Here is a 569,360-nt window from a genome sequence, read left to right as displayed (position 1 = left end):
CAGGAGAACAATCACATCCCTACAAACAGACATTAGAAATAGAATGAAAAGAAGAAACAGAAAAACAAACAAACAAAAAAATACGGGGCACCTAGGTGGAACAGTGGATAAAGTACTGGTACTGGATTTGGGAGGACCTGAGCTCAAATCCAACCTCAGACACTTGAAACTTACTAGCTGTGTGACTCTGGACAAGTCTCTTAACCCTCATTGCCCTGAAAGAAAAAAACAAACAAAATAGAATGATAAATAGAAAAAAAGTGGATTAATGAACTGAATCTTTTTTTTGTTAGGAAACCAAAAAAAAATTTTTTTAAAGATATAAAAACTGGAAACAAAAAAAAATGATAAAGAAATGATAAATAAAATTAAAAGGGGGTTCTTTAGAAAGACTAAACCTTTAGGCAATTTGTTTTTTAAAAAGAGGGCAGAAAAAATAAATAAAATAGCAAATGAGTAAAGTGAAATAATAAAACCAGAATTGATATTGAATTCTCTGGTGTGCATACAAACCATTTTGGGAGGAGTGTTACCCGTTTCTTCCTCATTCACATAGCAATATTGAAACTTATTGCTTGATTTATCAATGAACGTATTGAATATTGAGTCTTGCTGATTGAAGTTTTATTTCTTTTTGATAAATTGATTATCACTTTAAGTATCTGTTATCTTCATACTAGATAGAGAATTCATGTATAAGATGGTGTATTTATTTGCTCAAAGAAGATTATGTAATACTGTCTAATATATCAACCATTTACATTCATTTATCATTTATATGTCATTATACTCTGGTTATGGTTTGGAATTATTGTATATATTACTAGTATATCCTCAGTTATGCAGCATAACATGCATTTTTACCATCATTTTGTTTTGGGTGAAATTAATATGAGATTTATGAATTATGGAAACTTATTTCAGAGACTAATTGTTCTTACAATGAGTTTGATGCAGGCCCTGGAGAGAATGTATGTACAACAGGAGGAGAGACAGGTACACGTAAGTCCATGGTTTGCTTAGGATGGCAACTATGTAGACTACAATTGCTGGACACAGTCCAGTTTCTTCCTCTCTCCCTCCTAAAAATTTTCTTTTTCTTTCACTCAGTCTGATGGCATGGTTAGAATCCATCCAGCTGTGGCCTAGCACAATTACTGGATGTCTCAGAACCATGAGATGTGGTATGGTAACCTTTCCATAACATTTTCAGGTATCATGAACACATTACTAAATTTGGCTTTGATCCAGACACATGGTGGTGAGAGGTGTTATAGATTGCATAACTACCTCAACCCTGTATTATATAAAGGAGGGGAATGGAATGGAATTATTAATTTGATCCTTGACAGTGCTATGCTATGATTTAGTAAAAATCTAGCAGTTCAACAGCTAAAGAAGTGAATCCAGCTTTCCAGGCCAGAGTCCAGACCAGAGTCCACTTCTCCTGATTACATTTTACCACTCCAAGAAGACAAAAGCTCAGACACTTTAAATGAACAGTTTTGTTTTGTTGTTTTTTTCCTTCAGTTATTATATACAGCATCTGTAACATGTACTCTCTGCAGAGGCCCTTCCTCTGCAAGGCCAATGTAAAAGCGTTGCTTTATGAGGGACTGCCACTCTGGGCAAAACTTTTCTCTCTCCCTTTTCTATATTGATATTAACATATTGTATATTTTTGCCTGTTTCACTGGCAACCCCATAGTGTTTTCCAAAGAAACAAAGGGGGGGAATGTGGTAAAAATTATTTGTGGTTTAGGCAGCTTTTGAAGGACCTCCCCTTTGGGGGGAGAAAAGATTGAATGCTCCCTGAAGGGAGGTTAGAGGGCACTTCTGGAATGCTAGCTCTGGAGTCACTTCCAGAACACTAACTCTCAAGTCACTTCTGGAATGCGAGTTTGCCCTCTCGGTCTGGGGACTGCTGTCCTGGTAGTGCATGAGCAACCTTAGACTGGCGGGCTGTTCAGGTGTTGGGTGAGTTAATTACTGAAAACCCTAATAGGCTAAGTTTACATTTAAGAGCATTTCTCTGTATTTCTATTTTCCTATTTCCTTATCTTTGATATTTATTAGTTTCACCTTTGTTGTTTAATTAATTCCCAAGTAATAAAATCTGATCCTTTTGTGAACTAAAGCTTAGAGGCTCCTTTCATATTGGCCTGGGAGAAATATCTAAAAAAGGACAGTTTGGAGGGGAGGGTTAAACCTAAAAGGTCCCTCATATTTCCAGGACCCCAATATTAAGGCAAGTCACCCAAATAACACTCCATATACCAAATTTTGGCCCTCACAGACGTGACTTTTCCACTGGACCCCATGTTATTTTCCCTTGTGTTTCAGAGGAATCAAGAACTAACTTCAGTGTTTTCTTCTGCATTCTAACTCCTGCCATCACAGTTTGGGACTTCCCCATATACATCTATTTTTCTTCAACTCCCATTACCTGCACGTTTAGTCTATCTCCATTGCAAGTATAGTCTGTATCCTTCATCTCATCATTGTTATCAAACACCTCATTCCTACCATTTAGAATTTAATTCTGTAACCTGTTTTAGAAAAAAAAAACCTACCTTCTGATTGTTTTGCAAGAACTATTGATTTACATCAGGGAAAATAGAAATTTATCAGCTGGACTTCAACAAAAACTTATATACAGTTTCTAGATGGGGCTGAAAAATGAGTATAATGATTTAGTATGCACAAAAGTATGCCTTCCTTCCATTTGGATCTATGTATCAATACTATATATCCCTGTGAAGTATTTTTGCTTCAACTATGACAATCTTTAAAGAGAAATATCAAAATAAACTTAAAATCAGATATTTGCATTGTTATATCCAAAAGAATGTTAATATCAGAATTTAAAAAAATAGTCCTATCCAATTAAACTGTTCTCACTAAGATATTCATAATAATTTAAGTAATATCCAAATATCTTGTTTCATTAATAATACAATTTAAAGATATTTCTCATTTAATTTTTATTTTATCCCTTATTATTTCTACCTACATTTTAATGCATAATATATTAATAAGGCAGTATTTACAAACATAATTTGTAAGTGAATATATGTATACAGGGATAATTGATTAAAAATATCTTTGCCGGGGGGCGGCTAGGCAGCGCAGTGGATAAAGCACCGGCCCTGGATTCAGGAGTACCTGAGTTCAAATCCAGCCTCAGACACTTGACACTTGCTAGCTGTGTGACCCTGGGCAAGTCACTTAAGCCCCATTGCCCCGCAAAAAAAAAAAAAATCTTTGCTAAAGATAATATATGATGAACAAAAATTTGGAGAGCCCTACAATAAATAACTTTTCCCAAGGTAGCCTTCTACTCTGAATCATACATAGGGGCTAGGAGAAGAGAAGTATCTGTCGGTCTTTCTACAGCAAATTCTATTGTATTGTCAGATAAAATGATCATCAGCTTCTGCCTAAGAGATTATTTGGATTTCTTGCCCTGGACCCTCAGGTAGGACTTGAAATATGGGAGAAAGGAAGAGGTTGAGGTGCTAGATCTAATCTGTTATAAGTTGTCAGGACACCTGGTCTAGAGTTTTTGTGTGATGTTTATAGAGTTCACATATGTCCCCCACCATCTCCATCGAGACAGTTCTATCAGAGATTCCAGCTTGGTTGTCAATTAAATTAACATTCCATAGGCAAACTGTGGATCTATCTGAGTTTCTAATCCAGGGCCAGGGGTTAGCATTAAGAGTTTGTCTCTGAATGCCAGATGGTTGCTGAGTAAAGTGTCAATTGATTTATTCAACCCTTACCACCAATGAAAGCAAGGATCAAGAGAACATCCTTGATTAATTCCCCAATTTTTATAAAGTTTTAAAGACATGTAAATGAAAAGCCAGTCTTAAGGGCCTATGATCCAATTTTTTGGATATTACTACATGCTATGATCCATTCCCACTTAGAATTGGTCCTTTTAAAATGTGATTTGAAACTCCTTTAAAAAGGAGGTAGTGACAATGCTTTCTAGTTAGACAAGATCCCTATTCTAAGGAGATTTTTAGAAAGATATGTCTACAATAACCACATGTATATAAACTCACCAACCCCTGTATATAAAGAATGTCTTGGGGCAGCTAGGTGGCGCAGTGGATAGAGCACCGGCCGAGGAGTCAGGAGTACCTGAGTTCAAATCCGGCCTCAGACACTTAACACTTACTAGCTGTGTGACCCTGGGCAAGTCACTTAACCCCAATTGCCTCACTAAAAAAAAAAAAAAAAAAAAAAAAAAAAAAAAAAAAGAATGTCTTGTTTTCCAAGGTGACTATTTACCCTAGATTGATGTTTTTCTTAAGCATTTTTAGTTCTCTTTTCCTCAAGCTTAAGCCCTAGAATCAGCCTACATGATAGAATAATATGGCTCCATGTTTACATTTTTTGTGACTACCACCAATAAGAACATAATATTATCTATAAACCATATTTGTCAGATTAATTAAGACATTGCCTGTAGTTTTTGAAATATAGAACCAGGATAGTAGAATTGGTTTTTTGGTCCAGGATTAAGATCTATTTTATCGATTAATTATATTATAACAGGCTTTTATAATACGTAACATGAGAGCTTTCAACACTTTTCTTAAAAAATGCATTTTGACAGCTAAGACTCAAATGTCCCAATGTTGCATTGGCCTCAATGTAAATGAATAGGAGTTCAGTACCTTGCTTTGTTCTAAAACTAAAACAGGAATCTGCATGGAGAAAATATTTCCTTATAAATGTAAACCATATCAAAGAAAGACAGAAAACCTACAGTCATTCAAGGCATTTATTTGACTTCCAAAATCTTCATAACCATCATCAATGCATCAAGTCCATTAAGGTTCCATTACAGTCTTTGTCCAAGAAAGGGTTCTTCTCTTTCAGTAAATGTTCTACACAAGGAAATCCTTCCTGCCAATTAAGGAAAAGGGAAAAGTCTTAATTGGGCCCAAAATAGTCAAAATTGGAACACTCTAAGCCTTTTGTAATGTACTAAATTCAACAACAAAAAATCTCTTGATGAAATACAATCTTGCCAACTGAATGGCATCTCATCACAATTGATTTACCTCATATAAACATTGGACAATCATTGATTAATCAGGACAAATTGAAAATGTACTCCAAAAATATTGGAAGTGTTCCATACTCTCCTCCTTTGTAGGATGAATTTTATACACGACATTGATGTTTCTTCTTCCAATTGAAATGAAATATTGAGTTTCATGTCAATTACTTTATTCAAGCCTGAATCTGTTGAACCTTCTAAGAAAGGGTTCTTTAACACACATGCACACACGCATACATAATAGCTATGGTTCTGTTTGGTACAGGATCATGAACTTCCATCTGAAGATCTCCTTGCTTTTTTGTAATGACCAGAATAAATTGAATGGAGGTGAATCATAAGCAATATATACTGAACCATGAGGACTATAATAAATTGTATTTTGTCAAGGAATATTTCAAGGTACTGAAAAAGTTTTATAATTCCAGTAGATTACATAGAAATCTTCTTGAAAGATTTCCAATGTTGTTTTTAAAGACTTTGGATTCCATGTAAAGAATAGGAGTTCAGTATCTTACTTTCCTCTAAAGTTAGGCCAGGGATTAACAGGCCAACAATGGTTTCTTATATATGGAAACCCTGATAGAACATTTACTGAAAGAGAAAAAGCACATCCCAACTTGTTTTAGGACCTTTTCAACTGGTGTTGGTGAATCAAAGAGTATCTACAGCTGCTCTGAGAAAAACCCTAAACTATTGAATAGGAAAGATTGTATTGATGCATTGATGATTGTATTTCATCAAGACTTGTTTTGTTTCGCTGAATTCAATACATTTCAATAGCCTCTAGACTATGGAGTGTCTAGCCTTTGGTTTCTGTTAAGACTTTTCTCTTTCCCTCAATTGTCAGAAAGGATTGTGTCTCGGAGAACATTTACTGAAAGAGAAGAACCCTTTTTGAGCAAACAAAATGAAATGCAGCTTTAATATACTTAATACAATGAGAATAACAGTGAGGATATATTTATTTCTCAATGTACTGGTGGGAGACTCTGTTGCGGGGGGCAGATGTATTGGGTTTGAGAAATAAAAGAAACAGGTCATATACACAGAATTTTGTGTAGTCTAATGAGGTTTATTGAAGGCTATAGATATTCTTTTTGACCAGTAGAGGTCTCAGAAGGTCTGTAGATAAGACAAGATGTTCCTCGGATCCATGTTCTTATTTCCAGTATCTTGGATTTCCAGTATCTCGGTAGTTGCATAGGTAAGCAGAATAAATGATCAGTAAAAATTAAATTCCTAACAGAATTTTGTTTTGTTTTTAACTTCTAAGTAACTTGACCACTTCTAAGGAGGACAGCAAGTTCTTTTGGAGAAATTACAGCAGAGCTTTTAGTCTAAGTATTTGAACCTTTCCCTTAATATAATTCTATGAAACCATGTCAATTTATTCACTAAAAGGACAGTTGGAATTTGTAGATTAAAAAGTTCCTAATATATGTCTTTATGGGGGGAATAATATCCTAATCACCTGCCTTCATGCACAGTAAATTGAGTTTTCCTTAAAAGATATTGAAATTGTCGTTGAAATTTGATTAGCTCAGGGAACTAAAGGCTCATATTTCCTTTTGATATTTCTTGGTCATGAATGCAAAATAACCTAAAGGTACTTCAATTCCACTCTAAGGGTTAACTGGTGTAGTATGATGTATAACTTAGAAGCCAGAGAGCTTTGTCCTTGATGAATATATTTTTTGAGTATCCTTCCTTTGTTATAGGAAGTAAATCTTTTGTTAATTGTTGAATGACCTACCAAATGTCTCATTTTGTATCACTGTGGAACCTAAACTACCAGACAATTGGCCCAGAACACTCTCTATATCCATACATGTATATGTGTACATGATATATACGTATATGTGTACACATGTGTATATTAATATATCATATATCCATTCATATATGCATGAATGCACTTGTATATATGCATATATTATGTGTGTTGTGAATGTATGCATATATATACATGTATATGTATATACATATATAATACATATATATACACATATATGTGTGTGTATATACATATATATAATAACATAAAAATGATTCTACAACCAAACATGAAATGTACTCATCAGTTAACTGGCACTAACACATATGTCTAAAATAAAAAGAAGAACTGATGAATCGGAAAAATATTTGTATCAACATGCTATTATAGCTAAAGAATCGACACAAATATATAAGACCAAAAGCTACTCCCCAACAGAAAAGTGGATCAAAGTACATGGAAAAACTCAAGAAATTACAAACTGTGAACAAAACACATGGAAGATTACTTCAAATTATTAATAATAAACATACAAATTAAAGAGCTATGGTTCAAAATCATACCTATCAAGTTTGCAAAGATTATAAAAGCCAATAATAGTCAATGATGGAATGGCTCCATGAAAAGAGGCATGCTCATACAATATTGATGAAGCTGTGACTTGATTCAAACATCCTGGAAAATAATTTGGAATTGTATGATAAAAGGCACTGAATTTTTCATACATTTTGATCAAGTAGTATTATTACTAGTCATATATCCCAAAGAAATCAGACAGGTACAAAGAAAGGCCACATATGTACCATAACATATTCATAACAATACTTTTTTGGGAGCAAAAACCTGGAAGCCGTTGCTTCCCATCAATTTGGAGAATGACTGGAAAAATTGTGGCATGAACATGGGAAATAGAGTTTTGTATGTGTGTCAAGAATGCAAATTTGGTTGGTAGAGTAGGTAAATAGAATTATGCATAAGGACCTGGGACTCCAGGAACCAGGTTGCATTATGAAACTCAATACCATTAGTTTATCAACTTGCATTTCAATCTACATTTCAGGAAAGTTCACAACTTTATTCACAAGATGATAGATTTAGAACTAGAAGAGACTTTAAAGGCTATATAATCCAACCCCTTCATTTTACAGATGAAAAACTAAGCATAATATCTTAAGGGACTTGCCTAGGATCACAAAGCAGTCCCTGTCTCTACTGGTCTTATAAAATCTGGATAGCACTTGATCTTTCTTTATAAGAAACTACAGAGTATAGAAACTATTTTGTTCCCAGATGGTTTGGAAAAATTCAACTGCAAATCCCTCTATACTCTATGTGTATATCTCTGTGTGTGCACATGTCTGAATGCATGCTAAGCTGGAGGAAAATTTATTGGTGAATTGTCTTATTTCTCCCTCTAGAATTAGTCCATGTATGTTATTTATTTCTTGTTTCACCAGTCAATTTACATTTTTGCAAATAGTCATTAATTTAATCTAATTTCTCAAATTTATTAGTACATTAATGGGTGCTATATTTTCTGATGATTTTCTAAATTTCTCTTGTCTGTTGTGATCTCTTTTTTCTAATTTCTAATTTGGGGGACTTATGTTATCTCACTCTTGTATTAAATTTGTCAGTGATTTATCAGCTTTATTGGTCTTAAAGTTCTGATTTTTGTATAATAATTCATTTTTTCATCTTACAAGGTAATATGTCTTTGATACTTTAATGGATCTGTAATGGTATTAAAGCCAATACTTCAAGAAGTGCAGATCCCAACCCAACCACACATTTATATTCTATGGATTAATTGTACGTGTCATCTCATAAATCCTTCACATGCTGGAGGCCTTCCAGCTTTCTTGATAGTGTGTAGATACCAGTGGAAAAATGTCTACCCATTATTTATTGCTTCATGACCCACCTGCTTCCTTTTTTGGTGGTACATCTTTTAGACCTTTTCTCATGGGTAATTCTTCACTGATAACATGCCACAACCTGTTAACTACAAACCAAGTATCTCTTTGTTGCACTTTGGTTGACCGAACTTTACTTCAAGGCATTTGATAAAATATCTTATTAATATTCTCATGGAAAGGATGGAAAGGTGCAGGCTGGAGAGGCTGAACATATAAACAGTTTTTGGATTTGGATAAATGAGCAGTGTCAAAGAATAGTCATCTTGGCAGGAGGTCAACATTTAAGTGTCCCAGGGATTTATGTTCTTTCTTATGTTTATTGAATTTTCAAATATCACAAAGTTGATGAGTGAGTCTGAATCCAAAATGACTTTGACAGACTAAAGCATTGGGTGAAACCTAATGATATGAAATTTAATAGGTCTAATGTAACATCTTATACTTGGGCTAGAAAATCTGCTTCACAAGTACAAGACAAGGGAGACATGTTTAGATAGCAGTTTTCGCAAAAAAGAGTGGGGGTGTTTAATGAATTACAAACACAATATGAGTCTACAGTTATAGAAGCCAAAAAAGCTAATCAACCAATCAACATGCATTTTAAGCATCTACTATGTGCCAAGTGGTGCCAAGCACTAAGAATACAAATTTAAAAGTCAGTTCGTGCTTTCAGAGAGTTTACTTGGATTGCATCAAGAGAGCTATAGCCTGCATCTCCAACTTCATACTGTACATTTCAAACTGGATGTCATTTATTCATAAAGATAAATATCTATCTATTCATTCAGTATCATTCAATTTATAATTCATATCCATTCATTTTTCATTCAGCATTCATATATCCAAACTAAACATGTCCAAAATCAAACTCAGCTTTTCCCCAATACCTCCCTCCCTCCAAACTCCCAGTTAAGAGTACCATCATCGGGACAGCTATGTGATGCAGTGGATAGAGCACCAGCCCTGGAGTCAGGAGGACCTGAGTTCAAATCCAGCCTCAGACACTTGACACTAGCTGTGTGACCCTGGGCAAGTCACTTAACCCTAATTGCCTCACCAAAAAAAAAGAGTGCCATCATCATTTCAGTAACCCAAGTACATAACCTCGGCATTATTCTTGACTCCTCATTCTTCCTAGACCTATGGTCCTCCACCATTTGCCAAATCTTGTCATTTCTATCTCCATGATATCTTTTGCATCTAAATTCTCTCTATTCATATGGCCACCACCATAGTTCAAGCTATTCTAATTGGGCTTCCTGCCCAAGTCTGTCCCCTCTCCAATCCATCTTCCACTCAGCTGCCAAAGCAGTTTCCCTGAAGTGCAAGCCTGACCATGTACTCTCTATTCAATAAACTCTGGGGTGCTTAGGATCAAGCATAAATTCCTCTGGCTTTTAAAACCCCTTAAAACCAAGCACCAATCTACTTTTCCACCATATTGTGCATTACTTCCCTTGCTACATTCTGAAGATATGCATATGTTGTCTCACCTAATAAAATGTAAGCACTCTGTGAGCAGGGGCTATTTTGTTTGCATCTTCCTATACCCAGTACCTAGCCCAACACCTAGAAAATAGTAGGTCTTAAATAAATGTTTGATGGATGATTGATAGCTTCCATTTCAATTCCAATTCATCAAGAATTTACTAAAGGCCTACCACTTGCCAGGTATACTACCATTTGATAGGAATTCAAAAGGCAAAAAACCCAAAACAGTTCTTGGCCTCAAGGAGCTTAAATTTGGGGAAAGAAGAAAGACAATATATAGCCAGATAAATAAATATAGAACATGTACAAAGTACATACAAGATAGTCAATGAAAAGGAGAGCACTAGAAACTTGGAAGGGGAGGGAAATCAGGATAGACTTTCTGTAGAAAGTGGCATTGGGCTGGGCTATAAAGGAAACTAGAGGCTCTATATGGTAGAGATGGACAAAGAGGGCATTATAGAGATGGGAGACTGCCTACAAAAAGGCATGAAGATGAGAGATGAAATGCCCTGGACATGGATCCCAAGTAGGCCCACCATTGAAACATAGACTAGAAGGAAGAAGAGGAGGAAAGAAGAAGAAGGAAGAGGAGGAGGAGAAAAAAATTGATTATGATGATGATGATGATATCAAATCTAAAAACCATGTTGGAACTAGATTATGAAGAGCATTAAAAACCAAATAGAGCAATCTGAATTGAGGCAAGAGGGATCCTCTGGAGCTTCCTGAAAATGAGAATGATTTGGTCAGGCCTAGGCTTTCAGAATTTAGAGTAAGGTGACTGAAACCAGGGAGAATAATTAGGAGACTATTTAAGTACTCCAGATGGTAGGGAATGAGAGCCTGCACCTGGATTGTTGCCATGGGAGTAGAGAGGAAACAAATGTGACATACACTATAGAGTTAGAATCCTTAAGACTTAGTTACTGATTGGAATGAGGAGTGAAGAAGAGTCAAGGAAGAGTTGAGGATAACTCCAAGGTTGTGAACTTGGGTGCCTAGAAAGTTGATTAGAAATAGGAAGAAAGGTTTGAGGAAAAGATTTTGAGTTGTATTTTGGACATGTTGAGTTTGAAATATCTATCAGACATACAGTTGTAGATATCCAATAGGCAATTGGTTATATGGGAATGAAAATCTATAGACAGTTTAGAGTTAGTTGTATATAACTGTCATCTGCATTACTTTATTCATGCAGGCTAATGAAATTAACAACAAACATTATATATAGAGAGAAGAGCACACCAGGGCATGGTCACATACAGAGATGAAAGAAAGAAAAGTGTGAAAATCCTGCTTTACTTTGCCCTGGTTAGAGAACATATTGATTATTATATTCAATCCTAGATACCACTTTAGTTCCAAAACAAACCAACAAAAAATGAAATCCAAAAGCCAATACAGGCATTATATTTAGAATATATACATGTATGGAAAGAGAGACAGAGAGACAGAGAGACAGAGAGAGACAGAGAATGTAAAGCAAATGATAAACTTCAAAATTTTATTAGATACCATTTTGGGGGGGTTAAATACATGTGAAGGAAAATGTTATTGAAGAAAAATGTTTTCAAGGACCCCCTGGATACAGATTATGACATTATCTTAAATTCCCCAAGTAGCTTTTGATTCTTAGATGAATGAGCTACTTCCCCTCCCATTTCTGCTACATGTACACACTTTAACATGGTCAAGTTTAAGACCTGCTCTGTAAATTGGGGGGGAAGGGGGTCATTAATAATCTAGAGAAAGTTGGGAGGTAGACAAGATGGTGGAGGAAAGGTAGGGATTCAACTGAGCTCTCCCCAAAACCCTCCCGAAGGCCTTTAAATTTGCCTTCCTAAGGCAAATTCTGGAGTGGCAAAACCCACAAAAGCATGATGTGAAATAATTTAATTTGCAAGGTCAGCAGGAAAGGTCTGTCACACCAGGGTGAGAATGGAACAAAATCTAGTACAGGTCGTGCCAGCACAGACCAGGACCCAGCAAACCAGGAGCAGGCCTTGGGAGCCACTGAATCAGAAGCTGCAGCAGCAACTTCTGCCCCTTCCAGAGCTCTCAACCCACAGAAAGTAAGGAGGTTGAATAATTGATCAGAAAAAGATTACAAGGGTCTCTGTTCTGGCACTGAGGACAGGACTCTTGCTTTGCCCATACTGAGATCCAGGTTGCTGTCTTGGGAGAAAATCCTAGGGAAGGAGAAAAACTAATACAGCAGAGCTTGTGGATAAAGTGGAGTGGGGACCCTCATCACAGCTCCAGGTTAGAAAAGAGTGCTTGTGGTTGCTCACAGACCAGAGCACAGGCCAGGAGAGTAGTAAATACACCTCACTTAGATCATACTACCTTGGAGGAACTGAAAATTTCCAGGTCCCTAGAAGCATCTCTGAAAATAGTGAGGTATCAACTCACACCTATCAGAATGGCAAATATAACAAAAACAGAAAATGGATGTTGGTGGAGATGTGAGAAAGCCGGGATGCTAGTACACTGTTGGAGTTGTGAAAAGATCCAATCATTCTGGAGAGCAATTTGGAACTATGCCAAAAGGGCTATAGAACTGTGCATACCCTTTGATCGAACAATACCACTGCTAGGTTTATATCCCAAAAACATCACCAAAAAAAGAAAAAGACCTAATTGTACAAAAATAAATATAGCAGCTCTTTTTTGTGGTGGCTAAGAATTGAAAATCAAGGGAATGCCCATCAATTGGGAAATGGCTAAACAAACTGTGGTATATTATGGTGATGGAATATTATTGTGCTATAAGAAATGACAAGCAGGATGACTTCAGAAAGGCTTGGAAAGATATGTATGAAATGATGTATTGCAAAGTGAGCAGAATCAAGAGAACATTGTACACAAAGACAACAATATTCTTTAATGAAGAACTGTGAATGACTTGAATATTCTCAACAATTGAATGATCCAAGACAATCCCAAAAGACTATTGATGAAACATACTATACACCTCCAAAGAAAGAACTGTAACGATTGGAATGATGCCACCTGCTGGAGACCTACTGTAGAAGAGTTCCACCCATGAAGCGAAGGTTTTTGAGGGCAAGACCAGGAGTTTTTTCTTTGGTGTCAGGAAGTGACGCGGGCGAGTGGGAGGAGGAAGGAAGAGACTGGCGCTCGCTCTCAGGCTCTTTCCTTTGGACTCTGGTGGAGAGCGGAGCTAGAAATGTGCTCTCCCTTTAATAGATAGGAATTTAGGCCTTTCTCTCTCTCTTTACCAAATTCTTGTTTTCCTTAATAAATGCTTAAAAGCCTAACTCTTGCTAAAGCTTATAATTTATTGGAGACCACTCATTAGATATTTTAGACAGACTAGCTAGAATTTTAACCCTTAACAGAACTGATATTGATAGAAGATACTGAAGCATGCTATTTTTCACTTTCATTCTTTTTTCTTTTAATCAAGTTTTCTTGTACAAAATGACAAATTTGGTAATAATTTGCATAATCATACATGTATAACCCATATCTGATTGCTTTCTGCCTCAGGAAGGGGGGAGGGGAAGGAGGGAAAGATAGATAAAAATTGTAACCCAAAACTATAAATAAAAGCGATTATTGCAAAAAAAGAAAGAAAGAAAATAGCTGTATATAACCCCTGAAGGTTGGGATAGTGTGCTCTCCACCATGGAAGCAGAGCCCCATTTTGGCAGAGTGAAAAGTCAAGAAATAGGCTAAAAAGTGAGAAAACAACAGAAAAAAAAATCTTTCTTTAGAAAGTTACATGGGACAGCTAGGTGGTGCAGTGGATAAAGCACTGGCCTTGGATTCAGGAGGACCCAAATTCAAATCCAGACTCAGACACTTGACAATTACTAGCTGTGTGACCCTGGGCAAGTCACTTAACCCCCATTGCCCCAACCAAAAAAAATTTTAAAAAGAAAGTTACTATGGTGACAAGGAAGACAAAAACACACACTCAGAAAAAGACAGAAAAGTCCAAATTCCTATATCCTAAGCCTCAAAGGAAAATATGAATTGGCCTCAGGCTATAGAAGAGCTCAAAAAGAATTTTTTAAAAATCAAATAAGAAAAACAGAGGAGAAAATGGGAAGAGAAATGAGAGTGATGTAGGAAAAGCATTTTTAAGAGTCAACAGCTTGATAAAAGAGGTTTAAAAAAATCCAATGAGAAGACTACTTTGAAAAGCAGAATTGGCCAAATGGAAAAGGAAGGAAAAAACATCACTGAAAACAATAATTTCATAAAAAGTAGAATTGAGCAACTGGAAGTTAATGACTCTATGAGACATCAAGAAACAATCAAACAAAGTCAAAAGAATGAAAACAATAGATAACAGCGTGAAATATCTCCTTAGAAAAACAACTGACCTGGAAAATAGATCCAGGTATGGGAACACTGGGACATTAATGCATTGTTGGTGGAGTTGTGAACAGATTCAAACATTCTGGAAAACAATTGGAACTGTACCCAAAGGGATATAAAACTACATAACCTTTGACCCAGAAATAACAATGCTAGGTTTATATCCCAAAGACATCCCCAAAAAAGAGAAAAAGACCTATTTGTACAAAAATAATTATAGCAGCTCTTTTTGTGGTGGCTAAGAATTGGAAATGAAAGGAATGCCCACCAATTGGGGAATGGCTAAACAAGCTGTCATATATTATTGTAACTGAATATTATTGTACTATAAGAAATGGCAAGCAGGATGATTTCAGAGAGGCCTGTAAAGACAAGTATGAACTGAAATATAGTGAAGTGAGAAGAACCAGGAGAACATTGTGCATAGTGACAGCAACATTGTTTGATGAAAAACTGTAAATGACCTAACTATTCTCTGCAATACAACGATCCAAGACAATCCCAATGGACTAATAATGAAGCATACTATCCACCTCCAAAGAAATAACTGATATTGATTTAATACAGACTGAAGTGTGCTATTTTTCACTTTCTTTTTTTACTTTTCTTATCCAAAATGATTAACATGAAATGTTTTATATAATTGCACATATAACCTGATATAATAATATATATAATATATTATTATTATTATATTATATAATATAATCTGATTGCTTACCACCTCAGGGGGTGGTTAGGGGAGGGAAGGAAGGAGGGATAGAATTTGGAACTCAAAACTTTAAATAAAAATGTTTGTTATGTAAAAAAAAAAAAGAAAAAGAAAATAGATACAAGAAAAATAATTTTAAAATTATTGGACTCCCTGAAAGCCATGATTAAAAAAAGAGTCTAGACATCATCTTTCAAGAAATTATTAAGGAAAACTGCCCTTCTATTCTAGAACCAAAGGGTAAAATAAAAATTTAAAGAAGCAATCACCTCCTGAAAGAGATCCCAAAATGAAAATTCCCAGGAATATTATAGCCAAATTCCAGAGCTCCATGGTCAAGGAGAAAATAATGCAAGCAGCCAGAAACAAAAACAATTCAAGTACTGTGGAGCCATACTCAAGAGAACATAAGATTTAGCAGCTTCTACATTAAAGAATCAGAGGGCTTGGTATATGACATTCTGGAGGGTAAAGAAACTAGGATCACAACCAAGAAATACCTACCCAGAAAAACTTCGTATAATCCTTCAGGAGGAAAATTGGATATTCAATGAAATACAGGACTTTTAAGCATTTGTCATGAAAAGACCAGAGCTGAAGAGAAAATTTGACTTTCCATAATAAGATTCAAGAGAAGTATAAAAAGTTAAACAGGAAAGGGAAATAATAAGGGACTTAATAATGTTAAACTGCTTAATTCCTACCTGGGAAAATAGTACTTGTAACTCCTGAGAACTTTGTCATTAGTAGGGCAATCAGAAGGAGTATGTATAGAAAGCACAGACGTGAGTTGAATTTGATGAGATACTATGTAAAATTAAATTAAATTAAGGGGTGAGAAAGATGAATGCATTTGGAGAAAGGGAAAAGGTGAGGTAGAATAGGATAAATTATCTCATAAAAGAGGCAAGAAAGAGCTTTTATACTGGATGGGGAAGATGGAGGAGGTTATGGGGAATTCTTGACTCATTCTCATTTGGAATTAACTCATAGAGAGCAAAGCATACACACTCAATTGGGTATAGAATTCTATCTTATCTTATAGGAAAGTTGGAGGGGAAAGAGATAAGAGAAGGGATAGGGTGCTTATAGAAAGGAGGATTAATTGAGGGAGGCCATGGTCAGAGGCAAAACACTTTTTAGGAGGGAGAGGATGAAAGGAGAGAAAGAATAGAATAAACAAGGGGAGAAATAGGATGGAGGGAAATACAGTTATCAATCAAAGCTGTGAAAAAAATGTTGAAGCACGTTTCTCTGATAAAGGCCTCATCTCTCAAATGTGTAGAGGAATTAGTCAAATTTATAAAAATAATATCCATTTCCCAATTGACAAATGATGAAAAATATGAACAGTTAATTATCAGATATAGTAAGCAAAGCTATCTATAGCCATATGAAAAAAATGTTCTAAATTACTGTTGATTGGAGAAATGCAAATTAAAACAATTCTGAGGTACTATCTCACACTTATTAAATTAGCTAATAGGATAGAAAAGGAAAATGACAAATGTTGAAGAATATGTGGAAAAAATGCATTGTTGGTGAAGTTGTGAACTAATTCAAATATTCTGTAGAGCAATTTGGAACTATGCTCAAATATTTATTTTACCTCTTTTCTGATTGCAAGGAATTGGAAATTGAAGGGAGGCCTATCAATTGGGGAAAAGCTGAACAAGTTGTAGTATATATTTGTGATGGAATACTATTGTGCTATAAGAAACGATGAACTACATCCTCTCAGAAAAAACTGGAAAAGACTTACATGCACTAGGGCAAAGTGAAATAAGTAGAACCAGGAAAACATTGTACACAGTAATATCAATACTGTGCAATGATCAACTGTAAATGACTTAGCTATTCTCAGCAATATAATGATCCAAGATAACTCTGAAGGACTTATGGTGAAAAATGCTATCCATCTCCAGAGAAAGGACTGATGGAGTCAGAATACAAATCAAAGTATACCTTTTCTTTACTTTCTTTATTTTTTTTAATTTTGTGGTTTAGGTTTTCTTTTACAATGTGATTAATATGAAAACATTTTTGCATGACTACACATCAATAACCTATATAAAATCGCTTGCCTTCTTAATGAGGGGAGGAGAGAGAGAGAGAGAGAGAGAGAGAGAGAGAGAGAGAGAGAGAGAGAGAATTTGGATTCAATTTTAAAAGCAAATTCTGAAAACTGCTTTTTCATGTAATTAGGGAAAAATAAAATACTAAATTAAAATGTTTAAGAAATTTTTGAGGAGGGCAACCATGAGAGTGAAGCAACATGAATCTATCACATTGAATAGTCCATTGATTGAAAGAACTGGGGGTGTTTAGCTTAGAGAAGTTTCAAAGAAGTTGTTACAGCCATCTTAAAGTATCTGAAGATCTATCATGAGAAAGACCAATTAGATTTGTTCTATTTGGCCCCAGAGAACAGAACCAAGAATAATGGATGGGAATTACAGAGAAGAAAATTTAGATTCAATAACAAGAAAAACTTGCCAACAATTAGAGCGAGCAGGAGTTCCCAACTCGTCTACACGTACCCCACGTACATGTACAAGAAGCTCGTGTAGTGATTGTGAGGGATATTTGACAAATATTATCCTATGGAAATTGATTAATGTCATTATTTTATTTCCTTGGGGGGGGGCAGGGAAATGAGGGTTAAGTGACTTGTTCAGGGTCACACAGTTAATAAGTGTCAAGTGTCTGAGGTCAGATTTGAACTCAGGTCCTCCTGAATCCAAGACTGGTGTTTTATCCACTGTGCCACCTAGCTGCCCCCAATTGTTTTATTTCTTATGTGCATATGCATGGTAAATTCTAGAGTATATTTCTCTTCATATTGAATATATGGCATGGGAAAGCTAATCTATTTTATTTCTTATGTGCATATAGGATACATGACAAACTCCAGAATTAATTTCCTTTCTAATTGATTTAGGGGTACAGAAAGCTTTACTCAAAGCCAAGGAGAAAAAGCTGGGAACCACTGAATTAGAACTATCCATAAATATTATGGGCTGCCTGAGGTGGTAGTACATTCCTCTTCATGGGAGGTCTTCAAGCAGAGGCCATTTTTAGGTATGCTGTACTGGGCATTCTTTTTTCAGGTATGGATTGGACCAGATGGCCACCAAGATTCTGCCTAACTGAAATTTTATGATTCCTTCCAAGTTAACTTCAAACTATAAAAGTCTACCCTTTGGGTCCAGTCATCCAACAAATTCCCCACCAACTATATAGTCATCTAATTCATCTCATTTTCCATAAGAATAGGCCAGAAGAGTTACTCAAGTGATTCCCTAAAGTTATGTAAATTCTTATCTACAGCATTCCCCTTATTTATCAATTTAGTCATACTATTTTTTTAAAAAAAGGAAATGAGGTTAGTTTGGTATGAACTATTCTTAATTAGGCAGCTAGTGGTATAATGGACTAAAAGCTAGGCCTTCAAACATGACTCAGACACTAGCTGTGTGACCCTAGACAAGTCACAACCTCTGTTTCCTCAACTGCAAAATTGCAAAGTTTATGCGAAGGTCAAATGAGATATTTTTTTTAATATAAAAAGTGCTTATTACAGTGCCTGGCCCATAATAGGTGCTATATAAAGTTTATACTTTTCCTCTAATGAAATCATGCTAGCTCTTTGTGAACACTGTTTTCTTTAAAAAAAAAAAAGTTTTGTGGATGCCTTTTGGGGTTTTTTTGTTTTGCGGGGCAATGAGGGTTAAGTGACTTGCCCAGGGTCACACAGCTAGTAAGTGTCAAGTGTCTGAGGACATATTTGAATTCAGGTCCTCCTGAATCCAGGGCCAATGCTTTATCCACTGAGCCACCTAGCTGCCCCTATGCCTTTTGTTTTTACAACAAAGTCATTCCTAGCTAGAGGTCCTCCCTCTTGCTAAATTGAACTCTCCCTTGTAACAAAAGTAAATAGTTAAGCAAAAGCAATAACATTTTTAAAAAATACAGAGACCATTCTTGACTGTATGCAATATTTTGTACCTGTAAACTCCCATGTCTGAACATAAACACAGCAAGAAACAGAAACAATATCATTTTGTAAATGTACTACAGGCTGTCCAGCCAAATGGAAGATATGGGTGTTGCTTCTCTAATACATATCACAAGATCAATATGAAGGTAAAATAATTCCCAACCAAAATCTTTCTCAATCTTACTCTTTCACGATCTAGATACTTTCAGGAAATCTGATTTCACTAGAAGCAGAATATTGGATAAAATCTTGACTGTCCTTGCTTACAATTTCATCTCTCAGATGACAGAAGCAGCACAAGGGAGTCTATTCAAGTATAGTAAGAGTATATGCTTTTATCATACAAATTCTAAAAAACAAAATCTTCCTCTAAACTGTGGAAGGCTCAATGAATTGGGCAGACAGTGGTAACACTAGCACTTTATTTTAGCACATATCTGTCCATTGAACATTGTTACTGAACTGCCTGTCACTGTCCCTCTGTATTGATGTAATCCTTGGAATTGGAGCCTACTGTGGATGCATCAATAGACAATTCCAAAGTAATCTTATAACAGCATGCTTTATGGAGTCAGTTCAGTAGCATAAAACAATGACTTCCTTAAATCCTGATTTATATACTTGGCATTTTATTTTGTCTTCTCCTACAGATGTTGAGTTGTAGCCAGGTTCTGTGTTGGCTTTCATTCTTCAAGTCAATTACTTATTAACTGGTTTTAGCTAACCCTTTTATCAACAGACTGAATCACTACAAATGGACTTTAACACATAACACCATATAATTTTCCAGCATATAGCCCTTATCCTCCTTGACCCTGTAGTTACCAAGCTATCTGCCAAATTTTATATTTCTGCTGCTAGTACAGTGCCCAACTCCTTGGCACAATCTGTATTGTAGCCAAATAGACCTATTTAAAATTCACTTGAAAAATTCTCCTTTTATTCTCATAAAGACAATATGCAAACCCTGTCCCTGACAGTCCATGTTAGAGATTCTGTATACATATACTTTATTTTTGATTAAATAATATTAGTAAGCCTCAAACTGGATTGATTATAGTGGATTTTTTTAGACTTGGAAGAAGTTCCTTCTATTGAACAAGAGTATCAGTAAATGCTACAGTATAGGCAGCCTTTTATAAATGAGGGATCCTTATAACCACCCCCACACTTACTGAGGAGTTGGGTTCTTAGAACAAGATACTTTTCTCTTAATCTTTTATGGTTACTCTTAAGGGTGTGGGAGTCTCTTCTACAATGCCAAATACTTGTTGACAGATTGACTGGCTGACTATAAACCTGGTGAGTTTAAGCAGAATGATATCCTAGAAATTTTAGATAAAATACAAGCCTCACACATTTCTTATTGCCCAACCATGCACATCTTATCACCCTGAAGGATGTAGTGCAGCTTACTTGTAGCTGAGTGCTCTCTGCATGAGGTTCTATATTTAATGGCCTTTCAGAAAGAGTATATGGCATCTCAGCATCACTAAAGGAAAAAAATAAAAGTTCCATGTACAAGACTTACATGTTCAAAAATAATAAATGTTGGAGAAGGTATGGGAAAATTGGAACACTAATGCATTGTTGGTGTTGTGAACTGATCCAACCATTCTGGAGAGCAATTTGGAACTAAGCCCAAAGGACTATAAAACTGTACATACCCTTTGACCCAACAATACCACCTTTAGGTCTATATCCCAAAGAGATCATAAAAAAGGGAAAAGGACCCACATGTACAAAAATATTTATAGCTGCTCTTTTTGTGGTGGCAAAAAATTGGAAACTGAGGGAATGCCTATCAATTGGGGAATGGCTAAACAAGTTGTGGTACATGAATGTAATGGAATACTATTATGCTGTAAGAAATGATAAGCAGGCAGATTTCAGAAAAACCTAGAAAGACTTACATGAATTGATGCTGAGTGAAATGAGCAGAACCAGGAGAACATTGTACACAGTATCAAAAACATTGTGTGAGGGGTGGCTAGGTGGCGCAGTGGATAAAGCATCGGCCCTGGATTCAGGAGTTCCTGAGTTCAAATCTGGCCTCAGACACTTGACACTTACAAGCCATGTGACCCTGGGCAAGTCACTTAACCCCATTGCCCCGTTTAAAAAAAACAAAAACAAAAACAAAAAAACATTGTGTGATGATTAACTGTGACAGACTTAACGCTTCTCAGCAATACAATGATCCAAGATAACTCCAAAGGACTCATGATGGAAAATATTCACCACATCCAGAAAAAAAGAAGCATGGAACCTAGATGCAGATCGAGCCATGCTGTTTCTACTTTTTTTATCTTTTTTGAAGTTTTTCCCTTTTGTTCTGATTCTTCTTTCACAACATGACTAATACAGAAATATGTTTAATGTGATTGTACATATATAACTTATATCAGATTGCTTACTGTCTTGGGGAGGGGGGAGGGAAGGGAGTGAGGGAGAAAAATTTGAAACTAGAAATATTATTTAAAAAAATGTTGAAAACTATCTCTACATGTAACTGGAAAAAATAAAATACTTTTATGATTAAAAAAAGATTTACATGTCCAAAAAAGATTTATTAAAGGATATTCTCTACAGTGAACCAAAGCCTCAGGAGGATTTCAGACAGAAGTTGTTTGCCCTTTGTTTTTAAAGAGAACAAATTGGATTCAAATGAGGGAGGGTTGTACAAGGTCACCAACCTCACTCTCTCTTCCAGAGTCATCTGGGTCCAGTGGCAAGATATACATCAGGATGGCTGTATCACACAGCTAGTAAGTGTTTGAGGTGAGATTTGAACTCAGATCCTCCCAACTTCAGGGCCAGTGCTCTATCCACTGCACCACCTAGCTGTTCCTAGATGGAAATGGAATGTTGCTAGAGGTGTGCTGGTAAATGTTTAACAACGAGTTCTTTCTGGAAAAAACATAGTATATTGGACACATCAAGTTTAATCTGCATTATTAAATTTTCTCCATCACTTTCTTAAGTCTAGACAGTCAACAAAACAATAAATCAAACCAAGAGTTGTAGCATTTGCTCATTTCTGATGTGCAGATGCTCATACTAAAAATTTAATAATCTCTGTTGAGCCAGTTCAAGCAAAACCCTTCATGCTGCAATCCTCCTAACACTGAATTGGAGTCATTCCAAAGATGGATTCCCAGCCTTCTTTTTTGCACTGGGGGAAAAAACTATCTCTGACTTATGTAGAAATACTCTCTCCTTTCCCAGGAGTTAGTTCCAACATGGTGATCAGTGGGAAGTTAAATGTTTTCTGCTGTCTCTACTTCCAGAGCTACACTTGGGATCTTTGACCATAGTAATTGGTTGAGAGGAATGAGAATAGGAAAGTGGAGTGCTCCCTAATTTTCTTAAAGTTGGTCAACAAGGGGATATGGAGGGCATTATCTATGATGCTAAGTGGGATACATTTATTTGGTTTAGATGGACACTTAATTTATAAGATTATAATTGGAAAAATAGGGTGAAAATAGGTATGAAAGCAAAAAGGAAAGGACAATTCATTCTTACAAGGTACATATCAAGTGATTGGGGCATATATAATCTCAGGGAGTTCTGTCTCTGATATTATCTGCCAAAGGTAATTTAAAGAATAGCCTTGGGTTATTCTCTCAAGTAAGAAATCAAAGGTCTTTTAAAGGTGAATAGGAAAATACCTTAAAAGCTATCAAGCCCATCCCCCTCATTTTAGAGATAAAAAAACTGAGTCTGAAAGAGGTTAAGTGACTTCTCCAGAATCACATAGCTACTAAGGTCTAAGGCAGGATTTGAACTCTCAGATCTTCCTGAATCAAAGCCCAATATTCTTTGAATTGCTCCACCTCACGTTTTTTTTCTCTTATAACTCAAGTGGGATTTTACAATGTGAAATGCTCACCAATATTCCAAAGGGGAAAGGGAAAAAAACTTCCAATACCTAAAAATCTCAATGGAGAAATAAAGACCTTACATACTAATATAGATATGCATAAGACTGTGTCTGTAGGTATATATCCTTTAGCAAGTAATTACAACACTCCTCAGAGTAAGAAAGGAAAATACTTACAATTACAAAATGCTAAGAAATAAATAACCCCATCTCCATATCCTTATATGGGTAGATAGATGGTATAGTTGATAGAGTGCAGGGCCTGGAGTCAGGAAAATCTTGCCTCTGGTGCTAATTGAATGATCCTGGGCAAGTCACATCTTCTGTCTGCCTCAGTTTCCTCAATAAAATAAAATAAAATGGGGATAATAATAGTACCTGCCTCCCAGGGTTGTTGTGAGGATCAAATGAAAATATTTGTAAAGCATTTAGCACAGTGTCTGACACATAGTAAGTGCTACGTGAATGTTGGCTATTATTATTATACACATAACAAGAAGGGTAGTGAATAGCTGCAATCACAACTTAAACAGGTCCTACAACATACCTGGTAGAAGTATATCCTAATTATGAGGTTAAGTTTCTCTAGAAGTGATCAATGAACACCTTGAAAGTAGAACCTGCCAACATAGAAAGTAGTAAAATAATATTATCTTTAAAGTCTTTAACCAAAAAACTTATAGATATGATGAAAGAACTACTGGAAATCACTTTTGCAAACCTTAAAGTGATATGCAAATGTGGCATACTTATCACAATTATGAACACACAAAAACTTTAAATACTTAAACACATACACATGTGTATATCTATATATGTGTGTGTATATATACATATATATGAATTACTACAAGGAACTCTGGGAGAAATATACTATTTATATGGTATATAAATACTATACATATATAGCATATATACTGTGTATATAGTATAGTACATGCACATATATAGTAATATATACAGGTATTATATATACACATATAGATACTGTATAGATAATCAGTGTGTATATAGTACGTATATGTCATACTCATATATTTACACTATATAAATAATGTGTGATACTCTGTGTGTATATGTGTCTGTGTGGTATGTATATAGTTTCCTGTATATGTACACTATATTTACACACAGTATTAAAGTGTGTCCTGCTACACATTTTTTAAAAGAGATGTGATAAAGCTTTGTTTTTCAATTGTTTCTGACTCTGTGACTACATTTGGGGTTTTCTTGGCCAAGATACTGGAGTAGTTTGTCATTTCCTTCTCCAACTTATTTTATAGATTAGGAAAGTGAGGCAAGCAGGGTTGAGTGACTTGCCCAGGGTCACACAGCTAGTAAGTGTCTGAGGCCAAATTTGAACTTATTAACATTTTCTCCATCACTTTTAAAAGTATAGACAATCTACAAAACAATAAATCAAACCCTTATTTATAGTTTTTGCTCATTTCTGGAGTGTAAATTCCCCACTGAAAATTTTACAATCTATTCTCCCAGGCCTAGAACTTGATCTAGTATACCTCGGGTCCTATGCTTCTCTATCACCCAGGTAGTATATATTAAAAAAAAAAAAAAAGAGGAATGTGAGCATTAATGATGTCACATGTAGATAGATTTAACCCAAGGCTGCATACTTGACCCTCAGCAAATGTGCTCAATGTCTTACACCTAGACAAAGGATGCCTGGTGATAATCACCAAGACTTGACACAGCCTGTGTCCCTCCAAAAATGGTTGAATATTGAGCCCTAAGTCTCGAGCTACCCTGAATTACCAGCTATCTGGTACACCAAGTGTCTCTAAAATTTGATCTTGGAGTTCCAGAGCCTTCAGTTCCTTTGAACCCTGAGAGGGCTGGGAATTAAGTACAGGAATGGAAGCAGGAAGGACTCTCCAGCATTCTGGCAATTCTTGTATATAGGAGGAAAGAGCAAAAAGGTGGGAACTGCGGGGGCAGGGTTTTACAAATCCCAGACCAATAGCAGGGAAAGGGGAATCATGGGAATGATTGTATGTAAAGATTCTTGGTAAATTGGAGCCCACTTGTATAACTGTGCCATAAAGCAAAGTGCACATGGAGGGCTACTCCTGTAACTCTTTGAGTGTGTGAGGTATTTTATGTTTGTCATTACATCTATCCATAGCACAGTGCTGTGAAATGTTATCCTTAGAGTTCCTGTTTCCTGAAGTGTCTGCCTGTTTGTTCTTTCTGGAATCTCCACAGTTTCCCAAACTGAGAATCATACCAGATGGTCTCTGATCATTAGACTCTTCTCCAGAGAGCAAAGCTCTTCCCTCCCTTGATTCTTGGAATAATTGTCTCAATTCACATTTGATGTGTAACACTTTGAAACAGTAGGTCAAACAATCTGTCTAGATCTGTCCACATTTTTATCTGGCAGCTTTGTATTATTTTTAAAATCTTTCCCAAGTGGTTGTTTTGATGATGATCCATCCAAAACTTCTGGAACAGGGAGAGGCAAAAATAAATAAGGCAGCTTCACTGAAAACATTTTTCTTTTTGCCCATTAGATTAATGGTCCCCTTCTAGGAGTGCATTATCATTAGAAACAAATTATACCACCACCCCATTTCTCTGGCTCTCTCTGAAGCCCTTTCAAATTTTTTATACATGGAGTCATAACTCATGTTTTGTGTTTCTATAACACTTTTGATCCAAAAGGTCAAACCACTTTACTAATTCCACAGTAACATTAGTGGCTTATTCCCCTCCACCACCACCACCACCATGGGGAGAGGAGGATATGGACCAAAAATATTCGGGAAAGGAAATAAATCAGTTTGTTTTAGTATCTCTTAACATTTATGTTTCTGCCTTACAAAATATTTGATTAAAACTCTTGTCTTAGATTCCTGATTATTTTCAATGCATCTACCAATAATAGCTAACATTTTTGTAGAGGTTTAATGATTGCAAAGCAATTTACATAACATTATCTCATTTGCTCCTCACAATAACCCTGTCAGATATATACTAGGGTGTGCTGGCAAATATATAACAACTGGCTTTTGGGGGTGAGAAAAAGTAAGCATACATATATTTCAGTTGAACAGTTGACTCTCAATGGTTTGAGCTGGTTCAAGCACATCCCTGTATGTACCCTATTATTCCAATTTAACAAATGAGGAAGCTAAGGCCCCCAAAAGTTGAATGATTTTCCTAGGTTCACAGGTATAGTAAGTGTCTGAGGCAGGATTTGAATCCACATTTCCTTGACTCCAAGTCCAACAGTATATGCACATTGTCACAAAGCTCTTTTAAAGACTCCTCTGACTCAGAGAAGAGGGATAAGTAAGCTATTATGGCTCTAATGTTAGTGATGGACTCAGTAAGTCAAATGCTAATAGGACTTAAGCAATCTGTCATAGGGGCCACTTTCTTTTTAAAATTTTGTTTTAAAACTTTTATTATTTTTAGCATTATTTCTTTTTAAAATTTTGAATTCTAAATTTTCTCCCTCCTTCACCCCTACCCACTGAGATGGCAAACAATATAGCAATTATACATGTGAAATCATGTAAAACATATTTCCATATTAGTCATATTGCAAAAAAAGCCAGAAAAATGAAGTGAGAAAATTATATTTCAATTTGCACTCAGAGGTAATCAGTTCTCTCTCTGGAAGTGGATAGAATTTTTTTCATAATGAGCCCTTTGGAATTATCTTGGATCACTGTATTGGTCAGAGTAGCCAACCCTTTCACAATTGATCATCATTTACAACATTGCTGTTACTGTGCACAATGAATCCTGGTCCTTCTCACTTCACCTTGTATCACTTTATATGGGTCTTGCCATGCTTTTCAGAAAATACCCCCTCCTCATCATTTCTTATAGCACTCTAGTACTCCATCACAATCATATGCCACAACTTCTTTAGCCATTCTCTAAATGATGAACATCTTCTCAATTTCCAATTATTTGCTACCACAAAGGAGCTGCTATAAATATTTTTGCATAAATAAATCCTTTTCCTTTATCTTTTATTTCTTTGGGATACAGGCCTAGTACTGGTATTGCTGGATCAAAGGGTATACACAGTTTTATAGCTCTTTGTGCATAATTCCAAATTGTTTTTCCAGAATAATTGAACCAGTTCACAACTCCACCAACAATTCATTAATATACTTTTTCCCTCATTCCCTCCAACATTTGTTATTTCTAATAGGTATGACGTGGTACCTCAGAGTTACTTTAATTTGCATTTCTCTATTCAGTGGTGATTTAGAGCATGTTTTTCATATGATTATAGATAACTTTGATTTCTTCTGAAAACCACCTTTTCATACCATTGACTATTTATCAACTGGGGAATAGCTCTTATTTTTATAAATCTGATTCAATACTATACTCAATATTTATTTGAGAAATGAGGTCTTTATCAGAGACATCCTACCAAAAAATGATATTACCTCATTGTCTTTGATACCTTTTAGCAAAATGTAGTTTTCCTGATTATCTCTTTTAATTAGGTCTATTTTTACTTTATCTGGGATCATGATTGCTAACTCTGCCTTTTTTACTTTGGCTGAAACTTATTAGCTTATATTCCAGTCTTTTATTTTAATCTCTGTCTTTCTGTTTCAAGTATGTCTCTTGCAAACAACATGTTGTTGGATTCTGGTTTCTAATACATTCTCTTATCAGCTTCTGTTTTATAGGTGAGCTCATCCCATTCGCATTCACAGTTATGATTACTAACTCTGTATTTCCATCCATTCTGTTATCTTCCATTTCCCTCTGTCTCTCTGTCTCTCTGCCTGTCTCTGTCTTTGTCTGTCTTGCTCTGTTTCTGTCTCTCTCTCTCCTCTCTCTGTCACTGTGTGTCTTATCCTGTCCTTCATCAAAAGTCTATTTTACTTCTAAACACTGCCTCCCTTAATCCAGCCTCCCCTTTAACATCCCCCTTTTCTTTTATCCCCTTCCCCTCCTATTTCCCTAAGTTACATTTCTAAACACAACTAAATGTGTCTACATATTCTTCCTTCCTTGAACCAATCCTGATGAGAATGAAGTTCCAGCACTGCCTGCCACCTGCCCATTTCCCCCTCCATTGTAAAAGCTCTTCCTTATATACATTTTTTATGTGAGAGAATTTTCTCCATTCTATTTCTCCCTTTTCTCTTCCCCCTGTGCATCCCTCTTTCTCCCCCCCCCTTTCATTTTTCTTTTTGGAGATCATTCTGACATAATCTCCTTGCACCCATTCCCTCTGTCTATTAAATTCCTTTCAATTGCCCTAATACCGATAAAGTTTTTAGAAGATTATATATGCATAAAATATGTATAAATAAAGTATGTACAAAATCTTCCCACATAGAAAGGTAAACAATTTAACCTTAGTGAGCCTATTATGATTACTCTTTTATGATTACCTTTTTTATGCTTCTTGAGTCTTCTGTTTGAATGTCAAATTTTCTCTTCAGGTCTGGCCTTTTCATCAAGAATGCTTGAAAGCCCTCTATTTCATTATATATGCCTTTTTTCACTGAAGGATTATACTCAGATTTGGTGGGTAGGTAATTCTTGGTTGTAATCCTAGCTTCTTTACCTTTTAAAATATCATATTCCATACCCTCCACGCCTTTAATGTGGAAGCAGCCAAATCCTATGTGATCCTGACTGTGGTTCCATTATATATGAATTGTTTCTTTCTGGCTTCTTGAAATATTTTCACTTTGATGTGGGAGTTCTAGAATTTGGCTATGATATTCCTGGGAGTTATCACTTTGTAATCTCTTTCAGAAGGTGATCAGTAGATTCTTTCAATTTCTATTTTACCCTCTAAATCTATGATATCAGTTTTCCTTGTTAATTTCTTGAAATAGTATGTCTAGGCTCTTTCTTTGATCATGGGTTTTAGGTAGTTTAATAATTCTTAAATTATCTCTCCCCAATCTATTTTCCAGGTAAGTTGTTTCTCCAAAGAGATATTTCATATTTTTTCTTTTTTCCATTCTTTTGATTTTATTGTATTTTCTCTTTATGTTTCATGGAGTCGTTAGCTTACACTTGACTAATTCTAATTTTTAAGGAATTATTTTTTTCAGTGAGCTTTTGTATCTCTCTTTCCTTTTGACCAATTTTACTTTTTAAGGAGTTCTTTTATTCAGTGACTTTATATACTTCCTTTTACATTTGATCTATTCTGCCTTATAAGGATGCTTTTCCTTAGTGAATTTTGTGCCTCTTTTACCATTAGGCCAATTTGTTTTTTATGTTATTATTTTCTTCACTATGTTTTGTGCCTCTTTTACTACACTGTTAATTCTCTTTTCATAATTTTCTTGAATCACTCTCATCCTCCACCACCCCCGGCATTTTTTCCTCTACCAATCATATCTCTTTCTTTAACTCTTCCAGAAATTCTTCTTGGGCTTGGATTTAATTTACATTTTTCTTTGGGGGTTTTTGTTGTAGCTGTTTTCATATTGCTTTCTTCTTCTGAGTTTGTATCTTGGTCTTCCCTGCCACAATAATAACTTTATGTGGTCAAATTTTTGTTGTTATGGTTGCTATTGTTATTATTGTTATTGTTGTTTGTTTGCTTGTTCATTTTTCCAGCAATTTTTTTTGCTTTGAATTTTATGTTAAAGTTGGGCTTTGCTCCCCTTGCAGTGGGGGACCACTGTCCCAAGCTTCAGGATTTTTGTATTGCTATTTTCAGAGCTATTTGGGGGGACTCTGTGAGTTTGATCTTCCAAAGTGGTTTGATCCTGGGAGAGGTATACGGTCACTACTCTCCTGGTCTGTACTCTGGTCTTTACCTAGGAAGGGTCTCTGGTCCCTGGAGCTAATTGCTAGCATTCCTTTTTGCTTTTGTACTATGACCAGGGTCCCTGATCCCTTGTGACTGACCACCAGCACTCCTCTCCTCCCTGGAACTGTAACCCAGAATTGTGTATGGGCAATAGAGTTGCCAGACAGCACCAGTTACACCAAGTGCCAGCAAAAGATCCCCTGTAATCTCTTTCTGACTGGTTGTCCTACTCCCTCACCATGTCTGGACTGAACACTTTTGGAACTGCTGTTGCTGCTGCATCAGCTGTTGCTACCATCATCTGTGTGGGCTGTGGTCAGACTTCCATCAGACCTTCGCCCCAATGTTACAGGTTTCTCCTGCCAATCTCTTAAGATTTGTTTAGACAGGAAAAAATATCTCATCCCGACTTTTTCTGGCCTCAGCTACTTTAAAATTTTATTTGAGGCATTACTTTAAAGTTGTTTAGAGAGGAATGGTGGGAGAATCAGTTAGGTGGCTGCCCCTAATCCACCATCTTGGCTCCCTGGGACTTTTCTCTAGCTCTGTCTCTAGCTTATGTGATCATTAGCAAGACACTTAATTTCATTTTCTTCTCACCATGACATGGATGTAATTCACCTCCTGCTTCTACTTTTTACTTTGTCTTTTTCTATTAGAATGCAAACTCCTTGAGGGTATGGACTATCTTGCTTTTTTTTTATTTCTACCCCTGTACCTACCATAGTACCTGGCACTAATTAGCCATTAATAAATATTCTATTTATCTGTCTGTCTACCTACCAGAAGAATAGTCATCTTCAAAAGATGATTTTGTTTCATGAAGAAAATTGGGGTTACTAAAAGCAATGTGCAATCACCCAGAAGCAATACAGACAATTTGTTTCCATTTCTATTCAATTCTGAGTGCAGGTAATAGTCTATTCTCAATATCTGTTCAATACATACATGCATATATATATATATATATATATATGTGTGTGTGTGTGTGTGTATGTGTGTGTGTATATTTACATATATACATTGACTAACCATAGACTATACATCCATCCATAAATTATAGATTGAATAGTAAGTATTCATCCACTGGTTTTTCCCTGTGTTGATACTTGGGTTGAACTATTTTTAGTGATTATGAATCTCATTTAGCAGACTCAGCAATGTTGCTGGGCTTGGTACAATCAGTGCAAAATAATCTGCAAGAAAGAATTTTTGGAAATTTCATTATCTATGAGAAATCCCTCCTCCATTTGGACATAATCCATGGCAGTAGCAAACACCCTTTCTTAGCATATATTTTCCTATTTTGAGTCCTGCTTGATAATGATAATTCAAAGATATCTCTGTTGTTACAGTATAACCATCAAGGAATCTTTTATAAGCTTAATATATAAGTGAGAAATGCCTCATCAAAGGAGAGCCTTAAAAGATACATTTTGCTTTGCCAAGTCAAATTATTTTTATAATCAATAAATAAACACAGAGGGATCTTGTGATCTATAATACCTAATTGTGTAACCAGAAAGATTCAGTCTGTTATAGAATATTGTTTATAAAAACTTGCCCAATTCCATCTGATATTTTCAACAAGGGTGCCTTTGATATGTGGGTAAATTATTCTTTTAAATATTTTGGAGAGATGAGAAAGTAAGCTAACATACCAGTAGCTATTGATATTTTCTTGATTAGCTTTTTCAGCCATCAATTATTTACATTTATTCAGTGTCTTCCCATTTCAGATATTATGAGAATTGATTTCACAACACCAACAGAATGATATTTTCTCCAACATGAACCTTTGTTGTCTATACTTGGTCTGCTACAGATGTTCTTGCAATTTTTGTTCCCTTTAGAGCTATGATTTTTCTTAATGCCACTCATCAAGGATTGTGATGTCAAGTCCAAAGATGCTATGCTATGAATGATGAAAAAAATAATGTGTTGTAGAAATCTTGACATTTTTTTTCCATTATTTGTTTGTTTCTTATATTCCTTCCTGTTTCACTTTTAAGTGACCCAGAAATAATTTTGCTTAGTTAGGTCTCTCTCCAAACTTTCTGTAAACTGTCTCTTCATTGTTTCCTCATTGTTCCACAAGACAATACTAATGATCTCTCCCATTATCTTTCATAAGATTTATTTTAGTTAGTTTTTTTTTAAACAAAGATTCACCTTCTCTCCATTCTGTCTCTTTGTCCCTCTTGATTAAGAAAACAAGAAGAGGGGGCGGCTAGGTGGCGCAGTGGATAAAGCACCGGCCCTGGATTCAGGAGTACCTGAGTTCAAATCCAGCCTCAGACACTTGACACTTAACTAGCTGTGTGACCCTGGGCAAGTCACTTAACCCCCATTGCCCTGCAAAAAAAAAAAAAGAAAACAAGAAGAAAGAAAAATAAAAACCCCTCTTACAAACATGTACAGTCAATCAAAACAAATTCCCAGGGCGGCTAGGTGGTGCAGTGGATAAAGCACTGGCCTTGGATTCAGGAGGACCTGAGTTAAAATCCAGCCTCAGACAATTGACACTTACTAGCTGTTTGACCCTGGACAAGTCACTTAACCCCCATTGCCCTGCAAAAACAAACAAACAAAAACAAACAAACAAACAAAAATTCCCATAATGGCCATGTCAAAAAAAAAAAGTCTCTGTCTGCACCAAGATTATCATCTCCTTATTAAGAGGTAAAAAAGGCTTTTTTTATCATATAACTTCTATAATCATGGTCAATTATTGTGTTGATTACAGTTCCTAAGACTATCAAAGTTATTTGTCTTTACCATATTGTTGTTCTTGTATAAATAATCAGTTTTATTGGCATATATTTGGATTTAAAAGTTTCTAACTTCTTTTATTTGAATAGGTTGTTAATTTTTATTGAATATTGAATAAGTTGTTAATTTGCCTTCTTCATTTTTTTATATTGGAGATTTGATTTTCTTCTTAATTTTTTAAAAATCAAGTTACCTAATTATGTATATGCCTTATTGGCTTTTAAAAAGCATCTCTTAGTTTTATTTGATAATGAAATGGGTTTAGGTATTTTGTTGTTTTTTGCTTTCAATGTTGTCAAACTCTTCTTTGATTTTCAGGATTTCTATTTTGTTGTTTGAAAGGGGGTTTAAAATTTGTTGGTAATTTTTTATAACTGATGCTTAATTCATTTATCTGACCTTTCTTTTGTGGGTGAAAAAGTTCCCTTTATATACTTTTCCCAAAGGACTGCTTTGGCTGAATCCCAAAATTTTTGGCATATTATCTCATTGTTGTCATTATCTTTAATGACATTATTGATTGTTCCCATGATTTTTTCATCAAATTACTCATTGTTTAGGATTAGGTTATTTAGTCGCCAATTAATTTTTTTAAAAATTTTTTGTGAGGCAATTGGGGTTAAGTGACTTGCCCAGGGTCACACAGCTAGTAAGTGTTAAGTGTCTGAGGCTGTATTTGAACTCAGGTCCTCCTGAATCCAGGGCTGGTGCTCTATCCACTCTGCCACCTAGCTGCCCCTCCAATTAATTTTTAATCTTTGCTTCTAAGTCTGTTTATTGACTATAATTGTTATTGCATTGTGACCTGCAAAAAACACATTTGATATTTCTACTTTTCTGCATTTGTTTGTGAGGAATTTTATGTATGCTCTTTTCCATTCACATTCAATATTTTCCAGACTTGTATGCTATCTAACTTTTGTAAAATTCTATTCAAATCCACCACTTCTTTTTTGGTTTTGGTTAAATTTGTCTAGGCCTGAGAAGGGTAAATTGAGGTTCCCTCACTATTGTAGTTTTACTGTTTTTTAAAGTATTTAGATACAATGCCATTGGTATATTTGTGTTTAATATTGATATTAATTAATTGTCTGTGATGCCTTTCAGCAAAATTCATTTTCCCTTTTTATTTGTTTTAATTAAGTATATTTTTGCTCTTGATTTTTCTGAGATCATAATTGCTATCCTGCTTTTTTTTTTACTTCAGATGAAACATAATAGACTTTATTCTAGTGACTTATTTTGACTCTTATGCACATCTTTCTGTTTCAAGTGTTTCTTGCAAAATATTGTTGGATTCTGCTAATTCATTCTACTATCTTCTTCCATTTTGAGGTGAGTTTAATCCACTCACATTCATAGTTATGACTGTTATTTGTGTGAATGTGACCTTGGCTAGAAATATAACTCTCTGAATTATTTTTTCTGGGTGTGATATTTTTTAAATAAATTTATTATTACTGTTACTTTGTGTAATTATCTCCTCATTCTGTTCACTTTACTTTGCATCAGTCCATATAGGCCCTCTCAGGTTTTTCTGAAACCAGTAACCTTGTCATTTCTTATAGCATGACAGAATTCCATCACAATTATATACCACAACTTGTTCTGCTCAATTGATGGTCATTCTCCCAATTTCCAATTCTTTGCCACCACAAAAAAGAGCTGCTATAAATATTTTTGTATATATAGATTGTTTTTATTTTTTAAAAATCTCTTTGGGATACATATCTAGTAGGGGTATTGCTGCATCAAAAGGTATGCAGTTTTATTATACTTTGAGCATAGTTTGAAATTTATTTTGCTTTTTGTATTATAACAAAGAAAACTCAGCAAACATAAACACCATGAAACAAAAGGTCCAAAGCAATACAATGATTATCACCAATATTAAGTATCATTGTTTGTTTTTATCTTAGTAATCCAATGTCCATTTAATCATTGTGTTTTTTTCTTGAATCCCAGATGCCTCATATAAGTCATCTGGCCCTTGGAAATATCTTCTTTTGGTTATTCTGGAAGAGACCTCATTCTCAGGATAGCTCTAAAAGGGGCTCTTCTTCATTCATGAAGTGAAAAATCAGTTTCCAAGTCTTATGGTTCTGATCCTTTTAACAATAGAACTATAAGAACACCAAATTAGAAATCCATAATTCACCTGTCACTAGAAAATTTCACTTTTTATATACCATTTGCTGTTTTTATCTTTACATAAAGGCTGTACCTGGTCTAAGAATTATTTGGGTTTTTTTTTAAAATCATGAGAGTCTAATGTGTAAAATTAATCTTTTAAAATTGTCAGGCCTACACTTTAAAATGGGAAAATAATTTCACATTTTTTACAATTTTCAATGCAGTTTTATAAGTAAAATATTTAATCCAATTTTGAGAACATGTTACTAAAAGAATGAAAGTCTTAATTTCTATACTAGAGACATTTGGAAACTAATCATATACCTATGTGTATACTTCTTAGAGAATGCAGTCTAATCCCGCTGCTTTCTCAAAATGTACTATTCCATTTAATTAGAAAATTTTTACAGCTTTGTCTTATTACTTTGTCTAATCCTATCCCCTAGAAGGATATCATTCCTATATTATAATTTGACCACAAATACAGATTAATATTTCAAGATTTTAATAACTTAAAGATGTTCCGGTATCAATCTATTAATTAATAGATCTTGAATTACACTAATAAAACTTCTACTGTTCACTTGCCCTGATTAGAAAAGCTTGTTATGAAGGGAAAAGGAAGGATATAGTTATAACACTGTCAAGACTCATCCCCTAAAGGAAACAGACTGACCTGACATATATTATAATAGAGAAAAAATTCCCTTAGCTCTGTTTAATTCCAATCATAAAGTCATATCTGACAACCTTTCATGTAGTAAAACTCCACATTATTCACAGGATATCAAAAGCTAGGCTCGGAATTAACCAAATGGGGAAATTTGTTCAGGAAAGAAATAGCACAATGAGGATACTGAGTTAAAAGACCATGCCACAGGGGGCAGCTAGATGGCACAGTGGATAAAGCACTGGTCCTGGATTCAGGAGTACCTGAGTTCAAATCCAGCCTCAGACATTTAACACTTACTAGCTGTGTGACCCTGGGCAAGTCACTTAACCCCAATTGCCTCACCAAAAAAATAAAAATTAAAAAAAAAAAAGACCATGCCACAGTGGTCTCTTCAACTTTTCCAAGGGACAGACTGTTGCAGTTCTCAAACTGTAGCAATGTCATTTTCTACTATTGACTTCATGACAATTACATCCATTCAGTAGGGCTGATAAGATCTTATGAACTTGCCTAAATAGAAAATTTCAAGGGACCTCACAGATAAGCATATCTTAAAAGGTCTGTGAAACTTTTTCCCCAAACAGTATATCATTATCATCATCACCACAACCATCACCATCATCATCAAGTGTTTCAAAACAAAATATGTCCCATTAAATATTTAACAATATTTAATATTTAGCAGCCTCCCACATTCTTTTAACAATTATATTCATAATCTAATACTGTACAGATTAAAAGAAAAGTTATTTGTCTAACATCATTTCTGATAATAGTTTCTCAAATTTTATAATATAAGAATTTTTTAAGAAACATAATCATATACACAATACCATGTATTTAAAACATGAAATAAAACATACTATATCAGATGACGTCAGTTCAGCTGAATGCTTTTCCAAATTATCTTACATAGAACATCATTCACTTTATAACCTTTGGTATTTTATAATAATCATATCTGAAACCCAATATAAGATTACATTCAATTAAAGAAATGTTATGGAGTTAGGACATGGGTATGAGGTAACTTTCCTTGAGAAGACAGACACACCTTGAAACAAGAGAGATCAGCCCCATTAGGCATGGCTTTTGCCTGAGTGGTGCCAGGGGGACGGAGATGGTTTAAGAGATTGGAACTGCCTCTTGCCCAACTTCTCCATGCCCACCACCAGTGGGGGATGTTCCACCCTTGGGTAATCACCCCCAATAAGGAAACTTTCCACAGTCAGATGATCACCCCATTGGTCCCTCCACTATCCATCCTCTATAAAAGTTTTTACCTTTCTTTTGTTCAAGGAGATAGGTATCTTAGAGAACAGAGTCTCTGACTCCTCTCACCATGAGAAAAGTCCAAGGACTTCTCTCTTGGTTTCCTTTCTCTAGAGCCTAGATAAAATATTATTTTATTCTAATTGGATTTGTGTGTGAGTGGGTGTAATTATTTAAAGAGGAATTCCTAAGGACCCCTACACCAACCCATTTCCCCATGACAGAAATAATAATTATAATAATAACTAGCATCTATATAATGCTTACCATATTCCAGTCATTCTGTTTAGCACTTGACAATCATTATATAATTTGATCCTCACAACAGGGAGGTGGGTACAATTATTATTTTCCTCTTTATAGATCCAGAAACTGAGGTAAACAGAGATAAGACAACATGCTTAAGATCACATAGCTAATACATTTCTGAGACTGGAGTAAAACTAAGGTTTCCTTGAATTTTTCCAGCATTTTAAGAGTTTACAAATGCATGGTTTCTTTCCTATATTCTTTGGTGACCTTGTTTCTAATTTACCTAAATAATTAATTCTGTTATATAAAGCTTTGAAAGTTCTATTTCAGTCTTCCCAAAAGAAATTCCTACTTCCTGGTCACCTTCACCTTTCCTGTTATTGTGAATATCTATCCTCATTCAGAATAGCATCTGGACACAGGTGAAGGCAGGGAGTCCCTCCTCAAGAGGCTTCTTTTTAGTTTAAATCATCCTTTCCATTCAGTTACTAAATTTTACTCATTTGTAAATTGTTTCCTGATTTAAACAAGCTTTTCTCTTTTCGTGGTCAAGAAAGGGTTAATGAGAGGCAGTTATTTAAGTTTCAGATGAATTTAAAATGCAAATCAGATACCTATTTTCTTCTTCACTTTGGGATTGCTTTAAATTAGTTGCCCTCCTTCATTACACTAAAACAATAGCTCTATCAACCTTTAGGGAAAAAGTAATCTAATACCCCCAAAAAAAACTTTCACAGAATTAAATTCTTATTTTTCCTTAAAACAAATTCTACAGAATAGTACTTCAAAGCTCATCAAGATATGTTAAGCTTCCACTAAGTACCTTATCAGATAGGACAAAGAGAAAGGGGTGAGCCTTACTCTCATCAAGAATTGGCACAAAGAGGGAAAAACATGAACATTCCTAAAAACCAGGAAAAAAAAAGGTTTTCTTTCTTTGATTATCTGACTTTATTTCTGTAATCCCAATGCAGCCAGGATTGAAATTATAGAAAGTATTTTGCAGCTTTTTTTTTCTTTTTAACCTAGTCTCCCACTGGAAGTTTAAAGTGTTTTATTCCTGCTTACTGTGACAGAGTTTGGGATCACCCTTTCAAGTATGAAACTATAAAACTTATTAATATTCCTCAGCATATTAAACTCTTTGGTTACAGCTTTTTTTCAATGTTAAATTAAAATTTTTATTTATTTAGAATTTTCCCCAAGTTACATATAAATACGAATTTTTACATTGATTTTTTAAAACTTTGTGTTCCAAATTCTCTTCCTCCCTCCCTCCCCACCCCTCCTTAAGAACTAAAGCAATTCAGTATAAGTTATACTAGTGCAGTCATGCAAAACATTTCCACATTAGAACTAACAAAAAAATTATGCTTCAATCTGTATTCATACCATCAATTCTTTCTCTGTAGATGGATTGCATTTTTATAAGTCCTTCTGATAGCATCCTGCTAATCATTTCTTACAGCACAATAGTGTTCCATACTAATCTCATCCCACAATTTATTGAGCCATTCTCCAATTGATGGGCATCATCCCAATTTTGAATTCAACTTTTAAAAAAAATCTCTTTTAGGGTATCAACCTAGTAGTGGTATTGCTATAGCCCTTTGGCCATAGTTCCAAATTGCTCTACAGAATGTTTGAATCAGTTTACAACTTTACCAAGAGTATATTAATGTCTTGTTTTCCCCATATCCCCAAAACATTTGTCATTTTCCTCTGCTTTCCTATTATCCAATCCAATAGGTATAAGGTAGTACCCAGAATAGTTTTGACCTGAATTTCTCCAATCCTTAGTGAGTTAAGAGGTATTTTTTAATATGGTTATTGGTGGCTTTGATTATTTCATCTGAAAATTTCATGTCTTTTGATCATCTATCAATTGGGGAATGGCTCTCTTTTTAACAAATTGGACTCAGTTCTCTGTGTTTGAAGAATGAGGTCTATAAGACAAACTTGCTTCAAATATGTTTTTTCCCAGTTACTATTACTAACTATATTTCCCTTCATCCTATTCCCTCCCCATGACATTTACTCTATTTTCCATCTGCTTTCACCTTATCCCTTATCAAAAGTGTTTTGCTTCTTAAAGCCCCTTCCCCCAATCTGCTCTCCTTTCCTTCACCCTTCCCCCCTTATCTCCTTCCCCTCCCACTTTCTCGCAGGGCAAGATATATTACCCTACAAATTTGAATGTGCATGTTATTCCCTCTTTGTGCCAATTCTGATGAGAGTAAGGCTCACTCACTCACTCCCCCACTCCTCCCCCATCTTTCCCTCTACTCCATAAGCTCTTTCTTGTTTCTTTTATGTGAGATACTTTACCCCATTCCATCTCTCTCTTTCCCTTTCTCCCAGTGCATTCCTCTCACCCTTTAATTTTATTTTAAATATGTCATCATGGGGCAGCTACGTGACACAGTAGACACAGGACCAATCCTGGACCCAGGAGTACCCGAGCCCAATTCCAGCCTCAGACATAAGACACCCACCAGCTATACAACCCTGTGCATACCAACCAACCCTGACTACCCCACAAAAAAAACCAAACCTATAAACAAAAACTAAATGCTTTACAGATTTCATCCCTTCATATTCAATTCACACTTGTGCCTTCCGTCTAAATATATTACATTCAGCTGCCCTAATACTGAGAAAGTTATTATGAGTTAAAAGTATCATCTTTCCATGTAGGAATGTAAACAGTTTAACCTTTGAACATCCCTAATGATTTCTTTTTCCTGTTTACCTTTTTATGCTTATCTAGGGTCTTGCATTTGAAAGTCAACTTTTCTGTTCAGTTCAGGTCTTTTCATCACAAATGCCTGAAAATCCTCTTTTTCGTTGAAGTCCCATTTTTTTACCCTGAAGGATTATAAACAGTTTTGCTGGGTAGGTGATTCTTGGTTGCAATCCCAGTTCCTTTGCCCTCTGGAATATCATATTCCATGCCTTCTAATCCTTTACTATAGAAGCTGCTAGATCTTGTGTTATCCTGACTGTACTTGAATTGTTTCTTTCTGGCTGCTTGCAATATTTTCCCCTTGACCTGGGAGTTCTGGAATTGGGCTATAATATTCCTGAAAGTTTTTATTTTAGGATTTCTTTCAGGAGGTAATCAGTGGATTCTTTCAATATCTATTTTACCTTCTGCTTCTAGAATATCAGGGCAATTTTCCCTGACAATTTCTTGGAAGATTATGCCTAAGCTCTTTTTTGGATCATGGTTTTCAGGCAGTTCAATAATTTTCAAATTATCTCTCCTGGATCTATTTTCCAGGTCAGCTGTTTTTCCTAGAAGATATTTCACATTGCCCTCTATTTTTTCATTCATTTGGATTTGCTTTATTGTGTCTTGATTTCTCATAAAATCACTAGCTTCCATTTGTGCAATCCTAATTCTTAAGCAATTATTTTCTTCACAGAGCTTTTGTATCTCCTTTTCCATTTGGCTTTTCAAGCTGTTGAATTTTTTTTCATGACTTTCCTACATCAAACTCATTTGTCTTTCTATTTTTTCCTCTACCTGTCTTACTTTATCTTCAAAGTCCTTTTTGAGCACTTCTATGGCCTGAGGCCAATTCATATTTTTCTTGGAAGCTTTGGATGTAGGAGCTTTGGCTTTGTTATCTTATTCTGAGGATATATTTTGATCTTCCTTGTCACCAAAGAAACTTTCTATGGTACACATTATTTTCTATCTGTTCATTTTCCTAACCTATTTCTTGACTTTTAAGTCCTTCTTAAAGTAGCACTGCTTCCAGGATGTGCTGTCCCAAGCTTCAGGGGGTCCCACGTGGTATGGTTTAAGGAGAGGCATATTCTCCACTGGCTTGGACTGTGCTCTGGTGTTTAAATAACCTCAGGCTTGCTTTCTATTTAACCCAGGAACATAAATCTGGTTCACTGTGGTTGCAAGCTCTGTGTGTTTGTGTCCCTCCTGACCTGGACCACAGCCACTTAAGACTGCTTCCTGGTTCTGAGCATGGGCAACCCAACAGAGCTCTGCCTCAACTCCAGCAGAGACCCCTGCTATCTCCCCTGGACAACTACTTAACCTCTTCACCAGTCCATGATCTGAGTTCCAGAAGTAGCTGCCACTGCCTCTAGCAAGGCATAGCCTATGGCTGGATCTACAGTCGTGGCCGTAGGGCTGGATCTTGGTTACAGCTTTTAGCAGTCTTCCTGGCTGCCTGCATCTTCCCTATAGAAATTTTTCAAGGTAGCAAAATCTACAAAGAGCACTAAACAAGACACAAGACAAAGATTTTCCTGCATTTTGCAAGGAAACAAAAACACAGAAAAAACAATAAATTAAAAACACATACTTGATGAGCTCCTTATCTCCTACTTAAAGTCTAATCTCATAGCCTTTAAATTGCTGCCAAATTTGAGAGCCATTTGGATTTTTCTATATGTTAGCATAATTTAAATGTTCTATCTTTTAGTCACTCCCACCATCCCTTCATGGAAAGTTTCAGGCCAATAAGAACTTCCCCAAGAGAGTGTCAATTTAACAATATGCCCTTCCCCTGGTTTCATGCAAAAGAAATTTAATCCATCCAATGAGGAATTCTTTGGTATTTTACTGTAACCAGAATTCATTGTTCCCTTAAACGGAGTATTTTTTCTACAGCAGGGTCGGGGCAAACTTTGCCTTAGCTCAGAAGTTGAAATTGAGGGGGAAGTCTGACCGCTGGGAACAACCTTCTGAAAAACAGTCACATGGAGAAAAGTAGGGAGTGGTCAAGGGAGTTTTTCTGAAAGGCTATCATGCCAGGGGGTGGAGTCCTGATCCCTCCTAGCTGGCTTGCCAAAAACTGTGATGAGTGAAATCTGAAATAAATGAGTAAACAAAGTCCAAAGTTCCAAGTTTATTGATTTATTAAGTAATCCATTCCAAATTCATAACAAATAGGGACCAAGTTTCATCAGTTTGAAATTAGACCCCAAATACAGGAGCAAACAGATTTGTATTCATTAAAGGAAAACAATAGGATATAAACCAGGATGCAAGATTAGGTAATGTGACTTTTAATTGGAGGAAACATTAAGGACTTTCTGAGTTGGGAAGGAAGGAATGAACAGATGCCAGTCTCTGAAATCGGGGGGGGGGGGGGAAGGTGTCCCATCTATCCCCAAAAGTGGCTGGGTTCAATCAAAAGAACAATGGAACGATAATTGATTGACCAGTACTGGGCCACTTTTCAGAGAAAATACATGGGTTGCTTGAAATGTATAATTGTGAGAAGAGTCTTTGCATCAGTCTTTGGATCTGAATTGGTTTCTTTTTTTTCCCCAGGGCAATGAGGGTTAAGTGACTTGCCCAAGGTCACACAGCTAGTAAGTGTCAAGTGTCTGAGGCTGGATTTGAACTCAGGTCCTCCTGAATCCAAGGCCAGTGCTTTATCCACTGCACCACCTAACTGCCCCTACTTAGGTTCTTTATTAAGGGTCCCAAAGCAACAAGTAGATGATCCAGCTTCTCAGCCATGCAAAACTAGGTTCAAATAATGCAATAATATTTTTTCACAATTCCCAGAATTGAATATAGTTTTCTCCCAAGACAGAAATTGGACTAGACCCATAATTGAATAGAAAAGAAACTGAGCTAGATCCAGAATAAAGTCACAAAATGGAGTCTGTGTGTTTCATTCAATTCCCACAATTCCTACAAATTCACTTACCAGTAGGTTGATCCCTAGTTGACTTACTCTTTAGCCACTTAGCCTATGAAACGAATGAAATGGAACATACATCAGCAGTTTTATAGTAAATTTTTTTTTCCATATATATTGTTAGGGAAGTCAGAATGACATGGCACTTGGAGATTGACAGTACTTGAGGCAGTGACCTAATCATAGTTAATCTCCTCCAAAGAGAATAGCAAACTAAAACTGGGTTCAAGGAGAAAGCTAGGAGCTGGAAAAGAATAAGACCTGCTGCCTCTGGAGGGGTCACAGAAGCTGAATAAATTAGAGGATTAGAAGGTCTCTGTATATATTCTGGTGATTCTCATGCTTCTTTGATCAGATCCTTTATATTATTAATAATAATAATAATAATTCATCAGACTTCTTGTATTTATACACTGCCACAGCTATTTTGAAAATGGGCAGATTGCCTAGTCTTTCAACTACAAGTTAAGGGTGCCTCTCACAATTTTAGTGCGACAACTTCTAACAATTTACTTTTCTTTAGCATTTCTGTAAGTGCTACTTTTGAGAGAGATTGTGGAGTCCTTGGCCCCCTTTTGAGTTTTCATTTTGTCATGTTCCAAGAAGTCAGCAATCTCTAATTTCTTCACCAATGGCAACACAAAGCACTGAAAGGAATGATAAATTGTGGGCAAATTGTGAACTCATAAGAGTAAGAATTGAAGAATATATTAACAGTTGGGGTTTTCATTTCCTTTAAGATAATAGTTATGAACTTAGTTTCTGTTTTTATTTCAAATGGTACCAAATCAGAGCTTCTAGAGGATAAGGTAATAATGGATAATAAAAGAATTGTATTTCATCATCAGTTTTTGAAGCCTTATACTATAGAAGTTTTTGCTTTCGTGCATTGATTTATCTACAGTAATGATTCTCCTAATGATAAAGATGCATCCCAGTGATATAACTTATTAAAAACTTGATTATCAAAGGTAGAAATAATGTAGCAAGAAAAGGGATTTTCCAGGACAGAGATTCTGTTTCCATTGTACCTCAGTAATATAATATTCTTTCGTCCCTTCTGGTGAGGTAGACTGAGATTCCTTATTCCTTTTCTGGGGAAAGAATGTGTTTTCCAAACTTTGATGAGAAAGTCACAACAATGAGAAAGTAAAGACAACTGATCTATGGGGCAGGAAGATAACATCTTTTGCCAATTACTCTGATGAAGACATTAGCTCCTTGCCCTAGAGGCTGACTATATGCAGTTTATGGAAGCAGAGCTAGCCATTACTTCTTGATTGGCATTACTAACCTGACCCTTATTATATTATAATGTTGTACCTGTATTTACAGAATTGAAATCAAAAGAGCCAAATGTTGTATCTGCATTTGGGTTCTTCTGTTTTATGTGGCCTTGGAGGGCACATAAAACACTGAACTTGCACCAAAAAGTTAGGGAGTGATGACTGTATGTCTATTGTTGGATTTAGATGTGTCCTTAACACCTTCTGAGCTCTTCCCTATTTTCTTAAGCATACATGTTTTAGAATCATGGTACTTGTGTAGTCAGAGGTCATAAAAGCCTAATAGTCCATAGAGGCTGTACTGAATCAAAGGAGAGTACTTCAAAATACTAAATCCAGAGGGCATGGTAATAGATAAGAAACAGGTTCATTGTAAGTAATTCCAAAGTCAAAGAGTCAGCATTGAGTCTGTAAGTACAAGTTGCTGCTGTTCAATTGTTGAGTCATATCTGACTCTTTATGACCCCATAGATCTTAGCACACCAGGCCCTTCTGTCCTCCACTATCTCCTGAAAGCAGTCCAAGCTCATGTTCATTGCTTTCATGATACTATCTATCCATCTTCTCCCATCCCTTTCTCCTCTTGCCTTCAATCTTTCCCAACATCAGGTTTTATTCCAATGAATCCTGTATTCTCATTATGTAGCCAGAGTATTTAATCTTCAGTTTCAGTATATGACCTTCCAATGAATAGTCTAACTTTATTTCTTTAAGTATTGGCTAATTTCATCTCCTTGCTATTCAAGAACCCCTCAAAAGTCTTCCACAGCATCACATTCAAAAGCATCAATTCTGTTGAACTCAGCTTTCCGCATAGGCCTCATTTCTCAAATATATACAGAACTAAGTCAAATTTATAAGACTCCAGGCCATTTCCCAACTGATAAATGGTCAAGGGATATGAACAGGCAGTTCTCAGATGAAGAAATCAAAACTATCTATAGGCATATGAAGAGATGCTCTAAATCACTTTTGTTTTTGTTTTGTTTTGTTGTTGTTGTTTTTTTAGTGAGGCAATTGGGGTTAAGTGACTTGCCCAGGGTCACATAGCTAGTAAGTGTTAAGTGTCTGAGGCCAGATTTGAACTCAGGTACTCCTGAGCACCAAGCCGGTGCTCTATCCACTGCACCACCTAGCTGCCCCTAAATCACTTTTGATTAGAGAAACACAAATTAAAACAACTCTGAGGTACCACCTCATACCTATCAGATTGGCTAATATGACAAAAAAGGAAAAATACAAATGTTGGAGAGGATGTGGGAAAATTGGGATACTAATTCCCTGCTGGTGGAGTTGTGAACTGATCCAACCATTCTGGAGAGCAATTTGGAACTATTCGCAAAAGGCAACTGCACTGTGTATGACCTTTAATCCAGAAATTTCACTACTAAGTCTGTATCCCAAAGAGATCATTAAAAAGGGAAAAGAACCTACATATGCCAAAATATTTAGAGCAGCCCTTTTCATGCCCTTAAACTAGGGAATGGCTAAACAAGTTGTGGTACATGAATGTAATGAAATACAGTATGCAACAAGAAGCAATGAAAATGCACATTTCAGAAAAACCTGGAAAGACTTGTACGAAGTGATGCAAAGTGAAATGAGCAGAACCATGAAAACATTGTACACAGTATTATAAACATTGTGTGATGGGGGCAGCTAGGTGGCACAGTGGATAAAACACCAGGCCTGAATTCAGGAGGACCTGAGTTCAAATCCGGCCTCAAACACTTGACACTTACTAGCTAGGTGATCCTGGGCAAGTCACTTAACCTTCATTGTCCCACAAAAAAAGAAAAAAAAAAGAAAAAAAGAAACATCGTATGATGAACAACCGTATATGACTCAGCTTTTCTCAGCAACACAATGATCCAAAACAAATACAAGCCAACACTCACAAAGGAAAATGCTATCCACATCCAGATAAAAATCTGATGGATTCTGAATGCAGATTGAAGCATATTTTTTTTTCACTTTGTTCATTTTCATGTTTTTTTTCCTTTTGATCTGTTTCTTCTTTCACAACTGTGACTTAAAAGGAAATATGCTTGGGGTAGCTAGGTGGCACAGTAGATAGAGCACCGGCCCTGGAGTCAGGAGGACCTGAGTTCCAATCTGGCCTCAGATACTTGACACTTACTAGCTGTGTGACCCTGGGCAAGTCACTTAACCCCAATTGCCTCACCAAAAATATGTATATATGCTTTACATGATAGCACATGTATAACCTAAGTCAAATTGTTTACCATTTTCAGAAAAGAAGGGAGGAAAAAAATTTAGAATTCCAAATCTTGTAAAAATGAATGCTAAAAATTGTCTTTAGAGGGGGCAGCTAGGTGGCGCAGTGGATAAAGCACTGGCCTTGGATTCAGGAGGACCTGAGTTCAAATCCAGCCTCAGACACTTGACACTTACTAGCTGTGTGACCCTGGGCAAGTCACTTAACCCCCATAGCCCCACAAAAAAAATTGTCTTTACATATAATTAGGAAAAAGTACAATTTTAAAAAGTTGTATTTTTCACAAAATACTAAGAGAAGGCTTCCCTATTTGACAGGAACATCTGGAAAACTGGAAAGCACTTTGGGAGAAAAAATGTTTAGAACAGAATCATATGTCATATATCATAATAAGCTCCAAAATTATATATGATAGAAAAGTTAAAGGTTATATTATAAAAACATTAGAAGGGAATGAAAGGAGGCAGGGACTGTTTCACTATTGTCTTTATATCCTTGGTACCTAGAGTGCTCTTTAGCTTATTGTAGATTTTTAATAAATTATTATTGATTTATTGATTAAGCTACTTCTATAATTAGGAGGAAAACTAATAACAAAACAAGGGCTGTGGAGAACACTAAAGATAAAATAGATCATTTTGATTAAATGAAAATTTTAAACATTTGCACAAACAAAACCAATGCAGCTAGAATAACGAGAGGCTATCAAATGGGAAACATCTTTGCATTAAACAGAATCATAGAACTATAGATAGAAGGAACTTTTGAAGACATTGAATACTACTCAGTCATTTTACAGATGAGAAAACACTAAGAGGTTAAGTGACTTTCCTGGGGTCTCCAATAAAATCTGACATTCAAGATGAATATGGAATTAATACAGATTTATAAAAATAAGAGCCATTTACTATTAGATAATTAGACAAGGAATATGAACAGTTTTCAAATGAAGAAATGAAAATATCAAGAAACATCTACAGTGGTCGAAGTCACTAACAATAGAAATGTAGATTCTATTCTAAGGTTTCAACTCATACTTATAAAATTTGTGAAGATGATAAATGGAAATAATCAGTGTTCAAATAGCCATGGTGAGTCAAACACACTATTTTACTTATAGTGAAGATATGAGTTGATTCAAACTTTCTTGGAAAAGTTTAGTACAATATGAGAAAGTTCACCAAACTATCAAATTATTTTGACCACTTCATTTCTCTATTCAGCACACATTCCCCAAGATCAATTATAGAAAGATAGGTCCTATCTATTTTTTAAAATGTCTGTGTGTGTGTGTATCAGCATTCTTTGTAGTAGCTTTAAAAAAAAAAGAAACAAATTGGGTGTCAATACATAAGAAAAATGTCTGACAAGTTACAGTATAAGAATATGATAGAATTTTATTTTGCAATACTAAATGATGAATTGATGTTGTTTGTCTTGCTTTCTTGAAGATCATGACATCAGGGTGATGTCATGACTTGCAGTGAGTTCGATTTCTTAGGAAGGGCTGTGCAAAGTCACCAGCCTCACTCTCTCCTTCAGAGTCATCTGAGTCCAGTGGCAAGATATACATCAGGACAACTACAGATAGCCCCAGATGTTTTAAGGCAATTGATTTTAAGCAACTTGCCCAGGGTCACACAGCTAGTAAGTGTCTGAGGTGAGATTTGAACTCAGGTCCTCCCAACTTCAGGGCCAGTGCTATATCAACTGCTCCACCTCTGTATGATGAATATAAAAAAAGTCAGAGGAACATAAGAAAATATTCATGTAGAGGAATGATATAGTGTAATAAAATGTTTGTAACAGCTCTTTTTGTGGTGACAACAGGAAACTCAGAGTGCCCATTAATTGGAGAATGGCTGAACAAATGATGGCATAATAATATAATGGAAAACTCTTATGACATAAGAAATTATGAAAGGGATAATTTCAGAGATACCTAGGAAGAATTGTAAGAACTGATTTAGAGTAAGGAAGGAAAACCAATAGAACAATATATACAGTAACAACCACATTGGAAAGGCAAACAATTTTAAAGGACCTAAGAATTCTGACTTGTTATGGCAGGAAGTAGAAAAGAGAGAAGACTTTAATCAATAGCAGTCCTCTGTAGCTGGGTTCCCCCAATGTGTCAGTCCTATCTCTGGAATAAATCTTAGATCTCTTTATTCTTCTCTCTTCTCACCACAACCTCCTCCCCTGCTATAGATCAAAATTACCACTTACTTGTCCAGACTACCATGGTATCTTCCTTACAGTTATTCCCATCTTTAAGTCCTCCCACTCCCAATCCGTATTTCATATAATACCAGAATAATTCTCCTTATTATTTCTACATATGGTCATGCTGCCACTCTGAAACTCAGAGGGATTTGAGTGATTTAGCAAAAGTCATACAGCTAGTAACTACTGGAGCTGGTATTTGAATCCAAGCCCCTTTCCTGACTGTAAGTTCAACATTCTTTCTATTATAACACACTGACTCTCAAGCTACAGACATAAATTTCTCCAAATTAATGAATCAAAATCATATCTTACAATAACATAATGTTGTAATCTTACAACAGTACCCTAAAAATATTAACTTCAAATCTGGTCTCAGACACTTACTTGCTGTGTGACCTTAGGAAGAGACTCAACCTTTATCTGCCTTAGTTTTCATAACTGTAAAATGGGAATAATTATGGCACTTTCCTCCCAGGACTGTTGCAAGGATAAAATGAGATATCTATAAAGCATTTGGCACATAGTATGCACTTAAATACTTGTTTCCTTCTGGTGCTTTGTACATAGTAAATGCTTAATAAATGCTTTTTTCATTCATCTAAGATTCTTTCCATCTCCAAAATTAGAGGGCAGCTAGGTGGCGCAGTGGATAGAGCACTGGCCCTGGAGCCAGGAGGACCTGAGTTCAAACCTGGACTCAGACACTTGACACTTACTAGCTGTGTGACCCTGGGCAAGTCACTTAACCCCAATTGCCTCACAAAAAAAAAAAATTCAAAATTAGATGGTCCCATAGTTTCTCAAGAATCAACAGCATTTCCATATAATGACAACAAAAATCGAAATATAAATAATTGATTATTAATTAATGTTTATTATTTAGCATATTTGTTGATTTCTAACAACAAATTCATTTGTTGAAATTAATAATAAATAATGATTCAAAGGGAAATACATAAAAGGAAATTCAATGCCAAGCAACTGCAAAATTCATAAAATACTTGGGAGCCCACTTACCAAAGTACACCTAATATTTGTATAGATTCAGTTACAAAGTACTCAGTAAAAAAATAACTTTAATAGCCCCTATTTGTAGTCAGAACCCTGAAGGGTTTACTGTAAACAGTTCCACTTCTATAATTACCCCCTGCAATCTCCATATATTGCCTCTGGGTGGCAGTAGAGATTGCATAGTTGGAGCTGCCCTGAACTAAGCCTTGAAATGGTGATTTCATGGGCCAGCTACCACGGCTTCTTTTAGTTAAAAAACAACACTATAATAAAAGTTTAATTTTACGTGATAATATTTAAATAGCAACTTTAATACCATTAATTGAATCCAATAAGCATTTATCAAGTCCTTCTATTTGCCAAAGACTATGCTGGCTTCTGGACATTCAAAGACAGTTCTGGCTTTCAGAAACACTAGAACATGTATGTATGTATATATGTGTGTGTGTGTGTGTGTGTGTGTGTGTGTGTGTGTGTGCGCGCGCGCTTGTATGTATATTTGTGTGTTTGTACGCATATATAAGTATATGTAACAACCCTGGCAAAAGGCTAGCTAGTTACAAAACCTCCTGGGATTTGTAGTTCTTCCAAGTTTGGGAAAAGACAAAACTAACATGACATTAGCCCTTGGACTAGGCTGAGGAAGAGGTTGGTCTTCATGTAGGAGATCTGGGGGACTCTCGAGAACAAGGAAAGAAAAAGGGAGAGTTGGCTGTAGTCTCATACACCTGGTCAGGTCAACTGGAGCAACAGTCAAGTGCCTGACACATCTACAGTTCCCTTCTATAAGACCATGACAGATGATTTCTATCTGAATGGACAATCTGGGAGGTTCATGTGATTCGGTGTGTTTTTCTAAGAGCAGGTCCTCACCCAGGAGCAAGAGCTCAGAGAGAAACAATTGAGCTGAGAGGAAGGGTGAGTGGGGGTGAGGGGATTGGGGAACACTACCCAGCCCCTGCCTGACTTCTGTTTGTATCTTCTTAAATGTATTCTGTTGAATACATTTGCTGGATTTAATATTCATTCTCATAAATACCTGTGGTCAATCACATCTTTATGTTGCTGCATGTCCCTTTACTTGTAGTGTGAGGGCACAATGTAGCTATGCAGGATAGAAGGATCTTTCTTAGCTCAGGACTGGGAGTGCCACACTCACCATTAAAGTCATACTTTCTAAGGGAGGTTACAAACATGAGGCATTTCATAACTACCCTTACAACTGTAGATTTACTGTAATTCTGGGTTGAATTTTATAAATCTACCTTATCAAGACAAACAAGTTTACATATATACAAAACATACAAAACTTTATGTAACAGAGAGGGATGCTAATCCTATTCAAAAGTAAGGACTAGGGGCAGCTAGGTGGGACAGTGGATAAGCACCAGCCCTGGGTTCAGGGGGACCTGAATTCAAATCCCACCTCAGACACTTGACACTTACTAATTGTGTGACCCTGAGCGAGTCACTTAACCCTCATTGCCCTGCAAAAAAACAAAAACAAAAAACAAAAAAACAAGTAAGGACTAGAGGATCAACCAATGGATTAATCAATAAGTATTTATTAAGTACCTACTTTGTGCTAGGCACTGTGTTAGGAATTGTGGATACATTTAAACTTTAGTCTTGGCCTTGTAGTTTACAACCTAATAAGAGGACACAAAATGTTCATTACAACCATACACAAAAGAGAAACACATCATTTTCTTTTTTTAAATAGTATTTTATTTTATTTAAATTACATGCAAAGATAGTTTTCAGCATTCATTTTTTTAAGATTTTGAGTTTCAAAGTTTTCTCCTTCCTTCCCTTTCATCCCCCTTCCCAAAGCCAGTAAGCAAGCTGATATAGGTAATACATTACAATCATGTTATATTTCCACATTAGTCATGTTGTAAGAAAAAGGGAAAAACACAAGAAAGAAGGAACAACAACAAAAGTGAAAACAGTATGGTTCGATCTGCATTCAGACTTCATAGTTGTTTTTTTTCTGAATGTGGAAAGCATTTTCCATCTTTTGGAAGTCTTGGAGTCTTTTGGTATTGTCTTGGATCATTGTATTGCTGAGAAGATCTAAATCTATTACAGTTGATTATCACACAATGTTGTTGATAATGTGTACAATGTTCTCTTGGCTCTGCTCATTTGATTTAGCATCAATTCATGAAAGTCTTTCCAAGTTTTTCTGAAATCTGCCTGCTCATCATTTCTTACAGCATGGTAGTGTTTCATTACAGTCATTTACCAAAACTTGAAACAAGCCATTTTCAAGGTGAAGTTACTGGTTTCTGGGAAATTGGGGAAGACTTCATGTAGGTGGTGGCACCTTACCTGAGCTTTGAAAGAAACTAGAGATTTTAAGAGGCAGAAATAAGAAAGGATTGTTGTTGATTATTCTGCCTACAATGGGCACCACCTAACATGGTCTTGTTGTATTGATTTTGTTTCTGTAAAAACCTTTCCAATTTCATGTAACTAAAATGATCTATTTTATGTTTTGCGATCTCCTTTATCTCTTATTTAAATAAGTGCTCTCCCACTAGCCACATCTGTGAAAGATACCTTATGTCATCCTCTTCTGCATTTTTTAAATGGCATAACAACTAATATTCAGTTCAGGTAAGAGCTAGGACCTTGATGATTCAAAAAGGAAGCCAGAAGATCTTTGATTTAGCTTATTATGTGGTTATCCAACCAGATCATAGCTCAGCTCTCATCATATTTAAGGAGATGCCTGCTCTTTGCCTGAATCCCAACTGTGTTTCCTTTAAGATTGGCACACAGACATAAATATATGCAATTTCTTTAATTAGATTATTAGAAATTAATAAAAGCAAATATTATCAATGTGCCCAGTATGTTCCCTCACCTACAAAATCTTCTTCAGAGCAAGCATCAACCCTACAGGATCAGGTCAAAAACCTAGAAGTTCAGTCCTCCCTAGTCCCTTCTTATGGGGAGTTGGCAAGGACATTTGCTCCCTTTTTTAAATTCATTGGAAAAAACCCACAGTTGACCAATGTCAACATTACTGACTACTAGTCTGTTGCCTTAATGTAAGAACCAGAGACTTTTAGTAGCTGGGGAATTTTTCCCAAGACCAGCACTCAAGCAGGACAGCATCTGCAGCTGCCTCCACTCTTGGTCTCCAGCTCTATCAGATGCATATTGTTAATTGTATCTCTGTTATTTTTATAATGAAATGGGTCTCCCCCTATGAAGAATAAACTGAATAAATAAATAAATAGATAAATAAGTGGATGAATGAATGGATGGATGGATGGATAGATAGATAGATAGATAGATAGATAGATAGATAGATAAATTTTTTAAAAGAATAAATAGTCCTGCTTAGGCAGCTGAAAAAGATAAGAATCCATTAACAGCAGGTCATTTATTCTTATTCAAAACTCATCCTTTGAAAATTCTCCATGATTTTTTTACCATTTTCATGCCTTAAGAGGTTTGTATGAGCAGACAAAGATATTACATCTAAAGTCATAATATAATAAAAAGTAGAAGTCTCCAAAAAATATTTCTTCTAACTAATACTTTGCAATCATCTCATATAACCCTCACAACAGCTCTTTGAGGTATTGTGAGAATTATTATTTACATTTTACAGAAATTGAGACTGAGAGAAATTAAGTGGTGCTTTGATCACAGAGCAACTAAGTGTCAGATGGGATTTGAACCTGTCTCTATATGACTTCAGATGCAAGACTCTTCCTACTATTAATATAGAGTTTTAAAATGGGTCTGTGAATAACTTCAGGGAGTCTGAACTTGTATGGGGGAAAATACATCCTTATTTTCACTGATTTCTAAATGAAATTCAACATTTCCTTCAATTATGAATTGCAAAAATTCTGAGAAAAATATTATTCCAGAGGTTCCCCAAACTGCCAAATGAGGTCCATGACACAAACAAGATTACCAACCCCTATATTACATCATACTGTCTCATGACTTTTCTTTATTGACTCAACTGTTTCTAATCTTAACCTTTTCCCTTTTAAAAAAATTGACACCTAATATTAGTTAAAGTGTTTTTTCTTTTCTTTCTACACCTAATTTTAGTTAAAGCAGATTTTTTTTCTTCTCTTAGTACTAACTTATGGTCATTTGGCATTAATCTATCTCTTTTATATCTGTTTTTTGTTTTTTTCCCTTATTTAGATAATTATTGTAGATTGCCCTGAGGTAGTTATACTGGTGGGATCTACTCCAACTAAGGTAGAGATTTTGAAAGCAAATTACCTAAAGAAATGGAAGCTTTGTCAAATATAGCAGAAAAACAGAATGCAGAAAAATGCCTTTGACAAAGTAAAACACGCATTTATGTTTTAAAAAACTAAAGTTAAAGGTATAGAGGAATGTTTCTTATAATATCATGAAAAGTATCTATCGAAAAATAAAAAGGAAGCATTACATGCAACAAGGATACATTAGAAGCTTTTCCAATAAATACAAGAATAAAGTAAGGGTTCCCACTCTCCCTACTATTATTTGATATTGTTCTAGAAACAAAATAAGACAAGAAGAAATTAAAAGCCTAAAAGCAGGCAAAGAAGAGATTAAAAAACTGTTCCTATTTTCTGATAACTTGATGGTTTATTTGTAAAATCTTAGGGAATCAGCAAAGGTATTAATTGAGACAATTGATAGCTTTACCAAAGTTGTAGGCTAAAAAAGAAACTTTCAAAATCAATAGCATTTTTATATAACAATAACAAAATCCAAAAGGAAACAATAGAAAGGAAACCCCCATGCCAAATAACTACAAAATGCATAAAATACCTGGGAGCTAGTTTACCAAATAATATCCAATACTTGGGAAAATTTGATCACAAAAGTGCTTACTAAAGAATTTATAAAGACCAACTTAAATAACTAAAGGAAGATTCAGTGTTCATATTTGGATGATGCCTGCATAATAAAAATAACAATACTACCAAAATTAATTTATAGTTTTAATGCAATATAAAACTATCAAGAGGGTATTTTATAAAATTTGATATAATAATAAAACTTGTTAGGAGAAATGAAATATATAGAATATCAAGGGAAAATAATAAAAAGGTAGGAATTAAGAGATAATGGTATTTCCAGATGTCAAACCATATTATTAGATAGCAATCATTGAAAACCATTTGGTTTTAATAGTAAAGAAATAGAAAAGTAGATTAATAGAACAGACCAGACCAGGGAGAATTAGGAATAATGACAATCAATAACACAGTGTTCAATAAACTCTAAAACATGTATTATTTAGAAAACAACTTCCTATTTGATAAAAGAAAATACTGGGGCCAGCTAGGTGACACAGTGGATAAAGCACCAGCCCTGGAGTCAGGAGTACCTGAGTTCAAATCTAGCCTCAGACACTTGACACTTACTAGCTGTGTGACCCTGGGCAATTCACTTAACCCCAATTGCTTCACAAAAAAAAGAAAGAAAGAAAGAAAGAAAGAAAGAAAGAAAGAAAGAAAGAAAGAAAGAAAGAAAGAAAGAAAGAAAGAAAGAAAGGAGGAAAGAAAGAAATTAGTCTTAGACTAACATATTAGACCATATTCTGCAATAAATTCAAAATGGATATAGGACTTGAATATTAGAGATTATAACATTTTTAAAAATTGAAGAGGTGTAGATCCCATACTTTTTGCAACTATGGGTAGATGTATACTAACCAAACTAGAGATAAAAGAAATTGGAAAATATTTAAATAAATAATTTTGATTACATGAAATGGAAAATCTTCTGTACAAATAAAATGAATGCATTTAGGATAAGAATGGAAGAAGCTGATGGGGGAGGGCAGGCAGAAAGGTGTCAAATTTCTTAGATAAAGTTTTGGTATCCAAGATCCAAGACAACTAAAAAATATATAGAATTAAAGTTATTGCCCAATGGGTAAAGTAGTCAAAGTAGATGCCAGAACAATTGTCAAAGAAGAATTATAAACTATTAAACCCATATGAAAGAATGCTACAGACCACTAATAATACAAAGATACAACTTAAATCAACCCTGAAATTTTACCTCACACACAGTAAATTGGCAAAGATAACAGAATATAGGAATAGTCATTGTTGGAGATATCTATTCATTGTTGATGGAGCTATGAATTAGCACCACCATTTTGAAAAACGATTTGAAATTATGAAAATAAAATAACTAAATTGCCCATACTTTTGACTCAGAGATTTTACTACTAGCTAAGGAAGGAAGGAAGTCACTAATAAAGTCACTAATAAAAAGAAGACCTATATATACCAAAAAGCCAAGGAAGTCAATAATGAAAAGGAAGGCCTTTATATACCAAAATATTTATAGGAGCATTTTATGTTGTAGCAAAGAACTGGAAACAAAGTAGATGCCAATCAACTGGGCAATGGTTAAACAATTTGTGGTACATTAATATAATTTAATATTATTATGCCACAATAAATAACATATATGATGAATACAGAAAAGCTTGGGAAGAATTATGTGAACAGATACCAAATGAAGGAAGCAGAGCCAGGAAAATAACATTCAATGACTATGACAGTGTAAATTTAAGGAACAACCAAAAATAATTTAAAATGGATATGCCAATATTATAAATAACAAGGGCCCCCAAAAGGACTCCTTTCCCTTTTATTTTGCTGAGTTGGGCATCTATGAGTGTGGAATATACTATACATATGTGTGTGTGAAATAATTTCTATCTCCTGAATTGACATTTTGCAAATAATCATGTTTACTGAGTTTACATATCCCTAGCCAGTTTTCCTCAGCAACTGCTTTCACATTCAAATATGATTTTTTTTTTAAGTCACAGAATCTCTTGGAACAGGACAGCAAATTTAATTTTAATTTTAACTGGTTTCTTCACAACGGCTGTCTAAACAACACAAATGCAAACACTTTTCCTGAGTTTCTTGAAACTATTTTTAATGATATTAAGAGTATTACAGCTGCCCCACTCTCAGCTGTGTCGAGTTGCAACAGTGTTGAGCTGCCCACTGAGTCAACCTATGCTGACACCTTATACTAAAATAAGTTCAAAATGGATACATGATTTATACATAAGAGGCGATACCATAGGTATATTAGAAGAAGGAATAGTCTACCTTTCAGATGTTTGGAAAGGAGAGCAATTTATGACCAAACAAGAGATAGAGAATATTATGAAATGCAAAATGGATGATTTTGATTACATTAAATTTAAAAGGTTTTGTACAAACAGAAGCAATGCATCCAAAATTAGAAGGGATGCAGAAAGCTGGGAAACAATTTTATGGCCAGTACTTCTGATAAAGGCCTCATTTCTTTTTTTTTGTTTGTTTTTTGTTTTTGTTTTTTGGGGGGGTTTGCGGGGTAATGGGGGTTAAGTGACTTGCCCAGGGTCACACAGCTAGTAAGTGTCAAGTGTCTGAGGCTGGATTTGAACTCAGGTACTCCTGAATCCAGGGACAGTGTTTTATCCACTGCACCACCTAGCCACCCCCCAAAGGCCTCATTTCTAAAATATATAGGGAACTAAATCAAATTTATAAGAATCCAAGTCATTCACAAGTTGAGAAATGGTCAAATGATATGAACAGGCAGTTTTCTGATGAATAAATCAAAGCTATCTATTCCCATATGAAAAACTGCCCTAAATCACTAATGATTAGAGAGATGCAAATTAAAACAACTCTGAGGTACCACCTGACACCTATCAGATTGGCTAATATGACAAAAAAGGAAAATAATAAATGTTGGAGAAGCTGTGGGAAAATTGGAACACTAATGCATTGTTGGTGGAGCTGTGAACTGATCCAACCATTCTGGAGAGCAATTTGGAATTATGTCCAAAGGGCTATAAAGCTGTGCATATCCTTTGACCCAGCAATACCACTCTTGGGTCTTTTTCCCAAAGAGATCATAAAAAAAGGGGAAAGGACCCACATGTACAAAGATATTTATAGCTACTCTTTTTGTGGTGGCAAGGAATTGGAAATTGAGGGGATGTCCATCAATTGGGGAATGACTGAACAAGTTGTGGTATATGAATATAATGGAATTCTATTGTGCTGTAAGAAATGATGAGCAGGAGGAGTTCAGAGAAACCTGGAAGGACTTGCATGAGCTGATGATGAGTGAGATGAGCAGAACCAGAAGAACATTATACACAGTATCATCAGTGTTGTGTGTTGATCAACTGTGATGGACTAGATTCTTCTGACCAATCAAATGATATAGGAGGGTTCCAGGGAACTTGTGATGGAAAGGGCTCTCCAAATCCAGGGGAAAAAAGGAACTGTGGAATATGGATGCCGAATGGACCATACTGTTTATTTTGTTTTTGGTGCTGTTGGTTTTCTGTTTTGAGGTTTTTCCTTTTTGCTCTGATTCTTCTCTTCTAACATGACTAGTGCAGAAATATGTTTAATATTATCATGTATATATAACCTATATCAGATTACCTGCTCTCTAGGGAAGGAGGGGAGGGAGGAAAGGGAGGGAGAAAATTTGAAATTGGAAATCTTATATAAACAAATGTTGAAAACCATCTCTACATGTAGCTGGAAAATAATAAAATACTTTCATTTAATAAATAAATAAATAAATAAAACAAGACAAAAAGAAGAGTATTAAAACCTCTGAACATCAAGGGTTCTGTTACCTACTCTTTACCTTATGTAATTTTCATTTTTTCCCCAAATTTTCTTTTGATATGAATTTGACAAACAACAAAAAATATGAACATTTCCATATGCAAAGAATAAATAAAGAGGATTGTACATAAAGCTGTAAATTTCTTACAGCTTATTTTCAAATATAGACATATATATATATAAGTATTATATATAACATACATTATATATAATGTATATATTATGTCTAGTAGTGTAACAATTGGAATGACGCCACCTGCTGGAGACTTACTGTAGAAAAGCTCCGCCATGAAGTGAATGTCTCTGAGGGCAAGACCATGAGTCTTTTTCTTTGGCATCAGGAAGTGATGTTTGCTGGTGGGAGGAAGAAGGGGGAGCCTGGCGCTCTGACTCGGGCTCTTTCCTGGGGACTCTGGTGGAGAGCAGAGCTAGGAATTCTCTCTCCCTTTAATAGATAGATGAATATAGGCCTTTCTTTCTCTCTTTACCAAATTCTTATTCTCCTTAATAAATGCTTAAAAGTCTAACTCTTGCTAAAGCTTATAATTTATTAGCGACCACTCATTAGATATTTTAGACAGTATAGCTAGAATTTAAGCCTTAACAGTAGCATTAAATTTAGTAGTATTAATACTTTCCTGCTTGGCTGTGTCCATTTCTGAACTTCCTTCTGATTCCTTCTGTGATTTTTAAAATGTTTCATTAATATGCTTTTCTTTTCTTAAATGCACCTCTAATATTTTTCTCCCAGTCACAATAAAAGCTTTTCCTTGTAAGAAATATAGTCAACCAGGGGCAGGTAAGTGGCACAGTGGATAAAGCACTGGCCCCGGATTCAGGATTACCTGAGTTCAAATCTGGCCTCAGACACTTGATACTTACTATCTGTGTGACCCTGGGCAAGTTACTTAACCCTTATTGCCCTGAAAAAAAAAAGTCAACCAAAACAAAATCACACAGTGACCATATCTGAAAATTCTGTTTCATTTTTCACCTTCAGTCCATAACATTTCTGCCAAGAAGGGGGAAGCATGCTGCAATCAGCTTTCTAGAGTTTTGATTGGTCATTGCATTTTTCAGGGTTTCTTAAGTCTTCAAAACTGTTTCCCTTTATATTGTTTGTTGTTGTTGTTGTTCAGTCATTTCAGTCATGTCCAACTATTTGTGACTCCATTTGGGGTTTTCTTGGCAAAGATACTGGAGTGGTTTGCCGTTTCTTTCTCCAGCTCATTTTATAGATGAGGAAACTGAGGCAAACAGGGTGAATTGGCTTGCCTAGGTCACAAAGCTAGTAAGTTCACAAAGCCAGATTTGAAATCAAGATTAGTCTTCCTGATTTCAGGCCCTCCACTCTATCCACTGAACCACCTAGCTGCCCTTATAACATTGTACTGCTTTTTAAAATTGTTTTCCTGGTTTTGTTCACATTACTTTTTATCACTTCATATATGTTCTCAGGTATCACTGAATCTCTTTTATCAAGTCTTACAGCTCAACAATATTACATTATATTCACAAACCATAACTTATTCAGCCATCCCCAAATAATGTGTAACTTGTTTCCAGTTCTTTGCTACAACAAAAGGTGCTATTACAAATATTATTTTATATATAAGTCCTTTTCCTCTATCTTTGATCTCACTGGGGTCTCCTACAAATTTCTAAAAAAGTTTTATAGATGTCATTTATTTTTATATCACAGTCATTTTTGAATATACCTTTTCCCCTCCACTTGCTACAATTAAATCCTCCTTTGTAGCCAAGAAAAGAAGTTCATCAAAACTAATTGACATAGTGAATGACCATGTCTGAGATCCAGTGCAACCTTTGGTACCTGCAGTCCCTCACTTCTGAATGGGAAGGAGAGCAATGTGTTTCATAATCTATTACCTGGGATCAAGATTATTGACCTTGAACATAAACTTAGTCCTGAGCTAAAGAACAAATGTTTGAAGGAGGTAACATGGCATAATGAATTAGGCACTGAACTTGAACTCAGAAGATCTACATTTAAGTCCTAACTCAGACTCACTGCCTGTGTGACCCTGGGCAAGTCATTTAATATTTCTGTGTCTTAGGTACTTCTTTCATAAAGTGAGTTGATTGGACTAGATGGGGAGAGGTCAAGAGTAGAGAAGCAATAAACATTTACATAGAACTTACTATGTGTCAGGCATTAGGATAAATGCTTTACAAATATCATCTCATTTGATCCTCAAAACAACCCTGGGAGATATATACTATTACTATTCCCATTTTATATTTGAGAAAACTTGAGGGGAGGAGGAGGTTTAGTGCCTTGCCCAAGGCCGTGCAGCTAGTAAGTATCTGAAGATGATTTTAATTCATTTCTTCTTGACTCCAAGTCCAGGGCTCTTATTTACTGTATCCACTGTGCTAGTTAACTGCCTATGTGGATTCAGTTGTCAATGTGTGAAGTCATATAGAACATTGTAATATTAGTTTTCCTTCAAATACAATATATCAAATAAGATGCTTAATTTATGCTACCACGACAGATTGATGCTTTATTTTTCACGGGGTGTCAATAAACCAAATTGGTCCTTAATGTTTTCTATTCCTTTTTTAAGGTTCTGTCACTATAAATTGGGGTTATGTAACTTTACTGCCTAAAGGACTCATTCGTGAGATTGAGCCATTACCAGAGAATTGCTAGGAGAAACTTCAGCTCAGAATTAGAATGTCACTCTTTGAAAATAAGGTATTGATCAAAAGGGAGGGGATGAATTAGAGTGCTTCCCAAAAAGAAAGTGTAGCTGTGAGGAAGTGAGATGGAACAAATAATATTTAATAGCACCTAGTTATAAGTTTTAGTCATTTGACCTAGGGAAACTGGACAGTGGCTTCCTTCCCCCACCCCCACCTCTTCTGCCTTTAGACACTTGGAAAAAACACAGGAACTCAAGACTTGAAAGGATGGTTGGAAGTTCTAAACATTCTGAGCGAATGCCTTCTCTTTGATTAGGCTGGAAGAAATGAGGGGACTCGTTTTTGTTTTTTTTTTTTAGTGAGGCAACTGGGGTTAAGTGACTTGCCCAGGGTCACACAGCTAGTGTTAAGTGTCTGAGGCCGGATTTGAACTCAGGTACTCCTGACTCCAGGGCTGGTGCTCTATCCATTTTGCCACCTAGCTGCCCCAAAGGGACTCTTGTTATCACAGTTAGACTCATTTAGAACAAGGGTTCTTAACCTGGGATAGATTTCAGGACTGAGAAAAGAAATTACATATTTATTTTCCTTATCCTTTGGTTTCCTTTTTAATCCCACAGATTTTATTTTATGCATATGTATGTGTATTTTATGTAAAACACTATTCTGAGAAGTGGTCCAAGGTGTCCATGACACAGGAAAAGGTTAAAAACCCTCAACTTGGAGATAGTTGCTTAGAGGGACTTTCATATCCATGGCCTGAAGTTCTGAAGCAGTTCAAATATCCCAGAAGGGTTTGGATTTCATATTAAGAAAATTTAGGGGCAGCTAGGTGGCTCAGTGGATAGAGCACCAGCCCTGGAGTCAGGAGTACCTAGGTTCAAATCCGGCCTCAGATACTTAACACTTACTAGCTGTGTGACCCTGGGCAAGTCACTTAACCCCAATTGCCCCACTAAAAAAAAAAAAGAAAAGAAAAGAAAAAGAAAATTTAGTAAGTTAGAAAGAAGAATCCTCATTGAAATCTATATATGTTCAGTTAGGAACAAATGGATTGAGCAGGTAAGGATCAATGAGAATGAATATTGGGGGCAGCTAGGTGGCACAGTGGACAAAGCATCAGCCCTGGATTCAGGAGGGCCTGAATTCAAGTCCAACCTCAGACACTTGACACTTACTAGCTATGTGACCCTGGGCAAATCACTTAACCCTCATTGCCCCTCGAAGAAGAAGAAGAAGAAGAAGAAGAAGAAGAAGAAGAAGAAGGAGAAGGAGAAGGAGAAGGAGAAGGAGAAGGAGAAGGAGAAGGAGAAGGAGAAGGAGAAGGAGAAGGAGAAGGAGAAGGAGAAGGAGAAGGAGAAGGAGAAGGAGAAGGAGAAGGAGAAGGAGAAGGAGAAGGAGAAGGAGAAGGAGAAGGAGAAGAAGACGACTGTGGCTTTGGTGTTCTTGCTTGCTGGAAGCATCTTCAATGTACTTCAAGTTCTCTAGAACTGTCCCCTGCTGGCTGTGGTGTTTCCTACTGTTCTAGCAACAATGCTACAAAGCACAGTGGCCAGGAGGGAGATGAGAAGTGAGGGGGGAGGTCCCTTTCTCTCCCACAATGGGTAAAAGAGAAATTACATTCCAGAGGCTAGTTTCTTCCACAGTAGGTTGCTCCTTCCTGTACTGACAGCAGATAATATAGCAAGCCCCAGTTTGTGGTGTTTACTGATTTCCAAATCATAAAGGTTCACACTGAAAATTTAACACTGAGCACTCTTGAGCTAGTATACACTGACTCAGAGCACAGGCCAGGTTGAAATTGTAAACAAAATATGGTAAGTTTTGTTGGACTGTTAAAAATAGCAAATATTTTGAATGCTATTTTCCAACCACAAACATTAAATTAACTTTTGAAAATATGAATCGATCTAGCTTCATCAAGTCATATATGTTATACAAAAATCAAACTCCTCCAGATAGTTCACAGTTGAGAGAAACAATTTATTAATATTCCATTTGGGGATAATGATAGAAAAGACTGCTCTATTTGGAGTAACCAGAAATCCAGGGGCAGCTAGATAGTGCAGTGAATAAAGCACCGGCCCTGGATTCAGGAGGACCTGAGTTCAAAACCAGCTTCAGACACTTGACACTTACTAGCTATGTGACCCTGGGCAAGTCACTTAGTCCTCATTGGCCTGCCCCGCCAAAAAATCCAGACCATTTAATGCTAAATTAGTATTAACAAAGGAATAACCAGTATATATTTTGTTATAATTATGGTTTGGATGGACACAGGAGTGATGTATATGATAAGAAAAATACATTTTGAGTATGTGAGAAGGTGAATCAAAATATTTTCAATAAACAAAAAATGTCACTGGGGAGGAAGTTTGTCTCAGGATATAAATATGAATATGAAAATGAACACTGATATATGTGGGTTCATTGTGACAATTCATAGGATTTCATGCTGAAGTGGCATTAACCTTGGAAATGTAAAATTCACTTCTATTTTATACTATAGATCTCAAGTAACCATTGAGTTTCAGTCCTTTGATCTGAGGGAATTCTATTAAATGCTATGAAAAATTTAGTGCTATATGTACTGAGTGATTAAGATCATCCTTACTTGAGTTATACTAAAATAAGTCTAAATTTTGCTAATGAAGAAATAATTTTTTGGTTTTTAAGTAGACAATTGAACATTTTTTTAATTTTTTATTATTTTTCTTACAATTGAGCATTAATATGTTCAGGTCTTGGAGATATTTTTGGTGCAACAGCTTCAATTGGGACCAATTCCAGTTTATATAAATTTTATTCACAGCAGCAAGTTAGAACCCATTATACAAATATTTTAACCATTCATGCTAAAGAAATGACAGGATGTAGGTGGGTCTTCAAACTTAAAGTTTCACACCTCATTATCTTCCTCCTACTTTCTGTGATTACAATCTGGGCTAAGGGTCCATCAGTTTTTCTTCTATTATTTACTCTTTATCCTATTTCCCACAGTGGCTGTTTCTGAATTTTTTATTTTCTCCTTAAGTAATCTATTTTGCATCCTGCCCTCTTCCTTTTAGGAAAGGACCTCATTTCATCTTTCACTAAAAAAATTTAGGTCATCCTTTCTGAGCTCCCTGTCCTTCCCAATTCCAAACTTTTTTTTTCCTTCTCTTAGCCTTTACTCTCATCTCACAGGATGAGGAAGCCCTTCTCTATTTGTTTCCTTGATCTCTTCCTTTTCCTTCTCCCCCAGCATCATGTCCTTTTGATCATTCTCTATGTATCCCTAATTTTCAGCCTCCTCTAACATTGCTGCCTACTAAACATACCCACATTTCTCCCATCCTTTAAACACATACAAACAAACAATATTCATTTGGCCTTAACAAACCCTTCAGGCTTTCATTCCCATATCTCTGTTAAACTCTTCTTAAAGAACCACCTATTTTTATTGCCCCCATTTTTCATTTTCTACTCACTTCTTAACTCTTGCAGTGTGGCTTCCACCCCTACTATTGATGCAAACTGTTGTCTCCAAGGTTATTAATGATCTCTTTAATAATAGATTCAATGGCTTTTTCCCCCAATCCCCAATCTTCTTGACCTCTCTGCAGCATTTGACACTATTAAAAAAATGCCTGCTTCTAGGTACTTTCTCCTTTGTGGATTTTTGTAGCGCTGTTCTGTCCTGGTTCACTTCCTACCCCTGTGACCTATCCTCAATTTCCTTTTCATTATCACCATCCATGTATTGTCCACTAATTGTGGGTGTACCCTAGTGTACTATCTTGGGGTCTTTTCCCTTTCCACACTGTTTCTTTGTGATCTCATGAACTCCAGTGCCCCTGACATCCAATCTTACTATTATACAAGTCCTTGATAATGTTTTTCATGTTGCAACCTGCTCATATCCACCACACTCTTCTACATTACCCTATTTTGTAACTCATTTTTGATTTTTCAGAAATACTTGTATTCCACATCTCACTACTAGCAATACTAGCAAATTTCAGTATTAAAAATATTGGCCTTTGCTTTCATGGAAAACTTAAGGTCAGAAAAGGAAAAGAGCTTGCAATTTCCTGAAAATCTTTTCATCCTGTTCAACTTTGGGTCTACCTTTTTGTCCATCTGTTGTTTTTATCCCTAATATACATACTGATCAGCTAGCTTCATAGGGAATTCATCCAACAGACATTTTTCATTCATTTGGTCTTTCCCATGTGACAGATGGTGCAAACTCCTCTGAATAATGATAGATCACTTCTGGAAGGTTCTGCAACATTCTGGGACTTGACGCAATTGTCACAATACCATCTACAAATGAGTACATCTGGAGGACCTCATCATCCACAGAGAATCCTTCAACCTCTCCATATCCCTCTGTTCTGCCACACCTGATGTTTATTATCAGCTGTCATTAAACAAGGTTATTTCTGTTGTTATATCTTCCAAGAAATATTTCTTTGGTGTAGATGGGAGACAACTTAATGTAAAAGAGCCATAAGATAGCAAAACCTATTTATTCCCTGCTAATATTGAGGTTCCTTGCTAATATCATCCTTACCAAGGATGACCTTGATTCATGTACAGATAGAAATTTTGTATATATAGGGAATAAGGACATAGGCAAATAGTTACTGGTTTTTTAAGTTACTATTTTTGGTATTGGGGTCATAGAACCATGAGATCATAGAACCAGGGGATCATAACTCTAAAGCTTAGAGGGACCTCAGAGGACATCATGTTAAACTCCCTTCGTTTTACAGAAGAGGAAATTGATAAGGTTCAAAATGTTTCCATACCTTTGGTATTTTCTCCTCCTTCAAACATCTTAAATAATAATAGTCTCTCAACACTCTAATAATAGTATAATCTCCAACACAAGTCTCCTCATATAGTTTCCCATCTTTGGTTTTTTGTGTGACATTTCTCTCTTTTCTATAAGCACATGCAGGAGGACTGTGATGTTAGAGACTGTGTGTTTACACTGTCTTTGTTGAGGAAAACAGTTTATTAAAAACAATTTTTACAAGGAATAATGTATTTAGTATTTATGTGCTGATTTTCTAATTTTAAAATGCATATTCAGTTCTTTAATCTTCTATTTTCTCTATTGTTAATATATGATTGCAAGAATATGATTTTCCCTTGATGACTCTTTTAGCTTCATCTCAGAAGTTGTGGCATTTTGTACCATCATTATAATTTTCTTTTACATGGTTATTGTTTCTATGATTTGTTCTTTGACCTACTAATTATTTAAGATTTCATTGTAAGGGCAGCTAGGTGGCACAGTGAATAAAGCACTGGCCCTGGATTCAGGAGAACCTGAGTTCAAATCCGGCCTCAGACACTTGACACTTACTAGTTGTGTGACCCTGAGCAAGTAACTTAACCCTCATTGCCCTGAAAAAAAAAAAGATTTCATTGTTAAGTCTCCATTTGGGTCTATAATCTTTTGTTTGTGGTCCCCGAACCAGTTTCTACTTTTATTGCATTATGGTCTATAAAGGACATATTGACTATTTCTTCCATTTTACATTTTACATTTTCATTTTACATTTTCCCCAATACATGGTCACTTTTTGCAAAAGGTTCATGTTGGTTCAGAGAAATATGTATATTCTTTGCTGTCCCATTTAGAAAATGCCATAAGTTTGTCCAGAAATTTGTTCAGTTCCATTTTTTTCCTTTTATCTATGTTAGATTTATCCAAAATTGAGAGAGGGATATTGAAGTCTCCTGCCACTACTGTATTACAGTCTACGTGTTTTTGAAGTTCAGATAATTTTTTTCCTTTATGAACCTGGATGCTAAGGCATTTGGAACATATAACTTAATTACTAATATTGGTTTCCAGTATATAGTTCCTTTCAGCATAATATAGTTTCCCTGTTTATCTCTTTTTATCTTCTGAATTTTTGTTTTTGCTCTGATAGCATGACAGCAACTCCTAATTTTTTTATTCACTTGATGCATAGTAAATTTCTTTCTACCCCCTCGGTTTTATTTTGTGTATATCTTTGTTTTTCAAATGTGTTTCTCTTATGAAACAGATTGTAGGGCTTTGTTTTCCTATCCAATCTGTCACTTTTTCATTTTGTTGTATTATTTAATCCACTCACATTTAAAATTATTGCTTAAGTTCATATTTTTCTCCATCTGTCTCTAAAGTTGTTTTTAAGTTATGATTTTTCCCCAGTCTTCTGCTATTACTTCAATTATTTTACTTTAATTTTTTAAGGTGTCCCTATTCCCACTGGCTCTCTTGCCTTCTCCCTGATCCCTTTTTCTCATTTGTTACTCTTTCCCCTTTAGGATTTTGTTTGTTTGTTCCCCTCTCCTGCTTTTATCTAATTATATATTTCTCCCACCTCTTTTTTCCTCTCAGTCATATATATTCCCCCTTCTCCTCCTCTTTAGCTAGCTTTGTACATTAGGGTGGGTTTTTTTATTATTTCATTTGTGTGTCCCTTTCCAAAAAGAATTTCTCATTCACTTTATTATTTTCTCTTTCTGTTTACTCTAGACCCTCATTCTCTGATTCATGATCCCTATAATATAAAAGTCTTTGTCCTTTCTCTGTACTCTTTATACAATCAAAGTTTCCAAGGTATCCATTCTAGGTTTTGTACTCTAAGCACTTTCTGCCACTACCTTGTAGGGCTTACTTTCCCAGTGGATTCCCCTTTTCTATTGTGCCACAGCTCTCAGAACAGTGACAACTATTGCTGGTGTCAGAGTAGACATTGTCCATGGTAAACCCCACTCTCCCCCTACATTTGCCTAGAAATCTCCTACCTGTGCCCATGCTCTTCTGCTCCTCTATGTGCCAGTTGTCCCCAGGGATTCCACCTCCCTTCTCCCAGGACAAGTAGCCTTTTCAGGCACCAAATCCCCCATACCTTATCCAATATAAAGTCTTCATCTTCCTTCACCCATAGGAGCATTCATCAGTGGAAGCTTTTCCCACTTCCAAAGTAAGGAGCTCTCCCCTTTGCAATCCCCACCTTGTCCTCTCCCACTCCCTTTTCTCTTTCTGAGACCATAGAAATCACCATCCCCTCATTGTAAGCTCTTGATTCAACTGTAGTACTTCACTCAACCCACTCTATCCCCTTGCTTCACCCCCAATCTCATCCCGTTTTTCATAAACTCTCCCATGTTGTAATGTATTACTATGAAAGAAGTATTCACCCATAGTCAGAATGTTGCCTGATTCTGTCCATAATGCCCTCTATCCACCTATTCCTGTTACTTTTACCAAATTTCTGCCTTCATCCATCTCTTTGTGGACCTTTAGAAAGAAGTCTCTAAAAAATTTTAAAAATTAAAGAAAGAAGTCTCTTCCAGATCTCTCTATTGTCATTCTGTTGCTGTTGCCATCTACATTTATGCACTCCTCTTGTGTATTTACTGTTTTAATATTTGGTTTCAAAAATACTGTGTATAAGAATGCAGTTTCATTTGAGTCCACTTGAGGGCAGTTTCTCCAGTTGAAAGATTTTTAAGAAGCAACAGGTGAAATGTTTCTTTTTCCTCCTAAAAATATGTCTATATTAATGAATTAAGATTCATTATATACAATGAATTAAGATTCCGTTTTCTAGAAGACAGATGACAAAATAAAATCTAGTCAAATTTCCTTTAGATAATAATGATCTAATTGATACTTGTATGCAGTGATATCACTTGGAGCAGATAGGTGACATAACACATAGACAATTTGACTTGGAGTCAGGAAGACCTGAGTTCAAGTCCCACTTTAGATAACTTACTAGCTGTGGGACTATGAATGAATTTCTTTACCTTTCTCAGTTTCATTTTCTTCCTCTGTAAAATGGGAATAATGTCTCACAGCACTGTTTTGAGAATCAGATGAGATAATATATGCAAAGTGCTTTGCAAATTCTAAAGCACTACCTAAATGCAGGCTATTAATATATTGTTCCTTAATGGTTTAATCTTACTGGTGGTCCAGCCAGACACAGAAGACATCTCCCCTAGGGTTCAGAGAAGACCTCTTTGATAATTATAAAATAGCTCACCAGCTTCAGTGTACCAGAAAAACAACCAACAAACACCACCTACAAGAGAAAAAGTAGGCAGCTGGCAGGGGCCAGATCCCTTCTCTGACTTAATTGTTTTTCTTGCTTCTCTCCCAGACTAGAGTCCTGGGCTAATTAATCCTCACCTGTCTGAGTGATCTTTTACCAAAGATACTACCCACAAATTTGAAGCATTTAACTGAATGTGGGAATTGATTGAAAACATACGTTGAGTGAGAATTTTCTAAGCGAGTCACAGAATGTTAGGACTAAAAGGAACCTAACAACATCCTAGAAAGGATATTGACAAAGTGAAATTGATCCAGAGGATTACCATAATATTGAAGGGCCTTTAGTCCATGCCATAAATGGAATGGAGGAAGCTAATGGGAATGTTTAGCCTGCTGGAGAAAAGACAAAGAGATTCAATCGCTTTTGTCAAACATTTGATGGGTTGTTTTGTGGAACAAGAATTAGATTTATTCTGTTTGGCCCATTAGGGTATTTAGTTACTTTTAGTGATATTGGACTCCTTGAGACCCTTTTGGGGATTTGGGGGACAAAGATACAGGAAGTTATTACTAGGAGTTAAGGGTCTAACTAGCAAAGAAGCAAATTTTTGACTCTATGAAATGAAAATCTTTCTAACAATTACAGCTATCCAAAAATAGAAAGGCTGCCTTGTAAGCTAGTGAATTCCCCATCACTAGACATCCTGAATGATTGGTTGATTGATTGATTGTTCATCTGGGGTTCTTTCTGCCTCCAGGCTGGGAAGCTTGGGCAATAACTATCCATATATCTCTCTCTCAAAGACAATTTCCCTTACTATTGAAACATTATGCAGGTCACTTGATATAATCATATTTTACAAACATTCATTAATCTCCTTCTGGTACAGAGTACTTTACTGGATGTTGGGGGTGGGAAGAGGAGATACGAAGTTTAGATATGATCTGGTCCTTGCTTTCATTTAGCCCACAGTCCAGTAAGTAATGAAATCCAAGAAATCTGGGGTTCATGGCACTCAAAAGCAGTTCAGAGGATATTAACTACTTCTTCTCAAAGATAGCATACACTTTCAGTTTGGCCATGTATAATTCACATAACGTGTTGGATAATTCACTTACAAAGAAAAGAGATCTGGTTTGCTAATAACTTTTGTTTAAGAGTAAGGGTTTGGGGGGAAAGTGCCAGTTCTTCATTTATTCATGCCTTCAAAGGAATGAAGAGTTGTGTCAATACCCCCCTGCAAGTAGTTTATAGCAGACCATTATCCCTAACACCTGAATAATCAGGTTAACACTTTAGGAGGGCTTAGTGCAAACAAAGAAGTATGAAAGACAAGGCAGCCTTTGGAGTGTTTGCTGTAGGTTGAAAGGGGATTCTAAGAGGATTACTTTACAATCCAGACTCAGGCCCAAATCATCTCTCACATCATCTTTGGTTGGTATGACAAGGGTTATTGACCCTGTCACAGCCCCAAAATGGAATGTAGTATGACTTGGTCACTTGGTTAAATAGTTGTTTCAGTAGTAACTGACCAAACTGGTTTTCACCTTTTGGGCCATAATGTCCCAACTTTGGGCAATTAGGTGGCTCAGTGGATAGAGTGCAGTGCCCAGAGTAAGGAAGAATCATTTTTGTGAGTTCAAATCCATCCTTAAACACTAACTACCTGGGTGACCCCAGTCAAGACACAACCCTGTTTGACTCAGTTCTTCATCTCTAAAATGAGCTGGACAAGGAAATGGCAAGCCATTCCAGTATCTTTGCCAAGAAAATCATAAATAGGGTCATGAAGAGTTGGATGCAATTGAACAACAAAATCCCAACTTTAGATTTCAAGGCTATGTATTTTTGGTAAAATTTCCTAGGATCACACTTTTCTAGTGAATCTCAAATAGGCATGGTCTTCTTTTTTTCAGCCTCTTTCTTGACTTAAGCATTCTTCTGCTTTCTCTTTAAAAATAATGATAGGGGGCAGCTAGGTGGCGCAGTGGATAGAGCACCAGCCCTGGATTCAGGAGTACCTGAGTTCAAATCAGGCCTCAGACACTTGACACTTACTGGCTGTGTGATGTTGGGCAAGTCACTTAAGCCCCATTGCCTCACCAAAATAATAATGATAGGGGGCAGCTAGGTGGCATAGTGAATAAAGCACCAGCCCTGGATTCAGTAGGACATGAGTTCAAATACAGCCTCAGACACTTGACACTAGCTGTGTGACACCCTAGACAAATTATTCAACCCTCATTGTCTAGCAAAAATAAATAAATAGATAAAGGAAGAAAGGAACAGAGAAAGAAAGAAGGAAGGAAGGAAGGAATAATAATAATAACTTATATTACAAACTTAATAACCATAAACAGAAATATTCAGTTGAACAAAAAATAAAATAAAATCATTCATAAGCATCATAATTATTTGTATTTTAAGAAGAAGGCTCATAGTTCCTTGATTTGTAGTTGAAATGGCTCTTAGAGGTCATTTAAGGGACTTGTCAGAGTCCAACCCTTTTAATTTACAAAGAGGAAATTGAGTCTCAAAGAGATTCCATTGCTTGCTTAGTATCACACGGGCACCAAGTACTGGAGTTGTAATTTGAAACTGATCTTCTGAATACGAGTACAGCATTTTCCCCACTAATAGCCATAGTCTCTTAAATGTTCCTTTGTGTCTTTCCAAAATATTCTCTGCATGTTTATCAAATTTTGTTTCTATTTTAAAAAATAAAATAAAATTCGAGTTAATGTAAGTTGTTGCTCTAGTTCTGTTTTTTTTCACTCTTCATGATTTCATGAAAATATTTCCATATTCTTTGGTCTTCCTCATATTTAACACTTTATGGTACAGTAATATTTTATTATGTTAGTATACCATGATTTATTTAGCTGTTTACCAATTGTTTTATTTATAGGTCATTAAAATTTCTTTTCTCTTTCACTAATAAAGTAGCAATGGAAGTTTTTATGAAGATAGGTCTTTCTTCTCTTTTAATAACTTCTTTTATATGATCTGAAGAGAAATCAGAGCATTCTTTTAATAACTTCTTTAAGGAAAACCCTAGTAGCAGGATCATTGGATCAAACAACGAATTCAATTACTGGATTGCTTTTGAAAAAAAATTGTACCATTTGGCAGTTCCACAAAGGACTAATAGTGTGCCTATTTCTCCACAACCCTACCAACAGTGAATTTTAAGATTTACTATCTGTTCTTCACTAGTTTGTTGTTGTCATCGTCATTGACGTTGTTGTTGTATGCCCACTGTTGTTCCATTTTTCTCTATAGGTCTTACTTAATGTTAAAAGATTTTAATACATTTTAATGGAACATAAAAGCCATAATGTAAGTTTAAAAGTATGTTATTGATTTTTCATGTAAAATATCACAGTGAGTCTTCCCATAGTTATTGATGTAGTTAGAATGCACAGCACATATTCTCTCTTTGTAGGTTAACCACACTGGAGTTTATTTTTCTTTTCTGGGGAGAAAAATGAAATTAGCTTTAGTATTAATTTCAATAAAAATTACATTAAGGAGCCTCTCAAATGACTAGTTTTAATGTATGCCTTTCACAAATGAAATAACTTAAAAAGCATATATAGATATATGGCGTGCATTCATAGATATATGATATATTCTAAATGTTTCTCTGTCTTTATGAATATATAGTCTGTCCCAAAGGGAAAATGTGTCTCCACTCTAAGGAATAGTCTGTCTATTCCTGTATAAAAGTTCATTGCCAGCAGGTTGGACACTAGGTAATGGATTTTTTGGCTATGGTAACTGACAAAAGAGATTTTTAAAAAATTAAATGTTGGAAAATACAGTTTGGGTTTAAGAAATAAAAGAGACCACCTATTAATGGACTATTTAGAAACCTTAAACTTTTACATCATGAATACTTTCTTTACAACTAAAGTAGGAAAATGCTAAACATGGAAAATATCAAACTGTCACAAAAATGGAACTATGATCTCAAAAGAAATACTTAATGTGAGGCATTTTATTTTTTTTTAATAATAAACATTTTGGGGGCAGCTAGGTGGCACAGTGGATAAAGCACTGGCCCTGGATTCAGAATTACCTGAGTTCAAATCTGGCCTCAGACACTTGACACTTACTAGCTGTGTGACCCTGGGCAAGTCACTTAACCCCCACTACCTTGCAAAAATAAGAAATAAATTTTTTTAATTAAAAATAAATGAATAAATAATAAACATTTTTATTTATGGTTTGGAGTTACAAGCTTTATCCCTCTTTCCCTCCCTCCCTTCCCCCTTCCCTGAGGTGGCAAACAATCACAGATGGGTTATACATGTATGATTATGTAAAACATTACCATATTTGTCATTTTATACAAGAAAACTTAATTAAAATTTAAGAAAGTAAAGAAAGTAAAAATAGCATGCTTCAGTATGTTCCATTAATATCAGTTCTTTCTTTGGAGGTGGATAGTATGTTTCATCAATAGTCCTTTGGGGTTATCTTGGATCGTTGTAATTGTTGAGACTGGTCAAGTCATTCACAATTCTTCATCAAACAATATTGCTGTCTGTGTACAATGTGCTCTTGGTTCTGCTCACTTCACAGTATATCATTTCATACATGTCTTTCCAGGCCTTTCTGAAGTCATCCTGCTTGTCATTTCTTATAGCGCAATAATATTCCATCACCATCATAGACCACAGTTTGTTTAGACATTCCCCAATTGATGGGCATTTCTTTGATGTCCCGTTCCTAGCCACCACAAAAAGAGCTACTATAAATATTTTTGTACAAGTAGATCTTTTTCTCTTTTGGGAAATGTCTTTGGGATATAAACCTAGCAATTGTATTGCTGGATCAAAGGGTATGCACAGTTCTGTAGCCCTTTGGGCACAGTTCCAAATTGCAATGTGAGGCATTTTAGAATCAGCTGTCTCTCTGCCATCATATCATCAACTAGTTGAAAGTCAAAATTAACTCCGAGTTAAAAGAAAGAAAGAATGCTTAAAAAACACCACATGTGGGGCACCTAGGTAGCACAGTGGATAGAGCACTGGCCCTGGATTCAAGAGGACCTGAGTTCAAATCTGGCCTCAGACACTTGGCACTTACTAGCTGAGTGACCCTGGGCAAGTCACTTAATCCCAATTGCCTCACCAAAAAAAAAAAAAAAAAAAAAACCCACCACATGCAATTACAGTAGCTGTAGTATGATTAACTTAAAGAAGTTGTTGGTTCTGAAAAAAAATGAAAAATTGATAAAAAGTAAAACCACTAACCCTGAGTACTTTACATAGCACAAGGCACAGGGTCAGCATTTAACAAATATTTATTGACTATGACCAAGATGATGATTACCATCTTTTTCTTAGAGAAGTTTAAGTGAAAGGGGTAAGGGCAGGACCCATGATTTCAATGATAAAGGGAACCTTCAGATAAGGAAATTCACTCTAATAAAGCAGGTCAGCATCTTCCCTGAAACTTAAAATATTAGAGTTAGCATTGGCCTAGAGCAGTGAGAGATTAAATGTTTTACCCAAAGTTTCATCCTAATCAGTTTATATCAGAGATGCAATTCTCAACCAGGTCTTCCTGAAGCCAAGGGAAGCTCTCTTATTGCTACATCATATTGCCTTCCTAAAGAGAAGTTGAGTTGACATAAAGCTGTTGTCATAATTCATAAGATTAAAGAGCCCAGAAACCAGTTGTCAAATATTTGATTTAATGAACTGAAGAGATTTTACAAACTGGACCTTCAAGGACAATGCACATTTTGAATACAAACTTATAGAGGAAAATGGAAAATTACAAGCAATATCATCTCATGATGCTGCAAAAAAAAAAAATAGTGTCAGGGAGACTAAATCTATTGGAACAAGTGCAATTTTGAACCAACTATCATGGCAGTCTCTTACCAGTACATAAGTAGTCCAGATAAAAAGTAAGCTAGAGAGTACATGATAAATGGATAACTCAAAGCTCACAGTAATGCTTTTGTTAGAATTCTTTAAGATTTTCCCCTTAGATATAGCGTAGGTTTTCTGCTGGACTCTTTGGAGAGCCTTGAATCTGTCTTTCCTCACTAAATCTGTCTTTGGGCTCCATTACAAACATTGCCACCTAAGGCGGTTATCCTAAGGACACAGCTAGGACAACAAAGAAAAAGTTTAAATCTTCCAGTCCTTTGAGATTTTTAAATCCTGCCCTGGTCAAGGGGGTGGAGAGAGAAGAACAGGTTAAGCCTAAGGCACTCTTTTTCTCCTCATTCTTCCCCCAACCCCACTCCCACCTCCCACCTGCTCCATTTTTTTTTCCTCAGGGGCTTGGTTGTAGGCTTCTCTCCAATGCCAGATGCTCCAATCTGATTCCAAACTAGCCCACTGATTTTATATAAGCCCTAAAAGGCATGGCCAATTCCCTGAACTAATCAGAACAGACTTCCTGTCATACCTACACATGTGCAGTTCTGCCTCTTTAAATCCAGTTCACATACAAGTCAAGACATCACCCTCATGATGTCATTGGTCCTGTTCTAAAACAAAACAACAACAACAACAAAGGTGTTGTTCACACCTCATGAACGATAGAGATCTATTCTCTGTGGTTAAGGTATGAGAGGATAGGATAGCATCTTGTCATCTACTTTAAGTGGGGTGGGGGTAGTTGTCTAGGCTGAGCACTCCTTCAAAGATCATTTACTTTTTAAGTAAGTAAGAAGGAAGATGCATATAACAGAGACTTATGATTTCATGTATGATCATTTTTTTCTGTTCTTCTGTGTATATGGAAATGCTCATGTTTGTAGATGTTTGCCAAGTTAAGAATTCATGAAATAGATTTTTAAAGAAAGACATCAGCAAGTTGGCCATAGATTGAATTTTTTGAGCTACTCCTAACTCAAAAAGACCATCTAGTAAAGTGTAGGGGGCTGTAGGCTGTGTCATTTGAAAATGGATCCTGAAGGTATTTAAATAATGTAGCATATGGTATTGAGTTATCAAGATACAAATGCTTCACTGACTTCTGGTCAAAGTTATGAAAATCTCTAGCCTTTCTGGTTACATAATGGGAAGATCTCTCAGGTAATGTAGCTCTCTTCTCATCAAAGTCAGGGACAGAGGCCTGATGCATGAAATACTCAGGTCCCAGGCAGACACTGGGAGCAAGTCACCTTGAGCCTCACCCATAAAATTTATTTTTTGACATTACTCTCAAGCACTATTTTCTGTATGAGGCCTTTTCTGGTCTGCTCAACTACTGATGCCTTTCCCTCCAAGATTACCTTGTATCTACTTTGAATATATATTCTATGTTGTTTAGTCATTTTTCAGTCGTGTCCAACTCTTAATGACCCCATTTGGGGTTTTCTTGGCAAAGATACTGGAGTGGTTTGCCATTTCCTTCTCCTGCTCATCTTACAGATGAGGAAACTGAGGCAAACAGGGTGAAGTGACCTACCAAAGGTCACACAGCTAGTAAGTATCTAAAGGTAAACTTGAACTCACAAAGATGATCCTTCCTGAGGATCTCTATCCACTGTGCCACCTAGCTGCCTACATATCTTATATATGTTTTTGTTTTAATGTAAGCTCACTGAGAGCTAAGTCAAGTCAACCAGCATTTATTAAGTGCCTACTATGTACCAGGAAATGTACTAAGTTCTAAGTATAAAAATAAAGGGGAAAAACACAGCCCTGAACCTTCTTTTTAGGAATTCATAGCCTAATGGAGGAGACATTAGTATTAGCAAGCTATATTATACAAGTTAAACTGTCGAAATAATCTCAGAGGGAAGGCACTAAGATTAAAGAGAACTAGGAAAGTCTTCTTGCAGAAGGTAGGATTTTAATTGAGACTTGAGGGAAACCAGATAAGGTACAAAAGGGAGGAAAGAATTCCAGGTCTATGGGACAGTTAGTGAAAAATGACTGGAAATGGAAAATAGCATGTTTTATAAGGGACAGCAAGGAGGCCAGTGTCATTATGTATCCCCAACACCCAGCTCAGTGTCTTACCTATAGTAGGGGTTTAATATACCTTTTTGATTAATTGATTGATTGCCTTATCTACCTTGCAGGATTATTATGAGGAAAAAACTTTGTAAGAGTTAAAACAGAATACTAGTGCAAGTTATATCAGTACTTCTATTTATTCGTTATTATACGTCATTCACCACAATAGAAGGGTTTCTTTTATGAAAGATTTGCCAAAACATGGGCAGCCTTTGTACTATACTGTAAATCTTCAGAGCCACAGGTGCTGTCAAAACCATAAAAAACTTTATTTGACTTTATTTTTCAATTACTAATAAGCATTTATTTTCTCTCCTTCCCCAATTGAAAAAAAGAAAATGGTTGGAAGAAATATACAATAGTTAAGCAAAACAAATTCCTACATTGGCCATATTTTATATATGTATATATATTTATATTATATATAATATACACATATACACAAGCACATTGTATATGTGAGCATATACATTATACAGGTAAATATATACACGTGTGTCTTTGTATACATATGCATATATATACATGGATGTATATATGTGAATGTAAATCTTTTTTCTCATTCTATCCTCTAAGTTCAGTTGGTAAGTGGCCTAAATCAGTGGTGTCAAAATAAAATAGAAACTGGACAACTAAACCATACATGGGGATCCCTGTAGGCATATACTGACATAGAAAACTACATGTTAACATTATCTATCTTTTATTGTATTTTTATCTTGATAAATATTTCCTAAATACATTTTAATTTGGTTCAGGTCTCAACCAGGCTGGAGAATTGGGACGCATATCTCTGGCCGAAATCATCATTAGTCCTCTAGAATGGTAGTTGCATATTAGTATGCCTTGATCAGAATTCTTAAATTTAATTAAGTTACTTATCATCATAATTTTGTTGTTATCCTATAAATTGTACTCCTGGTAAATCAGTGAAAAATTAAATGGGTCTTTTCAAGGAGGGAGGGGAGAGGCCTCTGACTCATGTTAGCCATATGACTGTGGGCATGCTGCTTAAACTCAATGCTCTAGACAACTTTCTAAGACTATAGGTTCCTAGTAAGACACCCATCTGCAATGTTTTGATGACATTTCCACACCAGGAGTTCATTATGCTGTTGAAATCACAAATTAGAACCATTTTTTTAAGTCAAGATTCCTTGTATATAAAGATCTAGCCAGAGTCAGATTTCATGCCTTGACTCTAATGTTTCTTCTTTAACTAACTGATCTGACCCAAAGTCATGTCATCACATATTAGTTGCTCAGTAAATACTTGTTGATAAATTGACCTGCAGAGAACAAACTCACTGACTAGGCTGAGTGCCGCCAGCCAATATTAGTCCTAATAGTTGATGGACATATTTGATAAAGAGTCTCGATAAAAGTCTAAGACTGCTCTTGGGATGGGGTGTGAAGCTCAAAAGAGACAGATATTTTCCATTAGCCTGCATTTGACGAGGATAATTTCAGCTAAATCATTAAAAGTTAATGACTAACTGCAAATGTCTTTTTATATAACATTTCTTCTGTGAGTGGTAGTGGTGGTGGTAGGGAGGGGTGGGCATGAAAGCATAGCTTCACTGAGAATCTGAATGAAGTATTAGGTAAGCATAGGCAGTAAAATATTTAGTCCTTCAGCTTGATGACAAAAATTAGGAATGGGAATCTTAAAAGAGGACTAATGTGTGAGAGCTATCCCTAAAACTCCTTAGTGGCAGGAGGTAGGAGGGGAGAGCAGGCTTTAGGGCCAAAATAAATCCAAGACAGCTAAGAAAACAAAGACTCAACATTTCTCCTTCTGTTCCCTGTAAGCTCACATAGCAAGAGAAATCAACTGACTGCATTGTTTTGGTCTGGAGAGTTGGCTAGCCTCTGAGGTTCCTTCTATCTCTTATTCTAAATTCCTATAATCCCATGATCTAACAAGAGTACTATTTGTCTGTCCATCTTGCTGCTCTCTACACAGGCTGGCCCAGTTCTTTTACTTCATGGTACCCCTCCCATCTCTAGCCAACAAAGCATTTTCCCAGAGAGAGGTTTCAGCAGGTAGAGATTGTGTTTCAGAGTAGGGTAAGGAAAGAATATGTGTAACCTTGGGCACGATGCTTCATATCCTTGAGTCACTTGAGGAAGTTGGACTAGATGGCCTCGAAGATTTTTCTAGATGGCGATTTTAGGACTCATTTTTAAAAATCTACTAAATGATTTTTAACATTGGAAAGCTCAGAATGATGCTTTCGTTGCATTGCTTGGCATAGCACATCTCCTTCAAGTGAAAGGAGAGCCTCTGTTCAGTGGAATGTTTGTTTGCTTTCTTTCTGAACCCCCACCCCAGCCCCGCATGTTACTGTTTTTTCTCTGCCTATTTATCATACATGGGCACTGATCAAACTGATTATGGATCAAATCCAATACTCACTCAGGGAACAAAGTCCAAAAAGCAGTTTCGCATCCCACTGACTTCTGTATCTTATCACATATGAAAAATGACCTTGAGTTCGAGGGGAAAGATCATTCTATGTGTGAGTAAGTGGAAGGGAATTTCCAATATGTGGAGAGACATAAACCTGAAAGTCACAGGTATGCAAAAGTGAAAATATTTTCTTTTCTTTTCTGACTGGAGCTAATATTTGCCCACTATGTTTCTTTTGATATGGTCTCCTTAGATAATCCAGATGGCATATTTCTTTTCTTCCATGGGATCTAGCTCCACCCAGCTTCTTAATAGTTATCCTCCCTAGAAACAAAAAAGATTTGTTACATAGTTTTGGTTGCCATGAATTTCTCTACTTATCTCCTCCTACAGAATGTCTTCAGATATCATTGGCCATTGATCCTAATTCTCATTTCAGAAAGGCAGATCATTTTGGTGAAGTACAAAATGCAATGAGCTTTGGAATCAAAAAGACTTGGATGGGGACTAATTCAGGCTATTTTTTTATTAGCTGTGTGAGCTTGGTCAAGCCATTCAATTTCTTCAAGCCTCAGTTTCCTTGTCAGTAAAATGACTATAATATAATAATATATTATATAATGTAATACAATTCAATACAATACAATATCATATCATATCATGGTTGTTATGAGGATAAAAGAGAATGTATATAAAGGACTTTGTTGGTATAAATCATTATGTGAATCATTATGTCATTGGCAGACTATGTCTAAGAGACAGAGTGTGTAGACCAATATTGTAATTTTTTCTATGTTCTTACTTTACCCTTACTTCCCCTTGTTTGTGATTCCTTTTGGGAAAGAGACTTCCACCAAGCAAATTATTCATTTCCTTTTTTTCTGGCTTCTGTATTTTGATCTAATGCAACTAGAACCTCTGAAAATGATATTTGGGAAAAGAGTCCCAGATTCCCTCAGTGGTAGCAGCAGAAAGTTATCTATTCAATAGTGAAATCTGTGGTAAACTCTTCCATGTGGGGACTGTCCTGGGTTCCATCTTGTTAGAGGATCTGTTTAGTCCTTCCTTCTCCAAGACTCCCTTAGAATTTCCCATAACTCCCTCACTACAGACCTTCAAGTACAGACCCTCACTTAGAGAAATGCTGGACTAGTGCTAAACTCTGTCATCTTTTTAACTCTGTCCCAGAAAAGATTTTGGGTGATGTAGATTAATCCCCTCATTTTTCTCCCTTGTGCACAAGGCCAGTCTTACCAAAGACCAACAGAATTGGTCTTTGACTACTTAAACAAAACTTTAAAATATACCCCATGCTTAAGCAACACAGTATTTGAAATTTCATGATGACATACTTCTTTCTTCAGGTTAGTCCTAGACTGCTTCTGTGTGGTCCATTTCTTATAATGTAAAGATTCCCCAAAATAACAATACATTAAATCCTTAATACCTTTACCTCTCTGTGTCCCACTTCCTCACTAAAATGAAGAGTTTGGATTCAATAAGATTCTATGTCCTAGTGGGAAACTACTGGCTACTGGGGGTAGAAGAAATACCGAAAGGAGGAAAGAGGTCACAAAGGAAAGGTGAATGGCAAACTTTATGGCCTTTTGCTACTTTGTAGTTCTTAGGAGCAGTTAGGTGGCACGCTAGATAGAGCAATAGGCCTGGCAACAGGAAGGCCAGAATTCAGATCTGGCTTCAGACTCTGTTATGCTGATGCTTCTGTTTCCTCATCTGTAAACCGAGCTGGAGAAGAAAATGGCAAGCTATTCCATTATCTTTGCCAAGAAAAGCCCCAAATGGGGTCAAAACAATAAGTTCTTAGAATTTATTTTAAGTTGGCCCTGTCTGTTCAGTTCTGGTTTACGGTATCTGAAAAAAACATAATAGGTAGGTGAGAAGGAAAATAAAGAGAAAAATCAAGACATAGATAATGAAACATTAACTTTATCTAAGACCAATATTAATGATATAATAAGTTGTCTTTTTTTCTACATTTGGGAATGGTCCTCAGGAAAAATAGGAGAGCATGTGTTTCATTCAACCTTGGACTCCAATGAACAAAAACTTTAAATATTTATTCTTATAGCAACAAATGACTTCCAAACTAACTCCTAAAGTATTTATTTTGGAATTCTCTGCTTACTTTCCTGTCTGCAGAACCATAACTAGAGTAGAACAATTAGAAGAATGCCCCAGAGCAGAAATTTAATTTAATGTATACTTCTACAGCTTGAAGTGACTATATTGAGTAAATTTCTCCCTACCACCTCTCCTCCTTAACTGAATTTGCCTTACTGACTTCTTGTATTATTTTCACATAAAGAATTATGAATTTGATTTGGGTTTTTTTGTTGTTTTTTAGTGAGGCAATTGGGGTTAAGTGACTTGCCCAGGGTCACACAGCTAGTAAGTGTTAAGTGTCTGAGACCGGATTTGAACTCAGGTACTCCTGACTCCAGGGCCGGTGCTCTATCCACTGTGCCACCTAGCTGCCCCTATGAATTTGATTTGAAGAGCATTTTATGCCATTTGCCCCAGGAATCAAAATTGCTAGTTATAGCTCTGCCTGTCTAGTCTCTACAACATTTGAGATATGCCATTATCGGCTTTGGGATTTTGGTGACTTGGGCAATATACTATAATGGGTAAAGGTTATGTCACAACTATATATCATTATAAAATTGTAGAATATTTAGGTACAAGGTAACATTTTGGTCTATTATAGATTATATAAGAGTGGCCAAGTAGGCTAAAATACCTTGCATGTATAGTTAACTCTATTTATAAACTAAGTGATTCTAATACCAATTTTTTATAGTCAGTTTTAAATTACAGAGGGGGCTAATTGTTTAATTTAGGTGATTTTACATTGCTCACTTTCATTTTACCTTTTATTTCATCTATACACAGAAGCAGAAAAAAGGGAAGGAGATGAAAGTTATGCCAGTATTATTCCTTGTCAAGAGCTCTAGAAATGGGTTAGTTGATGAGGAGGTTAATATTGATTTAGCTGAGTTTTATAGATTTCCTGTGGATTTTATTTACCAGATTATCTCTTTCCTCCATTAATGGGACTTGAGCCTTAGATGTCATCAATATCATTTCTGTGTAAAATTGTGAAGTTCATCTTTCTATGCCTCTTTGTTTTTCTCTTAGGGCCATAGAGAGAGCACCCCCTCCTCTTGCCTCCTACATCCCATGCCCTCACATCAAAGCTATTCTAATCTTAACATATTCCAGCTCTGAGATTCCATTATTCTTCAATGCCATCCTTCTATTAGGAACTCTTCATTGAAGAGGTTTTCCTAGCAAAGAAAAATAATAGGCATGATTGAATTTATGTCTCATAAATTCTACTGAGTACAGTAACTGCCTATTAGAGGGTTTGCTTATAAGTGCAAAATATGTTGTTCTGTCCTCCCTCCTTCCCTGGATCTGAGCATTATTTCAGTGCAACATATATTCTACTGCTTCTTCTCTCACAACTAGCTGAGACAATCCCCTTCCAATTCAATTCATCAAATATTCTATTAAACACCTGGGCAGCTATGTGGCAGTGGATAGAGCACTGGCCCTGAAGTTGGAAGGACCTAAGTTTAAATTTCACCTCGGACACTTAATAGCTGTGTGACCTTGGGCAAGTCACTTAACCCCAAATGCCTTAAACATCCGGGGACATCTCCAGTCATTCTGATATATTTCTTGCCACTGGATCCAGATAACTCTAGAGGAGAGAGTGCAGTTTGGTGATCTTCCACAGCTCTCCCTCATTTAAATCCAATTCATTGTAAGTCATGATGTCACCCCAATGTCATGGTCCTCTTCAAGAACAAAGGATAAACAACAACAAATTAAGCACCTATTATGTGCTACTGATACAACAAAAAATTAAACAGCCCACTACCCTAATGAGTTCACATTCTACTTGTGGTAGTGGAGAAATCACCCATATAGAGATAGGTAAATACAAGGTAATGAGAAGAAATCTAAATTAATATCTGGGAAAATTAGAAAAAAGTGGGCCTAAACTGAGCATGAGAGGAAGATAAAGATAGCAAATAGACTTGTGATGAGGAACTTTCTTCTACCAGTGCAGATTGACACTTTCTCTGCAATTTATAGTCTTAGAGAATTGCTTAGCTCACTGAGGTTGAGTGAGTTGTCCAGTGTCATAGAGCCAATATGTGTCAGGAGTAAGACTTGAACCCACACCTTCCTAACTTCAAGGACAACTCTCTAAACACTGTGACATCCTGAATAGTATCTAGAAAGTTGTACCCCCAAAAAGGTGGCAGCTACTACTCTCAGTATTCTAGAGGGTAATTCTGTGGACAGTTATCTTCTTAAACATTAGCATAAGAGCCCCTACCATTGTTCTCCACTTTAACAGTTTGTAAGTCCATACTTTAGCAAATGAAGTTACAAAGCATTTTCTCCAACACCAGGGGCACAATCTGCCAAAAAATATTCACAGCATCCAGAAGTGGAGAAGAGTGGGCACAGTCAGTCAACAAGCATTTATCAAATGTCTACTATGTGCTAAGCACTGCTGATAAAAATAAAGGTAAGAGATTGTCCACATTCTAATAGATGAGAAAACATGCAAACAACCATGTACAAACAAGATATATACTGGGTAAGTGAGAGGTAATCAACACAAGGAAAGCACTAAGATTAATGAGAGTTGGGAAAGGCTAACTGTAGAAGGTGGGATTTTAGCTGGAACTTGAAAGAAGTCAAGGAATCCAGGACTAGAGATGAGGAAAGAAATCATGCCAGGAAAGCCAGTGAAAATGCTGAGAGTCAGGAGATGGAAAATCTTCTTTGAGGAAGAGAAAGGAGGCCAGTGTGACTGTATTAAAGAGAACATGGAGGGGGTATATCAAGTGTAGGAAAACTGTCACTTTCTAAAGGACTATGAACACCAAAGGATTTTATATGATCCTGTAGATGATTAGTGAATAAGGTTATTGATTCCAAGCCCAGTGCTCTATCCATTGTACCACCTAGCTACCCTCTCTTCCACATTACAGAATTTCAAATATTTGAAGATAGCTATCATAGTCTTCTCTTCCCATATGACATGGACTCAAGGCCCTTCACCATCCTCTTCTCAACACTTTCCCTCTTGTCTTTAATCCCTAAGGCTTACTACCAAGGATAAAGGCCTTCTTAAGAATAGAGAGGGGAGCAGCTAGGTGGCGCAGAGGATAGAGCACTGGCCCTGGAGTCATGAGTACCTGAGTTCAAATCCAGCCTCAGACACTTAACACTCACTAGCTGTGTGACCCTGGGCAAGTCACTTAACCCCAATTGCCTCACTAAAAAAAAAAAAAAAAAAAAAAAAAAAAAAAAAAAAAAGAATAGAGAGGAAGACTGTTGAGCTGAGTACTGAATTCGTTAAGAAAGGAAAGAGGCTTCCAAAAGACCCATGATGGAAAATGTTCTCCACATCCAGAAAAAGAACTTTGGAGTCTGAATGAAGATTGGAGAATACTATTTTCACTTTTTTGTTGTTTCTTCTTTCTTGTGGTTTTCCCCTTTTGTTCTGATTTTTTTTGCAGGGCAATGAGGGTTCAGTGACTTGCCGGGGTCACACAGCTGATAAGTGTCAGGTATCTGAGGCTGGCTTTGAACTCAGGTCCTCCTGAATCCAGGGCTGGTGCTTTACCTACTGCACCACCTAGCTGCTTCCTTGTTTTGATTCTTCTCTCACAACATGACTAATGTGGAAATGTTTCACATGATTGTAATGTATAGCCTATATCAGATTTCTTGCTGTCTTTGGGAGGGGGGAAGGAAGGGAGGGAGGGAGAAAAATTTGGAACTCAAAATCTTACAAAAATGAATGTTGAAAATAATCTTTACATGTAATTGGGAAAAGTAAAATAAAATACTACTAATAAATAAAAAATAAAGGAGAGAGGTTGACATGAAGGCTAGGGTATTATGGGGAATGGTTTGTCCTCCTTTGGACCTTCTCCAGCTTATTAATCAAAACTATGATCATTCCCTGTGGGTGACTGAATTGGAGTGAAGATGCAAGTCATGGGAATTGAGGAGGTTGTTGAAATAGAATATGAAGTTTTTCTGTAAAATAGCAACAGCATGCATATTAAAAATAAAGGCCAATGAGGCAGCTGGTGGCACAGTGGATAAAGCACCGGCCCTGGATTCAGGAGGACTTGAGTTCAAATCCATCCTCAGACACTTGACACTTACTAGCTGTGTGACCCTGGGCAAGTCACTGAACCCTCATTGCCCCACCAGAAAAAAAGAAAGGGAGTTTGTTAACAAAAGAGTTGGGGTTCTAGAGGCCTCAGTGGAAAGGGAGGAAAGTGGAGAAGGATGTTGGAAGAACAGGATTAACAGAGATGGGTATAAAAGTGTTAGGAGAGGTAACAGAAGAAAAGGACTTTCTCAGCTCAGCAAGTAAGAAGTGGGGGTATACTAGTCCTTGGGTGGCAAAAGAGCCATTTGATTGGAATTCCCACTCATAAGGTTCTTTGATGAATGTGTGAGAGAGTAGACTGTGGCAGTAGGGAGTTCTAGCCTGGAGTCTGTATCTGGATTAAATTTGAACCAGATGCCAGCTCTATAGCCTTATTCCAAAACAGTGGGAGAGGAAGAACACCTCAAAAATACCCTGCATAGGGAAAAAGCACTTAGCTCTTGATCTCTGAGTCCCCAGAAGTATAATTATTTTAAAGAGCCTAAATAAATAAACAAACAAATGAACGGATAGATGGATGGATGGTTGAATAAATAAATGAATGGATGAGTGAGTAAATACATAAATAAATGGGTGCTTGAGTTAATGGATGAATGAATGGATGGATGGATGGATACATGGATGAATGGATGGATAGGTAGGTAGATAAATAATTAAAGGGGTAGCTAGGTGGCGCAGTGGTTAGAGCACTGGCCCTGGATTCAGGAGGACCTGAGTTCAAATCTGGACTCAAATCCTTAACACTTACTATCTGTGTGACCCTGGGCAAGTCACTTAACCCTAAATGCCTCACCAAAAGAAAGAAAGAAAGAAAGAAAGAAAGAAAGAAAGAAAGAAAGAAAGAAAGAAAGAAAGAAAGAAAGAAAGAAAGGAAGGAAGGAAGGAAGGAAGGAAGAAAGGAAGGAAGAAAATAATTAAAGAAATTAATGAATAGATGAATAAACAAATGCATGAATGAATTAATATAAATAAATAGATGAATGAATGAATAGATAAAGTAAATAAATGGATGGATAAAAGAATGAATAAATGGATGAGTGAATAAATAAATAAATAAATGGATAGATGGTTAGATAAATAAATGAATAAATTGTAGTGTACTGCCTGACATATAAGTGCTATATAAATTATCATGATGATGATGACGATGACAATGACAATGATGATCCCATACTCCTAATGTTCTTTGACTTGTTATGCCCCTGCCCACAGATGTCTCCAGGAAATACTAAAATATAGCTCACGTCTAGGTCTCCAAAAGTGTGGGTAAAAGGATCCTCTAGTTACAGAATGGCTTTAATCCTATCCCATAGAAAATGCAAAAACACTTAAAAGGACTCACAGTGTGTTAGTAAAAAAAAAATGATGATGATGATGATGCAGTTATCTTTCTCCTCTGATAAATCTTCCTTTCTACTCAGTCCTAAGTTTCTTCACCCCGTGGGAATTCTTGCCATCCTGTAGTCTGATGAACTTGAATTTCTAGAAAGGCAACTCTGTTTCTCATCAGACCCCTAACATCCAAATAACTCACAGTAAAGGGGGAGTACAATGTTTCAATCCCTTTCACCCCATATTTTAATCCCTTATTATTCTTCCAATTTTCAGGCCTGGTGTGGTACTTCCTCCTGTAAAGAATTAATTAGGACTAAGGAAGGATCAACAATTCTCCAGAAAGCTGGGGTCAAGGAATTCTTGTTCAGTGTATGTAGTTGCTGTCTCCAAGGCTGCCATGCAGTTAAGAAGTTATCTGGTTGAGCAGGAGGAGTTCAGAGAAACCTGGAGGGTCTTGTGTGGGCTGATGATGAGTGAGATGAGCAGAATCAGAAGAACATTGTACACATTATCATCAACATTGAGTGTTGACCTACTGTGATGGACTAGATTCTTCTCACCAATGCAATGGTACACAAGAGTTCCAGGGGACTCATGATGGAAGAGGATCTCCAAATCCAGGAAAAAAAAGAACTGTGGAGTAGATATACTGAATGAACTGTACTACTTCTTTTGTTTTTGGTGCTGATGTTTATCTATTTTGAGGTTTGTCATCATTGCTCTGATTTTTCTTTTATAACATGACTAATGCAGAAATATGTTTAATGGTATATATATGTATATATATGTATGTGTGTGTGTGTGTGTGTGTGTGTGTGTGTGTGTATATATATATATATAACCTATATCAGATTGCCTGCTGTCTAGGGGAGGGGGGAGGGAGGGGAGGGAGGAAGAAAAAATCTGAAATTGGAGAGCTTGTATAAACAAAAGTTGAGAACTATCTTTACATGTAATGGGGAAAAAAATAAAATACTTTATTAATTTTTTAAAAAGTTATCTGGTTGCTCTTCTAAGACAAAACTCTTCTCTTAGGCATCATTGCTAAGAGCATGTCTGTCTCCCTCATACATATGCATTTGCCCCCAGGTAACCATTCATGACTACTGAAGAATGGTGGGATTCCCCACCCACCCACCCAACCCCAGCAGAATCAAGTCTACTCTTAGCTCTCTTTATGCAAGATCTTTCTATAGGGAAGGTAGAAAAGAGAAAATGGTTGAGCAAATCTGTCAATTCCCTTCTAAAGGCCAGCTAAAAGATGTGACTCCTCCTACAATCTATCCCATTAGAATAGGAATCAACTAACTTGGCCAGCATCAGTGAAACCCACATTCCAGTAGATGCCATGGGGCATATCCATACCTTCTCTAGGAAAACACAACGAAAATCCCAGAGGCTTACCACCTTGGAACTCATCAGTTGACTCAGTAATTCCCTTGATCAGCTCCTATACAAACAGGGTATGTTCTTCCACAAATTACTATATCACCAGTGGTGGAAGAATAAATACCAGATAATACATTTGACCAACGAACATGCATGGAGGGTACTTATATGAGAAACACATGGCCTGGGAAGATATGTATAGAGGCATATGTCAGGACCATGCAGCTAGGGCAGACATTTGTCCAAGGCAACTTCCATCTCAGAAGCTGTTGATTTACCAATGTCACTCAATCAACAAGCATTTATTAAGTTTTTACAATGTGCTAAGTACTGTGTTATGAATTCTTGGAGATACAAAGATAAAAATGATAGTCATCAAATTCAAGAAGCTTATAATTTCTCAGAGGAAGTGACATGTTTACACAAAAGAAAATATAAAATATCTTTGCAGTAAAAATAAAGTAATTTGGGGGGCAGCTAGGTGGCATAGTAGATAAAGCACTGGCCTTGGATTCAGGAGGACCTGAGTTCAAATCTGGCCTCAGACACGTGACACTTACTAGCTGTATGACCCTGGGCAAGTCACTTAACCCTCATTGCCCCGCTAATAATAATAATAATAATAATAATAATAATAATAATAATTTGGTAACAAGTATGGGCATACAGAAAGGTTGGTTTCTTGTAGGCACTGACACTTGAACTGAACCTTGAGGGGAGCTAGGGATTCTCCACAACAGAGGTGAGAAGAGAATATATTCCAAGCAAGGAAACTTTGTGCAAAGGAATAGAAGGAGTCATTGTGTACAAGAAACAGCAAGTAGTCCAGTTTAGCCAGAAGGTAGAGTGTATGGAAGAGGACTAATGTGTACCAATCCTGGAAAGGTAGAGTAGAGACATATTGTGAAAGGCTTTAAAAGCCAAACAGGAATTTCCCTTCCATCTTATAGGTATTAAGGAGTTTCTCCTTCGCTCCCACTGACCAGGTGCCAAAAAGAGCTGGAGTAGGTCTCACAACTGTGCCGATTAAGTATGCTACAAACTCTCACACACTACAAACAAATTATTCAACCTCAACTGGACCTTCATGGCACTAAGACCGTCTTTTTCCTCCCTAATCGATTCCTTATCACATTCCCCCCAGAAGCTATTAAAAATCTTCTCTTCCCTTCTCAAACCACCCCTTCACAGCTCCTCCTCCCCACTTCTTCTCAGCCAAGTACCTTACCTCTTATTTTAATGAAAAAAAAAAAGAGATGAGGTCACTCAACATAAGCATTTTCTTCCATTTTCTTCATCTCAAAACCCTTTGACATCATTTCCCACTTTCTCATTCTTTCTCCCACTCTCTAACAAAGAGACAGCCCCTCTTCTTGCCAAAGATAAATTGTCTATGTTTGCACTTGATCTCATTCTTCTGTTGTCTCCAAGAAATTGCATCCTCAATAATCCCTCCCCCCATGAATCCTCAACCTCTTTCTATCAGTTGGTTGTTTCCCTATTGCCTTTGACAAGCCCAAGTTTCCCCTATCCTTATCAAATCTTCACTGGACTCTATTATCCCTTCAAACTCTCATCCTATATCTTTCTACCTTCTTTCAGCTAAACTCCTTGAAATAGGTGTCTACACTTGCTGCCTCCACTGCTCTTATCATTTCATTCTTCAATCCTTTGCTATCTAGATTTCATCCCCATCTCTCAACTAGAAGTATATTCTCCAAAGTTACCAATGTTCTCTTACTTGCCAAACTTGATAGTATTTTCACAATCCTAACTCTTCTCAACCAATCAACTATTTTTGACACTATCAACCACTCTCTCATCCTAGATGTTCTTTGTTCTCTGTGTTTTCATGACATTTTTTTTCTCGGTTCACTTCCTACTTGTCTGACTGCTCCTTCTCAGTCTCCTTTGCTACATCATGCCCCATAAATACAGTTATTACCCAAGATTCTCATAGACCATCTTTTCTTCCTCTTTCCTTTGGTCAACTTGTCAATTCCCATGGGTTTAATGATTATTTCTATGAAGATAACTCTTAGATCTACATTTTCAGTCCCATTCTTCTCTCCCCCCCCAACCTTCAGTCTCACATCACCACTGACCTTTTGAATAATTGAAACTTCATGTCCAAGAGACATCTTAAATTTGACATGTCTAAAAATGAACTCATCATTTCCCTGCCTCTTCCAAACTTCTTTATTTTCCATCAAAGGTATTATCATCCTTCCAGTGTCTCTGGTTCACAATATGGACATTATCTTTGACTTTTCACTCTCTCTCACCCCACATATCCAGTCAACTAATAAAGCTTGCCATTTCTACATCTCTTGCATCTGATCCCTTTGATTCATGTAGTTACCACCTTAGTTGAGCTCCTTTTACCTCACTTATTGCAATAGCTTCTTACCTGATTTCCCTGACTCAAATCTCACCAATCTAGCCAACCTTCCACATTGCTTCCAAAGTAATTTTCCTCAAACAAAGATCTGAGTTATTTCCCTATTCAAACATCTCCAGTGGCTCCCTATTGCCTCTAGAATAAAATATAAATTCTTTCATTTAGCTTCTAAAATCCTACACAACTTGACCCTATCCTATATTTCTTACCTCATTCAACAATAATCTCCTACACTCTGCAATCCAGGGAAACTGGCCTTCTCTCAGTTCTTCACTCAGGATACTCTATCTCATATTTCTGTACCTTTACACTAGTTGTGCCCCATGCCTGAAATTAACTTCTTCCTCACCTCTGTCTTATAGAATCCTCTTCTTTTAAGATGCATTTCAGGCACCATCTTCTACGTGAAGGCTTTCATCACTTCCTCCTACAGATAATACTCTTTCTCCCAAATTGTCTCATATTTAACTACTTTGTATATGTATAATTTGTATTTATTAACCTTATATTTATGCAATATACATTTTGCTATGTGCTTTCTATCTCCTCCATAAGAATGTAAGATCACTGTATACATGGTTTCTTTTATTATTTGAACTTATATATTCAGCACCTAATATAATACCTGTAATAATTGCTTAATAAATACTTGCTGAGGGCAGCTAGGTGACACAGTGGATAGAGCACCCGCCCTGGATTTAGGAGGACCTGAGTTCAAATCAGGCCTCAGACACTTAACAATTACTAACTGCGTGACCCTAGGCAAGTCACTTAACCCCAATTGCCTGACCAAATAAATAAATAAATAAATACTTGCTGGTTGATTTTTGAGTAAGGACAGTGACATGATTAAACCTGTACTTTAGGAAAAATTACTTTGGCAGATGTGTGGATGATGGATTGGAGAAGGGAAAAATGAGACAAAGAGTGACCAAGTGGGAAGTCATGGCAATTCAGGAAAGAAGTGATAAAGACCTGATCTAGGGTAGCTGTGTGACTGGAAAGTAAATGAATGAGGCAAAAGATGTGGTAGACATAGAATTGACAAAATTATGATGATATTCTCGTTACTCTCTGTTTGTCATTGCATTTATACTCTCTATTCAGTGATTTTTGCTGAATGTCTCGGTTGGTCTCCTCATGAGCTTTATGCTACCTTATGGTGTACCTCTACTATTTGGTTTCTTCAAAGCTATCTGCCACTATCTCTGCTATTATCTCCTTATATAAAGTCTTTCCTTGTCAGGAAGAACTAGTACTTTTAATGCTTGAATGATATAACCTTTTATACCCAGCCATATTGCTTCCCATTCTCCACTCCAAAAAAAAAAAAAAAAAAGCTAGCAGAATGCCCCAGATTATGGCTATTCTTTAAATTCCTTTCCTTTGACACAAACTTGAATTCCTTAGTCCCAAACAATCAACTGAGGTTAGAAAATTCTTTTTAACTCTAGCTCAATACTCAATCATAAGTCTGCACCTCTAACATCTATTTGTAAACTCAGTTCCTCTCCTTCCCAAAATCTATAGGAGCTAAATGAGAAGTTGGGATGATTTGGATCCCCTTGATCCAACATTCTCCCTAATTATCATACAAATGAAGCTAATGCAAAAACTGGATGAAGCAGGAAGATCATTTGGTCCCCATCACTGGTGCATTTTTCTAACTTTGTTATGAATATCTATCCGAAACAAAACTTCCAGTTCCTTGTGTTACAAGTTAGCAATAACATGGCCTTCCTACACATGCATATTTGAGTCTCACAACAACCCTGTGGAGCAGATAATAGAGATATTATATATTTTACAGATGACCAGCCCATGTTCACCCAATAAAATTTTAAATTAAAGTTTCAAATTTGTGATTCAAATTGTGTCTTCCTGACATAAAACTCAATACTCTAGCCCCTAGATCATACAATACCTCCTGATTGTGTATCTTTGGGCATTCCCAATAATGTTCAATAATGGGGTCATACTAGAAGGTCTCTCAGTTTCCTTGGAGTTCTGAGCAATTTTTTTCTGGTAATTAGGACAAGATCTTCTTAAAAGTCAACTGTAGTCTCAAGTGTTCCCAGCAAGCAAATGAATATAGCCTTTGTCCTAGAGCCTGAACAGATCCATGATTTAAAATGGCTACTGTAAGGCAAAATGAAGAGTTTTCTTATCCATTATCCAACTACCTATGACTCATATGGAATGACTTTACTTTCATTTTGAAGTAAACAAATACATTCCATAATAGTAATCCTCACAGGATGAACTTTGCTCTTGTTGTTGTTTGTCCTTTGTTCTCAAAGAGGACCATGACATCAGGGTGATGTCATGACTTGCAGTGAATTGGATTTAAGTGAGGGAGAGCTGTGCAAGATCACCAACCTCACTCTTTCCTCCAGAGTCATCTGGGTCCAGTAATAAGATATACATCAGGATGACTGGAGATGGCCCCGGATGTTTAAGACAATTGGGGTTAAGTGACTTGCCCAGAATTACACAGCTAATAACTGTCTAAGGTTAGATTTGAACTCATGTCCTCCCAACTTCATGGCCAGTGCCTCTATCCACTATGCCACCTAGCTGCCCCATCCATCTTTTTTTTTTTTTAGTGAGGCAATTGGGGTTAAGTGACTTGCCCAGGGTCACACAGCTAGTGAGTGTTGTGTCTGAGGTCGGATTTGAACTCAGGTCCTCCTGACTCCAGGGCCGGTTCTCTATCCACTGCGCCACCTAGCTGCCCCCTGACCCATCCATCTTACAAAAATATTTATAGCATCTCCTTTTGTGGTGGCAAAGAATTAGAAACTGAGGAGATGCCCATTAATTAAGGAATGGCTAAACAAGTTATGGTATATGAATATTATGTTAATAGCATTAAACTGTAAGAAATGATGAAACAATTCTGAGGTACCACCTCAGATCAGATTGGCTAATATGACAAAAAAGGAAAATAATAAATGTTGGAGAAGTTGTGGAAAAATTAGAACATTAATGCATTGTTGGTGGAGCTATGAACTGATCCAACTATTCTGGAGAGCAGTTTGGAACTATGCCCAAAGAGATATAAAGCTGTGCATACCCTTTGATCCAGCAATACTACTATTAGGTCTTTTCCCCAGAGAGATCATGAAAAAGGGAAAAGGAACTACATGTACAAAAATATTTATAGCTGCTCTTTTTGTGGTGGCAAGGAATTGGAAATTGAGGGGGTGCCCATCAATTGGGGAATGGCTGAACAAGTTGTGGTATATGAATGTAATGGAATACTATTGTGATATAAGAAACAATGAGCAGGTGAATTTCAGAGAAACCTGGAAGGACTTACATGGACTGATGATGAGTGAGAGGAGCAGAACCAGGAGAACATTGTACACAGTATCAACAACATTATGTGTTGATCGACTGTGATGGACTTCATTCTTCTCAGCAATGCAGTGATCCAACATGGTTCTGAGGGACTCATGATGGAAAATGTTCTCCAAATCCAGAAAAAAAAAGCACTGTGAAATCTAGATGTAGATAGAACCACACCATCTCTATTCCTTTTTGTTGTTGTTTTTCTTTTTTGATTCTTCTCTCATAACATGACTAATGCAGAAATATGTTTAATGTGATTGTACATATATAAGCTATATCAGATTACTTGCTGTCTTGTGGAGGAGGGAGGGAGGGAGAAAAATTTGAAACTAGAAATTTTATAAAGACAAATGTTGAAAACTATCTCTAAATGTAACTGGAAAATAATAAAATATTTATATGGAAAAAAAAGAAATGATGAAGGGGAGGGTTTCAAAAAAACCTGGGAAGACACATGAATTGATGCAAAGTAAAGTGAGCAGAACCAGGAGAACAATGTACATAGTAACAGTAATATTGTAATGATAATCAACCATGAAAGACTTAGCAACTCTAATCAATATGATCTACAACTATTCCAAAGGAGTCATGATATAAGATGGACTCAGACCACAGATTAAAGTATATTTTTCCTTTTTTCCTTGCTTTTCCCCCCTAGAACATGACTAATAAAGGAATGTTTTGTATGACTTCATATGTATAATGTATACCATATTTCTTTCTTTTTCAATGGATGGGTGAGGGGCTGAAGGGAGAAAGATAATTTGAAACTGAAGATAAAAATATTTTTTAAAGTAAAATAGAAAATAGGAATCCTTACCACCCCTGCATCATGTAGACAATAAATTTGATGAACTTTCTGGAATAATTATAAGCAAACCAATATGTTACATTGTATTCTATACTAAATCCCAAAAGAATATATAACTTAAATATAAAAGGCCTTATAAAGAAATTAGAGGAAACTGGAAAGTAATGCCTTTCACAACTATGTCTCAGAGGAAAAATCTTAACCAATGGAGATCATAAAAGAACAATTAGACAATTGTGACTACATTAAATTAAAAGACTTTTGTAAGATAAAATCATGTATCTAGCAAAAGAAGGGAAATTCTAACTTGGGAGGAAAACTTTGTATCAAATATTTTAATAAAGGTATGATGTCCAAGATTTATAGAGAATTAAAATAAGTATATAAAACCAAGAGCTATTCCCCAAGAGATAATTGTTCAAAGGCTATGAATAGTTTTTAAAAGAAGAATTTCTATCAACAGGAATTTGAAAGATTCCTCTAAGTCACTCATAAGAAAAAATGCAAATTAAAACAACTCTCAGATTTTACTTCACATCCAGTAAAGTGAAAAAGATGAGAAGAGAGAAAAATAGTTAGTATTGGAGGAGTTGTGGAAAAATAGGCTCACTAATACATGGCCGATTGAATTCTGAATTGATACAGACATTTTGGAATTATGTGAGAACATCACCAAGTTGTTGATACCCTTAGATTCAGAGATCCTACTAGTGGGCATGTACCAATTGCCATTCTCACTTGGGCTTTGAAAGTTACATCAACACTGTGTAGATTAGGAATCTAAAATGCAAAAAGGGAACCCAGTTTCTAGGAGGTGCTTAATTAATATTTACTGAACCTTAATGTGCCCTTCAAAATCCAACAAAATGACAATTGACAGCAGTACCATCACTTAGCATCAGGTGATCTTCATAATCCATGGCAGTAAAATCATAAATGGCAGTAAAATCCAATTTTCCCTCTTCTTCTTATTCAATTCTGGTCCCAGATCATCATCCATCTGTAGCACCTATCAAAGATAGATATGTTGGTGGGCTAACTCAATGGACTGCCCATCGAGCTATATGCCATAGTCTAGGCAATAGTCATTCTTCTTCCATTTCTTCCCTATATCTTTTGTGAGGAGTCAAGATTTCACTGACGAGATCTTTTAAAAAAAAATACTCTGGGGCTTGATGCCATCAGTATATTATCAGGTATAAATAGGCACAGCTGGAGAACATCAACATCCACAGAGAATCCCTGGATCCTTTCAATCATCATAGCAAAATCTTTGGTGAGCATATATCTCTCCATTTTATGCCTCGTGTCATGACTATAATTTGAGGGTGATTGAATGATTGCTGGGAACAGAAAAACAAAAAAGAGACAGTCCCCAAGGAACTTCTCCTTGGGGGAGGGAGGAAGAAAGCAGGGGAGATACAACATGTTCATATTTAAATAAATGAATAATATAAAAAAATACAAAGTGGTTTATGACATGAACAATGAGAGGAATCTGGAAAGGAATCTTAAAGGAAGGTAACATTTGAGCTGAACCTTGAAGGTGTCTAGAGGTTCTCAGAGGTGGAGGTAAAGAGAGAATTCTAGATATAGGGGATCAGTTTATGCAAAAACAGATGTAGGAGATGGAATATTGTATGTGGGGAGCAGCAGATAGGCCAGTTGGGGAGGGGAGAGGGAGAAAAGGAAAGGGAGAGAGGGGAGGAAAGAAAGAGGGGCATCAGCCTGGAAAGGCAGGCTGGTGCCAAATTGCTAAGAACTTTAACTACAAAGCTGAAGAATTTGTATGTTGTTCTACAGGCAACAGGGACCCACAGGAGTTTCTTGAGGAAAGGGGTGACATGGTCAGACCTTAGGAATAACAATTTGGCAAATGTGAGGAAGATGCATGGAGAAGAGGCTGGAGGGAGGAGGACAATTACATAATCTAAACAAGAGGTGACTAATTTAAGGAGGTTGTAGTGTGAGTGGATAGACAGGGACAGATGCCAAAAATGTTGGGGCAGTAAAATCTACAGGAATTTGTATCTGATTGGTTAAGGGTGGTAGTGAGGAAGAATGAAGAGTTAGGAATGTCTCCCTGAGGGGTCAAATACCTTTGGTGAATATGAAGCTCCCCGTAGTATGTTTTGCTTGACATCAATAATCAAAGGAGCTTGCTCCCCTTGTCTCCCAGGTAAGCAACAATTATAAGATAGTCTAGTAATGAAGAAAGCCCATCCTCTTTTTTATCTCTTTCTCCCTTCCCCTCTCTCCTTACACTTCAACCTCAGGAAGTGAAAAATAGAATAAATTTCTCATCCTCCACCCTACAAACAATCTCCATCCATTTAAAATAAAAATATTAAATTATATTTTGGATTGTTTAATCTTGAACACTCCCACCCATGGATTCTGGGAAAGCATTGCTATGTGTAAGAAGACAGCTATGCATCATTCCCCTTCTGCTTCCCTGTCCCCTTCACCTACAGTAAAATGGCAACAGCAACTCTTCCCACCTTTGTAGCCCAAGGACTTTGTGACCATAAAACACTATGGGCCTTGGCGTCAAGTTGTTTCCCACCCGCAGGTTGCCAATCTGGACACAAACCAGTCTTACAAAGCAATTAGTTTGATGGGCTCCAACCTTGGATCCTCTTCCCAGAAGTCACCACCAGTGTAAAAAATAACCACTTGGGTTCAGAGATAAGCAAAACTTGGGAAACAACTCAGCAAAAGAAACTTGCTTAAGGCTAAATAGTACAAGTTCTTTGACCCAAGTGCAGCCCCTCTCAGCCCTTTAGAATAATGTTGGCTATTTTAAATTGTTCTGCAAAAGTCCTAGTTGAGAAGCTCACTCTGAATTTAAATGGAATACAATATAAGCATCTGCTGCAGCTCAAAGATGCTTCCAAAGCTAACTAAAGGAACTTTTCAAAGTTTTATCTTTTTATCTGACACTAAAAACATCTAACTGAGAAGATCATCTAATGTTGTGAGGAGAGGTATCTGTTATTTCTCCCCTTCTCTTTTCAAAAGAAACAAAAGGGTTTTAAAGCAAGGAAGTAATTTAAAATAGAGAATGGCTCAATTAGAGATTTTTTAATCATTCCTTTTACCCTACTGGTCCCTTATGGACCTGCAAAGTTTATCAGTTGCATTGATTGCAGCATCATGATCCTTTGCTGTACTGAAAAGTGCTGGACATTGGTCAGAAGGCTTTATTCCCCTTCTTTTTCCTTCTCTGGTGCTTCTTCTTGCATCTTTTTCTTCTTGCTCCCCTCCAGTCACACTTTACTGAAGGAAGAGAGTCTGGCTCCATGCCCAGGCTACAAAGCTATTAACAGAGGGGATTTTTTAAAGGAGCTGTAAACTACAGTAAATGCACTTATATTGAACTTCCTCCTACCCCCAAGGACCTCCAAGTACAAACTTGCCAAACAAGAGTGTGCAAACATTCTTCTCATAAATCCAGAGTTGGGGAAATCCTACCAGAGATTAGATGGAAAATTGGCCTACCTTGTGTTAAAGACTCAGTCCATTCTTTGACCAGCAGGAGAATATCTAGACTACTCACTCACCATGTTGATATCCCTTAAGAGACAACTCTCAGAAACTAGGGTTTATTTAAAAAAATTTAAAAACCAGTATTATTGATGATTGCTTTTCACATCATAGCCATTTCTTTGATAGATTCTGTATGCATCTCATCTATACCTATCTACTTCTGTTAGAATGCAAGCTCCTTCAGGGCAAGGACTGGGTTTACCTCTTTTTGTATACCCAGTGCTTAGCACAATGCCTAGAACATAGTAGGACTTAATAAATGTGTACTGGTTGATTTCTAGATATAAACCCCTTCCTTACTTGAACCCTTCCTTGTGACAAAGGAAAATAGTTAAGTAAAAATAGTTTACTAAGGGGCAGCTAGGTGGCGCAGTGGATAGAGCACCGGCCCTGGAGTCAGGAGGACCTGAGTTCAAATCCGGCCTCAGACACTTAACACTTACTAGCTGTGTGACCCTGGGCAAGTCACTTAACCCCAATTGCCTCACTAAAAAAAATAAAATAAAATAGTTTACTCAGTGACAGGGTCTGAAAATGTATGCCACTTTCTGGTCTTCTCTCCCAAGAGGAAAAAGGGGTTTTTTTGTTATCTACTAGGATGGCTTTTGGTTTTTTCAATCACTGTTTCAATTCCTTTTAGTGATCTTTTCATTTACATTATTGCAGCCATTGTGTATAATATCCTGGGTCTGCTTTTTTTCCACTCTATAGCAGTTTATGCTAATCTTCTCACATTCCTCTGAATTCCTCATATTCCTCATTTCTTATGAAACAATAGTATTCCATTATATCCATAGAACAAAGTTTGTTCAACCATTGAATGCCTGCTTTGTTTCCAGTTATTTGCCTCCACAAAAAGTGTTGCTGTGAATATTTGATAATATGTTAGATCTCTCTGTTTTCAACCTCTCGGAGGTATGTGCCTAATATTGGGATCTCTGGGTCAAAAGAAGTGAAGCAGTGTGATGGTAAATAGTTAACAGCCGTGACACATCACCATTTTCTCTATCACTTTCTTAAGTCTAGACAATCAACAAAATAATAGACCAAGTCCTGATTTGTAGCATTTGCTGATTTCTGGGCTGTAAATGCTCACATTGAAAATTTAACAATCAGTTTTCTTGAGCCAGTATGGGCTTGCTCCAGTACAACACCTTTGACACTGTGGTTCCTCAACTCAATAGTCTATACTCCCAACAAGTTTGTAACCAACATATAGGAGAATTCTGGAATATCTACAGTCACCTGCATATTCTCAGATAAGTTCTCTTTGAAGGAACTAACTGGAATGTGGCCGAGCAGGGAGATGTCACAGTTATGTTCTGATTGGCTTCACTCTCAGTATGCCCAAAGTCTAGGGATGAACTAGCTCTGAGTGTCATAAGTGTAGCCTTCATGTCACAGTATCCTTCTTGACAAGAGGACTCAAGTATAAAAAAATTTTGGCAGAGAGACCTATGACAACATTTTTCTGGTTTATATTTTACTTTCAATCATGGAAATTTTGGAAATTTCACAGTCTGGCTTATTTTGCTTCCCTAGACAAGCCTTTCATATTGATAAAACATCAAACATAGAACAAGTTTTATTTAATAGAATTTTAAAATATAGACAGACTCATACCCCAATCTAGAGAAAATAAACAAATACAACCCCTTCTCCTTTCTGGTCCCCCATCTCCAGCATTACTGCTTCCTACAAGGACCTATATTTGGCATTAACTTCTCTCCCAGGGCTTATATAGTGCACATGATTCATGGTACTAGTCAAAAAGATACAGTCCAAGTTTTCTTTTCTACATGGTTCTATGTCTCAGTGTTCCTTCATCCCAGTCTCTTTTCTAATTCTCAGTTCTATGGTTCTCTGCCATGCCAATCTTTGGCACAGTATTGCTTTGTTGCCTACAATTCTATATGCTCTGTCTCTGTCTCTGTCTCTGTCTCTCTGATTGTCTCTGTCTCTCTTTCTCCTATTTATTTTTTAGTCTCTCCATCCTATTGCTGCTTCATAATACACATTGCCACTACTAATGTCTTTGGTTTTTACTGCTGCTATTGGCTTCCTATCATTTGTTCTCTTCCTCAAGGAACTGTTATAATTCTTTTAGGATGAGGGAGCCAGGTGAGGATTTATTTTGCTTTACTATACATATTTTGTCATAAGGGTTTTCTTTTTCTTTCCCAATGAGGGGAGAAGAAAAAGAACAAAATATATATGCTTGATAATTGAAAAAAAATAATTAAAAAAGAGATAGTGCCAATATATATCTGGACTATTTGGCACCATGTTGGTTCTTTCTTTCAGGACCAAGTTGGAACATTTTCAAAGTATTTAACCCAATTCTACTATTTTCCCCTCAAGCTCCATAACCCCATCCTCTACAGAGATTGACTTGGATAATTAGGTGATTGAAGCATGATTAGATGTGACTACCTTTCAATTCGGGGTTCTCGACCAAAAAACAGAGCCCTTGACCCCATTCCCTACTAGTGGGAGAAACAGCAAAACTCATGGCTGATGGGGCATCCTTGCCACAACGGCAATGATTTGCATCTTCTTATATGAAGCAATTGATTTATAGTCTGAGAGGCAATGTGCAGTTTTTTGTTTTTTAAAAGGGGAATTCAACTACTCTTAGAGAGTCCAACAAGTAGCTTTGCATCATGAGAAATTAACCAGTCTATTACATTTTAGTGATGGAGTCACTGTCAGAAATATGCCTTGATCCCTGTCTGAAAGTAATATAATTTTGTTTTCTTCAGCAAAAATAGTATTTAATGTTTGTAATGAATTTTACCTACCTCCTAGGCTTTCTAGTGCTGTCTGAATTTCCTAAAACATCCTGAGCATTCTGAAATAAAATACCATGTGTCTTTTTATGTCTATGTGCATCACACATATTTATTTTACTATTTCAAGGATTTATGAATTAATAAATGCAGATACTTTCTCTACCAACACAGATCCATTAGAATATAAGCTCCTTAAAATATATATATATATATATATATATATATATATATGTTTCTTGAGGGAATAATCTCTTTATTTTGTATCTTTGTGTCTTAAGAACCCAATTAAAGGTGTTCACCATATATCCAAGGTATTGCAGAGGCCTACTGATTTCATCTTTGAAACTTCTCTCAAATATGCCCCCTTCTCTCTTCTGACACTGCTACCACTCTAGTGCAGGTCCTCATCACTTCATACCTTAATTGTTGCAATAGCCTGCTGGTGGGTCTGTCTACCTCTCGTCTCTCCCCATGACCGTCCAGCTTCCTAAAGGTCAATCATGTCGTGTCACTCCCCTACTCAATAATCTTCAGTGGCTTCCTATTGCCTCCAGGATCAAATAAGAAATTATCTGTTTGTCATTCACAACCTAGCTTCCTCCTACCTTTCTAATCTTTTTATATCTTACTACCCAACACCTGCTCTTCAATCTAGTGATACTGGCTGCCTGGTTGTTCCATGAAAAAGACACCCCATCTCTCGGTTCTGGTTGTCCCTCATGCTTGGGACTCTCTCTCTCTCTCTCTCTCTCTCTCTCTCTCTCTCTCTCTCTCAGTCTCTCTCTCGGTCTCTTTCTCGGTCTCTCTCTCAATATCTCTCTAGGTCTCTCTAAGTCTCTCTCTAGGTCTCTCTCAGTCTCTCTGTCTCTCTGCTTCTATCTATCTTTCTATCTATCTATCTTTTCTTCTTAGTCTCCTGACTTCTCTGGCTTCATTTAATTTTCTTTCTTTCTTTCTTTCTTTCTTTCTTTCTTTCTTTCTTTCTTTCTTTCTTTCTTTCTTTCTTTCTTTCTTTCTTTTTGCGAGGCAATGAAGGTTAAGTGACTTGTCCAGAGTCACACAGCTAGTAAGGGTCAAGTGTCTGAGGCCGGATTTGAATTCAGGTCCTCCTGAATCCAAGGCAAGTGCTTTATCCACTGCACCACCTAGCTGCCCCCTAATTTTAAATTATAACCCCACCTTCTATAGGAAGTCTTCCCTAACCTCTCTAAATTCCAGTGCTTTCCCTCTTGTATTTTTCGTCCCCTGTGCCAACACATCTCAAGGTGGTCTAAATACTGCTTCAGAAAAAAAAAACTAGCTTAGTTTGCATAAGGGCAGGGTTTAGGGTATTGCTCCAGTCACAGGTGGTCTTTGTCAAGTTAAGGATAACAAAAAAAATTTTTTAATCTGTTCTCTCTCCATCCACCCCCCCCCCCCAAATAGAACAACACTAACACTAACACCAACACCATCTCCTGGTGGCCAATTTTGTGTTGATGAAGCACTTCAAATTTACCTAGTCTGGTCCTCAGATGATAAGCACACACTCTGTCACTGAACTCATACTTAGTCTTTGATTCCACACTTAAAAAGCTTTAGTTATATACATACACACATATACATATACATTTTGTCTTGTTCAAATTTCTTCCCTAAGAATTAACAGTCATACCTCTGACAGATAACAAACAAGCTATTATATCCCTCAGTCTGGGATTCATTATCCAAAAATACATTTAATGAGGTATTAACCAATTTTTTGAAGGTCTGAATAGGACGATGACTTATGACTATACGCTTTTTTAAATGGAATTTCCTTCTTTAGTCAAAAAACAAAGACGCAGTCACTGCGAGATGAATGTCCTTGCACTTAAGTCTCTTCCTTTACAACATTCTAAATAAACATCAAGAAGCCAACTGCAAGCCTCTTACAGTCTCTATTTCAATGATAAGTACTATCTGTTATGCAGATAAAAGTCATGCACATGACAAAAAGTCATTTTATTGGGCACTTCACTGAAATATTTTATAGGAGACCAAAAATTTTATCTATGATTTTGTCATTCTCAAGTTGTTGAATTTCTCCTCCCTAGCCTTTCTTTTCTTTTTTTTTCCCTTGAGCCAAAGATATTTATTCTAAAAGAATATGTGATTTTCACCCATGCTGGCACTCCTTTTGCTGATGCAAATTAAAATCCCTCCCAAAGACAGACTTTGTAAATTGCTGAGGCTGAAAAAAATCCATCATCCAGTTGTCGTTCTCTCAGCAAATAGCTTCTCTGAACCAGCTAAGCTAGGTTGGTCCTTCCATAATAGACAAATGGATGTGACTTGTCCTTGAAACTTTTCCAGCATGGTTGGACCTGACAGAGCCTATACTGTGGTATCATAGACTTTGAGAGCCAGGGATCACCTCTACACCATGAGAACACATTGGGGTAGTATTTTATTGGAAGAAGTGAAAGATTTAAAAATTATACCATTTGAGGAGAATGTTGCCAGTGTCCAGAATGTTGTGAGGTTGGGGGAAGTAGGAACATCTTTGTGCACAGGGCTTTGGAACAAGCAGACTATTTCCTGGGCCTGTTTATGCATATTAGGAAGTAGATTCTTTGCTTTGTTAGTTTTCTGGAGGTAGGAAACTGACATGAGAGTACTGAAGGAAGGAGAAGGAATGAAGAGTTAATGTTGGGTTCACTGCTTAGGAGATCAGAAGCTGGAGGGCAATAGTTACGGAGGAGTAGGTTTTCAGTGTGTAGCACATCATTGCAGATGCTTGTAATGAATAAGTAGAAAATTAAGGATAAGAGGATTCAGTAAGTATGTATGAAAGAGAGTGAAGAGTCAATAAGATTGAGTGATATGGCAGGTGCAGAGTTGGTGAGTCCTGGCCATGCACAATTCCAAGAGGAATTGTGTGCTTTGATAACAGGGTGCTAGTAAAGGAGCACTATATGAGTAGGAGGAAGTCGAAAGGAGAGGCCATTAATAAGATTATCTGGCATCAAGGACATGGCTCTTTTAAGGCAACTGAGAGTGACTGGATCATGACAGAGAGGTGTCAGTAGAGTGTGAAAGGAGATTACAGTATTTTTTGTGGACAAAATGTATCTCAGGGAAGAAACCTTGAAAAGGAAGCTTCTGAGGAAAAGAGAAGAGAAAGTATGTGTCTTTGAGAGAGTGCCTGTGGCTGGTAGATCTTGCGCAGAAAATGGTGTCTTAAGAGGTGGGGGAGGCAGTGCTTCTGGGAGCCAAGATGGTGGAATAAGCAGTAAATCACTGAAACTCTCCCATATTTACCTCTAAACAGCCATAAAATAGCTCTCCAAAACAAATCCTAGGAAAGCAGAACCAACAAAAAGATAGGGTGAAATTATCTTTAAGCCCAAGAAACTTTGAAGATCAGCAGGAAAGGTTTGTCTTGCTCCAGTAAAAGGGGAACACAGTTCAGGACAGGAAGTGTCCCAGCAAGCCATCAGCAAGTCCCATCTCAGCAAATCAGCCAGAGATCCTAAGCCCCAGTGTGGTAGAGCAGGCAAACACCAAAACCAGGCCTTCCCATGTGCCTCAGCATAGCTATGGGAATGAGTAGACTCCAACTCTGGAAGCCATGTGTTTCACCATAGCCCTAGGCAAACAGGTAGAATCCAATACTACAGGTGCCTAAGAAAACAAGCAGACTCCAGCAGCCAGACCACCATGTGCTTCAGTGTAGCCCAGGGGAAATGCAGAAACAGCTTAGTGGCCTCAGCACATTCCAAACACCAGCACTAGGACCTGGCTTAACACCAGGTAAGCTGCCAGACCCCCTATGGCCTCCAGAAGCACCAGCCATGCTACACTCCACCCCCTACACTCCACCATCTCAGTGCAGCACCAGACACAAGGATCCCCCATGGGCCTCAGGGCAACAGCAGTGAAGCACCAGGTAAACAGCCAGGGCATAAAGTCCCTGACAAAAGAAGCCTGAGACTATGCCTCTTCCACCACTGGAGCAGAGTTAAAATTTAAAGTAAGAAAAAAATGCCCAAAAAGATAAGCAAGAAACCACCACCACAACAACAACAACAAAGAATCTCATCACAGAAAGTTATTCTGGTGACAGGGAATATCAAGACACAAACTCAAAAGAGGACAACGATGTCAAAATACCTGGGGCAAAACCCAAAAGAAAAATGAGAAGTGGTCTCAAGCCCAAAAAGAACTCGTGGAAAATCTCAAAAAAGGAACTTAAAAATCATATAAGAGGGGCAGCTAGGTGGCGCAGTGGATAGAGCACCGGCCCTGGAGTCAGGAGTACCTGAGTTCAAATCTGGCCTCAGACACTTAACACTTACTAGCTGTGTGACCCTGGGCAAGTCACTTAACCCCAATTGCCTCACTAAAAAAAAAAAACCATATAAGAGAGATAGAAGAAAAATTGGGAAAATGAATGAGTGATTCAAGAGAATTTTTATTGTTTTTATTTTATTTTAAACTTAAAGGTATTTTATTGTTTTCCTGTTACATGTAAAGATAGGTTTCAACATTTGTTTTTATAAAATTTTGAGTTCCAAATTTTTCTCCTTCCCTCTTCCCTTCCCTCCTCCCTCTCCAAGACAGAAAACAATCTAATATAGGTTAACAATCACATTAAAATTTTCTGCATTAGTCATGTTGTGAAAGAAGAATCAGAACAAAGGGAGAAAACCTCAAAAAAGAAAACAACAACAAAAAATTAGAAACAGTATGGTTCAATCTGCATTCAAATTCCACTGTTACTTTTTCTGGACATGGAGAGCATTTTCCATCATGAGCCCTTTGGAATTGTCTTGGATCATTGTATTGCTGAGAAGAACTAAGTCTGTCACAGTTGATCATCACCCAATGTTGCTGTTACTGTGTACAATGTTCTCCTGGTTCTGCTCACTTCACTCGGCATCAGTCCACTTAAGTCTTTCCAAGTTTCTCTGAAATCTGCCTGTTCATCATTTCTTACAGCACAATAGTATTCCATTACATTCATATACCAAAACTTGTTCAGTCATTCCCCAATTTCCCCCAATTTACAATTCTTTGTCACTACAAAGAGAGCTGTTAAAAATGTTTTTGTACTTGTGGGTCCTTTTTTATGATCTCTTTGGATACGGACCTAGTAGTGATATTACTGAGTCAAAGGGTAGATGCAAGAGAATTATGAAAAAAAGAGTCAACAGCTAGGAAAAAGAAAACAACTCTTTAAAAAATAGAATTGGTCAAATAGAAAAGGAGATTCAAAAATCCAGTAAAGAAAACAATTCCTTAAAAAGTACAATTGGCCAAATGGAAAACAAAGTACAAAAGCTAACTGAGGAAAACAACTCTTAAAACTTAGAATTGGGTAAGCAGAAGCTAATGATTCCATGAGACATTAAAAATCAAACAAATTCAAAAGAATGAAAAACTAGAAAATGTTATATACCTCACTGAAAAAACAAGTGACCTAGAAAATAGATCCAGGAGAGACAATGTCAGAATCACTCCACTACCTGAAAGCCATAATTGACCTGCACAGTATCTTTCAGGAAATTATCAAGAAAAACTGCCCTTATATCTTGGAATCAGAGGTCAAAATAGGCATGAAAGGAAGATAATTTTATTATATTAAATTAAAAACTTTTGCACAAAAAACCATTGCAACTAAGATTAGAAGGAAAGCAAAAAGCTGAGAAATAATCTTTATGGCAAGTGTCTCTGATAAAGCCCTCAGTTCTCATAGAGAACTGAGTCAAATTTATAAGAATGAAAGCTATTCCCCAACTGAAAAAATGTCAAAGGATATGAACAGGCAGTTTTCAGATGAAGAAATCAAAGATACCTTTAGGCATATGAGAAATGCTCTAAATCACTTTTGATTAGAAAAATGCAAATTAAAACAATTCTGAGGTACCACCTATCAGATTGGCTAATATGACAAAAAGTAAAAATGATAAATGTTGGAGAAGATGTAGAAAAATTAGGACACTAATGCACTGCTGGTGCACTGATCCAATCATTCTGGAAAGCAATTTGGAACTATGTACAAAGGGCAACCAAACTGTGTATACCCGTTGATTCAGCAAATACCACTACAAAATCTGCATCCCAAAGAGATTATTAAAAAGGAAAAAGATCCTACATGCAAAAATATTTAGAACAGCCTTTTCATGGCAGCAAAATATTAGAAATTGAGAGGATGCCAATCAACTGGGGAATAGGTGAACAACCTGTGATATATGAATGTAATGTAATACTATCGTACAATAAAAAATGATGAATAGGCAGATTTCAGAAAAACCTGGAAAGACTTGTATGAACTGATGCAAAGTGAAATGAGCAGAACCAGAAAGGCTTTGTACATAATATCAGCAACACTGTGTGATGATCAACTATGAATGACTCAGTTCTTCTCAACAACACAATGATCCAAGACAAGTACAAAGGACCAACGAAAGAAAATGCTATCCACATTGAAATAAAGAACTGATGGACTCTGAATGCAGACAGAAGCATACTTTTTTCACTTGCTTTATTCTTTTTCATGGTTTTCTTCCTTTTGATCTGTTTCTTCTTTCACAACTGTGAATAATAAGGAAATATGTTTTATATGATAGCACATGTATAACCTATATCAAATTACCTATCATTTTAGGAAGAGGAGAGGGGAGGGAAAGATGGAGAAAAATTTGGAACTTAAAATCTTGTAAAAATGAATGCTAAAAATTATCTTGACACGTAATTAGGAAAAAATAAAATACTATTTAAAAAAGAGAGGTGGGGCTTTTCCCTGGGATAGTGTGTCATACCTCAACAAAAAGCCAATTTAATTGTTGTTCTGTTGGTCATCATGACCAACTCTTTGTGATCCCATTTTGGGTCTTCTTGGCAAAGATACGGGAGTGGTTTGCCATTTCCTTCTCCAGCTGATTTTACATATGAGGAAACTAAGGCAAACAGCATTAAGTAACTTGGCCAGGATCAATTTGCACAGTTTTGCCTCACTTAAATCCAATTCACAAACAAGTCCTCATGATATCATTGGTACTCTTTGAGGATGAAGTATTATCAACAGCAACAAAAAACGTGTCTGAGGCCAGATTTGAACTCAGGAAGAATTTTACCCTATCTACTATACCACCTAACTGCCAATTCAGCTAATCACATGTATTATTTTGTCTACATCACTCTAAGTGATAGGTTTGCTTGAATAAATATTTGCCTTTCTTAGTTAAATGTTTTATTGGATTGATCCAGATGTTTTGGCATGAATTATCTTCTGTGCCTATATTTGTGTGATTAGTCTGACATGTATTTCAATACATCAGCATGGGGAAGATGTTTAAAGATAGGGTGATGTTCAGGAATTTGGGTTTTCTGAGCATCAAAAGTTTCTTGGCATGTATATATGTATGTGTTTCCTAGAAGAGTTAGAGATTTTTATTTAGAGCTAGGGAGCATTTTTCTACCAAAGGGGTGTGAGTACCCTAGGAAAGGGGAAAAGAGTGTTCTTGAGGATCCATTTAGTTTCCTCACTCCTTTTCTATCTTCTTTTTTATGCAATAATATAATTGAATATAGTGTTGTTGTTGTTGTTTTAAGATGATAACCAGATCTCCCCTGCTTCTTTTTTTAAAAGTGTTTCCCATTCTTTTCTCCTATTTAATCCCATACAGGAGTAGGATTTGAAATCCCATGAGATCATTGATTTAAACTGCATAAAGAAAACCCAGATAAATTAGTACACTATTACTCATGAATAGTTGGAAGAAAGATAGATGCAAGATCCCTGCCTAACTTTCACTATCTATGGAGAGAAAATGAAAGCAAACTCTCAAAATATTTTTTAACTTCAATAATATTGAAAAACCTTTTGCTAATTGAGTTTTTCTAATGAAGCATTGGTTCCTAATGCTTACCTAATGACTTAACATCTCCAGGTTCTCTATCACCTTTTGAAAGGTTGGCAATTGGATTGATAATTCTTTACCGATAGGAAAGAAAATCATCACTTCTCAAGCTATAAACAACAGTGGCATGTGGGTATAATACTGTGATATTGAGAAAGAAATTGATTTTACTCTCTCTTTCCACTCTCCCTTTTTCCTTTCCCTTAGGAAATTACCTTATACATGCAGAGCCCAGTAATTTCCCCAGCCTTCTCTTTAAACTATAAATCTCAAAGGGCTAAATTGGATGGAAACTCATAGGATTTCAAATCTGGTGGCTTTTTTCCTCATCCTTTAAGCTGAATTAAATTTATCCATTGAACAATGTTCCAATCATTCAACATTTATTGAGCACAGATTATATTCAGGGTGCTGTGCTGAACACTGAAGTTTAATTAATTTTTTACTAAAAATAAGGGCATGGGTTTTACCATAGCAACAATCCAAAATCTAACCTTTCACAAAGCAATAAACTTCCATAAAGATGGTTTATAAGGATTAAAGGAATGAAAATTGAATCAATTTTACAACTTCTTAGTAGACCTAATTTTTTAATGTCTAGAGAGAAAATCAAACCATTAGCCAAAAATGAGATTTGGGGGCTATTGACATATTTCATATTTTTAAGTTATCTCTAGAATGTATAATAAAGGGTTAGTTTTAAAATCATAACTACAGATGGTATTTTTAAGATCTATTATCTCAACTGATCTTCATAACAACCCTAGGAAATAGGCACTACCATTATTATTATTGTATTTATCTTGCAGATAAAGAGAAAGACTTAGAAAGGGTTAAGTGAGTTGCCCATGGTCACACAGCTAGGCAGTGTTGGAGAGAGTATTTGAACCCTGTGGTCTCCTCTGACCTGACCAATGTCTTTCTACCTTATCACATTTCCTTCTCCACAATGAAAATAATAAAGTCTTAAATATTTTGTGAGCATTTTATGCTTTGACTACAAAAGTGTTCCTTAATAGATATACTAAAATAATAACATATTACATATTATAGATAAAATGTAAAGTGACATTTTACATATTTAATTTTTAAAACTTTTATTAATGATTTTTATTTCATTTTTTATGTTATAGCAACTTCCCCTCAAAGAAAATATTTAAGCACAAGTGCCAATAGTGACATGGTCTGATAGTGAAGGGAAGGGAAAGATATAAAAATCTAACCCTTTAGTTGCCCATCCCTCTACTAAGGATGTGAAATTATGTGTTCAAGATTGATCACTACAGTTAACCATTTTGGCTGTCTTTTAATTTTGTTTTTATTTACATTATTATAGTTATTATGTAAGTTATTCTGGTTCTGCTTACTTTGCTCTGCATCAGTGTATATAAGACTTCTAATGTTTTTCTAAATTCCTCATAATTATTTTTATGGCACTGCTCAGCATATTTTAAAAGTCTTATTCTGGGCAGCTAGGTGGTGCAGTGGATAGAGCACCGGCCCTGGAGTCAGGAGTACCTGAGTTCAAATACGGCCTCAGACACTTAACATTTACTAGCTGCGTGACCCTGGGCAAGTCACTTAACCCTGATTGCCTCACTTAAAAAAAAGTCATATTCTGCATTTGGATTTGAGGAAGTGAAGTCTATCTCATTGTATTTTGTGTGTATTATTCCTAGTCTTGTCCTCCAGGTCTAAGCATTACAAGTGCAATCCATCTTCCATATAAGCTACTCCTCCTTACTGCTTCTGTCAGACTTTTCTGATGTCAGTTCTTCATTTGGTGTCCTTTTCATTTGCCATAGGACTACCCTGATGAAGCCCAAACAGGTGGATGGTCAGTCTCCTATTACCTTTTGCCGAGAGCTCTTCTGACCCAGCAATCTATGTCTGATTTCTAAGTCCCAGCAATTTCTGGTTGGAATGATTCCAGTGCTGAACAGTCTTCAGGCTTGGTACCTCTTGACAAGGGAAAATAATTTCTCTGGCAGCTAGAGCATCTGTTCTCTGCAATCAGTGGAAGTGCTTTGCCTACCTTGAAAATAGAATAGCTATGCCCCAGAAGTATGTTGTCTGATACCTTTTCAACCATGTGGTTGTGATGTGCCTTAGGGCGCAATCAGACTGGATAAGCTGATGCCATCCTGATTTGTGTATCTATCCAGAAAATGCTATGATCTCATATCAGTGTTTAACCTCACAGAGCCAGAGAGAACCTTTTATTTTATTTGTTGTCTTTGTCTTTAAAATATCCTCATAGAACGTATAATTTTGAAGTGGCTAAAAGATTAAATACAATTTTTCAGGTTAAGATCAAGGAAAATTAGAATAAGATTTCCCCCTCTTTATTAGCAGTATGATTTCAAACATGTACTCATTCAATGCAACAAGCATTTATTAAGTACCTACTATATGCAAGACAGAAAGGCAATGTGATGTAGTGAAAGAATGTTGGACTTGGGGGAAACCTGGGTTCAAATCTGACACTGACTAGCTAAGTAACCAGATGACTTGCTCTTCGTCATTGTTCGATTGGAGTCTTGTCTGATGCTTCATGACTCCATTTGGGGTTTTCTTAGCAAAAACACTGGAGTGGTTTGCCATTTCCTTCTAAAGCTCATTTTACAGATGAGGAAACTGAGACAAACAGCATTAAGTGACTTGCCCAGGGTCATGCAGAGATTTGAACTTAGATTTTCCTGACTCCAGTCCTGTAGCTCTATACACTGTGTCATCCAGCTGCCTAGGAAATACTAGTGAATATTTTAAATTGATTGTGAAATTGATTTTTCTTTATTTAAGGTGATAGAAAATGTGATATAATGGAAAGACCACTGTTCTTGGAGCTAGGATACCTGGGTTCCAGTCCTGACTCTGACACTCACTACCTATATTAGGCTTGGGCAAGTCATTTTTTACCCCTCTGACTATTTCTTAATCTGTAAAATGGGATAACAATAATTATATTACCTACTTCACTGGGTTGTTTCAAGGAAAACAATTTATAAACTTGAAAAATACAGTGTAAATTTGATAATGTTGATTATGAAAATAATATATAAAATAATAAGCTATACACTTTAGAAACTAGAGCAGTATATATAGTATTTTGTGAGGTGTTTCTCACAAACACAGTAAAATGTTATTCTGGCATAAAGCATGATTTTGTATTTTAAAATGTCTGAGTTAGTAGTTTTGACATTTATTTTCCCCTTAGTGCTGCCTTGCTTTATGACCAAATTACTTAATCTGAGAAGCAAAGAAACTATGAGTTGTAATAGGACTGAGGGACTATCTGATCCAGTTTTCCACCCATTGCAAGAATTCCCTTTGTAACATCTCTGATAGATAATTATCTATTATGACCTCTACTCAAAAATTTCCATTGTCGGGGAGCCAAATGTTTTTCAGATTATCTATTACATTTCATTTATGGACTGCTTTAATTGTTAGAAACTTCTTAAATTGAGCTAAAATCTGCCTTCCTATAGCTTTCACCCATCAATCTTAGCTATGCCCTCTGGAGTTTCCTTTTCCACACCACAGTGTAATACTATAAAGAGGATTTGGAGTCAGAGGTCCTGGGTTCAAATCCTGATTCTGCTATTTACTATCTGTGAAACCGTAGGAAGTCCATTATTATAATCTTTTTGGGGCCTCAGTTTCCATATCTTTAAAATGAAGGAGTTGAACTAGAAAATCTTTGTGCTAAAATCAAAGGAGTAGGGGAGAGTTAGCCTAAAGAAGGAAAGATATGTGTCTCTTCTGATAAGTTTTTTTCCCCCCTAAGGCTAATTATCCCCACCTGTTTCATCTATTCTTCATATAACAAATTCTATATCCCATGCTATACTGTTTGGCATCCTCTGTACTTACTCTAGTTTTCAATAACATTTAAAAAATATTGTACCCATCACTGAACACAGATATGATATGACCATATCAGAGTGCAATAAATAGGAATATTGCATCCTTTGATTCAGATACTTTACTTATGTTACTATAGCCTCAACTTGAATTAGCATTTTTAGAAGTTGCATCATTCTTCCAGGACATACTTACTTTGGAGTTCATCAAACTCTGCAGGTATTTTTTACACAAACTTTCCCCCTACCTTGTACTTGTATATTTAATTTTAAATGTAAAAGTAAAAATTATAATTTCATGTGTATATATGTGCACAAATATGTACACCTATGCATAAATATGTGTACATGTACATATTCACATACACAATCAAGTATCATAACTGTCATGAGTAAAATTCAACAAAGGTAGACTTTTCTCCAAGTAAGATAACAGTTTATTGGTAAGGCAAGTATCTGTTAATAAAATGGGTCTGACTGCCTCAGTGAGCCAAAGACCCCAAAATAAAGATGTTACTTCTTTTTATAAACACAGAACAAGTAGGTGAGGAAGTAATATAATTGGTTATAGGGTTGGCAGCATCAAAAGGGTGAGAGATCATGATTGGTTACATTAAGAAAAATAGGCTTACACATATGTGGAGCCAAGACCACCCATCTCTGACTTAGAAAAATGTTTTCTGGATTTATGGTATCCAGCTGTACTTCAAGGCTATTAATAGTGGACCAGGGGTAGTAGACTCACTGGTGCCAGAGAATGAGATAAGACCCCTTTTTAATTGGCAAGGATGAGGCTAAGATGGAACAAGGTCAGCCTTTCTTCTCTCAAGGATAGTAAACAGATGTCATAGAATTTCTCAGGAGACAAAATTATGAGGGATAACAAGTTTCTTTGGTGCAAAGTGACTTGCAAGTGGTGCTGAAATAACAATTCTCTTAGTATCAGAACGTTTTGTGAGAGTATTGGACCTCTAAACTTAGCTGAGTTTTTCTTTAATTAAAAGTGATTGATAAACTTTGCCATATAACTAGGAGGGGGAAGACGATTTTCAAAATCATAAGCTTCTTCACCCAGAGAAAAAGAAAAGACTTAGGTTTGTTTTACAATACAGAGTAAGGTTACAGAATAGAATCAATTACAGAGTGAAATAAATCCAGGACCAATATTTAATTTTAATAAATTTATAACACATTACTTACATGTTATACATATTTACATCTATTTTTACATCTATTTGCATATACATAATGCATAAAACAAATGTATATAAATAGAAAGATAAACTTGACCTGTGATTTTATTTATTTAAAGAATTCTCCTTGTGCAAACACCTTAACTAATGCAGACTGACAACTTGTTTATAATTCATAGTCTTGGAGAGGTCTGAAATGCTAAAAAGATATCAAATAACTTGTCCATGGTCACATAATTAGTACGTGTCCTAAATAGGACTTGAACACAAGTCTTCATTACTTCCAGTCCAGTGTTTTATCCAACATGTCACCCAAGTTCTAATCATAGTTCTTTTACTGTGTGACCATGCTTGTGTCACCCTGGACAAGTCCTTGACCTCTATTGCCCCAGGTTTCTTTATCCACAAAATGAGGGGGTTGGATTTAGATAGTTTCTATCTTCTCCATCATGACTATCATGACTCTATGATTCTCCATCTATTCCTATTAAATTTCACCATGCTTGGGTTCATAGACATAGAGCTGCAAGAAACCTCAGAGATTATCTAGTTCAACTACTTGATATTATGAATGAGGAATCTGAGACCCAGAAGGTTTAAGTGACTTTCCCAAGATCACCTTCTTAGTAATTATCAGGCCTAGGACTCAAAGCCTCTGACTCTAAGTCCAATGGTCTCTTCCACTATATTTTATATCCTTCTAGCCTATTGAAATGTTTCTAAATTTTATTCTATCATCCAGTGTTAATGATTCCTCCTAGCTTTGCAGCATCTTCAGATTTGATAACATAATTCATTTGACTTCATCTAAATTACTGTTAAAATTTTATGTAACACCGATAGGTCCAAGGAAAAAGCCCTGTAGTAGCTTGCTACTGGAAACATTTCCCTATGTTGACATTACTCACTCTTCTTTGAATATGGTTTAAAGAGTAGTAGTGGGTGGGGCAGCAAGATGGCATAGTGGATAGAGCATGGGCCCTGGATTCAGGACGACCTGAGTTCAAATCTGGCCTCAGATACTTAACACTTACTAGCTGTGTGACCCTGGGCAAGTCACTTAACCCCAATTGCCCCGCAAAAAAAAAAGAGTAGTAGTGGGTCAGACCTGACTCAGGCTGCTCTGGTAGTTCATTCAATTTTAGAATGAAATAAGACATTTGTAGACCATCTGACGGTTAACTGTAACACCTAGCTGTGGTGTGACCTAGTGTGGATCCCTACATTTACTCTATGGTGTAGCTCACTCAACCTCACCCTGTCCTCTCACTGTCAGCTTTAAGTTCCCAGAGGAGAACCACTGCTGGTCTGGTAAACTCAAACACTCTCAAGGTACTAGAGGTAACTCTATTATGGGGAGGTAGGGAGCGGGGAGGAGGAAAGGGAATAAACATTTATATAGTGCCCTCAAGCCCTTGGCGATGGGATAACCATTTACACTAAGCCATCTACTCACAATGATGACACAATTAGATCTTGAAAATAAATACTTAATATGGCAAAATCTAGAATAATGAAAACATCACAGGTATTCAATATAAAGCAAATTCAGAAATAATCAATACATCATCATAGACTGAACTTAAACCTAGATCATACTCTCCCATCAGTACACTCAGTATATAGGGGGAAGAGTGGTCACATGTTTACAGAAATTTGGCAGGGAAGCACATGAAATAGAAAAACCCCTCTTATGCTCTAGACAACCCACAACTCTGGCCTGCAAGCTTTGAGGTCATTGGCCCATTAAGAAATAGCCATATCATACAACAGCTTTTCTACTAGCTGTTCTTTTCTCTCTTTTTTTCACTCTCCTGCTGTACAAATCCTCTTCTACTCTTGACTTGATGAAATAGTGACAAGGTCTTTTAACTAACAATCACACTTAAAATCATGCTGAGAAAGTGTTACACTGTATTGGCTAGTGGTTCCCTTTATGCGAGAAAATTGCAAAACTCATCACATTGGATCTCTTTGTACAATATAGAGAAGCCCTGATCATTCTTAATTCACTAGTACTCCAAGTCAGTCAATTGAACAAGTCAACTGCAATGCCCCACTTCTCCTTTTTTGCTTTCCTTTGTCAAATGAATGGGGGGGGGGTGAGACAGCAGAGAATAATAATCACCTATAATAGGCTTCAGCTCTCTTAAAACTATAGATAACACTGAAGAATAAGAGCTAAAACTATGACAGAGTTCAACTCTCCTCCAATGGGAATCAGCCTTTATCTAACCAATCAGGAACTAGCAGTTGAAGTGTCTTCTCTTGTTGGTTTCTTTTCTCTTTTAAAAAAATTCAATTTTATTTTATATCCAAGTTCTGAATTATTTCCCTCCCACCTTCCCCTCATGCCCTTATTGAGAAATCAAGAAAAAAATTACAAATTGTATAGTCAAATGAAAAACATTCCTGTCTTGACCTTGGGAAGGAAGGAAAGAAGGAAGGAAGGAAGGAAGGAAGGAAGGAAGGAAGGAAGGAAGGAAGGAAGGAAGGAAGGAAGGAAGGAAGGAAGGAAGGAAGGAAGGAAGGAAGGAAGGAAGGAAGGAGGGAGGGAGAGAATGGAAGAAAAGGAAAAAGAACATATTCTTCAATGTGCATACTGAGTCTACCAGTTCCCTATCTGAAGGTGGAGAGCTTGTTGCATCATGAATCCTCTGTAATTATTGTTGGTCACTGTATTGATGTTAGAGTTCCTAAGTCTTTCAGAGTTGTTTAGATTTATAGCATTATTACAGTATAAATTATAGTATAAATCAAACAACTCATTATGTTTCCCCCAGAAACACTTATCTTTACCTACCTTATCCTCCTGGCTTTTTTATACAGTTCTTTCTAAGCTGGTTTTTCTACCCCATTCTGGGTTCTTGTCCTATTCTCTATATTGTACTTGGTTATTCACCATTTGCCTAATTCCTTACTACTCTCAGTGGCTCAATTCAGAGCCTCCTGTACTCAGTGAATCACTTTTTCTTAATTAATAAAAACTCATGAATTCCCCTTTCTGTTTATTATAAAAACTAATAATCCTTATCTAATCACCCTAGAGCATCCAGACAGTTACTTGATTTATCATTTTTGTGATAAGCCTTAGAAATAATTACATTCAAATGAGGTAAGGGACCAAAATGCCCTGTAGTTGCAGCCATTTCTCTGTCTTCAAACTGGTCCTCTTACCATTGTGTCTCTGAAAACTATTTCTTCATACTTGATTTTATAACTTTTTAGTACTTTATCTGTTCTAGTTCTAGTTCTTTATCTGAACTATTCATTTATGAAAGGGGTATCTCCTTATGTCCTTTACAAGATCATTCGAGTCTTTTTTATTTGTTCAGAGTTTATTTTTCTTTCCCCTTTGTCAACCAAACTGCTTGTATTTTATCTGACAACTATAAGTCTTTTAACATGGATTTTAGCAGGTATTTTTTATTAAACAAGATGATTTTTGCCTCTTTAAACACCAAACTATTTATCTATTAAGAGGGTATTACCTTACATTCTTCTCAAGTTGATTCATTCCTTTTTTAAAAACTTGCCCCTTTAGCAACTAAACTGCTCACATATTAAGGGGTCAGTATGCTATATCTCAAAAGGAGGTTTACTTAGTCCTATCCGGGGAAGGACAAGAAGAGCAAGAAAAGGACATTCATAGAGTATACTGCCTTGATTCACTTCAGCACAGCTCCTTTCTGGCAGCGGCACCCATGGTGGTCTTTTGGTCAAGGCAGAGGGAGCAGTTGGAGTTCCTCATGTCCTGGCTTTTATGTTCTTGGGTAACCAGAATATTTTAGCATTGTAAGCTTATTAAATCTCAAAGAAGACTTTAGCATCTTTTCAGGAAGAAGAACTAGCCATGGAAGGGGAAACTTGGTAGAAATATTCCTACTTCCAGAAACATGAATACAGCTAATTTTGCTATCATCCATGTCATGTCTTGCCACTGGTTAGATAAAGGTAGAAGATAAATAACTGACTACAGGTTCCTGGAATGAGATGGGACTGCCATATGTGTTACCTTCATTTTCAAGCAATCCAGTGACAAGGAAAGAGAACCAGGATGCTAAAGGTAGAAAGAGTAATCAGAAATGAATACTTGGTAGCAATGGAAAACTAGATTGAATGGTTAGGTAAAGCAGCCAGAAATGTAGATAGGGCAAGGTATGGATATAATACAAATTAACATTTTTACATTGAACTTCTTTTGTGGGGCAGTGAGGGTTAAGTGACTTTCCCAAGGTCACACAGCTAGTAAATGTCAAGTGTCTGAGGCCGGATTTAAACTCAGGTTGTCCTGAATCCAGGGCTGCTGTTTTATCCACTGTGCCACCTAGCTGCCCCCTGAACTTTTTTTCTATTAAAAAGTGCTTATTTTTTCTCACACACACTAATGTCCAAATCAAAATTTTAAAACAACCCTTGCAACAAATATGCCAAGCAAACAAAACAAATCCCTGTATTGGTCTCATCCAAAGATGTAAATCTCATCCTATATCTTGAGCCCACTTTGGTCAGGAGGTAAGTAACATGCTATAAAACTGGTCCTCTCAAATTGTGATTCATACCACCCAGTTCCCAACACTATACTTCCTGGAATGAAATTTTGCAAGCACATGAACAAGAGCCACATAAAATGGGCAGTCATGAATGGATTTTTATCTATATCAAGGAAAAGAACATCAATCATATTGAGATCACAGATCCATCAGAGTATTGGAGATGGAGATTTCCAAACCATTAAGTATTAAAGATTTTGAGTCCTCTTGTGCTTCCCTACCCCACCCTTGCCATGCTGCCTTTATGTACTGCATTGTAGACTACAAAATGAAAAGGTGGTTGTTGGGACTTGATTGTTAAATAAACACTGGAGCTCTATTTCTTAGGGAACATTGATTATTGTTACATGGTGCCTCCATTTATACCAGAAGTATTGGCACCTGTAATTCTCTCCCTTCTCACCTCTGCCTTCTGGTTTTGTTTGGTTTTTGTTTGTTTTTTTGGCTTCCTCAAGACAGTTCAAATCCCACCTTTTTCAAGAGGCCTTTCTCAAGTTCTGTCCCCTTTCCTGCTTGTACAGTGAGATTACTAATTACCCTATATATTTCTTGTATGTGGATCATTGTGAACTTCTGAGTCAGATGATAAACAAGATTGCGGGACTAGATTGGTTTTTTTCTTCCTGTGATCCTGTTTACTTCTCAAACCTCTCCAAAACACTAATTATGCACCAGAGGTAAAGAAACTTCAGTTGTCTCCATGGTTTAGGGCACCCAGAATCCAAAAGAAGGTTAAAAACAAACCAAAAACCATGAACTGATGTCTGCATAGCACCCCCTTTCCTCCACCCAATGGTACTGGTAGCAAGGCTGCACTGGCCAACCCACACAGGCTAGCAACAAAACCCAACCCTATATAATCCAGTCTCTCCTCCCTCTCTTTACTGCTTCAGAGATCCTGGCTCCAGATTTTATAAGTCCGTTCAGACTAAGACAGATCATATGTGTACTTCTGCAGCCCTCCAGATTACAAAAGCTCATTGGGTCCACACAGTCATCACCAGGGGGAGCTGTAAAAGATCTCTTCAGGAGAGCCAGGAATAGACAGGAAGGGGCAGGGTTTGTGACTAGGCTTGAAGTAGAATTCAATACCACATACCCTCCTCCCACAGCCTCAGCGACCCAAACTACAAAAATCAGTATTTCAGCATCAGAACCACAGTTCTCTAAACTGTCAGTCCTGGTTGGCAAAGTTGTATACTGATTAAACCATTCTGTAGAGCAACTTGGAACTATACCCAAAGAGCTATAAGACCATGCTCACCCTTTGACCAAACAATACCACTACTAGGTCTGTATCCCAAAGAGATTTTAAAAAAAGGAAATGGACTTTTGTGTGCAAAAATATTTATAGCAGCTTTTTTTAGTAGCAGCAAAAAATTGGAAAATATGGGGATATCCATCAACTGGGGAATGGTATATAATTGTGATGGAATACTATTATGCTATAAGAAATGATGAGCAGGATGCTCTCAGAAAAACCTGAAAGAACTTACATGAACTGATGCAAAGTGAAATGAGCAGAACCAGGAGAACAATGTACACAGTAATAGCAGTATTGTATGGTGATCAATTCTGAACAGCTCAGCTATTTTTAGTAATATAATGATCCAAGACAGTTCTGAAGGACTTAACTATGAAAAATGCTATCCACCTCCAGAGAAAGAACTGATGTAATATGAATGCAGATCAAAGAATGCTTTTGCTTTATTTTCTTGTGTTTTTCTTTTGGTCTATATTTTCTTTCACAACATTATCTCACATGGAAATATGACTACACACATATAATCTATATCAAATTGCTTGCATTATCTTTGGAGGCCAGGGAAGGAAGGGAAGAAGAGAATTTGTAACTCAAGACTTTATTTAAATGAATGTTAAAATTGTTTTCACATGTAATTGGAGGAATAAAATATAATTAAAAAAAATAAACTGTTAGTGCTGGGCCAGAGATCTGAGGAACAGAGATAATGGGACAAGACACCAGGACAGGACAGTATAGTCCTATGGGTGGAGTGTGGATCCACTAAGCTTGAGAGAAAGTACTCAGCATACAGTTGTCCTTGCAAAAGTCAGATGGGGCAGAGTCCTAGGCTTGTGTACCATGATTCATCCATGTGGAAGAAAACTGCCTAACATCGAACATAAGAAGATAAATCAATAAGAAAAACATTAACAACAGAAGGAAATCTATATGGCCTCTAGATCTAGTAACTGAATACAGGTATCTATGAATAAATACTGCAAATTAAAGGAAAATGATTCGACACTTCTTAAAAAAAAAGGACCCTCTGGAATGTGAAGAGAACCTAGAAGCATAATATGCTGTCCCCAAGGGATTCAAATGAGAAGTGAGAATCATGAGAACAGAGTCTATGTCCTGCAGAGAAAAAATAATGGGGGAAATGGAAAAACTGGAAATTACAATGTCAAGTTTCACCAAAGAAACAAAAAAGAGGGGGAGCTAGATGGCGCAGTGGATAGAGCACCAGCCCTGGATCCAGGAGAACCTGAGTTTAAATCCGGCCTCAGACACTTAACACTTACTAGCTGTGTGACCCTGGGCAAGTCGCTTAACCACAACTGCCTCACCAAAAAAAAAAAAGAGAGAGAACAATAATAGATTGAGAATTTGAACATATAGAAAAGATGAAAAATCTAGAAGCAAAAAAAAAAACCCATTAAAATCAAATATTCTCACTATGTAAGCAAAATTGACTGATCTCAAAGACAAGATGCACAGAGACAACCCAAGGATCATAGGTCTCCCAGAAGAAGACAACAGGACAAAAAACCCTAACACCAAATACAGAAAATAATGGAAGACAATTGTTCAGAACTTCTGAATACAGAAAATGAAATGCCAATTGAAAATATTCATAGATTGCCTCCAAAAAAAAATTCTAGCATATGACCCCCATGGCACATAATGATTAGATTTAACAATACAATTCAGAAACAAGTTCTAGAAGACATGGGGAGAAATACCTTCAAATACAAAGGGAAGGAAATTCAAATGATACAAGACTATTCTGCACCATCAGAAAAAGTAGAAAGGAATGGAATAAAGTGTCCAAATAGCAATGGGGCTTAGGAGACAGCCCACATAGATGTATCCTACAAATCTGAGCTTAACCATAAATGTTTTTAAGATGGGCATTAAATAATAAAGAATCATTAAAACATTCTTAGAAAGATGAGACCTTAAAAGATTATTTGCTTCTTGAACATCCCAAAACAAGAGAAATGCAAAATGAGTGAATAAAAGCAGCAGCCAAGAACAAGAGTGACAACAGATAAACCAGTAAGAGACCTCTTTCTTTCTAAATAAACACAAGTTGATGGATGAAAGCAGAAGTCTGGTGGAGGTAACAGTAAAGAGGTAAGCCTGGGAAATTGTGTACAGAATCTGGCGACACCCTGGCTACAGGTAATTGTTTTTTGTAGGACTATATTACAACATGAGAGAGTACATGAAAAAGGAATGGGAACAAGGTGATAAAGAGGAATGCATGATGTGCCCAAGCTACCAATTAGGGGATAGTTACCCTTGTGGTCTCAGTGAAAGAACCACCTTCATGGAAGTGGATGGGGGGAGAAAAGGAGGTTTGAAAAGGAAGTGAAGCGTGTAGGCCTTGTTCTAGTTGTGGGAGGTGGTTCCACTGTTGAATAGTCCTGTGGGTGAAGAAAGATGATCTGTGAAGGAAGATAGGGACCTTGTGCTAGATGTGGTCTGAGGGATTTGGTGCCTGAAAAATCTGCTCTTCTTACCTCGAGTGGGGGAAGTTGGAATTCTTGGGGTCAACTGATTCATACGGGAGTGGAAGAGCATAGATCAAAGGAGGAGATTTTGAGACAAACAGGGAAAAACTGTGAGGGAGAGAGTAATGATTAATGGTCTGTTGCATAATCAGGGACATGGTGGGGGAAGGGAACTACCATCCAGCAATGCCCTCTTTGACACCTTCAATAATTGGCACTGTTCTGGAAGTGAGGCACAATAAAAAGGAGGCATTTGTAGGGCAAGCTCTTCAAGGCAGTAGAAGAAACTGCCTACAGGGGAGAGCCTAGAATAGATACTTGGAAGTATTGATTGGATGAGGAATACAGAAAATAGAAAGAGACTAGGTAATTATATGTATCTTGAATCAGAGAATGAGGGGCTAGAAGTAACAGAATTAGAGGATGAATAATGAAGAAGGTGGGAGAAATCCTTTTTGGAAAAGGAGATAAAAATGAATTTAAAATCTAATGAACAGGACTAGTTGAAGGAAAGGAGAAGGGGGAATCTACTTGACTGATGGAAGAATTATATAGCCAGATAAAAGCAGGAGAGGAAAAGTAATAAGCAAAATTCCAAATGAAAATGGGTAACAAAGAAGAGGAGGGGATCAGGGATGAGGTGAAGAGAAACCAGGGCCACCTTAAAAAAAAAAGGTGAAAGTAAAGTAATTGAAGGAACATAGTACTGTGTTTACATTAGAAAAGAAAAAACTCATATCTTGAAAAAAAAAAACAATGTTAGACACACATGGAGGAAAAAAATAAACCTAACCTTCACAACTTTAAATGTTTGCAGATAGTATTTGCATGTTGTCTCCATCCTAAGAATGTGAGGTTCTTTAGGGAAGGAACTGTTTTTGTCTTTCTTTGTATCTTCAGTGCTTAGTAGTGTTTAGTATTGCTTTGCACAGTGAGTACTTGATAAATATTTGTTTCTGACTAACTCGAAAAAGGAAAAAACTAAACCCTGAGCCTATCCCTTACCTCCCATCACCCCCATTAGAGAAAAAAAAAACCCTTGTAAGAAATAGTCACTGTCAAGCAAAACAAATGACCATGTTAGCTGTGACTAAAAATGTATTTCTTATTCATCTTGAGTGGTCCATGACATCTCTCTCAGGAGGTGGGGAGCTTCATCATTGGTTCTCTGAAACTGTGGTTGGTTCATGCATTGATCAGGGTTCTTAAGTATTTCAAAGTGTCTTCAATATATTGTTTCTGTATAAATTGTTCTCCTGGTTCTTATTTCACTCTCTTTAATTCATATAAGTCTTCCAGTTCCACTGAAATCACCCGCTTTCATAATTTTTATGGCTCAATAATATTCCATTATATTAGACTGTGAGCTCCTTCAAGGCAGGAACTGTATTTTGCCTCTTTTTTGTAGCCCTAGTAATATGTAGAATGCCTAACACTTAATAGGTGCTTAATACATGCTTACTGACAGGAAGTACACTAAACAGCCTGGAGCCTGAACCATGTTAGTGACACTGCTTTATCTTCAGTGGAGGTAATGGTAGTTTCAGGGGTGTCAGAGAAAGTTGGGAACCTACTGTCACCCTCCCCCTCTGCTCCCCACCCCCCAGCTTTACCTGAAGTTAACCAGTCTTTGAATTCCCCTCTGAATATCCTTCTATCCCTATTTCCCCATCTAGGCAGTAGAAAGGCTGAGCAAGAGAGGTCAAGTGGGAGGATGTCATTGCCCAGTTCTGTTTTTGTTCTTAATTTCAACTATATTGATTTTGTTTGTGCAAAAATTGTAAAACTATATGTAATCAAAATTGTCCATTTTATTTTTTGTAATATTCTATAGCTCTTGTTTGGTCATAATAGATCTGAAGATAATTTTTCCTTGCTTTTTTTTTTATGAAATTGCCCTTTTTTTCTAAGTCATTAGAGTAGCTATTTCAAACTTAGCTTGTTATATGATATAATATACAGTTCCATCGCTTTCCAGTTTTCCCAGTATTTTTTTAAATAATGGATGCAGGACAAGTTAGAATTAGGAATTGAGGAACAAAAGAATAGCAGCTGGGTGGCTCAGTAGATTGCCACTGGACCTGGAGTCAATAAGACCTGAGGTCAAATCCAGCCTCAGACACATAGTAGCTTGGTGACCTTGGGCGAGTCACTTAACTTTTTTTTGCCTCAGTTTTCTCAACTATAAAATGGGGCTAATGACACCACCTACCTGGTGATTAGCACAATACCTGGCACATACATACTAGGCACTATTTAAATGCTCATTCTTTTCTCCCCATCCCCTTCCTTTGGACAAAGGATAATAAAACAAATATCCATGCATTCATTAGTGCTCCCCTTTGTACATATCAGCCCCATATCTTCTAGGTTCATAAAGGGATCATCCTGAAATTCATGAACAAGATAATTTGGTTCCCCTCTTAAAGATACAGGAAACTTTGTCAAATGTTTTCCTGAAATAAAAATATACTTTGAGACCCCATTAGAATATAAGCTTTTTGGAAATAGGGACTATTTTTGCCTTTCCTTGAATTTCTAGTGCATAATGCAGTACCTGGTGATAAATGTTTGTTGACTGATTGATTAATCAGTCTGGTAGTCCTGTGGGGGAGAAAGAAATTAGGTGGATTTTCATGACTTTACAATTACTTTTATTGTATATAATAATTTTCAATTATCAGAACCTTTTCAAATATATTTATTTTCTCATTTGAACTTCATAATGACCTTGTAAAGTAGGCATTCTTTCTGCCCTCAAAGTACATTTCCTTTGCCAGCCCCCTTGTTGAGAAATTCATAGGATCACTGATGTAGAGCCGGACAGGATCAGAAGTCATCTATCTAGTCTAACACTTTAACTTCACAAATGAAGGATCTGAATCCCAGAGAGTTTCATTTGTTTCGTCCAATGTCACACAGGCAGCAAGGAGGGAACGCTGTTTCATTTTCTCTTGTTTGGGACCATAATAAGATTTTTCAATTATTCAAAGTTGGACTTCCTTAAGTGATCTTTTCATTTGCATTATTATAGTTGGGTATATATTGTTTTTCTGATTCTGTTATTTTGCTCTGCATCAGTTCATATAAATCTTCTTGGGCTCTTACATTTCTTTGGAATTCTTAGGTATATGACATTAATATATAATGGCAATGATTTAGTTTCTCTTTCTTATTGATGTTATCATTGACATTTGCTATAATTTTATCCAGTACCTCTTGATTTTTCATTTTCCCTTCAAAGGACAATATGATTGAAGGATAAAGAATTTTTTACCATCTTTCTCATTAAAGAAGGATCACCAAATTAATTTTCTGTTGTTATTTTCTTATCATTCTTGATGATTCTGCTCTCTTTTCTGCCCTCCTCCCCACTCTCTGATCAACTTCTTTGACTTTAAAAAAATTAAGGAATCTTTTTTTATTTGACTTTGGTTCCTCAAAATGTATTCCTAGAATTTGTTTTTATCCACTTAATTTCTTTCTTGCCCAGCCCATAAAACTATATGGACTTTCCTTTTAAAAAAATAATCCTACTTAGAAAGTCTTTCCATTTTTGAGACCTCTTTCCCTCTGCAATACTTCCTACTTTGCTAGTTTTGTTATTTAAAGTTATGTTTGAGTATCTGACCCCTATTAATTCTTGGAAATGTTTCAATAAGATATTTTCAACTATTTTCCAGGGACTTTCTATGATTTGTTTTCTTTAATTATTTCTTTCAGTGTTTTCCTAAACTTTCCTAAATACTTTTATCTAAACTTGAGCAAGGCAACATTCTTTATTAGCATCCTTGAAATGTAAGGAGAAAATGAGGAAGGTCTCCTGTATTTTGGGTAGACCTCCCCCTGACAAGTTAAACTCATAGGAGAACATGGACAAAGTCACATCTCCAACTGCCTATTAGACACCTCAAACTGGATATTCCACATCTTAAAGTCAACATGTCCTAAATTGAACTCATTATCTTTCCCTCTAAACTCCCCACTCTTCCTAATTTCCCTATTACTGTAGAGGACACTAATATATTCCCAGTCACCAAAGCTCAAAACCTAGGTGTCATTCTCAACTCTTCTCTCTCACCCCCTACTTTGGATCACTTGTTAAGTCCTGTCATTTCTATGTTCATAACAACTCTAGTATGCATCCTTCCCTCCTCTGATGCTGCCACCACTTGGCGGGGGTGGGGGGGGGGGAAGGGGGGTTGAGAAGGTTATGGTTCTCATTACCTCATACCTTGACTGTTTCAATAGCCTGTTATTTGGTCTTCCTGCCCAAGTTCCCCCTTGCTCCCCACCCCCCAAATCTATCTTCCATTTAGCTATCAAATGTATCTTCTTAAAATTCAGGCCTTACCATGCCACCTTTCCCTCCATTCAATGAAATCCACTGACTCCCTATTTCCTCCAAAATAAATTGTAAAATTCTCTGTTTTTTTAAACCCTTCAAAATCTGGCCATTTCACACCTTTCCAATATTCTTATGTCTTACTCCCATTTGTGTACTCTTTGATCCATTCTCCTCCTTACTTTTCCTTGAACATGACACCCCATCTACTAACTTTTGGTGTTTTCACTATCCCCCATGCCTGAAATACTCTCCTTTCTCATCTCTGCCTTCCAACTTCCCTGGCTTCCTTCAAGGCTCAGCTAAAGTCCTACCTTCTGTTAAGAGTCCTTTCCTGCTCCTATTTAATCTTAGGGGTTTCCCTCTGAGACTACTCCCAACTGTAAAAAAATTATTATTAACTATATCTAACCTGGAAAATTACATAATTGGACTTATGAAAAATTATGATTATATGAAAAATTATAAACTTAGAGAAATTATAATTGGGCTTTAAGTCCTGCTGCAGTCGCCATTCAAAATGTTGAATATTTTTGAATTGACTAGCCTAAATTTGGGGGGATAAAGCTGACTGGAGGACTAATCTGGGGACCTTTGACTGTTTGGCTAACTGACTGCTATTAATTTAGTATGGGCCATTTCTAAAGTTCCACCACACTGCTCCCAAATTGATAAACTAAAGATTAATAAGGCTCTTAACTAACTAATCAAAGTTTATTTATGAGATACTATTTAAAATTAAGAATACAGGGAAATAAAATGTACAACCTGACTACTTTCCTGCGGTCTCTTTCCACTGCTTCTCTTTGGAACTTCTTGAATACAATAAGGGCCTTAGCCGCTGCCTGCTTAGGGCACTCAGTCCTTTATTCTAACTCCAAGCCCCTTTCACTTTGTAAATCCCCCTGCTTCTAACTTTCCTTTCCTTACTGCCACCGCTGAACCTCTGTGTTTCTCTCTCACCAACCTTCTGTCTGTCTGCTCTGTCAGTCTGCCCTTCGGCCTCTCTTTTCCGCTGCTCCTAGTCCTTCTCGTCTTCTCCTGTGTCCTTGTAGCCCTGTCTGTCTTCTCCAACCTCTGCCGTCTCCTCAGCAGCCTCTTGACCTCTTCTTGTCTGTCTGAACCTCTTCTCAGCCTCTCTCGTCCATCCGACCCCCTAATCTTGTCCGCTGGCCTTTCCTCCTTGCTCCTAGTCCTGCGTTACTGTTCGTCTCATCTCCCTGCTCAGCTCCCTTCTAATCTAACTTCCAGGTCTATATATACCTTTTCTTCTCTCCACTCAAATCTCCGGCTTCCTGTGCCCCCACAGACCAAGCTAATCTGCCAGTCAGGGCTACAGCTGGAGGTGGGGTTGCTCAAGCCTCACATGCCTCAGCACAGGCTATGCCAGAGCCCAGCATCTCTGAGATACCTCCTTTCAGGGCAGAGGGGGAGGGGAAGAGACCCTGAGGGCATAAGGCTTTCTAATCTCAGCCTAAAGGTAGGGTCCCCAAATCAAAATAAATTTCCACACAACTTAGTTTTGGTTTTGTTTTGTTTGTTTGTTTTTGAGGAATCAGGGTTAAGTGGTTTGCCCAGGGTCACACAGCTAGTGAGTATTTGAGGCTGGATTTGAACTCAGCTCTTCCTACCTCCAGGGCCTGTGCTCTATCCACTGAGCCACCTGGCTATTCCCATTTTATTCTTTATATTTCTTGTTTGTGCATATATATTTGCATGTTGTCTCTTTTATTAGGATGTGAGCTCCTTGAGACCAGAGACTGTTTTGTTTTGTACTTTTGCCTTTCTTTGTAGCCACCAATGCTTAGAACAGTGCCTGGTACATAGTAGATACTTAATAAATGCTAATTGACTGACTGCAAGGTCCTTAGTCATGGATAACCTGTGATCTACATCATTGGAGGGAACATCTAAATTAATGTGATCCATTTGATTATTTACATTCCAGAAACATTTATGAAGCATTTTTGATTTATAAGACACTCTGGTGTTGGAGGTTACAAAGGTGAAAAGGATAAAGTCTGTGCCCTCAGGAAGTTACAATCTAATAGGGAAGATAGCACATTTACATGTAACACTATTTAGTCTACTGCCTTCCCTGTCTCTGTGCTCAAAGCAGGGAAGAATGGGGCTTTAGAGAAGGGGGAGAACAGATACTCATAGGAAATGACCCAGCTGCCTCAGAGGAATGTCATGATCAAGGTTAAGAACACACACACACACACACACACACACACACACACACACACACACACTCTGATAGTGCTTGACTGTTAACTTCTTACTATATTTTCACCCTGCCCTGTGACAGGCTAGGCAAAGCCAGAGGTGATCAGAGCTCCAAGCTGGGACCAGACAGCTGAGTCTGGGGAAAGAAAAAAGCCATCATTTATCCCTATGTGCACTGGATCCCAAGTTCCATCCTCTTCCTGAATTGAAGGTATGAGTCCAGTGATTCTGCTTTTCCATTTGATCTCCCCAGTTTCATTTAAAATCAATGTTCTTTATACTCCTGCTCAAGAGAGAGCTAGAACTGTCTATTTCCCAGAATACTTGAGTTCAGATTGAGCCTAAGAACTTTTAGGCAGATACACTCTTGGTAAAATTGTAAACTGATTCAAACATTCTGTAGAGCAATTTGGAACTATGCCCAAAGGGTTATAAAACCATGCATACTTGTCAACTTAGCAATACCACTACTAGGTTGGTATCCTAAAGGAGATTTTAAAAAGTTGAATTCGAAATTGGGGTGTTGCCTATCAATTGAAGAATGGCTGAACAAATTGTGAGATGAGATTAAGATGGAACACTATTGTACTATAAGAAATGGTGAGCAGGATGCTATCAGAAGGACTTATGAAAAATGCAATTCATCTACAGAGAAAGAAATGATGGTATCTGAATACAGATTGAAGTATTTTGTTTTTTGTTAGTTCTTCTTTCTAAAGCTTTTTTGTCTGTTTTCTTTTACAACCTGACTAATGTGGAAATGTTTTGCATGACTGCACATGTATAACTTATATTGAATTGCTTGAGTTCTTAAGGAGGAGTGGGGAGGGAGGGAGGAAGAGAATTTGGAACACAAAGTTTTAAAAATCAATGTGAAAATGTGATTATACATGTAACTTGGGGGAAATTCTAAATAAATTAATTTAAAAAAATAATTGTCAGGCAGTATGGTAGAGTGGATAGACTACCAGACTTGGAGTCAAGAAGGCCAGCATTCAAATACTATCTCAAATACTAGTGATGTGACTTTGGGAAAATCATTGAACTTCTTGGGGTTTCAGTTTCCACATTTTGTGGGTGACATTGACAAGCTTGACTCAACCACTAGGATCTCTTCCAGCTCTAAATCTATGGTCTGGTGTCTTAAAGAAATAGGACCCTTCCAGGGTTAGGAAAATGATGGTCTTATAAACTACTTCATAGATATTTTGTTATTTGTTGTTGTTTTGACAACATGGTATATAGTTTTTTGGGTGGGTTTGGCTGACAGTATCCTGTAGTGAAGAAGTATCACTGTTGGCAACAATCATGAGTGTAGCCCAAACCAGATTAAAATGCAATTGGAAAACATTTAACAAAATTAATAAAAACACAATATAACATAAATAATATTACTTTAAAAAATTAGGTTCCCACAAAAAAAACAACAACAAAATTAGGTCAATATGCAATCCGCAGGGATCTTTTTGTATGGTTTAGTGGCCTCATATTTATTGGGGTTGACACCATTGGTAAAGTGTATAGAGAGCTAAGAAGACCCAAATTCAAATCCTGCATCTAACACAGCTCTGCTTGCCTCAGTTTCCTCATATCTAAAATGGAGGGGGGGGGTTGAGGTAATAATAGCACCTACCTCCCAGTATACTATCCAAAAAAAAAAAAAGAAAGAAAGATTAAAAAGGCAAAGTTAGTTCCAGCATCGCTCTCATTTCCCTTTCCATTCTTTCCTCCTTTTCTCTACATCTTCTTTCTATTTCTCCTACTTTCTCTTCAAAGTCCCTTTTGAGAGCCTCCATGGCCTGAGACCAGTTCATATTTTTCTTGGAAGCTTAGGATGTTGGAGCTTTGACCCTGTATAACTTATTTTGAATTGCTTGAGTTCTTGTGGGTGGAGGGTGGGAATGGAGGGGGGAAGAGAAGTTGGAACACAAAGTTTTAAAAAAAATTAATGTTAAAATGTTGTTTTTACATATATTTTGGAAAATAAAATTCTATTCAATAAAAAAAATACTGAAAAAAGGGCAAAGTTTCAGACAGAGTGCTATAAGAAACTTGAGAAGGGATTACTTTCATTTGAGGTGGGGAACACTTCATTTAAGAGGTATTATTTGAGTGGAACCTTGAAGGAAGTTAAATTCAACTGGCCTGGAATTGTAAGAGAAAAGGTGTTCCAGATATATAGGATGGGCTACCCAAAAACATGAAGTCACAGCTATTTTCAGCAATACAATTATCCAAGACAAGGACTTATGATGAAAATATTCTCCATTCCCAGAGAAAGAACTGATGGTGTCTGGATACAGATTGAAGCATACTTTTTAAACTTTCTTTTTTTTTCTTGAGTTTTTTTTTTGTCTATGTTTTATTTCACAACATGACTAATATGGAAATGTTTTGCATGACTACACATGTAGAACCTATATCCAATTGATTGCCTTTGCAGTGGGGGGGGGAGGCAGGAGAGGAAAGAATTTGGAACTCAAAGTTATAAAAAATGAATGTTAAAAATAGCTTTACATGTAATTGAAGAAAAATAAAATACTAAATAAATTCCAAAAAAAAAGAAAAGAAAAACAAATACATGAAGTCAGAAGACCAATCATGATCAAGTAACAGCTACTAATCCAGTCAGGCTGAAGCAAAAAGAATATGAAAGATGTGGTGAGAGAAGGCTGTAGGTTGTAGCCAGATCATGAAGGGTTTAATAGGCATTTATTCTTTCCTCTCTGCTCAGTGCAATCCTGTTTTGGTACTGCCTGTGGCACAAAACCTTTTATGCTTTGGAGAATTTTTTTCTTTACCTAAGTCCCCACTCAGAAACCTAATCTGGAAATATTTTTTGCTGGATAATCTAGGAGCCTGGTACTGCCTTCTTTAATTAAATTCAAGAAATGTGTATATGCCAGGTTTTGCAGGCCCTGGGGATACAACAATAACATAGTAGTCCCTGCCTTAAAAATGCTTACATTCTTATGGGACTGGGTTTGATGACATGTCCACAAAGTAGTATTCACAATTAAAGTATGCTGGCTTATATATGAAAATATTTTATTAGGTATTAACTGCAGTATTCTACAGAAAATAAAATCCTTAAACATCTTATAATATCCCCAAACTTATACATGTTTCTGCTCTATGTTCTCTAGAATCACAGTCTCAGAACTTGAAATACTTAGTATAGTTGTTTTCTCTTATTCCAATAAGTAGGCTGGAATCATCAGTGTATTTTATATATTGGTATCAGCTAGGTGTCCAAATGGATAGAGTGCCTGGTCTGGAGTCAGGAAGACTCATATTCCCAAATTAAACTCCAGTCTCATGCAATGATTAGCTGTGTGACCCTGGCCAAGTCACTTCACCATAATTGCCTCCGTTTCCTCATCTATAAAAACAACAACAAATCATGCCGATACTGGTTTGGGAGAATAACATTCTTTTATCTCATGCTTCTTAGTTTCAGATAAAGACTCACCACAAAATGGTACAACCAATGATCTCCTGAGGTTTGTTTCTGTTTTTTGTTTTTTGAGGGCTTTCCTCCAAAGTGCTCCAGCAATGATGGATGGGAAGATGGACAGGAAAGTGGAAATGGGAAAACAGTCTGACAAAGATTCTGTTTCTTTCACATATGCTTTGTTTTATAACTCTCAAATTCACTTATGATGCAATATTCCCTTTGTGATGTTAGCTTTCCCCAATTAGACTCCTTAAAAACAGAGACCACATCCTATCTCTCCATGGGCAACAGAGCCAATTCAGTCGAGCCTCAGTTTACTAGAGTATTTTATGCAAACTGAGCACATATATCACAAAGAGTGCCTGACAATTATCCTAGGTTACCCCTAAAACGTTGGAATGAATTGTCATGGCACATAGCACAGCCACTGGGAACCACCTCCTACGTAAGTATTTTCTAGGACTCAGAACGAAGTTCAGCACATTGACCTTCCTGATGGATCCTAAAGCGATTCTTTTTTTTTGTTTGGTTTGGTTTGGTTTTGAATCAGTCATTTGCTTTCTCTAAAATCCTTACGTTACTTCAACGTCTCCTCTGGATAATTAAATTGCCGAATTTTCACTACTTGGACTAATTCTATTAAGTACTTCCGATTTCCTTGCACAATTCCAGCTGCGTTTCATTTTCCAGATCATCTGGTCTCCTGTTGGGCCCCATTACCCCCATTATTGTGTATGGAACTTACACCCTCAGAGATTTCACATTTCCTTGCTTTTCTCGCTAAGATTTTCATCCTGTTATTGTTTATAATGTTCCTCTCCTAAACCCCTCCTTCAGCTCTTTCCCAAATTAGTCTTGGTAACTTATTGGAAGGAAGTCCAAGAAAAAGGTTCCCCAAGTGTCCCCCCCTCAAAAAATCTGAAAACAATTCCATAATTTATATCTTTTCTAAATGTCACGTCCGTTCCTTAACCTCTGTATAAGAATTTAGTTGGGGTTTCTAGTGATATGCATTTTTTTTAACCTCCCCAGACAAAGACCCTAGGTTGGAAAATCCTTGCAACTGGGAGAGAAGGACGCAATTCTCCAGTATGCCTCCCCGAGGACTTAGGGATGTCTGGGAAGGATATTTCAGGTGGTCCAAGCGGGCTGATCCACCCGCTGTGCGGAGGGTTTCCCTGAAGTCTGCATCCCACCCCTCACCCTCGCCGCGGGAAGGAGCAGGGAACGCGGAGGGAGGGATGGGAAAAGGCGGAGGGACTTAGGAGCTGGGACTGGACTTCCTCTCCCGATTCCGGAACTGTGCGCTGGGGAGAGACAGAAACACGGAAACCCAACCTGCTCCTACGGTTGAAGCTGCCTTTGGCTGGCGACGCCTCCAAGCCGACAGCTGGGAGGAGCTCAGGCTGGGAGCGCAGCCCAGGGAAGCGCGCTGGGCTCCGAGCTGCAGCTGCCGGTGCCTCTGCTACTTGGGCGCTGTTGCACCCCCTTTCTCTTTCTCTTTCCCTGCTCCTTTGAGAAAGCAGACCGCTGCTCCCCGGGAGGCGTAGCTTCCAGTCCGAGCCCCAGCCTCAGCCCCAGCTGCGCTCCTTTCTCCCTAGTGAGCGGGGACCGACGCGGGGCTGCGGTCCGGGAGCCAACCCGCACTCCGCCTTCTCCCGGAGCCGGCTGCAGTAGACGGGACGAAGGGGGTGGGAGTGAGGGTTGTAGGGGGCGGGCCAGGGCCAGGCCCGGCGGGGGACGATGTGACCAGCGGGGCCGCTGGCGGGCGGGCAGGGGGCGGAGCCGCAGGGACCCGCGGGACCCGGGCGAAGGGACAGAAGCAGCAGCCCCGACGGGACAGAGGGGACGGCGGCGGCGGCTGCGGCCGCAGCGGGAGGCGCGAAAGATGTGGCTGAAGCCCGAGGAGGTGCTGCTGAAGAACGCCCTGAAGCTCTGGGTCACCCAGAAGAGCAGCTGCTACTTCATCCTGCAGCGCCGGAGGGGCCACGGGGAAGGCAGCGGCCGCTTCACGGGTAAGCGGCGCGAGCCCAGGTGCCTCTCGAGGCTCCCCGCGAAGAAGGCACGGACCTCCAGGGCAGGGCCACTGGATAGGGTCGGGGGAGGGGGAGCCCCACGGCCGGACTGAGCCTCGGGTTGGGGGACAAAAGAAGGAGGGGGTGGCTTTGGACGTCAGGACCCTGGGCAGACGGCGGAGCCCAGCGCGTTCGTAGCTAAAAGGGACGACCCCCTGGACGCTTCCCCCCGCCCCCGCCATGGGCTGCTGGGCAAAGCCGGGGAGGGGGATGTCGAACCTCTTAAGCTGGCACTGGCCAGCTGCCTCCTCGTAGCGAGTTGTTGGGTTGGAGGTGAAGGAGTCACTGGTTGGCTCTTAGGATTTGGGATTTCCTTTCGAACTGCACTTGTAAAAATCCCTCTTGGCTATGGAGTGAGAGGTCCAGCATTGGCCGGTGGAAGGCTGCGGGGTTAGAGCCAGGCGGCCCAACTTCTATACAGAACTGCTGGAGGGAAACTGCCTTTCGGGTAAACAAGAGTTTGGTTGAGGGCCTGAGTTAGAGAGATAGACTTTGTGTAGAAAGAAGCAGGAAATTCTGTTTCCACCTGTGCAGGTGCGCGGCGATAACCCTCAGGGATGGAGCGTGTGCAGTCGGCCCTGGGGCCATCCTTCAAGGAAGCTTGAGTTAGTGTCTGGGAAAGGGTAACCCGAGTTCCAGGCGGGTGCTTAAGAGGAGGGAGGATCCTATCTGGTTCAGGCCAGCCAAGAAAACAGAGAAATTGGGCTCACCTAAGAGGATTGCTAAACTTGTGTGTGGGTGGCCCTTGGGGGGAGTGGGTAGTTCCAGACTTTCAGCTCGTTATGCCTCTATAGGAGAGGTACTTGTGGGGTTATCACAATAGCGAAGGAGGGGAATCTGGAGGAGCTACCGTACTGTCATTTCTAAAGCTAATCTTCCTGATTGCAAAATGAAACGGTTTAACTTTTTTTTTTTCGCTTCAGTTTCCCCTAAGGAATGGTCTGAGACAGAATTCTGGATTGCTAAAGGGGGGTGAGGGTGGGGAATCCTAAATTAATATAATAGAAAGTAAACTCTTTGAGAACGATTGGATCCCCCCTCCCCCCATCTTCAGCACCTAGCACAAAGCCTTGAATTCAGGAGGTGATTACTGAATGTTTGTTGGATGAAGAGACAGAGGTGTGTTAAGAAATGCCATATAAAACCAAGGGGATTGGTCAACAAGTTTCAACAGCTGGGTATAACTGTAGGCACAGCTTTCTACCAGGTGCAGTACGGAATGTAGAAGTAGCATGAGGACTATAAAATATTTAGGGAAATGAGATGAAAAAACTATGGTTGGAAAGTTTTGTGATACAGGTTTTCAGAGAAAGAAGTCAGCATTATGAGTCAGAGTACTTGTAGGGATGTGACTTAAACTGGGCCTCTAAAAATGAGTAGGAGTTGGATAGGTGGAAAGGATGAAAGATAACATTCTAAATGGGGGAAAGGGATACTTTCCTTGTCATTGCTCATGCTATAGGTGTGGGAGTGGGCAGTGAGAAGAATGATCTGTCTGAAGGAAGGAGATCAGGCTATTTGTGTTGGGAGATAAAGTTGGATGCTCTAAATGCTAGAAACAGAAGTTTAGACTTAATTTTAAAAAAAAGCTGTGGGCAGGTAGGTGGAGAAGTGGATAGAGTGCATGTCCTTGAGTCAGGAAGACTCCGCTTCCAAAGTTCAAATCTGGCCTCAACCACTTACTAGCTGTGTGACCTTAGTCAAGTCACATAACTTTGCCTCAGTTTCCTCATTTGTAAAATGAGCTGGAGAAGGAAATGGCAAACCATTCCAGTATCTTTATCAAGAAAACCCCAAATGAGATCATGAAGAGTCAGACGATTAAAAAATGATTAAACAACAAGAAAAATGAAACATTGCAGGGTCTTGAAGAGAAGAGTTCAGGATAGATTTTAGGGGACAGGAAAGATTAGATTTGGGAATATTTAGTCTTTTTAGCATATGTACTTGAATATCTGCTTGGAGTTAAGCATGATAGCTAGTCTTTAAGATTGGTGGGATGCTCAGGATTTGAGTCAGATGGAAAGTTGAAAGTATTTGTTCAAACAAGAACTATGGGGGGGGGGAGCTAAGAGACTCCCTGATGATTTATCAAGCTGTATAGCATTGAGCACATTATAGGTTGTCCAATAATAATTTATGATAGACTCAAAGCAATTTTGAAACATTGAGACTCTATTACATTCAATGTCCTTGAGTCCATTTTAGTGTTTTGCCAGACCTGGGTCCTAATTGTTTCTTGATTATAATTGGGAGAGCAGTCCTGTGAACCTCTTAACAAGTATAAGTAGTAGTATCCTCATAGGATCATAGATTTGGAGCTGGAAGGGACCTAGAAGTCATTGAGTTTAACTTTCTCATTTTACAAATGAGAAAACTGGAGTCCAGAGATATTGAGTGACTTTTCAAGGGTCATACAGCTAGTATGTGTCAGAGGAAGGATTTGAACACATGTCTTCCTGATTCTAAGTCCAGCACTCTATCCATATCTCACATGTCCAAAACAAACATTCATACACACACAAACCCAATCCAAAAAAAAAAAAAATCAGAAGCAGAGGGTGTTGAGGGTGTTGGCTCCAAGAATTGAAAGAACTCAGGTTTCCTGACTGTTTAATTTCCTAGGGACACAGTGTACCATGTTGACCTTAATGATGGCACAGTTCTGTGTAGTTTTATGCCTTTCACTTTTAGATATGATACCACAAGACAAGTTGCATTTGTTTTGTAGTTGGAGAGACCCTGAGTTATCAGGTCAGATTGTCCTTAAAGGGAAACTTAAGCTGTTAGCATAGAGTAAGAGAAACATCACTGTTGTGAAGGTTTGGGAAAGTATAAGAGTTTAATCTGGTAACATTAGAGATCTCAGAAAGTAAAGAATACTCTGGGCAAGTTCTGAGTTAAATTCATTCTTTTAAATACTAAAAATTTGGTGTCAGATATTTAGAAAAATGAAATTTGGGAAATTCCTTGACTTCCCCTGAAAGTCAAGAGAGAAATAGAGACAATTCAATTTGCTCTATGGATAAAATATAAGTAATTATGAAGAAAAAAAACCCTGTACTATAGGTACTATAAGACTAGGGGCAGCTAGGTAGCCTGGAGTCAGGAAACCCTGGGTTCAAATATGACCTAGGACACTTATTAGCTGTGTGACCCTTCACCCTTTTGCCTCAGTTTCCTCATCTGCAAAAATGAGCTGGAGAAAGGAATCAAAAGCTACCACAGTATCTTTGCCAAGAAAGCCCCAAATGGGAGTCAGACACGACTGAAACAACTGAACAACATAGAACCGGGAGTCAGAAGCCCTGCATTTTAACACTGATTCTGCCACTAACTTTGTGTGACCTTGGACAAAGCAAGCTTCTGGAAGCTTCAGTTTCTCATTTTTAAAATGAGAGGAATGGATGAGATAGCCTTTAAGGTCCCTTTTAGGCCAGTCCTGTGAATCTGAATTTTTATATGATGCTGAACTTTACTAAGGGATTATGATGGGAGAGGAGAGTGTAGTAAGAGCAGGAGTGCTGGTCTGGAATGGTAATGAAAGATGGTGGGATTGGAGATCAGAGAAAAAAAGAAGAATGAGTTTAGGAGGAATAAGGCTTAGGGAGAAATAGAGAAAAGATTATGATCATATTAGAGTTCTTGAACCTGGAAGCAGAACACTTGTGGGGGATGGCCTAGGGATGATCTTCCCATTCTTTTTATAACCTTTACTTTTTTAAAAAGAAAAAAATGGCAAGGGCTCGGGTAGGTGAAGAGATAATAAATTTCATCCTTGTGCTGCTGTTTCTTAGGCAACAGAATAGGAAAACTCATCTTTACCCTCCAGGGTTTACACTTCCTTATTCCTAAATTTGAGCAATTCAGAGAGGTCAATGACAGTCTTCATTTGTTCTTCCACCTTGGCACTCACCTTTGTGGACAGGAGTGCTATAGACTCCCTGGGTGTCAATGAAAGTTTAGAAACACTTACCCCCACCTCACTAAAAGTAAAAGCAGTAGGTTTAGTATAAAAAAGAAGCTGCTACCCTCTCGGTCAATGTGTAAGCCAGCCCAGATGGACTCTATGATTCTCACTTGTACTGACCATGCAAGTTGTAGGTCAGACTTTATTGCTAAGTGTGTCACTGTAGGAAGTTTTCAGGGTGCCAACATTAGTGATGTTGGTGCCATGGTGCCAAGCACCCTAGTTGGATCCCTAAATAAGTTTATTTATTTATCTACTTATTTATTTATCTATCTATTTATCTACCTGTCCATTCATTCATTTGTTTATTTATCTGTTTATCTATTTGTTTATTTCTTTATTTTGCAGGGCAATAAGGGTTAAGTGACTTGCCCAGGTTCACACAGCTAGTAAGTGTCAAGTGCCTGAGGTCAGATTTGAACTCAGGTCCTCCTGAATCCAGGGCTGATGCTTTATCCCCCTGCACCACCTAGCTGTACCCTTAAATAAGTTTAAAATTCAGAATGCCCTGGGATTATAAAATGTGCAAAGAATGAGCATTTGGGAGAAAATAGAGAAATTAGTACACCATTATTTTCCCCTACCCACCCTTCTGGTTTAGAACAACTATTTGAGGGGCAGCTAGGTGGCACAGTGGATAGAGCACTGGCCCTGGAGTCAGGAGTACCTGAGTTCATATCTGGCCTCAGACATTTAACACTTACTAGCTATGTGACCTTGGGCAAGTCACTTAACCCCAATTGCCTCACTAAAAAAAAGAAAGAAAGAAAGAAAAAAGAACAACTATTTGAAATGTCTTTTCAAATGAAGGAGCTCTATGCTCATCTATCAGATTTCAGATCTGCCCTTTTGAGGACTTGCTTGCTTTTATTCTCTAGTGTTTTCAATATCTGCATTTCTGTTCCTTCCTATAGCTTGAAGATATGCCTTGATCTTTGGGCAATTATCATTGTGTTCTTCAGAATGCTTGTACTAATGCTTTGTGCCTGATCTTGGATTTGACCATACTCAAATGGGTCTGTGATCTCTTCAATCTAGGTATTCCCTCCAGCTGTATAGAATATAACCCATCTATGCCTGCCCATCATGTGTGAATCTGGTCCATGCCTTCCATATATTTTTCATATGGTATCCACTCCATATTTTGGTTGCTGTCCTCAACTTGTTTTGGTTTTGTGAAGATACCAGTGAAGCACCACTGGTTGGTCATTAGCTCTGTACAACCCCCTTGTCTATTCTTGATATTATACTTTTCTTTGATTATATTTTGTATGTTTCTCCTTTATAATTTCTTGTTTTAAGAAGTCATGGTCCTCTCCACCATGCTTAACTCAATACTTTCATTACTCTAGTATTCCAAACAGCTTCACTGGAAAAAAATTTTTATTAAGATGATGAGGGGGCAGCTAGGTGGCACAGTGGATAAAGCACCGGCCCTGGATTCAGGGAGACCTGAGTTCAAATCCAGACTCAGACACTTGACACTTACTAGCTGTGTGATCTTGGGCAAGTCACAACTCTCATTGCGCCACAATAAAAAGAAGGAGGAGGAGGAGAAAGAAAAAGAAGAAGATGATGAAGATGATGATGATGAAGATGATGATGATGATGATGCTAGAGGGAAGAAGAAGAAGAAGAAGAAGAAGAAGGGACCCCAACCCAGTATGTGGATTTATTTTGCTTGACTATGCTTATTGCCCACAAATTCCAAATGAAGTAGAAACAAGTGCAAGAAATTCTCTCCATTGATTATTTAAATCACAGGTCTTTCTGGACTAATCAAATGGTCCCTGGGCCCTACCATAGTGCTTTCTTACACTTTACATACTGCATTTCATTTGAATGTAGTAAGAATAATGCATTTATAATTATCTAATAAAATACTTCACTCACTGATTTTCTGTCAATCTTCTAGCATTTAACATGGTTGACCCTACTTTCCTAACTATATACAGCTCTTAGGGTTTTCCTGATGCTGCTTTCTCTTGGTTCTCCTCATGTTTTTCTGACTGTTCCTCAGTCTCTTTTGTCCTTACTCTCTATGCGGGTGGACTCTCATGTTCTGTCCTGGGCTCTCTCCTATTCTCAATATTCCTTCAGTGACCTTGTCAGTTCTCTGCAAAGAACTTTGAAATACAGAAAGCTATCCCTAGTCTCTCTCTTTAGGATATTTTAATTGTATGTCCCATTGGTGTCAGTAGGAAAACTCAATACATCCAAAACAGAACTCTTTTCTCCTCTCCCGTCCTCCAATCTACCCTATTCCATACTTCTCTGTTTCTATGAGGGAAAAGATCATGCTTCCAGTCACTCATACTTGGCTCTTCTCTTTCCTTTAGCCCAATATCCAATCAGTTGCCAAGTCTCATTGATTCTATCTCCACAACATTTTCTCACATGTTTCCTTTCCTCCACTTACATGGCAACCATCTTTGTTTTGGTCCTCATTACATCTCCTGTATTATTAAAATAGGTTCTTAATTGGTCTCCTTTTTTGCAGTTTCTCTTTTCTTCAATCCTTCTCTCCCTACAGTTTCCAAATATTCCTAAAGCACAGGTCTTACCGAGTCACTTCCCTGATCAATAAGCTCTAGTGATTTCCTGTTGTCTCCTGAGTAAAATACCTGGGAAAGACCTTAGCTTAAAAAGTCCAAGGTCTCTCCATTGCATCTGGGGCTGTCTCTAGTTGTCCTAGTGTATATCTTGCCACTGGACCCAGATGGCTCAGGAGGAGAGAGTGAGGCTGGTGACCTTGCACAGCCCTCTCTCACTTATGTCAAATTCATTGCAAGCCTTGACATCACCTCCCAATGTCATGGTCCTCTTCAAGAATGAAGGACAAACAACAGGGGTAAAATGCAAACTCCTCATTTTGTCATTAAAAGTCTTTTATCTGTCTCCAGCCTACTTTTCCAGATTCTTTATACAGTATTCCCCTTGACATACTCTTAACTTCCAGCCAAACTGGACATCTTGCTGTTGCTCACAGATGACATTCCAACTTTTATTGCTCTTTTGCACTGCCTGGAATGCATTCCCTCCTCATTTGTACCTTTTAGAATACCTTGGGGTTTTTTCTCTCAAAACTCAGCTCAGACTCAGCCTCCTATGTGAGAATTTTGCTGACTCTTCTCCCCCGCTCTAGGTGCTAGTGCTTCCTTCTGTAATGATTGGAATGACGCCACCTACTGGAGACTTGCTGTGGAGAGCTCCACCATGAGGAAAATGCCTCAGAGGCATTGTGGCTTTTCCTTGGCGTCAGGAAATGATGCTTGCTCATGGGTGCTGTCTATCAAGTCTACCAGCCAATCAACTGGAGGAGCCTCCTATGGTCTGGGAGGAGACAGGAAGGAGGAAAGGGAGCCTGCGCAGGGAGCGCAGGCCCTTTTTGGCTTCCGGACTTGATGGTGGTGGCGGCAGAGGACTTCACAGGAGATTTGAGGAAAGATAGGAATGCCAGACTGTTAGAATTCTGTTCTCAATCTTTTTCTTTCTATTTTCCAATAAACCCTTAAAACCCTAAACTCGTTTTATCAGTGATTTTTAGTCAGTTTCCCCCAAACTGGGGGAACACATTAGAATCCACATTTAGAATCTTAAATTACACACTTCTTAATAGTACTTTGTATTTACTTGTTTAATGTTCTTCATTATCAGTGAACATGGAATCCCCTTCACTCCAATAGAATGTACATTTGTTGAGGGCAAGGGCTATTTTAATTTTATCTTTGTTTCCCCACCTACAGTAGTACTTATGATAGAGATTTTTGTTGTTTGTCCACATCTAACTATGTGCCTTTATATCATATAGGTACATATTAAATAGGCATTTTTAAATTGCTTGTTTGTTTGATCAACATATGCCACAATAATAACCCAATTCTAGATTTTGAGCTGGAAGGAATTTTAGAGGTTATCTAGCCAGACCTCATTTCCTTGATGATGAAACTGAGACCAGAGATATTGAAGTAACTTCTCTGAGATATGTATTGTGTGTGTGTATATGTATTTATGTGTATACATAGAAAACTTCTCTAAGATATATACATACCTATATTAAAAACTTCTCTAAGATACACACACACACACACCTCATTCAACACTCTTTCTACTGTACCACATGCTAAGTTGATGGTGTTGATTTCATTGTGTGCCCTAAGGCACATAATGTTTCCAAAGAGAAATACTGGTTGATCAGGCTTATTTGCTATGCTATGCTTGTGATAATCATAAGCTAACAGACCACAATGAAGCTAATTCCAGCTTGATAATTGGCATTTATGCACCATCTATTGCAAAGGATGAAGTAGAGAAATTGACTGAAGAGTAGCTTGGAACAAAGACCTTTATAGATATCCCTTACTTTGATGGATCTGTGGTCCTTATGATAAGGGTAAGGGTACTCCCATAGTGTCGGGAATGGCTACCTAGTCACTCATCCTGTAGGGCTTTTGCCCATGTTTTCCCATAATTCCTCCATAGAGTCTCCATCAAATGTGCTGGGGGCCTTCCTCTAGATCTCTTGATGTAAATCTACCAGAGGATCACTCAGACTGTCTATCACTTATTTATCCTTTAGTCTGGAAGGGAAATTGGGAGAGTTCAGGTGAGTTCCTGCCACTACTCTTCCAACTTGGCTCCTCCCTTTGCCCTTATCCCTTAGTCTTACTACAGTTCTTTCTCATCACCTTTTGCATTTACATATCCTTCTGGTAGAATTTTTACTAATTTTTCTGTGCCACTCTTCATTAGTTATATGCGTCAGCCTGCTCATTCTTCTCCAGTGACTTTTGGGAGACCTACAACTTTAAATCTTTGGTGACTATGATATTCCATTACTCAATTACTCATAGCCACCCAGCAAAAACCAGAAGACTATTGATGTTTAAAAAGTGGGCCTTTGTACCATACAATTTCCCAAAGGCAATCCAGCCCCCTCTCTTCCTCTTATTCAATTCTGGATCCATTGTCTGTAAAAGGCAGATACATTGATATATCTTCTCTGTGGTTTGTCTGTCCAATTGCAATATCATAGTCTAGGCAAGTAGGTACTCTTCATTAACTTTTTCTTTGTAGATAATTAATGTGAACTCTTTTATGTGATTATGGCTCTCAATGTTCCAGGGCTAGATTTAATCAGTGCAATGTTATCTGCAGAAAGAAGCATCTGGATTGCCTCAGCATCTGTAGGAAATCCTTCTTTTGGACTGTTCTGGACAGCCTCCATGATGGTGGCAAATACCTTTTGGCAAACATGTTTCTCCTTTGTTTTATACCTGGTTCTATATTAAAAAATCAGAGGGTTATTGAATAAATTTATCTCTATTATATCTTTCAGGGAATGTCATATGATTTTACCATGTGCATGGGTGATGAGCAGGGTGGTAATGTGTAAGATTTTAAAGATATATAGAGGAGACCTCTATCCTTTTAAATTCTAAAGCCTATTAGGGAGCAATGGATGAACAGAGAAAGCTCCATTTAGCATTGCTAACTTAGGGGTGCTTCTGGTTTTGTATTCCAGTAGTGGCCAAAGGACCATTTTTAACAAAATAAAACTGATGACTCTTCCACTCCTGGTGCAAACATTTCCCATAACCATTTTTGTACATTTACCAAACAAAAAAAAAATTAAATAGCATTCTGCATATTTGAGTGACTCCTCAAATTGGAGATCTATAGTTGCAGAATAAGCATTATTACAATAATAGGTCATATTTATATAACACTTAAAGAGTTAATTGACATAGGCGATTTCATTTTATCCTTGCAACAACCCTGTAAGGTAGAGTAGCTCAAATGCTACTAACCCCATTTTACAGATGAGGAAACGAAGGATGTCATAAGGAAGTTGACTGTCCAAAGTCACAAAACTGTTAAATGGTAGACCTAGGATATGAACCAAGGTCCTCTGACTGAATCCAGATTTTTTATTTCTTTATGTGTCCTATAAGGAAAGTTCACAGCCATGGAGTTAGAATTGAGAAAGGGTTTTTTTTGTTTGTTTGTTTGTTTGTTTTTAATGTATTGAATTATGACAGCACAGTGTGTGCAGGAACTGGTTGTGTCTGTAACTGGGAGATGCCCCATTCTAGCTCTGCTTGACTCCATTTAACATCAGGGTAAAAATAATAATTCTTAATAATAAAAGAGACATTTACATAGTACCTAAAAGTTTACAAAGCACAAATGTACATTATCTCATTTGAATTTCCCAACAACCTTATGAAGCTAATTACCAAGGGTACAAGTAGGATCATTCCCATTTTATAACTGAGGAAAGTGAGGCTCAAAGAGGTTAAGAAATTTGCCCATGGTTGCACAGCTTATAAATGTGTGAAGAAAAATACATGTCCCCATCTTCTTAGCTCTAGGTCTAGCTTTCTATCCCTTATGCCAACTGCTCCTCATAAGGTAATTTGTGTTCTGAGCCAATAGACACACAGTCTTCTAGCTAACTGGTGGTAAATTAATGCCAGTAATTTCAAAGAAAACCAGAATCATTTCCCCAGTAGATAAGTTTTGTTTATTACCTATCACCAGTTCAACCTGAAATTTATCTATTCTTGTCTCTTCCTCTTGTGCTATGGGAGGTATGCAGTGCATGAAAACAAAACAAATACCCTTTTAAAATATAATCTCCTCCAGGGTCTATTCTGGCTGTTCTAGACAAAGAGTGACTAATACATTGTGGGCACTCAATAAATATTGATGAAAAACAATTTTAAGCCCAGGCTTGTTTTGTTTTAAAATCAAATTCCTCAGTATTTCTTTCACCTTCTTGTTTTAAAATCTTCTTGCCACTAGGAAAAATTACCTGTGGAGAGCTTGAATTGACAAATAGTAGAAAATTCACTAGCCATTCAGAAGGAAAGTATACTTACCTTAGTAAACTGTGACACTTAATGCATTTTATTTTTTAGTACAAAGTACTTATTTTCTATTGATCAACCTGGTAGTGAAAAAAAAATGGATTTGAGCAGTTAGTTCAACTGCTCCTTCCAAAGTCCAGCTTAGCTTTTGGAGTAGGAAGGTATTTTTGTAACAAACAGGGCACATTGAAGGAATAAGACAAAGTAGTCCAGTAAGCTTGTTTGATGCAAATGAAGAAACCAAATTAGGAAATATGATTTGAGAGGAGGTAGTTGGATGCATGAGGGCCTCGGTTTACAAATTATTCTTTAAAACATTTGGTGGTTTTTTCATCTGCAATGAAAGGGTAATTTAGTCAGTCAGAAGATGAGTTTATATTCTTCACTCTATTGATATGCTACTGGATTGTGTGTGTATATGTGGCGTGCACGCCAAGATATTTTTCCTCTTTGTACCTATTAATATTCAGTGAGATAAACATTGTGTGGAAGACAAGGGCACATTATAATTATTTAGAGGATTTTGTCCTACTGCTCCTGTGGAAAATGCTCTTCAGAAAAGATAGTATATCTTAAAAAAAAAAACTTTTAATATGCAATATGTCCTCCCTCTGCTACACCATTTGTTTTATACAATTTGGCATTGAGTTCACAAGATTTTTGACACATATTCTTTAATTTTTTCTCATGAAACTACATTTTTATCACATTAGATAAGTACACTTTTGACAAAATCCATTTTCCAAAGACTAACCTTAATTATAGTCCATTGGCTTATGAAATTTTAATTACTTTTTAAGAAACAAGTATTTACTTTCTCTCCAACCCTCCCACCTTGAAAAACAATAGAAAAAGAAACCCTTCTAACAAATATATGTAGCCAGACAAAACAGATTCCTTCATTGGCCATGTCCAAAAATGTGTGTCTCACTTTGCTTATTGAATCCATCACCTTTCTGTCAAGAGGTGCATGACATTCTTTATCATTGGTCTTTTGGAACTGTGTTTCATGCCACCCATTTCTCAACATTAGAAGCCCCTGTGTGTATTTCTGTAAGGACTTGGATGAGAGTCACACAGGATGAGCAGGCATGAATGGGTTTTGATCTATATCACTGGAACACCCTCGTTGTAGTTGGACTCTCTTCCAGGCCTCCAGGTACTGAAGGCTTTTTTTGAATCCATTTGTGATTCCCTTCCATGCTGCCTTTTTGTACCATACTACTTGCTGTGGAATAGGGAAAGATGTTAGGAACTTAATTGTTAGATGAAAGTCGAAGCTCCAATGCCTATTATTTCTATGATCCAATCCAATCATCATAAATAGTCATCTATTATTATTGCCACATGATGACTTTATTTATACCAGGAATGCTAGCACCATCATGAAAAGCATTCCTCCCCTCCTTTCCTTTCCCCTTTCCTCTTTTCCCCTCCCCTCTTTTCCCTTTCCCATCCCCTCCTTTCCATTTCTTCCCCTCCTCTCTTTTACCATTCCCTTCTTTCCCCTCCTTTTCTCCCCCTTCTCTCCCCTCCTTTCCCTTTCCCTCCCTCCCTCGCTCCTTTCCCATTCCTTCTCCTCTTTTCCCTTTTGATCCCCTCCACTCCTTTCCCTTTCCTTCCCTTTCTCTTCCCCTTTCCTTCTCTCCCTTCGCCTCCTCTTTCTTTTTTTCCACTCTTCCCATTCACTATGGGGAAATCTGTTCCTTGTTATTTTTAAACTTTCTGTGCTAATACTTATCACCTGGTATCTCCTGACTTCTTCATGATTTATAATGATACACAAGCTTCTGGGGGATATAGTTTTCAAATAGAATATGCCCCCTTTATGTCTGTTTAGTATTTTTTAAAATTGGATTGTAGTTTTCAGGCATATTCTTTCTGATAGATTTATAGTAATTCCATTAATAATTATTATTATTTTAATATAATTTATGCACCTTCCCTCATTACTAAACTAGCAACAACATTTTTCCTATTATTCTGGGTTTGGTACTATATTTAGGATGGTTGAGATTGCAAGGAGTTTGAGGGATAGAATAGGATGGCAGCTACAAATATGTATGAGACAAAACTGAAGATGATGAGGATGGATCCTATCAGGATGGCAGTGCTAGCTCATTGGAGTTGGTTGGCTGCCAGAGTCCACACGTGGGCTGATTATCCATGGAGTTGTTGCTTGCTGCCATGTTTCCTGCATTATCATTTTCTTTTTGATAGTTAACTGCTACAGGAGTCAGTGGAATGCTCCTCTTCCTTGAGGTACTTTATTTCTTTTCACTGAAACCCACCCCACCCCACCCAATGCACGGTATACCAGAAGGAAAGAGGTTGGAGCTCTCATGACCTTCATGGAAGATCTCACTGTTTTTTAGAATCAGTACCATTCCCCCTCCATTTTGAGCTTTATTCTTTTAAATTATTTTCCTTACATGATTCTTATCACACCAAGTGTATAACACTATTATTATTTGAGGCAGTCTCTCCCAAGTCATGGGAGAAAACACGATACATGAACTCAGGGGTTAGGTGAGAATTTCAATGCTAATAATTATTTTCCCCCTTTAAAATATCAAGTATGAAATTGTATAGATAGCAAAAAATACTAGTATAGTATTTGAGGTTTAATTTCCTCTTTTGCTCTAAAATTTCTCTTACTTTCCCCCATATCCCAGGGGTAGGCTGCTGGGAGAAGTATTTCATTTTTTTGTATTGGTATCCCCAGCACCAAGTACAGTGCATTGCACATAGTAGACACTTAAGAAATGCCGGTTGATTAATGGAATATACCCGGGCCAGTATTTATGAGTTCCATTTTTGTATTTAAAATCTAAAAATATTATGTGGCTGAACTAGACTGTGTAGTAATTGAAAAAGGAAAATCTGTTATGTATCTGTGTGTATAAAATACATATATGTGTATAGGTGTATGTGGGGTAGCTAGGTGGCACTGCAGTGGATAGAGTGCTGAGCCTGCTGTTGTGAATACTCATCTTCTTGGATTCTAATCTGGCCTCAGCCACTTGTTAACTGTGTGACCCTGGGCAAGTCACTTTACCTTGTTTGCCTCAATTTCTTCATCTGTAAAATGAGCTGGAGAAGGAAATGGCAAACCACTCCAGTATCTTTGCCAAGAAAACCCAAATGGAGTCATGAAGAGTCAGACATGGATGAAAACAACCAAAGAGCATATGTGTGTGCACATATTGTACATATATAGATATGCATATATATGTATGCACACATACACATGCACCCAGTTTTAAGAAAATCTATAAAAAGTTCTGTGCAACGTTCCTTTAAAAGGTGAGCTTTTCTGGTGCTTATAAAGTTATTTATTTACAAAAATTCAGTGGCCTGCTTTGGGTTGACTGAGGTACTGTTGTATTGTTTAGGTTCATGAAAGGGGGCAAGAAAGATGGGACATGGGGATGAGTAGCCAGAAAACAAAGTGTAAGGATTCTTGTTCTGCATGCAGGGAATACAGAAGCTGAGAAAGCAAATTTTTGATACTGTGATATTATCGAGATTAACAGAAAGGACTGAACTAGCTTGGCTGTGAGTAGCAACAGTTAAAATAGTGTGCCTCTGTTGCATCACAGACTGTTTCTGCTTTTTATCTTTTTGTCTTCTCACCACTCCATATTTAGCATTCATAATGTCTAGCACACGTGGGGTGTGTTGTCTTTACAGAGGCTTCAAATCTATTTCCAGAAATGCCTCTAATGTCACATATTTTTATTTACTCCTAATTCCAAAGCATCTTCATTGAGAGGCATTATACTTCTTGTTTGCTGGGAAAAGAACCTTTTTTTCCCCTGATAGAGGAGCTAGTTTTAGAGACATAATAATAATTTTTGTCCTCCCCCCTTTTTTTTCATAGTAGATACTTAATAAATGCTTCTTGACTTCTTGTTGATCCCACATCCATTTGTGACTTATCTTCACAGATTGTAGTAATGAAAAAGTAACATTTAGCCTGTTCTTTAAATATATATATATATATATATATATATATATATATATATATAGAGAGAGAGAGAGAGAGAGAGAGAGAGAGAGAGAGAGAGTCTTCAGTACTATTGCATTCTTTTTTTTTTTGCAGGGCAATTGGGGTTAAGTGACTTGCCCAGGGTCACACAGCTAGTAAGTGTCTGAGGCCGGATTTGAACTCAGGTACTCCTGACTCCAGGGCCAGTGCTCTATCCACTCCGCCATCTAGCTGCCCCAGTACTATTGCATTCTTAATCTTCACTCTGAAAGCTTTTTTCCCCAAAAATATTTAAACATAACCATTTACAGTACTTTAGCTACTCCTTTTAACTTTGGTTTTTAGCTATTTGGAATTATGCTCCCAAACTCACTAACTTGTGCATACCCTTTGACCCAATGATAGCACTACTGGGCTTATATCCTAAAGAGATCAAAGACAGAGGAAAAGAACTTATGTGTACAAATATGTTTATAGTGATTCTTTTTGTTATAGCCAAAAACTAGAAACAAAGATGCCCATCATTTGGGGAATGGCTAAAAAAAAATTGGTATAGGAATGTAATAGAATAGTATCATTCTGTAAGATATTATTGAAGGGCTTCATTTCCAAAACACCTGGAAAGGCTAGTATGAATTGTTTGAGTGAAGTAAGCAAAACCAGGCAGAAAATGCATAGGGCAACATTGTAAAGAAAAGCAACATTGAAAATTTAAGAACTCTATCAGTGGAATGACCAACCATGATTTCAGAGAACTAAGGATGAAGCATGCTATGTACGTGCTGACAGGTGAGGGATTTAAGATGCATTTTTTTTTCAGGCACAGCTATTGTGGAAATTTATTTGCTTGTCTACGTATATTTGTTGCTAGGAATTTTTCTTCCAATAGGTGAGATGGGAGGGAAAAGAGAGAATAGGGATGGAATAGCCAAGCCAATTGAAAACAAACATTTATTAAGTGCTTACTATGTGTGTGTGAAGCTCTGTGCTAAGTAAGCTCTGTGCTAAGTAAGCCCTGGGCTAAGTAAGCCCTGGGAGTATGAAGAAAAGTCAAAACTAGCCCCTGCCCTCAAGGAGATCACAGTCTAATAGAAGAGACAACAGGCAAACAACTTATGTACATTCCCATTCTCTCCCTCTCCCGGATTCTTTATATAAAACATTTACATGCATATGTATATTCCCTTATATTATTTATATTATACCATATATACACCATACTGTGTATTTAGAAATGCCCATTTCAAAAAAATTAGATAGCGCCCCACACAAGTTTTAGACTTTTAAATTCACAATTTCTGGCACTTCTTTCTTTTGTCCAAGAACACAAATAATGTAAATCTTTATGGAAGGAGTCTTTGTACCTGCGTATCATAACTTATGTAAATTTTTGTTGCCAAAATGCATTTTAGATATTTGTTTATGTCTTTCCTTCCTTTTCCTTAATCATATTCCTTTAAAGTTGAAGTTGATTAGAAATATATGATATTCAGTCAGTAAATAGCCTGTGTGTTTAGCACTGAAGAAGGCACAATTGGACTGTACAAAAGTATTGTTATAAAATAGTCCCTGTCCTTGAGGAGGTTTTAATCTCAATGAGAAAACGTGTATAAAAAAGCATGATAAAAGGTACTAAACATTTTAGCTAAATATCAGATGCTATGGGAGGTCATGGAAATCAGAGAAACATATAGGCTAGAGTAGACTGGAAAGACTTTGGTGTTTGTTTGTTTTTCCATGATGATGGCAAAGGCTCTTTTATATAATCAGACGTTATACAGAGCTCGCTCGCTCTCTCTCTCTCTCTCTCTCTCTCTCTCTCTCTCTCTCTCTCTCTCTCTCTTCCCCTCTCTCTCTCTCCCCCCCTCCCTCCCAATTCAAATTCTTGTGAAAGCCTTCCCAGTTCTTCCCAAGCCATGCCCTGAAGATGTGATAATTATAGTACATTAGTATATCCCAACTTCAACTCCACCCTGGAACCAACCCTTGTGAGCCATATGCTTGGGGAGGGTGGTATACTTCTGCACTCCTCATCCTCTGCTTTCCTACTGAGAAGTGTTTCATAGTCTATTCTTTGCATCTAAGATTCATCGTTGCATTTAATCTGAAATTCACTGGTGTTTTCATTTGAATGATTATAGTCTCCATATTTCTTTTTATTCCTCTCTGCATCAGTTCATAGAAGTTTTCCTGTGTTTTTCTGAATTCTTCAGATCTGTCATTTATTACAATATGATTACATGCTTGTGCCACATTTTGTTCAGCTGTCCCCAGCCAATGTGTAGCTACTTTGTTTCTGAATTTGGTTGGTTTGGGTTGATGTTGTTGTAGTTGTTTGCTTCCACCAAAAATATGGGTAGGAATATTTTAGTAATGTGGTACAGTGCAGAGAACACAGGTTTGAAAAGCAAGTAATTCAGTTCAAATCCTCACTCTGCCATTTCCTACTTGTACGATATAGGGCAAGTCAGTCAGTTATATGGGCTTCACTTTCATTATCTGTAAAATGAAGGAGCTGGATTAGATGACCTGTAAAAATCTCTTCCAGCTCTAAATCTATAATCTTTTGTCCAGGGAATTTTTCAAATGCACAAATCTTCATTATCTTATGTATAAGGTATAATTTAAAATAAGGGCACTAAAACATATGTGCATAATTTTACTGCTATGGACCTCATGAATTAGTAAAGGGAGCTGCATCAGTTTCCACAAATCTTTTTGCATATGCACTAGATTTCTTTCTCGCTTAACATTTAACTGTACAATCTAGTAGAGACTTCTTATATTCTCATTGAGGATAGTATTCTGGAGCCCATGACATATTGAAAAGCCTAAAAACACAACCTGAAGGAAATTATTGAATGTTGTAACTCTTCAGTTGGCCCCAGAGATATATTGAAATGTCAAACTTCTTCCAAACTTGTCGTTAGTTAAGGAGGTAGCATTGTCTGTATTTTTCATTTTGGATATCTGGCTTTTCTTCCTCATTTCTTCCCCTTTATGTAGAATCTTAGTAACCAGCCCTTGGTTGATTGGAATGAGGGGGATTCATTTTCACATTTAAAAATAGATGCACCAGCTGCTGGTTTCAAGCCCTTTAGTCCTGTGGGAGGAGCCTTTCCTGGCTGGGAGCTGTTAGCATGAAGTCCAGTTGCCAATAAGCCCAGTGCATCATTGTGTCTCTGTAAGGAATCATGGTATCACAGAATTTTAGAGCTGAAAGGAACTTTAGAAATAATATAATCCAACCCCCTTAGGAAATTGTGGCCCAGAGAACTTTAGCCAGTTGCCCAAGACCAGACAACTGCTTACATTTTTGACCTGTTATGTAACGGAGTTATGTGAATGTAGAAATAACAATAGCTGTAACTAGGTTGAGGTTAAAGGAGCTTTGATCCAAGGTGTTGACATTCATGATGGTAATGGTGATGGTGATTGAAATGGTGGGGTGTGTGTGTGTGTGTGTGTGTGTGTGTGTGTGTGTGTAGGGGGTGATAGGGAAAATTTTGTACTACTATCCTTGAACTTTTAATTGGCATTTAGGTGGCTCACTGGATAGTGCCAGGCCTAAAGTCAGAAAGACTCACATTGCTGAGTTCAAATATGAGTATTTGAGGATACTCAGACACTTAATAGCTGTGTGACCCTGAGCAAGCCACTTTACCCTGTTTGCCTCAGTTTCCTCAACTGTCAAACAAACTGGAGAAGGAAATGGTGCTCCAGCATCTTTGCCAAGAAAACCCCAGATGGGGTCATGAAGAGTCAGATATGACTGAAAATGACTGAACAACAACAACAACAACAACAACAACAAAATTGTGCCTCTATAGGCTTGGGCTGGACCCTCCAGGATCCAATTATAGACATACCCTTCTTCTAAGGTCTTCTTTACCAGAATGGGCTACCCTTTCTCTAGTTATAACTCCATGGCCAAACTGGTCTGTGCAACCATCAATGATATCAAACTCAAATAGACATGAGCCCCTGTGCCATCCATAAGCCTCCCTGAGAAAGGCATATTGATTTAGAAAACCACGTATTAGCATTATCTATGTTTTACTGTATTTTTATTTATTTTGTTAAATATTTCCCAATTACATTTTAATCTGGTTCCGACTACACTGGGAAGAGGGTTGCAGGCCATATATTTAACACCTCTGCTTTACAACTGTGGGGTCAAACTCATATCGAAACAGATTCCTGGGTCCACATAGCACCTGTTTGTTATTGTTATTCAGTCATTTTTCAGTCATGTACAATTCTGTGACTCCATTTGGGATTTTCATGGCAAAGATACTGGAGTGGTTTGCCATTTCCTTCTCCAGCTCATTTTACAGGTGAGAAAACTGAGGCAAATAGGGTGAAATGACTTGCCCAGGGTCACACAGCTAGTAAGTGTCTAAGGTCAGATTTGAACTCAGGAAGAGGAATCTTCCTGACTTCAAGTTCAGTTCTCTATCCACCGTGCCAGCTAGCTGACCCTAGCACACAGTAGGCACTATATACATGCTGGCTATGATGATGATAATGTTAGAGACTATTCCTGCCCTTTAAAAATTTACAACTTAATGGTATGAGAAGGGACAGATCAATTTCAGATATGTTTCTTATTAGTTGATTTAGTAATAAAAATGTCTGATGGGAGGAGCAGGACCTATCTGTTAAAGCAAGGTCTGGAACTTATTTGTGAATTTAATTAGGCATATATTTGCCCCCTGTGTTGCAACATTACCTTTGGATTACTAAGGATTGCCTATTTTTTTAAAAAATCTAGTGTTTTGTACTAGAAAGACTTAATTAGTCCATCTTTTTTGTAGTTTTATTCTTCCTCATGTAGAATGATTTACCGTGTTCATGTATTTGCGAGCCAGAAACCCTGAAATGACCCTTGACTCTTCTGCATCTCTCACTCTACCTACAATCCACCATTTAAACAGTTGCTTAATCTTATCAATTCTAACTCCACATCCCTTTTCATGTCCAGTTCCTTTTCAAATTTAGGCAAGCAATCTTAAATGTAGTCCCTCATCAACTTTTGCCAGGGCTTCTGTAGTAAATACCTAACTGTTCTAATTTCTTCCTATCATAAACCTCCAGTCTTACAACTGCTGAAGTAATTTTTCTAACGAACAGGTCATACCATATCATTCCCCTGCTTTAAAACTCATCAGTGGCTCCCTTTTGCCTTGGGGATAAATATAAACTTCTTAGCTTGACATTTGAAAGCCTTTCACAATTTAACTCCAACTTACTTTTTCCTGGATCATTTATTTCATGCTCATCACCTTGACACAGTCTTATGTTCCAGACAGATTGGACAACTAGTTGTTTCCCGAACTAGATATGCTCCATGCCTGGAACATATCTCCACCTTCCCTCCTCTTCTAAGACTCAAGTCAGGTGCCTCCCTGATTTTTCAGTTCTTATTCTTGAGAAGATAAGCTTTCCAAAAACAGGGATTTTGCAGGGTTTGCATGCTTGCTTGTTCCTAGTGCATGCAGGTACTTAATAAATCTGGAGGAATGTTTTTCAGATTTTTGAGGCACAAGATCTGGAAAATGCAGCTCTTTTCACACTTAATTTTCCTTAATTGTTTGTCTTACATATTTCTGGTGGAAAGGAGTGGCAGTGAATAGTAAGTTAGGAATGTATGGTACTAATGTTTTCAGAAATCTTAATTCTGACATTAGGTGGCCTGATGAGCCCTGAAGGCAATGGTTTGCCAGATAAAACTTGTAGGTTAGAAGATCTGTTGGGCAAAGGAGAGGCCAGAAGATTGTTAGGATGATGAATGCATTTATCATATACTTGGTGGTTTTTTTAATGTTCACAAAATATCATTCACATACAAAGGATATGAGGATACTTCCCATGAATTGTGTATGTTTCTTTTATTTCTTTTTCAGGCAATCTGCATTTTGGTACTCACATGAGGATTCATAGGTTGATATAGGATGGGAAGATGATTAGAGGGACTCCTTAAGCCATGTGTTGGGGAAATTCCAGACTCCTTACCTTAGCACCATGTGAGAGACTCAGCATGTCTTCAGTTCCCCTTGACTCCCAATCTCATCACATGAAACTCTGATTGGTTTAGAGCAGGGGTTCTTAAACTTTTTTTTTTTTTGGTTATCTAGTGAAGCCTATGCACCCCTTGTCAGAATGTTTTTTAAATACATAAAATAAAATATATAGGATTTCCAAGGAAGTAAAAAATTAAAGAAAATAAAGATTCAATTTTTTCCCATCCTAGTTCATGGATTCCCTAGAATTTATTCATAAATTCCTTGGGTGTCCACGGTCCCCTGCTTTAGAATGATAGCAAGAGACTATTGAAACTCTACCCAAAGGTACACTAAGAAAGCTGGAAGGGAATTATATGAAATAATGAAAAGCTAAATAAGAATGAGAAGAATAGAGGATATATGAAGTACCTCCATAGAACAGGGAAAGTGATTGACAGTTGAGTCCTGATTAGGAATATGGGTGGAATGATTAAAAAGTGATTATGATATCTTATCAATCAAAATGAATTCATTTGAATGTAAACATCTAAAACTTAGTTGGCTGTATTGATATCTGACTTTTAATCTTTGAATAAAATCTTTTTAAAAGTCCTCTAAGGGGGCAGCTAGGTGGCACAGTGGATAGAGCACCGGCCCTGGAGTCAGGAGTACCTGAGTTCAAATCCGGCCTCAGACACTTAACATTTACTAGTTGTGTGACCCTGGGCAAGTCACTTAACCCCAATTGCCTCACTAAAAAAAAAAAAAGTCCTCTAAGGTAGGGCTTCTTAAATTTGTCTGCTCCTGACCCCTTTTCACTTGAGAAATTTTGACCCATGTAAGGGGCTAAAATTCTAGCTAGACTGTCTAAAATCTAATCAGAGGTCACCAATAAATTATATGTTTTATCAAGTTAGAATTTTAAGCATTTATTAAGGAGAATAAGAATTTGGTAAAGAGAAAGAGAAAGGCCTAAATTCATCTATTAAAGGGAGAGCGCATTCCTAGCTCCGCTCTCCGCCAGAGTCCACATGAAAGAGAGAGAGTCAGAGCGCCAGCCTCCCCCTTCTTCCTCCCACAAGCAAACGTCACTTCCTGACGTCAAAGAAAAGACGCATGGTCCTGCCCTCAGAGACCTTCTCCTCATGGTGGAGCTTTCCTACAGTAAGTCTCCAAAAGGTGGCGTCATTCCAATCGTTACACCCCAGGTATGTAGGCATATAAAATAGGTTTACATAACTTTTTACTGTTGCCAAATTTTTGTGACCCCCACATTCAGTTGTTCAACCTCATGTGGGGTCATGACCCACAGTTTAGGAAGCTAGGGCCTAGGGTACCACTAGTCTCCTCCTAGTGCTGGAGAAGACAGTATCAGTGTATAACAGAGTTTAGAGTCAGAAGGGAGCTTAGAGGTTATCTAGTCCAATTTTTTCATTTTGCAAATGAGCAGTTATAAATAATAACAATGATGATAGTTGATATTTATACAGCATTGTGTTCTTTCTATGTGAGATAAAGGACCAAATCTTTAGAATCTAAGAATGACCAATCCAGACCATTGGTTTATCCAGCCTAGTGTTCAGTAATGGACAGTGGCACTGAAGAATGGCTTGTTAGGAGGGTCTGGTATGGCACTTTTGAGGTTAGAGATGTATCTTTGAACATCCTTAATCTATCTACCCTTTAGAAACCATGGATATTTCATTTATTAGTTTACCGAAACCTTTCTCAGAGTTCTTTGGGTTTTTTGTTTGTTTGTTTTCCAATTAGTGGAAGCCGATTACATATATTTTCTATCTGTTGGAAAGAAAAGAGTTTCTCTCTGTCTCTCTCTGTCACTCTCTGTCTCTGTCTGTCTGTGTCTCTCTCCCCCTCCCCCTCCCTCCCTAACTTCCTCCCCCCCCCCCTCTCTCTCTCTCTCTCTTCCCCCCACCTCCTTCCCTCTCATTGGGCAGCTAGGTGGTACAGTGGATAGAGTGCTGGGCCTGGAATAAGGAAGACTCATCTTTCTGAGTTCAAATCTGGCCTCAGACACTTATGTCTGTCTATATGATCCTGAGCAAGTCACTTCACCCTGTTAGCCTCAGTTTTCTCATTTATAAAATGAGCTGGAGAAGAAAGTGGCAAACCACTTCGGCATCTTTGCCAAGGAAATCCCAAAAGGGATCATAAAAAGTCAGATGCGACTGAAAATGACTTAGCAAAAGATAGAAAGAAAGAGGTGGGGTATATAATCTAAAAGTACTTCTTTCAAGTTGAATGTCCCTTAGAAATCAGTATTCTATGATTTAGTGAGCAGTTTCATAATTAATTTTATTCTGGTTAGTCTATAAATAAGAAATTCTAAGACCTGGAATTTATAAATGTCAGGGTATAAAGAACTGACCTCAAAACCAGGAGGACCTAGGTTCAAGTCTAGCCTTGGACATTCTAGTGTTTTGTTTTGTGTGGTTTTTTGGGCAGGGCAATGAGGGTTAAGTGACTTGCCCAGGGTCACACAGCTAGTAAGTGTCAAGTGTCTGAGGCTGGATTTGAACTCAGGTCCTCCTGAATCCAGGACTCATGCTTTATCCACTGTGCCACCTAGCTGTACCTAGCCTTGGACATTCTGATTATTTGACCCTTAGCAAATTGTTTAGCCTCTCAGAACTCTGGGTAACTCTCCAAAATTATAATTTTCAGAGAAAGAGTGCAGCCCTGCATTTGCAGAGGAAGGATCCTCACTTCTATTGTTCTCTATAACAATAAGTCATAGATCCAGTTCATCCCTATCCCCTATGAAAATGTGTTGTCCTTTTATGCCAAAATGATTAGTAATGACTGCTGGTAAGCATAGACTTTGAATTATTTTTCAAGTAATGAAAAGAAGTGTGTCCTCAGCCATCCACATTCTCTTTGCCAGTCTTCCCCATGATTAGTGTTACATATTTGTGAGATAGCAGATTGTGAATATGGGGCTGTAGAACAACGTGTTTCTCTATGCAGAGCTGTAATTGGAAAGTAGTTCAGGCCTGGAGTCAGGAAGACTCATCCTAACCCTGTTTTCCTCAGTTTCCTCCTCTGTAAAATGAACCTGAGAAGGAAATGGCAAATCACTCCAGTTTCCTTTGCCAAGAAAATCCCAAATTGGATCAGAGTCAGACATGATTAAAACAACTTAACAAAGAAATAAACCTACAACTTTAGTCTTACTATTAAGATTTCTCTTATGTGCTCTTTTCCCTCTCCCTTTTAAAAAGAAAAGCTACAACATCTCTTCATTAGACTTTAGGACATTGTGTTCCACATTATGAAATGATTCATTATGTGAGAATAGTAAGGATAGTATTCTTGGGGTTTTCAGTTCTTTGGTGGACCAGGGATGCCCACAGAAGGTCTTTGTGAATATTGCCAGTAGGGGAATAAAGGAAGATCATTGGAGAAAAAAGTTTTAAGAGCCATACATAGTATTATATGAATACAATTCAGGAATGAGGTGTGGGGACCAATTTTTAATTGGGGAGTGTTAGCTAAGTGGCTCACCGCAATATTGGGGCAAGGAAGGAGACAGACAGCCTCCCTCAAAATGGAGCAGGATTTATTTAACAAGAACAAACTTAAAAAAACACAAATAGGATCAGTAGGATCAAGGGAAAGGAAATAAAATGGGGAAAGGGAAATTATACAACCTGAACAACACCACTGCCTAGGAATCAGCTGAGAACACACAGCAGCATCCTGTCGCCTTCCAGCTTCAAGCTAGAATGGCGAACAAACCTCCCTTCTTCCCAGCAGACCCCAGGCTGACCACACACAGTCCCCAGCCAATTGGCTGGCCACTCTGACAGTCACATGACTGCCCTCACTGGGTTTCCAATCATTATAATTTTGCCACGTCTATGTAGGCGTGGGCAAGAGGCGATGATGTGAGGTGCCAGTGCCATGGCAATGGCTACAACCAGTGGGTGGAGCACCATGCCATTTGCAGAGCCCTAGAGGCCAGTGTGCGCACCAAGGTTCTCCTTTTAAAAATTCTAGCCAAAAAACAAAGAAAGAAAGGGGGCGGCTAGGTGGCACAGTGGATAAAGCACCAGCCCTGGATTCAGGAGGACCTGAGTTCAAATCTGGCCTCAGACACTTGACACTTACTAGCTGTGTGACCCTGGGCAAGTCACTTAAACCCCATTGCCCCGCAAAAAAAATATCTAGCCAAAAGATGGGGTCATAAAAACCTCAAATAACAATTAATTCTTTACAGAGGGAATCCATAAAATGCCTAGACAATGTGAGGTAGTGCTTCTAATTACAAGTAGAACATACCTAATGAATAAGGAAGAACATAATTCAAGATTCAGAAATGAGTAAACTTTATTTTTACTATTTATTTTTATTTAGGGAAATATTGCCATTCATTAGGTGAACCTTTAAGCCATAATTGAATTTGTTTCCTATGGGCCTATTTTCTGCATTCTAGTCACTTTTAGATTTCTTAGGAACCCTTTACAATGCCATATTTTGTTTGTTGCCTGTAATATAGACGAGTAGTTGTTTATTAAGTTAACTAAGCAAAGTAGCCATGGTTCTGGATTTTGAGAGAAATTTGGCTTGGTCTAAAAGAAATCCTGTGGTGGGCAAATAAAATGGGAAAATATGAATCAGCCTTACCACTGTTTCTTTGGGTTCATTAATATTAGATGTAGGACATTGCTAAGTGACAACTGAATAGAATGTTTTGAATAGAGTATTAAATTGGTTTCATTTTGAAGTCATATTGTTTTACATTATCTTATTGTGTTTGTTTTTAGTATTTAAAGCATGCCTTATACTGTGGCCAGAAAAAAGTATTTAAGATGTAATACCTCTTGGAGATGGTATCTAGTGGAAATACTTCTGATGTGTTTTATAGTCTGCAAAAATTTAGAGATAATAGTTTTTTGTTATTCTTCCAAATAGCCTTTTGAAATCAACCTGTTGAATGATAGCATGGCTCTTTGTGTGCTGCCTTCTTTAGACCTACAGAAAGGCAGTGTGTCACTATATTAATTATCCAGAGAGAAAGTGTGATCTCTTGAGTTGTGCACTAGGTGGGTTCTATACTTAACCACTCTATGGCTATTTAGTTTCCTAAACATACTTAAGAAACTGGTTAAATGCTCCTCCATAGAGCGCTGACTGATTTTCTTTAAAAATTTCTCCGGGGCAGCTAGGTAGTGTAGTGGATAGAGCACCGGCCCTGGAGTCAGGAGTACCTGAGTTTAAATCTGGTCTCAGACACCTAACACTTACTAGCTGTGTGACCCTGGGCAAGTCACTTAACCCCAATTGCCTCACTTAAAAAACAAACAAACAAAAATTTCTCCTACTCTCAGATTTCTGGGAAAGGCTCTGAAGTTTCCTTTACTACAGGTGGCTTAATATATGGACTAAAATCTCCCAGAAAAAATGTCAGATGCTAGCTGCCAGGAAAACGGATTCTCTGTTAAGCAATTAATGCTTTTTCTATTTTGCACAGCAGAGGGTAGAACATTCACTTAACTGCCTGAGAACTACCAGTAGGTGAATTGTTGGCATTTTTAAAAACTTGACTGTACTTGCATAATATATTGCCTAAAACTGAAGGGTCAAAATAAAATGCAAGGAAATAAATGGTTATCCTATCTGAACTCCTGTCACTTGCCCAGCTTGGAGTGTGGCTTCAGACCAGTACTGCCTGCATCTTTTCTGTGCAGGTGTGTTCTTTCTCAGTGGTTGAAGTTTTTGGACTGAATCCAGAAGAATCTTTAGTTCTGAAAATTCTGGGGAGATAGAATTACTCATATTTTCTATCCTTCTCCCTCCTTCCCATCCCAGACAAGCAGTCACTTAACCTCTGAGATTAATTTGTCCTATCTTGCAAATGGAGGAAATACATGCCCTATCCACTTAAAAGATTTTGGGTTTTGTTTGTTTTGGTTTTGGTGAGGAAAGTGCTTTAGAAACCTTAAAATACTATAAAAACATGTGTTAGTAATTATTAATTGTGAAACACCTTGGTACCTCTTTGTTCTGCCTAGCAAATATAAAATTAAACTCCTTGAGGGCAGGGAGTGTTTTGTTTGTATCTTTGTACAGTATCTAGTACAGTGCTTGGTACATTGTAGATGTTTGATAAATGTTGAATTGAATTTAGAAAATGGTGCTTCAGAGGCAGAAAGATCCTATCAGCAGAGTGGAAAACCTTCAGGGTTGATTTTTTTTTAAAGTTGTATTAATGTGTTTTGTTTTTATACTGTACTTCCAAATAACTTCTACTTTGTGAGACCTATCTTACAACAAAACAAAAGCTAAATAAAATTAATTATACAGTGACCTTGTCTCAAAGTGCATGCAACAGTTCATAGGTATAATGTGGGTATGCATGCACACACACACACACACACACACACACACACACACCTCTCTATTTTTTCAATGCATAGAAATCTGTTTCCTCTCCCTCCTACACTGACCCCTCATAGGGGAAAAAAGAAAAGAAAAACAAATTTCTTATACACATAATCAAGCAAAACAAATTCCCTCAATGCAAAGATATAGACTGCATAGATTAGTTGACATTAATGTTCAAATTGATATAAAGGATCTGAAAGTTTTAAAGTCTTTTTAATATTTTAAATACCTTTCCCTTTCTTCTTTTGTTCATATATGTGTGTGACTTCAAAAGTTTCCTAAATTGTTTTGTCACAAAAATGGAAATTTTTATAGCCTTTGATAAGAATAAGTTACTAAATCTGGTAGCCTATTGTGTACTTATATGACATGACTAGTGTTGAAGTTCTTCAGCTGTAACGGCTTATTCCACAGTTTACAGTGGTGAGGCATTTGCCACAGTCACATAATTTGTGAGCTCAAGGATTCTAGTCTGCTGAGTTTCAGAAGGATTAACAAGCTTTCTTTGATGTAGAAAACTGTTGATTTCCACATGACTCTAATAATAAAAACTCTGGAGATTTAAGCTGTGATTGTATATGCATCGATAATAAATGCTTTGCTGTTGGTGAATGCTTCTTGTTTTAGGTTACTTTTCTTGTTGCTTTTCTGTGGTAGTTTTATATGTCAAAACTTGTTTTTTGTTTTTCTTCAAATGTCCTCTGCAATCTCCCCATCTCAAACTGTTTTATTGTACTAAATGCTTTTTTATTACTGGTAAGATAAAATAGGAACTAATTGCCCGTTGGGTGATTGGGACCTGCTCATCGTTACTTGCAGTTTTAAAAGAGCCATATTTTTGTGTAGTCCTATCTAAGCAGTAATAGTGAGGGTAGGATTATAGATTTAGAAAAGGAAGGGACCTCATTTAAAAGATCTAAGCCCCTCATTTAACATAAGGAAACTGAGGACCAGAGAAGATAGGACTTGGACATATAGGTAATAAGTGAAATAGTCAGCATCTGAATGCTGGCCCACTGATCCCAAAGCCAGTGTTTTTTTCTGCTGTACCATCAGTATTCTTGCCTCTCTATATCATTATTTTGGTAGTTTGATCACTGAATAGATTCATTGCAATGGCATGAGCCACACTGAGTCCAGGTTAGTTCCTTCTTGCTGAGATTTCTATGATCTTGAGCAAATTATAGAGGGAAGCCCCCTTAAACCGAAGGAGCTTATGCCAGAATTGAAGATGACAGAAATGGACAGTAACTTGGAGATCGTAATCTAGCTCTTTCATTTTACAGATGAAAAAATTCAGGTTCAGAATACGTTAAGTGATGTGTTCATGGTCTTATAGCTAGTAAAGAGAAGAAGCAAGACTAGAACCCACATGTCCTGACTTCAAGTCTTCCAATTTTTTAGGCAAGGCTATGCTGCCTCTCATTATACTGTGCTTCCAGCTGTGTAAATAATAGAATCACCCATAATTCTTTCTTAAATGTGTCTACATAGGAACTCTAGTACTGCATGACTGATATGACTGATATGACTAATATAGTCAATTAATTATATTAGGAGGCAGGAATGCTCATGCATTGAATTTTTAAAAGAAATTATTTGTTTCAGGAATTGAAATTCTCTAGCCTCTCTTTTCTCCAGTCCATTTTACTACTACCAGATAGATATTCCTAAAATACAGATCTGACCATATCATGAATATTTCCCCCTCCCCCTCAAAAAACTTTGTTGCCCCTAATACAGAATCCTCAGATTGTCATACAATCATACCTTCCTTCTTGCAGCCTTATTTATTTCTTGTTACTCCCTCCATTCACCTCCATGTGTTTGAGTTAAACTAGTCTGCTAGTTTTTCTTCATACATGTAATACTACCTGCCTCCAAGACTTTTCCAATGTCTCCTATGCTTATATAAAACTCCCTCCTCACCTACACCTTCTAAAATCCCCATCTTCCTCAGGATAATTAGTTGCCTTCTATTTGAGGGCAGTCCTTTTATTCCTGATTCTTAGTGCCCTCTCCCTCTTGAAATTACTTTTTTTTTTTTGGTGAGACAATTCGAGTTAAGTGACTTGCCCAGGGTCACACAGCTAGTAAGTATCAAGTGTCCGAGGTCAAATTTGAACTCAGGTCCTCCTGAATCCAGGGCCAGAGCTTCATCCACTGTGCCACCTAGCTGCCCCTTGAAATTACTCCTTGTTATGTTGTATATACTTATCTGTGTGTGTGTTGGGTCTCTAGTCCCCACCCCACCCCCCAATTATAAAGTCTTTGCAAGTAGGAACTGTTATGTTAGTCTTTGTACAATACCTGGCACAGTACCGAGTATGTTGTTGTTGTTGTTGTTGCTGTTGTTGTTTGTCCTTCCTTTTCGAAGAGTACCAATGACATCATGGTGATGTCTTGACTTACGTGTGAACTGGATTTAACTGAGGCAAAGTTGTCCACCTCACTCTCTTTTCGAGAGTCATCAAAGTCCAGTGGCAGGACAAAAGACAAGATGATTGGCTATGGCCCAAGATGCAGTGGGTGACTGGTGTCTTCAATGTCTGACCAAGCTCTGAGCACTGCCTAGCCCCTGCTTCAGCCACTTTCATAGCTATTGCTTATTCTGCTGAGGGATGTCATCACATGCTTGGGGAAGACATTACAGATATTCTCCCTGTGTGAGAGGTGTCCTGTTATAAAGTAAAACAGTTAAATAAAATGAATAGGGGGCGGCTAGGTGGCACAGTGGATAAAGCACCGGCCCTGGATTCAGGAGTACCTGAGTTCAAATCCGGCCTCGGACACTTGACACTTACTAGCTGTGTGACCCTGGGCAAGTCACTTAACCCCCATTGCCCTGCAAAAAAAACAACAAAACAAAACAAAAAAAACAAAAATAAAATAAAATAAAATGAATAACAGTGACCTCATCTGAGAGTCCATGCAACATTTTATATTTATAGCACTCTTCCCCACCATTTGTTTTTTTCAATGAACAGAAATCTATTTTCTCTCCCTCTTACTCCTACCTCATTAAGAAAAGAAAAACAAATTTCTTATAACATACACATAGTCAAGAAAATTGACTATACACATAGTTAAACTAATTCCCTCAATGAATGCATAAAATATGTGTGTATGTATGTGTGCGTATGTCTCATTCTATGTCTTAAATCTCTTGTGTCTCTATAATGGATAGAATGTTTCTACATCAGTCATGAATAGTCATTGTATCAATCATAGTTTTTTCTAGATTTTGAAGTTTTCTTTTTACACTGTTGTTTATTTCTCTATAAAGTATTGTCCTGGTTCTGCTTATTTCATTCTTTATCAGTTTATAAAAGTTTATAAAATTGCCCATTTTGAAAATATTGATGGTAGGACAAAATTACTGATTTTGTTTCCTTCACTTTGCATCTGTTCATATAAGTCTTTTTGAAATCATCTTTTTCCTCATTTCTGCATAATAATGCACAATAGCATTCCATCACATCGATATATTGCAACTTATTTAACCATTCCTCAAAGGATAGGCATCTCTTTCATGTTCAGTTTTTTGTCACCACAAAAAGAGCTGCTATAAATATTTTTATACATAAATGACCTTTTCCTCTTTTTGTTCCGAGAGTAAAGTTTTATAAATAGTCCCCCAAAAATGATGGGGAAAACTCATGACTTATTTCAGACAGGTTTTGCCTGTTTTATAGAGAAAGAACAAATGTCAGTGCTAAAACAAATTTAACTAGATGTGATCTATTATAAATATGTAGAGGTCCAATGATCCATGTTTTTTAACTCCTCCCCAGCTAAAAGGTATGATGTTTAGATCTGTGATCTCCAAACTCTTTTGATTATGAACCCCTAGCAATCAAACATTTTTGAGCATGTACCCCTCACTATGTATATATTTACCCAGATAACAAGGATCTACAACATTTACAAAAATAAATGTACAACTCTTCTAGTGACTGTAACTTTTGAAGCTTTTGACTATTCTGCCTACATCCTAAAATAATCACTTACTTAAGTGATTTAACAAATAGTCATAGACTAGAGTTGGAAAGGAGCCTGAGGGTCATCTAATCCAACTGACTCATTTTACCAATGATGAAATTTGGGCCTAAGGAGGTTAGGTGATTTTCCCAGGCCTACGCAGGTAGAAAACAGAAATGGGACATGAACCCAGGCATTCTGAGTCCAGAGCCAGTAATCTTTCTTCCTCCCTTCAATGGACAAACAAAACAGTTATGATAAATAGAAAAGTATTCTCTCACCTCAGAAAAATAATTTCAAGGACCAAAGTTCTGGATTAACAGAGTTCATTCTTGGGGATTACTCTTAGGAAATCTCTAGCTCATGCCCCTGCCCAGGGGTTTCCCCTGAAAAGATCAGAATTTGGTTTGAGATCTCTATTTAAAAAAAAAAAAGATAAAGGGTCCACAGCTCTTTAAGAAGCCCTCAGACTAATAAGACATTACATCTAGCACAAGCTTTATCTATCTAAACAACAATACAAAGAACTTGTGTCCAAGCCTATGAAGAATTGAGAGAATTAATTCTCTTCAGTGAAGTATGAGACCTGCCTTTATTCCTCCATATTTTGGCTTTCTTCCTTGCTGCTCCTTATCAGAACCAAAAAAGGGAAGGGGGGTGGGGGGTGGCAGGAAAGATTATTCTTTGATTCTTTCCTCAAAATCAATAAGGGAAAAAATTTTTATTTTTGTTTAAGACAGAATTTACCCTAAGCTGGCTCTTAAGTTTAAGGAATGGCTATGTGTCATAGAGAATAGGGTGCTAGGCCTGGAGCCAGGAAGACCTGAATTCAAATCTAGCTTCAGACATTTACTAGCTATGGAACTGGTCAAGTCACCTAACCTCTATCTACCCCAGTTTCTTCAATTGTAAAAAGAGGCTAAAAATAGCACCTACCTTATAGGATTGTTCTGAGGATCAATGAGATAACATTTGTAAATCACTTAGCACAGTGCCTGCCACATAGTAGTTGTTTAATAAATACTTGTTCTCTTTCTTACTCTTCCCTTCCCTTTCCCTCGTCCCCTTTGTCCAGAAATGCTCCACTTTGTCTTCTTCACCTTGTGCAGTTTCCTTAGTGTATGCAGTTCCCTGGAGGGCAGTATGGTTACCCCTCTCCTGTGTGTGTGTGTGTGTGTGTGTGTGTGTGTGTGTACACATGTACCTAGAGGAACCTTCGGGATGTACAACCCTCCAGAGCTCTGTTTGTATCCCTTTCTCCTCTATATTCAGTTCAGTATCTGGCTAGACTAGTCTCTGCAGAGCCCCCTTTTCAAACCACAGTCTACAAGTGTCACTCAGTTATAGGAGCTACCTTGGAATCAGATTATCAAGTTTTCTTCAATATTTTGTCAACACATTTGGCCACAAGTGCTCAGGACAAGACAAGTGTATACACCATGTCAAAGAGAACAAAGGCCTCATGAGTGGAGCAGGAAAGATGGTTCACCTACCAGAGCACTACCTTGTCAAGGAGACATCTTGGGTACAGAACAGAGACCTCGGCAGTGGAGAAACAGGAGTTGGAGGAATGCCATGCATACCTAGTACAAATAGAACAGCGGAACCTGACAGAGGTGTCCCCCAGAATTAAAAAAAAAAAAAGATAACCCTTTTGCTTGTGCTGCTCTGCCTTTTTTCTTGGTGCTATAATTGTTGTTGTTCTTTGTCTTTTGTTCTTGAAGAGGACTGTGACATCGGGGTGATGTCATGAATTGCAGTGAATTGGATTTAAGGGAGGGAGGTCTGTGCAAGGTCACCAACCTCACTCTCTCCTCCAGAGCCAAATGGATTCCTTCTGGAGAGTGCAGCTGGAAAAGTAGAGTGGTCTCTGACTGAGATGAACAAGTGTATCTGGAGTCCTAATGAGAGGGGCATGACGGTTTCCTTCAGTGTGAAGAATGCTTAAGGGCCAGCATTCTCCAAACTGCTCGTGGCTTTAAAAAAACAAACAAACAAATTGATGTTATTCTAGCACAAGATCATCAATACTAGCATTTTTCTGCATTCGCATTTGTTGTTGTTCACTCATATCTGACTCTGTATCCTTGTGGATCATACAGTCCATGGAGTTTTCTTGGCAAAGATAATTGGAGTAGTTTGTCATTTCATTCTCCAGTGGATTAAGGCCAAAAGAGGTTAAATGACTTACCCAAGGTCACACCGCTAATATGTGTCTGGGCTGGATCTGAACTCAGGTCTTCCTGACTCTAGGCCTAGCACTTTATCCACTGAGCCACCTAGCTGCCCCATGCATTCTCATAACATAAAGCAATAATTGGTCTGGGATGGTCATACTTTCAGTTTTATTTAAATAACTTCTTATTGTACTTAAATTTCCATTTTGTTTCTGTTCCAATCATTGGTCTGCATTTATTTCTCTATTACTCTTTTTTTTTGTGGGGCAGTTGGGGTTAAGTGACTTGCCCAGGGTCACACAGCTAGTAAGTGTTAAGTGTCTGAGGCCAGATTTGAACTCAGGTCCTCCTGAATCCAGGGCTGGTGCTCTCTCCATTGCACCACCTAGCTGCATATCTATTACTCTTTACCACACATGTATCTTTCATTTCCTTTCATGTCATTCTCTTAACTTCACTTTCCTCCTCCCTCTCTTCTGCTCATGGGTTAGGCCAGACCTCATGATTTAGGGTAGTCAGCTCCCCAGGGTGCAGCATGCTAGGAAACATGGGAGACACATATTCAAGTCACTTTATTTATGCCAGCAAATCCCATAGCATGTAGTCATATTGTGACCAGTAAAATGTATTCCTATGAATATATGTATCTCCCAGCCTCAGAAACAGTGAAGAAATGTTCAGATCTCACCTAGAGTACACAGCCACTGTGTTCTGGATTTAGGCTTCCCAGGATCACTGTAATCTCACCTCTTTCTAATGCTTTTCTGAAGCTCCTTTGCTACTTTATAAATCCTTGACTATATCTCTCTCACCTTTGTATTCTTAGCACTTTAGTCAGTGCTTAGGAAAAATTTTAAAATCCAACTGAGCCCTTAAGACAGTAGTGAGATGCCCTGTAAAGACCAACCTGAGGAAAATAGGCACCAAGTCCAAGGGAACAGTGTTGTCACATTACCAGGAAATCTCCTATAGAGAGACAATGGGAGACCTGAGTGAATGCTCTTCCTTATTTCCATAGGATATGACGCTGACTCTAGAGAAAAAGATGGGCTTTCCCTGACCCTTCTCCCTCCTTGTTACTGTTTCTTTTGCCAGCTTGTTACTGTGGCTAGTTACAATATTTCTTCTATTGAGACCTTGTGGAGAGACAGGGCAATCTGTACTTCAGAATAACACAGTTGATACAAACATTAAATGACTGCTCAGTGTAATCTTAAAACAAAACAAAACAAAAAAACAAACTTCAAAACTTTGGCCCCAGGACAAACTTGTTTCATGAAATGTTTGCATTGTGTCAGGATCCAGGAACACAAAGCTGGCAGAGGGTTGTCTTAGCCATTTATATGCTGAAATATGGGTGGCAGACAGCAGACTTTGAGCAATAATATTTCAAGATCAGAATCCACACCAGAGAGCTGTAGTTACTGGAATTATATAGAAATTGTTGTCCTCAGGCCTAAAGATACTTGTTTTCAAATTTCATTTTCCTTTATAATGCAATTATACTAATAATTAGGACTCTGATGAACGTATTTAATTTTATGTTTGAAAGAATTTAACTTAAAAAAAAAAAGTCCTGCTCAATAGCTATAACATATGAAAGCAGAAATAGGGAAGAAACCTTTCATTGATAACGGTAAACTCCTTCTACCAGTGCAAGTTGGCTCCTTCATTGCAGTCTTAGAGAATTGCCATAATTGGCCCAGGTGGGGCTTAAGCACAGGTCTTCTTAAGGTCCAGAGGCCAGCCCTCTGTCTAGTCTACAACACTGCCTCACCAGTAGTGGTGAAGATATAGAAGTTCAGGATGAAAAAAAGAAGTGGTTAACTTTGTCTTTTGTATGGCAGAAGGAATGGAAGATGGTGTACACAGTTGTGCCAAAGCCCTTATGAGAAGTTTTGACCGGCTCTGAAGTTCTTTAAAAACATGTTACGTGTCAAGTCAACATGTATGTATTTATTAAGTACCTACTGTGTAACAGAAACTGTGCTAAGCATTGGGGATACAAAGACAGACCAAAAACCAACCTCCTACTCTCAAGGAGCTCACAGTCTAGTGGAAAACACAGCATACACAAAACAAAGTACAAATAAGATATATTCAGGATAAACCAGAAATTATCGATATATGGGAGGCACTAAAATTAAGAGGGATTGGGAAAGGCTTCTTATGGAAAGTGGAATTTTTGCTAGTTCTTGAAGGAAGCCAGGAGATAGTAATAAGGAGGAAGAAAAAGCCAGGTATCCAGGACAGCCACTGAAAAAGCCCAGAGATGGGAGAAGGGAGTGTCTTGTTTAAGGACTGAAAGGAGGCCAATGGGGGCAGCTAGGTGTCACAGTGGATAAAGCACAGGCCCTGGATTCAGGAGGACCTGAGTTCAAATCTGATCTCCGACACTTGACACTAGCGTGTGACCTGGGCAAGTCACATAACCATCATTACCCTGCAAAAGAAAGAAAGAAGGAAGGAAGGGAGGGAGGGAGGAAAGAAAGAAAGGAAAGAAAGAAGATCAATGTCATTTGATCACAGAAAGTTGTCAATACCCAAAATACATTGTGTTATTGTACAAGGGGTGACATAGTAGTTAGACTGCTGGTACTTGTAGTCAGAAAGACTTGGGCTCTATTCCTATCTCTGACACTAGCTGTGTGACTCTGGGCAAGTCACTTGTCCTCTCTGATTTTATTTCTTCATCTGAAAAATAGGTATAGTAATAGCACCTATATCACAGGGTTGCTGTGAGGCTCAAGTGAGCTAATGTAGGTAAAGTCCTTCACAAACCATTAAGTGCTATATGAATGTCAACTACTGGTTGAATTTGATCTTGTTTGGCTAGCCTGAATATTAGATTATATATGTCATAGAATTTAGAGACAAAAGAGAACTTGGAGCTCCTCTGGTCCAACTCCCTTGTTTTACAAGTGAAAAAAATAAATAAAGCCTAGGGAGGGAAACTCACTTGCCTAAGATTGCACAGATAAATCAAGTAGCAGAGTGGGGATTCTAACCCAGGTCTTCTGTCCCCATAGGGGTTGAAAAACAGAACCCTGTGCTTCAAATTTCTTTAAAAAAAAAAAAAGAAATCTTTTACATTTGCAGTCTTAACTCTGTCCCTGTGGAAATCTCTTTCTATTTAAGTAGCAAATGACTATTGTACCAGTGTCTTTCATTCTGAACTTGAACAGATGGAAGTGTCCTGCTTCACTGGCTCCTTCTGACTCGGTACATTGATTACCATCTTGCAAGAATAGAGCATAGCCTCCTTTTCTTTTCCCCTCTCTGCTCCCCAATGCTACCTTGCTCCATTTCCTGCCTTTAATTAGGTACAGTTTTTCATGCAAAGGTGTGCTGTGCAAGGTAGAGGGAACACCGGGTCTCTAGCATGGGTTTAATGTGAACCATGTGCTAAATTTATGATTGAATTTGGCTTCCAAACCCATTTACATAGGCTGCCTGCTGGCAGTCCTGTTGAACAAGTCTAGCGACCTTTCTTCTCCCAGGCTCTGAGACCTGAAAGAGAAGGCTTTGTTTTTTCTTTCTTGTTTGGTCCTGTTCTTTATTTCCTGGCCTCTTTGCCCCTGAACCTGACAGTTGAAAGATCCTAAATTTGTAGCCAGGTCTCAATTTGTTAGAGGCAGGCTTTGAGAGAGAAGATGGTAAACTCCCAATCTGTTTGAGGAATGCAGGTCAATACCTGTTAAGCTCATTAAAGCGCTACCTCAGAAACTACTTTGTTATAATGGAACCTATTGCCCTTGCAAACAAAGCAAGGAGTATAAGATTCTGGTTTGTTGGTTTGTTTTCTTTCATATAAAGCAGATAATCTGCGTACGTTTTATTTGCAAACAAAAACAAATGGACAGGAGAGGGATTTTATGTAGGCATTTTTTTATTCTTTTAAATTGAAGATTCCTGGTAGGGTAAATATGGTCTAATAACCTACTTAATAGAATTTTAAAAGGCTTTTCTAAACATTTTGTCAATGGAAGGGTGGGAGTGTGTGTGTGTGTGTGTGTGTGTGTGTGTGTGTGTGTGTGTGTGTGTGTGTGTGAGAGAGAGAGAGAGAGAGAGAGAGAGAGAGAGAGAGAGAGAGAGAGAGAGAAACAGACAGACAGACAGATATATCCCCTTATATCCAAGGGGATATAAGGTCAAAGAGATGGTTAGATAGAGGTGCGGGTAGTGAATTAGTAATGCCACTTAGTCTGGGATAAAGATTTCAAATTGTGCAAAGTAGTAGAGCAGAGAGTTGTCAGGAGCAGGATAGTCTAATCAGCAAAGATCATGTGACTGGGGCATTTGGAGGGGCCAGGGAAGAGGCCTCAGGCTCCATGGGAGAGGGACAGGTGATTCTTTATCCTGTAAAGGGAATTGGAAGGGGGGAGGGGGAAGGGAGGAGAGGTGTGTTGAAGTGTGCATTACAGCTCTCTCTGCTCAATCGCCCAGTGTTTTATTAAGGGAATGTATCAGATTAAAAAGCCTAACTTTTTGCTAAGTCTTGGGTTCCACATATCCAGTCCCTATAATTTCTTCTTAGTCTTTCTCCCTGCCTTGGGACAAACACCCCTTCATTTTACTTCAATATATTTTAAGCTTCTCTTTACCTTATGACTAAAAGTATAAAGTTAGTTGTTGTCCTTAAATATTATGGGGAAAGGCCACCACTTTTACTAAATAGGTTGACTGCTAAATGGATGTGAACATGCAAAAACATCAAGTATATGAAATTTTCATGATATAAAATTACTTGTATCCACATCAGCAAGCAGCATTAATATAGCTTGTCTGTATAACATGGAAATAACTTCATTTATATTGAACAGGATGTAATGGTGGCATTTGCTAAAGCCTAATTCATCTTACAGTGGTATTTTGAGCATTTGTGCATTTACCCTGGAGCCTTACTATAGAACATGATCGCATGGATCAGTATGAAGTATTAAGGCTCTTTTCAAAGGAGTCTTATTCCTGGAAGCACTAAAAGGAATTTGTAATAACAGGAGCCCACCATCTCTTCCCCACCCCCAGCCCCCATACACACATTTATAGTGACTCCATTGTAATTATAATTAAATACATATGAGTGTAGTTGTGGGGTGGGTCAGAGAAAGGAAAAAAATCCTTGTATATTTAATTTAGGTGTCCAACTGGGGATACCTTTGGCTTTTTGAGTTGAGTTTTGAGGGAAGGGGGAAGAAAAAAAGGAAATACAACAAACTCTCCCTTAATAGTAAGGTGATGTAATTCCCACATGATGAATCAAGGTCTCTGTGTGGTCATGATTCAAGATGACAGACTTTACCAGTCTTTTCTCCATCTGGACTACAGATGAGAATTTGTGTCATACTGAGGAATAATAATAATGAGAAGAAGGAGCAAGAGGAGGAGGAGGAGGAATGTATATGTGTGTATATAATACAGATTATATCTTGTATATACTTATATGTGTACAAATTGTCTCCTCTGATAAGCTGCTGGAGGCCAGGAAATGTTTTGGTTTTGTCTTTTTATGTCTAACACTGGGACCTGCATAGAGCAATCCCTTTGTAAATCCTTGTTCATTCATTGCTAGCACTTTAAAGTGCTGTATGTATGTGTGTGTATGTGTATAATCTCACTTAATCCTGACATCTACCCTGAAAGGTAGGTGCTAATGTTATTCACATTTTATAGGTGAGGAAATTAAGGTTTAGGAAGATTAAATAATGTGCCCAGAGTCATACCATGTGTAAGTGTCTGAGCAGGATTAGAAACCAGGCCTCCCTAGAGGAAATGAAAGGTCACCTTCTAAAAGATATTGATCCATACCTGTGATATGGATTACAGGTGGCAGCCAAGTGCCTGAGTCAGAAAGCCATATCCATAATGTATCTCAAAGGTGTCAGATATCCTTGACATAATGTGCTTTTTCCCACCTTTTTTGTTTTTTAAACTTTGACCTTGTGGCCAGTATAGCATAGAGAATGAATTAGGTAGAAAAAGCAATCAGGTAGCTGTTTTTGCCTACTTCCTGGTTGATTTGGTTATCTTATAGCCTTCACCTACTATTTCTGTTGCAGTATCTGAAAATAGCCCCGTAGTTTCTTGGTTTATGATGGGGCTTTCTAAAAACTGAATAATTTCTAATGAAAACGTTGTTCAATTTTTTTTGGGGGGGGGGCATCTGGACTGACAAAACCCATTAGAATTTAGGAGGAGGTCTGTTCCTGTTGAAAGAGCAAATAGATACATAATCTGACATAAAGATTGTAATTGTTTTCTCTCATCAAATATTTGGTTGTGAGGGATGTTCAGTATGGTCTCTGTCAGAAGTATTATTTATGACTTCAGAGTTCTTTTCTTACTTCCACTTACCCCCCCTCCCTAAATCTCACACAGACCATGCTGAATGGATGAATAGTATCCTGACAGACTGCTGCTCCTAATGCAGACCCAGAATGGTGTCATCCCTGTCTCTGTTTGTGTTTGATCACATTTGGGGATCTTGGACAAAATCATGACAAGCTCTTGGCTCGTGTGGTAGAATTTTCTGTCATGTGTCTGAACTGATTTATTGTTTCTGGAGCATAAAGCCAGGCAGGAAAACCTGTGACTATGGTTTCATGTGGCAAAAACATTTGCCTTTTGGCTTTTCTCTGAAATCCTTGCATGTTCATTTTCTAACCTTTTTTAAAAAGCATTTTTGTTTGTCATGGAATTACCTTTGTAAAAATTATTTTATTGGACTGTTACCAGGAAGAGTACATGTAGCATTCAGCAGCTGTTGTCTTTAAACATTGTGTTGGGTCTGAAGGATGGAGAATCAAAAATAATTGAGCAATAATAACTCAATTTCTACAAGGGCTTTATTTTTCTTTTTCAATATAGGGGGAGGTGAAAGAGAGAGAGAGAGAGAGAGAGAGAGAGAGAGAGAGAGAGAGAGAGAGAGAGAGAGAGAGAGAGAGAGAGGATGGATTTTCCTTCCTTGAAACAATAATAAAATGAAACTAATTGTGAAAACTAATAACTCACCTTTTCTTAACAATTTCCTCAGCACTTCCTTCACAACAGTCTTGTGTCTAGGTAGTACAATTATTAATATAACTGTTACGAAATGGGAAAACTGTAACTCAGGTATCTAAAGTGAGATGCTTTGTTCAGTGTTGTTTCCAAGTTATCAGGGGTAAGAGCCAGGATTAGAACTGAGGCCAATGGTGCCTTCTGCTGTACTACACTGCCCCATCTTCGTGGATGTTAACATCGGGTATAGTGGTGGGGTGCAATAAAATATATACATGGCATGATTCAATGAAACATTTATTAAGGGTTTACTATGTGTCAAACACTGTGCTAAGTGCTGGAGATACAAATAAGAAAAAGAGACAGCCTCTTATGCCAAGTAACTTAGACTCTATGGAAAACAACACACACACACACGTGCGCGCGCGCATGCACACACAAGCTTTAAAGTGGGGAAAGAGCAAAGGAGAGAAGGTATCCAGTATGGGAGCATGATGATAATGGTGGTGTTGATGAATCCAGGAGTGCAGCTGTTGGGAAATGGTATGTGTAATTACATAGAATAACTATTGTGCAGAATAGGATACGACAATAAGGTAGATACAGAATTTTTTGAGTTTGGAGGAAGGATGACAAACTGCAAACTATAGGGCTTATACTGCCATCATTCAGAAACAAACTATTTCTAAGCCCCCTCTTCCCTATTTTCTAGCCTAATTACAGAAATTATTGTTTGAAATCATGCCTCCTCTATTGTTACTCAGATGGCTTAAAAATAGAAGTGTTATGAGACATCCTTCTCTGGGTTTTCCTTGAACAGCAAAAGATCCTAGGATTGTGGATCCCTATCAAACCACCATGTGCAGTAGTGCAGAATTCAGTAGCTGATGAGCTCCTTACAGGGAGGTTTATTGCTGGAAGCTTAGTTTTTTGTCCAACATGAACTGAAGGCTTACCCAGATTTGAGAAGAGTTTTAAATGCTAAAACATTGATACTTTAAAACAAACACAGAGACCCCCTGATTGGACTAACAACATGTTTGATAGAAAACTTTTAAAGGTTATTACCCTACCATTACTACTTTTATATTTAAAACTATCAAGCAAAACAAAGAAACATACAAAAAAACTGCCACTACCGTATGTCATTGGGAAGTGAGGGAGGGAATAAGCATTTATATAGTACCTACTATGTGCTAGGCACTGTGCTATGCACTTTAAAAATATTACCTTATTTGATCCTCAACAAACCTGAGAGGTAGGTGCTATTGAGGGAGCTAGTGGGCCTGGAGTCAGGAAGACCTAAATTCAGGAAGACTTCTGATTGCCTGACAAAAGGATCTATTGGATCCACTGAAGTCAAGGAAATGACAACCCCCTCCAATCCGAAATGGGTCACAAAGAGTTGGACACGATTGAAATGACTGAAGGACAACTGCAACAACACAAAGGTACTATTCTTATTCCTGTTTTATAGGGAAGGAAATTCACAGTGCCTGGCATGTAGTAGGAACTTAATAAATGTTTATTGATTGAGGCAAACAGAGATTAAGTGACATGCCAGGGTCGCACAACTAGTAAAATGTCTGAGGCTGGATTTGAAGTAGCATCTTCCTGATTCCAGGCCCAGTGCTCTATCTGCTATGCCAGCTAACTGCTGTGTCAGTGAAACAATGTGCCTTATTGGTAGGAGTGATACGGATGATCATTGACATCAGAAATCAGTTGATAATTTTCACATCTTCCATCTTTGATGTTTTTCCTGCTTTCATCTTAAAATTACTTTTTGCTATTTCCTCTCTAATGTATGTATATCGGCACCTTTGTCCGGTCCCTCATCCATTTTTATATCTTCAGTCCTATTTTTTGCCTTTCTATGATTCTCATGGCTTTGCGTTTTGTTTTATTGACTAGCGATCCAACCACACTGGCTACCCTTTGTGAATTTTAAAGCTGCTTCTCCTACAGTTATTGCCAGTTTAAGGTCATCTGTGTATACCCTGACTGGGAACTGCCTTTTTTCCTTTTTACACACTTCATTTTCAAGTTATAGGTCTGCTTCCTTATGAAGAGGCCAAACAATGGCATATATAGCTAGGGATTATTCAGGCAACCTTATCTCTCCGCTCTTCTCACTTTTCTCTACTCTACCATATATGCATGGTGCATAAGGATTGTGGGATTTAGAACTGCAAAGAATCTTAGAAATCATTTAGTCCAAAATCTCATTTTACAGATGAGGAAACAGACCTAAAGAAGGTAGCCGGCTTACTCAAATTCACACTAGTAACAAGTAGCAGAGCCAGGATTTGAAAAGAGGTTCCCTGCTTCTAGATTATCTACATATAGCACACTGTCTCAATAGGGACTGGTCATATTGGTACTATGGTGGAAAGAACTCTGGGTTTGGGTTTTGGTCCTAGCTTTACATTCAACAATCCAACAATTATTAAGATGCTGCTGTGTAATTGCACCACAATATGTTATGTATTGCCTTAGAAATACAGAGTTCTGGGGCAGCTAGATGACACAGTGGATAGAGCACCAGCCCTGGATTCAGGAGTATCTGAGTTCAAATCCAGCCTCAGACACTTAACACTTACTAGCTGTGTGACCCTGGGCAAGTCACTTAACCCCAATTGCCCCGCAAAAAAAAAAAAGAAAGAAAGAAAGAAAGAAAGAAATACAGAGTTCCGGTAAGACAGTCCCTGTCCTTATTTTGTTCCTATGTCCAGTAAGGGGATAAGATCAACACAAATAGTGGTAGTACTCAGCACCATATAAGTATAGTACAGAAAGGGCTCACAGAGTACCACATGATGACCTTGGAGGGAATGGAGGCAAAACTAGGAGGATCAGATAAGGCTTCCTAGAAAAGTTGGTGTTTGACTTGGACTTTAAAAGATAAATAAGAAATTCAGCAGGTAGAGGAAGGAAAGGTAGGTATCATACCAGCCATCAGGAAAAAAAGCATAAAAATAGGTATGGGCATAATGATTAGTTCATGGTAGTTGAAGCACAGAGCATGTGGGTGGAAATGACAAATGAGGATAGAAATGTAGGTTGTGGCAGATTATAAAGGGGCTTAAATGCCAGGTAAGGGAATTTGAACCTTACCTTTTATTAGCCTATGGTTAGGAGAAAATCATCTGAACTTTCTGAACTTCTGTGAAATAGGAATATTAATAAATAATAGTAATAACTAGCACTTGTAGACTACATTAAGATTCACAAAGTACAAATATTATGTCACTGATCCTCATGACAACCCTGGGAGGTAGGTGCTATTATTATCCCCATTTTACAGATGAGGAAACTGACGTAAACTGATTTTTTTTAAGCGACTTGCTCAGGATCACACAGCTAGTTAGGGTTTGAGTCTAGATTTTGAACTCAAGTCAAACTCCTGACTTAAGGTCCAGTGCTCTATTCATTAAGCCCCCTTAAAATACTACCTACTGGGGGCAGCTAGGTGGCACAGTGGATAGAGCACCAACCCTGGATTCAGAAGGACCTGAGTTCAAATCCAGCCTCAGACACTTAACACTTACTAGCTGTGTGACCCTGGGCAAGTCACTTAACCCCAATTGCCTCACCAAAAAACAATTGGGGAATGGCTAAACAAGCTGTGGTGTATGATGATGGACTATTATTATGCTATAAGAAATGAAAAGTCGAATGATTTCAGAAAGGTCTGGAAAGACTTATATGAACTGATGTATAGTGAAGTGAGCAGGACCAAGAGAACATTGTGCACAGAAGTTGCAATATTGTTTGATGAAGAACTGTGAATGACTTAAATATTCTCAACATACATTGATCAAAGACAATCCTAAAGGACTATTGATGAAACATACTAGCCATTTCCAAAGAAAAAACTGATATTGATGGAACACAGACTGAAGCATGCTATTTTTCACTTTCTTTTTTTCCCCTTTTATTCAAGTTTTCTTATACAAAATGACTAATAGGGTAATATTTTGCATAATCATACATGTATAACCTATATCTTATTGCTTACTGCCTCAGGGAGGGAGTCGGGAAGGGAGAGAAGAAGGGATAAAAATTGGAACCCAAAACTTTAAATAAAAATGTTTATTACTAAAAAAATACTATCTACCTGAAAGGACTGTGAATAATTTTCCATAATTAATAGGAGTAATGGTACTGCTTTCAAAATAATAGTAGAAATGGAGGTGTCATGCCTGCAAAGAGTCAGAAGTTGGGCATGGAGCCATATGGTATAGCACTGAGATAAGAGAATGTATTTACCAAGGCAGAAAGAAGATAAGAGGACAGTTGGCATGGTAAAAGGGGAAGTGGTCCATAAAGAATAGCAGGTGGAACAGAAGTAGGGTCCTTAATAGCAGCAAAGAGGGGAAGCCTCTGAAAAGGCAACATCCCTTTTCCTCGTCAGGACCATAAAACGTGGGGTAATGAAGAAGGTAGATTGTCACCTGGAGACAGATGCTAGGATGCAGGGACAGCAGGGGCTGGCCAGGCACTTGAAAGCACCTGTTCTTGCTTCTCAGCATCATGAGGAGAATGTCTGTTGAAGGCAGTTTCAAAGCCAGGTTTGATGCTGCTGGTCATCATTAAACTGGCCTAATTAGTTCTAGAGATGTCAGTGATTTCTGTTGTGTCAGCAGCAGATTATAGCTCAGAAGATTGGGACAGGGTCATGTATGCAGGGGAGAATCTCTACAGCTGAAATGTTGGACTTCCAGAGCTCAGGGAAGCAGGGGGCCCTTTCTATTTTAGTTGCTTGTAGATTGTGAAAGCAAGTTGGAACATGATCTGGACTCAGGTTATAGCAGAGAAAGCCTTTGAAATGAAACAATACTGGGATGTTCTAGTTGGTACAACCTTGAAATTATAAAACTGAGACTTTTCTTGCTGTTAACACAAGAAAACAGCATTGGGTTGGGAAAGAAAACTTTGTGCTGAAGGTAGGCAATATACAAAGTATATTTAGGTAAAATATAGTCTCTGCCTTCAAAGAGCTTACCATTTAGTAGAGAAATAAGGTACCAACATAGGTGGTTCATAGGATTTGAAGCTGGAAGGGACCTTAGATTTCATCTAATCTAGCGATTCTCAAAGTATGGTGCAAGGATCCCTGGCAGATTCTAGATGCTTTCAGGAAGTCCACAAGGTCAAAACGATTTTCATCATCATAATAAAATGTTTTAATTTCTATTTTGGTAAATATTGATAGCTATTCAGAGGTGTCTTGGAGCCAGCTTGAACTGGCTCTTGAGCTGATTGTTAAATTTTCAGTGTGAGCAATAATTTGGGGGGGGCAGGGCAACGAGGGTTAAGTGACTTGCCCAGGGTCACACAGCTAGTCAGTGTCAAGTTTCTGAGGCCAATTTGAACTCAGGTCTTCCTGAACCCGTGGCCCACCTACCTGCCCCCTGTAGGCAATAATTTTTAAGAGTGGGTTGGGGAAAGCTGGGAATGGGGTCCTGAGGCCAAAAATTTGAGAACTACTGATCTAATCCAACATTTTTGTTTTAGAAGTGACAAAGCCATGGCCCAGGAAAGTGAATTGATTTGTCGAAAGCCAGAATTGGAACTCAAATCTTGTGATTCCAAATCACTGCTATGATATACAATAGATAATATGTGAGCACATCAGAGAGGTGCAAAACAAAATACTATGTGAGGTCTGAGGAGAAAAGTTGTTCCCAACCCAGGAAACCAGTTAAGCTTTCCTGGAGGGAGGGGGCTTTCAAATTGTGCTTTAAACGACAGGTAGGAATTTGGAAGGCAAATATGGAAACAAAGGAAATAGGAAATAGTGTGAATTGAGGCACAGAGCATGTTCAGTGGGGAAATAATATACTTTTCATTCCTTTCAAGAACAAAAGAATTTAAATGCAAGAGAACAGCTTGTAGAGAGAACCAGAGGACAATCAGACCATCCAGCTGTCCATGGACAATGGTTTGGGAGCCAGTGAATTAATAGAAAGTTATAACAGTAGTTAGAAGATCCAGGTTCACATTCCAGCCGCATCTAACTCTGTCAGGGAGATGGTAGCAAGTGTCCTAATGCAATATTTGTATTTTGTCATTTTTAACTTTGTTGAAATTATTACTGTTTTGAATTAGATATTCATTTCTTTTTCTGGGAAGTACATATAAATTTTTCTATGTGTTGTTTAGTAATCTGAGATAGTAGTGACTTCTTTAAAAACTTTTTTTCCTTTTATGTACTCATATGTAAACAGTTCATTCTACAAAAAAGAAAATGATTGTATATGAAATGATGAACTTATTTCACTTAGTTTGCCTTTTTAAATATTAAATTCAACATAATAGTACCAAAACTACATCATTTATGTCTCCTTCTGAACTTTCATTTGCTTTCTTTGTATTTTTGTTAATGCTTCATTGATTCTTTTTCTTTCTTTTCTCTTTTTATATAACTAACTCCAACCCTCCCCTTCCTGATAGAATCCCTCCCTTGTGACACTTACTCAGGCAAAACAAAATCCACACATTAGCTATGATTGAAAATGTATGATTAGTTCTCATTGATGTTCTTCATCATTTTTGGAGTTCAATTTTAGAAGATTTTTTTAGCCTTAAATATTTTACACATTTATAAAATACAGGTTCCACATTCCACAAATTCTGGATGAAGAAAGCTGCTGAGAGGGAATATATTTTATAATTTGTATTGCATGATATTATGAATTAACTAGACAATTATTTGGCAAAATGAGTAGAGAAAAGGACAAGTTAGCATCAAAAGCAGCAGGTACCATCATAAATAAGGAGTACCTGACTAGGAATCAAGAGACCTCAGTTCTAGTCCCAGCAGTGACGGGTTTGGTTTTTTTTTTTTGGTGAGGCTACTGGGGTTAAGTGACTTGCCCAGGGTCACACAGCCAGTAAGTATCAAATGTCTGAGGCCGGATTTGAACTCAGGTCCTCCTGAATCCAGGGCCGGTGCTCTATCCATTGTGCCACCTAGCTGCCCTGCAGTGACACTTTTTAGCTGGGTGAGCTTGGATGAATCACTTAAGCTTTCTAAGTCTCGGTATATAATACTATATAATACCTCAGTCTAATAATACTTTCAATGTTATATGGTAAGCAAACAGTGCCAGAATGCAGTGAAATAACTTATATAAGTACTTTGTCATGGTAAAGTGCTATATTCATGTTGAATTTTTCTCATGAGACGTGTGAACCACTAGGAGGGCTCATGTTGGGGGTAAGTGGTTTAGGCCCCTCTGCCTGTGTGATGTGGTTATCCTTCCTTCAAGAGTCTTTTCCATCCAGTCTATGCTATCTGACATGAAATTTTCACCATAAGAAATTCCTCTGGGCATACTTCCAGAAGTTCCCCATGTTAGAAATACCAGTGGAAATATAACACTCATTTTTACTAGCCCTTCATATCTTTATCAAACAATTAGCCATTATCTTACAAAGTATCAGAACTCTGACATAATAAGATCTAAAACAGGTGACTTCTGATGAAGGGAAAAAAAACCCAACAGTTCTAGCTAGACCTAGTATGGGTATTGAGTGAAGCAGGCCCTATACAACCAGAAAGAATTATGCTCTAGTGGAAAGACACTCCTCAAAAGAATGCCAGATCTCCCTCCCGCTAGATTCTGACCCCTGCCTGAGGTAAGACACAACCATACTTATAATCCATCCTGTCTCCCAAAGCTACTACCCCTTATCACCCATCATTTGGGGGGGACACCTTTGTGCTGCTATTGTTTCCCAAGCTATAATCCTACTGCAGAAATCTCCAATATCATTTCCCATAAGAAATTATTACGGCATGTTAAATAGAATTATAGGGTGCTTCATTATAAAAAAGCTGAAATAACCACAAATCCCCCAAACAAGTCTTAAGTAGTTATGGTAATATTAAATTCTGACCAATCCAAGAGTTAAAAAAAGAGTTCCTACCTACTGCATAGTTCAGTTTTTCATTTTTTTAAGATAAATGTTCTTTCGCAAACAAAAAAAATAAATAAAACATAGTAGTAGTTTATGCTCTTTTGATGGGTCACACAATTCGCTTTGCCCTTTGGACCCTTAGGCATTGGAATCTGACCTGCAACTCTAGTTTAAGTACCACCTGGCCTTTTCATTTGCCCTGAACATGAACACTACTATATGTGTTGTCGACCTCAGTTTTCTATTTGAATCACTAGAGCTTAGCACAGTGCTTGGCACATAGACATAGCGCATTCAATAAATACTTTTTCTATTCCATTGCATCTAATATAAACCATACCTGAAAGGAATTTCCTCAACCACATAATTGCAACAATAATAATAACTAGCATATACATATATACATATGTAAGTATATGTGTCTATACACATATACATACACACATACAGAACTGAGAAGGTGCAATAGTGTTTGGGTTTTGGAGGCAGTTGGGGTTAAGTGACTTGCCCAGGGTCACACAGCTAGTTAAGGTGTGAGGTCAAATTTGAACTCAGGTCCTCCTGACTCCAGGGCTGGCAACACTATCTACTGTCACCTAGCTACTCCCACAGTAGTATTATAAGGTTTGCAAAGCAGTTTTACTAGGTTATCTCATTTGATCCTTATAACAACCCAGTAAGGTAGATGTTGATCACTTTAATTCCATCCCACATCAAGAGAGTAACTGATAGGGGCAGCTAGGTGGCACAGTGGATAGAGCACTGACCCTGGAGTCAGGAGTACCTGAGTTCAAATCTGGCCTCAGACACTTAACACTTACTAGCTGTATGACCCTGGGCAAGATACTTAACCCCAATTGCCTCATCAAAAAGAGAGAGAGAGAGAGAGAGAGAGAGAGAGAGAGAGAGAGAGAGAGAGAGAGAAACTGATTCACCCAGATTCACAAAGCTAGTAAAGATCTGAGGCAGAATTTGAACTCGGGTCATCCTATCTTAAAAACCAGCACTCTCCTTAGTATACCACCTAACTGCCTAAGAATTAGCCTTTAGCCTCTGTTTAAGGAATTCTGAAGGAAAGCCACACAGACACACACACAGACACACACACACACCTTCTTTTTCACTTTTGGGTCAATATGATATTTTAAAATGTCTTTGTTAAGGTAATGACCCATTTAAGGTTGTTGATTTAAAACTGAAAGCAACCTCTGAGGCCGTCTAGTCTAATTTCCTTATTCTGTAGTTGAGGAAACTAAATCGCAGAAAGGTTGTGAGTTTTTTTCAATATCACAGACATTCCAGCGAGCCAGGTCTGGACTCCAGGACTCCAAATACAGTGGTTTTTCCTTTATTCAGTAGTCAGACTTCTGACAATTGTCTGGAGCACCTCAGCAAAGCAAGAGAAAAACAGATTTCTAAGCAGAAAGACAATAGTTGTGACAAGCACAGTATTTGTTGCAATGGTAATGGTTATTCACAATTCACATTTATGCAGCAGTATAAGGGTAACAAAGCCCTTTTTGTACAATAACCAGTGAAATGGGTAGCTTCACAATGTCAAACAAGACTTAGCCCTTTAAGCAGAGTGCATGGACTTGGAATTATGTGTAAAAGTATGGTTACCAGTTTAATATGCTTGATTAATTTGAATTCCTAATCAGCAATATGGAGGAAGCAAGGAAAATACTGCTGGAGGCAGACAGTAACATCAATAAGAAGAAATTTAAAAAAAATAAGAGATAGATGGTGGCAAGTAAGAGAGGAAATAACATTGCAAAAGCACACCAGTTTGGGGTCATTTCATGTATTGAAAAGTAGTCCTAAGTAGCTCCAGAGGCCACAAAGGCATTACTGTATTTACCATACTATACAACAATGGATGCTCCTAAGAAGATGGTAAATCATCAAGAATAGGTTAAATTGTGATTGGGATACTAAAAAAAATCTTTATGAAAGTCTTTCTTTAAGGCCTTATCAGGTTATGGAAAAGACCCTGTTTTTTAAAAAAATCTAAGGCGGCAAGAGTGCAGAATGACAGGTCTAACCAAGCTTAAAATGCTTCTTTTCTGGATCAAGTTATGTCCTGTGCATCTTTCTGCCCTGAGAAAAGCAGCCTGGCAGAGGTCAGAAAGACTCATCCCCATGCTTGCTACGAGGTGATGAATATTTTCAGCCTCAGCAACTCTTGAAGACTAGCTACAAAATTATGGATGGGCCATGATCTGTATTTAGTGGAGGGAGTGCCCCTGCTGATAAAATTATATATCTTTGGAGTATGACAAGGCAAGGAGGCTTGTGATGTCATTTTAGAAATAGTATTAACCGGGGCAGCACAGAACACCGGCCCTGGATTCAGGAGGACCTGAGTTCAAATCTGGCCTCAGACACTTGACACTTACTAGCTGTGTGACCCTGGACAAGTCACTTAACCCCCATTGCCCCACCAAAAAAAAAAAAAAAGAAATAGTATTAACCAACATGGTTCCCATTTAAATCACAGAATCATAGATCTACAGATGGGCACCTCAAAGTTCCTTTAAATCTCAACTGAAATCCCATCTTGTACTGGAAGCCTTCCCCTTTAAATGATTACTTCCTGTATATTGATTGCTTTGTATATGTTTGTTTGCATGTTGTCCCAACCATTAGATTATAAACTCCTTGAGGGCAGGGACTGTTTTTTGCCTCTTTTTGTATCCCATGCACTTAGCAAAGTACTTGGCACATAGTAGGTGCTTAATAAATGTTCATCATTTGATTGATTGCTCTAGCCTGACCTTTGGATGAAGATGAAGATGATAGATACAAATGAGGAAACAGAGGCCCAGGTCCTTTGACTCCAGGGCCTACTTTTCAATGGATTTGAGGAAATTTGTATACCATCATGTGAAAGGGTAAATTGTCATTTTGATCTGTTTACAAATGCATCGCTTTGCTCAAAGATGCCCCTTTTGTCATTTCTGTTTAAGGTCGCTTGGTAGGCGCACTGGATGCAGTCCTGGATTCCAATGCACGTGTTGCCCCTTTTCGAATTTTGCTACAAGTTCCTGGATCACAGGTTTACTCTCCCATAGCATGTGGTGAGTTATTGAATGGATCAGAAGTTTACTGGGCCATAGCCATTGGTGAGTTACATACCAAAAATAAATTACAAAAGCTAATGTCTGAGCATGCTAAGTATGCATGTCCAAGAAGCTAAAGGTAACCCCCTTTTAGAAACTGATTAATGGGTATAAGCATATTGGCTGGATTTTTTGAGGGCGGGGGTGACTTTTGTGTGCTTTAACCATCAAAATATCTACAAGCCATAACTCAGGGGCATCTTAGCTTTGCTTAATGGTTCTTAGGCGTGTTGCATTTCATTGGTTCAATGAGCTTGTCTAGAGTGTCTGAGTAGGATGTAAGATGTTTGCTATCCTAACCCTATTTTATACTCACTTGTGTGTATACACTTATTTTTTTAAAATAAAAGTATTTTATTATTTTCCAGTTACATGTAGAGATAGTTTTTCAGCATTTGTTTATATAAGATTTTCAATTTCAAATTTTTCTCCCTACCTCCCCTCCCCCCTCCCCTAGACAGCAGGTAATCCAATATAGGTTATATGTGTGTGTGTGTCTGTGTACACACACACATTGTGTATAGACTTATAAATTTCTTTGGCATAGGAAGAGATTTCTTTTAGTTCTCCCCAATTCCAAAGCAGACCTTGATATTGTTTTGCACTGGACTTCCACAATTTTACTGAACCATTTGATGTGGTGTCTCTGGGAATGATTGGCAATCATTTCATAGTAATTCCTTTCAGAGCAGTATGTCTCAAAAAACATTTGCAGAGGCAAAAGATAAATTCCTTGAGGTCAAAGATTATTTTTGTTTTGTTTTGCCTTTGTATTCTCTGTGCCTTGCACACAGGAGGTGCTTAATAAATGAATGCCAGATTGAATTGAATTTTCTGGTGCAATTCTTGATTTATGTGGTGGTATAAAGTAGCTAAGAATGGAGAGGATCATTATACCCTAGGACCAATGGTGCTGATTAAAATATTGTACTTCCTTCCCCTATTGGTAGGTGACAATATTTTTAAAAACCTATTTCTCAGATTTTATTGTCCCCTGGGCACAATAATAGGAATTATTTGATTCTAGCATTTCAAGCTGCAGGTAAATCATAGGAAGAGAACGAGAAACCAGAAGGAAATGTGGGTGGTAACTAGAGCAGTAGTCTTCAAAGAAGTAAGCAGAACCAGTCTACAATAACAAATATACTGTAAAAACAAATAATTTCAAAAGCTGTAAGAAGTCTGATGAGTGTAATTACCAATTATGATCACAGAAGATTGATGATAAAATATGCTACCAGAGCTTCTACTAACAGAGAGGTGATGGACACATGGGGTGCAGAATGAGACATGTTTTTTGAATGTGATTGATACCAGAATTTATTTTACTTTTTCTTTGCATATTTGTTATAGGAATTTTGTTTTTCTTTTATTTTTCCCAATAGGAACATATGAAAGGGAAGAAAAAATCTATTTTTGTTGTTAAAAAAATAATATTTCAGTTAAAAATTGACGAAGGGGGCAGGCAGCCAGGTGGCACAGTAGATAGCACTGGCCCTGGAATCAGGAGGACCTGAGTTCAAATTTGGCCCCGGACATTTGATACTTATTAGCTGTGTGAATCTAGGCAAGTCACTTAACCCAGATTGCCTTACAAAACAAACAAACAGAAACAGAACAGGGGATATATCTCTATCCATACACATATACACATTTATTGTTGTTTGGTTGTTTTTCAGTCATGTCTGACTCTATGTGACCCCATATGGGGTTTTCTCAACAAAGACACTGGAGTAGTTTGCCATTTCCTTCTCCAGCTCGTTTTACAGATGAGGAAACTGAGGCAAACAGCATGAAATGACTTGCCCAGGGTAACACAGCTAATAAATGCCTGAGTCTAGATTTGAGCACAGGAAGTAGATGTCCCTGATTCCAGACCTGGCACTCTATCCACTGCAACACCTAGCTCTGTGTGTGTACATATATATGTGTGTGTGTGTGTGTGTATGTGTGTGCACAAATGTGTGTACATATGTATGTGTATATATGCATTGCCAAACACACATATGGATATCTTAATTCAGAATTAAATTCTAGCTCTACCATTTAGTAGTAGAGGGCAATTGTCTTTTTCAACCCTGCAACTTGCAAAGGCAAAGACAGAAATCTTTTTTGTTTGTTTGTTTGTTTGTTTGTTTGGCAGGGGCAATGAGGGTTAAGTGACTTGCCCAAGGTCACACAGCTAGTAAGTGTCAAGTGTCTGAGACTGGATTTGAACTCAGGTCCTCCTGAATCCAGGGCTGGTGCTTTATCCACTGCACCACCTAGCTGGCCCCCGGAAATCTTTTTTTGTTGTTGTTTTATTTTGTTTGGATTTTCCCCCCAGGATATCAGGGTTAAGTGACTTGCCCAGGGTCACATCAAAAATCTTTTTGAAAGGAATGTTTCCCCAATTTTATACTCATCTGGAATGGACGTGACTGGAGTCAAGATAGATTATGAATGACAAGCCAACAAGCCTATTAGAATTCATGGAAAACTTGAGCAAATTATCAAAATTCCTTGTCCCTTAGGTTTCTCATCTCTAAAAGGAAAGAGTTGACAAGGTTACTCTGAGGTCCCTTTTAGCTCCAAATCTATGAGCATGTATCATCCTGTGTGCAGAAACTTATTTAGTAGTCCTCTGTACAGTTTGTGAGCATGTATACATATATGTACATGTGTGTTATATGTATATGTGTACACACACATCTATACACAAATATATATCTAGATATAGGTACACATACATGTTTTATATATGTATATACACATACAAACACACATGTACACCTATACATAGATATATACGTATTTAGTCAAATTTGATGGCCTCCAAGGTCCCTTCTAATTCTACGTCTGTGAGCCCATGATGATATTCCATATAAATATATGTACATTTATATTTATACAAAACAGGTATATCTAAGTATACAAATACACCAATGTATATTTATATACACATGCATACATATATACATGCATGCTTGTGTAGGAACTGGACCTGTGATTTCATTAGTATAAGGAACTCCAGGATGAGAAAACTCCCGTAACCAAGGCAGGTCTCTGAGTGTATAGTCTTGGAGAACTGTCTTGAGCACTGGGAGATGAAGTGATTTGCCTGGGGTATTCATGCATGCATGTATGTGTGTATGCATGTATGTGTGTATGTGTGTATGTATGTATGTATGCATGCATCCATCTAGCTACTTAATCTGTCTAATCTATGGAGACATCCAGGTAGGGAGCTGGCTTCCAAGACAAGAAGACCAGGGTCCAAGTCCTATCTCTGACACACACTGGTTAGGTGGTTCTGGGCAGGTTATTTAACCTCTCAGGGCTCTAGGCAACTGTCTAAAATGATAAAGTTGTGGGAGGGGCAGCTAGGTGGCACAGTAGATAGAGCACCAGCCCTGGAATCAGGAGGATCTGAGTTCAAATCCTGCCTCAGACACTTGACACTAGCTTTGTGACCCTGGGCAAGTCACTTAACCCCAATTGCCTCACCCCCCCAAAAAAATTTTTAGTTGTGGGGAGGTACCTACCTGCCCCAGTGATGTCATAGATGTCAGTCCTAACCCCTGCCTATCTGTGTAGATAGATATCTATCCCTCCATCTATCTTTCTATCTCTACCCACAAATAAGAACTCTATAGCCCTGAGCCAGTTGAGTGAATTATTTACCATTTTCGATTGTCTTTGAAATTGCTCCCCTCCATTAGTGCAGAGATTGAGACTGGATTGTATTACTTCTACCTTTCTTGAATACAAGAGAAGGGGAAAGGGAGGGAAGAGGGGAGAAAGGAAGAGATTGAGTTTATGAGCCTGTGTATGTGTTGGTGTGTAAGTGTGTTGCTAGATTCTGGATTCCATCAGAGAAGAGTAATTCTATCATTTCTGTGTTTCATGTTATCCTAGTTGTTGTCAGCCTACAAGTATATCGGAAGTTGAATAAATCGGAAAAGTCTTCAAAACTTCATATATCACCTTTTCTTTGCCTTTCTCCTGGGCCCCAAGTGCTTTATATTTACTGGATTTGGGTTTTTGTTTGTTTGTTTTTTTGAGGCAGTTGGGGTTAAGTGACTTGCCCAGGGTCACACAGCTAGTAATTACTAGTGTCTTAGGCTGCATTTGAACTCCTGAATCCAGGGCTGGTGCTCTATCCACTGCCCCACCTAGCTGCCCTGGATTTGGGTTTTTAACAAATGTTATGTTATTAATACAACATTAATATATTATCAGTATCAGTCAGTTTAAGTTCTGGTACGCTCTGGTCCATTTTCTAAGACAGCTCTCTTGATGTACCTGATAAAATAGAGAGAGAGAGCAGAGTCCAGAGGAGCATGGCACCATGGCAGAGGTCATGAACTTTTTTTTTTGGTGGGGCAATGAGGGTTAAGTGACTTGCCCAAGGTCACACAGCTAGTAAGTGTCAAGGGTCTGAGGCTGGATTTGAACTCATGTCCTCCTGAATCTAAGGCCAGGGCTTTATCCACTGCACCACCTAGCTGCCCTCTGTAACGAACTTTTCATGGAAGCCCTGGCCCACCGTCCTTTTCCTGCCTGTGTGTATACCCCCTTTTCCACTGTACACCTCTAATGTCGAGGAACGAGGTTGATATTAAAATAGGGATGAGCAGTGTTATTAAGAAAGCTGAGAGAAAGCAAGAACACGCCTAGAGGGAAGAACAAAAACCCTTCATATTCAGAATTGCCATGGAAGAGAGAGCACAGCACAGGTGATACAGACATACAACACTGTTTGTGGTCCTCCCTCACTTGTATCTATTCCCTGAATCTGTTTGTAGCCTTCAGGGAAATTTTGTTGGGGAAACCGTGGGTACAAACTTGCATATCACAAGACCACATTGGCAAAGGCAGGATTAATATGTTTTCATGGACTTGGGTCACGTAGTGGAAAGAACATCAGATTTGGCATCAGACAACTTAGAATCTAACCCTGATTCTACTACCTGTGAAATTATCAGCAAATTACTTAATATCTCTCTGGTCGTCAGTTTCTTCATCTTTAAAATAAAGAAGTTGGACTGAATAACATCTGAGGTCCCTTTAGTTCTGAATCTATGATCCTGTCATCTTATGTATAGAAACTTACCACGCTTCCAATTCTCTCTCTTACTCTTACCTTATTTCTTGACCTTCCCCATGACTAACAGTTTCTTATTTCCTTAATTGTTGTTTGCTTCCTCATTAAAAGAGGAAATGATCTAGTGTGGATCACACTTGGGGATGGACTCTGGGCTGGTGTATCTACCCTGTGCCAAAGTCATGAAGGCAATGCCAGCTTGATAATTTTTTCAGATACAGAACTCACTGTACAATCAATTCAAAGAAACTGCAGGGAGGTTGGCTAGCAAGATATAAGTGAGAGGGGTAAACACTTTGTCTAAGGTCACAGAGTATGTGTTGTCATGCATATTTTCAGTTCTTCATGATTTCCTTAGGACAATTTTTTTTTGGCTGAAATTTTCCATGTGGCGGGTAAGAGGGGGGGAGATCCAAACTGAGAAAAATATTATCAGGAAGCTACGCCCTGGACTTAATTTCCATTTTGGTATTACTGAGCACATTAAATAAGCACTTTTGGCCTCAAATAATGAAACTGGTATAAGTCAAGGCTCATGGAGGACTCCCGTGAGTGTTTCTCAAAATTGCTTCTAAAATATTATAAATTCTATATCTTAAAATAACCCATTTTAAAGGGTCATTTTCTCTCTTCCTATGCCCCTCCCTCTTTTCTTACCTTCCTTTCCTGCATAGAGTCATAGCTTTTCAGCTGGAAGAGACACCAAAAAACATCATGGAAAACTTTGTTCAGTTTTAGGCAAATCATTTAGACTCTATGAGCCTTACTTAATTTCTTCTATAAAATGAGATAATCATCTTTGTATAATGTTGTTATAAACATAAAATGAGAGATAACATGAATTAATTTACTACATAAGCCTAAATATAGGAATAGTTGAGGTGAAGAAAATGGGCGTATGGGCATTGACACAAAAACAATATATAGAAACATTGTTTAATCTGATCTTTGTAATATTACCGCGAGGTAGGTAATGCAAGATGGGGAGAAGGTGATAATTCCATTTTGCAGATTGAGAAAGTGATGCTTATGCTGCTTAAGTGATTTCCTTCATAGTTGTGTGATAAGTGGCAGTGTTAGCATGTGAACCCAAACTAGCCTGAAAGGGTTTTTTAAAAACCTAACTTATTCCCATTGGAGCCACTTATACAGAATCATAGAACTGAAAGTTGGAAGGAACCTCAGAGTCTATGTAGTTAAACCCTGACCTGAAAAGGAATCTCTACTATAACACATTTGACAAGTGGCCATTTGGCCTCTCCTTGAAGAACTCTAAGGAAAGGGAAACCAGTGCCTCTTCAGGCAGTTTTACTCTACTTTTGGATGGCTCTAATTGTCAGATAATTTTCCTGAGCCTTATGGGTTCTTGTTTAATAGGATTGTTGGACTGGCATATCAGAAAATTCTGTAGATATGGTATATCTTTTGTTGTTGTTCTGTCATTTCAGTTGTGTCTGACTCTTTGTGACTCCATTTGGACTTTTCTTGGCAAAGATACTGGAGTAGTTTGCTATTTACTTCTCCAGCTCATTTTACAGAAGAGGAAACTGAGGCAAACAGGCTGAAATGACTTGCCCAGGGTCACACAGTTATTAAGTGTCTGAAGCCAGATGTGAACTCAGGTCCTCCTGACTCCAGGCCTGATGCTCCATCCACTGTGCCACCTAGCTATATACCAATAGTATACTTAGATTTCTGCAGAGCATTTGGCACAGTTTCTCATATTATGCTGGTGGGTAATAATAACAACAATATGCTGCCATTCTCTGCCCAAGCTAGTATCTTTAAGTTACTTTTGACTTTTCTCTCTCCCACACATTCTTTCAGTTGCCCAATTCTATAGTTTTTCTACCTCCCTAATCTTTCTTGTACCTGGCCTTTCCTTTCCATCTGCCACCCCCTCATTTCTTCTTGCCCAAGAAAATTTTATATAGGTATATAAAATAGGTATACAAATTAAACATTTACTGTCATATTTTTGTGACCCCCACATTTAGTTATATTACCCCATGTGGGGTCACAACCCACAGTTTAAGAAGCTTTGACCTAGATGACTTTAATAACCTCCTGACTGATTTTTTCTGTCTTCAGACTATCCTTTTTCTAACTGATCATTTATATCAGTGGTATCAAACTCAAATAGAAGTTGGGGCTACTGTCTGTAAGGATCCCAGGGGGCCACGTGTTGACTTAGAAAACCACATCCTATTTCTAGCTATGCTTTATTATATTATTTACTTTATTAAATATTTCCCAATTACATTTTGATCTGGTTCTGCTTCACTGGGGAGTGTTGCTGCCCATATGTGACACCTCTGATTTTTGCTGTTGCCCAAGCAATCTTCCTAGTGTATTACTGTGATGATTTTATTTTTCTAATCAGAAATTTTCAGTGATTTTTCACTGCCTAATTAATGGCCATGTCACTCATGGCTTTCCATAATTTGTCTCCAACCTATCCATGCAGTGTATTATGAGTGCTGGCAATACAAGAGTGCTCTCTAGTCTTATTCTTTTATCTTCTCTGTGTATTTGTTCATATAGCTCTCCCCCTGCTCAATGACTAGAATTGACTTATCCCCATCACAGTCTTCATCTATTGGTGACCTTTTCTGCCTCTATTTTTGCATCTCAGTGCCTGGCACTTTTGTGTAGTGAGAGCTTAATATAGCTGTTGAATTTTCTTCATTCAATGTACATTCATTATGCACCTACTGTGTACACAATATTTTGTTAGGTGCTAGGGGAGATAAAAAGTTTGGATAAGTTCCTCTGCCCTCTTCTGTTAGGGCTATTAGAACGCAAACAAATACTAATGATGCACATAAGTTGCAAAAGACACCATGTAATAGTAGATAAAGCAGTGGCCTCAGTGTCAGGAAGACGTGGATTCTGTCATTCCTCTGTGGTCCAACACAAGTCACTCGACCTATCAGTGCCCCTGTGACAGTTTCAGATCTGGGGGGCTGCTAGAACAGGTTCAGCACTGCTACAGGTAAGATGTTAAGTAAAAAAGACACAGAGACATTGGATGGGATTGGAAGGGCCCCATGCACTCAGGTGGAAGCAAAAGGCAAAGTTTATTCGGACAGTATGACATATTTATACTTGACGTGAGCAAAAGGAATGTCTTTGTTTGAAGTTCACGCCAAAAGAATAGGATGAGGGGATTGGATCATAGACCTTGGGCCATGTCAGCCTTATCTATGATGAGGAGCATGTTTCTGTCCTTTGAAGTTTCCTTGGTGCCTATGCAAATGTATCATCCTTGGTGCCCAGCAAATGCATCTTCATCCAGAAAGGATCATTGTGGTTTACAGCCCTCTTATTAAGGGCTAACTAAGAATCAGCACATATTTTCTGGAAGGGGGTGGGGGAGCCCTGTCTGTGAGCTTTGCTCAAACAGTGAAAGGGGAACTTCGTTAGCCCCTAACACCCCAGGTCTGTAAGTTACAGAAAAAGTGATGATCTGCATGAGTGGGGACATGAAATCAGTGCAAATGAAATCAGTCCAAAAACAAAAAACAGTTCCAAACCAAGTACAATGCACAGCGTGAGGAAGAAGGCCACATCTGCCTGGGAGGATTGGGCAATGCTTTATGGGGCAGATGGCATTCATGTTGGGCTCTAAATAAAGCGGATTAGAAGGAATTCAATAGAAGATGAGGCAAAGGAGGTATATTTTTAAAAAACAGCATAAGCAATGGCCCTGGGGTTCAAGAGTGAAGAGGGTGTGGGGAGTGGGCAGAAAGTAGGATAGTTTGTATACCAACTAGACTATGGAGAGTAGGGGGTTCCTTAAATACAGGGGTCAGTGCACTTGTTTTTTCTTGTTTTTTTTTCCATAATTGTACTTGAATGGGTTTCCTTTGCTGTCAGTCAATAACCAGTAAACATTCATTGAGTACCTATTGTGTGCCAGGTACTGCACTGCATTAGACATACAAAGAAAGACAAAAGGTACTCCCTGCCCTCTAGGAACTAACAATCTAATGAAGGAGAGAATCCTGTGAATTTTATTTTAATGCATTTAAAGACATTATCAGCAACTGAGTGGCACAGTAGATAGAGTGCTGGGGTCTGGAGTCAGGAAAACTTATCTTCCTGAGTTCAAATCTGGCCTCAGACACTTAGTAGCTGTATGACCCTGGGTAAGTCACATAACTCTCTGCCTCAGTTCCTGATCTGTAAAATGAGCTGGAGAAGGAAATGGCAAATCATTTTGCCAATAAAACCCCAAATGATGTCAAGAAGAGTCAGGTGCAACTGAAATGACTCAACAATGAGAACAAGAAGACATTATTCGGAGAAGTACTCTATAGGATTTTATAGATTGTGAAAGAGGGCTACCACACATGAAAAAGTTAAGAATTCCTGATGTGGAGGGAAATGGTTTGAGAAGAGAAAAAAGGGCAAAGAGTGATTTAGAGAACTTTAGATGCCAAGTAAAGAAAGGAGTTGGAACTTTATTTTGTAGGCTGTGAATCCCCTGACAATATTTGGTAGAAGAATGACATGACCAGACTAAATTTATCAGAAGAATTAGTTATGGTAGTCATATGAGTTTAATATAAGCATCAGCATGGGGAAAGTCATAACCTCTCAGAATTTCAGTTCCCTACTTTGTAAAATGAAGGGGTTTGGTTACGTTGAGGGTTAGTAGTGAATAAATTTCAAAAGCATTTATTAAACACTTACTATGTACTAAAATCTTTGTGCTAAGTGCTGGAGATACAAATAAAAAAGTTGGGCCCTGCTCTCAAGGAGCTCACATTCTAATAGGGGAGACAAGACCACTGGGAAGTTTCAGCTGCAAGTCAGATAGAAATGTCCTATGATCCTTAGGGTGCAAATGGCAAAGCAGATGGGAATACTTTGTCATTAATTTCCTTTTCAAATCATGCGATTTTAGATCATATCAGTGGTGAATCTGGATTCAGAAACTGAATAACCCTACTACCTTCATGACCTTGGGGAAGTTACTTAACATCTCTTCACCTCATTTTTCTCATCTATAAAAGAAGGGGGGTGGATCCATGGCATCATAGATTTTGAGATTGAAGAGACCTTAGATACCACATAGTCTGACTGTCTTATTTTACACATGAGGAAACTGAGGTCCAAATATATAAAATAATTTGCCCAAGGTCACACAGGAGTAAGCAGCAAGCTTCCCGGCATTTGAACCCAGGTCCTTTGATTCCAAATGCAAAGTTTTTTGTATATCATAATCCTGCCTTCCCAAAATTCCAGGGCATTTTCAGCTCTAATATTCTATGATACTGCAACTCTTTACAGTAGAGGTTCTACTAGATATATGAATTGCTTGGGACTGGAAGTATAATTGATAATATCTTAGTTTGCAAAGGTACTTTTACATACAGGATCTCATGTGATCCTTACAACAACCCAGTGAGGTAGATATTACTGTTATCCTCATTTTATTGTTGTTATCAGTCATTTTTTTCCATCATATCCAACTCTTTGTGACCCCATTTGGGGTTTTCCCCACAAAGATCCTGGAGTGGTTTGCCATTTCCTTCTCCACCTCATGTTGCAGATGAGGAAAACTGAAGCAAACAGGGTTGTGACTTGCTCAGTCACACAGCTACTAAGTGTCTAAGACAGGATTTGAACTCAAGAAGATGAGTCATCCTGATTTCAGGCCTGGCGATCTGTCCACTGCACCATGATGAGGAAATGAAAATTTAAAGAGATTAAGTAATTTGCTTTTGGTCCAACAATTAGTAAGAGTCAGAGGCAGGATTTAAACATGGTTCTTTCTTAACTCCAAATTCAGAAGTTTTTTGATATAAAGTGCTACCTCCCTAGGTTTTGTTGGAAACCATTATCATCAGTGTAGATATTATGCTTTAAACTTTGTAAGGCATTTTATACACACACACACACACACACACACACACACACACACACACACACACTCACAGAGGGAGACAGACAGACAGACAGAGACAGTGAGCCATCAATCTCTTTCAATCCTTACACAATAACCCTGGAGTATAATTTTACAGAGGAGAAAATGAATGTGAGAGAAACTAAATGTCTTGTCCAGGGTCCTAGAGTATAAGGTATGATTTGGATCTAGGGCATTTTTATTCCAAATCTAGCACCTTATCAAGTAATGTCATAGTATCTTTCTTAAAATGGAGATCCAAATAGGTGAATTTCATCTTTCTTGAGATAAAAAGTAAGCAAATATTAAGAACAAAATATTAAGAACAAAATTCCCTATTAAGTTAAAAATACTTAATAGGGGCAGCTAGGTGGTGCAGTGGATAGAGCACCGACCCTGGAGTCAGGAGTACCTGAGTTCAAATCCGGCCTCAGACACTTAACACTTACTAGCTGTGTGACCCTGGGCAAGTCACTTAACCCCAATTGCCTCACTTAAAAAAAAAATTAAAAAATAAATACTTAATAAAAGCAAATGTCTTCTCCCCCACACCCCAAAAGGGTCACTGATGTTGGATTTGGTCGAATCTTTCCACTCTTTGAAAATGTTTATAGTAACTTATGAATAAATACTTAATGTGTTGGATTATAACTAGATTTTTTAATGTATGAGGTTTGTTTGCCTTTTTTTTAATGAGGGTGTTTAGATTGGATAGGAAGAGAAGCAAGAAGGTTGTCAAGGATTTGAAAGTGTACCTGTTTTAACCTGATTGCTTATGCTATACAGTCGGATCACATGACTCTAAATGGATTTCAACCAAGGTCCATGTAGGGACTTTTAAAACTAGTTCCCTGAAATTCTAGGTCTGGCTATAAGGGTATGTGTTTTCCTGGCAGTGGCCATTACAAAGCTATAATTTTCACTTAGTCATCTGTGTTAATACCAGCTAGAAAGTGTTATTAATTGGTTGAATGTGTCAGGCAAAGATCAGATTGATCTGAAAGCTCCAAAATATTTTTCCCCAGCTTTCCCTCAAAGATTTCTGTACTTAAGATGCCTGTTAGGTGGAATAGGGTTCTTCTTGGCATATTAACATGATAGCTCCTTTTTTCATCCTCACTGTGTCACAATTCAAACTTGCATGTGATTAAATGGCAGATCTTTGCTCCAGTGCCATCTTCTTGGTGAAGAAAAGAACTGGTAAAACAGCACTTGAAATGAGACTGCACAGATTAAATTCTGTGTGCTGAAAACTGTTTGGAGAGACATTTCTTTTACCATTGTTTGTTTGTAAAAGGTTACTTCCTCAGACTCTTATCCTCTCTACTAATACAGAAGTCCAGACCTGTCTAGTTTCAGTGTAATTTTCCAGAGTTTATAATGACATGGTTCTATCAAAACGTACCCCCACTGTTCCCTTTTTTAAAAAACTGATTTGATCTTACTGAATCCAAACCAGGATATTTACCCACTGAGCACTAGGCAAGATTTCTTTCTGACACAGCTCATCTCTTGAAGTAGCAAGCAAATAATGACTAGGAAAGTAACATGGGGCATACTGAGAGAGAAATGCCATGATGTTTATGGATTAAACCCCCTAGCACTTTTATAGAAAACACAAAAGTTGAATTGTTCCTTTCTTTTCTGTATTCTCTATATTACTATATTTTTTAAATACAGATGAATTCAAGCCAAATAATCCACTGGGACTTAATGACAATAGTGTCAGCTTTGCCAAGACCAGTTGATTAAGGTGTCATTAGAAAGAGCTCTTTGCAGTGGTCAGTCCCTTAAACCAATCAGCACTGTTTCCAGCCACACTGTGTATACTAAGTGGTTAGCCATTGAAAGCGGCTGGGGGTAGGAGGTGGGGGGGGGGGGTAGAATGACCTCCTATTTCCCTTACAGCTAGAATAACCTTGTATTTCCCTTACAGGCATGGCAAAGAATCACTTAGAAATCCTAGAACAGTAATTTTCTCTGTGTGTGTGTGTGTGTGTGTGTGTGTGTTTTAAAACTTCCATTATGTTTGAAAGTCTCCTAGAAGTGCTTTGTATGATATGCATTTTTTAAAATATTTAAACAAATTTTATTTTGAGGTTTGTTTTTAAATAGATTTTGCATCATCCTTCAAGTGATCAGAGGCACCTGATGGTGCTGAAAAGTACTGAAAAGAACGAGTAACCCTGGATCTGGAGCCACTTTTGGCTTTCAGACAGTCTTCACTCCTACTTGACTTTTGACTGCTTTGCTGCATTTGTTCCCTTTGGGTCCAGGTTTCTCCATAGATAGGCCCTGAGAAGGAAAGGGTACCTGCTTCAGATCTCCAGAAATTTACCTCATTTCTAGAGGAATTAGTTCTTCAAATTTTTGAACAAATGCCATTTGGAAAAAAAGAGACTTGAGATGGCTGTGTGTCTTCTGGGAAATTAACATAAATCATTAAGTGATAGCATTTACAGTTAGGTTTTCTTAGCCTTTAAAGTTTGTGGGTTTGTAGCTAAGCCACCTTTTAATTCATTCCTGTAGCTCCATCTCATTCCCCATTTCTCCATAAAGTTGAAAGTGCATTCGGGATATAATTACCCTTCAGTTTTACAGACCAATTGAGGTAGAAGGGGAAAAAGATAAGGAAGGGAAAGAAAGGCATCTGAAGAGGGATTAGAAGAGTGAGTACTGATACAATTCATTCTTCTCTTTTGCAGAGAAGTGGAGGACAATGGTAGCTAGAAGGTGCAGTGGATAGAGAACCAGACCTAACGTCAGAAAGATCTGAGTTCAAATCCAGGCTCAGGCATCTTCTAGCTCTGTGATCCTGGGCAAGTCACTTAAACTGTGTGTGCCTCAATTTCCTTATCTGTAAACTTGAGATAATAATGGCACTTACTTCTCAGGGTAGTTGTGAGGATTAAATGAGGTAATAACTATAAAGCCCTTAGCACAGTGCTAGCACATAGTAAACTGTATATAAATGTGAGCTGCTGTTGTTGTTGTATATACAAGGTTGCCTAAAATGATCAGATGTGGTCATTGTATTGGTTGTTTTTTTTTGGGGGGGGGGGGTGCTTAACTTTTTTTTCTTTTGTAACAAAGAAGTATTTAATTCTGAGGCACTTGGAAGGAGAGGTATATATAAATAAATGACTAATGTAAAAAACAAAAGGTATCAATAAAATCTATTTTAAATTATTTAGTCTTTTATATTGATAAGAACAAAGTAGATTCTACTTTTAAAAGAATTGGTCATTTCTAAGTTGGAAGCAACCCAAATCTAATAGGTACTCAGTAAATGTTTGTTGAATGGATTGATTGAAATGTGGGAATTATGTGGGTAAACATTTTTAGTTATTTTCTCACAACACGTGCACTTCAGAAATGCACAAAGGATGAAAATCTTTAGGTAAGTATGGCATTAGCATGCTGAAATTCTGTGTGATCTTGGAAAGATTACTTTGGTTTTAGAGCTTAGGTGTTATTTCTGAAAAATAGAACTTTGGTATATATACTGTTGAGATTGATTTCAACACTTCTCCTTAGTTTTACGTCATTGACTATAGTTCCATCTTTCTTAAATTACTACATGTAAGGCTAAGCTTACATATGATATTGAAGTGTGTTTAAAATGTTGGGACCTTAAATAATGCTTCTATTCAAATGGCTGCATGTTGCCTTAGACCTAGTATTTGCACAGTAGTAGATTGAAAAGCCTGACTTTTGACTGCCTGCTTTGTAATTTTAAACAGTCTGACTTATTCAATCTGCTTACAGACTATTCAGTTTCATGGTACGTTTAGGCATTTTGGTTGCTAAGAGAAAACACATAATTTGTTTTATTGGCGGAGGAAAACAGTTTCTCTTTAACCTAAGAGTACAACTCTGTGTGACTTGTGTTCCTGTTCAAGTTAGAACTCTAGACAGGGATATTTCACTTATTTCACTTCCTGAAATATCTCCAGGGAATATAGGTGTATTTCACAGTATAATGGGCTACTTCAAACTACCGTTTTTTATGGTCCAACAACTTGAAATAGATGAAATAGAAAATTTCATGGCCAGTTTGTCAATATAGAATGACTGATCAAGGTGACCTCTATTACTTATTTATTGGCTGGCATTCATTCACACCTTGTAGATGCCATCTTCCATAAGTCTAACTGAGTTTTCTGGGGTGTTTTTTCCAGTTTTTGAGAGTTCATAAATTGACTACAGTGCTTTTATCCTCGGAATCTGAAACTTAGTGCTGGACTAGGGATTTAGGGGGAGGGCAAGTCTCTTTCTACAACACAAAAGATGATACAAAAATATCAACATTTTGCTAATTGGATTTCCAATTAGTTCTAATCTAAAGTCTTTATATAACTTTTTATTTTAGATTTTCCTGTATTGAAAACTGATAGCATAACTATCTTTGAAAGTAATTTCTTCATAATCTATTTCAATAATAGAACTTAAATTTTTAAAATCCGTTTAGAATGTTTTGAATAGCCAATTAAAGGAAGAACAGAAAAAAATTCAACTGCTTTGATTATTTTTTATTCAAGGAGGAATGGAAATAAAAAGAGGGAACTTAAGGGCCCTAGATTTGTGTTCCCTAATGACTAGCATGGTGTATTGCATCTAGTTGTTATTGTTATTGAGTTGTTTTTCAGTCATGTCTGACTCTTAGTGACCCCATTTGGAGTTTCCTTGGTAAAGATACTGGAGTGGTTTGCCATTTCCTTCTCCAGCTCATTTTACAGGAGAGGAAACTGAGGCAAACAGGGTGAAGTGACTTGCCCAGGATCACATAGCTAGTAAATATCTAGTAGTATCTAGTAGCCAGATTTGAACTCAGGAAGGATGAGTCTTCCTGACTCCAGACCTGGCACTCTATTGCATCATCAAGCTGCCCTTGCACATAGTAAGTATTTTCTTTTCAGTCTGGTTTTGTGGATCTACATCCTGCCCTTAAACCTGAGTATACCCAAAGGCCCTCTTCTCTCTCTAACCTCTCAGTCATTTTATCTACTCCCATGAATTCACTTAGCTCTATGCAGAAGATTTCCTGATCCATATATCCCACCCTACTTTCTGTCCTGAGGTCTAGTCCTCCATCTCAGACCACCTATTAGACATTTTTAACTAAATGACCCATAAGCATCTCAAACTCAACATGTTCAAAACAAAACTCATGATCTTTCCCCTTCCAAACTCACGTATCCTCTTCCTAACTTTATCGTATGTGTCCCAGCCTCCCTATTTTTCCTTGATTTCACCCTGCTAAGCCTTAGCCTTGAACCACTCCCACCATTTATTTGTTGCCTTCGCTCCTACACATGTGATGCTGAGTGAAAATGAAGAAAATTACATAACCATTCTGACTGGGTCCACTACAAATTTATGTTATACAGTCTCAACTGGGCCCTCACTACTACTAGGGAATCCTACTATGCCTGCCTTATCAGTTCTCGATTCTACTTTCCATGGCAACTATTCTTAACCTTTTCATTCCTCCTCAAACCTCCCATGGCTCCTTATCAACCCTCCCCTCTCAGCTGCGAGCTTTATCTCATATTTTATAGAAAAAAATGAGGCCATTTGCCCTGAGCTCTCTCGATTCCCTCTTTCCTTATCTCGTCACTCAGGTGCCCTCAGCCACTCTCATATCCTTCACCCCTGTCTCACATGATAAAGTGGGTTTACACCTTCCCAAGTCTAACCCCTCTACATGTTCAAGCAATCCCATTTCATCTTGTCTCTTCTAACAGGTTGTCCCCTCTATTATTCCCACTTTATCCCTTATTTTCAATCTCTCCCTCTCTACTAGCTTATCATTCTCTACTGCCGATAAACATGCCCCCTAGAATCAAATACAAAATCCTCTGTTTAGCAGAGCCATTTAGAACCTAGCCCCCCATTACCTTTGCCATCTCCTTTACTCTGCCTGCCACGCACTCTTTGATCCAGTGGCGCTAGCTTTCTTGCTGTTCCACAAACAAGACTCCATCTCTTGTTTCCAGGCATTTTCTCTGGCTGTACCCTATGTGTGGAAAGTTCTCTCACCTCATTACTACCTCCTAGTTTCCCTGGCTTTTAAATCCCATCTACAAGAAGTCTTTCCCAAGCCCTCTTAATTCTTTCCTGTTTATCCTGTGTACAGCTTGTTTGTACATATCTGTTGGCTTGTTGTGGCTCCCCCTCCCCCCACCTTTGGTTTTGAGCTCCTTAGGGGCAAGAACTGTGTTTTGCTATTTTTTTTTAATATTCCCAGCACTTAGGGCAGTGCCTGAAACATAGAAGGCACTTAATAACTGTTTATTGACTATTATTGACTACTCCATTTAAAACTGTTGTGCTATTTATTGGAGAGGAAAGCTGGGCCTTTAGCAGAGCAGATTTCAAAGGGTTTACAGAAAAGATAGGGGTATGCTATAGGCTAAAATTCTAGAGGGGAAGTCAGCCCAGAAGGATGGGAAGATCTTAAGAATGAAATTCTGAAGACACAAAGAGAAATAACTCCATTTAAAAGGGGAAAGTGTAGTGGTTTAAAAGCAAACTGATGAAGAATCCACAAACTTGGATTTTTAAAAAAGCATGAACAGACATACCAGGAGTAAAGATGGAAGTAAAGCAGATGATGAAGGATGAATATAAAGTAATGGCATAGTCCTGTAGAAAAGAAGCTGGAGAGCTAACTTTCATAATGAGCTCAAGGCTGGTGAGGCATGAAAAGGGTGTTTTTAAGACTATATCAAAGGAAAGAGAAACCTAAGAGATAGTCCTGGTAGTAGATGGGATAATGATAATTAAGAATGGAGAAAAGATGGGGGCCTCTAGGTGGCACAGTGGATAAAGCACTGGCCCTGGATTCAGGAGGACCAGAGTTCAAATCTAGAACCAGACACTTGATACTTACTAGCTATGTGACCTTGGGAAAGTCACTTAACCCTCATTGCCCCGCCCCCCCCCCAAAAGAAGAATGGAGAAAAGATGGAGTTCATTTCTTATTTTGCTTGTCATCTGTGACAAAGAAGATGATCTTTGACCTGGAAAGCACTGAACAAAAATGGCTTAATACAGAATTGATACTGAAAATAAGTATAAGGAAATAGCAATTGATCACTTAGCTTTGTCTTTGTGTTCTCAGTGCCTAACATAGTGCCCATATTAAGCTCCTGGTTTACTTTCAGATTCTTGCTTGGCCTTCTTTATAATTAATAGCCACATGTTTATAAGTCAGCTAGATGGAATTAAGAATACATTATTTCGGGGCAGCTAGATGGCGCAGTGGATAGAACGTGGGCTCTGGATTCAGGAGGACCTGAGTTCAAATCCGGCCTCAGACACTTGACACTTGCTAGCTGTGTGACCCTGGGCAAGTCACTTAACCCCAATTGCCTCAACAACAACAAAAAAATACATTATTTCATTAAATGAAGAAAAAAGTAAGTGGTTAACATGGAGACCAGACCTAAGCTTGATATTATTGTTCTAATGCACAAAGCTAGCCAGTTAAAGATCTCAAAAAAATAGAGGATGGTGCATAGTAAGCCTGAAGTGGTGAAAGGCTAGAAGCTTCACAGTCTTGGTATCCTTTGGTGAACCTGAAAGGATTTAAGAAAAATAGAAGGGTTAGGGGACCTGCAAGAATAAAGGGTTTTGGGGGCAGCTAGATGGAGCAGTGGATAGAGCACCGGCCCTGGAGTCAGGAGTACCTGAGTTCAAATCCGGCCTCAGACACTTAACACTTACTAGCTGTGTGACCCTGGGCAAGTCACTTAACCCTCATTGCCCCCCCCCCCAAAAGAATTTTATATATATATGAGAATCAAGGATTTCCAAGTGCTGAAGAGGAAGGAAACAAGGAAAGGATTGGAGGAGAATGCTAGGATCAGAACTACCCATAACTAGATGGCAGGGCTAGGACTAGAAACAGAAAGAAGTTAGATTTTATCTGCTGAACCAAAAGACAAAGTTTAAAAATCATCCTTAAAACCAAAGAAGCTAAGATTGTCAGGTCCTTAGACCTTGAGAAGGAAAGAAATAGCCGATCAATGACTATAAAGTGCTTCCCAAATAAAGAGCTATATAAATGCTAAGTAAGAAGAGAAGAAAATTGATTTTAGTGGAGAGTAGAAGGACAACCTTTTTTGTAGGATCTTACTTTGTAGCTTGAAAGTCAATATTTAAAACTGGATGCAGTGGACATTCAGAATAGTGTAGAAATTGTATCATTTTCCCTTATTCTCAGTTTTGTTGTTGAGTTGTGTCTGACCTTCTGTGATCTCATTTGGGATTTTCTTGGCAAAAATATTGGAATAGTTTCCGTTTCCTTTTCCAGCTCATTTTAGAGATGAGGGAACTGAGGCAAACAGGGTGAAGTGACTGGTCCAGGGTCACACTAGTAAATATTTGGGGCCAGATTTAAACTCAGGAAGATGAATCTTCCTAACTCCAGTCCTGGCACTTTATCCACTGTACCACCTAGCTGCCTTGAAACACATACACATTCTCATATTCGCTCTCTCTCTTGCTCTCTCTCCCTCCCTCCCCCCCCCCCACATACACAAGTACACATGTATATTCATATGCATTTCTGTTCACATATACCCACATACATGTACCATATTTACATGTGTATGCCTATTTGTGTGTTCATGTGTATGTATAAATGCCAATAAATAACATATGCTACTAATCAGACAGTAGTACAAATGGAGTTTTAAATTATTTTATGGGATAAAGATAGGAAGTAGATCTTTGATTTCATTAGTATAAGCATCTCCTGGTTTAGTAAACTCCCTCTACTAACAAAGGTCAGTGTCTTCTTTGCAGTTTAGAGTTGTCCAGAGCACTGTGTCCAGGGTCACATAGCCAGGGTATGTCAGACTTAAACCCAGGCTTTTCTGACAAGAAGTTAGTTGTCTATCAAATATATTATGCTAATTTACAAAGAATTTCCTGCTGCATTCTGTAAAAATCAACTTAAAAAATATTGGGATACTTTATATAAGGATTAAAAACATCTTCATTCAAATTTATATTTTGGATAAAGACAAAATGCAAATGACATGGCAAAACATGTCTCTTTGCGGAATACAACCGACTTGGTACACAACCAAAGGCATACTATTTTGTTGGTTCTCAAAAAACTTTGGTGGGGGTGGGCGGTGTTTTTTGGCCCCCTAAAGTATCTTTGAAATGTTACTATGTACTCTATTTCCCATTAGGAAAATCTGGCCTTTCTAGCCTAATATAGATTGGCCAGCTTCCTTTGCCAGGTGCCTTGGGAGTGCTTATTACCTCTGAATTTCAGTTATGCTTACTTTGAGATTACTTGGAACCCAATCTAAAGAACTAAAAATACTAAGGTTTTTTTTCTTTAATAAGGGTGTGTTGCTTTGCACTTATAAAGTTATTTCTGTAATTAAATTGTTTAAATTATTATAAATTTTATTTGTTTTCAAATGTGTATAGTAAAACAACTACCACCACCAATTCTTATACATTTTCCTTTGAAATGTTGAGGGCATTATCAGTGAGCCAACTAGCATTTATTAAGTGCTTACTGTATCTCAAGCACTATGGTAAACACAAGAAATGCAATGTAAGGCAAAAATGTGATTCCTCCCCTCCGGGAGTTCACAAGCTCACATTTGTATGTGTGTGTGTGTGTGTGTGTGTGTGTGTGTGTGAGAGAGAGAAAGAGAGAGTGTGTGTGTGTGTGAGAGAGAGAGAGAGCACATGTGTGTGCAAGCATGCACATACATGCGTGGGGGGATGTAAAAATTGAACATAAAAGACAGTGTAAATAGAAGGTAATCTCAGAGGTACACAAGGGGGAGGGGGAAAGGGAGGGAGAAGGAACCAGGAAAGGATTTCAGAAGTTGGAATTAGAGTTGAATGGTAGCCATAGAAGCCAGGACACAGAGATCAATCAGTCAGCTAGCTTTCATTAAGCATGTTAGTATGCATGTTGTGTGTGTATTTATGATGTGTTTGTATATATAGATATGTATATATGTTTTCATACACGTGTATGTATATGTTTGTGCGTATGATGAATTGGGAATGACCTCAGAGGGAATGCAGCCAGTGAAAAGGCATAGCATCTGGAAAATGGAGTGTCACATGCAGGGAACAAGAAGACCAAAATCACTGGATAATACATTACATGGAGGAGAATAAAGTATAAGATGACTAGAAAGGTAGGAAAGGACTAGGTTGTAAAGGGATTTAAATGCCAAATGATTTTATATTTTACATATTAATCCTTGAAGAATAGGGAGCCACTGGTGTTTTTGAGTAAAGGGCGATGATATGTATTCAAATTTAGCATTCCCAATCTCCCCCAAAACTCTAATGAAGTACATATAAGATATACGGGTGTGTGCGTGTGTGTGTGTGTGTGTGTGTGTGTGTGTGTGTGTGTAGTTCAGTTATTTCAGTCATTTCCAACTCTTTGTGACCCCATTTTAGGTTTTTTCTTGGCAAAGTTACTGGAGTTGTCTTCCGTTTCTTTCTCCAGCTCATTTTACAGTTGAGAAACTGAGGCAAATAGGGTTGTGACTTGTCCAGAGTCACACAGCTAGTAAGAGGCCAGATTTGAATTCGGGAAGATGAGTCTTCATGATTCCAGAGCATTCTAGTCACAGTAGACAGACAGTGCAGTCACAGATTTGGGAAATGGAGGGCAGTGTTTAAGGGGAGAGCAAGAGAAGTCTTATACATTATAGAATGAATGGAGAGGGTGTGGGGAGTAAAACCTAAGAAGACTGGAAAGGTAGAAAGGGGGCAGGTTATGAAGGACTTTAAATGGAATCCTAGAGGAGCCACTAGAGGTCATTGAGCATGGTCAGACCTATGCTTTAGAAAATTTGAGCTTGGTGTAAGGAATTTTTTTTTTAAATAGAGCTGTCCCCAAGTGGAATGGGATGCCTCATGAGGTAGAAGTTTTTGCCTGAAGGTAGATGATAACTTGTTAGGGATGTTGCAGAGGAGGATTCGTGTACAGATATTGTTAGACTGGATGACTTCCTAACTCCCTGAGCCTTTGAGTCTGTGTTTAAATAAAGTGTAGCTAGAAGCAATGGAAAACATGGGTTCCACTGCATTTGAAAACATACTTCATCTGTGTATGAGTTGGTTTTTTTATTCTTCACATCTTGTTTCTTATTCCAGGTGCAACTTTAGAAGAGATTAATCAGCATTGGGAGTGGTTAGAACAAAATCTGCTGCATACATTGTCTGTATTTGATAATAAAGAAGATATTGCTAGTTTTGTGAAGGGGAAAATAAAGGTAGGTTTCCTTTCCTTAGCTTTATTCCTGTGGTTTCTTATTTCTATTGCTTCTTCTTTCCTAACATGAATGTTACTGTTACATCTGTAACCAGCATAATTTGAACATACAACATTCCTGGACAAGCATTTACTATAGAGTTACTGTAATTTTGACATAATATACAACAACTTGCTGACTTTCTGTCCCTGCAGAGATTAATAATCCAGTAAGATTGGCTTTAAGTATTGAATGTCTTAATTGCGAATTTGACATTACGCCACTCAGGGTACCTTTCTTATCATTTATTTGATTACAGGACACCCATCCTTCTGCCTTCTAAAAATTCTATAAAATATATATTTGTTTCTAAAATAAATGAATTCAGGGGCGGCTAGGTGGCACAGCGGATAAAAAAAGATTGGGTAGCTAGGTGGCGCAGTGGATAGAGCACCGGCCCTGGACTCAGGAGGACCTGAGTTCAAATCCGTCCTCAGACCCTTGACACTTACTAGCTGTGTGACCCTGGGCAAGTCACTTAACCCTCATTGCCCTGCACAAAACAAAACAAAATAAAATCCATGAATTCATTCAGTCACATTGATGTGAACTTAACTTAGAATAGGGGGAAAGTTTCATGACCCTTCTCTACTTCCACTGAAAGAAAGTGATAGGGGGCAGCTAAGTGGCACAGTGGATAGAGCACTGCTCCTGGAGTCAGGAGGACCTGACTTCAAATCCGGCCTCAGACACTTCATACTTACTAGCTGTGTGACCCTGGGAAAGTCACTTAACCCCAGTTGCCTCACAAAAGAGAAAGAAAAAGAAGAGGAAGGAAGGAAGGGAGAGAGGGAGGAAGGAAGGAAGGAAGGAAGGAAGGAAGGAAGGAAGGAAGGAAGGAAGGAAGGAAGGAAGGAAGGAAGGAAGGAAGGAAGGAAGGAAGGAAGGAAGGAAGGAAGGAAGGGAGGGAGGGAGGGAGGGAGGGAGGGAGGGAGGGAAGAAAGGAATCATATGCTCTTAGGGTTGGAAGGGACCTTACAGGACATGTAGTTCACTCTCTCCTCATGTAAGAATCTTCTTTTATAACAGTCCTCGCAAATGATCATTCATTGTCTTCAACACTTCAAGTGATGGAATTGTGGGTGTCTTGGGTATTTTGCAAATCTAAGTTTTGGAATCACTGAATTAAAGGCTTTGGAAAAAAGAAAAAAACATTGCATTTTTCTAATACTTTGTGCTATCCTATCTAATTAAACATTTACATGCCACCATCTACAATTCTGCCTTGTTTTCTTTTAAATGAAGTGCCTGACCTTGATTTTTTTCTTTGACAGAATAGTTAATTCTCAGTCTTGGTTTTGCAGCCTTCAAAGGTTGTTGTGGAATCCTTGGATTTTCAAGAAAAAATTGTTTTTATTCATGTAAATTTAATACATTTCATGCAACATTTAGTATGCCAGAGGAGTGGTTGGGATGCTGTGATACATTACTTCTCTTCAGTGGTTTCAAGATATCCTTAGTTCAGAAAGTCTGACAGTCATTACCATAGTCTAAACCAGAGTTCTTAATTTGGGGTATAAGAACAGATTTTAGGGAATTTGTAAACTGTTGATGGAGGGTGAGTAATTACATCTCTTTTTTTACTAACTTGTAACCACAGTTTGGCATTTCCAGGTCCATAGGCTTCATGTGACTGCCAAAGGGATCCCTGACTCAAAAATAAAAAAAAAAAGCAGGTTAAGAGCCAGCCTTGGTTTAGACAACTCAGAAGCGATGACCACCTTACAGGTGGCAAAAAACTATGTGGTATAGTGGAAGGACTGGCAGCTTTGGAACCGGAGGATCTGACTGTCACTTACTACCTGTGTGACTTTGGACAAGCCACTTAAATTTCTCAGGGACAGTTTCCTCTCCTCTGTAAAGTAGGGGATTGAATTAGATGACTTCTTAGGTCCTGTCTAGCTCTAAAGCTATGATTTTACAAATCTATTCTATTCAAGAATGTTATATGTTACCTGGGAAAGGCCTAGTTAAATACCAAGGACCTAGAGTGCAGCTGGCAATAGAGACCGACCATGGAAGCCAGTACCATTGGCTCCTCAGCCCTGACTTGACCTGCATTACCATTTTCTCCCCTTCTCCCTCAGTACTCCTGTCTTCTCACTAGGTACCAAATGGCACCTATTTAAGCTCCACTTTTGGAAACACACATTTCATAGGTTTTATGATGTTTAGGTAAGTCATCTCCTTAAGGGAATAAGCCCACTATGTGTCAGGCACTGTGCTAAGTGCTTTACAAATATTATCTCATTTGATCCTTACAAACAACCCTGGGAGGAAGGTGATCTAATTATCCTCATTTTACATTTGAGGAAACTGAGGCAAATAGAGGTTAAGTGTTTATTTTATTTTAATTTTTTTGGTGGAGCAGTGAGGGTTAAGTGACTTGCCCAGGGTCACACAGCTAGTAAGTTTCAAGTGTCTGAGGCCTGGTTTGAACTCAGGTCCTCCTGAATCCAGGGCTGCTGCTTTATTCACTGTGTCACCTAACTGCCCAATGTTAAGTGTTTAACCTAGGGTCATTGTCTGAGGGCTGACTTGAACTCTGATCTTGCTGATTCTAGGTTTAGTTCTTTATTCACTTTACCACCTAGCAATCACTGTTACACCTTTTGAGCCCTTATGATCTCCTTCTCTTAGTTGAAAGAAAGATGAAATTGTTCACACTTGAAACAATCTTGGAAGGACTCTGAAATGAAAAGCCTTTAGATAAAGGCTACAAGAGATCTGCTGACTGTGTAGTTTTATAAGCCAGAGGTTAAAAAGGGAAGGGCTCTACCCATTCTAAAGCTGTTGGCTACAATTGCTGAACTGCACCTTATGGAAAGAGAACAGTAATGTTTGTTTTCCTATTGCTTCTTCTGCCAGAAGTCCTAGGGAATGAAGTATTTCCTATTCACACCCTGAACTTCCAACAGTCTTACAAAGCTTTAAAAGAAAAAAAGAAAAACTCCCTTCCTATGAGAGATTCCTGGGTCCCAACTTGGAGTTCCAGACTTGGAGTTCAAATACTAAGTTTGTCTCTCCATCATGTTCTAACCTCATCTAAATCATGTAGCTAGTTTCCCCATCTGTAAAATGGTGATGATCCCTATGCTGCCTGCCTCTCTGGGTTATTGTGAGGATCAAATAAGCTCATTAATATAAAGTACTCTGCAAAACACTCTATAAATGCAAGGGTTATACTCGTAGTTCTTCAGATTCCTTTTATTGTTTCATCCTTTCTGCTTGTGCTGTTGAGTATCTCGATGGGCTATCGTCACTATTCTGTCTTGTTACTTGATTGCTAAGAGAACTACACATTAATTTCATGTTTCTTTGTCAAAGTAATAATGATAGCTAACACTTCTATAGCACTTCTAAGTTTTGCAAAGTATTGTGTTTACAGGCATTTTCTTTTCTGATCCTCACAACTCTGTGAAGTGGGTGCTATTGTTTTGTCACCATTTTTACACATGTTGAAGATAAGGCTGAGAGAAATTAAGTGACTTGTCTCAAATCAGACAGGACAGGATTCAAATGAAGGTCGTCCAAACCCCCATGACAGCATTCCCTTCTGAAATTTAATGAACACCAAAAAAAAAAAATTATGTAGGATAGAGAGACCATATTTGAAACCACAAATTTCCATTATGTTCAGCTTTTTTTTTTTTAAGTATATCATAAATTTAACATGATACTTTCAAATCAGTCCTGCTTGTGGCTCTTTCTGAGCTTCCTCTGTTCTCTTCAGTGCATTTTAAAAGATTCTTTACTAACTCTCTTTTCTTTCTTTTCTCTTTTGGGGCAATATTATTACTAGGTTCCTTCTTAAAGATACATTTTTTTAAAGTCTTTTTATAAAAGCAACAAAGTTTTGTTTTGTTTTGTTTTGTAAAGATATTCTTGCTCAAGTCTTTTCATTGAAAAGGTGTATCTTAGTTTCCAGAAAGGTTTTGTAGCATACTGGAAAGAATATTGGACCAGGAAGCAAGAGTTCTGGGTTCAAGTTCTTATGCTATCATGCACTGTTTCTGCTCCTTTCCTGCTATTATGATCTTGAGTAACTGACTTCCTCTCTCTGGGCCTGTTTCCTCATCTATGCTCTTGGCATTGTTAATTTGAATTCTGAGCCCTGAAGTACAAATTTAAGAAAGGCCAGTCTGTGTGTTATTAAGTGTAAAATAGAAGTGGAAACAGGGCCCCTCCCCTTTGCTTCCTCCCTGTGATCTAGGTGTTTCCTGGATGATATTTATGATTATTCTTGGGAGGCTTAAGTAAAGTAAGGATCTTTTTGCCTAATTGCAAAGTGTAAATGAAGCCTGTCATGTGTTATAAATCTTGAGAACTTGTTACTATATATTAACACTTTAAAACCTTTTAAAGGAATTATATTTAAAATGTGTATATGGTGGTTCTTTTTGTCTCTGGATCCCTTTAATTAGCTCCCAACAACACAATCTACCTCCCCATTTCCTTTCTTAATTAGAAAAGAATCTTTTTTTGTTTCCAACAGGCCCTGATTGCAGAAGAGACTAGCAGTAAATTAGCAGAACAAGAGGAAGAGCCAGAGAAGTTTCGAGAGGCACTTGTGAAATTCGAAGCCAGATTCAATTTTCCTGAAGCGGAGAAGTTGATAACCTATTATTCTTGCTGCTGTTGGAAGGGCCGGGTCCCTCGTCAGGGTTGGCTCTACCTGAGCATTAACCACCTCTGCTTTTATTCTTTCTTCCTGGGCAAGGAACGTAAGTGAAGAATCATAAGTCATAAGTGATCATAAATCATGTCAATCAGTATTAATTGAATGTCTATTCTGAGAAAGACATTGTGCTATAGTGGATGCAATGATGAATAAATCATCTGATCCCCTGCCTTCTAGAAGCTTATAGTCTAGTTGGGGGGCTAAGACTTAGAAATTTATTCAAATATTGTACTATTATTTAATAGTTCAAGTCAACAATAGGAGAGATGTCAAAGACAGTATGTGATTAACTGCTAAATGAATTATAAGGATGCTTATGTAATTATGTTAGCTTAGGTCTTGGTTCTAGGGAACTAGGTGCTATTTTTACTGCTCTAAAATAATTTCTCTGGCAGCAAGCTTGGTTATAGATATGCAAGTCATTTTTTACTACAATATTTCACTCATTAATATCAGGGAAACATTTACAAAGTTCCCAATATTCTAGCCCTGTTGTTTGTAAGAGTTACTGGGTAAGGAGTGCTCTAGAAAGGGAATTATTCACCCTGGTTCACCTCAGATTCTATTAAACATAAAGCTTTTGCCTTCATTACAAAGGACGAATGATGTCAGTTGTGTATTTCACTTCCTGTCATCCCCCTCAAAGCCTCTTCTGTGGCCATGATGCACTTTCAGATGGTAAAACTCAAGAAGTAAAAATGATGCTAATGGAACTCAATGTTTGTTGAAATAATTAAGTTTTCAAAGTTGATCTATTTTGGGCAGAAATAGGTTAGTGTGTATGTGGGGAGACAGGGGGAAAGAACGTCTATAATTAAACACCTTTCAGAGATCTCCACCAGCCAGTTGTTACCTCCCTCACCTTCACTCCTCCCATCTTTCCAACCTCATTTCTTGTTATTCCCTAGTTGTGCCTCCCTATTCTGGACTAGCTAATCTGCTTTTGTCTTTTCATTAGTCTCATCTTCATGCCACTACTCTCATTTAGAATGTGCTGTGAAATTTGAAAACTGATATTCAGTGATTATTGATTGAGAATTATCTAATCAGAATCAATATTTATAAATCAGATTCAGACTTGCTTATATAGGCCTTGTTGGATAGATATAAATCTGTTTCTGGTAGTAAAATTAGTAAGAGTCTAATTGAAATCTTCTTATGGGCTGAAGTCCAACCACAAAATTTCTATTCCATGAAGTTTGATTGAAAGTCATGGAGCTTTCCAGAGACTTTATTTACCTAGTTGCCCAGAGTTATGGAAATATACCCTTCTTTGAATCAGACCAATCATAGCCCACATTCTACCCACCTCTGTTCTGCTTTTAATTTTTATCATGGTCTATTATTTTGCTATATAATATTTGTACTACTTTGCTTTCCAGTACTACAAAAGAGCTGCTCTATCAGATGTATTCTTCACTACTGAGGAGCCTTAGATCCCATTTATTGGCAATTGCTACCTTTGCTAATAAATTGATCATGCTTAGAACTTTGTGCCTTGGTTTCTCTTTAATCACAGATTTTTTTTTATTACAACTATTATCTTCCTTCCCTTCTTCCAGTCCACATTCCTCCTTTCCTTTCAAACCTTCCTCAGAAATCTCCTTTAGAAAGATTTCTCTAATAATTCTCTCATAAGAGCTTTATAGGCTTTAGAGCCAGAAAGAATCTTAGATATCATCAATTCTTTCATTTTACAGATAAGGTAACTATGGTTCAGAAAGTGACTTGCTTACAGTTAGGATTAGAACCTGAGTTTTGACTATAATAAGCCCACTGTTTTCCCCCCTACTTAGTATAACATTACTTTACATCAGAGTATTTATTTCTTTATTTGGTCAGAATTTCCTTTTATTTATTGTTTTGTGTGTGTATTATATCATTCTATAATTACTGACGTTATTTTTCTAAATGTTCCTAAGCAATGTCATGTATTGTGAGGTGATAAACCAACTGGATTATAAGGATTAAATGAAATGATTCATGTAAGCCATAAATTCTGGCTGTCATCTGCATTCCAAGTTCTTGGACGATCCATGGTAGTTTTTGTTGTGTGTTTTTGTGGGGGTGGGGGGGAGGGGGGAGATGAACTGTTTTTTATTCAACCACAGCATTTATCACAGTGCGTTGAACAGAGTTCTCAACCCTTGATTTTGGTTACTTTAATTGACTCTAATTAATCAATATTAATTGAATTTTTTCAATCATTTTGCACTTTGCAAAAAGATTGCTTTTCTTTAATTATAAAATAATTCATGTAATAAGTAAAATAGACATACACATATCTATCTTCATTATTGAATATATGTAAAGATAAAGTTATCTAACCTTCTTCCTAGAACTTAACATATTATTGTTATGCTAATGACAATGAAGAAATGAATATAAAGTAGTAAATGAAAATATTGTTTTGCACACCACAGAGGGTAGGTATTAAAATAGAAAGAAAAGAGTAGTAAATAAACCTAGCTCTTGATTTTCACTTATCCAAAGCCTCTATCAAGACAGTGTGCTACAGGGGGCAGCTAGGTGGCACAGTGGATAGAGCACCAGCCCTGGATTCAGGAGGACCTGAGTTCAAATCCGGCCTCAGACCCTTGACACTTACTGGCTGTGTGACCCTGGGCAAGTCATTTAATCCCAATTGCCTCATAAAAAAAAAAAAAAAGACAGTGTGCTACAATGAAAAGAACAATGATGGAGGCACAGAACCTGAATTTGAATCCTGGTGCTGCCACTTCTTACCTGTATGACCTTGGGCAAATCACATAATCTCTGTGGACCTCAGTTTACCCCAAATGTAAAATGAGGACTAAATAACCTCTAAGGTACTTTCCAGTCAAGATATATATAATCCTAAATCACTTGAATCCTCTGCACATGTGAACAAATTACAAAATTATTAAAACCCTCTTGCTCTTGTAATCAAGCAAGATCAGGCATATGGCCATCCTAAACTAAGGCTTAATTTTAATGAGGTATTAAAATCCATTAGTTCTTAAATTTCTATTTTATTTAGACTTTTTATTGAGGAATAAGTGAGAGATAATATGAATGCTAATAACTTGTGTGGCACTTAAAGGTTATATTGCCCTTTTAAATACCTTTGTAGGCTCATTTGATGCTGGACTTGGAGTCAGGAAGAGCAATTCAAATCCTGTCTCAGATACTTAGTAGCTGTATGTGTCCCTGGGCAAGTCTTTCAATCTCTCTCAGCCTGCAAAATGAATGCAATAATAGCACCCACTTCTCAGGGTTGTTGTGATGATCACACTAGATAATCTTCATACAGAAATGCTAGCTATTTTTGTTTGTTTGTTTGTTTTGGTGAGGCAATTGGGGTTAAGTGACTTGCCCAGGGTCACATAGCTATTAAGTGCCAAGTGTCTGAGGCTGGATTTGAACTCAGGTCCACCTGACTCCAGGGACGGTACCCTATCCACTGTGCCACCTAGCTGCCCCTGCTAGCTGTTTTTTATTAGCTATTATCATTATCCTTGTTTTACAGATGGAGAAATGGGCTTGGAGAGGTTGTTATTTTTCCAAGGTTCATTAGCTTCTTCTTTTTTTTTTGGTCAATAGCTTTCAAAGTGGTTGAACTACAACTCAAGCATAGGATATCTTACTCTAAGTCCATTACAACATGCTGTCCAGTGGATAGATGATGGATGCATATGATACTGTAAATTTATTACATAATTTAAAAATTATAGAACCAGATGCCTGATTCTATTTCAATGGTATAATTCCATTTAAACAGCAACTGGTCCTGATGCTTATTTCCTGTTGTTCCAGAAATGGCCTGACTTGATTAGTTTCAGCAAAAGGAACAAGTCTAGTATAGGACTCTAGTGTTTTTAATTTATGTGTATTTTTATATTCCTGTTTATACTGAGCTTGCCTTCCTTTTCCTGTTCTTTTCCTAAACTTTGGTTAGTCTTGAATTGAGTCCTATAAACTATAAACTTTATAGTTTAGGAGCATGAATATGAAATTCTACCCTTCAAGACCTGCTCACATGCCACCCTGACCATGCTGGAAGTGATCTTTCCTTCCTCAGACCTTACATAATAGTGGACACCTTTTATGTTCAGAGAAAGAATTCCCTTGTTTTTCAGTCATGTCTGACTTTATGACACCATTTGGAGTTTTCTTGGCAGAGATACTGGATTGGTTTGCCATTTCCTTCTCCAGCTCATTTTACACATGAGGAGAGAGAAGCAAACAGAGTGAAGTAACTTGCCCAGGGTCACACAGCTAGTAAATGTATGAGAACAGATTTGAACTCAGGAAGATGTCTTCCTGACTCCAAACTCGGTACTGTATTCACTGCGCCACCTAGCTCACACATGTGTATGTACATGTGTGTGTATCATTAGATCTATATACTATTAGATCTAAATCTGTCTATCCATCCATCCATCCATCTATCTAGATATATCATTAGCTATATGTGTAGATAGCATGGACAGGAGCCTAATGAGCTGAGTTTGAGATTCTTTGCATCTGAGTTGCTGTTGAACACTGGGCAAGTCAATTCATTACTTTGAGCCTTAGTCAGGGGGTAAGCTAGGTGGTGCAGTGGATAAAGCACTGGCCTTGGATTCAGGAGGACCTCAGTTCAAATCCAGCCTCTGACACTTGGCACTAGCTGTGTGACCCTGGGCAAGTCACTTAACCCTCATTGCCCTGTAAAAACAAAACAAAACAAAACTTTGAGCCTTAGTCCTCTGATCTGTTAGAAGGTTGGACTAGAGGAAACTAAAGTTCCTTCTAGCTCCAAACATTCTGTAAAGTTCATTCTTTTTTTCTCTCAAACTCTTAAAAACCCAAAGACAGGTATGCTTGTTATTACAAAAAAAAATAACGGAAATAAAATAACTCATTTGGTCATCTGTTTTGTTTTCAAAGAGAAAATAGCCCTTGCCAACAGTTCCTGTTCAGAGATCCACTGTCTTGTTCCCATGATATTATAAGACTTGAGGAACTGAGCCATTTTCTCATTACTGCTAAAAATAGTTGCTGGTTGCTCAGTTTTCTTTCATTTTGGTTTAAATGCATGTTGCATTTTATGGTTTATAGGGTGCTTTCCTCACCATACTTGAAAGACTGGTACTTGTAGATAAAGATTTGTGTAATGACGGCCCCAAGAATTTAAATAACTTGCTCAGTGTTATACAGCTAAGCTATCATTTGACCCTGGGACTCCTACCCAGGTTTCCTGACTTGAAGTCCAGCTTGATTTCCACTCTACCCTATTGCCTCCTTGTAACTGACATTGATTGAAAAGTTTTATTTTTCCTAGCAGCAAGATATAGCGGAAGGTTAGTTTGGAATTCTGAGAGGCTGATTCCAAATCTTGACTGTCTCTGCCACTGGCTTCTTGAGTGACGATAATCACTTCAGTTTTCTGCATCTCACATTCTTCTTCTAGAAAATGATGGGGATAGAAGCCCCTCTCCCCCTGGTCTCTTCCAGTTCTGATTCTCTGATATACAATCACTTTTTCTCCTCAGCATTAGCTGGCAAGCTTACAGGAGAATACATAATTTATATCCATAAAGGACAACACAAACAGTAGGTTTTTTCTTATAATAAAATAACCGCATAAAAACTGTTTGTACCCAAATTTGTAAGTCTCTAACACTGTTCTTTGACGCAACCTAAATGTTAGGCCTATTTGGAAAAACTTTGGCTGTGAATAACCTTTTAACTTAAAACAATCCCTTTTCATAGTTCCTTTTTTATATTAGATGAATGTTGCCCTTGAAACTAGAATCTCACAGTTGGTGGTTTAAAAAAAAATATATTGACTGACTATACTTGTGGTTCTAAATATTCAAAAACTTTACACAGGATGATTGTTAATGGTATGCTTCAGAATGATCTTCTTTATACTTACATTTATTGACCACTTTACTGGATAAATCTTGTGACTTTAGAAAATGGTGCCAAAGAGAAAACTGGCATATGTACTGTTTTTATACACTATGCTCCACCTCTCATCTCTATCCTTTACACCGGTCATTTCCCACACTTGGAATATTCTCTCTCTTGTAAACTTGGACTCTGAGAATCTCAGGCCTCCTTTAAGACTCGAAGAAAGAAAAAAATTTAATTAAAAATAAAAAAGACAACTTACATGCCATCTACTTTAGGAGGCCTTTCCTGGTTTCCATTCTGTCCCCACGTGCATTTACTATAAGGTTGTCTTCCATCTACTTCCTATTTATCTTATATATTCTGATTTATGTATGGTGTAGCCCCAGTTAGAATGTCAGCTTCTTGAAGGCAGGAATTATTTTTGCTTTTTCTTTGTATCCCTAGCATTTAAGACACTGTTTGGCACATAGTAAGTGGTTAATAAACGCTTGTTGAATGATCAAAAATCATTTTCATTTTGAAATACAACTGCTGACCGGTCTTTTTCTTTAAAAAACAAACAAACATTTAAAATGATGTTTTGAGATCTGCATTTTTAAAGAACAAGAAAACAGGACTGTTGTTTTATAAAGTATCTCGGTTTACTTTGTAAAGGAACATGTTAAGATAAAGATGCCCATTTCACTCTCTTCTATTGCAGTCAAACTCATCATCCCCTGGGTTGATGTTCAGAAGCTAGAAAGAACATGCAATGTCTTCATGACAGACACTATCCGCATTACCACGCAGAATAAAGAGCGAGATTTTTCCATGTTTCTTAATCTTGATGAAGTATTTAAGATAATGGAGCAACTGGCAGATGTGACACTCCGAAGGCTACTAGATAATGAAATCTTTGAACTGGATCCAGACTTACAGGAGCCAACCCAGATTACCAAGAGGTAAAGGCTTAAATTGCTCTCTGGGAGGAACACATGTAAATATGTGTCTTTATTTTCATTAATTATGCCAAGTTTTTAAAATGTAGGCTTGAGGATTATATCTTGTTTGCATAACCTAAATGTTTCAATGCTTGCAATCCAGAGAGCTCCATTCTTAGAAAATGACTGTAATTTCAGACATGTGTTAGATTCTTGTACTCCATGTTGCTTCCCTTATATTTTCATATATGTATATATATGTATGTGTGTGTGTGTGTAGGTGAGGCAATTAGGGTTAAGTGACTTGCCCACGGTCACACAGCTAGTAAGTATCAAGTGTCTGAGGTTGGATTTGAACTCAGGTCCTCCTGAATCCAGGGCCAGTGCTCTATCCACTGCGCCACCTAGCTGCCCCGATATTTTCATATATTTTTTTAAAAGGGTTGCCATAAAATACAATTTGGGTGGCCTGTGAAAGGACCTTGAAGCTCTGTTCTCTCAGGGAGTAGCTGGAAGTAAGTCAGAAAAATCTGTTTTTCAGAACTATTTTGTAGAAGAGATTTTGGTTGGGCTGGTATCTCTTCATTTTTGTGCCAGGTTGACCTTTCTCACAGCCCTGTAGCTCACCATTAATAAAAATTAGCATTCTTCATTTGTGCCCTGAATACATATAGTTCCAAGACATAATAATAAGGATGATAACAAATCAAATGAGTTACCTCATGCTCTGCTTGTGCCTTTAAGGAAACCAAGTTCAAATTTCTGGTCTGAAGTTCAAACCAGGGTTTGAACTTGACTGTGGTTTATTACAGACAGCTGGATAGCTACAAGGCTATTTCTCTAACACAGTTTGAAAAACTGTTTAATCTGCTATTTTGACTATGCTTTTTTTTAAGTTACAGAATTAACCACAGTTTGAATGCTTGTAGTTTTGGGAAGTTCTTTGTTTTAATTTCCTCTTTTTTAAATTTCAGTGAATTTTCTTGAAAATAAGGAGATCCAAAGAACATACAACTTTTGCTTTTGGGTAGTAGCCAGGTCCTAGAATAAAGGATTTTTAAGTCCCTCCTCGCCGCCCCGCTCCCGCCCCGCCATTGGTAAATGACATCAGTTGTGAGCCTATAGCTCATAAGAACTATAGCAAGACCAGGAAATATTAATATAGTTGTATCTCAGAAATATTACAGGTTCAATTCCAGACCACCACAATAAAGCAAATATCACAATAAAATGAGTCACATGAATTTTTTGGTTTTCAGTGCATATGAAAGCTATGTTAACATTATACTGTAGTCTATTAAATGTGTAGTAGTATCATGTCTAAAAAAATATACATACTTTAATTAAAATAATTTGCTAAAAGTTGCTAACCATCATCTGAGCCTTCACAAAGTCAGTATTTTTGCTGGTGGAAGTTCTTGCCTCAATGTTGATGGCTGCTGACTGATCAATTTGGGGTGGCTGTGGCAATTTCTTAAAATAAGACAACAATGAAGTTTGCACACCAATTGACTCTTCCTTTCACTTGAGCACTTAAAGGCCATTAAAGGGTTGCTAATTGGCCCATTTTCAAAATTGTTGCGTCTCAGAATAGGAAGGCCCAATCAGTGGAGCAATCAGAACATACCCAACATTTACCTATTAAGTTCACCATCTTATATATGGGCACAGTTTGTGGTGCCCCAAAACAATTACAACAGTACCACTAAAGATCATCATAACAGGTATAATAATAATGAACAAGTTTGAAATATTGTGAGAAATCACCAAAGTGTTACACAGAAATACAATATAAGCACATGCTGTTGGGAAAATGGTGCCAATAAACTTGTTGAATGCAGGGTTGCCAAAAAACTTCAATTTGTTTAAAAAAAAAATGTTAAAGTCTGCGAAGGGCAATAAAGTGAAGCACTATAAAACAAGGTATCCTGGTAATAAATACCCATGATATCACATCATCTCTCCTGTTTTCACCATTGCTCTGTGAGATAGAGAAAGCCAAATATGCCCATAACAGATGAGAGAAATAAGACAAGTTATGACCTGGCTCCAACAATACATTTAGTTAGTACTAGGAGCAGGATAAGAATTCAGGTGCTCTGACTTCCAGCCCACTTCTCTTTCTGCTTGCTCATCAGGCTGGGGTTTTCCATTACATCCTAATTTTAAAGGGAACATGTTTTCGAAGGAGATCAGTCCCCTAATACAGCAAGATTCTCCTTTCTCCATGGTCTCCTCAGGTAGCTGTGGTCCATGCAGCCACCTACCTTTTGCTTCTTTAAGACTAAAGAAAGTCAAACAAAATGTGTCATTTCTATCCTTGTGTATTGATCCACTTTTAATAGTGTGGGTGAAGTAGAAATATTTTCTTGTCATATTAACCACTAAGTCCAACATTGTCAAAATGAGGTTAGATAACTCCTGAGAAATAGATGTTGCCTAATTCTTTTTTTTTTTTTGAGAGGCAATGGGGTTTAAGTGATTTGCCCAGGGTCACACAGCCAGTAAGTGTCAAGTGTCTGAGGCTGGCTTTGAATTGTACAAAAAATTAATTATTAATAACTATAACTAAACTGGGAAAATTATACATAATTGGATTTATGAAAAATTATGATATGAAAAATGATAAATTTAGAAAAATTATAAGTGGGCCGTAAGTCCCTTCGTGGTCGCCATTAAAATGTGAAAATATTTTTGGTGACTAACCTAATTTGGGGGGCTAATCTGACTGGGGTACTAATTCTGAGACTGTTGACTATTTGGCTGACTTCGTTAATTTAATATGGGCCATTTATAAAGTTTCACCACACTGCTCCCAAACTGATAGACTAAAGATTAAGAAGCCTCTTAACCAAATAATCAAAGCAGAGTTCATTTATGAGATACTATTTCAAATTAAGAATATAGGGAAATAAAGTACAACCTGACTGCTTTCCTGTGGTCTCTTTCCACTGTCTCTTTCCCACCTGCTTCAGTTCGAACTTCTTGAATACAATAAGGGCCTTAGCTGCCTCCAGCCTCAGGGCATGTTACACTTTCCCTGGTTTGTATTAAGGACTGTAACTTTGTCAGCCCCATCTCTCCTTTTCCCAACTGAACTCTCCTCCGTCCTTGTCTGAGCTCCCTCTAGTCAGCCCCTCCTCCTAATCTTGTCTATCTAGTCCATCCTCCTCTAGTCAGCCCCCCTCCTCTAACTCCCAGGTCGATATATACACCTTTTCTTCTCTCCACTCAAATCTCGGGGCTTCCTTCGCCCCCACAGACCAAGCTAATCCGCCAGCCAGAGCTGCAGCTGGTGGGGGGGAAGGGGGGGTGCTCTCGAGCCTCATGCCTCAGCACAGGCTATCTGGGATCTTTCAGATAGCTCAGGTCGGAGGGAGCTGGGGCTTTTTTTTTTCCCCCAGCTGTCTGACCTGGCATCTTGTATAGCCCACGGGGCTTTTTCACTCAGCTGAAGCTGAGGAGGGGGGGGAGAGACCCTGAGGGCCTAAGGCTTTCTAATCTCAGCCTAAAGGTAGGGTCCCCAAATCACACAGAACTCGGGTCCTCCCAAATCCAGGGCCAGTACTCTCTACACTGCGCCACCTAGCTGCCCCGATGTTGCCTAATTCTAAAGGTTTACCACCACAGTCAAATTTGGCATATCCTTCCAGCTTACACATTTGGGACACAAATTTATTTCTCTGGCCTTATTGGGAAATAATATAATAAAAAAATTTATTGTTCATTCATTTCCAGTTCTTTGTGAGCCCATTTGGGGTTTTCTTGGCAAAAATAGTGGGGCAGTTTGCCATTTTCTTCTTAAGGTCATTTTATAGATGAGAAAACTGAGGCAAATAGCACTAAGTGACTTGCCTAGGATCACAAAGCTAGTAAGTTGTCTGAGGCCAAATTTGAACTTAGGTCTTCTAGACTCTGGGCCCAGAGCTTAGCTGCCCCAATTAAAATTTTGCCAAAGAACTATTTGGGGATTTCTGTAAGATAAACTTTATTTTCCATTTTTAGCAGTACAAAGGAGTACAACAACACCTCATCTATCCAAAACTCAACTGTCTAACAGACTTATCTTCAACATAGCCAAGAACCAAGAGATAGACAGAGGAGGCCTTTAAACAGCCCAAATACTTGTAACTAGTTTGCAGACATTGCTTTGTAACCAAGAATGTCCTTGTTATACCTGATAAAATAATAATAACGGCTTACATTTATGGAGTAATTTGAGCTTTATGGTTAGACCTTATAAGAATTGAGAAAACCACAAACCCCTTCCTAATGCTCAGTGACTTACTTGTCAGTAAGTCAGTATTTATAAAGTGCTTACTATGTAGTAGGCTCCGTGTTACACCTTGGATATACAAAGATAGGCACTAACAGCCCTTGCCTTCAAGGAAGTCACAGTCTAATGGGGGAGACAATATGTAAACAGCATAAACAAATGAGGAATATGCGCAGGATAAATTAGAGATAATCTCAATTTTAAATGTTTTGAATCACAGTCTTGGAGCTAGAAAGGGACTTTTTGCTGGCTTTATTTTTGGACAGAAACAGAAGAAAAACAGAAGAAAAGTCAAGACTGTAGCTTCTAGAAAACTTTGAGTAAAATTATTAGTTCTGAAAGTCAGGGAAAAATTTAATACTTGTATATTATGCAAGTTCTTATTCTTGACATTCCATGTGCAGGTACACCAGGATTATACAGATAAATGTTTCGTTGTTGTTGTTTTTATTGTTTTTCGTTTTTTGTTTTGGGGGCAATGAGGGTTAAGTGACTTGCCCAGGGTCACACAGCTAGTACATGTCAAGTGTCTAAGGCCGAATTTGAATTCAGGTCCTCCTGAATCCAGAGCCAGTGCTTTAACCACTGTGCCACCTACCTGCCCCCACCCCAGATAAATATTTCACAAATGACTCTCCAGAAAAAAAAGTCACACTTTTCAATTTAATCTACATTATTTAATTTTGCTCCAAATACCTTCTTAAGTGTAGATAATCAACAAAACAATAAATCAAATCTGGTTTTGTAGCATTTGCCAGTTTTCTAGATGTTCACAATGAAAATGTAATAATCAGCTCTTTCAAATTGGTAACTGTTGGCTCCAGCACACCCAGAGGAGCAAGAAATAAGGGCAAAAGGGGGCAGCTAGATGGCGCAGTGGATAGAGCACTGGCCCTGGATTCAGGAGTACCTGAGTTCAATTCTGGCCTCAGACACTTAACACTTACTAGCTGGGCAAGTCACTTAACCCCAATTGCCCCGCAAAAAAAAAAAAAGAAAAAAAAGAAAAAAAGAAATGAGGGCAAAGAAAGGCGAGGGGTAAATAGTTCAAATAGAAAGCAATAGTAGAAGTGTCACCTAGAGTTGCTGAAAATTTGTATGAAACATCTCATGTAAAGACCATATTTGATACAATGAGGGGAGAAATGTACTCTGCTTAGGGAAATGTATGTATGTATGTATGTGTTTCCTATCATTTTCCCTAAAAGTGAAAGGTCATCTTACTACCTGACAAATATCTATTCTTATTTTTATTAATTTAAAATAAATACATGTGTATATTTTATATATATAATACCAGTATATACCTTTGTGTGTATATATGTATACATATATGCATATTATATATAATACCAATATATACATATATGGAAATATGTAGGACAGCTTCTAGTGTTCTTGACTTCAAAACTAGCCCTTTAGCACCTACACCAAGCCTTTCATTAAATACTTGTTCATTGGGTGGTTGATTTTGTTCTCTGATTGGGGGTGGGGAGGGAATCAGAATTAAGTGACTTGCCCAGGGTCACACAGCTAGTAAGTATCTGGGGCCATATTTGAACTCCGGTCCTCCTCACTCCAGGGCCAGTACTCTATCTACTGCGCCACCTAGCTGTCCCCTTGTTCTCTGCTTTTAATGGTAGAATAGATGTCCAGAGGGTGAGGGCAAAAACTCTTTTTCTCCTCCTACATATCTTTTTGTAGTTTAGTTCCTAGTATGGCATGGGTGCTCTGGATGTGTTGATTTCTCAGATTGCTTGGGAAACATGAAGTAGATTTAATTTATATTCTTTTGCTTACATCTACAGCTGCTTTACTCAGTTCCATAAGCACACACTTGGGAACATGTAAGACTGAAGTCTGAGTGCATGTGTGTGTGTGTGTGTGTGTGTGTGTGTGTGTGTGTGTGTGTGTGTGTGTGTGTGTGTATACAAGCTGCTGACTAGAAACTCCATTCTTCCATGATAGAGGAAAGACATTTTGTGTAAACACAAGTTTCAGAAATGAAACGTGCGGGATGTTTTCATTTTATACTTGGGCCTAAAGAGAAAGCCAATAAATAGTATTTCTGCATTTCTTCCAGATTATCAATGCCCAACAGGTTAATCTTTCTTAAGATGCAAATAAATATCTTTTTAAAATTATATTCTGTAGCTTTATACACAGAGACGCCTCATAGGCAGACACATTCTTAGCTAACAGAACTGGAGAACTCTGGATCTTCTTAATGAGATGAAACTGATAACAGAATTAGTGAGCCTGCCCTGTCTCTATAAACATCTTTAGTCTAAAAGGCCACTAGAGGTTGTGTGAGGCATTCATTTTTTCATTATGCAAATGGAAAATATTTTCATGCTGAGGTAACCGAGACATATCCTGATTCTGCCTAGTCACAATGGCAGATCCCTTTACCAGCTTATCTGACAGCCTTGTGTTTTGGGAAATGATTAGATATTCAGCAGGTTTTATGCTTTTCTCACAAAAGAAAGACTTTTTCATGGGCTTTAATAATACATTTATCTGATCAGCCTTCCCACCTAAAATGTTAAACCCAGTGTTAGTCGTTAATCAGCTGTGTAAAGCGGCTTCCTCAGCTTCTTCTGGGTTAAGGCTTTCATTGTCTGTGGTATTATGTGTGGAGAAAATTTTTCTAATGATATTCATCACTTTCTTCCATAAAATCTGACTCTGATCCTTTACTGTGGTGTAGAAGTGACCCTGTGTTCTCTAAGGCTAGGCTATTAGAGCAAAAAGTGTTCTGGGAAGGCTTCAGGAATAGCCCCAACAGCTGTTTGAGCCTGTATTCTAAGAAGTAACCCAGCTAATTACAGAGAGGTTCATGGCCAGCCACTTGGTGACATTTTAGGGCCATTGCAATTTGTGAAACAAAGAAAAATATAAAATGGCTATTAGTTCTGTTCATACTCCTGATTCCACAATGGTGTTGACAGAATGGCAGAAAAGGAGTTGGCTTTTCCACTGTCTGTAAACTTGAAGTTGACTATTGACACTGTAAATGTAAGATATTCCTCCAGTGGCCAGTAATGAGTGTATATATTGCTGGGGAAAACCCTGGTGTTCTTGCTCTAAATGAAACCAGAAGAAAGAAAGAAGTGGAAGATAAATGGAAAGATGGCTTATAGTGACTCCTTGGAGGACAATCAAAGAAGGGTGTTAGTAAAATTGGTATTTGTCCTATGTACAAAGGCAACAAGGGGCAGCCAGGGGGAGCAGTAGATTGAGTGCCAGATGTGAACTCAGGAAGACTCATTTTCCTGAGTTCAAATCTGGTGTCAGACACTTACTAGCTGTGTGACCCTGGGCAAGTCACTTTACCCTGATTGCCTCAGTTTCCTCATCTGTAAAGGAAATCGCAAACCACTCCAGTATCTCTGCCAAGAAAACCCAAGTGGGGTCATGAAGAATTAGACCCAACTAAACAACAACAACAAAAAAGTAACAAAGGCAACAAGAAACATTATTTAATGAGATATCAGCTTTACATGTTAATAAGTATTTAACAAATGCTTTTTCTTGATGAATGAAGCACAGCTTCTTTTAGGGGGGGGAGGCAGTGAGGGTTAAGTGACTTGCCCAGGGTCACACAGCTAGTAAGTGTCAAGTGTTTCAGGCTGGATTTGAACTCAGGTCCTCCTGACTCCAGGGCCGGTGTTTTATCCACTGCACCACCTAGCTGCCCCCCTAATAAATGCTTTTTTCATTCATCCATTCATTCACCTGTCTTATGCTACAATACTGATGATAAATATTTGCAAAAAGACAAACATGCAAATATTTGCTGATTATGCAACATCAGTTAAGAGGTAGAAATTTTCTAGTAAGATATGGATAGTGCTCTTTTCTCTCTCCTCTCAAATTATCCAACAGTACTTTGTCTCTATTTTGCTTCCATAATACTATACCCATATAAATATAAGTATAAATATTTATGTCTATATAACTATAAATATAAAAGGCATGGTGGCCAATGTGGCTTCTATACTCTTCATTTCTCCTTCTGGGCTACTTAACTCACCTTACCATGCAACCATGATGGTAGGATGGTTTTTTTTTTTCCCAGGGGTAGGGGGATAACAGTAGTCACCATGTGGCTACAACTTACTCTCAAGGTGCTAAGGATAACCATCATATGGGAGAAACACATGTATACTCTCACAGCTGCAGCTCCTGAGTCCCCACCATCATCCTCCTTATTTACACATATTGGTCAAAATGAAAACATTAATTCTTAAACATGAGATATTTTACTGAAAAGTGAAAAGTAAGAATAATCATGACATAAATTTTATTCAATAGAAGGCAGGAGTAATCAAAACATACCACCACCCTTTAACTTGGGTCACACTCATTTACTAGGGTTCATAGGGTGAAGAGAAAGAGCATATACTTAGAGAAATCTAGCTGTGAGGCACACAAGTAGGAAAACTGGGGTGCCCAAGGCACCTTATGACTCTGAATGTAGCCTTGGAGATGTACCTCTTCTTCTTAGGGAACATTCTACGCCATATATCACCTGTTTTTCTTAAGAGCCTTTCCCATTCTCCTGTTGGCCAAAGCCTTTTTCTGCTATCTAAGGTCTATGAAGCAATGTTAAGCTCTTTTTGCTAGCAGAACTCTTAATCCTAATATCTTCAGAGCTTGCCAGGTTTACAACCTTGGCTAGATGTTGAAGCAGCCAGATAATTTTTCAGGGAAAAACACTTTGCTTTAATTATGAGACCTGTAAAGTTATTCAGGGCTTGCTTTCTATAGGCTTTAAGAGGTCTTCCCCTCTCAAGTCATAGATGGAAGGAAGGGGTAATGGAGGCAGCAAGCCTTTGAGGGGGTTCACTTCTTCAAAGCTATGGATGGCACTAGAAAACAAATCAATCTTTCCCCCAGCTACTTCTTCACCCACAGAATAGGATTCTGTTCTCATCAATTATCATTTTAGCACTGAAACTTTTCTTCAATGAGATCAGCTCCCCACATTAGCTGCGGAACCTGCCTGTGAGTTGTATTCTCCTTCTGGCCGTTTTTTGGCTCCTTGTCTTCTTGGTTCTGTAGACTTCTTGTTCAGGCTTTTGATTTCTGTAAGCAGCTTCTCTCTTCATCTTTTCTCATTTCTGTCTTGCTTCCATCTTCTTTTTGGTCATTGGCTTCTAGTCTTATGTGCCTCAAATCATGGTCTCTTCCTTAGTTATGTAACCCATCTGTAACTTAGGGTAAGAAACCAAAATCTACATTTTGTGTCAGAATTGATACCAATAATGATTATGTAACAGTTCCATAGTCCCCAAGGAATTATTTAATGAAGTTTCCCCCCAGTAAACTTTAAAATCTAGAGAATTTATATGAGTAACTGCAGAACAATGCATGGTAGACATCTCTACTACATGTCAATACCTTTCTCTTGTGATACTTTAAAAGTTTGAGACATAGTTTATGGGTAATTTAGTAATTTTATTAATAAGGCCATCAGGTTATTAATAAAAGGATAGTCATTTGGACATCTCTCTTAGGCCAAAGACCCCTAATGGCAGTGGGGTCACAGTTTATATGCCCTTCGAAGAGGAGGTGTTCCCAACTCTCATTGATCAATCAAATGGGAGGTAGGCTATCTTGAGGTCCATGTTGTAAGTTACTCAAATCTTGGTCAAAGAAACATCAATTTCCATATCACCTGTCTTGATAATAGAAAGAATCAACATTTTCCCAGGACCTGTCTGAGCAAATAGAATGAGCAGGAAATACACCCATTAGCCCATACTTAGAATTTCTTTTACTGTCTGATTAGATCCTGACCTGGGTAAATCTCTAAGAGAGATTTCCCACACTGGTTGATTTCTGGATGAGGAAGTAGAAAAGGGGAAAAACCTTGGTCATAATACAATAATTAGTTATTAAATATAAGAAAGAAATATTTATTTCTCATACTCCAAGGAACTGTTTTCTCTCAAGTCCTTTCAGAATCTTAACTGAGTTGCTTTTCTTTCAAATTCTCTTAACATAGCTGCTTTTATCTGTGAGTCAATGAAATAGCATTTTTCTTCCCCTTTCAATAAATAGAAGTCCACATGTGCATAAGGCATTTTTCATACAACTCTCTTGAAGGAACAGACATGTCATTTTTAATCTCTCTACATCCCTTATACCTATCACAATGCCTTGGACACATACTAGGTACTTAAACATTTATGGAGTTATTTAATTGAATCTTTGTTGATGGAAGGAGGGTCTTCAGTAAAAGATGGGTCCTTAAAAGATTTTGTGGTAAGAAAGATGCCTTAGGTACTCCAAAGCTTTGTGAATATGCAAAGGAACAAAAACACTATTCTTTTTCTTTTCTTTTTTTTGGGGGGGTGGGGGTGGGTGGGACAATGAGGGTTAAGTGACTTGTCCAAGATCACAAAGCTAGTAAGTGTCAAGTGTCTGAGGTTGGATTTGAACTCAGGTCCTCCTGAATCTAGGGCCAGTGCTTTACCCACTGCACCACCTAGTTGCCCCACAAAAACACTATTGACCCCTAAATACCCCAAGTCTCTTGTAATTTTTAGTGTTGAGATATAATTCTTTGAATCTTCACATATTTTTTAAAAATTTTATACTCTGAATAATTTTTTTAATAAAGTCATTTTTATAGCAAAATCTCCCACCCTCCGTAATCGTGACATTTGTTTTATGTGACTGAATGTACTTTTGATTGACACTTGTACACTTTGTATATAATTACACCTGCCTAAGATGGCATACTTTTTAAGGCGGGAGAAAGCTGTTGGCCTACCTGGTTGCCTCTTTAACCTAGCAGCAGTAACTAAATACTGAAGACAGAAGATATCAGAAAACACGATGGAGGGGGTTGGGGGTAGGGGTGTACATAATGAAAGAGAATATGAGTATATGGACTGAGAGTCATGGGCACCAACTAAGAGGCCGATGCAGTATTCCAGGAGAGAGGCAATGGGATCTTGAACTAAGACAAAAGGAAGTAGGAACCAAAAAGAGCACATGGAGGCAAAAGACACCGTGGTAGTAGAATTGATAAGCCTTGGCAACTGGTCATGGAGCTATGGTTTTGAGCTTAATCAGCTGAGAAAATAACTGATCATTAATGGACATAGAGAAGCCAGAAGCATGAATGCATATGGAGGATAGAGTATGTTCTTCAAGATGTTGTTAGAAGGGGCAGCTAGGTGGCGCAGTGGATAAAGCACCAGCCCTGGATTCAGGAGTACCTGAGTTCAAATGTGGCCTCAGATACTTGATATGTACTAGCTGCATGACCCTGGGCAAGTCACTTAACCCCCATTGCCCTGAAAAAAAAAAGATGTTGTTAGAAGTAATGGTGGGACATCCAGTGGAATTTATCATGCAGATGAAAGTGCTTACTTGAAGCTCAGGATCACATGGAGAACTGGATGGAGGCAAATCTTCCAGAGGAAGTGGACAGTAAAATTCATGGGAATGATAAACAAAGGAGAATCTGGAAACAGAGAAGAAAAGAGTGCCAAAGACTCTAAGACTGTAAGGCTTTACATTGTAGAGGGTAGGTAGGAGGAAAAGAAGCTGATAAGAGGTTATGGGATTTAGGATTATACTCTGTGGAAGCAAAAACAGCAGGAGGCCCCTGAAGAAAAAACATTAGCCAAAAAAAAGGTAAATACAAATATGAGTAACATACGTTTACCCTTTTTTTGTGTGTCAGGGACTCTGTTGGCAATCTGGTAAAGCCTACGGATTCTTTCTCAGAATGAATAAAAATACAAGGAATTACAAAGGAAATAATTATATTGAAATAAAGATATAGGGTTTTTTCCCTCAATTCTTGAAACACCTGAAATCTATCCACAGATCCTTTGGGGTAACCCCATGATAAGAACCTTTGATATAGAGAGCCCAAAATCTCTTAAAGAAGTTGGTTGATTAAATAGAACTTTGATTAAACAGAACTTAGAATAGAAATAGATTAAATAGAATTGAAGACTGAGTCAATAGCTGAAGTAGTAGGTGCGTGAACCAAAAAATTTAAATATGCTACAGGTTATGGAAAAAACTAATCACAAGCGTGTGTGTGTGTGTGTGTGTGTGTGTGTGTGTATGTATGTGTGTGTGTTTGTAGGGGGGGGGGAGAGACAGAGAGGAGAGGAGTAGGGGAGGAGAGAGAAAGAGAAGACAGAGAGAGAAAGAATGTATGTTAGGGAGTGGGCAAATATGAATCCTCCCACCCTTCCTGTGCTTTGGTAATATTCATCTGTGATTCATCACACCCCCATATGTTCACCTCTGCCTCACCCATCTCCTAAGGGGAGAGTGACATCTTCCAGGAGGAAGAAGAAAATATTTGGCTTGTAGAAAATAGGTTTGTAAGATACACAGGTTAATAAATGTTGGGATTGCTTAGCATACATTTTGGTAATTAGGAAATATTGACTAATACAAAATTTCTAAAACAACATGTTTAATTTAGCATTTTCTGTTTCTGGCCCTCTTTTGCTCACACCTCCCAATAATGATCTGAAGGATTTAGCATATTTTGCCATATATACATATATACATACATGTGTTGCCCCATTGCCCCACAAAAAGAAGAAGAAGAAAGAAGAAAGAAGAAAACCTCACTATTAAAAATGACTGGGGGCAGCTAGGTGGTGCAGTGGATTAAAGCACCGGCCCTGGAATCAGGAGTACCTGAATCCAGCCTCAGACACTTGACACTTACTAGCTATGTGACCCTGGGCAAGTCACTTAACCCTCATTGCCTTGCCCCCCACCCCCCAAAATGGTTAAGAACCCCAAAGATACTTTATGTGAGCCATAGTTATCAATATTTATAATATTCTAAAAATTCAAACTGATACATCCTTAAAAAATATTTATTTTCATTTTAAAATGAAAACATTACACATCCACATAACTAAAACATTTTAATGAAAATAGCTATATTTTCCAAAGCCAAAAGAAAATTAGTGAGAAGTGTCATTGTTTATATATATATATATATATATAATATATATATATATAATATATATATATATATAATATATATATATATATATAATTTGGGGGGGGGTTGAGGCACTTGGGGTTAAGTGACTTGCCCAGGGTCACAGCTAGTGTTAAATGTCTGAGGCTGGATTTGAACTCAGGTCTTCCTGATTCCAGGGCTGGTGCTCTATCCACTGCGCCACCTAGCTGCCCCTGTTTTATTTCATTTTACAAATCACTTTAATGTCTGGCTTAATCTAAGATAATTGGACTTTCATATCTGCTTCTGTATCCAATGTGTTGTAATATGTTGTTTTGGTTGGAGTATAATGAGGAAAATCTGGCCAAGCAAACAATGTCCTAGTATTATTATGAAAATGGCTTTGACCTTATTGATACCCTGCAGAGGTCTCAGGGACCTCACCCCTTCCGCCCTCCAAGGAGTTTTCAGATCATACTTTGAGAATTGCTTTCCTAGAGCATATGGATTGGATATCTTAGTATGATGCCTTACTATGGAATGAGAATGGGCTTTGTCCTCTGAGGATCAATTTAGCCAGATTCAGAGATCTTCTTCACCAAAGACCTGGGTACAAAGTGATAAATTTTTTTCCAATCATAATAATTTACATAGACCATTCACCAAGGTATGTAGAAATTTGCATTGTCCTGAGAATAATGATTACTTAAATGTGTTGAAAAATCCATAATTTCATCAAATGAGACAAACTTTGGTGTACTGAATTATGGGTCAAATAATCTATATAGTAAATAGATGATTTTTACTAATAGCTGGGCACAAAAAGGAGAAGTTAAATTTAATTTTCCACCTAGCCCTATGGTTTTTAGTTCAAAACCCAAATTAAAGAACATTCTAATTCACTATGTATACAGTTTAAATATCTGATCTTTAAAAATCGACAAATATTTTAATTTGAATGTTTTGATTAAAATTTTAAAAGTAATTTTTTTATTGCTATCTTTTATAATGTTGTAGACAAGGGCTGGGCTGTCACTATTACACTTTTGATTATACATTAACTGTGTTATCACTTATATCCCTTCTTCTACTCCCTCTCAGAGAACCATTCCTTATAATAAAGAAGAAAAAAAAGGGAAGAAAAAAAGCTTAGCAAAACTAACCAATATATTAAAAAAGTCTCACATGTGCAGTGTTTTATATCCATGGTCCTCCACCTCTGCAAAGTAGTAGAAGAGGTCTTATTATATCTCCTCTTTATCTTGGCCATTATAGTTTCACAGTATTTAGTTTTGATTTAAACCAACAACTTTAAAAAAAAAAACACCCTTTTATTACCTTGGAGGCCTGCTTTTAGCTGAGAGAAACTTAAAACAAAAACAAACTAATTTCTCATAGTGTCTAGAACTCTATTTTCCTAATTCTGGATTGTAGACACTGGAGGAGGCTGCATTGGTATTGCAGAGAGTCCATAAGTTCATATGTTCACTGAAGAAAATAATTACTTAAAAATTAGAATTGGGCAAATGAAAGCTAATGACTTCATGAGGCATTAAGAAACAATAAAGCAAAGTCAAAAGAATGAAAAAAATAGAAGTATGAAATATCTTATAGGAAAAACAACTGACATGGAAAATAGATCGAGGAGAAATAATTTAAGAATTATTGAATTACCTGAAAGCTATGATGATAGAATGAGCATAGATATCTAATTTCAAGAAATTATCAAGAAAAATTGCCTCAATATCCTAGAACTATAAGATAAAATAGAGGTGGAAAGAATCCACTGATTACCTCCTGAAAGAGATGCCAAAATGAAAATTCCCAGGAATATTATAACCAAATTCAAGAGTTCCCAGATCAAAGTGAAAATACTTCAAGCAACCAGAAACCATTTAAATCTTTTGGAGCCATAGTTAGGATCACAGAAGATCTAGTAGCTACCACATTAAAGGAAGAGAGGGGGTGCAGCTAGGTGGCGCAGTAGATAGAGCACCGGTCCTGGATTCAGGAGGACCTGAGTTCAAATCTGGACTCAAACACTTAACACTTACTAGCTGTGTGACCCTGGGCAAGTCACTTAACCCCAATTGCCTTACCAAAAACAAAACAAAACAAAACCAAAAAAAAGGAAGAGAGGGCTTGGAATATGATATTCTGAAAGGCAAAAGAGTAGGAATACAACAAAGAATAACCTAACCAGAAAAATTGAGCATAAAAAAATCCATCAAGGGGAAAAAATGGACATATAATGAAATAGAAAACTTTCAAGCATCCCTAATGAAAAGACTTATGACAATTAAAAATTTAAGAGACATTTTCTGGGCAAATTAATCATTTTATTAATAAGGCTGCCAGGTTATTAATAAAAGGATATTATTTGGCTGTCTCTCTCTGACCAAAGACCATCATGGTGGTGAGGCATGGAGCTTATATACCCTTAAAACAGTAGGTGGTCAATGGGGCCAAGAATAGACCCCTGCTGGAGATTATCCCCAGCCTTGGGCTATCAATTTAAAGAAGGTCCTCCTCTTGGGGGTGGGGGGAGTAACCCCTCCCTAGACTGAGAGTCCTTATCTAGACAAAATGGATCTGTCTCCACCCAAGCTTGCTTATTAGAACAGGATGAGCTTCCCCACCCTAAATTCCTTGCAAGCTTGGAATGGGTCTGACCAATATGAAGATATTCAATGCAATCTTATTATGAAGCAGAAACTGAACCTCAAGAGTCAGTGGTCAGAAGCAGGACAGATTTTAGAGGAGAAATAGGATAAATAGAATGGCAAACAGAATAGGATGGTGGGAAATGGATGGTTAGTAATCATAACTGTGAATGGGAAGAACTCACCCATAAAATGGAAGCATATAGCAGAGTCCAACAATATTGTTTACAAGAGACACTAGAAACATAAATACAGAGTTCAAATAAGGGATTGGAGCAGAAACTGTTATGCTTCAGGTAAACTTAAAAAGGCAGGGGTAGCAATTATGATCTCAGACAAAGCAAAAGCAAAAATAGACCTAATTAAAAGGGATAAGCAGAGAAACCACATCTTGCTAAAAGGCACCATTGACAAAGAATTGATATCAATACAAAACATAACTGCACCAAAAGGCATAGCATCCAGATTCTTAAAGGAAAAGTTAAATGAATTACAGAAGGAAATAGTAAAACTATACTTGTGGGACGGACATCTCAGTTTTCCCCTCTGAGATAAATAAATCCTACCATAAAATAAGAAAGAAGTCAAGGAGATTAATAGAATCTTAGAAAAGTTAGATATGATAGACCTCTGGAGAAAACTGAATAGGAATAGAAAGGAGTATATATTTTTCTCATCTGTACCTTCACCTTCACAAAAACTAACCACGTAATAGGGTATAAAAACCTCACAAATACAGAAAAGCATATTAGAGGTACCCTTTTTAGATCATAATGCAATAAAAATTACGCTTAATAAAGGACTGTGAAAACAGATTAAAAGATAATCAGAAAATAAATAATCTAATCCTAAAGAACAAGTGGGTCAAAGAAAAACAATTATAGCAATAATGAATAATTTTGTTAAAGAGAATGACAGCAGGGGATAGCTAGGTGATGCAGTGAATAAAGAACCAGCCCTGGATTCAGGAGGACCTGAGTTCAAATCTGACTTCAGACTCTTGACACTTACTAGCTGTGTAACCCTGAGCAAGTCACTTAACCCTCATTACCCCACCAAAAAGAGAGAGAGAGAGAGAGAGAGAGAGAATATGAATGACAGCAATGAGACAACATTCTAAAATTTATGGGCTGCAGCCAAATCAATACTTAGGGGGAAATGCATATCTCTAAATGCATATATCAATAAAATAAAAAGAGAAGATCCACAAATTGGACAGTCAAATAAAAAAAAAACAGAAAAAAGCTAATTAAAAATCCCCAATTAAACAACAAAATGAAAATCAAAGGAGAAATGAATAAAATTGGAAATAAAAAATTGAATTCATAAATAAAACTAGGAACTGGTTTTATAGAAAAACAATAAAATAGATAAACTATTGGTTAATTTGATAAAAGAAAAAGAGAAGAAAGAAAATCAAATTACTAGTATCCAAAATGAAAAGGGTAAATATACCACCAATGAAGATAAAATTAAAGCAATTATTGGGAAGTTATTTTGCCCAATTATATGCCAGTAAAAGTGATGATCTAAGTGAGATGAATATTTACAAAAGTATAAATCTCCCAGATTAACAGAAGAGGAAATAGAATACTTAACCCAATCTTTGAAAAAGAAATTGAACAAGTCATCAATGAGCTCCCAATTTTTAAAATTTCAAGGAATAAAAATCCCCAGGAAAATATCACTTCATAAGTGAATTCTACCAAATATTTAAGGAATAATTAATCCTTATATTGTATAAACTATTTGAAAAAGTAGGTAAAGGAGTCATACCAAATTCCTTTTGTGACACAAAAATGGTTTTGATACCTACACCAGGGAGAACAAAAACTATAGACCAATTTCTTTAATGACTATCAATGCAAAATTTTAAAATACTAGCAAGATAACAGCAATATATCACAAAGATCATACACTATGACCAGGTAGGATTATACCAGGAATGCAGGTCTGTTTCAATATTAGGAAAACTACCAGCATCATTGACTATATCAGTAATAATAAAAAAGTTAATATGATTATGCCAATACATGAAGAAAAAGCCTTTGACAAAATACAACACTCATTTCTATTAAAAACACTAGAAAGCAGGGGCAGCTAGATGGCGCAGTAGATAAGGCACCGGCCCTGGATTCAGGAGTACCTGAGTTCAAATCCGGCCTCCGACACTTAACACTTACTAGCTGTGTGACCCTGGGCAAGTCACTTAACCCCAACTGCCTCACCAAAAACAAACAAACAAAAAACAAAAACACTAGAAAGCAAAGGAATCAGTGAGGGCTTTTTTCTTAAAATGATAAGTAGTATCTATCCGAAACCAAGAGCAACCATTATTTGTTTTTTTTGTTTGTTTTTTATTTATTTATTTTTATTTTTTTAGTGAGGCAATTGGGGTTAAGTGACTTGCCCAGGGTCACACACCTAGTAAGTGTTAAGTGCCTGAGGCCGGATCTGAACTCAGGCACTCCTGACTCCAGGGCCGGTACTCTATCCACTGCGCCACCTAGCTGCCCCCGCAACCATTATTTGTAACACAGATAAACTGGAAGTATTCCCAGTAAGATCAGAAGTAAAGCAAGAATATCCACTATCACTACTTTATTCATTATTGTATTTTAAATGCTAGCTATAGCAATAAAAGAAAAAGAAAATGAAGGAATAAAAGCAGGAAGTAAGAAGACAAAAATATCTGCCTTTGCAGATTATATAATGGTATTGCTTAGAGAACTTTAGAGAATCAACTAAAAAACTAGTTGAAACAATTAACTTCAGCAAAGTTGCAGGATATACAATAAATCCAAATAAACCACTAGCATTTCTATATACTGCAAACAAAATCCAGGAGCAAGAGATAGAGAAATTACATTTAAAACAAATGTAGGTAATATAAAATATTTGGGAGTCTACCTGCCAAGACAAAACTAGATATTATATAAATACAACTAAAAAGCATTTTTCACACAAAGACAGATTTAAACAAATGGAGAAATATTAATTGCTCATGGATAGGCTGAGCCAATATAATAAAAATGACAATCCTTCTGTTAAGTTAATTTATGTATTCAGTGTCATATCAATCAAATGATCATAGAATTATTTTATAGAGCTAGAAAAAATAGTAACTAAATTCATCTGGAAGAATAAAAGGTCAAGAATATCATGGAAACCAACAGAAAAAAAAATGTTAAGGAAAGTAGCCTAGCAGTCCAGATTTCAAACTATATTACAGAGTACAAATCATGAAAACAGCCTGGTTCTAGCTAAGAAATAGAGTGGTGGATCAGTGGAGTAGATTAGGTGTACAATGTATAGTAGTAAATCACCATAGTAATCTAGTGTTTGATAAACCCAAAGATCCAAGCTTTGGGGATAAGAATTTGACATTTGACAAAAATTGCTGGCACAACTGGAAAGCAATTTGGCAGAAAGTAGTCATAGACCAACATCTCACACCATATACAAAGGTAAGGTCAAAATAGAGAAATGATTTAGATAAAAAGGGTGTCACAAGTAAATTAGGGGAGCATGGAAAAATGAGCCTGTCAGATCCATGGATAAGGGAAGAGTTTATCCCAAAACAAGTGATAGAAGGGATTATGGGAAGTAAAATATATAATATTAATTATGTGAAATTAAAAAGCTTTTGCAGAAACAAAATTAATGCAGCCAAAATTAGAAGGAAAACAGGAAACTGGGGGAAATGTTTGTAGGAAGTTTGTACAACAGCATAAGTTTCTTCAATGAAGGCCTCATTTCTCAAATATATAAAGAATTGAGCCAAATTTGTAAAAATAAGAGCCATACCACAGTTGATAAATGGTCAATGGATATGGACAGGCATTTTTCAGAAGAAGTCAAAGCTATCTATAGTCATTAAAAAAATGCTATCAGATTGGCTAATATGACAGAAAAGGAAAATGACATGCTAGAGAAGAGGTAGGAACATTGATGTTTGAATGCTGATAAAGTACAGATAGAAGCATACTTTTTTGAATCTTTTTGTAGTTGTTTGGATTTTCTTTTGTAACATGGCTAGTATAGAAATGTTTTGCTTGACCTCACATGTATAATCAAAATAAAATTGCTTGCCTTCTCAAGAAGAGGGAGGAACAAGAGGAAGAGAATTTGGATTAAAAAAAAATTTTAATTATTGTTAAAATTTTTATTTACATGTTTATAACCAATATCAGATTGTTTGCTGGCTTTGCAAGAGGGAAGGGAAAGGAGGAAGGAAGAAAAATTTCGAATTCCAAATCTTACATAAATGAATAATGAAAACTATCTTTACATTTGATTGGAAAACATCAAAATAAAATACTATCCCAAAAAGAAGAAAAAAATTATTTACATGTAATTAAGAAATATTTAATGAAATTTTTTAAACAGAATGGTTACTTTGTCCAGAGATCAGTTCTGAGACTTTTGCTTCATTAAATAAAGTTCAGTGTAGAGGGAAAAATAATAATTCTTTCCAAGATCATCTTACAAATTGGGTATCTATAGTTTGATGTGTCTAATTCAAAGTCCACATGATCTATTTATTTTAACTTAGAAATATCAGTTTTAGAAGAGTGAGGTTGGTTTTTTTTTTTAATCTCCCTTTCCCATCTAACTTTCCCCCCCTTTTTTTTTTCTTTTTCCCTCCCTTACAAGGGATCTGGAAGCCCGAGCACAAAATGAGTTCTTCCGGGCCTTCTTCAGGTTGCCAAGAAAGGAGAAGCTACATGAAGTTGTAGACTGTTCTCTTTGGACACCATTTAGCCGCTGTCACACAGTGGGACGGATGTTTGCTTCTGATAGCTATGTCTGTTTTGCCAGCAAAGAAGATGGCTGTTGCAATGTCGTCCTTCCGCTTAGAGAGGTAGAATCTGTCTCTGGATTTCTCTGTTTGTTGTTTTTCTGTTTCCTGGGAATGTGTTCTTTTTGCACATCGCTGAAACTATGTCAAGGCAAGACATAGAGAAGAATCAACTTCCCCACCCAGGTCAGAAATGAGATTCTAAGATGTGTGGACCTTTCCCTCACACGTATAGTAGGAATCAAAACCTTGGGTATTTTTTTCCTTTCTCCACTCTTTTCTATTGAGAACTGAAAATTCTGAAGCAAAGTGACTTGTAAAAGCAGCCTACCATGACTTCTACAGTATTGATAAAGCTATTATTAAGAATACACATGTAGCAATTAAAGCTTTTCTATGAACTGTCAGTGGAGGGAGGAAAAAAAAAAACTTTCTCCTTTGCAGTTCCCTTCACCAATCCTCTTTCTCTCCTAGCCCCTAAAAAACAAAACAAAACCATTTTTATTTTGAAATTTAAAAAAAAAATAGTAAGCAGTGTGGGCTTTATGGTCTCTTGGTATTTCATTTTAAAATAAAAAATTAATAATTCCTTGGAATAGTAAGAGATATATAAGTGAGTTTAAAATATTCAGATTTTTTAAAAAAAGAATTCTTAGAACTAATAATCCTTCCTTGTGGAAAGAATAAAGATAATGTTATTTTAATTTTTTGCAGGGCAATGAGGTTTAAGTGACTTGCCCAGGGTCATACAGCTAATAAGTGTCAAGTGTCTGAGGCCAGATTTGAACTCAGGTCCTCCTGAATCCAGGGCTGGTGCTTTATCCACTGCACCACCTAACTGCCCCCAAGAGGAGAATTTTAAAACCTAGGTTTACTGACAGATCTAAAGCAGTTTGTGACCTCAGGGAAGTTAGTTAATCCCTGTCTCAGTTTTACTATCTATAAATTGAAGGTGATACCTACTGTTCAGGTAGAAAATACAAGGTCAAAGGAAGGAGAGAGTAAGCTTGAAATATGTCCTAGCAACAATGGAAACAGTGACTAACACATCAGGGACATCTTACCAAGACCAGATGTTTCCTGAGTGATGATGTAAGAATATGGAAGATAGATATGTATGTGTGTATGAGCAGCCGAATGAGCTTTTCTAAAAATAGTGCTAAACGTGATAATAAGGATGTGGTAGTAATTATTTCTTATTCATAGCAACAGTGAGAACACTCAAAATAATCAAAGAGGTTAAGATTTGGCTGAGAGGCAGCATGGAATAGTGAACAGAGGGTACTGGTCCCAGCTGAATGATCTAGGTTTATGTACTGCCTCTGATTCATAATGGCTCAATACCAGGCCCATCATCTAATTTCTCAGTGCCCTAAGCAACTCTAAGGCTATAATTTGCAAAATAGCAACTGATCTGCATTGGTGGAGGGATTTTCCTTACTGGGAGTACCCTATTCTAATTAAATCACAGGTCTCAACAAGGTGAAAAAATACAAATAAAAAAGGATTTGATGGGCAGCTAGGTGGCACAGTGAATAAAGCACTGGCCCTGGATCCAGGAGGACCTGAGTTCAAATCTAGCCTTAGACACTTGATACTTACTAGCTGTGTGACCCTGGGCAAGTCACTAAACCCTCATTGCCTTGGGGGGGAAAAAAGGATTTGACAAGTCAACACTAGCATATCATCTTGCATTCTCCAAAGAATTGTTTAAATTCACCTCAGTTTTTGGATGATTTCTATCGAACCGTCTTACTAAATTAATATGGGTTCTGGTTTTGAGTTGAAATGCAGTAATGAAATGGTCAGCATCTGGAGACAGGAAGACAGAAAAAACCTTTATACTCAGACACTTTTGCTTGCAGTTACCTTTTTTGTTTAAGTTCTTCTGAATATTCAATGAAACTACTTTCTTTCCCCTCATATTTTGGCATGTGTTGATTTGTTTTTCTTTTAAACAGGTAGTGAGCATAGAAAAAATGGAAGACACAAGTCTACTTCCTAATCCCATCATTATCAGTATAAGGAGCAAGATGGCCTTTCAGTTCATTGAACTCAAGGATAGAGAGAGCTTGGTGGAGAACCTGCTCATGAGGCTGAAGCAGGTTCATGCTAACTGTCCAGTGCATTACGACACCTTGAAAAATGAAGATGTGGTAGGATGCTTCAAATATATATATTGCTATGTGTGTGTGTGTGTGTGTGTGTGTGTATATATATATATATATGTGTGTGTGTGTGTGCATATGTCTCAGGCTTATATATCTAGGCTCAAATATATGTACATATGTACACATGCATGTATAAATTTATACATACACATGCTGTGTATATTACATGTACTCAGTGTTAAGGGCTAAAATTCTAGCTAAACTGTCTAAAATATCTAATGAGTGGTCACCAATAAATTATAAGCTTTAGCAAGAGTTAGACTTTTAAGCATTTATTAAGGAGAATAAGAATTTGATAAAGAGAGAGAGAAAGGCCTAGATTCCTATCTATTAAAGGGAGAGCGCATTTCTAGCTGCCTTCTCCACCAGCGTCCCCAGGAAAGAGAGCGAGACTGAGCGCCAGTCTCTTCCTTCCTCCTCCCATTAGCCTGTGTCACTTCCTGACGCCAAAGAAAAGACTCCTGGTCTTGCCTTCAAAGACCTTCGCTTCATGGGCGGAACTCTTCTACAGTAAGTCTCCAGCAGGTGGCATCATTCCAATCGTTACATCAGGAATCACAGTTATTCATATTCTCCCAAGTACTTTTTGTTTAAAAGTTGATTCTGGCCCTATAAAAACTAAGATCTTCTTGAAATTCCATGTAATGTAAAAAACATAAAAGGGCATTTCATCTATTGGGGTTGAGGGTGCCGCTGAGGATACTTATTCGATTATACAGTAGGATGTACCCAACAAGCTACTAGGTTTGTTTTCCCCCGGTACCCACAGAAGCTGTCATGAGATTTCTTTGTACAGATTCAGAAATGATTGTCACTTGACTCCAAAGCCAAGAATATTGGTGCCTTATAATTACTTAGACCTGTTGATAAATCAAGAATGCAGAGAAATTATAGTGCCGCTGTTGAATAGCACTCCTGATTTATTTATTGCCAGGCATGGGAAAGAAGGCTTGACAGTTGTTAAATTCTCATCTGATAGGACTGAGAAACACAATGCATTTCCCAGAACAGAATTGCGGGGAAGAGAAGTAGATGTTATGGAAATAACTAACATGGTAATTGGTGGGAGGTGGGTTTATTATTCCTTCCCCATTCATCTTCTCTCTATATAAATTTAGACTCCTAATAACTTATCTTCTTTTATTCTCCACTCTATTCTACTCCTTCAGCCCACCCAATATATGCCACCAGCCAGGCCACAAGTTAGCAAACAAGTTTGTCTACAATTCTCATGCAGTTATTTCAAGAATTTGAAGCTAAAAATCTGAGCAAGATAAGGTTGAACTTGCAAAACTCAATGCATTATAGGGTTTCAGTTTCAGGTTTGGGGTGGGTGGTTGATGGACTATATAAGCACTGGATATTTGTCTTATTTCTCCTTCTTGTCCCCCATTCCTACCCCTCCACACACACACACACAAACTGCTTTCCAAATTTTCATATTAGGATTTCACATAGACTTTAGGAAAAGGAATCATTGTATATTAGAATTGAGCTGAAGTGATAGACAGTTTCCTATAACCTCTAGGCTCAAATACAAACTCCATGGTTAGGTATTTAAAGCCATTTATAACTTGGCTCCAAACATTTACAGGCATCACACACACTATGTGTGGTCCAGCCAGACTGGTCTTGCTTTTCTCACACATGATATTGTATCTCCTATCTCTTGTGTTTTTGCACAGGCTGTCCCCAGATTTAAAATGCATTCCCTCCTGACCTTTATCTCCCCTCATTTCCTTCAAAGCTCAACTCAAATGCCATCTTCTATAGGTCTGACATCCCTAGCTGCTAGTACCACACACCTGAAATGACATAGTATTTATTTTGATTATGTTTATAGGACTAGCAGTGAATAGACAAGATTAGTAGAACAAACCTTTCAAACCCTATCCTTGAGATTTTTTTCCTTCAAAGAAGCACATGTCCAATTTTGTAGAATGCAAAGGAATAGAAAAAATAGGGCTGACATGTGAATTTCCCTTTTATGAATAATGTTGGGGGATATATCTACAAATGCACAGTTACCTGCTTTCTCCTATTTTTAAAGAAAAGCGATGAAATTGTTGGGTTTAGTGTTCTGGGACTTCTGCCTTGTGTGTTCTCATATTCAGGGACAAAGTAAAAACCTCAGTGTAGACAATTCCATTGTAAAGGTAAAGCCTTATGGGATTTAATGTCTTGGTGTATTTGTCTCTTCTCTCAAGCCACAATTAGATAGATTTTTAAAATATAGTTGTCCATTAGGGGTTGATGTGGAAACTCAAACAAATTCCACAATGCTGAAAAAGTAAAAGCAAAAACAAATACCTCCATTTTTGTTTTTTTTAGACGTCCTCTCTATTTCAGTCAAATAACGTTTGTGGTGACCAAAAGTTTGGGACTCTCAAACTGTCTCAGAATGGTAACAAGATTGACAAAGAAACTAGCCCTCTGCCAAATTCTGAGGCACTCATAGCCATCTTCCACCAGTCGGGAACTCAGAGCCCTGATTCCAGAATGGTAGGTAGAACTCACCTTATTTTTCTGTCCCCCACCCCCACCCCACTCCCCTAACTCCATTGCCTTTTTAACACAGACCCAGCTGGTCTAACTGTGGGATTTGGCTTAGAGAGCAGTGAGCCCAAGAAGTGTCATTCTGTGGTTCTGCAATAACTTATTATGGACTTAATACCTGCTCAGTACCTCTGTATGCCAGCCACAAAAAGGCCAGGGGTCTACCATCCAAATAGCTGCATGCGTGGAGCCAATTTCACAACTCTTTCACCTTGTTTACTCTGTGTTCAAACACTGAAGCTGCCCTGGTGCATGCTTTAAGCTCCCTAAGCTGTGATAAGAGAAAGTGCTGGTATCGGTCTATGTTCTCAAAGAGGATGGCATTGCTATCCACTTTTCCTAAAAACCTTTGCATTAGTTGCCCTTGTTGCCTCCGTGACCTTGGGCAATTCACTCAATCTCTCTAGGCTTCAGTGCCCCATCTTAAAGCAGACTAGGTGACCTTTTGAAGTCCCTTCATATGCCTCATATGCTCGGTTTGCAGAATTAGGTATTTTTTACCTCAGCTCTGCATTATTTGGAGGGATGGAAATGTGGGGTGGGCCTTATCACGTCCATGTTGTATTCTCAGGGAAAATGGAACTCAATTTTTTAGTTTCAGATTGGACTAAAAAGATTTGAAAGCCTTCTCTGAATGGAATCAATTGTTTCCATTCAAAGTATGAAAGTTCAACTGGGGCTTTATAATCTTCAGTAAAGATCAGTTATAGATATTAGCAACCTTTTGTTTGGCTGTGACCAATTTGCCTCCCAACGGGGTCATAAAGAAGAAAATATCATCTAAGCTTTCTAACGTCCTTGACCTTAACAATGCCCTTTTCTCTTGAGCACGTGTTAAGAAGAGCTATTATTTTACTGATAGGCAGCATTCTAATTTCAGTTCAAATTTTTTTGCAACTGAAATAAAGAGTAAATATAAGGCAGCTAGGTGGCACAGTGGATAAAGCACGGGTCCTGGATTCAGGAGGACCTGAGTTCAAAACCAGCCTCAGACCCTTGACACTTACTAGCTGTGTGACCCTGGGCAAGTCACTTAACCCTCACTGCCCCTCAAAATAAATAAATAGAAGAGTAAATATGAGTATCCTTCTGTTGATTCTCTGCATAGCTAAAACATAGATCTTTATAGCAATAGCTTTGTTGGTGCCAAATATGAACACCTGTAATGTGTGAGCCCTATAGTTATGAGGCTTGAAATAGTAACAGCCAGTCCTTAATTGCACAAATATTCCCCAAATTTCATTTCGGTAACTGGCTTCAACTTTAACCCCCACCACAACTTTAATTAGGATTGATGAAAAGTAGCGAGTGAATTTTCTTCCTTCCCTTTTCCTCCCCTCACCAACCCACTCCATAAACTATTCTTGGTGATGCGCAACAGACAGTATGAAATGTCCTGAAGGTTAACAGACAAGAGAAAGACATGAAAGGAGGTGTAAAATATTAGTCCCCTGAATAAGGAAGTTAATTTCTATCTGATTTCTGTTGTATCTTGTTTCAGATAATGGAAGTAGAAAATTTCTTGAGTTCATTTTGTTTCCTTTCTTCCTGCCTCTCCTCCAAATCCTAGAACAAAAAAGCAAGTGGGAGAGGGTCTCTCTTTCCTGCCCACCCATTAACTAGAGCAGAGAAAAGGGAGACTCCTGTGCTCTTATATTGTCAGAGGAGATTGCAATAGTCTCTTGGTAGCTGTTGCAGCATTTAGTCCTCAGCCTGCAATCATGGTCACGAGGTACTTTTGTGGGAGATCTTGTTCCTCTTGTTAAGCTTTGCTACTGAGGTTTAATTGCCTATAATTGTTGACTTCTCAATGAACTTCTTCTTCTATTATACCTTGTGGTCTAAGAAAACATGGTGGGAACATGTGGATGATATATGCCACACCTGAAATGTGCATATTATGGTTTCTAGTCAAGAGAACAGATAAAAGCAAGCCTATGGAATGACCATTTTGTGGAATATGGCAGAACAGTGTGTATGTTTCGTACGGAGAAGATCCGCAAGCTTGTTGCCATGGGAATCCCCGAATCTCTGCGGGGTAAACTCTGGCTCCTGTTTTCAGGTAAAAACTTAATTTCGCTTTTTCTCTTATATCCTTGACCAAATGTTAGTTTGAGACATTACTTACAAATAAGAGGATGAGGGGGCAGCTAGGTGGCGCAGTGGATAAAGCACCAGCCCTGGATTCAGGAGGACCAGAGTTCAAATTCAGCCTCAGACACTTGACACTTACTGGCTGTGTGACCCTCAGCAAGTCACTTAACCCCCCGTTGCTCCACAAAAACAACCAAAAACCAAAAAAACCCAAAACAAATAAGAGGACGAGGTCAGAGGGATTGTTCTGGGTTCCAGTTGAGTTAGCCATATTTATTTTTCACTGTGGAATCTCAAACACAGGGCTTCTTAAGTCTAAATATTTTAATTTCTGACTTCAAGACAGTCACTAAACCACTTGGGGTGTGTTTCCTCCTCTATAAGGTCATCTGAGACAGTTCTGTAATTAGAAGATTTTTTTTTTTTTGGTGAGGCAGTTGGGGTTAAGTGACTTGTCCAGGGTCACACAGCTAGTGTCAAGTGTCTGAGGTCAGATTTGAACTCAGGTCCTCCTGGCTTCAGGGCCAGTGTACCACTTAGCTGCCCCAGAAGATTTTCTGTATATTATAGTGATACCACTATTAACAAATCCCCTAGGAATGGAGTGGCTTCAATTAACTCTGACTTTTGAGATCACTTAGTGCAACCACTTAATTATATAGATGAGGAAACTGAGGCTCAGAAAGGTTGTTATTTGTCCCAAGTCATATAGCAAGTAAATGGCAGAGTTGTGTAGAATCTAGGTCTCTGGATTCTTATGCTAATGTTGTTTGGCCTCAATGAAGTAAGTCCTATTAAAATGAACAAATAAGCAAAATATATCCTTGTATGAACTATAGTGAACAGAGCTGTTGCTCTTTGCAACTGTATGACAAAAAGACTTCCATATGCTGTTTCTTCCCACTTGAAGGCATCCAGGATCCACCCTGGATAGAACTGTGAAGTCTTGGAAGCTTGTCTTCTGCCCACAGTTTTCTTTTTCTGTGCTCTCACTGGCTCAGCAGTGACCCCTTCTACTGCTTCAGATGCCCAAAGCCTTCTTGTTTGCTTTTGCTTTTCCTAACAAAAGAGAAGAATTAAGAACTCATAACACTTGAATGCCCAAATCACTGTATTCTGTGAAAATGCATTCACATCAAAATGTTGCCTTATTTTAAAAAATTATAAAATAATTAAATGTTGCCTTATTTAGCCATTTTCAACCACATCTGTAAGGTGAAGAAGATTTCTTACCATCTGATTTAGTATGAATATTGGGATTATCCCTCTAGAGCAGAGCTTCTTAAACTTTTTCCGCCTTTTTCGCCTTAGAAATTTTTACGTGTCCCTGGGTATATAGGTGTATAAAATAGGTATACAAATAAAACATTTACTGCCAAAGTTTTCACAAACCGCCCCCCCCCCACACACACACACATTCAGTTACACAACTCTATGTGGGATCTTGAACCCACAGCTTAAGAAGCTTCACTTTAGAGACTCCATAGTGATTTATGGACAGAACTAGAGACAGATGAAAGGTTACGAGAGATATACCGTATATTTAATACTGTTCAAAACATAAATGAATCTTTTAGTTCTGTGAGGTTTTGCTGGGCCTGGGATTTAGAAGAGTAAGTGGGAAAGGACATGTCCCCAGCCCATTGGCCTATTTATTTCCTCCAGACCCTCAGCACTGCTTCCCATGGTACCTGCTGCTGCTTTGCAAAAAACCTACAGATGCTTCTGACAAATTCAGAAGTCATCATGGTCACAGTATGTTTATCCTGTGCACACAGACTCACACTTGGTGTGAGGCATCTGATATGGCAAATTAAAAAGTTCTAGGTTCCCCTCTTTAATAGTCAGAGATACCTTTTCTTGGTTTCAAATTGGAAGCAACGTGGTATAATGGAAATACCACTGGAGTGAAAGACCTGGGATCTAGTCCTGGCAATGATTCTTGCTAGATATGAGATCCTGTCACTTAATCTCTCTGAGCCTCAGTTTCCTCATCTGTAAAATGAAAGTCTTAGGGGGCAGCTAGGTGGCACAGTGGATAAAGAACCAGCCCAGGATTCAGGAGAACCTGAATTCAAATCTGGCCTCAGACACTTAACATTTACTAGCTATGTGACCCTGGGAAAGTCACTTAACCCTCATTGCCCTACCCAAAAAAAAAAAAAAAGTCTTGAACTAGATGAATTCTAAGGTGGAAGTTTTAATGTATGTGGGGTCCATGGACAGATTTTGGAAGGGAGGTGCTTGAACTTGGATTAGGAAAAAAATATCTTCTTCTCACATAAACCTATTATTTCCTTTTTTCTATATATTATATTTATGCAGTTAAAATTGTTTACTCTAAAAAGGGGTCCATGGGCTTCACCAGGCTGCTAAAAGGGTCCATGAAACACAAAAAAGTTAAGCAGCACTGACCTAATGTGTTTTATGCCCATGTGTTCCTTTCATTCTATGAGGAAGAGTCTGTTGCCCTTCTTAAATCATTAAGGCAGTCTTTAATGCTTCGTGTGGGCCATTTTCAGGCTCTTTTATGATTACTGAATGAATGAATGTAGAGCAAACATTTATTAAGTACCTGTTGTGTGCAGAGCAGTTTGATAGAAGAGATACCAAGTTGAGAAAAGACATGGTATCTGCCCGCACAGAGCTAACATTCTAGGGTGGTCACTTACACTCATATATTATTTTAAGATTTACAAAGGATTTTGCTTGTGGCTCCCTTTAGAAATAGGTTGCGTTGTTAGTAATGTTATCTTGACACTTGTAAATCAGCACTTACTTAGCAAAGCACCTGCAAATAGCAGGTGCTCAATAACTATTACAGGAATTAAAGCAATGATTCTTCAACTTTTTGGCCTCTTCAAAATAACTAAGGACCCCCCCACACCCAAAGAGTTTTCATGTGGGTTGTATCTATTGATATTTACTGTATTAGGAATAAAAATATCTTAGTATTATCATGAAGATGGTTTTGACTTGGAGGTCCCCAAAACCATATCAAAGGATCTGTGAGGCCAAAACTGTTTTCACAATAATACTAAGATGTTTAATTCCTAATACAGTTTTAATTTCTAAAACTGCTGAATTAAAGAAAACTACATCTATACTTGTGCATAATCCTGGCCATGAGAAAATGTATACTTGTTAAAAGTGATTTTTTTAAAAGTTGTTAATAAGTGCTATTTATTTTTTTTAGTGCTATTTATTTTCAATATGAACTATATTATTTTCCCTCCAACTGAGTATCCATCTTATAAAAGAATGTTAATAATTCTTCTGGATCAAGGCTATGTGAGAAAAGCTCAAACTCAGTTGTGCACAGTTTTTAAGTACTTTATGTTCCCCATCATACCAGATAACACGGATGTTCTTTGACAAATATAACTCCCAGAGTTATACTGGAAATCATCCTTAATTCCCTTTGCATGTGTATTGTTTAAAAACCCCTCAGATGCTGTAACTGATCTTGCCTCTCATCCTGGTTACTATGGGAATCTGGTAGAGGAGTCGATGGGCAAGTGTTGCCTAGTAACGGAGGAGATAGAGCGGGATTTGCACCGCTCTCTACCAGAGCACCCTGCCTTCCAAAATGAAACCGGAATTGCCGCCTTGAGGAGAGTACTGACAGCCTATGCTCACCGAAACCCCAAGATTGGATACTGCCAGGTGAAGTCATCATAATGGGTTTTCTACCTAGCATCCTTAGCTCTCCATTGGAAACCATATTTTCTTTTTCCCAAAACTTGAAATTTTGAAAATGAATAGTGATTCATTTATAATATATCTATATCTATATCTATCTATCTATCTATACATATATATCTCAAATTACTTGCCTTCTCACTGATGGAGCACAGGAGGGAGGTAGAATTCGGAACTCAATTTTTTTAAAAAAATGATCATTAAAAATTTTATATATAATTGGGGAAAAATAAAATATGAAATAAATATTTTAAAAATGAATACTGATTGGAATGAAGAGCATCATGAGTTGACTAACTTACTATCTGACCCCTGGGGGATTAATATCTTCCTCCTCTGCTTCAATTTTAGTGTCTACAAAATGGGGTTGATAATTGCCTTGCATAGCATTATATGCCTAACAGTATCTGTAATGGTTGAATATGTGTGAAAAAGAAAGTAGACTCGGGACAGCTAGGTGATGCAGTGGATAAAGCACCAGCCCTGAATTCAGGAGGACATGAGTTCAAATCTGGTCTCAGACACTTGACAATTTACTAGCTATATGACTCTGGGCAAGTCACTTAACCCTCATTGCCCTGCCAAAAAAAAAAAAAAAAGGTAAGTAGACTCAGAGGGCAGACTGTTGTTTTAATAGAAGCATATGGAGGTACAGAAATTCCCTATTTGAACTGCTCTAGATTTTATGTGATTTCATGAGTGATCTGCACAATACTAAAAAGTAAGGGCAGTTAGGTAGTGCAGTACTTAGAGGACCAGTCATGAAGACCCATCTTCCTTGAATTCAAATCTGGCCTCAGACATTTCCTAGCAGTGTGACCCTGGGCAAGTCACTTCACTGTGTTTGCCTCATTTTCCTCACCTGTAAAATAAGCTGGAGAAAGAAATGGCAAACCACTGTAGTATCTTAGTCAAAAAAACTCCAAACGGGGTCACAAAGAGTTGTACACAACTGAAAAATAACTAAACAACAAACAAGAGTAAGATAAAACTGAGTAGCAAAACCAGCTCCAATTTAAATTGTAGAAGTTTGTGGCATTAAAAAATTGAAAATGTTAAACTTTACTTTCCAGGGAATAATCAGGGTTAAGGTAAACTAAAAGCTGTACATGTTTGTGTGTGGACACTGAATGGTTTGGGGTAGATTGCAGTTGTCCTTGGACTTTTGATTATCTACATAGTTAATATGGATCACTGTAGCCAGACTTGTCGTACAGTGATCTACTCTGATTTGATGCAATAAATTTGCTGTATGAGATTTTGTCTATTTTGTATGCATCAGTGTGACTAGGGTTTCTTTTGGTATTTTCTAACCCTGTCATCTAACATCTGAAAACTAACCAATAATACCATTAACAAGCATTCATTCAGCTTCTCCTTGGTGTGCCTAATGTGTGGTAGGCACGGGGATACATGAACAAAAATGAAATAGGCCCTTCTTTTGTTCTGCCTCTCTCCTTTTGTGTTATAATGGCGATCTGTTCTTGTCTCCTCAGGCAATGAATCTTTCATCTTGTGCTTTGATCTGATCATATCTCTCCTCTGCTCAGAAATCTTCAATGGCTCCCAATTGTGTGGCTCATAAAGTTTAAATTCTTTTTCTTGGCATTCAGGGGCCTTTGTAGTTTGGAATCATCTAAAGCTTTCGACCTTATTTCATTTTACTCCCTTCCATGCATATTATACTCAACCAAAATTGACTTTCTGCCCCAAATGAAGCCTGTTATTTCCCACAGGCGGCTACTAGGTGGTACAGTGGACAAAGCATTGGGCCTGAAGTCAGGCTAGATAGTTCAGTCCATTTCCAGTAATGTCTGACTCCTTGTGATCCCATTTGGGGTTTTCTGGACAAAGATACTGGAGTGGTTTGCCATTTCTTTCTCGAGCTTATTTTATAGATGAGGAAATTGAGGCAAACAGTGTTAAGTGACTTGCCTAGGGTCATACAGCTAGTAAATATCTGAGCTCAGATTTGAACTCAGGAAAATTAGTCTTCTTGACTCCAAGCCCAGCACTCTGTCTACCCACTGTGCCACCAGCTACTCCATGATAGATAAGACATGAATTCAAATAGGGTGTTTTTGCCCCTGGGAAAATCACTTAACCTCTACCTGCCTCAAACTCCAAATCTACAAAGTGGAGATAATAATAGTACCTACCTCATAGTGCTGTGGAGATCAAAGGGGAAAAGATATGTAAAGTGCTTTGTACAGTCCCTGGCACATACTAGGTGTTTAATAAATGTTGGTTGACTAGTACATACTAGGAGCTTAATAAATGCATGCCCCCTTTATATTTCCCCACTACCATCATATCTTTGCTAATACCATTCTTTGTGCCTAGAATATCCTCTTTCAACTTCATTTGAATTCCTACCCATCCTTTAAAAGCAAACCCAGATGCCGCCTTTTCCATGAAGGCCCATTGGTAACAACCTTCCCTTTTTACATGGCACTTTGTTTTTCAACTCTCTAATGTCATATATTATAGGTATACGTTCATGTTTTGTACTCCATGAGCCAGGTGCTGTCTTATTTAAACATTGTTTCTCTCTCATTGCCTCATGAGATGTCTGGTCTACAGCAGATTACAGTATAATTTCTTGAATGAATGAACTAAAAAGAGTGGTCAGTAACCTCTTCCTTCCTTGTGAATTCTGTGCAGTCAATGAACATTCTGACATCTGTGTTACTTCTATATGCCAAAGAGGAAGAAGCCTTTTGGCTGCTGGTTGCTGTGTGTGAACGGATGTTACCAGATTACTTCAATCATCGAGTAATAGGTAAATGAATTCCATTTGTGCTACCTCTGTACCTAGGAATAAATACAGTACTAGTGGTAAAGTCAGTATATATAGACTAGATAAAGCGTTTTATCTTTTAGAACAAAAGTATCAAACTTAGACATCTGCAAAACTCTCTTTACAGCTGGAACAAGATTAAAATGTAACCAGGCCATGTTTAACAAAATAATTAAAAATATGAAATTACATAGATAATGTTAATCTGTGGTTTTCTAAGTCAGTATGTGGCCTGCAGGGATTCATTTCTGTTTGAGTTTGATGCCCCTCATTCAGACAATTAAGTAAGCATCTTTTTCTGTATTAGAGCTAAGGCACCTAGGTGGATAGTGCAGAACCAGTCAGGAGTCAGGAAGACTCCTCTTCCTGAGTTCAAATCTGGCCTCAGCTACTTACTATCTATGTGACCCTGGGTAAATCACTTAAACCTGTTTGCTCCAGTTTCCTCATCTGTAAAATGAGCTGGAAAGGGAGATGACAAACTACTCTAGTATCTTTGCCCAAAAAACCACAAGTGGAGTCACAAAGAGTTGAACACGACTAAATAACAAGAACTACATTAGGGACTTCCCAAAAATTAGACAGCGTGTGTCTTGCCTTCTTCTATTCACAGTAATAATTCCTATATACATGTTTTTAAATTATTTTCTTAAGGAAAATTCACTTTTTCATCATCCTATCTCCTTCCCCCTCCAAAAAAACAAAAACAAAAACAAAAAAACAAACCTCAAAACCCATGTAATGATTATCCATTGTCAAGTAAACAGATTCCTGAATTTAGCAATGCTCCACCCCACCCCCCAAAAAGAAAAAAAAAATGCTTCAATCTGCACTCTAGAGCATCATCTTTCTGCCAGGTAGACATTGCATTGATTAGAGTTCTATCATAATTGTTTCTCTTTACAAGGTTGTGTATAAATTGTCCTCCTGGTTCTCCTCAATTCAGGTTTTTTAAACAACTCAATTTGAAGATCTAGACTGAAATCTTGATTGAATGTCATCAGTGACTGTAGACAAGTTAGATAATTTACACTTCAGGGTAAACTTTTATTTATGCATTAACTCTATCTCGTTTGGCATTCTTTGTTGATCAAAATAATATGATTGGCAGCTCTTCATTTCATATTACACTGAGTTGAGGTTGCAGTCACAGATAACAAAGAGGTAGGCAGGACTCTGTCTCCCTCCATATACATACACACCTATATATATATGTATATATATATATGTATATATATATACATATATACATATATGTACACACACACACACACACACACACACACAACTTCTTGTTCCATTGTTAAGTCATGTCTGACTCTTTGTGACCCCATTCAGGTTTTTCTTGGCAAAGATGCTGGAGTGATTTTTGCTATTTCCTTCTCCAGCTTATTTTATAGACAAGGAAACTGAGGCAAACAGGGTTAACTGACTTGCCCAGGGTCATACAGGATGTGTGTGAGGTTGGATTTGAACTCGGGTGGATGAGTTTTCCTGACACCAGGCTTGGCACTCTGCACTACAGCGCCACCTAGCAAATACTACAATCATGTAAACAGAAACCCTGAAAGGCATGTTTCAGGTCTAATGCAATGGCTTTCTTTGTCCTTCAGGACAGATAATGAAACATCCCTACTTCTTTCCTCAGTAGAGAGATGGGAAACTATGAATATGAAGTCTATGGCACCACATGTAGTGGCTGCATCAGTTCTGCTTGGGTTTTTTTTAGTTACAAAGGAGGATTCTGTGGTAAGAATTATGTTGAGAAACGACATTTAAAAAATCTAAGAATCTGGTAGAAATTTGAATTCTGGGTTTTACAGTTAAGTAAAGTAGTTAAGATGGCTAGAGTTAGCCTTAGAATCAGAAAACCTGGGGTCAAGTAAGTTCTGGCTATGTCATATATATGTCATAGCAAGGCTTTGTGGGCCCTGGACAACCCAGTTAACCTCTTAGCACCCCAGGCACCGATCCAAGACAACAAATTGTAGAGCTGGCACATAAATAAGCAATGGTGAAGGGAATGACTCACTAAACCCATGAAGTCAAAAGTTGTTTTAAAAAATACTTGCTATAAATTGCTGACTATTAATTGCTGATATGTGGTGAATATCACCACATCCTCCATGATGGGAAGAAAATTATTTGTTTGCTTGCTTAGGGGATTTCAAGACTTTGGGGTTCTTCTTTTTGGATGGTTCAAGCAGAGGATGTGGGAGATTCAGGAATGAAAAGCCATTGGCTATATAGTGGAGTCTAGAGGTTGGTTTATGACTGAAGACGTGGACTAGCCAGGAGGGAAATCCCTAATGTCTTCATAGGGACTTACCAGCCCTGGTTACTACTTAATTTGTGGGCAGTAGAATGAGATGGAGAAAAATAAGCCTAGCTGCTTCTTTTTCTTATGAAAAGCAACCGGGTGGTACAGTAGATAGAACACTGAAGTTAGGAAGACCTCAGTTCAAATCTGGCCTCAGATACTTCCTAGCTTTGTCTTTGGATTAGTCACTTAACCTGTTTGCTTCAGTTTCCTCAACTATAAAATTGGAGATAATAGTAGCACCTAACTCAAAGAGGTATGGTGAGAATCAGATGAGGTTTTTGTAAAACACTTTGCACAATATCTGGCATGTAGTGGGCACTATATAAATGCTTATTCTCTTCCCTTTCTTATGATTGTTACCCCCAATGTTTGTTCTAGGAGCCCAAGTAGACCAGTCAGTCTTTGAGGAACTGATAAAAGAGAGACTTCCAGAACTGGCTGAACACATGAAGGATCTATCCACTCTGGCTTCCATTTCCCTTTCATGGTTCCTGACCTTGTTCCTCAGCATCATGCCTTTAGAAAGTGCTGTGAATGTCGTAGACTGTTTCTTCTATGATGGTATCAAAGCCATCTTCCAGCTGGGGTTAGCTGTGCTAGAAGCAAATGCAGTGGAGCTGTGTAGCAGCAAAGATGATGGCCAAGCCTTGATGATCCTTAGCAGGTTGGTGACCATCCCATCAGACCATGGGTTTTATAGCTTGTCTTAAAACAAACTGTCAGGGGCAGGTAAAGTTACATGGAAGCTGTTGTATTAGAAAGGTGCTTAAGGAAATACCACTACAGGTATGCTGGTGGCACTGTAACAGCGATGGCAGCTTCCTGCTTTCATCCTGCCACTCCACTGCCTTGTTTTCTGCATTTGGATTCAGTAGGAGTCCCGCTGCTTTTTATGACTGTTTATGTGGAGGGGCATTCCTACTTTGGGGTGATACAAACAACTACTCACCTACTTCTGCAAGTCTAGTTATGGGAGCTCCCCCTTCCTTTGCCTCACTCATTGTGAAGAAAGGTCTCAGGTCAAAGGCTTTATGTGCTTTCTAATAGAGTTCAAGCATCTAGTTCTGCACTGACATATCTAGCCCTTTGTCCTGATCAAGAGCATTTTAGAACCATGTAAAACAAAGGGGCGGTGGGGGGGAGAAGGCCTACCAACATTTGAATGCAGGCACTAAGGTGTGCTATTTATGTGTAGGAAACAATGTGGTAGTTAGTAATTTGATTGCTAAACCACAGAATCTAAAGAGCAGTGTTCTAGTCCTGACCATTTCACTTGAACAAATCATTTAACCACTCTGTATCTGCTGTATCAAATGGGAACGACATGAAAGCACTTTGGAAAAATAGAAAGCATTTTAACTGTTGCTTCCTTCTTTAAAGGTGGGCTCAGTGGGGTAAGGGATATTTTAAAAATCATGATACCTAAAATAGAAGGAACCAAAAAACATTTTATTACTAATGTATTACCATATGAATATTAATTCTATGTAACTGACCTTTCACACATGCCATGCCTCAATTCAGCTTGAAAGAATTCACTGAAGGGATATTCATCTTTATTGAATTAGGATCACAAGAGTTTAACATTTTCCTTTCTCTTCTTTTAAAATGTACAATGAGCTGTTGAAGTGAGCTTCCACTCAGAACTACATTTGGCTATATTTCTGTTCACATTAAAAGAATAAAATTCTCTGTAGGTTTGCCCTTTAAGTAGTCTTTACTCATTTTAAAATCTGCAAGATACATTATCTCTTTGAAAGTTGAAAGCTATCTTTTTTTTTGTTTATCATTAGGTTTGTAATAATGATGTGCTTTTATTTTTAAAAGGATTTATCTCAACATTAAAAAGTTGTATCTTTACCATTAAAAAGACTTTATAAAAGGTAGTGATACCATGCTGTGTGGGTGACAGCATGTCTTTGAATGGGTTGGTGGTTCTATTTAGGTTCCTGGATCATGTTAAAAATGAAGAAAGCCCTAGACCACCAATTGGAAATCATCATACCTTTTTCTCTGATGATCAGGAACCCTACCCTGTGACAGACATAGCAGATCTAATTCGGGACTCCTATGAGGTAAGAAGGGCCACCTCTGGTCTACCCAGAAATTTTCTTTTTAAAGGAAGAATGGATTTTGTATTCAGAATCCACTGAGAATTGTTTGCATTTGCTGTTTCTATATGTGAAGGTATTTTTCAAATATGTCTTGCTGCAGAAATTTGGAGACCAGTCAGTAGAACTGATTGAGCATATGCGCTGCAAACACAGGATTCGAGTTCTCCAAGGTCACGAGGACACAACAAAACAGAATGTTGTAAGTGAAGTGCTGCCCAAAATGGCTGCTACGGAGCAAAGCCGGGCACAGGGTGGGAAAGTTTTGTGACCTTACACGTGTACTTTCTAGAAATATTGGCTCACTCTACCACCACCAGCCACATGAGTGATTTTGGTGAAAAGGAAGTTTGCAATTCAACCTTTTATGCATCACTGAATCCAACTTTTCAGATTTCCCAAGTCACCTATTACACTCTCCCATACACAGAAGCAGGTATTAACTCCAAATTATTCTTTCCTTAAGCTCCGGGTTGTTATTCCAGAAGTATCAATTCTCCCTGAAGATTTGGAGGAACTCTATGACTTATTCAAGGTATGAATGTGTAGGAGTTAAAGTAAAACTGAAGGTTGTTTTATGATAAAGATACATCATTCATAGCTGCCTTTTAAAAATATCTGTTCTATAATCATGCTAAGACTGTTGACTGAGGTCTTTGTGGTTCCTTTGCTATCTCCATTTAGTGTTTGTTTTTTTTTAATATTTGTTGTTCAGTCATTTCAGTGGTATCCAACTCTTCATAACCCCATTTGGGTAAGGATACTGGAGTGGTTTGCCATTTCCTTCTCCAGCTCATTTTACAGATGCAGAACTAAAGCCAACAGGGTTGTGATTTGCCCAGGGTCACATGCTAGACCAGGAATGAATGCTGGTCTTCTGGACTCCAGGCTTGGCACTCTATGCACTATGGTGCCACCTAGCTGCCCTTTGTTATAACCAAATTCTTGGTTATGTGCTTTGTTATGTATGCTTTTTGCAGACAACCAAATTATGCAACTCTGAACTTGGGACCATCAGTAGGATTTTAACTGGAACTGTTTTAGGTATAGTGACTCACTTACCTGGGAACCCCTAGATTCTAGAACATAGCTGTAAACTCCGTAGTAAAAGGCCTGAGTAGACAAAAGAAGTTTATGTGCTCCATTCAAATTTTGGCAGCTCTAATATTAGGCACAATTTCAATAGGTTTGGTTGTCTGGCTTTTCAGCACCTAGGTGAAAAGCAGCAAAGTAATAAGAGACTGGCATAAGGATAGCAAGAGATAATCTGACAGATTTGGCGGGGAATTCATAAAAAGATAAACAAAATTTTTAAAAAACCACAGCATCTGTTATCATTTAGTGTAGGGGCAAACATCCTGACACACCTCAGTTTAGTTGTGGGCCAGTGATTCAGCAAAGTAATGAATGGTTATGACTTCGAAAGGTTTGACTATGCAATATACTGTGCATTGTAAGCCAAGGAAGTGTGGGATATTTTAGGGACATTTCTATCAAAAGGTTGCTGGGGCTTTTTTGTTTTGTTTTTAAAACTTTGATTTCCACCTAAATGTTAACTGGGAGATTCACTCCGGAGTACTCTATTTCACACCTGCGTTAAGTAAATGAGGTGCTATACTTACTTTGTGCCAGATTGTATTTTGTATTTGGGAAATGGGCACTTATTTCATAGGGAATAAGCCAAAACTCCTCTTTAAAGCACTTTAACTGAGGCCCAGAAGGGTATTGCAATAGCTCAGGGTGGTGCCATTGTCAAAGGAGAGAAGGGAGGCAAGATATTACAAAGGCAAAATGGATAGCATATGGCAACAGCCTGGATTTGTGTGGCATGTGAGAGAAAAAAATGAGTTGAGGATGCTATCTACCTAAGTTATGAGCTAGGATGGCAGTGCCCTTGACATTAAGAGGTTAGTGTGGAAGTAGGGAGGGTTTGGGGAAAAAAGATGATTTCGTTTTTGGACATATTGAATTTAAGATGGCTACAGGATATTTATTCAAGATACCCAATAGGCAGTTGGAGATGCAAGACTGGAGGAAGGCAAAGGTTAGGGCTGTGTATGAAAATTTAAGAAGTATCAGCACAGATGATGAGATCCTAGGGAGCTGATGATAACCAAGTGAAATAGTACAGAGGAAGAAGAGGGTCCATAGGTTACCCACATTAGCTGGCAGGATCTGGAGGAAGATCTAGGAAAGACTAAGAGGTGGTCACAGGAGGAAAACCGAAAGACTGCTGTCACAAATACCAACAGAAAAGTGATCAAGAGTGTCAGAGGTTGTACAGGGATCCAGAAAGATGAAAACTGAGAACAGACTATTAGATTTGTCAATGAAGAAATGAATGGTTAGTAACTTGAGACATTTTGGTTGAACAGTGACCTCAAAGGCCAGTAGACTTAAAGTTGAGAGGGAAAAAAAGGGCGGGAGGCAGCTAGGTGGTGCAGTGGATAGAGCACCAGTCCTAGAGTCAGGAGGACCTGAGTTCAAATCCAGACTCAGACACTTGACACTAGCTGTGTGACCCTGGGCAAGTCACTTAACCCAATTGCCTCACCCCACCCCCCCCCAAAAAAAAGTTGAGAGGGAAGTGGAGACAGCCACAAAAGGGAGAGATATGATACAACCGTTGGGATGCATGGTCAAATGAGGTTATTTTTAAGGATGGGGGAAACATGGATATATTTGTAGGTAATAGGTAAACAGCTAGCTGATAGAGATTGAAGAGTTGGATGACAGAATGGATCACCTGAGCTTGTAGAGAAGTTTGCCTTGGCAAAAATTGGGTCACCTCTTCATGGGAGACTGGGACAAGTCAACAAGGATTTACTATGTGCCAGGCACTGTTCTAAGTGCTGAAGGTAGCTTAAAGGGGAAGGTAGCAGAAGGCATGGGTGACACATGAGAAGGGGGCAGGGGGAGAGGAAGCTTTTGACAAATGGACTCAATTTTTTGAGGAAGGAATATTTGGGAAAGCCACTATAGTGAGTGGGATAGTATAGTAAGTTGATTTGGGAGGCATAAAAGGACTTTTCCAGCACTGGCGACCTAGTTGAAATCCGGTCAGGAGAGTTTTGTGGTTTTCTCTTGCTTCTTTCAGTAGCCTGTGTAGAGGAAGAACAGGCAGCACAAATAGTGGGATTATTCCAAGGCTGAGGCTTGGCAGAACACAATTGGTGAAAGAAAGCAAGAGACTAGAGAGGACAGTGTGTAGCTAAATTGTTTCAGCAAGAAAGGGTCAAGATGAGGAAGTGTAGCTAGTATAGGGATGATGACAGACTGACATTCACGGTATAAGCCAAGAACAGGGCTTGGGACTGTAAGGCAAAGGTGAATAATGGAATTTCAGAATTCATCCAAGTTGTACCTTGGCAAGATCACCATGATCATCTTTGTATATGACTGGTACTGTGCAGGTCATGGGAAATGTCTAAGTTTAGTGACAGGGAGGTTAGGACATTTGAGGGAGCACTGATTATATAGAAGGCCCCTAAGACACTCAATTTTCTATAGCAACAGACTGCAAAGTTACTCGAGAATTATTGTGAAGTGCTGGATTTTGAATAAAGTGGCCTAACCTTGATTTAAATTTTTTTTGCTCCTTAATACCAATGTGACCATAGGCAAGTCACTTCCCTTTTTTGTAAAATTAAGTTGGTCAAGACTCAAGTTCTTTCTGGTTCTGCATCTTATGCCTTTCAAATGGTCACAAAGCTGCTAAGTGGCACAGTGGAATTGGCCCTCAAGAACTGTTTCCATTATGCCACCCTTCTCCACCTCATCCCTTAACATTACCATGAACATAAAATTAGACCAGCTGTGAATGATTCCCCTCTCCCCTGGCTCCTAGAAGCCTCTACTCTAGTGGCTAATCTTTACATTTAACTTTTAAGAGAGAACATATGATAAGCTGTTACTGGGAGCAGACAAGTCCTGCATTTCAGCGCCACGATCCCAACAGACCATATGCTGAACAGTATCTGATTGATGCTCAACAGTTCACCAACCTTTACAAGCTTGTCTCTCCATGGACATGTGGTGCCCACACTGAGATCCTGGCTGAAAGGACCTTTCGCCTCCTGGATGAAAACATGGATCATCTCATTGCATTCAAAGGATTTGCTATCTGCCTAGGTAATACTATATAGGGGATGCTTTAACATTAATTCTAGTCTTCTTTTCAAAAAAAAATTTGTGAAGACAACCAAGTTGTTCACTCCTTACTGTCTTGGTTAGTTTGAAAATAACTTTTAAAGTTCGAATTTTGTTAATAAAGACCATGGGAATGGGGGGGTGGGGGAAGGAGATGGGGTACAGGTATGGAAAGCATCCACATTTCTAGCCTCATGTGTTACTGATGAAAATGAGTTTGTTAAACGCTGTTTCCATTTAACAGGATTTCATTCTAGCCCCTTTTGCCTAAAAAAGGTCAGAAAGCTAATAACTACTTTGCTTTGTTCAAAGCTCATATTTGCTAAAACTTGTATTGAAAATTTTAAATGTGAAGTTGTCCAAGTAGTGCACATAAAGTGAACTGTTTTCATCTCTATGGTGGGATTATATAACACATTTTCACTTCTCATTTGCAGATATTATGTATAATGGAGAAATGAATGAAAAAATAAAACTACTATATCGGCTCCATCTCCCCCCTGGTAAGATAGAGCAAGATATCTGTCTTTAGTCTACCCATTAAATACATTTCACATTTCTGTTTTACGTGACATATTCCAAATTTCAGGGTTGCTATTCAACAAAGACATGAAGGACTCTACTGAATATAGACCACAGTCGATTCTTTTGAAGTCTTGAAAAAACAAATTTAGACATGTTTTCTTAGTTTTGCAAAGCTTACTTAGACCAAATGGGGTTTGGGGGCCAACCTGCTGACATATTGCTTTTCTTCCCCAAGCTAGCCTGTTGTTTAGTTCTTTGTGGTGGCTAGAGGAAAGGACAGTCTTTTGACCAAACTTCAAAAGTAAAAACAGTAAAAATAAGGGACATACTTTTATTTAAAAAGGAGGAAACTGCCAAGTAGTGAGGAACAAAGCTAGGAGTTTAACTTGGGTGTTTTAACTCCAGGCAGGTGTGCATTCTGAAAAGCCAGTCTTTATCAGTCAGTAGTTAGCTTGGCTTGGCTCCATGGACACTGTGTACTACTGAGCCCAAGGGAAGCCGAGTGGACATTTCAAGCATTATGCAGCAGTTTTTCACCTAACAGTTTAACATAGGAACTAAGATTTACAAAGGATCACAGCAATCCTGAGAGGTATATCCCAATACTGACCTCATTTTACAGGAAATTTAAAGCCAGGCAGGCCCAAGGTCAAGCTGGGTCAGCTGTAGCACTAGTTTAGTTTTCTCTAGGTGTTTTGCAAAACACACAAAACATAAACCTTTAGGATAAAACAAATGTATTTTAATTCCCTTAGGGCAGGGATACACTGCCAAGAATTTGTTTCTCAAAATATTTTGATAATTATTTCAATAATTAGTTTTATTTGTAATTCTATGTATTTTATCCATTTAAAAATACTATTTTGAGAAGCCTATGACACAAGGTTGAGAATTCCTGTTTGGGGGCCAGAAGTGCTATCTATGGTTTGTTCTTCACTTTTGGTAATGCCTAAAGCCTAATCTACTTTGTATTAGTTAAGAACATGGCTTAGTACCTTTAGAGGGAAGAAGAATGACCTGGAATTATAGGACCAAAATGTAAAACCAAACTGTTACTATCTTTAAAGCAAGCCATCTATGCTCTCTACCTTCATTTCCTCATCTGAAAAAGAGACTGGACTATTTGACCTCTCAGGATCTGTATCCAGATCTAGACCTAAGATTCCCTGATACTTTAGATACATTATGCCAATATGCAGAAAGCTGATTAATTTAGGCTTCAGTGCCACCTTGTGGAGATTTGACCAATTACATCAGACTGAAAAATTACAAAGAGAATTTAACCTGATTTACAAACTGAGAAAATGGGACTTAGTATAAAGACAAAAGTATTACTTATTCAGGGTCACATTAATCAAAACCGAAACTAGGCCCCAGGTGTCCTTTACAGCATTAAGTTGTAATTAAGAAAATTTAAATGTTTTTTTTTTTTAAGCTCTCACTGAAAATGACAAGGATAGTCAATCACCATTAAAGAATCCACTACTGTCAACTTCAAGACCCCTGGTCTTTGGGAAATCAAACGGCATGTATTGGTTTTAATCTTTTAAAATGTTTGCTTTAAACATGATACTCTAAGTTGCTGGAATGACTTTTATCTAAGGCCTTTCCACCTGACCTGGTTATCCCCTTCTTCTCAAAACCCCTAGGAGGTACAGACAGATTCCATAAGTCAGCTGTACTGATTAATGGCTGTCTCTTCCTTACTATCACGCCACCTCTCCTTGCTCCAATAAAATACAAAGATTGTTGTCCTTAATCAACTTCAGGCCCTTGTCTATACAACTATGTAGGGAGAAATTAAAAGCTATTAGTCATAGCATTATGTGGATACAGAACAGTATAGCTATCAAGTCCTCAAATTCCATTGTTTCGTTTAACACTGCACTGTTTTCCTATTCCTCCCTTTTCCCTCTGGGATTTTTGCTGGGACCAGTCTTAAGTGACTGGTATATATTTGGAAATCCCAAGGGTATTAGTATTAGAAAGTCCTTGGAATAAAACTGAAAAAGTTATCTTTACGGTTCCCATGCTCTTAGTCATTATGTTCCTTCTTGCTTTTACTGAACTGATTTTTTTTATCACTTTGTTTTCCCTTTGTCTAAAGGTGATGCAATTGATTATCAGAAGCAGTTGAAACAAATGCTGAAGGATTTAGCTAAAGAAAAAGACAAAACTGAAAAAGAATTGCCCAAAATGAGCCAGGTAATAATGAACTATTCAAATATACATACTAAGATTCTACCTTTCAGCTCTATATTTAGAACTGTCATTTAGTTGGACATATATGGCACCTTCACTTAGCTCAAAAAGTCCTCAGATGACGGTCAAGGCCAGACTAGAGCTAGAAATCTTTCCAGCTCTATAGGTCATGCCTAGACTCTACTTCTGCTGACCTAGGCTTCAAGAGCCCAGGGTCACTTTCAACTGAGGAATTGGAAGGACCACAAAACTTCTTTACTACTTCTTGTAGACTAGCAGGTCACACCACTGTGGGAAAGGTTTGAAATACAAGGATCTGTGATATAAAGAAATCAAACACGGTTCCAGAGGACTGAAAGTTGGAACACACTTGCTTTCATGAGAGGGAAATGCTACATACTTGGCATCATGGTGTGACTTCTGAATAACTACTGGCAATAAGGGTGGCAAGGGATTGTGGTATAAAAAGCAAAATACAATATGTACCAATTTTTTTTTTTTCAAGTCAAACCTCAATTTATCAGTGAGGCTCTTGAAGGACACACTTGTTTTCAAAAGGAATTAAGAATTAAATGTAGAAATTTCACAGCCTTTAGAACCCAAGTACAAATTCAGATTAGAAACACCTTTAACTTTAGGAGCAAAGTTTGAGGTACACAGTAAATGTCAAGAATAACTGCACAATGAGTTTTAAAGGTGACATCTTGGTGAACCTGCTGAATGAATCAAACTAGCTAAACTCTGACAACTATTTTGGGGGGGGGAGGGACCCACAAGAACTCAAGTTTTGAAAGGGGATCCATTTTTGCAGGTCTTCTAAAAATCGAAACATTAAATGTCTACTCAATGCTGGAGTCTTAAAACTGCAACTGTTAAGACTGCTTGTGACTGAAAAACACTTCAGTCTTGTATCTTGTGTAACATGGCCACATAATATAAATTTTCAATCTGAATTTGCCTGTGATTTATTTCACTAGGCTGATATTCCTCCCTTTTAAAAATATAAGACTATTTACCGGAAAGTGTACTAATTACTTGCCCTTTTCTTTTCAGAGAGAATTTATCCAGTTCTGTAAAACTTTATATAGTATGTTTCATGAAGATCCAGAGGAAAACGACCTCTATCAAGCTATTGCCACAGTGACTACTTTGTTACTCCAGATAGGAGAAGTGGGACAAAGAAGCAGCAGCTCAGGAAGCTGCTCTGATGAGTATATGGACGATGTACAGACAGAAGTGTCCGCTTCCACCTCTGACCAGGACTCAGTTTTCACCGACATGGGGAAGATGCCTCAGAGATATTCCCAAGCATTATCTATGACAGAAGGGGATTGGACTGTCTCCCTTGAACATATTTTAGCATCACTTTTGACTGAACAGTCATTAGTAAACTTCTTTGAAAAGCCACTAGACATAAAATCTAAACTTGAAAATGCCAAGATCAATCAGTATAGTCTCAAAACCAATGAAATGAGCCGCCAGTCTGAGTAAAGGACAGCACAGCCCACTGTAGCACAGCACCCCTGTTCTGCTGAGTACACTGGAAGAGGCTATACCAAAGCACATGTTGCAAAACAAAGCTGCTTCTCAGTTTCTTAGCATACTATTTAGAAGTGAGATCTGTCCAAATGTCAGCTTGAGTAAGTCTTACAAACTTGAGGGGTTACAACAAAGGTATCATGATAGCAACCAAATGAAACTGGAGACAAAAAACCCAAACCCTTAAAAGCTTTACTTACAGGACTTGGACAGAAGCCATTCCTTTATCAAATCTCTCACCAATTCTAGCTGAGGACTCTGGAGCAGACAGAGCAGAACAGCTATGCTCCTGGCTATTCCTAATTTGTCTCCATGTTTAAGCTACGGTTTTGTTTCAGAGTTTGCTGCTGCTTACCTCTTGTATAGAGGGATTTCTATTTTTTAGAGCTTTCCCCCCCACCAATGAACGTAAAAGATGTTACTCAGTAAAATTTGGGGTGATTGGGGGAAAGACTAATTTATGTCCAGGTTTAAAAGCTACTGTTTGCAATTGGCTTTTTTTTTTCCTTTTGCACTAATCCTGAAAACCTGTTTCAATGCTGGTAATTGAAACTGTTTTAATATTTTTGGTTGTATTCAATTTCTATGTCTTGCAAAAAAAAAGTGTACAAATCATGCTTTTGATGTTGTTGGTCCCCAAAAGCAGTTTTTAATAATATTCTTTTGTATTGACTTGCTGGTTTTCTTTAAGTTACTTAAACACTTTTCATAAAGAAAAAAAAAAACACCAATACTAGAATTTGGGAACTAAAAGACCTTGGCTAAAACTTAGTCCATCCTACTCACTGTACAAATATGTCAATCATATTTGGAAAACACCTCCTTAGGGTATACTCTAAAACACATCTTATTTCATCTCCATTATAAGGCAGATAAAGAACCTTACCCTTTCAATGCAATGGAATTTTACCTATCATTTTTATGATTAGCTATAGAGGTATCAACCCCTAAAATAACAAAGACCCTAAGCTCCTTTCTTGTGTGTGAAATGGGAAAAGGCAGTCATCCCTATTACATGACAAGGAGCCATGAACACTAGTTATTTTGGGATTTTAGAATAAGCAATGTCAAAAACCAAATGCTAACAGATGTCCACCACAACCAGATGGAACAAATCATTAACAATGCCTCATCAAAACACACACACCTGAATCCCAACAACCTATACTCTTTCTGGTGCCCTGCCCACTGAATAGGCATGCTCTGCTATGACCAAACAGTAAGCTTTCCTCAAAGTGCGTACAGAGTGGGTTGCAAAAATCTTGGTTCAACTCCTAGGATATAAAGGGTAAAACATAGCTCTTGACCTTTTTTGGTTTCCCCATACATGAAGAGAAATGATTAAGTTACTACTAACACAATCCTACTTGTGTTAAATCTCACCATTAAGAATTTAAGAGGTTTACCTGTGGTACTCAAGAGCCTACTTTAAAATAGTTTCTTATATAAATAAACCCCCAAGAGTCACGTGAGTAACTTACACAGTCAAAAACAGGCTAGCAGCTGACATTTTATAATTTTATTTAAACGAAGTTCAATTTAGTTTTCATCCACATTGACTGTCTGTAAGCCTGCAAAGCAAGAGAAAACAACCTGAGTGAATTTGAATTTTGATGTAAGCTTTTCATAATCAGGCATAGTTTATAAAAAATGGAATAAAAGTCAAATTAAGTCATAAGAGGTGAAACTTATGAGTTGTATAACTTACTTTTGAAAGTGGTGACAGGCACATAAGTAACCAAGGTATACAGTTTGTTTGGTGAATCTTCATCCTCATTGCGTTTCCTGGACAAACGCACTCGGATACGGTATGGAACATTCCTGGTTGAAAATAGGTTTCATAAAGTGTTTTGCAAAAGTAAATGCATCCTTCACATGAAAAACAAAACCGCAGGGTTGCATACAACCACTTAAGATTTAATAGAAATAAAACGTAACCTAAGCTTTGCTTGTGACACACACACTGCTTTCCTATGTCTTCACAATTGTCTACTACCTATGTTTGAACCAATTCTGTTCAAAACGGCTTTGAAAGACAGGGTGAATTTTTTTTGTGGGGAGGACAAGGGGGGAAAATACAAGTGTTGGTTTGGGATTCACAGTTCAGTGTATCTTTACTAATAACCACCTAAGCCCTGAAGGGCAAGGAGCTAACACTAGCATATTTTTAAAAATAGTGTCCATCGTCAATAACTTTGGTGGAGTTCTCTTGTTTAAAGACTAAGGGGCCAACTTATTTTTTAACAATTAAGCACCTTATTCCTTTGGCCCAAACAGCTTTGTTGAGTCTGGTGTCAATGCGTACATCTGGAGTTCCCATTTCTTTCATGGCAAATTTGCGGATTTCCTTGAGAGCACGAGGAGCTCGCTTTTTGAAGCCTCTAAAATTCAAAAGGAAAAAAGTTTAACACAAACTTACTAAAATCCCACCTTCTGTAGCACCTCCCCCATCTATTCTGTACATGCTTTATATGTGTATCTCTTTATTCACATCTCCTCCGTTAAAATGTACACTTTAGGGGCAGATAGGTGGCGCAGTGGATAGAGCACCAGCCCTGGATTCAAGAGGACCTGAGTTCCCTGAGTTCAAATCTGTCCCCAGACACTTAACATTTACTAGCTGTGTGACCCTGGGCAAGTCACTTAACCCCAATTGCCTTAGCCAAAAAAAAAAAAAAAAGGTACACTTGAGGGCAAAGGCAAGTTTTTGCCCTTCTTCAGCATCCCTGCCCACACTCAGCTCACAATGCTTGTTGAGTAAATAAAACACATTGTCCGTGATGAGTTAAGTGATGTTTAACGTTCAAAAGAAACAATGATAGCACTTTCCCTTGTAAGTAGTTCTAGTGTCCAATACCCTTTGCAGATCTAGAATTTCAATAAATGTCTAGTCACACACCAAGAATGTGCAATAAAGGCAGGAATCAACCAAACAGAAAAAACCCAGGCTGGGTACTTAACAGACAACAAAGTGATAAAGGATTTAATAATGCATTGTTTTCTCTATTTTATAAAGAGGGTGGGGTTCACCCAGAGAAACTAAAGGGATTAAGTGACTAGAGTGACACTCAGCCAGTAGTCAGGACTGGAACTCATAGGTTTTGGTACCAAACAGGTCCCCCCCCCCCCTGCACTGATTCTTATGGTCAGAATCTAACACTTCTGAAAAAGTACTGCATGAATCTATGTCCAAGCATAGATTTACTTTAAAAATTGAAGGCAAATTTCACAAATCATTAATACCACAGCCTACCAGTTTAGCTGCTTTTGGAAGTAGGTAGGGTTGCCTTCAAACAACCTTAAAATCCGCATAGAGATGTGCAATAAGTTATTAATGAAAATGTTTGGTGCAAACTACTACTTTAGAATAAGCATGGGTATACTATCATCAAATTAATGGAGTACATACAGTAGAAAATAAAAAAAAAATCACATTGTGGTCCCTGCCCTTAAGAAACTTCCAATCTACTTGTAGAGAAAATAAGCACTCATTCATCTGCTGTTTCACTCAAATGCATTTTGAAGTGGGATTTCCTATCTTATTACTATTTTAATTTACAGGTGAAGCTTGTGAGATCTTAAAGAGCTGAACCTTAGAGATCATCTAATGCAAGTCTCATTCCACATGAGGAAACTAAGACTCAGAGAGGTAGGGCCCTAGCCCAAACTCACAGATAAGCAGAGACAGGATTTGAACCCAAGACCTCAGACTTTTCAAAGCCTGTGTTCCCACTGTACCAGTCTCCCAAATCAGGTTTCAAATCTAGTTCAACCACCTAATACCTATGTAAACTTAAGCAGGATATGCAACCCTAGAATTCCAGTTTCTTCATCTGTAAAATAAAGATATTTTTATTATTCTATTTCATGAGGTTGTGCTGAGGGGCTCAAAAGTCCAGGTTTTCTAAACAGTCTTCCCTTGAGGTGATCTTGTTCACTTACAGTGACTTACCTTTTTAATGTAAGCCAAAACTTTTCTAAAGTGTGGAACTCCCAGAGTGAAAGTCAAAAATTACAGACAATAGAAAAGACTAAATCACCAAGTAATTTCTAGTACCAATCCATATAATCAATACTTCATAACGTGAATATAAAGAAATCATTTTTACCGAATAATTTCTTTAGGCCCACAATTGCCTCTGTCCAAATATGTAAACAAATATGCAATATAAACAAGCTCCACAGAAGATAAAATTTAAACACAAATGTTACTGGCCATTTAGGAATACTTTCCCCCGAGCAGATCATTTAAAGCACAAGAAAACTACTTTAAGTAGAAGAATCTGGCATACTTCACAGAATGAATAAGCCAATTTCACATGCTTCTCTGTATACTGTTTTACTAAGTAGGTAAACATAATAAATAAAGTAGAAATAGTCTTATAAAACCCAGCTTTTCCTTCTTTCTGCTGCACCTGACTTCTGTCTTCCTATGGTTCCAAACACTACTTAATTCAAATAACACTGGACAACAACAATGCTTAAGCTGCAGCAGAATTTTAAATTTTTCCTAAAATAACCCCAGACACTCATGCCACTCCACCAACTAAACTTTTGGCTATACTGCAAGCAAAACAACCCTCAAACATCAGATTCACGCCTAGTCCTTCCTGCTAAACGAAAAGCAAGGAAAACTCATCAATACTCCTGGCAGCAGGCTAGCTATGTTCAACTACTTCCTTCTAAAACATGCAACTCAGAATTTAAAGCTTCCCTCAGACCTTCAACTATTCAATAAAACCTTCTAGAAACACTCCCCAAATCCAATTGAAAAAGCATTTCTTTTGCCTCTGAAATTTTAATATGCACTTCCATGCTCACAAAACAGAAAATGATCTGTTCAATTGTGAATCCGTGACTCCCAACTTGCATTTTTAAGAGAATTCAACATTTTAGTTTCCAAGCAGTCCTTATGATCCATTTACAATTACCTACCACCTGAAAACATAAAAAGTAATTTTAAAAAAGGGGGTTATTCCCAACAAACCCCATCCTGGACGGAACAAACCAAAATCTTGCAGATGGTGACCCCCCCCCCAAGATTCGCGGAAAAACGAACTCCATACTTACACTCCATGAATCCGCTTGTGAATGTTGATGGTGTATTCTCTGGTCACCACCTCATTGATGGCAGAGCGTCCCTTCTTTTTCTCTCCACCTTTCTTTGCGGGAGCCATCTACATGGACAGCAAAGATAAAGAATCTACAAAGATGGCTAATGACAAATGAGACCCCCACACACACACACACACCCTTTCTTCTGCTCCCCCTCTCGCCCCCTTCCTCCATTCAGCACGCTCCCCATTTCCGGGAGGGACCCGACTCCGTGACCCTGGTTCCCGGCGTCCTTCCCGAGACCTCCCCCCCCCCCCCCCCCCGGTACTAAACTCTTGCAGGCGTTAATCTCCCCGAATCTCCACACGTGCGGCCCCTTAAGCCTCAGTTTCTCCCACAACTCCCTGAGCTGCAGGAGCCCCCTTCCCCCGCCTTCCCTTCTGCCCCAGGCCCGGCTGTCCGCGTTCTGCCCGCCCTCCGAGCCCAGGCCCCGTGAGGACGTAAAGCTGTATTAAGTCTCTTAGCAGCCCCCGCGCCGCGAATTCCCGCTCCGGGGGAAAGAGGAGCCTCTGACTATGTAGGGAGGGAGTCCCCTGTGCAGGTCAGCCAGACCCCCGAGAAGGATGGAGCTGGATTCCCAAAGGTTCGAACGCTGAGTACACACTCACCCTGCCCGGGACCAGGTTGGAAAGGAAGAACGAAGAGGATTGTGGGAGAACCTAATACCCCCAGACCCGGTACTACTTCCGGGTCGCGCGTGCGCAGGACGGACAGTGAATGGCGGCGGCGTGGGAATGCTGGGAAGGAGGTGGGGGCGGGGGGGGAGAGAAGGGGAGGAGCGGGAGCGGGGAGGAGGCGGAGTTTCTACCAGCTCAGCGTCGTACGTCACACGGGGGGCGGGGCAGAAGAAAAAAAAATTCCTCTCCCGGTACCAGCCACCTTTCTAAAGTAATTTTACTTCACGCCCCTTAAGCCAAACTGATTTTACAGAAGGGGCCAGCATACGCGGAGAAAGCGCTGGACCAGGAGTTGGTGCCTTGTTGTTGTTGCCCAATTCGCCATTTCATCACCCACCTCCGCACCTTTGCATGATCCCCCATACTTAGAAAACACTTAGTCTTTCCTTCCTCCTAGAATTCTTACCGTGTATCAAAGCTTGGCTCAGGAAGTGGGCCCTGGTTTCCTCTCATTGTTTGAACTATCTCCCTCATTAAATAAACAAGTATTCAATTACCTGTTTATGTAATGGAGTCTCTTCTCCCTCTCCATCCCTCCCCTCCCGCCATTAGGAGGCAAGTTTCTTGAGGGCAGCCACTGTCTTTCTATCCTCAACTCTCTACTTTGCGGTGGGAGGAGAGAGGACGGCAGGGAGAGGGGGAAAGAGAGACAGAGAGGCAGACAGAGAGAAACAGAGCCACAGAGAGACAGAGACAGTGGGAGGGACGGACAGACACAGACTGACTTCTGATTGGAAATGCATGGACCCAGGTGGCTTTAACCTTAACCTTTTCTTCTTTACCCTCAAGGTCTCTTGCAAACTTTAAAGCCCCTACTAAATGGCTGTGCCTCCATGAATAAGGGGATTCCATCCCTATAGTATCTGACCTCTCAGGTCACTTTCCCCCTCATTACTACCCCTCTATTTGACCCTGATGCTGTCCCTTTGCTCCTCTCCCTCCCTTCTTTGTGTGGAAATTTATTTTGATTTGGGGACCCTACCTTTAGGCTGAGATTAGAAAGCCTTAGGCCCTCAGGGTCTTCCCCCTCCCCCTCAGCTTCAACTGAGTCAAAAAAAGCCCCGTGGGCTATACAAGACGCGAGGTCAGACAGCTGGGGGAAAAAAAAGCCCCCAGCTCCCTCTGACCTGAGCGGAGCTATCCAAAAGATCTGGGATAGCCTGTGCTGAGGCTCAGGATGCTTGAGCGTGCCCCCACTCCCCCACCAGCCGCAGCCCTGGCTGGTGGATTAGCTTGGTCTGTGGGGGCGCAGGAAGCCCCCAGATTTGAGTGGAGAGAAGAAAAGGTATATATAGACCTGGAAGTTAGACTCAAGGGATGGGACTAGAGTCGGGGCTACAAGGACGCAGGAGAAGACGAGAAGGACTAGGAGCAGCGGAAAAGAGAGGCCGAAGGGCAGACTGATGGAGCAGACAGACAGAAGGTCAGTGAGAGAGAAACACAGGGGTTCAGCGTGGCAGTAAGGAGAGGAAAGTTAGAAGCAGGGGGATTTACAAAGTGAAAGGGGCTTGGAGTTAGAATAAAGGACCTGAGTGCCCTGAGGCGGGGCGTGGCTAAGGCCCTTATTGTATTAAAAAGGTTACAGGCCTTATTACAAACAAGGGAAAGTGTAACGTGTCCTGAGGCAGGAGGCGGCTAAGGCCCTTATTGTATTAAAAAAGTTCGAAGCACAGCAGGTGGGAAAGAGACCGCAGTCAGGTTGTACATTTTATTTCCCTGTATTCTTAATTTTAAATAGTATCTCATAAATAAACTCTGCTTTGATTATTTAGCTAAGAGGCTTCTTAATCTTTAGCTTATTAATTTGGGAGCAGTGTGGTGGAACTTTATAAACGGCCCATATTAAATTAAACGCAGGCAGATAGCCAAATAGTCTACAGTCCCCAGATTAGTCCTCCATAGTTTAGCCTCCCAAAATTAGTGCTAGTCATCAAAAATATTTTTACATTTGTACCCTGTTATGTTGTAATGTAGTCCCTCAAAAGAAGCATTTACCTCTAGGCAGTGTTGTCAGGTTCCGTCCCTGTTACCTCTACCAGATTTCTTTCCTCATCCTGGTTTCCTTGTATGTATTTAGAAAGAAATCTTTTATTGATCTCTCTTTTGTCACTCTTCTTGTTGTTACTGTGTTCTCCTGGTATATTTATTCAGTCCTCCTGCATTTCTTTTGTTTAGAGCTATTGGAGAAGCAAATTATCTATTCTTTTCTGGTTGTTGTTGTTTTAATGTTTAAAATCTTTATCATCAGAAGTACATCTTTTGTTTTGTATAGTTAAGCTCAGATTTTCAGGCTGCATCCTGAGCTCCATTGCTCTGAGTAACACATGTCATTCTGTCCCCCTTTTTCTAATGGGCATGAAATAGTCTGGAATTATTTGAATGTCTTTTCCTTTGTATTTGAATGTCTTTCTTCTTTTGGCTTACAGAACCTATTATTTCTTGATCTAATTGTTAAATTTAACCACTATGTATCTTCTTGGAGTTTGCATCCTTGGGTTTTTTTCTGGAGGCAATCTATGAATTCTTTGAATTGGATTTTCATTTTCTATATCCTGCGCACTTCTTCTCTTCTACTATTTCCTTCATTATAATGTTAAGGTTTTTGGACTGTTGTGTTCTTCTGGGAGACTGATGATCCTTAGGTTGGCTCTCTGTGTCCTGCCATCGAGTTCAGTATGTCTTGCTTGCATTGTGAGCATGTTTTTTTTTGTTTGTTTGTTTGTTTGTTTTGCGGGGTGATTTGCCCAGGGTCACACAGCTAGTAAGTGTCCAGTGTCTGATGCTGCATTTGAACTCAGGTACTCCTGAATCCAAGGCCAGTGCTTTATCCACTGCGCCACCTAGCTGCCTAGATGTTTTCTTTTAATGTTACTGGTTTTTGCTTCTCTTCTTCTAGGTTGTCTTTCACTTCTGCATGGGGCAGCAAGGTGGCAGAGTGGATAAAGCACTGGCCCTGAAGTTGAGAGGAAGACCTGAGTTTAAATTTCACCTCAGACACTAGCTGTGACTCCAATTGCCCTAAAACATCCTTTTTTACACCTCTCGAAGTAGACATGAAATGTTTGTCTTCTATCTCTCTACTATTCACTCTGCTCCCATGGATTCAATTATCACCTATGATGTTGGTTATCAAATTTACTTCTCCAGCCCTAACCTTTCTGTTGACCTCCAGCCTCACATCTTCAACTGCCTATTGCTCACCATGAACTGGATGTCCCAGTAGATCTTAAACTCAATACTTCTTTATCTTATATTATCTTTTCACTCAGATTTTCCCCCTCTTCCTGTCTTCCTTATTACTATTGAGGTTACTAACATATTCCCAGTCACCCAGACTCAAATCCTATGTGTCATCCTCAACTCCTTATTCTCACTCCCATATCAAAACTGTTGCCAAGGTCTGTCCATTTTACCTTTGTGTACCCCACTTTTCTCCTCTCACGCTGCCACCACTTTGGCACAGAACATCATCCCTCCTGCATAGACTATTGAAAGTCTGTTGGTCGATCAGTTTACCACAAGTTTCTCACCACTCAAGTTCATCCTTCATTTTAGCTTGTGATTTTTTTTGGGGGGGGGGCAGTGAGGGTTAAGTGACTTGCCCAGGGTCACACAGCTAGTGTCAAGTGTCTGAAACTGGATTTGAACTCAGGTACTCCTGAATCCAAGGCCAGTGCTTTATCCACTGTGCCACCTAGCTGCCCCACTTGTGATTTTTAAAAAATAATTATTTTCCCCAAACCCAAATCTGACCATGTCACCCCTCATTCAATAAACTCCAGTGTCTCTCTACCAGGCCCAGGAACAAATATAAAATATTCTGGCATTCAAAACATTTCATATTACCCTCCCAACCTTGTCTTCTAACATTCCTACAGATGTTTATGACCCAGTGGCACTTGGCTGTTCCTCAAACAAAACAGTCTATCTTCAAATCTGGGCATTTTCACTGGCTGTCCCCCACACCTGGGATACTCTTCCTCTTTATCTTCAGCTTCTGGCCTCCCTGGCTTCCTTCATATCCCAGCTAACACCCAACCTTCTACAGGAAGCCTTTCCTGAACCCTCTTAATTCTAGTGCCTTCCCTCTATTGATTATTTTCTGTATATAGATTGTTTATACAATTGTTTATATGTTGTCTCCCTCATGAGACTGTGATCTCCTTGGGAGCAGGGACTGTCTTTTACCTTTTTTTGTATCTTGAGCACTTAGCCCAGTGCCTGATACATAGTAGATATTTAATAAATGTTTACTAATGAAATGACTAATCTTGTGTTAGCCTCACTGCTAGACTTTGAGGACATGGACTCATGTACTGCATCTTACCTAAACTTCATAAGACCCTTAGTGTCAAGCACAGTGATTTGAATGCTTAAACTATGTTTATTGACTAAATGAGAAACCCTAGTATTTACTCAGGAACAATACATAGAATTCCCTTCCTGTAACCCCCAAATAATAATAATGCTTTCAAAACCTTTCTCATAGGGTTATTATGGTGCTTCAGCTCCTTTTCCATAAAATGGTCAATGATACTTATAATGCCTACCTCACAGAGTTAGGTGGAAAGTGTTACTCTTGTTTCCAATTAAACAGAGTTTAAAAATATTGCAAAAGATTGGTACTACAAATATAAACAGAATGTAGTTCTTGACCTTAAAGATTTTATAATCTGACAGATGAGATAAGGCATTTACAAGCAGAATATATTAGATGCTTAGAAGAAACAACAATTACTTTAATTACACACATTTCTATAGCACTCTCATGTCCAATCAATAGCCAGATCCTGTTCATTCCATATTTTACAGAGCATCTTTCTCCACCAGGTGGAGTTTGGGGAAGGCTTCCTTTGGAAAGCAGTACCAGAACTCAGCCTTGAATTTAAAAAAAAAAGGATTCAGAGAGCCTGGAGTGAGGAAGAAGTGTGTTCCTTTGACAACACTCTGGACTCAAACTGGACAATGCTCTGAACTCTTTTTTTCCCTCCCCCAAATACACTGTGTTGTTCAGTTGTTTTTCAGTTGTGTTCCATTCTTTGTGACCCCACTTGGGTTTTTCTTAGCAGAAATACTAGAGTGGTTTTGCCATTTCATTCTCCAGCTCATTTTACAGGTAAGGAAACTGAGACAGACAGGCTGAAGTGACTTGCCCAGAGTCACACAGCTGGTAAGTGTCCGAGGCCAGATTTGAACTCAGGAAGTCAAGTCTTCCTGACTCCAGGTACTGTGCTCTATCCACTGCACCACCCAGCTGCCCCCCAAACACAGTGCCCCTTAGCTTTGCTTAGACTTCTCTGTGCTTTGAATGCTTCCTGTCACCATCTTTGCCAGTCGCCTCAAGTCTCTTGAGCCAGCTAGGTAATTCAGTCATGAAGACTGAACAACAACATCTCTTCCAGGCTATGTTTCCTGATAACCTGGATTGGTAACAATTTTCTCCTCAGGCTTCATATAGCAATTAATCAACAAGCATTTATTAAGCACTTACAATGTAGCAGGAGGCACTGTGTAAAATGCAATTGATAAAAAGACACAAATGTAAGCTCTCTCTAGGAGTTTATGTTCTAAAACTAATGCTTTGTTTTATACCTTTCAAATGAATGTATTTTGTCGTGTGAGATTGTCTATTATAGTTATAGATGTTGGTATCTCTAGCAGTCCAGGGATAAAGAGTCCCACCAAAATACACACACACACACACACACACACACACACACACACACACACACACTTGTTGGGAGGGGGGAGGAAGGGGGGAAGATAGTCTACTCAATTTTAAATTTTGGAATGAGTACAGTTCACAGGCCTGAGGTTATTCTCAAACCTCCACACCTCAAACCTGCCTCACCCCCTCAATAACTAGCCTGTCACCAAGACTTTATATCCATTCCTGCCTTGCAAATAGGGTGAAGTGACTTGCCAGGGTCACAGTGTCTGAGGCCAGATTTGAACTCATAAAGATGGATCCTCTTGACTCTAAGCCTGGCACTCTATCCACAGTGCCATCTCAATGCCTTGACCCTCTAGGCTACCACACATTTATCAGGGTTTAATAATCAAATCAATTTTACCTTTGATATTGTGAAGGGAGAGGAGGATAATCTACTGTCCTAGGGCTCAAGCTCCCTTCCCAGACCACCACTCCCAGATCTCTCACACCCACCCCAAGAGACCAATCCTTCCAGTGTCCCTAAGCCACCCTTCCCTGCCCTTCCACTGTCCATTGTTAAAAACAAACCCCCTTCCCTATTAGACCTGTGCCTTGGAGGCTACTTTATTTTCTGTTTATACTTACATATGGTCCCACTGTTTCCACCTTAAACATGTTGTTTAAGGCTGCTAGGTGGCGCCATAGTGCACAGAGTTCTGGAACTGGAGCCCTCAAGACTTGAATTCAAATTCCCATCAGGTACTAACTCTGTGCCCCAGGGAAAATCACTTAAACTCAATTCGACTCACTTTCCTTATCTACAAACAGGGACAATAATAGCGCCTACCTCAGAGGATCATTGTGAGGATCAAATGAGATAATATTTGTAAAGCACTTAGCAGAGTGCCATGCACATAGTAAACACTATTATAAATGCTTGTTGTTCAGTCATGTCCTATTCTTTGTGACCCCGTGGACAAAGTCCATGAGATTTTCTTGGCAAAGATACTGTAGTGGTTTGCCTTTTCCTTCTCCAGCATATGCCCATTTTACAAATGAGGAATTGAGGCAAATAAGGGTTAATCAACTTGCCCAGGGTCACATAGCTGAGGATGGATTTGAACTTAGATCTTCCTAACTCTAGATGGTGTGCTCTATCCACTGTACCACAGAGCTGCCCATATAAATGCTAGTCATCATCAATCGATCCTCCTCCTCCTCTTCCTCCTTAGCCCACCTTGAGGGCAGGTACTATTTTGTTGGCTTGTTTCAGGTTCTTGTGCACTTAATAAATACTTGTTGAATTAAATTGAAAACCAATTACTGGATTGTAAAAATCCATGAGATTATCAAAAGATATGTATTTTAGAACACTCAGCAAATTTCAAAACACAATAAATGTCAATTATTATTGTGAAGGCAGAAATTGTATCTCACTTGAACTTCTCTCTCTCTCTCTCTCTCTCTCTCTCTCTGTCATTCAAAGCCTAGCACAGGATGCTGAATGCAGTAGATTCTTAATAATTTTTTGCAGGGGGGAGGTGAAGTCAGATGGGGAACCAGACCTCATTTAATTTGTCAGAAGCTCCTAGTGAGGGATTTTCTCTAATAATACAGGCAAGTACCTTCTACAATTTAAAGTCTGAGTTGGGGCACTGAGGGTTTAAGTGGCTTACTCAAGGTTACTCAGTAAATATCAGAGATCATGATTTGAACCCAAGATTTCCTGACTCTGTGAGGCCAGCTCTTTTTCCCAGACATTATGCCACTCTGCCTCTTGTGTTTATTGTTAATTTTGGAAGTCTGGCTGTGGTGTGCAAGATTAGATTTGAATAAAAAGAGACTGGAGTAGTCAGAAAGGCTACTACAGAAGCGATTCAGCAAGGAGAGGTTGTAGGACTAGACTGGGGTAGGTGTGGAAAAGAAGGGCAGACACATTTCAAGGAATGACAGCTAAAACTGACAATAGCCTAAACACGTGGGAATGAGAGAGAATAGTGAATCTAAAATGCCTAAATTTTCCAGCCTGCATGATTGAGAGAAGGGTGGTAGTACTGAAAGGGAAACTGAGCAAGGGAGCTAATTTGAGGTGGGGGGAGGGATGACAGGAGATGATGAGTTTAGACTGGAATATAATGAGTTTGAAATAATCTGCTAAAACATAGAGTAATATGGCAATCGTACGGAAGCATTTTTAAGGTGGAAAGATAACTTTGAATATCAACCAGCTAGGCACAAATACTAAAAGGAGATAATAAACTTTTTTTGAGTTTTATTCAGGGAAAAAAAAAACTGTTTTGCATGTGCCAGAAGGCTAGATATTTCAGCTCCATGTTTAATGAACCATGTTAGGCTGATGAAAGCCTACTTTCATCATCGTGCCCATATGCAGGGGGAGGAATAAACATCATGCACGTCTGTCCAAAAAAATCACCTGCTCTTTCTATACCCAAGATCTGGTCTATTTTTTTAGATCTATTTCTTTATTTTACTGTTGTCTGAATCTAAAGCCTTCAGGCTAAGCCTACACAGACAAAATAGAGCAAAAGGGACAACAGAGGCAGTTTTTGAATGATTCAGGCCAACTCCCCCTTTGCCAGATGATCATGGCAAAAAGGCTTTTAAAAAAACCCAAAAAACTAATATTGTCCAGATGCTTGCAGTAGTCCTTCATTTTGTATGTTTAAGCAGGCCCTTACATTACCTTTCACTTAATGAACTACAGTTGTCATTAGTGAGAGAAGAGAGGAGATTTTGTGTCTAAACCCTCTGAAATTCACTGTGTTCCAGAGCTTATTCTCTATTCATGCCTGGGTGAGCCAAGACAAACAAGACAGGTCATAGTTTTTCCCTGGAAAAAAGATAATGCTGTGAAATAGTATTTTAACAAGCAAAATGCCAATTAATCATAAGCTGTAGAGCTAAAATCTCTTACTAAGTATATGGGTTTAAAGAGTGAACAAAGGAAATATGTTTTCCAAATTTCTCCAGATTCTGAATATTTACAAGGCAGCACTCTGAGAAAAGACAAATCAATAGCGTGGTATGCCCTTCCCTAACACTTTTATGTCTTCTAGGTATAAAGAACTAGAAATAAAACTAGGTTATGTCTCCATTAATTAGCTTTTTCTGCTAAGAAATGGAGATTCTGAACATTTGCTGATTAAATAAAGCGATTTCTTAAAGAGACCCTGATAGATGACATTTTGCATTTAATGAAAATAATATTTTAGGTGTTGATTACTCCCTCTGTGCTTTATTTTAAAGTAGAACTCTCTTTAAGGTGTTGTGGGTTTTTTTTAAGTAGTGAACTATCCTAATATAGCTAATGTGTTTTAAATGTCTCGACTGACCAAAAAAAAGCTACTTTTCAGAAACACACCTGCATGTTATGTAGTGTTTTGCTTTTCCCCCTGTGTTCTCACATTGGCTCATAGCTCTGTAAAGACATGAATGACAACCATTTGACAAATGCTGAAGCTAAAGCAGAGAGATTATGTGATCTCCCCAACTGTTACATGGCTATTTGGTGAAAGAGAGAGAGAGTTATAACCCAGGACTCCTGTGGGAAGAAAAGAAAGCATTTAATGAAGCACCTACTATGTAGTTAGGCACCATGGTAAGTGCTTTACAAATATTAATCTCATGTGATTCTCTGGACAAACCTGAAAGGGAAGGTGCTATTAATATCCCCATTTTATAGATGAGGAAATTGAGGTAGACAGGTGGTGACTTGCCCAGGGTCACATAATGCCTAAGGCTGGATTTGAACTCAGGTTCTCCTGATTGAAGGCCCTCTTATCCACTGTACCACCTAGCTGTACATCATGCTCAGGGACCCCAGGAAAGAGTATTGAAGGATATCATCTGTCTGATCCTGTTATTTCCAGGTTGCTAAATCAAGTAGATTCAACTCATCCGTGTTTGGGGGAGGATTCTGAGTAGTAGTAGTTGGGAATTTCTGTGAGTTATTTATTTATATGTGATAGGCTGATATTTCTCTCTCTCTCTCTCTCTCTCTCTCTCTCTCTCTCTCTCTCTCTAGGGCAATGAGGGTTAAGTGACTTGCCCAGGGTCACACGGCTAGTAAGTGTCAAGTGTCTGAGGCCAGATTTGAAATCAGGTCCTCCTGAATCCAGGGCCAATTCTTCATCCACTGCACCACCTAGCTGCTCCCTTGGTATTTTTCTAGAGAAAAGATTTGTGGATTTTGTTGCTACCTTTCCAGTGAATTACATTCACCCGATTTCTTAATTGGAACTATAATGATTTCTCAGATGAGAAATCTAGTTAGGGCAGGCTAACATGTTCTTGGCATCTCATTCAAACTAGCACTTTGCTCCGAAGTTAAAAAGTGGAGACATTTACTGTTAAAGTGAATCTGAGGTTTCTTTCAAGGCTGTCTGAACAAGCCGTCCATTGTGGATGGTTGAAGCTCACAACCACAGGATACTCTCAATTTCGTGGTTGATCCAAAGGCAAATACTTTCAATCTGTGTAGTGCTTGTCATCACTTGATGCTACAGAATAAGAACTGTAGGGTTAGAGCTGGAAGGAGTCATGGAAACCAACCTTTTTATCATACAAATGAGGACATCAGGTGTAGAAAAACGAAGGAACTGCTTCAGGGAAACACAGGAAGTATTTGAGCTGGGATTTGAACTCAGGTATTCCATGGGGCAGTGGAGGGAGGGCTGACCCAGAAAACCAATATTTAAGTCCTCACTGCTAGGACATATTGGTTGTGCGACCCTGGGGAAAGCCTTCAACTTCTCACTGTGTGCATTGCAAACTTTACAAGCTGCAGAGAAGGTACCAGCCTGCTTTGGCAGGAATTTCCTCAGGTGGCCACGGGTGCAGTCCTTCTACCTTTCCTGATTCGAAGACCAGTGATCTATTATTCACTATGCCATGCTTCCTCTTAATGTCAGAACTGGAACATACATCAGATACCATTTAGCTCAACTTTATTAAATCACCAATAGAGAAACTGAGGCCCAGAGTGATGAGGTGACTTACCTATGGTCTTATAGGGAGTTAGTGAGCAAACAGATTTGGATCCCAGTCTGCTGTCTTCTTAGGTTTTTCTGAGAGCTTTCTTGAGAGAGGATGCTTGTTTTCTCTTTTTCTTCAGACTAAGTTATATTGAATGATGACTAGATCATGATTTCATTCCTAAAATATAGAAGAGGGGGAAGGTAGGTGGCACAATGGATAAAGAACCGGCCCTGGATTCAGGAGGAACTGAGTTCAAATCTGGCCTCAGACACTTGACATGTACTACATGTGTGACCCTGGGCAAGTCACTTAACCCCCATTGCCCCACCAAAAAAACCCTCAAAACACAAACACTGGTATGAAGGCCTTGTCTATCACTGGAGAAATCCATAAAGTATAGAAGAGAACTTTTTCTAAAAGTTGTTTAAAATGACCTACAACCCTGACAGGTAAATGACTTACCTAGGGGTCACATGGCTAATATGTGTGTGAGGCAGAATATGAACCTTGGTCTTCCCACCTTTGAGGCCAGCTCTATCCATTGTGCCACACTGCCTCTCAGTTTTATTTCATTTACTATAAATGCATGCGGCAGTAAAGACAAATAGGTGTTTCCTCAGAAATACATATACGTACATGTCCACATATGTATATACATATACATATATATATACCATATATATGTAAATATATAAATATACCAAGAGACAGAAATTGCCTCCATAGGAAATTGTACAAATTTGTTAATTTATTACAAAATGTCCACTCACAGAAAAGCACAAGAAAACTTTTATACTTGTGAAATGAACTGGTGTTTCAGATACAAAATAATTTACACATAATTCCATACAATTTTATTTTTTATAGAAATAGGTCATTATTACAACAGCTGTACAGTACACTATGTTTTATAATTACATAAAATCTTTTTCTTTAGAAACATCTCAACATAACAAAACATACAAAAAAAGCAAAAAGTGCATTTTTAAAGGAAAATTCAATCCTAGGTATTTATCATGAAAGATATGTAATAAGATGCAGCATCCCCATTCAATGGGCCAAAACACAGTGCATTTTCCTCAGTGACCTGTAGTCCCAAACAGAGGTGATTGGCTGTTTGGGAGGCAGAAATGTATCCTCTTTGTGTTCTTAAGTGTCTCAACAGAATTCCAGAACATCAGCTGCATGATTGTGCTTACAGTTTGAGTCCTCCTTTGTAGTTGTAATTAATAAAGTAAACAGGTATAGTCCAGTGTTATTTTCTTAAGAAAGAAACCAAACCCAAACCAACCACTAGAACAGGAAGGGTTAAAGGGTCTGTTCTGTTAGTTTTAGGTTGGAGAGTATGACCAGCTCTGCCTGCTGCTTTTGTAGTTGTGGTCACGACATGAAGTAAATAGACTTTTATTTGTTTTTTTTTAATTTTATACAGAAAGTGCCTAAGTTATTTCTTCTGTGCAGTTGTGCAAAAAAAATATTAACAATAATAAAAATAATCTCTTGTTCTTTCTCTCTTCAACAGATCTTTGACCCAGTGCTTCTCGAATGCAAAGGAAAGAAGATTGAAAGAATAAAGGCCAAATATTTCATCTAGACAGTCCACAGTCAGCTGGAGTAACATGGATGTGCTCACAAGGATGTAGCAAAAAAAAGTGCTTTCTCCAAGTGTTTTACCCGATAAGGATGGCGTTCACGTTGAATACTGTTCATTTCCAGTCTGAGTGGTCATATATGGCTGTAGAATACATCAGAGATCCACTGAGCCGGGGGGAACCAAGGACAACCAGATCTTGATCATGTTTTGTTTTTTTTTTAATCCACTGCAACCTGCACTCTGAGATTTGTTATGATCTAGGACTTCTGAAATGTATTCTGCAGTGTGCAAAAGCCAAGAGTTTAGATCCAGAATCCTTTTCTCCCCTGCCCCGTCCCTCTCTTGTCCATTGGTTAAAGCTAATTGTGTACTGACATTCTGTTGGCGTCCTATCGTGGAGGCTGCTGGAGGCTTGAGGACTCTGATAGACTGTTGGGCCTTCGGGACGGATGTGGCGGTGGTGGTGGCGGTGGTGGTGGCTGTGGGGGTGTGGGGTGATATCCCATGGTCCCTTGCTGTTGTGAGTAGGCGGGCAGAAGCAGAGAGTCTTGCTGTTCATTGTGCAAAGAGGTTGGTGTCTGTACCTAGCAAGGAAAAACAAATAAATAAACTTAATTTTACATTAGTTGTACATTTATTGCCCACAACTAGAGAATCAGTGCTACCTTCAGAGGAAAAGGGATGCAGATAACATCCACACTGAGTGGAAGCCATGGGCATGGTGCTCTGCAATACCCTGGAGACATGCAGCATAAGAGCTTGCCTCTCCTTTCCAACAATGCTACTTACTACTGCTTCCCACCTGATTCAGTGAGCAGAGGGAATGCTAGGCCAGCGAGAACTGCGCCACAACAGAGGAATAAAGGGCATCGAAACAGGGTATATATTATTTCTCCTATTAGATTGTGAACTACTTGTAGGTAGAGTCTGTGGCTTATTTCATTTTTGTATCCCCAATGCCTATCAAAGTGAATAGCTACTTAATAATTTTTAGTTGAATTGAATTGTGTTTGTTATTTTTCCACAGTTTTTTTTTTTTAATAAGATAATTTCCTTTATTATAGTGGCTTTACGTACTCCAGCACAGCATTCAAGAAATGCTACCAAATACCAAACCTCTTCAGGGACCATCTTTAACAAGGACATCTCTACCTCTAGACCCTAGAGGGGGTCTTTAAACAAGTAGGTTTTTTTGTTTGTTTTTGTTGTTGTTTTTTTTTCAGTGAGGCAATTGGGGTTAAGTGACTTGCCCAGGGTCACACAGCTAGTTAAGTATTAAGTGTCTGAGGCCGTATTTGAACTCAGGTACTCCTGACTCCAGGGCCGGTGCTCTATCCACTGCGCCATCTAGCTGCCCCCTTAAACAAGTAGTTCTTAACCATTTTTGTGTATGCCATGGACCCCTTTGGCAGTCTGGTAAAATCTATGGATCTCTTCTCAGTATAATGTTTTTAAGTACATAAAACCAAGTATATAGCATTACCAAAGAACACTGAATTATACTTATCAAAATATTACCCAAAAGGCCAAGTTCACAGATCCAGGTTAAGAACTCTTCCTCTAAACCAAGAGCTGAAACGGGTTTTGGCAACTCTTAATGTCTTCTTGGTGTGGTCCATTCCTACAAAAGTCTCTTGTTTCTAATGTCTCTGCCCATCGCCTACCTGCAGATAGTGTGGCGGCTGCTGGGGTTGCAGAGGCTGCAGGGGGGATGGCTGTGTGGTAGAGAAGCCAGGGTGCAGCACAGCTTGTCCCATCAACAGGATAGGGGTCGAGGTGCTGCTGCTAGAGGTTTGCACTTCCAGACTTGGAAATCCAGATGGGCTCTGAGGGTATCTGTTTGGTTTTGTGGGGGAGAAAAAAGAAATAGCTTTAAGGAGAGATTCAAAGTTGCCGGAAAGACATGGAGAGAAAACGAGGGAAATGCTGGGAGGGTCTCAAAAAGTTCTAGGTATTTGAAAAGGCTGTCATTTTTTTTTTATAGGGAAGAAATGAATCTGCTCAAGATCATCTTCAATGAGTTTTCTCTGAAACCCTACCTATCTGTATGTATTTCACAGGTGGCTCCAGACACGGGACTAGGAATTTGGAGGAGCCAGATTCTGGATGACTGAGAAAAAAAGATTCTGGCATTAACGTGTTGACTTATTGTCCTATAGAAATTTAGGAGGGAGAGGAAAGAAAAACATAATCAAGAGCATCAGAATTCTCTTGGCTACAAATAACAACATCAGAAAAACCAAACGAACCCAAAGTCAGAAAAAGGCAGTGTTGCATATTGGATAGAATGATGGATCTGGAGTCAGGCCACAGCTAGTTTCAGATCCATTTCTGACTCTTATTAGCTGTGTGATCATGAGTAAGCCACTTAATCACTCAGTTTCTTCATATATAAAATGGGGATAATAATACCTGTAATATTTATCTCACAAGTCTGTGAGGAGCAAATGAGATAAATTGCTATAGGAATGTCAGTTACTGTTATTTTTTTTAAATAGCTAACATTTCCATAATGCTTACTGTGCCAGGTACCATGCTAAGTACTTTATAATTATTGTCTCATTTGGTCCTCTCAACAATCCTGGGAGAAAGATGCTATTGTTAGTCCCATTTTAGAAATGAGGAAACTGAGGCAGAAAGAGGTTACGTGACTTGCCCAGGTTCACACAGCTACTAAGTGTTTGAGGCCTAATTTGAACTCAGGCCTACCCAGCTCAACACTCATTCCAATGTGTCACCTAGTTAGCCCTTTTTTAAAATTGAAATTAAATTTTTTTGTGTGTGTGAGGCAATTGGGGTTAAGTGACTTGCCTAGGGTCACACATCTAGTAAGTGTTAAGTGTCTGAGGCTGGATTTGAACTCAGGTCCTCCTGACTCCAGGGCCGGTGCTTTATCCACTGCGCCACCTAGTTGCCCCTAGTTAGCCCTTTTTTAAAAAAGAAAAAAATAAAAATTCACAGAATAAAGAACTTCTATACCCACTGACTTGATTTTATGCCTCACTAGAAACAAACACTTGGAATAAGAAACAATTAAGTTCAAATCCTGCCTCAGACAGTTTTTTAATGGTGTGATCCTGGGCTTAGTTTCAGCCTCAGTTTCTTCACTTATAAAATGGAGAGAGAAATAGCATCTACACCTCAGGGTTGTGAAGTTCAAATGAGATAACATAAGTAAAGAATGAGAACTCTATATGGGAACTGTTGTTACTATTATTATTATTATTATAACCAGAAAGATTTTATCTCCAATTACTTGGACCACTTGGGCAGGACAGGCTAAAAACTTGACGTAATTAGGAACACTGACTGGATCTTTGGGGCTAGGGAGTGTGTCTAAGAGGAGACTCCAAGAAATTGGGTGACAGGGGTTTGATGTTATTCAGGACTACCATGAAATGGGTCCTTCTATATGTCCCCTGGAAAGGAACCAAGGATGGTTCTCTGCAGAACTGTGAGGTGGAAGGAAATCGCCAGTGACATTGCTCCAAAGGGAAGTTTCAAGTTGGAGAAAGCAGAAGCCTGGGAGGGGCGCCTATGGAGGGTTTAAGGGAAGCTGTCTAAGGCAAGTAGGTGGCTTCCAGAAGCTCTGTGTGCTTCTTTGTAGAGTGGTGGCCTTCCTACAAAAACGAAGCCAGAATTTTACTGAAAGGCCATCATCTTCCACCTATTTATTTCTATTTCAGTCTCACTTACGAGACATGGAAACACTTTTAGTTTTCCAAGAGCTTTTCAAATATTCAACTTCATATTTCCAGTAATACTGACCCTGCTAATTAGGAAATAGTCAATGGTGCTGTAAAACAGTTCTTTCTGATCTCAGGCCTAATGGTATAGGCTAAGGAGGTTTGGGGAGGGGAGAATATTTTTGTAGATGGAAGGTGGAAATAAAGTTTACAAGTCTCTTAATATCCTATGGGTACATCACCAGTGCCACAGGTTGGCAGAGAATTAGAGCTATTATCACTGGGGTTTTTTGACTGACAGTAGGACTTTTTTTTGGCAGGGGGAGCTACTTTTGGGGGGAGGACTTGAGGGTCTAAATCTGTGATTTCATTTTTGTCCTCTAAGGAGCTCCCAGTAAAAAAATTCCTTCCACCAAAGCAGAGCAGCAACTCTTCCTTAAAGTCTTAAAGAATTCCTTCAACAGAAATCTCAATCTCTGGTATGTGAGAGGAGGTAGATTGGAGAGCTATTATTCCAGGTTGCTTCTCAATATCAATGTTAGAAACCATAAAAAGGGTCCTTCAGGGTTAGTATAGCTAGATTGGGCCCACTGGAGTTTATGCCCTGAGGGTGCAGGCTCTTCAGAATTGAGAAGTCTAAGTAGTAAACCACATGATGTAATCAGTGTCACATTTTATTAATTTAAATAACACGAGGTAAAGGGTATATATTGTTGTTATGGAAGGAGACTGCAAAACAGGCCTTTTAAGAAACCCTCAATAATATCTAAATACAGAATCAAAAAGATTACTTCTGATTCGAGTAGGAGAAAGATATGATTCCAATCCAGTTTTCTACTCTATTTCCATCCTCCTTCCTCCCACCCTCGGCCACCTACTTTACTTGTCGTCCGGTGCCACCAGGGTCTGATGACCTCCTTGCATCACATGACCCAGGCATCATTGGCTGGATTGGTTGGCTAAGCAGCAGTCTTTGAAAGGAGAGAGAGAATAATTTCATCACCCTCTTTGTAATGCCTGGCCCACTATAGTGTTTACTAATCCTCTGTATGTTTGCTCTTAATTCAGATGCCTCCTGTTTCAACTTAAATTTACTTTTCTTGGCTTCCTACTTAGGAGGGACCTAGGAAAGGAGCTCTGTCCATTGGGGCTTCTGTGCTTTCTTTGTCATGCAGCTCAGAAACTACCTTGTTGTTTCATAAGAATGTCAGGATTTCCCTTACCTGCCTTCATCTTCCGCAATGGAAAGGAAATCTAAGGGACCACTTTAAGACAGATTAACAGTTACTTTTCAAAGAAAGGCATTAATTCCAGATGACTGAAGGTGAAGCACACTACTCACTTCCTGTCAGAGAGGTGATGAAGAATATGTAGAAAGAGACAGACATTTTTGGATGTGGCCAATGTAGGGATTTGTTTTGCTTGGTTACATATATTTGTTACAAAGGCTTTATTTTTGTCCCCTGACCCTCAACCCAATGTGGAGAGATGGAAGGGAGAGAAAATAAAATACTTGTTAATTGAAAACTAATTTAATTAAAAATAAAAACAAACAAAAAACAAAGAAAAGCACAGTTCATACCTGAGTTGCCTATCATGGCTGAAGTCTGGGCTGGGGTGACACTGTCCGGTGTCCTGAGTGACAGAACCAGGCGTCGTCAGGCTCAGCGCTTGTGGGAGTAAGGCTGTGCTGCTGAACTGTGAGGTTAAGCTGCTCACAGAGTGGCCATTCCCCTGCATGACTTGTGTGCTTCTCATTGGCTTTTGACCCTGGAGCATGGTTTTAAGGAGGAGGACATGTCTCAATAAAAGAGGGGTAAAAGGTACTTCTCATCCTGCTCTGTTTCTGCTGGGTCTCATCTGCCTGTTTTGCCATCATCTAGGAGTGGGACAAGATTAGGCCTTCTCTAGAAGGGAAGCCCAAGGGTGGTTTGGATGGTGCCTTTGCAAGGGGGGCAGGGATCTGAGAAAGACAAGTTTGGCAGATAATTCTCAGAGCACAAGCAGTGTCAGGAAGCAGGACAATGATGAGAGCTGACCTGCACCAACTCATGTCTATAAAATCATGAATGTGGATAGCAATTAAGATTCAGATGCTAACACAAAGTGACCTTGGGGGAGATGGGCCTTAGAGTACAACCTGTACTTGAACAAGAATCCCCCTTATAAACATACTCAATGAGTGGTCATCCAGCCTTTGTGTGAAGGCCTCCAATGGGAGGGAACAAACAACCAGCAGAGGTCATACATTCTACTTCCACTTTTAGGAGGCCCTAATTGTTAGAAACTATTCCTTTACATCAAACCTATATCTGACTCTGCAAATGTAGAAGGATGCTCTTCTCTTTCCTTTTTAGCCATCTCAATTTAGGAGCAAGGCTGAAAAGGCTAGTTCTAGGATACCTTTCTTTCTTTCTTTTTTTTTTTTTTTTTGGTGAGGCAGTTGGGATTAAGTGACTTGCCCAGGGTCACACAGCTAGTAAGTGTCAAGTGTCTGAGGCCAGATTTGAACTCAGGTCCTCCTGACTCCAAGGCCAGTGCTCTATCCACTGCACCATCTAGCTGCCCCTCTAGGATAAATAAGGATAAAAAGGGGGAGGGGAAGAGGTTATTAAGATATGGACCAAATGAAACTTAGAACTTATTATTTTTTTCTTTTTTTAGTGAGAACTTATTGAAAAAAGAAATCATTTCTTTTGACTCAGTTTCAAATGATCTTCCATCCCTCAGCTTTATCCCTTGCCTCATCAATAATAAGACAAGCCTTTACTCAATGGTGTCCACCCATCACTGTTGTGATAATGGAATCTGCAAGAAAAGCATAGTTACCTGGCTTGCTATCACACTAGATTCCCGTAGCAGCTGCTGATTTGTTATTTGGGAAGTTGCAATTTGCCCTGGAAGTTGAGGACTAGGAACAAGCTGTGACTGGGAAACAACCCCCGACCTCTGCTGTAGCTGCTGTTGCTGCTGAGACTCTGGCCGCTGTATGCTGCTAAAACTTAGGGATACAGCTGACTGCTGTAAAAACATCTGGAAAGAGAAAACCATGAAGAAAACACATCTTAACCAGGCCTGCTAGATGGTAATCCCTTGGAGAGTAGGGACAGTACTTTACTTAATCTTTTAATCTCCTCCAGTACTTAGCACATAAAAGAGATTTTAAAACTTTAACTGAAAATTGAATCCTCTCTGCTTTACAATTCTTTGTCCTTTCCCGAAGAGGGCTATGACATCAGGGTGATGTCATGACTTGCACTGAATTGGATTTTTCTGTGAGGCAGGGCTGTGCGAGGTCACCAACCTCACTCTCTCCTCAAGAGCCATCTTGGTCAAGTGGCAAGATGCACATCAGGACAACTGGAGATGGCCCTGGATGTTTAAGGCAATTGGGGTTGTGAGTTTCCCAGCTAGTAAGTGTCTGACATGAGACTCAGGTCGTCCTGACTTCATGGCCGGTGCTCTATCCACTGTTCCACCTAGCTGCTCCGATCTTTACGGTTCTAATATATGCTAAGCTACCAATGTCCCATTTTACTGAGAACATCCCAGGAACAGTCCGTATTTGGAAGCAGATAAATGGTATGGGGTATCTAGTGTCAAATTAGGGGTGAGGAAGACCTGGATTTGAATCCTGCTTGCTAGCTGTATGATACTTAACACAATGTGTCTCAGCTTCAGTTTCCTCATCTATTAAATGGGGATGTTAATAGCATTTAGTTCACTGGGTTATTATGAGAATCAAACGAGATAACATATAAAGTGCTCTGCAAACCTTAAAGCACTGTGCAAATGCTAGTTATTGATTGATAGAATGCCCACAGTCTCCTAAGACCTAAATTTGACTTTCAAGTTGTTTTTATACTCATGTAGGAAATATGCATTGGCTTCTAAGTTTCTTGGTAGATGAAATAATGATATTTTTATCATTATCTTAGCTGGGGACATTTCAAACACTTAGTAAAAGAAATATATGAAGGCCCCCAAATGATCTTATGGAATAGCCCAAAAGAACCTAGGGGTGTTTTAAGCTGCCCTGTATATGGTTTCCTTTATAAATGAAAACAACTGTGGATGTGGCTGAAAATAATAAAGGAGTTTAAAACTAGAAGAAATCTCACAGGCCAACTAATCCAGTCCCTGCCACTACAACAGACTCAGCAGCAGCAGCAACAACAGGAGAATTTAGGTTTACAAAGCACTTTCTTTCTTTTTTTTTAATTTAACAATCTTTTTTTTTTTTTTGGTGAGGCAATTAGAGTTAAGTGACTTGCCCAGGGTCACACAGCTAGTAAGTGTTAAGTGTCTGAGGCCAGATTTGAACTCAGGTTCTCCTGAATCCAGGGCCAGTGCTCTATCCACTGCACCACCTAGCTGCCCCACAGCTTTGATTTTTTATTTAATTTTGTTTCTTTTGCTCTTCTGCATTTCTAGACTGTCTGCTATTAAGCCATTCATGCTTCAATTTCTCTGCACCAGCATATTTGTGTGTGTGTGTGTGTGTGTGTGTGTGTGTGTGTGTGTAATGACATTTAAGGTAATATTTGTGAAAGCACATTGGATCTTGTTTGAAAAGTATTCCATAGGTACCAAATACTTTTTAAAATATGCCATCTAAAAGGAAACAAAATCTGCCAGATTGAACAGTGTAAAAAAAAAATCACATTTTTTTACTTCTGATTTTCTGAGGGGATGGAGAAAATAACCCTATGTTCAAAGCAACTTCCCTAAAGCATACTCATTACATATTATTGTCTTTTTAATTTTACAGTCATATAATGTGGAAAAGTAATTTTATTTTTTTTGGTCAAGCATTTGGTAATGTATTTTTTTGTAACATGAAAATTTTAAAACTTGCAATCTGAAAAAAAAACACAACACATGAGAAAATATTCCCTAGTGTGGGTCTATTCTTTGGAAAATTCCAGCATAAAGTCAATTGGGAGAAAACATGAGAGAATACAGTTTCAATCCTTTCTACTTTCGGCACTAATAGTAATCAATACTGCAGAAGTCAGATGTCTGGGTTTCATGAGGTGAGCCCAGTATAATCAGCCTTGGTTATAAAGACAAAAAGTAATGAGTCCTAGTAATGAGGGATGAAAGGGAACACCTTATGGTCATTTGATATTTTAAAAACCGGTTTTATTATTGAAATACATTTTTAAAAGCCAGGAAATTCAGAATTTAGTGTTACTATCTCTGCCTTGCTTTTAGCATCTTCTGGACCAATTTTCTTCTTGTGTGTGAAAATCCTATTGAAATTTGAGTTAAGTAAGTTCTGGGAAGAGTGACATGGGCCATCAATCAGGCACTGGATCAATGGGGATATACTATACTTTAAAATACCACAGTATAGTAAAATAAAGGCATAAAAAATGGACAGTGACTTTTTTTTGGGGGGGGGGACAGGGCAATAAAGGTTAAGTGACTTGCCCAGGGTCATACAGCTAGTATGTGTCAAGTGTCTGGGGCCGGATTTGAACTCAGGTCCTCCCAAATCTAGGGCCGGTGCTCTATCCACCTAGCTGCCACAACACTGCCTTTTTTTTTTTTTTTTTTTAGTGAGGCAATTGCTGTTAAGTGACTTGCCCAGGGTCACACAGCTAGTAAGTGTTAAGTGTCTGAGGCCGGATTTGAACTCAGGTCCTCCTGAATCCAGGGCCGATGCTCTATCCACTGCGCCACCTAGCTGCCCCTAACGCTGACTTTTTAATGTACCCATTGCCTTTGAAATTTAAAATTTGCAACCTCAATAGTGCATCACTACTTAGGCCCCTTGCTCCTTTTAATTTCCTGGGTTCAGTGCAAGTCAGAGAAATGGAGTTAAAAAAAAACAAAAAACACCTTTTCCCCCTTGATATCCTAACTATTCTACCAATTCTTTATAGTTTACCTGAATACTGCACCTATGTATCTCGCCAATTTTACACATTGGACCCATTTTCTACAAGGTTAAGAGGGTACTATGTGCCCTCCTGGATCTAGAGAAGGGGGAAAGCTCTTTTAGTGCATTAAAGGAGAGAAGAGAGTGTCTAGAATTAATAGAATATAAAAGTGTGTATACACATACATATGTGTTTACTCACATACACATATATTATATATACATATATACAAAATAAGTTTGAGTATGTATTTATGTGTGTATACATGCATTTATATATGTATATATACTATATATTATAAATATAATATGTGAATATATATAGATATACACACAAATGCCTGCTGATTATGTGTATATATAATACTTATATATGCTATATATACATATATACAAAAATGTTTGTTGAATGTGTGTGTGTGTATACCCAAAGGGGTCCAAGATGCAAAAAAGGTTAAGAACCCCTGCCTCATATACTTATTCTCCTCTCCCTATAAGTAGCCCTCACCCCTACCAGTCTGTGCTATTTTGAGAAGGAAAGGGAAAGAGGAACTACTAGCCATTGATCCATATGAAAATCAGTTAAGATCGTATTTATTTATGTTTTTCTCACTATCAAAAGGTCCTTAGTTAATTGTGCTACCATATCATACAGAAGAAATTCTGATAGACACTGGGAATTCATAGCCTCAAAGTAATAACAGTAAAGCAGACAGAAAGACAGGACAAGGAGAAAAAAGCAAACTCTGAACAAGAACATAAATAAAGGAATAAATGATGTACTAGTATCATGTACATGTTGAAGCGTAACAGTATATCATGGGGTGCTGACTGAAAAGGAAGTCATGGAAATTTCATGCTTAGCCCGAGTGAAGACCAGGCAGAATTGACTTCTTTTGTACTATACCCAGTGTGCTCTGGCTACTTGATGAATAGGACTAATTAAGATTGTATGGAGTTGAAATGTGGATGTTATTGGGGAAGTTCACTCATCAAAACTTCTCAGGGGGTTTCCTGTAAAGTAAATCCACATCTCCTGTGGGAGGCAGGGGGATGGGGGTGGCCATGGGCAGTCATAGTTTTTCTAGCAGTCCTGGGCCTCAGACCCTTACCTGGAGGTTGGAGTCCTGGACCATGCACAGCTGTTCCTGGATTTTATGTAGCTCTTCTTGTTGCCACCGAATATTGGCCTGCAAGATCCGAGTCCGCTGCTCCAGTTGGTCTTTGATGGTTTGAAACATGCTGAATTGTGCTGAGAACTTGAAGGGAAAAAGCAGGAAAAAAAATCCCACCCATATTAAATGTTCATTTTCATCATTCAGATAGATTTCAGTGATGAGCCCACCATATTTATCTTTTGCAGACCTTTGCCCCTTCCCACCAGTGTCAGTCCAGGGATCCCAATTCAGCCTAGAAGAGAGTAGCACCAATGTCCATGAAGGTGTTAAGTGACATATTTGAATCTGATGGAAATTATTCATTGCCCATAGCCTGCTTTCTTTTAGGTGCCACATGGCCCATGGAATGAACACTGGACTTGGAGTCAAAGTAGCTGAGATCAAGTCCTAACTCTGTGAATCATAATAGCTAATATTTATAGAGCACTTTAAGGTTTGCAAAGCACTTTACATGGTTTATTTTATTTTATTTTATTTTATTTTATTTTATTTTATTTTGGTGAGGCAATTGGGGTTAAGTGACTTGCCCAGGGTCACACAGCTAGTAAGTGTCTGAGGCCGGATTTGAACTCAGGTATTCCTGAATCCAGGGCCGGTGCTTATCCACTGCACCATCTAGCTGCCCCAAAGCACTTTACATGTTAAAAAAAAAAAACAACATTTATATAGTACCTTAAAGTTTACAAAGTGCTTTATATATACAATCTCATCTGAGCCTTGCAGCAGTTCTGTGAGGTAGGTACTAAAGAGATTATTAAACCCATTTTATGGATGAGAAAACTGAAGTTTTAAAGGGGGTAAAGGAGGACATATTGCTATTAAGTGCCAGAGGCAGTCAGTGTGTGACCAGTTAATCTCTTTGGCCTTTAGTTCCCTCATCTGTAAAATGGGGTGTTGGACTAGAAGATCACTAAGGTTCTTTCCAGCTCTTAATCTATAATCCCCTGACACTATTTGTTTCTAGGTCAGTGGAGCTCATTCTAAATTTGTATGGGAAATTTATCTCACTGCAGTCTGGAATACTGAGTTATTGCTTGATTTTGTAAGTACTGATTGCATATTCATTTTCCAAATTCGGAGAGAGAGAGAGAGAGAGAGAGAGAGAGAGAGAGAGAGAGAGAGAATTTTTGGAAAGAATGTCAAAAGCAGGACAGCAAAAGAACTCTCTCCCCACCTCCACCCACTCCCAGTGAGGGCATGGCAGCTTGCATGTGATGGATTCACAGACATTTTTAGGTTCTATAATTATCCTGAATGTGATCCTGGACAGCACTGGCCTGTTATGTAATGGATCACGAATGAGCTTTAATTTGATGGTACATTACACTGAAGCAGTGTTCTCTAAACTGGCCTTAAGGGCCTTTAGCTGGCTGGCAAAGATTTGGGGTTATCTCAATAACCTTCCCCAACTTTCCCCAGCTTCTTGATGTCTCCCACCTCAAGGGAATCTGGGTTAGTGATAGCACACCAACAAACAAAAACCCCCCAGAAAAGTCAAATAAGTTCATAGATAACATTCTTGTGTGTTTTGCAGTGACAGAATTTTAACTTGAAGTTCTCTTGGGAACAAACTCAAGGTTTGCTGTAGGCCTGCATAAAAAAAAGGTTGTAAGAATGTTCACATTTCTTCCTAGCTATTCATTCTGTATACCTCAAGGTGGTCCTGGGGAAAACCTCAAGGGGAAATCCAAGTGTCACCTGCTCTTTAATGAGGGAGCAATGCAGTACCATAGCATCAGATGGACACCACATAAGCAGCCCTAGAGGTTTCAGTGAAGACGCAAAGGTTACAAGCAGATGTCAAGTGGATCAGAGTGTGACCTGACTAGTGACCTCTGCCCAAGATCAGGAGGCCATGCTAATGGTCTCTGGTAATGACAACTTTGCTACCTGGATATGTATTATCTTTGTGTTTTCTCTTGCTTGCTTCCTCCCCCATAAAATGGAGATAATGATGTGTACTACTTGCTTCCTTTAGAAGGATGCTATGTGTGGGCTAATGGCTTTCTGCTAAAGTGTTTTGAGATGGCAAAATGTTAGGAAGATGTGTATAATGGATGGCATGGGTGAGGGTTGTGGACTATGGCTAAATTTTTTTTAAGGTTAGTTCACCGACATTCCCTTTATCCCTGTTAAAAAACTCTGCAGTATTCCTGTTCTTTTATTTTACAAATGTGTCTTCTAGTCTTCTCTTTTCATTTGGTCTTTTTATGAAAAGATGACTTTTTTGGAGGTGGGTTTGTGGGGAGGAGAGCAAAAGAATAGAACTATTAAATGATGCCTCTTTGGAGTAACTGACAAAGGTTAGATGATGAAAACCTCAATTAACCAGAATCAAAATAATGAAAATCCTAGATTAACTGGAATTTTGGAAGATGCATCCAAATTTTAGGAGTGAGCAAAAGGAAACAAGCACATGACCTATTTTGTTAGAAAAAAATAAAATCCAACTTCCTATACACCAGTAATGTCAAAATCAAATAGAAATGGGTCCCTGCAGGCTGCATATTGACTTAGAAAACCACAAATTACATTCTCTATATTGTATTGTATTTTTATTTATTTTGTTAAACATTTTCCAATTACATTTTAATATGCTAGGGGCAAGGCTGGGAGTTTGACACTTCTGTACACAATCAGCCCAATATCCCATAGACATAGGTAAATATGTACAGTGTTAGACAGGGACAGAAAAATAGCCCTAAGGAATCGTAGGATTTCAAGAACAGGAAGGGACCTCAGAGACCAACTAATCCGATACATGTTTGAACAAAACCCTGCCCTACAAATATTTATCCAACTTCTGCTTGGAAATCTCCAGTGACTGGAAACCCACTACTTCCTCAGACAGCCCTTTCTCCTTTTTGGATTGCTCTCAGTGTTAAGATTTCTCTTCCATGAAACTTAGAAGTGGTACTCTCTGCCACAGTCATGTCCTCCCTAAATTTCCTGTTCTCTTGTCTAAAGATCCCTAATCAAATCCTTCAAACAAACCTCAGAGGAAATGATCTACGATAACCTCACTACCTGGTCATGCTCCTTTAAAGTGTTCCAGTTTGTCAATGTCCATCCTAAAGTGTGGCATCCAATAGTGAACATGATACTCCAAGAGTGGTGTCATTGGGGCAGCCCAGGGTGGGGGGTGGGGGGGGGAGACTATCACCTTCCTCATCTCTGAATACATTCTAAGATCAAGTAATCTTTTCTTGGCTGTCATTTACGGATACCCCCATATCTTTTCCACATGTTATCAGGCTAAAATATTTTCTCTACTCTGAACTTAATGTGGTTAAGTTTTTTGATCCCAAGGGCAGGATTTTCAGTTTATCACCATTAAATTTCACCTTAATATATTCGGTTCACCATTCTGAACATATACTGAGACATTTTTAGATCTTGAGTCTATCACTTATTGTTAGCTCCCAGCTTGGTGTTATTTGCAAACTGGACATTTTATCTATATCTTCATCTAAGTCACTGATAAAAATATTAAAAGGCAAAAGACTCAAAGGTAGATTCTTGGAGCATTCCACTAGACATTTCCCTCCAAGGTAACGTGGACCCATTAGTTTCTATTCTTCTGAATCTATCATTCAACCTGCTCTCAATTGGTCCTTACATGAAAAATATCTAAAAAAACCCCAAACCCTATGTAGTTATACTAAAAATAATACTGATTATAGTACATACTTGGGCTTTATGAAGGCCAGATCTGAGAGGAAAGTATGGCCTATATTCAGAACAACATGATATATTCTGTTAATCTAATACCATAGGATACAATCAGAAGTATTCATGGCTAGAAAATATAAATATGTTTGACTGTTATCTGCAAAGCTGATTTGCTATTTGCTATATTTAAAGTATTTAGTGTAAGTACTTTCAGATAACTCAGCATCATTTATGAAGTTTCATCCAAACTTCACAAAGAAACTTTCTTCCTGACAAGTGCCTACCACAAAAGAGAAATGGGTACTTGTTACAATTTTCATTTAATATCTGATTTAGCATTAGTAATAAAGCCTCATCAATCCAGTGGTGGAAGAAGAGAGTGAAAAGTCCTTCTGAAGGAACATTTTAAAAGGAATACAGTTCCATTATTTCCAAGGATGGTGCCTATTATGAATTAAGCTATAACTGGATACTAATAAGTAAAATTAAATGCAATTGGAAAAAAGGCCTACATCACAAAATTACATACTATAAAACACAAAAATCCTTTATCCTGCAAAAATTGATTTCTAAATCTGGAAGCTGTAAGAGCTTTTAATTTCCTGAATGCTTAGTTTGAAAAAAGTATAGCTTTTACATGGGGGCTGGTTCCACTGTGGGTAAAACCCTAAAAATCTGCAGAGAAGGAAATTATTCTGTATGGTTTCCTCAATAAGGATCACATATAGCATGTCTCAGTTACCACAGGTTCTGCATAAGTAGGCTCTAAATGAATGAGGTTTTACTGTTAACAGGAAAGGTTGTCAGCATGGCTTGTCAAATTTGTTACGTGCGCTATGATGCTAGCCCGTTTCAGAGATAATGCTCTAGGATGTACATGCCAGTAGAGGATGGGGCCTAAATCATCTTTCCAGTAGAGGGGTGGATTTGCACTAACTTGCCCAAATATTCTGGCCCAGTTCCTCTTGTCAAACCCATTTGTGAGATGCCTTGCTGTGGTTGTGGTGGGTTGAGCAAAGCTGACTGACTGGTTCACAAGGGGATAAAATGCAGAGTCTTGGCCTCATTAGCATGGTGCATAGTCCAGTGAACTGTGGTGTGTAAATTCTGCATTCAAGGATTTAACTGACCAAAAATTGAATCAGCTATGTAGTGATTAAAAAAAAATAACATGACACTTCCTAGATCTATAAGGTAATCCATAAGGTAATCTTCTGGTGAGAGACCTTTGTAAGACTATTATATCCAATTTAGCATAGTGTTAAATGCTAAATTGGAAACGAAGGAAAGAGGCATAGAAAACTTGGGACATCAGGAAGAGAGATCCATGAAGATAATCAAAGAATTAGAAAACAAGACTAGGATGGAGGACTCGTTGTATAATTTATTTTGGCAGAAGAACTGAAAGAGGTGATATCATCTAGAAGAATGTGAACACTACCTTGCCTGTAATATGTGAAATACCTCAAAATGACCATAGGAGGGACAAGAATAGGGATTGGACCTAGATTAGATTAGTTTTAGATTGTGAACCCCTAGAGGGCAGGGACTGTCTTTTGCCTGGTACACAGTAGGCATTATGTAAATGCTTACAATTATTTGATATAATTGATAAATTATTTTATAAATCTAGGGAACTCCTGGGTGAAGAAAATCCCTCTTCTCATATGGGTCAGCACCTTTTCTGCAGCTTACCATCTTAAAAGGTTGCCCAGAGTGGTAAAAGGTTCCTCAGTAGGTGTCACAGAGGCTGGATTTGAATTCAGCTCGTATTGGCTTCGGGGTCAGTTCTGTATCCACTGTGCCATTAAGGGGAATATCCCCTGATTGGAACTTTGCTTTTGTGTCTTAATATGCAGGTCAGCAAGTGTGCATACCCATGCCTATGCATACTCAGAGATGCCTTCTCCAATGTGGGAGGGAAAGGGCTTGATTCTAAGATTGTTTGCCCCCTTCCCTTATCTCTACCAAGTCCTCAACTTACCTGTGTCATGGGTGTAGGTGGGCTTTGCAAAACAGCCTGAGGCAGCAAATGCTGTGTAAGAAGATCACAGGATGACTGAGAAGGCAGAGAAGCCTGGAAAGAGGGGAAGGGAGGAGGGAGAGAGAGAGAGAGAAAAGAACCCTGCTTTGTTAACTAATACGTTTTCCAGGGCATTCTATAAATTCATAGTTGTAAAACCTATGACACCCTCCCTCGTGCCCAACAGCTATCTGGACAGAATATATGGAAAGAGGCACAATTTCTTCTCCAATAATGATAGCTGGAAAACCTGCAGGGTTTTATTAGGTGAAGCGGCACTTTTAACTCTGAAGAAATGGTGGGAGCAAACTGTATTGATACTGAGGGCTAAGATAATTAGGCCTATGGAACCAGATAACATTTCTGTCAAATAGCTACTTTATGATTATTCCCTTTTTACAGATTGAGGCAAACTGAGGCTTAAGTTGACACTTGCTCCTGGTTACACAATTAGTCAAGTGAAATTTGAACCCAGGTCTTTCTTGCTCTAAGTTCAATGCTTCCCCCACCCCCTATTTTACCAAGTTCCAAGAATTATTCAAAGGGATGTTATTCCAGCCTGTCAACACAACAGAAATAGCTGCTGCTTGCCTGGCCTTGGCAGCTCGGTTCTACTCTATCTTTGCAAGCCCTAATCCTTAATATGTGTGGTGTTGAAAAAGACAAGTGTTCACCACAAACTAAGTGGGCACAGACCTGTACTAGATGCTATTAGTGCCCTGGTGCTAGGCAGACATCTTGGGATTTCCTATCGTTTTTCTTCAACTTGAGTGAGATGGAATATGTATTATGTGAGATTTTACTTTGGAATCTTTGGAGGGAGTCTTCTGGGAGTTTAGTAATGACTTTTTGTCCCTGATTCCATTCAGCAAATGGAGGCAGACTATGGAAGATGGAACCCAAAATGTCATAGGTACTTTGAAAAAGTTAAAATTTAAATTAAATCAAATTTTTAAATTTAAATTAAAAATTAAATTCTTATAATTTAAATTTAAAATGAAATTCTAATTAACTTTAAATTTTAATTTTAAATGAAATTTTAGTTAAATTAAGATTTAAAATTTTTAAAAAGGTAAAAAGCCTAATTTCTAAAAACATAAGCAGTAGCCAGAGGACAACATATTGGGAAATGAGAGTCATCATAGTGGATGAGCAAACGATATCCATTTTATTTGAAAATAAAGGCTTGCTCGATATATGCTATATATGACTAATGCAAGGAATAGTGTATTCTTTTACAATTTCCAAAATTCTAAGTTGTGGGGTGTGTGTGTGTGTGGTGTTTAGTGTATTAGCTGACTGACTCCTGGAAAGTATCAAAACATTGTTTCTTTGTAATACAGTCAGTGTAATCTCTAAAAAGACTTTCCCAGGTATTTTAGAGGGAACCAGAAATAGATTCCAGTACTCTGTCCATGGTAGATTTCCATCATTTTTTATGTGCTGTGTACTCACAGTCATTGTACTTAGCTAAGTAACTCAGTGGTTAGAGTGCTGGGCCTGGAATCAGGAAGACCTCCAGCCTCAGACACTTATGACCTGGGCAAATCACTTAACTCCTCTTCAGTTTCCTCTTCTGTTGTTGTTGTTGTTGTTGTTGTTGTTGTTGTTGTTGTTGTTGTTTTGGAGGCAAGGGGGGTTAAGTGACTTGCCCAGGGTCACAAAGCTAGTAAGTGTCAAGTGTCTGAGGAACTCAGGTACTCCTGAATCCAGGACTGGTACTTTAACCACTGCGCCATCTAGCTGCCCAGTTTCTTCTTCTGTAAAACGAACCAGACAAAGAAATGGCAAACCACTCCAGTGTCTTTGCCAAGTAACCCCATGGCCAGTATTGGCATGCTATGGCCCACGGGGTCATGAAGAGTCAGACTCAAGTGAACAACAACACTCACAGGCATTGTAGCAGGCTGGCTGAGCCCTTGCATGGGTAACTCCTGTGGTAGACTGGAGGTCCTTGACAAGGAAGGGGTGCTGGATTCTGTGATCAGTTTGGTTGGAGTGGCTGTAAAAAAGCAATGAGTGTTCTTAATGACTCACATATACCTTTGAAGCAGGCTCTCTAAAATAAGAGGAGAAAGATAAGGAAAATAGTCAAGAGTCACAGAAGAGTCAAGAATTCCCAAAACAGTTATAGTAGGAATCACTGTGGAAGGAAGGTCATCTCAGCTTGGGTGAATACATATGACTGATTGAACATCTGTTCAACTTTTAATTTTTTTCACTTTAATGGGGACAGAAATAGCACATAGCAGAACTACACAGATGATCCTTGAGCTTCATTTTACCCATTAGCTTCAAAGTCTTCCCAGTAATACCTAAGCTCCTTGGGGAAGACCCTTTCATTATTTTATCTTTGCATTCTCAAAAACCCAGTACAGCAACTTGTATATAATCTCAGATAATAAATGTTTATCTAATCAAATTGAACAGAATAACCGGGAAGTAGCCAAAAATTACCAATTCGTGTTTTGTCTATTTTAACGCTTCTATTCCCGATCTCCCTTAATTCTATTGGTTATCTCCAATTTATCCCATATCTATCTTGCTTGTGCATGGTTGTTTGCATGTGGTCTCCTCTATCACACTGTGAGCTCCCTGAGAGCAGGGACTGTCTTTCACCTTTATATTCCTAGTGCTTAGCACAATTCTAGCACTGAAGGGCTACTTGAGTAACTTACTAATATCCTGTGGTAGAGATGTGAATAAGTGATAAAGTGACCACTATGGGATAAGAAACACAAGTCCTGGATACCAATCTCCTTTGTAACAAGGGGTGACTTTTTACTCAGTTTGAAGAATACCAATAACATATCTCCCTGTTCAGACAAATAGTAACCTTCCCCTGCCCCAAACTATTGGACTGTAGATTGCAAAAGAATCTGATTGTTGGTTATCAGTAGTCTAGAGATGTCATACTCACAGGCGGTCTCAGACATGGGTGTATGGGAGGATTTGTGAGAACTTCTTGAAGATGCCGATGGTGACTGGCTAGTGTTAAGGACAGAGGCACCCGCTTCAAGTGCGCTAAAGTGTTGCTGAGGATCCAAGCTTGCCCCCTTGTCCTTGAAATACAAATGAATAAAGATGTTTTAATTGTCTTTGTGAAAATAATATGGATGAATTCTGTTATCTTATAATGTTGAATTTATAGCTTTGATAATAACAGTAATTTTGAGATGATTATTCCAAACATATTGATGCCATCACTGAAAGGGTATTGGATTTTTCTGTCACATATCTTGTTTTCATAATTGGACTTTTTAATTCAGTATCTCTTAATCCATTTTAAAAGAGAAACTTATATCTATGGAAGACTGGCCATCCAGCTTTCCGCAGGCTAGGATCCATGAAGATTAAGAACAGAGCCACCCTTTGACCCAGCAATTCCACTTTTAGGTCTTTTTCCCAAAGAAATCATGGAAGGGGGAAAGGGACCCACATGTACAAAAATATTTATAGCTGCTCTTTACGTGGTAGCAAGGAATTGGAAGTTGAGGGGGTGCCCATCAATTGGGGAATGGCTGGACAAGTTGTGGTATATGAATACAATGGAATACTATTGTGCTGTAAGAAATGATGAGCAGGAAGAGTTCAGAGAAACCTGGAGGGTCTTACATGAGCTGATGATGAGTGAGATGAGCAGAACCAGAAGAACATTGTGCACAGTATCATCAACATTGAGTGTTGACCTACTGTGATGGACTATATTCTTCTCACCAATGCAATGGTACAGAAGAGTTCCAGGGAACTCATGATAGAAGAGGATCTCCAAATCCAAGAAAAAAAAAAAAAAGAACTGTGGAGTATAGATGCTGATTGAACCATACTATTTCTTTTGTTTTGGGTGCTGTTGTTTTTTGTTTTTTTTCTATTTTGAGGTTTTGCATTACTGCCCTGATTTTTTCTCTTATAACAGGATTAATGCAGAAATAGGATTAATGTTATTATGGATATATATATATGTGTGTATAGATATATATATGTATATGTATATAGATATAACCTATATCAGATTACCTGCTGTCTAGGGGAGGGGGGAGGGAGGGAGAAAAATCTGAAATTGTAAAGCTTGTATAAACAAAAGTTGAGAACTATCTTTACATGTAACAGAAAAAATAAAATACCTTATATGTAAAAAAAAAAAAAGAACAGAGCCAAAGAATTATAGGATGTTAGTGCCAGAAGGGACCTTCGAAGTTATCTAGTTTAACCCCTTCATTTCACAGATTAGGAAACTTGAGGGGATTTGACCAAAGCCTTACAATGACTTAGTCACAGAACCATCCCTACAACCCAAGCCTCTTGATTCCAAGGCCCGTGGTATTTCCACAGCACCATCAAGTAGGCAGTAATATGGACTTAAGGCTTGAAAAAAGCAAAAATCAATATATTGAATCATTAGATTTTTATTTGGCTCCTATCCATACCCATTTTCAACTTTCTTGACATGACTACTAGAACCCAAGTAACTCCCTGAAGAGGGGAGGTATGGAAAGAGTATCAGTCTATTTTCTTCTGATCCCTATCTACTCATTGTCCAGGTTACCTGAATCAAAAGGACTGCACAGGTGGTATGATGAGAAACGTATTATGTATTTCTTGCTCATACAAACTAACTTCACATCTCCTATGGCTTAATTTTGGACATGTGGGTCAAGTTTGAGTTATAATATTTTTTCAAGCTAAAGAGAAAAAAATATATAATGATTATATATAGCCATATTATCACTAGAACAACTATGGAAGTTACTGCACTGAACCATGTAGGACACAATTGTGTAATTTAGCCCAATGACAGGTGTGTGTATGTGCACACGTTGCTGTTTTTTCTATAAAAAATTGCCATAGGGGCAGCTAGGTGGTGCAGTGGATAGAGCATTGGCCCTGGATTCAGGAGGACCTGAGTTCAAATTTGGCCTCAGACACTTAACACTTACTAGCTGTGTGACCCTGGGTAAGTCACTTAACCCCAATTGCCTCACACACACTCACACACACACACAAAAGAGTTGCCATATCTAAGGATTATCTATGTCTGAAGCTTCCTAATTGATCTCCCTACTTCAAATTTCTTCCCAATCTGGTCAGTCCTACATATTGCTGCCAAAGTAATTTTCCTTCAGTGTAGATCTGACAATGACACTCCCCTGGTCTATGAACTCCAATGGTTCCCTATTGCTTCTGTTTTATTTTATTTTTTAAAATTAGCATTAATAACTCCATTTTGTTTTTATCCACCATTTTGTGAAGTTTCAACTCTATGTGAGTCACCTGATTTAGGAGGTTTCCCAAGCATACTTTCCCTTCCCACTGTCACTTGACTTAAAGAATGTCACAAGAATACCCCTTTATCTCTCACCTCAGTGTCTCCTGACTACCATCCCCCTCCACCAATGAGAAACCAGATGTCTAAATACCTACAATCCTATGTTTCCTGTTTTTTACTCCTTTCAAATTGTATATTAACTGTGAGAAATCAAGCTTCTAGGTTCTTGACTACTGAGAGCATTGGATCCAGTTTGTTTTGCAACCACATGCATCACCAAATACATTTTTGCCTGGATGTATATAATTATTTGGGTTCTTTATTCCACTGTTAAAACTTCTAGGATAAAATATAATTTCATAATCAAATCATATGTAATGTAATATGATATGATATGGTATATGATATGATATCGGACCTTTCACTACCAAGTCCCAACTAAATTTTCCAGCCACAATGAACATGATCCCCTCTTGCACTTTGTGATAGAGCCAAACTGACTTTCTCTCTGTCCCTTACACATGGTACTCCATTCTCTGTTTCTGTACCTTTGTATTAGTCACTTTCCCTATAACCTTTTCCCATTCCCTGTACCCCACCCTTGGCTTGGAAAAGCACTTTCTCCTTATATCTTCCTAACAGAATCCCTCTCTTCCTTCAGGATGCATCACCTTCTACCTCAAGTCTTTCTTAATCCTCCCTCTGCCAATATTCTCCCTTTCAAACTGTCTTGCATTTATTCTCTTTCTGCTTCTATATGTGCTTACTTTCTCCCCGTTAGAATGGATACACTGAGTCTAGGCAGGGGTGTGTTGGTGAGTGTTTAATAACCAGCTCTCCAAGAAAAAAGATGTGTATAGGACACACTTTCAAATTTAATCTACATTATTAACATTTTCCACTTCATTTTCTTAAGCCTAAACAATTAACAAAGCAATTCATCAAGCCCTATTTTTTAGCATTTGTTGATTTCCTGGGTGTAACAAATGGTTTTCCTGAGACCACCTGGAGCTGGGTCTATCACATACCCAAGTGTAGGTATGATTTTATTCCTCACATTTGTATCTCTAGTGCCTAGCACAGTGCCTGGCATATTTTGTTGTTGGTCAGTTGTTTCAGTTGTATCTAACTCTTTGTGACCCCATTTGGGGTTTTCCTGGCAGAGATACTGGAGTGGTTTGCCATTTTTTTCTTCAGCCCAGGGTCACACAGCTAGTGTCTGAGGCCAGATTTGAACTCAGGTCCTCATGACTTCAAGGCTGACACTCTATCCACTGTACTTCCTGGCATATAGTAGGAGCTTAATTGATTGACAGATTGAATTATGGCCTTAAAAACCAATGTCCACATGTGATTGTATAGTTTTGGGACTGGTTTTTGATTTGAGCTGCTAACATTTTGATTTTTTTTTTCCTTCTGGGATTTGAAGCCAGCAGAAAATCTTTGCTTAAGAAAAGATACCTATTGCAAATTCATGTTCTAAACATTATGCTATCCTTCAACCATGATGTATTGCCTCTAACACCTGCCTATTAACAGCTTAATATTACACTCTGACATGATTCACGATGTATTATGTGGCAGGCCTGGATATTAAACACTTCAATAAACAAAGACAAGATGTACCCTATCACTATGCTGAAGATTAATAACTGTGTTGTGCATTAGCATAAATCATGCCAGCAGAGGATACTCTGAAAGGAAACTAAACTCCTCTCTCATCTTTAAAGGTGATTTTTTTCTTTTGCCCATCTCAGTCAGTGATGGATTCAGACATTCCTTCTCCAGTAGAGTATAACAGAATTTATACAGTGCTTTAAGGTTTACAAAGCACTTTACACATGTTATCACATTTAATCCTCACAACAATCCTGGGAGGTAGGTGTTATTATTACCTCCATTTTACAAATAAGGGAATTGAGGCAGACAGAGGTTAAGTGACTTGTCCAGGGTGACACAGTAAGTGTCTGAGGCAAGATTTGAGCTTGGGTTTTTCTCACTCCAAATCTAGAGCTCTAAGCACTGCATCCCCTAGCTGCTTCTCAATAGAGAGAAGACACCATTATAGTGGGGCATAGGGGGTTGGGGGTTGGGGGTTGGGGGTTGGGAGGGAAGTCTGAGATACGTGATGATTGGATTTTAGTCCTGGCCCTGAGACCAACAAATTAAGAAAATTGAGGCAGGGCATTTCACTTTAACTTTTGTAGGTATGAAATGAGGGGCTTTAGACTCTATTTATGAGTTCATTCCCAAATCTAATATGGAAAGGGCAGTACAGTTTCTGTGCAGATTCTAGGTTAGCCTGGAATCAAGGACCTTTTAAGGGGGTGAGGAACAGCAACAGATGTCCTTTCAATAATGATTTTTATGGAGTACAATTTTTAGTTGAAGGGTGAATAGACAACATGTAGGTTCATAAGACCATAATTCTAACTTTGGGAACTATCCCCAAGACCATCCAATGCAACCCTCTCATTTTATAGATGAAGAAATTGAGACTTAGGGAAATTAAATGACTTGTCCAAGGTCACACACATTGTAAGTATAAGAGGTAGGATCAGGATTCAGGTCCTCTGACTCTTTAGCTAATGAGTTTCCCTCTGCCTCTTCCCATAATGTTTCATTGCCCCAACATAGTTTCTAACAATCATAGAACAGGAAAGGAAGAATATTGTCAATAGACCAGATGAAAGATGAATGGTGAGCTAGCCCGGCTGTGGCATTAAAGATGGGGAAGAAAGGGATAGATTTGAAGCATATCATGAAGGGAAAAAGCAACAAGACAGTAAAAGTTCATTATAAAGTAGCTCTGCATACTATGAATTTACATATATTCAACTCAACACACACACACACACACAGAGTAAAATCCTGCCTCAATTAAATTCAATCAACATGTATTGAGTACCTGTTAAGTACAGGGTAGCATGCTAGATGCTAGAGATGGAATGATGAAATCAGACACAGTCCCTTATCTTCAAGGAACTTGTGATGGAGTAGCAAGACAAGAAACATGAATAGTTAAATTAGACCAGAATAACGGGAGTGCCATAAGAAATCTGAATAGGAGGAGATCACTGGGGAAATCAGAGACTGCTTCATGGAGAATGGAGGACCTGATTTAGGCCTCAAAGGAAGTGAAAGGGAGCATACCATCCTGTGCTTGAGGGCGTTGGGGCCAATGGAACTTTAACTGTTGCACTGCTTTCCATAATAGCTGGTTTTTCCTCATTATGTTGATAAGGATATAGTTATAAGGATATATTACTGCTTAGAAATTTGTAACTGCAAGTGCTATTGCTCCTTATTCTGAAGACTTGCAAATGAATCGTTATTGCTTGCTCTAGAATAAAAAAACATGCATATACATATTTGCACACAGCTATGTTAATAAGTAATGTCTTGCTAGGATCTTTGTGAATTAAAAGCTTATTCTTCCTTCTCTGTGGAATCTGAATTGGCATTTCATAGTTCAATAATGAGGGGAGGTGGGGGGGAACATAAGAATCTCTATAAAGCCTTTGATATTTCACTCAAGAGAATAACACAAAGCCATTTTCCTTGAACTTGCCAGATAACAGGCATTTATCCTGAAAAGTGTTCATTGTCTCTTGCCTTCACCTCTAAAATAAGCCAGTGAGGTCTCTCCTTCTTTTCTCTATAATAACAATAGATAAAATGTTCACCTGAGACCAGATGGCCCCATATCACCTGCCATCATAGATAGTAAGACCCACTCTTTCTCTCATTGGTTAACCTTGAGTAAAACAAGGGAAACTGCAGTCCATAATCTTATCTCCTCAATCAATATCTGTGCTCGTCCCTAGTCACCATGTTAGAGAACTCCAAAATGGAGGAAGTATCTCTAACACTTATCCTAAACAGAAAGACAAAGCTGGGGAGCCATCTTTGGAATGGCCACACCAATCCAATGTAAAGAACTCTACTGTCTCACCCCAATCTGGATGTACACTTGGAAGCCTGGAGCAACCTGCTTCTGTCTTGAATCTGTTGTAAAGAATGCCCTTCAATAAATTTCATTTGGATGTGTAATATCCAGCATTTAGCCTGGAGGTGTTTAATGCAATGTCTGATGCATTGGTGCCCCCTTTCCCCTCTCTAGTGGGGATACTTAGGTTAGTACATCATTCATTTGAAAAAGCGTTTTCTAACAAATGAAGTCATGGAAATGGAAAAGAGAAACTGATCAATTATCCTTCTCCTTATGAAATTCCTTGAACCTAGAGAATCCTTTTCCAGCTGTTATCCTTATTCCAATTCCAATGAGTTGACCTAATTTTTTTGGTGTCTTTTATCTTTACATTGCCTACATTTACATCCCCACCCCCACTTTCCATACCCTTCCCTTCTTATTTTCCTCCTGGAGGGAAAAAAAAAGAAAAAGAGAAAAAACAATTCAGCAAAGTTGATCTACACACACACACACATATACATACATATAGAGATGCATGTGTGTGTATATATATGTATATATACATGCATACACACAACTCTTGTTTGCCTTGTTATGTGTAATGTTCCACACCCATGGACCCCCAACCTCAGAAAAGGAGTAGGGGGAAGCATCATCTCATAGCTCTTTTTATGAGCTATAGTTTTTTATAATTTTTTTAAAAGTTAATTTCAATAGCTATTTGGTTATTGTTTTTTCCCTTTAATATACATTGTTCTAGTCCTTGTGTATATTATTTCCCTGGCTTTGCTTATTTCACTTTGCATCAGTTCATGTAAGTCTTTCTATATCCTTTTGTATCTACCATGATTATTGTTTCCTACAACACAATAGTATTCTATTACATCCATGAACCACAATTTATTTAGCCATTCTTCAATTGATGGCATCTACTTTGTTTCTAGTTTTTTGCTACCACAAAAATTGCTGCTATAAAGATTTTGGTGTACATGGAGTCCTTCTTTTTGTCAGTGACCTCACTGGAACATATCCTAGCAGTGGAATCTCTGGGTCAGAGGGTATGGACATTTTAGTCACTTTATTTACATCATTCCAAATTGCTTTCCAGGATGACTGTACCAATTCACAGTTCCACCAACAGTGTATTATTGTAGTATGGCCCTAATTTAATGGAAGAATGACATCAGGAAAGACAGAGAGGAAGGACAGGGCAGTAAGAGAAAAGAGGATGCCAAATAATGCAGTTTTGTTGGAAAAGAGTATGTGAAGGCAAATATTCTAAGATAAGGTGGTAAAAAGTGGTCAGGAGCCAGACTATGGAGGATCTGAAATGTCAGGTCAAGGAGTTTATACTGGATTTCATTGGCAAGGGAGAATGACTGGAAGTTCTTAATCTGTGGCTCAAATACTTTTCCCTTTATTGAGAATAACACATATTGCACCCCTCTCACAAGATAATATGGAATGAGTGTAAAATAGATCTTCTCCCAATACCAAAGTTATCATGGAAACTTATCTGCTGCATTCAGCCTTGAGGTATTTAATGCAGGACAATGACAAACGGAAAATGATCGCTAAGATGACTCTGCCTCTCCTTTTTCTATCTTTTAAATGAAAGTTTAAAAAAGGACTCCTTTTTCACTGATGCCATGAGAAGATAGAGAAATTAATGGGCATAAGGTACTTTAAAGTGGAAAGAGTCCTTAGAAAATATTGAGTTCAACATCCTCATTTTGCAGATGAGGAAACAGTTCCAGGGATAATTCAACCAAGTTGACATGGTAACGGTCATAAGATCACATGTGTAATAAATAAAAGAATGAGGATCCCAGGATGCAGCAGAGTGGCAGCTAGGTGGCACAGTCGATAGTGCAACAGGCCTGGAGGCAGGAAGACTCCAAGAGTTCAAATCTGACTTCAGACACTTACTAGCTGTGTGACCCTGGGCAGGTCACTTACCCCTGTTTGCCTCAGTTTCTGTAAAATGAGCTGGAGAAGGAAATGGCAAACCACTCCAGTATCTTTGCCAAGAAAATCCCAAATACAGTCACAAAGAATCGGACATGACGGAAATGACTGAACAATAAAAGCAGCAGTTATAGTCTATCTCAGTATCATAAAACTAGCAATGTATCTTTCAATTCCACACACAACTTGTCTAAATATACTTAGACAGTACATTCAATCAGTTAACAAGTATTTATTTATAAAACATACCAAGAGGCATGGTACCTTTAGTGTTGAAGAGTCGACAACCTCAGATGCTGAATCTTCCAGAGCTAGTTCTTGCCTCCTTTCCACTCGAACATCTGCATAGCTAATGAGAGTTGGGGAGGGTGGGGAAGGGGAACAAAATGTCACAGTTATAGAAGTGAGGTAGCACAAAATAATGGATAGAGATATGGTCTTGAAGTTAAGAAGACCTGGGCTCAAGTCTGTCTACAACATATATTAGCTTTGTCACCAGGGACAAGTAATTTAATCTATCTCAGGTAACTTTCTAAAACTAAAAGTTAGGTGCCAGGAGAGGGAACATTTCCACATACCAATGAAATCACCAGTCTAGACCAGAAAGGGGTGGGGGGGGGAAGGAAGTAGCAGCAAATGTTTTTTGTAAAAAACCCAGAGGGAGAGAAAGAGTTGCCACATATTAACTACTCCCAGAGTAATCAATAAAAATCAACTCAAGTAATGTTATTTGTTTGAAAGACTGCATATTATCCTACCTTCTAAATTCTATTATAAGAACTTTAACAGAGTGTTTTCCATGATAAATTTAATATAGTGTTGTCCTGGGATAATTTCCCCCTTCCATTTACTAATAAAACCATCAGAGAATTAAAAACAACCCCCCCCCAAATAGCACATTACAAAAAGCCTCCAAACTAACTTTTTTTGGGGGGGGAGGGGGACTATGAGGGGTAAGTGACTTGCCCAGGGTCACATAGCTAGTAAGTGTCAAGTGTCTGAGGCTGGATTTGAACTCAGGTCCTCCTGAATCGAGGGCCAGTGCTTTATCCACTGTGCTACCTAGCTGCCCCCCAAACTAACTTTATTTTTTAAAAAGGTGCTTTCTATTTTTATTAAAACCAATCATTTCTCAATATAGTATACCCCTGTCTTAAAAATCTATTTATTTATTTATTTAAAAAAAATTTTTTTTTTTTTTTGGTTGTGACTTGCCTAGGGTCACACAGCTAGTAATTGTTAAATGTCCCAGAGCAGATTTGAACTCAGGTCCTCCTGAATCCAGGGCTGGTGCTCTATCCACTGTGCCACCTAGCTGCCCCTTAGTTATTTATTTTTAATTTATGGAATGCAACAAGCAATTCTATAACATAGTACAATAAGATGATTGCACATGAAACCACAAATCTATTCTGTACAATTAATAAAGTTATCTTACATGTTTCTTTTTTTCCTTTTTTTCTTTCTTCCCTCCAACCTGTCTTCAATCCCTTTCTTCTATGGGTAGGCCAAAAGTAGTGATGTTTTAATAACTTTTTGAAAACTATTTTTCTTTATTTTTTGCCATTTATGAGACTTGATTTTACATGCATAATATAAATTCATTTCATGTATATGATGCTATGGTATTATAAGTTAAAATGAAAAATCAAGGAGTTATTAAATATTGAAACCCCTTCATGACTTTTGGCCCACCCTGTACTAACTTAAGAAAATAAAATAAAGATAACTTCTGGTTAATGAAGGCTCAGAGCTGTAAACCTCTGAACTTCACATATCTATTTCAGTCTGGATTATGTAGGTGGGACAGCTTTCTATTGTACTGTTTACTTGAATGCAGCTTCAAAAGACATATTATATGTGTGTGTATGTATGTGTGTGTATTTTGTAATTAAATTCCTTACAGAAGTCCATCTCCAAATAATATTAGAGTTATCAAGGCACAAGTACAGTTCTTTCCTTCATCTATTGACCTGTTCTCCAAATAAGCCACTATTTCAGGATCACCAGAAAGAGTAATTCATTCATTTTCACTCTCTTAATGGTTGGTGTAGATCGATTCGACTATGACAATGGGTAACGATTTTGCAGAGGACTGAAATGAACAGATCGAATGAGCTGTAGGCTTTTTACCTAGTGTGCATAGATGCACCCTAAGTTAGGCCATGGAGTTGCCATTTTCTCTGTTGATTTATACAATCCACCCTCTGTTTTCTTGATAAAATTTTCAATCTAGAACTATAGAGGAGAAAAGGATAGGAGAAAGGACAGGATATATGAGCACTTCATCACTGATAAGGACCAAGAACCGTCAGCCATTTATAAAATCTGACATTTAAAAAAAAATTCTTACCCCATTTACTAAAGAATAGGAAGCTGCTCATAGTCTCACAATAATCAGTGACAAATTAATTATAAGTTTTCCCTAATCCTTCTTCCTTTTCCCCTCTTCTCAGGCAAGTGTTCTTTTCTAGATTTATGAAACCAATTTATATTCTTAAAGGATTTCTGTAAGTTGAGTGAAAAAAAAAGAATGGTACTTCACCTTTACCTATTATAGCTGTGTTCTAGTGTATGATGTTTTTAAATAGCTCTGAATGCATGAGGCCACCTCTAAACTAAAGGAAGAAAAGAATGCATTCTGACAACCCAGGCCTAAGGACTACTGAAATGGGAGCCTCTTCTGTAGAAGCTTTCAAGGGCAGTGTCATTCGGTTGTCAGCATGAGTCTCAAAACATAATAATGTAGGTGTGTATGTGCATTATTTATGGAAGACAATGTTCAGTTTCCTTCTCTAAATGTGGACTAGGGTGGGCAGTGGATGGATAACAGAAGCATATAGCAAAAAGAGAAAATATACACATGCACATAATAGATCTGTGAAGCAGTAACTTACTACATAATGCCCTATGATGGCCCAAAAGCCTAAACAGTTTTCAAAGAGTTCGGCTGAAAACTCAGGGAAAAACAAGAGATAGAGAAGAAAGTAAAATGGATAATTCTGATTACATTAAATTTTAAAAAGGGCTTTGCACAAATAAAACCAATGTAGCCAAGAATAGAAGGAAAGCAGGAAATGGGGAAAAATTTTTTAATAGCAAGTTTCCCTGATATAGGCTTCATTTCTCACATATATAGATAACTGAGCTAAATTTTATAAAGATTCAAGTCATCTCCCAGTTGACATATGATCAAGGAATATGAACAGGCAGTTTTCAGAAGAAGAAATCCAATCTATCTGTAGTCATATGAAACAATGCTCTAAATCACTATTGATTAGAGAAATGCAAATTAAAACAACTCTGAGGTACCACCTCAAACCAATCAGATTGGCTAACATGACAGAAAGAAAAAAGACAAATACTGGAGGGGATGCAGAAAAATCGGGAGGCTAATGCACTATTGGTGGAGTTGTGAACTGATCCAACATTCTGGAGAACAATTTGGAATTATGCTCAAAGAGCTATAAAACTTGGCATACCCCTTAACCCAGCCATATAGGACTACTAGCTCTGTATCTCAAAGAAATCAAAGAACAGGGAAAGGACCTATATGTACAAAAATATTTATAGCTGCTCTTTGCAGTGGCAAAAAATTAGAAATTGAGGAGATGCTCATCAATTGGGGAATGACTGAACAAGTTGTGGTCCATGATTGTGATAGAATACTATTTTGCTATAAGAAATGGTGAACAAGATGGTTTCAGAAAAATTTGGGAAGGCTTATATGAACTCATGCAAAGTGAAATAAGTAGAACCAGGAGAAATAGTACATAGTAACAGCAATATTGTAATGATGATCAACTGTGGATAACTTAGCTATTCTGATCAATACAATGATCCAAGACAATTCCAAAGGACTTATGATGAAGAAGGCTATCCACCTCCAGAAAGAACTGATTAACTCTTAGTACAGACAGAAGCATAATATTTTCACTTTGTTTTTTTGCATTTTTTTGCAACATGGCTATTATGTTTTGCATGATCTCACATGTATAACTGATATCACATTTCTTGACTTCTTAATAGGTGGGGGAGAGATGAAAGGGAGGGAGAGAATTCAGAACTCAAAATCTGAAGAAAAAAGGAATGTTAAAAATAAATAATAATTTAATTTTTTAAAAAGAAAAATCAGGGAGGATTTCAGGCATCTGGAGTAAAGGAATTAATGTATAAAGGGAAGGTAACTTTGGAAATAATCATATTATCTGAATCACTCAAACTAGAGCTATATGGGAATCATGTAAACAAACCTATATTTGATCAAGAATGTCCCCTGCAAAGGGAAAAGGACCCACATGTACAAAAATATTTATAGCTGCTCTTTTTGTGGTGGCAAGGAATTGGAAATTGAGGGGCTGCCCATCAATTGGGGAATGGCTGAAAAAGTTGTGGTATATGAATGTAATGGAATTCTATTGTGCTGTAAGAAACGATGAGCAGGAGGAGTTCAGAGAAACCTGGAAGGACTTGCATGAACTGATGATGAGTGAGATGAGCAGAACCAGAAGAACATTATACACGGTATCATCAACATTATGTGTTGATCGATTGCGATAGACTAGATTCTTCTCACCAATCCAACAGTACGAGAAAGTTCCAAAGGACTCATGATGGAAAAGGCTCTCCAAATCCAGGGGGAAAAAAAAGGAACTGTGGAATTTGTTTTTGGTGCTGTTGTTTTTCTGTTTTGAGGTTTTTCCTTTTTGCTCTTATTCTTCTCTTATAACATGACTAATGCAGAAATATGTTTAATGTTATTATGTATATATAACCTACATCAGATTACCTGCTGTCTAGGGGAGTGGGGGAGAGAGGGGAGGGAGGGAGAAAAATTTGAAATTGGAAATCATATATAAACAAATGTTGAAAACTATCTCTACATGTAACTAGAAAATAATAAAATACTTTTATTTTTTAAAAAAAGAATGTCTCCTACAACATCCTCAATGATTTACCATTTAGCCTTTGCTGAAAGATTCTCAATAGGGATGTGTATCAACAAGCATTTATTGTCTACTCTTTGCTAGGAACGGTACGAAGTGCTAGAGAAACCACTAGTTTCAGAGGCAGTACAGTCTAATTTTGTACAGAACTAAATATAAGGAAATTTTTCTTTACTCAAATATGTCTGTGATCTCACTGATTTTGGAGCTTTCTTCAATAATGCTGATTACAATCTATCTATACCTGCCCATCCTATGTAACTTTCATCCATGTCCTCCAGGAATTTTGTCATAGGTTGTCCCCCAAATATGGTGGAGACTTTCCTTGCTTCCTCCTGACATTGTGAGACTATCAGTAGAGCACTCTGGCTACCATTTTTTATCACATGATCAGCCCATCTTTTCTTTCTGTTACAGAATTCTATGATGTCATTTTTTTACTTCTGTTCTTCGGAGTTCTTTGTTGGTTATATGTTGTAACTTGCTCAGACACACCATGCTCCTTTCCACTGACCTGGATGTGATGCTCATTTTTAGTTCTTCAGGGTAGTTGTGTTCAGGTGTTGCTGCTACATAATAATAATAATGGTAAAATATTTATATTGAAAAGATGGGTCTTTGCTGTTGTGGGAAGCTTGGGGTCAGTAAAAGTACTTTAAAGTTTCCTGAAAGCAATCTAGCAGGATCTCCTCTTCCTTTTTAATACTGGGCTTACTTGTAATTGTTCATCTCTATTATTCATCCCATCTCTGAGAGAGAGAGAGAGAGAGAGAGAGAGAGAGAGAGAGAGAGAGAGAGAGAGAGAGAGAGAGAGAGAAGAAGAAGAAGAAGAAGAAGAAGAAGAAGAAGAAGAAGAAGAAGAAGGAGGAGGAGGAGGAGGAGGAGGAGGAGGAGGAGGAGGAGGAGGAGGAGGAGGAGGAGGAGGAGGAGGAGGAGGAGGAGATGGAGGAGAAGGAGAAGGAGAAGAAGGAGAAGAAGAAGAAGAAGAAGGAGAAGAAGAAGAAGAAGAAGAAGAAGAAGGAGAAGAAGAAGAAGAAGAAGAAGGAGGAGGAGGAGGAGGAGGAGGAGGAGGAGGAGGAGGAGGAGGAGGAGGAGGAGGAGGAGGAGGAGATGGAGGAGAAGGAGAAGGAGAAGGAGAAGGAGAAGAAGAAGAAGAAGAAGAAGAAGAAGAAGAAGAAGAAGAAGAAGAAGAAGAAGAAGGAGAAGAAGGAGAAGAAGACAACAGACATTCGTTATCCATTTGGTCTTTCCTATATGGATGGACAGGCCAAATTTGAGTGTTTATATGCCTCTTGGTGGGGGTAGGGTGAAGAAGAATGCAGTGTCTCATGTTTTGACAATCAGCCTAATGTCATCTTATCCTTGCAACTGCCACAAATTGTTCCTAGTTCTGGGGCCAACGAGAAGAATTCTTCATCTCTCTTCCACATGAGAACCCTTCAGATGTCTATAGGCAGCTTCCATGTCTCCTCTGTGTCTTCTTTTTTGTAGGCTACCCGCTCACACCAGTTTTTTCATCCAATCCTTTCTGATATGTCTTCCAGTCAGTTCTTCAGCTGGGTTGTCCTCTTCAAGCAATGTTTCAGTTTTGTGCATTTTTCCTGAAACATGGTACCTGGAATTCAACAGGACTCAGGATGCAACCTAACAAAGGCAGAATTTAATCCCTCCTTCTGAATACTATGCTTTTCTTAATGTACTCAAGGACAGCATGAGCTATTTTTATTTTGGCTGTTGTCACATTGTTGAATCACATTTAGCTGGCAATCCACTAAAACCCTTGTATCTTTTTCTTTCTTGTTTCCCTGCATCTTTTTCTGAAAGAAACTGCTGTCTAGTCACTTTATCCCCAGACCCATCTTCTATTTGTGAAGCTGATATTTAGACCTGCATGTGTGTGCGTGTTTGTATGTGTGTGTGTACATGTGTACACGGGACCCCTGGAATGGGATGAAAAAGTTGGTTTGGGCCATTTAGGCTTATTTGATTAGCCTAATTGGCAAAGCTCCATTTTTCTCTGTGAAGTCTTTCTTAACCCATCTTAATTCTAGTGCCTTCCCTTTGTTAATTATTCCTATTTATCCTATATATAGCTTGTTTGGTACATATTTGCTTGCATGGTAGAAACTGTCTTTTGCCTCTTTTGGTATCCCCAGCACATGGTGCCTGGCACATAGGCACTTAATAAAAGTTGATCAATTGATTGATTGGTTGGTTGTGTCATAGACAGCTAGAGACACATTGATTCATCAGCTGTAACCCAAGGAAGAAAGGCATTTACTGTACCTGACTACAGTGTGTGTGCAGACAATGAACTCTGGCTTGGAATTCCACTGATGGTAGGTGATGTAGTAATGGGTCTGAAGCCATATCCACTGCTGTCCTTTGGTCAGAAACCGATAACAACAAGACTTTCCTTTGCCAAACTGCATCACTGTTAGTAGAAAATGTACACTGCATATAACAAATTTTAAAAAATGTGAAAATGATCTCTTTTAAAGTATATTATAAAAATATAATTAATGATTTAAAAAATAATATCAAATGTGGCTTCTGTCTCTAATCTCATTCCCCCAAAATTTTAGGCGGAGAGCATTATGATTATAGACGTAAGAAGCAGAAATACTAAAATCGGAATTTTCTACAGCTCAAAAACTTAAAGATGCTCCTCAACTATAGGCAGATACTGCTACAGTTTAAAAATAAGTTTTAATTAAAAACAGCCCCAGATTTTTTGTAACATAATCTTGCAATCTTTATAGAGTCATCTTTGAAGACACTGGGGCCTGGTAAAGGATTCTTTGCAGCCCTGGAAGAACTAGACCCAAAAATAGAACTGACAGCTATCAACCTTTGGACTAATTTTGTGGCTGTCAGTCAGCAGTTTATACTTAGTCAATGTGGCTCTAAAATAAAGTTTGATGTAGAATTCTTCTCCCCTCCTCCCAGCCCTGCATTACAACTTTGATCTGTCCATCCTGTCATCCCATTTGCTAATAAGAATTCTCAGGGTGTCTATGGGTATTCTCCAAATAGAGAAGCCCACAATGCTAGATTGAACAGGGGAGAAAGTTTGATCCTGGGGCCAGGTAACAGAGATTTAATAATTCTTAAATGAGCAGATAAGAATAAATCAGAACTAGAAATTTTAAATCACTTAAATCCTAGGCAGTCTTTTGGAGAATGTGATATTTGTTTAGATGAGAAGGATAAAAAACTGAAAAGTAGGTCAAAGAGAGCAAGAACGCCTAATCTATGCTTATACAGAGGCTTCCCTATCCACCAAAAATAACAACAATGGAGCAACTCAATAAGACAAGCAAACAAAACCACCCCCAAAATCCTTTAGAAATCAAAAAGAATTCTTCAAGGAGCAAGGGATTGTGAGGTCAGCAAAGTCAAAGGCAACTAAATGGTTTACAGCTTTAAAGATTAGCATAATACTCTAATAGCTAATCTTGATAGATACCCAAGGGTATACTTCCCTCCACAAACATTAAATTTGAGAGGTTATAGTGGTTTCTATAAACAAGTGCTATAAACTGATTGTCATGTTCCTCTATTTAGCATTAATCTCCAGACTGTTACTTTTTCAAAGCTCACAAATAATGGGTCAAATAACCAGTGGATTGCAAATAAATTTATTAACAATGGAAAAGAGTCATAATATTGACACTCAAAAGTAGTGAATGATGTCAATCAGTCTGGCTCTGAAACATATACTATGTGATCTTCTTCTCCCCCACAGCCCACTCCTCTAAATGTTACCTTCTGGATTAATCTTACATTAATTTGTGTTCTCTAAGCACAGTCAAGATGGGCAACGGGGAAGGGAATTGAAGTATGGTAGGTGGCAGGAAGAAGCCACTTCAGAGTTGGAAATTCAACATGAATTATTCCTGTATAACTGATACTTATAGAGCTGCCACAGTCAACTAGGTTCTCCAATTATAACCATCTTTCCAAGGACTACTCCAAAGGAAGCATATCCTTTAATTGCTCTAAATCAAACCAGTAAGTGCATTGACTTGCAAAGATGCAGAATTCCAATTCTTCTGCTAGAGCACAGGGAGTCCCCATACCTGCCCCTAACTTTAAATGGTGTCATACTTACAGTGTTCATGGCACCGGGCTAGGAGTTCTAAATCATCTATGTGATAATAATCATAGCCAGAAGTACCCAGTACTTCAAAAGGCAAATATCCTATGATTGGTGGAGCTCTGCAGAAGGATGATAAGAAAACAAACACATAGAGTCTCTTTTAGAAACTGATTGTTGCTAGGTCCTTTATTTAACTCAAGATATTAATGATACTTTATGTTCAGAAGAAAGGCTGAAGTCTTATGATCTTTAAGGGCATTTCCCGAAGATACATGGTGTTAATATGATTGTATAGATCACCTGGATTTTATGGAGGTGCCTTATTATCCAAAAGTATTTTTAATGAAACTCTGGGTTACTAGGAGCAAAATGTCCTTCAACTGAACTCCAAAGTAAACCCAGATAGCTAGCAGATAAGTCTGTAACTAGTGACTTCTTTCCTCAGGATAGTAAGTCCCTATCTTATGGGGACATCTGGGCATCTTCATCCTTGCCAAACTCCTTTTTGGAATCCTGTCATCTTATCATGGTGCTTCTATATTTCCTTCATACTTGTTATAACTGAAATTGTTAAAACTGCTTTGCATGACATCCATTCTTGTTATAGTATTTGCTTTTGGGTTGATTTGTATCATGCTAATGAAACTGACAACACCCTATGACCAGTGAATAAAAAAACCTTATATACCCTCAGAAAGAGGGAGTCTCTGAGCCCCTTTTGGAGGGGGTCTCCACATGATCATGTTTCTTTCTTCTTGGGACAAATGGAACTATGTTTTTTCCCGTCTGTCTCTGATCTGGTTTTTAGACATGTTCTCTGATCTGGTTTTTTTTTGGTAGGAAGACAGGTATGGAAACAAATTGTAGGAGATATTATAAAATTAATTTCTTGGATCTGTATTATTTTTTATAGGAGACAGGCAAATAAAAACTATATTTAATTTTTAACAATAGGAATATCCTATAAATGAGTAAAACTTTCCTTGGGTCTATTCTGGACCAAATCATATAGAGTATAATCTCTAGATAACATTTAAAAAATTAGAGAGTGGATCAGCCAGCAACCAAGATTTCAAAACAAACAAACAAGCAAAAACAACAAACTAACCCAACCACAAAACAAAATGGGGAAGGGGGGGGGGATGTCTAGTACTTTGTACTAAATTAATTAAATTGATGAAAAAAATCAAGATGGGCCTTAAAAGGCACCTGAAAGAAATGTGATCAGAGGTCTCCCTGCTGCCCCTTAACTTTTATAGAGAACCCAAAAAGAAGAACCACTAGGCTTGAAAGTCTCTCTCCTCTGCAAAGATACTTCACTAGGCAAATGCTCTATTTCCCTCTGGGGCTGCCTGACCTGGAATACAACAAAGGCCGCCAAGTTGGGGCTAATGAAGTCAAAGTGAAACTTAGTATAATACTTGGGTGGGAATGTGTGTTCTTACAGCCAGGATTTCATTCTCCTTCAAAAGAGCCTACCCTACTTTCTACTTCCAGGGAGAGAATGGTACAGACAAACATCATTGAAAAGGGACCCAATCAAAATATATTTTGATTTTTCACAAACCTGTGATCCAGAAATAAAAATTTCCATTCCAGGCTATGTCTTGAAGTGAATTCCTCTAAAGGTTCTTCAACTATGCACATCTCCTGTAGCAGGAGGAGAAATGTTCATTACTGAAGTGTGCCAGATGCTCAATCCTGCTTTGTCAGCTTCTGCTTCAGAAGGATGCAGAGCAGGTGATAGGAATAAAGAAATGAGAAACTTCCTAAAGCTCTAAGTTGGGTTGCAATGAAATATATAATCTGAACCTAATTTCAGTATGCCTTGACACTAAATTTATTTCACAGAATGAAGAAAAATAATCAGGTGTCAAAATGTCATTCTATTCCCTTCTCATGTACTGTCTATAAGGGTCAACTTTTGGGAAATGGCCTTTAGTCTGGGCCCCCCTAATACTAATCTCATGCAACATGAACATTAATATGAAAAAAATAACTCCCTAAGAGCCAAAGATCTCAATTTTTCCAGCCTGACACAATTACTGCTCTTAAAGATATTAATATTAAATTTTGACTTGGGATGTGGAAGACAAGTTCAAATCCAGCCTCAGACATGTTTTAGCTGAGTGACCTTGGGCAAATCACTTAATCCCCTGCCAACTTCAGTTTCCTCATCTATAAAATGAGGATAATATGACAGCAGCTACCTCCCAGAGTTGTAGGGAGGAGAGTGTGAGAGATTATTTAGAAAATGCTTTGCAAACCTCAAAGTACTATATAAATGCTTGAAATTAATATTGCCATGGTTGGGATTAGGGCCCACAAGACTGATAAAAGCACATTTGTATACTTTGACCTTCAGTCAATTGCTGTCTTAAAATATGATTTCAGCTATGGAATGAGAATTAGGTAAAGGTGAAGGTGAATATTTGACTGTTCTAAGTTATAAGTGAAAAGAAGACTTGGAAGCAAAAATTCAATATAGTTGGATCATGGATTTATCTTTGTTTCCTTATTCTCCCATCATCCATCATTTCTTTTTCTCTCCTCCCTGCCATTCTTCCTGCTCCTTTCCCACCCCTCCTGCCCCCAAGGAGAATAGATGTCAAATGGAAGAGGCAAAATGAGATACATCTTTTTTAAAATGGGAATTCATCAGGTTGGTCAGTCAGTTAAGATGCATACACTGAGCACTCAATATGCTTCAGGCACTGTGCTAAGTATTAGGGGATACAAGGCAAACAAAACCAAAACAAACCAAAACAACCAGTTGCCAGGTTCTCTGCAGCAGCAGCAGTAGCAGCAGCAAGGCACATTACCCTCTATTCTGGCCGTGGAGTCCCACAGTGATTTGTAACTCACATATCTCTCTAAATCTCCCATCCTTTGCTTGGATTATCTAGAGTATGACCAAAGTGGTGAACGATAGTGAATAGCCCTGATGTGGGAAGTTCAAGATGACTGACATCTCACACGGGGTACTTGCCTTTAGAAACTGAGGTGTGGCCAGACGAACAGTTGCGATGAAGCAGATTTGCTTTCCTAGTGGTGAGCGGTAAGCCCTTGTCACTGCATTGTCAAAGCCATTACAAGAGGGGCTAGGCACTGGAGAGAGAGAGAGAGAGAGAGAGAAAGCAAGCCAAAGGTTTAGCAAACCTACCTTGCCTGGAGATTTCTTGGTCATATAAAAATCAGAATGGTGGGAGTATGCCTGACTGCTGTAGTTAAAATTTCCACCATCTTGTATTGGGGAGAGGCCTCTCAGCTTATTTTTTTTTTAATATGAGAAATGATAGTAACCTCATTACCAAAGCTCAACTGGCATTTATTTACAAATTAAGCACCTACTATGTGATAAGTACTACTAGATGTCAGAGATGAAAATTTAAAAAGTAATGGTATGTGCTGCCCTCAAAAAGCTTTTATTCTTCTAGAATAGTAGGGTTAGGATGATTTCAACGTGATTGCACTGATGTTGTTGTTTGTCCTTCATTCTCAAAAAGGACCATGGTATTGGGGTAACATCATGACTTGCAGTGAATTGGATTTAAGTGAGGGAGGGATGTGCAGTCACCAACCTCACTCTGTCCTCCAGAGTCATCTGGGTCCAATGGCAAGATAAATATCAGAAAGGACTGGAGATAACCCCAGACATTTAAGGCATTTGGGGTTAAGTGACTTGCCAAGTATCACAGGGCTAAGTGTGTGAGGTGAGATCTGAACTCAGGTCCTCCCAACTTCAGGGGCAGTGCTCTATCCACTGAGCCACCTAGCTGCTAAATATTATTTATATAGAGAAATCCTGGATGGTGAAAGAAGCTCTTCTAAAGCACATCAACACCTTTTTCCAATGTATAGTCTTAGAGAATAGCTTAGAGCACTTAGAGTTTAAGTAACTTGCCTGGGATCACATAGCTGCATATGTCTAAGAAGTGAGATTTGAACCCAGATTGAACTTAGATTCAAGGCAAGCTCTCTGTCCACTATATATGCACACACAAAGGACAGTATATTATTTTGTTTTATGGGTTACCATGGCCAAAAACTTTTATTGCTGAGTGGCCAGCCTAATTCTGATGAGCTTATCTGTACTTATCTATGTTGGTCCTTGAAAAACAGACTCAGACTATTGCTGGGGCCATATTCAAAGTCTTTCCAGCATAATAAAATCTACCAGAGTTTATACTGGCCTCATAAACAAGGAAGATCTGGGTTCAAATACTGACTCTGACACATGCTTTGTGTGACCCAGGATAAGTCACTTAGCCTCTAAGTGTTCTAGGTGACTTTTTCTTTTGTTTTGTTTTTGGTGAGGCAGTTGGGGTTAAGTGACTTGCCCAGGGTCACACAGTCAGTAAGTGTTAAGTGTCTGAGGCCAGATGTGAACTCAGGTCCTCCTGACTCCAGGACTGGTGCTCTATCCACTGTGCCACCTAGCTGCACCTCTAGGTGACTTTTTTGTTTTGTTTTGAATAGAATTTTTTTCCCAAAATATATGTAAAAACAAATTTTAACATCAATTTTTAAAAACTTTGTGTTCCAACTTCTCTTCCTCCCTCCATTCTCCCTCCCCCCCCCCAAGAACTCAAGCAAGGCAATGATCCAATATAAGCCTCTAGGTGACTTTTAAAGATTTCTAAATTGCAAAGTAGGTGGCAACCTACATGAGTAGGGGGGACGGGGTTCTTCTAGCCACTCCCTATACCAGTGAAAACACAAATCTAGCTCCTAGTCCTATCCTAAACATGTTTATTTTTGTCCCCTATTTCCATCCTTAAATTTATGATTTTATGGAATAACAACAAATACGTATTGTCTATTATATGAGAGTGAGGCACATTTTTGAGATTGTCTCCAAGCCCCTCTTTGTACTTTAAGCTTTCCAGGAATTTTTATTTTATGCATTTGCTGCTGTTGTTAGTTAATGTTTTCTAAATGGCTTTGTAATGTGGGCTTCTGTTCACTAACATGAGTAAAGCCAATTTATTACAGACGTTTTCAGGATTCATTCAAACCGGCACCAATAAATGTTTCAAAACAAGAATAACGAAATGTGTGAGAGATAAAAAATAAGTAAAATAAATGGCCTGTAGAGAATTCACATCTGTCATTAATCAGTTTAGACCATTGTAGATCCTTTTATAGAGTGAGCCAAGAAGCCATTGGGGGGGGGGGGAGTCCGCATTAGGAAACATACTGCAGATGTGAACATCTGCATTTTTTTTGGTATAAAAATTCTTTAAAAAATTCCCAGATGTGAAACATTTCCTCCTAAAGGGACAGAATTAGTCAAATAATGGCATAGTAACTGAAATCCTGTACCTCTGCACCCCTCCATTTTTGGGGTGCAAAGACTGAGTGTCAACCCAAAGACTTTAAGTAAAAGCTTCCTAAACTCTGTCTGGCTTGAATAGGAGTTGGGATGCTGGGTTTACCTGCTCAGTCAGCAAGGGCTTTCTTCTGAAATGTGATGTGGGTGAGGAAAGAAGGAAAGAAAAAGGAAATAGGAAACACCTGTCCTGGCTAGTCGTTTCCTTTTATTATAAATGCCACTTCATATAAGGATGTGAATTTGGGCAGTGGAAATAAAGCAGATGTAGGCATGATTTTATTCTGGTCTTGCTGTCCCTCTCCCTACTCTATTCTTACCAGTCTTTTCATCCAATGGGAGTTTTAAAATCCTGGGGTTTTGGGCGGGGGGCGGGGGGGGGGGTGACAGTCCAAGTCCAATTAGGGAAGTTTCATGATCTATGCATAGCTATGGATCTGATAAAGTTATTTTATTAATGGAAATGACAAAATGCAACTTCTTTAAATAAGATTTTGCCTTGGCAATTTAAACTTGATCAGGAATGATAGTAAATCAGCAATGAAACTTAACTGAGGCCAAAGGGAAATACTTCAAACATTTTGCAAATTGCCTTTGAAATGTTTTTACTCACAGTCAGAATCTTCTTATATATCCTACAGATAAGCACAGGAATAATCTGTACACTGAGATTTAATCATATTTATCACTTAAAAAAAAACTTCTCTAGCATTCCTCTTTATCCCTAAATTACCTTAGGAGTATTAATTAGAGATTTAATTAATTAATTGTCTAACTTGGAGTAAAATCTGGTTTTCTTTGATTGGGGGGAAAAGATATCTGGCTTTCCTGAGCCTTTGATGGAATTAGCCAACAAATGAAAAAGGTGCTTGGTTTGATCAGACTTTTGACTACTGTCAAAAGCTGGGTGAAGAATTCAGGCAATTGTCTGAATAATTCAGCAATTGCTTGTGATCATTAGCTGGGTAGTTAACATTAAAAAAATTGTTTTTCCTCCTATAAATAAGATAGTTACTCCAATTCCTGCTTACTTCAAAATGTGGGTGTTTTCCCATCTGTCCATGACAATTGCTTACGTCAAAAACAATTCACCCCATGATTAACCTTGTAATGGTCTTCAGAAGACAGTCTGTGACTAGGCCTGTATTTGGGAGCTTTCTAGTTTTCATGGTTATTACTGGAGGTTGTGTTTTTGGTATAGCCTTTGAGCACAGTAGTTCTGATAGCAGTACTATACATGAAGTAAGCTACTCTACTCCAGTCTGATGATCAAACCTTCCAAAGAATCTATAATGCTCCATCTTTCCTGCTATGCCTTCTATCACTGTTCATTTGCTTAAAAACAATCCTCTTTCTTTGGACCAGGGGCCTCCCTGGGCACCTTAATTAAAGGAAGAAGCCTAACTAGCTCCATCACCAGCTGACTGAAGCAACCCAAAAGGTCAGGAAGGATCTCCTAAGAACAGAAAAGACCAGATTCGTCATCTGCATGAACCAAACAATGGAAAACCCCCAAATTAGCAATGGTGGGAAGTGGAGAGGTGGGGGGCTAGAGAGCTCAGGTAGGAGAAGTTTTAGGTGGTCTGGGGATTTGTTGCAAAAATAATAAAAGGTGGAACCTGAGGGCAAAAGAAATGGGAATGGGGGTATTTTAAAACTGCTTAAGAGCGTGTGAAGAGAAATGGGGATTTTCTGGCTTCCTTCCATTTTTATTGTATCTGACATTAAGGCTAAACCATTATGTATTCTGATCAGAGATGGCCTGCATGAGATAAATTGGCTACAACAGCTGTAGGGTAACAGCTAATAGCCTATAAGGATAAAGACAAATAGCTTTATCAGCACTTTCCAGAATAAACAAAAAAAACCAAAGCAGGTGTATTTCTATGAAAGACTTAGTTTGGATAAAATGACTGGAAACAATAGTGTACTTTTTTTTTTTTGCTAAAGGAAGAACAAAAGCCCCAAATTCCCATTTGTGACAAACGTTCGAACAGTTCAGGCCACTGTTATGAAATTTTCACGGAAAAGTAATCTTCTGTGCATTCATGAGGAATCATCTCCTACTAATTAAACACAATTTTCTGTCTTGTCTTTTCTCTCTTCACAATGTGCTTAGTTGAATGCATTATGAATAGCTAGGTTATTGGGCTTTTTGGAGGACATCAGCAAAATAACACAGCCCATTTCTGGCTGATGGGGACTGTCTGTCTTGCCAAGGTAACTTTTGTTCTCTCCTTTCCCACACTTCTTTAGCATAGAGAGGACAGACAAGGGGATGATGGGTGAGGGGTGAGAAACTGAAAATTGTGTTAGTGGAATCAATTTTGGCTAATGCTATTGCTCTTAATTATTTCTCATAAGGAATTTTAGGCACATTTAAACCTGTCACTCCCCATACTTTCTGGATTTTTGCTATTACGTGGCCAAATAGGCCAGTTTAGTTGGACTACAGATTGTGAGGGAGAGTCATCTGTAATTCAGGATGACAAGAAAGAATGTAGGCAGGTGGTGAAGGGTTTTAAATGCCAAACAGAAGAGTAAGTATTTTATCCTAGAAACAACAGGGATGCCGCTTATACAATGGGTCCATTATCTAGGCAGGAAAACAGGAAGATACTTGGATGAGCAATATAAATGTCCTTCTAATTTTAATTTGTTCAGTTTTCATAGCATCTTTTTTATGTAAAGAGCTTTGGATATTTTAGGATCATGTAAAGCAAGATAGTAACTTTTGATCACAGTCTATTCTGGATGATGATATTAACTCTTCAAATAACAAATCTTGCAGAGTATGCATTTTACAGAAAAAGGAAAAGAAACTTCTCCAGAAAGTTAGAGGGCGCTCTTTACTTCTCATTTCTAGGAACACTGTAATAAATGGGTTGGAAACACCAATAAAGATAGTTCTACCAGTTGCCAAATTTAAATCTTCAACCTCAGAGAGGTCAGGCACAATGGCCAACTTGTTCTTTTACCTAAGACATCTCAATAAATACAACTCAGTTAAGGAAAAAAAAAAAAAGACAGAGGTTATCCACAACCATAAAATGAGGCAACCTCAGTCAAGTTATTTATTTCTATTAATAAATCCCATGAAACATATGAAACTGAAACATATGAAACCCGAGTGTTGTGTAAGTTGAAAAGCCTAAATTTCACCAGATGTGAATTTCAACTCTGGGTGTGTGGTTAGAGACTGGTAGGTAAAATGAGGGCAGGGAAACTTTTATACTGTGGTGTGTGGTTTCTGGAAAGCCTGGAGGGGAATGTTTACTGAGGTTGACCTATTTGGAACCACACCAGCCACTTTTGAAAAACTGCTTTCTGGATCTCAGACAGACAAATATTTGATTCCAATTCTGAGGGAGGAGTATTAGAGAAATAAGGAAAGAGCGCCTTCTTTTTGGCATAAAGTTGTCATTTGACAATTTTTGTCAACTTGTTAGGGCATGTTAAATCAAAATTTGCTTATCGCTTCTTTATAATGAATCCAATCATTTCTATCCAATTTAAGTGGAACAAGGTTGGCTGGAGGGGCAAGATGGGTAAAAGGGTTCTGGTATGGAATGAAAAACTTCACCAATTATGATTCAGAAGACATTGCGGGGAGTAAGAAAGGATAAGTTTCTTCAATAGATGTAGTATTTCCTCTGTTGGGCAATGGAATTATGCAGCCCAAGCCAAGATGATTTTATTTCAAACCTATTTCAGGAAGACAGAACAAAAAAAAGCACTTGTCCAGGCAAGTGGTTAATGTTCACCTCTATAACACAGATGTTATGAAGAATAAAGATAATTTTTATAAATGAAGATGATAGAAGATGTGGCTACAAATCCAGCTCCGGTTTTTCTAAGAAGCTTTATACTGACTGGCTTGACTTGAAATTTTACAAAAATGGAAAATCTTTAATTAGATGAATTTCTCTTCACATTTCCAGATAAACAAAAAAAATCATTTCTCATATTTATTAAAAATCTTGGTTAAAATAAAATAGAGGCTTAACCCCAATTGCCTCACTAAAAACAACAACAACAAAACCAAAAACAAAACAAAACAAAAAATAAAATAAAATAGAGGTTTCCTCCTGACCTTTCTCTTTGAGAAGCTGTGGCAGATGACGAAGTGCTTTTCCTAAGGAATGACCAAAATGTGCAAATATTGGGGTAAGAAAAAGCTCTATTTTGCTAAAGTGTTTGAGCAGTGGCTGCTGTGTTGATACAGCTAGAAGTAAAACAGAGCTGGGTGGGTGGAAGAGTTGCACGATTACCTGCTGAATTTGGAACTGTCCAAAGGGATAAATCAATCTGGGTAACTCAAGCAAAGGTGCTTTCCTCTCCTGACTCCTGGCTTCAATTCATATTAAGTGTGCACTTCTAGGTACATGGCATCCTGCTGGATATCCTGAATGCTAATAAAAGAAAGCCCTGGATTGTCAGGGAAGCCCTGGCAAGGAGATAGAGAACTGTCTTTACGGTGATTTCTGAGTCATGTGAGGGCCTTCCTTATCCCAAATTTCTTTCACTGGTGCTACCAAAGTATTGGAAGTTACTTTGAGTTAAGATCTCTTTTAAACTTAAAATGTTATCTGGGAGAAGTAACATAATAAATCACAATCACCCATTAATATTTTAAGTCACACTGATTTAAAAAAACAAATTTCCTCCCAGGTCATCTCAAAGAGATCACAGAGTAATAGATTTAGATCTGTAAGTACCATCAGAGATCATCTAGTCCAAACTCCTCATTTTACCAATGAGGAAACGAAGGCCTAGCAAAGGGATGGGATTTGTCCAAGGTTGCACTGCTAATAAGCAGCAGAGGCAAAACTAGAGTTGAGATGCATTGTCTATAAATCTAGAGCTCTTTCCATTGGATCACATTACTCCCAGAGAGATGATCTGTTATGGAGAGATGGGTATGAAAAGAGAATGTGGTCCTTTCAGAGAAGAGAGGCCTGAGAAGGGGCACTTAGGTAAAGAAAGAGCATAAAGACATTAGGTGCTTAAGAGGAGGATACCAAGGTGGAAGGAAGGGAAAGGAAAGACCTAAAAAAAGACTACAGGAATATTCTATATCAAGGGTTCCTGACCTTTCCTGTATCACGAACCCATTTGTCAGACTGGTGAAGTCTATGGAAGACTTCTCAGGCTAATATATTTAATGCATAAAATGAAACACTTTGGATTTTGTATTGAAAAATAATTAAAAAAAAAAACAACCTAAGCTCATGGACCCCAGGATGAGAAACCTTATTCTAAGGTACTGTTCTTTCTCTGCTGTATATTTCAGGATCATCCTGGGATGACATGCAGGGTGAAGAATATGCTTTTCCTAGTCCAAAGAAAGCCATTCTGTTTTTGGTTTGTAAAATCAGCTCTAACAAACTTAATTCTTTCATTTTTAAGCTTCCCACTTCCAATGTTCACAACAGTAGCACTCTTCCCACACCCCCTCCAAAAAAAATCACACATAATTCAACACATTTTTTAGGCAAACACAGTCTCAACTTGAGAAAAGAGTAAATGAAACTCAGCCAATGAAATATGTTTCAGGTATCCAAAATTAAGTCTATGTATTTCCCTGAAAACCTCTACAACATGATAAATGGCAGCAAACTCCAAAGTGAAATTCAGCATCATCTTAATGAGATTTTGGAAATGTAATTTCACAAAGGATTCAATCTCTATAGCTTATCAGCCACTTATAAAGTAGGTAGGTTTTCTTTAATTATACAGGTACACACACACACACACCAGGGTCCATTAAGCCTTTCCCATCAATTTGTGGTAGCATCTAGGATATACTATGATGTTTCAAAGGCTATAATATGATTATAGTAAGAGACAGTGTGGTATAGTGGAGAGAAAGCCGCAGAGGAGGCAAGAAAACCTAGATTCAATTGCTGCCTCAGAGGATACTGGCCATGTGACCCCCCAGGGCAACTCCTTTAACCTCTCAATGCCCCAGGCAACTCCCTAAGTCATTAAGTTGTAGGACTATGGACGATCTGCACTGGTGAAGGGAGTTTCCTCACTGGGAGTTCTCTATTTGGATGAAATCAGAGGTTTTCTCCCCTCAACCCCCGAAATGTAGCCATTATTCAAGGACCTTTAGAAAAAAAACTTTCAAAAACTGTTTCTATTAGTCCAGATACAAGGTAAATTTGAAAGGGTCACTAAAAACATGTTTGTGTTATAATGTAAATCAGTATTCCGTGATTATTATAGGATTTCCTTTGCTGTCACGAGGGGTTCCCTAAGAGGCATGGGAAATCAGAAACTCTACAGAGGGGTTTTTACAGATAGAGAGCTTAAATAATAACTATTGAATTCCTTTCTTGGTTCAATAAAATATTCATTGGATGCACAGTGACCAAGACTCTCAGCCACTTCCAACTAAGGGCTGGTCAGTCTCTAATTTCTCTCTATGTTTAATTTAAGGAATAGCAAAGGGATGCTGATTTCTTATCATTTGGACAAATACTAGGAGGGAGAGGCAAGGTGGAGTTTCCCTTCAATTTCTCTGAACTCTGGATGGGGCTATTTACCCCGTTGTCTCCAGTCACAGTTTCATTTCATCAATCTGAAAACTGGACAGGGGAGGGCCAGGAAGGGTTAGCACTATATGGCACTTGGCATCTCATACAGCCAGGCATTGACTTAAGTCTACATAGTTTTACTTAGTTAATGTTATCCTTTGTTCCTATTTTTCTCTCTGTTACTAACCTATTGCTTTGTACTTTGACATTGGTTTGGTCCAAGCCATACTCAGAAAATTATTTCCTACCACTAAGGTGGATCTAAATGCATGTTAGCCTAGTGTAGAAATCCTTTCCCTTGCTTCTAGAGAATATTGGTTAGTCTTTTCCTTTTTTTTGCAGGGCAATGAGGGTTAAGTGACTTGCCCAGGGTCATACAGCTAGTAAGTATCAAGTGTCTGAGGCTGGATTTGAACTCAGGTCCTCCTGAATCCAGGGTCGGTGCTCTAGCCACTGTGCCACCTAGCTGCCCCCTGGTTAGTCTTGCTAAAGGACAAGTGTGACTATGTCACTGCCCAGATAAAGTACCTTTTCTTTAAATTTAGCATTCTATCTCTTATCTCCAAGAAAACCCACAAAAGGGGCCAGAAAGAGTCAGACACGACAGAGAACTGAAAAACAAGAAGGAAGGTCTTCAGTTCATGTCTTTGCATAGCTTCCTGCATAAGTGAAATGTTCTCCCTCCTCATCTCTCTACCTCTCAGAATCCCTAATTCCCTTCAAAGCTCAGCTCATGCTTTTTCCTTCCCTTAGTGGATGGTCCTGTATCTATACTCAAATGATCATATAAAAATTAAGTAGATTGTTATTAGAGAATAAATGGTATTGGAAAAAGGGCCACTTTAAGTTAATCTACATAAAACTTGGACCAACATTTCATAGGAAACAGTGGAAAGGGGGTCAAACTGGAAATTTAGTTTGAAAAAGAAACTAAAATTAAGCTTATTTTATATTTAACAAAGTTTACTTTTGAAGTGAAACTGTGTGGTGTTAATTCTTGGACCGAACCAAAACTGAATCAAGTGTTGGTTTTGTTGGAAAATTTTTTCCAACAAAGTTTTATGATAAGATATAGCCTCCTTCATTTCAAAATTGCTTTTCACAGCACCAATCAAAGAAGGTCAGTGTTGCAAAATTATTCAGACTTTTATAAATTTTTCAAGGTCCTCTCTAAATTCTTTGATATTCAAATCATCGTCTTCGAAGCTTTTTACCAACAATTAGTGAGACAATCCAACAAAGATGTTAACCTAATGAGAAGGGATAGATGCTAGTGTTAAGGCAGGTTGTGTTTCAATCCAGACTGATTTTCCAAAGGGTCTGTTTGTTGCTGAACATTTTCCTTTTGTCACAACTGGTGGAGAGGCACCATGGTGCCTTTAATAGATTTTGCTTTGGAGTCAAGGAAAGTCAAGGGTTCAGGGGCTGCCTCTGTCATATGTGGCTAGATTAAATCACTGGAGAAGCAAGGCCGAATTTCCCTAAACTTAGTGGGTAAGAAACCAGGATTGGGTTCAAATTCTGCCTCTGACATATATTGGCTGGATGACATTTGGTAAATCCCTTCACCTCTAAATATCCCAGGCAACCTTCTAAGATGATAAGGTGCAGAATAGCTGCTGAGCTGCTTTGGATTTCCTCATTGGGAACTCCCTATACCACTGAATCACATCTGAAATAAAATAGATCACAACTGTTGTCATGGTGAGGACTCAAGTAACAAACACTGAGATAACAACTGGACCTTCTATCTATCTATCATCCATCCATCTATCTATCCATTATACAACAGAATGAATATGAGTTCTCTGAAGGTAGGACTGTTTTTCATTTAGCTTTGTAAGCCCAGAACCTAGCACATTGCTTTGCATACAGCAGGTGCTTAATAATGCTTGCTGGATTACATTGGTTGATTAGTCAATTTTGGCTCCTGGTTCTTTGTACTGACAAGTCAGGTCTTTACTGTCTTCAGATAGGTTTTAGTTGATAGTTTGCTGCTTCTTTCTTCGAAACATCTGATGCTAAATGAGTAGGAGGGCTCTATTCTGGACTGGTACTGCCTCTGACCCCATTTGGTAGCAAAGGCTACCAGGAAAAGTCAGGAATAGAGCTTTCATAGCAATCTTCCTATTACTATATTTAAACTATAGTTGCAAAGTTCAAATGTATGTACCAAGCCCTGAATACTGCTTTTGAAAATAGTTGCAGGAGACTTGTGTATGTGTGTGTGTGTGTGTGTGTGTGTGTGTGTGTATGTATTTTCATTTGGGACTTTTAGCACACAAATACATGCAAATACTATGTAAAATAGAAGATAGTGGTATTGACTGATGAAATTGGACAATCTGAACTTTAGGATTCAATGGCATTAGTGTGACTCTGGTCCAACAGAATCATAGTTGGTTAGTTTAGTTGACTTTTATAAGCTGTGACAAGAAGTTCAGAAGTTAACTAAGGCAGAAGCAGCAAAAATCATGACCAAAGTCATCGTCTGTGTGCTATTTTGTGCCCATCTTTCTCTGCTTTCCTCTTCTTACCTCCTCCCTTCCTTCCCAATCTCTTTGCTCCAAGATAAAGATCCCTATTTTTTCTTCTTTTTTGGTGTCATAGGAAAAAAACACTGCAAGTTTCTTATTTGATGGTGAGATTTATGGAAGAGTTAATATACTGATAGAATGTAAGTTACTTCAGGGCATGGACTGTCTTTCATTTTTATCAGTATCCTGAGAACATAGAACAGTGCCCAGCATATAAAAGGCACAAATGTTTGTTGACTGATCGATAAAGAAAGCTCCTCCACTTCCCAAATTGGTCAGAGAATAAACCTTTCTAACTAGGGAAATGTAATATTTGATGGGAAAGAAGAATAAAATAGTGGGAAGAATATAATTTCTGAAGTCAGAGGACCTAGGTTCAAATCCTGAAACTGATACTTATTACCTGTGTGACTTTGGGCATGTCACAAACTCTGTGGCCTCATTTTCTTTTTTTTCTTTTTCTTTTTTTTTAAAGTCCTCTTTTTTTAAAAAAAATATTTATTTATTTATTTTTGTGGGGCAATGAGGGTTAAGTGACTTGCCCAGGGTCACACAGCTAGTAAGTGTCAAATGTCTGAGGCTGGATTTGAACTCAGGTCTTCCTGAATCCAGGGCCAGTGCTTTATCCACTGTGCCACCTAGCTGCCCCGCCTCACTTTCTTAATTGGTTAAATGAAGGAGTTGAACTAGTAGCCTCTGAGGCCCCATTCAACTCTAGATCTGTCATCCAACGGCATTTTAGATTGCTTGCAAGAATCCTGGGTTCAAATTTTACTTGGGACAAAAATGAAAGTAAATTTGGGAGTTTATAAGCCTATTTTGAAGATTCACATTATCCAGATAAACTGAAGTGTACAGCTGAAGCAATTAAGTAGGTAATTCAGGCAAATAGCCTGCTTTTCAGAAATTAAAGTTTCTTGATCTAGATTATTAAGGTTATCTACATGGTATACATTAGGAGATAACTGTCAAAACACTACATTTCCCTCTACCTGTTTAAAAAGAAATGCAGTCTGTCTTCTAAATCTACTGTCATTTCTACAATACTCTATCACCTCTTCAATGACCATTTGGTGCCTTATATTTTCAGTTAGGTTTTTAAGTGTATATAAATTATCTATTCAAGGAGATAATATGTACCATGAAGATACATGCCATGCCACAGTCTTTGGCATCTTCTGGAATGGAGAACATAGTGTTCAAATAAATGTTCAGTGGTTGTTCCCAAGAAAAAGGAAGAAAGAAGGAAGGAAAGGCAGAGAGGAAGGAAGGAAGGAAGGAAGGAAGGAAGGAAGGAAGGAAGGAAGGAAGGAAGGAAGGAAGGAAGGAAGGAAGGAAGGAAGGAAGGAAGGAGCTTAGTTAACTCAGTCTATGTTGCAAAGTCATCAGGATTGAAACATTTCACCAGATATATATATATATAACCTATATCAGATTGCCTGCTGTCTAGGGGAGGGGAGGAAGGAGGGAGAAAAATTTGAAATTGGAAATCTTATATAAACAAATGCTGAAAACTATCTCTACATGTAACTGGAAAATAATAAAATACTTTTATTTAAAAAAAAAAAGAAACATCTTACCAGTAGACTAGTTGTAAGAAGGATAGAAGAGGGAGAATCCAAGTTTGTGGATATCTGAGTTAGGGAAAAAGGGCTATTTAAACCCAAGTGTGTATGCAGGCTAAGAGCCTGTTCCTTATTAACCATAAGTTGTTTCTATTAAAGTGCATGCTTATTTTATCAACCAAAAAATAAATAAATGAATAACCTGAATTTCAGTGGGACCCTGGCACTGGTCCAAACTGATGTGGGGGCATGTTCCTGTCAAGCTTCTGGGACTTTTTATGAATATAAAAATGTATTTCAAGAACTCTAAAATTCAAGACAAAAAATGAAAAACACATTCTCCCTCCTCTGAACTCTGCTATTCCTTTACCCCAATATGCATGTTTGCATGATAAAAGGAACCAAAACATGGATATAACAATTTAAGCTTACCATTGTTGTAGGACCGAAAATTTCCTACAAATTTTATGTATTCATATGTTGGAAATTCCTTTGGGTTCAAACTGCCTCTGAGAAGATGACAATAAAACTCTAAATCGTTGTCAGCTGGATCATTAAAAAGAAAAGGAAGGGAGAGAGGAGATATAAGCATTACACAGAAACTAGACTAAACAAGTGGTGTCTTTGTGAAAACTCCTACGTGAATTTAGTCTGTTCAGATACTGCCAGGATATTTCTCTCATTATGACTGACTAGTAGGCCCTGTTTATAACCTTTGCTGTATAGGTTTTTCTTTCTAAACTTCATAGACCTTTCATATCCCACATTTGGACACAATTAGTCTTGATTTGCTCACAAATGTCTGTGGTTGATTATGTCAGCATAGATTAGCTGTGGCTGCTTTTGTATAGTATATTAAAAGTAAACTCCTCACATAAGCCTCTTTTTCTCTTTTATTTTTTTCCTGCTTTGAAGTACAGAGGGATGACAGAATAAATTGTCATGGAAAATGGGTTAAAACTTGAAAACATGAGCAGAGAATCATTGCTACCCTCATAAATGTAATTTTATATGCTTCATTAAATAATAGACATTTCACTAAGTATTAAGGTCTTGCCCTCTGTGTCTTTATGGGGACAAAACCCCTTCTAAATGGGAAGTCTGGCCTGAAAAAATATCAGGATATCTATCATCTTCTATCTACATGCTGCCAGACATCTGGATTACAAACAAACAAAAAAATAATCAGTAAAAAATCCGGATGTATTTCAATATTCAGATGTTTGGCATCGTGTAGACAAAGCATCTGGAGTTTTGATAGAACTTTTCAGTTTTTCATCCAGATGTTTCACATGTAGACACAGCAATTGTTTGGCCTTGCAAGATGAATAGAGAGTTCAAGGATTCTAGAGTTCATTATCATCAGTAGAATCTCTGCCTCACATCACAGATTCTTTTGTTAAACATGAAAAGTGTGTTGTCATTTTTCTAAGCCCAATTCTTTCATATTTCCAATGTAAAAAAGACAATTTATTTATTTACTTAGTCCTCCCTCCATTCCTTCCTTCCTTCCTTCCTTCCTTCCTTCCTTCCTTCATCTCTTTTGGAAGTGCAGTGGCTACTCATGAGCTGCATCCCAATAGATTAACAGAGAAACCTGCTCTAACCTGCTCTGGTTTTCCCAGTCTGGACAAGTTTGCCCTTCCTAGGCAGCTTGGTGGCCCTCCAGATAGCCAGGGGCTCACATCAGTGCCAAACTATGAGAACACCTATTAGCCCAACTGAGTCTTAAATTAACCATCTTCAGGTTTACCAGTAGCAGGGACTCCAGGTCTGCACCATTAGACCCTGCTAAACTAAAAAGCACACACACACACACACACATATATATATATATATATTTGTCCTTATAATTGATCAAATGGCAGCTTTTGCTTTAAATTTGAGCTATATCTCTAAGGGCCACAGAAAATTTGTTATGTAGAAAAATTATGCTTGCAATCAGTTTATCTTTCGGAAACTACTCTTTAGATATCCCTATTTAAAAAAAAATTAAAATCCTATTCCAATAGTAAAGCCAAACTTACATTTTAAGTAATCCGGAGAGGAAGAGTCAGTCACAAGCATATGAGAAGAAAGCATCTTATAAACTTCTGAATGTTCCTGTTCTGGTAGGAAATTTAACAAATTCTGATCCATGACATCTGACTGAAAAAGAAAAAAGAAAAAGAAAAAGAAATGGAAGGAAAGGTTTATGCAAAGAATGGAAAAAAATCAAGCATATTTCTACATAATGACTGCATGACAAATATAGTACCTGTTCTTGGGGTAACAAATCAAGGACCTAGTTTTCATTCCTATGAAAATTCTCAATGCAACATTACAAAATCTTGAATATATGGAATATCTAAAAGGTTTTACTTAGTACTAATAGAAATTACTATATGTAGCACTGGAAGGTTTGCAAAACACTTTGCATATCTTAACACATTTGATCCTTACAACAGCCCTGTGAGGTGGGCACTGTTATTCCAATTTTACAGTTAAAGAAACTGAGACACATAGATGTTAAGTGACTTTCCCAGAATCACACAGTGTTTGGAGCAGAATTTGAATTCAGGTCTCCTTGACTCTGAGACCTACACTCTTTCCATTGTGCCAGCTAGCTGAAGTTTTTCAGCTGGTAGACTTGTTAATGCCCATGTAGAAAAGAAATGTTGCAGTAAGTCAAGGATATACATCAAGAATACAGTCTTGCCCAAGTGGGCAACAGTATAGACATCCAGAAGTTAAGCCACTAAACCTTAAAAGACAGATTATATAGATTGAGAGAGAAAAAAGACCAAAGGTCATCTAGTCCTTCATTTTACAAATGAGGAAATTGAGGCCTTTCAAAAAGGTCCAAAGAATTGTTACAGGTGATAAACAGTGGAGTCAAGATTCAAATCTAGGGTTTTCAATTCCAAACTGAACATTTTTTTCCATTGCACTACAAGAAAACTGCATGGAATCTCAAGAAATCACAAAACCAATAGACCATTAGTTCTGGAAAGGAACTTGGAAATGGCCTAGTTTTTTGTCTTTAGGTCAATGAATGTCTAAACCCGATAAGGGGTTCTTAATCTGAGGTCTGCAGACAGGTTTCAGGGGTTTATGAACTTGGATGGGGGGAAAAGATTCATTTTCAGTAATTTCTAAGTGAGATTTAGCATTTCCTTCAATTATTTAAAGATATTATTCTGAAAAGAGGTGCATAGGCTTCACCAGCTTAGCAAAGAGGTCCAAGGAACAGAAAAAATTAAGAATCCCTGCCAATGAGTTCTTTAATACAGCCAGCTGAAATCTCTCTGACATGATTTTAAATGCATTTTCCTCAGTATAAGAAAGAGGCACTATGGCATGGTGGAGAAAGTACTGGGCTTCGGTGCCAAGCAAATCTGGGTTCAAATCCTGCTTCTGACCCTTAGAATGTATCTCCAGTACTTATTAGCTGTGAAACTGGGCCACAGTGGCTTCATCTATGTAATGAGAGGGGCTGAACTAAACTACCCCTCTCAGCTCTAAATCTATGATCTTATGATGACCCTGACAACTCACTTAACCTCTATAGGCCTCAGGGAACTCCCTGGGATGTCTCTACTAAATCATAGATTGGTGGGTGGCTCACCCACCATGATTTCTCCATTCGGATTGGATCACATGTACTTATACTTGGTATTCACTGTAGAGTAGAGATGAATATTAGCCTCCAAACACGTTTAACATACTTAAATATAGTAATTAAGTGGTCCCTTGGTCCTCTCATGTACTGCTCTGACTGAAACTCAATGTAGATATGTCCAAGAAAAAGGGCTTCTGTAGCCCAAACTAGTCCCAGGATATTCAACTAATTAATCAGTTGTTGCTATTGAGTGTTTTTCAGTCATGTCTAATTCTTGGTGACCTCATTTGGGGTTTTCTTGACAAGGGTACTGGAATAGCTTGTCATTTCCTTTTACAGCCCATTTTACAAATGAGGAAGTGAGGCAAACAGGGTTAATGACTTGCCCAGGGTCACACAGCCAATAAGTGCCTGAGGCTCATAAAGATGAGTCTTCCTAAAATGTTCTCACCATCCAGAAAAAAGAACTGTGGATCCTGAATGCAGATTGAACCATACGGTTTCTACTTTTTGACTGTTTTTTTTTTCTTTTTTGAGGTTTTTCCCTTGTGTTCTGATTCTTCTTTCACAGCATGACTAATGCAGAAATATGTTTAATGTGATTGTACATATATAACCTATATCAGATTGCTTTTCATCTTGAGATGGGGGAGGGGGGAAGGGAAGGTGGGAGAAAAATTTGGAACTAGAAATCCTATGAAAATAAATGTTGAAAATTATCTTTACATGTAACTGGAAAATAATAAAATACTTTTAAAAAATGAGTCTTCCTGATTCCAAGTCCAGTGTTCTATCCACCGAACCACCTAGCATACAATTATTAAGCACCTATGATGTACCAGCACTGCCCTAGGGCTATGATGAACAGAAGTGCAATAGCCCTTACTCTCCAAATCCTACTTTCTACTGGATATGCCTGATCTGACAGAAGTTGGCAGTCGGGGCTGATTCTTGTTACCATCTACAATGGCACAAAATATAGAGGTGGAAAGAAAAAACATAATTTTGGTAGCTTAAGAAATTCAAACACATAGAACATGAAAGAAAAAAACAGAATTTTAAAAGAATTTTTTTTTCCTTATAAAAGTCTCAAGTCACAATGTAACACCTATGTGGAACTTGCTGATCTTTTGCTCATTAAAGCAATTTGATAAAAAATAAATATTCTTCTTCCACTAAACTGGCTGGAACTCTCCCAGTCTCCATTCAAGAGGAAAAGCAAATGTGTCAGCAGGCACTGCTTTCACCAAAGTGTTAGGTTATCACTACTATCACTTATCAATCGAAGGTACAAGGCTCTTTCCCCTGATTGAGTGATAAGCTGAATATACTTGGCTGCTTTATCTGGGCCTCTTCTGATCTCATAAGATAGGTCTGGAGCTGGAATTCCAAATCGAACCTTTCCCCCTTTTTTTTCCCCCATGAAGGAGTGTTTGAGCATAGTCAGAAGAGGAAGCTTTGACTTTTACATATTAGAATGAAGGTGTTGTGCAGGCAGCAGTTTCCTCTCTGACTTTTGTACTGTAGCACCATCTGGTTTCTCTTTGGCTGAAGGAAATAAGCTGTCATTTACAATAAGGGCTTTATGACTTTGGAGTGGAGAAAACAGGCAAAGTTCACAGAGGTGGTCATGTATTCTCTGACGCCTGCTTCCCCACCTCTGGGGAAGCCTCCTCCTGCATAGTGCAGATAAGGACAGACTTCAGATGGACTTAGGATTTTATTGATCTAGGAAATTACCAGGTGAGGACACTCCTTCTACTAATTCGGGTCAGGACCTTTTCTACAACCTAGAAGTCTCAGTGAGTCGCCTATGGTTCCCAAAGGTTTTGGTCTCAGGACCCCTTTACACTTTTACAATCATTGAAGACTCCAAATAGTTTTTGTTTATATGGATTATATTTATTGACATTGTACAAACATTAAAACATCTTAGAATTATTGTAAAAATAGTTTTGACTTCAAGGATTCCCTGAAAAGACCCCTAAGGGTTCCCAGACCACACTAGCTTAGAGCACTGAGAGGTTAAGGTCACAAAGCCAGTATGTGTTAGAAGTAGGACTTGAACTCAGAACTATCTGTCTTCTAGGATAGTTATTTATCTACCATTCCATGATGCCTCTCCTGATATGGATAAATCTAGAATTGGGGTGATGTGCTATCTAGACAGCTAGGTGGTACAGCAGATAGAGTGCTGGGCATGGAGTCAGGAAGACCTGAGTTCAGACCCAACCTCAGACACTTACTACCATGGTGACCCTGGGCAAGTCATCTTACTTCTGTTTGCCTCAGTTTCCTCATCTGTAAAATGGGGATAATAATAGCTTTTCCCTTGCATGGTTATTGTGAGGCTCAAATGAGATAATATTTGTAAAGTGCTTAGCAGAGTGCCTGGCACATAGTAAGTTCTATATAAAAATATTTCTACATTATTACTATATATCACCATATATTATATATTATTATAAAGAATGTTTTATTTATATTATATAATAATGTGATATATTTTATATTATGTTTATATTATAATATTATTTATATTATTGCTCAAGGAAAAGCCCAACCTTTGGTTTTCCCTATCTGATGAAAATTCCTATTCCCTTGTAGGCTAAGGCAAAGTAGAGGTAAATATGGGAGCTTAGGTCTAGAACCCAAATGGTTACCCATAATAACCACAACAATTCAAACTGATATGATGCTATATAGTTTTAAAAAAGAATTCTTCTTACAATCCTGCAATAGTGATAGTGTTGCTACTTAATTTTACAGATGAGTAAATTATCTCAAAGAGGTTCACAGAATTATAGATATAGATCTGGAAGGAACCTTAGATATTAGCTATTCTGACCCTATAGATCTACAGAACTCCAAGATAACCTTGTAGTGTTGCAGATGATGAAACTGGGGCCCCAAGAAGTGAAGATGTTTGGCCAGAGACACGAAGATCAAATGTGGCATAACCAAGACCTAAATTCACATGTTCTAACTTCTGTCTAGGGATCCTTCCATCATCTCTATGAGGACCTATGTAGCTAAAAAAACAAGAATCGATCCAGGACTCCAGCAAAACTTGCTGTGGCTATTTCTGAATAAAGCAAATCATCAGATTTGACCTCATCTGAAGTTACAACTGCAGGCTGCCTAATATCTACCCATGTAGATACATGCTGGCTCCCTATTACTTCTAAAATCAAATACAAATGCCTCTGTTTGAAGTCTTTTACAACCTGGCTACAACCTACTTTTTTTGCTTTATTATACATTATCCTTCATCAGGTACTCTATAGTGTATCTGAAGTGGAAAAAAGGAAGAAAAGAAGGAATAAAGGAGGGAGAGGGGAAGGATAGAAGGAAGTGGAAAAGGAAGGAGAGAAGAAAAAAAAGGAAGGAAGAAGGAAGCTGTTTCTGACTTATGGTGCTATCTCCTACATCTTTCCTTTGCCCAGGCTTCATGCCTGGAATACACATTCTCTGCTTCCTAGAATCCCTGGTTTCTTTGAAATCGAGTGCTACTTTTGGTTCCTAACTGGGAGTCTGTGAATTAACAAAAAAAAAGTTGGTATTTCAACAGAATTAGTTTAGAATTAAAATTAGAATTAGTTTACTTTGTATTTTATTTTATGCATTTAAAAACATTATTCTGAGAAGGGGTCCATAGACTTCACCTGACTGCCAGTGGGGTCCATGACACCAAAGTTTAAGAACTTCTTGATCTAGAAGAAACCTTTCCTGATTCCACCCTCCACTCACTCAGTTGCCAGCACTTCCTTACCCACCTTCTCCCCCATCCCCGAAAAATTTGCCCTTTATTTTCTGCATATATTTTGTGAATATTGTATGCTCAGTTTTAGCAGAATGTGTTGGAAGTTGACTTGGCCTATGAGGCCATCTCAGGGAACATATTCACAGAGTTCCCCTGAAAACTTGCATGGATTCTGTCGATAGTATGCCTCAGCATCTGGTAACACCCTGTATGACAAACTCTGGTCTTTTTTTCCGTCCCTCAATGAAAGTCTCCAAGTTATATGATACTACCTGGAGCATCAAAGGAAGAGAGAGCCAGCCAAAAGGTGTCTCTTCTTTTTTTGTCTTTGTTTTTTTGTTTGTTTGTTTTTGCAGGGCAATGGGGGTTAAGTGACTTGCCCAGGGTCACACAGCTAGTAAGTATCAAGTGTCTGAGGCCGAATTTGAACTCAGGTACTCCTGAATCCAGGACCGGTGCTTTATCCACTGTGCCACCTAGCTGCCCCCTTCTTTTCTTTTTTTTTAATTATTAAATCTTATTTTTAATTTGTGGAATAAAACAAGCATTTCCATAACAGTACAATAAAAAAGTGTGCACATGAAACTGCAGACCTACTATGTACAACTTGCTATCCCTTTCAAAAATACAACAAAATTATCACGTAAATTTTTTCCTCCCCACCCTCCTAGAGATGGCTACCATAAGATACAAATAAGTATAAATATGTAAAATTATTCTGTGTACACTTCTATTTATCAGTTCTTTCTCTGAATGCAGATAGCAGCTTTCTTTAAATGTCCTTTATAGTTAATTTGGGTATTTATAATAGTCAAAATAACTTATTCACTCAAAGTCATTCTTTTTTTTGGTGGGGGGAGGGGGGGCAATGAGGGTTAAATGACTTGCCCAGGGTCACACAGCTAGTAAGTGTTAAGTGTCTGAGATCAAATTTGAACTCAGGTCCTCCTGAATCCAGGGCTGGTGCTTTATCCACTGCTCCATCTAGCTGCCCCCCAAAGTCATTCTTTTTTTTTTTAATTTTCATTTCTTAACCTTTATCATTTACACTGATTTTTATAAATAAATTCTGCTTTGATTATTTTTTTTACATATAAGGTATTTTATTTTTTCTGTTACATGTAAAGATAGTTCTCAACTTTTGTTTATACAAGCTTTACAATTTCAGATTTTTCTCCCTCCCTCCCCTCCCTCCCCTCCCTCCCCCCTCCCCTAGACAGCAGGTAATCTGATATAGGTTATATCTATATATCTATATAGATATAGCTATATATACACACATATATATACATAATAACATTAATCCTATTTCTGCATTAATCCTGTTATAAGAGAAAAAATCAGAGCAGTGATGCAAAACCTCAAAATAGAAAAAAAAAAAACAGCACCCAAAACAAAAGAAATAGTATGGTTCAATGAGCATCTATACTCCACAGTTCTTTTTTTTTTTTCTTGGATTTGGAGATCCTCTTCTATCATGAGTTCCCTGGAACTCTTCTGTACCATTGCATTGGTGAGAAGAATATAGTCCATCACAGTAGGTCAACAATCAATGTTGATAATACTGTGTACAATGTTCTTCTGGTTCTGCTCATCTCACTCATCATCAGCTCATGTAAGACCCTCCAGGTTTCTCTGAACTCTTCCTGCTCATCATTTCTTACAGCACAATAGTATTCCATTGTATTCATATACCACAACTTGTCCAGCCATTTCCCAATTGATGGGCACCCCCTCAACTTCCAATTCCTTGCTACCACGTAAAGAGCAGCTATAAATATTTTTGTACATGTGGGTCCCTTTCCCCCTTCCATGATTTCTTTGGGAAAAAGACCTAAAAGGGGAATTGCTGGGTCAAAGGGTATGCACAGCTTTATCGCCCTTTGGGCATAATTCCAAATTGCTCTCCAGAATGGTTGGATCAGTTCACAGCTCCACCAACAATGCATTAGTGTTCCAATTTTCCCACAGCTTCTCCAACATTTATTATCTTCCTTTTTTGTCATTTTAGCCAATTTGATAGGTGTCAGGTGGTACCTCAGAGTTGTTTTAATTTGCATCTCTCTAATCATTAGAGATTTAGAGCATTTTTTCATATGGGAATAGATAGCGCCCCAAAGTCATTCTTAAGACAACACTGCTGTTATTGTATACAATGTTCTCTTGGTTCTTCTCATTTAGTTCTTCATTATTTCCTGCAAATCTTTCCATGTTTTTCTAAAATCATTGACCTCATCATTTCTTATAACACAGTAGTATTCCATCACAATCATGTACTACAACTTGTTCAGTCATTCAGCTGTCTCTTCTTTTAAGTGACACAGCACCCTAACTCCCCTGCAGTTATGGAGCAGGGAAAGAGAAGAACCAAAGGATCATTAAGGATCCCTTACCATGGCACATCAGACTAAAATGCTAAGTTCTCTTAATTCTGCATCACCAGATGGCCAGGAGTAGGCGGGGCGTTTGTCAGTTCTGATGCAATCAACGCATCCCTGGAGTCTGCAGGGTAACAGACTCCCTGGAATGGTCCCTACTTATCAGTTTAACTCTACTCTACTTATATATGTAGGTGTAACTTCCACTACACATATACATGTCTCCTGTGATACAATGTAAGCTCCTTGAGGGCAGGGGCTGTTTCATTTCTATCTTTGTATCCTCAATACTTGGCACATAGTAGACACTTAACACATGCTTGTTGATTGGTTGACTGGTTGATTTAGACCAAGAGTTCTTACCCTTTTGTCTGTCACGGAGCCTTTTTGAGAATAATGTTTTTGAATGCACAAAATACCTAGGATCCCAAAGGAAATGAATTCTATTTAAATAGTTATCATTTATTTAAAAAGATATCCTGGGTCCTAGGTTAAGAACCTCTGATCTAGACCATTCTTCAAGGAGATGGAGTTGATGGCTATATCATTTGTGACATCTGCCCTGCTGCTGAATCTCATGGGTTTTGAACTTGAATAGAGTGTCTCTATTTCCTTCCATTTGTAAGAACTCTTCTCTCTGATGTGATCCTTGCCATTTGGGAATTACAATACTCCATTTTAGATCTTCCTTTATCTTCTGGTAACCACTCCATCCTGGATAAACATGACATTTGAATCTGTTTTTTGAAATATGGGTATCTGGTCTTCACATTACTTTTCTCCAAATGAAATAATTTTGTTTTTTCAAGTAATCAATAAGTCAAGAGTCAGTGAATAAGCATTTATTAAGTAACTACTATGTGTCAGGCACTATGCAAAGTGAGTGTATAAATATAGGCAACAGATAGTTCCTGCTCTTAAGGAACTCACAGTATAATGGGGGAGCATCATACAAATGACTATGCACAGACAAGAGATATACACAATACGGTGGAGATAATCAGCAGAGGGAATGCACTAACATGAAGGGGGATTGGGAAAGGCTTCTTACAGAAGGTGGGATTTCAGGAGAGACTTGAAGGAAGCCAGGGAAACCACGAGGCAGAGAGGAGGATGTAGAGGATTCCAGTCATGTGGGAGAGCAAGAAACATGCAAGGAGCCAAGAGATGGAATGTCTTGTTGAAGGAACAGCAAGGAGATCAGTTTAACTGGAGTTTATGGTATAAAAGGACTGGAAAGGTGGTTTTGGTGGGTCATAAAGGGCTTTGAATACTGAAGGATTTTTTTTGGGGGGGGTGAGGCAATTGGGGTTAAGTGACTTGCCCAGGGTCACACAGCCAGTAAATGTTAAGTGTCTGAGGCCGGATTTGAACTCAGGTCCTCCTGAATCCAGGGCCTATGCTCTACCCACTGCGCCACCCAGCTGCCCCTACGGAAGGATTTTATATTTGGTCCTGGAGCCAATAGGAGCCACTAGAGTTGATTGAATGGTCAGACTTGTAAGTTAGTACTATCCCTTTGACAGCTGAGTGAAGGACGGACTGGAGTGGAGAGAGTTTTGAGGCAGGTAGACTAATCAACTGATGATTTATTTCAATAGTCCAGCAATGAGGTGATGAGGGCCTGGACAAGGGTGGTGTCAGTGTCAGAAGAGAGAAAAAGGAATATATGAGAAATGTTAGAAAGGTAAAATTGGTGAATTGACTCAATTTTTTTTTCATGAAATACTAGGCAAAGATTCTTAGCTCAGAGCATAGAGGAAGGAGACGACTATGGAGGTTTGAGGAGGTATAAAAATGTTTGGAAAAGCCCAAATGTGGTTAGTGGGATAGTGAGTCAGGATTGCCTAGCTGCAGTGAGAGCCCTATTGAGATTATGTAGCATAAATTTGTAGTGGATCCAGTCAAGCATGCTTTCATGACGTTCTCGAGTTTCATTTTGTACAACACGAGCAAGAGTGAAGGCAGCAGATGGTGGGAGTAATACAAAGATAAAATTTTATAGGATGAGACCAGCAACAGGAAAATGGAACAAGGGATTTGTGAGAAGAGGACAAAATAGAATTGAACTGGTTTACCAACAGAGTAAGATGGGGAGGGAAGGAGAGTGTAGCTAGAGCTATGATAATGGCCTGGAAAATTGAGGGATTGGCAGTCAGTCAGGGTGAAGATGAGATACAGGGTTACAGGTTGCAAGGCAGGGGGAAAAGTGTAATGATAACATTGGGATCAGATTGGGGAATTTCAGAGTTGATGAACATGGAAATAATGCATTTGTGGGAGAGAGCTTTGGAGTAAGACTATCTCAATGTGTAGCTCAGGTGGGATGCAGCAGTGGCTCATGGGAATTGGCAAGGTAGGGTGTTTGAGAGCATGTATGTTGAAGTCACCTAGTACGAGTTGTGGAGTTGGGGGCAGAGAAAAAATTGTGAGCCAGGCAATGAATTCATTAAGGAAAGAAGGGACCTTTCCTGGAGGTTGGAAGATAACAGCTCCCAGAATTTTGATTAGATGGTACATAAGGACTGAGTGAAACTCAGAGGATAGGTTACTGACTAAAGGGAAAAGAATGGAAGAGAATAAGCATTTATTAAATGCCTACTATGTGCCACATATTAAGTGCTTTACAAATATTATTTCACTTGATCCTCACAACAACCCTAGGTGGTAGGTTTATTATCCCTATTTTATAGTTGAGGAAACTGAGACAAAGATAGGTTTAGTGACTTGCCTAGAGTTACACAGCTAGTAAATTTCTGAGCCACATTTGAACTCAGGTCTTCCTCACATCAGGTTCAGTTTTCTGTCCTCTGTGATGTGAGTAGCAGCGATGATAAGTAACCTTAAAAGTGGCAATGGGGAACAAGGAGTCATCTCCCTAGCATTTAAAAAAATGTCAATATTCTCATTTTTGTGGAATCCCCTTCTATTTCCCTAGTGTTCCTATGATTTGCAAAAGCACTTAATTTAGCACTCCCTCTTCCAAACGAGGAAGTAAATGTCATATGTATATTAAAAAAACAGTCTTAAGAGCAATTTGGGAAGTTAAATTTCCTGAAAGATTGTCAAATGTGTCACCGAAATCCAAACAAGAAGCAGGGTCTGCACTCACTTTCTGGGGTTGCTATTTCATTTGGCTTCATCTCATCTGTGTCTACATTTCTTCCTTAGTTCTCATCCTTTTTAAAAAAAAAAAAAAAAACTCTCACAAGAAGCCTCTGTTCCAAATGTCTCTTTTACTGCTTCCTGTCGATTAAGATCCCTATCCAGTCATCCTCCCTTCTCTGCCTTTACTGCCTGTTTTAATTCCAGTTACCTTGGAAGGAAAAGACTTGTTGGCACAGCTACCACTTTCAAGTTTCCAACTTGATCTTATTTCACCGTTTAAAGTCGTTTTCTGCCTTTTAGAGTCACTTCCTCCTTTGCCCCTTTTCTGTGTCAAGCTGGAGACAAAAAAAAATTTCTGATGCTTCCTCTAGAGAATGCTTCACAAGACTATACCCATCACTCAATGAGTTCAAGGGAAATCAATTTTAAACCATAGTTTTGTTTGTTGTTTTTGTTGTTTTTTGTGGGGCAATGAAGGTTAAGTGACTTGCCCAGGGTCACACAGCTAGTAAGTGTCAAGTGTCTGAGGATGGATTTGAACTCAGGTCCTCCTGAATCCAGGGCCAGTGCTTTATCCACTGTACCACCTAGCTGCCCCTTAAACCATAGTTGAAGGGAGAAGATGGTCACCTAGGAAAGTTGAGAACATTCTCTTTTGCCTCTTTCCCATCACCCATGCCTCTCTGAATCCCAGGCTACACAGTGGAGTGCAAAAGGTGATCCCCAGACAAGAGTAAGCACTACCCCAAATTGGCACTAATGCAATGCTTGCTTAACATTAGAGAAAACCGGCTAGTACAGCACTATGCTCAGGGGGAAGGGGTGGGGAGAACAGATTCTTCACTGTCTCTCAAAAATACCATGCTGATTCAAATCTACCTTCACACTTTTATTCATGTTCTTCTCCTGGCTAGGACTGCTCTACTTACCACAGTACTGTCTTCTTTTCCAAGTTGTACTCCTCAAAGCCCATTTCAAATTCTCCATGAAACCTTCCCTAAATGCTGATCTTTAATGATCTTTCCCCTTTCTGACTACATACAGCATCTGTTAGTATTATACATTTTGACATTTAACATTATATATGCACCATCTAACATAATGCTGTGCACATAGGAAGTCCTTGAACAATATTCACTGAATTGAATTTAGTTCTTTACTATATATAGCCTTGAATTGCTCTGATTCTTTTATGTGCGAAATCTCATTCCCTCAGGTCAGAGACAATAAAGACCATAGTCTTATTCTGTATCCTGTATGGTGTTATAGACTATGAGTGAGAAATACTTGCTTAGGAAGCTCAGAAAATTTGAGTTGAGGTTTTTTTTGTTTTTGTTTTTTGCGGGGCAATGGGGTTAAGTGACTTGCCCAGGGTCACACAGCTGGTAAGTGTCAAGTGTCTGAGGTCAGATTTGAACTCAGGTACTCCTGAATCCAGGGCCGGTGTTTTATCCACTGCGCCACCTAGCCGCCCCTGAGTTGAGTTGAGTTTTTTTATACCAGCTTTTCTGAAAAAGATCTAGGACTTTTGATGGACTGCAAGCTCCATCTAAGTCAGTCAGTAATGTGATATGGAAGCCAAAGAAGCTAATACAATATTGGGCAGCATTAAGACAGTCATAGCTTCCAAGAATAGGGAGGTGAGAGTCCCGTGGGAATGACCTTATCAAACCTTATCTAGAGTACTGATTTCAGTTCTGGGTGCCATAATTTAAGAAGCACATTAATAAGCTAGAGACTGTCCAAAGAAGAGTGATCAGGATAGTGAAGGACCTCCAGCCCAGGATATGTAAGGACTGATTGAAGGAACTGGTCATACTTAAAGGCCTGGAGAAGAAAAGCCTGGGGCCTGAGAGGAAGTGATGGTGGCAATGGGAATTAATAACCTTGCCAGACTGGAGCAATTAACATGTATGGGAGGGACTAGACTTGTTCTGTTTGGTCCCTGGAGGCAGTGGGTGAAAGATGCAAAAAGGAAGATTTAGATTTGATGTTAAGAAAAACCTCCTATCAATTATAGCTGTCCACAAACAAAGCAGGATGCCTGGAAAGGTTGTGACTCCTCATCCCTTGGGGGTCTTTGACCAGAGGCTATAGTGATACTTGTCTGGTATTTTGTAGTGAGAGGGACAGCTTGGTGGCACAGAAGATAAGAGTGTTGGGCTTGAAAGCAGGAAGATTCATCTTCCTGAGTTCAAATCAGGCCTCAGACACTTACTATAGCTATGTGACCCTGCACAAGTCACTTCACCCTGTTTGCCTCAGTTTCCTCATCTGTAAAACAAGCTGGAGAAGGAAATGGCAAACCACTCCAGGATCTTTGCCAAGAAAACCTGAAAATGAAGTCATGAAGAGTCAGGCACAACTGAGCAACAACACTTTATAGTTGGTATTTTTTTCCTTTATGGGTTGGATTAGATGGTTGTTGAGGCACCTTCCTCATTCTGTGATTGCCTAGGACCTTTGACAATTTTGTTCTGGAAGTACCACATTTCTTTCCTCCTTTGCTAGCCAAGGCTGTACCTCCCAGTTAATCAAGACCTATCTTTTCTTCCCATGTATAACTGAAATTTCTTTCCTCAACACTTAAGTTTCAGTCTTCCAAGACTTAATGGCAACTTAAAAATTCCCAAATAAGGCAACGAAAAGAAAAAAAAATGTCACTGAATAAGTCCAGTCCATTTGGCACAGAAAAAAGGTTTTTTTTGGTTTTTTTTTTTTTGTGTGTGAGGCAATTAGGGTTAAGTGACTTGCCCAGGGTCACACAGCCAGTAAGTGTTAAGTGTCTAAGGCCAGATTTGAACTCAGGTACTCCTGACTCCAGGGCTGGTGCTCTATCCACTGTGCCACCTAGCCGCCCCTAGAAAAAGTTTTAAAATGTATGTTAACTGTTATGAAAAAAAGAGGTAAGAGAGAGGTAGTCAGGAAGAAGGAAAAGCAGAGAAATATCCTAAACCTTCCACTTTTTAAATATTAATGCTGTTGTTGTTCAGTTATGTCCAATTCTTCATGACCCCATTTGGGGTTTTCTTAGCAGAGATACTGGAGTAATTTGACATTTCCTTCTCCAGCTCATTTTACAGATGAGGAAACTGAGGAAAACAGGGTGAAGTGACTTGTCCAGGGTCACACAGCTACTGTTTGAGGTCAAATGTGAACTTAGAAAGATGACTCCAGGCCTGGCACTTCTTCACATGTCACCTAGCTACCCAAACCTTCTATAGTTTGGTGCAATAGAACTATTGCATGGACACAGAACATACTGCCTTACACCTACAAACACTAAGTAGTTTATTAAAAATTGATTTTTTGGGTTGTTGTTTAGTCATTTTTCAGTCGTGTTTGACTCTTTGAAACCCCATTTTGGGCTTTTCTTGGCAAAGATACTGGAGTGATTTGCCATTTACCTCTCCAGCTCATTTTACAGATAAGGAAACTGAGGCAAAGAGGGTGAAATTACTTGCCCAGGGTCACACAAATTTTAAATGTCAGTGGCTGGATTGGAATCCAGGAAAATGAGTCTTCCTGACTCCAGGTTTGGTGCTCTATTCATTGTACTTCCTGGCTGCCCAATCTTTTTTTCAGGTATGATAAAAATTGCAACAAATATTTATGTGTGTGTGTGTGTGTGTGTCTGTGTGTATACATTAAATAGTTTCATACATTATAAGCACAACTTTTCTAGGTTTCTCTGAGGAGGGCAAATTGGGTCTAGACAGAGAATACTGTTAAGGGCTAAAATTCTAGCTAGTCTGTCTAAAATATCTAATGAGTGGTCGCCAATAAATTATAAGCTTCAGCAAGAGTTAGGCTTTTAAGCATTTATTAAGGAGAATAAGAATTTGGTAAAGAGAGAGAGAAAGGCCTACATTCATCTATCTATACGTCACTTCCTGACGCCAAAGAAAAGTCGCATGGTCTTGCCCTCAAAGACCTTCACCTCATGGCGGAGCTTTTCTGCAGTAAGTCTCCAGCAGGTGGCGTCATTCCAATCATTACAATAATAACTTCTGGGGGGACAGGGGAGATAGATCTGTAATCAAGAATGGGCAGGACTTAGGTAGAGATTTTATGTGCAAGCCTTTTTGTTTTTCTTTTGGCGTGCGTATTTTGTATTTCTTGAGGGGTTGTCAAGTTTGCAATAAAATTGCTTTTGTAAATAATCATTCTTGATGCAGATTATTTTTAGCTTATCTTTGTTTTGTATATATTTAACTGTTCATCTCTATTAATGTTGATGCTCAGTATTGATGGCCTGTGTGTATGGGATTGCCAACTCTTAAGAAAATAATATAAACATATTTAACAGGTGCCAAATTAAACTTAGAAATTATAAAGTTTGGTTAAAGACAATATGGTACAGTGAAGAGAGCACTGAGTCTAGAATCAAAAGGTTTGGGTTTGAACTCTAAGAGGTTCAGCTGCCTGCTTGACTTAACCTCTCTAGGCATCAGTTTTCATATCTGGAGAATACAGAGTGGATGACCTTTAAGATCCTTGCCAGCCCTCAATCCTACAATCTTAACTTAATTAGTTCTTTATTCTTTTATGTGAGATAAGAAAACAGTCTCTAAAAGTGCTAACAAGTTTAAAAAAAAGCGCTAACAAGTGGTTTTCAAAATTTAAATCAAAATAGGTATACGGGATTTCTTTTTCTAAAAATCACATTTTAAATTCCATCTACAATGTCCAATAATCAGGCCACCAGGTAATTGAAGTGCATGTACCTGTTTATATAAACAGCTCTACGTTTAAGCACCTGATTTTTAGGTCATGGAGGCAGGCATATGTTTAACAAGCACAAAGTTAATACCACTGGGTACATTCAAAAGCCTTTAAACTTCAAAATGAGACAAATTTCTGCTTTTACCCCCAAGCCTTCAAAAAATGAACAAAGAGAAGGTGGGCTAATTTTGAAGGGAAATTTTATCTATCAGAAAATTTTTATTATTATTCTCCCAAAGCTGACACTTAAAAAACAAGATAAAGCTGATTCTTAGACTGTTCAGGGAGGAGTGAAAATGAGCCTCTTCTGATAGACATCTAGGAGAGAAAAATCCCCTTTGCCTAATGTTGACTTCAAGTAATCAGCTAAAATACAAAGGTCATCGAGATTATAGAAGAAGGGGTGTGGGGAAGGATGTCTACCCATCAAGACTTTACTGAGCTCCTATATTTCTTTTGGTGTTTTGGGGGTGGGGCAATGAGGGTTAAGTGACTTGCCCAGGGTCACACAGCTGGTGTCAAGTATCTGAGGCCATATTTGAACTCAGGCCTTCCTGAATCCAGGGTCAGTGCTTTATCTACTGCACCACCTAGCTGCCCCTGTGCTCCTATATTTCTACTGGTGAGAAAAAAGTGAAGTGCATGGGTTTTGATGTTATTCCTGTTATTTGATGTTATTATTGTCCCCCCCCCCTAAAAAAAACCCCTCCCTATTTATCAGTATTATTGGTTGGTATGGTTTTTATAGAAAAGCTAATTTGGTTCATACCAACTCATGGTGGCACAGAGTCTTTCCTCTGGTGAATTTTAAGCATAGCAAGGCATGGTTCTGCATTTTCTAGGACAAGGTTGGGCTCAAGTAAAATGGAGTTTGTCTGCTGCTTTATCTTCATAGTAGGTAGCTAGGTGGCTAGAGAACTATGAATAGAGCACTAGACCTAGAGTCAAGAAGACAAGTTCAAATCCTGCCTCAGATACTTCCTAACTCTGTGACCCTAAGCAATCACTTCACTTCTGTCTGCCTCAGTTTTCTCATCTGTAAAGTGAGGATAATAGTAGCATCTACCTCACAGGGTTGTTGTGAGGATCAAATGAGATAATATTTCTAAAGCATTTTGCAAACTTAAATGTTACTTTTAATAATAACAGCAGCAGCAGCAGCAGCAGCAGCAGTAGTAGTAGTAGTAGTAGTAGATCACAGATCCCAGCATTCCTAATCCCAGCCTTGTTAAGTCATTTTTCAGTTGTGTATGACTCTCTGTGACCTTTTTTTGGGTTTTCTTGGCAGAGATACAGGGGTTGTTTGCCATTTCCTTCTCTAGCTCATTTTACAGATAAGGAAACTAAGGCAAACAAGGTTAAGTGACTTGCCCAAGGTCATACAGCTAGTAATTAATCTGTGGTTAGGTTTGAATTCACAAAAATGAGTCTTTCTGACAGCTGTACCACCTACCTGCCCTTAATTCCAGGCAGCCATCTCCTAAACACATGTGATTATTATTATTATGTGATTCCATTGGATCTTATTTCCTCATCTGCAAAGTGAGGTGTTTGTATGGGAGGACCACTAAGATCCCATCTGCCTTTAGTTCTCTGATCTCCTGAACATAACTTGAAGGTCCGAAGTAAAGACTTAAAGAGTAAGGATGCTTCAGTACAAACTCATAAGCACTCCTGGGAAAAAAGCTCACCTATTAAAAGTGGATCTTATTTATTTATTTATTTATTTATTTATTGCCCAAAGTCTTTGGTACCACAATTTGTTGAGTACTGAAGTATACTTGCACACCTGTGCTTTCATCTGATCTTTCTCAGAACAGGGACAGAATGAGTATGAAGTGATGAGGATGAATGATACAATAACACGGGAACTTAGCTATATATTCAATAGAACCCATTAGAGCAAATAGTGTGCCACTTTTTTCAGAGTATCAAAGGCTCTGACAGGTGTTGAGGTTTTGACACAGTCATCCCTGCCAGTTAATATGTCTACCAATCCCTTCTACACAAAGTCTTTTCACAACCCAACCTCAGCTCTCTTTCCTCCTCTCCTGTTCTGATCCCTCTTCTATTTTCAGCCCCTCAGATCTAACTTATATGCCCCTTGTGCCTCTTGTCATTTTGCTCTTGCAGGAAATTGTTTTTTGTGTTTTTTTCAATTGTTGTGTCTTATATGTCTATCTCCTCCCAGTGCCGCAAAACACAGACAATAGATTTTATTTTGTATTCCCTTGTAGCATGTAGTTCCATGCCCAGCTCCCAACAGGCATTTGATAAATTGTTGCTAACTCGCCATTAGGTTTTCTATGGCACTAGTTACACTTAAGCCTTACTTCCAGACACTTCCTTGCATAGGGTTCCATGATGTTTAAACTCATTAGGAGCCAACATGGAGCTTCAACTTGCTAAAGTAATATTGTTATCCCAAAAGCAGATGGGTGAGGGAACTTATGGCAGCAACAGCAAGAATAGCAAGCCCTTGGAATTTGAAACAGGTGCAAATCCTACGTCAAGGCAGAATACATAGTATGTTCAGAAGCAGCATGTTAGATTTACCTCACAAATAATCCCAATGCATATTCTTTGACTAACTATGACTGGTAGAAGGGGACAACAAAGTAGTATCTTTCATACTTTAATAATTTGTATTTTAGTACAACTTTCAGGAGATGCCATTGATAATGGAATGGAACAGTAGTAGTAGATCACAGTTGGGGAGAGAGGGATGTAAGGAGGGAAGGGTAAGAGAGTGGAAGACCAGATAAGATTTGGCTAGAGTAGTATGAAGGAATGCAAAGAAAGGCTGAAGCAGAAAGGGAAGGGATCCTTCACACACAAAAATACTGTTGGATAACCACTGCTGTGTGTGAGAAGCATGCTACAAAGAGATAGGAATTTTGTTATCTTTCTATAAATATTTATTGTATACTTAAAATGTGCGAGATACCTGTCCTAAGGCAGTTTAAAACTCAGACAAGGATATAAGAGAAATCCAACTAGTCTAGGTGTTTTTAACTTTGGGGGGAGGAGGGAGGTGGTCATGCACCGCCCTTACCACCCTTTGGCTCTCTGGTGAAGTCTACAGACCACTTCTCAGAATAACATTTTAAATGCCCAAAATAAAATTCGTAGGGTTATAAAGGAAACTAATGCTATTGAGATATAGTTCTCAAAATATTTTTTAAGAGCCAAGGGTAAGGGGGCAGCTAGGTGGCGCAGTGGATAAAGCACTGGACCTGGATTCAGGAGGACCTGAGTTCAAATGTGACTTCAGACACTTGACACTTACTAGCTGTGTGACCCTGGGCAAGTCACTTAACCCTCACTGCCTCACCAAAAAACAAAAAACAAAAACAAAAAGAGCCAAGGGTAAGAGCATGATGTTAAGAACCCCTGGTCTAGTTAGTCATTCATGCAAAAATCATTTTTCATCCACTTTGTGCAAGGTACTATGCCATACATTCACTAAAATACAATACCAAATAGTGCTGTTATAAATAGCGAATGGGTGATGACGATTAGGAGCCCTGAGGAGATTATTTTTTATTAGAAGAAAGAAAGACAACTTTGAAGGATGAATAGGATTTGTATAGGTAGAGAAGAGGAAGAAGCATTTCAGCCAGAGGCAGTGGCATAAGCTAAGATGTGGTGGTAGGAAAGTAAAATATGTGTGGAGAGGTCAGGGAATAGGACCCTTCAGTTGAAACTGGGGCTCCATGAGGGAAGGGACAGTCACTTTCATCTTTCTCAGAATTTAGTATACCCAGAAATTAGCACAGTGTGTAACACATAGTAGGTGCTTTACATACATGTGGACACACACATACATCTTTCTGGGGAGAGGAAGAGAGGGAGAAGGAGAGAGAGAGGGAGAGAGAGACAGAGAGAGACAGAGACAGAAAGAGACACAGAGAGACACACAAAGAGTTTCAGAGTACTATAGACATTCAGAGGAAAGGATTACTTCTGATGGGGCTTGTGTTTAAGGAAAGGCAGGTGGTATTTGAAGGATGGGTAGGGTGTCAACAGAAGAAAACCACAGAGGCAGTGACAAGATAGGTGCTTCCCAGATTCACAGACCAATCTAAATCTGTTCATGGGGACTGGAAACAGGAAAAGAAGGCAAAGGCAGACAGATGAAAGGAATAATAAGAACTTTAAAATTTTCCTTATGTTCCCGAGAAAATACCGTGCTGTGACTTCACATATACAGTGGGTCTTATATTGTTTGCCTTCCCAGTGGGTTGGAGAGGGGCCAAGGGAAGGGAGAGAATCTTGGACTCCAATTAAAAAAACAAGAATGTTAAAAAAAGCAAGATGTTTAAGCAATAAAAAAAATAAAGAAAAAAATGCCATGCTGATACTCAGAACTGGGCATGTATTAGTCCCCCTACCTGGAATGATGCTGTTCCCTTCTTTCTGAGTCTTCAAATCCTCCTCATCTTTGGAGGCTTAGCTCAAATCCCACCTGTTCTACAATACAGGGCATTTTCCTATGGATTTACAAAGAGCTTTTCTCACAACACCCTTGGGTGGTAGAGATAGTTCAAGTACTATTACTCCCATTTTACAGATAGAGAAACAGAGTCTCAGTGAAGAGAAATGCTCAGTCTAAAAACTAACAAGTAGCTCCCAACTAGTAAGTGAGCCATTCCTACCCCCTCTGAATAGTGACATCCTTCTCTATTTATTGTTCACCCTACCTGTTTTCCTTTGTGACGAGGCTGACCTCAGTGGTGGTGGCAGTAGTTTGATGGACTGCCTATTCCCTGTGCTTGAAACTTTGCTCCTTTTGACCACTGTCTCATAAAATACCTCATTCCTTCAAGACAGTTCAAATACCACCTTTATGAAGCCTCTGCTGATTTCCCCAGTTGCTACTGCCTCTGCTGCAAAATTATCTAGTGCGTACATGTGTGCGTATACATACTTGTATATGTATGTATACACACATCTGCATGTGTGTATATATAAATATATATGTATATATAATTGCATATATGTGTATGAATGCATTTTCCCTAATAGAATTTAAGTTCCCTGAAGGCCTCTTTGGCATGTGGTATCATGGATAGAGAACTGAGATCTGGGTTTAAATCTTGCCTCTTACACATACTGATTGTGAGATGAATCCTGGGCAAATCACTTAAGGTGTTAGTCTTCTGGCAATTCTCTAAGACCGCTAAATCACTGACCTGCATCAGGGAAGAGTGACTCTTCATCTGGTAGTTCCCTATATGAATGAAATAATAGATCCAGTCCCTATGCCCTGCCTCCAGCACCTAGGACAGTGCCTGGTATATAGCAGTGCTTAATAAAATGTTTGTGGATTGAATTATTGGTAGTGGTAGAGATCACTGGGAAATGATTGTGTTAGAAAAAGCACCAAGTTATAAAGTTGTTGTTCAGTCATGTCCAACTCTTTGTGACCCCACTTGAGATTTTCTTGGCAAAGACAGTGAAGTGGTTTATAATTTCTTTCTCCAGCTCATTTTGCAGGTGAGCACACAGGGTTAAGTGACTTATCCAGGGTCACATAGCTAGTGAGTGTAGGAGGCTAGATTTGAACTCAGGTCTTCCTGGCTCCAGGCCTAGTACTCCAGTCACTGTACCAACCTAGTTACCCTACCAAATTACAGAAGGCAACAATAAAACTTTTAAAACTTTCGATCATGTATTATAGTAATTGGTGAATATCTCCTCTCTCCTAACTAGATTGTGTTCTTTGTACTTCACTTAATGACTAGCACAGTAGGGACTAAATAAAGATATCCATTGAATAGATAGGTGGATGGATGAATGACTGAATAAATAATGCCTTGGATTCCTAAGAAATCACTTGTTGCTGTTGACTGCTAAGGAATGTCTACTCCTGTACCTTTGTCCAGAGCACTTGGGCTTTTGATCTCTTGATTATTCTTGATTGCCACTATCTATATACTTCTAACACTTTGTTTGACCTTAGAATCTTCTATTGTCTGGGTCCCTGCCTGTCCACAACTGTGATGCTGCCATCCATGCCATAGAGTAACATGTAGAGATTTTCACTTATTTATAATATTGTCTTATGTCATTTTCTCATTTTTTTGTGGGGCAATGAGGGTTAAGTGACTTGTCCAGGGTCACACAGCTAGTAAATATCAAGTGTCTCAGGCCGGATTTGAACTCAGGTCTTCCTGAATCCAGGGCTGGTGCTTTATCCACTGTGCCACCTAGCTGCCCCCTGTTTTCACATTAAAAAATAAATCTTTCCAACTAGATTGCAAGCTGCATGGCATGGGGAAAGGGAAACAACCACGTTTTGCATTTTGCTGTGTTCCCTAGAACACCTAACTTGGGGCTAACCACATACCTTAGTGAATAACTTTGTGAAGTATAGAAATATGCACATAGTACAACTGGTCGGACCAAAAGCCTCAGTGGTTTGAATTTTACTAGGGTCATTGGAGGCATGCATGGGAGTTGTGAGACACAGATGAGAGCATATTCAAAACACTTTCCAAATCTTAAAGCCCTATATCAGTTCTAGTAATCATTAGGATGAAGTGGGATAATATTTAAATCTAGACAATGGGAATAAAAAGATAAATCAAGGTCTGACTTGTAGCAATTATATTTGTCTATCTAAAGCTGGTTAGAGCCAGTTCCGGCACACCCCCTAGAAGTATGATACACTCTAACCCAGGGGCTTTTAACCTTTTCTGTGTCTTGGTTCACCTTGTTAATATGATGAAGCCTGTGAACTCCTTAAAACAATTCTTTTATTGCACTGCAGTAAAGATGCATAAAATAAAACACATAGGGTTACAAGGAAACCAATTCTAGTAAAAATATAGCTATCAAAAATTTGTTTAAAAACAAGTTCATGAACTCCAGATTAAGAACACCTTTTCTAACCCATTTTTCCATGACTCAATAAAGACATATGGAAATTCCAAAGACCTATATTTCTAAGTTCCCTGTTCTGTGGATTTATAGTATAAATCAATTCCATCAAATATTAGCTTGGTTTAGTTCTACCACTGTGCATAGATACCCCTCTCTTCAGCTCAGTGGCCTATTGAAATATTCCCAGGGAGAAGAATTACTTCAGTTATGACAGATCCCTATCAAACCTAGAGAGAACCCCACAGTGCATAGCCCCAGCTGTCCTGAAGATCTAAATTTAAATTCAGTTTCAGACACTTACTAGCTCACTTGCTCTGGGCAAGTCACTTAAACTTCCTTTTACCTCAGTTTCCTCAACTGTAAAATGGGGTAACAATAACACCTACCTCATTGGGTTGTTATGAGCATCAAATGAGATAATAATTAAAAAGCACTTAACACAGGACTAGGCACATAGTAAGCAGTATATAACTGCTAGCTATTGTCATCATCACCCACCACTTGGCACAGGGCCTGGCACAGAAAAGGCACTATATAAATGCTTGTTTCTTTTCTTTCCTTCCCTTCCCCATACTGATGGACAGATCTGTTAAACCAGTCAGCAGGAGAACAAGATCATGTAGTAGAAAGAATAAGTCTGTGGAATTTTGGGCTGCTATCAGAGATAACAATCGGTTTCTTCAGCATCTACTTAACACAGTCAGCCAAAATCCAGCCTACTGAGAAGCAAAGCTTCGGTGCTAGGAAAAATCTGCTCGAGAGGCCAAGAGGTTTGTCTTCTATTCTATTGTCTGATTTTTAGTCACTTATAAATGGGGCATAAAGTCTGGGTTATATTCAAGAAAGCAAGGTTAGTCTGTATAGGCAAAGGACAGCAAATGAGTAGTAGCTCACCGGTAAATGCCCAAGGAGTGGCGTAATACTGTCAGATACATAGATTATATTTCCGTCTGTTGTCACTGCGATGATGAAGCCATCTAATGCCTGCAGAAAACAGAAGAAGGGAAAATACTTTAGTATATGCTTTGATGGATAATGAGGGCAGAAAGAACATATAGTTGTTGTTTTTTTGTGTGTTTTAAACTCCCCCAGAACATTTCCATAAATAAGATCACAGCTTTTCTTTCTGACATCAGGGTGACTTTTTAAAATGAGGAAGAGCTTTCAAAAGAAGAAAGAGGCTTAGCAAATAAGACTACATATTCATAGGTTACAGAAATTCAGCAATTAAAAAATGTTATTAAGCATAGTATTGAACTGATTCAAAAGCATAGTGGTTACTATTACAAAAATATAAATAACTTGTTTCAATTCCATGAGCACATATGATTCAATAGCAAAACTTGACTGTGTAAAGTAAAACTTAACACACCCTCTTATGAAGACCTACTGTGTGTGCCATGTGTTTGAATTATGTCTAATAAGTTTCAAGACCTTTGAGGCATACTTAAACCTCCATTCCCTACAGGAGAAAAAGTCATTTTTAAAAAAAGTTAGGCAATAGAGAACGGCCAAATTATTGAAATATCAACAATGGTTAAATATAAACATTTAATGCCAATATGGAATAAATTACCTTTTCAAAGACATCTGGCCCTGGTTTCAACTTAATAGTCCAGTAAAATTGAGTGCCTTCTTATATACCAACATTTCAGAATGTCTAAATTCTATAGATAGCATAGTCCCCAAAACAATATTTGTATTAAGTAGACATAAATATTTAACTCTTTTATTTTTCCTTTATGAGATTAAAACCCCCCATATTTGTTACATTTTTATAAGACATTTAGAAGCTGAGTACTCTAAGTAGAACCATAGCAACTTGGGATAGAGAGTATATTTATATTTGGCAACTAATGAGTTGTTTGAGGGAAGGACTATTTCATTTTTGTCTTTGTATTCCAGTGCCTGGAATTTAGTAGGTGCTTAATAATAATAAGAACAATAATATAATTAACATTTTAATAGCATCTACTATGTTCCAGACACTGTGCTAAATACTTTATAATTATTATCTCATTTGATCCTCATAACAACCTTAGGAAGTAGGTATGATTATTTGCCAATTTTACAGATAAGGAAACCAAGGCAAATGATGGTTAAGTGACTTGGCCAGGGTCACACAGCTAGTAAGTGTCTGAGGATGGATTTGAATTCAGGTCTTCCTGACTCCAGGCCTGGCATTCTATCCACTTTGCCACCTAGCTTGTAGATTATTTCTAGGTTCAAGGATAAGAGAGATTAGAGGGAAAAGAAATGAAAGCAACTCACCAGAAAATAAATCTGATGGAAGAATTATGTTCAAACTAAGATTATTTTTGGAATAAATCTATCATTTAAAAAAAAAACTATGACTGAAATATCTGTTCCAAATTTGGATCCTATTTAAGCTTTGGGAGAAAAAAAATCAAATGTGTTCTTAGACTCCCAAGAAGGCAAGTTATTAAAAAAAAAACCAACAACATGTGTGGCATTCAATTAATAGCTCCCAATGTTCCTCTTAAAAAGTAAGTTGTGTACTTCAGCAGTGGCACTAGCTTCTTCAAGTCACTGGGGTGCCATTAAGTGCCCTGAAGCACTAATCTGTAACAGTTCTCCAGTAAGTAATGTAAAAGAGTTAACACCTACTTCAAAGCATGTACCTGACAGGTACATTAATTACATCTAAGGAGATTCTGGCTCATCAGAAATTTGTTGAAGAATAGTTTTTAAAAATTCATTTTTAAACATTAATTTAAAAATCTTAAAGTTCCAAAGTCTCTCCTTCCCTTAAAGCCCCTCCTGTATCCAATATGAAATCATATTTCCATATTAGCCATTTTGCAAAAATATAAAAAGGCAAGAAAACTAACAAAAGGGGGGGGAGTTTCCATTTGCACTCAGTTCATCACTTCTCTCTCTGGAGGTATACAGCTTTTTTCATCAGCGCATCAGAAAATTAATGACAGGAATAAGTCAAGGTTGCCTGTGTATTGATGAAGTCACATTTCTTATAATACTTCCTTTCATATAGATAGAGCATTGTTACCAAAGAGGAAGATCCTGGTCACAAGGCTATGACCCTGTTCATCTTTCAGCTCTTATTCTGATATTGGCTTTAAAGGGCATTTTTCAGTCTCCTTGGCAGGTAGGTATACTCCTGCTGATGTCAATGGAAACCTTGCTCAGGGCAGTCTGGGGGAAAGAAAAAGAGGGGATGCTTTTCATCTGCTAGGACAGTGTGACTACATTCTACTTGAATTCTTTATTTCAGAGCAAGTGGGTGTTAATAGGCTGGAGGTATTTATAAAATGGAAAGAAACTTCCATCAGTTCAATAGCAATTTCTAGCAAACTTTCACCAACAGCCCTGAGTTATTTCTCTCAGAATGTGTGCTTCAGTTTTAAAAGCCCCATCAGAACAATATAAAGGTAATTTAATAGAATGTAATTGCCAAGTGATTGTGCCCCTATTATTGTAAAGATGACTTTGATCAGCACACTAAAATTGGTTACAGTAGAAATACTAATGGCTTGAAATTTTACATCTACTACACAATACAGACAAAGGGAAACTACCACCTCTTTGTTTTTCAGTCCCACACAGAGAAGATGAAACATTCCCTTATGTGTGCCCCAAACAAATTCTGGCCTAAAAAAGCCAGAATTTATACCTCTCCTGATTAAAATTCAGAACCTCATGCACTCTTTCATTTACAGTAAACAGGAAGCCTGACCTACTTTGTTTTGCTTTTAATTCATCTAAAATGGTCTGGGATTCTTACTTTCCAGGTTCACCTTGCTGGGGAAAGCAACTTTTCCTATTGTTTGTTCTCAGTGAAGTTATTTTCATTTTTCTAAGCCTTGGGATCTTAAGGACCTTCTGGTGATCTGTCTAAAACCCCATTTATGGACCTTAATGGGGTGGAGGAAAAAAGAGTGTCGATTTTAGGGGGCATATTGCAAATCTTTTGGGGTGGATGGTGAGTGGGTTAGTAATTTAGGGCTTCTGCTTCTACATAAAAAATTACTTGCTAGACAGAGTGTCCTGATCTTTCCTTATTTATTCTTCCTCCAGCCCTTCCTTAATTTTTGCTTGGAGTGACTTCTTTGGGAACTCTGGGTAGGAAAGCTCTCTACCAATGTAGACCTATAATTTTTCTGCTTTCTTAGAAAGAGAAGTTGCCGGGGGGGGGGGGGGGGGGGCGGGTATTTGAAAAGATGACTCGTTAGGGTTACAGCTTGAGGCAGTTAGTTGGTACAGTGGATGCATCATGGGGCCTCTGGAGTCAGGAAGACCTGAGTTCAAGTTTGACCTCAAACAAGTACCTAGCTATGTAAACTCTGGGCAAGTCGCTTCACCCTGTTTGCCTCAGTTTCCTCATCTGTAAAATGAGCTGGAGAAGGAAATGGTAAACCACTCCAGTATCTTTGCCAAGAAAACCCCAAACAGGGTCATGAAGAATTGGACCCAACTGAACTACAGCAGCAGCAACAACAACAAAAGGGTTACAGTTTGGGTCATAGGACTTGAACCTAGGCAGTCTCCTGTCTCTTGGGCCAGTTCCCTCCTCAGTAAGCCACACTGCCTCTCATGCTCCTATCTTATCACACAGCTTTCTAGAACAAAGATAGAGTGTACAGGCAGAACATAGGATGACATCCAGAGGTGAAAAGTACTGCCTGTTTACTGCTAAGTGACAGACACCCCTATAAGATGAACTTTCATGGATGGGAGACTCGATAGAGCTAGAAGCTCTGAGACAGAGATGTTGGTTTGTGGCATTCTCAGGTTAAAAAAAAATCAGAACAAAATGGCCTGAATAAACAGAGTAGGCTGTTTTTCTTTCTTTCTTTTTTGTCTTTTTTTTTAGTGAGGTAATTGGGGTTAAATGACTTGCCCAGGGTCACACAGCTAGTAAATGTTAAGTGTCTGAGGCCGGATTTAAACTCAGGTGCTCCTGACTCCAGGGCCGGTGCTCTATTCACTGTGCCACTTAGCTGCCCCTGTTTTTCATTTCTAATTCAGCCAGCCCATGCAGACATAGTCTGCGGGTATCCTCCCTTGATACAATAGGCAGATTGTTCATCTTATAAGGTGAACAGGAAATTGTGCAAATTTTTTTTTCAACACATAATGAATACGTGAAATCTACATATATCTGCAACCACCTAATTCTAGCTATCCCACCTACCTGAATTTCAGTTCTAGCCTCCAGTCGAAATCATTTCCAAGTAATGCTACCTAATTTTGACTATACAAGCTCATGTTTCTTCAGATGTTGTTTTTAAATGCCTCCAAAATTGATTGAATAAATGAGACTATGCTTTTGGTTCGTAAATAAGGCCTGTAGCTATCTTTCTGTTTTAGCTATATTTACATAAGAATGAAAATAGAAAGTTATTTATGTAAAGCAGTATAATGATATAGCTACCCCTGCATTATATTTTACAAACAGCTCTATATTTAACTTGTTTAAAATGCATTACTGGAAAAGTAAGTTTCGTAGGCTCTTTACATTCATTTTGTATGTAGATTTAATTATTTTTATGCAAATGCTCATTAATACTTTTATATTCCATAATATTTGGACACAGTCAGTATGACATTTAATTATTCAAATACTTTTATTTTTTTCTGTATATCTAATTTAGGCAAAGTGAGGGTTATATCAGGACTATGTAAGTATGTGTGTGTGAAGAGATGAACAGATATGCCTAAAGAAGAAACTCTCCAAATAGTTTGCTAGTTATCCTTGAGATAAAGTTCCTGTTTTATCTCCTTTATGTTAAACTCACCCAACCTAATTCTTCTTGCTTTGCATTGCATAAAAAAATATACAGAAGGATGCTTCTCTTGCCATCTCTCCTTTGGGGAATGAGATTAACTTTCCAATTTCTGAGGAAATGGGAAGAAAACCTTACTCTGTGTCTTAACTTCAGCTCCATCTCCAATCAGCAGCAGCCAGAAAAATCTGAATATTCTTTGCAGAAACTCTTTCCCCATGCATACTAGATTACAGAGGCAAGGCGGTATAATGGTTAGAACATCAGTTCTAGAGTTAGAAGACCTGGGCCTCTAGGTGGCGCAGTGGAGAAAGCACTGGCCTTTGTTTTAGGAGTATATGAGTTCAAATCCGACCTCAGACACTTGACACTAGCTGTGTGACTCTGGGCAAGTCACTTAACCCCCATTGCCCCACAAAATAAAATAAAATAAAATAAAATAAATAAAAAATAGAGTTAGAAGACCTAACTTCAAGTCTTAACTATGGTACTTAACTGTATAATCCCGTGGAAGTCACTTAACCCGGAGTCTGGGTTTCCTTATCTGTAAAATGGGAATATTAATAAAAATGTGTTTTACCTGTCTCAGAGGGTCTTTTTTGGGTAAGTGCTTGAATTACTTTATAAATGTGAGGTATCGTTCTCACTAGACCATAAATATTTCCTGAAAAATAGTTCTTTGCTCTCGTAACGGTTTGAATCATTGACTTGTGAGGAAGAAGTAAGCCAATGAGAACCAACCATTTACCATGGAGAGGATAAATGTCCATGTGTGCATGTACAATATAGTATTAGATGTACACATGATTTCCTTAAGATAGTTTTCCAATCTCCATGAGTAACTTTTTTTTTTTTTTGGTGGGGCAATGGGGGTTAAGTGACTTGCCCAGGGTCACACAGCTAGTAAGTGCCAAGTGTCTGAGGCTGGATTTGAACTCAGGTACTCCTGAATCCAGGGCTGCTGCTTTATCCACTGCACCATCTAGCTGCCCCCCATGAGTAACTTTGAATCATAAAATTATGGATTACAATTTTACAAGAAAAAAGAAATCAACAAATTACAAAAAATAATAATTGACATTTACACAGCACTTTAAATGTTTATTTGTGCTTTCCTATCTATTATCTCATCTAAGATCAACAATAGGCTTGTAAAGTAGGTACTACCCAGTATCCTTATCTCCATTTTACATATCTGGATACAGAGGCTCTGGGAGGTTAAAGAACTTGCTCAAGGCAACTCTCCCACATTGTCTTTCGAAAAAATTTAGGATGAAAGACTCAGAGAAGGAAAGGACACTAGTGAAAGTCTACTCTAAATCCCTCACTTTCCTGATGAAGACACTCCACCTCATTGAGGGAAAGTGATTTGTCTTGGGTTACAAAGTTATTGTTAAGGTGGCTATTCTAACTCATTCCCCTGGACTCAAAATGCAGCCCTCCTTCTATCCTACCTCACTGCCTCTTTAAAAGTAGTTTTAATTCATTGGGAACTTTTACAAAAACAGAACTTGACAGTACATTGGTCTTTTCAAAACAAGTTCCTCCTAAGCACATAATTTTATAAAATGGGGTTAGAAGTAGTTCCTTGCATTCAGGGAAAAGGAAAGTCCATGTCAAATGAAAGCAAAGCATGTATGTAATTTCCCCCCTCTTGTATTATTTATCCTTTGGCTAACAAGTTATTAAGTCTCTAGGGCATAGTCAGAGCGCCAGGCATTTCCCCCCTAGCAATAGCAAACTATGGTATTCTGATTTACTACTAAACATAGCTTTTAAACATAGTACAGATTTTTTTTTTAAACATAGTACAGATTTGCTTCATTACACCACCAAGTACTGTAGCCACAGAACGGATGGGAGCAAGTAATCACGACAGGATATTTCTCACGAGACCTTCTTTTGAAGGGTTGTGGACAAATTATTACTTGGGCCAATAAGTCACATCCAGAGTCAGTAAGGAACATTTTCTTTTGAAACTCTTAAAACTAATTTTAAAATGCATTTTTTTTTTACCTCTAACATCAGCTGGGTGAATTCTTCATTACTGAGAAATGAAGGCTTCCAGTCTTGCTGAATGTCACAGAGTTCCGTTTGTGCTGAAACTTCTAAATAAATAAAAATATGTTGTTACTTTTCATTAGGGCAAGTAAAAAGTACAGTTAGCAAATAATGCACAAGCTATTGCCATGTGATCTGATATAACTCTAAGTAATTTGAAAAGATCACACACCTCCTAGGAGACGGTAGATTTCTGTATTACAGTTGATAATAGGAAATAATCAGATTATCTTGTTTAGAACCTACAGGGGTTCTTAAGATGGGGATCCCTGAATTTGGCCATTTAAAAACCCATTATAACTGTATTTTAATAGAATTAGTTTCCTTTGTAATCCTATGTATTTTGTGCCTTTAAAAATATTCTTCTGAGAAGAGGTCCATAGGCTTCACCAGACTACCAAAGGGGTACAAGACCCATGAAAAGGTTAACCATCTCTAGTCTAGAACTTGAAAGTTGGCTTTAAGGTAAGTGCCTGACAATATCCTGGCTACTCTGAGTGCCTTTGGTTAGGAGAGGGAATTTCAATGCAATTCAATAAGTATTTCTTAAGTGCCTACAAGGCGTTGGGCACTGTCCCAAGGGCTGGAAAGCCCTGTGCATGGATTATGTCCATTCATTTCTATGCAGCTAAGGCACTTCCCTCAGAGGCTCAAGTTGCGTTGCTGCTTCCTGAAGAGTTAACAGGAAGCAAAGACTTATTAAGGTGCTGGAGGTGTTTTTGACACTGGAAAAGAGGGAAAAAAAAAACCCTCCTTTTGTTCAAATTAGACAAAGCAACTAGTAGCTAAGCTACTAGGTAGGGGAAAAAAGCAGACTTAAATATTTTGTGTATACGTATGGATTTGTAAACCTTATATATCCTATAAAGCAATGTGCTCCTCGGATTCTGTTTGGTCTCTTCTTTGAGAACTGAACAAACTAGTTACAATTAATATAAAACAAAAATGAGTTTCCTTCTTTATTTTTAAAGCAGTATGAAAGAGCAATCGTCCTTGATGACTGACTATAGCAGAGAAAGAAACCCAGGGAAGAAAACCATGCAAAAAGAGCCAATTAACAATCTATATTGAGTGCCCATTGTGTGCAGAACATTGTACAACAGCCAGGATTAATTTGCCCTTGAGATGAACTGGGTGAAAGAAAACCTGGGATGTGAAGAAACTTTGTCTTTGTGAATCTTACAGGGAGTCCATTCTAGTATCGCCAGAAGGGTGATTAGAAATTGAAGAAATCCTGGTCCTGGATTCAGGAGGACCTGAGTTCAATTCAGGCCTCAGACACTTGAAACTTACTAGCTGTGTGACCCTGGGCAAGTCACTTAACCCTCATTGCCCCAGGCCAAAAAAAAAGAAAAGAAAAGAAAAGAAAAGAAAAGAAAAGAAAAGAAAAGAAAAGAAATAAAAGAAATCTTCCATTTCTGACCTTCACCCATGTCTTCCAGTTTTTCCAACTCTTGGAAAAGTTATACTTGAGATAGCTTACTATCCAAGATAGGATATTGATTTTTGTTGAAATATCTTTTTATTGAATAGAGAAGCTCTCGGCCTGAGGCAAAAACAACAGCAACAATAACAACAAAAACCCCAACTATATGTGACTTCTCTGATAAACCTGTGGATTGCATTTATCATGGCAGAAGATGTTCTTTCCAGTAGAAAAAACGAGATGGAACGAATTCTCATGGCCAAAATCTTCTTTAGAAGAAGGATTAAGGTTTTTAATGGTGGAAAAAAGAAAGCACAAGTTTCCTTCGTGTAAATAACATTTAAATCATTTCATATGACTAGTTACTTTCTAATATGGTATAGTAATACTGGTAGTTGCCATTACACTCAGTGGGTGTTTCAACATCCTTTAGTGATTACATTCTTTGGAGCCTGGGGCCCAATTAATACATATATATTTTTTTAAGGTTAGATAAGCCATCTCTAGGTAAGTAAAAAAAAAAAAAAGGTATGCTCTACTGAAAATACAATGTTATGAGTATAACTCCATCAACATACCAACCATCTGATTGATTGCATGTTTCCACATGTAACTTGGAATGGCCTTTTAAGAATGTCAAGTTAGGCTTATGTGGAGCCCACTGCGTCCCTTCCCACATGAGTGAGGATAGTTTTGAAAGATTGAGTCTTTAAAAATGGCCTTTGGCTTCCTTCTCTCCCCCTTCTTTATCCCCCCCCCCCATTTTATGGGCTTCATTCCTCTTACTAACTGACCTGTGATGGAATGGGGCACGGATCTCTACCAATGCCAATGGGCATTGGGATTACAAGTATAAACAAAAAGGAGGGGGAGGGGTCAAAGCTTTCAAATAAAAAGCCTATGAGAATTTTCTATTTGAAGGCATTCATCAACAATTGACATAAGAAATTTAATCAATCAGTTTTCTGTCATTTCCAGTTGTGTCCCAGAGAGTCTGGCTCCCTGATCCCAATGTGCGTGGCAGGTGCCATCTTTGCATTGGTGCAAACAAACAGATTTGAAAATAGGACAGAGACATAAGAGCTTGTACCAGGAAGTGTAAATGTTACCCTAAACTGAAATCATTCTCCCCTTTTCACAGTCCTTTATTTCTAGTTCTATTGACTAAAGCAGAAATACTCCTGGGGTATGTGGATTGGGACTTCAGTGTTTGGGGAAATTAAATTAAATTAAATCAGTCAGTACAGAGCACACAGAAGAGAGATAAACAACTGGGAAATATGGCCCAGTGGAATGTAACATTTCCATTGAATGAGATAAGGACACCCAATTGTGCTTCCCTTATTTGCATTTAATTCAGGGCTTTAGGCTCATACAATCAGTGTTGTTGACTCAAAACAGTTTTAATTTCTCTGCAAATGAAAGGGGCCAGATTCTTGTTTTGATCTGCCCCACACTTCCACCCACCCATCCATAAACAAGGAGTAACCAGTGATCAGGATTGCCTTAGAAGAAGGAACAAAGAACTGAGCCAAAGTACTGAAAATGTTCATTGTAATCACCTGAACCCCAGACAACTTTACTTACCTTTGCTATCTGGCTTTCCTATAGCAGAAAGGCAGAAGAGGAAGATAAATAAGAGAATACACCAATGAATACCCATTTCAACTAGCCACATCTACAGAGATGATTTTCCCTGGGTAATACTTGGGGGGAAATCTTGCTTTTGCCTAGAATCACTGGGCTAAATGTTTTTTTTTGTTTGTTTTGTTTTTGTTTTCTGGTGAGGCAATTGGGGTCAAGTGACTTGCCCAGGGTCACACAGCTAGTAAGTGTCAAGTGTCTGAGGCTGGATTTGAACTCAGGTCTTCCTGAATCCAGGGTTGGTACTCTATCCACTGCACCACCTAGCTGCCCCATCACTGGGCTAAATGAAGGACTCTTGAAGCAAGATTTGGGGGTGGGAGATGGAGGTTGTCGCACACTGTTTGAGAGGCCCAGCTCTCATTTTTTATTGAATGGTGCACAAACTTGCTGCAAGTTGAGATCAGATTTTCCAACTCATTCTGAGAAATAATATAAAAAGGAATGGGAATTGGCTTGTATTTATTAAGATCCCCCCTTAGACTGTGAGCTCCTTGAGTAAGGGCAGGTTTGCTTTTCTAGGTTTCCCCCACATTTAATACATTGCTTGGTACAAAGTAGGTACTTAATAAATGCTTGCTAACCCCTGGCATAGATGCAAGGGAATTGATGAAAAGTAGAACTTCCCCTCATGAAGAGAAATGAGGCTATCACTATTACTGTTTATTAGGATTCTTATGGACTGATTTATTAATATAAATTCCTTCTGGCTTCATTCTATGATTCTATGATTTCCCAGGAGAACAGTAGTTCTACAAGATGTCAAACTGCCTGGGTTCGGTCTCTTCTTTTTCCAATGATACTGACCTACTTTTAGTAATTTGGGCAAAAAGTATTTTCTACCCAAATCACTTGCTCTTACATGTTCACTTTTATTTGGAAATTTTGGTTTTTAGAAAATGTGCTTATTTAGGAAATATTCTGGTTCCAATGTTGGGTCTTTTCAACTACTATCACTATACTTTTATTACAATCCCACTGGGTTTTTCTTCACTGACATTTTTAACTGAAGATATTAACATTCTTCTTTCCTCTCCCTTGGGCAGCTTTGAAAAAGAGGGTGTATTATTACTGTCACATTTTTAATAGGTATATGTAATTATCAAAGAAATTGCAAAAGAATAATAAGCACAATGAAACTTTCAGATGTCCCAATCATGCCCTCTCTCATGAAATCATCTTGTCTGTGGCAAAATTTCAGTGAAAGAGAAGCATTGCTGTAATGATAGAATAACTATAATTATTTCCTCAATACTTCTGACATTTGTGACTTTTCATTATGTTTGAAGTCATGTGTTTTTTTTCTAAAGAGGTTATGCTTCTCATTCTTCTTAACAGCCTTCCTACGTTTTTCACTTTCCCCTATTTTTTTTTCTCTTAATCTGCAGGTGGGAGGCAGGAAAGGTATAGTTAGTGCTAGGAGAAAAAGATTGGTAAAGGGCACAAGAGAATAGGCTAACACAGGGAATTTAATTACATCTTAAGAGATTAGTTTGACAGCAGCTTCAAGAACCAACCAGAAGTGCAATATCTTTTTTTTTCTTTTTGTGGGGCAATGACAGTTAAGTGACTTGCCCAGGGTCACACAACTAGTAAGTGTCAAGTGTCTGAGGTAGGATTTGAACTCAGGACCTCCTGAATCCAGGGCCAGTGTTCTATCTACTGCACCACCTAGTTGCCCCCTACAATATCTTTTTAAACCAGGACTTGATGCTTTTCAGAGGTCCAAGAGAGTGAGAACAATACAAGAATGTCCACATATTAGAATTAAGGACAGGGACAGGGATGGGAAGAGAAGTTGGCACTGTCCTATTTGTGAGGGAATCAATGCAACTGCCTCTTAAATTTTTATAAGTCAGAAAAAACAAACAAACCATGCTCCAAGTATACTTTTGATTAGGGTGACCCCCCTGGCAGTGTTTATATCCTGACTGGTCTGGGTGGTTATTGCTGCTCAGTGTTCCCTACACTCCTTATTTAACATGCTTTTGCTGTGAATGATCAGAGTAATATAGGCAATTTTGGAGGGCAGTGCCACCGTCTAACCTAGCCTAATAAGGAGCTATTAATGAGGGAGGAGTAACTTGGAATGAAGAAAAGCTGATTCCTATTTTATACACAGGCAGCTTCTCAAAAGGATAAACTTCAGGGGTGGAGAAATCCGAACTATGAAGTATCTGAGCATGAAGACTCTATAGAAAGGGCAGGAAGGCAGGAATTAAATAGGAATAGAAAACAGCAGTTACTTTTTTTTTTTTTTTACCATTGTGTTTCTGTAAAAATCCAATGACTTTTTCAAGCACTGTAGTTTTATCCAGTTTTCGAGTGTTCCCTGGAAGCATGGAGCTAAGTTCTTTGATGAGAACATTGAACTGGTCACGACGCTTTTTCTCAGACTTGTTTCGTGAAGCTCTAAAATATGAAAAACATTGGTAACCAAAATATTCTAGTTACGATAAGATTTGTCATGACTGAAATCAAGGCATTACATTGAATCATGGTCTTGAATTACCTTGTTCTTAATTCCATAGCAAAGATAAGTTGCTTTAGCCTCATTTCACAGATGAACCAACATAGGCTTTTTTTTATTTTTAAACTAGTGAATTGCCCAGAAGTAGAGAAGAAGTTTGTATGTATTATGTGTGTTATGACCAGAACTCTCTGCAGCTCCTTGCAACACCCTTGATGCCATACTTTCTCATTACCCAGGGTTCTAATTTCACAAAAGCAACCTAAGTACTCAGTATAGGTAAGCTCCTAGGAAAAGGTGATGCTAGTATTTAGTTGTAACCATGAGTATATGTTACCCAGTTGGGAGTCCCTTCCTCTAGCAGTGAGGAATATGCTCAAGTTAATTTCTCACAACCCTTTCCTAAACATCAGTATTTCCAAATTTGATGTTGAGTCACATGGGGTCATGAGTATGTTCTGCCTCCTAATCTCATAACATAGGAGATTTAAGCCAATATGTGTCTCTTGAGTTTTTACTACATATAAAACTATAGGCTAAAGGCTGTGGCAGACACAAAAGAAGCATATAGTAATACTAATAACTTACTTTTGCATAATGGTTTATAATTTGCTATTTTCAAAGTATTTTCACCTGTATGAATGCAAATGTTTCATATGTATATGTATTTCCCAAATCAGGTTCACATATGTGCAAGGATTATTCCTCTTGGGTTTTTTTTTTGGGGGGGGGGCAATGAGGGTTCAGTGACGTGTCCAGGGTCACACAGCTAGTGTCAAGTGTCTGAGGTGGGATTTGAACTCAGGTCCTCCTGAATTCGGGCCCGGTGCTTTATCCACTGCACCACCTAGCTGACCCTGCATGGATTATTCTTACGGGTCCCATTTTACCAATGAAGAAACCAACGTTTCTGAAAGTTAGGGAATTTGGTAAAATGGCAATTCTCTGGACTCCACATGAATCATACCACATTGAAATGGTTCCTGCATTCAAAGAACTTGTAGCCTCGTCGGAAAGTCAATACATATGCTTATGAAACAACTGACAATACCCAATCTAGGACCAAAATATGTCATGTGGACAATAAGAACCACTGGGGAATCAGACAAGGGATAATTCAAACATTTGTGCTTTTCACTGATGACCTTTCCAAAAGTAAAGCTTCCAGGAACCATTAGACTGTCTTTGCTGGCATCAATCGAAGTTTCAGAAGCTGATCAATTCTATCTTCCAAAACAGAACAAAATAGGTGGAAAACTCCCAGAATTTGTGCCTATGTTACTGAAAGTTCTGCTTCTATTTTTAGGATAATGGTAACTCACACCTCCATAGTGCTAAAAGGTTTGCAAAGGACTTGGCTTACATGATTTCACTTGATACTCACACTAAACCAACACTATTCAGTCCCATTTTACAGAAGAGGAAACTGAGGTTCAAGAAGTTAAATGATTTGCAATGGTCACATAGAAAACAAGTGTCACAGTCAGATTAGAACCCTAATCTAGATTTCAAGTCCAGGGTGCTTTCCACTACACCACCTGAGTTTTAGACCAGTTAAATGGCTTCTATAGAGGCAAACAGCTTATATGTATTGGAGCCAGGATTCAAAATCAGATTTCCTGATTCCAAGTATGGTTTTCTCTTGGCTACACCATGCAACTGTTAGATTAAAATCAGGCCTTATAATATGCTGTATTATGGTAGAATTACCCAGGGCTTAGCAAAGTACCTAACACATAGTAGGTGCTTAATAAATGTTTATTGATTGATTAATTGATCATGGGTCCAAGATCTTAGAGGAAAAAGGTATGTTTAGTTTATGTAAAGATAATCAAATCAAGGGGAAAATTGAATATCATAGATCTCATTTAAAGGATGGATAAGATACCATTTTAATAGCTGATAATAATAGCTAATATTTACATAGTACTTACTATATTCTAGGCACTGTGCTAAGTACCTTACATTTATTCATTCATTCATTCATTTATCTATTAATTAATTTATTCATCCATCCATTTATTTTTTATTTTTTTGTGGGGCAATGACAGTTAAGTGACTTGCCCAGGGTCACACAGCTAGTAAGTGTCAAGTGTCTGAGGCCAGATTTGAACTCAGGCCCTCCTGAATCCAGGGCTGGAGCTTTATCCACTGTGCTACCTAGCTGCCCCTAGTGCTTTACATTTATTATCTCATTTGGTCCTCACAATAATCCTGGGAAGTAGGTGCTATCATTATTCCATTTTATAGAAGAGGAGAGAGGCTATGACTTTCTCAGGTTGGAATTGTGTCTGACATTGGAACTAAACTCAGGTCTTCTTGACCACAGGCCCTATACTCTATTCATTATACCACCCAGCTGCCCTTTAAAAAAAAATACCCCAATAGTTCATTTATTTACAAAAGGGGAGATCTTCTGATACAATTAAATAAGTATATCAGTTAGTTAGCAGGTGGTACCTGCTTTCTGACATCAAAATATTTGAGAGTTCTAATAATAAATAATAGATGCTTGATTTTTGTAGCATTAACATAAATACAAATACATGGTCTTAAAAGGTATTCTTGGGGCAGCTAGGTGGCACAGTGGATAAAGCACCGGCCCTGGATTCAGGAGTACCTGAGTTCAAATCCGGCCTAAGACACTTGACACTTACTAGCTGTGTGACCCTGGGCAAGTCACTTAACCCTCATTGCCCTGCAAAAAAAAAAAAAAAAAAGGTATTCTCATCAAGTCAAGGTATCATATTACCGATGATAATTGTCATACATGAATTGTCGTAAAAAATTTCATCTAGTGTGAATCAGTTTTACTGAATTGTTCTATTGTTCCTCTTTTTTCTTTCTATTAATTTTTGTTTTAAATAAGGGATGGCTCTCTGTAAAGGAATAGGGAGATGGATATAAGAGGAAATACAATTGATGTAAAAGCAAAAATTTTCCAAAATCTATTTAAAAAAAAAAGACTTCATCTAGGATATAGATACCAAGAAAAGGGGGTGGGCCAGTTATTTATCAACAACTAGGGTTAACAGATTAGTACCTGAGATTGTTGCACAAATATACATAATTTTTTTTTTTTTAGTGAGGCATTTGGGGTTAAGTGACTTGCCCAGGGTCACACAGCTAGTGTCAAGTGTCTGAGGCTAGATTTGAACTCAGGTACTCCTGATTCCAGGGCTGGTGCTCTATCCACTGCGCCACCTAGCTGCCCCTACATAAAATATTAATAGGCCTACAAAAAGACTAAGAATACATTGGATAGGTCATCTCTGGAGGATTTATGGAAACATAATTTATGTATTATCTGGGTTTAGAGGTTTGTTTGGTTGAATGTGAAAGGGAGTGGTGCTCACTTCCTCCTCTAAAACTCACCCTTGGAATGTGGGTGTTCCCAGCCTGGTTTAGATACTCCCTTTCTCCTCCCCCAGGGTTTGACATAATCTCCAGGCAGGGCCCTGGACTCTGCTCCAACAGAGATAGATATTCTGTGCATATATGTGTAGGGAGGGAAGAAACAAGGTGTAATCTACCACCTCATTCTTCTACCAGAAAGCAATGGTGACTGGCTTGCTTTCCCTTAAAGGCAAAAATCCCAGACTCATTTTTGCTAACTTGGGGTTATTTCTTAAAATGAATAAATTACTATCATTGTCAACATCAGTCTCAAGATTTCACTTAAATTTTTAAAAAAATCATTTTTAACAAATTTAATTTTCGTCCACAAAGACCTGTTGTGTTTCCTCTATTTTGTGACTCTATATAAAAAAATAAATTTAAATTAATGATAGAATAATCCCAGGTTAGAATATTAATTAAATCAGGAATTATGAATAAATTTAAAGGACAGAAAAACTTTGAATTAACTAACCACCCTCTCAGACAGAAAGGGAGAGAGAACAGGTAGAAAGCACTTTACCACAGGCATTTATCCTTGGTAAGGAGGAAGCTCACGACTGATCAGATAAATTTGGGGTTCAGCTGTCCCCACTGGCCTTGGTGTTACATCAAGGCAGCCGTGATCACAGAGAATCTGAATTGCTCTCAACACTAGCCATAGCCAAGTAGCCTAATTCCTCGGGGTGCTGTTTCTTCTGTTCCTCACTTCTCCCTCAACCAACTCCCATCAGATCTCCCTCTCTGCCTCTCTCCTCCCAAATCTGTATGTCCATGCACATATAGACTCTAGGGAGTGTCTCTCAGTAATACTTGTCTGTTTGAGATGACATCTCCCAAGTGGCTAGGCTCTGAGAATCTTTTCTCTGCCCGCAGAGAAAATCAGTCTCCCAAAACCTTTCTATAGAAAGGCAGACAAGAATTGCCTAGGATAAAATGATATGTGAGTTTTGATCTGGGCTGGTAGAGGGAATGCCTGTCACCATATTATTGATCATGAATTTATTAAAGTATCTAAGAAGAGAGGAAGGAATAGAAGGAAGGAAACAAGCATTTATTAAGCGCCTAGTATGTGACAGGCACTGTGCTAAGCACTTTACAAATATTATCTCACTTGGCCCTTCTCACAACAACCGTGGAAGGTAGGTACTATTAGTACCCCCATTTTACAGTTGAGGAAACTGAGGCAGACATAGGTTAAGTGACTTGTCCACATTCACATGGCTATTGTCTGAGTCTGATTTTTAATTCAGGTCTTCTTGACTCTATGCCTAATATTCTATTCACTGTGCCAACTAGATGCCGCTAATGGTCTCCAGCAGAAGGGGATATTTGTTATATTGACTGGAATGTTCCTTAAAGGCCACTAGGATACTTCTTCCTTATAGACTGCTAAAGAAACATTAAGAGATTATAAATATTTTCTAGACTTTATGATTACTATTACTACTCATCTCAAATCAGTACAATTAATATATTTATTAAACACCAATTATGGGGGGCAGCTAGGTGGCACAGTGGATAAAGCACTGGCCCTGGATTCAGGAGTACCTGAGTTCAAATCTGGCCTCAGACACTTGACACTTATTGTCTGTGTGACCTTGGGCAAGTCACTTAACTCCCATTGCCCCCCCCCCAAAAAACCAATTACATGCCAACTTCTAAAAAATTCTTTTCTCATGCCTCATCATGGAGACAAACTTAAATTCTTGAAGGCTGTGTCAATGAGGTACAAGCTCTAACGGGTTCTGCCATGTAGCTAGGTGGCACAGTGAATAGAGTGCTGGGCCTGAGGAAAACCTACGTTTGAATCCAGACTCAGACACTTACTACTTGTGTGAACCTGAGCACATCATTTAACCTCCATCTGCCTCAGTTTCCCCAGTAAAATGAATATCGTGATAGCACCTACCTCTCAGGGTTGGTGTGAGGATAAAATGAGACAATATTTGTAAAGCTCTTTGTAAATCTTAAAGTACTATAAAATGCTCCTTCTCCTTTTTCCCATGTTAGAAAAGATCTCACTCTAGTCCCAGCAATGGACTGAGACTAGTTGACTGGTCACTTAATGTGTTTGGTAACTCACAGAGTAAAAATATTCCTCAGTCTTGTGTGAGCCTTTCTGTTTTTGCAATACAAAAAGAATCCTAAGGTGCTAAACATGGCAAATATCAAACAACATCACCAAGTATGAAACTGATTATATTTTAACAAATAGGGAATTGTTGTGATAAAAAGAAACTGAGGCACAAAGGTCCGAGCATAATCAATTTATTAGCCAGGCTAGCAATTGCCAATAAAAAGGATCCAAGACTTTCCAGTAGTCAAGGATCCATCTGACAGAGCAGTTCTTTTATACATTTGGTTGTATAAGATACCAGAAGTGCTATAGTCATGTAAACTAAACTAAAATTGTAGTTGATCACACAGAGATGAAAAATTTGAATTTTTTTGACTTTATAAAGAGGAGAGATTTCTAAAACCCAGGGCAAAAGGGAAAAACACAATTGACTCACATCCCTCAGAAAGTCTTGTGGTGGACAAACATCCTATGAGGAAATAGAGGAGAGGAAGAGGGGAGAAGCCTCCTGAAGAATGTATTATTTGAATTGGGTCTTGAAGAAAGCCCAGGCTTCTAAGAGGCAAGGAAGGAAAGCATTCTAGGCATGGGAGATTGTTAGAAAAAGGCATGAAGATAGGAGATGGCCCAAGGAGCACAGAGTAATCCAGTATGAATGGATCACACATTCTTGGAGAAGAACAATGTGTGAGAAGACTGGAAATACAAGAATTGGCCAGGTTGTGAAGAATTTTAAATGCTAAACAAAGAAATTTGTATTTGAAGCTAGACATGATAGGCAACTATTGGAATTTTGAGAAACCAGCACATTTTTAGGAAGTGAGAAAGAACTCAATAGATAGTGAGATATTAAAGATTAGAGAAAGATAGGGATGAAAGTAGGAGAAATCTGGGAAGAGAAAGGATCAGCGATAAAGGTAGTAGGATTGGTTTTGGCAAAGAAAGGCAATCTTTTCCTCAGAAACTGGGATGAGGGGCAGCTAGTGGCACAGTGGATAAAGCACCAGCCCTGGATTCAGGAGGACCTGAGTTCAAATCCAGCCTCTGACACTTGACACTTACTAGTTGTGTGACCCTGGGCAAGTCACTTAACCCTCGTTGCCCTGCAAAAAAAAAAAGAAAAAAGAAAAAAAAGAAACTGGGATGAAGCCATAGTGAAACATCATACCAGGGGGATAGAAGAAGGGGAGAAGACAAAGCTCTTGGGGATGAATAGAATTTCTCTTGATGAATTGTGAGGCAAGGACCTGAGCTGAGAAGGTAGAGTGCAGTGGAAAACTTGAGGAGAGAAGGGGTTTGAAAAAGTTGCTGTGGTAAGTGGGATAGAGATTTACAGGAGCAGGACTAGTTTGCTTCAGTGAAGGCTCAGTTTAGATTAGATAAAATCATTTTAAAGCAGATCCAGTCAACACAGTTTTGCTGTTTCCTTCAACTCCATTTAGTATTACGTGGAGGCAAAGAAGGTGACTAATCCAAGGATGAGGTTCTGTAAGATATGCTCAGAAATAGGACAAAGAAGCAAGGGATTCATGGATAGAGGATAGAATGCAGGTGAACTGGGTCACCAAAGGATTTTGATTTGGAAGAGAGTGTCGTCAGTATAGACATAAAGCCTCGAGAAAATACTTCAGGGTGCAAAATGATCAAAGAAAGGGAAAAGACGAATGTACAAAAAAGATGAGGCAGCTAGGTGGCACAGTGGATAGAGCGCCAGAGATGGAGTCAAGAACACTTCTCTTCTGAGTTAAAATCTGGCCTTAGATATTAGCTGTGTGCCCCTGGGCAAGTCACTTCACCCTCTTTGCCTCAGTTTCCTCATCTGTAAAATAAATTGGAGAAGGAAATAGCAAACCATTCCAGTATCTCTGCCAAGAAAACCCCAAATGGGGTCATGAAGAGTCAGACATGACTGACAACACAACAAACAACACAAAAAAAATTTTATAATAGCAAAGAACTGGAATCTTAGGGGGTTCCCATCAATGGGTAAATGGATGAACAAATTGTCATATATGAATGTAATGAAAGATTATTGTGCCATGAAGAATGATGAGAGGGATGGTTTCAGTGAAACCTGGGAAAACTTGTATGATCTGAAATGGAGTGAAGCTGATAAGAACAGAAAGAACAATTATACAATAACAGATACTCCTTAAAACAACAACAAAAACAATAAAAAACTGAAAGATTTAGGAGCTCTGATCAGTGCAATGACCAACAATGATTCTGATGCTAGCACACGACTCACCTCCTGACAGACAGGGACAGACTCAGGGCACAAAATGAGACATCTATTTTTTAGATATGGTCAATGAGGGGCAGCTAGGTGGTGAAGTGGATAGAGCACCGGCCCTGGAGTCAGGAGTACCTGAGTTCAAATCCGACCTCAGAAACTTAACACTTACTAGCTGTGTGACCCTGGGCAAGTCACTTAACCCCAATTGCCTCACTTAAAAAAAAATAAAACAAAACAAAACAAAATAGATATGGTCAATGAGGGGAATTGTTTTACTTGACTTTGCATATATTTTACAAGGGTTTTCCCTCCTGATAGTTGAAGGTGGTGGGGGGATAGGGGGAAGGAGAAAGTAATTTTTCATTAATTGGAAAAAAATAAAATTTAATTTAAAAAAGAAAATACTGAGGGTTGAGGGTCATGAAGGCAAAGAAGATGGTCAGGGGGTCATAAAGCACAGGAAAAGATGAAATGAAAAGAGATAAAGGAATTTCAAGCTTCATGAACATGGAACATCTGTAGATGATGGCAAGATCAAGAATATAACCATCCTTGTGTGCAGTTGAGATAGAGCAGAGGAATAGGTCATGGGAAATGAAGAGACTGAGGACCTGGGAAGTTAGAATATCTGAAGGAACATTAATAGTGATAATGAATTCCCTTAGTAATGAGGGCAGGAACTGAGGTAGAGGAAAACCGTGAGCCAGCAATAAACTTATTAAGGTTGGAAGATATTCTAGGGATTGGTAGATAATAGTGAATATCAGGGGGAAGAGAGACAGAAAGAGAGAGACAGACAGAGAGAGGAGAGGTTTAAGATATGAGGAAGCTGGTAGTATCTAGGTAGCACAGTGGATAAAACACTGGTCCTGGATTCAGGAGGACCTGAGTTCAAATCAGAATTCAGACACTTGACACTTACTAGTTGTGTCATTTAACCCTCATTGCCCTGCAAAGAAAGAGAGAGAGAGAGAGAGAGAGAGAGAGAGAGAGAGATTCCATTAAAAAAAAAAAGATAAGAAGAAGTTCATCAGTTCTAAGATGGGAATTCCAGAGGGCCCAAAGGAAGAAGTACAGCACTGTAGGGGTATGGCTGAGGCAGATAAGTGACTGCTGGGTCAGGGAAGAGGATTTTTCTCTGGCTATTAGAGGTTCAATATTAGTAGAATAGAGAAAGTTAGTAAAAAAGTGAGTAGTAAATAGTCTAAGTAGAATATCAGCGGATGGGGGCGGGGGGACAGCTAGATGGCACAGTGGATAAAGCACTGGCCCTGGATTCAAGAGGACCCGAGTTCAAATCCGGCCTTAGACACTTGACCCTTACTAGCTGTGTGACCCTGGGTAAGTCACTTAACCCCCATTGCCCCACCCCCACCCCCCAAAAAAGAAAAGAATATCAGTGGATGGGGAGTGCCTTCCTTCTAAGGAAGGCAAGGTTCATGCACATCCCTGGAAGTTCCAATATCATGGTAGGTGGTATGTGGTGCCTGTGAGACCTTGGGAAACATATCATGGAAGATGTGGGCAGTAGAAAGCATATTCCAGGAATCTAGGAGCTCAGTCAGGAGGCAGGAGATGGCATTCCCCAGGGCCGACTGAGATCAGAAGCCATGAGTGGCATGCTGGAATGATATCTTCCAACACAGGTCACCAAAATATGAATGAATAGAAGCAGAAAAGTAGGATGTTTAGTTTTATCGAGGTATGAGTGCTAATAGGTCAAAGGTGCAATGAATTCAAGAATATTGGTCAACTACAGAGTCCATACTGTGAGGGAAGAAAATGAGGCCAGATGACTGAGTCTAGGCAAGGACTAGATATCACAGGAAGGGTGAAGAAATAGCTTTAGGAGGAACGAGGTGGAGCCTGGAAGAGATAGAAGGCATGGAAAAAGAGGAGGCTATAATAAAAAAGTAGAATTTTAGAGTGTAGTATATCTTAGAGATAATTGTAATTAGAGGTGGTGGTGAAATCCATTTCTGGGTGGCTGAGGAGGAATAAATTTGTAGGTCATGGGTGCTTAGAGAGACTGATGAAATGAGAAGCCAGGTTGTTAAAGGCCGTATCAATGTGCTTGGGAAGTCCCCACATTTGAGAGCAGGATCTGAAGGTGAGAGGATGACAATGGGCTAGGTACTGAAGTCCTTGAGAAAAGAGGGAGAAGGATCAGGAGGCAGGTGTGAGACTGAACATGTGAGGGCTTGAACAGGGTAATAAGGATGTAGGGAGTGAACATCCATGGGGAGGTTGTTGAGTGATGGGAGGAGAGGGAAGGCTGGGAAGTGGCAGCAAGGAGCAAGGAGCAAAACTTTTTAATAAATATTTGTTATTACATCATCACCTGTCTCTATTTCAACACAGCTTCTTCATAACATGTTGCCATTTCTAACTTTGTTTCTTATTCTGTGCTTAAGGCATTTCAGATCAGCTGATTCCTGATAATATCTGGGGAGACACCTTAAATCCTCTATATAGATTTTCCCCTCTTTAATCAAAAATGGCTGCCCCCCCCCCCCCGTTTTTTAAACCTGGGCGTCTTGTGTTTCACCTGTTTTTTGCCTCAGTCCTTCCCTGTCCTAGATCATAGGCTCCACCTTTCTGGCCTTTAATCCTTGTTCACCTCCCACAGAAGGTGCATTAATCGCAGAACATCTATCTTCTAGAATTACAATTATGGAAGCAGAGGCTGAGATGTCTTTTGCTTCTCTGGTAGAAAATATGGAATGTAAAATCTTGGAGTAGATGAGGGAAAACTTAACTTTCTAAGTGTATGCATTATAAATAATTTTTTGGCCTAGATTTAAAAAGTAACATGCAATCTCCTTAGCAAAAAAAAAAAAGTAAGAAAGAAAAACCCTGTTCCTGTCCTAGTTTGTCCATCATAAATTATTTGAGTTGTTAAAACACAGCTAGTTCATTATGACTCTGTAATGTTCTATAATGACTACTCACATTGCCCATACAAAGATTATGATGAAGCCCACTGTCATCGGTGATGGAAATACAATCTTGTTCTGTTGTGCTCAGCCTGGGAACACACTGAGATATCCTCTGGAAATGGGACAAAATTAGTTGCTTTTACAGCTCTTAAGAAAAAAGAGAGGGTAGATAATCCTGGAATGACCTCATTATCAGTAAGGAGGTCTCCTGGGACAAGATTCTACGACCACCATGCATAAGGTAGGTTTGAACAGTCTGACAAAGGTGGGGGAAAAATTTAGGCTTTCATTTTAAATAAAAGGATCAATCAATGATCTTTATGTCTATTTGTTCTCTTTCAACATATGACAAATCCTGGTACATGTGTGTGTATTTGGATGTGTATTCATATGGAGAGCCACAACAGTGTAGTGCATAAAGAGTTTGCCTTAGAGTCTGGAAAGTATAGGTTCAAATCCTGCCACAGATATGCACCTCTACCTCATCTCCAGAATCAAATACAAAATTCTTAGGCATCTGAAACCCTTCCTACTCTAGACCCCTTACCTTTCCTGTCTTCTTACTCCCCACCGTGTACTTTTCAATCTAGTGACATTGGCCTCCTTGCTTCACAAACAAGATGTTTCCTCACAAATGAGCTTTGGGATTTTCCCTGGCTGTCCCTCATGCCTGGAATGCTCCTCCTGCTCATCTCCACCAAGTCCCAACTAAAACCTCACCTTCTACAGGAAGTCTTCCCTAATCCCTCTTAATTCCAGTACCTTCCCCCTGTTAATTATTTTCATTTTATCCTGTATATAGCTTGCCTAGTACATTGTTGTTTGAAGACTGACTCTCCCATTAGACTGTGAGCACCTTGAGGGCAGGGGTTGTCTTTTGCCTCTTTTTTGTATCCCCAGTTTTTGGTGCAGTGCCGGGAATGGAACATGAAAAGCAATTAATAAAGGTTTATTGTCTGACTTATTTATACCAGTTGTATGACAATGGGAAAGTCACTTAACTTCTAATTGTCACAGGCAACTCTCTAAAACTTTGTTACTGACAAATTGCAGAAAGGCTTTAATGGAAGGAATCTCCTACAATCATAGGGGCAAACTGATCCTTTCCCTCTTTCCCCCATACATATAGAGTAGAATTGCAGCTTTTTCAGGATTCAGGTTCAGAAGTCAGCACAAGAGGCAAAAACTATGTTCGAATCAAAATGACTTTTTTCTGAAGTAGATATCTAATGTGAAAAGCCTCTGACATGCTGGAACAATATAGGTAAGGAGCAACATAGATAAGGGAGGTCATTCAACTGAATCTGTAATTTTGGGCTAAGGGATGATTAGGCCCCTTGGATTAGGCTGTCAAGCAGGATCCCCTACAGAAGGTGGAATAGCAGAACTCAGTCTTAAAATACTATTTCAACAGAAGAGGCCAGAAGGGAAAAGGTAACAGATATGGAATCTGGCAGACATCTGAACCTGAGGAGCCAAGCAGGCTGAGGGATCAGAATGATCATAAAGTTAGAGGCCTGAAGCTGAGATTCACTGATCAAAGAAGTTCAGAAACTGGGACAAAGTGAGAACCCCATGGATAGATGTGGGTTCTCCTAAACTGGTTCCAAGGAGGAAATGGAATTGGTATGAACATTCAAGGTAAAGGTACATTGAACCTCCCTTAAAGCTAATACATAGATGTAAAGATGCAGGCGAAGTTATCTTGGGCTTCATTCAAGCCAAAGCAAAGCTGAAGACAAGAATATTGAAATCAAGCAAAAAAAAAAAAAAAAGGTCATCTGTTCTTGTTCAAGCAAGCTCAGAAAGGCTTTCAGAAAGACTGTTCTCAGTTCCAAAATGGAGAAAAGATGTGGTAGGTAATAAATAACAATAATAATAACATTTACATAGAACTTTTAAGATTTACAAAGTGTCGTACAAATATTATCTCATTTTATCCTCACAACCCTGAGAGGTTGTATGATTATCACCATTTTACAGATGAGAAAATTGAATCATCCAGCTAGTAATTGTCTGAGGCTGAATTTGAACTCATGTCTTTTTTTTTTTTTTTTGGTGAGGCAATTGGGTTAAGTGACTTGCCCAGGGTTACATAGCTAGTAAGTATCAAGTGTCTGAGGCCAGATTTGAACTCAGGTCCTCCTGACTCCAGGGCCAGTGCTCTATCCACTGTGCCACCTAACTGCCCCTGAAGTCATGTCTTCTTGACTTTAGGGGTAGCTAGATGGCTTAGTATATAGAGGGCTGTGCCCGGAGTCAGGAAGACATGAATTCGAATCCAGTCTTAGACATTTATTAGCTGGGTGACCCTGGATAAAAAAATCATTTTACCAATTTGCCTTAATCCACTAGAGAAGGAAATGGCAAACCACTCCAGTATCTTTGCCAAGAAAACACCACAGACAGTATGGTCTGTGGGGTCATGAAAAGTCTGACACAAATGAACAACAGCAAACTTTCTGACTTCAGGTCCAGTGCTATCTACTGTATCATCCTGCATGTATTTATATCTGAATATATTCTCCCTGTTTGCCATATACACACATAGATACACATAAACAAAATGAGGGTTTTATTTTTGACTAATTAAAGATTAAACAAAAAAATTTGTTGTTGGTTTTTAAAATTCATTTTATGAACCTAGTTTCTATGGGGGGTGGGGATGGGAAGGAACCCAATATATTAAAATATTTCTGTCAATAAAACCTAGTGAGAAACTACATTAAAATCACTTAAAGAGGAAAAATGTATAATTCATCCTTAAGGGGGAGGCTCCTCTTAATGTCTTCTTATGCTTTGTTTGTTTCAATTATCAATATCTTAAAATTGTATTTCTATTATTTTTCTTAATAAAATAATCTTTAATATTCAACTAACCCCCAAATTATGAGATTCCTCATATTTACCTTATATTTAAAGTCAAATGTTCTTTCTGATTTATTCCAGAATATCTCTTCTCACTCTGTTACCTGAATAAAACAGGGCATCTTGATAGGGAAAGTATAAGATACTACCTACATAAAGCACAGATTATCAGCTGAGGCAAGCAAAAGCTTATAAAAATGAATGCCTCTTGATGAAATGGAAAGCTATTACCAGAGTTAGTGATGTGCTCAGCTGGATTGAGTCCCTTTCACTCTTCAGCAGAAACCAAGGTGAATCCAATTTTATGACTGGTTAGTTAGTATTTTCATAGGATAGTTGTTTCAGTACTTGTGCTTTGTATGGATTCACTGTTAATGTGAAAAGCCTCTGGCATGCAGGAATAATGTAGGGAAGGGAGGTCATTAAACCACCATGACTGTTACTTTGGGGTAAAGGTTGAATGGAAGGGCTGTGTCCCTTGGACTAGGGCTTCAAGCAGAATCTCCTGTAGGGAACTATGTTGAAGGAGTCGGAGCCACTTAGGGTGAGGATTAATAATTAATCATGATAGGAAGTTGATGAGCAATCAAGGTTAGTAGGAGTAAGTGAAGTTTCTAGACGACATTGCCAAGATTACAAAGAGGGTCAAAGTAGGATACTGGCCTCCTTTTTTTTTTTTTTTAAAGAATTTTATTGATATCATTTGTTTTTACATAACCTTCACTTCGTAACAGAACTCCTTCCTCTCCCTCCCAGATCCATCCATTATAAGAAAGAGGAAAGAGCAGGGGGAAAATACAGCTCTATAAAACTAAGTAATATATCAATAAAGGTCGACATTATAGGCAAGTAGGTGGCCCAGTACATGAGTGACACACTTGTAGTCAGGAAGACCTGATGTCAAATCTTGCTTCAGACACTAGCTGTGCCATCCTAGGAACGTTACTTAAACCTTCTCAGCCTCAATTGACCCATTTGTAAAAGGGAGATAGTAAAAACAGCACCTACCTCACAAAGTGGTTGTGAGGTTCAAATGAGATAACATCTATGAAATGCTTTTCAAAACTTAAAGCAGTATATAAAAGCTATTCTTCTTCTTCATAATAATAATAATAATAATAAATATTAATATTATTAATCCCAGTCCCTCTACAAAGAAGGAAAGGAGGTGCTTTCTCATATGTTTGGGACCAAACTTGGCAGGATTCTTTCTCTATTGACAAACTAAGCCTCTAGCAAAATTCTGATACTATACCCCTCTCTTGTATCAGTCAGAGTGCATACTATGAATAAGGCACATAGCCTAGGGAGGTAACATGCCTCCTTAGAAAATGAATTAACTCAATTTAGAGTCAGGGAATTTGCATTTTGCCACTTAGCTGGTCTTCAACCATGGATATCTGTGAAATGGCAATAATACTATTTATCCTGCCTATTTCACAGGGTAGGTGCTAGGAAAGTGCTTTAAAATACTATATAAATGTGGGATAATAATTATCATAAATAATAGTAACAATTCAACTGAAGTGGTACTCCTAGTCAAACTTCTAGTTTTTGTCTCCTTTTACTCAGCACCCCCTACAGGCAACCTCAAAAAAATCTTGCAACCTATAAAAGATTGGTGGCCCAGTACATGAGTGACACACTTGTAGTCAGGAAGATCTGATGTCAAATCTTGCTTCAGACACTAGCTGTGCCATCCTAGGAACGTTACTTAAACCTTCTCAGCCTCAATTGACCCATTTGTAAAAGGGAGATAGTAATAACAGCACCTACCTCACAAAGTGGTTGTGAGGTTCAAATTACAGAATCAATGTATTATAGATGTTCTCTGCCCTAAGAAAGCACGACATTTGACAATCTAAACTTTCAAAATCTGTAAACCACAGGGTAATTATTTGTATAACCAAAGGATTTTTTGAGCTACAAAAGGAATTTACTGCAGTGAACCTTTAGAGAAGGAGCTCTCTGGAAGCATTTACAAATTTTAATAGGCAAAAATTCAATTTATGCAAGACTTTTCAGGAAGGCACATCTGTGGTCGGGTCCAATTCTCTCCACCGCACACACATGGGAATACCGTGAATAATGAAGCTCAGTCCTTCCTGCCCAGATACAACAGGGCTCCATGGCCATGCTATGCCCAGGGGTCCCATGAGCTTTGTAGAATGAGAAAAGGGCATTGTGTAGGGTGCATCCAGAACAGAGCTGTTACATAATCTTTAATAAAGGAAAAAAAAAACTATCCTCAAAGCCAATAGCTCTGGTATTCATGGCTGAGAATGTCAGGCTGTTTCTGCAAGACATGTCTCCAGGCCCTGCTTTGACTGAGGGTGGGTGAGAGGATTGGGGAACATCAAGTCATAGGGCCATACTTCAGAGAACTTAAGAGGTCATATAACTCAACCACAAATTTATATACATCTGAATCACAGCAGGCAGATGGGTCTTTATCCTATTTTAAGAGAACTCATAGGATGAAAATTTCATAATCTCCCACAATAACTTGTTCTAGGAACCAACAACCCTGAAGTGCCTATTCTAAAACTCTGTTTTATACTCATTTCTTCCATTTGGGTTTCTGAAGACACATCATTTGAATATGTTGTTTTTCTTTTATACACTCTGTTCACAGATTTCTACTTTCATTGGGGGTGGTTTGCCACATCATAGGGCTGTCTTGAACTTACTACATGCTGATACTACCGTTTTCAACTTTCATGTGCATAACTGTAAATTAGTTGAGAATTGGCATAGTACCTTGGGAACTAAGGATCAGTGAAGCCAGTGCTTTCTTTCCAATATTTAAGAATAAGATACTGAATCTTAACTGCACAGCTATCAGAGAATGCTTGGGACCAAACTTAAAGCTAGTTTAGTTGGATATAGATTTTACTGAAATGAAACAAAAGAGGAATTTAAAACATTGCTTGAGAAGTTCTTTAAAAAAACAACAAAACAAACAAACAAACAAAGCCAGGGTCCTAAGAGAAATGTCTTACTTTCTTTGAAGAAAGGCAGAGTTTTCTAAGAGTTCAAGCCAATTTAGGTTAGATGGGTCACTTAATTTCCCTAGGTCTCAGTTTCCTCATCTATGAAATGAAGGTATTGAATGAGATGAGCCTTGAGGTCCCTTTCATCTCTAAGACTTTGAACCTGTGAAAAAACCGATTGGCCAATAACGGGTCCCAGTCTAAGCCTCACTTGCTCATTGTTTGGGTGTTGATGGCTCAGAGTGAGTATAAATGGAAATTGTTTTTGTTCTGGTCAGAAACCCCGAGGATCTTCCCCTCCCAGGCTGATTCTCTTATGAAGACAAACTAGGCCATCTTTTTTGCCTCAATTCTTACCTAGCCTTTAAAAATCCCTGAATGGCTGATGACTCAGACAAACTGAGACCCAGGAAAGACCTTACTTAGATCAAGGCCCAAGGTTCCCCACTGCATCTGGGGACATTGCCAGTTCTCCTGACATATGTCTTGCTGTTGGACACAGAAGATTCTGGAGGAGAGACTGAGGCTGATGACCTCACACAGCCTTGTCTCATTTAAAACCAATTCACTTGCAAGTCAAGACATCACCCTCCTGATGTCATTGGTCCTCTTCAAGAATGAAAGACAAACAATAACTATGACTTTTACTCAAAGATTGTTTAGAAACATGCTACCAAATTGCCCTTTCTGCTTTGGTATTAATAGAGCAATAAATCAGCAAACATTTATTAAGCACTGACTATATGCCCAGTGCAATGGATAAAGTGCTGGACCTGGAGTCAAGAAGACTCAACTTTGTGAGTTCAAATCTGGCCTCAGACACTTACTAGCTCTGTGACCTGGGAAAGTCACTTAACCCTGTTTGTCTCAGTTCCTCATCTATGAAATGACCCGGAGAAGGAAATGGCAAACCATTCCAGTGACTGCCAAGAAAATGCCAAATGAGGTTGTGAAGAGTCAGACACAAATGAAAAATGACAACAATATTCCAGGATATACAAAAAGAGGTAAAAGCCAGTACCAGTCCCCAAAGGGCTTACAATCCAATGGGAGAGACAACATGCAAATAAATATATACAAAGCAATCTAAATACAGGATTAATAGGAAATAACAGAGGAACGTACTAGAATTAAGAGGCTTCATGATTTCCAACTTTCCCAGTCTACTGATCATTTATTTCTCCACTAAACTTTTTTTTTTTTTAAAGTAGTTAAGGGCAAAAACCAATGCATCAAACAGACAAGTCCCTTCTATTAAATTCTTTACTGGGCTGAAGGAACAATTAGCATTCTGTCTGGTACATACCAAATTTCACTTTGATTCAGGTACCAAACTACACATCTGGAAATTGTAATAGAATGTAAGGAAAACGTCATTAACATGACCTTATGTTCACTGGTACTAATATACTCTGTTATTATACTCTGCTAAAATACTCAATTTAGCCCATCAAAACCACAATAAACGACCAATATCCACCTCAATATTTGACTTAACACAAAGATTTCTGCTTGTTGTACTTTTCCTTTGTGAGACTTTTCATGATGACAAAGCATATGTGAAAAACAATATTCAGCCATGGAAGATAAATCATCACCAAACTAGAAGGTAGACAGTATTATAAAGTGAAACACAAACAGATAAATTGGACTATGATTTTCATGACTGACTGTAATAACTTTTCATTTCTAAGCTATTGAACTCACCGAAAAAGAAATGAAACAATGAAGTGAGAGAATTTGTCTACATAGGAGCCGTACAACTTTCTGGGGAGGGAGGCCATGCATTGTGGTTAGCCATGTTCAAGTTGTAAGTACTAATATCACTTCCCTGCAATGAGCTTTTGTTAAATATCTGTACCATACATCTGTTTTTGTTTGTTTTGTTTTGTTTTGTGGGGCTATGAGAATTAAGTGACTTGCCCAGGGTCACATAGCTAGAATGTGTCAAGTGTCTGAGGCCAGATTTGAACTCAGGTCCTCCTGAATCCAGGGCCGGTGCTTAATCCACTGCACCACCTAGCTGCCCCCCTGTACTGTACATCTTTACATTTAATCGTATTGGTTTTTTTTGTTTTGTTTTTGGTGAGGCAATTGGGGTTAAGTGACTTGCCCAGGGTCACACAGCTAGTAAGTGTCAAGTGTCTAAGGCCAGATTTGAATTCAGGTCCTCCTGACTCCAAGGCTGGTGCTCTATCCACTGTGCCACCTAGCTGCCCCAATCGTATTGTTTCTTGAGTAGTTCACTCATTGATTTAGGTCTTGTTCCTGGTTCTGGACATACTCTTCGAAGGCAGGGTTCATGTCATAGTCATGTTTCATTTATGTTGTCCATAGTGTGGAGCATTTTGCAGATGCTAAATAACTAATAAAACCAGCCAGTGTTTAGATGGAATTTTAATTTTGAAAGCACTTTACATGTAGTATATAATTTTTTTTTTTGGTAAGGCAATTGGGGTTAAGTGACTTGCCCAGGGTCACACAGCTAGTAAGTGTCAAGGGTCTGAAGCCGGATTTGAACTCAGGTCCTCCTGAATCCAAGGCCGGTGCTCTATCCACTGCGCCACCTAGCTGCCCCTGCGCCACCTAGCTGCCCTCATATCATTTTATCATCAAAACAAATCTGGGAAAGAAGATGTTATTATAATCCCCATTTTACAGATAGCAAACTGAGGCTGAGAGATTAAATGACTTGCCAAGATCACAAAGCTAGCATGTGTCTGAGGCTAGATTTGAACTCAGGTCTTCCTGACTCCAAATCAATAATTCTCTTGACTCAGCTTCCTTGATGTCACAATAAATATTGTGGTACAGTGATTTTAGAGGATTTTGGTTCAAATCTTGTTGAAGATACTTAATACCTGTGAGATGTTAAGGAAGTCTTTGAGCCCCCTTGGGCCCCAGTTTCTTCACTTGTAAAATGAGGAAATTAGCCTCTAGAAATTGGAAATTTGGTCTCTGAGGTGCCTTCCAGCTCTAAATTTGTGACATTATAATGTATCACTAGCCTACTATGGTACTTCAGTAAACAATCTCAGTTTGCTTTGCTATAAAAGGGAAAAATTGAGGAAACACAGTCAACCCCACAGACCCCTGATAACTGAGGGCCTTCTCTCTCTCCCAAACTCCTATTTTACTCTTGTTGGGTATGGTCAGCTGCCACTTGCCTTGAAGGATTTCTTGTCTGAATTGTTTTCATTCCTCCCTCCCACCTGAGCCTTTTTATAGACAGTGAAAGCTAACAACTACATTATGTGTAAGAACTGGCATCCTCTCAATTAGGGAGTACAAGAATCATCCTGGGCTCTCAAGGATGTTTTCTAGAGAAATGAAACACAAGTTATGAAGTTATCACTGGAGGGGTTAGTGGAATCACATGGTTCCCAATTGATATGAAAAGAAAAATCAATTAATTTTTAACTGATGCCAATCATCTACTCTGCTAGTGAGTGAAGGTGAAAAAAACCCCCAAAACAAAAACCCTCAACATTTCCATCAGTTGGGCAGATAGTAAGTGATAAATACATTTTGAAATGTGACATGTTTCCTCAGATAAGCTTGCTTTCTTTGGTCAGGAAAAATTCCTACAAGCATTGACTTCTATGTCACTCATTTTATCTCTGAATCTTAAACTATCTCATATGGATATCTTATCTAAGTATTTCATATGCATTAGTTTGTCCCTAACTAAACTGGCAACTTCTTGAGAGTGATCATATCTTGTATCTCCTTAGTCTCCCACTCTACTGCCTTAATGATCACTGGCATAAATATAGAGTATGCCCTACAATGACCTCATTTCCACTTCAAACACACACCAGCAGGGCTATACCCAAGACTTGACTCTGTCTTGAAGTATTACATTACTATAGGATCCTGAACACTGGTACTCCATTCTCCAACCATAACCTTCAATCCTCAGTCAATCACTTAAAAAAAAACAAAAACATTTTTATTTAAAGCTTTGAGTTCTAACCCTCCTTCTCTCCTTGCCCTCCCGTCACCCTGAGGAAGTAAGCAATCAAATATAGGTCATACATGTGCAATTATGTAAAACAGTACCACTGTATTAGTCATTTTATACAAGGAAACTGAAATAAAAGAAAAAAAAATGAAACAAAGTGAAAAACAGCATGCCTCCATCTGCATTCAATAAATATCAGTTTTTTCTTTGGAGGTGGATAGTATGTTTAATCATTAGTTCTTTGGGATTGTCTTGGATTATTGTGTTGCTGAGCATAGCTAAGTCTTTCACAATTCTTCATCAAACAATACTGCTGTCTCAGCATACAATGTGCTCTTGGTTCCTCTCACTTCACTATACATCTGTTCATAAAAACCTTTCTAGGCCTTTCTGAAATCATTCTGCTTGTCATTTTTTATTGTACAATAATATTCCATCACCATCATATATCACAGCTTGTTTAGCCATTCCCCAATTAATTCTCAATCACCTCTTCAATAGGACCTCTAGGCCTTTGATTTAACCCTATCCACTCCATTCTATCTCCCCATCTCTGTCTTCATTTGCCTCCCAGCTTAGCCTATGATGTGCCACTTTTTATGTCTTACAAATCACTACCCTAAACTTCCTTGCTCCCCTTACCTTCCATTATTCTTTATCTTCCAATCCTCATTCTAACTGACTCCTACTCTCCAGTTTCTCCATAAAAATTCTCAGGCTGTTGACCAGGAGACAAAGAGCAAAATCAAGCAGATTTTAGTCTCTATAAATTTATTATGTGTAAGGCTAAGCTGAGCTCTCATTGATCCTCAACCATTCTTAGTTGACTCCTAAAATCACATTCCCTATTGTGACTGTTCCGAAGCTTTTCTTCTCTCCACCACCATTTGTATCTTTCATTCCCTACACTTAATAGCAGATAACTTGGTCTCCTATTTCATCAAGGTCAACACTCTTCAATGTAAGTTTGCTTACTGTCCCCACTCATTCCTTTACCTTCTCCATTTTTCAAGATTTCTCGGCATCACCGTATATACTCTCTCTTCTTTTTTCTGGCCACAGAAGGGGTATTCCTATTCATCACTAAGACTAATCTTGATATTCTATTCCATTCTTCCTTTTGGAGGGACTCAGTACAGCTGTCATCCCCATTCTCTCTCATGTATATTGAGTATCTAAGTGGCACAGTATAGAGAGCTGGGTCTGGAGTTAGGAGGACCTGAGGTCAAATCTATCTTTAGGCACTTAATAGCTATGTGACCTTGGTCAAGTCACTTAACCTCTTTCTGCCTCAGTTTCTTCAGCTGTCAAATGTGATTAATAATAGCACCTACCTTCCAAGTGTTGTAGTGAAGATCAGATGAGATAATAATTATAAAGTACTTAGCACATTCCTGGTACATAGTAAGTGCTATATAAATATTAGCCATCATCATCATCAATCATCTCCTTTTCCACTGGCTCCTTCCCAAACATGCACAGGCCTCTCCTTGACCTTTCTATGCCATTCAGCTACTTTCCCATTTCATTTCTTTCCTTCATTGCTAAACTTCTTCCAAAAGCTGTCTATGTTCAATATTTCTGCTTCCTCACCATCCATTCTCTCCTTAACTATTTGCAACTGTACTTCTAGTGGATGGAGAGGAAATTACTTCTTTCTTCTGGAGATTGGACAGCACTGTCCACATTGTGGCCCCTGGTGTCACAAGATGCAAGTTGGGTGTGGCAATCAGGCAGCCCCATGAAAAGAGAGACTAGAGTAGACACACCTGTTGTTGGTGGAACAGTTATCTCCTCCACTGACATGGTTTCATAGTCTCTCCATGCTTCTATAAATTATAAACAAGGCAGTTGGAGGATCTGAACGCTAAGGCCTAGGAAAAATGGGTAGGAGCCTTGTTTAAATTAGAACCTTTGGTTTAGAGTTGGAAGTGACCTTAGTCATCAGTCCAAACCCATCATTTTATAGATGAGGAAAGTGATGCCTATATAGATTAAGTGGCTTCCTCAAAGTCAGTCAGAGAATAAGTGTCTACATCATTAGAACCTACCTATTAAAAGCATTTTTTCTTTTCTTTTTTAGTGAGGCAATTGGGGTTAAGTGACTTGCCCAGGGTCACACAGCTAGTAAGTGTTAAGTGTCTGAGGCCGGATTTGAACTCAGGTACTCCTGACTCCAGGGCCGGTGCTCTATCCACTGCGCCACCTAGCTGCCCCTATTAAAAGCATTTTTAAAAGTCTCAAGAATTATCATGAATCAAAGAAAAATTCAGTAAAGAAAGCAGTTTGGCATGCCAAGCCTACTGAGAAGATACAGTCCTGAGGATGAAACTATCAGAAAATGGAGTTATAATGTCAGATTAAGAACCAATATCCTAGCAAGCCCTGAAGAGAAAAAAACAATAGTAAGGAAAGGTAAAATTCTGGGAATAAAATTATAAATGTATGTAAGAATAGCTCTTACCTCTTTGCTCTGTCCTTCTCATCTTCATCCATTAGATTTTCTACACAGTTTTTCCTAAAGAAGAGAATATAGGGTTAACAAATGGCTTTTAGAACTCTTTTACACATAATTCTGGTTTTAGTTTAAGTCACTTTGCTGTTATCTTACCCTTTATATGCCTTTATATACCTTTAGAGCAGGGGTTTTTAACCTTGACAGCTTGGTCAGTCTGGTGATGCCAACGGACCCCTTTCTCAAAATAGTGTTTTAAAAGTGAATAAAACCAAATATATAGGACTGCCAAGGAAATCAATTATATTAAGATATAGTCATTAAAATATTTTTCAAAAACAAGCTCACAGACCCCAGGCTAATAAACCTTGCTTTAAGCGATATCTCAAGGCTTCATTCCTTCTACTCATAACAATTTTAAAATCAGAATTTACCTACTACAAGACTTTTGTTTTTTGCACAGAGGTTGATTCCCATGAAACTCCAGAGGCTCCTGGCATTCCCCCATTGTTTACTGAGCACCCAACTCTGTACCTGGCACTTAGCTAGGCACTATAGGAAATACAAAGAAGTATCCCTCATGGATACTGTCTAACTGAAGAATTTAAAACAATTCGTTAAACATTTATTCAGTCTCTATTATGGAAAAACCCAATTTTAGGTACTGAGGATAGATATTTGTTGTTGTTCAGTCATGTCCAATTCTTCATGACTCCACAGACCATACAGTCCATGGAATTTTCTTGGCAAAGATACTGGAGTTGTTTATTATTTCCTTCTCCAGTGAATTAAGGCAAATAGAGGTTAAGTGACTTACCCAGGGTCACACAGCTAGTAAATGTCTGAGGTTGGATCTGAACTCAGGTCTTACTGACTCTAGGCCCAGTGCTCTATTTACTGAGCCACCTAACTGCTTAAGGATAAAAATACAAAATGAAAAATAGTCTCTGTTCTTAAGGGGCTTACATTCTACTAGGGGCATACAAGTGTAAGTGAATATAAAATAATTTGTGGTAGAAAAAAACCCACTGACAATTAGGAAGGGAAGAACAGGAAAAGCTTAATATTGGAGGGACACACAAGTCAACCCATGAATGGAGATAGAGATTTTAAGGCGGGTGGGTGGGTGGGGGTTGAGAAGAGTTCATTCTAAGCATGAGGCCTTTGGGCATGGGAACAGGAAATGGAATGGTGTGTTCAGGGAAAAGCAAGTGGGCCCATTTGGCTGGAATGTAAAGTGTATCAAGGCAGGCTAAGATAAAATTAGTCTAGAAAAGTAGGTTGGAAACCAGCTTGTAAAGGATTTTCTATGCTAGGTTGAGGAGTTTACACTTTATCTTAGAAATAATAGGGAGTAGCTGAAGATCCTCGATCAAGAGAACCAAGCTTGTATATTAGGAATATTGTTTGGGCAACTGTATGGTGGGGAGACTAGAAATAAAAGGAACTAAAAGCAGGAAGACCGATTAGTAGGCTGTGACAATAGTCCAAATGAGAACTCATGAGAACCTGCATGAGGTGTGACTGTGAAAGTGGGGACAGATGTAAGATATGATGAAGGTGGCCTCAACTTGGCAATGGATTGGCTATAGGAAAAAAGGGAAAGCTCAAGGGTGATTCAAAGTTGTGAACCTGGTGGATTGGAAAGATGATAGTAGCCTCAATAAAAATAGGGAAGTTTGAAGAAGGTGTGGGTTTAATGGAGAAGAAAAATTCTCAACCATATTCACAGCTAGGTGGTATAGTAGATAGACAGAGTGCTGCATTGGGAGTCAGGAAGACCTGAATTCAAGTTTGAACTAAAGAGGCTTACTAGCTGTGTGCCTCTATACAAGTTATTTAATATTTATCTCAATTTCCACATATGTAAAATGGGAATACTAATAGCACCTACCTCTCAGGTTTGGTGGATGGCTATAATGAGATAATGTTTGGGAAGCACTTTGCAAAACTTAAAGTGCTGTATAAATGCTAGTAATTATTGTTGTTGTTATAATATATTATTTATATTATTCCTATGATCCTGAGAGTTGGTAAAGGGAGGCTCTTTTCCTGTACCTAAGACAGCCTGGTATGTATACCAATTATACCAATGAGAGTAGATTTTAGAGGACCGTGAGTCTATGCTTTTTTCCCCCAAGGGAGAAAGTAACATTAGAAGAAGGAAATGCATTATGTACTCTGGAGTTTATGTTGCCAGGCGAATAGCATGTGGCTTAAGGTGAGAAACTGGGAAAAAAAAAAGCATGCTATGCTAAAGTATATACTAGTAGTCTAGGAAAGTGCCGGACATATTATTTGTATCTGTGACTTTCTACTTCCAGGGAGCTGGACGGAGGGTTGAATGCCAGAGATGAATATCTGCAGTGCTTTCAGTGGCTGATATGCTAAGCAGCAGAGATTTCAATCTTGTCCTTACTGTACAAATACTTCTAGAATGATGCTTCCTATCACAATAAAAACACAATTACCTGGACCAAATTCATTTTCTTTGATTCTCCTGCTTCCTGATTTGATCTACTTTAATAATTCTACAATTCTACAATTCTCTCTTTCCTTTCTTTTCCTTGGAAAAGCTCCTGAAGTCTTTTCCTCTCTAGGGAGTCTTCCCTAGCTAGGAAGTCAGTCACTCAGTCAACAGCATTTATTAATTTTCTACTGAGTGCCCAGTGTAGTACTAGGCAGGACTGTTAGCTGATTTAGTAGGATGTAAATCCTCTCCAATACTAGGAGGGAAGACAATGGTTGAAATACAATTAATGGGAAGAATAAATCACTGTTGTCCTTATTGTGTCTACTTCAGAAAAGCAAATTGGGCTGAGGGTGGAGGGAATGGTGCAGGGAGGCCAGAAGGAATGAAGCATGGCAAAGTGAAAAGAATGCTGGTTTTGGAGTAATAGAACACGTGTTTAAATCTCTTTTCTGCCATTTACTATCTGTGGTCATGTCACTTAAGAATAAATCTGGGGGCGGCTAGGTGGCGCAGTGGATAAAGCACCGGCCCTGGATTCAGGAGGACCTGAGTTCAAATCCGGCCTCAGACACTTGACACTTACTAGCTGTGTGACCCTGGGCAAGTCACTTAACCTCTATTGCCCTGCAAAAAAAAAAAAAAAAAAGAATAAATCTGGGCTTCAGTTTCCTCATTTGTAAAATGAGAGAGTTGGAACTGAAGACAAAGACTAACTCCACCTCTAAATCCATGATCCTATGATTCTATCCCCAAAGCTTCAAAAATATTTACTTTTAAATTAAGTCTGAAACAAAAACAACTTCAAAAACACCTTTTTATAACTACTAGGTTTATACCTCTAAAGACATCAAAGAAAGAGGAAAATGACCCATATGTACAAAAATATTTATAGCAACTCTTTATGGTTGCAAAGAACTGGAAACTAGGGGAGTATCCATTAAATGGGAAATGGATGAACAAATTATAGTATATTGATGTCATTTTATATTGTGAGGTAAGAAATGATGAAAGGAACTGCTTCAGAGAAACCTGAAAAGATTTGTATGAATTGATCCAGAGTGAAGTAAGCAGAATCAGCAGAACAACTTATACAGCAACACTGTGAAAACAAACAACTTTGAAAGATATAAGAACTCTGGCCTACACAATTACTAGCGTGATTGCATAGGATTGGTGATAAGCATGCTAGTCATCTCCTGAAAGAGAAGCAGAGGAATTCAGAATGAACATGTTTTTGGACATGGCCAATGCAGGAAATCGTTTTGCTAGACTACGCATATTTGTTATAAGGGCTTTTGTTTTTCTTTCTTCAGTGGTGGGGAAAAGTGGGAATGAGAGAAAACAGATTTTTGTTCATTAAAAAATTATGTTGGGGGGGCGGCTAGGTGGCGCAGTGGATAAAGCACCGGCCCTGGATTCAGGAGTACCTGAGTTCAAATCCAGCCTCAGACACTTGACACTTACTAGCTGTGTGACCCTGGGCAAGTCACTTAACCCCAATTGCCCCGCAAAAAAAAAAAATTATGTTTAAAGAGCAAAAAAGTTATAGCTATGGTTTTGTATGGGACCCTTTTCAATATCATCTTATCCTAGAATGTGGGGCTCAATGAATAAGTTCAGATTTGGGATGTACACAGAGATCTTTGAATGAAAAAATAAAAACAAAAACAAATCTTTCTCTCAAGCACTTTATTTTTTTTTTAAAGTTTTATTTATTTATTTTTTTTAGGGCAATGAGGGTTAAGTGACTTGCCCAGGGTCACACAGCTAGTAAGTGTCAAGTGTCTGAGACCGGATTTGAACTCAGGTCCTCCTGAATCCAAAGCTGGTGCTTTATCCACTGTGTCACCTAGCTGCCCTCAAGCACTTTATTTTTATTCTTCAAATACCACATGATATAGACACAACTTTGATTCAGTTGGAAGGGAAAGGACATATACTGATAAAACATTCAATTCCTACTCTGCCATTTACTGTCTGTGGTCAAGTCACTTAACATCCCTGGGACTCAATTTCCTCATCTATAAAATGAGCAATGCAATCAATAAGGTCTATTCCATCTCTAAAATTTATGATCCTATGTCTAACAGGCCAAAAATATTTTATTTTGAAAATGTCTAAAAGAGAAACTTTACTTCGAAAAATCCTTCTCCTAAGCACTTCATTTTTACTTCCAGTATCACATGATATAGAGACACAGCTTTGATTCAAATTGGGAGGGAGAAGAGTTCTGCTGATATAACCCCCAATTAAGTAAATTCTTCATTCAGGAAATGGCGAAGCCTACTCTGTGATAGATTCACAAGAAGATCTTGCTCAGCAATTGAGCGTTGTACAGTAATTAAAATGGGGGTTAACACATCTGCAAAGAGGCATGTGTTTAATGCCTTCCAGATGGAAATTGTTCAGAGCTTCATGAAATGAAAAATGTGGCATTACATTCATCTAATGATGCAGTAGTGTATGGGTCTGGACTTCCAAAGCACTTGGTGAATGAACTATCCCAAAGCCAGGAGGGGTCAGGCGTATAAGGCATAATGCACCGCTGACACCGGGCAGTTTAGAACAAGCAAAAACAATAGTTAGATTCAATGTTTGGCTGGAGATTCTGGAATCCTTGCTCGATCATCAGTTCTACTACACTGAACTTAAGGACTCTGAGCAAAACACTTATGGGCCACTATGGCTTTGCAGTAGGAAGGCCTCGTGTATCTCTCTAGCTTATTTTTGGGTCACAAAACTTCAACTTGTTTTTGATGGACCTATTCTCTGATAGCTAAGTTACTTTGAAGGAAATGTGATCATTTAAGATTCTCTGTTGTCCTGCTGAAGCTCAGAGATGAAGTATAAGAGAAGACAACCCTACAGGTTCCCTCTCTCATGAAAAAGGGTAGGACAGGGGGCGGCTAGGTGGCGCAGTGGATTAAGCACTGGCCCTGGATTCAGGAGTACCTGAGTTCAAATCTGGCCTCAGACACTTGACACTTACTAGCTGTGTGACCCCGGGCAAGTCACTTAACCCCCAGTGTCCTGCCAAAAAAACAAAAAACCAAAAACTTCTTTCAGGGCAGCTAGGTGGCACAGTGGATAGAGCACTGGCCCTGGAGTCAGGAGTGCCTGGGTTCAAATCCAGCCTCAGACACTTAACACTTACTAGCTGTGTGACCCTGGGCAAGTCACTTGACCCCAACTGCCTCACTAAAAAAAAAAAAAAGAAAAAGAAAAAAAAGAAAAAGGGTAGGACAGCACTAGAGCTACCTATCTCTATACTTGCTAAATCATTTCGCTAATAGGGGCTCTTGGGGCACACACATCTTTGAGGAAACAGTTCATGTGCTGTGTCTTTCTCACCTCTGGAGTTCTGCAGTCATCTGGTCACCAGTTAGAGATAAGTATTTTATGTTTAGTGATTCTGTATTATATTGTCAGATCTTTTACTATTTTTTTATGAGTGTCTGTAACATCTCATGTGTAATCTATCTTTCTGTTCTATTATGGGTATGGAAATGCCCATTTTATTTTGTGTGCTTATTCAGAAAAAAGTGTACATTTTGATCATTGCTTTAAAAAAAAAGAAGAGAAGAAATAGACAAAGGTCTAGAGAAGAACAATTCTTGTGATCAAAGGGATGGAAAACAGGTCTTAGAAGGAAAGGTTAAAGGAACAGGACTTGTTTATCCTAGGGTCTGCATGTCAAGGAATATCTTAATTACTGTTTTTAATTATGTAAAAAAGGGGTTATTTTTTGTATTTTTTTTTAAATGAGGAAGACTTAGAGCAATTGTGTTTGATGTTTGCTGAGCATTCCACAAGAGAAACAGGTTTAAATGAAAACAGGAGATATTTTGGTGGACATAAGGAAGGATGCCTTTATTGTCAGAGCCACTAACCTCTGGAACAGATTATTAAGGGAAATCTTTAAAAATCTTTAAAAAGAGACCAGTGAACCAACCATCTGAGAAACCTGCTAAAGATGACTTATCAATATCTTAGCCAGGTGGTCTAATAGTGGACAGAGCGCTGGACCTGAACTTAGGAAGACCTGAGGTCAAATCCCATCTTAGACACTTAGTAACTCTAGCATGAGCTGGGCAAATCCCTTGACCTCTCAGTCTCGGCTTCTTTATCTGTAAAATGGAGGCAATAATAGCACCTATATCAGAAGGATTGTTATGAGAATAAGATGAGTTAATGTATGTAAAGCACTTTGCAAACCTTAAACCACTATTAAAATTTTAGCTATTGTTATTAATAATTACATATTATTATTAATAATAATTAGTGGAAAAAACATTAGATTTGGGTTCAGAGGGCATGTGTTTGGGTTCTTGTTCTGTTACCACCTAGATAACTTTGGGCAAGTCACCCTATAAATAGAGGTTTGGGGAGGGGCTCTAGATTATTATTAATTTTTTTTGTAGGGCAATGAGGGTTAAGTGACTTGCCCAGGGTCACACAGCTAATAACTGTCAAGTGTCTGAGGCCGGAGTTGAACTCAGGTCCTCCTGAATCCAGGGCTGCTGCTTTATCCACTGTACCACCTAGCTCTCAGCTCTAGATTATTTTTAAAGCTCCTTCCAACTAACTGTACCTTTCTAGAATTCTCTTTCAATTCTACATTTCTATTATCTGTTTTGGAGTATAAACCAGTTGTTGAGCTTGAAAAACCTTTATCATCTTTTCATGTAGTAAATGTAATGACCATACCTAATAATCACTCAAGAAATACTAGAAAAACAATAATAATTACAAAGTGAGAAAAAAGGATTAAGTTGAAGGGACACTCAGAGACAGCAAGAAAATTTTGGACCAATATGATAGTTATTGGTTGGTAGGATTTGTGATGTCACCAACACTACTTCGAAGGCAGGATAAGTGGAAAACTCTTGAATAAAAAAGCAAAATGAGCCATCTCTTTCCACTTCCTACATACTTAGGATTTATAGCTTAATGCAATTATGTATAAGTGAGACATAACTGTTTAATGAAGGTTTTAGAATTTACAGACTGGAAAAGTGTAGGAATGCATTCTTCTAAATACTTCAAATTAAATATTCAGCAAAATTCAATAATCAATAAAATGGAGATGTTTAATGTATATGTAAATGTTCTCTATACACATGGTTTTGGTGATACTGTGGAAGAGGCATGGTATAGTCAAAGTCTGAATTTGAATTTTTTTTTTTTTGAGGAAACTGGGGTTAAGTGACTTGCCCAGGGTCACACAGCTAGTAAGTGTCAAGTGTCTGAGACCAGATTTGAACTCAGGTACTCCTGACTCCAGGGCCGGTACTCTATCCACTAAGCCACCTAGCTGCCCGTGAATTTGAAATTAAAAAAAAAAAATCTGGGTTTGAATCTACCCTTGCTACAAAGTACATGTGTATAGCTTTAATTACCCCAATCCTGTTTGGCTCAGTTTCCTCATCTATAAAATGAGTTGGAGAAGGAAATGGCAAGCTACCCCAGTAATTTTGCCAAAAAACAAACAAAAATACCAAATTGGGTCATAGAGAGTCAGACAGAACTGAAAGGACTGAACAGCAACAAAGCACAATGGTATTTTGGCCTTGTAACCATTCTTGACTTTTCTACCTCTAAAAACTTTAACTTTGTACTTCTGCTCTGACTACAATCTTCTTATCATCTACCTCTTCCCTACATCTTCCTAAGTACAGAATCTACTCTTTACCCTCTCTATAACTTATGGCAATGAATGAAATGGGGTGGGGGTAAAAATCCTGTTAAGTAGGGCAGTGTATTTCATTAATAATAATTTGAATTTTATATAGTACTTCAACTTTTCAAAATCTTTTAACATATAATCTCTCATTTGATGTTTATGCAAGTATATTTGGAATTGAATTGGGAAGGCGCTATTATCCTCATTTTATAATAAAGAAAATTGTAGTGTGGAGAGCTTAAGGGACACAGTCAAAATTGAATAGCATTCTTGTAACAGTGCCAGCTCAGGTATCCTGATATCAAGAGTTTAGGGCAAAGCTTATGAAGGATGGAACTTTTATTTTTGTCTCTAAGCTTGGTACCCGGCACACAATAAAGGCTTAATAAAATCCTTGTTGGTTAATCAATTGATTCTAAAATGGAAGCACTTCCTATCCCACTAGCAGAGGTGATCCCTAAGATTCCTGGATAGTAGGACTAAAATACACAACTGAGGAGAGAGAAAGACAATGGGAGTCTGTGGTTGCTATTGTCAGGCCCACAAGGATACAATAAAGTGGAAACTTTGAGTATTCTCAAATCTGTTATAATGAGTCAATGGACATCAACCAGCATTCTTCATATTTAATATTCTGCCTTCAAAACCACACTCCACATTTCTATGCACCTTTAGAACAATATATTCTGCCATAGAGTACAACTATTCACAGCTCGCAGCATTTTTAGACAGTGACACTTAAGAGTAACTTACAAAATCTCTTTGGCTAAGTCAGGGAATGGTTCCAGAATGCAGAGCACTATACTAAGTCCTGGGGAAGAAGGGGAAGGTGATGGTGGTGGTAGAACATACAGAGATTAGATAGAACAAAATCCTTGCCCTCATAGGGCTTACAATCTAATGGGGGGGGGGCGGTGTGCCTATGCAGAGAGGTAACAAGACAGTGTCATGGGGCAGCTAGGTGATGCAATAGATAGAGTGCTTGCTTGGAGCCAGGAAGATTTGAGTTCAAACTCAGCTTCAGACACTGTGTAATCTTGGGCAATCTCTGCCTCAGTTTTCTCAAATGTAAAATGGGGATAATAATATGATCTACCTTCTAGGGTTGTTGTCAGGATCAACTGAGATAATATTTGTAAAGTGCTTAGCTCAGAGCCTGGTACATAGTAGGTACTATATAAATGCTAGCTGCTGCTGCTGCTACTACTACTACTGCTACTACTGCTGCTACTACTACTGTTGCTACTACTACTACTGCTACTACTACTGCTGCTACTACTACTGCTGCTACTACAACTGCTACTACTACTACTACTGCTGCTGCTACTACAACTGCTACTACTACTACTGCTGCTACTACAACTGCTACTACTACTGCTGCTGCTACTACTACTACTACTACAATAGGTCTTTCCAGAAAGGTCATTACTAACTAGATTAGAACCTTTTTTAGGTGGAACACAGATTGCTTAGAGGGGATTAATAGGAAATAAAATATCTTAGAATGTCACCCAATTTGAGAAGTTGTGTGTGTTTGGAAGGAGTAGGGAGATAGCAGTCTAATGAGTTCCATTTAGAAATATTCCTAAAACCCTACAGAATGGTTACCGGAGGATCTCTGATACTTATGAAATCTAGTATGCTCCCAGAAATATTTTTAAAAGAGTGAGTGGTTGGGGGCAGCTAGGTGGTATAGTGAATAAAGCACCAGCCCTGGATTCAGGAGGACCTGAGTTCAAATCTGGCCTCAGACACTTGACACTTACTAGCTGTGTGACCCTGGGCAAGTCACTTAACCCTCATCGCCCTGCAAAAAAAAGGTAATAATAATAATAAAAGAGTGAGTGGTTGAGGAGGTGATGATAACAGATCAAGGTCACTGAATAAAGAAATAGGGAAAGCTCAAAAAAATCTATCTTTAATTCATCAGGTGAAGCCTGTACCTCCATAAAGAATCAAAGGCACTTTGCCTCCCTCATACTAGTAGTATCCAAATGGACTCATAACCCTAATACTAGATCTTAGAAGTAGGTGGGTGTGTGGCAAATACAGTCATTTGCCAAACATTATTGTTATAATAACAATGCTATAATGTTATAATAATACTAACATTATTGAATGTGGCCTCTGTTATTTGCCACATGTCCAACAATATAAGAAGAACATGGAAGCATGAAGCTGACTCACCCATCCAGGCATCTAGGATGGAAACCCACCTGGGGAGGTATCTCTACTATTAAGAAACCTGCTCCATAGCCTTTAACTTCAGAACATCATGACCTTGAGGCAACTGATTCTTTGTGTAGGTCCATTGATTCATACTGCATTACCACAAAGTTTCTCAGAAATGATTAACATTTCTTTTTGTTACTTGATGATCATACTGGGACCATTATTAATGCTTTTAGAAAACAAAAATGTGAAAATCTCAGTAAAATAGGCTGACAAATTGTTCAAATTACAAGGTCCAACTTGGCTAACAAATTCTTCCCAACCGAATAAACACAAAACTTTTTAAATCTATTTCACTGTATCAAGAACTAGTTGAAATCATCACAGAAAAAAAAGTGAGGACACATTTTCTCAATCCATCATTGGTTGGCTTAGTGGTTTATTTATTGTCAATGGAACTTTTGCCTTATGTCCTTAGCATCAGCTACAGTGAGTAGGCAATGTGTCACTTTAGATTAATTTTATATTGCATGTGTGGGAGCCTGTAAATGTTATTTCACTGATTATATTTTTAAAATGAAATAAGCTTTGAAAACTGTTCACTAATGTGAACTAAAATCACCTCTTTCTTTATTATTAGGTCTACCTAAAGGTAACTCTAAGTATTTTATTTCTTCGTTGCCTGGAAACAGATGAAATTGCATCATCAACTAGTTAGAGGAAGGATTCTTAACCCAGGGTCTATGAACTTTTTTTTAAAAAGATTTTGGTAACAATATTTCAATATAATTTGTTTCCTTTGTAATTCTATTTATTTTTATGCATTAAAAACATTCTAGGGTGTTCATATGCTTTGCCAGACTGCCAAAGGGATACATGATACAGAAAAGGTAAAGATCCCCTGAGTTAGAACAGGGGTCAAAATCAGCATCAAATCAGAACAGATAAAAATGAAGAACAGACAATCTCAACCCTTGGGAAGGCACCGTGTACAATCGCAACTCATCCAATCTCTTGTTTAAAAAAAAGAAAAGAAAGAAATCTGTTGGCTTTGAAAAATGTAAAATGAATACAAGTAAAGGCACTGACTCTGATTATCAATGATTATCAACATTTCTTAGAGAAGTTTAAATGATATGACAGTTGCCAAACCAGAAGCCAAAAAAGCTCATGAACCAGGCTGAACAACATCTTAGGCTAAACAAAGAACTGGCAAATGTGATTGCTGAGCCATGTCAGGGATCTTTGAAAGACTATGGAAAATGAGAGAGGTACTGTAAGACTGTTGAAGGCCAAATGCTGTCCAGTACTCAAAAGAAGGAAGAAGATGAAGTCTTCAAACTAAAGACCAGTGAGTTTGATTTTGATTACTGGGAAAATTCTACGGAGGGTTAGTGAACAACTAGAAGAGCAATTACAAAGAGCCAGAATGACTTCAACAAGAAGAGCTAATACCAGACTGACCTAATTTCCTTTTCAATCACTCAATCAATAAGCCTTTATTGTGCTTAGTATGTGCCAGTCACCTGTGCTAAGCTCTGGGGATACAAAGAGAAGCAAAACACAGTCTCTGACCTCAAGGAGCTTACAATCTAATGAGGGATGACAGCTTACAAAAGGAAAGGGAAAAGGGTTGAAGAAGAGGGAAGGTATCAGGCCAAGGAGCATGAAGAAGAGTCTAAAGGAGCTTAGCCAGGTAGGAAATAAAGAGATGGCTGTGAGTTAAAATCTAGCCTCAGACACTTGACAATTACTAGCTGTGTGACCCTGGGCAAGTCACTTAACCCCCCTTACACTCCCCCAAAAAAGAGATGGCTGGCCTGGGCCCTTATATAATCCGAGGTTCTGGAAGGAGCTCTCTCCCCTCCAATCAGAGGGGCCCCAAATGAAGAAAGTATTGATGAAGTGTGAGTATCAGGGCTGATGAGATCTTGCAGGATGGAGTGGTTCCTGAGGCAAGATGGTGAAATCCAAAAGAGTGTAGCCAGGTTGCAAATGAAAAGATAGCTGGCCTGCAGGAAATGGTATACAGCTAACCTAAATTATCAAAGCATTGAATGAAAGTCTCTCATACTATCTTTATAGAAGAGATGGAACAATGTGGAATACACTGGTTCTAAAGAGGATTCATTAATGGTTTGAAGTCAATTTGAAAGTGGTCCACCCTAGGGATCTGAGCTTAGCCCTCTACCATTCACCACTTTTTCAATGATTTGTATAAAGGCATAGGTAGTATCTTCATCAAATTTTCAGATAACACAAACCTAAGAAGCATGGTTAATATGACGGATGAGAGAGTCATGATCCAAAAAAGATTTTTAGCAGGTTACAACACTTGGCTGATATAATAAGATTAAATTTAATAGGGATAAATACCAAGATTTGTACTCAGAGACAAAAAATTAACTTCAGAACTAAAAGATAGGCAAAGCATAGTTAGAAATTTAAAAACAGTCTGGAGTTTCTTTGTGTGTTGCAAACTCAATATGAGTCAAAAGCATGACATGGCAATTAAGAAAGTAGATTGCATTAAGAGAAACATGATGTCCAAGGCTGAGGGGGTAATATTCCCACTGTACCCTTCCCTGATCAGACCATATTTGGAGTACTGTGTTCAATTGTGGACACCACATTTTAGGAAGGACACTGATAAAATGTCTAGAGGACAGTGGCCAAGATGGTGAAAAGCCTTGTCTTCATGCTATATAAGGACTGGATGAAAGAAACAGAGATATTTTAGCTTGGAAAAGAATTAGAGGGAGGGGACAGTCTATCTTTGAGTATGTGAGGGTAAAATATATTCAAGGGCCTTTATATAAAAGAGATGTTAGACTTTTTTCCTTAGGAAGAATGGGTGAAAGTTGCCAGGAGGAAAATTTAAGCTTTATGGAAGGAAACATTTCACAATTGAAATGGAGAACCTCAGGAAGTAATGAGTTTCTCCCTCACTGGACGTCCTCGAGCAAAGGTTGTATGATTCCTTCTCAATATAGAGGGAGTTCTTGTTCCTGTTGGGAGCTAGATGGCCACTGAGACCCATTCCAAACCTCCTTCTCCACTCCACCCCCCGCAAAACCCTTTCCTGATCCTTGTCCTTTCTTCCAAGCACCAGCCACCAGATCAAAACAATCTCTTTCATAATCCACAGCTGCCAGAGCCCTAGGACTCACTGACTGCCATGGCTTGCAGACAGTCCTTGCCCACCCAGGTAGGGAGGACTGTGTTTCCTCACCTCTTTTCCCTCCATGAGCCCCAAGAAAACATAGTGGGGTTTTCTGGAAGACTCAATCTCAGTGTCGATGCAAAACATCTCCCAATAGTAAACTCGGTTCATGCCCTCCCCCTGTTATGGTCTTCCTCTGTAATCCCTTGCCACTTTTCTCATGAAAAAAATATTCCTTTATTCTGGTTTAGTGAAACTATCTCTGAATTTATTAAGCCTCAAGTTCAGATCTAGGTTCTAACACTACCCATGTGACTGTGGGTAAGTAATTTAATCTTTCTGGGCCTCAGTTTTCTTATCTGTAAAACGAAGGGATTGGACTAGGAGGCCTCTGAGATCCACTGCAGGTCTTTCACTGTGACAGCCCTCACACTCCTGCCACTTTCTGGTGCTCACTTCGAAGCCTTAGCTTTCTCCTGAAGACGCCTTATCTTTTTTGACATCTGCTCCGAGGCTGGCAGCAGTGCCTTTTCTCACAATCCCAACAGGAAGTCAAAAGAAAGAGCTGTTGAATTCTTTGCCCTGCCCCCCACTGCCACTTTCAGAGGCTTCTCTGACACTATTCACTCAGCAAATAACTATCTCCACTGATCTGACGTGGAGTTCCAGGTAGTAGAGATTATTGCTGCTGTTAGCATGGTATAACAGAGAAAGCATTGGATTTAGAGAGCCTAGGGTCTAATCTTGGCTCTACCACTTACCATCTGTGGTACACTGAGGAAGTTGAATCACTTATCCTCTGCTGGTCTCTGCCTCCTAATGTGTAAAATAAGGGAGTTGGACTAGAAGACCCTTGGGGTCTATTCCAGCTTTAAAATATATTATTCTGGGGGCAGCTAGGTGGCACAGTGGATAGAGCACTGGCCCTGGAGTCAGGAGTACCTGAGTTCAAATCCAGCCTCAGACACTTAACACTTACTAGCTGTGTGACCCTGGGCAAGTCGCTTAACCCCAATTGCCTCACCAAAAAAAAAAAAAATATATTATTCTGGGGCAGCTAGGTGGTGCATAGAGCACCGGCCCTGAATTCAGGAGGACCTGAGCTCAAATCCAGCCTCAGACACTTGACACTTACCAGCTGTGTGACCCTGGGCAAGTCACTTAACCCCAATTGCCTCACCCCCCCCCAAAAAAAAGTACTACTAATAAAATCTATGATTCTATGATCTGTGGACCTCCAAGTCCAGTCATTTTAATGACTATTTCCTGTTTCCTTCCAGTTCCCAGTATCTCCCTCCTCTTTAACCAGCCTTGCTTCCTAGTTCTTCAAACATTTCAATTCTCATGAATTCTGCTTTGACTTCAACCATGTCCATAAAAGGTCATACCTTATACCCTTACTTTGCCCTCCACCCCATCCTAACTCATCTAAATTTTCCTCGGGTATTAGAATTCCTAATTAAATTTTTGCTCTGGGAGTCATCCTTCTGTGAAATATAAGATGTTAACAGGATATAGGAAAAGAACAGTTATGCAGTTACACAACTAGTTGAGAAACACGGTGCACATAAGATTCTCAGACTGCTTGATACTTTCTTTCTTTCTTTTTTTTTTTAAGTGAGGCAATTGGGGTTAAGTGACTTGCCCAGGGTCACACAGCTAGTAAGTGTTAAGTGTCTGAGGCCGGATTTGAACTCAGGTCCTCCTGACTCCAGGGCCAGTGCTCTATCCACTGTGCCACCTAGCTGCCCCTGCTTGATACTTTCAAATAACATTTTATTAGGTAGAGTGAAATTCAGCTTTAAAGCCTTCCCTCTAACAAAATATCTTCCATGCAACATTCCTTGAGGGAGACAACCATAAGTAAAGCTTCTCCCTGTAACAAAAATAATGTTTTTCCTATAGTGATGTTATCCCTACAAATCATGGAACAAAACATGATGTCCAGAGACTGAAATTTGCAGATGACCCAAAGAGCTATGGAAAGACAAATGGTGGATGTCAGAAGGCTCATGGGATCATAGATTTAGAGATGGAAAGGATCTCATAGGCTTTTATCCATTTTACTCCCTCATTTTACAGATGAGAAACTAATGCCCAAAGAAATTAAGCATTACACAGATAGTAGGCAAGAGAGCTGGGACTCAAACCCAGGATCTCTGACTCCAAATCTGGTTTGCTTTCCACTGTACCATGGTACAGTGGAATCAATCAATTAATAACTGGTGTGCCAGAAATAGCAGAAAAGGCATCAGCAAAGCCATACATAGATGGGAAAGGAGGTATGTGAGTCAAGTAATGATGCCAACAGATGGGCTGCCTGAGTATTGTGCTAGTATCCATGAAATATTAAGTGATCTGGAGCAGAGATTCTTAACTTGAGGTCTGTGAACTCTTTTTCCCCCCAGGGCAATGAGGGTTAAGTGACTTGCCCAGGGTCACACAGCTAGTAAGTGTCAAGTGTCTGAGGCCATATTTGAACTCAGGTCCTCCTGAATCCAGGGCCTGTGCTTTATCCACTGTGCCACCTAGCTGCCCCATGTGAACTGTTTTTAAAGGCATTCAAGCACTGTCATATAATTGCTTTCCTTAGCAATCTTATGTATTTTACTGTATGCATTTAAAAAATTATTCTGAGAAGGGGTTCATAGGTTTCTTTAGAGTGTCAAAGGGTTCTATGATGAACCTCCACTCTAGAGAAAGATCTCTGGTATATTAGCTTATCTATGGAGGATCTACAGAAGAGCATGGACAAGAATCATACTGGATGAGAAAGCATGGATGGGTGGAGACAATTGGTGAGATCATAGATACATCAAAATATTGCCCCTAAACACTTTTTTGTGTGTATAATGATGTTTTGGTTTGGTTTGGTTTATTTTGGCGGGGCAATGAGGGTTAAGTGACTTGCCCAGGATCACACAGCTAGTAAGTGTCAAGTGCCTAAGGCCGGATTAGAGCTCAGGTCCTCCTGAATCCAGGGTCAGTGCTTTATCCGCTGGGACACCTAGCTGCCCTCATAATGGTTTTATTACTTAGGAGAGAGGGGGATAAGTGGGGATGAGGTGTGGGAATTTAGACTCTTGGAAGAAGAGAAGAGATAAGACTATCATTTCCACATTCAGAAGCCAGTTATCATGCAGAGCCCTGCTGGCTGGGTTCCTCCCCCTTGAAATAGAAACTTAACTCAAAATTTCCAATATATCCTTTGATTTTGGGACAGAGATCAACTGTGATGGCCCCTCTATCGAACCTCCATCTCCAAAGGCTCCAAAGAAGAGCTTGTTAGTTTACTGATTATGCCCATTTGAATGCAAAAAGAAACTAAACTGAAACTATCAAACTCATCTAGCTTCTATAACTGTACAAAGGAATATGAAATAGATTTGTAAAAGAAAAAGTTAACTGCTTTATCCATTAAGCATGAAATAGGATAATGCCTCCCACACCACTCTCCTTTTGATGATTCATTATTCAAGGGAACTGTGACACACTAAAATAATAGAATGAAGGGAGAAGATGGAAAATTCATTATTAAAACAAATTCACAATCACATAGTTTTGTTAACAGGGAATTTCCAAAATAGAAAAGATGGAGACATCTGGATTTAAGCATCATCCTGGCCATTACATTTTTTTTTTCTTTTTGATTTTTTAGACTGTTTCAATTTAAGAAATCTTTTAGAGGTAGTTTTCCTAAAGGCACCAGACTGCATGGTATAAACTTGAGTGAACTGGTGAATCAAATGGGTAACAGTGTGTGGGTCAGGGTGTGGACAATAGATGCCTATAAAAATCAGCAAGAAGGGAAAAGTAGATTTATGAATCATGCTCAGAGCTGAGTCACGGAGAGGCCTTTGTTCATAAGAGCTGTTTTGCTGCCATAGAAAAACAGAAATGAACCTATAAAATTCAGTGCTGTTCCAGCATCTCTACTCCATTTAACCACTCATCCAAATGCAATGTGCAGCTCTGGGAACTCTCATCAAAACAATGCCGGAGCTTTCAGTCGCAGAGAGCAAAGGGAAGAAAACATGGCCTGCTACCAAAGTGACAAATTAGATTTTAAATGTTTAGGCAATGGAACTTTGGGGACCCTAGCAGAGTCCCAAACGACAGAAGAAACAAGAAACATTAGCCTTTTTGGCTTTACACTTTTCCTGTGGAAGCCACAGTGTGGAAGCCACAGTGTGCCCTTTTGTGGGTAACTAACTGCTCTAGTTAAAGAGGAGCAAACTGAAAACTTGTGACTGGTACGTGTTTAGGCCTACACCTGTCGAAGCTTACACACCCTTCTGCTAGACAACATTTTTGCTTTTTATTTGTTTTAACTGAGGTCATATTTATTTTCTTCCATCCTCTCTCTCTCTGTGTTTCTTAGTTCAAGAATAAAACTCAAAACCTACAACTCTACTGTTGGCCACTTTTGCTAAGTTAACTAGGTACATGGGAGCCAACTTACAAGTATGTGTTACTTAGCTTCAACTCAATTTGATCCTGTAAACATGGATTAAGAATTATGTGTAGGGCAGAGAAGGGAGTAGAGTTAGGGGATAGGACAGAGCTGGTGCTGGAGCCAGGAAGAACTGGTTTCAAGACCACACTCTGACACATGTTGGTTAGGTGAGCCTAGGCAAGTCCCTTCACCTCCAAGTGACCCAAAGAAGGTTCTTACTTGTATTGGTAAAGGAAGCTTCTCACTGGGAGCTCATTCCACCCTGGAAAGTACAGGTCCAGGGGTCTCCCACTCTTCCATGCAGAGCAACATTCTAGGTACTTGAGATGCAATGATAAATGAGACAAGACTCCTGTCCTCCTGTAGTTTCTAATCTAAAGGGGCCTATTGTTTTGACACATATAAATAATGCCAGTACAAAATAGAACGTGTTGTGAGCTTTACTTTAAGAATAGAATTGAGGGGGCGGCTAGGTGGCACAGTGGATAAAGCACCGGCCCTGGATTCAGGAGTACCTGAGTTCAAATACGGCCTCAGACACTTTACACTTACTAGCTGTGTGACCCTGGGCAAGTCACTTAACCCCCATTGCCCCACAAAAAATAAAAAATAAAAAGAATAGAATTGAACAACACAAACCTGAATCTTCCATTCTGATTAAAAAAGAGAGCGAGCTAGCATTTATAAATCAAGTTTTAAGGCTGACAAAGTATGTTACAAATATCATCTCATTTGATCCTCACAATGACCCTGGGAGGGAGGTGCTATTTTCCTCACTTTACAGATGAGGAAATTGAGGCAGACAGAAGTGAAGTGGTTTGCTCAGGGTCACATGGTTAATAAGCACATGAGGTTGGATTCAAAAGCAGATCTTCCTGACTCCTGTTATCTACCACCTAGCTACCCTCTAAGTGGTTAACTTGATTGACCCCTCATTTCCAACTATTATTTTAATAACTATCATATTAATTAATTAGAGCATTATCCTAATGATTTCTAGGAAGTGGTGGATTTCTTTGAAATTGTATTTGAGATGGTTGTAGTGGATTGACTACATATTGGATTTAGAGTTATAAAGGCCTGAGTTCTAGTGCTGCCTTTGACATACACTAGTGGCATAAATTACAGAGAAATTACTAATCTTCATCTATGGAGTGATAGTTGGAGCCGCCGTAAATGGTTTTGTTGTTGTTGGTGGTGGTTTTTGGGTTTTTTTTTTGGCATGGCAGTGAGGGTTAAGTGACTTGTCCAGGGTCACACAGCTACTAAGGGTCAAGGGTCTGAGGCTGGATTTGAATTCAGGTCCTCCTGAATCCAGGATTGGTGCTTTATCCCCTGAGTCATGTAGCTGCCCCTGTAAATGTTATAATAAATAGTTATTGATTGATTCCCTACTTGGAGTTCTCTTGTTGCTGTTCACTGGGGGAACAGCAGCCTTCAGTAGCTTCTCTTGCCCTCTCTACTCTATGCTCCATTTGAGTTGTTTAGCTAGCCTGCTGTTATATGGTCTCTCTATATGTTCAATGTGTAGCCCCTGGAACATTACCCCTTTGGGGGAAGTGGGGAGAGTAAATGGTGCATTATGTAAATGAATACTGAAGCCACTACTCAGACCTGAGGAAGTGAGGAGGGAGGGAGAAGTGGTGGCAGCATCCTACTTTATGCCTGGTGGTCTTCTTCTGGGTGGGGTGGAAGAGTAGTGGGATGCACATAAACCTGGAAAAAAAATCTAGGCCTCTTTGAGAAGCATTGGGACAAGGGGACCTCTCCTTGCTAAAGAGGTGGCACAAATTTTGCTACCCTTTTTCTCCTTCCTTGTAGTCCACAGCAGACATCTCAGGGAATTTGCAGTTTGTATCAGAATCAAAAGGTGCGGATCAGGAATGACAAAGGCAGGGAGGGAACCAAGCAGTTGCAGGAATGAATGGAATGCAGGAACTGCAGCAGGATGCTGGGGTTGACAGTACAGTAGCCACTCAATGAGGGCAGGGCTCATCACACACCACTGGCAGAGCCCTTCTTTCAAGTAAAGATGGCAGAACGGCAAGAGAAAAAGAGAAAGAGGAGAGGGGAAGAGAGTAATGCGTCCCTGTTTTACCAACTGTATTCTCATTCTGCTCCTCTGTTAAGCCAAAGAACAAGAATTGTTAGGAAATTCACTAGATTATTTAGAAACCTCATCCTGCAAACTACAGGAAAAGATGATAGAGAGATCCTTTACTAAATGCTTTCTATGCCAGACACTATGTTAAATGCTCGATACAAATACAAACAAGAAAGATAGGTCCTGCCCTCAAGGAGCTTACTCAAATGAGAAAAGACACAACACAAAGGAGAGATGGAAAGGGGGAGGTATATGGTTAGAAATGTCCAAGAAGTATCTGGGAAACACTCCAAAAGAAGTGGCTGCAGATCCTATTTTTAAAGGTTTCCAGGAAAGGGATATTGGACTTTTCTTACCATTTCAGATCAAGACTCTGTGAACTTGCTTAAGGTCATCCAACAACTACAACTTTTGGATTTGGCAAAAGCTACCAACCCAACCCACCAGAACTGTCTAGAATCATGTAACACCTTACTACCCCGAATTCATTCCAGACCAACCACCAGAAGCCCAAGGCTGAGCGTCCCAGATTCCTTATGGGGGGGAAAATGAAAAAAAAAAAAAAGACAAGACATTACTTGGTGGTTCAGTAGCAGCACACCCAGTGTGAAACTCACCCAGTTCATCTTCCTTCCCTGGCATGGGTCCTGAACAAAGGGCAGGAGCTCACCCTCAATATCTGTGGTTTATAACACTTGACACACAGCAATGAGAACATGCATTCTCCTTAAAAAAAAAAAAAAGTCTTCTGCAGAAACTATGAGATATCCTCTTCACTGAAACGTGTCACAATTTGCTGGCTACTTGAAGTTGTCAATAAAGTTCTCCCTTCAAAAGGGAGGGGCAGAGTTCTGGTGGGTGGTGGGCTGGCTGGAGAAGCTAGAGAGTGGTGAAATGTTGAAAAGACCAGTGAAATGTTGTTTCATCCTTTTTCCCACCAGGTTTTAGTAAATCTGTGAAGCAAAAACCCATCTAATTTTGCCTGATTTTTCCCCCAGAGCAAGTAAAAGACTTTTTCATGGAAATGAGTGCCTCCAGCACTTGTCTGACATCATATAGACACTGCCTGTATTTGTATTAATAGTCACTGCCAAAGCCGTGCATACTCAAGTGGTAGTTCTTTGACTAGACAACAGAAAAATACGTTGATCTAGAGTTAAGAGATCTGTGTTCTAATGCTGGGTCCAAAACTTAATAACCATATGAATCTGGCCAAGTCATTCAATTTTTTAGGCTAAATTCCTAAATATGTCACCACCTTGGATGTCATATAACCTCTTTAGGCCTCACAGGAACCTCCACCCTTCCCCAAACAAGATGGAATCAACTGGTTTCATCAAGCCTAATGGTAGAAAAGTGAGGTACTTAGGACATACTCCAGAAATGATGATTGATTTTAAAAAATGATTCCTAAATGAAATTTGCCTTCAAGTTACATAAAGACCAGTGGCAGGGGAGGATATCAAAGGGGGTACTAACAAATGGGCAAGCTAGGTGTTGCAGTGCATAAAGCATCCGGCCTGGAGTCAGAAAGAATAACCATACTGAGTTCAAATACCACCTCAAATATTTAGTAGCTGTGTGACCCTGGGCAAGTCACTTAACCCTGTTTGATTCAGTTTCCTCATCTAAAATGAGCTGGAGAAGGAAATGTCAAACCACCCCAGTATCTTTGCCAAGAAAACCCCAAACAGGCAGATGAAGAGTCAGAAACGACTTTAAATGACTGAATAACAAAAACAAAGAAATACCCCATCAGCTTTAGAATACAGAAATATTCTTTTTTATACTTGACTAGTTAGAAAATGGCATTTTTTGCTACAGTGAAAGCTTCTCCATAAAGAAGCTCTGCTTTCTCTGGTTATCTAACTTCCAAGCTCATAGCAGATTAGAAATAGCAATAAGAAAGGGAAAGAGTGTTTGCCACAGCCAGGCACACTGACAACAGCAAGAAGTAACAGCCTGAAAGCAAAGGAGGACAAAAAATAATTTTTCTAAAGATAACAAAATTTTTAAAAAAGCACAGTAATTTGGGAACTTTTAGTATACAAACACTGCAAACCCCAATTGACCCTGATTTACTACCATAGTACAATGGCAATATTTAAAATGATGATCCAAGGCCTCAAGAAAAGGTTAAAATACATTCTGTGTACTCTATTTAATAAGGCAGGGAAGTCAAGTGATATATATTTTTAAAATATCATTTGAAATAACTAAAATGAAATACGTTTTAATGTTAGCAGGTTTAATTTCTTAGATCACTTGGAAAATTTAGCTAGTCAGAATAATGTATTCACAAGAGTTCCTAGTACAGCAGGAACTATGACAGTCATATACCACAAGTAATTTTATGTCAATATCATCACTATCACCATTAGGAACAAACATTTACTGAATCTCTACAATATAAATAGCATTGTGCTAGGAAAAGAGGACAAGAAGAGGTATACAACATAGTCCAGGCCGCAGAATCAAGACTGAAGGTAGGTAAGGTGGACAAGGTAGACCATCATCTGAAAGCATCATAGCTTCTGGAGTGTGTATGACAAAGGATTTTTTTTTAAATAAAAGGTAAGTATTTTTTCATGTAAGGAAATCCAGGTCTTCATGATAGGTAGGCATTTATTTTCTGATATCATTGTACAGAATGTGTGGTTAATAAATGTTTGCTGAACTGAATGGAAATGGATTAAAATCAAATTAAATGGATCACTCAAAGTTTCCAACAGACAGACAGAGGCATGCAGAATGTGAGAGGGGTAATTTTTGAATCTTTTCTGATTTACACAAATGTCTTATCTCAGCTCTGCTCTATTCTCAAAGCAGCATGGTACAGGACAAAAAATGGTAGATTTCACTTCATTCAAATCCCAGCCCTGCCAATAACTACTTTTGTGGGATCATTTAACTCATCCGCTCCTGTTTCTTCATCTATAAAATAAAGGAAGTCACACTAGATGAGCTGTAAGGTGTCTCCTAGCTTTATACCTATGACCTTATGATCTAGTTGAGGAGATGAGATATGCACTGGAGGAAAAGGTAATTAATGACACAAGACCAGATATGATCAGTATGCCAAAGGAGAGGTACATACAGTTAAATGCTAGAGAAGTTCATCATCATGACGGTCTTTTGAATTGAAAAGATAATGCTATCAATAGTGATTATTCCTGACATATGAATATGGCAGAAAGGACTGACATGTAGCTGTCTGGTTTGTTACCCTAGAATGGGAGATCTGGTGTTGGGGCAAAGATTATCAGATGTGGACCAGAGGGTCTGGGTTTGGTTTTTTATTCTTTTTATTCTTTATTCTTCTGGTGTTATCTTGAATCATTTTGCCCTGTGGGGCCTCAGTTTCCTCATGTGTAAAATGAGAAAGCTGGACTTAAGCCTTTGAAGATTCTACTCATAACTGGAGAGTGACTTCTCCATTAGAAGGAATATCATTTTTGAGTTCTTTTTTTTTGTGCTTCAAATATCTAAGGAAATTCTCTTTATAAACGTAAAACTCAACAGTGGGTTGGGAGCAAAACCATCAACATTGCCACCCAGAAATTATCTTTAGATCATAATCAATAGAAGTTTATACTTATATAATATTTTATGGTTTATAAAGTACTTTCCTCAGAACATTGCTGTGAGGGACAGAGGTCAAAGTATTACTGTGCACATTTTATAGAGGAGGAGGTTAGGTGATTTAAGGTCCCATGGATCAAGTCTCCTAACTCCTGTCCTTCTCCTTGGTACCATAACCTTGTCACTCTTCTTATAAAGGTTTCAGAGAGTAAGGGGGACACAAGAAACTTCTTTTCCCCGTCAGTCTAGATGATTCATAGCTTAATATCTTTATTCAATAGCTCAGATACTACAAGCAAGGAAGTCTCACCACTGAGGCACTTTGCTAACCACAGGGTAGGTCTGCCTGTGTGAAATCATAGATTTCAGGGAGAATTTTTTTTTTAACAAGTGATATCTTGTACCTACAAATACCTGTATTTCAGCAAAGAATAAAAGTTCTAAAAATGTATATTATGTTTGCATGTATCTGAGTTTCTATTCCATGTTCACTTATAAAGTTTGGAAAACACTTAGGGCCTCTGAATCACAGAATAATTAATCATAATGCTCCATTTCCATTGAAAAAGGCTGAATAGGAGACACAAAATATCCCTGGGCTTAAAGCCTCTATCCTTACCTCACCTCTTCTGCTGCTCTTCTCCCAACCCTCTAGACTAATAGAAAACAGAAGAACAAACAGATTAAACCAACGGTCGCTGCAGAAGACTACCATCTGTACCAGTCAGAAAGCTCCTGGCTCTGCCCCATCCCCTTTGGGCAATGCTAAACAGGATTAGCCTGCTGTAGGCAAATATGAAAAGTAGGTCAGTTCAGCCACACTGCTCTGTAGTGATGAACTAATGATGTGATCGCCATGGTCTGCTTGGAGTCACCTCACAGGGGAGAGGGGGGTGGGAATGCCTGCATTGCTGAGGCATCCAGGCTTGTCAGAGCAAGTGGAAGGGCCCGTCAGATCCTGCTATGTAGCATAGAGGGAGAGGATGCTTGAGGAGAGCAAAAAGGAAATTTTTTAGAAGGCACATGGGGCAGGGAGGACTTGAAAAAATAACTTTGAAGAAAAAGAATAGAGTTAATCAAATACCCCCTGTTTAGTCACTTCCTTGTTATTAATAATAATTTGTTCTATGCTGGTGGGATAATCAGATTATGCTCACACAGGTGTGTTAATGTCATGATTTTTTTTTAAACATTTCAATGCAGAATTTATTACTGCTTTTCTGCTTTCTAACTTCTGCTAATTGTCTAGAATAGTGATTCTTAAGCTTCTTTCACTCTGGACCCCTTTTCACCAGAGAAATTTTTATACAACCCTGGGTATATAGGAATCTAAAATAGGTATGTGTAACCTTTTACTGTTGCCAAATTTTTTACGACCCCCATATTCAGTTATGCAACCCCATATGGGGTCACAACTCACAGTTTAAGAAGCTAGGGTCTAGAATGCCCCCCACCCCAACTCTAGTAGAATACATAGATCTTCCTTAATAACAGTATGCCCATGCTGGTACAAGGCACTGACTTGCATCTAATAATTTATTAAAATGATCTTGTCATAACAGTAACATAGCCCAGTTGGCATGTATCCTAATGCCAGGAAATAGTAGAGGGCCCCTGTACCATTTATATACTTGTACTAGGCTTCTGTTAGACAAATTAAAATGATTGCTCTTAGGGATTCCTTGACTTTGACATCTAACAAACCAGCAAATACTTTGACGAAAATTCCCCTGTGACCAAAGGTATTTCAGCTCCTCAAATCCAGAAGCTGGCCTGATTTGATTTTACTTTCAGAGGTGCATGTCTGAGCCTGGATGGTACCAGGAAAACCCTGAGAGTGGTTCTGCAGCTGATTCCGGGGAAAGTGTCTATATCACACACCAATCTTTGATGCTCTAGTAGGAAGTCATCACCTGGGTCTAACCTTAAGAATAAGAAAATCCTTGGGTGACAGCCCCAAAGTAGTTAATAACTTACCCAAAGTTTTCTGAACCCAGAAACAATTAAAGTTCTAGCTCTGTCTACAGCTATCTGTATGATTGGGCAAATCACTTAATCTCTATGGGTCTCGAGTCTCCCATTGGTTATCATTGTTGTTGTTGTCATCATCATCATCATCATTATTTTGGTGAGGTGATGAGGGTTGAGTGACTTGCCCAGGGTCACACAGTTAGTAAGTGTCAAGTGTCTGAGGCACTTGAACTCAGGTGCTCTATCTACTGTGCCACCTAGCTGCCTTCCTGCTTTGGTTATTGATGGGGTTGTACTAGTTCACGTGTTCTTTTGTTCTTTTATGGTTCCTCTTTAGCTGTCTGGTGAGGCCTATGAACCTCTTCTCAGAAGAATGCTTTTAAATAATCAAATGAAATGCCAAGTTTTGGAATTTAATGCAAATAAAGATGCAATCTCCCACTCCTAATCCAAGCTAATGGAATTTACCCGTGGCCTCCTTTGGGAGGCCGTGAACCTCAGATTAAGAACCCCTGTACTACGGGATCTTTTGGGCTTCTTTCAGCTATAAAAAGTCTATGTTCCCACCCTGCTTTAGAACAGAGTAGACCTTCTGGACCTAGCTTAGTTTAGATCTTGTAGAAGCTCGGAATCTCAGAATTAGGAGGCACTCTAAGGCAGCTTGGTGGTGCAGCAGATAGGGTGCTGGTCCTGGAGTCAGGAAGACTCATCTTGGTGGGTTCAAATTTGGCTTCAGTCACTTACTAGCTGTATGACCCCAGGCAAGTCACTTTATCCTGTTTGCCTCAGTTTCCTCATCTGTAAAATGAGCAGGAGAAGGAAATGGCAAACACATCCTGTATCTTTGTCAAAGATGGGATCACAAAGAGCTGGACATGACTAAAACAACTGAACAACTGAGGTCATCTCATCAATTTTTCCGATTACAACATTCCCAACCAGTGGTCATCAAGTCTTTGCTAAATAATGTCCAGTGAGGAGGAACCTACTTTTCAAGATATCCCCCTCTGCTTTTTTTTTTTTAACAGCTCTACTTTTTAGATAGTTTCTCCTTTTATTGGCACTGAAATCTGCCTCCATGCAATGCTGCTTTTAATTCTGCCCCGTAGGGCCAAGTGGAAAAAATTAATCCCTTTTCCATATGACAGATCTTCATGTACTTGAAGAAAGTTTTCTTATTCTCCTCCCCTTCCTCCTTCCTTGTCCCCTCCCCACACACGCACACTCTTCTCTTCTTCAGGCTAAATATTCCCAAGTCCTTTAATTGATGCTTATATGTAATGATAAAGGCCCTTCATTGTATTTTGTCGCTCTCCCCTGGACACTCTAACCAATATCCTTCCTACAATGTGGCGCCCAGAATTACAGAAATAAAATAGCTAGCATTTATACAGTGCTTACCATGTGTCAGGCACTGAGCGCTTTACAAACGTTATCTCATTTGATCCTCACAACCCTGCAAGATAGGTGCTATTATTATCCCCACTTTACGGTTGAGAAAACTGAGGCAAATTGAGTTTAAGTGACTTGCTGATGATTATGCAGCTAGTAGGTATCTGAGGCTGGATTTGAACTCAGATCTTTCTGACTGAAGGCCCAGCCTTTATACACAGTACCACTGCAGATCCAGTATGACACAAATTTACCTTCTACACTCACAATACCCCACTAAAGGCCCCTCATCACCTTTCACCCAGACCACAGGTGTCAAACACACTGGCCCCATGCAGTCCCCACAAAACTCTTGAGTGCATCCTGAATCAGAATAAAATGTAATTGGGAAATATTTAAGACCGTAAATAGAAATATAATAAAACAAGCATAATATTACATTTTAAAACTGAGTTGATATGTGGCCTGCAGAGATCCTGATGTACGGTTTAGTGGCTCCTGTTTCTATTTGAGTTTGACCCCACCGACCTAGACTACTGAAATAGACTTCTAGTTGGTCCCCAGTCTCCTCTTTTCCCCATTCTAATCCATCTTCCATTCAGCTGCTAAAGTGCTTTCCCTAAAGTGAGGGATGGATCATGTCATGTTCTCTCCCCATGTTACCCTATTACCTCCAGGATCAAATAGAAATGTAAATAGAAATACAATCAAATCCCATGTTTGTCTTCTAAAAGCATCAACAACCTAGCCCCTGCCTACCTTTCTGGTCTTCTTACACTTTATTCCCCTCCATACATTCTGTGACCCAATTACAATGGTCTACACTTGGCTCTTCCTCACCAGTGGAGACAGTGGCTGTCTCCCACCTCTCCACTCTGGGCCCTTTCCTTTAATTGTCAGGAAATGTGGTAAGTATGTCACCTATGCCTTTATTCCAGTCAATAATAAAAAAGAGAAAGAGCACAGGGACAAATGCAGATCTTGGGGTCAATGCTCTGGAGAACTCCCTCCTGCCAAGTTGATATCAAATGTTCCCCATGCCTGGAATGCTCTACCTCTTGGCCCCACCTCTTTCTTGAAGACTTAGCTCAAATTTCACCTTGTAAAAGAGCATTTTCCCAGTTGCCTCTTGCCCCAGTGCTTTCCCTCTGAGATAATCTTTTATCTGGTCTGTACAAATCTTGTTCATATACAATTATACAGAGTTATTTGGATGTTGTATGTCCCATTACAATGCAAGCTCTGCAAGAGCTATTATTGTTGAGTCATTTCAGTCATGTCTGAGTCTTTGTGACCCCATCTGGGGTTTTCTTGGCAAAGGTACTGGGGCAGTTTGCCATTTCCTTCAGGGTCACACAGTTAATAAATGTCTGAGGCCAGATTTGAACTTAGGTGTTCCTGACTCTAGGCCTGTTGCTTTATTCACTGTGCCACCTACATGCCCCCTCCTCAAGTTCAGGGACAGTGTTTTGCCTTTCTTTTTATACTCAATGCTTAGCACAGTGGCTGGCATATTTCAGTGTTTCGTAGCACCTAAAGCAGCTAGGTAGTATAATGGAAAGAGCACTGGACTTGGAATCAGGAAGATCCAAGTTCAAATCTAGTCTTAGCCAGTTACTAGCTATGTAACAGTGGGCAAGTCACATAACTTCTATGTGTCTTAGTTTCCTCATCTGTAAAATGGTGCTGATAATAGCATTAACCTCCCTGGGTTGTTTTGAGGATCAAATGATATATTTGTAAAGTGATTTGCAAACTTTAAAATGCTATATAAATGCTAGCTATTATTATCCTTAACAAAGGCTTGTTGATTGACTGAGGCCCCTCTCCTGTTCTCCACAATTGTTCCGAGATGACTGCCTTTGGCTCAGTAATCACATCTGCCAGCTTCTTCATATAGTTCTGGTGACCTGGAGTTCAGTTAAGTTCTCTCTCATTATCTCCTCACTTACCTTGGGTTTCCATTTTCTATTATCCATTTTTATTTTGACTTTTCAGTACAAAGTTCATTCTCCTCAGGAGGAAAAAAGATCTAAATTAAGATCTGGGGAGTTTAGCTTTCTCTCAGTTGTCAGATGCATCCTTCCTGAGGAACAGATTAATCCATTCTTAGAGACCACTCTTCTAAATAGAGTCTCATTCAAATCCCCTTCTTTTCCCCAATATAGCTAAACAAATGAAACAAAAGATCTTTCTTGTTGTTCTACCAAGGATAGGCTAGAACCCTTTCTTGGTTTCTGGTGGTAGCAGGACAATCTATCCCAGCACTGAACTAATTAGGAATGTTTTGCTTATTAAGAGGCAGCTAGGTGCTACAGTTGGTAGAGTGTAGCACTTAGAAGACTTGAGGTTATGGGGCAGCTAGATGGCGCAATGGTTAAAGTGCTGGCCCTGGATTCAGGAGTACCTGAGTTCAAAATCCAGCCTCAGACACTTGACACTTACTAGCTGTGTGACCCTGGGCAAGTCACTTAACCCCCATTGCCCTGCCAAAAAAACAAAAAACAAAAAACAACAACAACAAAAAAAAGACTTGAGGTTTGACTCTTGGCTCAGATATTTTTTGGCTTGGCAACCATGTTCAAAATGCTTACCTGCTATATGCCTCAGTTTTCTCATCTATAAAATGGAGATAATAATGCCACCTACTTTACAAGGTTGTTGTGAGATTCAAATGAGTCATCATAGGTAAAGTGCTTCGGCAAACCTTAATGTATTATATAAGTGCTAGATATTATTGTTACTACAACAACAGCTACTACTACAACTATTACTACTACTACTATTACAACTTCTTCTCCTCCTCTCATCCCAAATAGTGATAATCCAAATTTACTTTGGAAATTAAAATCTTTGACAACAACTATATCACTTGTACTATATCATTTAGGGTACGCTTAAGCTTACAAAGGAATAAAAAGACGAACTAAGGGAACCTACTATAGCAGAAAGCACTATGATTTGGAGTCAGAAGAATCAATTTCATATCTGGGTTTTACTAATCACAACTTATGTAAATTTGATCAATTCATTTTACCCCTCATGTCTCAGTTTCATTTTTTTGTTTCTTTGTCTTTGTGGGGGCAATGAGGGTTAAGTGACTTTCCCAGGGTCACACAGCTAGTAAGTGTCAAGCATCTGAGGTCATATTTGAACTCAGGTCCTCCTGAATTCAGGGCCAGTGTTTTATCCACTGTGCCACCCAGCTGCCCCAAATATATTTCAATATAATTTGTTTCCTTTGTAATCCTACATATTTTATGTATTTAAATATTACCTGATAAGAGGTCTATAGATTTAAAGAGATTTCAAAAGGGGTCCATGACTCTAAAAAGATTTAGAAGTCCAGAACCAGGTGATTTCTAAAATCCCTTCCAGAACTAAATCCTAAGGGAATCCTAGAACAATTAAATTACTTTACTCACTAAACTTGGGTGAGATGGACAGATATGCCCTTATCTTCTCATAGGGAAGTCAGTATGTCATTTCCCTGCCTCACCTGCTCCTTATCTTCCAAAAGAACTACTCAGAGGCAGTTCATGTATTTTCTCAGTGTTGCCACAGAGTAACCTGCCACTGTCTGGAGGTCAGCAATCAAAGGTAAGCTTATAGCTAAGGTGGCTGGTCATTAAAAGGATGTCACTAACCCCTGAAAACCTGAAATAATTGGGATTTCCCAGCTTGCTGTGAGGAAACAGTCTAGCTTTGCCCAGAATCTGACCTCCAATTTAAAGAAGTCCTGAAAAGTTAAGTGATTCATGTGAAGTCTATATAGCCTGTGTTGCATATCTCTCTCTGTAATACAGCTTTAAATTTTTTTTTAAGTGTACTACTAAGAGAAAAGAATAAGATATACTCATGTTAGACTGGGCTCTTCCATCAATAAACTTAAACTGATTTTTTCTTTGTACATTTATCTACCATAATGAAGACAACAACAACAGCTTGCTTTAAAACTTACAAAAAGTGCTTTATAAACATTTTTTCATTTGATTTTTCAACAGGTAGGTAAGTGCTATTATTATTTCCATTTTAGAGGAGGAAACTAAGGCAAACAGTGATTCAGTGACCAGGAGTCATACAGCTACTATTGTCTGAGACTAGATTTGAATTCAGGTCTTCTTGACTTATACCAGTGCTCTAGCTACTATAAACGTAGCTGCCACTACTTCAATATACCTTCCTCCCAAGACTCTGGAAACTCTACTTTGTTTATGTCATTTTCACAGATGAACGTGAAGAATGTTTTCCTTTATGAGCTAATTAGCTGATAATCTTTTCAAAACTTGTTCAGTTCAAAAAACCTATGACCCTTAGATAAGTGAAAGGGTATTGTGAGGTTCTTTAAGCTAAAAACAAAATCAATCAACTAGCCTACTGCTATTTCAAACAATTATCTCGTCACTTTAAAGCACTCTAAATGTGAGTTATCATCATTATCAATAATCTTAGCTGCAACATTGAAAAAGGAAAAGTCAGAGAGGCTACCCCAATCATCCCCATGTCTCTATATACCACTGCCACAAAACTATTCTTGGACAGTTACTGCTTACTTTATCATCCAGAATGATTCAAAGAACTTAATCTGGGTAGATTTATAACTTCAAAATAGATGCTAATTTCCTAAAAGATAGGAGATAATTTCTTCAAAATAGCATACTTTCCTGTCACTCCCTCCCCACCAGTTGGTCAGTCAATAAGCATTTATTAAGTGCTTATTTTGTTCCAGGCATTGGGCTAAATGCTGGAGATACAAAAGAGGCAAAATACAGTCTCTGCCTTCAAGATGCTCACAGTCTCATGTGATGTCATGGCTCTGTATTTTTATACTGTGATCATGAAATCTTAAAATTTAGGTTTAAGATGAATACTTGATTAAAAAGAATTCTGTGAGGAAGATACAAGCTTATTCATTCCACAAATAACTCAGTTGAAGTTGGAAGAGTGATGAGCATTTGGTGTCACGACTTGATTTGTGAATTGCCTGACAGGGTGTAGCCTGCTTTTGGTCACTCATTTCCTACCCAGTAAGATTAGACTAAAATGCACAAAACCCAACCATGAGCAACAACAAACAGAATATTTTTAAATTGCTAAGAAACATTCATGGTATTAGGGATCCTCTATAACAATTCTTTATAGGTCAAAAGAGAGAACAGGTATACTATATACAATAGGTATAGACTGGAAAAGTTAGGTAGAGAAAGATTTTTGGGGGAAAAGTGAAACCTATTTTATTCATTTCTTTATTTTTTGTTATGCCTTTTGTTTAATATGACCTACATTTCTCAGTTCATCTCCCATCTCCCTTCCAGGGAGCCATACCTTAAAATAAAGGATGAAATAAAACTAAGTTACACAAAACTAAACAACAAATTATTATTATGCAGAGACACAAATTCTCCTGCTTCTGCAAAGGAGCAGGGAGAGGTGATGAAACTTATTTTAAATGCATGAGTGGTTGAGCAGGGAATCAGGATAAATCAGAAGACTTCTTTAAAAAGGCAAAAATAATTCTCTCTTAAATTATCTGCTTTGTAAATTAGATTATGATAGACCAGAATTGCTTAAAATGGGACCCATGGGCCAAACAGCAAAATTAAGTATGACACAATTGTAGTAATAATGATAAAAATAATAAATCTTACATTTGGGCAGCTAAGTGGAGTAGGGAAAGAACACTGGGCTTGTAATCAGGAAGACACCCTAATGAGTTCAAATCTGGTCTCAGATACTTAATAGCTGTGTGACCCTGGGCAAGTCAATTAATCCTGTTTGACTCAGTTTCCTCATCTATAAAATAAGCTGGAGAAGGAAATGGCAAACCACTTAAGTCACAAAGAGTAGGACATGACTGAAACGATCAAATATTGTTACTGTATACAACACAAAGAACTAAAATTAAGGATGTCCCAAAGGATAATAGATAGGTGCACGGTGGACATGAATAAACTGCAGCACATAATCAACAAGGGTTTACAAAGGACAATTAGAGTAAAGGTGTCAGCAAAGAAATGTATAAGCAAAAAAAAAAAAAAAAGATGGTCCCATCATATAGTGAAAATGAGAGAGAATCATTGGAAAGATACTGGTATCCTTACAAAAAGGGAAAGCAAGGGAAGCCTCAAGTACAGTACATTGTGTAGACCCCAGTGGTAAACTTATTAGTTTACCACTGGACAATGACTGCATAGGATGGTCAAGGATGGATTGGTTGCAATCTGTATCATTAGAGAGAATAGAAGGAAATAACATATTGGAGAAATCACAGATCCATTTGTGTAACTATGAATCAGCATACTTTCCTAATATACATATGTATTTATTAAACAAACTATATTATCAAAATGCATAATTTGCTTAAATAAACTCAAAAGTATATTTAATTTGATAATAGATTCTTATTTGTGCTTTAGTAAATTGCCACCGTTTGCCACAGGGTGTGCTAAAATTTCAATACCATGTTTAATAGAAGAACTAAATATTCAATAATTTGGTGGAGGTAAATACACATCTTGGCTGGCATCAACCCAACTGGTAATAGAGTTTTATATTTCTATAAACATGTCTGATTAAGGAATGAAACAAAAACAGAGGTTATGGGTTGTTTTTTTTTACACTGTAACAAAATTTCTATCTTAAAGTCTCCTGAAGGAAAAATAGCACAAATGATTCATTTTATTTCTTCCTATTAAGAATAAGAAAACAAAACATGTTGGGGGAATTTTTCATTTTGTTTTCTCTTTTCTTTAGTTGAAGAAAATGTGACCACCACTTGGATAGTTAGTTATAAATCTCTGCAGCCTGTAGTTAAAAGTGCTTGTTTGACTTTAACTTCTCCCAAGTAATGACTTTGTCATTATTAACAAGTGCCTTAGTAGTCTTTCTACCTCCTAAGGGCCTCATCCTTGCCTTAAAAACATTCCTTTCTACCATGTGGAAAATTTAAGAAGCCAATCTAGCCTGAGCTAAAACCAACCCCTCCCCCTGCACAGTGGAAAAGCACTGGCTCAGAAAGCCAAAGGCAGTTGTTGGTTCAAGAGCTGGTTTGAGATTATTTTTTTAGTCTCATTGATTTATAAAACAGCTCTGGGGGAGAAAGCTTTGCAGTAACCATCTACTTATTTTTGTTTCCCTATATCCATAACGGAAAACTCAAATCATACCACTCACATTAGGTTCTAGCTCACTCTAACGACACAATTATATCTCCAGGGAATGAATTCTGGAGAAAGAATGTAAAAGACGGGTTGTAATTCAGGCTAATCTTGCCAGAATAAAACATTCTAAAGATTAGTCTATTCTAGACCAATAGTCAAATATTAATCCACTGCTTAGTTTCTTTCTTTCTCCACCCCCCCCCAGCTCTCTCTTTTTTCTCAAGACCCTTTACTGACTCCTACCTTCATGATTTTACATTTGCCAAAATGACCAACCTACAATTAACACCTGTTGGAGCCTTAGAGATCATTGAATCAAATCCTTGTGATCCTTGACTGTTTAAAAATCTAGCTCCTCCTCGAAGTTTTTTTTTTTAATTGATTTATTCACCTCACTCTAATCTGTTGGCTCTTTCTTCAATATCTGGGTACTCAGTTGGTCCTGTTATGGACATGTAACTTTATGGTTACAAATATATTGCTCTGATAGTGCCCTTAATGTGATGAAATGATTATGTGTAGTGGTTACTGTGAGACAAGTTCTCTTTACAATTTCTGTCTGTGAATGAGTGTAATCAATCCTATGAACCCTCCCAACTGTTCCTACCCTTCATTTCTCTTTCCTTTGCTTTTCCTTTCTGATCTTCTTTTCATTCATTATAGATCTCACTGTGGGGTTGATCAAATCCAGTGGATTTCACCAATTTTGTACATTTTGGTGCTATTTTTTTTAGCACATCCAAGTGAAATTAGAATCCAAGTGTAGTGGCTCTCCTGAAAATAGTTTGCATAAAAGTATTTGCAAATCTTTCCATTTTAATTTTTGAATGACCTTGGGATGAATTTACTTAGTTGAATCTTCTGCCAAATTTTCTTCAAATGGGTTATCACTTCTGTTTCATGAGGTCATACTGACCACAACCTTCTATAATATCTGTAAAATGAGGGATTGGACTAGCTGTAAAGTCCCTTACAGCTCTAAATTTATGACCCTATGATCCTGAAGGCACTGAGAGAATGATTCTCAAAGCAATAGAAGAAGGGGAAGATACCGAAGGCATGGAAAAAATCCCCAATTTTATCAATACCCTAAAAAGATGACCAAGAGAACACCAACAACTACTCATTCATCCATATGCCTACTTTCTTATACATGAATAATTTTTATAAAAATAATCTATCTACATGGTATTAATAAAGAACAGGCAGATTTTCTTTCATAATAGATACTATATAATGTATAACATCTTTACCATTACACAGTTGACTGAAAGATGTAGAGAATATAAACTTCGATTCTGCTTATTGTTTTGTTGATTTTTTTAAAAAAGGTATTTTATTTGGTAGAAGAAAACATTGCCTTAAAGCTCTCTTTCAACAAGAGGGTCCCATTCAGTCATCAAAAATTATTCAAGATTCTTTAACAGAGATAACAAAGAGATAATTTATTTGCCAATGTTCAGTTATTTTTCAGTCATGCCAGTCTCTTTGTGACCCTATTTGGGGTTTTCTTGGCAGAGATACTGGAGTGGTTTGCTATTTCCTGCTCCAGCTCTTTTTGTTTTGTTTTTTGGTGAGGCAATTGGGGTTAAGTGACTTGCCTAGGGTCACACAGCTTGTAAGTGTTAAGTGTCTGAGGCTGGATTTGAACCCAGGTCCTCCTGACTCCAGGGCTGGTGGACCAGTTGGTGGATCCACTGCGCCATCTAGCTGCCCCCTCCCAGCTCTTTTTAAAGATGAGGAAAGTGAAGCAAACAGGGTTAAATGACTTGCCCAGGGTCACACAGCAATAAAGCATCTGAGGCCAGATTTGAACTCAGGAAGATGAGTCTTCCTGATTCCAGGACCACACTCTATCCAATGTATCACCTAGTGGCACCCCACCTCCCCAGAAAAACAGACAGTACAAATAGAAAATTATTTGGTTCCAGAACAGAAGATGATGAATGATGGTGGTGGAGATGGAGAAGGAGGAGGAAGAGAAAAAGGGAGCAGACTGGAATTTCTCTGGGAAATTGAAAATTTTTGAACTGAACAAAAGTCAGAAAAAAACATAGAGAAGCAGGAAAAGCTTTGAAAATTACATGTTCCTAGGGGGCAGCTAGATGGCGCAGTGGATAGAGCACCAGCCCTGGAGTCAGGAGTACCTGAGTTCACATCCAGCCTCAGCCACTTAACACTTACTGACTGTGTGACCCTGGGCAAGTCACTTAACCCCCATTGCCCTGAAAAAAAAAAGAAAAAAATTACATGTTCCTTATGAGGACAAGAAAGTTGTTTGTAATAGAGATTCACAGTTTCACCTACAATACTCTTTGTATATGGAAATGCTCATTTTATTTGGCATCTGTTAAATGCAGAAATAAATCTAAAAATAAATACAAATAACGTTTTTTAATTTCAAAGATTTTTACATAACCCTAAACATTTTCCAGAAAGAAAGCCCTACCTTTCTGATACAAATATTATCCCAGTGTTGTTGAATGGCTAAAAGTCATGGAACACTCTAATTTCTAAAGACTTAAAAATGAGTATTACTCAGACAGGAATGAAGAATGCCATGTTGGGTGGGAGCAGGCAACAACAGATGACAAATAAGGAGCTACAAAAAATGTCAGAGAAAAGGATGTCATCAGAGAAAGGTATGAACATCAACAACAAAAATGTGTTGGTTGTATGATAAAAGAAAGGGATAACCTATGTTTTCCACTAAAATATTTATAAAGTCAGGAGAAAATGAGGAAGTGTCCTAGTACATTGGGCGAAGTTCTAATGGTAGATTTGTGAAAAGACATGAACAAGATTTGCACAGGATTAGACAGTCATGGATAGGTATATCTTTATCATTGGAAGGACCATCTGCCCTGACGACATCACATTTCCATTTGAGTCTTTGAGTGTACATTTTCCCAAAGCAATAAAAATTAATCGGTGGGTGATGTCAGTGTTGGTGGGGCTGAGTGGTAAGGGTTATGGTTATTATGATCACACCCTATGTATGCCTAAGCTTCCACTGCCTACCTTGAGGTCTGACAAGGTCAAGGTCAAGCTTTTAATACTAGCTAGCATTTATATAGCACTTTATAAAACACTTTACTGATATTTATGTTACTGGATCCTAGCAACATCCCTGTTAGGTGCTTTTATTTATCACATTTTACAGGTGAAGAAATCAAGATAGGCAGAGGCTAAGTGACTTGCCCAGGGACACACAGCTGGTAAGTGTCTGAAGCTGGATCTGAACTCAGGTCTTCCTGACTCCAGGACCACTACTCCCACCACCTATTTATATTCTTTTGAAAATCTAACACAGGGCTCCTTCCATCTATTACCGATAAAGACAAGATGGCAAGGACTGTCATCTCTGCATCCTTAACAGCATCATAGACATTCAATAAAAGGCACTGTCAAATAACTGATGTTCACTGAGTGTTAAGGACTAACTGACTTTACAGGGGTGTCTGCCCCTGTTACTCCCAGTGATCCTAGATCCCCAGTTACATGCCCATGTTCCTATGTTGTAGCTACTTGTACCACTAACAAGAGCAACAGTGTTGAAATTGTCCATTTGTAACCAAGTTATAAAATTCCTATGCCTTGCTTCATTAGGGTTATTTTGCAAGACCAAGATGGGCGGGTCCACCAGTGCTGTTAATATTTGATTTGTAGGAGGCCTTCTTGTCTATTTGTTTTGTTTTGTTTTTTAATTTCCTCAGGTACAACAATAGCTAGGACAGGCACCACCTGTGTAGGTTTTTTTTAAAAAACACAATTTTAATTCTACTTATGTTCTAGTTGGAAGACTAAACGATATTTGCAAAATGCTTTGCAGTTCCCATTTATTTATTTATGCCATTACTTTATTTTTAACTTTTGGGATTAGCAAAGAGCTGTTCTCACAGAGGACAGCACCAACGTGCCACCACAGGTTTAGGCTGGCATCTATTTTAAAAAGTGTATCCTGTTTTTAAAAGATACTCTTGGAATTGGATCTTTTTTAAAAGCATAACTGTCATGTGTCTGGAAAGCATATTGCTGTACCCTGGAAGAGGCTCTTGAAAAAAAAATCATTTTATGATTCTTTTTTTTTAAATCCATAAAACCACTCCAAGGAAAAGGTGAATTAGAGGGAGTAATTATCTTGGAAAATTTGGGTAAATTAATTTTTTTCCTTTCACTACTAGTTATCTGCTACCAAGGGAAAAAACATGTTGGTAGGTGGTAAGGAAGTGAGGATAGGAAAAGGCTCATCTTTAATCTTTTTTTTTTTTTTTTTGACAAGGGTCACACAGCAAATAAGTGTCAAGTGTCTGAGGCCGGATTTGTACTTGGGTCCTTCTGAATCCAAGGCAGGTGCTTTATCCACTGCACCACTGCCACCTAGCTGCCCCCAGCTTTAATCTTTTAGATTGACTGTCACTGTTGATCAAATTCATCAGATTTAACTTGTCATGTTTTGTTTGTATAGAGAGGCAGCACAACATAGTGGAGAGTACACTGGACTTAGAGGAAAGAAGACCTGGGTTCAGATCCTGCCTCAGACATTTACTCTCCTTGTTTTGTTTTGTTTTTGTGGGACAATGAGGGTTAAGTGACTTGCCCAGGGTCACACAGCTAGTAAGTGTCAAGTGTCTGAGGCCATATTTGAACTCAGGTCCTCCTAAATCCAGGGCCGGTGCCTTATCCACTGCGCCACCTAGCTGCCCCCACCTCAGACATTTACTAACTAGGTGGGTGACACTACACAAGTCACCTAAAATCTGTGCCTCAGTTTCCTTATCTGTAAAGTGAGATTTATAGCTCTAAATCTATGGTCTTATAACAAAGGTTCATAACCTGGGGTCCACAGATCTCCAAGGGGTCAAGTATAGATTTTAGGGGGTCTGTGAACTTGGGTAGGAAAAAATACATCTTGAAGTATAATTGGTTTCCTTTTTAATGTATGAAATTCAATAAACATTTATTAATCACCAACCCGGAGAAAGCACTGTGCTAAGTCCTGTGTATACAAATTAAAAAAAGGAAAGTAATCCCTGCCCTAAAGGAATTTACAATGTAATGTGGGAAGACAATATACAAAAGGAAGCTGGAAAGAGCAAGAAGGAAGAACACTAAGGAGCATCTTCTTGCACTCAGTTCAGATCAAGCAGAGCAGCAGATGGAAAGTCTTTTATTTTATTCATTTAAAAATTATATCAAGAAGCGGTAGCTAGGCTTCATCGTACTACTAAAGGTTAAGAATCTCTGTATTCTAGTCCATGTATTTTTTTTTTTTTGTAAATGGAAAGTAGGAAAATTTTAGTTGTTGTTTCTCTTCTTGAATTTCTAGATCATAATTCTCAAGGAATATTTATTCAGTCTGTGGAAGGATTATATATAAAAATCTTTTTATAAGCTCTCGTAAATGAAATATGGATAATAAAATCACAAATTATCCCACCGGGAAGAAAAGTGGGAAGTACCTTTAAAAACCCATGTGACCACACAGGGAGCTCTCTCATGAGCTCAGATTGTAAATGGACATGAACAAAAGATGAAAAAGATAACATGGCCACAGATGAACAAAAGAATGGCACAACCTGGTAAGAAGAGTGTCAGGAAGATCAAAAGCCACTGTGATTGAAGACTGCTGAAAATGGCTGTTTGTCTGTTTTTGAAGAGATCCAATGATATCACAAAATTATGTCTTGAGTCATGGGTGAGTTGGATTTAAGGGAGGCTTAAACTGCTAAGAACAATTTTTTAAAAAGACGTTTTAAAAGTATGTCTTGAGCAAGAAATAGCCTTGTTGCTTGGGGGCAGTTGGTCTATCAATAAAAGATAGGAAAAAAAAAACCATACTCTTCAAATTTGAATTTTCTTCCCTATTTTCTATCATGGGGAAAGATTTTCAAATGGAAAAATCTGGAACAAACTGTAGTTAGGAGGAAAGTGAGGTCCAAGATAGGTGAGAAGATAATTTGTATACAAAACTGCTTCAGATGAGTCTCCAATGCTAGTAGAGAAGACATTCCAAAGGTACTGTAAACACATGCTTAAACACTTGTAGAGTTGATCTTGGCCATCTCTGTGGAAGTGTAAAGAATGGAAGAAGCCAAAGATGGAAATAAGTAAGTCAGATTCTGGAAACTATGATTTGCTCAGAAGTTCATATATTTAGAGCTGAAAGGGACCTTGGAATTAATCCAATCCCCTATTTCACAGATGAGGAAACTGAGGCCTAGCCAGAGAAGTTAACCGACATGTCTAAGATCCCACGGAGAATAAATTGCAGAGCCAGGATTAGAAGCTAAACCTTCTTACTGGGCTAACTTCTCAAAAAATATTTGAATATGTTACTAAACAGATGGTTTGTGGGCCCTTAGAAAGGGTAAGGAGATCAACAGGGGTTAGTATGATAGAACACATCATACCGAATGAACTTTATTCATAAGACTGGTAGATTAGGCAAGTACCACAGATATAATACATCTAGATTTCAGAATGGCAACTGGAAGTGGATCTCATGGTGTCCTCAATGACAAGATGGAGAATATGATCTAGATAACGTTAAGCGAATTTGCTGCTGGTTCAATAAGGGACTAAAAAAGAGATTTCATTATTATTTGTTGTTGAGTCATTGTCAGTCATGTCCAACTCTTCATGACCGCATTGGGGATTTTCTTGGCAAAGATACTGGAGTGGTTTGCCATTTGCTTCTCCAGATCATTTTATAGCTGAAGAAACTGAGGCAAACAGGGTGAAGTGACTTGCCCGTGGTCACATTGCTAGGAAATGTCTGAAGCTGCTGCATGTTAACTTGTCTTCCTGACTTTCAGGCCTGGGGCCAACTCGCTGCTCCAAAATGCAACAGATACAAAGACATAGGGAACTCCTAATGGAGGGGATTCCCTCTATCAAAGTAGGTCAGCACATCTTCTGCAGAGATTTGTCTGAGTGGGTAAGTGATTTGCTCAGGGTCAAACAGCCAGTATGTGTCAGAAGCAAGGCTTAAATTAGGGTCTTCAATGGTTCCAAGGCCAACTCTTTATCCATTATGCCACACCAATGGATCAATACTAAATCTAGATCAATACTAAATTGAGGAGAAGTCTAATTAATGTAAGGTAACAGTTTTCTCCTTTGCCTTGTCTTGTTCAGTACATTAATGACTGACTTGGAAGAAGACATAGAAAGTGTGCTTACCAGATATGCAGATGACCTAAAGCTAGGAAGGAAAGCTATTATATCCCTATATCCCTTGGCTCAGTCAGTAATCATCCAAAAAGATCTTGATGAATTAGAGTAATGAGAGGGAATTAACATTATGAAATGAAGAAAGGACAAAAAGGCAAATTCACCAATTGGGGGGAAAAAACTAATTCACTAATGTGAAAAAGAGGCCAGAAAGAATCCTCTTCCTGAGTTCAAACCCAGCCTCAGACACTAGCAGTGTGAACCTAGGCAAGTCACTTAACCCTTTTTGCCTCAGTTACTTCATCTGTAAAATGAACTGGGCGGGCAGGGGGGGGGGTGAGGCAAACCACTCAAACATCTTTGCCAAGAAACCTCCAAATGGGTTTCTGAAGAGTCAGAAATGAATAATTGACTAAATAACAATGAGAAAGAGACTTTAGATTTTTAGTTCATTCTAAGCTCAACATTAGTCAATAAAGGAATATACATACCAAAAAAGGAATTTGAGGATCCAGATTGCAGGCCCAATATAACCTGTGTGACTTTGAACAATTCAGTTATGATTTCTGGGTCTCAGTTTTCTTGACTGGACTAGAGAAGTAGCCTTTTTAAAGTTTCAAACCAAGCCACTTCCTATAGGAAGCCTTTCCTGATCCCCCAGATTGTTACTATATTTTCCTTTCTTGGCTTATATTGAGTTTATGTTTCTATTTAAATGTAGCAACTGCCTCTCTTCCCTCCCCTACCCTAGTAGAATATGGATCCTATGATCTACTCCTTGAGGGCAGGGGCTATTTTTGTGTGTGTCCATAACATCAGACAGAACCTAGCATGGCTCCCTGAACATAGAAGATATTTAATAAATGCTTGCCACTTACTACCCTGTGGCTCTGGGTAAGTAAATTATTCTTGCTGACCTCAATTTCTTCATATTTAAAATGAGAGGCTTATAAAAGATAATCCATAAGAAACCCTTCTAGTTCTTTTTTTTTTTTGCAGGACAATGGGGGTTAGGTGACTTGCCCAGGGTCACACAGCTAGTAACTGTCAAGTATCTGAAGCCGGATTTGAACTCAGGTACTCCTGAATCCAGGGCCGGTGCTTTATCCACTGCACCACCTAGCCACCCCCCACCCTTCTAGTTCTAAATTCTATGATCTTCAGCTGTATGTGTATAAATAAATGTTTAATCTAATAATAAAAGCTAACATTTACATAGCACCTACTATGGGCCAGGCACCAAGCTAAGTGATTTACAAATATTATCTCCTTTGATCCTCAAAACAACCCTGGGAGATAAGTGCTATTATCATCCTTATTTTTACAAATGTCAAAACTGAGTCAAACAGAAGTTAATTGCCTTGTCCAGGGTCACAGAGCCAGTAAGTGTCTGATATTGAATTTGAACTCAGGTTTTCCTCACTCTGGGCCCAGTATTCTATCCACTGTCATCATCTGAACCTATGATTTCAATTGGTTATAGAAATTCCTCTGCCAATGCAGGTCAGATCAAAATTATGCTGCTGCCGTAGCTAATAATGTGGTAGCAGTTCAATTGTTTTAGTCATGTCCAGCTCTTTGCGACCCCATTTGAGGTTTTCTTGGCAAAGACACTGGAGTGGTTTGTTATTTTCTTCTCCAGCTCATTTTACAGATGAGGAAACTGAGGCAAATAGGGTTATTTGCCATGGGTTACACAGCTGGTAAGTGTCTGAAACCAGATTTGAACTCACAAAGATGAGTCTTCCTGATATTGCACTTTAAGGTTTGCAAAGCACCTTACAAATATCAATGCAACAATTAATCTATAATTTATAGCCTTAGAGAGTTGGCTAGGAACTGGGAAGTCAAAGCTTCCCCTTGATTATATAGCTAGTATCAAAGGCAAGAGAAGTTATCCTACCTTAGAGGTAAGCTCTCTATCCATTATCCCTTAGCTATTTTTTTTTGTTTGTTTGTTTTGTTTTGTTTGAGGCAGTTGGGGTTAAGTGACTTGCCCAGGGTCACACAGCTAGTAAATGTTAAGTGTCTGAGGCCGGATTTGAACTCAGGTACTCCTGACTCCAGGGCTGGTGCTCTATCCACTGCGCCACCTAGCTGCCCCTATCCCTTAGCTATTTTAACAAAAGTACAATGTCGAGAACCAGAGGTTATGGTTCCACTGTACTTTGTGTTTATCAGATCATGTCAGGAGTACTTTGTTCAGGTCTGGGTACTATGATAAGTAGAAACAAATTTAGAGAGGTGCCACCTCAGAACGTTGAGGGAGCTAGTTAAAGGAACCGACAATATCTAATCCCGAAGAAGAGAAAATCTTTGAAAGGGAGGATACAATACTTGTTTTTGAATATCAAAAGATTTGGAGCCAGTATAAGAAAAAACTTTGTAACATTTAGAATTGATGAGCAAAGTAGAATAAACTGCCTCAGAAATTGAAAGCCTTCAAATCCAGGGTGGATACTTGTTAGGAATGTGATAGAGTAGATACATGATTCAGGTTGATGTTGCACTGGACACCCTCTGAGCTACTTTCCAACTTTAAAATTCTGTGATTCTAAGCAGTGTATCATTTAACCTTTATACTTATTTTATATAGTTCCATAGTGCAGAAGTAGGATTAATAGCTGGAAATAACAGAGAAACAGATCTTAGATCAGCATAAGGAAAAAATTTTTAGCAGTTAGAATCATTTGGAAATGGAATGGGCTGATCGTGCAGTGGACACAGCTCTAAGCCTGGAATCAGGAAGACCTGAGTTCAAATTTGGCCTCAGACACTCACTAACTGTGTGACTCTGGACAACTCACTAATCCTCTGTCTAACCTCAGTTTCCTCAACTGTAAAACAGGGATCATATCAGCACCTACCCCACAGGGTTGTTGTGAGGATCAAATGAGATAATATTTGGAAAAGTATTATTACAATGCCTGGAACATAGGGGATATCCTATAAACTTGTATTTCCTTATCTTCGAGTGAATTTTCCATTACTTGGAAATGAACAAGCGGAGGCCAAAAGGCCGTAAATCAAAGATGTTGTAAATTCCAGCTTGAAGAGGGACTAGATAATTTTCTAAGATTCTTTCCAGTGCTGAGATTGTATGACTCTTTGATCTTTTTCATTTTCTTAACAGGTTTGTCTCTGTCAATTTCCCCTGCCTTTCACAATAATCTTGCTTTAAGTATATAAGAAAGCTTTGAGGTACCCTCACACACCAATAAAACCAATTTCTATGTTTCCCTGGCTATACAATGACTATGTCTTTGATTATATCATAAGCTATTTATGGTTGCACAGCTGCTAAGTATTAGAAGTGGGATATGAACCCTGGTCTCCCTGTGTTTAACCAAAGTCTATAGTAAGTGCTTCAGAGGGAAATAAATGATTCCCTAATGTCATGCTGCATGCATGCATACACATATGCATGGATGCACACATGGATGTTTGCACACATGTTAATATTAGGCAGTGTATATATTTACATATAAAATGTATGTATCATGTGCATGAACGATAAACATGCTTTTGTTTACATGTGTGCAATGTACACGCATGTACACATAAGTGTGTTTGTGTGCATACACATGTAAGTAAACACATATAACATGCTGCCATTGTTTTCTCAACTGAATCATTCATCTGTTTTGGGAGCTAAAGACTGTGAGTTTTCTGACCAGATGTAACCATATTTGCATTTATGTTTACATATCCTTAATCCATTAAAAAAATCTGATATAGCTATTATCACAAAAGAATTCTAAAATGACGAGGCTTACTGGTTAATTATATAACAGAATAATTTCATATTGGAGGACCCAAAATTTATTTATCTTTCACTTACAAAATATTTTATATCATGATAAATACTGAAATCAATTCCTTCTAAAATCTTTTCCCAAAGGAATTTATTATTTTTCTTTAACGTAGACCCCAATTACATTTAACTTTCTTTTCTTTTTTTTTTTGAGGGGCAATGAGGGTTAAATGACTTGCTCAGGGTCACAGCTATTAAGTGTCAAGTGTCTGAGGCCAGATTTGAACTCAGGTCCTCCTGAATCCAGAGTTGGTGCTTTATCCACTGCACCACTTAGCTGCCTCTACATTTAACCTTCTTGATATAATCACCATCATTCATATTTATTTTAATAAATATATTTTAAAATTTTAAATATATTTATTTTAAAAATATTTTAAAAAATTTTAAATATATTTATTTTAATTGATAAATATATTTTAACAAACAAATTTGCCCTAACTCAACCTAGAAACTTTACAGCCATGCCAATAAAGATGAGAGGGTCAGATAATTTAAAAATAGATTTTCAGATCTCAATCATGGCATAACTTAGGTTAAAACTATTTTCTTCCACTTAATAATTCTTATATCCCAATACCTTATATGATGCAAATAGTTAACATTCAATTTGTAACACCAGCAAATGTCTAATTGAAAAAGGAGGCAAGCTAGTGAGAAGATGAGAAGCAGAGAGAAGAGACAAGATAATCATATTACTATGCTTGTACTCATGAAATACAGGGAGAACTAGAGGAAGGTCTCCAGTATGTTGGATGGATAGTCTCTGGAGAATTTATGAAAGAATAGATAAGAATCATGAAGTCTATGAAGTCATGGATAGGGTGTGATCTTCATAGAGGGAGGTAGTCATCACATCAATAAGAATTCAAATCCACTGGAGTAGTAAAATAATAATAACAATAGTAATCCTAGTTAGTATTTATATAGTACTTTAAGGTTTGCAAAATTATTTGCAAATGTGATCTCATTTTTATCTTCACAAAATCTCCTGGAAAGTGGAAGATGTTATTTTCTCCACTTTACAGATAAGGAAACTGAGCCACAGAGAGCTTAAATGAATTGCTCAGGGTCACTCAGCATCTGAGGTGGAATTTGAACTTAGAACTTCTTGTCTTCAAATCCCATATTCTATCCACTGGGTCACCTAGCTATCTCATTGCCATTGTATGTGTGCTTCTGTCCTAGTTTTTGTGGTGCATTTCCTGAATTGGATAGGTGGTCTACAGTATTCTCTGTTAAAAATTTTACTTTTGTTTTTGCCTCTGTTGTTTTTCATTCAAATTCTACACCCAAAGTGTCAAACTCAAGGGTAGTACTCACCAGATTAAAATGTAACTGGGTAATGTTTAACAAAATAAAAATACAATAAACAAAATTTTTGTTTACTATAAGTTAATATATGACCCTCAGGGAACCACTTCTATTTGAGTTTGATGCTATTGTTCTATACCATTCAGATTCCTGGATTTTCTAAACAGTTCATCTTCTTACTAAGCAGGGCTACTTCTGCCCCCAATGCCTAAATCCTAATCAGTGATGTTGGATCAGACTGGAAAGACTTTTTGGCAGCCCTTGTTAGGTGAACTTCATCCCTGGCCAAGGGCCTATTTTTTTTTCTATATTTTAAGGTGTGGTCCATAAAACCACATCTTATTCTCAGAGACCATACTATTCATTTCCCTAGATAATTTCCAACTTTCACTCAAGCCCTCTTTAAATATAAGCTATTCATATTCCTAACTCACTAAACACTCAATCTAATCAGCTGTGTCTTCCTGTTTTCCTCTTCTTGGTAATATTCATTCTACTCCGGCATATACACAGACTGTTCCATAGAACAAAGCAATGAGACTTTTCTGAAAACTGTTCCCTTTACTTTATTGCCACACTATGTGTTTGATAAAAAGAAAGAAAGAAAGAAAATAGTGAAACAAGTATTTCTCTTCCTCTTGCTTTTGGAGAAAACATTGATTTATAACCATAACAAAAACAACATCTCATATTTGTATAGTATGTCAAAGTTCACAGAGCACTTTCTTTACACAATCCTCTAAGGTAAATCGTAATATAAATAAGGTAAATACTAAAGTAAATATTCTTGTTAACTTGTATTGATAGAGGGAGTTTTCACAATGGAAGTTCCCTACAAAATGACTAAAACATTTCCAAAAAATCCTATAATCAGAATCTAGAACTTAATTTAATTTATTTAATTTACTTTTTAATTTTTTCTTTTTTTAGTGAGGCAATTGGGGTTAAGTGACTTGCCCAGGGTCACACAGCTAGTAAGTGTTAAGTGTCTGAGGCCGGATTTGAACTCAGGTCCTCCCGAATCCAGGGCCAGTACTCTATCCACTGCGCCACCTAGCTGCTGCCAGAATCTAGAACTTAAAAAAAAATCCCTGTTGTGCTGTATACTTCCCAGTTCATTCCCTATATTTACACTGAGAAAACTTACATACGTTCTTTTTTCTTTTTTCTTTTTTTGCAGGGCAATGAGGGTTAAGTGACTTGCCCAGGGTCACACAGCTAGTAAGTGTCAAGTGTCTGAGGCCTGATTTGAACTCAGGTCCTCCTGAATCCAGGGCACCACCTAGCTGCCCCACTTACATATGTTCTTTACATTTTCAGCCACGATCTGTGATTGGAAAGAGAGACTGTGGTATTATCTTGGGAAGTCTCAGGTGTCCAGGTTATCTGGAGTTTTCCAGACAAGAAAACTAAAGCTTTACAAGGTTAAGTGGCATGTCCCTATTCACACAGGTAGTAAGTATTTGAGGCAGGGATTTGAATTCGGGTTTTCTGAATTCAAGATTAACATGCTAGCTAGCTATTATATTATTCTGCTTTTCACTGTAAACTCTGGACAGGCAAGGACACTGTCTTCACTTAATTTTTCTTTTTACATGTTAAGACCTTTAAAACATACATGATTAGGTTGCAGTTTCCTCTTTATGTCTGGCTTTAACAACATGAGTGAGGAAGGAAGATAAGTGTCTCTCTAAAATTCTGGAAAACCCCATTAGACTACCTGAACTTCTTGGGAGAACACTATGACCTCTCTTTCCAGCCACCTTCCTTTCAGATAGAGAGGGAAACTAGCCATAAACTCACATGTCTCTCAGTTTATGTTTACTATTCCAAGTTAAATGTGGAAGGAATCAGATTAGTAGACACAACAACAATAAATTAACTGTCTTCATCAGTCAGTTAATAAGCATTCATTTTTTTCTCTCTCAATCAACAAGCATTTATTAACTATGCGTTTTGTGCCAAGCATTTTTCTAGGTCCTAGAATACAAATATGAAAGTGAAACAGTTCCTGCCCTCAAAGAGTTTACATTCTATCAAAACTATACATTACTGTTTCTTTATTCATCTGCAGGGGTATTCAAAGCCCCCTTCTGAATGTTCTATAGTTTTGTTGTTCTTTTTAAATGTGGTGCTCAGCAATCCTTCAGATGCTATCTGAACACCAGGACCCGGCTCAAAGGGATTGTTAGTTGTCTAGGTCCTGGGCACACTTCAACAAGCACTTATTTTTTACTATGTGCCAGGCACTATGCTAAGTGTTGGGATAAAAGAACAGGCAAAAACATGGTCCCAGCTCTCAGGGGGCTGATAATCTATTGGGGGAGACAACATACAAACACGAATGTAAAAATGAGATGTATATTGGTTAAAGGGCAGGTGATATCTAAAAGAAGGCATAACACTGCAGGAAACCAGGAAAGGTCTCTTGCATGAGGTGGAATTTGAGCTGAGTCTTGAAGAAAGTCAGGGAAGCCAAAAGAAGGAGACAAGGAGGGAATGCACTCCAGCCATGTGGTACAGCTGGTTAAAAGGTAGGGATTCAGGAAATAGAGTATCCAGTGTGAGAAACTGCAGTTTTTAAATGTACTTGGGAACAAATGCACCTCCCATGGAGTCAAGATAAGTGTGATTTTTTTGAGGGCAAAAAAGGCGGGGAGGGGGGGAAGAATCCTCATTGATGATTTAAATATGAAAAAAAAATGAGTGATTTCTGAAAAACAAAAACATAGGAAACCATGTAATGCCTGCCTCTACTCATGCTCAATCCCTGTGAGGCTTACCCATAGGAGATAGTTTCTGTGAATTGATGTGAGGGTATATCCCTCCATGACTCAGGTGGCCAGGTAACATGCCTATTCATTTATGGACAGAGTGCCATTTCCCATGTCTCTTAACCCTTTGCCACTTACATAATGCTTTGTGGGGATACCAAGGGTCTTTCAATAGCTTGCTCTCTTTACTTATAGCCAAGATAGATGTGTGTGTGTGTGTGTGTGTGTGTGTGTGCACGCGCGCGCATTTGCTGATGGTCACTCAGCCCATGGTGCCCCATTTAAGACAGTATTTATATAGACTGCTGTATGAGGCTGATCAGGGAGGCAGTACGAATAAGGATGCTAAGACACAATTTGGGGTAAGAGGCCTGGTTGCAACAGAGTATTCTCCCTCTGGGTTTTCAAACCATGATGACAAATTTCAGTGGCAGGTATGTCAGTCTGCTCTCACACAGACAATGTGTGCCTAAAATCTTAATGTACTGGGGCGTGTGGCTACCTGATGTTCAAGTTTATGTTACTAACAGTGTGTGTCTCTGGCAAGCCTATGTACAAATGAGTTAGATGTAAGCTAAGGACATGAATAAAACTCTGTCCTTTTGCTGATGTTTTTGACTGGCAGTAATACCCAGGGAGTGAACCCAGTTTTGCTCCAGGAACATTTTGGGAAGCTTCTACGTTTGAGTTTCTTCATGTGTCTTTGAACAAACAGCAGATACAGACGCAATGATCCAACATTAGCTCAACCTAAACGTTGTTGCACTGGATTGAAGCTATATTCTTTCCTAGTCTGCCAATTTAAATGGATTCAGTAAAGTACCCAGTATTTTTGTGGGCTACCTGGGCTTCTTTTTCAGGCTCTTCAATGACTAACAAAATGTAATGAAAGTTTGCTGAGGGCAGAGGATGTTTGGTTTTTGTCTTTGTATATCCCCAACACCCAGCCCAGTACCTTACTCAAAGTTGGTACTTAATAAGTATTTGTTGAAGTTATCAGATCTAAACCCTGCTTCCCTATCAACGGACTCCAAACCCATTTTCTTTTTCACTCCAGTCAACAAGTACTTATTTAGTGTCTACAATAGTATCCTAACACTGTGCTGAGTATTAGTAATACAAACAAGCCCTGTCCTCAAGGAATTTGCATTCTACAGGAAAGATAAAACTTGGAAACAATAATATAAGATATATTTAAAATAAATACAATATAAGTTTTTGTGAGCAGAGACACTAAAAATTAGGGGAATTAGAAAAGATCCCTTGAAGGAGGTGGCATTTGACCTGAGCCCTGAAGAAAGCTAGAGATTCCAAGATTCAGAGGTTAGAACAAGAAGCATTCTACTCTCCTCTATGTAAAGAGGAAAGAGGCCAATCAACAATCCATCTGCATACCTATGGCCACCTGTACTACAGGCATCATGCACATATCTCCCGACAGCACCTTGAATTTGGCCCCTGGGTTGCCAGGAACTGATTGTGGTGGTTTTCATATTTTTAAGCATTGTAGCGATCTAAGTAATTCTGAATAATTTTCTACAATTTAGATTAGCCCCAATTTCTCAGTGAGGAGGCAGCTAGGTGGTGCAATGGATAGAGTGCCAGGCCTAGAGACAAGTAGACCCAAGTTTGAATATGTCCTCAGACACTTAATAGCTTTGGGAAAGGCACTTAACCTCTATCTTTCTCATTTTCTTCAACTGTAATATAGGGATAATAACAACACCTACCTCCCAGGGTTGTTGTGAGGATCAAATGAGATACTATTTGTAAAACACTTAGCAGAGTTCCTGGCACAAATGAGGTGCTTAAAAATGCTTGTTCCACTAATATGAGAAAAAAAGAAAATGTTAAATGTTGGAGAAGATGTGGGAAAATTGGAATAATAATGCATCGTTGGGGGCAGCTAGGTGGCGCAGTGGATAAAGCATTGGCCCTGGATTCAGGAGGACCTGAGTTCAAATCCAGCCTCAGACACTTGACACTTACTAGCTGTGTGACCCTGGGCAAGTCACTTAACCCTCATTGCCCAATAAAAAAACAAAACTAAACAAAACTAAAATAATGCATTGTTAATAGAGTTGTGAACTGATTCAACCATTTTGGAGAGCAATTTGGAACTATGCCCAAAGAGCTATAAAACTGTGCATACCCTTTCCTCCAGCAATACACCATTACTAAGTCTGTATCCCAGAGATCATAAAAAAGGGGAAAAGACCCACATGTACAAAAATATTTATAGCTGATCTTTTTGTGGTGGCAAAGAATTGAGCATTGAGGGGATGCCCATGAACTGGAGAATGGCTAAACAAGTTGTGGTATATGATTGTGATGGAACATTATTGCATTATAAGAAATAACAGGCAGATTTCAGGAAAACCTGGAAAGACTTAAGTGGCCTGATGCTGAGTGAAGTGAGCAGAACCAAGAGAACCTTGTACACAGTTACAGCAACATTATACGATAATCAACAGTGATAGACTTAGCTCTTCTCAGTAACAAATACAATGATCCAAGACAATTCCAAAGGACTCATGATAGAAAAGGCTCTCTACATCCAGAAAAAGAACTGTGGAATCTGAATGCAGATCGAAACATACTACTTTCACCTTCTTTTTTTTTTTTCTTTCTTGAGGTTTTTTCCCTTTTGTTCTGATTCTTCTTTCACAATATGATTAATATGGAAATTTGTTTAATGTGATTGTACATATATATATATATAAAACCTATATCAGATTTATTGCTGTCTTGTGGAGGGGGGAGGGAAGGGAGGGAGGGAAGGAGAAAAATTTGGAACCCCAAATCTTATAAAAATGAATGTTGGGGGCGGCTAGGTGGCGCAGTGGACAAAGCACTGGCCTTGGATTCAGGAGGACCTGAGTTCAAATCCAGCCTCAGACACTTGACACTTACTAGCTGTGTGACCTTGGGCAAGTCACTTAACCCTCATTGCCACACCAAAAAAAACAAAAATGAATGTTGAAGACTATCTTTACATGTAACTGGAAAAAATAAAATACTATTAAGATTGAAAAAAAAAAAAGGCTTGTTCCTTCCCTCTCCTCCTTTCACTAAGGAAATGCCTCCCACCTCCCTCCCCCAATCCTCATAATGACCACTTTCAATCCTTAAAATTCCTTTCAATGTCCCAGCACCATATCACAGAGAAATAGCATCAGAATTGTTTCCAGTAATATGTTCCAATCTTTCTCTCTCTTTCCAAAGAAAGAAAAAGACTTAAGATAAAAGGTAGAGGCTCATTTTCTCTCTGTGCCCAGAAGGGCATATCTATTACTGAAGATAAATCAAAATACTAATAGTTCTTCCACATAAATATCACCTGTCTATCAATTTAAGGCCTCAAAAGAAGAAATCTCCCATCAATCTTCCTCCCAGACAAGGAGAAAACTCCTTGTTGTGCATGAACTTCAACTGCCTTATATGTGTAGGTTTAGCCTATGGAAACACCACGATTATCAGCTTGCCTTTATAGAGGGAAAACCCAAAGAAACACTACCTGAATATTACAGAACTACTAGAGTATAGTATACTGGGTCATCCTTTTTCCCATCTCACCTACTTCCCAATGCCAAGAAGATGGCATGTTCAGCCTGATCCTTCCCTTCGGGCTCAGGAGGGTGCCAGTTAGGGCCCTTCTGGGTGTGGAGAAAAGATGAGTCTCCCTTCACCACTCCCTTTTTATTTCTCCACACATCCCTTTTCTCCAACACCTCCTACCTCTGTCTTCTTCTCCCCCTTCCCAGTATAATACACCTTCCTGGTCAGGCCTTTGCCTTCCTAAGCCTGGCTAGAGGAGAAATAACCTGGCAGCTGTGACAAAGGAATAGATATTGCCAATCTGAGGTAAGCATTATTAGACCCCTGTACAGGAGCCTGCTGGAATGACAGAACAATCAATCATGTCTATTCTGTCTCAGCAACAAGGAGCAGCCTGCTACACACACACACACACACACACACACACACACACACACACACACACACACACACACGCCATTAAGTACATTCTCCCTACCATTGCATAAGGGTGTTTACAAGTATTTAGAGGAATATCCTCTGCCTGGAAAACAACAACAAAACCAAACAACAACTAAACCAAACAAAATAAAACAAAAATCTAAGCTGCTTACTGCTTACTATTTACAGGGGACAAACAATAATCTTTAAGGAAACATTACTTTCACTTTTAAAAGGAGGCAGCAAACTCCGATTTGAAAGATCAAAGATCACAGGACTTAACTTGAGAAACAGCCTAAGATATCAACCACTCCAACCCACTGGGTTTGGAGATTAAAAAGCAAAGAAACAAAAACAAAGACAACCCCCCCCAAAAAAAAAACCCAACCAAACAAAAAACCCCAAACCCTGAGGCCAAGGTCACACAGATAATAAACACCAGTTCCAGGATTTAAACCCAGATCCTCTTAGAAAGGGTTGTTAGCAAATGGACCCAATTCCTGTTATTATAAATTCTTTCTGGAAAAAAATAATAAAACACAACAACTTACAAATCACTTGTCAAAAGCCTAGTGACCAACAAGGACTGCTGTTTCACTTCTCTGAATGATATTTATTCATCCGGAAACTAATTAAATCTGACAAATTCACATGAAGGTGTGGTAGACACTTGGGAAATATAATATCCCCTACCCTTACGGAGCTTACAATCTTTGAAGTGGGTTCACGAGAGAGATAAAACATACAGAGAAGTAAATACAAGGTAATTTAAGTCAGGAGAGAGCTTTAATAACTGACAGTAGCAGAAATACATGTGGGGGTAAGAAGGGAGCATATTCCAGATACTGCGAAGAGCCTGGATACAAGCATGGAGATGGGAGATGTGGAATTTGGCAAAGAGCTGGAAGGCCTGTTTGGCTGGAACACTGCATTGCATGAAGAGGAGTAATGTGAAATTCTAAAAGTTGGGATGGAGTTAAGATTAAAGAAGGCTTTAAATGCCAGGCTGAAGAGTTTGATTTCATTCTGGGAGCCACTGAAGATTTTTAAGTAGTGGGGTGGCATATTCAACTCCTAATTTTTAAGAATATTGATGCAGGTATGTGGGGGGAAATTGGAAATAGGAGCATCTGGAAGCAGGGAGACCAATTAGGAGTATACAGCAATGGTCTAGGCACAAGGTGATGGCTAGGTGTGTAAAGAGAAGAGGATGGATGGGAGATAAACTGAGGTAAAATGCGTAAGATCTGGAAATGAGGGAGGGAGAGAAGTTAAAGTCAAGGATGCTTCTGAAACTGTGACCCTGAGTGAGTGGAAGGATGGTCGCTCCAACAGAAGTAGGAAAGTTTATAGGAGGGGTGAAATCAGAGAGGAAGATAATGAGTTCTGTTTTGACCATATTGTTTTTCTCCTTCTCTTTCTGTGCCTGAAGTAGCAAGACTTCCAGAATGAATGGACAATCACCAAAAGGTTGCCTTTTTTTGCCTTTCCTCCTTTGCTAACATGAAGGCTACCCTGAAGAAAAGCAATTACAATAATAATTAACAACTGGGGGCACTGGGTAAACACACCTTTTTTACTGGCACTCAGAATGAATTTGAGAGACACATGCTGCCCTGGAATGCACTGGTTCCTCTTTTCACCAAAAGTTTTTAAGGCTCAATAACCATTTGTGAGGTATAACATGGAGAGGATTGTTGTTCAAGTACAGGTTGGACAGAAATTCTGAGGTCCCCTTCAACTCTGGGCTGGGATGGTATCTTCTCTCTCTCTCTCTCTCTCTCTCTCTCTCTCTCTCTCTCTCTCTCTCTCTCTCTCTCTTTGGTGAGGCAATTGGGGTTAAGTGACTTGCCCAGGGTCACACAGCTAGTAAGTGTTAAGTGTCTGAGGCTGGATTTGAACTCAGGTCCTCCTGAATCCAGGGCCCATGCTCTATCTACTGTGCCACCTAGCTGCCCCCTCATAGTCTCTTAAGAACTCAATCTTCATTTTTGTCCTCACTGAAACCTTTAGGCATAAGACGATGTATCCAAGGTTCATAACAACGAAGCTACCTTCTGTTATAAGATATCCTAGTTACCTGATAACTGGATACCTGATAATCTAAAAGGACAAATTTGTTCTACTAGATTTCTGGAGTATTTTGTTTGGCAGAGAACTGGAAGCCTCACAGAGGACTCTAACCTGCCTCCTTGTGGTGGACAGAACCTTGATCTGGGAGCCATAGTTCAGCCACCAACTTGCTTTTAGGCAATGCATTTAATCTCCCTGTGCTTCATTTTTTTCAGATGTCAAATGGAACATTGCTCTCCCTTCATTTTGGAGTCTTGTGAAAATCGAGTGAAATGCTGTAAGTGAAAACTCTCTAGAAAGAATAAACAACCAAACATAACAATAATACATATTTGTGGTTATTATTTTAATCTATTTTTCTGTAAATTTAGTGCAATAGGGACTATATTTTATTAACTTATATATTCCCTACAGTTTTCATTATAGTGTTTTGCATATGCTGGTGCTCAAAAAATATGTTTTGAATAAATGAATGAATGAATAAATGATGATTTACTGAGGCATTTGCCAATTGGATGGCAGAAAACTAGTAAGGAAAGTGGTGGAATTGACTTATGAGAGAAGGATAGAAGTTACAGTAAGAGAGAATAGGAAGAAAAGTCACAGGGAGGTTTATACATTCAATATTCAAGACACATTTATTATGTGTCTACTAGAATGAAAATACTCTAGGGTATTATGGATGTGGATAGAGTCACAGGAAAGACGTGATGGGAATCAGATGCTGATTTTAGTCCATAATTATAGCACTGAGTTTCTGGTTGGATGGAAAAGGATTTCCACTGGATTATAATCCCAAGGTTTTAGGGGGGAAATGAGTAATATATGACTGTATACATTTTGTCTTGCATTTAATACCACCTCAACATACGATCAAACTGCATCCAATGAATTCATATTTAATTCATTGTTTAATTTATGCTAAATATTTAAGATGCAATTTATTTTCCCCAAACTAAGATTCTTACCGTAGTTCTGTTTTAAAGAAAGTGACAAATCACAAAATCATAAACATTTAAATCTGTTATGAATAAATAAAATTATTCATTCCCACCAGGAAATGCCCTTTGAGATATTTTCCTCCTACACTTAATGACAGAGATTTAGAAGGTATTAACTCCTGAAGAAATCACCATACAGATATAAACACAGTTCCTATAAATTTTAAGTGCTGAAGTATATTCAGTATATTTAATAGGGAAAAAACAAACAAACCGTCATGTCCTTTGAACTAAGATAAATTTCGAACAAGTAAATATCTGGTTACAGCTGTGTAGCAATGGAAATATTTGAAGACACATAAAGCAAATTAATATTAATATATAATAATTTGTATACATATATATTTCCCTCCCTCTCCCCCCAAACAAATGAAAACAAACAAGTTACCTTGGTTCCTGCAGCAGGGGATTAAGGGGACTAAAATCCTGTATCTTCTTATTGATCTTAATATGCCACAAAGAAACATTTCAGATGATGACTAAAAGCCAGGTGATAGGTTTAAAAGAAAAGCAAATAAATCTAAAGATTCCCTTTTCTTTTCTTTTTTTTCCCCTACACTCCCCCTCCCCCAGCTTTACCGAAAGGAAAACTCCCAGTTTTCTTCTTTAAACGTCTTTCACTTCCCTATTAGGCTGAATGACATTAACAAGCCTTGATTGCCGGCTCTATCAGCTCATTCTATAGTTTAGCTGCTTATAAATGCTGTTGTCTAAGAGATACATAGGCTTCTCATTTTCATATGAATAAACAACCATAACAAATTGTTCCTATATCAATCTGTTCTTTTCCCTGAGGCTCCTGTGAAACTCACCCAGATTCTTTCTCCTGCTGTTTAACCTCTCCCTAACTTCTGGCTGTCTAGAGGCCAAGCCAGTCAGCTAATCTTTCCTTAGTCATTACTCATTCATTAGCCTACATCCTGAAGGCTGCCCTCTGCTGTAGCCATGCTGTCTCTGCAACAGAGAGGAACTTCAATGACCAGACGATCTCTTCAGCCCTGATGTCAACATCCCTTTTACAAGCTATCACTAAAAGTCAAATGCCTTTCCCATGAGATAACATGGGCATAAAGGTCCATAAATGTGCAACATTCTGGGCTTGGCACCAGGCAAAAGCAATTCTGGGAGGCTCAAAGTTCAGAATCATCATTCCTATCAAAACATTTATTGTTTTAACTTCCATTTCTACTGCCTTAGAATGAAAGGTTTTAAATCCTTAGCCCAATTCCTGGTATTGCATGGCTCTTAGAACGTGGAATACATTTTTTTTTAAAGACAAAGCAAAACTTCAAAGCTATCTGGGTTCTAAATGAACATAATGCTGCATTTTAGCAAAACTTCAATAATATAACCCTAATGAAAGTATCTGAATTTATATTCATTCTATGTTTGCTTTACCTATGAAAATTTGAAAATACCCATAGAAGTAAAATTTCAGCAAAGTAGATCTCAGTAAAATAAAAGAGAGTAATCACTCACCCTGACTACTACACAAAGTTGCTAATATGATCAAATATGATATTACATGTAAAATATCTTTCAAAGCTATACAATGCTACATAAATACAAGACATAACAAATATTATTACTATTACTGTCATTCACTAAATCCCAATTCAATGTCCCATCATGGTGCTCAAAAGCTATATAAGTAGAGCACAATCCCTGGATGACCCAGCACCTGGTATATAACAGGTGCTTAATAAATGCCTCCTGAAAGATTATGAGAATGTAAGCTTCTGGAGGACATCTTGATTTTGTCTTTCTTCTTATTCCTATTATGCAGTAAGTGCTTAATAAATGTTTGTTGTTGCTGTTATAAAAAATCTTTAGTTACTGACTTAACAGTGAACTTTGTCATCCCAAGACCACAGATGAGAATAATAGCTAGTATTTATATGCTACTTCAAGGTATACAAAGCATTTTACAAATATCATCTCATTTCATCTTTATAACAATCCTAGGAGGTAGGTACTATTATATCCCTTTTTTACAGTTGAGGAAAATGAAGTAGAGAGAGGTTAAGTGACTTGTCCAGGACCATACAACTAATAAGTGTCTGAGGCCAGATTTATCCCTGTCTACTATGCCACCTAGCTGCCTTTGATATCAGATTGCATAGGGCACAAAGTCCTATGGCTTTAGCAAAAATAATTCTGTGAGGCACAAAGTAATATGGAAAGATCTGTGAATTTGGGGTTAAAAGACCTGGGTTCAAATCTTGGATCTAGAGAGTGCCCTGTTTGGCCCTCATTTTCTTCATGTGTAACACGATGCGGTTGGGTGACTTTTAACAAACCTTCTACCTCTAAATTCATCATTTTATGACCAACCTACCTAATTTTAGGGATGTATGGGGTGTTTGGGAGGATGAACATCTTTGGTGTAAGGGCTTACAAAGCCCTTTTCAGGGCTTCTCATCCACCTTGGCTGTCCACCTGATTGACCCAACTCTCACCTGTGTCTCCAAGAAGCTGCAGAATGTGTAGTGTCTACGCCCCTATAAACCATCTCAGAAGATGGGCTAAACCAGATGGAGGGCAACCAATAGGCCTCAAACCTGTCAGTGAGTTAGGGAGATGTTTACTCCAAGCTTGGGAAGATATTCCCTGGCAGAATGGACAGATGAGAATGACTTGTGCCAACCACCAAGAAGCAAGGGCTATGGAGCTTGGTAGGACATCAAATATGCCAAGGTCATCCACTGCTTCCCCATCTTGACTGTTGTCCTGACACTGGACTTCAATGATTTAGGAAGAGACAGTGAAGCTGATGATATTGGGGGAGGGGGGGCTGGGGAGGGCAATGAGGGTTAAGTGACTTACCTAGGGTCACACAGCTTGTGTCAAGTGTCTAAGGTAGGATTTGAACTCAGGTCCCCCTGAATCCAGGGTTAGTGCTTTATCCATTGTGCCACCTAGCTGCCCCCGAAGCTAATGATTTTCTGCAACTCTGCCTCACTTAAATCCAATTTACACAAAAGTCAAAATATCACCATGATGTCATTGGTCCTCTTTGAAAATGAAGGACAAACAACAACCTAATTTTATACAGGTTCATCACCAGGTTGGAAGCACGGTGATAAAAAAGTGTTATTTTTATCACCATAGATAGCCAGTTTACCAATCTTTGTGGTGCTAAGTTTTATAGCAAAATATCTATCTAGAAATAAAAGATAAAATTTTATTTTATCTGTTTTGAATAAAAATTATTTCTATAATGTAATATATGGTTCCTATCCTCCATAAACAGAGCATGTATCATGTACTTTAACCTTTTCTCAGGGTCATAATTATGAATGTCAATTATTGTACTGTACCATAATATAGAGATGCCTTCAGGGCCTATTTGTGTTATTTCACTTTATACTAAATGGTCTTGGAAGACTATTTTTTCAATTCTTGTGCCTGATTTTTGTAATTTTTCTGTCTCTTCCTTTATTGTCATTGATATAGTAGACTAGCATGCCTGCCTCCAGCAGCACCTCAGCCCCTTTCCCCATTTCTTTTTTTTTTAATCTTTTTTTGGGGGTGGGGCAATGAGGGTTAAATGACTTGCCCAGGGTCACACAGCTAGTAAGTGTCAAGTGTCTGAGGCCAGATTTGAACTCAGGTCCTCCTGAATCTAGGGCTGGTGCTTTATCCACTGCGCCACCTAGCTGCCCCACCCCCTTTCCCCATTTCTAATCTGTGATCATAGTGTTAGAACTCTGTGTGAAATAAGGGTAAATAACCTTTCAAGTCAGGATCCGATGGACTGAAATACAGTATGAAGAAAACACCCTGGATTTTATGGTATTTATTTTGATTACCCAGGGATCATTTTTACTTCCTTCCTGGCTCTTGGTTGTGTTCCACAGAATACTTCCAGATAAACTACTTTCTGGATAGGTATGAGGTGATACCATATTATTGTTATAAAATTCAAACTTCTAAACTACTTTTTATGGACAGAACCAACTAAATGCCAACTAAGTAACCACCAAGTTTTGTTATCCTGCTATGCTTCCCAGCTTCCTATCCCCCACAACCATTTATATATTGCAATGTTTGGATTTTTGCAAGGTCCACTAAGTCCTTCCATACTTATTCATTCTTTGGTAGGCTACAGAAAAGTTCAATTAGATCCTCATTTTCCCCATTTTCTTATCATTTCAGAACTTTGTGAAAGTGAGGAATTTTAAGAATTATGGAGAGAGAACTGCATCTGAATATGATAATGAAATAATGAAGACTACTTTTTCATCTATCTCAGAAGCTATCTTTCCCCTCTCCTCTGGTGTTACATACATTTGCACCACAAAGGAAGCTCTGTACTTCAGTTCAAGATGTGACATTTACCTCTCTTCCATGAAGAAATGCTGAGAAGAGGCTATGTCAATCCAATTTGCCATTACATATGCCAGGTATTTCAAAGGTGTAAACAGAACTAGCTGGAACATGTTAAAAGACAAAGTGTCTGCTGTAAATGTTAAATGTTAGTTTGTCTGCATTATGGAGGATTATCTCTCACAATTAATGAGAACAAAATTATTAGGGACAAACACACAGAGAGGAAAACAATTTGGTCCATCTGGGTATAATGAAATAGTGGGATTTGTAGCATTTTAGACAGTAAAAATAGCCTAAGAACACTAACCTTGGAACTCTTCCTTTGAAACAATTTTAACATATCCCCCCTTGTGATAGTTTCTCCTTCTGCTCAAACATCATGTGGTATAATTTTTTTTTTGCAATATTTGATTCCATGTGAATGTTTTTTCCTCTTGTTCTTCCTTTTAGTCACTTCAAAGGAAAAAAAAAATCCCTGGGCAAGCTTTTATGTTATCTGCTATTGTTCAGTACTTAAGTAAAAAGTGCACACTCTTTAATCTGGATACCAAGACCTTGTGAATTTACAAACTCCAAGGCTTAAAAAAAAAAGGTTCAACAACAAAACGAACTACCTGAGGTCTAGAAAAAAATGACAGAAAGGAGCCAAGCTCTCCCCTTATGAGTATGAACAAGCTATACCTCCATTATATACAAGGGCTAAATTGTCTCTGAAATCCCAATAACTGGAGGATCAAGTAATCGCAACATTTTGAGATGCCATGCTCCCTTGAGTGGCAGGATGTGGGTTTTTGTTTTTGTTTTTTAACATGCTTCTAGCATCAGAAGCTTGGAATGACAATGATAACTCTCTTTAATGGGCCAAATCCTGTGATTCTATGTTCCTGTTCCATGAACACAAAACTGTAATGCAAACATCTAGCTGGACCAACACTTCAAAGTCAGAGGTGATTACCATTTTATAAGCTCAAACAACACACCACAGGCTCATAAATAGCCCATTCACACTTCTTAGGTGCTGAAATTTTTGGCTTCTGGCCCAAAGTAAGTGCACTATAAACTCTAAGGCAGCCTAGAGCCCACAGCCACCTTTAGGAAACTGGCAGCAGCTCAATTCTAACTTAGCCAGGCAGGTTTTTTTCTTTTTTTAAAATTTGCTGTGGCTATGAGAGAAATTTAAAGATGAGTCAACATCTCTATATAATGCTAGTTTTATGGTGATTTATTGTTTTATGTATTTTTATAAATAAAGATATCTAACAATTTTTTTTAAAGAGCTGTACTAGAATGAAATATTTTTTCCCCTGGGGCCTGTATCACCTTGGGGTCAGGGACAATCTGCAATTTCATCATGAGATCAAACCCAACCTTTGCTCAGGTTATGCCACACCTGGAATGATCTCCCTTCCACCCCCACGCCCTATCCAAATCCTAGCCTTTCTTCAAAGTTCAGTTCAAGTCTTGCCTTCTCCACCAAGTTTTCTCTGACTAACCCTGGTCCATAATGATCTCTCTCTGATAAAGAAAAATCCATTAATCAATAAGCATTTATTAAGCACCTGCTAAGGATCAGGCACACTGTTCTAGGCTCTGAGTATTCAAAAACACATTGAAACAATGAAATAGTCCCTGTTCTCAAGTAGCTCACGTTTCTATAGAAGAATGGAATAAATTCTCTCCCCTCCCCTCTTCCCCTCCCCTCCCCTCCCATTCTCTCTCTCTCTCTCTCTCTCTCTCTCTCTCTCTCTCTCTCTCTCTCTCTCTCTCTCTCTCTCTCTCCCTCTCCCTCTCCCTCTCCCTCTCCCTCTCCCCCTCCCCCTCTCCCTCTCCCTCTCCCCCTCCCCCTCTCCCTCTCCCCCTCCCCCTCTCCCTTTCTCCCTCTCCCTCTCTCCCCCTCCCAGCCCAACCTATATGTATATGTTTACATTGTTCTGTGAGTTCATTCATATAGGGACCCCAGTGAGGAACTTCCTTGATCAATGCAGATCAATCTGTTTTCTGCAACTTCTAGTCATAAGACAGTTCCCTAGGTCACTTACAACTTGAATAATTTACCCAGAGTGATAGGGCCTGTGTGCTTCAGATTCCGAAGTTGAACTAAGATCTCCCAAGCCCCCAGGACAGTTGTTAGACTAGGCTGACTCTTTCATATATGAAATATTTTTCAAATAAGTATAAGGTATATGGGGGAGGGAAGGTGTTAGTAACCAGGGGGTAATAGGAAAGCTCTAAACCGATAAAATTCTATTTTAAGTATGTCTTCTGCCAGTCCAAAGTTCCCTACCTGGGAACTTTATTCCCAGCTAGGTAACATAGGAAAGAGAGTGCTGGACTTGGAAAACTTGAGTTCAAATCCTGTCCTCTCATGTATCTGTTAGATAGGTAGATAGATAAAGCATTTTTTCAAAGTGTTTACTATGTGACAGGTATATATAAATATGCTGTATGATCCTGGACTAGTCACTTAACTTTTCTAGACTAGTTTCCTTATTCATAAAATGAGGGGGTTAATGTTACATTTTTGGACCAGGGTATTTTAAATTTGTAAAATTTAAAAAAATTTTCCTTCTCCCTCTCCTTCCCCTTCCCCTTCCCATTGTAAGTCCTGAATTTGGGAGAAATTCCATTTCATTAGCTTTATTTATCTGAAGAATTAACTTTTATTTAAAAATTATTTTTAAACTTTGAAAATACTTTTTAAAATGTATTTTTAAATTATTTTTTAAAAAATAGAGAACTAGAACATGTAGAAACATGTTTTCCTCTCTGCCACCTCCTCACAATTATGAACTCTTTAAGGCCTGTGCCTTATTTATTTATGTATTTATGCATTTATTGATTGATTTATTCATTTACTTATTATTATATTCATCCAAAGTATGAATCAGAGTTCTAGGTTCATGCTTCATAAATAATTGTAGAATGGAAATGAATGTGGTGCAACAAAGAATCAAAAGATCTGATTTCCCTTTCATGGTTCCCTTCTACCATTTTATATGAAGCATAAATGGAGGCTTATCTTCTAGAATTATCAACCATCACAAACCTTGAGCCCAAAGACTGTGTAGACTATACTAGATGCCATCATTTCAGGATTCCCCAAACTGAAGAAGGATCTCTGTCCTGTAGTTTATCCTATAATTAGCATTCATCCCTGCAAGCAAGATCACATTATGGGTTAAGCCTGCCTTGGGACATAATCTGGTCAGCATCAAAAATGCCCTCAAGTCTAGTTCCTTTTTTTGCTTTGAGGAAGTTTTTTCATGGAATTTTATTTGCTTATTTTTATTATTAATTAATTAATTTTTGCTGAGGCAATGAGGGTTAAGTGACTTGCCCAGGGTCATCACACAGCTAGTAATCGTCAAGTGTCTGCCCATGGGATAAATTCTTAGCTGGATGAGGTTTCCCTAAAATTTCAATGTCCAGTAAAATGGATATTATTATTATTATCATTAATAATAATAATAATAATAATAATACAAGCCTTGTCCATCCACAGTATTGCTGAAGTTAGTTAACAACAATAACAACAAACATTAAAACCTCTGATTTGGAACTAGATATTCCACAGGGGTGAGGACTGTGACTTATCTAAACTTTTTATCTCAGTGTCCCGCACAGTTTCACAATAGTCTCTTATTAGGCATTTGCTAGATTGAATTTATTGAGTTAAACTTGGGAGAATCATGAAGATATTATTTTATGATCTGAAAAATCTCCTGCCCTTATGAGAGCTAGAAGTACGTTAGGTTGAGGCTACCACAGAGAAGTCTCCAATACATCTCAAACTCAATATGTGCTGTAGGTGATCCCTCTAAAACCTAGGAGTTTGAGCCAGTGAGTTCTCTGAGCCAGGATTGCAGGCAGCATGGTACAGACAGTCAGTCTGGCACGGAAGCCCTGAAAATCCAGGGTGCCCAGGACTTGACCCCGAGGCAGGTTTTGGACTTGGAATTGGGACTGTGTTCTATAAGAGCAGAGCTAAACTATGAACCTAATCCTCTTCCTCTCCCCCAGGGACTGAGGTGGTGAAAAGGGGGAATTGTGACTCCTACATGATAAGGGAATTAATTTGTCTATTTGTGATTATGCCTCTTTTTTTGCTTTTTTTGTTTGTTTGTTTGTTTTGTTTTTTGGTGAGGCAATTGCGGTTAAGTGACTTGCCTAGGGTCACACAGCTAGTAAATGTCAAGTGTCTGAGGCCAGATTTGAATTCAGGTCCTCCCGAATCCAGGGCCGGTACTCTATCCACTGCACCACCTAGCAGCCCCCTCTTTTTTGCTTTTTAAAAAATAATATTTAATTTTTTCCCCAATTACACGTAAGGACAATTTTTAACATTCATGTTAAAAAAAATTGGGGGGGGCAGCTAGGTGGCACAGTGGATAAAGCACCGGCCCTGGATTCAGGAAGACTTGAGTTCAAATCCAACCTCAGACACTTGACATACTAGCTGTGTGACCCTGGGCAAGTCACAACACTCATTGCCCTGCAAAAAGTAAAAAAAAAGAAATTTAAATTCCAAATTTACTCCCTCTGTCTCTGAGACGGTAGGCAATTTGATATAGTTTATATATGTGTCGTGATTTTATACCTTTCAAAGTAAATATTTTTGTGTGAAAGCTAATGTGATTGTTAGTGGCTAAATGGATCTGGGGTACAGGGGGCCACCACCAACATTTAGGGGAACATCATCAATGGGAACTGGGGCCATTTGCAGAGTCTATACACAATGCCCCAAATCCCTTTAAGGGTACTGGAGAACTTGGGGGAGGGTGTAAAATGGTGAAATCTAACCTACCTGGTCCTCTGGCAGTGAGAGCCATGGTAGTCAGTGGTACGTATATATCACATGTAACATATTTATATTTAATGTAACATATGTATATTTAACTTACATGTAACATATATTACACTGTGTGTATATATACACACATACATATCTATCTATCTATCTATCTATCTATCTATCTATCTATCTATCTATCTATCTATCTATCTATCTATCATCTATCTGTTTGCTATCCCCCCCATTAGATTTCAAGCTCCTTGAGGGCAGGGACTGTCTTTTGCCTCTTTTTGTATCCCTACTGCTTACTCAGCACAGTGCCTGACCCACAGTAGGTGCTGAAAATTTTTTTACTAACTAATAACATGCTACAAATGGGGTTACATAGACAAAAACAAAAGTCTTTGAAAAGCTTACAATCACACTGGGGGAGCCAACAGGTTCATATGTAGATATATGTAAAATAGATATATGGCAAGGGGAAAGGGAGACAGTGGAGGTAGAGGGGATCCAGAAAGGTCTCACACAGAAAGTGGCACTCAAGAAGAGAGAGAGTACTGAAGGAAACTAAAGATTCCAGGAGGAAAAGGTGAAGGAGGAGCACTTTTCAGACATGGTGGCCCCTACAATGCAAAGGCACAGAGATGGGAGGTGGAAGGCCATCTATGAAGAACGGTAAGGCCATTTTGACTGGTCCTTAATATTCATGAAAGGAGAAGTGTGCAGTAAGTGTGGAAAGGTAGGATGGGGCCAGGTTGTGAATGGCTTTAATGCCAAATACAGTAATTGATATTTGTTTCCAGAGGTAAGAGTCTTGTTTGAGTTTTTGAAAAGGGGTATACCATCAACGCTTTGCTTCTCCCTCCATAGCCAATTAGTTGCCAAGTCTTTTCAATTCTACTTCCACAATATCATACTGTACTCGTACAGCCACCTCTATCATTCAGACACCTTTTTCCTAGACTATTTCAACAGAGTCATAATTGGATTCTTAACTTCCAGTCTTTACCTTCTCTAATCTATATTCCACACAGCTGGCAAAATTATTTTTCTGAAAGCACAAATCTGACCATATTACCTTGCTGTTCAGAAATCTTTGGTGGCTCCCTAAAATACAAAACCCTCAGATTTATACTTAAAGTGCTTCCCAATCTGGGTTCACCCTGTTTTTCTGGGCTTAATCCCCTTCACACACCCTATGCTCTAGTGTAGCCCAACTATTCCACTTGATGTTCCCCCAAATTTGTCATTCTAGCTCCTGTCCCTCGTACCTGGCTCAGCCCGGCTTCTAAGAATCCTAAGCTTCCCCCAAGTCTTAACCTATGTCTCCACTCCTAGGAGAAACCTTGAATGATCCTCCAACCTGTCATAGTTCTCTCCCTTCTCAAATTCTCATGTACAACCATTTCTGTTTACATGTTATATTCATGTCTTCATTAGAATGTAAATTTACAGAGTGAGACTTGGTTCTGTCATTGCCTCATATCCCTGCCCCTACCAGAGGCATTAGCACATACTAGACAATGCTTGGTGTTAGAAGAGCTATGAGGATTGAAAAAGACAATATTTGGTGAAAGAGTTATTGGTAATTTTGGAGAGCGGTTTCAGTAGTCAAAGCACAGTCCAGATCGCAGATGAGTGGAAGAGTTGGTGAGTGATATGACATGATGGAGACAAGTGTATGCTAACTATTCTTCAACATCATTTGTTGTTATTGTTGTTGTTTGTCCTTCCTTCTTGAAGAGGACAATGACATCGGAAAGTGATGTTATGACTTACAGTGAATTGAATTTAACTAAGGGAGGGCTGAACAAGGTCACCAACTTCACTTTCTCTTCTAGAGCCATCTGGATGCAATGGCAAGATATGTTTACATCAAGATGACTGGAGATGGCCCCAGATATTTAAGTCAATTGGGTTTAAGTGACCTGCCCAGAGTCACACAACCAGTAAGTGTATGGGGTGAAATTTGAACTCAGGTCCTCCCAACTTCAAGGCCAATGCTCTATCCACTATGCCACCTAGCTGCTCCCTCTACAAAGTTTAGTGGGCATAGGCTCAAGGACATCAGAGTCAGAAATAAAGATCTTATATCTACCCCATAATTCAAACCAACACTCTTGGTGGGAACAAAAAAACTGGATATCCAGTTGGGAAATCACTGAATAAATAGTAGTACATGAATAGAATGGTGCATTATAACCTTTTTTTTTTTTTGCAGGGCATTTGGGGTTAAATGACTTGCCCAGGGTCACACAGCTAGTAAGTGTTAAGTGTCTGAGGCAGATTTGAACTCAGGTCCTCCTGAATCCAGGGCCGGTGCTCTATCCTCTGTGCCACCTAGCTGCCCCTGCATGATAGCCTTTTAAGAAAGGGTGAATAGGAAGAATTCAGAGAAACATGGGAAGACCTGTGTGATACAGAATAAGGAAAAACAAATGACATACGCAGTAATTACAATAATGTAGGTGAAAACAACACCAAAAGGCAGCCAAGTTGAGATTGAGAGCAATGACTAAATAACAAGTGCAAAGAAAGAAAAAAAGACAATGACATAAAGAATAAAAGGTACGCAAACTAAAAATAATGTTTTGGATGAATGATGAGATAGACAAAAGGCAGATCTAGTTGGAGCTGCAGATGTAATTGCAAGGAAAAGGAAAGCCATGTTTTGAAGGCAATTAGACAATAAAATTCGATGATAAAAAGACCACAGCCATCAATTTCTAAAACCCTTCAAAGTGCTCAGAAGCTTCCTTCATCACTTCCATAAAACTAAATGCTAAGAAAATGGGGAGTGGTCAGGTGGCATAGTGGATAAGAGTGCTGGGCCTGGTGTCAAGGAAGACTCATCTTCCTTAGTTCAAATCTGGCCTCAAACACTTACTAGTTGTGTGACCCTGGGCAAGTCACTTCACCCTATTTGACTCATTTTCCTCATCTGTAAAATGAGCTGGAGAAGGAAATGACAAACTGGTCCAATATTTTTGCCAAGAAAATCCTAAATGGGGTCACAGAGTTGGACAAGACTGAAAACAACTGAACGACAACAAGAAAATGGGTGATAATGATTTCTTTCTCACTGGAGACCTTCAGAGAAAGACTGGATAATCACTTAATTGGGGTGTTTAAAAGGGGATTCTTGTTTAGATATGTGTTGTCAATGGTCTTTAATCTCTCTTACAACTCTGAGATTCTGTGTTTCTATAATGAACAAAAACTATTTCCTATTCAATGCTGTTCCAAGACATTCTACCAGTGCAAAAAGCAACCCATTCAAGCCCTCTCATCTTGTGATATTCATGTCCACATCTTTTTATTATTTCTCCATAGAGACATGGAGCCTAGTGGGCGACAACATCTCTCTCTCTCTCTGTCTCTCTCCTCTCTGTCTCTGTGTCTCTCTTTCTCTCTCCTCTCTCTCCTCCCTCTCTTCTCTCCCTCCTCTCTTTTTGTTTCTCTTTCTCTCTCATTACGTTTCTCTCTCTCTCAAAAGATACTTAAATATACTTTGTCAACATTAATACAATGCTCAGTCTGTTCCTCTGGTATCCTTCATTCTTAATAAGTCACTGGCCCACTTCCTTGTCTGGTAGTCCTTATCTTTGATGATATTTTTAGGTTACTTCTTATGTACAAGTTAAAATAATTAATTTTGTAGACAGTAGTTTAGTCACAGCAACCATGTATCTTTCCTTTGCCCTTTGAATTGTCTGTAATTTTAATTTTTCTGAGAGCATGGTGTTCTATGATTTGCAGCCACAGATCATCACTGGGAGAATATTGGTGGTATCAAAAATGAACATTAGGGAGAAACTTGGAGCCATTGAAAGAATGGATCAACATCCTCCCCCAATTCAATCAAACTTATCTTCCTCCTCTTATTCAGTTCTGGGCTCTTGTCTATCTGCAAACTCTAAAACTACATTACGGATAAAATAGACTTCTGTGGGCTAAAAGAGGGAGCTAATCACTATTTAAAATTATAGATTTAGAGCCAAAGGGACCTTAGAAGTCACTAACTAAAACTCTTCATTTTAAATATAATGAAACTATGTCTGGAAGTTGTCACACAAGTAGTAAGTTTAGCAAAGTCAGGATTTGAACTCAGGCTCCCTCATTCCCATTCCAGTGCTTTAGAAGGAAAGAAGAGAAGAAGGACGGAAGAGAGAAGGGAGGAAGGAGGAAAACAAGTATTTATTGTCTTTTATGGGTCAGACATAGCACTAAGGGCTTTATAAATATAATCTCATTTGATTTTCACAACAATCCTGTGAGGTAGGTGCTTTATTATCCCCATTTTACTGACAAGGAAAATGAGGTAGACAGAGGTTAAATGACTTGATTAGGGTCACACAGTACTAAGTATATAAGGTCTTCCAGATTCCAGCAGGTCCAGCAATCCATCTACTGTGCCACTTAGTTGCATTCATAGCACTTGGCTAGACCCAATGCACAATGAAAAGACATGTGGTCTTTGCAAAATCCAAGTATAAAGGATTTTTATGTTTATATAGTACATTTGACTGTTGACTCTTATCAGTCAGACTCAAATAGGAAATGGGAATCACTAAACCATACATAAGGATCCCTGCAGGTGCATAGTGACTTACAAAACCACATATAAACATTATATATTATATTACAGTCAAAAGGTGCCCGCCCAATATCAGTAGGAAACTTCCCAGGGCTTCCATGCCATAAGGGTCTTGCCTGTGACTTCATTAGTACCACCAAGTCTGGATGAGAGAATACCTTCTACCAAAGCAATTCAGCACCTTCTCTGCAACTTATAGTCAGAGAGCTGCCTGGAACAATAGTGTTAGACTCAAAGAGAGATTGAGAACTGCTAAACACTACATAAAGATCTCTTAAGGCACATATTATCTTAGAAAACCACATATTGATATGTTTTGTTGTATGTTAATTAATTTATTAAATATCTTCCAATTACATTTTAATCTGCTTCTCCTTGACTTGGGAGTATTGTCAGTAACATTGCCTCCTATGGCAGCGTGTTTGACATCTCTGGCCTAAAGCACTGAGAAATAGGTCACAGAGCTAGTATATGTGAGAGGTAAGATTTGAACCCAGATCTTCCTCCTTCTGAGGCCACTTCTCTATCTTCCATGTTATGTTCCCCTTCATTAGATTCAAAGAAATTTTTTTAAAAAGTATTCCCTACCCTAGACATTTCTTAGGAGCTATAATCAAGAGAGTTTTTCTGACCTCTTCATAGAACCATATATCTATATTTGGAAGACACATTAAAGGTCATATAGTTCAACACACTCATTTTACAGATAGAGAAAGTGAGACATAGAGTAAGTGACTTGCCTGAGTTCACCCAGATTGTAAATTTCAGAACCAGAATATGAACCCAGGTGATCTTTACTCTTAAGTTCAAAACTTTGCTAAAACATAGTTCTTTTCATTATACTATGATACCTGCAGTTATTAAATAAGATATTAAAGGAAGAGAAAAAAAAAACTTGTCTTATTCTTTTTTGTGGGGGGGGGCAATGAGGGTTAAGTGACTTGCCCAGGGTCACACAGCTAGTAAGTGTCAAGTGTCTGAAGCAGGATTTGAACTCAGGTCCTCCTGAATCCAGGGCAGGACCTTTATCCACTGAGTCACCTAGCTACCCCAAACTTGTCTTTTTCTAGAATTCACATGTGTATTGATGGCATACATGCCAATTAATGCAGTCAAGGCTATTGAGCTTGAATCTCCCATCTATTAAATAGCTCCAATAATGTGGCTTATTTCATAAATCCAGTTATCTCATCTTGCACAGTTCCAAATTGTCCAAGTTTTCTTTTAAAAATTTAAATTTATGAAGGGTTTTGTCCATTGGACATTTTTGGTCATCAATTATAATGAACCATTTTTACAGGTTTTGTGAAAAAAAAAGATGAAACTGGAATGTGTAATTGAAAATGGTATTTTAGTGTAGTCCTGCTGAGTTAGTATATTTTATGTGCACTATTTTGCATGAATATTTCTGTTAATTGTGCTATTTAAAGGCTGACAGAAATATTGGTGGCTTTATATAACACTTGCAACATTCAATATTTTCAAACTTGGAAAATGGAGCATGTAGCAAAATTCTCAAGCAAGGAAGCATTCTGGGGAGCAGTGATAACAGTTATGTATACGTGTGTATACACACACACACACATATATATATATATACATATGCCTATAAGTGCATATATGTATGCAAATATGTGTGTGTGTAGATAGATCTAATATTGTCAAAGCAAATGTCCAAGAGTAATAATGCATGGATTCACAAGCACTGCCCCCCATCCCCATCTTCTTACTGTACCATAATAGCAAAATCACCATTAAAATCAGTTAAGAGAATTTATTGAAGGCTTACTCTGTTCTAGAACCCACTATGTACTTGATGCTATGGCAGATTACAAAGGAAGGTGCTTTATAATTTAAGAATGGAAGAAGGAGGAAGGGTATATATATATATAGTACACTATTAAGAAAAATACCGAAGACCATATACACCAGAAGCATATACTCACTCACATACACACATACTTGATAATGCACATAAGTAGGAGAAACTATTACAACCACAGAAACTAGCAAAACAAATAATGAGGGAAGATGATACTTGCATTACAAATAGATTCTGTTTTTGTTTTTGTTTTTTGCAGGTCAATGAGGGTTAAGTGACTTGCCCAGAGTCACACAGTTAGTAAGTGTCAAGTGTCTGAGGCCAGATTTGAACTCAGGTCCTCCTGAATCCAAGGCTTTATCCACTGCACCACCTAGCTGCCCCCCCTACAAATAGATTCTTAATTTTACAGGAAGTTTCCATGTAAAGTTCCTTAATGAAAGGAGGACTTCTTTTAGTGCATGTGAAATATAATTCAATTAATTATAAAAATTGGATTTTGATTTATTCATAAGTTTTCAGGGCTGCATCTGATGTTTAAAATATGTGTGGTCGTGTAGCAGAATGTCTCTCCCCAAAGTTACTGAGAATACCTTGGATCAAAAAGGAAGTTTTTATGGCTAAAATGTAATGTGAGGTTGTATTTTAAACAATTAAGACACCTGTTTGAATACTTCGATAACAGAGATAGAGAATAGGAAATAATAGACCAAGCTGAGGGAAATAAGTGATCTTGAGTTGATTTGGATGGCTGGAAGAGGAAGGTTATAATTGTAGAAACACCTAAAGGGTGGTTTTAATGAAAACTAGACAGTCAGGAAGAAAAGAAAGTGAATGCAAAATGTCTTACTATGAGGTGTAAAGGTGGATATTGTTTGGGGGCAATGGCAAAGCACACATTGGAGCTAGAAAGAAAACAAAGAGATATCAGTAGAGATGGTAAGTGAAGAGGCTGTTGGAGTAGAAGTCAAATAGATGCCAAGTAGAGGGGTTGGCCTGAGGCCCAAATAGGAATGAAACTGACTCCTTCAGAAACCAAAGAGTAACTAAGAGTATTCAACTTGGGTAGAAATAGGGTGGGATAGAGAGAAGTATAACATCAAGGAATAGATTCGAAAGTATAGTGGATTCATGGGCTAAGAGAAAGATGGTGACAAAGTACACTTACTAGAGAATGCTTCAGTAATACTGTAAAGCTGGCTGAGCAACATGAGACTGTGTTATATACTTTTTTTTTTTTCTGGGGCAATGGGGGTTAAATAACTTGCCCAGAACTCAAGTCCTCCTGAATCCAGGGCTGGTGCTTTATCCACTGCACCACCTAGCTGCCCCTGTGTTATATACTTCTGCTGAATGTAGTTTGGAAGAGGCAGTATGGTATAGTGAATAGAAGACCAGTCTTAGAGCTAGAAAAACCTGGGTCCCAGTACTGTCTCCTGTGTGACCACAGACAGATCAATTAACTTCTCATAACTTCGAGCATTTCTTTAAAGACTACAAGTTACATAAGAGTTATTAATCTATATTAATGGAATAAGTGTCTGAACAAGAAATTCCATACACTAATGAAATTATAGGACTGAACAAAACTGCAATCAGCACCTCATAATTTCCTCTTGCACATCTGAATGAATAGTGTTGGCTTGACTCTGATGGCATAGTGGGAGAAAGTGATTTTCCCTAAGCCTGGGGATAAAGAAAAGACTGAGACTTGGGGGCATAGTCTTTATTGGTGAATGTACCACCTCCCCTTATACTCTTCAACAGTGGTAACAAAGAATGAATACAAGGTATAGCATTATGGGAATTATAGGAAACCAAGCTCTGTTTGGCCATGTAATATAAATTAATTTCACAGAAATATTAATCTGGGGTGTGTGTGGTATTGGTAAGAACCCTCAATTAGCAGTCATAGGACCTGGTTTCAGTCATATTTCTGCAATGTACAACATTTTGACCTTGGACAAGACTACTCTCTGGTGTTTAATTTCCTTACCTGAAAAATAAGGAGGGAGGGCTTTATCAGTTTAGGTCATACTCTAAATTCCATGTTACTATGATAGTAGTCATGTGAGGCAGGTCAAATTTATAAAGAAGGGGAATCTTGAACAATGACTTGAAGAAAAGGAGAAACAATGTTTGCATAGAGAAATGAGTGGGCCTTCCCAGGCAGGGGAACTCTAGTGTTAAAAGAGGAAGCAATAAAATTTTTTACTAGAGATGTTTAACAGCTTTGCTTGGCTAGAATGGACCTTATTATCCAGAATGTAATTGTACTAAAGTTTGGTTAAACAGCTATAAAATGCTTTTCACGCAAATAATGTCAGATCTAAATAATTGTTAAAATAATTGCTGGGTAGGCTGAGCCAATATAATAAAAATGACAATCCTACCTAAATTAATCTATTTATTTAGTACCATACCAATCAAACTATCAAAAATATTTTATAGAGCTAGAAAAAATGATAACAAAATTCATCTGGAAGAACAAAAATCTCAAGGATATCAAGAGAATCAATGAAAAAAAATGAGAAATAAGGTGGTCTAGCAGTACCAGATCTTAAACTGTGTTATAAAGTGGTAATTATCAAAACAATCTGGTACTGGTTAAGAAATCTGGTTAAGAAATAGAATGATGGATCAGTGGAATAGAATAGGTATGAATTACACTATAGCAAATGACTATAGTAATCTAGTATATGATAAACCCAAAGGTCCAAGCTTTTAGAACAAAAACTCATTATTTGACAAAAATTGCTGGGAAAACTGGAAAATGGTATGGCAGAAACTAGATATAGACTAGATATAGACAAACATCTCACACCATCTTATGATACATGATTTACACATAAAGGGTAATATCACAAGCAAATTAAGAGAGCATGGAAATCTGTCAGATTTATGGACAGGAGAATTTGGGACCAATGAAGATATAGAGAGCATTACAAAATATAAAATAGATAATTTTTATTATATAAAATTTAAAAGCTTTTGCACAAACAAAACCAATGTAACCATGATTATAAGGAAAACAGAAAACTGGGAAAGAATTTTTGCAACAAATATCACTGAAAAGACCTAATTTCTCAAATATATAGAGAACTGAATCAGATTTATAAAGATACAAGTCATTTCCCAATTAATAAATGGTCAAAGGATATGGCAGGCAGTTTTCAGATAAAGAAATCAAAGCTATCTATAGTCATATGAAAAAATCCTCTAAATCACTATTGATCAGAGAAATGCAAATTAAAACAACTGTAAGGTACCACTCCATACCTATCAGATTGGCTAATATGACAAAAATGGAAAATGATGGATGTTGTAGGGGATGTGGGAAGACTAGAACACCAATCCACTGTTGGTGGAGTTGTGAACTAATCCAACCATTCTGGAGAGCAACTTGGAACTATGCCCAAAAGGCTATAAAACTGTGCATACCCTTTGATCCAGCAATATCACTGCTATCCCAAAGACATCCAAAAAAAGAGAAAAGGACCTATTTGTACAAAACTATTTATAGCAGCTCATTTTTTTTTTTTTTAGGCAATGGGGGTTAAGTGACTTGCCCACAGTCACACAGCTAGTAAGTGTCAAGTGTCTGAGGCCGGATTTGAACTCAGGTACTTCTGAATCCAGGGCCGGTGCTTTAACCACTACGCCATCTAGCTGCCCCCTATAGCAGCTCATTTTGCAGTGGCCAAGAATTGGAAATCAAAGGGATGCCATTAATTGGGGAATGGCTAAACAAGCTCTGTTATATGTTTGTAATGGAGTATTACTGTGCTATAAGAAATGACAAGCAGGATGATTTCAGAAAGGCCTGGAAAGACTTATATGAACAGATATATAATGAAGAGAGCAGAACCAAGAGAGCATTATGCACAGAGATAGCAAAATCGTTTGGTGAAAAACTGTGAATGACAACTATTCTCCAATGCAATAATCCAAGATAATCCCAAAGGACTAATGATGAAGCATATTATTCACCTCCAAAGAAAGAACTGATATTAATTGACCATAGGTTGAAGCATGTTATTTTTCACTCTATTTCTTTCATTCCTCCCTTTTATTGGAGTTTTCTTATGCAAAATGACAAATATGGCAATGTTGTACATAAATACACATGTATAACCTATATCTGATTGCTTAGCACTTCAGTGAAGGGGGAGGAGAGGAGGAAAAGGAGGAATAGAATTTGGAACCCAAAACTGATTGGATCAGTTTGTGAGAGCTGATTGTTAAATTATCAGTGAGCATTTACGTCCTTGAAATCAGCAAATGCTACAAGTATGGACTTGATTTACTGTATTGTTGACTATCTAGACTCAATAAAATGATGAGAAAATGTTAATAATACAGATTCAGCTTTAAATGTGCTGTGTGTCCATTTTTGTATCCCAAAGATCTGGTTGTTAAACATTTACCAACACACCCTTGTTTTTAATCCTACTAATTTCTGGGTGTTCTATTCAGATTTACACACACATGCACACATGCACATGCAACTACAACTCTAAATTGTTCTGAAAATAGTTGACCTTGGGAATGACCTACTTTCTCAGCATTCAAGAGAAAAGAGGGCTGCATTCTACATTCATACTCAGATCCCTGGACAGCTCCTTCCACAGAAACTGACTTCTTTGTCTGAAACAGTGTAGAAGCTGGAATTAGCTACTACAGCAACAGGATAGGATCCAGGCAAAAGTTACACAGAACACAACAAATCCTGAAGCTAGATACTGTCTTTGTAAAATGTGGCGGCATTCTTTTCTTGAGTGGCATCCTTCTATTAGGGATTTTCTTGGCCTCTCCTGAAGCCTTGAGATAATTATAAAATATTCTGCACAAAGCAAATTCTATTTAGTAATTAATGTAATTACCTTACATTAATGAACAGGTAGTGCATTCCACATAGAAACACATACAATGCAGAAAATCACTTCCAATGTGCATATCCATGGAGAGGTTGTATCTACTGGGATCTGTTGGACAGAGGGGGAAAAGCCTGGAAGGGAAGATTTGGAACACTTGGTTGGGGTGAAATGTAGTGGATACATTAGCACATAGATAGATAAGGAAGAACTATTCTAAGCCCCGAAGGGGGAGGGAGCATCAAACCTGGGACTTTAGACACAGTCATAAAGTAAACCAGAAATCATTGGAATACTGCTGTTGTTGAGAAAATAACTATAATATTTGAGAATGTTCCACAGGAGGATAAAAGGAAGGGATGGACAGGAATTCAGACTTTTCTGTTTCTTTTTGTCCCCTCTTCCCCCCCCCCCCATCACTAAGCCCTGTCTGTCTTGGTCATACTCTGCATACATACTATGACTCTAACCCCATTCTGTCTGTCTCTATGCATCACCTCTTCCTTCCATTTCTTTTAATGTTGTGCTTGTGTTTTTTGCATTATTAGTTAAATATTTGTTTTGGTCCAGCTGCCTTGTGTCTAAGGTGGCATATATGTGTTGATTACCAGAAAGGGAATCAAATAGATCAAGTGAGCTGATGAAAGGGCATAATGCAGATCTGTCAATGGGCTGAATCTCATATCAAATGCAAAGGCAGGGTAGGGTTCTGTCCCAAATCAATCAGCTAACAAGTATTTATTAATAAAGTTCTACTACATGACCTGCACTGTATTAAGGTGGCTAGGCGACTAAGATGGTTTCCACAGATTGGATAGGAGGTCAAGGACATGCCCAAATGAATAGGAGGGCAGGTAGCTGTACAGCAGGCAGAGAAGAGGCCAAAGCTGTCTTCAAGTGGACAAGAGACCAGGGAGGCCATCCAGAGAGTTAAGAGGGTCAGCTAAAGGGGAGCAATATATTCTCACCCTCAACTGAAAAGAATCTGTGAGTGAGGACAGGAAAGCTGTCCCAAGAGTCAGATGGACTAAAGCTGGGAGTGGGAGGGAAGGAGCAGCCTGTTCCCAGTAGAGATTTTAAAGGCACACATAGAGAGCCTGATTGATATCTTGGAACTGAGTGCAGGTTATGAGTTTGTTCAGTGTGCTCACAGTTCTTTGCGTTCCTGTGCATGAGTATTCTAGTCCAACTATACAAAATAGGAAGCTATAATTTCACATTTTTACATCAAATACCTTTTAAAAATGTTTAATTAAAATGAAAACATTCAAAAATAATTTTTAAAAGTCCTATATTTTCTCCTAGCTCTATATTTTCCCCCATGTAAGTAAAGAAATAGCATTGTACTATATATAGTCTGTGGTAAAGATGCAACTTTTTTAAAAGGTCATTTGCCTTCTCTCCCTGTAGCTGTTATTCTGTTTTAATGCCCACTAAAACATCAGTACAGAGTGAGATTCTGAAGCAGGGCTAAAATGGAGTTATGTGCTCATTGGGGAAGACTGGATGACCGAAAAGTAACATTGTTGAACATAACATCATTACATGGGTTTATAGGCCGTATCTCTACTCCTTGTAAAGCATAAAATAACATTATGCTAAATTTATTTTTAGATATAAAGGAAATTTATGAAAGATCTAGATAGGCCTCCACTTGTCCTAATATCTTATTTGGATGGATGACCCAATATAAAATTGAAAAGATCTTAAGTGACTGAAGTGGTAAGCACAACATGTTATGGTGTTGTGTGGATGAGCTCTCTCTTCTCTTGACATTTTATTGAGTATAATTACTGGACATAAATCAACAACCCCCCAAAAGATAAAAGGTATCCCATGCATGCTCTGAATTATTTATAACTGCCATAGAAATCTGGTGCTAAATCATAATTATCTATTTAAACCAATCTCTCACTGAACCTCCAGATACCAATATTTCAAGAAGTGTATGCATACAAACCATGGCAAACTCTCAGTGGGGCATTTTCATGAGAGTATATTCCTTTTAGATTAGAACAGCCTAGGGGTAGTAGAATTGATTCCCATTCCCTTCCTCCATTTGATTTTTAAAAAGTATTTACTAAGCACCTACTATGTGTTTAACACTATCTGGAACACAGTGACATACCAAGACAGAGTCCACAGAATAAAGCCACAGGCCTTGCTTTCCAAGAATTTACATTCTATTTGCAAAGATAAAGCACATCTCCAAATAATGACAATTTGAGGAAGTATGTGATAAGGGCTGAGTGGCATAACCTGTAGGTGTTCAGTCCAAGCAAAATTTAAAATTAAACTGGCCAAAAGCACAAGGAAATAAGTATTTTAAATTATTTTTTTATTGGCATTTAAAGATGGTCCAGCTGTATTAATTTTCTTGGCTCTTCATTTTGTATAATTTCACATTCTGGTGGAAAAAAAGAAAAACAGTAAGGAAACTTGCAAATGAGATGAGTATGTCATCCATCCAAAAGAAATTAGTGTGCTACACTTCAAATGCCATGCTCCTGTCCATAGATACAGAAAAATCATTCATTTGTGGTTGCCCTCTCTTTTTTAAAAACTCATGCCTTTGGGAACAGCTAGGTGGTACATTGAATAAAGCACTGGTCCTGGATTCAGGAGGATCTGAGTTCAAATTCAGCCTCAGACACTTGACACTTCCCAGCTGTGTGACCTTGGGCAAGTCACTTAGCCCCAGTTGCCCCATCCTCCCAAAAACCAACAACCCCCCTCAAAAAAACCTTATGCCTTTGGCAGTACAGTAAACAGAATGTGGGACTGCAAGTAAAAATGACACAAGTGCAAATCCAGGCTCTGCAATTTCCTACATGTCTAACATTGGGCAACTCATTTAACCTCTGAAGGGACCTCAAATTCTTCTTCATCTATAAACTGAAGGAATTTAAATTTGATGACCCATGAAGTTCTGTTCTTTATATATATATGACCCTTTTTCCTCAACTCTCTACCATATCTCTCTCCCTTCTCCTTTCCTAAATGTTCACACTATTCCCCAGTCATTATAATAATAATAATAACAATAATAAATATTCAACAAATAATCAATAACAAATGAGTTATCACAAAAACTCAAAGTTCTACCTTCATTGGTCTTTTAAATTTTTTTCCCCAATTATCAAGCATATCTCTCTTGATTCCCTTCCCCAGTCCCCACTCCCAAGGAAATAAAAAATAGAAGACATACAAAGTGTTTGTTGCAAAAGTATTATGAAAAAAGAACAAGAAATAATGAGGAACAGCTCATTGTCCCAGCTTTATGTCTAGGACCCTATGATCTACCTAAATGTGGTCCATAGCAGATGAATCATCAAATTATACAAGTCTTGGGCTCAAATGTTAGAACTGGAAAGTACCCTGGAATATAATTTCATCTACTGCCACATTTGACATCTTACTGAGGCAGTGAGACAGGAAATGATTTGCCCAATGTCAAACAACTAATAAGTGGCAGAACTGGAATTAGAATACCCAAAATCTCATTTTGGCACATTTTCCTCACTACTTAGGATAGAGATTTTATCACTATTCAAGTGCCTAGGAGCTACAAATTAGCCCCTTTGCCTCAGTTTTTTTTTTTAACACTAAGCTTCCAAGCAGATATTTTGTAACCAAAATGGCAGATGGACTTCATATGGTGACCATATTATACCATGGAAATGTTACGATTCTCCTGAATTCCTTACAACTGGTTCCCAAAACCCATGAGTATGAATAATAACAAGAGTTGATATTTACAGAGTGCCTGCACTGTGGCTCAGTACAGCATAAGCTGAACACAGGTTCAAATCCTGCTTCTGATACTTACTAGCTATGTGGAACCAAGAGTGAGCCATTATCCTCTTGGAGCCCTCAGTTTCCTAATATGTAAAATGGGAATGATAATAGCTGTAGTACCATCCTCATAGGGATATCCTAAAAGATAAATTCGCTAATGTATGCAAAATGCTTTATAAACTTTAGAGTGCTCATAAATTTCAGTTATTAACATTGGCATCATTAACTATAAAATCACTGATTATTCATGTCATTGTGCAGGAGGAGGCCTAAAGGGAAAGTGACATCCGTTTAAAATGGCTGTCCATTTTCAAATAACAAAAGGACACAAATAGGAGAACTTGTCTATTACCTCCTCTGTGACCCATTTCAAACTCAGTCTCACTTAAGTATAGTTAAGTAGGACACTGGTATGCATCTTCTCCACAGGCCTTCTGCCACAACAAGAAAGAAAATGGATGAAATGCATCCTTTTGCTGTTGTGAAAACAATAGGTAAATTTGGTGTCATTCTTAAAAATGACAAATTTATGAGGCTGTGCTGTGCACAATCACTCCTCTAAATCTATTTGTGTGTCTGCAGGGAGAGGATCTGAAAACTACATGTGAGAGAGGGGACTGAAAAAAAATCTTTTTCTGTACTAACAAGGTAGATAGGTAGGTTAGTGGATAAAGTGCTGGACCTGCAGTCAAGGAAGATTGGAGTTCAAATCTAGACTCAGACACTTACTAGCTTTGTGACTCTGGGTGAGTCATTTTAACCACTGTCTGCCTCAGTTTCCTCAGATGGAAAATGGAGATAATCACAGGGATGTGGTAAAGATCAAATAAGATATTTGTAAAATGTTTAGTGGAGTGCCTGGCACGTAGTAGGCACTTAATAAATGCTTATTCTCTCCCTTCCTCCCCAACAAACAAAATGTTTAAGAATGCTATGATGGGGGCAGCTAGGTGGTGCAGTGGATAGAGCACCGGCCCTGGAGTCAGGAGTACCTGAGTTCAAATCCAGTCACAGACACTTGACACTTACTAGCTGTGTGACCCTGGGCAAGTCACTTAACCCCCAATTGCCTCACCAAAATAAAAAAAAGAAAGAAAGAAAAAAAGAATGCTATGATGCAGAAAGCTTTTTAGGATGTTTTCTTAAAGCAAATGCTTTGGCACATCATCCCCATGTTACTTCTAAAGAGTACAATCATCGAAGCAGAGCTAGCTGCTAGAGAACCGCAGTCATTTTCAGCACAGCTTCCCTTGTTGCCAGGCTACTTCCAAATTTCTTTGATTTTAAATAAAAATTAAAATAAAAGGCAATGAATAAGCCCAAATTAGCCTTTTTTTAAAAAAAGAAAATATAAAAGTGAAAGTTAAAAAGCCTCACAAGCAGCAGCAAAACCAGATGTTTCTGGTTTCAGAAGCAAAAATAAGCCAGTAAACATTACCCTAAATGACAAAACAAGGTGTTCTTGGGCAAACAATGTCCTCCTCAGCTGAGGGTGTTGAACAAGATATATCCAAGCATGACTTTGGTTTTGCTGGATCTAATAAATAAGATGCCCTGGACTAAGCAACATGTATTTGTTAAGTAAACACTTGCTGGGCTATAGAATCCTTTTTACTAACAAGGGGCCCCGATATTCTAGCTATTTATGGTCTTTGCTAATACTGAAGAGGCAGCTAAGGTGTTACAATGGATAGAACACCGGGCATGGAGGCAGAAAGACTTGAATTTAAATCTGACCTCATACACTTAATAGCTGTGCTACCCTGGGCAAGTCTCATATAACCTCTGTTTGACTCAGTTTCCTCAAATGCAAAATGGGGCTATCAATAGCACCTACCTTGTAGGGTTGTTGTGAGGATTAACTGTAATATTTGTAAAAGCATGAAACAGTGCAAGGGACACAGTAGATGCTTAATAAATCCTTGTTCCCTTCCCCTGAGCTTTCCTCCTCCACGACCTCCCCCCCCCGTAAATATAACATTAATAATGATACCTTTTCTCTATATAACACTTTATAGCTCCCAAAGTACTTTCACAGACATTATCTCATTCAATTCGACTATATTAACAAACTCTTAAGGTAAGATGATGTCACCTAGAGCTGGAAGCAACTTTGAAGGTCACCTAGGTCTACCCCCTCATTTTATAGAGTTTAAGTGACTTGACCAAATTTACACAAGTATCCAATCATTAGAAGCAGGATTTGAACCCAGATTGTCACACTCCAATGCTAATGCTCTTCTCACTGTACCACACCCAAAACCTGAAGATGTGTCCAACACCCAAGGTGGATATAGCAAGATGATGCACTATTCATTAAGGATGACAAGGTTAAAAAATAAAAAGAGGCTGGGGTCATCCCATTTTACAGGTGAATAAATTGTCATTCTGAGCAGATGACTTCTTCAGGGTCACATAAGTGGAATTTGAACCCACATTTCTAGATTTCAAGTTCACTGTTCTTTCCATCACACCATGATGCCTCTTCAGATAAATATTTATCTATACTTTATAAATAATGGACTATTTTTAAAAGGAATATTTTTTTAAAAAAACAACAACAAATAAATATAACTGAATGAGTAATTCGACTACATTGCCATTTTAAAACAATTTCCTACTTAATGACTGAAGCAGTATTAGAAGATATCAGTATTGTAACTACTTTTAGAGAGGAGGTGATTTTTTAAAAAGTTAAATAGGGAGCAATTAATTTCACATCATAATCACACTGGGACCTACTGGGAGAGCTAATGTTAATGATATATTTCTTTCCCTTAATTAATTTTCATGTTCAGTTCCTCAGAGACTATTCACTACTGTCTTTGAACTGCTACTTTACTAATAAACCCTAACTGCAAGCAACTCCACCTCAGATGCTAGGCCATGCCAACATCTGGCCATCTCAATGCTAACCCAACTTCCAATAATATAAAAAGACTAAAAGCATAAAAAGTTGTTGATAAATGTCTAAGGAGCAGAAAGTTATCCTGAGAATGCTCTTATTTTTCAGGGAAGAAAGCAGATAACTAAGAAACTGGACTTTTTTTGGCAGGGGCTGTCTTCTTTTGTTTTGTTTTGTGGTGGGTAGGCATTATTAGGAGAGGAGCTAAGTCAAAATCACTAATTTGCATGTCAGCATATATGGCCAATGCAGCAATTTGTTTTGTTTGACTATGTATATTTGTTATAAAAGTTTTTTTTCTGTTTTTTCAAGGGGGGGGAAGGAAAAGAAAACAGATTTTTGTTATAAAAAATAAAACTTAATTTTAAAAAGTATTTAAGCTCTTTGAGAGCAGTGACTGTCTTGCTTTTTATATTTGTATTCCAACTGTCCATGATGACAGTGGTTGGCATATTGTAAACATATACTAAATGCTTTTTCATTCCTTTAAAAAAATTATGACAGCAGAATTCAGCAAATAAAAGCACACACTGAGTCAGAAAATGGAAGGAATATATTTTTTTAAAAGGCTCCTCCCAAAGCTTCCCTTTAAAGAGGGCCCAGACCCAAAAAAAAAAAAAAATTAAAAAAAAATAAATAAAGAGGGCCCAGAAGCTCAGCCAACTCTATTTTCCTTCAGTTACTTTTCTTGGTATTGACCTCACCATATCCCCCATTTCCAGGAAAGTCATCATTGAGGAGATTTCCACAGCTTTACTACTCACACATCATCAGCACCCTCAGTTGCCTCTTTGTCTCTGATTGGAGGACTAGAGGGCAGAGAAAAACCAAACCAAACCAAACTTTCCCCCAAAGCCTCCCTTCAAAAAAGTGTACCAAAACGCAGCCAACTCTTCATTCCTGTCCATCTGCTCTGCTTGATTTTGATTCCACCATCATTATGCCTCAGGGACCATTTTTCTCCATTCACCATCCCCCACCCCTTGTCAGCTTGTGTGTGTGTGTGGGTATACTCCCATTAGATTGTAAGCCCCTTGAGGGCAACAACTGTCTTTCTTTTTCTTATCTGTAACTCCATTACTTACTATAGGTTTTAATAAATGTTTATTATAGTGTATTGTATTGAATTGTATTATATTGCATTTAAAATCTCAGAGTCTCAATACTTCAGCCTCTACAGATGTTGACATATACTAACTTGCTACTCTCCTGCCCCACTGTAATGTGGAAGTGTCCTGGGGATTTCAAGGTCATGTCAGCAGAAGTTGAGCTGTGATATGTTCTACCAAGTTGGAAAGAATTTGAGACAGATTCCATTTGCTGTTCAAGGACCATCTTAGCTAAATGGGGAAAGGCTGGCCTCCAGATAAGTAATTTTTCAGCAATAGTAAAGACTTGAAACAGAGTTGGAAGATATGAGTTTCATAAAAATTAGATTTTTTTATTGGATTTTTTGATCCTGAAACACAGAAATGAAATCTATAATTTGGGGAAAAGACCCACCCAGCAACCTTAGTGTCCTCTTCTATAAAATGTGAATATTGGATTGGATGAGTTCCAAGGTCTCTTCCATTTCTGTATGTTATGATCATCTCTCTTCCTGTCATTTTTTAGGCATGTGTTAGGTCGGGGGTTCTTGACTTTTTTTTGAGGGGGGTCATGGCCCTTTTGGCAGTTTAGTAGAACCCATGTACTCCTCAAGAAAATGTTTTTAAATGCATACAATAAATACAAAGAACTACAAAGGAAACAAAAAAAAAACATTTTTAAGGTTCCCTGACCTCAGGTTAAGAACTGGAGAAACAGGACCAGAATGGAGCATATGCTTAAAGAGAAGAGAGAAGATAGGGCCAGAAAATCCCCAGAGATTCCTTCTAGCTTTGAGATCTATGATTAAATTATAAGAAAAGTGACACATTAAGACAAGAGCTTGAACACTAGAAGGGGCAGGCATGTCAAATGACACAAAAATATTATCATTGTATTTTAAAACATTCATCCTATTATTTCTATTTTCTTTGCCTTATGTATAAAAAAAATACAAGTCAATTGATGCAGCTTGGTCTTTCACAGTATTCTTAAATTCAGATGTTTCTAATGTTAGCAGAGAAAAGATAGCCAGGCCTTTATCCCTTATTAATAATAATAGCCAGCATTTATATGGTATCTATTATGTATCAGGCACTATGCTAAATCCTTTACAAATATTATCTGATTTGATCCTTAGAACAATCCTCATAGGTTGATGCTATTATTAAACCCATTTACAGTTGAGGAAACTAAGGCAAAGAGGTTAAGTTACTTGCCAATGTCACACAGTTAGTGTTTGAGGTCAAATCTGAATTCAGGTCTGCTTGACTTTTCCCACTGCACCATGTAGGTATATCAAGCTGTCTTGTTAATCTAATCTCACCTCATGGCTTGCCAAACCTATCTATGTCCATCAGACAAAGCTGTCAAAGTGATCAAATATAAGCCACATGAACCAAAATTGCACCATTTACCCAGCTTGAGTTTTGACTTTTTCTTAAAAGGTTCTTGAAGAGAAAGAAATTTTAGAGTCAGCTAAGCCCTTCTCTGACAGGAAATGAGTTACATGAGATATAAACAATATACATTTTCCTCAATTCTGCAGCACTGCCATAGGCAGCTTACCTTCTCAGAAGAAACGTAAGGAAGATTAAGTATAAAGACAGCAATATATGCATGCATACACACATATTTACATATACATACACACAGATATTTCTGAAGGTTCTTTCAGATTTATTTGGCTAAGGATTGAAGAGAAAGCAGAATTAAAATAAAAGCCATCCTGCCAGGAGCTGGCACAAAAATGTACCAGCACAGATAGATGTGAGGAGCAAGCCAACAGCAGTCTTACAACTGGAAGCAATAGCATTCTTACTTCATAAAAAGGGATGACTCCTCCAGCTGGAAGGAGGAAGCCATTCTAGTGTCCTATCAGGTCATCTGCATGTTTTGTATTTCTCTAGTGTCAAGGCTGAGAAAAGCTACTAGGTGGCATAGTGCATAGAACACAGAACTCAGAGACTAGAAGACCTGAGTTTGAATCCTTCCTCAGGCATTTACTAGCTAGAAAAGTCCTTAAACCTCTCTCAATTTTTCCTTATCTATTGTTGCTGCTGCTGCTGTTGTTAAATGGAAATAATAGGTGGTAGGCAGAGGATATGTGACTTGCCCAGGGTCATAAAGTTAGGATCTGAGGTAGAGTCTTTCTGACTCTAGGTCCTGGGCTCTATCCATTGCCCACTTAACTCTACATGAATCCTTTCCTGATCTCCCCAATGGCTAGTGCCTATTCTGCCAAAAAAAAAAAAAAAGACTTTGTATATATTTTGTATCGAGTTACATACACACCTGTTACTTTCCCAGATAGAATGTAAACTCCCTGAGGTCTGGGGCTCTTTCATTTTTGTCTTTGTATCTCCAGCACCCAATGCAGTTGATGCCTGGCACACAGTAGGTGCTTAATAATTATTTGCTTCTTGTTGCTATTAAGTGCCTACTACATGACAGGCACCATGCTCAGTTCTACTCATACCAAGTCAAAAATAAAACAAACCTTGCCCTTTCTTTTCTTTAGAGATCTAACACATTTTTAGAGCTATTGCTGATGTTTCAGAATACTATGATACTGGGTTCTCAAAGGCCATGTCTACAACAGAGGGGAAGATCTGGCAGGCCCTACAATTGGAAACGATGTAGTTATGGACTCAGTGATGGAATGGGTGTGTCTGTTATTCAAGGACCAGACAAGCTATTTTCTAAAAGGCTCATCACCAGTGTTGGTTTTTTTAAAAGTCCATCAATTCTTAAAATTATACAGGGGTTGCTATCTGTAGTGGTAGAAGAAATACCTGTGATGAGAAAAATCAAAGACTCTGAAAATACTAACATATGTTCCACCAAGCTTACTCCTAATTAATTCCTACAAAACTGCATGACTTCTTTCTTTCAAATGTCCAGGCTACCAGTACCAAATCTTTGTGTGTTCTCATCACCTGCTTGGAAACTTTAGTGTCTCACTGACAAAAAGGAAAAGATTGAAGATCACCGGGATTGAACTATCAAGCATAGTATATACAAATCCTTCTTATCTTCCATTGCTACTGGCTATAATAAATATTTTTTGATAATCCATAGCATAAATCATGGTTCTTCTGATCCATGTAAGTCTTTACACAGTTGCCAAAATGATCCCCCTGATTCATCAGTCCTTTGCTCAAATACTTTCAGAGGGTCCCAGCTGCTTACAAGATCAAATATAACATCGTAGCCTGATATTTGAGGCTGTCCACAATCTGGCTTCAACTTAACCTTTCAGCCTTATACCACACTATTTTCCTTCACACACACTCTATAGTCTGATCAAACTAGACTATTCAATGACTCCTAATTTTGTCCTGGTCTCTCCTGCCTCCAAACATCAATCCAAGCTGGATCTGGATTGATCTGGAATATCTGGAATAAACTCCCTCATGATCTCCATTCGACAAAATCCTTCTCTTCCGTTATGGTCCAGCTTAGGTCCATGAAGCCTTTCATGATTCCCTCCTCCAAAAGTTATAATCCCCTTTACATATGCTTATAACATTTTTTCTGGAACTCTACCATACTCTAATCAATTTGTACCTTAAATTAAACTTAGCTTTTTATTTGACTTCCTGTTGCCCTTCCCCACAATTTGATTATAAACAACTTGATAGCAGGAGCTATATTTTTTTCATCTTTGTATCCACAAATCCGTGCAAAATGTTAGTGCCTAGTAAAGGTTTACTAAACTGAATTCTTTCATGTTGCTTCTTACTTTCCTAGTTAAGAATTGACATAAACTTTTGTACTCAAATAGAACACGGTTAACTATTCTTCAATTCTATGAATGGGTGTTTTGTATGGATATTTTGAATGTCTTTTTTAAATAAAGCTATTTTAGGCAACTCATCGTAAAAAAGAAAGTTTTGTATTCTCCATACCCATAGTCTTCCTTAATTTTGCTTGGTCATAATGAGTTATATTAAGGTCTAAATGGAATGAGTTAAACACTCATTAAAAAATTCAATGCCAAATTCCAGTGGTGGGCAAAATTAGGGCTCAGTAAGTGGAATCAGATCTATTTATTGGGCTCTATTATAAAAATTCAGCTTAAGAGCAAATAACACTGTAAGCATTTGCTCTTGAAACTGGGCAAAAGTTTAAAGGAATGGTTCTAATAACCTCAGCTAAACTAACTGCATTGTTAATTGTCCTCTAGCAGAAGTGGAGCACTCATCAGTAAGTAGACAGCAAAGGAAATATGCAAAACGTATTCAAATTAATCCCATCTTGTTGTCTTGCTTAATTTTTACCGAGTATTACTTGTTATAGGGAAAAATTACAAAATACATGATCCATGAGAAAACATATCTAAGAGGCAACATAGATTGACATTACTCTTTTTTATCTTTTCAGGGTTATGTTCCCTTCAATATATTTTGGGAGGAGAGATGTGTTGACTCTCAAATATGCTTGAGGAAAGAATTGACCTTGGGGTCACATGACCAACGAGATGGTAGGCAAGACAATTTCTCTGATCCTCACACTCTTTTAAACCTCTCCAAAATAGGAATTATTCACTAGAGAAATAACAATTTCAGCTATTATCACAGGCCTGAGCCAAGAGCCCTATGAAGTAACAACCTGATGAGCTAACAGTAGAAAAGGCTAATCCCCAAGTCCTAATAAGCTCATTCTGCACCCCTTCCTCCATCAGACACCATACTTAGACACAAATTGACAGCAAAGCTTGTAAGAGAAGTCTTCTCCTTTTCTTCACTGCTCTGCCTCCCTGTACCATGGAAAACCAAAAGGTTAAAAGGTTGCTTGGGGGTAGCACTCTGCTCGACAACTGAACTTAGAGGATAGAGGAACAGAGGAAATTAGGGCAAAAACCTAGTATGTGTGGTGTTCCACTAAATCTGAGGAAAAGGGGCCAGCAACCAGTTGGGACCAGCTGCTCTGTCTCCCTAGAAGTCACTTGGGGCAGAGACACAGTGTCATGCCATCACCAGTCCCATATTTAAAACTTTTCCAGTGGTAGGACCTGCCAGACCTTCTGCCCTGTTGTTGACACAGCCTTTGAAGAAGCATCAGAAATAGTTCTAGAAATGTGCTAGATCTGGTCTGTCCCTAAGGAACAGAAAGGGAAGGATTTGCTTTATTTTAGTCTTACCAAGGTCTAACATATGGAAAGTCTGGAAAACATGAAGGTTCTGTATAGGATGATAAATTTAGAGTGGGAAGAGATTTTGAGATCAGCTAGTCCAGTTGTGTCAAACTCATATAGAAATGGGGGCCATTAAGTGGGCTGCAAATTGACTTAATTTTAAAATGTAATGTTATGTATATTTTAATGTACTATTATTTCCCAAATGCATTTTAATCTGGTTCAATTTTCTCTAGGAAGTTTTGTGGCCAGTGGGTTGTGTGCTTGATATCTCTGATCTAATCCAACCACTTCATTTTTTAGATGGGCACATTTAGGTTCAAAGAAGTAATTTGCCTGAGTTTACACAAATAGTTTATGCTAAATCCAGTATTCAAACTCAGGTCATTTGAGAGTCCGAATCTAGAATATTGATTTATGACTTAAAATCACAGAATCCTCAGAATACTGAACATTCATTGAAGCCTGGATTTCATTTTTTGGAAAAATAAAAGCAAGTGTTAACTGAGAATGTATTCTAAAGACAGGATGATAGAAGATAGAAAGAAACTAGGTCATTAACTATACATGGAGAATAAAGAGAAGCCCCATAAACTTATGCTACTTCATTATTGAAATCTAAGAGCCATAAATCCACTGAATGTTAGAGTAGGAGAGGTTTGCATACATTTATCAATGATGGGTTCATAGTATGTCACTAAAAGAAGAATATATTCCTAAAATTTAAGTCAATATCATGGCTAGCCATTGTGTTCTCCACTATGCCTCAATGTTGCTGTTAAAGACAGAATACTAGTCTGACTTTTGAGATCTCTGCTATAAAACATTTTCTTCAATCACCAAACATTTGTTTTCTCTTCTATACCACCCATGGAAAAAAAAGAAAAAGAAAAATAACCTTTGTAACAAATATGCATAGTCAAGTAAAACAAAGTCCCACATTGACCATGTCCAAAAATGTCTCATTCTGCATCTTGAATTCATTATTAACTCTGTAAGGAGGTACATACCCATTCTTTAATATGCATCTACTACTTGGTTCCATCTGTTTTTTTGGCTGACTGTTCCTTCTTATATCTTCTTTTCCCATGTTGCCCTCCCTCCTCACTCTTTCACACACAACCCACATAGTTTTTCATATCCTTGCTCTTATATCTATCTAACCATGGACTTGGCCAGAAAGCTGAGCTATTCAACCTTGATCCTGAGGTTGTGGGGCTCTTCCTTTGTTTCCCATTCACATGTCTAACGTCCTATTCTATTTTCCCTTCCTAGCATCCTGCCTTTGGAAACATAGCAGTGGGGGTAGTTTGTCTTTCCACTATAGGCTCTGACTAGCTTCCTTGTGAACTGTATGAAAGGCCCATTCTGAAACTGTGACCTTTTAGAATCAGCTGAAAATAAAAGGAGACTGTTCCAGCCCCAAGTTTATAAACACAAAGATGACAATTGTATCCTCCATGTCCACACACTGGAGTTCCACTAATATTTTTGGCATTAAAGTGAATATATAAGAACTTCAACCTAGTCACTTGTCCTTACCCAACTGCTTCTCATCCCACCCCCTCCCCAAACAAGAGTCACTAAGAGTTTTCACCTTAGAAGGGCTATGGGAATAAAGTCAATGTGGAATTTCTAATAGGAAGGTGTTTTACCCCCAATAGAAAGGTTACTTTTCCATGACAATTTCAACAAATATAATTTTGAAATCATATAATTCTTTTTAAAAACTCAAACTTTAAATTGAGCTTCAATAGCACATTTTTGGATGAAAGTGAACTACTTCCGTTAAGTGTTTATCAAATCTACTTCCAGTTAAGATTTCTTTTCCCCAGCATGACTTAAAAAAGAAGTCTAAGGGTTATTTTTTTCTTTAGACTCTTGATCTGTATATTCCCATGACAACAATTGTTTATTATAGTTATAATGGTTAGTCTTGTGAAAATGTTAAATAGTTTTCCTGAATGTACATGGGAGAGCTTAGTGTCCACACTGTACTTCACAGGAAAAAATTTAATTGAATGATTGTTCAGAGGAGGTAATTTAAATTCACCTTTCAAAATGTCCCTGCTGTTCTAACAAAGTTCATGGCTTTAATTAATTTTTCAATGTATTTTTAAATGACATGGAAAAATAATGTGTGAAACATTGAACAATTTGGAGACTTCTCCTATCCACTAGCCTGACAACCTTTGAAGAATACACACAGAAGAGCTTTTACTCTTCATGTTTTCCTCATTATTTTCTTTTAGCACTCCCAAGCCTTGAACAATGACATCAACAGAAAGATACAGGGTTCTGTTCCTACACATCTCTCACTGCAGTGCCTGACTAATTGCAACTGGCTCTAGTTTATCCACATTACCTGTTAGCATTACTCAATCACTGATATCTTCCTGTAAGATTTTCATACATTATTTAGTCTGAAAAAGACAAGTTTATGGCTCTGGAAAAGTCACTAAACGCTATCTAGCCCTGGATCATGAAAACATCTATAAAAACACTCTCAAGGGTAGAAACATCCTGGCAAGTAGAACAGTACAGAGGAAAATCCAGAGTAAAAAATACACTTCTCAGGGCCTATCCATCACTTACTTCTAAGTTTGCTGAAAAGCCTTTCCATAGTCACCAGAGGGCTTTTTTTCCAATAGCAAATGAACTGGTTGGAAATTTAGTAATTCTTTTCCTTAAGTCAAAGAATATGCTATCATGCAGGTGATGAATATGCCAGAAAAGGTGGTATGTTTGTTTGTGTGTGTGTGTGTGTGTGTGTATATGTGTGTCATATTAAAATCCGAATCATAGGATTTAGCACCACAGGAGATTTTAAAGATGATTTAAACTTGCCCCCTCCAAATGAGCAAACAGTTCCACTGTGGACTTTATTCAAGCTATAAGGATCTCAAAAGTCCTTTAGTCCAACACCTACATTTTAGAAATAAAGAGGGGCAGCTAGATGGCACAGTAGATAAAGCACCAGCCCTGGATTCAGGAAGATTTGATTGCAAATCCAGCCTCAGACACTTGACACTTACTAGCTGTGTGATCCTGGGCAAGTCACTTAACCCTCATTGCCCTGCAAAAACAAAACAAAAATAAAAACAACAAAAAACCAAAACAGAAATAAAGAAATGGATGCGCAGAAAGGGTATCTTTTGCTCAAGGTCACACAGGTAATAAGTAGAATTGGAATCTGAATCAAGGTCTTCCACATGTAAGTTATTTTTTCTTTCCATTGTGCCCTTATCATTTGTCATTGATTTCTGTCTTGAGAAAATAAAAAAAAAAATACTACCACTGAATTTTTCTGCTATAGAGGTGAAGGTATGCTGTATGTCAGCAAACTTGTAGCTCAGGTTATGGCTTAATGGGTTAAGGAATCAGAGAGAAATGGTAAAGAAGTCCATGGAGTCACATATGTACTTGAAGGAAATGGAGGATTTAGCCAATGGATGATATTGCAGTCCAATGGTATGAAAAATTAGTCTGTTTTCCTTCTCAGCCCAACCTCCAGCCCTCATCCCGACTATCTCTTAAATCATTCTGGAGTAACATAGTACAGATTTAAGTGGCATCAGGCTCCTCTGAGGAGTAAGGAAGCCTTGAGTATTCTTCCTAGTTTAGGATTCTCTGTCTCTATGTCGATGTTTTCTGTGACTCTCTGCAGAGTTTGACCTGTTGTTGTCCTTCATTCTGGAAGAGGATCATCACATTGGGAGGGGATGTCATGACTTGCAGTGAATTGGATTGAAGTAAGGCAGGACCGTGCAAAGTCACCAGCCTCACTCTCTTCTCCAGTCATCTGGGTTCAGTGGCAAGATATACATTAGGAAGAGTGGAAATGGCCCTAGATGCAGTGGGACACTTTGGCCTTTTTAAGCTAAAGTCTTTCCTAAGTCACCATTTGCCTGAGGCAATGCCAATTCGGCAATTAAGGCTAGGTAAGCAATGAAGCAAAGAAAGGCCTCCTTTACCCAGTCAAAAGCAAACAAACAATGTGTGTATGTATATATACACACATGCATAAATATACATGTATTTGCATGTATATATATGTGTGTGTATATATATGCACATAAATGTATAAGTGAATGAGTATTGTTGTTATTATTTGTCTTTTATTCTTGAAGAGGATCATGATATCTGGAGGTAATGTCATGACTTGCACTGAATTGGATTTAATTGAGGAAGGATTATGTAAGGCCCACAACCTCACTCACTCCTCCAGAGCCATCTGGATACAGTGGCAAGATATATATCAGGATGCCTGGAGATGGTCCTAGATGTTTAAGGCAATTGGGGTTAAGTGACTTGACCAGGGTCACACAGCTAGTAAGTGTCTGAGATGAGATTTGAATTTAGGCCCTCCCAACCTCTGCCATCAAGCCACCCAAATATATTTTAAAATAAACACATACATTTATATAAAAAACGAACAAGTGAAGGAATGAATGAAGAAAGGAACGAATAAACAAAAAAATGAACCAATGAATGAATGAATGAATGAATGAATGAATCTGGGAGGGGAAGACCCTCAGGGTTGCTTGCTAAAACAGAAACAATTGCTATTTTACCCTCACTCTGAGCCATTAAGAGGCCAACCAATGGCTAAATGAGTCTTGGGCTGGGATCTATTGTTGGGCAATCAATGATAGCCAGAGTAATTTGGGCTTAAGCCATGGTCCTTAAAAAAATCTAGCTGGTAAACCCCAAGATATTTTGTGAGGTTTAAGCAATCAAAAGTTCTATTCCTTTGGTCAGAACACTCACAGGTAAGGGTATGATTCCCTATATAGACAGAGGGAGAGGAAAAAGGAGAGGAAAGGGGAGGGGAATTTTTATTTTTCATAGTTGTATCCCTAATGCTTAGTACAGCACCTAGAACAAAGTAGGCACTTACTAAATGTTTATTGACTATTAATATATTATCTATTTAATATACTTGTTATTTATCAAAGTTATCAGTATACCAGGAAGACTTCTCATCTGGTACCTCTTAACATCTCACTGACCCATCTCCTTTTCCAAAAGCACATGTCCTCCATAATATCTTTTATACTATTTTCTCATATACATCATTATCTTAATAGGCAGCCTAATTATGCCCATGATGCATCTTTGCACAGTCCTTTGGGTGATTTGTAATTTTGATTCTTCCAAGATCATAAGATCATAGCATCATGGGCTTATTAAAACTGCAAAGGACTTCATGGGTCATCTAGTCCAATACATATATAAAATGGATCCCCACTATAATATCACTGACAAGTGGTCATCTAGCCTCTAATTGACAAGGAGGCCTTGTAGTATTTTGAGCCTGAATGCAGTTAATAGAATTCATTCTGGAAAAAGGAACATCAGGAGAACCTTGACAGCCCCGTGGAATTCTTCTCTTATTTGGACTCTTCTCTGGACATCTTCCTGGCAAACACCCTGATTGATGTCAATACCAAACACTGTTTTCTTTGTAGATGCATCTACTATAAAGTCTTGTACAATTTTAATGCAAGCACAAGAGACACCTTGTTTGTGGAGAACATTCAAGGTTGTATTTTGTTCTAGCAAGAGAATAGTTGTTTTTTTAAATCACTGAACAATAAAGACAGTGGAATTATATGATCTCCATGTCCTTTGAAGTTATGTGACCTTAATGATATAATATGTTGCATAAGGCCCAAATTATTTTTTATTGGGAAAGAGAAGGAACTGTACTCACAAGAGATGTGGGTTATGATTGCTTTGTGTTGCTTTGCTATGCATTTCTATCCCAAATAAATGTTTTACCTTTTAAAAATATATATAATTTGCTATCAAAAATCATATCCAAAAGCCTTCTCCTGTCAAAGTTACCTTTGATTTACGTGTGGATCATTCTCATAAAAATTGTAGAGAGATGACAAAATGGCTTCCAGGTAAGTATTTTTGATGTTTTTTAACTTTCCTCTTTTTTGTTGATTTTTGTTAGAAGCACTGTGATCTTTTCCATTTTTGTTAATTCTCACCTTTTTTTGAGGTTGTTGTTTTTTTACCATTTAAAAGCACCTCTATTCACAAAATTGTGTAGTAGTAACCTGTTGGCATGCTTTATGGTACATTAAGTAAAAAAGAGTCTGTTGGGAGGAGTTGGGGTTAGCTTCACCAAGATCAAGGAGGTCAGAAGGTACTAGGCTTCTATCTACAGGGCCATTCATAACTCAAGCGATCATCCTGGTCCTAGTCATGGGAGAAAGTTTACATCCAAAGCAATTAAACTAGAGGTGTCTTTTTTCTGTAAAGGACTAATGCTGAGCCACACATCCCATATATACATAGGTGCTGTAGCCACGTGTATTTATTAATTACTCACATGGTTGGTTAAGCTATGAAAACAGTAGCAGGTATTGCAGGTTATTGGGAAGGTGGCCAACACTTACTAAAATAGGCAAGGAGACACTGGCCCTGTAAATGTCTTTGAAAGTCGAGGACTCTGGTACTGGTTATGGGAAATGGGACTTATTATGGATAGGGACCATAACTAGAACTTTAGGAATCCAGCAGGCAGGGAAAGAAAGCTGAAGAAAGTACTTTTGTGCATCCTGGAAAGAAAGGGCCCCTCATTCCAAGAGACTACTGTAACGACTGGAATGACGTCACCTGCTGAAGACTTACTGTAGCAAAGCTCTGCCATGAGGAGAAGGCATCTGAGGGCAAGACATCCGGCTCTTTGGCATCAGGAAGTGATGTTTGCTTGTGGGAGGAAGAGGGGGTGAGGCTGGCTCTCTCACTCTCTTTCCTTAGGATGCTGGTAGAGAGTGGAGCTAGAAATGTGCTCTCCCTTTAATAGATAGATGAATCTAGGCCTTTCTCTTTCTTGTCACCAAATTCTTATTCTCCTTAATAAATGCTTAAAAGTCTAAACTCTTGCTAAAGCTTGTAATTTATTGGTGACCACTCATTAGATATTTTAGACAGACTAGCTAGAATTTTAGCCCTTTACACTGGTGTTAGACTTAGCTACTCCAAGGTCTTTGAGATGTGGCAGTACTTAAATAGTTGCCCTGATGAATTTCTTAATTCTTTGGATTTGGGCAAAAAACCCTCCAGGGCAGGCCCAGCTTCCACCTTTGCAGTGAGATATAGTAGAAGGCATACAAGTCTATAAGACTTATGATCCCCTGATTTTTCTGATAAGAAACCAAACACAGAGGGCAAGTGATTTGTCAAAGGCAACACAGACATGGCTGATTTACTAGTTTAAAATTGGAATGGGCCTTAGAGACAGTTGACTCCAACACTATCACTTAATAGATAAGGAAAGTAAGGCAGAGAGCTGTTAAGCGATGTGCCCAGGGACAAATAGCTAGGAGGTGTTTGAAGTGGAATTTGAACCAAGACTTCCTGACTCTGGGTCCTATTGAGACAATTATGCTATACTGCTTTCCCTTTAAAGCCTGTACTAGGCATGATCACCAACACTGACAGCTGACAAACTCTGCAGCTTACCATCAGAATGAAGATATGATCAGCAGTGGGGGGTAGCAGCCTACAATCAGTCTAACTGCATCTAACAGGACAAAGGTGTACATGATTAAACACTAGAAAGAGTAATTGTTTGAAGTAGCTTGAAAATTCATTGCTGAATGCTTTCCAAAATGTGGTCTCCAGAACAAATTTCTTTCTAATGCACTGGTTATCTTATTCTGAAGTGTTATTGCTACTTGCTCACAAAGTGGGTGGTTAGAGTCCAAATATGATGGTTCTGCCTAGCCATGAACAATTAATATTTCTCCAAGTATTTAAAGAAATGCTTATACTATTTTCACTTTTATTTTGCTTATTGCTGTTGTTGTTTATTCTTTCTTGTGTTTTTTCCCTTCTTGTTCTGTTTCTTCTCTTACAACATGACTAATGTGGAAATATGTTTAACACAATTGTAATATATAACCTATGTCAGATTGCTTGCTGGCTTCAGGAGGGAGAGGAAAGGGAGGGTGGGAGAAAAATTTGGAACTCAAAAAATATCTTTACATATAATTGGAAAAAACTTTAGTTAAATTTTTTAAAATGTTAAATGCTTATCTTATTCCATAAATTAAAAATAAAATAAATTTGAGACTTTGACATTTTTAAATTCATCACTTCTCCTCCAGAAGCATGCTTCATCTTTACTCTTCTGGACTCCTGGTTTATACTTGCACTGATGAGAATCCTAGTCTTTCAAAAACATTTTCTCCATGTGTTTGCCATTAATTGTATTACTTAATTGTATAAATTGTTGTAGCTCTGTCCTCTTCACTTTGCATGAGTTCATAGCAGCTTTCTTCTAAAATTAATTATTTCTTATGACACAACAATATTCCATTCACATCCATATACTATAATTTATTTAGCTATTTCCTAATGGGAGAAACCCCATTATTTTCCATTTTGACTGCTACAAGAGATGCTATAAATATTTATGTACATGTAGTTCCTTTTCCCTTTTCTTTGATCTTGATGGAAAGGAAGTAAGGAAGGAAATAAGCATTTATTAAGCACCTGCTATGCGTCTGGCACTAGGCTAAGATTTTTACAAATATTATCTCCTTTGACCCAAATTACAATCCTGGGAAGTAAGTGCTACATTATAATCCCCATTTTACGGTTGAGGAAACTCAGGCAGACAGGTTAAGAGATTTGCCCAGGATCAGACAGCTAGTAAGTGTCTGAGTCCAAATTGGAACTCAGGTCTTCCGTCTCCAAGTCAATATGCCACCAAGCTGCCTCTTTGGGTGGGGGAGGCATAGGACTATTAGTACTATAGCTGGATCAAAGAGGATATACAGTTTGATAGGTGATCCCCTTCTTATTTTTTTTTTCATTATTACTCTTGAGATTCTTGGCTTTTTGTTCCTCCAAGAAACAGTTAGAGTTATAAGAGTAGGAGTCAGGAGAGAGTTAGGGCTGGACTAATCATTCTGAAGATAATCTGCATAGAAATGATAATTGAATGAGATCACTAAAAAATAATATAGAAGAAAGAGGAGACCCAGGATGGAGTCTTTCCTTTCTTTGTTCCTGAATCAAGTTTTTATACATAGTTGTTTTTTTTTTTTTTTACCATACTCTCCCCAAAACCACTTTCACATTTAAGTTGTTCAGTATCAAAATTTGGAGGAGCTTATCAAAGTTTTCAAATAGAATTTCCTCACTTAGTTATCCTCCACAGAAGATGTTGGCATATGACCTATGATAGTCTTCATGGTAGTTTGGTTTTGCTCATTGTAATCTATACAACCAATTGTCTATTGGCTTTGGGCACACAATAATGCAAACTCTACCAACTTATTTTCCTTTCCAGGGTGAAGCTAGGTGGTCTTCCATTTCTCTATAATTTCTTTACATCTTTTGTTTTTATGGGGATAGGAATAGGAACAGGAACTTGAACTGTGATTTCATTGGCATGGGGAATTCCTAAGTGAAGAAACTCTCTTTACCAAAAACAAGTCAAGTCCTTCTCTGCACCTCAGTTTTAGAGATTTACTTAGGGAGCTAAGAGGTCATATGACTTTCCCAGGGCCACATAGCCAATATACATCAGAGGTAAGATATGGGCAAAAAGTCAATGTGGATATATGTAGTATAAATTCTTCTAGTACTGTATCAGCTCACTCAACAGTCAATGGACAAAAACTGCACATAAGAGTACCAATAATTAAATCAACATTTGCAAATTGCCTAAAATCTGTTACTCTTGACAACTTATGTCTGGTTTTCCACTACTCTGCTAACATTAGAGCTGAAGTGGAAGGGGTTTGCACAGGGCCAAGGGTAATTTTATATTTTTGTCTATTTCAAGGTCACCTTGGTTTAAAAAAATCAAGAGAGTCTTCCACATGGAAGAAAATTTTGTCCTTAACTATAAATAAACACTAAAGCAGGCTACCAGTCTTTGGTTGTTTATCTGCCTGGAAACAAATCTGTACTTCTCTGACCCATATTTCTTATCTTTCTATAATTTTTTAGAATAGTGTATGCACACAACGAAGGTAACCCTGAGAAGGGAAGGATTGGGGGTATGATTTTCTACAGCAAATCATATCTTTCTTTTCTTTAATGAAAACCTTTATTATGTACAGAAATGAGCAACAAAGCAAAAGAAAGCAATCATAACCCACATCTCCTGGGAGTACAATTTCCTTCCTTTCTCAACAAAGTAATTTGTGTCTGGAGACAAATCTGTAATTCTCTGATTTTACAATTAGCTGGCTCAACTACCCACTTCATTTGGGCTTTGCATGTATTGTTTTCCTAAATTCTGATGGAGGATGAGTATCAGTATGCCTACTAGTATGTCTATATAATTGGGATAGTAGGTAAGAGTGCTGGACTTGGAGTTAAGATGACTAGAGTTCAAATCCTGCCTCAGACATTTACTGGCTGTGTGACCCTGGACAAGTTACTTCATCTCTTTCAGCTTCAGTTTCCTCAGAACAATAATAAATAGTGATAATACTAGTGATGATCCAACAGTTTAACATATATAAAGTGCTTTGCAAACCTTTAAGTGCTATATAAATATTAGCTCTTAGCTATTATTAATTAGGGGAAAGGTGGTAAAATCTAGAGTATCATTCAGTGTTGTTTTAAGAAATAGTATGAAGTATTTCTATATCTGGAAGAAGGTGATCCTCTTGTAGTGGCCAGGGTTGGCTCTAGACAAAATTGTGGAAACACTTCAAGGCATTCCACATTTCCTTTTCTTGATCTTTCCCTCTCACTTTCTGTATCCTTCTTGTAAATTCTATATACCTCATTTTCATCAATGAGGAATCTCAGTATAGCAAAAGAGAATTACTTCTTTAATACTCCAACCCCACCCTCCCTCCCAGCAGATGAAACCTCTCCCCCACCTGCCAATATTTGGATTTTAACAAAGGCTTTCCAGAAATGATACCTTAACCTCAAGGAATGACTCTATTAGTAAACATTTCAGGCATCCTGGCTGTCAAGTAGAAGAAATATTTTGAGGCAAGGGGTAAGACCCATCTTAACTCCATGAATTAATGAAATGAAAAAATTATTAAATGCTTAATATGAACCAGACTATGCTAAAAATTGAGTATGTAAATACATACAAGTCAATCCTTGCCCTCAAGAAGTTTATATTTGCAATGCAACATAAAGAATCGGAAAAAGGTGGAGGAGAAAGTCCAAGGGTTTGGAACTGACCAGGAGGTGGTATCCAAGTCTGATACTGGACAAAGTGAATGTCCATGTATCAGAGCCCAGGGTCCCAGGGCAGAGCTTGAGTTTTGGTGGGAGGAGAAGGGCCTTTGTGGAGGCAGCAAGATTGTTTGGAAATGACCACTTTGGGGTTATATTACAGTGCACATTTCTTTTTGATTATGGATCAGCCACTAAGGCCCCTTTTCTATCCCTCAAATCCATGGCAAGATACATCTACTCAAACACATTACACAGAGAAGGACTTCTAAATCTGGCTCTGCTAGAGGTACAAACACAATCTATTTCTATTAGGATGAATTTGTAACATGCAAAAATAATAATAGTTTCTTTTTATTTTTTAACTTCATCAGATATTCGGAGATGAGAAGACAATCAACAATTCTTCACTCTACCCTCTTTGGTTTTTGCTTGTGTTTTCTATGCTTAAGATTAAGATTTATAGACAGGCAAAGAAAATTATGTAACAAATTCCAATAGAAGATTCTCACAATGATAAAATGATGATCAACATTATTTCATCTATTCCAAACACCTGGTATGTGGTGAGCAGAACACAACCCTAACTAGAGTGTAGTGTCCTTATCCTCCCAAAGCTCCTTAAAAGAACAAGTTATTACTCTGGTTTCAAGGTAATTATTAGCTATATCTTCCTTGGTATGCTTTAAAACACAATTTAGAAAATACTAACCTAAACCTTTCAGTCAGCAGCCCTTCTGTCAAAGCAGATTTACTTTACATAGTTAAGCCTCAACATAGCTTCCACAAACATACTCAAAAGAATCTGCAATCTCGTCAGTGAGGGTATTTCCTCCAATGATAACATCTTACAACCCATCCATTCCTGCCCACTCTGCGGGTACTAAAAGCTCACCACAGGGGATCCACCCAATGGATAGTGGTAGGGGATTTCCTCTACTGATCTTGACATCTTCAAGATAGGCATAGAACACTTGGGCTGTACATCAATTATCCCTTACTCTAAGCCATTTTCTTTGATAATATATATCTTTCTTTGATAAGCCCATTTTTTTCTGGTTCATAAATTTCTTCTATCACCTTCTAATTTATACTATTCTTCCCAATTCTTTGTGATATTTTGTAGCCTTCTCATACACACTATGTGCCTATCCTGTCTCCACTGGATCCCATGAAAATTATACTAAAATTCATTTTAAATTTTAAATAGCTTAAGAGCACAACTTATTGTCATTTCAGGGGAAAGTATTCTTTTTTAAGTTTAATATTATGGTAGTCAATGGCACAAGACTTCTGTTATTGGAAAGAAATTTTTTTGACAGTTTTGACTTCACTCCCACGCTTACCTGGATGTCATTCAATTGAAAATTACAAACACACACAAAGCCAAGAGAACAAATGCCTTTTAAAGAGGTTCTTTTGTAAAAGCTGCAGATTTCTGAGGATTTGCATAATATTCATAATACATATTCTAAAAATTAAATTTTCTTTATGACATTCTTTAACTTATGATAATTGCTTTTCTTTAATTCTGTTAAAATAAAACATCACAGCAGCTTGATACAGCAGAAAGGGTACTGCCTCTGGAGTCAGAAGACCTGAATTCAAAGCTTATGTCTTATGTTTAGTGTCTGTGTGAATTTAGTGTTTCTCTCTCTCTCTCTCTCTCTCTCTCTCTCTCTCTCTCTCTCTCTCTCTCTCTCTCTCTCTCTCTCTTTCTCTCTCTCTCTTCTCCTCTCTTGAAACTGAAAAAAAAATGGCATATGTGTTTGTATGTGGACAGACATATACACATATGCATATACATACATATATGGATATATGGATATATCCAGTTGCTATGTCTTTGTTGAGTAAAGAAGTAGCAGAGTAGCATTAACATCCCTGGGTCTAAGTCCTGACTTTAACATTACTGCCTATGTGACCTTGTGATATATATCACTCAATGTCTTTGAGCCTCACATTCCTCATCTGTAAAATAAGAGGCATCTTGATTTTCTTTACTCAGCTTCTGAGGACTGAAGAGCAATCTGGCACCATGCTTTCTACAAAAAGCAAACATGTCCTGGATGCTTTTTTGCAGAAAGGGACATTGCCAAGCTGTTGGGTACAATATTCTTTTACTGTGCTGTAAGACAACCTCTAATACAGGCTAAAGAAGGTATATACCGGGGGGCAGCTAGGTGGCGCAGTGGATAAAGCACCGGGCCCTGGATTCAGGAGGACCTGAGTTCAGATTCGGTCTCAGACACTTGACACTTACTAGCTGTATGACCCTGGGCAAGTCACTTAACCCCCATTGCCCCGCAAAAAAAAAAAAGAAAAGAAAAAGAAAAAGAAGGTATATACCCTCCAATGAGGCCAGGGCAGGGAGAGAGAACCCACAGGATTATGGGGTGACTAGGGATGTTGGAGAAGACTATTACAAAGGTCAGTGGCCATCTGTGTACACTCCACTCTTGACTAGAACATTTGACAGAACCATTTTAGAGAAACCAGCTAGCCTAAGTCAATTAATCAAACATTCAGATGGAGCTGTAATTTCTTTGATATGAATATTCTCTTCCTAGAAACAGATCACAATCCATCTACACTTATCAATTCTGTGTGACTCTTACCAAGGGTTTCCACCCAATATCTTATCTAACATTAATCTCATCAAGGGGAAAAGAATGAAGGCTCTCCTTCTAAGGAGAGCCTACATTATTAGAAAAATTTTCTAATGATCCTAACAGCAGCCCCCCTTCAAATGATCCAATTTTTAAAAACATGACGTGCTTTCACAGTTCAATAAAACAATATTACCCAAAACACTGCTGAGAAACACCATAGTACTGGTTCTAGAATCAGAGGACCTGGGTTCAAATTCTGCCTCTTATGTTTACTGCCTTGTGACCTTGGTCCAGTCACTTAATCTCCTGTGACTCAGTTTAACTTAATTATAAAATGAGGGGAATGGATTAGAAGACCTCTGAGGTCCTTTCCAACTCTAGAGCTGTGATCCTCTAAGCAACTTCTAATCTAATTTCCCAAGATCAAGGGGGTTGGGGGTGGTGGTGGGGAACCATCAGGCAGCAAAAGTGAAAGACAGTTCCACGGCCTTTATGGCCAAAGGAAGATCTAGCAAAATTGTCAGCAGGAAAACCATGTTACCTCAGAGTTAAGGACTGATGAACTCATTACTTTAGAGTTAAGGACTGATCAATCTAATGTATTATCATTACTGCCATGCACTCTAATTTATCTGGAATTCAAATAGAAAGCTCAAGTAGCCCAACTCCTCTCCCCCTTCTTTTTTTCATAAGAAAGTGATAAATAATTAAGTAGACTCTATCAAGAATTTATTTTAAAAACACAACTTTCAGCTTTTGTTAGGGTGTCAGTTTGGATTCCAGCCTTAAATCTTTTATCTTCTATATTTAAGATGCTGTGCAGCTAGTGATTAATGATAATGACCTTGAGGCAAAGTGACTTGTAGACTCTCTATCTTCCTTCAAGATACTGTTCAGGTACCACTTCCTTTCTTGGTCTCTTGAGTCCCTCCCTTTTGAAATAAGATGTTGTTTTCCCCTCTAGAATGTAAGTTTCTTGAGGACAGGGGCTGCTATGTTTTTGTTTCTGTCCTTGAGTTCCATGTAGTAAGTACTTAATATATAATTGTTGGATTGAAAGGTTAAATTGTATTCAGGATAGTTTTAGTCTTAAATGTATCATATTGTTTTCTAATTCTTTTAAAATGGGTAACATTTTTGAAAGACAGATCCTACCCAATTCATTTATATTACCATATACATAGACAGACACACACACACACACACACACACACACATATGGCCTTTAGTTGGGGATTAACCCCTGAGAAGGAGAGGATCCAAAGCATGGAACAATGGAACTATGAAGTAGAGGGTTGCATCCCTAAAAGGTGATTAATACCTATGAGAATTCCTTCTGTCATCTCATCAAGTACTTAACTGTTCAGATGTTAGCAAATAGGAATATTCCTTCCCTCTTCTACATAGCTATTGGCTTCAGGGTGTATCTATCGCCTTGCTTGATCAACGAGTGGGGTGCTAGAGCAGGGCCCCAAAAATACCAGGGCAGAAAGAAAGAAAGGCTGTAGGAGTAACCATTCTATGAAAAGCAGGGTGGAGTGTAGTAGGAAATGTCAGAACCAGGACAAGAGCCTGAGGCTGGCTTAGGTGGAAAAGGAACATCAACATCTGAAATAGCCAGGAAAGTCTGGCTAGTGAAATTTGTTTCAAGTAAGGCATTCAGATTAGGACAGGCTGAAGCGAGAAAGCAAGAATGCTTCCAAGGACTAGGATACAGAAAACCTAACCCTAGCCCACTGACCAAGCAGAAGGATAAGGTAGCAGGAACCCCAAACCTGGAGAGCAATGATAGAGCCAATTCCTTTTGTCTAAGAGACTGCAGATTGGTAGAAGGGACCAAACCAGACAGTGAGTGAGGGTACAGTACCCTGAGATTTACAGATCTGCAGGGACACAGTAAGTAACTGTCCAAGCCCTGTACTCATACACCTATAATTAAAGGCTGGAAAAGCAGATTCCAGAAGGCCGAGATATGTTGCCTGGCCAGTAAAATTTAATACAGAAGCTAGAACTTAAGTAACATCAAAGTTAAGAAAAATGGAACTAAAAAGAGGAAGCCAAGTATTTTGTAGTTGGTGGTTTGGAACATGGTTAAATTCTAAGAACCTTTATAACTTATAAAAACTTTAACTCCTTTTCATTTCTTATAATAATAATAGCTAGCATTTATGTAGTTCTTTAAGGCTTGCAAAGCAATTTTCATGTAATTTCATTTGCTCCTCACAAGAACCCTGTGAGATAGGTGCTATTATTATTCCCATTTCACAGATGAGGAAATTTAGCTGAGAGAGGCTGTGACTTGCCCAGGGTCATAAAAAATTAGGAAGTATCAGATTCAGGATTTGAACTCAGGTCTTTTTGATTCTTAGTCCAACACGGCTACCCTAAACTATATATTTATTGTTTCCCTATTTCTTTCCCCTTATATATTTGCAGGAAATCCTTTTTGAAAACCAAAGAGGAAAATAAAGGTTCTAGAGAACAGATAATGAAATCTCTCCTTTTAGCAAAGAGATAGGGAATAACTAGAACAAAATACTCAACATTTTGCCAAGTATGACTACTGTGTTGGATGTTTTTACTTAATGTTTTTCTTTGCCACAAGGGAAAGTTAAATCAGGGGTGGGGTTGGGGTTGAAATGACTGATGTGAAGACAAAAAGATTAAATGTATATCTCTTAAAACTAAAAAAAAATTGAAAAACAACAAAGAGGAGGGAGGCGATGGGGCATACTAGTTGGTCTTGAAGCCATAAAGACCTAGGTTCAAGTCTCACCTCAGACAGATATTGGCTGTGTGATCCTCAACTCTCTAAAAATATAATGTACAAGGGGCAGCTAGATGGCGCAGTGGACAGAGCACTGGCCCTGGAGTCAGGAGTACCTGAGTTCAAATCTGGCCTCAGACACTTAACACTTACTAGCTGTGTGACCCTGGGCAAGTCACTTAACCCCAATTGCCTTACTAAAAAATACACACACACACACACACACACACACACACACACGCGTGTGTGTGTGTGTGTGTATACATATAAATGTACAGAGAAGGTGCTGGTGGAAAAAGGAAATTTCCTTACCCAGGTATTCCCTAACCCAGGGAAATAACAGAACCAGTCCCTATCCCATCCATGAACACAAAGGAGTGTCATCCCCATTTTTCAAATGAAAAAACTTAGGCTCTGAGCACATAAGTGATTTATGTTTGGTAAATTTTGGAGATGAGATTTAGACTCAGATTTGTGATTGAAGTGGGGCCCAGAGTACACTTTCTTGGGGGTAGAGGAACTCCAGAATTTAGGAGAACAGGTGGTAGGCAAAAGTCCAGTAGATGTTATTAGGCACCCTGATCAAAGAGTGGCTAGAGAAGAGAGTAATGCGCTGTTCAAGAGATGGGGATAGGGACAGCCAGGGCATAGCCTAAAATTTACTTAGGCAAGTACAGTAATTTTCAGAATTATCAGATTATTGAACCAGAACACCTCATTTTCTAAAAATTTTGGACAAATTGGCACTCACTATATTGTATTGTTAATGATACAAATAAAGTGTCGATTTACATTTCTATTAAGAAGGATCAAAATTTCTTTTTTTATATAAAATGAAACAAAAATTTCTCTGTTCACTTGTTTAATTCAGACTTCCAAAAGAGGCCCAATAAACAATTCAACAACAAAGTTTTTTTTTCCCCCTCTTTTTCCCCTCCTCTTGACTTATCAAGACAAACTACCTTAATTCTCCTCTCAGGTTTCTTTCTATGGCTATAACTGTTCTGTTTGTATGTATATGGGTCACTGGAACCAGAATTCCTTCCCTCTGCTATGTGGTATCCATACAGATCTTCCTATCTTTGAACATATCTGAACAATTAATTACTTGATAAGATAATGGAAGGAAACTTTGAAAGGGATATGAAATAGCAATCCTTTAAAAACATCATTCACTTCCCTAAAGGAAGATGTAAAAAGGAGAAAAAAATTCCATTCCAAATAAAGTTAATACAGGAGATTAGAAAGCAGATGTTGCTACACACACACACACACACACACACACACACACACACACAGAAAGAGAGTTTTATAACTTGAATAAAATACTGGAAAAGAGAATGGTTAAATATTTTAAGGAATAAATATTTTAAGGTCATAAGGAATTGAACTGGCAAGTATTATTATATATTATAAAATACCTCAAACATGATTTTTAAAAAACCAGTCATTTATGTAGAAAGTTTAAGAAAGGGTTGTTTAAGAGTCAAGAAAAACTTTCTTTAAAGAAGCCTGTGTTTATCCATTTACTCAAATATTTGACAGGCCATAAAAGGCTGTTTGGTCCTAACTTTCTTTTAAATGCGTATGAAATAAGCAGAAAAGAAAGTTGGAGTTTGTGCACAATGACTGAAGCTTTGATCAAACTTGAGACTTTGCACTTTGATCAGGAAATGTACACAATTCCCAGGTGAGGCTGATCAAAGTAGAAACACCAGGAGATTCCAACAATCATAATTGCATTCAGAAGGAAGAGTTTAGGACATAAACACTTTTAATAGAATTATATTCTTCTGAAAAAAAATTACAAGTTGTCAGAATTAGAATCTGTTTGCAAGTATATATTGGCTTCATTAACAAAATAAGTATAATGAAACTTTTTTTTGTAAGTATCATACTATTTGTTTCTTTAGAGATTCTCATAATTTGTCCAGAAAAGGAATTACACATGTCATTACGACCTTTGAGGCTGCTATTTGTATAGAGTTAACCAGAGGCAGATTTGGGAGATAATCCACAGAAAAGAGTCAGGTTGGCACCATTGCTTTGGGAAAATTTTCCTGTTCTCCACATCACTGGAGAGATTCAGCAACATTAAGAGAAGGAGCCAAAGAGGCTCCTTAAGGAGAGGGAGAAGAAAACCTTTGCTTAATTCTCTGTATTGGAAGTGGGGAAGGAGGTCATAAGGTCAAAGTGGAAGTAACAGTAGTTACAAATTACCTTGTTCAATGCATGTCACCTATATTATTTATTCCCACTGACCATCACATATGTGGAAAAATTATAATCTTGGTTAAGTATTAAAATGAATGTCCTTCATTTCCTTCCTTTCCTCTCTTTCTTTCCTTTTCTCTCCCTCCCTTCCTTCCTTGCAACTTCTGTTATGTTAAAACACTGCCTTAGGGCAGCTAGATGGCAGTGGATAGAGCTTGGGCCCCCGGGGTCAGGAGGACCTGAGTTCAAATCCGGCATCAGACACTTGGCACTTACTAGCTGTGTGACCCTGGGCAAATCACTCAACCCTCATGGCCCTGCAAAAACAAAACAAAACAAAAAACCACTGTCTTATAGGCTTATTATTATTATTAACAACAAAGTGTCTTTATCCATATATCTAGATAATTTGAAATTCCTTGGAAAATATAATGATAAAAATAACTCTGTTCAAAGTCCTCTTGTAATAAAACATCAAATGAGGCACAACATGGGATGTATGTTCAACAAAAATATTCACTACTGGGTTGTAGAAGATCCAACACAGAGTCCAGATCAAGGATGCATTGTGAAATCCTCTAAATTGTGAATTGTGAAATCCTCTAAATGCTCCATTTGTGTGTGAATCTTTTCTTTTCTTTTCTTTTCTTTCTTTTTTTTTTTTAGGGGGGGGTTTGCAGGGCAATGAGGGTTAAGTGACTTGCCCAGGGTCACACAGCTAGTGTCAAGTGTCTAAGGTCGAATTTGAACTCAGATCCTCCTGAATCCAAGGCCAGTGCTCTATCCACTGCGCCACATAGCTGCCGCAGAATCAATGCTCCATTTGTGGGTGATATTGTTTGGATAGTATTCAATCCCAATCTATTATAGCTTCCATTTTTGATTGCATCTAATCCTAACCTATTATAGCTTCCAAGAGTCTCCAGAACCACTCAAAAGAGATTGGCCAGGCCATTTACACAGGAAATCTCAAATAAATGATGAATGTCTATTACCCATATTTAATATATTCTAAGGTAATGAATATACAATAAGTTGTAAATGTTAAATAACTGAGGACATCTAAAAGATTGGTCAAGGGCAGCTAGGTGGCACAGTGGATAGAGCACCGGCCCTGGAGTCAGGAGTACCTGAGTTCAAATCCAGCCTCAGACACTTAACACTTACTAGCTGTGTGACCCTGGGCAAGTCACTTAACCCCAATTGCCTCACTAAAAAAAAAAAAAAAAAGAATGGTCAAGACAGTCAGAAGAAATAGAGGGACCTCTTAGAATATGGGCTATTCAATTTCCACTAAGAGATAAGCCTGGAGGGGCAGCTAGATGGCATAGTAGATAAAGCACTTGGATTCAGGAGGACCTAAGTTCAAATCTAGCCTTAGACACTTGACACTTAACACTTACTAGCTGTGTGACCCTGGGCAAGTCACTTAACCCCCATTGCCCTGCCAAAAGAGAGAGAGAGAGAGAGAGAGAGAGAGAGAGAGAGAGAGAGAGAGAGAGAGAGAGAGAGAGAGAGAGAGATAAGCCTGGAGCTGCTCTGAGGGGCAGGTACACCTAAATATGAATGCATATATTCCTTGACCAAGAAGCAATAAACAACTAAGAACCCCTCAGATAGTGGTAGGTGATATGACAATTTTTTTGAGTTGGGTCATAGATAAGTCCCAGATTGACTTTGGCTTACTCTTCTCCAGGCTAAGTAATTCCATTATATATATATATATATAATATTATATATATATATATATATATATATATATATATATATATATCCCAACCCCCAAAAAACTGCCACAAAGAATTTTTCCTTGTGTTAAATGTCAGCATTTAAATATGTTGAGGATATATGAAAAAAGTCTATTTTGTACCTTCTAACTATAGTTTTAATGTTTAATCTTCTAACCATAAAGTTTTATAAAGTTTAATTTTCTAACTATAGTTTCAAAAATGCAAGTGCAAAGTGAATATATTTAGAATGTTAAGAGTGGGAAGGGACCTTAGATAACCAAATCCGACTTCCTGTATCTTACAAATGAAGAAGCAGAATCCCAGCAAAATCAAGTGATTTTCTTGCGGTCGTTCGGCTATTGCAGAATAGAACATGGGTTGGAACCCAGGTTGGAAGACTTCCATACCCTCGACAGTGGTAGTGATCTGGCAAGTCTTATCTCTGGCTTGGGGGAGTCAGGGAAGGAGGTGGTGGTGCACAGATTGGAGAGTGGCAAGGAGGATCAGTGGGTCTTCATGGATGCTGCCTCAGGATGTTCAAGAATATTAAATAAAAAATAAGCAAGGGAAATGAACACGGCAACCAGGTGGCACAGCAGACAGAATGTTGGATTTGTAGTCAAGATGAACAGAGGTCACATCCTGCCTCACACACTTACTGGCAATGTGACCCTGGGCAAGTCACTTAGCCTCAAGTTCCACATATGAAAAATGGGTATAATCATAGCACCTACTTCATGGGGACGGTGTGAGGATCAAATGAATTAACATACATAAAGCACTTTGTAAACCTTAAAACACTATACAGATGGTAGCAAGACTAAAAAACAAAGGTGAAATATAGGGTGTCCCAAAAGTCTTTAGTGCTATGAAGACTCAAAACTGCACTAAGGGGCAGCTAGGTGGTACAGTGGATAAAGCACTGGCCCTGGATTCAAGAGGACCTGAGTTCAAATCCAGACTCAGATACTTGACACTTACTAGCTGTGTGACCTCGGACAAGTCACTTAACCCTCATTGCCCCGCCCCCCCCCCAAACTGCACTAAAACTTTTTGGGACACTGTATAATAGAAGTCTACAATAAAGTTTAATCTAATTTAGTAAAAGAAAGAATCAACACTTAGACTAGCTAACACAATATTATATGATGATCTCAATGTGGGCTGTCATTCACTTTGTCAATTATCAGCTGCAAAATTTTTATCCCAAGCTGGTGAAAATCTCTCATGCTCCTACTCCTACTCCTCCTCCTGCCTCAGGGAATACAAACTAATTTTAATAATCATCTAAGAAAAACATAATTAGAAAAGCAAATCTGCTACAAAGGAAAACAAACCCCACAAAACTATCATGCGATTACACACGCCCCAAACCAGGTATACGACACATAGGTTTTGGATAGCCTACTGATTTTTTATTATCTGGATTGCTCCCCTTCATTACAATGAATAAAAATGATAAGAATGGCTGACTCAGTAAACGCTGGTGGCTCCTTATTATCTTCAAGATCAAATATAAAATTATCTGTTTGCCATTCAAAGATCTTCACAACTTGGGGCCTTCCTACTTTTCCAGTACTTATATTCTACTCCCTTCTAAATCCTGTATGATCCAGCAACATCGACCTTCTTCCCGTTCCTTGTATACAATACTCAATCTCTCAGTTAGGTTCCTTTTCCCTGGATATCTCCATTCCTGGAATGTTCTTCCTCTTCACCACCACCTCCTGGGTTCCCTGGTTTCCTTCAATGATGATGATATTCAGTCATTTTTCAGTCCTGTATGACTCTTCATGACCCCATTTGAAGTTTTCTTGGCAAAGATACTGAAGTGACTTGTCATTTCCTTCTCCAGCTCATTTTACAGATGAGGAAACTGAGGCAAACAGGATAAAGTGACTTGCCCAGGCTCACACAGCTACTAATAAGTGTTAAGTGTCTGAGGCGGGATTTAAGCTCAGGTTTTCCTGAATCCAGAGCCGGTGCTTTATCTACTGTGCCACCTAGCTGCCCCCGGATGGCATTTTTTTAATAGGTATGTTGAATTTCATAAGGCCAGAACCAAGACTATGAGCAATATAAACAATAGAGCAACCACTGAGTTCAGATAAAGACAATTTCACTGACAAGTGACTGAAATGGTTTCTTTATTTTCTTTTTTCCACTGTCTGGCAAAGGAACAGGCTAATAATGGAGGGCTATCAGGATAGCATGGATCACTCAAAAATCTTCAGTGGCGGGGGCAGCTAGGTGGTGCAGTGGATAGAGCATCTGCCCTGGAGTCAGGAGTACCTAAGTTCAAATTGGGCCTCGAACATTTAACACTAGCCGTGTGACCCTGGGCAAGTCACTTAACCCCAATTGCCTCACTTAAAAAAAAATCCTCAGTGGCTCTCCATGTACTAGAAGAAAAAATACTAACTCCTTAGGCATGTAAAGCCCTCCACCATATGGCTCCCAACTACCTTTCCACCCTCATTTCATACTATTTCCCTTCATGAATTCTACATTCCAGCCAAACTAGACCATTAGCCATTTCCTTCTTCTGCCCTCACACCTTCTCACAAGTCTGGAATGTAGTCCCTTTCCACCTTTATATCTTAGAAACCTTGTCTTCCTTCAAGGCAAAATTCAAGTGCCACTTCCTCCATGAATCCTTCCCTGATGTTTCAGTCCTTAGTGTTCTCTCCCTCAATTCTCCTTGTACTAAATACTCCTATGTATATGCTCTATGGCAACCAGGTGGCGCAGTGGATAGAGCGTCAGGTCTGGAGTGAGAAAGACTCATCTTCCTGAGTTCAAATCTGGCCTCAGACACTTCCTAGCAGTGTGAGTCTGGGCAAGTCACTTCATCCTGTTTGTCTCAGTTTCCTCATCTGTAAAATGAGCTGGAGAAAGAAATGGCAAAACATTCCAGGGTCTCTACCAAGAAAATCCCAAATGGGTTCATGAAGAGCTGGGCAAGACTGAAACTGGACAACAACAATGCCTACACTATCTTTCCTCAGTAGAATACAAGCTCTTTGAAAGCAGGGACTGGTTAGTTTTTGTCTTTGTACCCTCAGAGTTTAGCATAACGGCCTACAGATGGAAGGCACTTAGAATATGTTTATAGAAATGAATTATTCATCATGATCAAATCTATATACATTTTTTTTTCTTCTTCCTTCCACACCTATCTCGACGCAGAGCATGACTCCAATTTTCCTAAGCTTCAGTTTTAAGGGAAGAAGGAAAAGAGGAGGTTGAAAACATACATTTTCAACTAATTAGACTCTGTAGTCCAAACTGTAAACTGTAATTTCCCAGCTGGCTGGGAGCCTTGACCTTTGCTGACCAGAAGCATGGCAGAGTAGCAAGGCCCTGAGAGGTAGAAAAGGAAGACCAACATTCAGGTATTAAAACCAGGCATGTAAAAAAACTAAAATACCCCTCTCATTTCTCAATCTATCTCCATGCCCACTTTCTTCAGACCTCCTTCTCTTAGCTAAGCTTCCTTCTTTACAGAAACATCTGATGTGCAAAACAAGAAAAACAAAAATTATGAACCATGTTTTCCCAAAAATTAGTCTTGGTCAGAGTACAAAGTGGTAGAAGGTTATTATGTGGTGAATTAGAGCAGGAGGGACAAACAGCTAAATAATTGACTTTATGAAATTTCCCATGGAGCCTAAATCCTATCATTTCAATGGATAATTTCTCAGGATTGTTTGTGACATTCTTAAGTTTAGTTTTTGTTTTTAGGAAAGATATATTGTTTTGAGTGATTAACTGATTACTGATTTAACTAACATACTGCATACAGATGGAAGTTTTCAATAGGGGATTTCTATTTTTGTAGAATTAATGTAGTGTAGCTTTCTTGTAGTATACATGATCACCAACACTTTCTTTTTTGGGGGGGGAGGTTTCAGTCTCCCCCAGAGTCTGAGAAAACATGGTGATTTTTTTTTTTTGGTGAGGCAATTGGGGTTAAGTGACTTGCCCAGGGTCATACAGCTAGTAAGTGTCAAGTGTCTGAGACCGGATTTGAACTCAGGTCCTCCTGAATCCAGGGCCAATGCTTTTATCATTTTCATTTCTAAAGATATCTCTGCCCCCTTTCTATCCAGCAAAACACCTACATGAACAACAACTTTTTTTTTTTAAAGAAATCAGTTCATATATAATGTCCCAAATCCAGAGATTCCCATCTCTCCAGTGAAGGGAGGTAGATGCTTGTTTTTTTTGGTCTTACTTTGGAGACAGGCTTGGTCATTAGAATTACAATATTCATTTTTAGGTTTTAAAAATGTGTTATTTATTTATTTGTCATTTGTTTATTGTTATTTATTCTTTGTTCTTTCTAGATCATAAAATTTAGAGCTGAAAGAAACCTTAGGAATCCTCTAGTCCAGAGTGTCAAACTCATAGATTGTAAGCAGCAAACAACCTGCAAAGCTCCCTGATGGAAACATATTAAAATGTAATTGGGAATGTTTAACAAAATAAATATAAATACAATACAACACAGATGATGTTAATTTGTACTTTTCTAAGTCAACATGTAGCTATTTAACACCACTGTGGTTTAGTCTAAATATTTTATTTCACAGATAAATAAACTGAGACTCAGAGATGATGGTTAGTGACTTGTTCCATGTCAGATAGGTTACTGAATCAAAGTTTCAGAGATAGACATGACATAAAAGGCATACAATCCAATCTCATTTAACAGATGAAGAAGCGGGTCTAAAGAGGATATGTGACAACATAAGAAACAGAGCAGGGTTTTTAACCCAAGCCAGTTGGTATCAAATTTTCTGTCCTTTCTACTGGATCACCAGCTGGGCAGACCAGAATAAGCACTGATAATTTATTTATAAGAACTTTTCACAAAAATATAGATACCAGACTAATATTGATGGCCTGGGGATAAGAGGGCTAGGTCATTTTCCTTAGTCACTGTCAAAAAACAAGATTGCTGAGCTGTAACTCTAGAGATGTAAGTAATGTTTCCAGTCATATTCAGAAAGTGTTCTAGAAGCTAACCATGCCTCTTTGATGTGGATGTGGTACAAATTTGACCAAGATAGTTATTAGAACCAATTTGATTTAGGTGTCAACCACAGGTGCAAGTCAAATGATGAGAGTAACCATACCGTCACATTTCTCCCATACTTAAAAAGCCTTTATAATACTCTTTTCTCATAACAAGCTTGTTAGGTTAGTATTGTAGGCATCATTTCCCCCATTTTACAGAGGAGGAAACTGAGTCTCAGCAATGTTAAGTAGCTTGTCCCAGGTCCCCCAGGTACTGCCTGGCAGTGCCTGAAACCAGGTCTCAACTCTTCCCTCCCTCCCTCCTTTCCCTCTTCTCATGAAAGGTAAAGGCGGAAAGATACATAGACACTTTGCTTGAAAAAAATGTCAGTGGCAGAAATAGGTAGAATAGCCCTCTCACTGCCCCTCCCCAATGCTGCAGAGATGGGAATTCAGGGGGCATTTCCCTCCCCCTTTCACCTTACCTGCTTTCAGAGAGGCACTGTGGCATTATGAATGGAGCCAGCCTCAGAATTAGGTAGGCCTGGCTTCCCACAAGTCCACCTTTGACACATACTGACTCTGTAAACCATGACAAATCACCTAACCTCTAAGTGGCCCAGGCAACTCCTGAAAACTGTATATTCTGCAACAAGTTAAAGATCTGCAATGTCAGAGAGAATCTCCTCTTTGGGAGCTCCCTATGTCAATGACTCACAGCTAACCTATACATAGCTCCCCTCTGAATATCATTCCTGCCTCTTAAGCCCCAGCTCTGAGCTGCCACTTATTAACTGTGTGGCCTTGAAAGTCATTTATATTTTGTGCATCTCAATTTCCTCATCCATAAAAGGATGAACTAAGTGAAGGAACAAGCTCCCTCCCAGATCTGATATTCCATTAGTCTAGGACTCTATTTTTATACTTCAAGTTATACAATTAAAGTGTTAAAAGTATATGACACAGGGGCAGCTAGGTGGCGCAGTGGATAGAGCACTGGCCCTGGAGTCATGAGTACCTGAGTTCAAATCTGGCCTCAGACACTTAACACTTACTAGCTGTGTGACCCTGGGCAAGTCACTTAACCCCAATTGCCTCACTAAAAAAAAAAAAAAAGTATATGACACGAAGCAGTTGGAAATAGGAGTGATTTTCACTTTTCTCAAGTCACATCCTTAATTTTCCTGGCAAACATTTTTCTTTGTATTGTATTGATCAATGACAGGCATGCATGAGAGTCAATATGCAAGTTTTAAATGAACCTCTGCATGACTTCTGGGAGGAAGCTTCTTCCTAAAGTAAATTAATCTATGGTCTTTCTAGGACCAGGAACCTGTTTGATGAAGCAGAGGAACCAACATATTATTTTGCAGTAATGGTAAATTTTATATACATACATACATACATACATACATATATATATATATATATATATAGTATGCATATGCATATGTATTGTAACATATAGTAACTCCACTGGGTGGCTCCTGTCTTCATGCTGATTTCCTAGCTTGTCATTCGCTGCTTTAATCAGCAGGAGAAAGAGACCTACCCAGGCTTGAGGATAATGAGGAAGTAGGGGACCCACCAGCATGCTGACTTTACAGTTCTTACTAGGGCAATTGGACAATCTGAAAAGCAGGCTCACTACTAAAAGGAAGCATCTCATCAAAGAAAGGTTTTAAGGAACAGAATAACAGTTGTGCCCTATAAAGTTATGGCTGCCAGCCTGTTTGGGCCTAACTTCTCCTTTAGAAAAATTAGTTTTAAAATGAATTCTAGACAGGAGTAAAGTGCTCTTGTACACGGCCTGCAAATGTAAGCAATCTTTCACAGAGTCACTCACCCAGGGTTGGAAAAGTAACCCAGGAGAATAATAAAGGACACGTATTTTTGGTCTACTTTCCACTACAATCTCTTTGGGAGATGGCAAAGTAGGAACGAACAAAGGAACGAACAAACAAAGGAATGAATGAATAAAGAAAAACTTCCAAACCAAATCAAACCAAAAAACTATCCAACAACTGTGATCTGTGGTACGATTTTTGGTCATTAGTGACAATGTTTAACACAGATTATGTGTTTTTTCATGTGCAGGGTTAGGATGACAGTGCTCATTCTTTGTCCCTACTGTCCTGCTTTACCACACTTCTACAGGTTCAAGAATGGTGAGGTGATAGAAATAAAAAGAAGTCAGAGTTGGTAAATCTAATTGCTATGAATGGTCTTCATTAAGTTTAAGATTTAGAAGGTCTATTAAAAATCATTAAAATAAACCAACATTTCCTTATAAATCACAAACTTAAGTAAGTTTTGAGAATAGAAATCTGAACAGAAGCACAATTAATTAATTTATTAATTATACTTCCCTACAGTGAATATAAAGATGTTGAGAAATATAAATGATACAATCTCAGCTTATTTAGAGAAAAATGAACCATGAAAACTTAGAGTGATTAATTATTTTTGTAAAAACAAAAACATGGAGTGTCTCAGTTATAGTCACCATTGTACTTTTGGTTTCTGGTTTCTGATGCTAAATTCTCTAGTATTTTCTCGGTCTTCCTCTCTCTGTCTCTCTCCCATATGTATTCCAAAGTGAAGAACAGACTGTGCTAAAGAAATATGTAGAGGGGCAGCTAGGTGGCGCAGTGGATAAAACACTGGCCCTAGATTCAGGAGGACCTGAGTTCAAATCTGACCTCAGACATTTGACACTTACTAGCTGTGTGACCCTGGGCAAGTCACTTAACCCTCATCCCCCCCCCAAAAAATATATATGTATGTGTATGTATACATACACACACATATATGTGTAGAAAGAAATTTTTTAAATGCAGAGTAAAGTTGGTGTTTCAATTTATAATTTTTAAATTTCAAGTAATTTTTGAAATAAGTTTTGTGTGTTTATGTACTGAGGCTTCAGAAAATCTCTCATTCATATTTATCAATGTCCTTATGTTCTCTGATGAGAAGTATAAATCAGTTAAGTAGTTAACTTTGTATCTGTTCCCATTTCTCTTCTGAAACTACTTAAATTTGATATTTTCCCTTGATTATTGTTATCTGTGGTCATTAGTAAGTATAAAGTTGAATTTCCAGAACAAGATGCAAATTAATTTATCAATAGTTTACACATAACTTTGTCCATTCTAGGAACACATTTCTGGGTCCATTAGGAAAAATGTAGACTCTCTGTAAACGGCTCTGTCAAAAATAGGTGATAAGAGCATTTTGAGTGGGAAGAGACCTTAAAGGTCATCTAATCTAAGAGAGTACCCAGGTCCTGAGAGATTAAATAATTTGCTTTAAGGTCACAGAAATAGCATATGTTCATGTCAGGATTTGAACCCAAGTTTCCTGTCTCCAAATCTATCATTCCTAGATGGTACACACACAAGACAGTAAAGCAAACCAGCTTTAGTTAGGGCCATACTTATGATATGAACTGCAGTTTGGGAGGATGACAGAAATAAGTCAAATTTGCTAGGGTCCTGGAGGGAATAGGGTACCCTCGAATCAGTAAAGTCTAATGTTTTTTTTAAAGGGTTCTTAGGGTTTAGCTGGACCAGGAACTGGGAGAGTGAGACTTGATGACCTGGGTAGTGGTACTGATTCATGCTAATGTGGAGGGAAGACTAGTGAAGAATTGGAAGCTAGTTTATATTCGAACTTTCCACAAGTAGGAAGGGGCTTTGGTCCATTAGTGCTGGTCCTCCCCTGACAGGGTGACTCAGGGATTTTGAAATTCCTCAGGAATTCCTTGGGTAGCAAGGTGGGCAAACTAATTGGGTTATTATAATGTAGCCGAGTCCTTAGCCTAGCTTAAATGATGGTCTGACAACAGTAGCCATTTAAAAAAAATTCATCTGACTCATTTGCCCACACAAAAACCAACTCTCTTGCAGTGAATTCAGGTGAATTCATTGGAAGGGTATAGTTTGTGGTTATTCTACCTCTAAACAGACTGAAACTATACAGGAGAGTAGGGCTATCCATCTTAATCTAGACTTCATATCTTCCCCAATTAAATTGAAATCAATAAGTTCTTATTAAACAACTTCTTTAGTGAGTGCCCTACACTTTATATACAAAACCCAACAAAAACAATTACAAAAAAACCTGAAAACACTCTCAGCCCTCAAATTGAGCTTACATTGTTCTGGGGGAAAGAAGCTCAGCATTTTGCACACAGCAGGCACTCAATTTGTGTTCAGTTCACTGAACTGAAAACTAAGAATTTCAGCCTTTATTGTGTTAAAAAGCATAGTAAGGTTTCAGTCACCTACGTGTACAACAATTACACCAATCAAAATGCTTGTAGAAAGCAAACCTACTTCAGACTCACATCTGTGTGAACAGACACCTGAAATGACTGAAACTATAAGGAAATAATATGAATGAAATATAAGTAAGATGTTTGACAAATTCTGAGAAGCACAGCCCAAGATCAAGAGGAGAAAACTTGGAATGGGAATAGATCGATTCTCTATAAATTTAAATATGGATACACTTTCACCAAGTAGTATTTCCTGGGTGTTTGTTTAGTAAAGTCAATTCAAAATCTTTTTTTTTTTCCCTGAATCAACAACATTTTCTGAGTTTCCTGTTACATAGTCGCTACTTTTTTTTTTGAGAGGCTGCAATGCACCATGACTTATCCTATCTCCTAATCACCCAATCACCCATTACATCATGTTGACTCCTCTTTCTCCTTAGCACCCATATCTAATCATTCTGCCCCATCTATTCAGCCTCTGAAATCTTTCTCATATTCATTTCCTTTCCTATCACCCTGGTTCTAGTTCTGACTGACTCTCATCTAGATTATTGCAATAGCTACCTGCTTGGTCTTTCCAGTTCTATTTTCTCTATCCTCCTATCTATCCTATTGCCATGTTAATTTTTCTTTTACATAGTATCCACAGCACTTCCCTGATCCAATCATTAAAATGACTTCTTAGAATCAAAGCATGTTATATATATGGAAAGAAATGGAAGGATCAGCTAGTTCAGGGGTTCTATGTCTTCTTTTGTGCTGTGGACAGCTTTTGAAAGTTTGGTAAGTACTCTCACACCTTCCCCATTAAGTAAAATACATAGGATTATATAGGAAACTGATAATATTAAAATACAGTTATTAAAATATTACCAAAAAGTTCATGGACCCCAGAGTTAAGAAATCCCAATCTAGTTCAAATACCATATTCTACCAGTGAGGAGACTGAAGTAAAAGGTTAATTGGCTTGCCTAGGATCACACAGTAAGTGGCATTGCCAAAATCCTTAGCCTGGCATTCAAGGTTCTGGCTCCATTCTACCTTGTCAGTCTTATCTCACCTTTCCTCCCTTCATATAACCTCCCCTCAGGCAAAGTAGATTATTTATCACTTCATTAAACATCCTTTTGCTTAGAGAGAAATTCATCCTGTCCTGCAAGGTCCTGCTCAAATGCTCTTTTCCAAGAAGCTTTTACTGATTCCTTCAGCAGGAAGTAAATCACTTTCCCTCCTCTGAACTCCCAGAGGATTCTGGTCCTCTCTTATGCCCTTAACATTCTATACTTCATGCTATAGTTCTTTTGTACATAATGCTATGTTGTAGAATAGGAGAAGGGCCACAATTATTACCTCTTACCTGAACTATTGCAATAGCCTCCTACATTGCAATGGTCTTCCTACCCCAATTCTCTCCCCACTTCAAGACATCTTCCACACAGCTACCAAAGTGATTTTGGATAGGTCTGATCATGTTATTATCCCTTTCAATAAACAACAGTGACTCTCAACTGCCCCTAGTAAATATATGTTTATATATATATATATATGTATATATGTGTGTGTACATACATATACACACACATACACACACACACACACACACACACACACACACACACACATATATATGAGCTCCTCTGTTGGCCTTTGAAAGTCCCTCCCCAACCTGGTCCCCTAACCTTTCCAATATAATTGCACATTAGTAGTTTCCCATACTTTTATGGTTCAACCAAAGTAATCTTCTCACTGCTCCTCACTCATATGCTCCAGCTACCATTTCCATACTTTTGAAGAGGCTGATCTCTATGATTGGAATGCGCTCCCTCCTCTTCTCAAAGTAGAAGCCCCTGCTTTCTCCACAGAACTTTCCTTTTTTTTTAATTTTTTTTTTTGTGTCACATCAAAAGCATTATCTTCCCTGTGAAGCCTTTTCCTGATTCTCACCTCCCTAACTACAGCTAGGTCTTGATTAGTGCAAATCATTAATGGCCTGAAGTGGTCACATCTATTTAAATTAGTAATATTTGAAGTCATAATTATGTAAAATATGGTAATTGGTTCTAGCGCAAAGGAAATATGCAACACAAATTCAAATAACATGACCACTTCACAGCATTTATTATTTCCACTAATAGAGACCTTGATCTACCTTGCAGTTAATTACCTTTTATTTAGTTTTATTTATTCTGCATATACATGTAAATATACATATGCCTACATATATATGCATACATATATATCACACACCTATTGTCTTTCTGATAAAATGTATGATCCCTGACATCAGAAATTGTTTTAATTTTTTTCTTTGTATCTTTAACACCTAGCACCATATCTGGCATAGAGTAGGCATCTAATAAATTCTTGATTGACTCCCCAACTGATAGTTGAGGGGATAGAACACATTCTAATAATAATAATTTATTATAACTAATGATTTATATAGTGCTTTACACACATTCTCTCCTTTTAGTTTTATAATAACCCGTTAAGGCACTATAATTTTTAGTAGTATTCCTATTATAAGGATGAGGAGGAAACTGAGGCTCAAACAGTTATTTAACTTGCCTACGATCATACAGCTAGTAATTATCGGAGGGTGAGTTTGAACCCAGGTTTTTATGACTTGTAATCCAACACTCCAGCTAGCAAACTATGCTGCATCTCTGACAGAAACATATTTACTGAACAGTAATTACAAATTAATTTAATACACACTGGAAAAGTGCCAAGTGGTAGAGCAAGGGTAGCTAAGCAGCAAAATGCATAGAGTGCCAGATCTGGATTCATCTTCCTGAGTTCAAATCTGGCTTCAGACACTTACTAGCTGTCTGACCTTGGGCAAGTCACTTTATCCTGTTTGCCTGAGTTTCCTCATATGCAAAAGGAACCGAAGAAGGAAATGGAAAACTACTCCAGCATCTTTGCCAAGATAACCCCAAATGGGGTCACAAAGAGTTGAACTTAACAACAACAACAATGGTAGAGGAGTAAATGATTTTGTGGGGGTCAAGTATAGAAGGTCTTATAGAAGTGAATTTTACAAAAAATTTTGAAGGAAGGGATAAATGAAATTTTAGAAATGTAGGGATCACTCAGATCACCTGGGACCTATTATTTCACAGATGAGGGTATGGAGGACCAGAGAGGTCAAACAGCTTTCTCAAAGTAACAACTGATTTGTGACAAACTCTGAACTTGATATCGATGCTTTTGATTCCCACTCCAATACTCTTCCCACTACAAGACAATGGAAGCTTTGTGGAAGTGAGAAATGAAGAGTTGGTGCAACCTAGCAAGGAGGTGCCTGTGGTTAATGGTGCTGGTGATAAAGAAATAATGGATGATGTTGGTACAGCACTGACATGTCAAGGGAGAATGATCACAAGAGTGAAGATTATTTTTCTGCAGATCAAGAAAACTGCTTGAGAAAAGGCTACATTGGCCTTTGATTCAATAGAAAGACAGCTGATACACCAGCTAGGAGCCCATGCAGCTGCATATCCTTGAATATGCCTTTCAGACTAGATGATCTCTGTTGACAAACAACTTTGAAAGACTTAAGAACTCTTAATGCAATGACCTTCCACAATTTCAAAGGAATAATGCTAAAAAATGCTACCCACCCGGGCAGCTAGATGGCGCAGTGGATAGAGCACTGGCCCTGGAGTCAGGAGTACCTGAATTCAAATCCAGCCTCAGACACTTAACACTTACTAGCTGTGTGACCCTGGGCAAGTCACTTAACCCCAACTGCCTCACTAAAAAAAAACAAAAAATGTTACCCACCTCCTGACAAAGAGGTGATAGACTCAAGATGAAGAATGAGGCCAACATATTTGCACAATCAATGTGATAATTACTTGACTACATATTTGTTATAAAGGTTTTGTTTTTCTTTTTCATTTTTCTTTTTTTCAATGGAGGGATAGGAGACAAAATAAATGCTTATTAATAGGAAAAAATAATTTAAAAATAAATCATGTCCAAAAGAAGGATGTAGATCTCTGAGTGTGCTGCCCCTACATAGGAATTTGTTCTTTTCAGCTGTTGACACCCATTCTCCTGTTCCATTATTGAATTAGGCACCTAGATGACATAATGGATATGGTGTTAGACTTGAAGTTCTTTTCAGCTGTTGACACCCATTCTCCTGTTCCATTATTGAATTAGGCACCTAGATGACATAATGGATATGGTGTTAGACTTGAAGTTTGGAAGCTGAGTTCAAATCCTTCCTCAGACACTTTCTAGCTGTGTGACCCTAGGCAAATCATTTAAATTCTTTCAGCATCAATTTCCTCACCAGTAAAAGAAGGGATAGGGCATCTAGGTGGCGCAATAGATAGAATGCTGGGCCTAGAGTTCAAATCTGGCTTCAGACACTTACTAGCTATGTGACCCAGGGCAAGTCACTTCACTGTTTGCCTTAATTTCCTCATCTGTAAAATGAGCTGGAGAAAAAAATGGCAAACCACTTCAGTGTGTTTGCCAAGAAAACCCAATATGGGGTCACAAAGAGTTGGACACAACTGAAAACAAAAAAAGGTGATAATAGGATTTACCCACCCTCACAGGATTGTTTTGAGGATCAAATGAAATAATATATGTGATTCGTTTTGTAAACCTTAAAGTGATATATAAATACTAGCTACTATTTTCCTTTCTTTTAAAATTTTTAACAAACATTTTTATTTCAAGTTTTGAGTTCCAAATTCTATTCCTTCTTCCTTCCCTCCCCTCTACCCACCCTGAGGAGATAAGAAATCAGATAAAGGTAATAGATGTGCGATTATGTAAACCATTTCCATATTAGTCATTTTGTATAAGAATATTTGAATAAAAGGAAAAAATGAAAGTGAAAAATAGCATGCTTCAGTCTGTGTTCAATTAATATTCTTTCTCTGGAGGTGGATAGTATGTTTCATCATTAGTCCTTTGGAATTGTCTTGGATCTTTGTATTGCTAAGAAAAGCTAAGTCATTCACAGTTCTTCATTGCTGTCACTGTGCACAAGGTTCTGGTTCTGTTTGCTTCACTATACAACAATTTGTGTAAATCTTTCTAGGTTTTTCTGAAATCATCCTGCTTGTCATTTTTTATAGCACAATAAAATACTAGCTATTGTTATACCTTCATGATTATTGACTACTCATTATGCTTTACAATATGATCCGCTGTCCAGAAATATGTGGAGAAGACACTTATATCTCTCCCTGCTGTAGCAGAAAGAGAAGGCTCATTCTTTCAGGCCTGGACAAATTTAAGAAGGGTTCTCTCAATAGACTGATGCATCCCCACACATGTAATCAGTTAAAATACAAGTAAAAACTTTTGGGGGGGGGAGGGGAACAAAACTAGATGATCCTCGAGGCCCATTCTACTTTTGCACTGCTCTATTTATTTTTTTTTTAATTAAGTATCTCCTTACATTGAATATGAAATCTGCTTCTCTGCAACTTCTGACACTATTCTTAGTTTAGCCCTCTAGAAACAAACCAAGTTTCATCCCTTTTCCCCATGGGGAGCCTTTCAAATATCTGAAGACTGCTAATCCTGTGCCACTCCTCCCAACCAAGTCTCTTCTGCTCCATGATAAACATTCCCAGTTCCTATAAGTGATCCTCATACATCATCATTTTGAGGACCCTCAGCCACCCAATTATCCCATGACTTTCTAAAATTTGGTGTTCAGAAACTAACACAATACTCTAGATGTGGTTTGAATAGATAGAACTGTCAAATTTTTTATTTTGGACAACATCTCTCTCTCTCTCTTTTTCTCTCAAAGCTTCCTTCCTTCCTTCCCTCCCTCTCTCCTTGTTTAGGGGCAGCTAGGTGGCACAGTGGATAAAGCACTGGCCCTGGATTCAGGAGGACCTGAGTTCAAATCCGACCTCAGACACTTGACACTTACTAGCTGTGTGACCCTGGGCAAGTCATTTAACCCTCATTGCCCTGCAAAAAACAAAAAACAAACAAAATAACCAGAATACATGAGGCATAACTAATCTACCTTCTTGCATTCTAAGGTGAAGAGATATCTTGGCTTATACAGATGTAGAGAATTAAATAATTCCTGGTGCCCAGGAATGTGTCATTCTCTGATACCTTCATTTTGTTTTTAATCACTCCCCTCTTGCTTGCCCCACAAATCCCAAACAATTTGGGAGGCCTGGAAGCCACTACCAGGGAAAAAGAAGCCATTTAATTGTGCAAATGTATGCATCATTGTACAAGAGTAATGAGAAATTATGTTGATGAGTGCCTGAAGGGTTTTGAGCACAAAAATGAGGAGTTTGGGTCTCACTTGTTAGGCTACAGCAAACCACTATACCATTTTAGATCATGTTAGTGATATGATAAAAACTGAGGAAGATTATTCTAGCAGCTAGGTCAAGTATTAAGTGAGAAGAACCTGGAGGATGAGAGATCACTTAGAAGGTTACTGCAATCATCTAGGTAAAAAGAAAAAAGAGGGATAGGGCCAAAAATAATTGTAGAAGAAGAATCTGCCTTACAGTTCCTGTGCTGGAGTCAAGAATTAAAGTGAAAGAAGTTAGAAGTGTGTTAAACATATGCAACCTTGGGATATCATGTAGTGATATTGAGAAGAGGAAAATGGTGAAGAATAATAGTTCACAGTTTTGAGAATGCTTTACATTTACAAAACACTTTCCTACTATGAATATTATCATTACTATCATTTTATAGATGAGGAAGTAGTTGTAAGTTACTCAGCCACATAGCTAGTGAGTGGCAAAGACAGGACTTGATATTTTCACTATACTACAGAAATGGGTATACTGGGAATCAAACTGGGTGCTGGAGGTATCACTGATAGATACATATTTGGGGGTAGATGGAAAATACTAGGATTCAGTGTGTTAAGTGTTAGGCGTCAGTGGGGCAAAAGAGTAAAAATTGTCTTTTAGATATTAATAGATATGGGGCAGCTAGGGGGTGCAGTGGATAGGGTGCCAGACCTGGAGTCAGGAAGACTCATTTTCCTAAGTTCAAATTCAGCCTCAGGAACTTACTAGCTGTGTGACCCTGGGCAAGTCACTTAACCCTTTTCACCTTAGTCTCCCATCTGTAAAATGAGCTGGAGAAGGCAATGGCAAACCACTCTAGTATGTTTGCCAAGAAAACCCCAAATGAGGTCATGGAGTTGGACAGTACCAAAAAATGACTATTGGGCAATACCCTAAGCACACTTCTAGGTTCCCCTATTGCCAGTCCCAATCTGTATTGATTGGAAGATGAAAGAGGAAAGAAGAGGCATAATGGAAGGGATAGAAAGAGAGGCAGTAAAAAGCTCTAGGGAGGGGCAGCTAGTTGGCACAGTGAATAAAGCACCAGCCCTGGATTCAGGAGGACCTGAGTTCAAATCCAGCCTCAGACACTTGACACTTATTAGCTGTGTGACCTTGGGCAAGTCACTTAACCCTCATTGCCCAGGGGGAAAAAAAGATCTAGGGTAAGCCAGGCAGAGACTTTTTCAGAAACAGGTGATGATATCAGCCAGAGAAATACCACTCCATGGAGCAGAGAGATAAACAGGGTGGATAAACCCTGAAGACAGGAAGACTTGGATTCAAGTTCTGATTCTAACCAGCTGTGTGACCACTGGTAAGTCAATTTAACCTCTTAGACCTCTAAGACTCTAAGTTACAAACTAGTAGCCCAGCTGCATTAGCAGATGGAATCCCCTAGACCATGTAGTCACACACCTGGGCCAAACAATAACAAAAATGACAGATGGTGATTGTATGACCCTTTATAGTTGATCTTGCATAGGTTAGCTTATTGGATCCTCATAGAAGCTATGTGAGGCAGGCAATGAAGATTCTCTCCCCCTCCTTTTTTTTTTTTTTTTTGGTGAGGCAATTGGGGTTAAGTGACTTGCCCAGGGACACACAGCTAGTAGCTAGTAAGTATCAAGTGTCTGAGGCTGGATTTGAACTCAGGTCCTCCTGAATCCAGGGCCGATGATCTATCCACTGTACCACCTAGCTGCCCTTCCCCCTCATTTTAAAGATGAAAAACCAGAGGCAGAGAAAAGTTAAGTGACTTCCAAATGAAGGGCTTTCTTTAAGTCCCACAATCATTAAGCGGCAGAAACAACATTGGGACTTTTGACTTCAAAACCAATTCTCTCCCCATTCCATCACGATCACTCTACTCTCACATTAAGGGTGGCCCAAAAAAGGAGGGTTAGCCAAGGGATACCTACTGTTGGAAAGATCACTTCCTTTCCTTGTTTCAAGTCTGTATAAAACTGGCCACAGGAAATGGCAGTGAATGTACTACTTACTGACAATTGCAACAGACGGGATAAGAACAGGAGAGGCTATAAAGAAGATGAAATTCTTCTCAGATAATTAGGGATAACATATGCCCATAGAGTAATGGAGGGTATACCAGAAGGTACCTTCTTTTTTGAGCAACATAGACAATTAAATTAGTTAATTCAGGTCACTCCTCTTCCCTCTTCTCTCTTCTCCTCTCCTCCCATTCAGGCTAGAAGTATCCAGCCTGGCAGTCTACACTGGTATAATAGGCAGTGTTGTTCAGTTGTGCCTAACTCTTCATGATCCCATGGACCACAGCATGCTAATGTTGTATATGGGGTGTTCTTGGCAAAGATACTGGAGTGGTTTACCATTTTCTTCTCAGTAAATCAAGGCAAATTGACATTAAGTGACTTCTCCAGTGTCACAAAGCTAATGTCTGAGGCTAGATTTGAACTCAGGTCTTCCTGACCCCAGGCCCAGCACTCTAACTACTAGCCACCTAGGTGCCTCCTATAATAGGCTTAGCAATTACTAAATCTTCCCTATACTTTGTGCTGTGTGGACACAGCTATGATAATAGCTCTAGGTAGCCATGATACATAAAATGAACTATATAAGAGTAAAGTTGTGAACTATGATAAGTACTTCCAGGGAAGTCTTTTTTTCCCCCTTTACAATTCATAACTCTGCAAAAGTGGAAGAGTGGGACACTAAGGACAACAATATCTCAATTTGAAGACAAATTCTAAGTTAGCTTTATGATTGCAAAAGCAGTATTACATTTCATTAAATTTGACTCTTTATTCCATTAACATTTAAGGCTCTGTGCCTGAAAATACTTTAGGTTAAAAATTCAAGACCAGTGACAAAGATCCAATTTCGAAGCAAAATCATTTTTCCATGATAATTTTCTTGGATATTTAGATTTTCTAACTTGGAAAAAGAATTATGTATATATAGTCACCCTAAAATTAATATGCCAAAATGGAAAAAAGTACAATTTTTTTGCTTATTTTTTTAGCCTCTTAGTTTATTAGGTGATTCCCAGCTTTGTGAATTAGTAACTTCTTTCTTATAAAAATACTTTGGGGGGACAGTTAGGTGGCACAGTGGATAGAGCACCGGCCCTGGAGTCAGGAGGACCCGAGTTCAAATCCGGCCTCAGACACTTGACACTTACTAGCTATGTGACCCTGGGCAGGTCACTTAACCCCAATTGCCTCACCCCCCCAAAAAAAAAGCATTTGAAAATACTTTGGGACTTGAGGGTGTGTATAAGGAGAAATGAAAAAGTTAAGATAAGTGTTTTATGACCATGTAACACATTATTTATATTATTTATTTCTATTTCTAATATATTTCTATTATTTATTATTTATATATTTTAAATATATTATATATTTATTATTTATAACACATTCAACATTCAACAAACAGAATGTCTTCTATTAGTATACATTTGGCCTTTACCCAGGAGGAGTGCACTAACAAAAATGTGTTAAGTGCCAGGAACATAAAAAAAGACAGGTGCCTCCACATCTTCTAAAAGCAAGACATGTCATTCAAATCACTCAGTTAACAGGTATTTTATTAAGAGCTTATCTACTATGTGCCAGGTACTATTCTAGGCAACAGAGATACAAAGACAAAAAGCAAACAGTCACTGCCCTCAGGAAGCCTGCATTCTATGGGGGTGGCAGAGGGGACAACATAGAGAGAGACAAAACAGAAAATAATGCAAACTAAATAAAAGGTAAACACAAGGTATACCTGAAACAATGTGTAAAGTCTTCATGGAGGAGGTGACACACTTGAGCTGAGAATTTTATGTTTTTGGTTTTGTTTTGTTTTTTGAGGGGGGGACAATGAGGGTTAAATGACTTGCCCAGGGTCACACAGCTAGTGTCACGTGTCTGAGGCCAGATTTGAACTCAGGATTTCCTGAATCCAGGGCCAATACTTTTTCTTTTTCTTTCTTTCTTTCTTTTTTTTTTTGCAGGGCAATTGGGGTTAAGTGACTTGCCCAGGGTCACACAGCTAGTAAGTGTTAAGTGTCTGAGGCCGGATTTGAACCCAGGTACTCCTGACTCCAGGGCCGGTGCTCTATCCACTGCGCCACCTAGCTGCCCCCGAGCTGAGAATTTTAGAAAAGAAAAAAACCCCACAAACCCAAGGATGCTAAGGAAAGAGGTGAGAATGGAGTATACATTCTGGACATGAGAGAGAGTCTATACAAAAACAGGAGATGAATTGTCAACTGTGAGGAATAGAAAGAAGGCCAGTATTCAGAATATGTAAAGGGGTATAATGTGTAATGAATCTGGAAGAGTAGGGCTGGAACCACATTATGAAGGACTTTGAATGCCAAACTGAGAAATTCATGTTTGCATTTAGCAGTGATAGGGAGCCATGTGAGTTTCTTGAGCAGGGGAGTGGTGTCATTTTAGAACAGCATTTTGGCAGCTAGGTAGAGAATGGATTGGCAAAGGGAGAGACTTGTAGCAGGGAGACCAGTTAGAGTCTATTATGATTGTCAAGGTTAATGGACAAGAGAGTCTCTCCTGGAGGCCCACCACATCCTCTATCTAATACCAAAATTAATTAATCAAAGAAATTTTATGAAGCACCTACTAAGTATAAGGCATCACAAGGAGCACACTATATTAGTTGTGGACCCTAGGCCTCAGGGAATTTATAATCTAGATGGGAATAAACAGAAAGACAAAGTCACTTGACCTCACTGGGCCTAAGTATTTTAGGAGTTCAGAGGAGTGAAAGGTCATTGTGTCCTAAGGTGATGAGGGAAGGCTTCATGGATGATTTGGGATTTGAACTGGTCTTTAAAGGAGAAAAAGAGAAATAACTTCACTGCTGCATCTCTTGCTCCTTCTAGTAGCTGACCTCAGGTTACATAATGAAGAAATCAATTTTGGCCAATTTGGGTAAGAGGCTTTAAAACACAACCAGTGGGGGCAACTAGGTGGCGCAGTGGATAAAGCACCTGCCCTGGATTCAGGAGGACCTGAGTTCAAATCCAGCCTCAGACACTTGACACTTACTAGCTGTGTGACCCTGGGCAAGTCACTTAACCCTCATTGCCCCACAAACAAACAAACAAAAACAAATTGTACCAGCAAGTTGTAAACATATTACTGCTAGTATCTGTAGCCTCAACCACTGGAGGCCACATTCAAAGTGATGTAGGAAAAATATCTAGGACTGGAGACAAGAGGCCTGTATTCAAATCCTACTTCTCTTACTTCCTATCTGGATGAACTTGGGAAAAATCACTTAAGCTTTCTGGGTCTCATTTCAGTATCTGAAAAGGGAAAAGGGTTGGACCAAATGATTTTAATTGCCCCTTAGTACAACACAGAAAATCAAATTAATTAATTCAGGTCATTCTTCTTCCCTCTTCTCTCTTCTCTATAAGTATCCAGCTTGGCAGTTTACACTGGTAAAATAGGCGTTGTTGTTCAGTTGTGTCTGACTCTTCATGACCCCATGGATCATGACACACCAATACCATCTATGGGGTTTTCTTGGCAAAGGTACTGGAGTGGTTTGTCATTTCCTTATCCAGTGAATTAAGGCAAATAGACGTTAAGTGATATATGCGAGGGCAAAGAAATCTAACCTTGATGCCAAAGAGAATGAGAAGAATTTCCACTACCCCTTGCTCTTCCTATGCTATTATATGCCCTGTCCAATGGGAGAATGTGGCCAATGAAAATAACATAGCTTCTGTAGCAGATGGGGAGAAAGGCAATCTGACAGTAAAAGACAAGCAATCAAGGTTTTGAACTAGAGCATCTTGAAACTGCCATATATTTTTAAACAAGATTGCAAAGTATCATAGAAGTTGAACAAGTAAGAATGCATGGAGGCATTCCTATTATTAAGATTTAATATTCATTAAGCATCTGTTTGCTAAGTTTGATCCACTCCCTCCTATCCCAAGAGGACACTATGAACATACCCACTTAAACAGATCTGGGACAAGGTATCCATGAGGGTAAGATTTGAAAAATGCACCAAATGTTTCTGTCGACTTTCATAGGCAACCTGACTTCTAGCAGGGGCGATTGGACTTTTTCTGGTAATTAACTGTATTTCAATATAAATAGTTTCCTTTATAATCCTATATATTTTATTTTGTTCATTTAAAAATATTATGAGAAGGGGTTGATAGGCTTCACCAGCTTTTGACGACACACACCAAAAAAGGTTAAAAACTTCTGACTTAATAAATATATACATGCCTTGAACAGTAGATTTTTAAAAGTCATAATAATGTTCTTGGATGTGCCGTCCTAACCTATTTTCCCCCTCTCTGTTTCACCTTGGGTAGCCTGAGTTACTTTCATAAATGCATGGGTGAGGTCAACAACTTGGCATCCTATTTGTTAGCAGTAGGTGACTACTTGGTTTATGGTCTTCATGAAGAGAAAACTGTCTCCATCTTGATACACTGAAAAGAATGTCAGAGTTGGTATAAGAAATTTTTCTTTGGTCATTTGAGTCATATTGTGACCTCATTTGGGGTTTTCTTGGCAGAGATGAGGTGTGCCATTTTCTTCTCCAGCTCATTTTACAGATGAGGAAACTGAGGCAAACAGGGTTAAGTGACTTGCCCAGGGTCACACAGCTAATAAGTGTCTGAATCCAGATCTGAACTCAAGTCTTTCTGATTCCAGGCTCAGCACTCTATCCGTTGCACCAACTAGCTGCCTGGTCTAAGATGACCTGGATTCAAATCCCAACTCTTCCATTTATTATCTCTATGACAGCAGACAAATTGCAATCTGATGGAGGGTTCTTTCTCACTAATCAAATGGGTACCAGAACATTTTTTAAGTGCTTGATTTATTTTTCTATTTGTGGCAACATGGTTTTTAGAAGAATAGATTTAGAGATGAGGATAACTTTAGAATTCTTAGAATTCCAATTCTTTAATTTTGCAGATGAGGAAATTGAGAACCAGAGAAGTAACATGACTTGTCCAATGTTACATGACTAATAAAGTGCCAAAGGTACACTTTGAATTCCAGTCTTCCTAACTCCAAATCCAGTCTCTGTATCCACTATACAAAGATATGAAGGTGGAAACAGTAAGACTGGGCAAGTAACAATTTTGTAAGCCTCAGTTAATTCTCTAAGACTGTAAGTTAGAGATGGGTTGTGATAGATGATGATTGAGAGTGTTCCTATGTTGATGGAATTAAAGGTATAACAGCATATGTGGTCTATGACTGTGCTCTGATTTCCCACATTTTCAAGTATGGATAAGATAAAGTAACACTTTTGCACTTCAGGTCAAAAAATTATGAGGCTACCACAGTGGTATATAATATAGACGCACGGTAACTTCTACACAAATGCCCTCTTCCAGAACTCTATAGAGGCTTTACCAGTGGGATAATTTGGAATACGCATGCCAGCCCCAAGCTTCTAAGATAGACTCCTGCTCCAGTTAATAAATTGGTATAATAGATTTACACAAATAAATATCTTTTATTTTAAAAATCTTTTCCCCTTAGTATATGTTCTTATTTAGTAAATATGTACTTAGCATACCAATCCATCATTACTCATCAATCAATGAATATTTAAGAACCTACTATGTGCCAAGCACTGTGCTAAGCAATGGGGATTTAAAGAGGTACCCCATCAGAAACACCATTCAAAATAGAATTACTCAGTTAAGTATCCCACTAGAACACAAGATATAAACGGGTAGGATTTTAAAAATATATATAACTTTTGAATCAATATCACTTTCTAACTAAATGCCTTTCTTTCTTTTGACATTATGACAAAAACAAGAAAGATGATGGTTGTGCCAACATGACATTTTTATAAGCAAATAAGAAATCAGATATCATTTCTATTTTAAAGTTCAACTAAATTAAACACTTGCTATAAAAGTAACCAATTAAACACTTGATACAATGCAGCCAAGAATATTTAATCATTCAGACATTTCAAATGACTCAACAATTTGACCTCTCTTGGGAAAAGAGAAGTCATCCTGTGCAGTATAATCTGTGTACAACAGTTAGTGATGTCATGGTCCCCAAGGAAGGTCTGACAAATCATTTTAAAACTCTAAATACAAAAAAAAAAAACATATTAAAGAGACCAAGAAAGTTAGTCCTTTCAGTCCACAGTGTTCAAATAACACGTCCTTAAGAGTGTTACTCTATGAAGTTGTGATGTATAAGTATAGCCGTACACATACAAATGGACATATGTATCTACAGAGAAAGAACTATTATTTCAGCATAGAAAAAAACAAACAACAAAACACCCACAAACCTGTTTTGATTCTAAAACCTTTTTTCAAAATGCCAAGTGTTAGCAGCCAGGTATTAGAATGGTAGGAAAAAGGAAAGACTACTCATTAAAAAAATAGAACTGATTCAAATAAACAAGAGCAAGCAAATAGATTTTTTCAAATTTCATTCTTAATCAGCTAGAAAATATGCAAAGATTGATGACAAACCCTCTTCCTTATAACAAAATAAACTTTAAAAATAATTGAGCTTTTCAGCAAATGTATTAATACATTTTTTAGTGTGAATAGTTGTTATATCCTGCCATTTATATATTATGGATTTTTTATTATGCTCATTTCTAAAGCTCATCTTGGTTTTCAAAGATGAGGCTCCTTTTCATTTTCAACTCTTTTGGAGGTAAAATTTTATTAATAACCTTTCCTCTAGAATGTATTTTCCTCTTTCATTCTATATGTCACCAAGGGGAGAGGTGAGAACAAAACCTACTTTATGTTCACTCAGTGGGGCAGATTATAGAATAAATAAAGAAATCTACTTCACAAAAGGAAATGGCTAAAAAGCTTTTCACTCACCATTCTTGTAAGCCTTAGACCATGATTTCTCTTTAAGATGGAAACATAGTTGCTGATTGAGTTTATGTTCACTCACTTTATTTTAAACTAAAGCTTTAATGAGAACTGCTGAGACTTGCCAATACTTCTATTACACCTAGTTTGGTTTTATAATGAAACACTGCATTTTTGTGAAATAAAGGTCTTTTTCAGAATGAATCTCTCAAACCATTCTGTTTATATTTGTTTTTGGTTATTATTAGCAAAATTGTGGAAGCTGGTTTTCCTTTTGGGAAAAGATGAAGGAAGCATTTGTCCTTGAATTTTGAAACACATCTTCAAGATTAAGAAGGGTAGCCATATTTTGAATATAAAAAAATAAGTCATTAGTCAACCATTAGGTTTTGGAACAGCTAACATCAAAGCATATCAGAGGTAATCTGACTGCTTTACTATGTCAGACTATGCAAGCTAAGTGAAGTAAATTTCTGAGGCAATCTAGAAAGTCAAAAGTAAAAGCACCCTCCTACTAAGAAAAGAGAAAGTTTGGTCCCAGCTGCCTACAATAATCATATCACCTCAACTCTCTACTTCCTTTTGCCTGTAAAGACATACAATTTAAATTATCAACTAGAAAAAAAAGTATCATCCCTGTCACCTACAGGATACTGAAAGCAGCATTTAATAATGAAAAGGAAGGTGTAATTTTCCACTTCAGAGACCCCTATTCAGAAAGAGAACACCTGTTGGATTCAAGAGCTTAAAGCTTAGTGCAATAATGCATACCTATTATAATCCAGAGAGTTTTACAGAGTTTTTTGGAGATGTAGCCCAGGGTGTGTGTGTGTGTGTGTGTGTGTGTGTGTGTGTGTGTGTGTGTGTGTGTGTGTGTGTGTTAAAGGTTTCTCCTTTGCTTAATCAACATATCCAGCTACTAATTATTTATGAATCACAGTACTGAAAATAAAGTTTCCTACCCTGAGCATTTAAGGAGTGGCCAATAGTTCAGTGGGGGGTTTGTGTTTGTTTGCATGTAGCACCTTGTTACCTGTTAATCTCTTTCTGATTACCTAGCAAGAGCTTTATGAAAGCCAAAGCCTGCTTCATCTCAGGGGGTTGAAGAACCCATTTTCCAATAAAACCTCGAATGCTCCGGGGCTTTCGTGGATGAGCAAAGCATGGAGCTACAGGGCAAGTGACTAGGCTTCTTTAAACCGAACTCTTCAGAGTTCCCCAAGCAATTGACAGCGGCCTCAGTACCTAATCTGGGCCAAATTCTAATCTAGTAACCAAAGAGATGTGTCCAGTGGCACCCATGCCACCCTCACCTTCCCTCCAAATGTCAGAAGGTTCTCGTCCCCTTTCTCCCTACACTCCTGGAGGCTCCACCAAAGTGCAAACGCTTACAAGCCTAAAACAGCCAGTCCGGAGTTCAAAACGTACCGTAGGATCCGCAGAATCTGTGATCGTGGGCTTGGGTGGGGATGGGTAATAAATTCCCAAATGATGTTGCCTGGGGTAAGTCACCCTCAAAAAGCTTCCCCAAAGTGTCTAAAACATCCCAAAGTCTCGTAGGTGCCTCATTTACTCCCTCCCTACTCTCAGGCAAACACCGAAATGACCGGAGTTGCAATTGCCACCTCCTTCTCCTCGCTGCTCTCCTGCAGAAATGGGTAACCTAGGGCCATGGGCGTGTGAATATGCATGTACAAATAGTCTCCCACCTCATACAGTGAGCAGCCTTTACAAGATACGGAGCCTTCCCCAGCTCTCCTCCTCGTTGCCCACTCCGCGAGTGGGGTCCCCGCACTTGGCTGGAGGACAACATCTCCCACCGCCTCGGGGAGCAGGTGAATGAACACACACACAGAGACACACACACGCCCACGCTCACACAACATACATACATACACACACAAACACGCAGAGCGAGGCATGTAGTCGCGTGTCACCCAGCAGACGCCGGAGAGACCTGGCTTGCCGCCCCTGTAGTCCTCCGGCTCCCCCATCCCTGCCCCCACCCCACCCCCGGAGTGGCACTACCTGGGCTGTTGGCGGCGGCGGCTGCGGGGCTCGGGGGGCTCCAGCTGCCGCTGCCGCTGCTGAGGGAAGCCCTCGAGCCTGGCGGGGACCGCGGTCTTCCAGCTGCCGCTGCTGCTGTCGGCCGAGGCGACCCGAGAGCTGGGACTGCTCGGACCCGGCTGCTGGCGGCGGCTGCTCCTGCTCCTGCTCCTGCTCCTGCTCCTGCTCCCACTGTCCCCGCCGCCGCCGCTCCGACCCTTGGGGTGAATGTTCCCGCTTTCCCGGCGTCTCCCGCAGCCACCGCTGCTCCAGTCCCGCAGGAGGCCGGGCTGCTCGGGAGGCAAACTCTTCCGCACACAGAGCCAGCCAGGGAGGTTTCCCTCGTTAGTCGCCGCCGCCACTGCCACTGCCGCCTCCTCCTCCTTCTCCTCTTCCTCCTCCTCCTCTTCCTCCTCCTCCTCCTCCTCCTCCTCCTCCTCCTCCTTCTCCTCCTCCTTCCCGCTGCTCCTGCCGCCGCCGCCGCCGCGGTATCTCATGGTGAGAGCAGCCACCGCATCCCGGGGCTCCGGCTTCGCCTGCGCCTCGCGGACTCACACGCACACACCACACTCGCACGCACGACACGGGGACTCCGGGACCCACGGACTGACACCCGGTCCTCTCCCACCCCGCGGGCTCGGACCCTAGCAGCCTGCGGCCAGTGGCTGGGGCTGCTGCCGGAGGGGACGGGCTCCCCGCGGGCGCCTGGGGTCCCGCTGCAGCCTGGTAGCCTCGCAGCTGGCCGATGGCTTGGAGGTGGGGGTGGGCAAGCAGTGGCGGGGGTATGAGGGCAGGCGATGGTGGGGGGCAGGGGCTGTGGTCTCGAGATGAGCGGGCCAAGGAGAGATGGTGCAAGAGTTCCTATCAAAGTTGGCACCCGGGGGGCAGAAAGATTCTACCCTCTCCCCAGCTCCTTGAAAAGCCTGCGTTTGGCACCCCCCTCCCACTCTCACCTGCGTGTATTTGCGTGCGTGGATGTGAGTGTCGGTCCGCCCCCTCTCTTCCCCCCAACACTGCTTTGGGAGCATAGGTCTGTGCTTTGGTGCCCTTGCACACTGGAAAGTGAATTCTCTTTAGGGAATATTAGATAACGCTTGTGGTTTCCGAATTAGTTGGGGAGAGGGGCTTCAGAGGAAGAGGGTGTGGAGCATGGGGGGCCATGGTCGATGTGGAGTAGGGCTGAGGTGTGTTGGGGGGAGGTGGCGGCGTTAGCTACCGCAGCTAGTTCAAAATAATCGGTATCTCAAGGAGAATGTAGCTGGTCCGGAAAATGGGTCAGGGATGAAAAGGAACATGCTAATTGCCCCTTCCCCACCCCACCCCACCCCCTTCTAAAGTCTGAGGTAGATTTGAGGGGGGGAGGAGAAGATTGCCCAGAGGAGCACACTCTACCCCCCCCACCCCAATTCTTCCTCCTGACTTCCCCTCCCCCCGCCACCCTCCTCTCCTTTTGCACAAGTGCAGGAAATGTTCCACTGACCTACATATTTTTCCAAACATACGTGACCTTTTTTTTTTCGCTTTGTGGGAGGAGACAGGCGAGGATCCAAGAAAAGGAGAAGCTGGAGAAGGAGAGAGAGGAAAAATAAGTAGAGCAAAAACAGGGAGGGTTTCACAAAGCCTACAGCAAATATCAGTCAGGAGACAGATGTATATAAATAGTCTTAAAATAAACCAGTAGCTGCCGTTTGATAATTCCGCATGGCTCCAAAACTTAAGTCGGGCAGAGAAGGGCGGCTCTAACTCAGGCGGTACCTTGAAAAACGGCTGGATTTTTTTCAGGACCTTGCCATGCAGGACTCCTCCCCACCGCATTTAGATGCCACTGTGACAGGCTCAGCTTTAAAGTCGCCAAATGCCACTGCTTCCCATCACCCCCTACTTGGAGACAAACACCTTCCATACAAAATAGGAGAGGAGGGGAAGATTTTTCTTTCCATAGAAAGACCACCACCCTGAGGAGCAGGCAGGGAGTCAGAAAATTACAGCTTCAAAGAACGGCCAAACCCAAATCCTCCCATTCCTCCTCCCCCTTCCTCAGCTCCACACCACTCCCCCGCCCCCTCCCCCCCCCCCCAAGTCAAGCCCTTGAGTTTCTGATGTGGAGATCAACAATCCCAAATATCCTAGTCTAGTTCTGTTATACTAGGGCAAAGCGGTAAGGGAGAGCTGTAAAGGCTGTCTTGGAGAAAGAATGCGCCCCCACCTGTCCCTTTGTCAAACCCTTTCCTTGAGTTCCACTAACTGTTAGAAAGAGGGCTTCCCCTAGGTGTTCCACTAGGTTTGAGGGGCTTGAAGGTTGGCTGCTCTCTTCAATCTCTTTTCTTCCTCTCCACCCACCCCCACCCCAAGTTCAAGGCTTGAGTCTCAGCAGCCCCGACATAACTAGCACCGCCTTATTTGGTCATGCAAATCCACACCGTCAATTAGATCAAAACATTCACCGAGAGCTCTCCACCCCCCACCCCCCGTGTAAAGTAGGTCATTCTCTTTATTTCCCACTTGTATTATTTTTGTCTAATTCTTCATCTGAAAAATAACCAGATGTAAGGAGACTTGAGCATTGTAAGAGAAGCTGTTATTCTTAGGATTGCTTCTAACTTTGTAGGTGCTTTTCAAGGAGAGGGATTAGGTTTAGGAAATATAACTGTTGAAGTCTTTCCGATTCCAAAAAGAAGGAAGTTTCTCCCCCTCCCTCTTTGCCCTCCCTTCTTTAGGTAGTTATATTTCACTCTCCCTTAAACTGCGGCCATGACTAATGTCCAAAGGATAAAGTTGTGTACTTTTAACCGGATTTAATCCAGAATTTTAAAAGCTCCTCCCTTCCTTTGGAATAGATCCCAAACCTCTCCTCCCCCCCCCCCTTTGGAAACTGCTGGACAATACTTAAATGATCCCTTGGAAAAATGAAATGGCCCGAGGTAATAAAGCATCTGATACAGTAGTAATACAATGAAAGGCATTTTTTTCCTGATAAAATTTTTCGACGTTTACTATAAAGTGGTAAATCTTGAGGTGTTTATATTTTTTCTTTTGGAGGCCACAAGAAATAATACTTTGTGATCACGGTGAAGACATATACATGGTTTTTTGAGCTTTTTTTTTTTTTTGCACTTATTTCGGAATCCATCTGATTTGCCTCCTGTTTGTCGATTCCATAAGGGCTGACACCTTATGGAATGTGCATGGCTATAACAGGGAGCACAGTCTGGAAAATGCAACAGGAGACCTGCTAGATTAGAAGAGGGCCCTCTCACTGGAATATTTTCTGCCCAAGAACAAATGAGGAATCGAATGTTAAAGATGAGGGTTTATCCCTAGTCTAATGTAGGCACCTGAAGATTCAGTTTAACACTATATAACAAGATGCAGATAGCATATAGAACATAGCAAAGGTAAACCATAATTATAGTAGTCCTCTAAATGTTATAAAACTCATTACAAGTTGGGGGAGGAATCTTCTATGTAACCCAATGATTAATTATTAAAAATAACATTTTTCCTTTGGCTTTTCATCAATGAGAATTGTTCTCAATCCCAGAGCTTTGTATTGGGGGTGGGGGGCATGAAGGAGAAATGAAAATATAACTAACAATTTAAATTATTTTATAGATATAAGTGGGGAATTCAATAGTTTTGCAGACATCATTTGATATATTGTCGGCCTGTAGAAGCATATCATACCCTGACCATCATTAAACATACTTATTAAGGGCCTCTTGTGTATGGGAGAAGGGGGAGGAGGGAGTATTAGGAACACAGTACTTATCCTTTAAAAACCTGTAGTTATTATAGGCAGTAATGATTCGAATGTAACAGGCTTCAGTATCAGAAGCACCTGTGTTCCAGTTCTATCTCCAACACCTACTCGCTGAGTAACCCTGAGCAAATCACTTAACCTCTCAGTGCCTCCAGGCAACAATGTAAGACTATAAATTACAGTTTAGGAGTTGTTCTGCATTGGTAGAGGGAATTTTCTCCCTGGGAGCTATCTATACCAAGAGAATCACTGGTCTGGCTTTTAAAAAAGATGTGGAAAGAGGCTGAGAACCTATATTAGAGAACTATATGAAATAGATGAATATTTTATTGACTACAGAACTTATGCTCTTTGAGGGCAGGTATTGTTTTCCTTTCTAAGACAAAATTTCCTACCTCTAGTACAGTGCCTTGCACATTGTAGGTGTTTAATAAATGTTTTTTGAATTGAGCGGCATGACAAAGTTTAAGCACAAATAGTGATGGTGAGTGGAAAGAGAATGGTGGGAGGTTTATGTTGTGTGGAAGTATTGTCTTTGTGTGTGTGTGTGTGTGGGGGACAATGAGAGTTAAGTGACTTGCCCAGGGTCACACAGCTAGTGTCAAGTGTCTGAGGCTGGATTTGAATTCTGGTTCTACTGAATGCACTGCACCACCTAGCTGCCCCGAAGTATTGTCTTTTTTTTTTTTCAAGGCTTACTGGTTTATTGGACAAGGCTCTGGGCTGACAAGCAGGAGTCCTGATTCCTAGCACCAATGCTGCAACTGCTGGGCAAGGTAGTTGGGCAAGCTGCCTAATATCCATGGGCCTCAGTTTCTTCATTTGTAAACTGTGGATGGGAGGCTGGATAGATTTCAGGGAGGGGGTCCATGATAGAATGGGAAAATTACATCTATTTTTTACTAAGCTCTCATTTCAGTTATTGAAAAAAATGATTCTGAGGAGGGGTCCATAGGCTTCAACAGGCTACCAAAAGGGTTCACAGCACACAAAAAAGGTTCAGAACTCGACTTTTGTTCTACTTCAAAAATTCTATGATGCTATGATGATCAGCTGGATGACAAGGACTGTAACGTCTGAACTTCAGATTACATTGAGGAAGTTTCACACACACACACACACACACACAGAGCACCCTGTCACGAATTATTAAGTACTGTAACATAGAATAAGCAGAGCAAAATGCCACAACCAGAGAGTGAAAGTCCAATTAACATGAGGGTAAAACAAAGGTCTCGGGACCAAGCGAAAGAAGATTCAATGACTCATAAGCCAGAACCTCTGAGAACCTGTGAGAAAAAAAAAAAAAAAGATTGGAGAATTGAAAACTTGCCTCTGAAAGATCAAGGTGGGGAGAATTTTGAAATTTCCATATTGTGGAAACTTCTGAGAACATGAAAATGGAGTGAAATGATTGTTTAAGGCCCTTGCCACAATGCGGATACAATTGTGGTAAAGGCCTTTTGCAGCCTGCCTGGGAAAGTCAAGACATGATTTTTCCTTTGTGCAAAGTAGATCATGTGATTGGCAAGCAGAAGAATGAAGTCAGATTTCCTTATAAACCAAGTCTGGATAACTAACAGACTGAAACCTGACCTGAAAGAAAGACTATGTTAAATTAGGGGTTATACCATAGAAGCTGATCTATGACAAAACCTTAGCTGATCTTAGATTTCTGGGTTGAGTGCTTAGCAAAATTTTACAAGGAAATCTCTTTGTCTGTGTGTGTGTCTGTCTATCTCTCATATACACATGCTTCTCAGCAAATGACATTATAAGTATGGTTCTTCCCTCTAAAATATTATTTTTGTATATATTTCTTGTTTATTTACCTAGATATTTGTTGTTTTCCTCTAGTAGCTTGTAAGTTCTTTAAGGAGGCATGGTGGATAGAATGATGTATCTGGAATCAGAAAGACCTGAGTTCAAATCTAGCCTCAGACACTAGTTTTGTGACCTTGGGCAAATCACTTACCCTCTGTAGCCTTGGTTTCCTCATCTGAAAAATGGGGATAATAGAAACACCTATCTCCCAGGGTTGATAATACGCCATAATATTTGACAAGTGCTTGGCACAGTGCCTGGCCCATTGTAGGAACTGTATAATTCCTACTATATATGCTATATAAATCTCTCTCTCTCTCCCTCCCTCTTTACATATATACACACATACATACATACACAAATCTATATATCTGCTATATAAATACTACTACTGCCTTTATATCTCTACAACCTAACACAATGCCTGGTCCACAGTGAGAACTTAATAGTTACTTGTTGAATTAAATTGAAGGGGGAGAATATTTTAATATGATGCTAGTTAATTATGGGAATAAGCTTATACTGGGCTTGTAGTTACACCAGTTTAGGAAGTTCCTTTTTAATTTTTCTCCTAATGATGAATTTTAAATTTTTTATGTCTCATTCATTTCTCTTCAAAGAAATATATTGTTATTTTTTAAATCCTGCTTTAACAAATCAGGCTAAAACTTGGCTAAGACTATCCAAGTCAATGCACAGAATGTGTTATTAGGGCATTATTTTTTCCTGTAGGACCTTACTTTTTAGCCATGTAGTTAAATGTCTAGATGAGTAGTAGTTGGTTGTCACTGTGTACCCCTCAAAGCATCAGGTACTGGGGTTTCCTTTATTGTAAGTTTTTAAGTAGAAGCTGCATGAGCACTCGTCAAGAATTTTGTGGCGAGGATTCCTGTTTGGGTGAATTTAATGGCTTTTCCAATTTAAAGAATATATGATTTCTTATTTGATTCCTGGATCACTATCATTCAGATGTCTGAAGGCTGATACTTCTACAATGGCAGAACCATAGATATACAAGTAGCAGTGGCGACCATAGAAGATTATTAGAAGGAAATAAAGTTGGTGGCGCAATAAATAGTTTGCTTATTTGGAGTTTTACCTAGGGGCCTGTTTGAGTTATGGTGACATCCAATATGGGAGTGTGAGTTTTGTATCACAAAAGCTAGGAAGCACGAGGGTTCTTCTTGCCTGTACAAGAAAGCTCAGGGTACAACATTGCTCGTGACCCCTGATCTTAGGATCATAGATTAAAAGCTGGAAGAGACTTAGAAATGGTCCATTCCAACTTCTTCATTTTACAGTTGAAGAAACAGACCCAGTGAGGTCATGGTTTACCCAACCTCAAGTAGGTAGTAAATGGCTGAGACAAGATTTAAACCCAACTAACTCCTCTGACATCAAACCTGTAATTCTTTCCTCTGCACCACATTTTCCTTCCTGAGCCAGAAGAGCTATAGGCTACTTCCTTCCCAACAGAAAATCTTCTTTTTTTAATTTTTTTTTTTGGTGAGGCAATTGGGGTTAAATGACTTGCCCAGGGTCACACAGCTAGTAAGTGTTAAGTGTCTGAGGCCAGATTTGAACCCAGGTCCTCCTAACTCCAGGGCCAGTACTCTATCTACTATGCCACCTAGATGCCCCTAGAAAATATTCTATTATTTGGTAAGTGCTAATGAACTTTTATGGTGTTCCAGTGCAATATTTATGTTTAGGGTATGGGGAGTATTAAAGGAAGTAGCCATATTCTTCCTATCCTATAACAGGGTAATCAGTGTGGAAAAAATATGCAGTTCAAAAGTATCCCAGGAAATATCCAAACTCTCATTGTTTAGATTATAGAATCTGAGAGTTGGAAGGCACCTTATGGACCATCTAGTCCAATCTCTCAAGAGGATAAATCCTGTTTCATCCCTGCAAAGTGGTCGTTCAGCATCTACTTAAAGGAAGATCCTGTTGTGATGGAGAAATCATTATCTCCCTCCATCCAGCCCCCCACCAGTTCATTCCTTAATAATAGCTCCTGTGGGGGCGGCTAGGTGGCGCAGTGGAAAAAGCATCAGCCTTGGATTCAGGAGTACCTGAGTTCAAATCCGGCCTCGGACACTTGAAACTTACCAGCTGTGTGACCCTGGGCAAGTCACTTAACCCCCATTGCCCTGCGGGGGGAAAAAAAAGAATAAAAAAAAATAATAGCTCCTGTGAATAGACCTGCCTGGTTAATAAGAGCTATATGTATATGGGAACAGCAGTGAACCTCAGAATACGTGAAAAATCCAAGGGAGGGAAAAGATCTAAAAAAGAAATCATTGGTTGGGGGTGGGGGAAAAGATGAGGAGAAATGAGAGAGTCTGAAGAATGTGGGTGAACTGTAAATGAGCCAAAGGGATAGAAGTTGTTCTCAAGCTGGTGCAATTAGCTTAGAGGATTTCAGAAGTAATTGTAGAGTTGAAGCTAAAAGCACATATTGTGGGAGATATCACTTCAACACTGTAATATATTTGCTCCTCAGCTGCATTTGTGGAGGGGCAGACAAGCTGTTTAGACACATACTTTTTCAACAAGTGGAAAGAGTGCAGTTTAAGCAAAGGGGCAGAAAAACAGCTGTGCTCTGACACACTAATGTATGTGATCTTTAGCAGCTCTATGCCTAAGGGGAAAAAGATAACTTCTCATTTAACTCGATATTAATAAAGAGGAGATAATTTAAGTGTGTGCTTTGAAGAGATTCCAGCCACTAAACGTGCACTAATATTAATCTCTCAGAGGTATCTTCTATTTGTGTCTTTTTTGTCAATGTGCAGATGTTAATGTGTTAATGTTTTAAATAGTTACTGTAGTAAAGTCTACATACCATCAGAAAAATAACCTTCTCTGTACCATAAATATGTAAAAATGGAGTAATATGGAATTTAAGATAAACAGTACTTTTCAATAAAGCAAAAGGCTAATTATAGCAAAATTATTTTTTTTCCAAAGGAGCTATAGTATTTATAGACAAAGCTGGTTCTTTGTGGGCAAGTCACATTTTATTAGTTTGCTGTGTTGTAAGGTGTCCATGCAAAATAAAATTTTCTCAGAGGTTTGGGTCTTTATAACTTGTGTTGTAAACTGTCTTATGTGGTGACAAATTCAGCTAGACATAATTTACTGCTATGGCATTATTGTGCCAGTGTTCTTCCTTAATGTGCAAATTAGAAACTTAAAAGGTATTTTCATTGCTGTAAAGGGGATATACTACATTTTTATATATTTCAGAAATTGAGAATCAAAATAATCTTTCCCCCTTTTAGGAATCTGCATGAGTTTCAGATATTGCAAAAGGTCTAAATAAATTAATTGAGTACAAGGGTTTTATTAAAAAGCCTCTTTTCACTTTTAAATTGGATTTTTCAGTACTAATACCAATTTAAGACAACAGTGAGTGGGCAGCATACACCCCCCTGTTTTGATCTCCAATGGTTTAGGAGCTGGAGAGGGGGTGGAGGCAGGAGTAGAGAAGAGACCAGGCTGTTCAACTCTCATGATGATATATGGAGCCAGCAGAACAGTAAGTAGTTTTATAAACCCTGCCTCCCTCCCTTTCCCAAATAGCTCCTTCTTGGTACCTTCCCTTTCTCTTTTCTTTCTCTTAATGACTCCTCTTTATTCTATTTCCTGCCCTCCCCTGCTTTCTGCCCTGTTCCATCCCCCCTACCCCTCATTCCTGCATTCACTTGATGGTAATGAATTATTCTGAAATATTATCATCTCATCTTTTATATCTTCTTCACTTAGATCTTTATGGGAGTACAATCCTACGCAGGGTTGAACAAATTCCTATTGAATTTAGGCCACGTAGCTGTCCATTTAACAAGACTGGGCCCTTTCTCTAGCTGTCCTTCATGCCTGGAACATGATCTCTTCTCTGCTCTGACCACTGACCTCCCTGGGTTCTTGTAAGTCCCATCTAAACCCTCTTTTTTTTTTTGGTAGGGCAATGAGGGATAAGTGACTTACCCAGGGTCACACAGCTAGTGTCAAGTGTTTGAGGCCGAATTTGAACTCAAGTCCTCCTGAATCCAGGGCCAGTGCTTTATCCACTGTGCCACCTAGCTGCCCCCTCCAACTCCTATTAATTCTAGTTCCTTCTCTCTCTTAATGATTCCCTATTTATGCTGTATATAGCCTGATTTGTATATGGTTGTTTTCATATTGTCTCCCCTATTGGATTCATAAACTCCTTGAGGGAGGGATTATCTTTTGCCTCCTTTTGCATTCCCTGTGCACAGTGCCTGGTACCTAGTAAGCACTTAATATATGTTTATTGATTGATGACTGATCAGAAGATCAGAAGATCATAAAGCATATTCTTCTGGCCACTATTCATATTCTCTAGGGGCTTATAGTCTAAAGTCTTTGGCTTTGATTTAAATGAATAATTATAGGAAATAGGGGCAGCTATGTGGCACAGTGGATAAAGCACTGGCCCTGAATTCAGGAGGACCTGAGTTCAAATCTGACCTCAGACACTTGACACTTAATAGCTGTGCAACCCTGGTTAAGTCACTTAACCCTCATTGTCCCGCAAAAAATAAAAATAAAAATAATTATAGAAAATAGCCTATTATATTTTTATTAATTGTTTTATTACAAATACAATACTTTTTTTTTTTTAGTGAGGCAATTGGGGTCAAGTGACTTGCCTAAGGTCACACAGCTAGTAAGTGTTAAGTGTCTGAGGTCGGATTTGAACTCAGGTACTCCTGACTCCAGGGCCGGTGCTCTATCCACTGCACCACCTAGCTGCCCCCCAAATACAATACATATTAACAAATATTTTTGCATACAGAGAAGAATGGAAAAAAGAGGACTGTGCATATAAAACCATGAATCTCTATTATGCATAGCTTGGAGTTTTTTTAAAGCACATATTAAATTTATTATAATAATACCTCTTCAAAAAATAATAATACCTCTTCAGAACTTCACTGTTTCTTCTATCTATATATCTTATGTTTTATTATAATAAATACATACTTTACATTTAAAAGAATATCACATTGACTTTTTTTTGCAACACTATTACTAATGGACTATTATATTTAGGAAAAATGGAATAGAAGGAAGCAGCATGGCATAGTTAAAAGAGGACTGGACTAGGGGGGCAGCTTAGTGGCACTGGCCTTGGATTCAGGAGGACCTGAGTTCAAATCCAGCCTCGGACACTTGAGACTTACTACCTGTGTGACCCTGGGTGATTCACTTAACCCTCATTGCCCAGGCCCCCCAACCCCCCAAAAAAGAGGACTGGACTAGGAGTCTGGAACCTGGGGTTCAAATCCAAGTTCTACCACTTATTAACCATATGACATTAAACCTCAGTTTTCTCATATATAAAATAATGTTTGAGACTTAATAGCTCCTAAATGTCTTTCCAAGTCTAACATTTAATGATTTTAGGAAATAAAATATTTATGAACCATGCAGGGGTTTTTAAAAAGTATTTTATTATTTTCCAGTTACATATAAGGATAGTTTTCAACATTTGTTTTCACAGGATTTTTAGTTCCAAACTTTTCTCCCACTCTCCCTTCCCTCCCTCCTCCCCAAGACAGGAAGCAGTTTGATATAGGTTGTATATGTACCATCACATTAAACATATTTCTACATTAGTCATCGTGTGAAAGAAGAATCAGAGCACAAGGGAAAAACCTCAAAAAAGAAGGAAAAAAGTCTAAAAGTAGAAACAGTATGGTTCAATCTGCACACATAACCCACTGTTCTTTTTTCTGGATGTTGAAAACATGTTCTATCATGAGTTCTGTGAAACTGTTTTGGATTGTTGCACTGCTAAGAAGAGCCAAGTCTATCCTCATTGTTCACCACACAATGTTGTTGTTACTGTGCACAATGTTCTCCTGGTTCTGCTCCTCTCAGTCAGCATCAGTTCATGTAAGTCCTTCCAGGTTTCTCTGAAATCTGCCTGCTCATTGTTTCTTACAACTGTGTTAAAATATGAAAGTTTTTAACAGTCGGTTAGGATAACTGAAAGACGCCAGTTTTTCAAGGACCACCCTTTTGGGGAGGAGATGAACAGTCCGCCTGCTGCGCATGTCAGACTGCCTGCCGGGTTTTTGACTTCCGGGGTGGAGAGAACGGGAGTAGGCCTTTTTGCCTGCTTGGCGGGACTCCTGACGGCGCGGCACAGACGGTCTCTCTCTCTCTCCAAAGGTGGCCTTTTCGGTTTGGTGAGTTTTTATAAGGAATATAGACTAAGCCTAGACTTAAGACGATTTGTATTGTATTTCTATTTTCCCATCCTTCTAATCAACATCACCTTGTGACTACCATACAATAAAGGCTCTATCTAGGAAACCAGAAGCTTCTTCCATTTACTAGTCTGGGAGATAAATTAAGGGAAAAGTTAAGTAGGGGAGATTTATGATCTAATATCCAATTTTAATCTCACACAACACAATGGTATTCCATTACATTCATATACCACAACTTGTTCAGCCATTCCCCAATTGATGGGCAACCCCATAATTCCCAATTCTTTGCCACCATGAAGAGAGCCATGCAGGTTTTTAATTACAAACTGCTGGGAAATTGATTCTGATTCTTTCTGGAAACTCCACCTTTAGCAGCAATAATATTGTACAATCCTGGTTTTCCTGTTTCTCTTCAACCTCTCTGCTCTTTCTCTGCTTTGCTGGTCCCTCTTCTTTCATGTCCTAAATGTGAGTGTTCTCCAAGGTTTGGGCTTAGATAGTTTCTTCTTTGTACACTCCACTCAATGATCCTATTCACTTACTGCAACTTTAACTTTTACCATTATGCAAATGCCTCCCAAATCTATAACTTCAGCCCTGAATTCTTTTCTGTCCTACACGTACAACTGCCTGTTGGCTCTCTCTATCAGAATGTCCCACTATCAGTTGAGATTTAACATATATAAAGCTTAACATGTCATCAAGGATAAATTGTTCATTCTGATTTCTCTACTTTTGTTAATGGTGCTACTGTGGTTACCCTTGAAGCCCCTAAGTAATTTCTAATTCCTTCTTCTTCCCTTTCCCACCAAATTTTGATTGTTCTTTCTTTACAGTATATCTCAAAACTGTGTCTTCTTTTCTATCCCAATGCCATTGTCTTAGTATAGGTTCCTAACATCTTTGATCTTAATTTTTGCTCTGGTCTATTAATGTCTTTTTACTATTCATTCATTCATTCATTCATTCTTCTATCCATCTGTCCATCCATCCATCCATCTCTCTCTCTCTCTCTCTCTCTCTCTATCTATCTATCTATCTAATTGGTCCCTGTCTTTACCCCTCCAAACTCTCCAAACCTCTCCTTCTTGACATCCCCATCAGAACATCAACATTGAGAGTACCACCAGGCTTTCAGTCACCCAGACTTGCATCTCAGGTAACACCCTCAGATTCCCTCAATCTCTCTTATATCCCATCCCCTATGTTGTCAAATTCTTAATTAAACCTTTTTAACATCTCTTGTATATGTCCTTCTTCTTTCCTTTGACACTGTGGCTACCTTGGTGTAGGCTCTCATCACTTGATGCCTAGGCTATTACAATAGTCTTCTGATTGGTCTCCCTAACTCAATTCTCCTCCATTAAGTTGTCAAGGAATCTTCCTAAACTGAGATCTGACTATGCTATCATCATATTCAATAGACTCCAGTGGCTCCCTATCACCATTAGGATCAAATATACAAAATCTTCTATCTATCCGTCAAAGCCCTTTACATTCTAGTCCCCTCCTACCTATAGTAACATGATTTGAAATGGGAGAAAATAATAAAGCTGAAAGAACTCAGACCTTGAGATCTAATTTCAGTACTTTTGTGGTAAGTTACAATCTCTAAGAGACCTTAGAGGTCATAGAGTCCAACACTTTTATTTTAAAGTTAAGGATACTGAGGCCCAGAGAGATGAGTCTTTTGTTCAAGGTCATGCAGCTAGTGACTGGCAGAGGCAAGACTAGTACTGGGTTCTATGGATTCCTCTTCCAGTCTTCTTTCAACTACAGCATGTGGTTCTCCCTGGATGTCTAAATCTTGGCCTCTAAAAGGCAGCATGGGCCAGAGAAGTCTAGAGTTGAAAGGTATAATTGAAGATAAGTGATGATAGAGAATTGGCTATTACATTTCTTTTTCTACAGAAGATTAAAAAAAAAAATCTTCCCTTGGAAATGTTGGCATATATCCCCTTTTTTAAAGTTTATTTTATTTATTTAGAATTTTTCCCCGAGTTACATGTAAAAACAAATTTTAACATTGATTTTTAAAACTTTGTGTTCCAAATTCTCTTCCTCCCTCCCTCCCTATCCCCCATTAAGAGCTCAAGCAATTCAATATAAGTTATACATGTGCAACCATGCAGAACATTTCCATATTAGTCGGGTTGTGAAAGAGAACAAATGAAAATTGATACCATCAGTTCTTTCTCTGCAGATATATTGCATTTTTCATAAGTCCTTCAGAGTTGTCCTGGATCATTGCCTTGCTGAAAATAATCAAGAAATTCACAGCAGATCATCTTACAATATTGCTGTTATTTTGTATACAGTACATTTCACTTTGCATCAGCTCATGTATGTCTCTCTCTAGGCCTTTTCAATAGCTTCCTGCTCATCATTTCCCATAGCACAATAGTGTTCCATCCCAATATCATCCCACAATTTGTTCTGCCATTCCCCAATTGATGGGCATCACCCCAATTTCAAATTCAACTTTTTAAAAATTTCTTTTAGGATATCAACCTAATAGTGGTATTGCTAAATTGAAGGGTATGCATGGTTTTATAGCCCTTTGACCATAGTTCCAAATTGCTCTACAGAATGTTTGAATCAGTTTACAACTTTATCAAGAGTGTATTAATGTTTTATTTTCCCAATATCCACCACAACATTTGTCATTTTCCTCTGGTGTCCTATTATCCAATAGGCATATATTCATAATAGGAATACTTTATATTATCATGGGATTATAGAGGTGGAAGAGACCATCATTAAATCCAATTTGCTCATTTTACAGATGAGGAAACTCAGACCCAGAGATATCATATGACATGTCCAAGGTTATTCAGGTGGTAAATAACAGAGTCAAAATTTGAACTAGGCTTCCTGACTCCATATTTAATTATACTTTCTACAATATCATACTGGGAGAAGGTGTGGGGGAAATGGAAGGAGTTGACTCTTATTCACTTCTAATATTTGAATTTGTATTTATTTGAAAACTTAAATGTCTAATTCCTTGAATTGTGTGCTATGTTTTAAACTATTTTGACATTAGACTACTAATATCTATTACTCAAAAATTTGAGAAAATTTGGAACTTAAAATTTTAAAAAATGAATGTTTTGTTTTGGTTTTTTTGTTCTTGTTTTTTGCAGGGTAATGAGGGCTAAGTGACTTGCCCAGGGTCACACAGTTAGTAAGTGTCAAGTGTCTGAGGCCAGATTCAAACTCAGGTCCTCCTTAATCCAGGGCCAGTGCTTTATCCACTGTGCCACCTAGCTGCCCCTAAAAGTTAATGTTAGAATTTGTCTTTACATGTAATTGGAACAAAATAAAATACTATTAAAATATTTGAAGTAGAATGCGTTCTAATAACCAAATTCTCTACAACATGTTACATCAAACATCAAAGCCAATATATTTTAGTTACTTCAAGGTTAAAAATGGTTAGTCTTTATTATAACCTCTTACACAGGAAACATCCAGCTCTCCTAATATGGTTTCCTATTGTTGAATCCAAGGTCCATGGTACTCAAGAGTTAATCATCTCTTTAAATCCCCTGCTCACAAGCCCGTATTTATATTCAGTTTCCCCTGACCAAACCATAATAAATCATAGTGATATCATAGTAAAAGAAAGAACATTTACTTAATGTCAATTGCAAGGTAAGTAACAAGGAGAGAAATTAATTAGCAAGCACTCTAGCTACCTATTTTCTATAGCCATTTTCTCCCAATATGTCTCCTGGAGAGTATTGCTCTTTGGCTTCCCACTTTGGAGAGGGTTTCTCCACAACATAACAGAAGCAGCATTCATCAAATCAATCATGGCAAAGTATCAAGTTGGTATTCTCGGACATCATTGGGTCTACTAGGCTTGTTAGCACAACTTCAAGCCAGCATCATCACACAAAGGTGTTAAGCTCAGGAGCCTAGGGGCATTCTAGACATTCTAGGCTGTTTCTTGGTATAGCAGCCAGGCAAACAGGATGTCAGGGCCACATCCTGGCTGCCATTTCTCCTTTGTATCTCCAACCTGTGTCTCTTGAGACAACCTCCTGACCTCATTCCTTGATGAATTTCTGATAGCCTTTTAAATGGGGTAAAATGAAAGCTGGTAAACTCCACAGAGGCTTCTGGGAGACATACTTGCAGAATAAACAAGGTGGTTTCCATGGCTAGACCCTTTCCCTTTATACAGGGCTGTGTAACAATCATGTCTTTAAAAAATACACACACACACACACACACACACACACACACACACACACACACACGACACACTTTTGCCCATAACTTTCTTAAGTCTAGACAATCAACAAAATGATAAACTGATCCCTGATCTGTGGTTTGTTCATTCTGAGATATGAAAGCTCACAATGAAAATTTAACAATTTAAAATTTTTAAACAATATTTTACTCCCTCCCTCCAATTACATGTTAAAACAATTTTGAACATTTATTTTTTTAAACAATTTAAATTTTAATGAGAAACAATTTAACATTTGGCTCTCATTAGAGTTGGTTCCAGCACACCACTTCCTTTATACATAACATTATCTCATTTGATCTTAATAAAAATACAGTAAGAAATAGCAGGTAGGTGGCTTGGTGGATAGAGTGCTGAGCCTGGAATCAGGAAGACCTGAGTTCAAATGTGACCTCAGATACTTACTATCTGTGTGACCCTGGACAAGTCACTTAACCCTGTTTGCCTGACTTTCCTCATCTGTAAAATGAGCTGGAGAAGGAAATGGCAAACCACTCCAGTATCTTTGCTAAGAAAGCTCCAAATAGGGTCACAAAGAGTTGGATACAACTGAAAATGACTAAACATTACAGGTGAAGAAATGGAGATACAAAGAAATTAAAGAAAAATTTTTTGCTAAAATAATTTCACTTGTCAAGATCCTGGGCCCTGCTCCTCCTTCTCCCATACAGTCTTGTTACCTCAAAGCCAACCATTGCACTGGGCAGTGAAGAAGCCAACCTTGTAACCAGCTGCTGTCTTTGTGAGACTGAGGAATGGTTTCCCAATGCATTAGTGATTGCATATCCTCTGAAGGAATGTTTCACAGGGTTCATGACCACATCCTAGATACTTGGTCAGTAGTTCTTCTTGGTCTTGTATTTCTGGTAAGTATGAGCCACCCTAAGGATGGGTTTATCAATAAGTTCTCTTCTAGCAACTACCCAAACACAGGTCTATTTGCAGAGATCACTTTTTTAGAGCCTTAGGGGATCTTCACCCATTTTTTCCTTAGTTTTAGGATTTTGGGAGATCGAAATGTCATAGTTTCCTTTTCTTACAGACAACATACAATGGTGCTGTTGGGTGTAGTCCCATCTGGAAGGACAGTTGCTGGTGCTGAGCTGAACTTTCTTACCTCCGTGTGTACAAACTGCCTGGCAAGGATGTCTTTAGCAGCAAGGAACAACTCAGTCCTCTTCTTAAATTGATAAAGAAACTATCGCAAGAAAAGCTCCTGGGCAAGTTGTATGGATTATGTCCTTCCTGATACCCTCAAAGAAGCCGGTCCTGTTGGTAAAATCTACAACCCAAACTTTATAGGCCTCTTCCTCTGCTTTGTACAAGTGTGGAAGACAGAACCACACACCCTTCCCTTTGTCTACAGGTCACCCAGTCTATCATGCTCTCTCTGGCTCTGGAATAGCTAGAAAGCTCTAAATGACTTGTACACACTCACATGATTAATAAATGTTGAAGACAAGAGTTAAACCTAGATCTCTCTTGCTTAGAAGTCCATTTCTTCTTTTTGCTTTTTGTCTACCTCCAGAATTGGGATTTTGGAATAAGCACTTACTCCTACAATGTACCCCCACTTTGTTTTACTAGACAGTTTTAAAGAATTGCTGTGGACAAAAAAAAAATATGATCTTGAAGCCAATCTGGTGATGTTACTTAGTTACATGTTTAATAGTTTGTTGTTTTTTTAAAAATTCTGGTGCAATGAAAAGGACATCGAATTTGGATTCACGGAACCCATGTTTAATTCCTGGCCTTGCCAGTTAATAGTTGTTTTACCCTAGGTATATCACATAACATCTCTGGGCCTCAGTTTTCATTTCTGCAAAATGTGTGTGTGTGTGTGTGTGTGTGTGTGTGTTGGGGTGGGCTGGGGTGGGGTTGGACTACATTGAGTAATATATGAGAAAAGAAACTTATTTATTAAGTGCTTATTCCATACAAGGCACTAGAAATATAAATACAAAGATTGCAATCCTATACAAAATAGAATGATAGATTCCCCAAATACTAAATATAGTTAACCCACATAATCTTATTTAGAAGCATGACTCTAAAAAAATATTTACAAGAGTCAAAAATTGCCATGAATCCAATGAAAATGAAAACCTCAAAATGAAAAGAAAATACTTTATCTGGGCACTCAAGAAACAAAAACACAAATATATTTTATACACATGTTATATACACACATGCATGTATATGCATATACATGTATGTATAAACATACCCAGACATGCATATATGTTATGTATTTGGTTTTCAAACCCCAGATAAGTGCATATTAGTTACATATTATTACTATATATACTATAATATACTTTTATTATATGATTACTATTTACTTGTGATACACATATATGTATAGATAGGTATACAATGCATATGCACATATACACATGCATACACAAATCTATAATGAACCTGTCACGCCACATATTAAATGTGTTCTCGAATTAAGCCTTACTGGCTCTAGAGCTGTGAGTTGTACTGTCGGTAAGGAAAACATTTCAATGGCTTCAGTTTGTTTAAAAGTAGTCACTGTTCCAGTTTCCCTGAACTGAATTAGCAGAAAGGACATTCTGCATATAGAATGAATACCCAGTTGGCAAAAAAATCACAATGCACTTCTAGCACTCGCTAGCTTCCAAGAAGAATAAACAGCTCAGATTTTATGTCACAGAGACTGAGCTGACCACTTTTAAATCCATGTAGTGCAAGTATCCTCACTTTGGAATTATCATGGTCTATAGCTTAGAAAGTATTATTTAGTTAAATGAATACATGTTTGTTTAGTATTAATGTTGATTGATTGCTTTAGATTTCTCACACACATATATATTTTTAAACAAAAGCATGCCCAATACCATAGGAAATGCTGCAAAAATACAAAATATCTGCCTTTGAAGAGCTTCTAATCTAGTTAGCAAGACAATTTAGATACATTAAATAACATATGGCACACAATCAGGTGTTTGATGGAGTAAGACAAACCAGACCACAGGTGCTAAGAAAATATAGTCAAGGATCAGCAAAAGGCAAGGAATTTTAGTCAGCACTACATGGATATTCTTAGATTTATTGAATTGAGACAAGAGGACAGTTCAAAGTGGAGTAGCAACATTCATTCAAAAATTTTATTTATATTATTCATATTATATATAATTAAATATTAATTTTTAATCAAATATTTATATTATTAAATTTTATGTCCATGGATACAAAACATGTGCCCTTGGAGTAGGAGGAAGTAGTGAAAGATGAAGAGGGAGCAGTTAGGTGGCACAATGGATAAAGCACTGGCCCTGGATTCGGGAGGACCTGAGTTCAAATCAGACCTCAGACACTTGACACCTATTAGCTGTGTGACCCTGGGCAAGTCACTGAACTCTCATTGCCCTGAAGAAAGAAAGAAAAAGATGAAGAGGATACAGACCATTTGCCCTCAAGGGCCTTCCTTGTTAGGGCATCAGAATGTACACATATGGAAAGATAAATAATAAAGCAAGATGATAATTCAAAAGACGTTATGAGGCAGCATAAAATGAGTGCCGACTGACTGTCACAGATGGTAAGTGCTCTAAGAGGTAATTGTGAGTGGGATGATTAAAAATTAACTTAAGGAAGGTGGTAGGTTTTGAGTGGGCCTTGAATAATATAAAAGATTTGGATGGGCAGAAAGGAGGGGAGATAAAATTGTATCATGGGAGAAAGCAAAAGGAAAGGTATAGAGATGGGGGATAGTCAGTCAATTAACAACTTTATGTGTTAGGCACTTTACTAAGCAGTAGAGGTACAAAAAACGACAAAAGATATTCCCTGTCCTTCAAGGAACTCACAGTCTAATGGAGGAGGCAACGAGCAAACAAATATGGACCCAAAACTATATACAGTATAAATAGGAAGTAGATATGATAGGGAAGGATTTAGAATTAAGAAGGGTTGGGAGGGGCAGCTAGGTGACGCAGTAGATAAAGCACTGGCTTGGATTCAGGAGGACCTGAGTTCAAATCCAGCCTCAGATACTTGACACTTAACTAGCAGTGTGACCCTGGGCAAGTCACTTAACCCTCATTGCCCTGGGGGGGGCGGGGAAGAAGGGTTGGGAAAGGCATCCTCTAGAAGATGGAAATTTAGTCAAGACTTAAAGGAAAGAAACCAGGGAAGCCAGTAGGCAGAGATAAGGAGGGAGAATGTTCCAAGCATGGGGGACAGGCAGAGAAAATGCCCGGAACTGGGATGGAATGTTCATGGAACAGTAAGACGGCTAGTGGGTCAAAGGATACATGGAAGGGAGTAAGGTTTAGATGACTGGAAAGGTAGGAGGGGACTAGGTTATAAAGGGTTTTTAATGCCAAACAGAGGATTTTGTATTTGATCCCGGAGGTGATAGGGAAACACTGGAGTTTGTTGAGTAGGCTTGCCATGATCAGATTTGAACTTTAGGTGGCTGAATAGAAGATGAATTGGAATGGGGAGAAACTTGAGAATAGTGAGCACACCAGTCACATTGGACCAGAGTATAGGAGGAAGTGGCGAGGGAAGAAGTTGAAGAGGTAGGTTAGGATCAGATCGTGGAAGTTCTTAAGTGCTGATCTAAAGAGCCTAGAGTGTCTCTAGCAGGTAATGAGGATTTAGTGACAGTTTTGAGCACCACTACATATTAGCAGCAATCTTTAGTATGGATGGAGTAAAGGTGGACGTAGTAGAGAAGCTTGTAGGCAAAGTTAGGAGGTATCTTAACTATGATAATCCATAAGAGATGTTTGAACTTGAATGAGTAAGAAAATGATTAGTAAGGGTATTGTTGTAAAAGCTAGAGAGTCTGATCAATAATGAAAGCAGAAGAGATGGAAAGGAGTAATGTGTATTAGTAGGAATTTTGGAGATAGAATCGATAGTAATTGATGATGGAGAAGAAGGAGTTAACTTTAAGTAGAAGGAAGAAGAGGAACCACTAAAAGAGAAAAAGAAGAAATGGCCAGAGAGCTAGAAATAGAACCAAGATTGTACATTGTCATAGAATTGCAGGGGGAAGTTCCTAGGAAGAAGGGTTAGTTAATGATATCATTTTCTTCAGAGAGGTTAAGGATGATAATGACTAAAAAGGTCCTTTGTTTCTTTATTGGTGCTTTTTGGTTTTTTACACCATAATTATCTCTTAATATTTTCCTCCTCCATTGAACCTCCCTTGTAACAAAGAAAAATAGTTAAGCAAAATAGACTGAAAATATCAACTGTATCTGATAGTACACATAGTATTCCACACCTATAATCTGTTATCTTTCTACTGAGAGGAAGGAATTATGTCTATCTATTCTCTGGGACCAAGATTGGTCATTGCAACTAATCTGAATTCAGTTGCCTTTTTTTTTTTTTGTGGGGCAATGAGGGTTAAGTGACTTGCCCAGGGTCACACAGCTAGTAAGTGTTAAGTGTCTGAGGCCAGATTTGAACTCAGGTCCTGAATCCAGGGCCGGTGCTTTATCCACTGCACCACCTAGCTGCCCTATCATTGCTAATTTTATGGGCATAAAGTAAAATTTAAGATGATTTATTTTAATATTAGTTATCTGAAGTATGTATTTAATAGTTTTCATTTCTTCTTTTGAAAACCGTTCATGTCCTTTAGCCATTGACATATTGGGATGCATATATATTGATCATGTTATTATGTATATATCAATTTTCTAGATATCTTGGATATAAAACATTAATTAGAGGTATTGAATAATATATTTCTCCCTCATTTTCCCTCTTCTTATTCTAGCTGAACTGATTTTGCTCCTGGAAAAGCTTTCAAATTTTATAGAATTAAAATTATTTTAATTTTCTGTGATCTCTCAATTCCTTGTTTTGTTCCAAATTGTTCTCCCATTCATAGATATGAAAATTTCTTCCTTGTTTCTCTAATTTGTTTATGACATCTAACTCATATATCCAATTGGAGCTTATCTTGTTATACAGTGTGAGATGATGGTTTATACCTCATTTCTGCTTTCCAATTTTCTCATTATTCACTATTTGTTGAATAATTAATTATTATCCTAGTTCTGGGGTATTTTGATGGAACTTTTATATTCAGGTCAGTTCTTATTGTGACATACATTATAAAATATTATTCTAAACATATTTTCTGCTAAATAGTTTTCTAATAGGTTCTTGTTGAATAAAGAATCTTTTCCCTAATAGTTGGCATTCTTGGGTTTATTGAATACTGAGCTACCACATTCAAGTACTTCTCCATCTTGCTATCTAGATTGTCCTACCAATCTACTTTTATAGTTTTTTTTTAATCCAGTTTGAGGACTACTGCTTTATAATATTGTTTGATTTCTGCTAATGAAGACCCCCTTTTATTTCCCTTTCTTTCCTCCCCCCCATTATTTTCTTTCATTTTCTAGAACTTTTTTCTTCTAAATGAGATTTCTTGATCCTTTGTTGCTTTCTATAAAGTGACCCCTTGGTTATTTGATCAGTATAGCAAGTCCTTTGAGTGTAGAGATTATAGGTAATTTGGTGACTTCGAAGAGGATGTTTCTAAGGCATAGTGGGGACAAAAGTCAGATTGTAAGAAGTTATAGAATGAATGAGTGGTTAGGAAATAAAAGTAATAAATGTAAATTACTGTTTTCAGAACACAGACAGGATAACACTAAGGGATCATGAAAATGAAAGAAGGAATGTTTTAGCATAGGGATGGAACTATTTATTCTTGTAGGGTGAGGGGAACAACAACAATCAATGATGCAAGAAAGAAGGAAGATAACTGACAAAGTGAGGGTTCTGAGGAAGTTTCACAGGATCAAGAGCAGAGGTAGAAGGATTTATCTTAAGAAAGAATATTTCTTCCTAATCTGTAAAATGGGATAATAAAATCTGCAGTACTTATCTTACAAGGTTGTTGTGAGAAAAAATTATGTAAAATGCTTTAAAATATATTGTATAAACAGCATCATCTTTTTTTGTGAGGCAATTGGGGTTAAATGACTTGCCCAGAGTCACACAGTTAGTAAGTGTCAAGTGTCTGAGGCTGGATTTGAACTCAGGTCCTCCTGAATCCAGGGCCAGTGCTCTATCCACTGAGCCATCTAGCTGCCCCTTAATGAAATATTAATCTTCTGTGTTGGAAAGGAAGGAAGAGATGAATAAACCTGAAAAGAAACTTTAAGGGAAAAATGACAACTTGTACTTATGTAGTACTTAAAGTTTTGCTAAATACTTAACATATATTATCTCATTTGATTCCTACTACCACCCTGTGAGATAAATATTAATAAACTCATTTTTATGAACTGATGCTTAGAGAGATTAAGTAATTTGCCCAAAGTCATACAGTAAACAAATGTCTGATGCAGGATTCCAGCTCAGGTTTTTTGATTCCATATCCAGAACTATATCCACTAGACTATACTTCCTCACTTGCTCTAAGTGTTTTTTTTTTGAAGCACACAAGAAAACAGATGAGTAAGATGCTAATTCACAACATTTTAGGGAAGAGGTGAGACCTGTGATTTTGCTGATGGAGGGAGCTCCCAGTGTGAAAATTCCATCCACCATTGTGGATCTATAGGCCTTTGTTAAGTGTCTCTCATAATATAGGCATTGTGCTGGATGATGGGGAGGCAAAGACAAAAGTGGGAGAGTTCCTGCCCCAAGTAACTTACATTCTAATAGAGGTTTATAAGACATAGGGCGGCCAATGGTAGAAATGCAGTTACAGTGTTTGATTATTGTTTTGTGAGTGAGAGCAAAAGATGGGAAAAGTAAGAAAGGGGGAGGCAATGTGCACAACTAAGCAGATGGCAAGATGCCTTTGATGGGTAGGTACTGTGTGTCTTGACATATGGCTGGTTGGGATCTGATTATAATCTAAGAATCTAATCCATAAGATATGTTTTCCTAACCCTTTTAAGCTACTCGTTTTATTCATAGTTAATTTTATGGTCAGGATTATTCTTAGGTCTTCTGAATTAGATATATGTTCAAATGTGGTTACTCCTCAAAATATTTTGGTGGGTAAATTGCATAAACCATTAGCTTTTGAAAAATATTTTTATTTCCCTCCCCTAATTACATGTTAAAACAATTTGTAAACATTTTTTAAAAGAAGTTTTGAGTTCCGAATTCTATCCCTCCCTCCCCTCCCCATTTCCTGAGACAGTAGACAATCAGATATAGGTTTTATATATATATATATATGTGTGTGTGTGTGTGTGTGTGTGTGTGTGTGTGTGTGTGTGTGTGTGTGTGATCATGTAAAACATTTCCATATTATTCATTTTGTACAAGAAGACTCGAATTAAAAAAGAATGAAAGAAAGTAAAAAACAGCATGCTTCAGTGTGTATTCAAACAATATTGGTTCTTTCTCTGGAGGCGGATAGTATGCTTCATCATTAGTCTTTTGGGATTGTCTTGAATCACTGTGTTGCTGAGAATAGCTAAGTCATTCACAGGTCTTCACTGAACAATATTGCTGTCACTACACAACATTCTCCTGGTTCTTCTCACTTCACTATACATCGGTTTATACAAGTCTTTTCAGATTTTTCTGAAAGCCTCCTGCTTGTCATTTCTTTTCTTTTTCTTTCTTTTTTTTTTTTTGCGGGGCAATGGGGGTTAAGTGACTTGCCCAGGGTCACACAGCTAGTAAGTGTCCAGTGTCTGAGGCTGGATTTGAACTCAGGTCCTCCTGAATTCAGGGCCGGTGCTCTATCCACTGTGCCACATAGCTGCTCTGATATCACTCTTTACATATAAATCATGAACCCATTTTGACCTTATCTTGGTATATGGTGTGAGAAGTTGGTCTATACCTAGTTTTTGCTATACTGTTTTTCCAGTTTCCCAGCATAAAGTATTAGTTTTAATGATTGCACTGTTAGTGAAAATAAGATGAGTTAAATTTGCATATTACACTAGTTCTTTGGTTTCTTCTATTTAATGATAATAATAACAACTAACCTTTGCATGGTATGTTAGGGACTAAGCACTTTACCTATTTTATCTCATTTCATCTGTTCAACAACCCTGGGAGGGAGATGCTATATTAGCCCCATTTTACAGATGAGGAAGGTGAGGCTGAGAAAGATGAAGTGACTTACCAAGGTCACATAGCTAGAAAGTGTTTAAGGCAGTATTTGAACTCAGGATCTCCTTCAAATCCAGTCCTCTGTCCACAGTACCACCTTGCTGCCCCTAATATTTTGTTATTTACCTGTGTTAGTTTCTTGAAACATGGGGTTGCAGATGAATCATTCATTTCGGGAAGAGGAGGGATAGGGAACAAACACTTATTAGGTATCTACTATGTGCCAGACACTGTGCTAAGCACTTTACAAATATTGCTCATTTCATCCTCACAACAACTTTGAGAGATAGGTGCTACGATAGGCCCCATTTTACAGTTTACATTCATTTCAGGAATGTGGTTATGTGAAAAACTCACCTCTTAGAGATTTATAGGTGACTCAAAAGCTAAGGATTTTTTTTTTTGGTGGGGCAATGAGGGTTAAGTGACTTGCCCAGGGTCACACAGCTAGAAAGTGTCAAGTGTCTGAGGCCACATTTGAACCAAGGTCCTCCTGAATCCAGGTCTGGTGCTTTATCTACTGTGTCACCTAGCTGCCCCACTTTTATAGATTTTAAGGTTTAAAAATATTTTCCACACAATGACCCTGGAATTAGGTAATATAAATCTTATTATCTCCATTTTACAGATAAGGAAACTGAGGCTCAGAAAATTGGAATGATTTGCTCCAAATCATATCACTAGTAATTAGAATATTTTCCTAATACAAGTCAAACATTATGAGTTATTTTGGCAAAACCATAAAAATGTCATATTTAACAAAATAATTTTTCCTAGTAATATGTTTCTTAAATTGTAATCCAAGTCAATAGGACTACAGGGGACGGGGTAAAATGTTATTTCCTGCCCCATAGCTACTCAGCTGTCATGGAAGGCCCATAATAAAATCACAAGGTGTTGATGAGGTGTTAGTAACTCCCTGATCCTATTATGATAGGGGTTCTAAACCCTTTTTTGTCTCTGTCAAAGACCCCTTTGGTAGTATGGTGAAACCTATGGACTCCTTAGACTATAGAAAATAGAATATATTACATATATGTGTATATATATGCATACACACATTCATAATTAGAGGAAATGCTAAATTTCAGTTAGATGTTAGTGAAAATAAAGATATATTTTTCCTATCCAGATTCATGGATTCCCTTTTGATTGTCCTTGGATCATAGGTTGAAAACCATTTATTTATGTGGTATAATCTCCTCTCTGATTGAGTCAAGGAATGAAAAACAAGACTAGTTGAACAAAAAAAATATATGCGCATCCCTAGTTGTAGACAGAAAGCAGAGCATTTTTTAAGCAGGGTGCTATTTGTGAGGCATTGTACTAAAAACATTGGCAATATAAATTAAAGCAGGGGACATAGTCTGTTCCCTTAAAGAACTTATATTCCAGAGGAGGAAGATGACACATAAAAGGTTAGAAATGGGCAGGGGGAAAGCAAATGTAGTGTCGTGACTGGAGATGTTCAGAAAAAACTGAGAAAGATAAGGCCAAAACTGACCTACAAAGCCCAGGGTGGTGCCAAGAGCAGAGTCTAATTTTCTGGTGGGAAGGGAGTGGAGGTGAAGTCCAAAGTTGATATACAGGAGAACACTCATTTTAATACAGCTAAGACTTGAGTTCCAACCTGACCTTAGATACTAGCTGTGTGATCTTAGGCAAGTCACTTAACCTCTGTCTACTTCAGTTTCCTCAAGTATAAAATATAATAATAATAATAACACACCTTCTGGGGTTATTGTGAGGATTAAATGAGCTAATATTTATAAAGTGCTTAGCACAGTACCTGATGTATACAGTAGGCACTCAATAAATGCTTGTTTCCTCCCTCCCTCCCTATTCCTTCCTTCCTTCCTTCCTTCCTTCCTTCCTTCCTTCCTTCCTTCCTTCCTTCCTTCCTTCCTTCCTTCCTTTCCTCCTTCCCTCCTTCCCTCCTTCCCTCTTCTTTTTGGATGGATTTTAGAACTTGGAGTTGGAGACATTGTAAACCAGGAGCTACCATAAGACCAGAATACTCCCAGCAGGGAATGAGGAGAGAATTTCTCTTCCTCTGGTTTCCAACCTTGCCCCTCCCCCCTCCCCCCCAGACCATGTAGCTTTGAAGAGGAGCTACCTAAGCAGTAGGAGATGCTGCATCCAGTAGGAAGCAAAGATGAATGCTCCAGACAGAAATTCAGCGACATTCCCTGGAGGAAAGAAGCTGAATTAAGGAGCTAGCCCTGGCAACTGAGAACTGAGCTGTGAAGCAAAGCAGACCCTTGGAGCTCAGCTAAGCAACCTGAACAGACATGCACCCAAAGGGAGAAAATGGACATCTAGGCTCTGAAGTACTATGAATCGTCAGCTACGTTGGCCACAGTACTACAGTTCTCCAAGTTTAAGTTCAGTCTTCCCTAAGTTGGACACTGTGTATTTTTCAAATTAAGTTTTATTCATTTAAAAAGTATGTTCCCTCCTTTCCTCTGGAGGGAAAAACCCTCATAACAAATATGCAAAGCAAAATAAACTCTCATATTAGCCATGTCTAAAACTGTGCATCTCATTCTGCATATTTAGTCCATCCTATCTCCATCAGGAAGTGGGCAGCAATCTTCAGTGGCCCTCTGGAATCATGGTTGTCATTGTGATGATCAGTTTTATGCCTTTCAAAGGATGATATGTGTGTTTTGTGGGAGTCTGTGCCCTGGAGGAATGCTTTGTAACCATCATTCTTTGTCATTTGAGTAAATGCTTTTGCTAGGAGTTAAATGAGTCTACTGTGGAATCGTTAATGGAAAGAGGGCCAGTGGGAGCTTCTGAGCTATGGTAGTATAAGTAACCCATAAGGTTACCGCTAGAACTCCAACAACAGTCACCTCTCAGAGAACCTAACCCTCATGTGCAAAATGGGGAGTGGCCCAGAGGAGATGCCAAAGGAAGATCATAGGCTCATTAATTTAGAGCTGGAAAGGACATTAGATTCATCATGTCCAAATCCCTAATTTTTTCTTTGAGGAGTGTAAAGCAGGGGTTAAGTGACCTCTCCAGGTTCATACAGTCAGTATCTGATGTGAGATTTGAACCTACATCTTCCTGACTCCAATTCCAGTGCTTTTTCTAATACTTCATGGATTTTTTGGGGACATAGCTATTTTGCTAAGTAAAGCAGACCTAAAGTCATTTTTATATAGATCTACAAAACACATAGATATATTTTCTTTTTTAAATTTAATTTGATTTTAAGTATTTATTTTCCTCCCCTTCCCAGAGTACTATGTCCTCTTGAACAATAACAAGAGAGAAAAATAAAACCCTTAAAATGTTCTCATATTCAACAATAACAAATTCTCTTATCAGCCATGTCTAAAAATATGTCTCATTTTTCATTTTGAATCCAACAGCTCTCTGTCAGGAGCTGGGTATCATGCTTTATCTTTGGTTGTGGTTTGCCATCACTTTTATAAGAGTTATAAAATCTTAAAAAGTTTTTTCTTTATAACATTTTTGACATTGTATAAATTCTTCTCAGATTCTTCTCACTTTACTCTTAATTTCCCAGTTTCCTCTGAAAACGTTCACTTCATTATTTCTCAAGGCACAAAAACTTTTATTACATTCACATACCATAATTTGTTTAGCTGTTTGCCAATAAGTGGGCATTCTCTTAGTTTTCAGGTATTTGCTATTATGAAAAGAGCTGCTATAAATATTTTTGTACATATAGGTCCTTTTCGTCTTTCTTTGATCTTTTTGGGGGCATATGCCTTGTAGTAGTATTGCTGAGTCAAAGTCTATGCACCCACAGTTTAATGACTTTGGGGGCATAGTTCTGAATTGCTTTCCAGAATGGTTAGATCAATTCACAGCTCTACCAACAATGCAATACTATACGTGTTTTCCCATAGCCCCTCCAACACTTGTCATTTTCCCTTTTTGTCGTCTTTGCCAATTTGATGGTTGTGAGGTAGAACCTCAGAGTTGCTTTCATTTGAATTTCTCTAGTCATTAGTGATTTGGAGCATTTTTTTTCATATGAATATAGATTGGATTTTTCCCCTTGATACCTACCTACCCTTTGACCATTTATCTATTGGGGAATGACTCTTAGTTTTACACATTTGAATTAGTTCCTTATACAGTTATCCCTTCCACATTGTAGTATCTATATATTGCTGATTGACAAAATAAATTAAGTGGCAAAAGAAAGAAAGAAAGAAAGAAAGAAAGAAAGAAAGAAAGAAAGAAAGAAAGAAAGAAAGAAAGAAAGGAAGGAAGGAAGGAAGAAAGAAAGAAGGAAAGAAGGAAAGGAAGAAAGAAATTAAATGGGATTTTGGGGAAGTTTTGCGGAATCTGCTGATGACACACAAAGGTCAACAGCATAGAAAAAGTGTAGAAACTCAGAAATGCATAAAATATATGTGTAGTATTGTATAATATCAACATATTTTATCCTTTAATGCCATAAATGTACACAATTTTTAAAGAGCTAAAATAAGTAAAATGTTAAAGTTTGTGAAAAGAATGAGAAAGCCAGCAGATGACACACAATTCCAAACAACTCATGATGAAACACTTTAGTCTTCCCAAGACAGAGAGCTGATAGACTCAAGAGTACAGTTGTTCAGCCATTTTTCAATCATGTCTGACTCTCCATGATCCCATTTGGGGTTTCCTTGGCAGAGGTACTGGAGAGATTTGCCATTTTCTTCTCCAGCTCATTTTATAGATGAGGAAACTGAGGAAAATAGGGTTAAGAGAATTGCCCAAGGTCACACAGCTAGTAGGTGTCTGAGGTCAGATTTGAATTCAGAAAGATGAGTCTTCCCAACTCTAGGCCTGACACTTTTTCCACTGTGCCACCAGGGTACAGATTGAAACATATTTCTTTTCTCTTTCTTTCCTTTGCTTTCCTTTTTTGGAGTTGTAGTGGTGGTATGGCTAATGTGGGAATTTGTTTTGCATGATTCTACATATTTGTAATGGATTTTATTTTTCTTATTTTCTCAATGACTGGGGGTAGGGGGAAGGAGGAGAAGACTTCAGAAATTAATATAAAATAAAATTGAATTTAAAATAAAACTTAACAACAAAGCACTTAGTGAAATACCTGAGGAAAAAGAGAAACTGCCATGATGAGGCTTTGGAGTAAGGCTTTAGTGGAAGTTGAAGGATTCATGAAACTTTTCTCCAAATAACTTAAAATGAATACATCCCCAGAAGGCTGCCAAAAGGTGTGAAACCAAATGAAAGGAATTTCAAGCAATGGCAACAGGAAGATGTGGTGATCATAGTGGTCATAGTCTTGGTATTTGGGGGTATATAAGCTTTCTGAAGTATTTCAAACCATGCCACATTATCAACTGCCTCCTTCATGAAAAGGTAGCCTTAGTGAGGCAACCTTAAAGAGGCAGGAGTCATTTGTGACAGTGATCATTTGACATTAGTAAGCAGTCACCATTGAACTACACAAGGCTCGGATGGGGCTGAGATTCAGATATCTCTCTTCTTCTTGACCTGGCATTACCTTCCTGCTTTGGGCCTCCTAGAACAGGAATATATTTGGGTATCAGTTACCCACTGAACGATTTCTTATCTTCTGAGCACTAATGTAAGGAGTTTCATACAGCTGCACATATTTTTTCAATTAACTACAAACTCCTTATCTTAATTTACTTGATTCCTTTGTGTCAGCTCTTTAGTTTGTGGGCAGAGAAACAGAAATTATTCTGTCTGCCGTGAAGCTATGGCACCAGAAGGATCTCTAGTTAGTGGTTTACATATGCATAGCTCATCTAATTCGCCGCAGTTACTAAAAGGAAAGGGAAGACAGAAAAGAGGAGGATGGGAGAAACAAAATATTAGCATGAGATTTTCCTCCTGGGAAAAATATAAGATCTAATGGGGTTATATATGATTGGCTAACTCACCCCCTCATCCCCGAGGGTCAAAATTCATTCTTCCTTATGATGTAAGTTCCTAAAGCCAAGGTTTTAATGACCTTTATTTTATGGAGGATGGTACTTTAATATTCTAATGACAGCGATGCCTCTAAAACATTGGTTCTCAAACTTTGAAAAAAAAATTAATTTAATTTTTAATGTTTTTTAAATTAAGGAAAAAAGTCTTCTATAGTAAATAGTCTTTCTGCCTCTAGCTTCTCCTCACTCAAATTCATACTCCACAATCTGTTGAAGTGATCTTCCTAAAGCAGAGGTCTGACCGTGTAACCCCTTGCTTCTCTCCTACTCAGTAAATACCAGTCACTCCCTATTACTCCTAGGATCAAATATAAACCTCTCTGTATTTTAAAGCTCTACACAACCTGGTCCCTTTCTATCTGTCCAGTTTTGTTACACATTTTTTTCTACCTACATACTCTGCAGTTGAGCCTCACTGGCTTATTTGCCATTCCTATTGCAAAATGATACATCTTCCATCTCTTGATCCTTGTACTGGCTGTCTTCCATCCTTAGAATGCCTCTGCATCATCTCTAACTCCTAGAATCTATGGCTTCCTTGAAGGATTTGCTCAAAATCTATCTTCTGTAGGGAACCTTACCTAGTTCCCTATTTGCTACCACTTTCCCCTCCAAAGATATAATCTATCTACTGCATATATATCCAGAATACACACACACACACACACACACACACACACATATATACACACATACCTATTTGTATACATATGAGGCAGCTAGGTGGCACAGTGGATAGAGCACTGGCCTTGAAGTTGAAAGGACCTGAGTTCAAATCTCCTCTCAGATACTTACTAGCTGTGTGACTCTGGGCAAGTCACTTAATCCCAATTGCCTTAAAACATCTGGGGCCATCTTTAGTTGTCCTGATAATACATCTTTCCACTGGACCCAGATGGCTCCAGAGGAGAAAGTGAGACTGGTGACTATGCACAGCCCTTCCTCACTTAAATCCAATTCCTTGCAAGTCATGACATCTATCATGGTCCTTTTTGAGAATGAGGGACAAAAGGGGCAGCTAGGTGGCGCAGTGGATAGAGCGCCAGCCCTGAATTCAGGAGGACCTGAGTTCAAATCTGGCCTCACACACTTAACACTTACTAGCTGTGTGACCCTGGGCAAGTCACTTAACCACAATTGCCTCACCAAAAAAAAAAAAAAGAGAGAGAGAGAGAGAGAGAATGAGGGACAAACAAAATCAACAACATTTATATACGTGTTGTTCCCTCCCATTCCCCTCTACTAGTAGGATATAAGATTCTCTGGGGCTGGAATCATTTTTGCTTTTTCACCTACGGTGCCTGGCACACAGTAATAACTTAATAAATGATTGTGGCTTGATTGCTTCTTTGATCGTATCTGTGGATACAAAACCCTCCCAATACTTACCCCACTTCCATTTTCCATTTGGGGGACAAAGTATTATGTTTAATATTGGATGTTTTGTTTTTTGCTTCCTTTCTTTCTTGAAAGCAAGTTAGGTTTATCTGTTTTTTTATTTTGCAAAAAAGTCCTAGTTTTATTTGTTAATGCTATAGTTTTTCCATTAAATTTTATTAATCTGTTCTTTAATTTTCAGATTTTCTATTTTCATATGTAAGTGGGTTTTTAAAAATTAATCAGTTTTCTATGGTTGTTGTTGTTGTTTTACTATACACCCAATTAATTGATCTGCTCTTTTTCTCTTTTATAGGTATCCCTTTCATACCATGACCTTTCCCATAACAGTTTCATTATTTTGTGGGTTGGCATAAGAAATTAAATAGGAATTTTGGGGGAATTTTGCAGAAGCTGCAGACAACATGCAAAGGCCAGCAGATGACATAGAAAAACATTTAGAAACTCAGAAATGCATAAAATACATATATAGTATTGTATAATATTGACATATTTTATCTTTGACTATCATAATAATTCAGACTTCTCTGGTATGAAGGGAGGGTAAAAAAATCTTACAAGGATTTTCCTGATCATGGGAGCATTTTACCCCTATCTACCATGATGTGGAAGATATAACTATTTATTTATCTTATTTTAATTTAAAAAATTCCAGTTACATTTTAAGTTCCAAACTTTTCCCCTCCCTCTCTCCTTACCCCACACTAGAGAAGGCCACCATTTGACTAAGATTTTATATATATAATATATATAATATATATATATATATATATGAAACTATACTATGCATACTCTATCAGTTCTTTCTTTGGGGATAGATAACACCTTCCTTCATAACTCCTTTGTAGTTGATTTGAGTATTTATAATACTTCTTCAAACGATATTGCTATTACTGTATACGTTTTCTTAGCTCTGCTCACTTCCCTTTTCATTATTTCATGCAAGTATTTCCATATCTTTGCTTAGCTTTTCCCCAACTGATAGGCATCCCCTCCGTTTCCAGTTCTTTGTCACCACAAAGAGAGCTGCTAAAAGTATTTTAGAACATGTAGGTTCTTTTTTTTTCTCTGATCGCTTTGGGAAACAGACTTAATAGTGGTATTGCTAGATGAAAAGGTATACACAGCTTTATAACTTTTGGGGCATAATTCCGGATGGCTCTCCAAAATGGTTAGATCAGTTCATAATTCCACTGACAGTGTATTAGTGTCCCAATTTTTCCACATTCCTCTCCCATAATTCTTTTTCCCTTCTACCATTTTAGTTAATCTGATAGCTGTGAGATATCTCAAAGTTGTTTTCATTTGCATTTCTCTGATTAATAATGATTTAAAGCATTTTCATATGACTACATATAGTTTTGATTTCTTCAAAAGTTCTATGATAAACTTCCTGTTCACAAACTTTGATCATTTATTAATGATTATATTTTTATAAATTTGACAAAGTTCTCTTTATATTTGAGATATGAGACCTTTCTACAGAGAAAGAACTGATGGTAGCTAAATACAGATTGAAGAATATTTTTTGTTCCTCTTTCTAAAGTTTTTTTGTCTGTTTTCTTTCACAACATGACTAATGTGGAAATGTTTTTGCATGACTGCACATGTATAACTTATATTGAATTGCTTGAGTTCTTAAGGGGGGGGTGGGGAGGGAGGAAGAGAATTTAGAATGCAAAGTTCTAAAAATTAATGTGAAAATTTCTTTATACATGTAACTTGGGGAAAATCCCAAACAAACAAACAAACAAACAAACAAAGGGAGAGATATGAGACCTTGAACTGAGAAACTGGCTATAAATTTTTCCCAAAAATTTCTGCTTTCCTTCTTGTATTTTTTTTTTGCAGGGCAATGGGGCTTAAGTGACTTGCCCAAGGTCACACAGCTAGTAACTGTCAAGTGTCTGAGGCCGGATTTGAACTCAGGAACTCCTGAATCCAGGGCCGGTGCTTTATCCACTGTGCCACCTAGCTGCCCCATTGCTTTCCTTCTAATCTTGGCTACACTGGATTTATTTGTACAAAACATTTTTAAAGTA

At 38.2% G+C, this 569,360-nt stretch overlaps 3 protein-coding genes across 12 annotated transcripts; 1 reads left to right on the top strand and 2 right to left on the bottom strand.

Moving 5' to 3' along the window:
- The first annotated feature begins 134,265 nt into the window (after positions 1-134,265).
- TBC1D8 (TBC1 domain family member 8) lies at positions 134,266-268,405 on the top strand. 3 transcript variants are annotated; one of them, XM_043994674.1, is made up of 20 exons: positions 134,266-134,501; positions 185,860-185,970; positions 208,173-208,291; positions 212,826-213,054; positions 219,595-219,835; positions 240,375-240,582; positions 242,481-242,675; positions 245,022-245,192; positions 247,158-247,308; positions 250,792-251,006; positions 253,707-253,824; positions 256,544-256,829; positions 258,111-258,240; positions 258,380-258,478; positions 258,743-258,811; positions 262,167-262,407; positions 262,863-262,928; positions 264,386-264,475; positions 265,058-265,155; positions 266,206-268,405. In XM_043994674.1, the coding sequence occupies exons 1-20, from the start codon at positions 134,375-134,377 to the stop codon at positions 266,641-266,643; spliced, it is 3,402 nt and encodes a 1,133-aa protein (XP_043850609.1). In that variant the 5' UTR covers positions 134,266-134,374; the 3' UTR covers positions 266,644-268,405. The 3 variants fall into 3 exon arrangements, with proteins under 3 accessions (XP_043850609.1, XP_043850608.1, XP_043850610.1); XM_043994673.1 differs by having other exon boundaries at positions 185,860-186,015; XM_043994675.1 differs by lacking the exon at positions 185,860-185,970.
- RPL31 (ribosomal protein L31) lies at positions 268,196-272,541 on the bottom strand. Its single transcript, XM_043994676.1, has 5 exons — positions 272,415-272,541; positions 271,762-271,868; positions 268,947-269,072; positions 268,400-268,512; positions 268,196-268,262 (listed from the first exon to the last, which is right to left on the bottom strand). The coding sequence occupies exons 2-5, from the start codon at positions 271,866-271,868 to the stop codon at positions 268,231-268,233; spliced, it is 378 nt and encodes a 125-aa protein (XP_043850611.1). The 5' UTR covers positions 272,415-272,541; the 3' UTR covers positions 268,196-268,230.
- An 11,421-nt stretch (positions 272,542-283,962) lies between these two features.
- On the bottom strand, positions 283,963-537,107 carry NPAS2 (neuronal PAS domain protein 2). 8 transcript variants are annotated; one of them, XM_043997547.1, is made up of 22 exons: positions 536,981-537,107; positions 536,255-536,336; positions 398,136-398,189; positions 374,989-375,137; positions 369,611-369,702; positions 362,724-362,813; positions 339,394-339,514; positions 337,799-337,912; positions 324,380-324,498; positions 322,958-323,040; positions 321,403-321,509; positions 319,575-319,722; positions 312,592-312,691; positions 304,095-304,236; positions 303,067-303,176; positions 301,136-301,228; positions 295,414-295,560; positions 291,244-291,447; positions 289,997-290,184; positions 289,293-289,385; positions 286,393-286,564; positions 283,963-285,312 (listed from the first exon to the last, which is right to left on the bottom strand). In XM_043997547.1, the coding sequence occupies exons 2-22, from the start codon at positions 536,272-536,274 to the stop codon at positions 285,118-285,120; spliced, it is 2,541 nt and encodes an 846-aa protein (XP_043853482.1). In that variant the 5' UTR covers positions 536,275-536,336; positions 536,981-537,107; the 3' UTR covers positions 283,963-285,117. The 8 variants fall into 8 exon arrangements, with proteins under 8 accessions (XP_043853482.1, XP_043853479.1, XP_043853478.1 ...); XM_043997544.1 differs by lacking the exon at positions 536,981-537,107 and adding an exon at positions 536,530-536,750 and having other exon boundaries at positions 369,611-369,699; XM_043997543.1 differs by lacking the exon at positions 536,981-537,107 and adding an exon at positions 536,530-536,749.
- Positions 537,108-569,360: the final 32,253 nt, after the last annotated feature.

The sequence above is a fragment of the Dromiciops gliroides genome, chromosome 3 (assembly GCF_019393635.1).
Source record: "Dromiciops gliroides isolate mDroGli1 chromosome 3, mDroGli1.pri, whole genome shotgun sequence".
NCBI classification, from domain to species: Eukaryota; Metazoa; Chordata; class Mammalia; order Microbiotheria; family Microbiotheriidae; genus Dromiciops; species Dromiciops gliroides.
This window is presented reverse-complemented; position numbering and strand designations above follow the sequence as displayed.

Excerpts from the sequence above, each read along its gene's own strand:
- RPL31 (XM_043994676.1), bottom strand. The coding sequence starts at position 271,868 with ATGGCTCCCGCAAAGAAAGGTGGAGAGAAAAAGAAGGGACGCTCTGCC. Across the intron at positions 269,073-271,761 it reads CACAAGCGGATTCATGGAGT|AGGCTTCAAAAAGCGAGCTC; the intron begins GTAAGTATGGAG and ends TTTGAATTTTAG. Across the intron at positions 268,513-268,946 it reads GTTTGGGCCAAAGGAATAAG|GAATGTTCCATACCGTATCC; the intron begins GTGCTTAATTGT and ends ATTTTCAACCAG.
- TBC1D8 (XM_043994673.1), top strand. The coding sequence starts at position 134,375 with ATGTGGCTGAAGCCCGAGGAGGTGCTGCTGAAGAACGCCCTGAAGCTC. Across the intron at positions 258,241-258,379 it reads TAATTCGGGACTCCTATGAG|AAATTTGGAGACCAGTCAGT; the intron begins GTAAGAAGGGCC and ends GTCTTGCTGCAG. Across the intron at positions 262,408-262,862 it reads AGGATTTGCTATCTGCCTAG|ATATTATGTATAATGGAGAA; the intron begins GTAATACTATAT and ends TCTCATTTGCAG.
- NPAS2 (XM_043997542.1), bottom strand. The coding sequence starts at position 535,271 with ATGAGATACCGCGGCGGCGGCGGCGGCAGGAGCAGCGGGAAGGAGGAG. Across the intron at positions 295,561-301,135 it reads CACCTACACCCATGACACAG|TTCTCAGCACAATTCAGCAT; the intron begins GTAAGTTGAGGA and ends TTTCCCTTCAAG. Across the intron at positions 291,448-295,413 it reads TCCAGGACTCCAACCTCCAG|ATGTTTTTACAGCAGTCAGC; the intron begins GTAAGGGTCTGA and ends TTCTCTTTCCAG.